The sequence below is a fragment of the Mastigoproctus giganteus genome, chromosome 9, assembly GCF_048544385.1.
Source record: "Mastigoproctus giganteus isolate SK-2022 chromosome 9, ASM4854438v1, whole genome shotgun sequence".
NCBI lineage: Eukaryota > Metazoa > Arthropoda > Arachnida > Uropygi > Thelyphonidae > Mastigoproctus > Mastigoproctus giganteus.
In genome coordinates, this window is record NC_143583.1 from 146288429 (window position 1) to 146856181 (window position 567753).

Sequence of the window (567753 nt, forward strand, 5' to 3'; positions counted from 1 at the left end):
CTTTCAGTAAACTTTAACTAAGCATAAACTGCTCTATGTGAACTAGTAACTAGCTTGATGTTACATCAGAGCAGCTGAGAAATTGGTAGACAGAAAATACTCAATGGTTGAGTACAGCTGAAAAAATGTTGTTGGTTTTTTTTTTTTTTTTATGGCTGCTGTCAAAATCTATGCTATTAGAATTAGTAGTGGCATATGATGCAAGAAAGCAAGCTTATACAGCATCAGCCAAAAATAAAAAAACCAATTCCCATTCACCTCTCCATCCACTCAAATTTTTTCCAGTTCTTCCTTGAATTTATTTAAGCTAACAACATCCACAACAAAAGATGTAAGTTTGTTCCAGCAATCAACCACTCACTGGCTAAAGGCAAATTTCGGCACATCTATTCTGCAACTGTCTTTCCTCAGTTTGAATTTATGTTCCCCTCAAGTGCATAATCTGATCAAGAAGAAGAATCCCATCAGCAATGTGCTTGATCAAACTATTCAAGCCTTAAACACCTCAATCAAATTGCCTTGCAGGTGCCTAGTCTCCAGACGCTGCAATTTGCAGAACGTGGTAAGAGCCAAGTTCTGCAAGGGGCTCTTACCTTTCTTGGTAAGAGCCTCCCTTTGTTCCCCTCACCAATTTAATTGCCCTTCTCTGTACTCATTCCTGCAGCTCTACATCCTTAAAATGAGACCTGTATGCAGTACTCAAGGTGTGTCCTGACCATGGCCTTATACAAAGTGATAATCACCTCCTTATCCTGCTAGCAAAATTCCTGTATATCATTGGCAAGACCCCATGAGCTGCTGTGGCTGCCTGTCTGCACTGCTCTGAAAACATATCTGATGGCTCAATTACCCTCAGGTCTTTTTCATTCTCCACCTCCCTCAGTGTAGTACCACACAGTTGGTATGTTTCTCTTCGGTTACTGCTACCCATATGCAGTACTTTGCATTTGTCAATGTTAAACTTTAGTTGCCATTTCTCAGCCCATCTGCCTAACTTATCTAGATTTAGTTAGAGTAGCATACTGTCTTTACTGTTGTTAACAACCCTGCCAACCTTTGTATCATCTGCAGACTTGGACATTAAGCCTGTTATACCTTTGTCAATATCATTGATTAATATAGAAAACAATGATCCTGACTCTGGGGAAATCCACTAATTACATTAGTCCACAACAAGCAGTGACCATTGATTACCAATCTCTATCTTCTCCTGCTTAACCATTCTTTTATCCATAGCAGCAACTTTCCTTTAATGGCATGCTGCTCCAATTTGTACAGCAGCCTTCTGTGTGAAACAGCATCAAAAGTTTTCCTGAAATCCAAGTATATGATATCAGAATTATTTTTTGCAACCAATTCCTTTGTGACAACATTGTAGTACCCAATCGAACTAGTCAGGCAAGATTTCCCCTTAACAAACCCAACTATAGCTGCAGCCTTGTCTAGATGATCTTGCATTGCTTCTTTAATCAGTGACACCAGTACTTTTCCCCAGAATAGAAGGTTAAACTAACATGTCTGTAATTATTCGTATCACCCTTTAATCTCCCTTGGTGAATTGGGGATACATTTGCACTTCTCCAGTCTGTGGGGACCTCCCCTGAATCCATGGATGCCCTCATAATTATGGCTAATGGTTTGCTTACTTCCTTTGCTGCTTCCCTTAACAGAACTGGAGGCTGCCTCTGTAGCCAGGTGGGCAGGAGTAGCAGTGCGTAGCACACGCTTCTTGATTAGACCCGGGGTTCAAGCCCGTGACCACCAAATACGGAGGATGCAGAAAGGTCAGGGAATGACCGCCACATATCCCCGGAGCAATATGGCCTTAGTTGCTAATGCTCCTTAAAACCAAATAACAGTAACAACCTTAACAGAACTGGATAGATCCCATCCACCCCCCAGGTGCCTTTCTTATGTTTAACTTCAACAATTTCTCCTCCACTTTCATCTCAATTATTACAAAGTTATTTAGCTCCCTATTAGAGTTGGATAAGCTTCGGGCCTCCACTTCTCTACAGAATTCATCATGCGTGAATGTAGATGCAAAATACTCGTGTAGTTTGTCAGCTGCCTGAGCAAGATCATCAACATTCAAACCATTAATATCAAGTATCATTATATGGAGTCTTTAAATTATACAATTTCTGTGTACTTCCCAAGAACTGCATATGGAATCACAAAATTGAACTTTGGTTGTGGAATTAAATCATGTTTTTTTTTTAGTATAAAAAAATCTCTATTTATAGGAAATATTAAAGACAGAAGCTGCACGAACACTCTCTCTCTCTCTCTCTCTCTCTCTCCTCTCTCTCTCTCTCTCTCCTCTCTCTCTCTCTCTCTCTCTCTCTCTCTCTCTTCCCCCCCCCCTGCTCTAAAGTAACATCAAAATGATAACTAGTTCATGCAAATGCTCTGTGACCAACTTATTTAGCTGAAATTAGCAAAAATAGGTTAGTGCTATGTACAAAGTTTACTGAAATAGCAGCAATACTAGAAGAGGGAAACATCACCTTTTTTTTTTTTTTCTTGTGCATTAAAGTATTAAACAGTGAACAGTGAATAGTATCCCAATATATAGATACTCCCTCTTTAAGAGGAATGTACAATTATACATAATAACATGGTGCTTGATTATTGTTACCTCATATACTTCAAGCTACATAACTATTAGGAGCGCTTCCGTAGCCAGGTGGGTAGGAGCAGCAGTGCGTAGCACACGCTTCTTGATTAGACTGGGGTTCGAGTCCGTGATCACCAAATACAGAGGATGCGGAAAGGTCAGGGAATGACCACCGCATATCCCCGGAGCAATATGTCCTTAGTTGCTAATGCTCCTAAAAACCAAATAAACAAACAATAAACAACATAACTATTAGGTTGGAAAAACCTCATACAAATACCTTGTTGTTAGTTCCTTAAGAGAAATTGTTAATTATTATTTTATTTTATTTTTTTTTTAAATCCTCCAATGTGAAAGTATTTTGGCACCTGCATTTTGAAATTATATATTTCTGTATTATTACCAATCATATCCCTCCCCCTTCCCTGTGGATTGCAGAGTATAAACAAAATGGACTACATGTTCACCTGTAACACGAGTTACAGTTACATGAATTCTCTGTGATTCCATATGCAGTTCTTGGGGGAATAAATAGAAATTGTAAAATTTAAAGGTTTCATAAAATTATACTACATGGAGTGCTGTCAAATTTTTATTATAGCCTGTAGGATTTGACAGTATTTTTCACATTAAATAAGCTATTCATAAATTGCAGGACCCAGTTTATATTTTAATTTTATTGTAGACATTTCAAAAATCCATACTAAAATGCATATAAAACCTATATCATTGGTCAGGGAATGGTAGTCACTTCAAAATACATTGCATTGCAAAAAATCTGATATCATAATAACAAGAAGATACTCTATAGATTTTGCATATTGTATTAGATTATATGCTTGCTTCTTTATGAAGACTTCCCTGCTGAATGTTTATGATGCCTATGATTCCATATTATGCATTAGTGTCTTGTCCCATTCATTCACTATCATGCATTTAAATAAAATTAAATATAACATCAACATAATAAAAATGGTAATATTAAAGATAAGCCTGACATCATGGGCTGGTGTTAATTAATCTCACAACTGCATTCATCCATGATTGACTTGAAACTGCTAAGCAAACAAAAAATTAAAGTTGCAGTATCTGTTGGCAGAATGGCTATTTGGCTTTGACAATGAAAGTGCTAGATTTCAGTTCGATTGCCGTTTCTGCTGTCTTCATATAAGTCTTGAGTTCTTCATTATTGAGATTGTTGAGATTTTTCCCCCCACATATCTCTTAGTTTTTGATGTCATTGGGTTGCAACATCCATTTTTCTTTTAATTGCAATTAAACTTGTAAACATTTATGTTTACAAAAAAAAATGTATCTTTGATTGCAGACCGATTCAGATTTTAGTCAGTCTCCAGCACTGAAGAAGTCACTAAGATAAGTCATATTTCTGTCAAAGTGAATTCATGATAGTCAACAATTCCATTGCTCTTCCCTTGGAAATCCTAAATAATTTAACTGTCATAGATGCAGCTGTCTGGATATCCAACTGGTTCACTCTGATTTCTAAAGAAGCAATGTTAAAATATATAATCTCATCACATTCCAGACCCTAGTAGAATCCACACTCAAGTGTTCAGGAAGAAATAAGCAGCACATACATGCTGCAAAAGATGTTCCACCAAAGAGAGCTTCAACAGTTTCTCCCTTTAGCTTTTGAAAACAAAAGCTAAAGGAAATAAAAGAAGCAGTATTGGATCAAGTCATGAATTTTAACATCAGAAGTTTTGTAACAACAATCCGACCAAGGAAAAGAAGAAAAGAAATATCGCAGGTCTGTATGGTTGGGATTGTCCGGTATTCTTGTAGGTAAATGAGGTGGGAGGCAAATTCTTGTAGGTTAAATTGGCTGGGAGATATAGTAATTTGGATGTCAAGTTTTTGGTCAACTGTTGTTTTGATGTTAGTGGATTTTACATTCTGCACAGCTGGTTAAGTGGAATTCTTATTTTAATAAGCGTGCTTTCCAATTTTTTTTTTTTTAGTACTAGTGTTCAGTTAACACAGCTTGGCACATCAAATGCAGCAATCATTAAGGAGCAACTAATATGACATGAAATTTCTGAATGCATTGGCTCCTCAACTCTGCTGTAATTATTTTCCACAATACTGAACTAAAATAGTAAACCTTTATAATTACATCAGCATCCAAGATTATCAATTTCATTTACAAATTTATTGTCAACTTTTATTTGCAATCTAATTCACATAAATTCAGTCAAGTGCAGGAAAGTTCCAGAAGCAAATATGCTCTCAAATTCTATTTTTTTTTTAAATATTTATAAAAGAAAGCATATTTTGAAAAACTTTATTTTAGTTTTTATTCTTAAAGTTTTATTTTTAAAGATTTATTTTAAAACTTAAACATTTGTGTTGTATTGTATGTGCTTATGAATTTGTGGTTTAATTTTAATTTATAAAAAATAAATTAATTAAAATAATCATTAAAAATTATATTATTTCTTCTTGTATTCACTATACTGTCATGATATTGACTACATTAACAGGTGCCCAATTTTATATCATTTATTGCCTTTATTCTAAATATTTTCCATGTTATCATGGAGGACTCTGATTCCAGTTAGTGTAACTTTTAGGGTTACATGTGCCAGCTAGTGGGTTAATCAAAACAAGGTCTTCTCCCAGCTGATTATACTACAAAGTAGCAGTGATTACAAGCTGTGAAAATCTGTTGCCAACTACTTTAGACCTATCCGAGTTGCCTCTCCACTGCTTAAATACCTTAAAATGCTTCCTTTCAAACCTTTTCTACAGGACCCTGCATTACACTATGGCAAACATCTAAAATCGCATTTTTCTGTTCCCCCTCCATAATATACTACAAGAATTCCAAACTAAACTCTTGTATGTTGTATTTGTAGACCTTATGTTGGCCTTCGATTGAATAAAGTGTACCTTTACTTTGATGTTTATAAAAAAAAGTGTAGTTTACTTTTATGTGAATTAAAAAAAAAATAACATCTTCAGATCAGAAACAGTAAATGCTAAATCCTCTTCTTCTTTGCAGTTTTAGGACCACTTTCAAATGAATTCATATCTTTACTTACATATTTTGATGCCCTGTTCTAACAATACAGAGAAGCAAAAAAACTGATCACCTCAACTATCGGAAAAATTTTGTACAGCTCTCTGAATTACCCTAGCCTTCTGAATTCCAAGTATGTGATCTTTGCATCAACAGTTACACTATAGGAGTATTCAAATTCAAATCTCATTCAAAGATTCAATATGAAAGAATTTTTGAGCATCAAAATGGACCTTGTAAATTCTCTAAAATGAGGTAATCGTGAAGTGTATCAAGCCTACTTTGGTACTGTTCTGTATAGTAGAAATTGAGACTATTGCATTATACAGGTCTCTCAAGAAATTGTTATGGTTGAAGGTTTGAATGGTGAAGTGGGGCAACAAAGAATTTTATCTGGCCTACACCATCTTCAAAACTTACTGATGCAAAAACTCACCTGCACACATGCTGTTCACAGAAACCAGATTTCAAAGTCAAAATTTTGTTCTGCTTGACATTATTGCCTTAACATCACATTTTGTAAATTATCAGGTGGAGAATACAACATGAAATCTCAGGAGCAATATTGCTGTATTCTAATCTCAACAGGCCCAGCCTATTCAGTATTGTAAGACAGCACATGGAATACTGTGTCCAATTGCGAGCTTACAAATGCTTTATGCAGTGGGATTATAACCTCCAAAAGATTGATTATGTGGGTGGCTATGCGAGCTTAGTTGGACAGCAAAAGGATGTTGACTGGTTGCAGCATGAGTTCGGACTGCTTTGGAAGAGAGAGAGAGAGAGAGAGAGAGAGAGAGAGAAGAATTAAAGAAGCCAATTCAGAAGAACGGTGCATATGGAGGTATCTATAAAAAAAACATGGAGCAGAAACAGAACATCTGTGAGACAGAGTGGAGACTCTGTCAGAGATGAGTCATTAATTAACCTCACTGCCCTCTTTTGAATGGAATCTAGAAGCTTGAGAGAGGTTTTTGGGTTCAGAGCGGTCAGGTGAGGGATCGATATTCCATGGTAGGGCAGATTTGCGATTTGTACAGATCAACAGCTGTTTGGAAGAAAAGTAATGCCAAGAGCGAAAGAGAAAACCTAGTTTTTTTAGATGCAGAGGGAACAATATTTGTAATGTGCTTATGCCAAGAGAGAGAGAGAGAGAGAGAGAGAGGGAGAGGTTAGAAGTCACTGTAATTCCCAATAGAGCTATATGATCTTGCCTAGAAACCAGAGTGATATCAGAGATAAGCATTGGACCGAGTTTTAGAAGAATTGAAATCAAATAAGTTATCTTTGCTCCACTGCCTGGAGATCAACATTAAAGGAATTGATAGCAGACTTTGAGAAGTTGTTTAGACTAAGGTTTCTCAAACTGGAAGGTGGAATGCAATGTGCTATTGTCAGCAAAACTATGGATAGGATTTTCAATCAATGGAAGAAGGTCATTAATATACAAGAGGAAAAGAGTAGGAAAAAGAACTGAACCTTAGGGAACACCAGCATTAGTAAAAAAGTTAGAAGATGGAGAGCCATCTACCATCACCTACAGTGAGCAGTCAGAGAGGAAACTGGATACCCAATTACAAATAACTGATGGCAAACCATAAGATGAAAACTTATTTAGAAGTCCTTTATGCCAAACACTATCAAAAGCCTTTGAAATGTCAACAGCCAATACTTGAGTTTCACCAAGCTTTTCCATTGACTTTGTCCATAGATGGGTAACATAAGCCAGACTATCACCAGTGGATCGGCACTGATGGAATCCATCCTGGAAATCATTGGTCGGGGAAGGTTTTTAAATAGTTTAAGAGTTGGCAGTTAATTGATTTCTCCCTTACTTTAGAAAGAGTAGAAGTGATTGCAATGGGAGAATAATTTATGGGAAGGATTTTTCAACGTTTTTAGGAACAGGCTGCATATGTGCATGGACCTGATTGAGACCATATGAGAATGGACCTGGTTGAAGTTTATAAGGCTCTGAGTGAGGTTAGCATAATGAATGAAGGCAAAGCTTTCACTGCTCTGAAGAATTCTAGAGCTAGGAGGCCATAAATTTCAAATACAGCTGTAAGTTTAGTTAGGTTGAACAAGTTTTCTGCAGGTAGTTCACTGATACGCATCATTATAAGAATTTTCAGCACCATGAAAAGATTTGCTAGTGATGCTGTTAAATTTTTTTTTTTTTTTTTTTTTTGTGCACATGAATTGCAAGATTTTCAGTGGAGAATAACTGTCTTTGAAATGGTTTTTGCAAATACTGTATTTTAATTCATGTTAATTGATGTATGGGTTATGCACAGGGGTTGTTAACATAATAATTACAGTTATGTATTATATTATATTTTAATGAATCCCAATATATAAAAGGTTTTTAATATGCCATAAATGTACACATTGCAACCTCCATTTGATGAAAACAGACTCCATATCACAAATAGATGGAGTTAAAGGGCAGCAACCAATTGTATATGCAGTTATGCTCAACTGTATATCTTTAATTTGATAAATGTAATCATGTGGTTCTTACCTATCTTAATTACAAATATTGCATTTAGTTTAGTTACAGCAGATTGTAAAATATTATTACGTGTTGAAGTTTTAGTGATTTTAATTATTTTCAAATAATTGATTACTTAACAAAATAAAAATATAATTAAAGCCAGTTTTAACATAACTGATATTATTAAAAAGTAGAGGACTGCCTTGTTCCTTTTTTATTATTATTAACTGGAAGGAGTTAAACCGCATAGAAAAATGCTTTGGTTTTATGTCTCAGCAGAACAAACTCCACCTTTTTAACAACTTGCCCAGGTACTGCACTATTTCAAAATATGGTGTCGGTAAGAAGTTAGTCTCTCATTTGGATACAGATTCTTAACATTTAATTTGAAATTGGTAACTAACAATTAATACAACACACACACTACACTACACTACACTAAGCATTCATAAAATTTAATGCATTGTCATTTCAAGAATTATAATGTAAATTCCCTTCATAGGCCTGAAAGCTCACATTGAACAACTTTTCACTATTTTATCTAGAAATTATCAGTAGAGACCTGCTATCATTTAGTCTTGATGTAGGCTGTTATAGTGTCTCATAATTTAAACAAATGGCTCACTGACTAATAGTTAAACAGTATAGAATAGAATCTTTAATTGTAGCAATGATAGACATACAATTAGTCCCGTCACGGCATGGTGGTGCCAGGGGTTATATATATATACTGCATTGAATGCACACAAAATTCAATTCACCGATGTTTCAAGATTTATAATACAAAAAATGCATAATCAGAACAAACTATTTCAAGAAATTATGAAATAATTAAAACTGTTCAGCCTTTTGATATTAGCAAAAACGTGCAGAATGGACTACTTTTTTTTTTTTTTTTTTCTTGATTAGACCGGGGTTCGAGCCTGTGCCCACCAAATACGGAGGATGTGGAAAGGTCAAGGAATGACCACCGCATATCCCCGGAGCAATATGGCCTTAGTTGCTAATGCTCCTAAAATCCAAATAACAACAACCTGGCCAGCTGAGAGTTGTAATGGACCATTCTTCCTACCATTTTTTTCATCTGTAACAAATGTAAACTCATTACCGTCGAACCTCTAATGCAGAAATGAAGCTAAAGTAACTACAGAAGAGCCTACTTACACTTTTCGCCTGATGACAAGGAGCAAAGTCGTCCTGAAAGATGCAGTTACTTTGCAGGTCGAAATGGTCTCTAATGGTTGGAAGCAATTTGCCTTCCAATATAGCCTGGTATCCATTGGCATTTACGGAACCTTTTATAACTGCAGGTGACCTACTCCATGATATGAAATACACCCCATATCATTTGGCTGGTAGGGAATTTCACTGTGGACACCATAAAGTCTGGATGGTATTCTTCACCACATCTACAGCGAATTGTTTGTCTCCCATCAGAGCCATGCAGGTTGAATTTCTTCTCATCTGAGAAAATAACTGACTTCACTGCTCAGGGGTCCATTTGACATGCTCCTTACACAAAATTAATCGGGCCTTTTTTGTGTGAGGAGGGGCTTCTTCTTAGAACGACAGGCTACAAGTCTATTTTTGAAGAGGCATCTTCTCACTGTTACTGCACTTGCTACCACTCCTGTATGTTTTTCTCATTCTCCTTTCAGCTCAGCTGAAGAAGCTTTATGGTTTTTAAGGCATTAGCGCTTCAAAACACAGTCCTGTTTTGACATAGACTCTTTGCATCCGGTTCCTTTTTTCCTATCAGCAGAACCAGTATTCTTGAGTTTGGAAAGAAATCTATTCACTGTCGACTGATTACAAAATACTATAAGCAATATGACAGGAAGAACATCCTTCCTCACATAAAGCAACAATGGCACTCTTACTACCAATTTTAAACACACACACCAACCGTTTATGACTGGTTGAATAATGAAATAAAATAAAATAAAATAAAATAAAATAAAATGATAGAAAAGACTGTAAAATAATATTTACAAAAAACTTTTAATCATTTACAAAAAGCTAAACTAAACTATAACAAAAGTAAAATAAGTAAATAAGTTAAAATGCATTAAAATATAAATATAAAAGCGATAAAAAAGACGATAAAAAAAAAAAAAAAAAAAAAAACACTAGAGCTTTCAGAGGTGTCTTCCTCCTTCCTCAGTAATAGTGAGACTTAAATGACACATCCTTAAATACCAGGTTCACGGCACACGTGGATGACCAGACGCATACTTAGCATTCCTTTCACTTGAACCGGAAGTGGACTGGACACGTGGAAAATTAAAACGTTTGTCTCTTGTCAAAACCACCGCCTCAAAAAGGGGGTGAAGCCTAATTCCCCTGTCTCTGTTTATACTATTGTTACCAGAGGATCCAATCCACAGACTTTCCAGCCACTTGCGGTCCCAGAATCTGTGCGCCCGGTCAAGGATGACAGCGTTGTCGGGGGAGATCTGGTGTTGTTTTTCCCAATAGTGCTCGGCAATGGCGGATTTATTGAGCTCTGCGGTCCGTATCGCTCGTGAATGTTCTCCCAGATGGTCCTTGAGACGCCGTCCTGTCTCCCCCATGTAACATTCCCCACAATCCGGGCATGTGATCTCATACACGACCCCACTACTAGAATCCCTAGTAATGGGGTCTTTGACCTGTGACACTACTGTGTGCAACCTCCGGCCCGGAAGCTGCACACAGCGTGTCTGAAAGTCGCGAAGCATCCTGGCAATGCGATCTGACAGGCCCGGATAGTAGGGAACATACACTGTGGTAAGCGGTACAGGCGGAACTACCCGATTGGGCTCTTCCTCTCTGTTGTATTCATCAATGACCCTTTGGGGGTAACCGCACCTCATAAGATCCGTCGTGATTTGCCTAATTTCCTTCTCCCCCTCCTCAGGGGTACTGCAATGCGTTCTCACCCTACCCAAAAGTGCTCTGGCCACACTATTCTTATGTTGGACAGTCTGTGCCGTCCTATAATGTGTGTACTGGCCCCTACACATTGGTTTCCTATAAACCTTAGTTCTAAGTCTGGGGCCTTCCCTATATACCATTATGTCCAGAAATGGGAGGGTACCACCTATTTCTACCTCCGAGGTAAATTTTATGAAGGGGGAGAAACCATTGAGAAACGAGACCACATCTTCCTCTCTCCCCTTCCTTACAATAGTAAACGTGTCATCAACATATCGTTTCCACTTACGCATAGGGAACTCCAATCTTGCGAAAACCCTATTCTCAAATTCCTCCATAGCCACATTATAGGACGGCACAGACTGTCCAACATAAGAATAGTGTGGCCAGAGCACTTTTGGGTAGGGTGAGAACGCATTGCAGTACCCCTGAGGAGGGGGAGAAGGAAATTAGGCAAATCACGACGGATCTTATGAGGTGCGGTTACCCCCAGAGGGTCATTGATGAATACAACAGAGAGGAAGAGCCCAATCGGGTAGTACCGCTTACCACAGTGTATGTTCCCTACTATCTGGGCCTGTCAGATCGCATTGCCAGGATGCTTCGCGACTTTCAGACACGCTGTGTGCAGCTTCCGGGCCGGAGGTTGCACACAGTAGTGTCACAGGTCAAAGACCCCATTACTAGGGATTCTAGTAGTGGGGTCGTGTATGAGATCACATGCCCGGATTGTGGGGAATGTTACGTGGGGGAGACAGGACGGCGTCTCAAGGACCGTCTGGGAGAACATTCACGAGCGATACGGACCGCAGAGCTCAATAAATCCGCCATTGCCGAGCACTATTGGGAAAAACAACACCAGATCTCCCCCGACAACGCTGTCATCCTTGACCGGGCGCACAGATTCTGGGACCGCAAGTGGCTGGAAAGTCTGTGGATTGGATCCTCTGGTAACAATAGTATAAACAGAGACAGGGGAGTTAGGCTTCACCCCCTTTTTGAGGCGGTGGTTTTGACAAGAGACAAACGTTTTAATTTTCCACGTGTCCAGTCCACTTCCGGTTCCGGCACAAGTGAAAGGAATGCTAAGTATGCGCCTGGTCATCCACGTGTGCCGTGAACCTGGTATTTAAGGATGTGTCATTTAAGTCTCACTATTACTGAGGAAGGAGGAAGACACCTCCGAAAGCTCTAGTGTTTTTTTTTTTTTTTTTTTTTTTTATCGTCTTTTTTATCGCTTTTATATTTATATTTTAATGCATTTTAACTTATTTACTTATTTTACTTCTGTTATAGTTTAGTTTAGCTTTTTGTAAATGATTAAAAGTTTTTTGTAAATATTATTTTACAGTCTTTTCTATCATTTTATTTTATTTTATTTCATTATTCAACCAGTCATAAACGGTTGGTGTGTGTGTTTAAAATTGGTAGTATGAATAATCCCAACCTCAGAGGCCTTATTGCAGAAATGGCACTCTTTCTTTGTGGCATCAACTGCATGTAACTTGCCATCCTGACACAAGCAAGGAATGACTGCAACTCTTGCACAGAGTATATAGCTGAAAGTAACAGCTGATGCAGTATTACATCATCACCTACACTTGTCAATCTTATCTAATGCAATCTGTAAGAAATATTGCCATATATTTACATTATTAGTACGACAATTACAATTTTAAGGGGTGATGCACTTTCTTTGAACACCATTGTTTATAAATATACAAAGGGTACTAGGAAAGTTTTGCAATATGACGCAACAATGAATCACAGGAAGCTGCTTGTTGCTGCATGTTGAGACATGTTCATACGTGCATAGTAGCCGCCGCGCCAAGTCGATGGGCTCAGTTATTCATTAGTAGTGAGAGTGTAAAGTGCTTGCGATGGCATCGTGGTCACGAAATGAGATAAGGACAGTTTTGCGGTATAATTTTGTGCGTGGTTTAACCATAGACCAGTGCTTAGAAGAAATGACTCTTGCACTAGATGATGATTGTCCACATCGTACAACGATATTCAGGTGGTATAGAGAATTCCAAAGGGGAAATTTCACTCTGGAGGATTCTGAGAGGCCGGGAAGGCCACGAACGTCAGTTACGGAGGAAAATGTTACTGCTGTGAGGAAAATGCTTGACGAAAACAGGCAAGTGACCTACCAACAGAGAGGATACTTTGGGCCTAAATGCACCAGCAATTCATTCGATTCTGCAAGATCATTTGCACGTGAAGAAACTTTGTTCTCTCTGGGTGCCGCATCAACTGACTGAAGAGCAGATGACACGATGTGTGACTTGGTGCCGGGAGATGTTAAAAAAGTTTGATAAGGGACAATCTCGGTATGTGAACAACATCGTGACAGGTGATGAGACTTGGCTGTACTATTACGATCTGCCGACCAAGGCTCAAAACAAAGTTTGGGTCTTTGATGATGACGACACACCCGTAATTGTCAGAAAATCCCGATCTGTAAAGAAGAAAATGATAGCTGTATTTTTCAAATCGAGTGGAATTGTGGAACGTGTCGTTTTGGACACGCAGAAGACAGTCACAGCTAAGTGGTATACTGAACAATGCCTGCCTAAAGTCATTGGATCTATGAAGAACCTGCGGCCAAAGTCAAGAATGGACACCTGGTACCTCCATCACGAAAATGCTCCAGCTCACCGTGCCAAAGCCTGCACCGAATATTTGACCACGACAGGACTGAAACTTCTCGAGCACCCTCCCTACAGTCCAGACCTTGCTCCCTGCGACTTTGCACTGTTCCCGCATGTGAAAATGAAGCCAAAAGGGAGGCGGTTTTCCAGTGATGAGGACTTTCTACGGGCTTGGGACAACGAGTGTGCTTTACTCCCTAGTGAAACTTGGCAGAACTGGTTTAAAGATTGGTTTCGGAGGATGGAGAGGTGTATTGAATGTAGAGGAAATTACTTTGAAAAAATTAAATAAACAAAGCTGTATTGCAAAACTTTCCTAGTACCCTTTGTATATAAATGAATATTAAGTGTAACCCATTGAAGGTAATGTTTAAAAAGTTACATAGGATAAAAAGGTATTCATTTGATGAAATGGTTTCACAAATGAAAGATTAATGTCAGGTATGACAGATGCACCTAAAAGCACAAAGCAGCATTACAGAATGCAAGAGTATATATAAGTTGTATTAATAAAGTATGCATAAATGGATGTGAAAGTTACATAAAGTGCCAGTAACTAGAAGGGTGAGGATAGCTGAAAAATAATTGTAGTAAATATGTGAAACAATGTTAATATCCTAAAAGTTATGATGAATTAAGAAAATGATGGGCTGAATTACTAATCCAGTAGAAGGTGGGAGAATCGTAAAGTAAAATTAATACAGCAAACTACCAATAAACCAAAAATAAAAGTAAAAAGTGGTACAGCTTTTGTGCAAAGTATTGAGTCTGTCTTTTTACATTTCCCAAAGTTGCCAAACATGTAAGGTAAAAGTTCTTAAATGTGAGAATATGCTTCACTAATGAGGGTCCTATCAAGGATATCAGAAAGTGGAACATTTAAGCATGCAGTTTTAGTCCTCTTTAAAAAAATGCATAATCATTTATATTGTTTCATTATGTTAAAACTACCTTGTTTTGAACATTGTATATATAAATTAAGTGTGAAGGAATCGCACAAGAAGTTCAGCAGTTTTAAAGCAATTTTAGTTAACATTTTGATTTATTCTATTTCTTATTAATAAAGAATTAATAAAAAATTTTTAATAGTATATATATATATATATATATTTTTTTTTTTCAGAAAAAGACTTTGGAAGAGCAGAAATTAGATTTTTTAAAATCCCAGTTTCTGAAATCAAAACCTACGAGTTTTTCACATGGAAAACCAACAATACTTCATGCAACAGGTATTCTCACCATGCGGGATGGAAAAATTCATCTGCCTAGTTCTCCAGAATTACGTGAGCTGCTTGGTATAGATGCATCTTCTGTGTTAGGGTAATAATTTATATTTTTCTTTTGTGGATAACTTCTCTCTTTTTTTTTTTATTCTACAAGTACACCGATGAGCCAAAACAGCTCGTACCCGGTGAGGCATGGATGCTACAAATTTCTAAATGTGTCTTGTGGTATCTGGTACCAACACGTAACCAGCAGATCCTTTAACTCCTGTAAGGTCTGTAATTGAGACGCTGCAGATTGGAGTAGCTGTTCCAACGCAAACCACAGATGCTTGATGTGTGGGAAATTTGGAGGCCAGGGCAATACCTGGAAGTCTTCCTCGTGTTCCGCGAACCAGTCTCAAACAATCCAGGTGGTGTGGCATGGCACATTATCCTGCTGAAAGACGGCACCACCAGCGGGGAAGACCATTGCCATGAAAGGGTGTACCTGGTCAGCAATGATGTTTAGGTAGGTGGTAGGCGTCAAAGTTCCAGCACATGGATGACTGGACCCAGGGTATCCCAGCAGAACATCACCCAAAGCATGACACTGCCGCCGGCTTGTATTCATCCCACGGTGCATCCAGGCGCCATCACTTCCCCAGGTAAACGACGCACATGTACCCGGCCATCCACATGGTGCAACAGGAAACATGATTCATTGAACCAGATGATGAATCATGTTTCCAGTCACTTGAGGTCCAGTTTCGATGCTCGCATTCCCATTGTAGACACTGTCGCCAGTGAACCGTGGTTAGCATGGGCACTTGGAGCAGCCTGTGGCTACACAGCCCCATTTTCAGCAGGGTTCTATGTACTGTGTGTTTTCCCTATTACATCATCAATGCGTAAAATGTTACGAAAACAAAAATATCCAATCTTGACTAATTTTATGCTGCTGAACATGAATATCACATTAAATTTTGTTGATTGGCCCTTGTTTTCGAATTACAGTTGGGGTCTCATATCAGCAAGTTACTCTGTTATCAACTACAGCTCGCGGCAAAATGCATGGCAACACTGCAGTTTCAGTACCACCACGCTCATGTGATAAGAGTGGTGGATGATGCAGAGCAAGCTGTTACCTTGTGCTGCATCACATAAGTTGTCGCGCCGACCGGGCTAGCCGAGTGGGTAAAGTACCTGCCCGGTAACCCAAAGGTCGCGGGTTCGATTCCCGCCTCGGGCTTGGATCAAAGTACTGCAAAAACCTTGGGAGGTGCAATATGGCCACAGAAGCCGATGCGCCAATAACTACCAAATCAAAAAAAAAAAAAAAAAAAAAAAAATAAGTTGTCGCCACAAATGAGTCTTCAACTCTGTTGCAGTAATCCTTGAATATGGCTAGGTACTAGGTGATATGTTCTCAGTTAATGGTTCTCTGTGAGATTCCTACTTTTTGTGAAGTATTTGTGTCGTGTAAGATTAATATGCCCCGTAATTGTGTGAATAGTCCAGATGACTTCTGTTGCATTGTGGAGAAGTCACATTAGCTTCAAGAAAGCATCCCTTAACTTGAGCCATAAAAAAGCCTACTTCTTGTACTTTGGGTGCAAAGTAGGTGACCAGGACAAAAACTGGGCTCCACACACATGCTACACTGCCTGTTCATCAAACTCAACATGTGGGTGAATTGAAAGGGACGTTTTATGCCTTTCAGTGCCCATGATACAGAGGGAGCCAACAAATCATGTCACAGACTGTTACTTCTGTATGGTGCCTCCTATTAGAAAAGGGATGACAATGAAGAAAAAGTGGGCAGTGATGTACCTAAATGTACCATCTGCAATTCGTCCCGTACCTCACAGCAAAGTACTACCTATTCCTGAACCACCCGACTGTTTTTCCTCTACACTCTGATGAAGACACTGAACATCAACTTGATATACACGAAGAAGTACAGAACCTGTCTACATCAAGGGATCCACCATTTTGTCCAAACCTTTATCCTTCTGAAGCACATAAGATCACAGAAAGTGAACTTAATGACTCGTCAGGGATCTTGAACTGCTGAAGAATAAGGCAGAGCTTTTGGCTTCAAGGCTACAGCAGTGGAATCTTCTAGGTCATTCTGTGAAAGTGACAACATTTTATTCGAAATAAAGACTATGATAAATTCTATCAAACAGAAGGTGAACTCACTGTTTATAAGGATGTTGATGGTCTAATGGCAGCAATGCACATGAGGCACATTCCCAAAGAATGGCAACTATTTACAGACACTTCTGAGGTTAGCCTTAAGGCTGCATTATTACATAATAGAAATATGCTGCTTTCAATTCTAATAATGCAGCCTTAAGGCTGCATTATTACATAATAGAAATATGCTGCTTTCAATTCTCTTGTGTATGCCATCCACAAATAAGAAATGTGCAAACATGGAGAACATCCTCAGGTGTACACTTTCAGAAGTATGAGTGGCAGGTGTGTGGTAATTTAAAGGTAATCACAATTTTATTAGGACTACAGAAGGGTTACACAAAAGGGCTGCGAGTGGCATAATTGTGCCAAGGATATGCACTACGAGAAGAGGAGTTGGCCTCAACAAAAATTATTAACACCTGGAATGAAAAATGTAGCATTTGAACCTCTGGTAGATCAAATATAGTTTTGCTTCCACCATTCCACATCAAACTGGGTCTCATGAAAAATTTTGTGAAGGCTTTGGAAATAAAAGTTTCTACATTTGCGTACTTGCAAGAGAAATTCCCAAGACTTAGCACAGAGAAGATTAAGGCAGGCATTTTCATTGGTCCACAAATAAGGAAACCTTTCAAAAATGAACATTTTGAATGTGTCTTTAGTGAGAAATCAGCATGGAAAGCCTTTCAAAATATTTTGACTGGTTTTTCTAGAAAATGTTAAAGCCAGCAGCTAGAGGTAGGAGATCTCATTACTTCTTACGAAAAACTGGGATGCAACATGTCACTGAAGATGCATATCTTGCATTCACACCTGGATTTCTTCCCACCAAACTGTGGTGCCATCAGCAATGGAAAAGGATACAAAAATAAATGGAATGCCACCATGTTAGCCAATTATTGTTGGATGGTGAAAGGGAATGCTCCCAAAGTTGAATACAAGTGAAAAGCGAAAAGGTACCGTGTTTGATACAGGTATGTTTGTAGCTATTTTTTTTTTCAAAAGCATGAGCCAATCTGCCATTTTAAGCACTATTTCCATGTTTAGCACTCCAAAATCTATAAAGTAAACTTACTTTCATGCCCATAACAAGATATGACCCAAAATTTGTTGTTGTTATTTCCTTTATGAATTAGAGGAGACATTTGCCTATCTCCAGTCTGAAGGGACCTGTCCTAAATCTAGGAATGCTCTCATAATAATAATAAGTTGACGAATTTCTTCAAATTCATCAAATTTTATTTACTAAACTCCTGACATTAGCTTACTAACAAGTATATGTGCACCTGTCTTTGCTCTTAATAGCCCTAAAAAGAGCTACTAAGAGCAAAAAACAGCCCATATATTTAGTTGTCCTGCAAGAATCCCCAGCAGAATTTGTAATCCACTACACCTTGCTTTACGAGCTGCTTGATTAGAAGCAGCACAAGGATCAATTTCACTCTGCCCCCTTCTGTCAAACTGTTAGTCTGCATATCTCCCCAAGCTAACAGTTTTCTGATCTGCCTAACACTGCCTTGATACCATCAGAACCCTCAATACCACTAAATATTCTTGCACCCTAGTTAACAGGAGACTGTTCTCACACTCTCCTATTAACAAGTACAGACCTGAGTAATTCTAACTCATGAGTACTACAGTCTCTCCTATGTTGAATTAATTGATAAAGCTCTCATGTACTCCCTCCTGTCATATCTGAGCAAAATTCATTCACTTTCAATAAATTTTAAATCATCTTAACTTGTGATTTTTTTTTTCTCAACATTGCCTTATATGAACGCATTTAAAAAGTTTTGTTAAACATATACTCTATATCTAGGTACAAATAGGCATAGTAATAGGAGATAGTCTTAGTAGTTAGTATCTGTACAAAATTTCAGCCATATAACCTTTTCTGTTTCTTTTTGGCAGGTGTGAGTCTGCTGACAATCAAGCCAAAAATGGAAAAATTTGAGCAGCCAGTGTTTGTAAAAGTCCTGCAAAAGAGAATGTAGAATTTCCTGAAATTATTCAACATTTGAACAATGTATGTGGTAAATCTACTCCACCAGTGCATACAATCCACAGATGGTTTATTGAATTTAAGCATGGCCAAGCAAGCATCAAAGATGACCAAGGACTGGGTGACCAGAAACAGCCAGGAATAGATGGCCAATAAAGACATGCCATCCTACGTGAGCATCTAAAAATGACAACGGTGGCCTGCTGGTGGATTCCTAGAATGCTGAGCAAAAAGGCAAGAGTAAACATTGACAGGTCTCTTTTGAAGCATGCCACTCTGAATGAAGAATTTTTTGCCTAAATTGTTACTGCCAATGAATGTTGGGTTCACTACTTTGATCCAGAATCTAAAGTTGCCACCATGCAGAGGAAATACACTGTCACCCATTCCAAAAAAATTCACAGTGCAAGCCTCAGGTGGGAAGACTTTTGATGGTCTTCTGGGATTGTACAGGGAGTACTGCTCATTGATTCCTTAAAAAGGGTAAAACTTTGTGGTGAGGTACTGTGGCTCTATTAACCCAATTACAAGAAAACATCAAGCAGTAGTGATGAGGAATTCTATTGCTGGAGGACAATGTTAATTCACATGTTTTGGCCCCTATCTGACTTGTACTTGTTTGGAAAATTGAAACAGCATTCTTCATAGAATGCTTTTTGTGGACAGCGAATATCGGAAACAGGCAATGACTGAGTGGTTTGACTAGCAAAATACAAACATCTACAAGGTGGGGATTTTCAGATTGAAACATTAATGGGGAAAAATACATAACTGTGGGTGGTGACAACATACAGAAATCTAACATGCCATCCAAATTTTGCGAGTCTGTTAAGGAATCCTCAGATCTTCTTAGTGTTCTTAATATGGAATTGGATTGTTGTAATTGTGTCATCAAAATTTTTGTATTTAAGTTCAAATCAACAAATTCACCCTCTTGCGTAGCACAGAATTTACAGTTACTCTTCTGTTCTCTCTCTCTCTCTCTCTCTCTCTCTCTCTCTCTCTCTCTCTCTCTCTGTGTGTGTGTGTGTAGAAAAGTTCTATTTCAAATCCTGTCAAGATAGGAGGAATTTTTATGTGCACCTTTCATACTATAGCCAACTAAGTTTGTCTCAGTTGAGGGATTGCACAGTTTTTAACTGTAGAAAATCAGCATTTCCTCGTCATTCTGTTCAAGGGTTAGACCTAAATGGATGTCAACTATTGAGACACGTGGCAGAGAAGAAAAGTGCATGGGATGCATATAAATTATTGGGTAATACAGAAGCCTATTTTAGATATAAATTAGTGTGTAATCGAGTCACAAAGGAGGTTGGGCAAGTTATGAGGCGTCTCTAGCAAAGAATGCAAAGAAAAACAGTGAGACTTCTATGCTTATATTAACAATATAAGGAAGGGATTGAAACACATTGGCCACTTGATGTCTATGTGTTAACAGTTGATGACATTTCTCAGGCCTATTCGATTTGACCTTGAGGACAAATTGAATAGGTATTTTGCATCTACATTCACACATGCAGAATTCTTTAAGGAAGGGGTTGCTCGAAGTTTATAAAACTCTAACAAGGAACTAAATGATTGTGATTACTGAAAGGACAGTGGAGGAGAAATTGTTGAAGATAGACATAAAAAGGGCACGGGGGGGGGGGGGAGTTAAATCTATCCAGTCATTAAGGGAGGCAGCAAAGATGGTAAGAAAACCATTAGCCATAATTATGAGAGCATTCTTGGATTCAGGGTAGGTCCCTATGGACTGGATATCTACAAATGTATCCCCAATTTATAAAGGGGGATCCAAAAGCAATATGAGTAATTATATACCTGTTAGCATAATGTCTGTTCCAGGGAAAATAATGGAATCACTGGTTAAAGAAGTAATGCATGCAAAGAATTAATGGACAGGCATGCAATTACTGCAATCACAGCATAGATTTTTTAAAGAGCAATCTTGTCTAACCAATCTGATACATTACTATGATGTAGTTACCAAGGAACTGGTGCAAAAAATAATTTTCATATATACTTAGATTTCAGGATAGCTTTTGATACTGTTGCACATAAAAGACTGATACAAACTGGCGCAATGTGGCATTAAAGGCAAGTTACTGCTATGGATAGTGGGATGATTAAGTGGAAGAAGACAGAGATCAATAGGCACTGCATTTTGTGGACTAATGTTATTAGTGGAGTTCCCTGGAATTTGGTGCTGGGTCCATTGTTGTTTTCAATATTTATCAATGATATTGATGAAGGTGGGCTTAATGTCTAAACTTGCAGATGATACAAAGGTTGGCAGGGTGGTTAACGACAGTCATCACGGTGAGCTACTGCAACAAAATCTAGAAAACTTGGGTTGGTGGGCTGAGAAATGGCGGAGAAATTGAAGTTTAACATTGACAAATGCAAGGTACTGTGTATGGGTAGCAGTTATCCCAGAGTAACATATCAAATGTGGTACTGCACTCAGGGTAATGGTGAATGAAAGACCTGGATATAATTTGGTAGTAGACATGAAATTCTCTGAGCAGTGCAGACATGCTGCCAGGACAGCTCATGGGGTTTTGTGAATGATATAGAGAAACATTGCTAGCAGAAATAAGGTGGTGATTATCCTCTTGTATAAGGCCAAGGTTAAGCCACATATTGAGTACTGTATGCAGGTCTGGAGGCCTCACTGTAAGAAGGATGTAGAACTGCTGGAATGGGTACAGGAAAGGGCAACTAGACTGGTAAAGAGAACAAAAAGGTGTTCTTACCTAGGAAAGGCTTCAGTTCTGCAAATTGCAGCATCTTGAGACTAAGCACCTGTAGGGAGATCTGATTGAGTTGTTTAAAGCCTTGAATGGACTAAATAAGCTGAATGTTAATGGTATTCTACTTGCTGAGACTATACACATGAGGAGGCATAAATTCAAGTTGAGGAAGGATGGTTGCAATATAGATGCGTGAAAGTTTGCCTTCAGCCAGTGGGTAGTTGATTGTTGGAAGAGGCTTCCATCTATTGTTGTGGAAGTGGATATGTTGAATAAATTCAAGGAACAACTAGACAAATTCTTGGAGGATACGGATGTGTGAACTGTATTTTTTTTTTTTTTTTTTTTCTGATGCTATATTAGCTTGCTTTCTTGCATCTTTTGAAGCATTTTTTCTTGCATCATTTGCCATTACTACTACTACATTCAACATAGGCAAACGATCCATAGAATACACACAGTACTGCTGATGAAATACACTGATGCCTGTTAGCCTCTTTTAATTATTTTTTTTTGTGAAAAAGCAAACATTCAACCAATTGATTTTTTCCTACTTGCATTAGATAAACACATCAGGAAAGATGTTTTTCATTTTCTGATGAGTTCTCCCATTTTCTGTTTGTTACATACTTTATAGAAAATTGTTATATATATAAGGGTGGTCGAATTCAGTTGTGGCATCCCTCTATATTGACACTCAGCCATCCTTGTGATGTTTTTTTTTTTTTTTTTTATGTACCCTTCTCTTGCTGCAGGTGTACCTATCCCAGCATTCCTTCCAATTCTCTGGTGCTTCCCATACACCTTTTTTTTTTTTTTTTTTGCGCTTTCCCTAAGTACTGTTTTAAAAGCCTTGCATCACTTCCATAACTTGTTCTGATTTGCTATCATGAGGAAAGCTAGAAATCTCAGTGCAAGGTTACACCTCTATGGAAACTGAGATAGGCAGAAAATTGTTGTTGTGATTCAAAGCTTTCTTATTATGAACTGCAGGATATTCTTTCCAAATGTGTTCCAATAGCTTTTCCCAGAACTTGATATATATCTGTCAATTTTTGAATACTATTTATAAATAATTCATATTATATATTTCATATATATATATATATATATATATATAATTATTACTCCTTAATTTCAGCTATCTTGATTTGATGTCTTTGAGTGACTATGGCCTCGTGCGTGTGCTATCAAGTTAAAAGATTGAAGGTTTGAACCTGTATGTGCCACAAAAAATGCATGGCCACACTGTGGTACTGAAAATTTGATAACTTATCCAAACATCAGAGTCAAAAGAAATCATGGATCCATTTTACTTCTTCTATTGACCAGGCAACCAACTCTAAGCTGGTCTGGGACAAAATCCAGAAAAATGAAGGGGAAATACACACACATCCCCTCATCAGTCCTGGAACATAATGGATACACTATTGCGGATTCAACTGAAATGGCCAGTGCTTTTAGGAAAAACATTTTCTAATCATCTTACTCCCCAAAGGTTCTGGCCTTTATGCAAAACTGAAAAACAGGCCTTTAATTTTACATCAAAGGTATTTACCCATATAATGGGCCATTTACCATTAACAAGTTGTTTTCATCTCATGAATAGGCCATTTACCATTCACAAGATGAAAACAGCTCTAACCCTTATGAATGCAAGTGCTATTGAATTTGCATTCATAAGGGTTGAGAGCTGCAGATGACATCCATTATGGAATGATTTAAAAACCCTTCACCAAAATCCATGGACCACCTGCTCCTTCCTATATTACAACAGAATCTTCCTTGAAGAGCAGTTTCTAGAGACTGGCTTAAGGCAGCTGTTCTTACTTTTTGCTAACCCAGGAAAGAATCCCAAATTTCCAACAAACTACTGTCCTATTTCTCTGACTAGCTGTTTGTGCAAAATATAAATATGGAGAGAATGGTCAATGCTTATCTTATATGGTACTTAAAATCAAATGACATTCTTTCCAGCATTCAGTGCTGCTTCCGACCGAAGGAACAGATCTGCTCTGGACCATATACTTAATTAAATTGGAAACATCTATTCAAGATGCTTTCCTAAAATGAGAGCCCCTGTTGTCCATCTTCTTTGACATGGTAAAAACATATGACACAACTTGGAGATTTGGTATTTTAAAAGATCTTTATAACCTCTGTTTAAGAGGTCACCTTCCCCTTTTTATTAAAAACTTTTTTCTTGTTATTTTTTTCAAGTTCAAGTTCACCCTCTCTTGGCTCTTTTGCCAAGAGGAGGAAGTACCGCAAGGATCTATTTTAAGTGGTATGCTTTTTGCTATTAAATTAAACTCCATTACTGAACAATTTCCTCCAGCCATAAACAGTGCTCTCTGTCTATGACTTTAGCATATTTTTCCAATCATGCAACATTATTGGAAAAAATATGCTTAAAAGAGTTATTGAGAGACAACTGCAACAAGCCATTGATCACATCTGGGCAATGGCCAATAGTTTCAGTTTTTCACTGCAGAAAAACTGTTTTTGTACATTTGTTTCACAAGTGTAGCCTTCACCCTGAACCTGAAATAAGACTTGGACAAAGCACTATTCCAGCAGTACTGCAGACTAAATTCTTGGAACTCGTATTTGACAAAAAGTTGACATTTCTTCAACATATTCATCATCTGTGCACAAAGTGAGAAGGTTGATTATTGCCCGTGCTCTCTATTCTACTTCTTGGAATGCACACACACCCTTTACTCCATCTGTATCATGCACTTGGCAATTAAAATTAGATTATGGCTTTCTGGTATATTCATCTGCCAGAAATAGCATCCTTTGGTGGGTTGACTGTTCACCGTCAGGCTATTCATATTGCTACTAATACATTCAGAACATCTCCTCTCCAAAGACTATATGTGGAAGCAAATGAAATGTCTTTGTTGCTTTGGTAAAAACAGTTGTCTCTACAGTATGCTTATAAGCTGAATTCCCTGTCAAGACCACCACATGTGGACATCCATTTTTGAGCCATGGGAAAATCTCTATAACACTTGTCAGACACTAACCGTCCATTTGGTGTTCATGTCCAAAAGCTACTCACAGAGCTTAACATCATGGTAGACAAGATTGCCTGATTACCAAGGCAGCCCTTCAATACTGGCATGCTCAAGTACCAGCATGTGACTTCGCCTTTAAAAACTGGTCAAACCTAATACTCTTCAGTCGTGTTCAGCAGCACACCAAGGTGAACATTCTGACTTCTTTCCAGTTTACACAGATAGCTCGAAGTTGGAATTGTGTGTGGGATCTGCTGTTGTCTTTTCAGGCAGTACTATACCTGAGCTTGTTCCCTCAAATGCAGCATATATACTATGGAGCTACACATATACTGTGGGTTAGCTTTGGATCACATGTGAACTTGCCAATATCAGTAGTTTATTATATATACCAATTGTTTGAGTTTATGTTGCAGGCTTTATCAGCAATGAGTTATACTACTCATCCAACTTTGTCATGAGAGCAACAGATGATACACTGTCTACGAAGAATTCATTATCTGCTTCTGCTTGATCCCAGCCAAATCAGCAATCCCATGAATAATCTTGATGTGTCAGTCCCCTATATAGACTACAAGCAAATAATCTGTAATAAGATATATTCGTGATGGCGAGATTCATAGCTTAGGCAGGTAGCAAACACACTATCAGATTAAACCTGTGATCGAAACATGGCAGTCTGTTCTGCACAGTAATCATAAAGAGGAAGTTGTTCTTGCTCAGTTCCTCATAGGACCAGTCACCTGACACATGCCTTTCTGCTGAGGACTGATGACCCCCCCCCTATGTGCAAGCAATGTGATACCATTTTATCTGTTAAGCATGTTTTAACTGAATGTATAAATTTTAGAAATACTTGTTTTACCAGTTTTAACCATCTGACTCAACCTTATACACTCGGTTAGATTTATCCAACAATCACCATGTGCAGCAGCTTTTATTTTTTTGCAAACTGTTAATCTGTATACACTTATATAAAACAGACAATTTATTTTTACTTTAATACTGCCTTTTATTTCATCCTATACCTAACTTTTTGACAAGGTAACCTAAATTCTTTTTCTTTTTTAAATTATGACTTTGTCCTAGTGCATTATAATCTCAGCCATTTTTGTACCATTAAAGCCCTAATTTAATGTAATCTTCTGGCACAGCCACCTTGAGAAGAAAAAAATTAAATTTTCCTTTTTTAGTAATATGACATATTTGTTTTATCTTATTTTTAGTATTTAAGTGATGACTAACAAATTAAAGATGTTTATCTTAATTACTTAACAGAAGAATTGTTTCAATTTTTGATAATTCCAATTTGTAAAATAGAAGATGATAGCAAATTATGCTATTTTGTTTGCAGATCACTGACAAAAAAAAAATCAGGAAATGCATGGCTTTCAAGAATGGAATCTCAGTCAACTAATGGTAGGCCTGAAAACAATGATTTTTTAAATGTTCTGTCTAGTTATCCCCTTCAAAATGACAGTGAAGATGAAGTCACTTGTCCTACATCCCCCACATCATTCAGTCCAGAGGATTCTACTAGCCAGGACAATGATGCAAAATGACATGCTAGATCAATAAATATTAATTCTGACTGATAAAATATTTTTATACTATGTATAATATAAAAATTTTCATAATTGTGTGCCATTTTATCCTTTTGTGTTCAATCATGCCATATTTAATAACTGTATCATAAATAGATTTGCATATTTTCATATCCATAATTGTGAATTAACAAGATTTATTATGTAAATTTAGATGCTTCTCATTGAATGCAGTCGGCATGAGTTAATCAGACCAAGTTCCCAAGTGGTATGAATTCTACCTCATTCAAAGCAAGTCGGGAAAAATTGAATAATAAGCGGAATTATTAAATCTGTATGTGGTTTTCATGCTTAATTTAATTGGTCAAATGAACTGTATTAGCAACTTGATGTTAGAAGTATACATATTTTCTGTGCAATCAAAGGTAGTTAGTATTTTCATTCTCTTAAAATAATCTGAGTGATAGACCTGGTACTTCAGAGTGTAATGCAGCGTGTAGTAATGAACACAAACCTATTACTGAAACAACTTTTATAACAGCACCCATTAACCAACAGTAATATTGATATAAAAGTTGCGTAAGTCCTTCAATTGATTATTGCAGGGAGCTAGTTAATAATGCCACTTTTACTCAGTGAGAAAAATATTAATACCCGTCTACCACCTATAATTTTAATATCTGGTTTAACAGCTGTGTCAATTAACTCATGCTGGTTGTATAATTGAATCAAGTTTTGTCTCAAGTTCCTAATTTTTTCATCACATGATGCAAGCATTTTCTTATCATACATGTCTTCCATTCCATGTTGGAGTATTTTTTGATATAGTTATCATAATTGTAGTGCCTTAAACTTGAAAGTTAAATAGAACATTAGTTTATATGTGACAAGTGAATAACACACTCCAGATTATTCTGGAAGAGTTTGTGTACCACTGTGATATTTTTTGTTATCTTTAACATATCAGTTATATTTCACTTCAGTATTCAAGTTTCAATCATTTAAAATCTCGAGTTAGGTTTTTAAATGATCCAGTTAACCTTTAAAATGTGTTCATAGTTTCAATACGAATTGGGGAATTATATGAAATTATAATAAATCAGATGGTATTCAGACTGAACTTGAATTACTCTGCAATACCCAATTTAAAAAAAAAATAAATACTTACTTTAAAGAGTACTTATTGAACCCATCAGTAATCACAACTGTTTGGCAATGATGATTCCACCCCAACCTCCTCTCCATAAAATTTTAAATGCTTAATTGGTAATTTTTTATTGAAATTTTGCTTTGTTCAGTACTAGATTAAACACTAAAAATAAAATATCAGATTCAAAAGCACAATAGTTTAAAATGTCTAAAAAAGAAAAAAGGAAGGGAAACCCAAGTGATTACAGACAATTTTTATACTCCTTCCACCTCTAACCTTTCAAAATTCATTAAGTGACTGCATATTATTTCTCTATATCTTTTCACTAATGCTATAAGTGCTACAGAAATAAAATATTAGCATTGGTTATTGTTTTAAAAATGCGGTAAAACACTGCCACTCACTGGGAAAGAAAGGATAAAAGGCAGGTAGGTTCTTGGCTCATAAGATATGTTTGTATAAAATATATTTTAGTAGTACTGCATTAATATATTTTATACGTATTGACTGGTGAATGATTGTGCCAAGTGTCTACTGAGCAGAAATCAAACTGTTTGATTGTAATGTGTGTGTGTGGTTTTTTTTTTTTTTTTTTTTTTTTTTGGTCACTCAACGGTGGGAAAGTCACACACTGTAGTCCAAATATTGACCAATAGTCCAAGATGATACCCAACATAAAGGAATAAAAGTTAAATGCATAAAAAAAAAAAAAAATCCAAAGACCTTTTCACCACATACATGGGTACTAAGCACGGTTAGATTCACTGAATAATTGAAGGGCTGACCTATGTTGGATGAAGTATGATCAAAAGCCCCAATTGTAATCAAAATAGAAGCCAACAATCAAGAAAATAAGATATAAAAAACAACTGAAATAAGCAAATCAATGAGGAGAAAATTCTGATTGCAAAGTTTACTTAAATTTTCATAACATGCACAGGGATGTTGAAGGATGTTTTGTGTCACCTCACTTCTAACTACTTTATGTGGTCATATATGACTGGTTCATATTATTTTATTTTTTTTTTTTTCAGCAACTTACCCTTAATGCCATACCTCTCCAATTTGTGCAGAAATCTTCCACGTACAACAGTATCAAAAGCTTTAATGAAATCCAAGTATATGATATCAAAATTATTTTTGGCATTCAGTTCCGTTGTGACCACATCATAGTATCCAAACAAATTGGTCAGACAACACCTCCCTTTAACAAACCCATGCTGTGTCTTAACTATTACTGCAGTCTTTTCTAGATGATCCTGCAGTGCTTCTTTAACCAGTGATTCCATTATTTTCCTTGAAACACAAGTTAAACTAACAGGTCTGTTACTTGTGTCACCTTTTGAATTGCTGATACATTTGTACACCTCCAGTCCATGCGGACCTCTCCTGAGTCCAAGGAAGATCTCATAATTATGGCTAAGTGTTTGCTTACTTCCTTTGCTGCCTCCTTTAATATAACTGGATAGATCCTATCCACCCCAGGTGCATTCCTTATGTTTAACTTCAACAATTTCTCCTCCACTTTGCTCTCAGTTATTGCAAAATCACTTAGCTCCCTGTTAGAGTTTGATAAACTTCTGGCACTCCCCTCATTGAATAACTCCATGTGTGAATGTATATGCAAAATACTCATTCAGTTTATTAGCTACCTGAGCATGATCATCAATAGTCAACCCATCTATGTTAAGTGGTCCAATCTGATTCATCCCTTTCCTTCTAGAGTTTACATAAGTAAAGAACTCTTTGCTGTTTTCCTTTGCATCCTTTGCCAAAGATTTCTCGTAATCTGCCTAACCTCATTTGTGACTTGATTACAGAGAAGCTTATATCTGCCATAGGCTTCTCTGTCACCTGATAATTTATATGCATCCCATACATTTTTCTTCTTTGCCACAAGCCTTATTAATTCATCTGACATCCATTTAGGCCTAAACCTTGAACAGTATTTCTTAGTTGGAATGAAAAGCCTAGTAGCCTCCAAAATTAAGTCCCTAAAGGCTTCCCCTTTAGAATTCAATGTTGGTAACATCATAAGTTGATCCCACTGTACAGAATGTAAAAACTGTCTGAGACCTCTGTAGTCACCTTTATGAAAGCAAAAGCCCTTTCCTTTAGCCTTGATGGTAGTTACATCTTTAAGTAATTCCCACATCAGTACATTGTGATCACTGTCACGCAGTGGTTCCTGCAGGAGCAGCAGTGCGTAGCACACGCTTCTTGATTAGACCGGGGTTCGAGCCTGTTACCACCAAATACGGCGGATGCGGAAAGGTCAGGGAATGACCACCGCATATCCCGGAGCAATATGGCAATATGCTCCTAAAAATCAAATAAACAAACATCCAATAAATCCCCAAAAGTCTTGCTAGTGTGCGATTGACCAATCCACAAGTTCCAGTCAATATCTGAAAAGTTAAAATCCCCCATTATAAGACATTCTGATTTACTGGCCCACTCTATTTCTGTGCACAGTTGCTCATTATACTCATCAGATTCATTAGGCCTATAACACACACCTACTCTCATTTTTCCTTTCCCAGTGCTTATTTCACACCAAACAGACTACACTGCATTGTCCACCAACATCAATTGGATGCACTTCCTTATATTTTATGTTTCTTAACTAACAGCATAACCCCTCCTCCCCTATCTATCCATCCTGTACACATTGTACTCCCCAAATTCCAATTCTGCACTGCTTATATCTGTGACACCATGTCTCTGATATCCCAACAATATCTGCTTTTGATGTCTTGACTAGCACTTCAAATCCATCAAATTTATTTACTATACTTCTAGCATTGGTGTACATGGAAGTATGCATCCCAAGCACAGCTCATGTATTTACTTGTTCCATGATGACTCCCAGCAACTTGCTCTCTAGTCTGCTACTCATTACAATAGAAGTAGTGCAAGAATCACTTTCGCCTCTGCCTGCATCTATTGTTAACCTTTTAGTCTGTGTATCCCCCCCCCAAGCTAACAGTTTTCCGACCCACCTAACGCTGCCTCGATAGCATCAGCAAATATTCTTGCATCCTTTCTATTTAAGTTTATCCCATCCCTGTAGAAGTAATCTCTCCTGTTAGCAAGCACAGATTGTGCAAGGCTCTCATCATGTACTCCTTGCTATAAATTTGAAAGTTTCTGGGCAGAATTGCAGACACTTTCAAATTTAACCCTAACTCACGACTTTTTTGCAACACTTACATGTTCTTAAGTAAATCTGCAGATCTCTTACTCTTAAGGTCATTAGTGCTAAGATGTACAACAATATCACTTTTTGGGCCCTTAAAAGATATATGCCCTACGTCATCAACTTTTGCCACTGGCAGACATACCTTGCTCCTGTTCCACCTACCCTTTTTTTGCATAATATATTCCCCATCTCCCTGACAATAAGAGTCACTGACAATAACTAGCTCCTGTGTGACCAGTGCATTCTGTTTTGGAGATTGTTGCTGTGTTGCCTGATGCACATGAGTGAGCTCTGGTGTTGAGTTGGGCAACTGTTGCATTCATATCTGAGATAGTCGTGCATTACTTTTTTAACTAGTGACTCAATTATAGTCCATGGAACAGAAGTTAAGCTTAACAGGTCTGTAATTACAGACCTGACATATCTGAGTGGTCAAGAGCGAGAGTGCAGAGCACACACTTTGAGTGGACTGCGATTCAAGCCTGTGACTGCTAAATACAATTAACGATTATATTCATGATTGTTGTTTGTTTTCTTGTTTATACTCGTCATGCTGCAGTATAAACAAGAATGTCACCTTTTGATTCTTTGTGAATTGGAGATTGACGTCTCCAGTTCACTGGGTCCTCCCCTAAATCCAAGGATGCTCTCATAATTATGGCTAAGGGCTTGCTTACCTTATTTGCTGCCTCCCTTATTATTATATCTGCATGGATCCCAGGCACCTTTTTTTAAACTTCAACAATTTTTCTTCCATTTTCCTCTCAGTTAATGCAAAATCATTTACCTCTCCATTAGATTTTGATAAACTTCTGGCATTCCCCTCACTAAAGATATAATGTGTTATGCAAAATACCTATTCAGTTCGTCAGCAACTTGAGCAGGATCATCAACATCAAGTGGACCAATGTGATTCAACCCTTCCTTCTGTTCTTGATATAAGTCTAGTCTTTGCTGCTCTTCTTTGTCAATGACTTCTCGTAATCTGCCTAATCTCCTTTGTGACGTGATTACAGGCTAGTTTATATTTGCAATAAGCTTCTATATCACCTGATAATTTATATGCAACTTATGCATTTTTATTCTCTGCCAAAAGTCTCATCAGTTCATCTGACACCCATCTAGGTCTAAGCGTGGAATGGTATTTCTTATAGCTGGTATGAAAAAGCCTAGTAGCTTCTATGATCACTTCCCTGAATGCTTCTCATTTGGAATTTGCTGTTGGTAACATCATCAGATGTTCCCTCTCTATAGAATTTAAAAACTGTCTGAGACCACTGTGGCCACACAAAAGCAAAAGTCCTTCCCCTTACCCTTGACAGTACTTTGGTCTTTTTCCTAGAGATTCTTAATGTATGAAGAATGGCTGCTTATAATGAAATAGAGTATTGTCTCCTGTTGTTGCCTTTAAGTATTTTCTAAAATAGCATGTCTCTAAACATGCTACGTTAGAAAATAGTCATCCAAAAAATCTGTGCGTGTGTGACCAATCCACATGTTCCAGTCAATATCTGGAAAGTTAAAATCCCTCATTATAAGACATTCTGATATACTGCCCAATTCTTTCTTGGTATAGTTGCTTGTTATATTCATCACATTTGTTAGGCCTATAATACACTCCTCTCATTTTCATTTTCCCAGTGCTTATGTCACACCAAACTGACTAACGTTGCACTGGCCACCCTGGATTTACTGCCTTAAATTTAATATGCTTCTTAAATATGTGAAACATTTGTTACAGTCATCCAAAGCAAGTGGGGTGGCAGTCTATACAGTAACAATTTTTTTTTATTTGAAAATGTTCTGTATTGCTCTGCTCACACATCCCACAAATATTCTACAAATATCTACAAATATTCTCATAACACTGACTACAGTGAAAATGCAATTCATAACAAATAAAATATCTGGCTTATTCTAAAATAAAACAAAACAATAAGGCACTTTTGCAGCTGTATACTCCTTTATTAACTCATAGTATGAACATAGTTCTTTATAAGAGCACAGATGATGTCAAAATTGGCTAACTTGCTGTCTGTGATATGAAATGAGTGACACAGAATGAGTAATAAATGGCCTCTAGCTGATTTTTTTTTTTTTTTTCTTTTTTGTATGCAATGTATTCATTGCATGCAAAAAAAAGTATGCATTTCATTTTTTTAAAAAATGGGAGCTCAGAAAACTAATCCTGCTTGCCGTTTCTGTTGAAGCAGATTGCCAATCTGTTTCAACAGTGGCAGATTTACGGGTTTTTTTTTTTTTTTTATGTAACATGACGAATAAAAGGTTCGGAACCTATAATAATTTACTAAACACAGAAGATAGAAGATACAGCCAGGCCTCGCATAACGTGAGTTTGATTAACGCATGTTTCAGTTACCACTATTTAAAAAAATTATACCACTTTTCACTTTACGCAATGCAAATTTCCAGTTAACGCGATCTTTTTTTTTTTTTTTATGCAATAGTTGAAAAAGATTTGAATTACGCGTTTAAGCTTATTACTTGTCGGATGGGCAATAAACAAACGTTTGCCTGCTGCCCACCTCGGTGTGTTCCATCAACCATCGGAAGAAGACGTGTTACTTGTTTGTCTCCCCCTAATAAAGTCAATGCAGACTTGCATTTAAAAATACAAATTTTAAATGACCCGGATGAAAATTTTACCACGAAGGAGATAACAGTAAAAGAACTAGATGAAATCTTTCTTATCGCAGGGAACCTCAAACAAAATGTTTGAGGTTCTCTGCGATATTTATTTCACCAGGGCACAGAGAAGATTGTTGTCGGCTATCGGAAATTGATTAATGAAAAGAGAAAGTCAACACTTCCACTGTTCAAATATTTCCGCAACAGTCATATCTTCATTGTATATTTTATGTCAGAGTTTCCCAAACTTTCTCGGTTCACGGTGTGCCCTTAGTGTCTCAGTAATTTTTCATGGTGCACTCAGACTAAAAGAAATACCTAACAGTTCCGTTTAGTAGTTAGGTCCAAACAACTTAATAAGAAATGTTGAAACTATGAACTACCTCAAGCTAGTAGTTCGTGCGGTGTCCGACAGATGTCGAGTATTGCTGTGTTTCCCTCAAATTTAAAATATTCTGCGGAGCACAGTTTGGGAACTGCTGTTTTATGCAATAAATTTAATTCCATAATTATTATCATTACATTTTACATTGTATACAGTTACAAAGTTGTTTAAAAGATATTTTTAAAATTCTTTATAGACTTTCCAGAAGGTCAAGGACCAATTATAATTTTTCCTATTGGTTATTATATTTGATTAACGAATTTCCATTTTACACGATGCACTCGCGGGAAAAATTAATCGCGTTAATAGAGGCCAGCCTGTATTTGTTAATGAGAGACACGAACATTATTTTAATTAGATTGTAGTTTATCTTCAAACTATAAATGAATGCCAGTGTAATTATTGGCAGGAACACTGATGTTTTAATGGTAAATGTGTGGGACATTAATATGCAAACAGATTGGCTTCAGTTTCACAAATCTGTCTTTAAAGTTCATCATTGCCAGTGACAGAAGAAAATTTTTTTCTGTCTTCAGCATGGGTAACAGGAAAACAATAAGTTTTTGCATATTAAACTTCTGCTTTGACAATTTCCTCCTCCCAAAACATGCAATTCCCCTAAAAGCATATTTAAAAATATGTCTCATTTCATCTCTGTTGAATGTGTATCCTTTAACAAACAGCTACTAATGTTTTTGACAACTGACTCCAATTCTAGCATTAACAACAATGTTCTCTCTCTCTCTCTCTCTCTCTCAACAATGACGTTTATAGAACGTTGGTCTGGATTTAAAAGTTTCAAAATTTTCAATCTTTAGGGTAACACAGCCAATTGTGGTGCATCAAGAGATGCAGCAAGCACCTCCATTCCAAAAATATCATGATGCCAAAGACAGGTCAATCACTAAGTGGAATCAAGAATGTACAAAACTAAGGAGAAAAATAAAGCATGGCACCAATTCTGAAAACATCCTACTACCATTAACTTCATAACATATTTCTCCCTAAAACTTTCGTCCAGCCAATGGAGAATATAGACAGTATACACAGAGCAATATGGCCTTAGTTGCTGATGCTCCTAAAAACCAACAAGAATTTCATCCCTCCAAGAAGAATTTCAGCGACACAATCTGGACAAATATCAGAATCAGATTTAAAACGGGGAAGGAACATCCAAACAAAAAAATTGTGTGCATGCCAAACACACAGCAGAAGTTAAGTGAAACGTTTATTATTTCAGTGTTACAGTGTTTTCATATTTTACAAGTTTTTTTTTTTACAGATCTCTCCTTTTGTACTTGGTGGTTGCATTGCATGTACGTGTGTTATATACACCTTACAACACTCGCTATTATTCTTCAGCATGTTGAATTTATAATTCAACATGTCTTCGGCATGTTGAATTATAAATTTTTTTCCATCAATTTTTTATGAAATACAGTAGAGAATGACAAAAGAAATACTTTGTTTTTTAAAATTGGACTGCTAGAAACTGAGATATAGCGATTTAAAACAAATGTAACACACGAGCGAGTTACACCATAGCCATGCTATAGGGGTACTTATTGTGTCGTGAGTCGCTGCTACGTATGGTGCCGCTTGTTGTTTGTTGTTTGTTTGTTTGGTTTTTTAAGGAGCATTAGCAACTAAGGCCATATTGCTCCGGGTCATGCGGTGGTCATTCCCTGACCTTTCCGCATCCTCCGTATTTGGTGGTGACGGGCTCGAACCCCGGTTTAATCAAGAAGCGTGTGCTACGCACTGCTGCTCCTTCCCACCTGGCTACGGAGGCACGTATGGTGCCGCGTCAGTCGTCTCTGGTGTGGAGTGGTACAATGGTGGTGGGGGAACAATGAATCATTTTGTGTTGCATTTTCATGGTGATTTTTGTCACTCCATGGACACAAGTTATTCCCATGTGAAAACTGCCTGGGGCATGACTAAAGTTTCACTTCAACAAACTGTGTAAGGTCATTTTCACATCAAAAAAGCCTCAACATCTCTATCAGTTGACTATACAGTCAACTGGTAAAGTTTTTGTTGAAAATTGAAGCCAGCTGGAATTATGAACATTAAAATCACTGAGGCATTTGGCTGTTAGAAAACTTAGATGGAGAAAATAGTGTCAAAGGAAAAAAAAACAAAGTTCTAAGTGATTTGTAAATTTAGGAGAGCAATAGAGAGAGCAAATGAAGTTGACAGAATGGAGATGTTGTTACCATTTTTCCTCTGTTTCTGGAAAAGAAACATGGCATCAGTTTAGCCCAGTGGTCAGGAGCGAGAGTGCATAGCATGCATTCCTTGAGTGGACCGGGATTAAAGCCCGTGACTACTAAATACGATAAATATTTGTATTGACGATTTATTGTAAACTCTATTGACTTGGTTGTCATGCTGGAGTATAAACAGAATTTTTTTTATTATTATTATAAAATAATAAATTATCTGAGGATGGTTGCCTTTAGCCAGCGGGTGGTTGATTGCTGTAACAAACTTCCATCTGTTGTGAAAGTTGATAGCTTAAATAAATTCAAGGAACTAGCAAACTATTGGAGGGAATGAATAGGTGAATTTGGAGGTGGGGTTTTTTTTTTTTTTTGCTGATGCTGTTATAAGCTTGCTTTCTTCCATCATATGCTAATGCTATTATATGATAGCTGTAATTTTAAAATAATCAAATTCAGTTATTCTGAGTCTTTTGTTTAATTCCATTCAGCACTATAGTGAAGGCCACATTTGTCATACTCTAGTTACATAGCTATCATTCACACCAATGCTGCTATACTGAATATGCTATCATTGATCATTTTGAAAGAGCTCATGCTTCTGCAGTTGTAGGTCACCTTTCCAGAGAGACATTCAAAAATTCAGGGACATGTAATTTCCTGGGACCATTTCAGATATTGGTGGCATCTGGTAACCTTATTTAAAAGAGATTTTGAGCAGTAGGAGATCAAAAGGGAGATTCTAGTTTAAGATAACTTTAATGAGGAATGAGCCAATAAAAACATTTTACATCAGCTTAATACATCACAGGTTCCCAACAAAGCAAAATAAGTCTCTGAAGTAAACCAAAATGCAAATTTTAATGGCATTTGTCCATGTAGTTAAAAATATTTTATTACTGCTAGTACAAATTTTGAAATGTTCTTGAACAATGGGGGCTCAGCAGGTCAAAATGGGGTGGATATCTACCTTGTGCAACCACTGCAATTAAACACAGTTGACCTAACTTTTAACTTTATGCTTATTCACTTTTCTGCTAATTTGCCTTATAGTTTGTGAAAAGTCCAGAATATTAATCTACTTGAATGACTTTTTTTTTGTAATTTCTTAAACACCTCACTGTTTAAAAATATTCATCACAAGAAAGCTGGGGGAAATAATTATACCCATGCTCAGAATAATTTTAAATTTTTTCAAGTTATCCTTATTTTCAAAATATATGTAGAAGTTTTATTGCCAGTAAACAATGAATTTTGTTGTTTTATATAAATTGAATTCAGAATCAAATTTACAAATGTGCTTGAGAGCTAAGTAAATGACTTTTCAGGGAAACATTCCTATCTCAGTTATAGCATTTTTTTGAATAAATGCAAAAATTGATTTCATTTTAAGTTTTTAGTGCAATATTTTAAAGATGTAATACTGTGTAATTTTAGCTAGTCATTATAGAATAAAATTTGCGTTCTGTAATAAATATAACTGAACCTCAATTAATTAAATGTCTTATATTCTGAGAAAAATAAAAGCAGTCTCAACCCACCATAAAGCTCAATAAGAGGTAATCTAGAACAAAAATTATATACCCAAAAAAGTACTGAAATTACTTTGCCAATGACTTTATTTTACCACTGAAATGTCAGTGTAAAGAATTTGTGTAGGGAACTAAAATTTATTATAATGAAATTTCATTACAGTGACATGCAATAAGAAAATGTCAGAATGATACTAAATAATTATGATGAAAGACACATCAAATTTCAATTTATTTTTAATTGAAAAAATTCAAATTTCGAAAATGTATTTTTTGCTAGTTATTTTCAATGAAACAATTTTTTTATTAATTCTGATGGAGAAAAAGAAAACAAACATAAAACCAGTCTGTTTGCTGTTCCATTTTCAAATTTATAAACAAATCAAAAGCATATATTTATTTCATTTCCCAATTAATAAATCATTGTAGCATTGCCAAATGCTAAAGATCAAAAGTGAACCTTTGTATAGTTTAAGAATTTTTACAAATTTTGTAATTTTATTAAAATTTTTGCTCCTGATATGAAAAAATTATTTATTTATTTTTTTTTTTTATTTTTTTTTTTTTTTTCATAGCAGGATGAGTTTTTATGCTAAACTGATTTCGCTACAGTATTTGTTAAATTAAATATTTTTACACAAAATATGTAGTTAACTGTCGGGATGGGAAATTTTGTTTTACTGAATATTTCATTACTCTGACATTTTTTTATACCAGCATTTTACTGTAGTATTATATTAATGATTCTCTTCCATCTCTGTCAAAAAGAATGCAATACGTTTGTCTAATTGCTTTAACATTCTATTTAATGACCAAATATAGCAGTTACTTTTCAGAGATGCATTTTTTCCAAAATGCAGTGTAGTCAATTATGAAATTCGCATCTATGTTACATATTGAAGACTGCCCAGATGAACTCCTTTTGCAAAAATATAGTCAACCTTTTATGAAAATAAGTCTAATTCACTGCAAAAAATGCTGTTGTAAGACTGAAATCTCTTTATTTTAAATAGCTAAAGCAAAATTGTGCTTTGCCACATGTATGTAGCTGTATAAATCTTATAATGAAATGTTTATTTTTATTGTAAAAGATATCCATGCACAAAGTTTGCAAGTTAAGATATGTATAATTTATAACATCACCTGAATGTGCAGATTATCAATAAAACAGATTCTGCTAGTTTATCAAGCCCATTTGATTATTACATTTTGCATTTTCTCTGTACACCTGCTATGAAACAGAAAAGAATTGCCACTCACTCTTTTAAAAGCTTGTACGTTCATTTGTTTTTTGTGTGCAATTTCACTACTGTGGGAAATTGTCCTTACTGCTCTGACCTAGGTTCTAGGTTGAAGTTCTGACCTTTAGCAAACATTCAGTTTTTGCCTTGAGCATATTCCCCAATATATCAGGGAATCTTCATAAACTCTAACCTTAAGACAGCTTAAGATTACCGAAATAGACTTTCCTGCACTAACAAATAATTTTTGATGAAACAATACAAGTCATCCTGATAATGTGTTGTCTAGCCACCCTCTGAATTCTTTCTCGAAAGACTGGAAAATATGCCACGTGGAGTTGGGCTTCTTGACCATAACATCCAATTGTCTCTCAAAGTTAAGCTTCTTGACTACCAGCTTTAAAATCAAGAGATGGAGGTTTCCTGTAGACCAGGATCATTCTTTAAGATGATGTCTAGGAAAGGAATGATCTTGTTTCATTTCATGATAAAACATGCCATGCCGTGTTTCTCAACCACTAAAATACAAAATACCAGCTCCAAAATTTAGCAAGGAAAAAAGAGGATCTGTTTTCATGAACACCTCAACTGCAGAAGCAGAGGATTCTCTGCAGAAAGGTCTATAGAATGAACATCTGATGATTGTATGGTGGTTATGTGTAAAAGCAATGGTGATGGATGCCAATTCAAAAATGAGTTTTGTTTTTTTATGAATCCAGGCTATACAAAACTTCAAATTTTGTGATTCTCTGATTAAGTATGAATCTGCTCATATCTGTAGTCAGCAATCACCACTTATTTTTTTTAAGTAAGATGTGGAACAATATTCTGTCTTAATTCAGACATTGTCCCAATCCTTGCACATTTCCTTCAAATTTTCAGTAACTCTGCTGCTTCCACCATTAGAATTCAAAGAAGTTAAGATATTAAGTCTAGAGCAGCAAAAGATGGCATGGGAAAGTTAGTGATGAAAAGTACTGAAGCCTACAACAGCAAGTTAATCTGTAAGGATATTTAGATAGAAATGCACTTTGAAGTGTATACAACATGGTTTGATTAACGGAAAATTGTGTTTAACTAGTAAGCTATTTTGATACAGTCGTGAGCTGAATATAGAGAACAGTTCCAACCTAGTTTATTTTCAATTTTAGCAAGGCATTTGACCTGATCCCTCATAAACAGTTACTGTACAAACTGGAACATGTCGGAACTATTGGAAAGATTCTAAGATAGATTGAGGATGGCAGAGGGTTGTGATTAATGGATATTCTTCAGGTTAGTGTAAGTGGGGGGATGTCAAAATTTGCAGAGGATATAAAGATTAGAAGTCATTAATGATCAGTGCCAAGCAGTGCTCTTTCAGGATGCCTTGAAAAAGCTTCAAGTGGCAGTTATGGTGCAGCAAAATGCACTTGGGAATAGCAATTCAAATACCTGGTGGGGTTGAATTAAAAACAGTAGAGAAAGAAAAGGATTTGGGAGTTATGATATGAAATTCTCTGAGCAAGGTAAACAGGCAGCCAGGAAAGCCCATGGCAGCCATTGATGATTTATTTATCAAATAGTAGCCTGAAATGATAGGGAGGCCATAATCCCACTGTAAGACCATACTTGGAATAGTGTATCCAAGTATGGAGACTGCATCCAAAAAAAGACATTGAGATTCATGAAGGAATCTCGTGTGGTGAGATCAGCAAGAGGGTGGCCATACAAGGAGACTCCAATTATGTGGGCTAGAGCTTGGCAACAAGGCAACTTGGGGGGGGGGGGTTAATTTTTTTTATGAAAACTCCAAACATGAGAGGTATTAGAACCTATAGTATTTAGTGCCGTGCTTGGGTTGGAGGTTGAGAAGATGAAAGAAAATATTTGTTGACATTAGACTTGAACTTCTGTAGACTGTAATTTTCAAGAAATACGTATGAAGGAAGGTTTTTCCAGAAAACGGCAGTTGAATGAATAAACGAGGAAGGTGAAAAGTTATTTCTGTGAGTTTGAAGTTGGACAGTAAATGAATGTTGGCTGGTGGCGGCATGTGTTCAGACTATTTTGGAAGAGAGAGAGAGCAATTATATAAGCCAATTCAGAAGAACAGTGCCCATGGAAGTAACTGTAGAAAAGGCATGCAGCAGAAACAGTATGTCTATGAGACAGAGAGTGGAGAGACTCTGTTAGAGATGAGTCATTAATTAACCTAACTACCCTCTTCTGAATGGAATCTAGAAGCCTGAGAGAGGATATGGGGGCACTGCTCCAGATGTGGAAATAATATTCCATGGTATCGGATTTGTAATTTGTACAGAATGAACAGCTGTTTGGAAGAAAAGTAACGCCGAGAGCGAAAGAGAAAATTTTGTTTTTTAGATGCAGAGGAAGCAGTATTTGTAATGTGCTTGTGCCAAGAGAGATTCGAAGTCAGGGTAATCCCCAAAAGAGATATATCATTTTGCCTAGAAATCGGAGTATCATCAAAGATAAGCATAGGAACAGAAGAATCCTTTTTGCACGATATAAGACAAGACAGTTTTAGAAGGATTGAAATCGTTAAGGAATTGGCAGCTGATATTCGAGAAGTTGAATCTGATGGAACAGGGCAAGGTTTCTCAAAATGGAAAGTGGAATGCAATGAGCTGTCATCAGCAAAACTATAGATAGGATTTCCAGTCAATGGAAGGTCATTAATATACACGAGGAAAAGAACAACCTTGGGGGACACCAGCATTAGTGGAGAAGTTAGAAGATGGAGAGCCATCTGCTATCGCCCTCAGTGAGCGAAAACTGGATAACCAATTACAAAAAACAGTTGGCAAACCATAAAATGGAAGCTTGTTTAGAAGACCTTTATGCCAAACACAGTCGAAAGCCTTTGAGATATCAAGAGCAACTGCTTTTGTTTCACGTACTTTTCCATTGAATTTGTCCATAAATGGGTAACATAAACCAGATTATCACCAGTGGATCGACATTGATGGAATCCATACTGGCAGTCGTTGATCAGACCGAGGGTTTCTAGGTAGTTTAAGAGTTGGCAGTTAATTGATTTCTCCATTACTTTTAGAAAGAGTAGAAGTAATTGCAATGAGACAATAATTGGATGGGAGGGATTTGTCACCCTTTTTAGGAACTGGCTGGATATGAGTAAATTTCCAAATTGGAAATGGACATGGATGAGATTAGAACTGAGACCACGTATAGTTGTGAAATGAACTAGGAAGTGTTTGAGGTTTATAAAGCTCTGAAAGGGGTTAGTAAAATGAAGGTGAAATTTTCACTGTTATAAATAATTCCAGAACTAGAGCCATAAATTCAAAATTTTAGCCAGCAAGTTGTTGATTACTGGTGCAAGTCACTTCTGCTTGTTAGCTGGATCAACCTACGTCAGGAGGAAAGTGCATAATTTGTATATTTTCTTATCTACTTTTTGCTTTATCTTTGTTTGGTGCAGCAAAAGCCAGTGGCTCTCCTGTACTATAAGGCTAATACCAATACTACACAGATTACGTAATTGTGGCTCTGACTGCAGATTAAATGGTGTTTCAGAAATCTTTTCTCTGAAAACAAAAATCTCTTCTCCTGCTCTCAACATAAATCTGCAATCTTAAATTCAAAGTGCCTCTATATTGCTGAATATCACCTACTAAAAATATTATTTTTTTAGTAGTGATGAGGTTTGTTTTCCTCCAGACTCAGTTGACTTGTTATCTGCTCAGCTTCATATTGAAGATATATACCAAAATTTCAAATTGGGTTTGCCTTTTTGTAGGAAATACACCAATGAGCCAAAACATTATGACCATCGAGTTGGCATGCAAATCGAAGCAGCTGCAGGTAAACTATGGCACGTGCGCAGGTCAGGACACAGTATAAAAAACACCTGATACTGAGCTCCGTTAATCAGTGTTACTCTTGTTCTTCAGATGAGGAAGGCAGCCGACTTAAGTGAGTTTGACAAAGGGCAAATTGTAATGCCCAGACAACTGGGTCAGAGCATATCCAAAACGGCTGGTGGGGTGCTCACAGTCAGCCATGGTTAGTACCTACCGCAAGTGGTCCAATGAGGGAAAACCCACAAACTGCAGGCGAAGTGTTGGACAACCAGGCTCATCGATGCTTGAGGTGAGCGAAGGCTGTCCTGGATGGTACATGGCAACAGAAGGGCGACTGTGGCGCAACTAGCCAGTAATTGGAATGCTGGTGATGGGAGTAATGTGTCATAACACACGGTACATCAAACCCTGCTGAAAATGGGACTGCTCCAAGTGCCCATGCTAACCACAGTTCACTGACAACAGCATTGACAGTGGACCTTGAGTGAGTGAAAGGTCGTCCGATGAATCACATTTTTTGTTGCACATGTGTGTTGTTTACCTGGGGAAGTGATGCACCGTGGGATGAAAACCCTGGGTCCAGTCATCCATGTGCCGGGCACTCTGACATCTACTGCCTACCTAAACATCATTACTGATCAGGTACACCCTTTCATGGCAATGGCCAGGTAAACAACACATGTGTGTTGTTTACCTGGGGAAGTGATGCACCGTGGGATGAAAACCCTGGGTCCAGTCATCCATGTGCCGGGCACTCTGACATCTACTGCCTACCTAATCATTACTGATCAGGTACACCCTTTCATGGCAATGGTCTTCCCCCCCCCCCAGCAGTGCCATCTTTCAGCAGTATAATGCGCCAGGACACACTAGTTAAAGGATCTGCTGGTTACATGTTTGTACCAGATATCACAAGACACATTTAGGAATCTTGTTGGGTACGAGCTGTTTTGGCTGCACGTGAAGGACTAACATCATATTAGGTAGGTATTATGTTTTGGCTCATTGGTGTAGGTTTAGTCTTTGTCTGGACTCAAAAATTAAGTAAAATAAAATCATTGGGCAAATTATATAATTGTGGCTCTGACGGCAGATTAAATGGTGTTTCAGCTTTTGCTAATAAAAGAATGGCCAAGAAGTGACCAGCATCTGATCAGTCATTTGTTGAGTTCAACATATTCACATTCTCATATAGTAATCTACTGCATTTCTGAAAATGACAGTGACCATTATATGAGTTATGATCACTCATTTGCAACATACTGCAAGAGGATCTAGATAATTTGGGCAGATGGGCTAAGAAGTGGCAACTGAAGTTTAACCTTGACAAATGCAAAGTACTGCATATGGGTAGAAGTAACCCCAGAGAAACGTACCAACTGTGTGGTACTACACTTAAGGTGGTTGAAAATGAAAAAGACCTGGGAGTAATTGTGCAGTCAGATATAAAGTTTTCTGAGCAATGGAGACAGGCTGCCAGGGCAGGTCATGGGGTTTTGTCAATGATATATAACAATTTTGCTAGCAGGGAAAAGGAGGTGATTGTCCCTCTGTATAAGGCAATGGTCAGGCCACACCTTGAGTACTGCATACAGGTCTGGAGGCCTCATTTTAGGAAGGATGTAGATTTGCTTGAGCGTGTACAGAGAAGGGCAACGAAGGGATCCTTAACAAGAGAGGGTTAAGTTCTGTAAATTGCAGTGGCTGGAGACTAGGCACCTGCATGGTGATCTGATTGAGGTGTATAAGGCCTTGAATGGGTTGAGCACGCTGAATTCTGATGGGATTCTTCCACTTGTTTAGATTACAAACCTAAGGGGACATAAATTCAAATTAAGAAAAGACAGATGTAGAATAGATGTGCAGAAATTTGCCTTTAGCCAGCGGGTGGTTAATTGCTGGAACAAACTTCCATCTTTTTTTGTGGAAGTTGATAGGTTAAATAAATTTAAGGAGGAACTGGACAGGCATTTGGAGGGAATGGTGTTTTTTTTTTTTTTGGCTGATGCTGCATACGCTCATACACGCTTTCTTGCATCACATGCCACTACTACTATTTGTTGAGTTTGACATATTCACATTCTCATATAGTAATCTACTACATTTCTGAAAATTACAGTACTGTGAATAATTGCTTTAAGCTCTCCAGGTTAAATTTGCCACAAATATAAGTAGGTTCTAACACTGAATTATATGGCCTGGAGCCAGAAAGAGGTGCACAGAAATAACTTAGCATTGCATCAAAATTTAACAAAGTTTTTGTAGTTATTAACAAAATCCGTTTGTTTCAAATATTACATAATGTTGAAATCCATGCCCCACACCCCTCAGCGTGTGAGTTGCTAAGGGGTGTGGTGCATGTGGTAATTAGAGGGTCAGCTAATGGCATCCCAGAGTGCAACTTCAGTCTGAAAGCAACATGTTCTTGAATTTATGTGATTTGTCAATGTCAGTTGCATTCTGAAAAGCTTTTCTGTAGATACTTCCATGTGCACTGTTCTGAATTGGCTTCTGTAATTCCCCTTCTACAGTACTATGAAATAAATCTTGTTAAAAATTATATACTTCTTGTTTGTAAAATACATCACTCACCCTCAATTTGATAAATTGTTTGTCATCTTTGTTTACTGATTGAAAAAAGTGATCTATAAATTTGCTAAACTCACTTAAAAAATATTAAACGAAAAGAGAAACCAATGCTTTCTTATACTTTGAAAAGGTCATTTTCTCCCCTTCAAAGTAATATGCAGATGTTCACATGGCATCTGATAGATATCACAGCTGTTGGCATTTCATTTGTCAGAGATCTGAAGTGACAAAGCACAGCAGCTGTAAGGTGCCAGTGCTGCTCTATATTTTAGCCACTCTCTCAGATACTAAAATGTTTTTATCCCTTAGTTTATTTTTGGGCTTTTTTTTTTTCTTGTTTCAATTGAAAATCAGTCATCTATTTACAAAATACAGAATGAAGTTAAATGTAACAAAAATATTTTTAGCCTTAGAATTTGTGTTAAAATTAAAATTTGAAATGCCACACTTAAATGACTTGACAATGATCTCAATCTTGATATTATCCCAGGATCTTTTCACCCAGGTACAAACTTCTCCTATAGCTGGTTTCTTCACTCTTCCAAATTGTCCCCAGGAGACTCCATCCATTGGTTCCATTCGTCTCTCATGGCAGCTTTGAAGGGTTTGTTAATGCTGACATCAAGTGGTTGGAGCTGGGATGTCAAGCCTCCAGGTATGACCGGCAAGTTTTGTTTTTTGCTCTGCAGCAATCTTTGTATTATTTGTTATGTGTGCCCTGAACTGATCACCAATAGGGCAGGTTTGCGTAAGAGCCCACTTCGTCTCCTGCTCCAAACTTTCTCAAACCAGATCTTCATCCCATCCTGATCCATCCAACCCTTGTCATGAACGTGGGCAGTCACTCCTCGATGAATGTCTTCTTTTGGCATTGTTTTGAATTTGAAAATCAGCATAGGAGGCAGTTTGGTTCTGTCGGTACAACAAGCTATAACAACTGTATAATGGCTCTTTTCATGTCCACTTGTCTTCACAGTTACAGTTTTCACCCCCTTCTTATCAAGTTTTGTTACTTGGGACATCAAATTGAAGGGGGACTTTGTCCATATTTGCAATCTGTCCCAACTCAAGCTGATGTCTTCGGACATTGAATAACAAAACGACGAAATTCAAGGACCTTCTGCTCATAGCTTTCAGGCATCTTTTGGGCAAGTCTAGTGAGTGTATGCATGCTTAGTCCATTTCATTTCATGAACCACCAATTGTGTCCTTTTTCATCAGCAATTCTTCTTGCCTCATGCTGAACCATTTTTGTGGACACAGGAATTCCAATTGCCCTTTGCTCTTCAATCCATATCTTCAATTCCTTTTCTAAATCAGGCCAATTTGCTAACTTGCCTCTCATCTGCCTTCTTCTGCCGTGGCGTTTTCAGTAGGGTTTCTTCTTCCCGTAGCCAGTCTGATTGTTTTCTCAGTTGGAGGAGGACCAAACTTACGTTCAGCAGCACGATTTCCATTCACTTTTGCAAATTGGATCACTTTTAACTTGAATTTAGCACTGTACGAAAATCTTTTCTGAGCCATTTCTGGGAAGAACTTGGCAAAACGTAACCTAATATACCAGTAACAAGTGCGGGATATGCAAGTAAAAAAAAAAAATCTGCAACTACTGTATAAGACGCACCCAGTTTTTAGACCACAAATTTTTCGAAGAAAGGTGCATCTTATGCATGGGGAAATACGGTATGCTAGGCATCGTACCTAATTCATTTAGAATGTGATAGGCCAACACATTCTCCCAAGAACCTCTCCTGCATACAAGTATAATTAACTTTATGGCCACAGCATTCAAAAATAATGGGCAGTTAATTATTCTAGTCATCAAGCAGTTTTTGAGGAGAAGGGAATTTAAAGTGGAACACTGGAATTTTGTTCTTAATTCTGTTTTGTTATATTTAAAAAAAAAAAAATTTCCCAAAGGAGAAACCATAGCTCTCAACAACTCTTACAGATATCTCACAGACACCAGGCAAGAAGTGGGCTGGACTACAAAAAATAGACAGTATCACTTGCCTGGCATCTGTTAAATGTAAAACCAAAAATGTATTTGTTATTTATAGTATATTGAAAATGTAAAATACAGTATAATCATCCAGCACATATTGGTGGGAAAGATCAGATTTTTAATGTACCCTATGTTTGTTTGTTTTTTTTTAATTAAAAAAAGTATATAATTCTACAACCAATACATACACCTGTGAAAAAATTGTAATTGGGTGGTCTTTGAGATTGTGCAGCTTATCTGTTGGAAAAGGTCACTGGCCTCTGTAATAAGCTGCATTATAAATCAAGGTTTGTAATGACTTCTGTCAGCCTACTTTATTCCTTATCAGATAGGAAAGCCTCAAAATAGTGTAATACCTAACTCTTGTAATCAGTTTCTTGTCAAATCACAATACACATTACAGTTTAAAATTTATTGGTCCCCAGCTGGTTTCTATATTGTAAAATATGGATTATTCTTTTGGGTTGCTCTCTCTCTTTCTATATATATATATATATGCATGCATGGTATCTATGATTTAGTCACCTGATTATGAAGCTTAATTAAAATTTTATCTAACAGATTTTGTAAGATGGCTTACTGCATAGCAATGCAAAGAATTTATCACACATACTGTACTTCAGTAAATCTATCACATGGGCACCATTAGTAGCATGGAGAATGTCAAGATGGCAGCCTGTTTAATCCAGTCTTAACTGTGATAATTTTTTTTTTGGCAAACACCTTATCCTTTACATAGACGCATACAAAAATCTATAGGTGTGATATCTATAAACAATGAGGCCATGGAATGGGACCAGCCCAGTCAATCCACATCAGTTAGGAAATTGTGTGCATGTATGCTCCAGTGTGGTGATGCCCACTTGCTAATAGAACGTGTGGTGGTGCAGTATACAATTCAAACAAGAGTTCCAAGAATTTCTGTGAAAGAAAAAAATGGCCCTTTCACCTGGCTGAAGGTCAGTGCACACCACACACGCCATGGGACTGTCATGTTCACAAACTTTGTGAGAATTTTCAGATCCTCACATGTAACAATTGTCTGTTAACTTTACCAGACAGGTGGAATGCTGCTGCTTCACTGAGAAGACTCTCTAGAAAGTAACCATCTTCATCTAAATATGGTTGAGAATGTGAACAGCAAATTCTTCTCGTGGTTTGTCATGTGAGGGTCAATTTCCTGGACAATATGCACTTTGTAAACAATTCAATCTCTTGCAAACTATCCTGCACAATGATACTTGTGGTATCTGCAGGTTGCCTGGTAGGTGTGATTTTGTAGGACTTCAGATAAACCCTTCTTGAATTTACAAAACTGTATCTGCAGATACACTAGCCCTACTTGCTCCTTTCTTGTACAGCAAACTGCCAGTTTTTTTAAACTGTTTCAACCACTGCCTCATTTGATTGTTCTGCAGATGGATCTTTCTGCAATTCCAGAAAAAAAGCATCTCTTTACAGTCACTGAAGGTCTGGTATCCCATAAGTGCAACATGCATACTGCATCACTACTGCCATTTTAATGCTGTTCTGTCACAATGCTTGCTGGGATCATTGCTGCTATCACCTAAGAAAAAAAAAGTTTCTTGATAATTGCAGGAAACCATTTTAAGATACCTATTAACAATGTGGTATCTTAAATCAGAATTAAATATCACCTGAAGATCATGCACAAGAAATTGAATAAATCATATAAATTGTAATATAATTCCTAAGTGTGAATAAATATAGTTAACAAAATGTACAAATTCTTTCCCTTTAAGTGTTGTGGGAAATAAATAAAACATGACCAAGTACACAATGGTTGTTTGTTTATTATCAAGTTTTTAAATATACAGCCTGATTTTCCTAAATTCCTCTTCTCTATATGATCCCAATCTGAAAGAAAAAAAATAAAAAAAAATTACTCATTCCAAATAACTGGTCAACAATTAAAATATTTCACAAATACTGTCATTCTTCCAAAATCATTTTACCATATTTTATTACAGTGAAGTGTTAAATAAAGTGCATCAGCGGTTCCTTAGATTAGTTTACATCAATGAAAACACTCAGGATTAATTTTTCATCACATGCACTTTGTTTCACAGAAATCATTTTCAGATGAGTAACAAAAGAATGTTTATAGCCATATAAAACAATTTCTTAAGAGTTGCGCAAGATCTATATTCATAAAAATATTTTAAACATATACCAGACTACATTCTTAAAAGTACTGCTACTTGAAACAAGTTTTCTCAAAGGAAGAATGACATAAAAGTATAAATACATACAGGAGAATATAATTAATTCTACACTCCAGTCTTGCTATCACTTTTCTCAAGAAGCTTTTAATGTAATAGCTCCTCTATTTCTTTACAACACTATCATTTCAGTATTGACCTTTCCTTTTATCAGCAAATTTTAAGGATAAAAGATAACGAAAATTATCACTCTCATAAGAACAGTTTTACCCAAACATTAGCATCCAACCAGGGGTTTGGGTTCTCTGCCACATAGTCTGAGAGCCCTTTAGCTTTCAATGGATCACCTGAAACAGGAAGCTTTCCACTTTCACAAGGTAAAGTTGTCTTTAAAACATTTTCTTGTGAACCCTTCTGATCCTTTGTAGTGGTCAAAATTTCTCTCCAACAAACCTAGAGCCACAGGTCACTTGATTTTATTGGTTTAAATAATTAATGCATATATTAGATTACAATAAAACATTATTAGTTTGAAGTTCAAGGAACCAAAATACATCCATAAAGCAAGTTTAAAAGATCCTCTTCACTAGAATTTTCACAATTCTCATTACAAAGAATACTTTGGTAGACATTTCAGAATAGATGAGTAATGAATTAGTTCAGTCAATACAAAAAAAATAATGATATCACATCAAAATTCAATTGATTTCTTGCATGTGATAATTGTGCTGTTTCATTTTTTCCATTTCATTACACTATAACTAGTGTAAAACCAAACTACTTTTTTTTAAAAAGAGGCAGAAATCCATGAAAAAAGCTATCCTTTTGAGTAATACAAATTTCATCCATGCTCATTTTTGTGAGTAGTAGTAAACTGGTAAAGATGAACAGTTCATATTAATAAGACAATTTGATTTAGCAACAAAAAAGCAAGTGTGCCTCCGTACCCAGGAGCAGCAGTGCGTAGCACATGCTTCTTGATTAGACCAGGTTCGAGCCCGTGACCACCAAATATGGAGGATGCGGAAAGGTCAGGGATTGACCACACCGCATATCCCCGGAGCAATATGGCCTTAGTTGCTAATGCTCCTAAAAACCAAATAACAACAAAGCAACAATTTGAGTTCCATTTGCATTGTTTCAGGCAACTGTTTTTTTTTTTTTGTATACTGCAACTTACATTTCTGAAGGCAATAAGCCTCATTTTAAGTTCTCCAATCAATTTCTCTGTTGATATCACTTTAAAATTTTTGAGCAGGAGGCTGATCAGTGGATAATCTCCCTCTCTGCTAATATTCAATACACGCATACCATGAACATTTTCTCTAACATCTCAACCTTTCATGTAAGGCCAAGTCCTTGATGTTGCTTTCATGGGTTCACTGCCTGGAATTCTATGTTCTTTCCTGTGTAAATGGCAGCCATAATGCACTGTCTCCACTAACCCCAATTTTGGTGTCTTTAAAATGGAACAAGAACTTAATCATTGTGGAACAAACACCAAGCCCAAAATCCTTCTAGATTTTGATTTTTTTTGCACTCTTTTAGCCATCTTCCCCACACATCTTTATCAAGACTTTCTAGAGCACACATAGAATACTTTTTTGTTAAGCCATATTAATTTACATAATATTTCATTAAGCTACATACTGCATTTACAATAACAATTAATTTTACTGATGCAAGCATTGTTTGGAACAAACACAACTAACCTCTTGAAAAGTATACAACTCAACTGGAGGCCTGGTGCACTGCAGTCACAAGCATACTGGACCAGTATGCTTGTGGGAAAGTGAGACATCTACTGAGTCATAAGGGTAGCAATTAGTTTCATTTCATTGCATATATTCGTATTATATATGGTTATATATATATATATATATATATAAATAACCATATAGTCGTAAGGTTAGCCCATTACATTAGTTTGACTTAAAGATAGTACAAAGCTGAAAATGAAAAATTTATCTCAGCATCAGTACTTACTGTTTTTACAGGGATGGGATATTTAATAGAAAATATGCAAAAATATTTGCTACTGCTATTTAGCAAGTGCTAGATACGTCAAACTTTGGGGGGGGGGGATACCATAAGTAGAAGCAAAACATTTGCATGCAGCTTCTACCGGAATTGTCAGAAGCCTGGAAAGCAAGGTGTAGGGATCCTCATGGGAAATCACTTTGTGATGGTGATGTTGTAAGACAGCTGTTACAGAAGAAATAAGAAAACATCACAAAAGGTTTGACTATGTACAATATTTCTAAATCGTAAATAAATATAATTAACCCAATGTAAGTTTGAATGCTTTATCAAAATCAAATAACAGTTTACCTCTGCACCATGCTACACAAAGAATATCTAAGTCACTATTTATGAAAAAGATTAACCATGAAATTGCTTCAGAAGCTCTTTTCTCAGTTTCATGTATATTTTGCCAAGTTAAAAGATATAAAAGCTTCCACATTTGAATAGATGCTCTATCCTGGAATCTTTTTTTGTTATGTATTGTTTTATATATAGTCAGGTGTAATGGTACAGCTCCCACTGGTTAATCTTTTCAGTAAAAATAAATGGATTTAATTCCACAACCAAGGTAAAATTTTGAAGCTGCAAAGAAACATTTTTGAGGAGTACTCAGGCACTGGGCATCTTTCTACTTACCACTCTCAACTGTTCTGAAATGACATCAACTGATCAACAGCTCACATTATAACAGCAATTCACTCTTAATGAAGTTTATTGAAAGCAATAATGCAAAAGGATTAATGCTAATATGATTCAACCTCTTGCTCAGATTATGCTTAGGGGGCATAAATTCAAATTGAGGAAAGAGTTGCAGAATAGATGTGCAGAAATTTGTCTTTAGCCAGTGAGTGTTTGATTGCTGGAACAAACTTCCATCTGCCATTGTGGAAGTTGATAGCTTAAATAGATTCAAGGAAGAGGAGACAAACTGTTGTAGCAAATGGATAGGTGAAGTGGGAAGGTTTTTTGTTTTTTTTTTTTTTTTTGCTAAAGCTGTATAAGCTTGCTTTCTTGCATCATATGCCACCACTAATGCTAATACACTGTCATTTAGCCAAGTCTCAAGAAGTGAGGTGGGCCAATCAAGGTAACAACAGTGTAGAAAATGAGTGGCTGATTACCCTTTCACTGATAATTACTATGATATCATGGACATTCTTGTACCAATCTCCTGATGTGCAGAGATGCTCTTTTGGCTAGAACCAACAGTTTTTATGCTGAGCACTTCCAGATATCAGGAAATATGTACAAGAACTGCTGTGAGAGCAACACACCAGTGAAAGAGCAATCAGCCACTTGTTTCCCACAATGCTGCTTCAACTGTCAACCTTACTCTACAAGACTTGTGGCTGTGGGGCCATGCCACCTGAAGGATAATGTGTATAGTTGTAACATTCCTGGCCTTAGCAGCCCTGAAGGATAGCACAGCATGCAAGAAATATCTTATGTTACATTCTGCAGATGACTATGCCTTTATTCAGTTTTTCAGGTTCTGCTAGACTACGTGAAGCAAATATCATCACTACTTGGAACATGAGGTAATGTACATTCATTTTATGCTAATAAAGTGGCAACATTTACCATACTGCTGTTAATGGAGTGTTCTGCATTTTCAGTATGCAACTACACACATCACATAACGAATTACTCATCCATGCCAAATTTCTCCTAGTAGCAATTTTTGGAACTAATTGTTTTTTGTCTAATTTTCTTCCACATCCTCTGAATAACACCTACAAAATCTGATAGCACATTTCCTCTGTTAGATTGTGCCCCAGACAACTAGAGTTCTTTAAATATTATCAACTAGCACTAAATTATTGCTTATTTATATACATTTTTGAACCAATTTTGAGAATCTGCTATCAATTCTAAAAAGGCAAGTAAAAAAGAACACAGCATTACAATCTTGATGTTTGCAAAAATAAATTTAATGATCAAAACTGGATGAAGAAAAACTTAAAAGCACTAAAAATATTGGCACTTATCAGAACATTAAATACAAAAAGAAAGAACATAGAACAAGATGTATTAATTTCTAATCTGGTTAGAAATTAATTCTCAAGTGATTACACTTCTTTCCTGCACTCCACAATATGGTTTATGTTTCATTATGTTATACTGAATATACTAGACTATATTATACCCTTAATTAAAAATTCCATATTTCATGTAGTAAAAAAAAAAAGGTCTATTCCTCTTCTCATTTTCAGTGTGCAAAGTAAAAAAGGATTTCTTAAATTATATTATGGGATAAGGTTTCATTTTTTTAATCAAAATGTAATGTTTTTAATGTTTATGGAACAGAATACGGAAGAACAAATTACTTTATAATAAATGAAAAAGAAACAATCAGATGTAATAAAAAATGTACTTATACAAAATACAGGTAATCCTCTTATAACGAGGTTTATAAATTGTGGCTACCCTTGTATGACATGCACGTGGTTTCAATATAACGCAATCTACAAATTGTTGTATCACTTCTTTTCACACACTTTTACCACGCAACTTAAAAATCAAACCATGTTTGTTAAATTTGTGTCTGCTCGTATAACGGGTGTAGTTGCCAGAACCAAATTTATATAAGGGGAAACCAAGTACATACATATTTTTTTGTGTAGTGCCAATTTTTTACCTTATAAAGAGTTAATTGTTGCGCAAGTAGTTATAAATAGTGAATTTATTCGGGGAATACCCCTTGGCAAATAAATTTATTTTTTATAGTAATGGCCACCAAAACTGCTGCAAAAGAAGGTAAAAACCAACATTGAAAAAAAAATTCATTTCTCTCGCAGAAAAAATTAAAATCTTGGATGGGTTGAAAAATGGAGAAAAACAAGGAGTTGTTACAAGGACTTTGAATTTAAATGAATCAACAAGTCGTACAATCAAACAAAATGAGCAGAAAATCAGAGAGTGTTATTGCTGGGTCAACGATAAGTGCAAAGCACGTTGCTTGTGTACGCAATATTTTAATGGAATGGAAAAAAAAAAAAAAAAAGGAGAAATTTCTAATGGTTTGGATTGAAGATTGCACTCACAAGAAAATGCCTTTGAGTGGAAACCTTATTAAACAAAAAGCCCTCAAAATTTATCAATATTTAAAAGAACTTGAACAAGATTTTTCAGAAGAAAGCTCTCAGCATGAATCTTGTGCCAGTAAGGGCTGGTTCGAAAATTTTAAAAAGTGATTTTCTTTGCATAATCTTCAGCTCCAAGGAGAATCAACAGACGTAGATGCTGCCCAAAAATTCCCAGAACTTTTAAAAATCATTGAAGAAGGTGGATATAGTGCAGACCAGGTATTCAATGCAGACGAATTTGTGTTAAACTGGAAAAAAAAAAAAATGCCAAAACACATTTATATATCGAAAAATTAAAAAACAGCTCCTGGATTCAAAGTTTCTACTAAAGACAAAATTACTCTACTGTTTTGTAGTAATGTGTCAGGTGATTACATGACAAAACCAATGTTAATTAACTGATCTTTAAATCCTCGTGCTATGAAAGCGATCGACAAGTCCACCCTCCCTGTTTATTGGAGAGCCAACAAAAAGGCATGGCACCTCCGGCAGGAGCAGCAGTGCATAGCACATGCTTCTTGATTAGACCGGGGTTTGAGCCCATGACCATCAAATACGGAGGATGCGGAAAGGTCAGGGAATGACCACTGCATATCCCCGGAGCAATATGGCCTTAGTTGCTAATGCTCCTAAAAACCAAATAACAATAACAACAACAAAACGGCATGGCTTACAGCTAGCATATTTGAAAATTGGTTTAACTGTTTTGTGCCTGATATAGAAAGATACACAAAGAAAAAGAATATCAACTTTAAAATTTTACTAATTTTAGATAACGCCCCAGGGCACTCAAAAAATGTAACCCTTCCAAATGTTAAAATAATTTATTTCCCGCCTAATACATCACTTATTCAACCTCTTGATCAAGAGAACATTTAAAGCGTATTATATTCGTCAAACATTCGAATTAATTTTGGAAAAAATGGAACCTAATCCAACACATGACACTGCCTCAAGTGTGGAAAGAGTTTTCAATATTTAATTGTGTAAAAATTATTTCTCTCTGTGTAAAGGTGTTAAAACCCTCTACACTGAAAGGTTGCTGGAAAAAAATATGGCTGGGTGTCGTCCTTAATCAAAATTTCCTACCTCCTGTGGATGCTGAACTAAGTTGTATAACAAACCTGGCACACATTTGTGGTGGCAAGGGATTTTCCGATATGGTTGAAAATGAAATTCGTGAATTAATTGATGAAGAAACAGATTTAAATGAGGAGGAATTGGTTCAATTAATAGAAGACGGCAAACCAAATACAAATGGTGAGGAAAGTTCTACTGAAGATTCTAATTGTGCTGAGTCCGTTAAAGAGTTTAGTCTAAAGAAATTAGCAGGATTAAATTTCGCACAAAAGTTAGGAAGTTATTTTACAGATAATGATCCCTCAACAAAGCACTCAGAAAAATTCAAAAGACAATTGGACAGTTGTTTAGCTCCATATTATGAACTTAATAAAAAATTGCAGCATAGTGGTAAGCATGGTCTTATTACCGACTTTTTGATAAGAAAACCAGTTGAAGTACCCAGTGAGAATTATACAAATGATGTCGAAGAGATTTCAAGTGATAACGACATCCGGCCACTCTTAAATAAAGAATATCTACGAAATATTTTTTTCTGAAGACAGTGATGACAATTAAATTATGCATTTCTTTAATTTTGAAATTTATGCATTATGTGCAATGAAATTTATGTACAATTCCTAATTTTTATAATTTTATGCTATGTATTTGTTAAATAGTTAGTTACATGAATTCTTGAATGAATAAAATATGTTTTTATTATTAAAAAAAAACACTGCGGAACATAACCCTACATTTTGTATGAAACCTGAACCTCATATGCGTGATATTTCTGGAACCTAACCTCCACATTATACAAGGGTTACCTGTATTATGCAGTTTAAAAAATAAATTATCCAAATAAAAAATATTTTTTACATCTTACCTTGTTTGCAACATCTAAGGCATCATAATCAGGTGCTAATCTAACGTAGGCCTTTTTCTGCCCATCAGGTCTATAAATAAACATCTTTATTATGGTGTAGAATGCTTATTAAATAAAATAAGAATTAAACTTTAGAAAATCTTGAAGTAAGAGAGAAAAAAATACTACTTAAATCATATCATATGGGGTATGATTTAATATTTAAGAAAATATAATTTAAATAAGTAATTTTTTAATTAAAAAATATTTTAATCAAATTATTTTTAGAATTTATGAGCTTATACTTTAGTTCATCGGATACAAAGGTTAATATACACTGACTTTATCACTGAATTATGACCACCTACTTAATACCATGTTGGGTCACCATTTGCATGGATAAGAAGAGACTTTCATCTAAATTGACTCCAGATGTCTAATGATGTCTGTAGGGATCTGCAGTCATGCTGCCTCAAGGCTTTCCAGTGTCAGAACAGATGATTGTTGCACATCCATAAGCCTCATTTCCTGTTCCAAAACATCCCATAGGTTTTTTTTTTTTGATTTTTTTTTTTTTTGATTTGGTAGTTATTGGCGCATCGGCTTCTGTGGCCATATTGCACCTCCCAAGGTTTTTGCAGTACTTTGATCCAAGCCCGAGGCGGGAATCGAACCCGCGACCTTTGGGTTGCCGGGTAGGTACTTTACCCACTCGGCTAGCCCGGTCGGCCATCCCATAGGTGTCAAATGGGTTAAAGTCAGACGAATTTGGAAGACAATCATCTTCACTGTATTCCTCAAACCACCTGTGCACAGTTCAGGTCCAATGACACAGTGCATTATCGTCTTGGAAGATCCCGTTGCATTTTTTTCTGACCGGAAAAAAATGCAACATGGCAGGGCACACGTGATCTCCTAAGAGCTGCTGGCAAACTTCACCAGTGAAATGTTAAGTACATACACACAGGGTGGGCACTAAGCTGGATGTCGCCTGCCTGCCTGCAAAGGTGAAATGGGCACCCCTGCATTGCAAGGCAGGCAGCAGGTACCCTCAAACATACTAAACTTCATACTAACACTTCGAAACGCCGCCTGCAATGCAGGCCTGCTTCCGCCGGCCCTGCATACACACCAGGGATTCTAGTTCTTTTCATATCCCATATTAAGCAACCACCACAATCACCTGCCTGGATAGCGAACACCATGCATGGCAACATCTGTCAGCACGTTGCACCAAGTATTTGGACTCACCCAACGAGCACACTCGTTTCTAGTCCAACCAGCATGTTGTTGATACAAGAGCATTCACCATCAATGATGATCAGCAGTGAGAAGAGGATGTCTCGTGGGTCGTCTTCCGTGGAATGCATGTCAGAGTATGCGGTGCATTGACGTTTGGAATATTGTCCTTGCATACCCCATATTGCATTGCAATGTCAGCTATAAGTGACCTGTCGTTGAGCCCATACAACACAGTGCATCCTTTACTTACCATAAACATCCACCTTGCGTTTAGCTGCCCAGAGGCAAAAATAGGTACCTGCCCTTGTATTGCACTAATAGCCCAGAGTGTGCAAAAATTAGCTTAAGGAAAGAGAACAGGATTTGACTGAAGAATATAAGGTTGGAGCTCTGGTTATCCAGGAGCACAATTCCTGTCCGATTTAGCTTACACTGCCTTATACTTATTACTCATAATATACATCCAGGGTCGTTACTAGCACGGACAAGAATCGCACTGCTAGATAATCTGAGCTCCAACTTTATATTCTTCAGTCAAATCCTGTTCACTTTCCTTAAAAACTATAATTTTTTCACACTCTCAGCTATTAGTGCAATATGGGCAGGAGTGCCTACAGCTGTCCTAATACCTATTTTTCGCCTCTGGGAAGCTAAATATTAATAGGATTATATACATCTCTGCCATTAGCCTTTCTCTACTCTTAGCAATGGACTCTGTTGTAAATTTAGTTTCTTTGTTCATTTTATTTATTTATTTTAATTTTTTTTTTTTGTTCAATTTCTTTTTAGCTTTAGTTTCATTGGTCATATAATTATTTTCGGATCCTCTGCCGTGTCAACCTTAAATTACATGCTGGCTATCAATATATCCTCCCTTAAAGCTTAAATTATACTCCCCCCATAGTACATTTTGAAGTAATTATATATCGCAATGGCATGTACTTTATATTAGAAACAAAGAACACTATACTGTCAACTTGTCGAGCAATTCTGGTGGTTGACACTTGAAAACGACACCAGAATTGTGTGATATATGACAATATAATTAAGTATATACAGTCGAACTTCCCTATAACGAATTCGATAAATCCAGCGAAAAAATTCGTTAGAGAAATTTCATTATACAGAGTATCTTTTTTATTAGAAATTATCTAATTAGAAAAATGAAAACGAATCTACATTTATTTTTAATGTATTTTATTTCAAAAACATACTTATTTAAATTACGTTTACACAATTTTCGCCGGTAAGTATCACAAATTAAAAAAAAAAAACTAATTTTCGTTTGCACAGTACAATTAAAAATTGTCTGATTCTCAAAGAAAACCTCACATTTGTTCAGAGCATTAAAAACATTATCAGGAATATTTTCACAAAACTGTAGACCCATACGAACCAGCACCTCCTTAGTCAGGTGGGAAGGGGCAGCAGTGCGTAGCACACGCTTCTTGATTAGACCGGGGTTCGAGACAGTCACCACCAAATACGGAGGATGCAGAAAGGTCAGGGAATGACCACCGCATATCCCGCAGCAATATGGCCTTAGTTGCTAATGCTCCTAAAAAAACCAACCCATATGAACCGTTAATCATTTCTTTGCAAGTTGGATTTTCTACAGGTTGTTCTGATGCGTCATCGTTAATTTCTTCTTGATCATGGTCGTGTTTAACACTGTTCAGCAGTATTTCATCTTCATTTGGATGTTCTGCTGTGATCTACATAAACATAACTAGCCAGTGTTATTTCATTTTTGATGTTTCCGGACGATTCTAATAATGTCCAAAAGTTTTTCAGTTGTGAAAGGGGCAGTTCATCTAGTTCATCCAGTCGTTGTTCGACTTCTGTATTCAATGCAAATCCCACTTTCGAAAAACAATTTTGAATAGTGTATTCGGTGACATCGTTTGTCCAAACTTTTGCCAGTTCAGAGATGCAATCTCTAAGGTTAATTGTAACCTCCAAGTTTCTGTTTTCTGATAACGCATTGACAATCTTCATTATTAATCTCTTTCGATAATGAAATTTAAAATTTTTAATAATGCCTTGGTCCATTGGCTGGAGTTTTGACGTTACGTTTGGTGGTAAAAACAACTTCGCACTTTTAAGTTTGGCAGGATGTGCCAGACAGTTGTCAACACGATTTTCCTTTTTTCTTTTGTTATACGCTTGTCTAGTTTTAATATCCATTCTTCAAAAATATCACTTCTCATCCATGCTTTTTTATTAAAAGATGTAGTCAACTTCCAAAGATTTTGTGCCTCTAAAACATCTTGGGTTTTTTGATATTCCAATGACTAAAAGTCTTAATTTTTCACTTCCTGTCATATTTGCTCCAACTAGCAGTGATTCTTTCTTTGCTTTGTTTTCCGCCAAAACATTTATCATCCTTAAAAGCAAGTGTTCTATTCGGTAAACATTTAAAGAATAAACCCATTTCGTCAGCATTAAAAACATCCTTACGCTCATATTCTTCCAAAATCTTCTTTACGGTATTGTTCCTCCAACTGTTGCAATCTTCTTCACTTACATTAACACTTTCTCCACAAATAACCCTTTCCACAATTCTGTGGCACTTCTTAAATTTATCTAGCCACCCAGTGCTCGCATTAAATTCTGTATGTCCAAAGGACTGTGCAAATTTCAGAGCTTGTTGCTTAATTCACGTATCACTTGCACCCATTTTAGAACAGCTTTATCAACATCTTCGTATATACACAACTTAATTCGCTTCTTGTCTGCTTCCTCCTTCAATTGCATTTAAAATTGATTCTCGATTTTTTTAAAATCGTAGAATCAATTAAAACTGCTTGCAGATATGCCATATTTCTCTGCATCATCTTTTTTCTTAAACCCTGGTCAATATCATAACAATCTTTGCTTTATTATCACTTTCTCTTCGACATTGTTTTCACAATTGTAAAAATTACTGGACTGCAGCTCTTGCCAATACATACACCGCAAACTTTTCTGCGCTGGCCATATAGTGAATTGTTAGTACAGGTACCACCTACTCAACGACGTTCGCTTGCCAATTCAACAGTATTACTCCCTTTGAAGAAATATATGACTTTGTGAATTTCTTTTATTCTGCTTTCATTCATATATACACGAAAGAAAATTTATAATTAACGTATGCTGTACGTTACTTTTCAGAAAAAAAAAAAAAAATACAAGAGCATATGTGATTGATGACGAACGAAATAAAAAAAAATAAAAAAAATTGCGAAAACCATCTACTGGGAGTCCAGTTAGACAAGAACGGACATATCATATAATGATTGACATGAAGGTCACGTGGTACAATTGAGGTGAGAAGTGAATGTCACTCAGTAGGCGTTACTAAAAACTGACTATGGTAGCATTCTATGTATTGCCGTCGCAGCATGCTAAAGGTTTACCGCAGTGAATTTCGTTTATCCCTGAGCCAATGTCAATTTACAAATCTACCCTATTTATTGTAAAGTTTACGACCACTTTTAAGAAAACCCATTTGGTTTAATAACTTAACAAAAATGAAACAAAGACCCTCCTACGGGCGTCAATGGCCACAAGTGTTCACTAAAAGGATGATTATTTAATTCCAGATGCTAATGCGCAATTTCGGAACGAAGGCGGCAGTATATTTGAGCAGCTGTTTAGCAGTAAATGCTTGAAAATCTTCAAAAATGCTTTTACTAATTTTTTTTAAAAATTAGTTATAGAGAGACTAACACTTCGTTATATGGGGTTAATTTTATATGTAATTTCGTTTCAAGGTGCAATGTTTCGCGAAACAATCCATAATATAGAGAAATTCATTAATTAGAAGTTCGTAACAGAGAAATTCCACTGTATTTTGTTTAAAATAATATTGACTTATTTTCCTTATATGTATTATTTTTTCCCCATGCTTCTCTCTTTTCTTTCTACTTGCTTCTCTTATCTCCACAACCTTTATTTCTCTTATCTTTACAACTTTGTTTACTTACTTATTACACTACTATGGTCATTAGGTCCATTCTGACTATCAATTGCCTCTGTCCATAAATAATTTCCTTTTTCTTACTCTTTCTTCTAACATATATATATATTTATATATATACAGGGTGTCTCAAAAATATTGGTACAAACGTTTAGAGGAGGTAGATAACATCTAAAGGAATGTGAATCACATAGGAACCCATAACCGGAAACGTCACGGGAAAGTAGTAGCACGGGCACAAGGAAATGACACAAGACAATAATTAGTGGCAAACATTTATTTGACATAATATTAACAATGGAGTACAAGATGGATGCATTTCATGATGTTACAGATGCTCGAAGGTTCCACCATAAGACGCGATTGCATGTGTGACACCGAAGCAGCATGGATTGGTGGACACGGTCGAACGCACCTGCAGTTTCTTTCACAGTAGCAGCAGCGCAGACGAGTCTTGCCACTAGATCCATTTCCGTCTCCACAGGCGATTCATACACGATAGATTTGAGGGCCCCCACAGAAAGAAATCAAGGCTCAATAAATCAGGTGAGCGTGGGGGCCAGGCAACGGGTCCACCACGGCCAATCCATCGACTCCCAAAACGCCTGTTCAAATGGTCACAAACACAACACACCTTCCATAATGGGCAGGTGCCCCGTCATGTTGAAACCAAATGTTGCATCTCACATTTGCTGGAACATCGTCAAGTAACCCTGGTAGAACTTGTTCAAGAAAGATCCAATATTTAGCAGAGTTCATGCGGGATGGTAACAGGTATGGGCCGACTAAGCAGTCACTGACCATACCTGCCCACACATTTATTGCGAAGAGATGTTGTGCCGCATGGGGGTGCACACCGTGTGGCCCCTCTGCTAATCCATACACTAGGTGCATGTCTGCCAGCTCACAGTTCGTATATCGATGCATGCTCTTCGTGCGGCGACTACTGCTTGAATGAGTAAACCAGAAATTTTCCCTCTTGTGAACTGATGAACAGCACCGCGTAGCGACTTACAGTGACGTTTCCGGTTATGGGTTCCTACGCGATTCACAGTACTTTAGATGTTACTTACCTCCCCTAAATGTTTGTACCAATATTTTTGAGACACCCTGTGTGTGTGTGTGTGTGTGTGTGTGTATATAATTAACATATATAGTATAAATTTTACTTATGGATAGAAATCACATAACATCCTTTCCCAATTATCTTAAAACATCTTAATTTATTCTTTTGAGATAGACAGAAAGCATCAATTAATAAAAACCAAAAAGGTTTTAGACTTGTTAAGCTAGGGAAGCTTATGTCAGTAACAATTTGAATATTAGATAGTTTTCTTATTTAAATTTAATACTTAAATTCAAATGAATGGTGTGACTGATTGCACTGAACTGTGTTTACCAAACATGCAGGCTACTCTCACTTACATTGTTCTGTTTTTAATATTGCTTTATTTCAGGTGATATGGTAAGTGAAAGTCAACTGAGTTTCACAAACATGCATTTCATAAATAAAGGAGAAGATCCCTAACATACATCTTGCATACATCTAGCTAAACTTACCAACTTAGAAAAGAGTAGGCTCACAATTGAAGTCTAGACAAAACAAAGCTGTCAAGTGATTTTCAAAATTACACACTATCATGCAGTTTAGTTATCAACAAATTATCTAATCATATCATAGCATGAGTCTGAATGATAGCTAGAGGATAAGGTGAAATTGCCATGATTGCATAAATTTGCAATGGCAATATCAAAGTTCAATGAAGCAGGTTTTTCTCCAATGTAAAGTTCTCAGGACCATGATTTATGAGGTTTTACTATATATGTATGAATAGCTACATACTCTGACCTGATATCAAGTAAACTCATTTGTGAACATGGCAAACAAGCATGAAAATCCATGTATTTCAAAATAAAAAATTAAGTTTAACATATATTTTCAAAACATAAAATTCATTACCTTATCAATGTGTTCACCTTCTGTACATCAATGTTATACAGCTTCTTTACTGCATTTTTGATCTGTGGTTTATTGGCTCTCAGATGTACAATGAAAACAAGCGTATTGTTGTCTTCTATTTTTTTCATAGCAGACTCAGTTGTGAGAGGATGTTTAATAATTGAATACTGGTCTAGCCTATAACAAAAAATTATCTAATATGAAAATTTGCTTTTTCACTGCACAAGTGCAACTGAAAATATATTTTTCAATCAAAATTTGCATATCTCCTTTAATAAACAGGAAAATTTCACAAAAGTCTATTATTCAAGAATTGATCAAATAAGGATTTTTTTTTTTTAAGAATTTAAAAAAGTTTCACTACCATTTTATCATACAGAATCACAGTATGTGCCAATTCTCTGGAATCAGAAAGTCACCTCCTTTCTGGATGCACTTATCAGGAACACTAACACCATCATTACTATCACATAATGCAAACCCACAAACAATTAACAGTGTGCATTTTTAAGTTCTGCTTAAACCACCCAGAAGGAATGGCAGGGTGGTTAATGAGAGTAATAAGGGCATACTACTACTATCACAAGACCTAGAAAAATTAAGCAGGTGGGCTGAGAAGTAACAAATGAAGTTTACCCTGCAGTGTCAGCACTGCAGCTGTGAGGTGTAACTCAACAATAACACACGTACGTTAATTGCTGGCTGACAGCAAAAAATCTGTTATTTTCTGCACCTTCCTAAATATAGACAATTTTTACACGGTATGGTTTGAATTTTTCTTTACCATTTTCCCAGTATTACAGTATGAGTGCAGCCAGGTAGTCTACTACACTAGTTGAATGATCACTGAATTATAACCACCTACCTAATACCGTGATGGGCCACCATTCATTCACATGGTTTGTATGTTTAGTGGTTTTATGGCACATCAGCATTCATTCACATCGATAACAGCCACTATTTACAGAGACGCTGACGCCATTAGATGTCAAAAGACATCTATAAGGATCTGCAGCCATACTGCCTGCAGATCCCTATGGATGTCTTGGCTTTCGATAGTGCCAGAAAAGATGGTTGCATATCCATACACCTCACTTCTTCCAAAGCATCATATAGGTATTCAACTGGATCAAGGTCAGGCAAATCAAGATGGGTGATATCTTCACTGGCTTCCTCAAACCATTTGTGCACAGTGTGAGCTCAATGACACAGCACATGGTCTCCTACAAGCTGCTGACAGACCTCACATGTAAAACATTGTCCATACACACCAGGGGTCCTAGTTCTTGCCAGGAAACGATGCCTCATATTAAGCACCCACCACCACATACCTGGATAGTGGACAACATTTACAATTGGTCTAATCCATCAGCATTGTTGCACCAAGTATTTGGACTCATCCGACCAGCACACTCATTACCAGTCCTCCAGTGTCAACCAACATGTTGATACAACATCATTCACCATCAATGATGATGATCAACAGTGAGAAGAGGCTATCTCTTGGGTCGTCCACCACAGAACGCATATGTCCGAATATGTGGTGCATTGACAGTTGGAATATTGTTTTTGCATACTCCATAATATCTATTCATTTGTCAGCAAACTGAGCAGGGTTATCAACAATTAACCCATTTATGTTCTTGTTTATACTCTGGCACTACCACAAGGTCAGTGGAGTTTACAATAAATCAATCAATACAAATGTTAATCATATTTAGCAACGGCCCACTCAAAGAGCCTGTGCTACTGCACTCTCGCTCCTGATAACTCGGCTATATCAGTGGCCTAGTACAATTAAATCCGTTCCTACTATTAATAAAAATGCATAGAAGTCTGCTGCTATTCTTTGTCAGAGACATCTCATAATCTGCCTTGGCTTGCCTAACTCACCTTGTGACTTGATTACAGACTAATTTATGTCTACCATAGGCTTCTGTATCACCTGATACAGAAGCCTATGGTAGATATAAATTAGTGCATCCCATGCACTTTTCTTCTCTGTCAAGTTTCATCTGACATCCATTCAGGCCTATACCTTGAAGAGTATTTCTTAGTTGATATAAAAAGCCTATTAGCATCTGTGATTACTTCCCTGAATGCTTCCCATTTAGAACTTGCTGTTGGTAACATCATCAGTTGGTCCTAATTCATAGAATTTAAAAAATTTCTGAGATCACTCTAGTCACTCTTACAAAACCAAAAGCCTTTCCCTTTACACATAACAATAGTTATGTTTTTAATAAAATTCCACATTAGTACAGTTAATCACTATCCAGCAGGTATTTTACCTGCAGATTCTTAATGCATGAAGGATCACTGCTGATAACCAGATCAAGAGTACTGCTTCTTGTTGTTGCCTCTCTAACATGCTGCTCTAGAAAATAGTCATCCAGTCTTTTTAGTGTGTGAGTGACCAACTCACAAATTCCAGTCAACGTCTGGATAGTTAAAATCCTCCATTGTAAGACATTCTGATTTAGTGGCTCACTATTTCTCTGTAAAGCTGTTTGGTATACTGATCATGGTAATTAGGCCTATGACACACTCCTACTCACAATTCTGTTTTACTAGTGCTTATATCACACCAAAATGACTTAACATTACACTAGTCACCCACGTCAACTGGATGCACTGCCTTAGATTTAATATGCTTCTTAACTAAGAGCATTAACCCCCCCTTCCTATCATGTCTGTCCTTTCTGTATACATTGTACTCTCCATATTCAAATTCTGCATCCCTTAATATCTGAGTGACACCATGTCTCTGATATCCCAACGGTGTCTGCATTTGAAGTCTTGAACAGTACTTCAAATTCATCAATTTTATTTACTACTCTTGCATGTAGCATTGGTCTACATGCAAGTATATAGGTATCTGTTCTTACTCTTAGTTAACCTAACACAGCCCATGTACATACTTATTCCATGGTAAACACAGTCCGAAATGCCCAACAAATTGCTTTCCAGGTTGCTGCATGTTGGAAAACTGCTAGCTAAACAATAGCCACCTGTGGCTATTGTTTAGCTAGCAGTTTTCCAACCCAGAATAAAATATTTTGGGTTGGAAATGCATACAATATAAAAGCATTAAAAGTACACTACAATAAAACAAAAACACAAATGTACAGAACTCTTTGGCTGCAGACTGTCAACTAAACTAGTATATATGTGACTAGCAATGGTTTATATATGTACAAGCATGATGTATGGCTCAATGTGTATGCAAACAAGTCATGGAAGAGAAGAAAGTAACATTCTAAATATTAAAAGAGAAGAGATGAATGGAGAACAGACAAAATAAGGATCTGGGAAGTGCAGGAAGGGAAAGGGAATAAATAGAGGTGGTGGATGGCACGGGCATCTGCTGACATCATGTAACACCAGAGGTTCAAATGCAAGGTGCATGCATGTACCATGGTCTCTATTAATTGTATCGTTGGTGGCACTAATGTATGCAAATTCCAAAGAGTAGCAGATTTTAAAGTTATACACATCATCTATCATGTGGGCATAACTTATCTAAAGGTTAATGGTAGCTATGCATTACTAGTAACCCATCTGCTAGTGATGCAAAGTTACCTATAAGTTTCCAAACTTGTATGCAGTATTCAACATGTGGTCTAACACACTTTATACAATGGAATAATGTCTTTTTCCTGCTTGTAATGTTCCTGTATACTAGCTAACTTCTGTGTGCTATTCTAGCAATCTGAATGCACTGCTAAGAGTTCATGACACTTTATAATTATCCTTGGGTCTTTTTTCATTATCATCTACCTTGAGTTTGGTGCTATCCAAATACAGTAGAGTAAGACCCCCGTATCCGCGGGGGATACGTTCCAAGACCTACTGTGGCTGGCTGAAACTGCGGATATAAGCAAACACTGCTGACCCCATATATAACGTGATTTTCTTGTACATACATACATATAATAAAGTTTAATTGATAAATTATAATAAAGTTTAATTGATAGTAAGTCATTACCAACATTAAATACGGTGATAATAAAGTACAGCAGACTCTCGATTTATCGGGATTGGATTAACCGGGACACTTCAAGACTACAAATTCAAAAAAAAAAAAAAAAAAAAAAAATCAACCAGAAATCATAAAATTCAAGTAGTAACTTCAATAGGTATAAACAGATATTTTGCAAGTCATAAATAAACGAGAACCGGCGTTATAAACTGTCATTGGGAGATTAGTGTACCTATTATCTTGCAACCCCCACTATCTTTACACCTACAAAAGAAAAGAAAAAAAAAAGGGGAGACCAAATGTTTAGTTTGATTTAGTGCATCACATTGATTGTTGTGTTCCATCGCACTGCAAAAGAACAAATTTTGTTTCATTTATGTCAGGGATAGTGGAATTTTTTTTTTTTTTTTTTTTATAGTAACTATTTTTTTTTTGTTTAGAAATCACAAAAATGATGGACAAACGCAAGAGTTGTGCTTTCAAATTAAACAAAAACTTGAAAGTATTCAAAAAGTTTGAAAATGGTGCATCCGTTAAATCTCTAAAGCACCATTATAATGTTGGTGACCAAACCATACGCAACATCATAAAAAATAAAGGGAAGCACGAGTAGTAAGTGTTAAGTTTTTTTCATTTTTTTCCTGTGGCAAACCGCGGGTAACTAAATCAGCGGATACGATGGGCACAACCGCATATTGTTTATCAATGTTATATATCAAATGTCATTTTTCGGCCCTTAACTTATCTAGATCTTGAAGTGGCAAACCTTTCTAATGTTCTTAATCACTGCACTTTGTATTATTAGCAAACTCAGACATCAAACTTAAAATAATAATTAAAATTGAAACATTATTTCAAAAAAGGGCAGCCATTTATAACCACTCTCTCCAACAGCTTAATTATCTCTATCCATGGCAGTAACGTGTCCCTAATGCCATTGATTTAATTTGTACAAATCATTCATGCAAAACAACATTGAAATGTAAAATTCAATATTATTTTTTGCATCTAGCTCCTGTGAAAACTTCAGTAATAACCAGCTAAGCAGACTGGTCATGCATCATCTCTTCCTTAACAAATCCATGCTGTGATTGACATAGCTTCATTCCACTGAGAGGATTCTGAAACTAACAACTTGTTTAACAATGGATTCCATAATCTTCCGTGGCACAGATCTGAAACTCATGGTTGTAATTACCCACTTTACCAGAGTGGATGAACAATAAAATATTTCAAACAGGTAGCCCATATGCAGCCAAGGTTGATTAACATTATAAGTGTGGCATGCAAATCCTTGAGTTTGATGTTACATCCTTGTATATATTTTATAATACTTGGTTAAAGAATAAAACTGCATTAAATTGACAATATTTCATAAGAAAAAAATAAACAGAATTGCAGAAAAGTTGCATAAGGCACAGCATCTCATGACATGCTTGCACAACTCAGTAGTAGACTGATTAAGTATTATGACCCCCAATGCATCTACACTTATGTATGCTACAGTTATAAAACAGTTATGCCCATCCTCATAAATCAGACTTTGATAGTAAGAGAGGGTTTCTCAACCCAGTCACAAAAATATATGCAAAATTGCAGAGATGTTATCGGAAGTTTATGGGGAGAACCAATTAAAAATAGTGTTTTTAAGTAAGAAGGCTTCCACTAACTCATTAACAAATATCAAGCCAATAAAATTAAATAAATGCTATGCTTTAAACATTTTTGCAATTCTGTGGTATTTCAGATGCTACTTCTTTCATCAACTGTCACATCTGCCTGACCTTTTCTATTGTCAGGAAAATATATTGTACAAAAGTGGAATAGGACCCCAGGGTTCAAAAAAAAAAAAAAAAATCGCTTGTATGTCTTACAGGGGCAAAAATTCACAGAGCAGATATCTTTTATGAGCACAAAAGGTAATATTGTTGTACATGTTGGCAATGTGACATTAAGAATAGATCTGCAATGGCCTGAGGTTAATTCTGATTAACGTCAGGTCATTGCTGGGGAGACCAACACAGACAAAGATATCTTCCAGGATTATCTCATTATTAAAATTACTTAAATTTTTTCCCCCTCTATTTCTAAAAAAGATCCCCTCTTTAAAATTTTTATAATGGTGTAAAGTCTGAAAACAGAAAAGATGGGGGGGAACTGTCATATTTTACTTTAACTAAGGGGGTTTTGTCCTACTTTGCACTTTAATTATGGGGGTTCAAGGGCATGATTGTCCTGGGGAGGTTTTGTCCAGACACAAGAATATATACCAACCCAAGAGAGCCTCATTTGTATTTTATCAGCATGGCCCAACACCTGTAGGTAGAAGGAACTGATTTTGTAGTAATGAGATACACTTGAGCAAAGATGATGCAGGAGATTTTTGCCTATATCATTGAGGATACCTTAACAGTTCAGGGAACTGCCAGTTGGGAGGTGAGGGGTAATGTGGATACAAATTTATCTTATGATATGAGTAAAAGTAATACACTGATCTCAACTGTTATTTTTGCTGTATTGAGGCAAAAGCCTCAACATCTCTACCTGCTGTCATACAACTGAGAGTTAAAATTACTAAGAAAAATTACTTCACTATGAGGAAAGTTATACTGGAAAAAGTACAACATTAAAAGTTCAGTTCTTTTTGCAGATGTCTGTCTGAATGAAGTGTATTCCATTAGTTTGACCATACATTTATAAAAATATAAATGTATAGTCATATATTTATAAAAAAAGTTTGAAATTGGAGGGAAAGATGTATGAAATAACAAAATTTTTAGATGACATACACATGGCAAGATATATCCAGCTGCTTAACAATGCATGTAGTAGTGGCATGTGATGCAAGAAAGCAAATGTATGAGCTTATGCAGCATCAGCCAAAAAAAAAAACACACCATTCCCTCCAAATGCCTGTCCAGTTCCTCCTTAAATTTATTCAACCTATCAACTTCCACAACGACAGATGGAAGTTTGTTCCAGCAATTAACCACCCGCTGGCTAAAGGAAAATTTCCGCACATCTATTCTACATCTGTCTTTTCTTAATTTGAATTCATGCCCCCTTAGATTCGTAATCTGAACAAGTGGAAGGATCCCACCAGAATTCAGCGTGCTCACCCATTATTAAAATGTAGCCTTAGCAGTGCCCCCCCCTCCCTGTATACATACTACTTAAAAATATATTTATATATAATCATGATTACATAAAACAAAAAGTATTCACTCTCTACCTTGGTCTGCGTGGCACACTTTTGCGAGGATATTTTGGTTTCCTTGGCAGTTCAAGAGTATGTGGCCTCCTGAAGCGCACAGTAGTTCTAATCTTCCTTCTTCTAGTGCCATGAGCTCCCTTCAGTATCTTTTTTTTTACAGCTAAAGCTTTAGCCTTTGCTTTTGCCACAGGGGTAGAGTCCTTCTTCCCTTTAAGCACCTTTTCTGGTACCTTGGCAGCAGCCTTGGGTAATGATGGCTTCTTTTCAACTTTCTCCAATGGCTTTGTTTCTAATTTCTCTGCTTTGGCTGCCCCTTTAGCAGCTGAAAGATAAATAAATAAAAATTGCTTATATTTAAATGATCACAAAAGTATTGCATTCTATTTTTGTTTACCCTCCCCATAAATTCCATATTAGGCCAGAAAAATGTATTTGTGAAAGACAAATACATTTTTCTCTTTCACATGTCTGGCAACACAACCAGTAAATACTACAATCCATATCAACATTCAGTTTTCAATTAATCTTCAAAGCATTACAAAAACAAATCCAAAAAAAATATATGTGTAAGGTCACCAACTGGTAGATCGCCAACAATTTTAAGAACTGTGAGTGATTTGGACCAAAAGAATAATTTTGTTTTGCATAAAGTAATTATTTTAATTTTGCACGAATGTTGGTTTTCTTAATTTATCATAGGACATTTAAAAAAGCTATCCTAAGTTATATTAAACACACTTCTTGTTCTATAATAAAAGGAAATAAAAATTTGTCATAATATTTACTTTATAGTTCATTAATTTAACATATTAAATTGTGTTCAATAAATAATTTAATAGTCCCTGGTCACATTCATTAGCTTATTTTTAAATTTAACTAGAGATTTTGTAAGTTACAACTTTCAACCTTGTAATTTTTTTTTTACAGACTTTGTAAGTTACAATTTGTAAGATACAATTTACAAGTTAATATTTATAGAGCTTTTATATAGATGATTTGGTACAAATATCAGATCACTAACTAGTAGTGTAGTGCACAGCTCAAAGGTTCTAATCATGTAGGTTGTCATAGAAATTTATTTCTCGTAAGACTAACTATTTTAAAATTCTATGAGCATAATACATATAATGTAAACTGGATAGTGTAATACATATTATTGCATTTAGGTAACTATTAGTTTAGCACAGTATTCTCAAATTAAATTGAATTTAACAGAAATCATGCCTCAGACAGGTTCTCAAAATAGGAGTGCTGTTGGCTTGGGAAAGAACTGAAGGAGCAGTTCTCCTATGAATCACAGCATTACAAAAATATACTGCTTATGCAATGTTTGTGGATCCATCTAGAATGGGACATAACAAAGCCAAAGGGGATATCTTTGTGTGTGTTCAGTGCAGTGTGAGAATATTAGGCACAAACTAAGCATTCTGATGGGTATTTACAGGAGTCTGAAGAATGGGGTGGATGCTCTTGATGGAATTAAAATGGGGGCCCATAAATGCCCAACTCAATGGTACATCAGGCATTGTGAAAACTCCCTGTAGACAGGTTAGTAATCTATAACTGGATTACTCACTGGTCTACAAGATTTCACAAAATACTGTTGTTTTCTATGTTCATGGGATAGTTGTACAAGAGAGAAAAACATTACACTGGGTAGCAGTGGAAAGGAGGGAGGAATTTTTACCAATATAAAAAATATGTTCCACTGGTTGAAACAAAAAAATTCTTCCACCTTTGTATATAAAGCTTGGGTTGATGAAAATTCTAAAGACGGAAGTAGTTCTATCACCTAAAGGAAGTGTTTCCCAGTTTAACAGATGCAAAACTGAAAAAGAAATTTTCATTTAGCCTCAAATAAAGAAACTCCTCAAAGAAGAAGTATTTGAAACAAAGCTACAGATTACTGAACTAGAAGCTTGGTGATCATTTAAAGCAGTGGTGCACAGATTTTTTGGAAGTAGAAAAAAAGATAATTATGAATCTCTAGTATCAACTTTACTGAATGTTGTTGACAATCATTGACAATTCATTTTCTTCATTTCATCTCAGTGTTTCTCCCCCAAAATTTGGGAGCTGCAAGGGGAACACTTTCAGGACACAAACAACGGAAAAGTGGTACTAAGATCACTGAGATATTGCAACAATATCTCAGTGAGATATTGCAACAGTGGAAGATTATTGCTGGTTTCTTAAAAAGGAAAAGCAAAATGAACTAAAAAAAAAAAAACTCTTAGGTGGCAAACATTTCTAAAGAAGTAGAATATATATGGTATGTTATATGTTTGATGAAAGTATTTTAAAATGAATGACTCATATTTAAGAAGCATGTGTATTATTGTATATTTGAAATCAGTCATTCCTTAAGTTACTAAAATTTCTGTGGAGACATTAAAAGACAATTTTAGTATTTTTTTTGGGGTCAGCAGATCAACTTCCTTCAGAATCTGCTTTTGCTCCAAAGGTATAAAAAAAAAAAAATTGTTGTTGGCCAGTGTAATTTGCATAACTTTTACTTAAATTTATTCAAACTACACACTTCCACAACACTGGATGGAAGTTTGTTCCAACAATCAATTGCCCTCTAGCTGAAAGCAAATTTTTGCACATCTGTCCTACAATTATCCTTTTTTCAATTTAAAAATGTTTCCTTATGTGTGTTGTCTGAGCAAGAGTTAGAATGTCATCCACATTTAATTTTCTCAATCAATTTAAAACCTTAGATCAGAGGTTCCCAAACTTTCTTGGTTCACAGCACCCATAGTGTCCCAGTAATTTTTTTCAGGGCACCCCTAGGCCAAAAGAAATACCTAACACAGTGGTTTGCGACCTTTTAATATATACCTATATAATAATTTTATTCTTTATATAGAGGTACTAAATAAAGATCAATTATAGATCACCACAAAATTAAAAAGATACGGTACAATGGATACCATACACCTTTTTATAATGAAATAAATATACAAATTAAAAAAAATAATAATAATAACTTTAAGTAACTTAAACCCAAATTACACGGCACCCCGGTTGAAAACCACTGCCTTAGACTTCAATCGAATCTCCCTGCAGGTGTCTAGTTTTCAGATGTTACAATTTGCATAAATTAAGTTTTATTTGGTAATGACACCCTTGACTCCACGTAATCTGTTGCTCTTCTCGACACACCAATTGACAGATCCACATCCTTCTTGAAATGTGACTCAAGACCTGCATGCAGTACTCAAGATGAGGCCTAACAATTCCTAATAGGCTATAACAGGACAATGACCTCCTCATCCCTGCTCACAAAATCTCTTAACAGAAGAATCATTCTTTGAACAGACATTCCTTTCATACAGAGTTCTTTTATGTGCTGCTGGCTTTCTAGCTTTTCCTAACCAACCGTACAATTTTGTCAGACATTGCCCCACATTCATGTTGTCTATGGAACTCCATTTTCTTCCATTTCTATTTTTATGTTGTAACAAAATTGAGCCTGCTCGCCTAAACTTATTCACCAAAAGTTACTGTTCACCTGGTTACTGAATCATTATAGAACAGCTTGGAAACATCTGCATACGATTTTCACACTGGGTCCACTAGCTTGGCCTACTCCATATGAATGGAAATAATGCTCTACACTAAAAGCCTTATCTCCAACAGTTAGTACCATCACCAGACAACAACCATCACAGTGTGAAGTAGTTTCCAGTGCTATGGCTCTTAACAATGTTTCTTCTCTATGGCAATTCAGTGTTTCTCAGCTATAACCAAGGTCAGACTAATATAACATGTTCAGTGTCTCAGCACCAACAGCTAACACAGGGTTACTAAACTTTGGTATGCTTTTTTTTTTATTCCGTTCTGTATAAATGTAGGGTCTGATTATGACCAACATAAGTAAGCCAGATTATGTTTCTAAACAAATTCTAATCTAATATAATATAATCTTTTTGTTAATTAAGCCATTTTATTTTTACTAAACCACAAACCAGAAACATGTCCAGAAATAACAGTAAATAGGGCATACTTACATTATACCGGGTATATCAATGTGCCTGACGTCATTCCTGCAAATCTAGGTTTAGTGTATTGTGACACTTATACATAGATTGGGAAAACACTTCTGCAGCAAATCAGTTTGGATTTAATATAATAGCATATGAAGGAAACCATTGTATTACGCTTGATAACGTAAAATTATCAAATAAAAAACCATTGTATTATGCTAGTAAAAGTAAAATTATGAAAATTAAAAAAAATAATAAAATAAGTCTTTACAATCTGATACCTCTTCCAACTAATTGCGAGTAGTAGTGATTGACATACCTAGCCCGCTATCGTTAGTCTTAATCCCCCATTTGCTGCTGTTTTAAACAGCGGCAAATGTAAATAATACATAAAAAAATAAACACCCAAGACTAACAGATCATGCGTAAAACAGTTTTCATAATCTATTGTATACAAAATTATGGATACACTGTTTTTTGCTTGAATCCATTTTGAATTGGTGATTTAAACTAACATAACATTCTTTAAGTAGTTCAAAACGAAAATCTATTAAAAAGAATAATTCAGTGCCAAGAGAGAAAAGTGTGTTTTCTCAATTTATGTATAAGTGACACGATACACTAAACCTAGATTTGCAAGAATGAAGTCCGGCACATTATATACCCCGTATTTACGGCAAGTATGACATAAATATTAATTAAAGATTTAATTACTCTGGGCATATTTTTTTTCCATTTCTTTTTAATTTTTGACAAATGGACAATAAGTCCAAGAAAAAGAGATATTCAACAAAATGAATTTTACAATATAACAACATAAGTTATATCACTGTCTAGGAGAGTTAATAATGTTAAAATTTTGACTAGAATAAAATGAACATTGAAGGCAAATACTTTACCACAAAATTAAAAATAAAAAAGTGTTGTTTAAATAAAAACTTAATCACTATTTACAAAATATGAACATATTTATGAAATGTCAAGTTTCACAGTAAAATAATACGGAGCAAACAGCTGAGATGAGTTTGAGTTTACACAGTTTGTATGACCAGGCTGACAGTAACAAGCAAACTGATGGAAACATTCCTTTAATATTAACAACTCAACAAATTCAGGAGAGAAGCTTGAGGTTCTAAAAGATTTTTGGGAATTATGAATGATTTTTAAAAAAAAAAGTATAGGTATGAAATGATAAATACAAAATAGCTTTATACTTCAAACAATAACTTGTCTTTTAAGAAAGAAGAGGTGAAAAATTCTGAACGAAAGTAGAAGAAATGGAGGCATATTTCTTACTCTTATTACCATAACAGCTTATTATTTACTAGTTCCCTGACTCCCCCCCCCCAGCAGTCCTTGAAATCCCCATAATTTTACTTTCTAGGCTGCTGCTCGTTCCAATAGAAGCAGTGCAAGAATCACTTTCATCCCCAGCTGCAGCTAATGTTAATCTATTAGTCTGTGTATCCCCCCCACCAAGCTAGCAGTTTTCTGACCCACCTAACACTGCCTCGATAGCATCAGCAAATATTCTTACACCCTTTCTATTTAAGTGTATTCTATCCTTGTAGCAGCAGTCTCTCCTTTTAATAAGCACAAACCATGCTGAAAAAAAATTCTACCCCATGCACCTTGCACAATCTCTCCAGGGTGGCTGATTGTTGGAATAAGTGTCACCAACCTTTCCACACATCTATCCTTACTCAACTTAACTTTATGCACTTGTGTAATGTGAGCAAAAAGGATGGCATCAGCATTGGTCTTACCCAATCCATTCAAAATCTTAAACACCTGAATAATATCCCTACAAGTGCCTAGTTCCCAGATGCTTCAATTAGTAGAAACTAAAGCATATCCTCGTTTGTTCCCCTCACCAATCTTGTTGCTCTTCTCTACATCCATTCCAGATAAGTCTCCCCCTAAAATGAGGTCCCAAGATGAATTATTGCCTTATACAATGGGAAAATCACACTCTTAATCCTGCTGGAAGAATTCCTATATATCATGACAAATCCCCCACGAGCTGTCCTAGCATTCCATCTGAACTGCTCCAAGAACTTAGTGTCTAACTGCACGATTACCTCTCCAGGTCTTTTCATTCACCGTTACTCTGAGTGTGGTACAACCCAGTATGTTATTCTGGAACTGCTGCTCCCCCATATGCAGTACTTTGAATTTGTCAATGTCAAACTTCAGTTGCCACTTCTCAGCCCACCAATCTAATTTTTCTAGATATTGTTGTAGTAGCACACTCTGATTACTGTCATTAACCATCCTGCCAACCTTCGTATCATCTGTAAACTTATACATTAAGCCTGATATGCCTTTATCAATAACATTAATAAATACAGAACATTACAATGGGCCCAGCACTGAATCCTCAGGAATGCCACTAATGAATAGTAAAACAACAAGTGTCCACTGATAGATAACCATTGTCTTCTCCTACCCTCCCATCCCTAGCAGTAACCCACACAGCCCCAATTTATATAATAGTCTTTTACATGGAGTGTCTTGCTTATCTGAAATCAAAGTACTACACGTAAAAAAAAAAAAATTTTTTTCCTACTAATTCCTTTGTTACTACGTTATGGTATCCAATTACTTGGTCAAAAATCCATTCTGTGACTGCATTCCTGTCTACATAGTCCTGCATCACATCTTTAACTACTGACTGCATAATTTTCTCTGGAATAGATGTCAAACTAACAGGCCTGTAATTACTCATTTGTGAATGTCACCCTTTGATCCCCTTTGTGAATTGGAGATAGATCTCCAGTATATAGAACCTCCCCTGAATCCCAGGATGCTCTCATAATTATGGCTAAAGATTTGCTTAATTCTTTTGTTGCCCCGCCTTAATTTTTAAATTAAGGGAGACAGCAAATGGTCTGGTAAAGGAAAAACCAAGTTTAAACTAAGCTGGTTAGCTCTTCTGATAATCACTCATGAAATGGATATAGGAAATAGATTTCAGCAAAGCATTTGACATAGTCTGTCTTGAGGGATTACTGTAGAATCACCAACCTTAAGCATCTGATTAATGGTTATTATTCTGACTGGGCTAACATAAGATGACTTGGTCCACTGTTGTTTTTGATTTTCTTAGTTGATATCAACTAAGAAAATCAAAAAAACAAAAAGGGATACAGGGCTTGATATCAAAATTTACACATGATGTCAAGGTCAGTAGAGTAGTTAATGCTCAGGACCAAAGTAGCTTCTTCAGGATGATGTGGGCAGATTTTGGGGATGAAAAGTGGCTGCTCAGATGTTTTAATGCAGCAGAATGCAAATTCTTACACTTGGGTAACAGCAATCCAAAAATAACTTACACATTTGATGAAGAAAGGGATTTGGAAGTTACACTACAGTCAAAGATAAAGTTCTCTGAGCACCATAGACAGGCAAGTCTGTAGTGTCCTATTGATAATTTATTGAACATTTGCTTGTAGAAATAGGGAGGTCATATTCCCACTGTATAAAGCAATTGTAAGACTGCACTTGGAATACCATATTCAACTATGGAGACAACACACCTTAAAAAAAAAGGGGGGGCGGACAACTTACCTGGTCAGATTAGCAAAAAGGGCATCCATGAGGTCTTCAAATATGCAACTATAGAGCTTGAAAAGTACCAAGGAGACGCAATTGAGGTGAAAGTGAAATAAATCAGATCTGATGGCCTTTTAAACAGAATTATATTTGATGGGCCATTTCCAACTGGTGTTAACAGTATGGTAAAATTTTCAGTTATAAATGATTCCAGCCCTAGGGGCCATAAATTCAAATTACAAAAAGGATTCAGATCAGACTGCAAGTTTTTTTTTTTTTTTTTTTAGCCAGTGCATTATTAATTACTGGAATAAGTTTACCTCGATGGGCAGTTAAGCTGAGCCCTTGGGGAAATTCAAAGTTAGATGGATAACCAACATCAGAAGGAAATCAGTCACGTAATTTATTTCATTATCTTTTCTATTCTGTTGGCTGTTACAGCAAAATCCCTAGGCTTCAGTGCCATATGGCTAATACATTAAACGAACCAGTTACAACTGCGCAAAGAACTGACATTTACAAAGAACTGAACTGACTTAGGCCGTTGAAACCCGAGATTATCCAAGTCTCGAAAATTGGTTCAACCGATGCAGTATTAGGACATGGAATCCTGTCAATCTAGTCACTTCAATCTTACAAGGCATGGTGTGGCAAAGCAACGAACTGTTAAACCCAAAATTATTCTACTATTCACAATCTAGCATCTGTGAACAAAATCGCCACAATGGTAACGATTTTGTTCACAGATGTTTCAAAACATACAAAAGAAATCACTCCTACCCCAAGCATACCACGAGGTCACTACACGTTGCACACAAGCGCCATTTTAAGGGGAGACTGAAAAAGTATTTTAAATAAATTTTCAGGTTAGCAATTCATCGAACTGCAAAAGAACATGAATGAAAAATAAATACTGTGAATAAATAATGAGTAACAAGGCACAATTTGATTTTAAATATTTCATTTTACCTGGCCCAGACTTCTTAGACTTTGGAGGCATGACTTCTCCTACAAAGAAAAGATTATTAAAATATTGAACGCCACCTATAATGGAAAATCTTCAACCATTACCATATAAGCCACCTATTATCGAAATTCACACATTACATGAAAAAAAAAATACTGTATGTACTCTACATGAATATATAATTAATCAGAATTTCGTAAAATATATTAGCGATACACAGTGGCAGAAAAAAATAAGCTTAGATAATAGTATTATTATTATTATTATTATTATTATTATAATTAGCCATATGGTGCAAGGAAGCCTGAGGCTTAAAAAAAAAAAAAAAAAAAAAATTCTGAATCATCCCAGAGAAAGGAAGAGAACTAGAAGGGAATCACCAAGAAAGAGAATAATGATGATATCCAGCCCAGGATCCTGGGAGTGCCAGGCCCATAATAATTAATTTTTATAAAAAACAACCAGGTAACGAACTTCCCTAACTAAATTACTTCTTTTTTTCCCTTCTGGTTACAAATACTATATTCATCCCAGGGGTCCACATCTGGTTATTATTATTATTATTATTATTATTATTATTATTATTATTATTATTATTATTATTGCTCTTATATTATTTCTCCGTGATTGGGGTTCCACCTCGTGACGGGTATTGCTACCAAGTACACAGGGTGGTTGTTGTTGTTATGTCCGATGTTACTGTTGGTCGCGGAACTCTCTGACAATCCTACAGGTGTTCAGGATTACGACTTTCTGAAGTTCCTTCTAGGCGTTTCCTGAGAGACCTATTGCTGCTAGTCTGTTATGCACGGTCTTTAGCACCATACCTGTGGTTGACACGATGATCGGGATGGTCGTTACTTGTTGCATATGACACATATCTTTGATCTCCTGTCTTAGGTTCGTGTACTTCCTGATTTTTCCCCCATGGGTTTTCTGCAGGTTGCCAGTGTTGGGAACGACTATGTCAATTAGATAGGCAGCCTTTTCCTTCTTGTCCACAAGGGTTATGTCTGGTCTGTTGTGCGGGATTGTCCAATCCTTTATTATGGCGCGGTCCCAGTACAGCTTGTGGGTTGGGGTCTCTAGTACTGCCTGGGGTTCGTACTTGTAGTACGGTACACTTTCTTCGAGCAACTGGTATTTCCTTGCTAGCTTCTGATGTATTATCCTGGCTACCTGGTCGTGACTATGAGTGCACTCAGTCTGGGTGATCACCTTGCATGCCGCGATGATGTGTTGGATCGTTTCTGAGGCCAGGTGGTACCGTCAACATGTGCCATCGGACTCCGATGACACATGTCGACATGTTGTTGCTATTATTATTATTATTATTATTATTATTATTATTATAACCAGATGTGAGCCCCTGGGATATATATTGTATTTGTAACCAAAAGGGGAAAAAAACAAGAAGTAATTTAGTTAAGGAAGGATGTTACCTGGTTGTTTTCCATAAAAAATAATTACTTTAATTAATAACAACTCTTATTTATATCACATGAAATTATTATTAGTCATATGGTGCAAGAAAGTCTGAGGTTTGTGCTGCCAGCCAAAGAATTTTCTGAGTTACTTTGAGAGAGAGAGAGAGAGAGAGAGAGAGAGAGAGAGAGAGAAGGGAATCACCAAGAAAGAGAAGATTAATAATCTTCTCTTTCTTGGTGATTGTGCCATAATAATAGACAAGACGATTCCACACCGCAGACTAAACATAACTCTCATCGACAGGAAGGAAATTGCTACCTATCTAGTCGACATTGGGGTGCCCCAGAATGAGCCACATACGGTAAAAAGATCAGGAAGTTCTCAGACTTAAAACCGAAACTCAAAGCTACGTGGAGTGTGGAATGAGTAATGCCCATCCCAATTGTCGTGTCACCAACGGCATGGTGCTAAAGAGCTTCCATAAGAACCTAGCAGCAATATATCTCCAAGAGAACACTTGAATGAATCTCCAAAAAGCCGCAATCCTAAACACCTGTAGGCAAGAAAGAGTTCTTGACCAACAGTAATAATCATAATAATAATAGTAACTGGACACAACATAATGAAAATGGAAGAACAATGCCTCACTGCTGCACAAACTGGAGCAGTGAGGCATTGGACGCAAATTGCTGTTATGGATAAAGGGATGGCTGAAAGGGAGATGATTGAGAGTGGTAATCAATGGACACTGATCTTCGTGGACTAATGTTATTAGTGGAGTCCCTCAGGGTTCAGTGTTGGATGCATTGTTGTTTTCCGTATTCATCAATGATATTGATGACGGTATATCAGGCTTAAGGTCCAAGTTTGCAGACGATACGAAGGTCACCAGAGTTGTTAATGACAGTACGCTGCTGCAACAGGATCTAGAAAATTTCAGCAGATGGGCAAAGAGGTGGCAAACGAAGTTTAACTTTGACAAATGTAAAGTACTACGTATGGGAAACAGTAATCCCAGAGTAACGTATAAACTCTGCCGTACCACACTGATATTGGTAGATAATGAAAAGGACCTGGGGATAATTGTGAAGGCAGATATGAAGTTTTCTGAGCAGTGCAGACGGTTTGCAAGAGTAGCCCGTGGTGTCTTGTCAATGATATACAGGACTCTTTCTAGCAGAGACAGGGAGATGATTATCCCGTTATACAACGCAATGGTCAGGCCACACCTTGTTACTGTATACAGGTCTGGAGGCCTCATTTTAGGAAGGATGTAGAGGTGTTTAAACGAGTACAGAGAAGGGCAACGAGATTAGTGAATGGAACAAAGGGGTGCGCTTACGAATAAAGGGTTATGTTTTGCAAATTACAGTGTCTGGAGACAAGGTACTTGCGAGGTGATCAGATTGAGGTGTATAAAACCTTGAATTGTTTGAGCAAGCTCAGTACTGATGGGATTCTTCTTCTTGCTCAGAATAATCGCCTGAGAGGGCATAAATTCAAATTGAGGAAAGACAGTTGTAGGATAGATGTACGGAAATTTTCCTTTAGCCAGCAAGTGGTTGATTGCTGGAACAAACTTCCATCTGTCGTTGTAGTTGATAGCTTAAACAAATTCAAGGTAGAACTAGACAAACATTTGGAGTGGTGTGTGTGTGTGTGTGTGTGTGTGTGTGTGTGTGTGTGTGTGTGTGTGTGTGTGTGTGTGTGTGTGTGTGTGTGTGTGTGTGTGTGTGTGTGTGTGTGTGTTTTGGCTGATGCTATATAAGCTTGCTTTCTTGCATCATATGCCCTTGCTAATGCTGATAATATTAATAATGGCTAGTGACACCCAGGAAGGAAGAAACCAATGGATGAAGTGGAACATCGAAATGAATACGGTCATTATGCGAGAATAGTACTAAGTAAGAAAGCTCGAGACATACGAGGTGTGTCTAAAAGTAATGAAACCAACACTTTAGCCACGCCTCCGACACCAACCGAGATGTACATCCTTACTTGATGTTCAGTGCAAGTTTCAACTAGATAACGTTAACACGTCTGACTTGACAGCGAGTTGTGTAAGTGTGTGTAGTAGTGACGCATTACGAAAATGGAAAAACGAAATCTCGAGCAGCGTTGCGGGATCAAATTTTGGGTCAAACTTAACGAAAACGCAACAGAAACTTAACAAGAATTAAAACAAATTTATGGAGAGCATTCTCTATCAAGGGCACAGGTTTTTGGCTAGCATAAAGCATTTTATGGGGTATAGTTGTGGGGCTCGGTCGCAGACACAACAATCAAACCATTGAACGCAGAGGAACACTGGTTCCTTAAGTGGGCTTCCTGGAAGTGTCATCTCCCACTTCAACTTCACACAACACCGATAGCCAAAGCACTGAATTTAACCAGATTCGCAACTTTAATGAACGAAAGAAGACTAATCATCGCTATCAAAATGATCGCTGGAAGAACCTCAGTGCCCAACATTTGGGACACCGTGTGCTGGAGAATCCCTCAACCAGCCCTCCGCTCCATTCCCAAGCTTCTTGCTCTTCCGTCGAGGTTACATTTTAAAGATCGGTTCCTTCATTATCAGAAGCTCCATCTAGCTCAGTCCTTCGACGCCGACCTGTGCAAAATTGTTGATGACAAAAAGTACAGACGGCGCATCCTGGATCTGCACATGTGTTCCACAACCATCAACTGATGTCAGATCTCTCTGGCTCGGCAAGAATTTCAAGGAAACTTGAATTCAAGAAAACTGTCATATGTTATTTTATTTTATCATTTTAATTTGATGTATTATTGTTATTGTATTTTATTTTAAGTAAATTCAATCTGCTGTATGTTATTTATTTATTCTATTATTTATTTATTACATTTCCGGCGAGATGATATCTCTGCCGCTTGTGCCGTGAATGGTTTGTAAAGGTAGGGTACCTGCATGTACCTAGGAACCTTACAATAAAGATCATATTTATTATTTATTTATTTTTAGATGGGAGTGTGGAACACGAACCTCATTCTGGAAGACCTTGCACTTCAAAATCGGATGAAAATGTGAGTAGAGTGAGGGCTCTCGTGAGGTCTGATCGACGTTTGACAGTCAGAATGATTGGTAGGGAATTGAATTTGAATCACCAAACTGTTTACGATATTTGAACTGAGAAATTGGGCATGCGGAAAATTTGAGCAAAGCTGGTTCCAAAAAACCTCAACAACGAACAAAAAGCAAACCGGAGGAATGTGTGTACCTGGACCTCCTTGAACGCATCGAAAATGACGAAAAATTTTTCAAACATGTCATAACGGTGATGAAGCGTGGATTTTCGAATACGATTCCGAAACCAAACGACAAAGATCGGAGTGGCACACGAGCATCTCACCGCCCCCGAAAAAAGCAAGAATGAGCAAATAGAAAATCAAATCCATGCTAATTTGTTTTTTCAGAAGTCAAGGTGTTCATAAAAAATTTGTGCTTCAAGGACAAACAGTTAATCAACAGTACTATCGTGAGGTCCTTGAACGACTTAAAAAATGGTTAATCATGTCCAGATGGAGATTGCAGGCTCTTGGATGCTGCATCATGATAACGCTCCCTGTCACACTGTCATTTCCGTGACCGAATTTTTGACCAAAAAGGGTATTTCGGTGGTTCTGCAGCCCCCATACTCACTTGATCTGATTCCGTGTGACTTCTTCCTTTTTCCCCAAGCTCAAATTCCACTCAAAGGTCTTCATTTTGGAACGGAGGACATCCAAAAGATCGTGACAGACCAGCTGAAGGCACTTTCATTTGAAAACTTCCAACACTGCTACCGGGAGGAGCAACGTCTCCGGCGGTGTATGGCTTCCCAAGGGAACTATTTTGAAAGAGATAATGTTGACTTGTTGTTCAGTTGTTAATAAAAAAATTTATAGCGCCGGTCTCATTACTTTTCAGACACAGCTCGTATATGACAAGGTACAGGAAAAAAACTACACACCATGTGGTTGGAATGGTCCTGACAGTTGAGGTCACCGAAAATCGAAAAAGCAGATGTAAAAGGGAACTTGGCACAAAGACTTGATAGATCCTGCAACCTTGGAAAAAATTAAGCAAGTTGTGAGCGACCAACTATAAAGAATAATGAATACAGTCACGATACCAGAATTGGAGTAGGAATACCAAGTAATATAACTACAACCCAAAGCTCCCCGAAGCAGAAATAGACGAGATCGCGATATGAATAATACAACAATGAAAGAAAGCCCTAGCAGAATTCGAGGGAAATGAAATCACAAAGTAACGCACTACACCATTTACTATTCCAAAGAAGTAGCCATCAGAAAGAACCGGGGAGAAACAAGAGAGAAATAAAAATCAAAATAGAAATACAGGGTGTCTCAAAAATATTGGTACAAACATTTAGGGGAGGTAGGTAACATCTAAAGGAATGTGAATCGCATAGGAACCCATAACTGGAAACATCACCGTAAGTCGGTATATGGCGCTGTTCATCAGTTTGCGAGAGGGAAAATTTCTGGTTTACTCATTCAAGCAGTAGTCGCCGCACGAAGAGCATGCATCGATATACGAACTGTGAGCTGGCAGACATGCACCTAGTGTATGGATTAGCAGAGGGCAATGGACGAGCCGCGCAACGAATTTATGGAGGACGCTTCCCAGACTGACATGTACCGGACCATCGTTTGTTTGCGCATGTGCATCAAAATTTGTGCGATTATGGGTCATTTAGAGATGACAGGAGTAGTGCGGGCAGACCACGTTCGACGCGAACTCCCGCCATGGAAGAAAGTGTGTTGAATGCCGTCCAGAATAATCCTACTACCAGCAGACGTGCCGTTGCCTCTGCCTTAGGAGTGTCTCGTTGCAGTGTACAGCGTGTCTGGCACGACGATTCCTTACACCTCTTTCATCTCCAAAGGGTTCAGTTACTGCTTTCCCAAGATCATCCTGCACGTGTGGTTTCTCCTAGAAAGTGTTCAAGACTTGAATTTTCCAGCCTATGTATGGATGAGGCTTATTTCACTCGGGAAGACTTACTCAATCAGCACAATGCTTATGTGTGGGCTCACGACAACCCACACGGTGTGCGGCCCCCCATGCGGCGAACATCGCTTCGCAATAAATGTGTGGGCAGGTATGGTCGGTGACTGCTTAGTCGGCCCATACCTGTTACCATCCCGCATGAACTCCGCTAAATATCGGATCTTTCTTGAACAAGTTCTACCAGGGTACTTGATGATGTTCCAGCAAATGTGAGACGCAACATTTGGTTTCAACATGACGGGGTGCCTGCCCATTATGGAAGGTGTGTTCGTGACCATTTGAACAGGTGTTTTGGGCGTCAATGGATTGGCCATGTTGGACCCGTTGCCTGACCCCCCACACTCACCTGATTTATCGAGCCTTGATTTCTTTTTGTGGGGGAGGGGGCTCAAATCTATCGTGTATGAATCGCCTGTGGAGATGGAAATGGATGTCGGGGCGAGACTCGTCTGCGCTGCTGCTACTGTCAAAGAAACTCCAGTGTGTTCGACCGTGTCCGCCAATACATGCGGCGTTGGTGTCACGCATGCGTCGTGTCTCACATATACCCTGAAAGAATGGAGGAAGGACCTTTACACACTCTCTCACTTCATATACTTTTATAACATAAAACTCTGTGCCGCTACCGAGAAGCAAGGGAAATAACTGCTCTGAATCAGTGAAGAGTTCAGCACTGACATCAGGATGAATTTGGCCTAAACAAAGGCAAGACCCATGGATTTCACCAAGGACATCCAATGGGATGAAACCAGATCATGACCGGTGAAGAGACTGAAGCCATGACAGACGGAGAGATAGACAAATTTATGGGGATGATGAAGACAACTTTATGAACACAAGGACATCAAGGCTACCCTGGCTGAGAAATACCAACAAGGACTAAGAAGCTAGCTAAATTGAACAGCAAAAACATGCTGACAGTCATTCAGCTGGTTAACTGGGTTGTGATCTCCACACTTATTTTAATCGACTTTGTAAGGGTACTCTGAAGCCCCAGCAACGTCTTTTCATTTTTAAAAATTTTCTTCTTCCTTGCTTTTACCATCGACTTATGCCAAGGAGAACTAGCATTGAGTTGCTTAACCGCCTTGATTCACAAGTTCGCTCTGCTCTATGCCTCTGGTGGCATCTGCCCCACGATGCTTAGATCTTGTACTTCTATGCTTACGGTCTAGTTGGTGGTTGAGATGTGACTCTTTTCACTTGTCTATTCCGCTAATCGAGAGACTCCGTTTGCTACGACTTCAAAAGACCTCTTCGCATGTAATCAAACTTCTCTCTTACGCCCTGCTATTAAGAGTGAACTAGTCCAAACGACTTCTCTTCTTCAGGGAAATTCTCAATTTATTGCCTCTCTTACACTATTAAAGATTGCTGGTGTAATCTTCTTCTACACCGCTTGACAAATTTAAAGAACACGTAGAAAACGGAGTGTAAATCGTGCAGCTTGCAATGAAGCAGGACAAAATGTGATATGGTAATGTGCCATACAATAACAATGAAATGAGATGAGATGATAAACTTCGGATAATTATAAGGGAGATCGTTTATATGGATTGTATAAAACTTACCAAAAGGGTCTCACTACAGAAGTTGATACAAGATGGTCGATAATATGATCGCCTCCAATGGCTAAGCAAACTTAACAGTGATGAAAAGTGACAGAAGTGTACCATACCGGTGACTATAATATTCTGTGGTAACTTATCCCATTCTTTCACCAGCAAAGACCTTAGCTTACCAAGTGATCGAGGAGTTGGCTGACGGCGTGGAATACGACACCCAAGGAGTCCACATCTTTGCTCGGTTTAAGTCTTGTGATTGTGCTAGCCACGGCAGTCATTGGATATCTTCAGTTTCAAGAGTTTGCGCGGTTGCAGTGTCCTCCACACACAGGGTGGTAAAGGCCCGGGTTCAAATCCGGTCGATGACATGAGGAACTTTCATGTGCTTTTTCTACTCCGTGACTGAGTTAGTCGGCTCAGGCGTAGATAGCAAGGTTATTTCTCCGGAAAGACTGGAGCTTTTCTACAGCAAAGCATGCAAATCGATCAGAGAACATGTGCAATTTCCAGATACAATAAACGGGTAGTTGAAATTAAATTTCCAGGTGGTATTAGTAAAAAAAATTAAAATAGTTTTAATCTTCAGTTTCAAGATGTTCCTCCACCACCTGAGCTCTGTATATTGGCAGTCGTGCATGAAAATAAAATCAAGGCGGCCAACTGCACCCTAAAAAGTCGTACATAGGGTTCTAGGATCTGTTCTCAGTACCTATGGGCTGTTACGGTCCTCCTATCAAAAACATGGAGTTGATCGTTATTGAGCCCCACATGAGAACACTGCCTCCGTGTCTTTCTCTGATGCTGGAGGGACAGTGCCTCATTCCTCTTTGTTTCCACATGAAAGAACGTCTAGAATTTGTTTGTAAGCTAAAACAGGACTGATCAGAGAGCAGAACTATACCCTATTTTTCAGGGCTCCAAATCACATGTTCATGATAGCAGTATCGAAGACCCCAGGTTGGTTGGAGTTAATGTGATAGGAATTACTGGCTTCCTTGCATAAAGTCCACTTAAATTGAGCCTTCTTTACAGACTGGTTGGAAATGTTGTCACCTGTGGCTGCAGAAACCTTGAGAGCAGTTAATGACAGGACATCGTAGGGCTCTCTCTGTAATTACATAATAATAATCATGTATATTACATAATAATAAATCACCCAAGTGGGTAATTTACCCACTTTCTCATCCAATCAATGTTTCCTACTGGGGAATCTGGAGTTGTTTCAACTTCCTTTCTTCCCTGGGCTTTCTGCTACAGATCTCAAGATCACTTATATTCTTGACCTGCAGGGAACATACACCGATGAGCGAAAACATTATGATCAGTGAGTCGTTATGCAAATCGAAGTAACTGCAGGTGAACTATGCCGTGTGCATGGGACACAGTATAAAAAACACCTGATACTGAGCTCTGTTAATCAGTGTTACTCTTGTTCTTCAGATGGGAAAGGCAGCAGACTTAAACGAGTTTGACAAAAGCCAAATTGTAATGGCCAGACTACTGGGTCAGAGCATATCCAAAACGGCACAGCTGGTGGGGTGCTCATGGTCAGCTGTGGTTAGTACCTATCAAAAGTAGTCCATGGAGGAGAAACCCATGAACCACCAGAAAGGTGTCAGACAACCACGGCTCATTGATGCTTGATGTGAGTGAAGGCTCTCCCGGATGGTATGTGGCAACAGAAGGGAAACTGTGGCACAACTAGCCAGTAAATGGAATGCTGGTGATGGGAGTAATGTGTCACACACACAGTACATAAAACCCTGCTGAAAATGGGGATGCGTAGCCACAGGCCACTCCGTGTGCCCATGCTAACCATGGTTTACCGGGGACAGCACTTACAATGGGCATGAGAACATCAAAACTAGACCTTGAGTGATTGGAAGATTGTCTGGTCCTATGAATCACGTTTTCTGTTGACCATATGGACAGCTGTGCATCGTGTGGCAGCGGTGTCATGCTTTGGGTGATGTTCTGCTGGGATACCCTAGGTCCAGTCATCCATGTGCCGGGCACTTGTCTACCACCTACCTAAACATCACTGCTGACCAGGTACACCCTTTCATGGTAACAGTCTTCCCCTCTGGCAGTGCAGTCTTTCAGCAAGATGATGCACCATGCCACACTGCCCAGATTGCTCGAGTCTGGTTCGTGGAAGACTTCCAGGTATTGCCCTGGCCTCCAAATTCCTCAGACATCAATCCCATTGAGCATCTGTGGTTTGTGTTGGAACAGCAACTCCGATCTGCATCTCAACCACGGACCTCACAGGAGTTAAAGGATCTGCTGGTTACGTGTTGGTAGCAGATACCACAAGACATTTAGAAATCTTGTAGCATCCATGCCACGCCGGGTACGAGCTGTTTTGGCTGCACATGGAGGACCAACATCATATTAGGTAGGTGGTCATAATGTTTTGGCTCATCGGTGTATACGTATTGAGGCACACATCAGAAAATTACCTGATTGTGATGTCTTTGCTACGTGCCTTGATTGGTTGTAGTTGGGTCACCATGACCATCATAATTAGCATTAGTAGAGATATATGATGCAAGAAATAAACTTATACAGTGTCAGCAAAAAAAAAAAAAAAACTCACCATTTCACTCATCCATTCACTTGAAATGTTTGTCCAGTTCGTCCTTGGATTTATTTAAACTATAAACTTGCGCGACTGAAGAAAGGCTGTTACAGCAATCACCCACATGCTGGCTAAAAGCTAATTTCTGCACATCTATTCTACAACTACTTTTCCTCAATTTGAATTTATGCACCCCTCAGGTGCATACTCTAAACAAGAGGAAGCATCCCATCAGTATTGAGCTGGCTAGTCTTCAGATGCAGCAATTTGCAGAAATTAAGGTAAGAGCAACCCTTTTCTCCCCTCACCAATCTTGTTGCCTTTCTCTGTACTCATTCCAGCAGCTCTACATCCTAAAATGAGGCCTTCAGACCTGTATGTAGTACTTAAGGTGTGGCCTGACTATTTCCTTATACAAGGAGATAATAACCAACTTAATGCTGCAGAAACAATTCCTGTACATCATGGACAAGACCCCATGACCTGCTCTAGCTGTCTCCTCTGCTCTGCTCAGGAAATTTCATATCTGACTGCACAATTAACCAATAGGTCTTTTTCATTCTACACTACCCTCAGTGTAGTACCACACACTTGGTACATTACTCTGGGGTTACTGCTACCCATATGCAGTACTTTGCATTTGCCAATATTAAACTTCAATTGTCACCTCTTAGCCAATCTGCCCAACTTTTCTAGATCCTGTTGGAGTAGACTATTGTCATTACTGTCATTATCAACCCTGCCAACCATCTGCAAACTTGAACCATAGCTGAGTGGTTTGGAGTGGGAGTGCAGTAGCACATGGTCCTTGAGTACACCGGGGTTCAAGCCCCTGACTGCTAAATACGGTCGATGTGCCAACCAGCACTGGACCAGTGTGGCAGATTATGGTCCAATTCCCTCAACATGAATTGTTGAGGAGGCTTCCATCCTGCAGTGGGTTGATGATGGCTGCAGTTTTACCTTCATCAATATCACTAATAAATAGACACCAACAATTTTCCCAACACTGAACCCAGAGGGACTCCATTATTAACATTAGTCCACGAAGAGCAGAGTCATTCATTAGCACACTCTGTCTTCTCCCACCAACCATATCTTTACCCATATCAGCAACTTATTCTTTATGCCATACTCCACCAAACTGTATAAGTCTTCCATGTGCAACAGCATTAAACGCTTTCTGAAATTGAAATATATATCAAAATTATTTTTTGCATCCATTTTATTTGTGACTGCAGTCTTGTCTAATTTTACCTGCAATGCTTCTTTAACCAGTGACTCCATTTTTCCTGGAACAAAAGTTAAACTGTTAAACTAACAGGTCTGTAATTATCCTTTGTGAATTGGGGATACATTTGCACATCTCCCGTCTGTAGGGACCTTCCCTGATTCCAAGGATCCTCTCATAATTATGGCTAAGGGTTTGCTTACTTCCTTTGCTGCCTCCTTTAATATACCTAGATAGATCCCATCCACCCCAGGTGTCTTTATTGTATTTAGCTTCAACAATGTCTCCTCCAATTTACTCTCAGTTATTACAATATCATTTAACTAACCGTTAAAGACTTTGATAAACTCTGGCCTCTGATTCCCTACAGAATTCCTCATGTGTGAATGTAGATGAAACACACTCATTCATTTTGTCACCTACCTGAGTAGAATGACCAACAGCCAAACCATTAGTATCAAGTGAACCAATGATTCATTCCCTTCCATTTAGAGTGTCCATAAGTAAAAAAGTCTTGGCTGTTTTTCGTTACATCCTTTGCCAAAGATTTTCCCCAAAGATGCCTTCATCTGCCTAACCTCCTTTCTGGCTTGATTACAGACTAGCTTATAACTTCCGTGTTGCTGATAATTTATATGGGTCCCATACATTTTTCTTCTCTGCCACTAGTATCTTTAGTTCATCTGACTTCCATTTTGGCATGAACCTTGAACATCATTGCTTGGTTGGTATGAAAAGTCTAGTAGCTTCCATGATTAATTCCTTGATTTCTTCCCAATTAGAATTTGGTTAGTAACATCATCAGTTGATCTCACTGTGTATAGAATTTAAAAACTATCTGAGACCACTGTAGTCATTTTGTTTACTAAAGCAAAAACCCTTCCCTTTACCCCTGATGGTAGTGACATCTTCAAGTTTGTTTGTTTGTTTATTTGGTTTTTAGGAGCATTAGCAACTAAGGCCATATTGCTCCTGGGATATGCAGTGGTCATTCCCTGACCTTTCCGCATCCTTCGTATTTGGTGGTCACGGGCTCGAACCCCGGTCTAATTAAGAAGCGTGTGCTACGCACTGCTGCTCCTGCTCACCTGGCTACGGAAGCGCCACACATCTTCAAGTAAATCCCAAATCAGTACACTGTGATCACTGCCACCAAGCGGTCCCTTTATCTGCAGATTCTTAATGCAAGAATAATTATTGCTGATAATCAGATCAAGAGTATTACTTCCTTTGGTTGCCCCTCAAACATACTGCTTTAGAAAACAATCATCCAACAAGTCCACAAAAATCTTGCTAGTGAGCAAGTGACCAACCTACAAGTTTTAGTCAATATCTGGGAAGTTGAAATCCCCCATTATAAGACATTCTGATTTACTGGCCCACTAATTCTCTCTATAGTTGTTCATTCTACTCATCAGTCATTAGGCCTATAATAAACTCCTATCCTCTTGTTTGCTTTCCCAGTGCTTATGTCACACCAAAATGACTCAACATTGCACTGTCGAGCAATGTCAACTGGATGCACTACCTTAGATTTTGTGTTTCTTAACTAACAGCATAACCCTCTCCTCCCTTTCAATCCTGTCTACCCTTTCTGTCCCCTCATTGTACTCCCCAAATCCCAATTCTGCATTCCTCATATCTGTGTGACACTGCATCTCTGATATCACAATATCCCCCTTTTATGTCTTGATCAGCATGTCAAATTCATCAAATTTATTTCCTATAGTCATAGCCTCGGTGTACATGCAAGTATACATGCACCTTTCTTACTCTTAGTTTCTCTAGGTGGTAGATGGTTCTCATCAACCGGTGCAATACCACCATTTTGCTTATTGGAAGCTTAACGAGATGAAACCCATGTTTAATTTCTAGAGCAAAGTTTCCGGCACCCCTCCCCCATACTTCTCCTTCAACCCATGCACCGTATTAAGTACTATAGGTTTTGATACCTTTTGCGTTTGGGATTTTCATAAAAAAAAATAAATAACGCAGCTCATGTATTTACTTTTTCCATGATGACTTCTAGAAGTTCTTTAAATCCCCAGCAACTGCTTTCCATGCTGCTGTTCATTCCAATAGAAGCAGTACCAGAATATTTCCCCTCTGCCTGCAGCTACTGTTAATCTATTAATCTGTGTAACCCCCCTCCCCAAGCTAGCAGTTTTCCGACCCAACTAACACTGCCTCAATAGCATCAGCAAATATGCTTGCACCCTTTCTATTTAAGTGTATATCATTCCTGTAGAAGCAGTCTCCCCTGTTACCAAGCTCGGACCACTCTGAGAAAAATTCTTTCCAGGAACTTCTGTAGCTTAAATTTAATTTCATATTGGATAAAGTTTTGTTAAAAGTTTAATTTCTATAATAATATTTTAATTTAAATTCTGTAATATAATAATTTAAATTTTATAATTTTCTTATGTTCACCTAAATAAGTTTTATCCAAATAATGGTTGTTACAAAAATTCACTTTCAATATAAAGTCCAAGGACATTGTGATCCAAAAGGAAATGCCTCCAGGCATTTCCGGTGTGAGTCATGAGTTTGTTACATGTATAGCCTGTTACAGGTATTTAAAGGTCAGTCTAGTAGACACACCATGCTCAACCGATAATTCTTTTCTTTGCACCTGATGTAAGGTGTGTACCAATCTCAAATTAAAACTTGGTGCATTACTGGAAGAATTTGAGTCATGAAGAAACAGGTGCTTGCCCTGTAAACCCTGTAAACTTGTGACCTGCCAAAAGATGCACTTTTGCATCATGTGATTAATTATGAGAGCTTTTTTGCTCTCAGGAGAGATTCTTTTGGAATGGAGAAGTGCCAACATATCACTAATACATAAAGGCAGTTCTAAGAGTATAGTCTGTTCACCTACACCAGTTAGTCAGACTTCAGTGGTAGGGAAAATCTTAGAGAAAATGATTAAGAATGCAATCTAGGGACATTTACAGAGAAATGTCCATTTGAAGGACACACACGTGGTTTTGTGGTGCCTCCGTAGCCAGTTGGGCAGGAGCAGCAGTGCTGTAGCACACGCTTCTTGGTCAGACGGGTTCGAGCCCATGACCACCAAATACGGAGGATACGGAAAGGTCAGGGGAATGATCGCCGCATATCCCTGGAGCAATATGGCCTTAGTTGCTAATGCTCCTAAAAAAAACCAAATAACAAATAACATGGTTTTGTTAAGGACAAATCATGTTTAACTAACCAGTAAGCTATTTTGACAATTACTCATGAGCTAGATGCAAGAAACAATTTCAAGTTTATTTGGATTTTAACAAGGTATTTGACTCAGTCCCTTATGAGAAGTTACTCTATAAGCAGAACATGGATTTACTGGAAAGACTATAAGGTGGATTGTATGGTGGTTTGCAGGCCAGAAGGCAGAGGGTTGAGATTAATGGATATTTTTAAGATTGGTGTAACATCAGAAGTGGGGTACCTCAAGGACTGCTACTTGGACCACTGTTTCTGATTTTCACGAACAGCATTAATGAAGGGATAAAGGGCTTGAGGTCAAAATTTGCAGATGTTATAAAGATTAGAAGAGTCATTAATTATCAGTGTCAAGCAGCTCTCCTTCAAGATGACTCGAGCAGGCTTTAAGAATGTTCAGAAAAGTGGTGGCAACTATGTTTCAATAGCAAAATGCAAGGTCTTACGCTTGGATAATAGACACCCCAAAATAACTTATACAGTAGAATCTCAAAAATCTGATATTCAAAAATCTAGTACTTGAATATTTCTCTGAGTATACCATCCATCCAAGGCAGAGAAGGAGTAAGTTAGCCATGCTTAAAAAAAAAGCATCACGGGTAAACAAATTTATGCATTATGTTCCCTTAATAATTTTCTAACACCAGTTCTTTCTGTTCTACATATTTCTTAGACTGTATGTCATTATTAATGTGCATTTGTAATGTATAAAATCATTCATTTTGCAAAACAATCTAGTTTTCAGTATAGTACTTAAAACAGTATAGTAGTATGTAGTTGTATTGTTTTTAAGACAATTTGATTGTTGAAATCATATCACAATTTAAAAGTCATATTAAAAAATACCAGACAATATCCCCATCCATAACACAGGCAGCATTCGAATCTGAAACCTTTATTCCTTAGGCAAGTATGTTACTCATTGGACAAATCTGCCAGTATGGGTAACATTTTAGCTTAATGATGATGACTACTGTTCTATGGAAATCATAAGAATCAGAGATACTGCTTTATCTAATAAAAATAACAAATTAGCCCTGAATACTTATAACCTTCAAAAAATCGGAATTTTCAATAATCTGGCATGAGCTGAAACCCGGGGATACCACAGTTATCAGGTTCTAGCATTTGGTGGGATCAAATTAAAAACAGTAGAGGAAGAAAATTTGTGATATGGGATATAAAGTTTCCTGGGTAGTGTAAACATGGGTCAGGAAACCCCATGGTGTCCTATCAATAATTTATTGATTGCCAAAAGGGTGACTATACAAAGAAAGGCATTGATTATGTGGGCTACAGAGTTTGGTAACCAAGAATATTATTAGAAGGGACCTGATTGAGGTTTATTAGTGGAGTCCCTCAGGGTTCAGTGCTCTGAGAGGGATTAGTAAAGTGAATGAAGGCAGAATTTTTACTGTTATAAGGAATTTGAAATCTAGACACCAAAAATTCCAATTACTGGGGAAGAGGTTCAACCTAGATTGTAGAAAGGTTTCTTTTAGCCAGCAAGGTGATATTGCTAGAACAGGTTACTTCTGCAGGTAGTTGAGGCTGAGTTTAAAGAAATTCAATGGTCAGCTGGATAGTTGCCTATGTGCAGCACTTCAAGATGACTTAAACAGACTTCAAAGATGGTCAGAAAAAATAGCAGCTATGTTTTAATGCTGCTAAATGCAAGGTCTTACACTTGGGGAATAGCAACCCACAAATAAATTATACACTTGATGGGTTTAAATCAAAAACAGTGGAGGAAAGGGGGAGTTACAATACGGGTAGATAAGAAGTTTTCTGAACAGCGTAAATAAGCAGCCAGGAAAACCCATGGTGCCCTATCGATGATTTATTGAATTTATTGAACATTAACCTGTAGGGTTAGGGATGCCATAATCCCGCTGTACAATGATCTTCTTGAAAAGGCCTAAAGACGGAAAACTTGAATGGTGAGATTGTCAGGACATTCATATGAGGAAAGACTCCAATTATGTGGGTGACAGTGCTTGGCAACCAGGCACTTCAGAGGTGACCTGATTGAGGTTTACAAGGCTCTGAGAGGTATTAGTAAAATGAATGAAGGTGGAATGCTCACTTTTACAAAGAAATATAGTATGCATGGCTAGCACAGTGGTATTGTCACCATCCTCCCCATACCGGGTGGAAAAGGTCCAAGTTTGAATCTTGTCGATGACAGGAGGAACTTTTATGGGCTTTTTTCACTCTGTGGGCTGAGTTAGTCAGCCTCAGGTGTAGACAGCAAGGTTTTTCAATCCAGCAAAACAGGCAAATCGACCAAAGAACACACACGCAATTTATAGATACATTACATAAATGGGTATATGTAAGAAATTACCGGGTGACCCTAATATAATAGTATTTTTTAAATTTTTTATAAAGAATTCCGGAACTAGGGGTTATAAATTCAAATTACAGGGGTTGAGATTTATATTACATTGTAGGAAGTTTTCTTTAAGCCAGCAAGTCATGGATTGCTGGAACAAGTTGCCCTCGCAGGTAGTTGATGCTGACAGTTTGAATAAATTCAAAGGTCAACTGAATACTTACCTGGGTGACAAGGGAAGCATATAATTTGTGTTTTCTTATCTACTTGGTAGTTTTTTTTTCAGCATAAGCCTGTGGCTTCCTTGCACTATATAGCGAATACTATTGAGATGTAAGCAGGTAAGCACATAATTTGTATTTTCTTTTTCATCCAGTGCAACAAAAGCTTGTCGCTTCCTTGCATTATATGGCTACTACTCCTGCTGCTTCCTTGTACTATGTGGCTAATACTGTTCCACACAAAAGACTATTGTACAAATTGGAGCAGTTTGGCATTAGGGGAAGTTACTGCTAAAGGGATGGTTGATTGGCAGAAAACAGAGGGTGATTATAAATGGACAGTGCTCTTCTTGGACTAATGTTATTATTGGAGTTTGTCTGGGTACAGCACTGTTCTTTAACTGTTTACAGTATTTATAAATGATATTGATGCAGGCACATCAAGCTTATTAAATTTGCAGATCATACAACTGAGGTTTAACGTTGGTAAATGCAAGGTACTAAAATATGGGCAGCAGTAATTCCAGAATAACATGCCAATTAGGTGGTACTCAAGGTAGTGGAGAATGAAAGAGACATAAGGGTAATTGCACAGTCTGACAGGAAGCTCTCTGAGCAGTACAGACAGGCTGCCAGAACAGCTCACGTGATTCTGTCAATGATATACAGGAACTTTACTAGCAGGGGTAAAGAGGTGATTATTCCATTGAATAAGGAATAATGCATACATGTCCGGAAGCCTCATTTTAAGAAAGATGTGGGTCATTGTAATGCAGAGAAAAGCAACCAGATTAGCCAAGAGCACAAAGGGATACTCTTACTGCAAAAAACGTTTGGTTCTACTAATTGCAGCACTTGCATGGAGACCTGATTGAAATGCTGAAGCCTTTAAATGGATTGAGTTAACTTAATGATGATGGTATTCTAACTCCTTCCCAGATAAAATATAACACACATACAAAAGAGGACATAAATTCAAATTGAAAAAGAATGGCTACAGGAAAAGAACGGTGTGTGAAATTTTTCTTTAAAGTAGACTGTAATTGATTATTGAAACAAACTACCACTGTTGTGGAAGTGGGTAGTTTGAATAAATTTAAGGAAAAATTAGACATATTATTAGATTTTTTAACTGTTGCTGAATAAGCCAGCTTCTTTGCATCATTTGCCAGTACTACTACTAATAATAATAATTTTGTATTCTGTATTTTATTTATTTTCGCTACCCTGATATTGCTGTTATTTTTAAATAAATTTTATTTTCCAGTGGCCTAGATGTGGGGTGAGCTGAGCATCTATATCATTACCACTTTCTGTGCATATCGTAAACTGAGGTTGCATCCAAGTACTCTTGAGGATGATGCAAGTGCTACCTTGTTCCATACCAGCAACCTTGTATCTTTTCACTGATTTCTTTAATTCCCAATAACAAAAAAACTAATAGTTTCATTAAAGTTTCAAGGCCTCTTTTATGGCATTTGCAAAGATCCTTGTACTGCTGGTCAAACGAATTTCATATTTACTAAACAAATTTCAAACGAATTTCATATTTACTAAACAAATTCCTTCTACCAACTAGGAAAGGCCATACCTTTGCCCACATTTTTTTTATTAATCTGTGCTATAAAAATTTGGATGCAAGTCTGTTATGTGTAAAATGTATAATTTACAGACAGACTTATTAGAGAATTTTTAATTAGCTCATTTTTCAACTCAGTTTTCTTACTTTTTGGTGTCTCTCATCTTGTGCTTCACTGATGAGGTTTGTAGTAGACTTCCAATGGTCAGTTTCCAGCAAGTGCCAAAATATTACTTATTATTAATTCAGTACCTGAATTACTAATAAGAAATATTATACCTAGTACTTCTCTTTTTAAGGTATTATTATTTTATTATTAGCTATATAGTGAAAGGAAGCCTGAGGCTTATGCTGCACCAGCCAAAAAAAATATCTGAATTACCCTGAGGGAGGGAAGGAAGGAAGGAAGGAAGGAAGGAAGGAAGGAGAGAGAGAGAGAGAGAGAGAGAGAGAGAGAGAGAGAGAGAGAGAGAGAGAGAGAGAGAGAGAGAGAGAACAAGAATCAGAAGGAGAAGAGAATCACCAAGAAAGAGAAGAGTGATGATATCCAGCTCAGGAACCTGGGTGTACCAAGCCCATACTCAGCAGATGTGAGCCCCTGAGATGATATTACTTATTAGTCACAAAAGATGAGAACTTGTAGTGGCAGCCTCATAATCTGAGAGCTCAGTACCTTTCAAGTAGCAGATCCTGTAATATAAAAAAATGGACTGTCCTTCTATAGCTAAAATGTAAACTGCATGGATATCCTAAGGTTGGTTGGTTTACCTTTCACCCAAAACAGACTTACATGGATATGGTTTGAAAGTTTTAGGGGCAAACAATTAGCTCAAGTTTTCTCAGAACCTAAATCTGTCATATCTGTCAATGAACTAATGAGACATATCGCAGAGAAGGAAAATGCATGGGATACATATAAATTAACACGTGACACAGAAGCCTATGATAGATATAAGTTGATCTGTAACCAAGTTACAAAGGAGGTTAGGCAAGCGAAGGCAGATTACAAGAAATCTTTGGCAAGGGATGCAAAGAAAAACAGCAAAGAGTTCTTTACTTATGTAAACTCTAGAAGGAAGGGGATGAATCAGATTGGTCCACTTGATATCGATGGTTCAACTGTTGATGATCCTGCTCAGGTAGCTAACAAACTAAATGAATATTTTGCATCGACATTCACACATGAGGAGTTATTCAGCGAGGGGAATGCCAGAGGTGTACTCAACTCTGGCAGTAAACTAGATAATCTTGTAATAACTGAGAGTACAGTGGAGGACAAATTGCTGAAGATAAACAAAAGAAAGACACCGGGTGTGGATGGGATCTATCCAGTTATATTAAAGGAGGCAGCAAAGGAAGTAAGCAAACCCTTAGCCATAATTATGAAAGCTTCCTTGGACTCAGGGGAAGTACCCATAGACTGGAGATGTGCAAATGTGACCCCAATTCACAAAGGAGGATCAGAGGCTGACACAAGTAATTATAGACCTGTGAGTTTAACTTCTGTTCCAGGAAAATTAATGGAGGCACTGGTTAAAGAAGCACTGCAGGATCATCTAGACAAGACTTCAGTTATAGCTCAGACACAGCATGATTTTGTTAAGGGGAAGTCTTGCCTGACCAATTTGATTGGATACTATGATGCAGTCACAAAAGAACTGGATGCAGGGAATAACTTTGATATTATTTACTTGGATCTTAGAAAGACTTTTGATACTGTTGCACATGGAAGACTGCTGCACAAATTGGAGCAGTGTGGCACTGGAGGCAAATTGCTGTTATGGATAAAGGGGTGGTGAGGGGGAGAAGACAGAGAGTGGTAATCAATGGACACTGCTCATCGTGGACTAATGTTATTAGTGGAGTCCCTCAGGGTTCAGTGTTGGGTCCATTATTGTTTTCTGTATTTATAAATAATATTGATGATGGTATATCAAGCTTAATGTCCAAGTTTGCAGACATTACAAAGGTTGGCAGGGTTGTTAAGGACACTACTGACGCTATGCTGCTGCTGCAACAGGATCTGGAAAGGTTGAGCAGATGAGCTGAGAGCTGGCAAATGAAGTTTAACATTGACAAATGTAAAGTACTACATATGGGAAACAGCAACCCAAGAGCAACGTATCAACTCTGTTGTACTACACTGACAGTGGTAGAGAATGAAAAGGACCTGGGGATAATTGTGCAGGCAGATATGAAGTTCTCTGAGCAGTGCAGACGGGCTGCAAGAGTAGCTCATGGTGTCTTATCAATGATATACAGGAATTTTTCTAGCAGTGAATTTTTCTTTTAGTGATAAGGAGGTGATTATTCCCTTGTATAAGGCAATGGTCAGGCCACACCTCGAGTACTGTATACAGGTCTGGAGGCCTCATTTCAAGAAAGATGTAGAACTGCTGGAACGAGTACAGAGGAGGGCAACAAGATTAGTGAATGGAACAAAGGGTTGGTCTTACAAAGAAAGGCTTAAGTTTTGCAAATTACAGTGTCTGGAGACTAGGCACCAGTGAGGTGATCTGATAGAGGTGTATAAAGCCTTGAATGGTTTGAGCATGCTCAATGCTGATGGTATCCTGCCTCTTGCTCAGAATAATCACCTGAGAGGGCATAAATTCAAATTGAGGAAAGACAGATGTAGGATAGATGTGTGGAAATTTGGCCTTTAGCCAACGGGTAGTTGGTTGGTGGAACAGACTTCCATCCCTTGTTGTGGAAGTTGATAGCCTAAATAAATTTAAGGCTCAGCTGGACAGGTATTTCGAACGAACGGAGGGGTGAAGTGGAAGGTTTATTTTTTTGTTGATACTGCTTAAGCTTGCTTTCTTGCATCATATGCCTCCACTAATGCTAATGCTATCTCTCTAAAAAAATGTCTCTATGCTCATTCTCGATCATAGGAACTGAGATAATATTTACTTCTAACTTTTCTTGGCAAAACATACCATCAATGCTGCATCAAAATAATGAGGCTTTCCACTTTGAATCACTTTATGGCTCAACAGCTGCTTTGTACAAATCTGCTCTATCTCCACGAAATACTGTTTTCACATCTGGAGTCATCACCCTAGAACCTCTGTAAACTCCTTATTTCCATTAAAAAAAAAATAAAAAAAAGCAGTCAGGTTAATGTTATTGATCTCTGACTTACAAACTTACTCTCCTCCCTACAGTCTCTCAGTTTCCAGTGCATACTTTTCCTGCAGTTATTTCTATGTTCACTATTCTTCTAAATTAGTGACCATAAATCATACATCTTTCTTCATAAACCACTCTGAATCCAAGAGTCAATTAGCCAACATCCATTTATATTCAACTCCAAACTCACTGAACTAACTTTTCTAATTATTTCTTTTCTATTTATTTATTTTTCTTATGTAGAAAAACTTTCTTTCCAATGTATTTCCTGAAAATTATAATTTTTAGTAATTCAAGTCCAGGAGACAGACAATAGTTCTTAAGTATTTTCTGTCACTCTCTTCTCTATGTTTGCTTCGTGCCACAACATTTTATAAAAATAAAATTAAATAAGAATTCAGTTTACAGTAAGAAACAAAGTAATTTTTATTTTTGGGTCAGGTGATAAGGGTTTATTACAACACTTATCAGAGCAACTATACAACAATATTTTAAATGAACTGTCACCTCAGGAACTGCTTTTATAGATATCACCTTCTTCTATCAAGAGATCATAAATTTTTCTGGTCTTATTAACATCAATCTTCACTAGTGAGCGAGCATTTGCTAACCGTAAACCTTGGAGTTTTTGACACTCATTAATAAGAAGTCTCTTAATGTTAAAGAACATTTCTGGAACTAAACGAAGTACTGAGCACAACTGTTTAGAAGAAAAAAGAAGGAAGGGAAAAAAACATTTAAATACACAGGTATACACAGTAAATCTATTTATTTTTTTATTTATTATTTTGTTAAGAATATGAATGGTGGGTAAACAATGATATTAGTAATTAAATGTACTGTAATTAAATGTAAATGAATTGTTGATATCAGAGAAATCATATCATTCCTAAAATGAATGAAAAATATTCAGTGCAATAAAGAAAAAAAACACAAAACAAAATAATAGGTTGTGCTTTCTTTTTTACGAGCTTACCTTCTGCTATATTAAGGGAAGTTATTTTTAAAAAGGAAAAAAAAAAAAAAACTTTAAAAAGCTTCAGCCATATTCTAAAGCATTTTAATCAAAAGGATTTACACCCATTACATCCACAGTTTATAAAATCAGCAGGGAATGGATAAAACTTTTCACACTATGGTACTAATCTTTTAGGATGGAGTGTTACCATGAATTTGGTTATTTCCATTTCCTCAAGCAGTCATAGGGCATTACAAACAAACAACAATTATTTGTGACAAATGGGCCTGGAGTACTGGGGTCCATAGTTTAACAGATATTTATTTAAAGTATACCCAGTATAAAATAAAATAAAATAAAATAAAATATTTCCAGAAGCTTTCGGAACTCGTGTCCCTTTCTCAACTGACAGAATTTTTGAATACATTACAAGCAAAGTGTGGCACGTTACTCATTCGTCATTGTTGTAGCACGGACGTGTGCTGCCTTGCGCCAGTGATCATCCATCAATAAAACGGTTGTCTCCAGGATTGGATGTATACGCATGCCTTTCTGGCGATTTAATGCCTTAGGGTTGTTCATTATGTTTAGTGACTCTAGCCATAGGCGGTGGCGAAAGTGTCGCGCGTGGTCCACTATCTCAAAGTCGCTCTTGGGGTCAAGATCGTGGTTGGTAGCCCAAAAATGTTCTGCAAGCGCGGACTGGTCAGTTTCGGCAAGCCGGATTGCTCTGTCGTGTTCCGTGAGGCGATCCTGGAGACGTCTCGATGTCTCACCTACGTAGCAACTGTTACAGGCCCTACAGGTGATACGGTACACTACATTGCTGCGTAAGACAGGTGTGACAGGGGTCTTCACACTGGAGACAAGTGAACGTAGGTTCCTACCTGGTAATTGTACACATTTTATGTTGTAACTTCTCAGGATCTTCGAGATACGTCCTGACACTCCTGGATAGTACGGAATGTAGGCGGATGATATGCCGACTTGCTTCGGAGGTCTTGGGTTGGAAGTAAGTTCTTGTGCCTGTAACAAGCATCTGTTTAGTACATGGGATGGATAACCGCATCTGGTTAAGTCCGCCTTCACACGGGAGATCTCGTTACGTCTAATTGTGTCGGTGCTGGAATGGCTCCAGGCCCTGGAGAACAGGGTGCGGGCAGTGCTATTGAGATGGCTTGGAGCGTGGCCGGACCCGTAGTTGGTGAATTGACCGCACCACATGGGTTTGCGGTATACTGAGGTCTCTAGATGTGGGCCTACGCGATGCACTAGCACGTCCAGAAACGGGAGCGAACCGTCCACCTCTGATTCTACGGTAAACTTGATGAAATTGGATAGAGAGTTGAGGTATTCTAGTAGTACCGTTTCAGAACCACGTGGTATTATGGTAAAAATATCGTCGACATATCTACACCACGTTGTAATAGGTGTAGGTGGGTTCTGGTGTATCTGCTTCTCCAGATCTTCCATGGCGATGTTAGCTACTACGGAACTGACAGGGGCACCCATAGCAGTGCCATATACTTGTTTGTAGAGTGAGTCTTCAAAGGTGAAGATGCTGCTAGAGAGGCATAGGTTGAGGGCGGTACAGATGTCATCAGTGGATAGTGACGTCCTGGATTGGAGGCTTAAGTCCCTCTCAAGGAGCCTTCTGGCGCAGTGCACGGCCTGTTGGACGGGAATCGAGGTGAATAAAGAAACCACGTCAAATGATGCCATGACAGAGTTATCAGGGATTGAAATGTCCTTAATGGTGTTAATGAATTCACTGCTGTTTTTAACGGTGTGAGATGTATTACCTATAAGAGGCGAGAGGAGGCTCGCGATGTGTTTGGACAGTTCATACGTTGGGGCACTGCAGCAAGACACTATAGGTCTGAGAGGAATACCCGGTTTATGGATCTTTGGTAATCCGTAGAATTGTGGTAGTTGGCAGCCAGTAGCACGCAGAAGATGGTGAGTCGCGGTCGGGATCTTCTTATCTTTAAGCCATGCGTGGACAAGTTTATTAACATTTGCTTCCAGACGTTTCAAGACTTTAACGGGAGGATCAGGTAGAGGTTCATATACGTTAGGATCGAGTAATAGGGCCAAGGCTTTCTCTCGGTAGGCTGATCGGTCCAGCACAACAGTCCGGCGCCCTTTATCCGCAGGAAGTACAACAATGGAGTTGTCTTTTCTTATAGATGACAGGGCGGCACGTTGGCGGTGGTTGAGGTTTGAGCACGTTTTTCGAGTGTTGCGGAGGACTGCGGCAGTCTTGAATCGGATCTCGTTGGCAGTTTCTTCGGGAAGGTTGGTAATACTGGCTTCTATGCCCATAGCGAGCTGTGTGATGGGAGGTTTCGATGGTATAACGGCGAACTAACTCCTTAAAGACGAACACTCGTTCAGACGACACGACTTCTTTCGTCTTGAATCTAAGTAACAAACAACTGTCCAACGAGCAGCTGAGTGTTTTATCAAACGGTATGAAATTCGCCTTTATACCATCGAAACCTCCCATCACACAGCTCGCTATGGGCATAGAAGCCAGTATTACCAACCTTCCCGAAGAAACTGCCAACGAGATCCGATTCAAGACTGCCGCAGTCCTCCGCAACACTCGAAAAACGTGCTCAAACCTCAACCACCGCCAACGTGCCGCCCTGTCATCTATAAGAAAAGACAACTCCATTGTTGTACTTCCTGCGGATAAAGGGCGCCGGACTGTTGTGCTGGACCGATCAGCCTACCGAGAGAAAGCCTTGGCCCTATTACTCGATCCTAACGTATATGAACCTCTACCTGATCCTCCCGTTAAAGTCTTGAAACGTCTGGAAGCAAATGTTAATAAACTTGTCCACGCATGGCTTAAAGATAAGAAGATCCCGACCGCGACTCACCATCTTCTGCGTGCTACTGGCTGCCAACTACCACAATTCTACGGATTACCAAAGATCCATAAACCGGGTATTCCTCTCAGACCTATAGTGTCTTGCTGCAGTGCCCCAACGTATGAACTGTCCAAACACATCGCGAGCCTCCTCTCGCCTCTTATAGGTAATACATCTCACACCGTTAAAAACAGCAGTGAATTCATTAACACCATTAAGGACATTTCAATCCCTGATAACTCTGTCATGGCATCATTTGACGTGGTTTCTTTATTCACCTCGATTCCCGTCCAACAGGCCGTGCACTGCGCCAGAAGGCTCCTTGAGAGGGACTTAAGCCTCCAATCCAGGACGTCACTATCCACTGATGACATCTGTACCGCCCTCAACCTATGCCTCTCTAGCAGCATCTTCACCTTTGAAGACTCACTCTACAAACAAGTACATGGCACTGCTATGGGTGCCCCTGTCAGTTCCGTAGTAGCTAACATCGCCATGGAAGATCTGGAGAAGCAGATACACCAGAACCCACCTACACCTATTACAACGTGGTGTAGATATGTCGACGATATTTTTACCATAATACCACGTGGTTCTGAAACGGTACTACTAGAATACCTCAACTCTCTATCCAATTTCATCAAGTTTACCGTAGAATCAGAGGTGGACGGTTCGCTCCCGTTTCTGGACGTGCTAGTGCATCGCGTAGGCCCACATCTAGAGACCTCAGTATACCGCAAACCCATGTGGTGCGGTCAATTCACCAACTACGGGTCCGGCCACGCTCCAAGCCATCTCAATAGCACTGCCCGCACCCTGTTCTCCAGGGCCTGGAGCCATTCCAGCACCGACACAATTAGACGTAACGAGATCTCCCGTGTGAAGGCGGACTTAACCAGATGCGGTTATCCATCCCATGTACTAAACAGATGCTTGTTACAGGCACAAGAACTTACTTCCAACCCAAGACCTCCGAAGCAAGTCGGCATATCATCCGCCTACATTCCGTACTATCCAGGAGTGTCAGGACGTATCTCGAAGATCCTGAGAAGTTACAACATAAAATGTGTACAATTACCAGGTAGGAACCTACGTTCACTTGTCTCCAGTGTGAAGACCCCTGTCACACCTGTCTTACGCAGCAATGTAGTGTACCGTATCACCTGTAGGGCCTGTAACAGTTGCTACGTAGGTGAGACATCGAGACGTCTCCAGGATCGCCTCACGGAACACGACAGAGCAATCCGGCTTGCCGAAACTGACCAGTCCGCGCTTGCAGAACATTTTTGGGCTACCAACCACGATCTTGACCCCAAGAGCGACTTTGAGATAGTGGACCACGCGCGACACTTTCGCCACCGCCTATGGCTAGAGTCACTAAACATAATGAACAACCCTAAGGCATTAAATCGCCAGAAAGGCATGCGTATACATCCAATCCTGGAGACAACCGTTTTATTGATGGATGATCACTGGCGCAAGGCAGCACACGTCCGTGCTACAACAATGACGAATGAGTAACGTGCCACACTTTGCTTGTAATGTATTCAAAAATTCTGTCAGTTGAGAAAGGGACACGAGTTCCGAAAGCTTCTGGAAATATTTTATTTTATTTTATTTTATTTTATACTGGGTATACTTTAAATAAATATCTGTTAAACAATTATTTGTGTCATACGGAAATGCTGTTCATCTGGAGCACAAAATCAAGGCAACTTATGGTGATAACACTGCGATCAGAAATCAATACTATACTGCAGGATCAGTGAACATTTTTAGTTAAATGTCCTAAATTAATGAATAGTTTAATTTAAAATGTGGGGTACTGAAATGTGTGGCATGTCCAGAAAATTCTCTTGGAAAGTGAACACAAATTTTCAGATATGCTTCATGTGCACAAGTGTTCTTGAGACATATATAAATGGAAATTTATGACATCATAAATTTTTTGTTTCAGATTTCTAGACAGTTGTTTAATTCTTGGGGTGCATGTGGTTGTTTTCAAAAGGCAATAGAGTCATGCTCATTTTGCTTGTAAGTGATAGTTTCTCATATCTTGCCATGTGCTTCATTTGAGTAGTGTCAAATGTTTATCATTTTTCAAATAGGAAAGAAAAAAAAAAAGGGAACTTACTGGCATATTTAACTGAACGAAGAGTTTAATTAATTAATTAATCACACTTAAACCATATGAAAGTAATATTGCTAAAACTACAGCATATTTAGGTGAAAACTGCTAATTATAAAACAGAAGCTTTCTCCATGAAAAGTGCCCCCAACCCTTCCGGAGGTGGCACAATGCTGCCTATTATGCAAAAAAGTGTAACACAAGCAGCAGCACAGTGCCAACCTTGCAAAAGGCTAAGGGGCAATTCCCATGTTTCTTTCTTTTTTTTTTAATGAAAACCCCAAACACAAATGGTATTAAAACCTATAATATTTAGTACAGTGCATGTGGTGTAGGTTGAGATATGAATTTCTGTAGATTGTAATTTTTGAGAAATACATCCAGAAAAAGTAGAAGGGATAAATGAGGAAGCAAAAAGGTGGTTCTGTGAGTTTGGAGTTGGAAAGTGAATGAATGCTGACTAGTTGCAGTATGCATTGTATGGAACTATCTATAGAAAAGGCATCCATGATACACAGAGTGGAGAGACTTTGTAAGAGATGCTTCATTAATTGAACTGACTCCCTCTTTTGATATGGAATCTGGAAGTTTTGGAGGCATCACCCCTGATGTGGGAACAATAGTCCATGGTTGGATGTATTTATAAAGAGTGAGTTATTGTTTAGAAGAAAAGTAACAGCAAGAGTGAAAGAGAAAACCCAGTTTTTTAGGTACAGAGGAAGCAATTTTTTTGATGTGCTTATGCCAAGAGAGATTAAAAGTTAAAGATCTTGTGTAGAAATCTGAGTATCATTGAAGATAAGCAAAGGAGCAGAGTTTTCTATGAGAAATACGATAGGACTGAATTTTAGAGGGATTACAGTTAACTGTTTCCTTTCATTTACTAATGAATTACCTAAAGATTGGCATTTAATGACTGGGTGGAAGATGTTTGAGAAGTAGAAGGATGTTTCTATAGAATATTTCTCAAATTGGGAAGCAGAATGTAGTGTGCAACCATCAGCAAAACTGTTCCAGTCAGGGATGAAGGAAATTAATATACAACAGGAAAAGAGTGGGAGAAGAACTGAATCTTGGGGAACACCAGTATTAATGGAGAAGTCTGAAGACAAGGAGCCATCTACCATCATGCACTGGGTGGTCAAGAGAGAAAAACTGGATACCCAATTGCAAAAAAACAGTTGTCAATTCATAAAAAAGAAGCCTTTTTAGAAGACCTTTATACTAAACATGATCAAAAGCCTTAGAAATGTCAAGAGTAGCTGCTTGTATTTCACCGAACTTCCATCATATTTGTCCAAAGACAAGTAAAATAAGCCAATATATCAGTGGATGATAATTGGATGAGAGGGATTTGTCACCCTTTTCAGGGATTGGTTGGATATGAACAAATTTTCAAGCAGAAGGAAAAACACCAGTGGAATAAAAAAGTGTACGGAGGAAACAGAACAGGAGCAAGTGAAAAAATGAGATCAATCTTCTCATGGTGAAAGCTGGTATTCCACTGTTTAATTAATTTGGTTGTTCATTATTATTATTATTTTTTTTTTTCCTATTGCATTTAACATTGATTAATGCAAAGTATTGCATATGAGTAGCAGTAAACCCCAGAGTAATAAGAGTAATATACTAACTGTGTAGTATTACACAGTAGTGGAAAATGAAAAAGACCTGGGGGTAATTGTGCATTCAGATATGAAGCTCTCTGAGCAACAGGCTGCCATGACAGCTCATGGGTTTTTGTCAATGATATACAGGAACATTGCTAGCAGGGATAAGGAGGTGATTATCCCATTGTATAAAGCAATGGTCAGACCACATCTTGAGTACTGCTTACAGGTCTGGAGCTCTCATTTTAGGAAGGATGTGGCTCTGCTGAAACAGGTGCAGAGAAGGGAAGAAAAGGGTGCTCTTACCTATAGTTTTGCAAACTGCAGCATCTGAAGACTAGGCATTTATGGGGTGATCTGATTGAGATGTTAAAGGATTTGAATGGATTGAGCAAGATCAATGTTGATGGGATTCTTCCTCTTGCTCAGCCCCCACACAAAGAGAGACATTCAAATTGAGGAAGGACGGTTGCAGAACAGATGTGCAGAAGTTTGCCTTTAGCCAATGGGTGGTTGATTGTTGGAACAAACTTCCATCTCTTGTTGTGGAAGTACAGTTTAAATAAATTCAAGGAACAACCAGACAAACTATTGGAGGGAATGAATAGGTTAAATGGGAGGAGCAGTGATTTTCTTTTAAGCATTATTACTTTCACATGGTTTAAGAGTGATTAATTTAATTAAACTGTTTATTCATTTCTCATTTAAGTATGTTTATTAACATGACTAGATCTCAAATCTGATTGCAAAAATAAATACCAATGAATGTGAGACATTGGGTGCATCAAGGTGATATATACAAGATTTCTATATTGATTCATTTATTGACACTGTTGCCCCCAAGGTAGTGGCATTGTAACATTATTTTTCTACCGAACTGCCACTCTTTATGCAATTGTCCAAATGAGTGCACAGATACTTATGGTGAATAAATCAGAGTAAAGTGACAGTAGAAAGGACATCATTGCCATTGTCATTGGCTATAAATTTCTTTCCAGATGACATCATTTCACATTTGGCCAAATCAGATGGTAGTTCAAGGAGCAAGGTTAGGGCTATGAAGTGGATGCATCAAACCTCTGACCCACACCTCTTCAACCATGGATGGGATTTACATTCTTTTGTTCTACTCATAATATGTTTACTGTATGCAGCAACAAAGTTCATGGTGAATTTGTTGATGTGTGTTGTGCTGACAAAAAACCAGATGCTTCACATACTTCAGTTTGTCACATTTCTATCAGTTACCAAAATTTTTACTGAATACATGTGGAGCACAAACTTGAATACATGTGGAGCACTCTGGACATACTGTTATTTCCCTGTGATATGAGAAAATATTACGATCATACTTTCCAGATGATCGTAATATTTGCTGATGCTAGGAAAATCCTTATCAATATCAATGATACTACTACTGTGACATGTTTACCTTGTACTTCATCTATAAACATGGGTATAGACTAGATCAGGCATCTTTCTCTAGTACTGGGATTTGTCTCGGTGTCCCAAAAGTTTCTTTTTGGGAAGCATAAATGTCATGATTTTCCAAAATTTTTAAAATAATGGTTTACTCCCAGCAATTTTTATCATTTCCATTTGTAGGAATTTATTTTCAGTCTCAAACTAGATCTACCACATATAACTTTATAAAAGGAATTTGCATTTCTATTGCTGAAAAAACTGCTTATGCACGTAAATTCACGGGCTGATTATAAGAAAATAAGAATGACAGCTGTATATATATTTCCTTTCCTTCTATCTATAAGTTATCTTATTGGTGCAGATTTTGAGTGCACTTGATGTGCTTTCAAAATGTACACTCCGTGAACTAAAGGGCAGAATTCCATGTGGAGACAAGATAGACAATCAGCTTTGTATTGTGGGACAATCTATCTTGAAATTTCTATCAATCTTGCTAAAGGATGTGATCTTGTTTTCATTACTAGTTCATCAAACTTTAATTCTGAGAATGTTGTTCTTTAAAAGATGCAATGTATAAGCTAATGATGCATTCAAAAATTTGCTGGTTAAACTAATACCAATTGATTAATCAAGTATAAAACAATTTTAACAGTAATGAAGTCATTTTTTCTTGTAGAAGTAAAACCACTGAAATTTATTACAAAATTTTTTGAATCACCATTAAATGAAGAATACTTCCATGTTATGCACAGTGTGCTTGGCATGTTCAATAAGAAATTACTAAATGTTAGATGTTTCAAAAAACTGCATAATTGAGATCATGAGTTATTTGCATCAGTTGAGCGAAATTATACTACGTGCTGAAGAAAATGTTTCCTTTAAATGCTTACAAGTTTCAAATGATCACAAACTCAGGGTGAAGGTGGGAGATGACGTTCATCAACCGGTGAAATACCACCACTTTGCTTATTGGAGGCTTGAAGTGGTGAAACTCATGTTTAGTCTCTAGAGCAAAGTTTCCGGCATCCCACTCCCCCCATACTTCTCCTTCAACCCATGCACAGTACTAAGTGCTATAGGTTTTGATACCTTTCGTGTTTGGGGTTTTCATTAAAAAAAAAAAAAAAAAAAAAAAAAAGTGACTTGCAAATACTTAGAAAAAGGGCTGAACCCCATTAACAAGTTCAAAAAGTACACCAGTTTAGGAGCAAGTACCAAATATGTGTAAAAATATTACTGATATGGAATTTAAAATTGATAAAACTTATTATTTAGACAGTTTTCTTTGCTTAAAAGTTTCATTTTAGAAGAGCTGAAAGAGAGGAATGACAACAGCTCAAGAGGTCTTGTTATGTTTGGTGGTAATTGTTTTTTTCAATGTTTGCATTTCAAGAGCAGACCTAAAAACTGAAAAATTATCTGGCTTTTTGGACATTCTGGCACTTAATGAAAATGTAACAAATTTTTGGAAATTCATGAATTTCCAAAAATTCATGAATTATGCTTCGATATAATTCATGAATAATTCATACTTCAGCTTTGCCACATTGATAAGTTCTCAAATAAATTGGAGAAAATTCTGCAATCCATTTAAAAGATTTTGTAATTTATAATCTACTATCAATCACATTAAAACTATTTATATTTTCTTGGAAAACTTATTTCCAGGAATACAATTTTAACACACCACATTAATTAAAGTATGTATTTAGAATGCTACCCTATTCTGCCAATATTCATTGGTCACATGGTCAAAACCTATACATAAAAACTATTAATGCCCAATGACAAATAGTTAAATTTATGTAAATTTAACATAGATTTAATGTGTAAAGATTTTTATTGATCAAAATATGATTAGGCAGAAAGAAGTTCAATAAACTATGATTACGTAAAGCCTTATATATGAAGCCTTATATTTGGTCAAAGGGCAACACAAGTAATTATAGACCTGTTAGTTTAACTTCTGTTCCAGGAAAATTAATGGAGGCACTGGTTAAAGAAGCACTGCAGGATCATCTAGACAAGACTTCAGTTATAGCTCGGACACAGCATGGTTTTTTTAAGGGAAAGTCTTGCTGACCAATTTGATTGGATACTATGATGTGGTCACAAAGGAACTGGATGCAGGGAAAAATTTTGATATCATATATTTGGTTTCTAGAAAGGCTTTCGATACTGTTGCACATTGGAGCAGTGTGACATTGGAGGCAAATTGCTGCTATGGATAAAGGGATGGTTGAGTGGGAGAAGACAGAGAATGGTAATCAATGGACACTGCTCATTGTGGACTAATGTTATTAGTGAAGTCCCTCAGGGTTCAGTATTGGGTCCATTGTTGTTTTCTGTATTTATAAATGATATTGATGATGGTATATCAAGCTTAATGTCCAAGTTTGCAATCGATACGAAGGTTGGCAGGGTTGTTAAGGACACTAATGACAACAGGATCTAGAAAGGTTGAGCAGATAGTAGTAGTAGTAGTAGTAGTAGTAGTGGCATGTGATGCAAGAAAGCAAGTGTATGAGCTTATGCAGAATCAGCCAAAAAAAAAAAAAAAAAAAAATCACACCATTCAATCCAAATGCCTGTCCAGTTCCTCCTTAAATTTATTCAACCTATCAACTTCCACAACGACAGATGGAAGTTTGTTCCAGCAATTAACCACCCACTGGCTAAAGGCAAATTTTCGCACATCTATTCTACATCTGTCCTTTCTTAATTTGAATTTATGCCCCCTTATGTTCGTAATCTGAACAAGTGGAAGGATCCCATCAGAATTCAGCGTGCTGAACCCATTCAAGGCCTTGTACACCTCAATCAGATCACCGCGCAGGTGCCTAGTCTCCAGCCACTGCAATTTGCAGAACTTAAGCCTCTCTTGATAAGAGGATTCCTTCATTCCCCTCACCAATCTTGTTGCCCTTCTCTGTACACGCTCAAGTAAATCTACATCCTTCCTAAAATGAGGCCTCCAGACCTGTACGCAGTACTCAAGGCGTGGCCTGACCATTGCCTTATACAGCGGGATAATGACCTCCTTTTCCCTGCTAGCAAAATTCCTATATATCATTGACAAAACCCCATGACCTGCCCTGGCAGCCTGTCTGCATTGCTCAGAAAACTTCATATCTGCCTGCACAATTACCCCCAGGTCCTTTTCATTCTCTACCACTGTCAGTGTAGTACCACAGAGTTGATACGTTGCTCTGGGGTTGCTGTTTCCCATATGTAGTACTTTACATTTGTCAATGTTAAACTTCATTTGCCAGCTCTCAGCCCATCTGCTCAACCTTTCCAGATCCTGTTGCAGCAGCATAGCATCAGTAGTGTCCTTAACTACCCTGCCAACCTTTGTATCGTCTGCAAACTTCGACATTAAGCCTGATATACCTTCATCAATATCATTGATAAATATACAAAACAACAGTGGATCTAACACCGAACGACTAATAACATTAGTCCAAGAAGAGCAGCACCCATTGATTACCACCCGCTGTCTTCTCCCACTTAACCATCCTTTTATCCATTGTAGCAACTTACCCTTAATACCATTCTTCTCCAATTTGTACAATAGTCTTCCATGCACAACAGTGTCAAAAGCTTTCTTGAAATCCAAATATATGATATCAAAATTATTTTTTGCATCTAGTTCCTTTGTAACCACATCATAATATCCTATCAAATTTGTCAGACAAGACTTTCCCTTAACAAACCCATGCTGTGTCTGAATTATTGCTGCAGTCTTATCTAGATGATCCTGCAATGCATCTTTAACCAGTGACTCCATTATTTTACCAGGAACAGAAGTTAAACTAATTAGATGGGCTGAGAGGTGGCAAATGAAGTTTAACATTGACAAATGTAAAGTACTACATATGGGAAGCAGCAACCCCAGAGTGACGTATCAACTCTGTGGTACTACACTGGCAGTGGTAGAGAACGAAAAGGATCTGGAGGTAATTGTGCAGGCAGATCTGAAGTTTTCTGAGCATTGAAGACAGTCTGCAAAAGTAGCTCATGGTGTCTTGTCAATGATATACAGGAATTTTTCTAGCAGGGATAAGGAGGTGATTATCCCCTTATGGCCACACCTTGTGTACTGTTTACAGGTCTGGAGGCCTCATTTTAAGAAGGATGTAGAGCTGTTGGAAGGAGTACAGAGAAGGGCAACAAGATTAGTGAATGGAACAAAGGGTTGCTCTTATGAAGAAAGGCTTAAATTTTGCAACTTACAGTGTCTGGAGACTAGGCACCTGCGAGGTGATCTGATTGAGGTGTATAAAGTCTTGAATGGCTTGAGCATGCTCAATGCTGATGGAATTCTTCCTCTTTCTTGCTCAGAATAATCATTTGAGAGGGCATAAATTCAAATTGAGGAAAGACAGATGTAGGATAGATGTGCGGAAGTTTGCCTTTAGCCAGCGGGTGGTTGGTTGGTTGGTTGGTGGAACAGACTTCCATCCTTTGTTGTGGAAGTTGATTGCCTAAACAAATTTAAGGCTGAGCTGGACAGGCACTTGGAATGAACGGAGGGGTGAAATGGGAGCATGTTTTTTTTTTTTTTGGCTGATGCTGCAAAAGCTTGCTTTCTTGCATCACATGCCTCTACTAATGCTAATGAGGTAAATACAGACTGGTCAGTATGCTTTCAATGGTAGGGAAAATAAAAGATTGCAATACAGGGACATTTAGACAGAAATGTTAATGGAATTCTGAAGATAAATTTAGACAGAAATGTTAATGGAATTCTGAAGGTAAATTTAGAAAGAAATGGTATTTATTAAGAGAAAATCATGTTTAATTAATTCATTAAGTCTTTTGACACAGTTATTCATGAACCGCATGTAAGAAATAATTTCAAAATTGTTTATTTAGATTTTGCAAAGCAAAATCGCAGGCCCTCATGAGAGGTTACTGTATAGCTCGAACATGCTGAAATCATGGATAAAATTCTAAGATGGACTGCAAAGCAGGAGGCAGAGCATTGTGATTAATGGTTATGGTTACTCTTTGGTTTGTTCTAGTGTTAGAAGTAGGGTTCCCCAAAGGATTGGTTCTGGGACCACTGTTTCTGAGTTTTATAGGTGACATTGACAAAAGGAATAGATAGCATGGTGTCAAAATTTGTAGATGATATAAAGATCAGGAGAGTGGTTAGTAATGAGTGCCAAGCATCAGCATTAGCAGAGGCATTTGATGCAAGAAAGCAAGCTTATGCAGCATCAGCCAAAAAAAAAAAAGAAAAAAAAGCCACTTCCACTTCACCCCTCTGTTCGATCGAAATACATGTCCAGCTGATCCTTAAACTTATTTAGGCTATCAACGTCCATGACAAGGGATGGAAGTCTGTTCCACCAACCAACCACCCGCTGGCTAAAGGCAAATTTCCGCACGTCTATCTTACATCTGTCTTTCCTCAATTTGAATTTATGCCCTCTCAGGTGATTATTCTGAGCAAGAGGAAGAATTCCATCAGCACTGAGCATGCTCAAACCATTCAAGGCTTTATACACCTCTATCAGATTACATCGCTGGTGCCTAGTCTCCAGACACTGTAATTTGCAAAACTTAAGCCTTTCTTCGTAAGAGCACCCCGTTGTTCCATTCACTAATCTTGTTGCCCTTCTCTGTACTCGTTCCAGCAGCTCTACATCCTTCTTGAAATGAGGCCTCCAGACCTGTATACAGTACTCAAGGTGTGGCCTGACCATTGCCTTATACAAGGGAATAATCACCTCCTTATCCCTGCTAGAAAAATTTCTATATATCATTGACAATACACCATGAGCTACTCTTGCAGCCCGTCTGCACTGCTCAGAGAACTTCATATCTGCCTGCACAACCACCCCCAGGTCCCTTTCATTCTCTACCACTGTCAGTGTAGTACCACAGATTTGATACGTTGCTCTGGGGTAGCTGTTTCCCATATGTAGTACTTTACATTTATCAATGTTAAACTTCATTTGCCATCTCTCAGCCCATCTGCTCAACCTTTCCAAATCTTGTTGCAGCAGCATAGTTTTAGTAGTGTCCTTGACAACCCTGCCAACCTTCATATCGTCTGCAAACTTGGACATTAAGCTTGGACATATAACATCATCAATATCATTTATAAATACAGAAAACAATAATGGATCCAAGACTGAACCCTGAGGGACTCCACTGATAACATTAGTTCCTGATGAGCAGTGTCCATCGATTACCACTCTCTGTCTTCTCCCACACAACCACCGCTTTATCCATAGCAGCAATTTTCCTCCAATGCTACACTGCTCCAATTTGTGCAGCAGTCTTTCATGTGCAACAGTATCAAAAGCCTTTCTAAGATCCAAGTATATAATATCAAAGTTATTCCCTGCATCCAGTTCTTTTGTGACTGCATTATAGTATCCAATCAAATTGGTCAGGCAAGACTTCCCCTTAACAAAACCATGCTGTGTCCAAGCTATAACTGAAGTCTTGTCTAGATGATCCTGAAGTGCTTCTTTAACCAGTGCCTCCATTAATTTTCCTGGAACAGAAGTTCCAGGAAAATTAACTCACGTCTATAATTACTTGTGGCGGCCTTTGATCCTCCTTTGTGAATTGGGGTCACATTTGCACATCTCCAGTCTGTGGGTACCTCCCCTGAATCCAAGGAAGCTCTCATAATTATGGCTATGGGTGTGCTTACTTCCTTTGCTGCCTCCTTTAATATAATTGGATAGATCCCATCCACACCAGGTGCCTTTCTTGTGTTTATCTTCAACAATTTCTCCTCCACTTTACTCTCAGTTATTACAAGATTATCTGGCTTACTGCCAGAGTTGAATACACCTCTGGCATTCCCCTCGTTGAATAACTCCTCATGTGTGAATGTCGATGCAAAATATTCATTTAGTTTGTTAGCTACCTGAGCAGGATCATCAACAGTTGACCCATCGATATCAAGTGGACCAATCTGATTCATCCCCCTTCCTTCTAGAGTTTACATAAGTAAAGAACTCTTTGCTGTTTTTCTTTGCATCCCTTGCCAAAGATTTCTCGTAATCTGCCTTTGCCCGCCTAATCTCCTTTGTAACTTGGTTACAGATCAACTTGTATCGATCATAGGCTTCTGTGTCACATGTTAATTTATATGTATCCCATGCATTTTTCTTCTCTGCCATATGTCTCATTAGTTCAGCTGACTTCCATTTAGGCCTAAACCTTGAATAATATTTCTTAGTTGGTATGTAAAGCCTAGTAGCTTCCAAGATAAGTTCTTTGAATGCTTCCCATTTTGAATTTGCTGTTGGTAACATCATCAGTTGGTCCCACTGTATAGAATTTAAATACTGTCTCAGTCCATCGTAGTCGCCTTTACGAAAGCAATAACCCTTCCCTTTACCCCTAATGGTAGTTACCTCTTTGAGTAAATCCCACTTCAGCACACTGTGATCACTGCCACCTAGTGGTTCATTTATCTGCAGATTCTTAATGCATGAAGAATCACTACTGATAATCAAATCAAGAGTACTACTCCCTCTAGTTGCCTCCCGAAAATAATCATCCAATAAATCCACAAAAGCCTTGCTAGTGCGTGAGTGACCAGACCCCAAATTCCAGTTAATATCTGGGAAATTAAAATCCCCCATTATAAGACTCTCTGATTTACTGGCCCACTCTATTTCCCTGTACAGTTTCTTATTATACTCATCACAGTCATTAGGCCTATAGCACACTCCTAATCTCAATTTTGATCTCCCAATGCTTATGTCACACCAAACTGACTGCACTGTCCAGCTATGTTGACTGGTTTCACTTCCTTGGATTTTATGTGTTTTTTAACTAATAACATAACCCCTCCTCACTTCCTATCCTGTCTATCCTTTCTGTAGACGTTGTACTCCCCAAATTCCAGTTCTGCATTCCTTATATCTGTGTGACACCACGTCTCTGATATCCCAACAATATCTGCCTTTGATGTTTTGAGCTGTACCTCAAATTCATCAAATTTATTTACTAAACTCCTAGCATTGGTGTACACGAAAGTATACATGCACCTGTTTCTATTCTTAGCTAACCTAACACAACCCATGTGTTTACTTGTACCGCAATGACTCCCAGCAGTCTCTGAAATATCCTGCATCTTGTTTTTCAGGCTTCTGCTCATTCCAATAGAAGCAGTGCAAGAATCTCTTTCACCTCTGCCAGTGGCTACTGTTAATCTATTAGTCTTTGTCTCCCCCCAAGCTAGCAGTTTTCCGACCCACCTAACACTGCCTCGATAGCATCAGCAAATATTCTTGCACCCTTTCTATTTAAGTGTATCCCATCCCTGTAGAAGCAGTCTCTTCTGTTAACAAATACAGTCCAGGCTGAAAAAAATTCTACCCCTTGAGCCTTGCACAATCTTACCAGGGCCGAATTGATCGACAAGGCTCTCATCATATACTCCCTCCTATCGACACTTTCAAATTCGACCCTAATTCACGGCTTTTTTTCAACAGTGACCTGTACTTGTTAAGTAATTCTGCCGGTCTCCTACTCTTGATATCATTAGTGCCAACGTGTACAACTACATCACCTTTTGTGCCCTTAAAAGCAGCAGTCTTGCAGGATAACTTGGCTCCAAAGAATGGTCAGAAAAGTAGCAGTTATCTTTTAATGCAGTAAAATGCAAAGTATTACATTTTGACAACAGCAATCCCAAAATAACTTATGCACCTGGAAGGGTTGAATTAAAAACTGTAGAGGAAGAAAGCAAATTGGGAGTTATGATATGGCTGGACATGAAGTTCTCTTAACAATGTAGACAGGCAGGAAGGAAGGCTCACGGCATGCTATCAATGATTTAAGGAACAACAGCCTATAGAGTTAGGGAGGTCATAATCCCACCAAATCAGGAAACTGTATGGCCAACCTTGGAATACAGTGTCCAAATACAGAGAGTGCACTTATTGAGCTTTTTTAAAGTGTTCAAAGATGGGCAATATAACATTGGTAGAACAAATAAAGGGTATCTATATGAGGAAAAACCTCAAATATGTGGGCTACGTAGCTTGGAAATTAGGCATCTCAGAGGGGACTTGGCTGTAGTAAAAGGCTTTAGGTGGTGGGGTGGTGGACAGGGAGGATGAAATGAATAAAGGCAAAATTTTTTATGTTACAAATGATTCCAGAACTAGAGACCATAAATCCAAATTATAGGGAAAGAGATTTACACTGGATTATAGGAAATTTTCTCAACCGAAATAGTGTAAATTACTGGAACAAATTACATCTGGGGAAGGCAGTAGCTGAGGCCGACAGCTGGGAGAAATTTAAATGTCAGCTGAATAGTTATGTGAGGAGGAAAACATATAGCTTGTTTACTGATATTATTGTTTTCATCAGTGCAGTGAAAGCAGATGGCATTCTTGATCTGCGGCTGATACTAATACTTAGAGAATTTCACACCAGATGAATTAGTTTTGCAAAAAAAAAAAAAAAATAATACAACTTTCAGGATGCCAGATTAATGGGTTTGGTACCTGCATGCATGTTAAAGAAGCCCACATGAAGTAAAACACCATCAAGGTGATCAATGTGCCAAAAAATTGCAAAACCTTTAACAACTTAAAGAATTTATCACACAACCACATTTTAGTAAACCTCCACATGGGCACCTTTGGTAGCATGTAGGATGTCAAGATGGTAGCTGATTTCATCCCAAGTGTTTTGAAACATCTCTTGAGAAATGGAAGTCACTGCCTGTTCAATCTGGTCTTTTAACTCTGTGACATTGTTAATTTTTTTGAATACATCTTGTCCTTTATGTAGCCCATACAAAGAAATCCATAAGTATCCAGGGAAGGAGGAGATCATGGAATGGGACCATACCAACCAATCCATCGGTTAGAAATGTTTTTATTGAGGAAACTGCACACATACAAGCTCCCTTGTGGTGGTGCCACATCATGCTGATAGTACACATGTGGCTGCATATCTTCCAATTGAGGTGCAGCATACAATTCAAACATCTAAGTAATTTGCAGAGTTCACAGTATTTCTGTGGAAGAAAAATGGCCCAATCACCTGGCTGAAGGCCAGTGAGCACCGCATGTTTACCTTGGGACTACCATGCTTATATTCACGAACTGAGTGGGGATTTTCTGATCACCACATGTGACAATTGTGTCTATTAACTTTACCAGGTGGAATGTTACATCACAGAAAAGACATTTTCCAAAAAAGTGCCCATCTTCGTCTAAATGGCTGAGAATGTGAACAGCAAATTCCTCTCATGGTTTGTCATGAGGGTTAATTTCCTGGATGATTTGCACTTTGGAAGCATAAAATTTCAATCCCTTGCAAACCACCCTATGCAATGTTACTTGTGGTATTTGCAGCTGCAGTTTGCCTGGTGGATAGATTTTGTAGGACTTCAGGTAAACACTTCCTGAATTTCCAAAAATTTATCTACAGATACACTAGTCCTATCTGCTCCTTTCTGGTGCAGCAGCACACTGATTGATTGTTCCATAAGTGGATCTTTCTCAAATTCCTGTTGAAAACATCTCTTTACAGTCATTACAGATATGGTATTACAGCCACAACGTGCACAATGCTTTCTCCAGCACTATCGCCATATTAATGCTGTAATGTTTCAATGCTTGCTGGAATCAAGGCTGCTAACTACAAGAGAAAAACTCATCGAGTTGTTTTGATAACTGCAGCAAACCATTTTAAGATAACTGTTACAATAAAATTTTAATCCAACTTCATAATCAGGTGAATAAATTGTTGATATATATGAAATATATTATCTAAGTAATCAAGAAATATACCACTGAAAGAATGGCCTGCCAACAAATCCCACTCCATGTAAAAAAAAAAAAAAAAAAAGCAGAAAATTAGAAAAATGAAGTACTCCACATTCAAATCTGTCTGCCTGTATAAATGTTATTATATTTATGAATGTAATTTGGAGTGTACGACAATCCCATTTTTGCCTACCTAACATATTAGGCAATACAGATGCAATATTATTTCAATATTATTTAAGGAAAACTTGAATGTGACACTAAATGAAATAATTTATATCTGCACTCTCCTTTCTTTAGGGTGTTATTGTTTTGTGTGGGGGGGGAGAGAAAAAGAGAGAGAGCTTCGGTTGTTCTGAATTCTGATCAGTATTCTGCAGTGTGCTTGTATAGTGCTAACCTGGCAGTTCCTGGAAGTTTTGAGTGCTCTGAGTAATTCTGCTATTCCCCAAAATGCCAAAATGTCTTTGACTATGTCATAAGAGATGGATGTTCAGTTTTCAAATATTTTATCCTTTTTAATGCTTTCAAAAGTTGGATACCACTGGTTTCTGTTTTACATGATGCAGTAGCAATGTTTAATAAATAGAAATTACACCCATTTTCTGTGGTAGAAATGTGATGAGGAGCAGCCTGGACTTTCACAGAGCTGACACTGTAGCCTCAAGAAAGAAAAGAACATTGAAGATTGCAAAAGTGCTCACATGTCATAATTTCCAAACATGGAAAAATTACAGTTTCACATATAAGCAAATAATAGCACTATTAAATATGTTCTCTGTAATATTAGCAAACAATAGTAAATATATTCTATGCCACTTTTCCATATCCCTTCTAGATCTGGGTTTGGTTGTAGTCTTTGATCATCTAATGGCATTTATATCCTGAATGTCAACACCATTAGAAAACACCATCAGGAGAATAAGTGGGGATTAACTCCATAAACTCTTTTGAGAGTTAGCAGGATGTGGCCTAGCACTGTTGCACAATAGAACTATCTCCCTTTTTTTCAAAACCAAGGTCTTGTCTCAGAGAACTGGTTATTGCCATTACACACTTTGTTTCCTTTTTTTTGGATAGTATTCAATAAACATAACTTATTACCTGTTATAATTGCAATGAGCAAGGAGGGATCATTAACAAGCTCAATGAGCTCATTGAATACTTCAATTCTGAGTAACTTTTATTGAACAATCAAGCAGTGTGGAATGAATATAACATGGATTTTCCATTTGTCCAAATCATCTGTCAAAATTGCATGAATTGTTTCCTATTAATGTGAAATTGTTCTTCCATTATTCAGAGTCATCTGATGATTACATGAAAAGCTTGTGCAATAAACATGCAAGCTTTTTCAACTTTTCTTGGAGTTTTCAGCATTGTTGAATATCCACAGCACTCATCATCTTTAAGACCCTCATAGCAATCCCAAAACCTTGCAAACTAAACCATTAAAAAAAAATGAGAGAGAGAGAGAGAGAGAGAGAGAGAGAGAGAGAGAGAGAGAGAGAGAGAGCAGCATTACTATACACTTGTTTTGCCAATTTAGAGGTTTAGTCACACTTTTTTCCCAACTTAAAAGAAAATTTAATGTTCATTATTTCTTCCACCATTTAAAGCAATGACAGTACCTTCAACAACACAACAGCTCTAATACAACTGTATGTGAGACTCACTTGTAACAATCAAATGACTACAAAATTATCTGAATATTGCAAGTTGAGGTCAGCTGATAAAGCATGGTGCCTCATTGTCATATGTGCTTTGAATACATTTTTAATGAAATGGAACTTAATTGTTAAATCTTTTATATATGTGTAGAGAAGCTAATGGGAAAACTCTCTACTGTTTCCCCTTGAAAGAAACATAATAAATCAGGCTCAAGGGTATTCAGTTAATCCCATATAGTTGTCAACAATGACAACTGTACAGCATTAATTAAATAAATAAACAAATAAAATATGGGAATCCTTGTTATCAGACAGTTCACATTCAAACAATTCATGTATCTGATACTGCATAATTAATACCATTAGATTCATTTATCAGGCACCAAATCCTATTATCTGATATAAAATACTATGATGGTATTTTGATGGCATTGCATGAGCATATGTTCCAGTTCAAAAAAGAAAAGTAGAAAAAAGAAATATCCATGCACTGTACTGACAATTTCTTCTTTTTTTTATGTTTATTAATGGTTTAAGGTGCAGTATGATTCATATAACAATATACATAAGACTTAATTTTAATATCTAACCAAGGTGAAATAAAGTATCTATAAGGTAATCTTCATTTATAACATTTATTCTTGTAGGAAAATGGTTTCATATTCTGATTTTTAAATGTGGAACATATGTCTGAAAACTAAGGACTATCTGTATATATATTTTTGAGAAACCTTACCTCTTTTTCCTTATCAGAGAGTTTTTCATATCCTGGCAAACCTATAATATCTAAAGGAGGTGCAGCACGACGAACTAAAAGAAAAAATTTACTTTAAAACAAAAATGATATGCAGCATTGATACTCATTCTCACTCTTTCTCTCTGTATGCCATTTCCATGTGTCAATGTGCATATGGACCATTAATCTTCATCTGGCTGCCAAAATTGATTAAAATTAATTACTATATAGTTACAGCCCATATTTATTACAAACTCCATATCAGTTCCTCAATCACATGGATTGGCCTTGATTTACAGATTTACAATGCTTGTTCTTGTGTTGTTATAGTGTTAATTCTTCACAAAATAAATTAGTTATTATTAATATCATAGCATACTGTGTAATCTTAATAGGAACCCTACTTGGATATAATCGCAAATAAAATTGTTCTGTGCCAAAAGTTACTATAATCAGTTAACAAATTTCATCCAAAGAAGGTGCAGCAACGGTAGAGCAAATTCCACTATTAGTGATCTGTGTGTGCGTGCGTGCGTGTGTGTTTTACATGTGCACTCATAACAAGAGTTAGAATTATGCGAATTCTTCACAATTCTTTATGCAGATCTTGAAGAAGTGAACAAAAATGCACACAGGATCATGGATTTTCAATTTTAAACTTTTATTCGATTAGCAAATTTTCTTTATAACTCCCTTCAATTGGTTAAAAATGACATTCACTTGTAGGGTTTGGCAGTCTTTTCAGATTAGACAAGCTATTCAGAAATCACCATGCCCAATTCAGATTTTGAATAATCCATACTAAAATGCCTATAAAATGCTATATCACTGGTCAGGGAACAGGAGTGATTTTGAAATACAGTCAGTCCTCGTATAGCACGATAGTTGTGTTCCTAGAAACCCTCGTGCAATGCAAAATCGTGCAATATAAACAACAGGCCCTATGGGAAAAATAGGGTTAGGTGTCGACTACCCAAGATTGAACACACATTTGTAACCAAATCATTACCAAACACAATAAATAATCGTAATAAAATACATAAGTATTTTATTACGACTATTACGTAATCTGTGTGTGCGTGCATGCGACTATTACATAATAAAATATTGCTAATACTTTTGCTTCTATTGTAAGAAAACTTGTTTTTTGTTTCATTTTCTATCCAAACAGATGACAGCCGTTCCATCTCTTCCAATTCTTTGTGTCTTAATCTAATGGATTTTAATTACACTTTGAGTTGTTCCTGCTATGAAAGTTGTTTTTATTTTCTCTGCATTCTTTGTAATTCTCGGCGTTGTCTCATTTAGGTCTGTAGCACGTGCAATATCACATGGTCTTTCATTTCACTCAAAGCATTTCACAATTTCATATTTTTTCTCTATCGACAGAGGCGGACTGGCCATAAGCCTTACCGGGGAAATCCCGGTGGGCCGCAGGCCGGTGTGATTTTGGCCATAAACCATAGTATGAGGCCACTATAAATTTTCCCGGGTAAGAATTTTCAATCCAGTCCACCTGTTTATCGATATTGCTTTTCTTTTTCTCTCTGAATTTGCAGTGTCTTCACCAGGACGCTTCCTTTTCACATCTTTTAAGTATTTTACTCACTTTTAGGGAATAAAGCACAATTACAAAATGTGGAGGCACGCTTGATACACATAAACAAAGCTGCGCGAGTGTAGCAACTGAATAAACAACACCATAAAGGCAGAGATAGACTATTAACACCTCACATTTTACTAAAGCACATTTCTGGAGGTCACTACCATAAAACAATAAAAACAATTTCTAGTTGCGTTCCTGCTAGTAGAATCTGTTATAAACTGGTATTGAACTGAACCAGTTCAATACCAGTTTATAACTGAACCGTTATAAACTGGTAGCGATCTAATTGCATTTGTGATTATACCGATTTCTGGAATTGTGTTGGTTTTTACGTTATTATGGTGAAATGTGTTTCCTCTTCAGTGATATAAAAAACATAAATACATTTTCAGAATCTTCTCTTCATTCCTATCATGTTGCGTTCGGTTGGGGTGATTCTGCGTTCGACTGCCATTTCTTGTGAACAAAAAGGCGAATCGTGCATAAGCAAATTCGGTTCGTGTTATATAAGATATCGTTCCCCTATTTATAAATTGTGTATGATCGAATTCGTGCAGTGCAAACACGTGTTATATGAGGACTGACTGTACACAGAATTTTGAATAATTCAATATTGAATTGATATGGATATAATTAACCTTTTACAGTAACAGAACTCAAAGAATGAGTCTTCAAAGAATATAAAACTGAAGTTCACACCCATCTCCAATTAGTTGTGGATACGTCTTTAAGTAAGGGCAGAACCAAGTACATATGTACATCAATTCTTTCTGCTTCATAATAGCTTCTGGTTAAGTTCATACACTAAATTTCTAGAATATTGCAAAGCATCTACTGCTTCACCTAATTATTTATCTTCAGTAATACTGAGATGTACTGTAAATGTAACCACAAAAGATTTTAAAATTTAAAATGCACTGCTGAATGATAAAACTTGCATTACTTTAGCATTTATACAGACATACATTTTCATTGGTACTTATGCACCTGTAAGTGAATAATTTGAACTGAAAAAGATTTTTAACCCAGGAGTAGCTGAACTCCTATTTGAACATAAAAAGAACAGAAGGTTCTCCTCTTGTTTTAGATATTCTTTAACATTGGAAGGGCATAATTCATCTTGTTTTAGCTATTCTTCAACCTTGAACATAATTTATATTTTCACTTCTGGTGAAACTATAAATTATGCTGCCCTCCTCACATTGCTGAACAGCTCCACATGAGCTTTAAACCATACCAAATCAGGCAGAAATGGCAGTATGGTTCTTTTGCTACTGCCTATGTCAGAATAATCCTTCTGATTTATTCTACTATGGGAAACAATTTCCAAAAGGAGAATAGATGATTTAATAACTATTTATCTAAAAAACTGTTTATCTAACGACTGTTTATCTTCAACACAACAAGGATTACTGACCTCAATGACAGATGTGAATCATGTCTGATTGAAGAACTACGAGGGTGATTCAATAAAGAATTTCTCTGACCTAGCTGCAGATGTGCCAGCCTGTTGATTCTCGGCATGTATGGTTCTTTTGTCCTTCTCTACATAACCACTGTGCAGATTTACACATTTTTCCCATTGATGGATGAGGCTACGGATACTGTTTTTGTAGAAGTGGTGAGGTTGGTCTTTGAACCATGACTCTGTTGCAGAAATGAGTCTCATCGTCAGGGAAGTGGGTCCCGTGAAGAAATGATTTGAGGGAAGGAAACAAGAAGTCCAATGATGCAAGATCGGGTGAGTAGGCTGGATGGGACAGTATTTCATATCCACAAGTGGCCGCTTGTGTTGTTGCAATTTCAGAAGTGTGAACTGGGGCATTGTCTTGAAGCATTCTCACACCTTTGGACAACATGCCACGCCTACATGTTTTGATTTTCTCCCGTAATTTTGCGAATAAGTTGGCATAACAGGCACCTATAATTGTTCTACCTTTCGGCAGGTAATCAATCATTATTATGCCTTTCTCATCCCAAAACACTGTCAGCAAGACCTTTCCTGCTGATGGTTGGACCCCTTGACTTCTTGGGGAGTGGGGAACCATGATGTCACCATTCCATGGACTGCTTTTTACTTTCAGGGTCGAAATGGCATATCCAACTTTCATCCTGAGTGATTAGATGAGAGAAAAATTCTTCCTCATTTTTTTGGCACAGGGCTAACAACTCGTGATTTCTGTTGTCGATCAGTCTTCTGGAAACCAGTCAATAATCGGGGAATCCATCTTGCACTCAATTTCTGTAAATGGAGTTGGCAATGAAGGACTGTTTAAACAGAGCCCACATTAATCTTCACCTCCTGGGACAATTCACGCACAGATATCCGGTGGTCTTCCATTATTAACGACTCCACTTTTCTGATTGTGCTGTCATCAATGGCTGAATGGGGATGACCTGGAATGGGCTCAGATTCTACCAATGTCCGACCACACCTAAATTGTGTATGCCAGTGCTTCACAATGCCATAGGATGTGATGAAGCCATAGGGCTTCATCCTTATATATAGCAGTCATCTCCTCGTGGATTTCTTCAGGAGATTTCCCCTTCAAGAACAGATACCGGATTACAGCTCTGGCTTCAACTTTGTCCATGATGCTATTTTGTCACACATTTAGCTCTGTAAGAGAAAAACAAATTAAAACACAGGGCTAAAATTTTACACCTTTAGTACAGAGATAGGTATGATGCTACACAAAATATCATGACTCTGCGATATGTGGAAGTAGGTGAGGGCAATTCTTTATTGAACCACCCTCGGTATGTTCGGATTTTCAAATGTTGGTATAACATAAAAGGAACAAACAAAATATTTTAGTCAAGCCAGAAGAGAGGAACATGAACAGACTTCTGCCTTCTGCAAATGTGAGAATAAATATCTAGAGTGCCATCAGCTTACTTAAGCTGCTTAGGACAATTAAAACAATGAAACAGGTTATTCCTCAGCTGATGGGATGCCCGGATAACCAGGACACCCTAATCTTCATGCATGCCAAATAACAAAGCTTCTAGTGTATTATCTATATTTAGGAAAGTACAGAAGGTACATTACAATCATTAACCTTGAACAAGCAATTAACCCACAATTGATATGTAGGGAAGAGACCTGGAAAGGAAGTACAAGAAACATAAAAAAAGGTATACATAACCTTTGTTATATTGAATTAGAAGGTTTTTTTTTTTTTTTTGCCGTATGTGATTGGCTGCTTAATTAAGACAATACTTTATTAGTCTTAAAACACTGTCACAACAGTGCCCTGAGTTTGAAAAATAGTGAATTCGACTTTTTTTTGTATTTAATAAAATGACACTATCAACTTGGGTTAGCTCGTGGATGATGGTGTCATCTCTACTGTGAGCATAAACACAAATCCTGATGGATGAAAGTCAAACAAACACTGAAGGAACAAGTTCATTACTGCTGAGGCAGAAACTGAACCCAGTAACGTGTACATTTTCAAATTATTTCAAAATAACCCTGCAACCCCTTTGATCAATTCACTTATGTTAAAAATCAAAAAGTAGAATTTCCTAACTTTGAACTATCCAGGTACTAAACAAAAATGGTGACTTTCTGAATTCACATTTGAAACCTTGTCATCATGCTGAAGATGAGGTATCTGTATTCATTATCCTCAAAATTCATGTGGGAAAAAAGTGACAAAATTTTACACGTAAATTTGATGCTATTCAAGTAGGTTACTCCTCTTTGAGTCTTATGACAGAATTCTAAATGTGAGTTCAGAAACATTACCATTTTTGACCTCTGACATACAAATTAACTAATAATTTTTTTGCAGAAAAGAGTGTGATCATTAGTTTGATACAGTAAAATAAATTCCAAACTATGTACCAATGGATTGATACTGTCCATCCATTGATTTGATTAATTATGACTACTGACTTCATAAGCTAAATCAGATAAGTAAATGATGCTATATATTTATCTGCTAGTCAATGTAGGAAAAAAAAGTTGCATTGGAAGCACAATCCAAATTATGCTCTTCAAAATTAATAAGGCTTTTTGAAAAACATTATTCAATATGGTACCTTAACATCTATTTGAAATTAAATGGATATTAAGTGGCTTTAAGAAAAAGCAAACAAACTATCAGAAGTAAATTAAAGTCATAGGCATTAATTAGTCATTAATAAAGCACAGAAGTTAATGTGAGATTGATGGAAGAAATGTTTATACAGATTGGTAGAAATTACTAACTAGTCTAAATATGAAATTAAGGATAAGTATACAGAAAAGTTACCTGTGGTTGTAAAGGATGAATCTGAAAAATTCTGGTTTCCATCCCTAAATATACGTGTCCGAAGCCACTGCTGACAGGAAAGTTCATCCTTTAATAGAAATAACATTTCAATAAGCAGATAGTGCTCAATATAAATAATCAAAGCATACAGATGAAAATTTTCATATTATTGTATTGTACATACTGTATCACAGATTGGGTAGAGGATAAAAGGAACAAGTGAAAATGGGGGAGTGGGGTGGGGAAGAAGAAGTGAAAATACAACTCAAAAATATATGACAGAATAAGTAACTTATGCAGAAAAGTAATTATAATCAAGGTAAAAGGAGGGAAAAAAACAGAAAGAAAGAAATTAAAAGCTAGAAAACAGAGCACAACCCATTGACTTGCAGTTTGTGGAATGGCCAATGGTTACAGACCAAACTTAGAAGTAATGCTCTTCAGTCATGAACTCCTGCAGCGAAAAGAAAAAGATACACAAATCACTGACAAGTAATACGTTAACATAATTAACATTTTTTGATTAAATGCACAATTACAAATGATAATAGATCATGACAACATTTACAAATACATACACAACTGAATATGCCTAGAGTGCAAGCCATATTTAAGGAGATCTATGGTTCTTAAAAAGTCTCATTGCAGGTAAACTGAAGCCAACTAACAGACATTTTCTGCCCCCCCCCACACACACGTAATATACAACTGTTAAGAAGCAAAATAAGCAGAAAAAGGAAAATAACAAAAGTTATGTCTAATGCTCCAAAATGCACTCAGCAGCAGTAAAGGAAGCAAAAGGATATAAATAATGTGTGGTTTTTAAAATAGATAAATAGTCTAGGAAAATGGAAATGAAAAGTACACAAGGTGCCTGAACTAAGAGAAGTTTAAGGGATAGTCGAAAATGGAAGTGAAGTAGTGGTAAAACAGATAAAAGAATTTGAAAAACCTAGTACAAAAATGAACTGGGACTGAGGAAGCAAAAAATAATAATAATAAATAACAAATAAATAAATAAATACATAACACTATATTCAGATGTGGGAGGGCAATTTTAGCAAGAGGTTGAATCAGGGGATGGCAAATATGAAAAATCTGAATATAGTAGATGAAAAAATGATACACAGTCAGGAAATTCAACAGGGGACTACTCCTGACCATGTACCAGGCACTGCATTTCAAACTTGTCTATAGTATTAGAAAAAGGGGGGAGCAAATATGCAGCCTTTATCGTAATATTAATAGACTAGGTAGTCCCTATGCAGTGTAAATAAAGTTAATCATGTAAATTAAAATAAATACAAATTTACAAAAATGTAAAGTGAAATATAATACAAATGTGATGTGCGGAAGGGGTGAAAGGTTGTTAAGTTAATGTGGTAGAAAATTGAAATTCAGAGAAATGTCAACGAAAAAGTTTAGACAAGCCAATGGTATAGGGAATGGTAAAATTCTTGGGGAGGGGAGGAAAAAATGATCAAAAGAAGGCAAAAATAGCAATAGAATTGAGGATAGACAAAGCATTCGTATCACCCTCATATTACACTAATAGTTCTACGAATGGGAAAAAATAGCAAAAGATAGTATAAAGATAAAAAGTGTAGAAAATGTCATTAAAAATACTGAACTTACTGGGTGTGTAAGGCCCAACCTTAAAGAATGGGTTCTGGTATACGTAAGCATTAGTAAAAATGGGTGTTAATACCACAGGCTTGTAGAGAGGAATGGAAATCGAAACCAAAACTAAAAGTGGGAGTTACCTGGAGTCATTAAGTCGAGCGGAGGAGAGACGTACATAGCCAGGAAGCAAAAGGGGTAGACAATGAAAAGTCACCAGGTTATATAGTTTTAGAGAAATGTATAGGGATGACCTCTATCATTGAAAAAAAAAAAAAAAAAATGAGCAGGATGGCCTAAAAACATGAAACACCAGACAAAAGGCCATAGATATACCAATATAAGAAGGAATATGTGAGACCGAAAGTAGCACAAGAATAATTCCGAACTATAGGAGATAAATTCTGGGAAAATTTAGATGATCACAATTCCAAACTTCCAAGATGACAAAATGCGGAAGAAAGAGAGAACTCAGTTTTGGCACAACAGAGGTTTGGTGAATCCGTTGAAGAGCATGACAAAAATTCGGCAGGCGAAAAAAACTATAGGTGGAAACAGAATTAAAAACCTTGAAGAAGAAGAATTTTCATATCTATTGATAAAATTTATTCCACCGAATAAAAGGCTTGGTTAAATGAAGCAAGACTACCATACAGATAGTAGATCTGAGACTGTTGTCAGAGAAGCAAAGTGCCAAACCTAGCAGTTGTAATCAGGAAAAAAACACACTTAATAAGTCCAGGAATGAAATGCCAAATGTACAAGATTCCAAAAAGTAGAAAGGACAAATTCAAACGTTTTTCAAACCAAAACATGTGTGAAAAACTTAGAGAGTAAAGCAGCAGTAATCTCATTCTGAGAAAGAACCTTAAACGGAAGTCACGAACAGTGATTACTAAGTAGTGAAAATTCCACCAAATAATATACAACCGTACGATACCTTTAACACGGACAGGTGCCAAGTAAATCGAAATTGAATTTATTTTTAATTGAATTTTCTGACTATGTACCATTTTTTCATCTACTATATTCAGATTTTGCATATTTGCCATACCCTGATTCGATCACTTGCTAAAACTACCCTCCCATATCTGAATATGGTGTTATGTATTTATTTATTTGTTACAGTAATACCCTGACTTACGCGAACTCAGAGTTACGCAGTTCTTGATTTTTTTTTGCTGTGATACGCATTGGACGTGTTTCGCGTGAACGCTACGTGCACAATTACGATTCTACGATCGACGAAAGTTAAGACTGTTTTGTTATACATTTTCTAAACCCTTAAAAAAACTGTCGTTCGAACAAAGTAAATCAGATTCTCCTGCACCTAGTAAGAAAAGGAAAACGATATCTTTGGAATGTAAACTTAACATTATCAAGGATTTTGATAGCAGAATGAAAATTTGTGAATTGGCAGAGAAGTTTGAGCTACCGGAATCCACAGTAAGAACAATCATAAAAGATAAAGAAAGAATTCTCGAAGCGGTGAAAAATACTCAAGCATAATTCGTAAATGTCATGGTATTATTGCTGAGATGGAAACAATACTGAAATTATGGTGTGATAATCAAGTAAAAGTGAAGAATTGTCCAGTCGATCAGAACACTGTGTGCTATCAAGCTAAGATAATTTTTGAGAGGCTGAAAGAAGAAGCTGGGGAGGCGGCAAAGATGAAAACTTTGTAGCTAGTAACGGTTGGTTCAACCGATTTAAAACTCGCTGTAACTGGCACAGTATCGCGGAGAGTGGAGAGGCAGCAAGTTCCGATAAAGAAGCTGCGTCTTCTTTTCCTGAGACACTCAAGGCTATGATAGAAGAAGGTGACTATAGCAGTGAAACTGTATTTAACATGGATGAGACTGGCCTGTTCTGGAAGAAGATGCCTAAAAGAACTTTTATGCGCGTGAATAAAAGAACTTTCCAGGCTTCAAGGTTTCCAAAGACCGATTGACAGTGATGGTTGGCGGGAATGCAGCTGGTGACTGCAAGTTAAAACCTTTCTTAATTTATCGCTCCGAAAACTGAAGAGTTTTAAAAAATATATCTAAAATTAGCTTACCAGTGATTTGGAAGTCAAATCATAAAGCTTGGGTGACAGCTTCCGTTTTTGAGGACTGGTTTGGTCACCACTTCATACCCGAAGTCGAACGTTATTGCAAGTCTAAACAGATTCCATTTAAAGTGATGCTTCTTATTGACAATGCACCCATCACCCTCCTGCCATCCTAATTAATTTCGACCCACGTGTGAAAGTTGTGTTTTTGCCTCCAAACACAACCAGCTTGCTTCAACCGAAGGCTTACTACATGAGGCATTCGTTTGCACATCTGAATGAAGCTATGAGACAAAATAGTGAGATATCTGTTAAAGACTTTTTGGAAACAATTCAATCTTTTAGATGCCATAAGAATCATTGAAGAATCTTGGGATGAAATTCACAAAAAAAACATTGAATGGTGTCTGGAAGAAACTTTGTCCATTTTTTTTCAAAAACGAGACGAAAACAAGGCCAGAAACTGATCATGTCGCTCATGTGATAGCAGTTGTTAATCTTGCCAGGCAATTAGATTTGGAAGTCAATGGTGATGATGTCAACGAGCTGTTGGATTCACATAGTCAGGAGCTGACAATGAATGAGCTCATAGAGATGCATGAGCAAAACATCACTGAAGTATCCGACACTTCAGACCGAGTTCCAGCAGAAATGCACATGACAATTGCAAGCTCGACAGAAGGTCTCAGCTCAATTGAAAAGGGCTTAAAAATTTTAGGAAACAGACTCCAACGAAGAACGCACTATAGCTACAAAGCAAGGAATAAAAAAATTATTAGTTTGCTATGAAGAAATTCTGCATGAAAAAAAGAAGGCGCTGTGTCGTCAGACAAATGTTAGATTTTATGAAGCCATCGACATCGAAATAACTTTTTTATGTAACTCATTTATTTTATTAAATATTTTTCTTCTAAACTAGTGTTTTTGTTAGTCCTTGGTCCCAATTAAACAAAATTTATATGTATTTATATGCAAAGTTGTACCCCGACTTACGCGAATTCGACTTAAGCGATTTTCATCAGACCCACCTATCGCGTAACTTCGGGGTATTACTGTATTTATTATTATTATTTTTTGCTTCCTCAGTCCCAGTTCATTTTTGTACTAGGTTTTTCAAATTCTTTCACCTGTTTAACCACTACTTCACTTCCATTTTCGACCATTCTTTAAACTTCTCTTAGTTCAGGCACCTTGTGTACTTTTCATTTCCATTTTCCCAGACTATTTATCTATTTTACAAACCACACACTTTTTATACTATATTATATTACTTTCTGGCCATCCACTTATATATATATATAAGTAGATGGCCAGAAAGTAAAGACTCAGTTACATAGAGCAACCTTGTACAAACAACAAACAAAAGGGTGTAACTAAACAAGCAGTTTATTATTGTGTTACTCAATACAAGTTAACAATGAGCACACCTATTGAAAATTCCACAAATATGAGATTTGTTCTCTGTCACTGAATATTTAAATGCTAGTAATGTCCAGACTGCTTACAGTCATCAGCAGTTAGAAGAGACTTATGAAGAAAAATGTTACGAATTTCCTGAACATAGCATAGTGGTGGTGTCATGATTTCATGAAGGGAGGAATGATGCCCACAGTGAAAAAAAGGAGTGGAAACCCATCCGTTAGTGATGATGGTCTGAATCAAAGAGCTGATGAAATAAAACAGCATCTTCTGGCACATTTGGCACACAAGTGGTGCGCCAAATGTGTACCAAAATGTTAGCTGGTGTTCACAAAGCAAAATGAGTGGAAAGCAACAGTAATGTTTTTTACTCCAATATTCCCAGAAGGCAATTGTTTGTTTTACAGAATAGTGACTAATGATGAAAAGGGGTTAGCCATCAAACCCAGGGAGAAAATGTGTAAACATATGGGTTCATCCCAAACAAACAATTTTGGAGAGGAATCACTGCTACTGGAAAATGAAATCCTTGGTTGAATTTATGCTATAAGGAACAACTATAAATGCAGAAACATATTGCAAGATTTTAGGAAACTATGAATCATAACAAAAAGCATGGTTAAGAATAAACCATCTCATGGTTTGAGAATAAACCATCATATTGATAATACAAGGCCTTGCTCTGCACCTACACACAAGAACTGTTAATGCAGTATGGCTGGAAAATCTTTGACCACCTGTGACGTAACTCACACTTGGCACCAGTAGCAGGGAGAAAACAATGTATGACTCACGGACACTCACTAGGTCTTCTCCTCCATAGTGTTAATATGGAGTAGAAAGCCAAGTGAGTGATCTTGCGTTGCCTGCAGTTTCTTTCCTACTTTAGTGATTACAACAGGTTTTTTTTTGCAGTTAAAGCAACACATAGCTGGAAAAAAGTTTAACAATTATTAAGTGAAAACTAAAGAAAAATCGGTTAAAAGATTATGCCCTCGGCAAATATGCAAAAAAAATTGTTAAATATGTAAACTAAATAATTATTGAATAAAATTTTGTTTCCCATTATTTGTGTCATTACTTTGTAAGGTTTTCTAGACATGCCTTGCATATTATATAAAAAAATAATTTTTGAAGAAAATAATAATAACATAACAGTTTTAGTGTGAGGAGATGTAACACAAACTGCCTCCACACAGCTAGCTGTTCACAGCTAAATATGCATACCAAGGAGCAAACATCACATATGACCACCATGGGGGTTTTTTGTCCGTTCATTTTAGAAGTAGAATTACACTGATGACATTTTCAGACTAAATCAAGGATAGGGAACAACTTTCCCCATTGATGCAAAAATTTAATTTGAAAATGGCAAAATCTAAACAATAAAACTTAGTGCGATAATACTGCGATCAAATATTTCACCCCAAATATGAGAACAAGGTCCAAACAAATAGCTTAAACCTAAAAATAAGTGATACACCCCAGTGCAGTTTAAATGAAGTACACTTTATATCATCATCCAAATCTGCAACAATCCAGTGGGTGTACAGGTTGCTATGAATCCAAATCAGTCTTTCTGGACTACCAGTCTTCTAGTTGCTATTTTTTTTCCCAAGCTATTTTTCATCTCATTAGATCTTTAGCCCTAGTTAGACAAAAGCCTTCTTTCCTCTTTCCTCAACGTGATGCCACAATTTCAAGATAAAGAGTACAGTCCTTGAACCTTTTTGATTACATCTCATATATTTCATAATTAATTAAATATCTCCCACTCAAACCTCTGTGAAGACCACAAAGATAGGTCATACTGTCAGATTGTTCCTATATATTATAAAAATATCTATTATATAATTTAATTCGTGAGGTATATGATGCCATAGAGCACTTTCTCAAACTGTGGGGTGCAACCATCTTGGGGGGGGGGGGTCACAGCTAGATATGGCTGAATGTGTAATGTATAAAAAAATTATCTTCATTCATAGTAAAAATGAAGATTAAATCTCAGATATGTTATTAACACTCACTAGCCCCTCTCTTATGTTTTGTCTCTATTTTTATCATAATCTTGGTAGTCGTGGTAAAAAAAATCAAAAGTTAATGAAGTTTTATTTGATGTCCATTCATTGGTTAATTATATTTATATTTCTTACTACAGGATTCCAAATTTGATATTTTTTGTTTATTTTCAATAAAATATTAGCTATCAAAGTTATTGAAATATTTAGTTATTGTCCAAGTTTAACCTCAATGTAATCATTAGTTTTATTCATGGAGGAATGAGTGGGGTTTCACAAATTCATTTAGCATTTTACAGGGTCACGATATCACAAAGTTTGAGAACCCTTTCCACAGGGGATGAGTAAAATGAACAAGGGTTATATATTCTTGCCATGGGGAGGGAGGGAATATGAATTAGAAGAGTCAAATCTAAAGTGAAAGGAAGTAACTTGACTTTCTATTCTTTCTTTAGCTAATTTTTTCTATTCCATTACACTAGCCATCCTTGTTAGAATTTGTTAAGCTTGTAAGATATGCTGATTGCACATGACACCTCTACCTTCTGCAGCTTCATACCTCAGTGCTACTGGTGCTACTTTTCTGTTCTCTCTCTCTCTTTTTTTTTTTTCTTTTTTTTCTGTTAAATGTAATCTGTTTTTATCACTTTTATTTTATTTATTTCTCAGTGTTGCAGCTCTCTAATTTTCTTTTGTACAAGCTTTCATTTATTTAGTATTACTGTTAATATAGTCAAATGATGCATGTAAGCTAGTTCTTTTATTGCATCAAAAAGGAAATCTGATGTTAGATGATGTTAAAATATAATAGGAAAAATTAGATAAAGGGATGGCTGAGTGGGAGAAGACAGAATGATGATCAGTGGTCACTTATGACCACTAATCATCATTCTGTGGAGTTCCCCAGGGTTTGGTGTTAGGTCCATTATTGTTTTCTATGTTTATCAATGATACTGATGAAGGCATATCAGGCTTAATGTCCAGGTTAACAGATAATACAAAGGTTTGCATTTGCAGGATGGTTAACGGCAGTAATGACGGTATGCTACTGCAACAAAATCTAGAAAAAATAGGCAGAAGGCTGAGAAGCAGTAATTGAAGTTTAACATTGACACGTGTAAGGGGGCAATAGTATTTGCATGTGGGTAGTAGTAATCCCAAATTAACATACCAACTGTGGGGTACCACACTCAGGGTAATGGAAAATGAAAAAGACCTCCGGGGTAACTGTGTAGTCAGATACGAAGTTCTTTGAGCAGTGCAGACAGACTGGCAGGACAGTTCATGGGGTTTTGTCAATGATATACAGGAAGTTTGCTAGCAGAGATAAGGATTACTCCATTGTATAAAGCAACAGTAAGGCCACATCTTGAGTACTGCATACAGGTCTGCATTTTCAGAAGGATGTAGAACTGCTGGAGTGCCTCCGTAGCCAGGTGGGCGGGAGCAGCAGTGCACAGCACACGCTTCTTGATTAGATCGGGGTTCGAGCCCGTGACCACCGCATATTCCCGGAGCAATATGGCTTTAGTTGCTAATGCTCCTAAAAACCAAACAACAACAACAACAAAAACTGCTGGAACAGGTGCAAAGAAGGGCAATGAGACTGGTGAAGGAAAAAAAGGATGCTCTTACCAAAAAAGGCCTACGTTTTGCAAATTGTAACGTCTGGAGACTAGGTATACTTGTGAGGTGATCTGATTGGGCTGTTTAAGGCTTTGAATGGACTGAGTAAGCTCAGTGCTGATGGCATCCTTCCTTTTGCTCAGACTACACACACACACATGAAGGGGCATATATTCAAATTGAGGAAGGATGGTTGCAACCTAACATTTATTATTGTAAACATTGCAGCAGTCTGAATAAATTCAAGGAAGAACCAGACTAGACAAACTGTTGGAGGGGATGAACAGGTGATTTTTTGCTGATGCTGTATAAGCTTGCTTTCTTGCATCATTTGCCACTAATAATACTAATTGCACAAAATATGCTTATTCATCAGTGCTCCATTAGTTATGGCAAGAGTTTATTTTTGTGCATAATAGGCAAATAAATGAAATTCAAGGTTCTTGAACATTAGCTAGCAACAGCAATAATGTGTAACATGACAGCATAATAACATTAATGAGACAAAACATGAAATACACACTTTCAAGAGTAATTTAAAACTATATACTTGTGTACTACTGTGCTCAATGGGTAAAAAACTAAAATACTGTAAATTTTGTGGGGGAGTACATAGTATTTGAATAAATTTATTATATAAGTTAAATTAATGAGTTACACTGCAATTTGAAAGTTGCAGTGTAACTAATTAAAAACCTAAATGCTCTGGTACTGTAGTTTATTATCTTGGGTCATTTATATAAGGCAAATAACAAACATTTAAAAAACTATGCTATTGTCTTTTTTTATTTTTCAATTAAACAAAAATAAAGTTAAGAGAAATTAACATGTAGTAACAGACATCTTACTTGAAGGTAGAACCAGCCCTATAATGAGAACAAAGCGACTGTTACCTGAAATGGATTCTGAGGTGTATGAGTTGCACTGATGTTAGTATATGTGAAAATTGTGGCATTCGGAGGCAATTCATACAGGCCATTTCTCCTGCAAATATGCAGTTTGGCTTACTCAACTGTGAGCAATTATACTGCTTGCATGAGATAAGAAACAAATGAGCACTGACAATTAGAAGATGAGAACTACAAGATACTTGAGATCCATGTTTTAATTTTAAAACTTATGGTGTAACTGAAACACCTGTACATTACATTATTTACTAATGAAAATTATTCTAGATAATAATTACATAAAGCACATTTTAATGGTTCCAGCTTCGAATTTTTTCCACATAACCAAGTCATCCAAAACTAACTGCATTTTTATAAATATATGTAACTTACTTTTACATGATTTAAGACTTCATCCAGAGCACTTCGCTTATGCTGATGTTCATTTCTTCTTTTCTTTAACCGCATATAAGTATTAATACTATAGTGCTTAGTTAATCCAGCCATACGGCAGTCCCTTAATAGAAGCATTTTGTCATGCAATTCATGCTGATCTAAAAGAAGACATTATATAAATTGTGAGCAGTAACTTTATAATACTATGTAATTCTACCTTAGTTTTAATTCTTAAATGTTATAAGAGTTATTTTCAATTTCTTTTTTTGTAACAGAGATGCACATAAATTACTGTTATCCCTTAAGCACAATTCCCTAAAAATTACCTAGCATATCAGCATGAACACCATTTTGTAACTACTATATGGTGACTTTATATAAGGATGTAATAGTCTACAACCTACTATTTATTTATTATTTATTAATTTTTACAGTTAATTAATCTCTATATACTGCAGTTGTCTGTATGGGCTGTTGAACAGCTGAAAAATAAATGTTTCTGTTTGACCCCTGAAGAAGTTCTTAAAATATGAGTTATGACAGCTATGGGTTTCTCTATAAGGAATATAAATGCCAAAGGCTATATCACTTTCGATTCATCTCTTTGTCAAAGTTGGATACTTGTCATCATCACTCACTGTTACTAGATTTCTGATATACCCTTTCAATGCGTTTGTCATATTGTGTTATGCAGCAGTCAGTGCAATTTATCTTTTCTATCCACAAGTTTGTACATGCTAACCAAACTATTAATAGAAGAATAACTGACTGTTCACTGTAACAGCAACAATTTGAAAACTGGAAATTAGTGGAATAATGAGCACTCAAACCTGCATGGAGTGTAATCTGCCTTTAATTTCTTAAAGAATTACAGATTATTTTCAAGCATTTCATGGTACTTCCTGTACCACTTTTTCAGTGACTGTAAAGACAGCAGAACAGATAAATTATGGTGATCTGATTTACATAAAGATGTTAATTTAATTACACATTTCATATTTGTTAAGGTTTAACCTTGAATTAGTCAACAAATAGCTATTTGCAAATGTAAGATAAAGATAAAATTTTAAGTTTGAAATAATTTTACTTTAGTTAACCTCCTTCCTGGATTTCTCTGTTGTACCAACAGTTATCCTCGACATTTTTTTTTCTTTTATAATTTAATTTGGTTCCTCCACTCTTTTCTGTCCTCCCAGTCTCCATTCTTCAATTTCCTCTTTTCCATAGCCACCCTCACTCCCTCTATCCATGTGCTTCTAGGTCTTCCTCTCCTTTTCATTCTAGGGGGGTGTCCATTCCATTGCTTTTTTAGGTAATCTCTCTTCCCCCATTCTCATAACATGTCCATACCATTCTAATCTTTTTTGTTTTATTTTGTCGATGATGTTTATTTGAGCGTCCATTGCCTTTCTTATGTCTTTGTTCCTAACTCATTCTAGTTTAGATCTTTGGGCTGATTTTCTCCAAAAGTCCATCTCAACAGCTAGCAATTTCTTCCTTTGCCTTTCCATTATAGTCCAAATCTCAGCTTCGTATAGTAAGATGCTCTGAAAAATTGCATTATATAGTAATCATTTGGTTTTTGGGAGAATGTTATTGTTCCATAATATTGGATTCAACATTCCCAAGACTTTTCTTCCCTCATTAATTTTCCATGGCATTCCACAACATCTTTCTTGGGACACTTTTTCTTTTTCATAAGCTTTTTCCAAGTCAATAAACACTAATCCTATATCTTGTCCAGTAGCTTGGCATTTTTCTAGAATATGCTTGACCGTGAATAAATGGTCAATACAGGACTGTCCAGCTGTAAATCCACACTGCTCCTCCAAAATCCTTATTTCTTTCTCCAGTTTACTTTTCAGCATTCCACTAAAAAGCTTTTCAATTGGGTTTAAAACACATATACCTCTGTAGTTTGAGCAATTTCTTCTATCCCTTTTCTTAAACACAGAAGTGATGTATCCCAGTGTCATTTCTGATGGCATTTCTTCTCCTTTATATATTTTGTTAAATAGTCTTGTGAGCAGTCAGATGATTTTTCCTCCTCCGAATTTAAACAGCTCCATTTTCATTCCTCCAGGTCCAGATCAATTATCCACTTCCTCAAAGCTAATCCTTACTACTTCTCCTGTCTAGGAAGTTTTTACATCATTATCTCTAAATTCCTCTCTGTTTTCATTCAGTAGTTCTCCATAATATCTATACTATTCTCAGTAGCATAGCTACCCTTTTGCGGGCCCAGAGGCAAAGAACATGTTCGGACCCCTATTTAATTAATGAAAATTGCAAAAAGAGGAGACAGCCAAAGACGCCGGGGCCCTAAAGGGCCTGGGCCGGGAGGCAATTGCCTTGCCTGCCTACATGGTAGCTACGCCACTGCTATTCTTCTAATTTTATTACAGCCAGATTAGTCTTCTGTTTATGTGATTGTCACAAGCTCTTCAGCACCTTCCATGCTGCAGCAGATCTCTCACATCCTATTTTGCTGTTTACTTCTGTGCAGGTTCTATTCCATGCATCATTTTTTGCTTTGTCAATTTTAGTCCTTACTTCTTTATTTTTCTCATTGTAGATGCTCCTTTATTCATCACTTTTAGAGCTAAGCCATCTGAGGTATGCATTCTTTTTTTTCCTTTATCAATTCTTTTAATTCTGAATTTATCCAGGTATTTGGTGTCTTTTTATCCATTCTGCCCAATACTTCTTCTGCGATCTCCATTACTGTTGTCTTTAAGTGCTGATAATAAATGTCATTTGTATTCTTTCCGCAGCTGTCATCTAATTCATAGTTTATCTTTTTCTGTAGAGATCTGCAATACTCTCCTCCTTTAGGGATTCAACATCAAACCTATTATCAATTTGTTCATTTTTGGATTTGTAATTATTTCTTTCCTTTCCTTTTTGGTAGATCCACAGAAATGCCAATGCGGCCTTGGCCTTCACCAGAAAGTGATCAGACCCGCAGTTTGCTCCTCTTTGGACTCGAACGTCTTTAACCTGGATTGTACTTCACTGCTTAAAAATTATGAAGTCAATCATCAATTTCAATTTCCTTGTATCCATGCATACTTATGTATCTCTCGGTGTTTGAAAAAAAGGATTGCAATTTTCTTCAGTTTGAGCTGTTCACACAATTCATTTAACCTCTCTCCATTGTTGATCTTCACATTTTCTCCAAATCTTCCTATGACTTTACTATCTTTGGCCTGTCCAACTCTTGAGTTCACATCTCCCATCAAAAAGATTTCTCTAGTGCTTAGTATGTCTTCCAGTATTTCTCTTGTTCTTTCCAAAAACTCTTCTTTATACTCTGTAGGGGTGTCATTGGCAGGCTCATAAAATCCAACAATCGTGATTCCTCTTCCAAATATCTTGAATTCCACTGTTATTTATTAAAAAGATGTTTATTAAAAAGATCCAACTTTGTCATAAATTTTCTAATTCTTTTATGTATGAGTATGAAAACTCATGCCTTGACTCTCCTATGTCTATCAACACCACTCCACAGATGGACATACTCTCCGATCGTTTTCTCACCCTTTCCTTTCTTCTTTGTTTCAAACAAAACAATCACATCCATTCCTAATTCATTTGATTCCGATAAAACTTGATCTTGGCTTATATTTAAACCCTGTACATTCCAGCATCCAATATTCAAAATCCATTTTCCTTTTCCAGTTCGTCTCCGAGTTTTCTGTCCAGCTTTTTCTTTGTTAGGTCTTTTAGCATTGCTGAGTTGTCATCATCACTTTAGTTAATAAGATTAATAATCTCTCTATACATTAAAACAGTTTTCCTCCTAGTAACATTTATTCGAGCCAGTGGGAGAAGAGGGTGGGGCAATTATCACTACAAATGTGCAGATAAATAATTACATAGGTCATTTCCTGATTAGATTTCGATCAGTGCATTATAACGTTAGTATATTAATATAATGTTATTATTACACAAATAATAACATTATACGCTACAAAACTATACAAATATTTACAAAACATTAAACTATTGACAATCATACTCTACTATATTGGGATGATGTGTCCCTTCATCAGCTGACATTAATAAACAAAAAACGTTACAATGGAACATCGAATAATGCTGGGCGAGGTAATGTATTAGACAGTGAAGCACGTGCATGAGGTTGGTGAACATTAAATTTTGAACAAAAAATTGACAAATGCAAAGTACTGCATATGGGTAACAATAACCGAAGAGAAATGTACCAACTGTTTGTTTGTTGTTTAGTTTTTAGGAGCATTAGCAACTAAGGCCATATTGCTCCGGGAATATGCGGTGGTCATTCCTGACCGTTCCGCCTCCGTATTTGATGGTGATGGGCTCGAACTCCGGTCTAATCAAGAAGCGTGTGCTATGCACTGCTGCTCCTTCCCACCTGGCTACAAAGGCGCCTGCCTATTCATAACAAAATTCCAACTTCCTGCATTTTAAAACTGATATAGGCTCTAATATTTATGAGGCAGATAATCTGAATGCCATTCTCTTTACTTCTGGTACTGTTGTTTGTATTTGCATCTATAACCTCACTTTTTCACGACACACAAAATTAATAAAGAATAACTTGTAGGACATTGCACAATGAAGAGCACTTCGAATGAAAAATAAATAACATTTTCTCTACAAATGAAATAGAAATTTTTATTCAAGAGTAGTTTGGCATTTGTTACACTTACTATGAAATACTACTCACAGAAAATAAATTAATTCTCAGGAAAGTTGCATGTTCCCAATATTTTTTCAAGAGCAATAATTAGAATTAACTGAAAACATTTGAGAAAAACTGGACACATATACAAAGGCAGAAATGTATCACAAAATAAAAGAAAATACTATTACTATCAAGTAGACAAAACAGATTCCAAACCACAGTTTATACAAAGCACATAATCTTAAATATGACCTTTCTAAATACGAGTCATCTAATGGCAGCTTTATCAGTAAATTCAGTACATTCATATTTGAGAAACACAACACATATGGTAATGCAAAAAACAACAGAAACTTGAGTGAAATCCAAAAGAAAAGCAAACTTCTGTAAACTAGAAGCCACATGATTTCTGGAAATCTTCCAGGAAAACCAGAAGAGCTGGAGGGTGTGAATTAGAAATAACTTTTGTTACAAGTGCTATTCTAATACTTAACTCACACCTCTTCAAACTATACTTCCAAACAATTTATAATTGTGTCCGCATATGAAATAATGCTGCAAGCAACCCTGATTATTTTTCTGATGCATTCAAATCAGAAAAATCAGGAGTACACAGCAGGACAAGGTAATAATGGAATTCCATTACAAGAAATTTCAATAATAGTGTTCTTTTCAGAATAGCATAGAACATTTTGACTGGTAGAGCATATAATGTTCTATAAATTCTGCATATCTTCTGAAATGTCTATGGGTGGTAATACTCACGTATGAAGGAAATCTGAAATACTTCCATCTGCATAGCAAATTGGATCTAACATAAATTCTAAAGGCAGGTAATCTAGGCACTTACTTCTCCATCCCCAAAGTGTACTTGCCAAAGACAGAAGTCATAAAACAACAGCATAGAATGATATAATAATATCTTTTACTATAGTCTGCTTAATACCTTATACTTGATAACTTTTTAAATGCCTAGAAAAAGTTGTCATTTAAAACATGCAGTAATGTGACATGATATATGAAATAACACACACACACACACACACACACACACACACACACACACACACACACACACACACACACACACACACACACACACACACACACACACAGTGCTATTTACACATGGAACTACTGAAATTGACAATTTGCTATTGAAATTTATATCTAATGAAAATATTTAGATGAAAATGTTTTAAGGTATATTACATTGCTACACATTTTATCATTCTAAATCATACTGGAAATAAAGTATAATTTCCCAAAAGAAAGGTATTTAAACCCCTCTGTCTATATTCAAACAATGAATCATTACTCAGAAAGATTTAGGAATTTAATAAATAGAATAAGAAATTATTAATAAGTAACCATCCAAAAAAAAAAAGCTATTTACCAGGACCATTTATTTGCAGTGATTCTTCATGCATTATCAGCAGTGATTCTTCATGCATTAAGAATCTGCAGATAAATGAACCACTAGGTGGCAGTGATCACAGTGTGCTGAAGTGGGATTTACTCAAAGAGGTAACTACCATTAGGGGTAAAGTGAAGGGTTATTGCTTTCACAAAGACGACTATGATGGACTGAGACAGTATTTAAATTCTATACAGTGGGACCAACTGATGATGTTACCAACAGCAAATTCAAAATGGGAAGCATTCAAAGAACTTATCTTGGAAGCTACTAGGCTTTACATACCAACTAAGAAATATTGTTCAAGGCTCAGGCCTAAATGGATGTCAGATGAACTGATAAGGCATATGGCAGAGAAGAAACATGCATGGAATACATACAAATTAACACATGACACAAAAGCCTATGATAGATACAAATTGATCTGTAACCAAGTTACAAAGGAGGTTAGGCAGGCGAAGGCAGATTACGAGAAATCTGTGGCAAGGGATGCAAAGAAAAACAGCAAAGAGTTCTTTACTCATGTAAACTCTAGAAGGAAGGGGATGAATCAGATTGGTCCACTTGATATCGATGGGTCAAGTGTTGATGATCCTGCTCAGGTAGCTAACAAATTAAATGAATATTTTGCATCAACATTCACACATGAGGAGTTATTTAACGAGGGGAAAGCCAGGGGTGTATTCAACTCTAGCAGTAAGCTAGAGAATCTTGTAATAACTAAGAGTAAAGTGGAGGAGAAATTGTTGAAGATAAACACAAGAAAGGCACCCGGGGTGGATGGGATCTATCCAGTTATATTAAAGGAGGCAGCAGAGGAAGTAAGCAAACCAACCCTTAGCCATAATTATGAGAGCTTCCTTGGACTCAGGGGAGGTACCCACAGACTGGAGATGCGCAAATGTGACCCCAATTCACAAAGGAGGATCAAAGGCTGACACAAGTAATTATAGACCTGTGAGTTTAACTTCTGTTCCAGGAAAATTAATGGAGGCACTAGTTAAAGAAGCACTGAAGGATCATTTAGACAAGACTTCAGTTATAGCTCGGACACAGCATGGTTTTGTTAAGGGGAAGTCTTGCCTGACCAATTTGATTGGATACTATGATGCAGTCAAAAAGGAACTGGATGGAGGGAATAACTTTGATATTATATACTTGGATCTTAGAAAGGCTTTTGATACGGTTGCACATGGAAGACTGCTGCACAAATTGGAGCAGTGTGACATTGGAGGCAAATTGCTGCTGTGGATAAAGGGGTGGCTGAGGGGATGAAGACAGAGAGTGGTAATCAATGGACACTGCTCGTCGTGGACTAATGTTATTAGTGGAGTCCCTCAGGGCTCAGTGTTGGGTCCATTATTGTTTTCTGTATTCATAAATAATATTGATGATGGTATCAAGCTTAATGTCGAAGTTTGCAGACGATACAAAGGTAGGCAGAGTTGTCAAGGACACTACTGACACTATGCTGCTGCTGCTGCTGCAACAGGATCTGGAAAGGTTGAGCAGATGGGCTGAGAGGTGGCAAATGAAGTTTAACATTGACAAATGTAAAGTACTACACATGGGAAACAGCAACCCCAGAGCAATGTATCAACTCTGTGGTACTACACTGACAGTGGTAGAGAATGAAAGGGACTTGGGGGTGGTTGTGCAGGCAGATATGAAGTTCTCTGAGCAGTGCAGACGGGCTGCAAGAGTAGCTCATGGAGTATTGTCAATGATATACAGGAATTTTTCAAGCAGGGATAAGGAGGTGATTATTCCATTGTATAAGGCGATGGTCAGGCCACACCTAGAGTACTGTATACAGGTCTGGAGGCCTCATTTCAAGAAGGATGTAGAACTGCTGGAACGAGTACAGAGAAGGGCAACAAGATTAGTGAATGGAACAAAGGGGTGCTCTTACGAAGAAAGGCTTAAGTTTTGCAAATTACAGTGTCTGGAGACTAGGCACCAGCGAGGTGATCTGATAGAGGTGTATAAAGCCTTGAATGGTTTAAGCATGCTCAATGCTGATGGGATTCTTCCTCTAGCTCAGAAAAATCACCTGAGAGGGCATAAATTCAAATTGAGGAAAGACAGATGTAGGATAGATGTGCGGAAATTTGCCTTTAGCCAGCGGGTGGTTGGTTGGTGGAACAGACTTCCATCCCTTGTGGTGGAGGTTGATAGCCTAAATAAGTTTAAGGCTCAGCTGGACAGGTATTTTGAACGAACAGAGGGGTGAAGTGGAAGTGGTTTTTTTTTTTTTTTTTTTTGGCTGATGCTGCATAAGCTTGCTTTCTTGCATCAAATGCCTCTACTAATGCTAATTTGTGGATTTATTAAACTTCCGTAATGAAAAAAAAATCAAATACAGTTGCTAGAAAACATGTAAAGTAATAAACAAGTTAGCAAAATAAAAAATCTACTCATAAATAATTGTCAATTAGTAGGAAAAATAAGATTCAAATAAAGATTACATCTGATATACATACACAGCAAACCTTCCAAAAACAAATCAAAATCTTCAGGGGATACAAGTCGAGCAAACCGCACAATTTTGTCTACGAATGTTCTGCCAAGCTGATAATAAGGATTCCAGCTTTCCAATGCCTGCTGTTGATTAATAAGTCCATATTTTCTAATGATCTGCTTTCTTCTATCCCGCTCTCTAATACGAGACTGGTAGATTCTTACAACCTCAAGTTGAAGTGCTACAATGAAAGATTTTTCAAGATGACTTAGACAATCTATAATGAGTAATGTTCCCACCTCTCTATTTGGGGAGGGGAGATCATAAGAATATTGCTTCTTGGGAATCCATGAGCTACTGTATAAATCAGACTGCAACATCTCTGACAATGCATTTTGGAAATTAGCAGCACTAATATAACCACGATGTATAATGCAAAAAAAAGTTAATCAAAAAGTTGGAGAAAATCAAAAGATTAGTAGATATAAGCAATCATTATGCATGTAACAAAACCATCTGTGACATGCACAAATTTCAGACAATGGTGAATAATCTGATGACCCAGTTACATTGTATACAGATCACCAAACTTACTGCCGCTGAGATTAAAAAAAAAAACTCTTTGGAGTTATACAAAATTCAGATTATATGCTATACCACGATGCATCTGCAAGACCTCAAGGAAAAGAAGCATGTTTTCCACAGCCCTACTGACATTGCATGATGTCTGCCATAACTTTTTTTTGTGCTATTACAGTAATAGAGTTAGTGCTGCTATTTTCCAAGATATTCCATCAGGTTTATCAAACAGCTCATGGACCTTTTTATAATACTTTTAAGTTCTACTGTAATGCAATACTTGGATGTCAAAATAATAACATATTACAATATACTGGGGGGGAAATCTACATAGAATATACAAAACACAAATTGCCAAGTGTAAGAGTATATTGCCTAATTAGGTTGATATCAGTGGGATATCAGCCTAATTAATAATAACCTATAGCTAGGTTATTATTTATATTTCTAAATTAATGCCAGTTGTTTTTAACCTAACAAAAAATAAATATTAACTGTTAGAACTATGTTTTGCTACTACAAAAGCTGTATATTATGCAGTCATGCTTAAAATCAAACTTTGAAATGTATGTATGTATGTGTGTGTGTGTGTGTGTGTGTGTGTGGGAGAGAGAGATCGATCCAATCTTAAACCTAATTTATGGCACCAAATGTGTATTTGGGGGACACATTTTTTGAATTAAAAAGGGTTTTTAATTCAAAAATGTAATATATACAGGGTGTCTCAAAAATATTGGTACAAACGTTTAGGGGAAGTAGGTAACATCTAAAGGAATGTGAATCACATAGGAACCCATAACCGGAAACGTCACGGGGAAAGTAGTAGCAGAGGCACAAGAAGCAGAAATGACTCAAGACAATAATTAGTGGCAAACATTTATTTGACATAATATTAGCAATGGAGTACGAGATGGATGCATTTCATGATGTTACAACAGATGCTCAAAGGTTCCGCCACGAGATGCAATGCATGTGTGACAACGATGCAGCATGGATTGGCGGACACGGTCGAACACACCTGCAGTTTTTTTCACAGTAGCAGCAGCACAGACGAGTCTCACCATGAGATCCATTTCCGTCTGCACAGGCAATTCATACATGATAGATTTGAGGGCCCCCCCACAGAAAGAAATCAAGGCTCGATAAATCAGGTGAGCGTGGGGGCCAGGCAATGGGTCCACCACGGCCAATCCATCGATGCCCAAAATGCCTGTTCAAATGGTCACGAACACACCTTCCATAATGGGCAGGCGCCCTGTCATGTTGAAACCAAATGTTGCGTCTCACATTTGCTGGAACATCGTCAAGTAACCCTGGTAGAACTTGTTCAAGAAAGATCCGATATTTAGCGGAGTTCATGCGGGATGGTAACAGGTATGGGCCACTAAGCAGTCACTGACCATACCTGCCCACACCTTTATTGCAAAACGATGTTCTGCCACATGGGGGGCACACACCGTGTGGGTTGTCGTGAGACCGCACGAGCATTGTGCTGATTGAATAAGCCTCATCCATGACCAAAACATAGGCTGGAAAATTCAAGTCCTGAAGGCTTTCTTGGAGAAACCACTGCGCAAAAGCCACACGTGCAGGATGATCTTGAGGGAGCAGTAACTGAACCCTTTGGAGATGAAAGGAATCATCATGCCAGACACGCTGTACGCTGCAACGAGACACTCCAAAGGCAGAGGCAACAGCACGTGTGCTGGTAGTAGGATTATTCTGGACGGCAATCAATGCACTTTTTTCTATGGTGGGAGTTCGCGTTGAACATGGTCTGCCCGCACTACTCCTGTTACCACTAAATGACCCATAATCGCACAAATTTTGATGCACACATGCAAACAAATGGTGGTCCGGTACATGTCTGTCTGGGAAGCGTTCTCCATAAATTCATTGAGCAGCTCGTCCATTGCCCTCTGCTAATCCATACACTAGGTGCATGTCTGCCAGCTCACAGTTCGTATATCGATGCATGCTCTTCGTGCGGCGACTACTGCTTGAATCAGTAAACCAGAAATTTTCCCTCTCACGAACTGATGAACAGCACCATGTACCGACTTACGGTGACGTTTCCAGTTATGGGTTCCTATGTGATTCACATTCCTTTAGATGTTACCTACCTCCCCTAAACGTTTGTACCAATATTTTTGAGTCACCCTGTATAGTAGGACAACTACCTTTTGCCTGTATGATAGCCTCAACCCTCTTGGGCATACTTTCTACTAATAGTAGATGTCAACATGAATTTGCCTCCATTCCTCCTGTAAAACAGCTGTCAGAGCTGCTTGTCATTGCCTAATCTGGAGTTCATTTCATTCCACAGGTGTTCAATGAGGTTGTGATCCAGACTCTGAGTTGACCAGTTCAAGTTTTTCAATATAAATTCCCACAAACCAGCCCTCACAAACCATGGTCCTCACTCTATAACATGGAGTCCTATATAATACTCCATGTTATGTAGCAAGAGTCCTTGCTATATAACATGCAAACCCCCCCATGCTGATGCTGACAGGGCTTGTTTCAATAGCACTACTACAGTGCAGGTAGTGAATAATTGTCCAGAATATCCAAGCATATTGTAGACTTCACAGTTTCATAATATCATCAAAGGAACAAGTCTGAAGCAACATGGAACAGGCCCTCACCCCCTGCCATAGATAACCAAGCACGCTCCAGTTAATCTCCACACCCAAACATATCCACTGGAATGAAATGCTATATAGCAAGATTTGTTACTCCACAGTTTCTTCTATCACTGTTCTAGAGTCCATGAGTCTATACATGATATCCCAAAAATCATTTTGCATTGGCAACAATACTATCATGAGACATAGATATACAGCTGCCTTACCATAGAAACCTAGGCTATGTAGCTTCCTACAGATGGCTAACATATAGATGGCCATTCCTGTGGCCTCTTGAATCAGCCTGTGATATTTTCTCTAGTTTGCCAAACAAATTTTGTGAATTTTGACAAGAAAAATTAGAATTACGGAACATAATGTTTGTTATCCAGAACCTCAACTATGACCATAAAGTAGTCACAAACTTGGATTTCCAAGTGACTACTTTAATCTTTTCTTCAATTCCTTTTTTTTTTTTTTCACTAAATTCTAAAGTATCAAAAATGCTATTATGTTCCTTAGGACAAAAGATGGTTCTGCTATTCTCTTTCTGTTCCCATTTCACCTTCAGCCCCTCTATATTTCCATTCTACCTGAAGGTAGAATGGAAATATAGAGGGTGTTCTACAATGGAACACCCCCATGGGCATAAAATTACCCATCAAGAAGCTCTCTGTACCATTTTGAATTTTTTTTTTTTTTTTTTTTAAGAAAAGCAACTGCTCACTTTGGGCCAGCTCATCTGCTTATCTGGTTTTTCAAAAAGATGTTTGCTTTGGTTTTTGTGACCAACACAAGGAAATGATCATAATTGTACCCATGGTTTTAATCCATATAATGGGAAGGTTTAAAGGGTCCTACTTCACTCTTAGAATGAATGTCACTTTGAAATTTCAGGTATCCCTTTGATTTTTTTTTTGAAATTTTTATTTAGTTTTATTTTATATTAGGTTTTATTTATTTAAAACATTTCTTCTACTGTGACTTATATGTTTCAAATTAGTCTCTTTCTGATGAGTTAACACACAAATTAATCCTTATGAATTAATATGTGCATATGTTCTATATTGCCCTTACAGTGGAATTCAAAACAGAATCTTTTCTCAGTTAGTTAGCTGATTAGTTTGAGGCCATCCAGACTTATTTTTTGTTTAAGCATCACCTCTGATCATACACCCCTGAATAAAATTAGTATTAATATTAGTAGTGTCAAATCAAACTACCCACCTCACCCATCCATCCTCTACAAGAATTTGTCTAGTTCTGTCTTGATTTTATTCAAATTACCCACTTTCCCAACAACAGATGGAAGTTTATTCTGACAATCAACCTAATTTGAATTCATACCCCCTCATGTGTGTGGTCTCAGTGAGCGAGAGAGAGAATGAGTGTGAGTGAGTGAAAGAATGCTATCAACATTGAGATTATTCAATCCAAAGGCCTTAAATACCTCAATCAGATCTCTTTGCAGGTATCTAGTGTCCAGATGCTGCAATTTGCAGAACTAAAGTCTTTCTTGGTAAGAGCACCCTTTTGTTCCCTTCACAATTTCATTCCCTTCTTTCCCTGCACACATTGCAGCAGAACTACATCCTCCCTAAAATGAGGCCTAACCATGGCTTTGTACAAAGGGACAATCACCTCCTCATCCCTGATAGCAAAGTTCCTGTGTATCATTGACAAAACTCCCATGAGCTCTCCCAGCAGCCTGTTTGCACTGGTCAAAGAACTTCATATCTGACTAAAAAAATATCCACAAGGTCTTTTTCATTTTCTACTACACTTTGTGTGGTGAAAAATGAAACCGTAGTACCACACAGTTTGTATGTTAATCTGGGATTACTGCTACCCATTTGCAGTACCTTGCATTTGTCAATGTTGAACTTCAACTGCCCTTTTCTCAGTCCATTTCTAGATTGTCTACATTCCTAATTTGTCTAGATCTCATTGCAGTAGCTTATCTTGATTACCGTCATTAAACATCCTGCCAACCTTTGTATCATCTGCAAACTTAGACATTAAGCCTGATATACTGTCATTATGATCAATAACAAATACTGAAAACAACAATGGGCCTAGCATTGAACCCCGGGCAACTCCACTAATAACATTAATCCATGAAGAGCCATTGCCATTAATAATAATCACTCTCTTGTCTTTTCTCACTCAACTATCCTTTAATCCTTAACAGTAACTTGTCCTTAATGCCACACTGATCCATAATGGGATCCCTTAATGCCACATTGCCATTAAGGCACCCCATTAAGTCCTGGGGGCCCCCTCCTTATCTGGAACACTGTGCTTCAAGACTGGCTGGGCTGCTCTCACTGAAACTGTAAAATTATTGCTTTTGCTGATGACCTGACTATTGTGATACTGAGCAGTTCTCGTGCAATGTTGGAGGTGAATGCAAACCAGATTTTATCTGATCTTTCCACCTGGTCCTAGGCTAACAAACTTAAAATTAATCCAGTGAAAACAAAAATGATGCTTTTCAAATTAAGGTTGGATCTTGGGCAGCCACCCCAAGTCAGTTTTTGGCAAGCCACTCCTTATAGTCACTCAGGCTAAACTCCTTGGGATCATTATCAACCATAAGCTTTCCTTCTATCCTCATATGAGCACTAAAATCAAAATATTCACAGGGTCAATTATTAGAATTTCCAGGGAGGAATCAGTCTCTCTAGGCAGTCTCACTTTTTCTCTATTATAATACTGTTTTCCTGCCCATTGTCAAATATGTGGCAGGAGCTTGGTTTCACCTAGCCATCAATTCCAAAATGAGGTTAAAGCTGAATTCCATCCAGTCCAGCATGCTCCTCCTCTATTCCCAGAGTCTGTAGAACAGTTTTCACTGCTGCAGTGCAAGTTACTGCATGGTCTCTCCCTTTGGCTATTTGACATCTATAATAGCCTTTGCTTTTAGCACAAAAAACAAATACCCTCAGCATTAGTTGGTATCCAATTAAATTTAAATGATCTTAAAAAAAAAAAAAAAAAGAAAGAAATCCAGATGATTGGGCCAGTCCCAATAAAACGTGTTTTATTGGGACTGGCCCACCTTCCCGTGGTGTGGACAAGTACCCAGAATCATTTTGCCAGGTAACTGATGCTTCTGGGTAGCCAAGTGGCCAGCTTCTCACACAAACTACACATTTCTTTTACAGTGATTCTGTTCTTCACAGAGACACAAGGCAGAATTGAACAGATGTTCCAGGTACTGCCCTTTATACAATACGCCACTACTTCCAGTATATTCAGGGTTCACCCCGTCAGAGAACTTTCTACCTGTACTACACCTGGCTGCCTCCCTGAGGACAGGATGGACAAAGTTATTTTTATTATCTCTTTATTTTTATATTCTATTCGATCCTCCATTGAGTCTACCATAAATGGCATGATTATAAAAAAAAAAAAAAAAAGAGAAAAGAATTTCCTTTCATAATTGTTTTTCGGCCTTAAAATTAATTTTTTAATTTTTATTTGCTATATTCTAAATTTAATTACTATTTACTTGCATAATGTTTATGTCAGAAACAGAGGCCTACATGATGCTGTCTTTTCTTGCAATTTCATTGTTTTTTTTTTTTTTTATCATGTATATACCATATGTTTGCATATGTGCCATGGATTTGGTTTTTCTCATGTATATGTTTGCATATGTGCCATGGATTTGGTTTTTCTTTACCTTTTTTATTTATATATATTCATTATGGCCATAGGATTATGTGCCATGGATTTGGTTTTTCTTTACCTTTTTTATTTATATATATTCATTATGGCCATAGGATCTTTTTGCTTTGTAGTGGCCCTAGTCCACAAAAACTCACTTACACTTCTTTCCTCACAATACATAGTTTATACACATATATTTTTTTTATTTTCCCATAATTTAAGTATGTTGAGTGCAATTTGCAATTAGTTTTGCTGTAGAATTACCATATATGAAAGGATGTGCACCCCACTCACCTTGTACAGTTTTTGTCTGGTTTCAGATTTTTATAGTTATCAATTGAGGTTGAGCTACTCTCTCAAGTCCTTCAGCTATGCCTGTGATACTACACCAGTCATCAAAGCAGTGAAGCACAATACTTTAAGTGTTACTAAGTTTGCCGCACATAAAACATATATTTTGAAATGCCTATATGTGACCTTACTTTTGTTGTGGTAGCTGCTGCTTAACTTTAAAACAGCACTTTCCAGCACTTTTTGATACTGGCACACTATGTATGGCAAAAATAATGGCACCTGACTCAAAATGTTATAATTATTCAACATTGCACTTCTTTTTTGTCCCTTGTCTTTAAGTTGATGGAAATGCAATGGAATGCACAGTGATAATGGTGGGGAGGAAAGGAGTCAGGGTGCCTGACAGCTAGTTTGGCATGGTTATTAAAGATCAATATGGCAGAGAGGCTCAGAATTTATAGTTTCAGACCGAAAACACAGACTGAAGTAAGAGAAAGAAGAAGTGAGTACTAAGTACAAGCTTAACCAAGATACCATCTGAAATTGACCATATCAGTTATTAGCTTTCAAACTGTATTTTAATCGATATATCCAGTAAAAGGATATCAGAGTGAAAACAATGCTAACATGATTACAAAATCTGGCAATACCCATTGGGATACAACATCCACTTTGGAAAGCTCTGCATTAGAAGGATGGTTCTACATTGTGGCTCATTGTGGACATTTTGAACTATAAGAAGATGAATGAAGAAAGGAAATGTATCTGAGAATACCATCCTCTAATGCTCCAGTGCCATACAATAAAGACACTCCAAATTTCTGTGACCATGAGAATTAGATTACTCAGGACTGAGGGAGTTAGAGTTCACAATCCAATGCAGACTCTTGATATTTCATCTAAAAGAATGTAAATTATCAAATTCTAGTTCAGGTATTAATATATTGTATCTGTCTAAGTAGATAATGACTAACCACAATCCTGTAATGATGTTTGTTCAACAGCAGTAAAAGAAGTCACTTGCTTCACAACAGGAATAAATTTTCACTGATTCTCATTACTCAATACAGGAATCATAAGAAGAAAGACTATGAAAGTGCAAGGCATTTTTTGGAAAAGATTAACTTGAAAACTATAAATGGGATGTTTGTAGGGCCTTCAAGGCACCAGAATTCCTTTCAGGTTACAAAGTGGCTACACTAAATAGTATCCTTGCTAGAGATTGCAATACCAGGATCCTGGTCAATTTTTTTCCAGTATTTATCAAAAAGTGCCAGTATTTCAGTATTTATTTAATTTTCAAATTGTTGGTTGCATTGAACTAACTTATCTATACAGACTAGAGCACTGCCACCTACAATCCATTACAAGCACTAAACACATAGTAGCAGTCTTGGTCTGTCAAGTGTGAAAAGTATTTGCATTGTGATTACTTGTGCTATAAGTATATTATTTGTTAATGGGATAATATGTAGCTGTAGTGACAATAAGTAGAAGAAAAAAAAAAGTAAGGCTGAATAAGTAAAGCTATAAGCTGTTTAGATTGTTGTTGTTTTTGGTTTTTAGGAGCAACAGCAACTAAGGCCATATTGCTCCGGGGATATGCGGTGGTCATTCCCTGACCTTTTCGCATCCTCCGTATTTGGTGGTCACGGGCTCGAACCCCAGTCTAATCAAGAAGCGTGCGCTACGCACTGCTGCTCCTGCCCACCTGGCTATGAAGGCGCCTAGTTGTTTAGGTAATTCAGTTTGTATTATCAAGTTACTTGATCAATTTGAGTCATTTATTTTCTAAAATATAATTTTATATTTTTCTCTACCATGTATGGTTTTAAAAAATGATCAGCTAGTGAAATGTAAGAAACGTTCAAAAGACATACATTGTGGAGGCAGATGTATACACGTACTGCATACTCACTTAAAAGCAATACATAACAGATTTAAGAGAAACAAATGTGACATCTACTAATATAGATGACAATGAAAATGAACCAAGTCAATCTAAACAAGCGGAAACCTTGTCAGAAGTATTAGCTCATATGACAGCTTGTGATGGTTTGCCTTTTAATATCTTTTGTACAGCTGTTAATATCAGAAAAGGTTTAATTCCAAGATAATTTAGTGATATTCCCAAATCTGTAAATACTATAAGATATATGGTTCTGAATTACAGTAAAAATATTTTCAATGTTTTAGTTACTGATATATCTAAAATCACAGCTGAAGGAAAAAGGTTCAGCTTGACTTTTGACAAGTGGACTTCTATCAGAATTATATATAAATGTCCATTCCACCAATAGCACCTTTTATATCATTGGATTAGTTTGTGTGAATGGAAGGATACTGGCAGAAAAGTGTATAAAACTTGTTGATAAGAAATTAGAAGACCACAGTCTCTGCATTTCTACAGACATAGTCTGTGTTACAACATTTATCATTTATGACTAAAATTGGAAAGCTCATTGATGCAGAACAGCAGCTTTGCTCTGTGCACAGAATTCATTTGGCTTATGGATGATAATGCCTGTATAAGTCTAAACAAATTAGATAGTATGAATCAGAGCTGTAATACTCAATACGTTCTACGTTGATAATAATATTTGTAAAATAATAAGAGGAGTTTACCTCAATATAGTACGTAGAACACTTCCGTATGATACCCTCCAGAAATTAAAACGGAAAAAACGAAAAAATCTACAACTTACCAGTACATTAGAGTAAAATATAAATAATTAAATAATTAAAAAACCAATTTAACACAATTCAAATCAATTTAAAACAATTAAAAATCAAATTACCGCAATTAAAAGAATCTAAAGAAAATATATAACACTATTTTCCTTCCTGAAGCTGACAACGCTTTTCGACCATATGTCATGATCACAGGAATGAAAATTACCGAATCGGGTTAAACCTGAAACTTAAATAGTGATTATTTGTCTTTGCGCATGCGCATAAAGTTCCATGCATCGGAGATCAAATATGGCCACCTAACATTAACAGAATTCTCGTGTAATTTAATTTCTATGGTTTCTGCAATTAATAATTGCATATAATTACGTTGAACATTAAGTATTTTGGCCTCGTTAAATAAAAAAGTATGTTTTTCGTTAATGGCATGGAAGGCTAATTCTGACGCTACTGAACGAGAAGCATGAACTGAGGCTTCATGTTGATTTACACGAATACTAAAAGAAAATTGCGTCGAACCTTGGTAAGATGAGTCGCAATCACCGCAAGAAATGTTGTATACCAGATCATTAATTTGTGTTGCGAACGCAGAAAGAACCGAGCGACAACAATTGCTCGGTTCAGCAGGTAATACAATTTGGGATTAAGAACTACAATACATTATTTAATAATCTTAAAGACTGTAGACTCGGCGACAATGACAATTTATTCTCACTAGATGTTACCTCGTTATATAAGAATGTATATAACGAGGTAACAAATTCTAAGCATTTGCTATTCATTTTTTAATACGAATGTAAACATTGAATACACATTAGTTATTATTTGGGATATGTTAAATAAAAACTTGACACCGATTAATTATATGAAGCTACCTATTAAGAAAATTTTTCACTTAATTAAATTGTTAGTTGAGGACAACTACATCACCTTTTGAGACAAGGTGTACAAACAAATTTTTGGATTACCAATGGGTTTAAGCCTGAGCGGTTTAATGTCAGAGATCTATCTCTCAACAATTGAGCATATACATTTGACACCTTTTCGACCCCATATCACATACTTATGGGAGGTATTTAGACGATGTTCTAGTTATTACTGATAGTAGTACTATCCAAGACATTTTACATTCGTTTAATAATATTCATTCTAGACTCAAATTTACATTGGAAAGGGAGGATACGGATACAAAGTCATTAAACTTTCTAAATTTCACGCTTACCCGGGACTCGAATAAAATACAATTTAGCATCTATCGAAAACCTACAAACACCGGTATGCTTCTACATTATAATAGCTATCACCCATTCACCTACAAAAGATCGATTATCTTTAATCAATTTCTAAATGCCTATAAATATTTAACGACAGAATCTGCTTTGGACTCAGAAATACAAATATTAACTAGCAGGTTCTTAAACAGTGGTTATTCTATTGCCACAATAAACCGAATTAGGGTACAGGCTAAGGACAGAATACAAAATACTACACCAACCAACAATAGTAATATCAAAAAATATTTTATTTCTGTCCCATATGTTGAACAGTGGCACAAACAACTTAATAGATTCTTTAAAGATACCGAATTTAAAATTGTAGCCAGGCCAATACAGAAGTTACACACTATACTGAACAATCGCTCAGTTCTTTTCACGTTCGCAACACAAATTAATGAACTGGTATACAACATTTCTTGCGGTGATTGCGACTCATCTTACCAAGGTTCGACGTGATTTTCTCTGAATATTCGTGTAAATCAACATGAAGCCTCAGTTCGTGCTTCTCATTCAGCAGCGTCAGAATTAGCCTTTCATGCCATTAACGAAAAACATACTTTTTTATTTAACGAGGCCAACATACTTAATGTTCAACGTAATTATACACAACTATTAATTGCAGAAACCGTAGAAATTAAATTACATGAGAATTCTGTTAATGTTCGGCGGCCACATTTGATCTCTGATGCGTGGACCTTTACGCGCATGTGAGAAGACAAATAATTACTATTTAAGTTTCAGGTTTAACCCGATTTGGTAATTTTCATTAATGTGATCACGACATTTGGTCGAAAAGTGTTGTCAGCTTCAGGAAGGAAAATCGTTTTGAATATTTTCGTTAGATTCTTTTAATTGTGTTAATTTGATTTTTAATTGTTTTAAATTGATTTGAATTGTGTTAAACTGGTTTTTTAATTATTTAATTATTTATATTTTACTCTAATGTACTGGTAAGTTGTAGATTTTTTCGTTTTTTCCGTTTTAATTTCTGGAGGGTATCATACGGAAGTGTTCTACGTACTATATTGAGGTAAACTCCTCTTATTATTTTACAAAGTCTAAACAAAACGATGAAATATTTGATAAATGAATTATCTAATACTCAACATATGTATGATGAAAATAATGATGAAAAATGATAAGGATGACAATGATATTGGCGATATTTTAACCAGACAGATTTTACAGGCATTTCTAATAACTGTACTCACAAGGAACTTTCCCCACTAATTTAAAAAATATGAAAATTAGTTAAAATTTTTAAATGTTTGCCTATTAAAAATTAGAAATATTTACAAATTTACATTACAAAATATTTACAAATTTACATTACAAAATATTTACAAATTTAATTAATAATTAAAGCAGAATTTGGAAAATAAATTGCTTTACTGCTTGATTCAAAAACTCGTTGGAACAGTTTACTTATCATGCCTGAAATATTTTATCAGTTAAGATACTGTGTCCAAAAGGCTCTAATAGACTTTTAAATTCCAGATTAAATTTTTGTGATGATGAATTTAATTTATCATCTGCAACTATCTCTGCTCTTATGCCAATCAAATTAGCCGTGAAAGCACTATGTTGCAAAGATTCAAATCTTTTATCTGCAGATGCAACACTAAAATTTATGAAAACTCTTCACAAACAAAATTCGGAAATAAACAATCAGTTACAAACTGTCTTGAAATTCCATATTTCAAAGAGATGCACGGATCTCTCATAAATTCTTCAGTATTTGCTTGCTGGATCACACGATGAAAGTGAATTAGGATCAACTTTATTTCCACAACTAAATAAAACTACCATCATAAAAATAGTAACTTGTTTAATAAAAAGACTTCATTTTTTCAGTGTAAAAGATTCCAAAGATAGCACTGAAACAGAATCTGTACATTCAGTGCCATCTTCCACATCAAATGATAACAGTAAAGAACAGGAAACAATATTAATGACATGTCATTTCGAGGGCATATCACTGGAGGATGACATGTCCTCGAAAGTCACACTACAACTAGCTATAGAAGAAAGACTTAAAAGTTAAAATTCCTAATGTTAAAATATCGTAATGATTGGAATAGACTATTATAAAAGAGATCACGTTTTTTGAAGACAAAGGTATTATAAGAGGTTTGAATTTAAAACTGGAGTATGACTATTTATTTACAACCACACCTACAAGTGTGAAAGCAGAAATAACGTTTTCAACAGCAAACCAAATAACAAAAATCTGTACAGGTTTGAATGATGAAACCATTGATAGCTTCTGCTTTTCAACAGCATACTTCATCAGAACTGATACCGATGATTGCAATTCTTAAAATTATTGATATTTTTGTTCAGTTTATATTTTTATTTATATTTTCACTGAAAGAAGTTTTGTTTTTTTTAATTAGTTTATTGAATTATTGTTTCCTTAACTTTGTTTATTTTATATCTTATAATAGTATCTCTCTATACATTAAAAAAGTTTTCCTCCTAGTGATATTTATTCGTGCCAATGAGAGAAGAGGGTGAGGCAATTACGTCACTACAAATGCAGTTAATTACTGCCAACTGCCTCCATAATGTTTGCCAACCTCATGCACATGTTTCACTGTGTACGTTACAATGGAACATCAAATATTGTAACGTTGTACAGGTAAATAACTACATAGTGATATTTATTTGACCTTGAGAATACCAAACACTACAAATACACAGGTAAATAATTACATAGGTCATTTCCTGATTAAATATCAATGAGTGCATTTCACAACAGGTGTGTCTTTTACATAGAAAAGATTTGACTTACTCCATATACCTCTACATTTTATGTAGAAAAGCACGCACAGGGGTGGGCAAGCAAAGCGAGTAGGGTGCAAAGTCCCCTAGTAAAATATTAATAAACAATTTCATTAAATATTATTAGTATTTATAGACTCATTTATTAATACATAATGGTATCCTGGTTTTGATAGATCAGAATACTGTAATACTGGTATTTTTGATCCAGTATTTTAATCTCTAATCCTTGCCTCCCCTATTTATCAGACAACAGAGCAAAGCACTGGAATATATCAGAAAATGCAGGTAATAATGCTCTGATACAAATAGACAGTCTTCTTGCTGCTGCTTCAATTTTTTTTTATGTTAATTATCACTATGTAAAAGCTGGCATACAGTTTTATGTTCAACTGCTATTTTTATTTTCAAATAATACATTCACACATACAGTTATAAACAAACCTGCAAAAAAGTTCTGCCTCTTAGGGAATGTTACTATTTCATTTTTAAATCAATTTCACATTAATCCATGCACAACAATAGCAGTTAGTTGAGAGGATATTAAAAAGAAGTATTCCATATTTTTCCATGTTGTAATTTTATATAATTGAGTTCTCAGTAAGTTTTTGGATGGAAATACTGTCAACAAAAAAAAAAAAATAAAAAAAAAAAAAAAATAAAAAAAATTATTATAAAAAAAAAAAAAATTGTGTGTGTGCGTGTGCATGTATTGATTAATTATTAATTACCTTTTCGTAAGTTACCATCTTCATCTGGATCATCATCATCATCATCGAAATCCAAGTGTTTTAAATCTAGTTCAGCAAAGTTATCATACTCAATGTTGAAATCTCCCCTGGCAGGCATATAGCCAGCCATTTCATGATGCAGATAGGAGTCTAAAACAGGTCGAGGAGGATCTTTTGCACCTAAACAAAAAAGTAATGGCAATAATAACGAGAGAGGGAGATTATCTATATCTATATATACATATATAAAATAAAAATATAACTTTCATGGCTAACTTCACTGAATGGCGAAAATCTTAGTAAGTTAAACTCAAACCAAAAAATAATACATAGGTTTCAGTCATTTAATAGTACCTCAATCAATAAACAGAAAATACAATATTATCTATTCTTTTTTTTTTTTTTTTTTTTTTTCTTTTCTGAAAACTTAAGTCCCCATTAAAAACTTTATATCTAAATTATTATCAAAAGTGACATGGTTTGAAAATGGCAGATACAGTCAACCTTGGTTATAGTGTCATTGAAGAGAGACTACTATGATGAGTGACATTATAACTGTTAACCCTAATATTTATATTAAGACCTTAGAGCCCTAATATCTCTATTGATATTTTACATATTTCTATTGAGAAAGTTATACAGGCATACCTCGATTAACGAATAGGATGCGTTCCACGAAATTACTTCGTTAAGCGAAACTTCGTTTTCAGAGGTAAAAATACTATGGCCAGAATAGGGATACGTTCCTACGTAAAGAAAATGAAAAGCTTTTTTTTTTTCGAACAAAGAAAAGTTTTATTAAATAAACAGTCAACTTACATACAAAGTGAAATCACATTTTAAAATATGAGGTTAAAGTTGATTGTTTATGCTTTTTTCCTCTTTCATTTAACAATTGCCTATACGGAGTTATTGCATTTAACACTGATCGCTTAACTATAACACTTCTTCCTAAGTCAGGATCATTTTCACTAAAAAAATTTAAAACGTTTTCAATATCATTTAAGCACCTTTTTAAATCTTTGGTTGTTAACACTTTTTCGGCAGGTACTTCTTTAACTTCGCCTTCACTATCTTTGTCTTCGTTGCTAACAAAGCTTTCTAAATCTTCCACTGAAAAACCATCATCTTCTGCATTCAATAAATTTCTAACATCCTCTTCATCGACATTTTCGAAACCTATTTGATTGAGCCATCTGGATAACTTCATTTCTAATTCTTGGATGTTATTTTCTTCTTCTAGTACAACTTCTGGCCATATTTTGCGCCAAACTCCATTTAAGCATTTCTTAGTGACTTCTTTCCAAGAACTATCAATGCTTTCTATTGCGTTTTTAATGGTGTAGTTTTTCCAAAAAGTTTTAACTGTCATTTCCTCTTTATCCTCTAGTTCAGTTAAATTGCTTAAAGTTCGACGCAGATAATAAGCTTTAAATGATGCTATTACTCCCTGATCCAATGGTTGAATCAGGGAAGTTGTGTTTGCTGGAAGAAACACAACTTTGACAGGAATGCATGTGTCCAACGTGTTAAGATCAGTAGGATGTCCCGGAGCATTGTCTAACAACAAAAGAGCTTTTTCTTCAAATTTGTTTTTTTGACAATACCGTTTTACTCCAGGACAAAAGTGGTTAAAAAACCAATCAGTAAATAACTCCTTGGTAACCCACGCTTTTCTATTTGCTTTCCATATTACAGGTAAATTCATTTTTATGTTACCTTTTAACGCCCTCGGATTTTCTGAATGGTAAACTAATAACAATTTTAATTTATAATCGCCAGAGGCATTTGATCCAAAGAGTAACGTTAAACGGTCTTTGGCTGCTTTGAACCCAGCAGCTGATTTTTCTTCAATAGAAATGAAGCTTTTTGTTGGTAGCCGTTTCCAGAACAAACCGCTTTCGTCAACATTGAACACCAAATTTGGTGGAAAATTTTCACGTTTAATTATTTCCTTTAGTTTTTCTGGAAACTTATTTGCAGCTTCAACATCTGCACTTGCAGCTTCTCCTGTTAATTTTACACTATGAATCCTGGCCCGTTTTTTAAATTTCTCGAACCAACCACGAGAAGCCCCAAAGGTTTCCGTAATTTCTTCAGTTTGTTTAGATTTCAGGTGATTAAACAAAAATGGAATATTTTTTTATGTTAAATGGGGCTTGAAATTGCGGACTTCGTTATATCGAGGCTTCGTTATCAGAGGTAACGTTAACCGAGGTATGCCTGTATTTAATTTTGAAGTTAGTATAATGGTACCACAAGTTTAGACAAATACACCAACCATTTAAATACACTGATTTAATGATAAAATAATACTGGACAGTATACTGAAATGATACAATAAAAACTGTAAAATAATAAATTTACAAAAACTGATTTACTTTACAACAAATAAAATTGAATTGATGAATTTAAAATGCATTAAAAATTATAAATTTAAAAGCGATAAAACACCATTGAAGTTTTCGGGGGCATCCGCCTCCTTTCTCAACAATAATGAAGTTCAAGCGACACGACCTTAAATATCAGGCTCACGGCACACGTGTCTGACCAGGCGCATGTTCAACACTCCTTTACGTGTGCTGGAACCGGAAATGGTCGTTGCCCTGTCTTCCCCACATACCATTCCCCACAATTCGGGCATTTGATCTCATATATGACCCCACTACTTTCAGACATGCTGTGTGCACCTCCCGGGTCAGAGATTGCACACAGTGGTGTCACAGGTCAAAGACCCCATTACTAGGGATTCTAGTAGTGGGATCGTATATGAGATCAAATGCCCGGATTGTGGGGGAGACAGGGCGACGACTTAAGGACCATCTGGGGGAACATATGAGAGCTATACAGACCGCAGAACTCAATAAGTCTGCCATAGCCGAGCACTATTGGGAGAAACAACATCAGGTATCCCCTGAGAATGCTGTCATCCTTGACTGGGCGCATAGATTCTGGGACCGCAAGTGGCTGGAGAGTTTGTGAATTGGATCATCTGGTAACAATAGTATGAATAGAGATAGGGGAAGTTCGGCTCCACCCCCTTTTGGAGGCTGTGATCCTTGCCAGAGACAAACGTTTTAATTAGCCACGCTCCCAGACCATTTCCGGTTCCAGCACACATGAAGAGAGTGTTGAATATGCGCCTGGTCAGGCACGTGTGCCGTGAGACTGATATTTAAGGTTGTGTCGCTTGAACTTCATTATTGTTGAGAAAGGAGGCAGATGCCCCCGAAAGCTTCAATGGTGTTTTATCGCTTTTAAATTGAGATACTCTAGCAATGTTGCTTCAGAGCCACGTGGGATGACGGTGAAGATGTCATTGATGTATCTGCACCAGTTGTAATAGGTACTGGTGGGTTCAGGAATATCTGTTCTTCCATGGCGATGTTGGCCATGACAGAACTAACAGGGGCACCCATGGCAGTGCCATGTAATCCTCAAAGGTACAGATATCGTCTGTGGACAGTGATGTTCTGTTTGGGTCATTCTCTAGGAGCCTCTTGGTGCAGTTTATAGTCTGTTAGACTGGGATCGATGTAAACAGGGACACTATATCAAATGATGCCATAACCTCATTGTCAGTACCTATTATATATAACCCACTTTACCTATTACAACATGGTGCAGATACATCGATGACATCTTCACCGTCATCTCATGTGGGTCTGAAGCAACATTGCTAGAGTATCTCAATTCCTTGTCAGTGTTCTTCCAGTTCACTCTAGAGTTAGAAGTAGATGGATCTCTCCCATTCTTGGATGTCCTAGTAAAATGCGTGGCCCACATTTAGAAATCTCAGTATACCATAAGCCAATGTGGTACGGACAGTTCAACTACAGATCCGGCCATGCCCTTAGCCATCTCAACAGCACTGCCCACACTCTGTTCTCAAGGGCTTGGAGCCACTCTAGCACAGATGAAGCTAGGTGCAACGAGATTTCCAGAGTGAGGGCAGACTTGATCAATTGTGGCTATTCAGCCCACATATTAGACAAGTGCTTATTACAAGCGCAGGAGCTCACAGTCCACCCGAGACTGCCATCAACTCAGGACAATGTGCCTACCGCCTACATTCCCTACTATCCAGGCATGTTGGGCCGGATCTCGAAAATCCTCCAAGAATACCACATAAAATGCATGCAGCCACCTGGTAGAAACTTACGTTCTCTAGTTTCCAATGTAAGGACTCCAGTCACCCCTCTCTTACGCAGTGGTGTAGTATATCGCATAGCCTGCAAAGATTGTGAAAGCTGCTACCTAGGAAAGACCTCGAGACATCTTCAAGTCCGCCTTGCAGAACACGACAGATCGATTTACCTTGCTGAGAGCAACCAATCCGCAATCGCAGAACACTTCTGGTTGACCCACCAATGACCTCAATCCCAAGTATGACTATGAAGTGATTGACCAGTCCCAACACTTTCGCCACCGCCTCTGGTTAGAGTCACTTAATACATTGTGTAATTCGAGAGCCATGAACTGCTGCAAAGACATGAGACTATACCCAATCTTGGAGACAACAGTTTTAAGTCTAGATAAGCACTGGAGGCAAAACTACACACGTCCATGCAGCAACAATGAACACCAGTTTAATGGTTGAATGGCCTACCACGTGTCCTCGCATGCCTCAACTGCACACACACACACAACTCTGTGTCCATTAATATAATTTTTTATCTCTAAAGTTTCCATTCTATTTGTTGATAAAGAGGCGGTTCAGCCTTGAAAGCTCTAAAGTATTTATAATTAAAGTTAGATTTTACTGGATATATACGTTATCATTATTTGCTTTATAAAATTGCTGAATTAATGGTGAATTTATGTGCACTTCAAGAACTTCACTGTACAGAGTGAAGTGAACAACATTCGCACTGCCTCCGGTCACTAGTTGATCAAAATACCTCCTAAAGAATTATATAAGTCTGGTCTGATGGACTTTCTAGAAGCCAAGCTTCAAAAACCATTTTAAAACTATAAAAAAATGTAAGGAATATTGGATCTCATGATGATGTACACATAACCTCAAAAGACTTGACTCATACTGCATTTTAGAAGAGAAGATGGGGTTTTCCAGAGCTTTGCTCTAGAGACCAAACATGAATTTCACCATATAATGAATCAACTACCACTAAGTGCTGAAAATGTTTAAAATGGTGAATCCCTGTTGCTACAGGGATTCACTATTCCTCTGTGTAATATGGATGCCACATCTTGACATGTCATGTCACACTTGAAACAGTCATGCACTATTTCTAATGCTGCACGGAGGTACACCCAAAGTTAAGAGCAGTCCACACTGGGGAGGTTCAAAAAGAGGATGAAGTGGTCACAGAACAGCCAAACTGCAGAAATTCCACATATGACTTAAAATGAGACTTGACTCTCAGTCTCGCTCCATCAACATTTTAGACTTCCAGGTAGCAGTCTGTGACAAGCCACAGGGGCCATGCAATAGTCATCTATAAAAAAAAAAACTGAGGCTTGTCACAGTTATCTTCAAAACTATTGCAGAAAAGAATACTATTTACCATATACAGGTAACCCTCGTATACCACGGTAGTTTGGTTCCTACAAAATCTCGTGTAATGTGAAACCGTGTTATATGGGACTAAGAACCAATACAAAAAGTGGGGTTATGTTCCAAAAGCTAACAAAAATACACCATTTTTTATAACTATTGGAAACTTAATTTTTATACTAGTAATAACTGAACAAACATCTTACCTTACAAACTGTGATACTTATATGTCAGATAATGTACATTCATTTAATTTTCTTCCTTTTCATCACTGCTAAGAAAAATCTCTTCTGCAGCATCCAGATTTTGTGTACCTTCTGCTCTCTTTAAAAGTTACAAACTGCACGTTTCGAAGTCACAACTTTTTATGGTCTCAAACAAGCACAAGTTCAATAGCACAGAACCTAACCCTGACCCAGGGATCTCCCAACAAAATACAGAGGATCCCTACTTTAAAGATATAAAGCACAAATTTAACTTTATTACCTTACCAATTAACAAAGTTAAATGATACATGAAAATCGGAAGAATATTTTTCAGTTAGTAAAATAAAAATAAATTTACGCTTACTTACAAACTTAATTAATATGTATTGTAATATGTCTACTAATTGATATTTCTGTTCACTGAAATATTTTTGGTTGTAAAATTTAAAACAGTAAAAATGATAAGCAATTAATAACAAAGAAGATGGCATGCACAAGTTGCAACAAACGCGATATGCACAGGTGAGATATGAAGTAATGAGTTTCTGAAAATTTATTTATGTTTTTTATATGATTGAATATTTCATGGAAGGGAAACACATTTCACCATAATAATGTGAAAAAAACCCCACAGAATTCCAGCTATCGGTACTATAGCAAATGCAAGAAGATTGGGTTTACTGCCTGATTACACTAACAGAAAAGACCAATAAACTGAAAACTGCAAATTGTTTTATGGTAGTAACCTCCAGAAATGTGCTTTGGAAAAATATCATGAAGGCTATAATGGCTAGCGAGTCAACAGCAGGGATTCACAAAAAGGAATGGAAACGTTGAAAATTACATCTAACATAATAGCAGGGTTTTCCCAGCACAAAAGCTCAAAAATACTGTGTTATGAGAGATTTCCTGCAATTCTCAAACTGTGTTAGAGTGAAAATGTATTATATAAGTACCGTGTTGTGCGAGGATTGCTGCTATTTATCAATCATGTTAGAGCGAAACCGTGGTGTAGAAGCACTGCTTTATATGGGGATTGCCTATACTAATAAACAATACTAAGAAGCAATTGAGGTTATACTCGAAGATGTGAATTTTACTGGAAGAGTCAGGTTTAAGTATTCCAAATCGGATTTTTTTCCTTTAATTCTATAATTATTTTATTTCATTTTATTTTTGTTGTTAAGGTATAATGGGTACTCAAGTAGAATTCCACCGATTCCAAGTATAATCTTAGTTGTTTCATTATTATGATCTATTAGTATGTGGTATAAGAGTGTTCTATGTTACAAAGAACACTAGTCTTGAAGACATAACCACATTCTGTATGTAATTTAAAAAAAAAAAAAACAAAAAAAAAAAACCTTTATAGAATTGGAACACCAGTTACTGTTCAACAATACAGATACGTTTTGCACAAAGGTTTTTTTTCTCTTTTCAGAAATGGAACTAATAATAAATTCAGCTGAAAAAATATTTACACTACAATGATGTTCAAAAAATAAAGTAATAATAACTGAAAATATAATCTGGTGGTAGCCTTGTGATTTATCTTTATAATTAAATGTTAATTTTATTATCTTTTTTGGGAATATAAGCAAAAGATTTCTAAAAGTTAAAATGTTAAAAAGAAGAAACTAAAGATGCTGATAACAACTGAGTCTCATCTACTTGGGAATAACCAAACACATGGGATTTTGATTACTACTTTATTTTACCTCAGTTTCTTACCATTATAATGGGTATCTTTTGATTTAACTCAGACATTATTTACAGGGGCAGATTTATGCAGAGATCCATAAAGCACTATCTGCCTCATACAGGTGCCTTTTTGCAAATCTTACTAAGTGGGCTGCCATCTGTGGACCCTTTCAAGAAGCTCGACATCTTTTCTTAGATGCTGTCTCTGTAATTGGACGCAGTATCCTTGGGGTATCCCAATTCTGATATCAGACAAATCCAAAAAGCAACCATTAATTGCAACCCTCTGCCTCCTGCCCTGCAGCCGTCCTGTAATCCATCTAAGAATTTTCCCTGTGATCACATGTTCCAGCTTATACAGTCCCTCATTTTGCTTTGCTAAAATCTGAATAAACAATGTTGAGATTATTTCCTACATACAGCTCATGAGTAACTATCTAAAAATAACTGATTAGATTAGTTAAACATGATATTCCCTTATCAAAACCATGTTGTGTATACTTCAGTGTTCTGTTTCTATTTAAGTGTCATTGTATTTCATTCTTTATCATTACCCCCATGATTTCTGTAGATATACTCCATGAGATGCTTAAGTCATGACCTTATCTGTTCATTCATCAGCAACGTCATGTAGGTTATCTAAGACTTTTCCAATCCCATCATGAAAGGATCCAATCTAATTTGTTTTCTTCTTTTTTGTATTCTGATATAAGAAAAGCTTATCCTGTTCTTTGCTCTGCAATGATTTCTCCTATTCAGGCTTTACCAATTTAACCTTTCTGTAGTACTGTTTCAACTGAACTTAGAGCTGTTACAGGTCTCAGTTAGGGTTGCCAGATGTACCCCATTTCAGGGTATACCACTTTTTTTTGGAATTATATTTCCAAGATAACCCCTTTTTAAAATTTGAAATGTGGTATCTGAAAAAAAGCGGAAATCATAAAACACCCTGTTTAGATGATTATTTAGGAAGATAGAATTAACTGATGATAAAGTTGTCATTGAAATGCACCTTTAAAGACTCAAAAAAAAACAGCATTCTATCATATTTACAAAGAGGGTTATAGAATATTTATGTTATGCTTACTTTGTAACCTTTTACATTCTACTTGACTTCTTTTTTATGTCATTGTAATGTTTTAAGGCTCAGGAAACAAACTTTTTTTATTTAAAATTCCCAATATCAATATCGATTTGCTGTATGAAGAATATGTTCTGTTGAAATCATTCCATAAAAATATTGAGACAAAAAACCTCAAAAATACCACAGAGATTTGGATAAAATTTTTATATACATACAAAGTACATAATACAGAAAAAATTATTAATTTTGTTTTTGCTTTGCCTCACTCAAATGCAATGAGTGAGCAAGTATTTAGCTTAATGTTTAATGCATGGAAAAGGATAGAAATAAAGTAGACCTAAAGAATGCTGAAGAACTGTTGGTGAAAACCAATCACAATATGTCATGCAAAGAATTTTATGCACATGCACTAAAAAAATGAAAAACTGTTAAAGAAAATTTGCTCAAATGAAAAGTATTGCTAGTTAAAGATTTTCTTTTTGATAAAATAAATCAGGTTTATTGAATATGTATTGTAAACAATTATGTAAAACATTTGATGTTAATATTTATAAAAGTTTCCTTTAGTGTTTATAACTCTTGAAATAAAATTTTCCAAATTAAAGCATAGGCTATAATTTGGTTAATTTTATTAAAATTTGACTAATTTTTCATTCTATGAATTTGTAAAAATCAACAAAATATAGAAATAAAATATTTGTTACTAAAATTGTTCATTTTTTTTTAAAGATATAATGCAAGTACATCAAAATGAGGAATGAATACCCCAAACATAAGCATGAGTACCTCAAGATCAAATTTTTAATCTGGTCACCCTAGTCTCAGTACCTTTCATCATTCTGTAAATTTCTCACACCATTTTTTTTCCTGCTCTATTCATCTAGATAGCTCTGTACTCATCCATCTCAGCATTCTCCTTGTACTAAATTTCCTCAATGGTATATATGTATTCATGGCTTCTGTAACTATTGCTTTAAAGATAGTTCATAACTCTAATGTATTCTCACCTTTGCTTTGCTATTTTCCCAACTGAGGATGGCTCTGTAGTGTCTTTAACTGTCATAGTCCCCTTTCCCAAAGGGTTGCTAAGGGCAGAGGATTAAAACCCAATCCTCTACCCTTAACAACTAAAACTTCTTTCTTCATTTCCAACTTTGACCTGCAAAATCACTTTCTGCTAAATTTTTTCTGTACTGACATCTTCTGGTTCATGGATGAGGGTCAAGTCTAGAACATTCTAGAATACACTGATGCTAATAGAAATAATAATTATTTAGTTTATTTTAAAATTTTGTCCCAATGGGGAAAATTTTTTTAAAATAAACTCCCATTAACTCCAATCAATAAGGGCCAAGTTGAAATTGCCAATAATAACATATTTACACTTGCTCACTCATTCCATCTGCATGTAACAACTCTCATCATAATCTTCTGAACTTCACATTACTCCTACTCCCATTATACTTTTGCATCAAAATATTTCACCCCATACATATATATTGGTATGTAAAAGTTCTGAATCTGGGAAAGTTTTGTCATACTCATATTGCTTTTGATAGAAGAAGCAATTTATAAATCATGAACTTATCATCCTTTAATTTGGTGACACCATGTTTCTGTTAGCTCTATTATGTCAGTGTTAGTTGTCCTAATCAAAGTTCAAATTCATTCATTCATTCATTTTATTAAAAATACACTCCAGACATTACTGTAGATGTGGTTAGAACCAAGTACCTTTGTACAGGTTACTATTCTGACATGCTTCTTGAAGTTATTTAAGCCAACTTCATGTTCATTTGTAGCATTGTATCTTTGGCACACCCTACAATCAATATTAGCTGATGTGGCTAAAAACAAGAACTCCTGAGATGGTGTAAGTGTTACTCTGATCTGTATCACAAGATAAACACATGTCCACATTATCCATTACTCCTAGCTGCAGTTTCTGTGAACTGTTAAGGTCTCCTCTGTAATACTGGCAAAGGTTCATGCACTCCTTTGTTTAAATGTATTCTATCTAAAATCTGACAATTTGTTGGTAATATTAATTGTTGCTCCTGGCAGACACACCATGGTTGTTGTTTACCTATCCTTATTACAAAAAAAATGTTAGTTCCCTTGACAATGGTATCTCCAAATAAAACTAAATCCTCTTGAACCAGAGCAAGATGCACTTGATTATCCTGTCCTGAAACTCCAAATCATGGGTATATCACTTGGCAGGTTGCTAGTCGAAGTAGTATACTATATACAGTAATAATAATAATAGTAACAGTAATAGTAATCGTGGCATGTGGTGCAAGAAAGCAAGCGTATAAGCTTATGTAGCATCAGCCAAAAAAAAAAAAAAATTAATTTCACACAACCATTCCCTCTAAATGTTTGTCCAGTTCCTCCTTAAATTTATTTAACCTATCAACTTCCACGATGACAGATGGAAGTTTGTTCCAGCAATTAACCATCTGATGGCTAAAGGCAAATTTCCGCACATCTCTTCTACAGCTGCCTTTCCTCAATTTGAATTTATGCCCCCTTAGGTTAGTAAACTGAACAAGTGGAAGAATCCAATCAGAATTCAGTGTGCTCAACCCATTCAGGGCCTTATATACCTCAATCAGATCACCTCACAGGTGCCTAGTCTCCAGCCACTGCAATTTGCAGAACGTAAGCCTCTCTTGGTAACAGAAGCCCTTCATTCCCCTCACCAATCTTGTTGCCCTTTTCTGTACACACTCAAGCAAATCTACATCCTTCCTAAAATGAGGCCTCCAGACCTGTACACAGTATTCAAGGGGGTGGCCTGACCATTGCCTTATACAGAGGGACAATCACCTCCTTTTCCCTGCTAGCAAAATTCCTATATATCAATGACAAAACCCCACGACTTGTCCTGGCAGCCTGTCTGCATTGCATTGCATCAACTCCAAGTGCTAGCCGAGTGGGTAAAGTACCTACCCGGCAACCCAAAGGTCGCGGGTTCGATTCCCGCCTCGGGCTTGGATCAAAGTACTGCAAAAACCTTGGGAGGTGCAATATGGCCACAGAAGCCGATGCGCCAACAACTACCAAATCAAAAAAAAAAAAAAAATCAAAAAAAAATAGCCTCACTGGCCCATAGGCTCAAAAGTTTTTTTATTAAATAAACATGTGAAATTTCAACATCATTAATTACATTTTTTTCATCTTCACTCCCATAATTTCTCATTGACACAAAGGGTTTTTCTTCTGTAAATATCGATGCAAAGTAACTGTTGAGTTCATCAGCAACTTCAGCTGGGATATCTAATACTATCCCATGGGTCCAATCTGGTTTGTTCTTCTCTTCTTTGCATTTATATATGTGAAGAATTCCTTATTCCCCCCCCCTTTGCTTTTTTTGACAGCGATTTCTCATCATCTGCCTTTACCAGCCTAACCTCTTCTGTGGCACTATTATGGATCAATTTGTAGCTGTTATAGGCTTCTGTACTTTTTATTGCTCTGTAACTTTTCTATGCTGTCTTTTTCTGCTCAAATAATCTGGCAACTTCATTATTCATCCAACTTGGAACCCTCCTCGTGGAGTATTTTTTAATGGTATATACGCAGGGGTGGAATTTCATGTTTGTAGGCCCTAGGCACTTTTATTTCAAAATGCGCTAAAAAATAGGGACAAATGTTTCTTCTATTTTAACACTTTGACTGCAAATCCCAGTTTCAACTATAATAAATGATAAACTACCTCAATTTATGGAGCGACCATCAACTGTGATTCTTATAGTTTCGAGAACAGTCACTAGATAGTGTATGCATATTGAACTGAAGCTCCTACAGTCGATTGCAAAGAAATATCACGCATAGGAATGGTTTTCAAAAACTGTATTTTTTTTTTTTTTAATTTTTCCCTTCTTTAGTAGGCCCTAGGCACTGTGCCTATGGTGTCTAATGGGAAATCTGGCACTGTATATACACATTCAAGGCTTCTGTGATTAATGTTTTAAAGGTATACCATAGTTAAATTGTATACGCTCTCTATGAGATATCTACCCAGTTAATGGAGGCCATGTAGCACTTTAAGCCATAATTTCCTTTCCTGAATTTATAACCCATTCCTTTGCCTTTAACTACTGCTACCTCTCTCTTCATCATCCACTGCAAAACTGGTGATCACTTCCTACTATTGGTTCCTGTATTGTCAGCATTATTATGTCATCTGGTTCATGGGTGATGAGGAGGTCTAGAGTAATCTTTTCCCTAGCACTTTCCCTGCATGTTGATACAAATAGCAATCATCTAGTTGATTTAAAAATTTTGTCCCCCATGTGGAATTTCCCTCCCATTTGCCCTAATCAATTAGAGGCAAATTAAAATCACCCATAATAAGACATTAACACTTACATGCCCATTCCATTTGCATGTAGAGGCTCTCATCATATTCACAATCACCTGGCCTGTAGATTACTCCTACTCTCATTATACCTTTGCTTCCAACTATCTCACACCAAACAGATCCTATATTAGCATGCAAAACATCTGAATCTGGGAAGGATTTCGTAGTGCTCAGGCTGCTATTGATAAGAAGCATGACCCCACCACCCCTTCTATATTCCCGATCCTTCCTAAATACATTATATATACTATACTGAAACTCGTCATCTCCTACCTCCGGGTGGCACCACGTTTCCGTAAGCCCTATTATGTAAGCGTTACTTGTCCTAACGAGCAGTTCAAATTCACTCATTTTATTGACGACACTTCTGATATTACTGTATAAACAATTAAGACTTAAGTGTTCTTGTATAATTTAACTACCCTGACATACCATTAAAGTTATTTAAGCTCGCTTCCCCGGTATTAGCTGCCTGCTCATTTGAAACGTTTCTGCTTGTAATGTCGAAGTTTGCTGATGATACAAAGGTTAGCAGGGTTGTTAATGACAGTAATGGCAGTGTGCTACTACAACAGGATCTAGAAAAGTTGGGCAGATGGGCTGAGAAGTGGCAACTGAAGTTTAACATTCAAAATGCAAAGTACTGCATATCGGTAGAATTAACCCCAAAAAAATGTACCAACTGTGTAGTACTGCACTTAGGGTGATAGAAAATGCAAAAGACCTGAGAGTAACTATGCAGTCAGATATGAAATTTTCAGAGCAGTGCAGACAGGCTGCCAGAGCAGGTCATGGAGTACTGTTAATGATATATACACAGAAATTTTGCTAGTAGGGAAAAGGAGGTGATTATCCCTTCGACAGGCAACGTCAGGCCACACCTTGAGTACTGTGTACAGGTCTGGAGGACTCATTTTAGGAAGGATGTAGAGTTGCTTGAGTAAGTACAGAGAAGGGCAAGAAGATTGGTGAGGGGAACGAAGGGTCCTCTTACCAAGAAAGGCTTAAATTCTGAAAATTGCAGCATCTAGAGACTAGGCACCTGCAAGGTAATCTGATTGAGGTGTATAAGGCCTTGAATGGGTTGAGCAGGCTCAATTCTGATGGGATTCTTCCTCTTGCTCAGATTACAAACGTGAGGAGGCATAAATTCAAATTGAGGAAAGAACAGTTATAGAATAGAGGTTCAGAAATTTGCCTTTAGCCAGCAGGTAGTTGATTGCTGAAACAAACTTCCATCTGTCATTGTGGAAGTTGATAGCTTAAATAAACTGAAGGAGGAACTGGACAAACGTTAAGAGAGAATGGATGTGTGAAACGTTTTTTTTTTTTTTTTTTATTTGGCTGATGTTACATAGGCTTGGTTTCTTGCATCACATGCCTTCTCTACTACTACTACCAATAATAATAATAATAATACTATCCCATTAGCATATACTACTGTATCAGGGTGAAGTTGTATACTTCAAATAGATTAACTAAATAAATAAAAGATGAAAAAGTTCTAAAAGTAGGGTGGGTTTCCCTACAAATGGTTTAAGAATCAAATACAGCATATTTGCATCAGTAAGCAGTGAACATGTTAAAATATGAATGCATGTGGAAAACTGTTAATGGAGAAACAGTCCAAGTAACAATGAAGAATCAAAATGAATCTTCAAAAAAAAAAAAATTGATATTGTGAAAGAATCTTTGTACACCCTATGAAGCAAATAAAATATTCAAATAGTTAAGCCCATTTGTAGAAATGTAAGGTAACGTAAATGATAAAATTTCAAAAGAGTACATTCAAGCTTATTTCAAAATTAGCTTTTTAGCTAATTTAAAAAACATTTAAAATATATTAAAAAAATGTTAAGTATATACATACATAACAGTTTTGTGTACTTTTTATAGTCTGTCTTTATAGACAAAAATAAATTCTAAATCACATTTTAGAAAATTATTCTCATCCTTAGTTAAAAAAAAAAAAAAAAAAAAAAAAGGAATAATTCAAAAAAATTTTGGCATACTCTCAGCTTTCAATTACAAAGCCATGAGCAAAATAAACTTTTCACAATGCAAGTGGCACTAAATTTCATAAAAATGAACATTCCATTTTATTTAAATGGAATGGGTTATTATTTAGTAGGCTTTCAGCAAAATTCCACACAGCTATTCTGCAATCACCCTTCCTAAATTTGAATTTGTGCCTTCAATGTATGTGGTCTGAGCAAGAGGAAGAATTTCATCAGCACTGAGCTTACTCAATTCAGTCAAAGCCTTAAACACCTCAATCACATCACCTCACAGGTTCGTGCCTAGTCTCCAGATGCTGCAATTTGCAGAACTGAAGCCTTTCTTGGTAAGCGCACATCCCTTTGTTCCCCTCACCAATCCCATTTCCCTTCTCTATACTTATTCCAGTAGCTCCACATCCATCCTAAAATGAGGCCTCCAGACCTGTATATAGTACCCAGGATGTGGGCTGATCATTGCATTATACAATGGGATAATCACCTTCTTATCGCTGCTAGAAAAAACAAGTTTATCATTGACAAAATCCAATGAGCTGTCCTGGCAGCCTGTTTGAAATGCTCAGAGAACTTCATATCTGACTACCCAATTACCCCCATTCTTTTTCATTTTCCACTATCCTGAATGTAGTACCAACAGTTGGTATGTTATTCTGGGGTTATGCTACTTATACGAAGAAATTCACATTTGTCAATGTTAGACTTCATTTGCCATTTCTCGCCCAATCTGCCTAATTTTTCTAGAACCGCTGCAATAGCATACCATCATTACTGCCATTAACAATCCTACCAAACTTTGCATCATCTGCAAATTTGGATATTAAGCCTGATATGCCTTCATCAATATCATTGAAAACATAGAAAACAACAATGGACCCAACATCGAACCCTAGGGAAATCCACTAATAATTAACTTGTGGAGAGCAGTGACCACTGATCATCATTCTGTCTTCTGCCACCATTCAACCATCCCTTTATCCATAGCAGCAACTAGCCCTTAATGCCACATTACTCCAATTTGTACAGCAGTCTTTTATGTGCAAAAGTATCAAAAGTTTTCCTGAAGTCCAAGTATATGATATCAAAATATTTTTTGCATCCAGTTTCATTGTGACACATTGTAATATTCAATCAAATTGGTCAGGCAGGATTTCCCCTTAATAAACCCATGCTGTGTCTGAACTTTAACTGAAGTCTTGTCTACGTGGTCTTGCAATGCTTCTTTAACCAGTGACTCCCTTATTTTCCCCAAAACAGAAGTTAAACTAACAGGTCTGTAATTATTCGTATCACCCTTTGATCCCCTTTTATGAATTGAGGATACATTTGCACATCTCCAGGCTGTGAGGATTTCCCTGAATCCAAGGACGCTCTCATAATTATGGCTTATGGTTTGCTTACTTCCTTCACTGTCTCCTTTAATATAATTGGATAGATCCTATCCACCCCAGCTGCCTTTCTTATGTTTAACTTCAACAAATTCTTTCACTTTCCTCAGTTATACAAAATAATTTAGCTCTGTATTAGAGTATGATAAATATCTGGCATCCACTTTCCTAAAGAATTCCTCATCCATGAATGTAGATGCAAAAATATTCATTCAGTTTGTTAGCAACCTGAGCAGGATCATCAATAGTTGAACCATCGATATTAGGTGGACAATTTAATTACCTTCCTTCTAGTGTTTACACAAGTAAAGAATTCTTTGCTGTTTTTCTTTGCATCTTTTACTAAAGATTTCTCATAATCTGCTTTTGCTTGCCTGACTTTACTTTACTTTGTTTTGAATTGATTATAGACTAGTTATATTTACCACAGGCTTCTGTGTCGCCTGATAATTTATATGCATCCCATGTATTTTTATTCTTTGTCATGAGTCTCATTAGTTTATCCAACTAATGTATAGGCCTAAATAGGCCTTCAAGGTATTTCTTTGTTGATATGAAAAGCCTAGTAGCTTCTATGATTAATTTCTTGAATACTTCCCATTTAGAATTTGCTGATGGTAACATCATCAGTTAGCCCACTGTAGAATTTAAAAACTTCTGGGACAACTGTAGTCAACTTTAAGAAGGCCAAAAACTTTTCTCTTTACCCTTGATGGTAGTTATATCTTTAAATCTCACATCAATACACTGTGATCACTGCCACTTAGTGGTTCTTTTATCTGAAGATTCTTAATGCATGAATAATTACTGCTGATAATGAGATTATTACTCCCTCTTGTTGCCTCTATAACATGCTGCTGTAGAAAACCATCATTGAATATATTCACAAACGTCTTGCTAGTGTGCAAGTGACTACAAGGTCGAGCCAATACCTGGAAAGTTAAAATCCCCTGTTATAAGACATTCTGATTTACAGGCCCACTCTATTTCTCTGTGCAGCTGTTCATTGTACTCATCAGAGTTATTAGACCTCTAATACACTCCTACTCTCAATTTTGCTTTTTCAGTGCTTATGGCACACCAACCTGACTCAACATTGCAGAGGCGACCCATGTCAACTGTGTAGCTATATCTAGGTGTATAATTATATACACCAAGATAGTGATGGTTCCTCTATATTTTTTCTTTAATCAGAAAATGCATATGTAAATATGCCAAGCATTATATACATAACAATTAGCTGATAATAAGTGAATTCTGAAAGGATAACATTCATATATCCAAATATCCTCTGAGATGTATTTTCCTACCAAATTATGAAAAAAATTAAGTGATTTGAATGGGTTTGGGGAGGGAGGAGGAGGGAAAGGAGGAGGAGGAATACTGAAGGAACACCAGTATTCTCTTTATAAATAACAATGTTCATTAGATAAATAGTTCTATTCATTACTTTAGCCATTCTGTTTTCTAGTTAGTAGTGTGTACAGAGAAAGAAAAACAAAAATTTACAAGGTACTTATACATTGACCACTTACTTCGACATACAAGAGGAGTAGCATGAATATCGGTGACAGGCTGTGGCTCAAGCATTACTAAAAAAGGAAATTTCTTTTAATCTTAATATTAACTAAAACATTAACTTGAACAAACCTTAAACAAAGCAAAAAAAGAGTCAAATGGAAATTTATTAATATACACAGGCTGTATGCCCTACTCAGAATATGAATTTGCTATGAGGATGAAATGCATATCATTGTAACTATAATTGTACACTGAGTGATCACTGAATTATGACCATCCCTATGAAAACTGAATGCGATCCGTTGACCACGTGAAGCACGAGAATGCACAGTTAGTCAACCTACGTAGCATAGGTAAGGTGTCAGTGGTTCAGTAGGTAGTAAAATGCTGAGTGTGATGGGTAAAAGGAAGGACTTGATAAAGGACAGATTGTGGGAGCTCAACGAGCTGGTGCCTCGATTTCCCAAATGGCTGAACTGGTGGGGTGTTCGAGAGCCGCCGTTGTTAAAGTGCACTAGGACTGTGTAGCATCAAAATGGTGAAACAACGACCCAATGGCAAAACTGCAAAGGTCAGCAAAAGGTTGATGTTAGAGGTGAGTGCCAGGTCTGACGACTCATACAGGTGAACAGGAGCAACACTGTTGAAGAATTAACTATCCAATACAACATGGGTCAACCCGAAACAATATCTGGCATGACCATGCACCGCACGCTCGCACATATAGGCTATACTAGCAGACAACCCCCTATGGCATACTCTCCTAACTAAAGTTGATCGGCGTAAAAGACTTGCCTGTTGCAAAGAGCATGCAAGTTGGACATTAGAAGACTGGAAGAAGGTGTGTTGGTCGGATGAGTAATGTTATTTATTCCACACTGTGGATGGTCATGTATGGATTTGGCATCGATAACATGAGGCTCTTCATCCATCATGCATGGTATCAAAAGTGCTGGCCAGTGGAGGCAGTTGTATGGTGTGGGGCATGTTTCACTGGCAGGAACTTGGACCCCTGGTGCATGTGGAACAACATATCACTGGTCTCTGCTATCGTCAACTGCTTGCTGACTGTGTACACCCTGCTATTTTACTGAATGCTGATGGTGTCTTCCAAGATGACAATGCGGCGAGCCATCAGGCACTTGATGTGCAGGAATGCTTTGAGGAACACAGTTCTGACTTCCAGCATATCGACTGGCCTCCAAACTCCCCCAATATCAATCACATAGAGAACTTATGGGACACTATGGAAAGGCATATCAGGCTCTGGATACACCAATCACTCCATACTTGCATTGCTGACCACATTACACACAGCTTGGTTGGCCATACCTCCCGAATGCTTCCGACATCTTGTTGAATCAATGCCACGTCGGATAGATGCTGTACTGAGGGCAAAAGGAGGACCTACAAAGTATTAGGTAGGTGGTCATAATTCAGTGATCACTCAGTGTATATCATAATAATTAACACTGCTCTGCATGGCTTTGGATGTTTGTAAACTAACAGTTGTTTTTAACTCAGTTTTTCATGCTGATTTCAGCATAAAAATATGTACTATTTTTTCAGACATTACTTAAGCTGATGTCACAAGTTGTATTATTGAATATATTAAGTTAGGAGTAAATTCTGGGAATCTGTAAACTAAACTGTTATACACATGTTGACAAACATGTGTATATACATCATAACAGAAACAGAGACCCTTGTTTATTGTTGTGGCTCCTACGGCTTTGGCTGCCGACCCTATGAAGAAGTAGTTAAAGCTTTAGGACCCACTACTTTAGGTAACATTGTTATCTTCATTATTATTTCTATTTTGTTTTTTATATTAATCAATTTATGGCCTTCCTTACTGGCCTTCTCAATCCACCTTACTGGCCTTCTCAATTTTTCCATGGTAATCACAATTGACAGGTCAACATCCCTTCCTTATACACTAAATATAAACATTTGTCTATATATATATATATATATATATATATATATATATATATACACAGAGAGAGAGAGAGAATCGGATCTAACAGGCAGAAAATTGAGTAGGGGTGCCAAAAAATAAAATAATTTACTTAAGAGTGCCATTATTAAAAAAAAAGGTCGAAAACCACTGAACTAGTAGAATATATAAAATCTTGATTTCTCGCATCACGTGATAATGAAAAACCACGATTACTACTGGTTGGGTAAGAGAAGGGGGTGCCACTGAAATCTGAAAAGCTGCTTAAGGGTGCCGCAAATATAAAAAGTTGGGAAACACTGAGATAACCTGCTGATTCCATGCCCTCCACTTATATTGGAGAATGTAGCAGCAGGGAGTGCCAAAATGAAGCTTCTGAAGATGAAACCGAAGTCTACACACCTGGAAACACTGAGTCTAGCCCTCAACTGTTTCCACAGCATGAACTCAATGATCTGGTAAGAAATTTAAATTTACCAAATGAATCTGCAGAACTGCTTGCTTCTAGACTTATGTCAAAAAAATCTAACACATGGGATGACTTTCTCATGGCTCAGACACAGAGAACAAGAACTAGTCCACTATTTTTCTGAGGATAATTCTATAGTTTAGTGAAGTACTATAAATGATTTAATAAACTGTTTAGGAATTAGTTAAATTCCTACACAGTGGAGACTTTTTATTGACTCATTAGAGAGGGGTCTCAAAGGGGGTGTTGCTCCACAATGGAAATAAATAGGAGTCAATTCCAGTAGTTCACTCTGTGCATTTGAAAGAAACATATGGAAACTTGACAAAGTTATTAACAAATATTAAGTTTGAAGAACGTGGTTGGTTGGTCTGTGCTGACTTTAAAATGATAGGCATGTTTCTTGGACAGAAATCTGGCTACACAAAAATGCCTTACTTTTCATGTGAATAAAACAGTCAGGCAAGGAGTAAGCAATGGAATGTCAAGGTTTAGCCAAAGGGGGGGCCATTTATTGGCTGGATCAAAGAATATAGTTTATAAACCACAGGTAGACCCCAGAACTGTCCTCCTTTCACCCCTGCACATCAAACTGGGTTTGATTAAAATAGTTTGTGAAAGCTTCACCTCAGGAAGGTCCCTGCTTCAACTACCTTTGTACTAAATTCCAATCAATCACCCAAGAGAAACAAAAACAAAGTTTTTTTGTTGGACTTAAATTCACAAACTGATAAGGGAGCGAAAATTTGAGCAAACTATGAACAAAACAAGAAAAACAAGCATAGATTAGCTTCAGGTCCATTGTTGAGAATTTCTTAGGGAATAACAAGGATTCAGACTACAAGAACATAGTTGAAAATAGTTTGGCAAACTTTAAGAAGCTGGGCTGCAACAAGGGTGTTAAGATACATTTTTTACACTCCCACATAGAGATTTTCACTTATATGAAAATCTCAGTGTAGCACTAACACTCTGTAGATGAAAATCTACAAAGTGTTAGTGCCACATCAAGAGGAGAGAGATTTCACCAGGACATTAAAAACATGGAGATGAAGTACCAGGGGAGGTGGAATATCAACATGACAGCTGACTATTGCTGGTGATGCTGAAGAGGGACTGAGTAGAAGGATCAGCAAGAAAATCAAAGAAACACAAATTTGACCCATCTTAGATCAGTTTTTAAAATGAGAGGTGAGTGTGTTTAGTGGACTTTTTACCACAGTGCCCTTTTTAACAGTATTTTCAACAATGCATTTAAATATAAAAGTTTGGCAAAAAAGCATCTTGTTATAATTTCAGTGCACAAATTCTGCTAAAATGAATAAAAATTTGTGAAAAATCAAATTTTCTTTTGTGATATTTGAAGAAATCTGATGTGATGGAAGTCATTTTTGAAATCAGCAGTGAAAAATGATTCAGAAACACCCTTTTCTAAGAAAATATTAGTGAATTTTTTCAAAATGCAACGTAGTGTAATTATTTTTTTGTCAATATATATATATATATTTTTTTTTTTTTCCAGAAAAATGAAATAAAATGGAACACTCAGAATCAAGACAAATATACGAAAACTTTAATTTTAATTTATTATCTTTTAACTGCCTAGAGAACAAGAAAGGGTGGGGGGGGGGATTGAAACATGGGGTTGCATTGCTTTCCTAAATTTCAGTAATTATATTAACAGACTGGTCCACATTTAAATTTCCAATGCATTCAGTGCACAGTACAGTTTAAAAGCAATATATTTGCAATATTAAAACTTTACTCAAAATATATTTAGCTTAGAAACAACAAATTTGTAAACTATGGTATTTCCGAGTTAATCTTGGAGAAAAAAAGCAACTTTCTTTAAAAAAGGGACAAGCATCAAAAAAATTAAATAACAAAAGCATCTATAGTGTATAATTATAAGGTTAACATATTTAACTGATGTGAATATTTAATTGTGGTACACTATATAATTCCTAAAATTGAATGAATGAGGGAGATGTATTCTTAAGAACTGATAAGAGAGACAAAATCAGTGGGCATAATTTTAAAATCTTAGGGAGTAAAAGAAGACTGGATCTCTCTTAAGGTTTACCTTTGGGTAATATGTTTAAGACTACTAGAACAAATTACCTCCCATAGTAGCTGATATGAAGAGGTTGATAAATGTAAAGACAGAACTGAATAGTCACTCTCTGGTATCATATTGGAAGAGATTGAAAAAGTTTTTTTGGCATATTACAGAAAAAGTCTGCTTCATTGCATCACTTGGCCACTCTAATACTAATAACCCTGAACATGTTTAATTAAACATATATTCAAATGAGATCACAAATAGTTTTCATTAGTAATGAAGAACACCTGACAGCAATTTACATGAATAAAATATTTATAGCTAGTAGAAATGAAATTATAAGGAAGAACAAATCTGAAGCATACGAAGTACATGTAAAAAATTATATATGTGACAATAATAGAAAGTTTTTAGTTATTTGTAATAGTGTCCATATACAATGTACAGATTGACACTTATTTATTTAAAATTTAAAACTTTTGTTTAAGTCAGGAAGGCTGATATTTGCAGACTATATGGTAATAAAATTTACATTTTTAACACAATTTCTTCCTTTTGTGCATATGATTTTTCCTATTTAAGTAAAATGTGAGTTTAAACACTACATTCAGCTTTCTTTCTAGTTTGGTTTTAATTCTTTTTATATAAATAACTGTCAAATAAAATTATGTAATCATATATTTTATGTAAAAAGAATGGGCTAAAATTAGATGAATAATAACATTAGCTGCACAATACAGAAGTAATTTATCATAATAACTCTAAAACATTACACTCACTTGGAAAAGGTGACCTTGGATTGCATACATAATGATTCAAATAATGTATCCTGCACTCTTCTCTACTTTTTGTTTTCATCTGGCTAGAAATATCCACCCTAAATAGATTGTTTTATTAAAAAAAAAGAAAGGCTGTAGCTCATGCAAGGTACCAATATATTTTTACATCCTAATGGCTTTAAAAATATTCAGCCTAATATTATAGGATGATTCAAAAGTGATGCATTCCATAGCATATTTTTATTTCAGTTTTATTTCAGTGATTATCACTTATATAATTATAACAAAAGTTACAAAATGCTGAAAGCGTGCTGTGCCTTCTTGAATGAAAGCACAAACTTATTTTGCCTCCTCAATGATTAATGTTGAGAGAAATGGACCGTAATCTGTCATGCTGGTCCAGGGCAGATTGGCAGATCGACCGTATTCAGCAGTCTGGGGCTTGAACCCCGGTCTACTCAAATAGTGTGTGCTATTGCATTCTTGCTCTTGCCCACTCAGCTAAGGAGGCCCTACTATGTGAATACAAATAAGAAAATTAATAAGACTGGACCTGTGTATAACGTATGTGGGAAAGTCTTAGATAGATCAGTTGAGGTTCCTGATGAATTGAAGATATTTTGCATCAGAAAAAGGGTCCTGGAACAAGATTATAAGTGCCAGACACAGAATTTTTAACTCCTGCAAACGGATAAGTTCTTTGGAAATTTTTACTGTCTTCTTGATTAATTAACATATTAAATTGACGTCCTAATCTTTTCTGTGATACTATTATAGTTGATGAGTAGTTATGACTCACTACTCTTACCGCTATTGTATTGTGTTTTGGCATGAATATCATAGCATGTAACCAGTAGTGCAGAGGAATAGTAGGGTTTTAATTGTGATAAATAAGTAGCTAGAAGGTTCTAATCACTTGTTAGGCATATATCTTTTTGTGTTTAGCTAAATATAACTAATTTAACATTGGGATCATTACACTATAGTGTAACGTATATCTCGAACTTGATAGCATAAGGTATAACATAAAACTTGATAGCGTAAGGTATAACGTAAAACTTGATAGTGTAAGGTATAACGTAAAACTAGATAGCGTAAGGTATAACGTAAAACTAGATAGCATAAGGTATAACGTAAAACTAGATAGCGTAAAGTATAACGTAAAACTAGATAGCATAATACGTATCACTGCATTTAGCAATTTATTAGCTTAGTGTAGCATTGTCAATTAATAAATTCAATTTATTAATCTTATTAATTTTCATTGCTAATCAATTAAATTATATTTAAAAGGAATTCATGCCCCAGACTAGAGCAGCCGAGCAATGGGTACAAAGTAGCAGGAGTGCTGTCGCTTGAGGGAGAACTGAAGGGGGAGGACGATTCTCCAAAGCATCACAGCCTAAAAAATGTGCAACTTGTGAAATGTTTGCAGATCTTTCGGGAACAGGACATGATCTAGCCAAGGAGGATGTCTTTGTGTTTGCTAGGTGCAGAGAGTGTGAAGAAATTAGGCACCAACTCAGCTTTCTGATGGGTGTTTATGAGACTTTGAAGAGTAAGTAGATGCCCTTGAAGGAATTAAAATGGGAGCCAATCACACTCTCAGCTGTCCAACTCAATGCCAGAGCTCACTTTTGTGCATCACGTAACACAGTGACAATCTCCAGACCAGAATGTGCTGTTCCCACAGGAGCTAGTTATTGTCGGTGGCTCTACTGTCAAGGAAATGAGAAATATATTGTGCAAAAAGGATAGGTGGAATAGGACCAGGGTATGTCTGCCAGGAACAAAAGTTGTTGACGTTGCAGATATCTTTTAAGGGCGCAAAAGGTGATATCACTGTACACGGTAACACTAATGACATTAAGAGTAGGAGATCTGTGGACTTACTTAACAAGTACAGATCAACGTTGAAAAAAATTTCCTAGTTAGGCCTAAATTTGAAAGTGTCTACAATTCTGCTCAGGCATGATAGGAGGGAGTATATGATGAGAGCCTTGTCAATCAATTAAGCCATGGATAGAATTGTGCAAGGCACTTGTGGTAAAATTTTTCTCCGCATGATCTGCGCTTATTAACAGGAGAGACTGCTTGTTGTTAGTTATTTTGTTTTTAGGAGCATTAGCAACTAAGGCCATATTGCTCCGAGATATGCGGTGGTCATTCCCTGACCTTTCTGCATCCTCCATATTTGGTGGTGGTGGGCTCAAACCCCGGTCTAATCAAGAAGTGTGTGCTACGCACTGCTGCTCCTTCCCACCTGGCTATGGAGGCACCGGAGAGACTGCTTCTACAAGTATGGGATACATTTAATGAAAAAGGTGCAAGAGTATTATTATTATTAGCTATATAGTGCAAGGAAGCTTGAGGCTTAGGTTGCGTCAGACAAAAAAAATTCCCAAGTTACAGTGAGTGAGAGTGAGAGAGAGAGTCAAAAGTAGAAAGGAATCACCAAGAAAAAGAAGAATGATGATATCCAACTCAGGACCCTGGGTGTGCCAAGCCCATACTCACCAGCTGTGAACCCCTGGGGTTAATTTTTGAATCCCCCTTTGTGAATTGGTGATACATTTGCACACCTCCAGTTAATGGAGACCTTCCCTGAGTCCAAGGAAGCTCTCAAAATTATGGCTAAGGGTCTGCTTACTTCCTTTGCTGCTTCCTTTAATATAACTGGATAGATCCCGTCCACCCCAGATGCCTTTTTTATGTTTAACTTTAACAATTTCTCCTCCACTTTGCTCTCAGTTATTACAAAATCATTTAGCTCCCTGTTAGAGTTTGATAAATTTCTGGCACTCTCCCTCATTGAATAACTCCTCATGTGTGAATGTAGATGCAAAATACTCATTCAGTTTATCAGCTACCTGAGCATGATCCTCAATAGTCAACCCACCTATGTTAAGTGGTCCAATCTGATTCATCCCTTTCCTTCTAGAATTAACATAAGCAAAGAACTGTTTGCTGTTTTTCTTTGCATCCTTTGCCAAAGATTTCTGGTAATTTGCCTTCGCCTTTGAGACTTGATTACAGACTAATTTATATCTGCCATAGGCTTCTGTGTCACCTGATACTTTATATGCATCCCATACATTTTTCTTCTCTGCCACGAGCCTCATTAATTCATCTGACATCCATTTAGGCGTAAACCTTGAACAGTATCTCTTAGCTGGAATGAAAAGCCTAGTAGCCACCAAAATTAAGTCCCTGAAGGCTTCCCATTTAAAATTCAACGTTGGTAACATTATCAGTTGAACCCACTGTACAGAATTTAACAATTGTCTGAGACCTTGACCCTTGTAATCACTTTTACAAAAGCAAAAGCCCTTCCCTTTAGTCTTGATGGTAGTTACATCTTTAAGTAATTCCCACATCTGTTGTTGTTGTTGTTATTTTGGTTTTTAGGAGCATTAGCAACTAAGGCCATATTGCTCCGGGATATGCGGTAGTCATTCCCTGACCTTTCCGCATCCTCCGTATTTGGTGGTGACACGCTCGAACCCCGGTCTAATCAAGAAGCGAATTCCCACACCAGTACATTGTGATCACTGTCACCCAGTGGTTCCTTTATGTGCAAATTCTTAATGCATGAATAATCACTGCTGATAATCAGATCAAGCGTATTACTCCCATTGGTTGCCTCTCGAACACGTTGCTGTAGAAAACAGTCATCCAATAAATCCACAAAAGTCCTGCTAGTGTGAGAGTGATCAACCGACAAGTTCCAGTCAACATCTGGAAAGTAAAAATTAGCATTAACAAAGGCACATGATGCAAGAAAGCAAGTTTATATAGCATCAGTCAAAAAAAACCCTTATTTCACCCATCCACTCGCTCCATGTTTGTCAAGTTCTGCCTTGAATCTATTTAAGCTATCAACTTCTATTGTGGCAGTATTAGGTAGGTCAGAAAACTGCTAGCCTGAAGGATTCACAGACTAATAGATTAACAGTAACCACAGGCAGAGGTGAAAGTGATTTTTGCACTGCTTCTATTGAAATGAACAACATTCTGGAAAGCATGATGCTGGAGATTTCAAGAACTGCTGGGAGTCATCATGGAACAAGTAAATACATGGGCTATATTATGGTAACTAAGAGAAAGAACAGGTGCATGTATACTTGCATGAACAACCAAAGCCAGGAATACAGTAAATAAATTTGATGAATTTGAAGTGCTGGTCAAGACATCAAAGGTGGATATTGTTGGGATATCAGCGATGTGGTGACAGATATAAAGAGGAATGCAAAATTGAATTTGGGGAGTACAATGTGTACTGAAAGGATAGACAGTACAGGAAGGGAGGAGGGATTATACTGTTAGTTAAGAAACATAAAATCTAAGGCAGTGCATCCAGTTGACTTTGGTGGACCATGAGAAGTTGAGTCATTGTGATATAAGCACTGGGAAGGCAAAAAATGAGAATAGGAGTGTGTTATAGGCCTAATGACTCTGAATACAACAAATAACTATGCACAGAAATAGCATGGAGCAGTAAATCAGAACATCTTATAATGGGGGATTTTAGCTTCGAAGATATTGACTGGACTTTGTGGGTTAGTCACTCGTAAACTAGTAAGACTTTTGCGGATTTATTGGATGGTTGTTTTCTACAGCAGCATGTTTGAGAGATAACCAGAGGAAGTAATACTCTTGATCTGATTATCAGCATGGCTTAGCATCAGAATTAAGCATTTGATGCAAGAAAGCAAGCTTATATTAGCATAAGCCAAAAAAGAAAAAAACTTCCCATTTCACCATCTACTCACTCCAAAAGTTTGTCTAGTTCAGTCTTGAATTTATTTAAGCTATCAACTTCCACAACAACAGATGGAAGCTTGTTCCAGCAATTAACCACCTGCTGGCTAAAGGCAAATTTCCGCACATCTTTCTACAACCGTCTTTCCTCAATTTGAATTTATGCCCCCTCAGGTGCAGAATCTGAGCAAGAGGAAGAATCCCATTAGCATTGAACTTGCTCAAACCATTCAAGGCCTTATACACCTGATTCAGATCGCCATGCAGGTGCCTCGTCTCCAAACAAGGCACCTGCAAGATTATTCATGCATTAAGAATCTGCAGATAAAGGAACCACTTGGTAGCAGTCATCACAGTATACTGACGTGGGATTTACTTAAAAATGGGGAAAAGGGAAAGGAGCTATTGGAGTCACCTTTATGAAAGCAAAAGCTTTCATAAAGGTGACTCCAATGGCCTCAGACAGTTTTTAAATTCTATACAGTGGGACCAACTGATGGTGTTAACAACAGCAAATTCTAAATTCTAAATGCATTCAAGGAATTAATAGTGGAAGCTATTAGGCTTTTCATACCAACTAAGAAATACTGTTCAAGGTTTAGGCCTAAATGTATGTCATCATATTATTATTATTATTAGCCATATGGTGCAAGGAAGCCTGAGGCTCATGCTGAACCAGCCAAAAAAAAATTCCCAAGTCACTCTGAGAGAGAAAAAGAAGTAGAAAGGCATCACCAAGAAAGAGAAGAATGATGATATCCAGCTCAGGACCCTGGGTTTGCCAAGCCCATACTCACCAGATGTGAGCCCCCAGGGTGAGATGTATATATATGAACTAATGAGACTTGTTGCAGAGAAGCAAAATGCATGAGATGCATATAAATTATCAGGCGACACAGAAGTCTATGGTAGATACAACTTAGTCTGTAATCAAGTCACAAAGGAAGTTATGCAAGCAAAGGCAGATTATGAGAAATCTTTGACTAAGGTTACTAAGAAAAACAGCAGACTTCTTTACTTATGTAAACTCTAGAAGAAAGCGTATGAATCACATTGGTCCACTTGATATCGATGGTTCAACTGTTGATGATCCTGCTCAGGCAGCTGACAAACTGAATGAGTATTTTGCATTCACATTCACACGTGAAGAATTCTGTAGAGACATAGAGGCCAGAACTTTATCAAACTCTAACAGGGAGCTAAATGATTTTGTAATAACAGAGCAAAGTGAGAAGAAATTGTTGAAGTTCAACATAAGAAAGGTACACCTAGGATAGATGGGATGTATCCAGTTAAATGGAGGCAGTAAGCCCTTAGCCATAATTATGAGAGCATCCTTGGATTCAGATGAGGTGCCCATGGACCGGAGATGTGCAAATATATCTCCAATTCACAAAAGGTGACATGAGTAATTGCAGACCTGTTAGTTTAGCTTCTGTTCTGGTGAAAATAATGGAGTCACCGGTTAAGAAAACCACTGCAATCATCTAGACAAGATTGCAGTTATAGTTCAGACACAGCATGGGTTTATTAAGGGAAAGTTTTGTCTGACCAATTTGACTGTATACTATAATGTGATCACAAAGGACTGGATGCAAAAAATAATTTTGATATATACAGTCAGTTCTGCTATAATGTGGTACATGTGTTCCTAAAAATTTCTGCGTTATGAAATTTCACGTATTAAAAACAACATGGCTTATGTGAAAAATAGGGATGGGGCAGAGCACTCAAAAAAAAAAAAAAAAATGTTCAGTCTGGTAAGTAAAACACTAAAAAAAAAGTTATAAACCGAATAAAATTGCTAATGTTTAAAATTAATTGTTTAAACATCTTAAATTTCTAATAAATGAATAAGTATTACAGTAAATATAACACTTTACCATGTCAAGATATGAAGTTTGATTGATATTTCTGTTCATTGACATTTTCTTTTTTTTTTTTTTTTTGTATTGTAAAATTTAAAACAGTAAAAAAAGATAAGCAATCAATAATGACGAGCACAAATTCCACAAGTGAGACAAGTTTATGAAGCTTAAAAAGTAGAAATGAACAGAAGATTCTGAAAATTTATTTAGGTTTTTATATGATTGAAGATTTCATGGAAGTGGAAACAAATTTCACCATAATAACATAAATACCCACAGAATTCCAGTTATCGGTATTATTGAAAATGCAGTAAAATCGAGTTTACTAAGTTTATAATTAGATTGCACTAACTGAAAAACCCAATAAACTGCGAACTGCAATTTTTTTTTTATTGTTTTATGGTAGTGACCTCCAAAATGTGCTCCTCTGCTCACACTATCACACCTCACAAAATTTCTGTTCGAATAGAAAAATATCAACTCCTGAAAACATGAGTCGGCCTACAATATCACGTGTTATCTTGTGAATACAGCAAATGACAACAGCAAATGTCTCTAGCCAATACAACTACAGTAAATGGGAAATATAGCTCTCACACATTTGACGTTTGACATTTTTTAAGCTTCGTAAACTTGTATGTACTGCTGAGCACCTTGGTACGTTCAGCTGGGTGCCAGGTTTTGCATTCACCTGGTATTCCTTGCAGATGAAATTGCACATGAGCCAATTGTGAAAATCGCATAATACTCGCATTGTTCCCTAATATATCAGTCATGTTGGAGCAAATTTGCATTGCAAAAATGCGCATTATGGCAGAACTGACTATACTTGGATTTCAGGAAAGCAACTGATGTGGTTACACATGGAAGACTGCTGTACAAATTGAAGCAGTCTGGCATTAAAGGCAAGTGCTGCTATGGATAAAGGGATAGTTGAGGGGGAAAAGAAAGTGAGTGGTAATCAATGGAAACCACTCTTTGTGGACTAATGTTATTAATGGAGTTCCCCAGAGTTCAGTGTTGGGCCCACTGTTGTTTTGTATATTTATCAATGATATTGATGAAGGTATATTAGGCTTAATGTCCAAAATTGCAGATGATACAAAGGTTGGTAGGGTTGTTAATGACAATAAGCTACTGCACAGGATCTAGAAAAGTTGGGTAGATGGGGTGAGAGGTGGCAACTGAAGTTTAACATTGACAAATGCAAAGTACTGCATTTATACTGTGGGTAGCAGTAACACCAGAGTAACAACTGTGCTGTACTCACTCAGGTTGAATGAAAAATACCTGGAGGTAATTGTGCAGTCAGATAATGAAGGTTTTTTTGCAGACAGGCTGCCAGAGAATATCATGGGATCTGGACACTGATATACAGAAATTTTGCTAGCAGGGATAAGGAGGTGATTATCCTCTTGTATAAGGCAATGGTCAGGCCACACCTTGAGTACTGTGTACAGATCTGGAATCTGCATCCTTCCTCATTTTAGGAAGGATGCAGAGCTGTTGGAATGAGTACAAAGAAGGGCAACAAGGTTGGTGAGGGGAATAAAGGGTTGCCCTTACTAAACTGCAGCAAATGGAGACCAGGCACCTGCAAGGTGATCTGATTAAGGTGTATAAGGCCTTGAATGTTTGAAAAGGCTCAATGCTCATGGGATTCTTCCTCTTGCTAAGATTACACACCCCAGGGGCATAAATTCAAATTGAGGAAAGATAGTTGAAGAATAGATGTGTGAAAATTTGCCTTTAGCCGGTGGGTGGTTCATTGCTGTAACAAACTTCCATTTGCTGTTGTGAAAGTTGATAGCATAAATAAATTCATGGAAGAACTGGAGATACTTTTGGAGCAAATGGAAGAGTTTTTGTTTTTTGTTTTTTTGGCTGATGTTGTATAAGCTTTCTTTCTTGCATCATATGCTTCTACTGATGCCAATCACTCTTGCACCTATGCTTTAACTCAGCATTTTGATTTTCACGGTAAAGAGTGTAATCCAGTGACGTTAGATAGAAATGGTATTCTGTAGGAGGACACACCACATGGTTTTAAGGGATAATCATTTTTAACTAAACTGGTTAAAATAGTTAATCTGGTTACTATTTTGACACTATTACTTGTGAGTTTTTGGAATAGATATTGCTTGACTCCAAACACTCAAGAAAAAGGCCAAAGATGAGGTGGATTGATGAAATTGTGAAATTTGCAGATATCAGATAATGAAGTGTTTTGAGCAGTGCAGACAGGCTGCCAGAGCATGTTCATGGGATCTGGAAACTGATATCATAATGCCGACTCATGAGCTGTATATAGGGGATAATATCAACATAGTTTATTTGGATTTTAGTAAGATATTTTAGTAAGACTAGGTCACCCACGAGAGGTAGTAGTAGGAATAGTAGTGACATTTGATGCAAAAAAAAAAAAAATTACACCCTTCCCTCCAAATGCCTGTCCAGTTCCTCCTTAAATTTATTTAACTTATCAACTTCCACAATGACAGATGGAAGTTTGTTCCAGCAATTAACCACCCGCTGGCTAAAGACAAATTTCCGCACATCTATTTTGCATCTGTCTTTTCTTAATTTGAATTTATGCCCCCTTAGGTTTGTAATCTGAACAAGTGGAAGGATCCCAACAGAATTCAGCGTGCTCAACCCATTCAAGGCCTTATACACCTCAATCAGATCACCGCACAGGTGCCTAGTCTCCAGCCACTGCAATTTGCAGAACTTAAGCCTCTCTTGGTAAGAGGATCCCTTCACTCCCCCTCACCAATCTTGTTGCCCTTCTCTGCACATGCTCAAGCAAATCTACATCCTTCCTAAAATGAGGCCTCCAGACCTGTACGCAGTACTCAAGGCGTAGCCTGACCATTGCCTTATACAGAGGGACAATCACCTCCTTTCCCTGCTAGCAAAATTCCTATATATCACTGACAAAACCCCATGACCTGCCATGGCAGCCTGTCTGCATTGCTCAGAAAACTTCATATCTGACTGCAGGTCTTTTTCATTTTCTACTGCCTTAACTGTAGTACCACACAGTTGGTACGTTTCTCTGGGATTACTTCTACCCATATGCAGTACAGTCAGTCCTCGTATAGCAAGATAGTTGTGTTCCTATAAACCCTTGTGCAATATAAACAACAGGCCCTATCGTGCCAAGGTGCCGGCCACCCAAGATTGAACACACATTTGTAACCAAAACATTAAAACATTTGTAACCAAACACAATAAATAATCGTAATAAAATACGTAAGCATTTTAATTACTTAAGTATTTTATTACGACTATTACGTAATAAAATATTGCTACTGCTTTTGCTTCTATCGTAAGCAGACTCGTTTTTCGCTTGATTTTCTATGCAAACAGATGACAGCCATTCCATCTCTTCCGATTATTTGTGTCTTAATCTAATGGATTTTTGGATTTTAATTACACTTTGAGTTGTTCCTGCTATGAAAGTTGTTTTTATTTTCTCTGCATTCTTTGTAATTCTCGGCGTTGCCTCATTTAGGTCTGTAGCATGTGCAATATCACATGGTCTTTCATTTCGCTCAAAGCGTTTTACAATTTCATATTTTTTCTCTATCGACAGAGGCGGACAGCCTTAAGCCTTACTGGGGAAACCCCGGTGGGCCGGAGGCCGGTGTGATTTTGGGCATAAATCATAGTATGAGGTTACTACAAATTTTCCCAGGTAAGAATTTTTGACCCAGTCCGCCTCTGTTTATCAATATTGCTTTTCTTTCTCTCCCTGAATCTGTAGTGTCTTCACCAGGACGCTTCCTTTTTACACCTTTTAAGTATTTTACTCATTTTTAGGGATTAAAGCACAATTACAAAACGAGGAGGCACGCTTGATACACATAAACAAAGCTGCGCGTGTAGCAATTGAATAAACAACACCGTAAAGGCAGAGATACACTATTAACACCTCACATTTTACTAAAGCACATTTCTAGAGGTTACTACCATAAAACAATAAAAACAATTTCCAGTTGCGTTTCTGCGAGTGGAATCTGTTATAAATTGGTAGTAAATTCGATCTAATTGCATTTGCGATTATACCGATAGCTGGAATTGTGTTGGTTTTTATGTTGTTATGGTGAAATGTGTTTCCCCTTCACTGATATAAAAAAAAACAAATACACTTTCAGAATGTTCTCTTCATTCCTATTGTGTTGCGTTCAGTTTGGGTGATTCCGCGTTCGACTGCCATTTCTTGTAAACACAAAGGCGAATCGTGCATAAGCGAATTCGGTTCGTGTTATATAAGATATCGTTCCCCTATTTATAAATCGTGTATGATCGAATTCATGTAGTGTAAACACGTGTTATACGAGGACTGACTGTACTTTGCATTTGTCAAGGTTAAACTTCAGTTGCCACTTCTTAGCCCATCTGCCCAAATTTTCTAGATCCTGTTGCAGTAGCACACTGCCATTATTATCATTACCAACCCTGCCAACCTTTGTATCATCTGCAAACTTCAACACTAAGCCTGATATACATTCATCAATATCATTGATAAATATACAAAACAACAGTGGACCCAACACCGAACCCTGTGGGACTCCACTAATAACATTAGTCCACGAAGAGCAGCACCCATTGATTACCACCCTCTATCTTCTCGCACTTAACCATCCTTTTATCCATTGTAGCAACTTACCCTTAATACCATTCTGCTCCAATTTGTACAATAGTCTTCCATGCACAACAGTGTCAAAAGCTTTCCTGAAATCCAAATATATGATATAAAAATTATTTTTTGCATCCAGTTCCTTTGTAACCACATCATAATATCCTATCAAATTTGTCAGACAAGACTTTCCCTTAACAAACCCATGCTGTGTCTGAATTATTGCTTCGGTCTTGTCTAGATGATCCTGCAATGCATCTTTAACCAGCGACTCCATTATTTTACCCGGAACAGAAGTAAAACTAACTGGTCTATAATTACTCGTGTCGCCCTTCGATCCCCTTTGTGAATTGGGGATACATTTGCACATCTCCAGTCCGTGGAGACCTCCCCTGAGTCCAAGGATGCTCTCATAATTATGGCTAAGGGTTTGCTTAGTTGCTTTGCCACCTCCTTTAATATAAGTGGATAGATCCCATCCACCCCAGGTGCCTTTTCTCCTCCACTTTGCTCTCAGTTATTACAAAATCATTAAGCATCCTGCTACAATTTGATAACCTTCTGCCATTTTCAAACCTTAATAACTCCTCAGGTGTGAATGTAGAGGCAAAATACTCGTTCAGTTTGTTTGCTATCTGAGCAGGATCATCAACATTCGAACCATTGATATCAAGTGGACCAATCAGATTCATCCCCTTCCTTTTAAAGTTTATATAAGTAAAGAAATCCTTGCTGTTTTTCTTAGCATCCTTTACCAAAGATTTCTCGTAATCTGCCTTCGCCTGCCTAACCTCCGTTGTAACCTGATTACAGACTAGCTTATATCTGCCATAGGCTTCTGAGTCGCTTGACAATTTATATGCAACCCATTCATTTTTTTTCTCTGTCACGAGTCTCATTAGTTCATTTGATAACCATTTAGGCCTAAACCTTGAACAATATTTCTTAATAGGTATGAAACTTTTAGTAGCTTCTTTTAGTGCTTAGACTACACACAAGAGGGCACAAAAGTGCCTCCGTAGCCAGATGGGCAGGAGCAGCAGTGCGTAGCACACGCTTCTTGATTAGACCGGGGTTCGAGCCCGTGACCACCAAATACGGAGGATGCGGAAAGGTCAGGAAATGACCACCGCATCTTCCCGGAGCAATATGGCCTTAGTTGCTAATGCTCCTAAAAAAAAAAAAAAAAACCAAATAACCAAGGGGGCACAAATGCAAATTGAGAAAGGATGGTTGTAGAATAAATTGAGCAGAAATTTGCCTTTAGCCAACATGTGGTTGATTGCTGGAACACACTTCCATCTGTTGTTGTGGAAGTTGATACTTTAAATAAATTCAAGGAAGAACTAGACAAACTATTGGAGAGAATGAATAGGTGAAATGGAGGTGGTGTTTTTTTTTTTTTCCTGACTCCATATAATCTTGCTTTCTTGCATCATTTGACACTGCTAATGCTAATGCCATATCCATACAACTTTTTGTAATATTTGGCTTATTTTTTCTCCTAGATTTTAATAAAAATTGCAAGACAATAAAGTATTTCGTGGATCATCTGATTGATTAGCAGAAAAAGGCAAGTGTAAAACTAACCTAATATCTATGTGGAAAATTACTGGAGAAAGTAATGCCATAAGCAACTATATGGAATGTGCTAAGGTCACAATACATAAGTTAGTGTGGGGGGGGGGGGGATTTTTGTTATTTTACTTGTCTTTATTATATATATATATATATATATATTTTTTTTTTTTTTTATTTTTTTTTTTTTTATTCAATTCCTTTATTTATATCTTTTCCTACTCCTTCACTTTATAGTCTTATTTAATTAATTCTTCACTAAACTCTACTATGCCCCCCTTTAATCCCTCCCACATAGCACCTGACTTGTTAACTCCCAGAAGATTCAAGGCCCTGGGGAGTTTCTGTAATAATGTATTCCTCTCACAGACTATTGGCTCAGTGTTTAAAAGGACTGACACAACTCATATGAACTATATACAAATTTGTTTATTAACATTATTTACAAATATAGGTAATTGATGGCAGTGATCATAATTCAGTTGATCTATATCAAGCAAATAATTATATAATGTGTGCAATATTGATTAGACTAATTAATAAATCAATCACATCATTTTCTTCATGTCACTTGGATCAATCCTCAGGTCCAGGATTTTGTCTCACTTGTCACCCATCAATATCCAAACCGCTGATTTTTCACAAAGGAGTAACATGAGTACATAATGTATATAAGTATAATTTCTTGTGATTATACATAAACATTCTTCTTAATACCATCTCAATTAACCCCTTTCCAAAATATAGATAATGAGCAACCTCTACACTAATGACAATATATATCTTGTACTTACATACATATATATATATATATATATTCCTACTGTACTGTATTTTATCTTAAGACTTAGGTCAACATTCTATCTCTCTCTTATACTCCTTATCACATATGTATTTTATTTGGATTGCACATTATTCTTCTTCATGTCTCTTGGATAGAAGTTGTTGTTGTTGTTATTTGGTTTTTAGGAGCATTAGCAACTAAAGCCATATTGCTCCGGGGATATGGGGTGGTCAATCCCTGACTTTTCCGCATCCTCCGTATTTGGTGGTCACGGGCTCGAACCCTGGTCTAATCAAGAAGTGTGTGCTACGCACTGCCACTCCTGCCCACGTGGCTACGGAGGCGCCCTTGGATAGAAGTATATCATCGGGTCCAGGATTTTAGTCTCACTAGCCACCAATCAGCATCCAAGCTGTTGATTGCTCACAAAGTAAAATGAGTACAAAAAGTATATATGAATAATTTCTTGTGATTATACAGGGTGTCTCAAAAATATTGGTACAAACGTTTAGGGGAGGTAGATAACATCTAAAGGAATGTGAATCACATAGAAACCCATAACCGGAAACATCACGGGAAAGTAGTAGCAGAGGTACAAGAAGCAGAAATAACACAAGACAGTAATTAGTGGAAAACATTTATTTGACATAATATTAACAATGGAGTACGAGATGGATGCATTTCATGATGTTACAACAGATGTGCAAAGGTTCCACCATGAGACGCGATGCATGTGTGACACCAACGCAGCATGGATTGGCGGACACGGTCGAACACACACCTGGAGTTTCTTTGACAGTAGCAGCAGCGCAGACGAGTCTCGCCACGAGATCCATTTCCGCCTTCACAGGCGATTCATACACGATAGATTTGAGGGCCCCCCCCCACAGAAAGAAATCAAGGCTTGATAAATCAGGTGAGCATGGGGGCCAGGCAACGGGTCCACCACGGCCAATCCATCGACACCCAAAACGCCTGTTCAAATGGTCACGAACACACCTTCCATAATGGGCAGGCGCCCCGTCATGTTGAAACGAAATGTTGCATTTCACATTCGCTGGAACATCATCAAGTAACATCATCAAGTAACCCTGGTAGAACTTGTTCAAGAAAGATCCGATATTTAGCGGAGTTTGTGCGGGATGGTAACAGGTATGGGCCGACTAAGCAGTCACCGACCGTACCTGCCCACACATTTATTGTGAAGTGATGTTGTGCCGCATGGGGGCACACCGTGTGGGCCCTCTGCTAATCCATACACTAGATACATGTCTGCCAGCCCACAGTTCGTATATCGATGATTGCTCTTCATGCGGCGACTACTGCTTAAATGAGTAAACCAGAAATTTTCCCTCTCGCGAAGTGATGAACAACGCCATGTACCAACTTACGGTGATGTTTCCGGTTATGGGTTCCTATGCAATTCACATTCCTTTAGATGTTACCTACCTCCCCTAAACGTTTGTACCAATATTTTTGAGACATCCTGTATATAAACATTCTTCCTAATACCATATTAATTAATCCCTTTCCAAAATATAGGTAATGAGCAACCGCTAACTAAAGACAATATATATCTTGTACATACATTTATATCTCTATTCCTACTGTTCTGTATTTTATCTTTAGATCAACATTCTGTTTCTCTCCTATACTCCTTATTAAATATATATATATATATTTTTTTTAATGGGTCAAACTCTCCCTGGCTATAACTACACGTTCTCTAAGGTCCTTTTTTAATTTGTCTACAGAGGATTTGCGTGTTTTGGCACTTACTTATACTGTCGAGTTGGATCATCCTGCATGGCATTCATCTCTGCACTTGGAGTTTCTGTAGACATTTATATATGGCAATAACCATCTCTCTCTAGAACTCATCGCCTAGTAAGTGGACTGCTGTAATCTCCAATGTGCGCTGCTCACCGATATCTTTATGCAGGGATTTCCAGCTTCCTTACCGCTTCTTTAACAGGTTCACTTCTCAACTTCCCCACTACACATTTTTTTAACTCTTTGGAAACTTATACATTTCTCCCCTTATTTTAGGTTTAGCTCTGCGACGCTTCCCTCTCGGGGACCCTCCTTATGATCTCCACTCCAGAATACTCTCTCAGGAAAACTCACTTTAACTAACTCCTACAAAAATCTCAACCCTGTCTCTCTCTGACTAACTCATTTTCACAAAACCCCGACAAAAATCTCAATTTTGTCTCCCTGACTATTCGGGCTGCTGCTTTCCTCAGGACGTACTCGACAGACGGGCTGCATTCTTAAATCCATCAAGACTTACTTAACTGATTCCTTCATCTTATATATTTTCAGCACTTACTCAACTGCTAGACACACCGGCTTTTAAAATTTATCAAAATTTATTCAACTTACTATTCCATCTTAAACTTGTCAACACTTGCTCAACTGACTGACTTTCTTAAAACATATTTAAACTTTCACGACTGACTGACAGACCGAGCTGTCTTAAACTTTACCGGAATTTTCTCAACTGATTACTCCATCGTAACCATTTCAGCACTTGCTCAACTGACTGACTTTGTCTCTCCTTTCCTTGCCTCGCATCACCTTTTTGTTCTATCCCCCACCCCTTATTTCTGACCAATCATTAGCTATTTCGCCCCTTTCATCTCCTATCTCATTTGCTCATTCCCATCCCATTGTCTTGACCTCCAACTTTGTTGCCTGAACTTCCGGCGTCCAGAATTTTCTCGAACGTTCTAGAAGGATGACCGGAAGTTCCAGAAGTTTCTGGATCTTCTTTGTGACCTCACATGCTCTTAATCGCCCCATGAAATTTTTAAGTGCGTACTCCCATTCTCGAGTTTTCTCCTCTATCGTGTGCTTTCTCTTTCCCCAAATGGGTTTTGTAATGGTCTATTGTTTGATTAAGGGTGGGGTGCTGCCTTCGCTCAGTATACTTTTACTATGAATTTTTCCAGATCGGTGAATCCATTGTTCCGCGAGTTCAAAACCGCTCTCCCCCCTGTTGCTATTTCAATCATCAACTTACTTAAGGATAGTAGGCCAAACAAGGGATATAATTAAAGCTGGGAGTGTCTGAACTACAGTTTTCAAAATCCACTGTTTTCTAAAACCCGGTATATTACTGAAGGCTGACTGTTTAAAATACAAATAATTTTCCAAAATATTAACAAAACCACTATTAATAACAGTTGTAAGGAGAGGTTCTTACATTAGGCAATGTTTTTTTTTTTTTTTTTGTTATTGGCACATCGGCTTCTGTGGCCATAATGTACTTTCCAAGGTTTTTGCATTTTCTACTCTGATCCAAGCCCAAGGCAGGATTCGAATCCACAACCTTTGGATTGCCAGGCAGGCACTTTACCCACCCAGCTAGCCCGTCGGCCAAGTTAGGCAATGTATGCATTGCATTACCTTTCAGGCACAAAAAAACAACTTTAATAAGCAAAGTGCTTAAACCAAGAATTTTTTTTCTGTGTATCTACCATATTGCCCATTTATTCCACCAATTAGCAAACTTCCACAAAAAGTATTCTGTGCTTCAGTGTGATGCATGTAACAAATAAATGAGATTGAAGCCATGACAGAGGGAGTGACATACAATATCTGGGGTTGATGCAAATCCATCAGTTAGAACAAGGACATTGAGGTCCAAATGAATTCTGTGCTTCAGTGTGATGCATGTAACAAATAAATGAGATTGAAGCCATGACAGAGGGAGTGACATACAATACCTGGGGTTGATGCAAATCCATCAGTTAGAACAAGGACATTGAGGTCCAAATGAATGAGAAGCTGGCTCAAATCAAAGCTGAATGGTGGGAACATGGTCACAGCCATAAACACTTATGCAGTCCCAGTATTAATGTACTCCAAGCTAGAGGAGATTATGAGATTGACCAGGATAATGATGACCAAGAGCCACCAACACCACCCAAAGTCAGCCATTGAGAGACTGACTATAACCCATAAAGAAGGAGGGAAGAGATTGACTGACCTCATTGAACAAGAGAAGAAGACAATTAAGAACCTGTGGGATTACTTCCAGAAAACACAGCACCAATTTATCGAGCCATAAGAAAGATAGATAAATGGCACACAATACTCAACCTCAACAAGAATACTACACTTGCACAGACAAAAGAAACAAAGACAGAAACATGGGCAAAGAAGAAGACATTTCGTGGTAGGCACTACAATGATCTCCATCAAGACTAGATAAGATGGCTTCCAACACTTGGCTCATGAAAGGAAAGCTCTTCCCTGCGACCGAAGGATTCACCATCCAAGATCAGATAATCAACACCAGGAACTACAGGAAATACATCATCAAGGATCGCGGAGTAACAGATGACACATGTTGATGCCACCTAGTTGAACAATCCAGCACATCATCACGGGATGCACAGTGATTATCCAAATAGAGTACACTCACAGATATGACCAGGCGGCCATGATGATGATTCATCAGAAGCTAGCACAAAGATACTAGCTGATCGAAGAAAGTTTACCATATTACAAGTACAAGCCTCAGGCCACACTAGAGACCTCTACTCACAGACTATACTGGGACCATGGCATAATAAAGGACAACACAATCCCACATAACAGACTAGACATAATTCTCATTGACAAGAAGGAAATGGCTACCTACCTGATTGATATAGCTGTGCCCAACACCAGCAACCTCCAAAAAGCATGAGAGGAAAAGATCAGGAAGTACTCAGACCAGACAGGAAGTCAAAGATATATGGCATATGAAACAAGTAATGACTGTCCTGATCACAGTGTCAACCACTGGCATGGCACCAAAGAGCCTCCATAAGAAACAAACATCAATAGGCCTCCCAGAGAACACTTACATGGAACCCCAGGAAGCTGTTATCCTGAACACCTATAGGATTTCAGGATTGCAGTTTCTCAACCAATAATAATAGTAACTGGACACTCCATGCACTTGGTACCAGTACCCGTCACAGGGGGGGGAAAAAAACCTCATAAAAGGAGAAAAAGTTTATTATAACAAACCATTACTGATGTAATGTTTTGTTATAATTATAACAAACCATTACTGATGTAATGTTTTGTTATAATAATAACAATAATCATCAATGTCAGGTGTCTATTTGTCTGATTTTAATTAAATTTGGGATGGTGACAAAAAGAGCCAAATATAAAGTTTCATGAAAATTTGTTCACAAGTCCTTTCTTGAAGGCAGACAGAGCAACACAGTGAAGACAATGGGTATTTTATGCATTTGTAAATGTGTCTAAAAAAGACACTCTCACACATCTGTATCCTAACAGTAGGACTATAGATAAATTTGATGAATTCAAGATGCTGACAAAGTCAAAAAAAAAGCAGACATAATAAGAAATATGGAAAGGCAGACATAATGGCAAGAAACATGGTGCCATTCAGATATACTGGATGGATAATTTGAATTACAGTAAATACACCATGTAAAGGAAGAATGGACATAGAGGTTGCCTCTGAATGTAGTTAAAGTAGAACCTAACAAAGTTCATGGCATTTATGAGAACAAGTTCAAAAGTTCAAAAAAGAGAAAAAGTGTTAGGTGTGTGGTTATGATTGTCTGATACCCCAGTAACTTATTTCTTTAAAAGAAAACTGAAATGATAAATAAATATTAAAATTCATTTCCTAGTATATATATTACATTGACAAAAATAACTGAAAACCAGCATGTTTCAAAGAAACTTTTATTGATACGATATTTAATAATGTGTCAGCTCCTTAATTAGCCTTAACTACACACTGTACCCTCTGCAAACAAATTTTTGATAACAGGAAAGGCAGTATTTTGGTTCATTCCTTTCTTCCTTCCTTTAACATAGCAGTCAATTCATCAGTGTTGAATCCAGAGTGGGGAGATATCATAGCATGCCTCATATCCAACTCCCAACAAAGCTAAAAAAAACATCTGATTTCACTCTGAAATCAGTTTTATGCATGTTTTCTTCAATTTTATTTCCTATAATGCTTGATTAAGGCTTCCTTTATGATGCATTTTAATGTCTTATTTCACTTCAGTTGAGTTAATTCATGAGCATGAATTAAGTCAACTGAATTAAAACTAATGAACTACCTGTGAAAGCTAAATTTACATAAATTTTCATCATTTATAGGTTAAAATTACTTTTTATTCTAGTTCTTGAAGTAAAACAAAGATCAAACTTACCAGTTGCCAAACCCACATTCTAAAATACAATTGAGAAGCTTTATTTCTTCTTTAGCTGTCCAATGACTCTCCAGCAGAGGAAAATTATTTTTCTAACAAAAAATATGTATATCATTTTAATTATATATATTACATAATTATATAATGTATATAATTAAAATGAGCTTTATTAGGAATATTGAGTATAACATACATTATCTGAAAGATAAATAATAACAACTAGATATACCCTGCATAACATATGCCAACTTTTTGATTATGGTGTAAATAGCTTAATCTAGATCCTCCAGTCTTCACCATTCTTGTTTAGCAGTGATATAATTCTACAGCAGTCACCTGTGGGATATATGCATATGTCTCTATTTGCAGGTGGGTCCCCATCTTCTCCAACAAATATTGCAGCACGTCCGTTTTGGATGTAGGTGCATTATATTGTCTCTTAACATCTTGTCCAATTGTTGCATTACTTCAGCCATACACCCTTGGTTTGATTGTTTTTCAAGCCATTTTGTTGTTGCTTCAGCAGAATTAAAAATATAAAGTTGTCCACATCCTGGCTTATTTGCCTCGTTTGGATATAGCAGTGAGACCAAGTGGTAAATCTGGCCACATATTCTAAAATAGTATGGACCATTTCCAGATGGTGATTTAATCTCTGTGCCCATTGATGCGAATGCCATTGCTGAGTTGTACTCTTGTATATGTTCTCTGTAGTAAACAGCTCTTGTAATAGAGTAGGTGTCTCAGATGGTGGGTCAAGTGAAACCTTTCCATCATGAAAGCATTTAGTGTATTTATTCGATGTGTTTAACTCATGTCCTTAATATTTTGCATTGCAATACTCACAGTTGTAAGTATTTCCTATGTCATCCTCTTCCACGTTAATTAAAGCTTGTTGATTATTTGCATTTGGTACTTCTATTTGATTACTCCTATGGCATTTTGCCCATCTTCTCATTTCCAATCTTGCTTCTCTTTCTTCAATGTTTTTTGTCCATCTTCATAGTCATAGAGTCTCGTTTTGGTCTCTTAGTCCACACTGTTCAGCCCTCTTAAAACTTTGAACAGTTTATTAAAATTAAAGACAGATAAAATAAACATACATTAATAGCCTTCAGGCATAGGTTGCCTCTCTTCAGTCAGAAAACGTTAGTACAAAAATTAATAAAGAATGCCTGGTATGGTGGTCATGCAAGGTGAACCACGTGAATGGGTGCTGGCAACAATTAGCAGTTGGAAAATTTGGGCAGCATACCTATATATATATATATATATATATATATATATATATATAAGAAGAGTAATAATAAATAAATAAAAAGAGTAATAATAATAAGTATCAGGCCATATTGGGACCACGCCATAAAAAAAGGAGATCTTCATCATCCTGCACAACAGACTAGACAACCTTCCCTGACAAGAAGGCAAAGACTGCCTACCTGACTGATAGAAATACCCAACAGAAGCAACAACACCAGCAACCTCCAGAAAATCTACAAAGAAAAGATCAGGAACTACACAAAACTTACACAGGAATTCAAAGATTTTTTTTTTTTTCTAGTTATTGGCACATCGGCTTCTGTGGCCATAGTGCACCTCCCAAGGTTTTTTTGCAGTACTTTGATCCAAGCCCGAGGCGGGATTCGAACCCGCGACCTTTGGGTTGCCAGGAATTCAAAGAGATGTGATGTACGTAACAAGTAACAACCATTGCAATCACCATGTCAATCACTTGCATGGTGTCAAAGAGCTTACATAAGAACCCAAAAGCAATAAGCCTCCCAAACAACAATTACAAGGAACTACAGAAAGCTGCAATCCTGAATACCTATAGGATAGTCAGAGAATTCCTGGACCGATAATAATAATAATAGCGAGACATAACAACTACCCCATGCACCTGGTACCAGTATCTGTTGCAGAGATGGGGAAAAAAACCATAAGATGAAGAAAAAAATAATAATAATTATTTTTTAATTATTTTAAATGTTTAAACAAAATTAATGTCCTGATTATGAAAATATCAATCTTTTGCTTCTGTCATGTCTACATCAAAATATGTACGCATTTTTTAAATTCCTTGTTTTTATACAATATCAGCATAATGGTTGTAATTATTACACACAATATATGCTACTTAGGCATGTTTCCCACTCAATGATTTCCTTTTATACTCCAGATTGCTTTCTCGTTTAAGGAACCAACAGTAATCTTCCATCATGGCAGAATTCCAGCGACCTTGGTATAGTTTTTCCATTGCAGATGTCCTGGTGGAAGCGCTCTCCTTATTCATCACTGACATCTGCTACGTTTTCAGGAAAGAAATCCATATGGGAATGAAGGAAATGCATTTTCAATGACATTCGGCACCCCAAATTCTTGTATCATTTCAGTAAGTTTGTCACCAGTTGCTTATAGTTCTCTTTCTGAGGAATCCGTGTACACAGCCTTGAAAGATCTTCATGCAGCCAGTTCAACATCATTCAGATTTCTTTGAAATTCTTCATCTTTTAGGAGCTTTCTTATTTAAGAACCTATGATAATTCCTTCCTTCAGCTTTGCATAAGATAAATTTGGAAACATTTTCAGTAAATATGCGAATCCTCTGCTTTCTTTATCCAGCGCCTTAGTGAAATTCTTAATCAGTCCAAGCTTGATATGTAAAGGGGGGAAGAAAAACCTTTTGTGGATCAACCAATGGAACATACTTTATATTGCTTTTGCCGGGAATATATTCATCTCTCTTATCCCAATGTTGCAAGACTATCCCACAAACACAGGAAACAACAGTATTTAGTGAAACCGCCTTGCAACCCAACAAGCAGTCCAATCACTTTGAGATCACCACAAATAATAAACCATAGTCATTGTAACATATAGCAGCAAGAATCTGGAACATACTATCATAAGTTTCTTTCAGGCCAACAGCATGACAAGAGGAATTGATAGTAAAGTATTTCCATTTATGAAGCAATACTGCTTTCAAACTCAGCTTTGACTCATCAATGAACAAACGCCATTCAGAGGTATTGTAATCAATGTTCAGTTTGTGCATAAGACCAATGACGTCTTTGCAGACACATGTTGTTTTCCATTGCAAAATATCTTGAAAACTCTTCACTTTTCTTACAGTATATTGTAACATGAGTACCTTTGGCAAGTAAGCTCCACTGTTGTAGTCTGGATCCGAGTAATTCTCTTTGGGTAAGCCCAAGTCTCTGATCAAGTTGCGTAATTATTCTTGTTCAATGTAGTGTGGGGCCTTTTCTTTTTCTGGCTCGTAGTCCAAATCATGTGCAGTACATGGTTCCACGACATCTGGTAAAACGATTTCTTCTGTACCTTCATCACTACTTCCAATACTCAGAGATTTTGGTGGCACAGGTACTGGCAGTTCTTTACCATGTGGCACCGGCCTAATTGCTGATTGGATATTTGATGCAGTGCTTGCTCTTTTTGGAAATATCTTTTATTTTTGTCATGCAGAAATAGCAGTCATTAATGATTCTTGGGCTCGCACCACACCATAGGGACAGCAAAAGATAATGCTCTCAGCCTGTCATATAACCACAGCCTTAAGTTTGTTGTACAAGTTTTTTTTTGTTTTAGTTAGTTGTTGGCGCATCGGCTTCTGTGGCCATAATGCACCTCCCAAGGTTTTTGCAGTACTCTGATCCAAGCCTGAGGCGGGATTTGAACCCGTGACCCGGTTGCCAGGCAGGCACTTTACCCACCCGGCTAGCCTGGTCGGCTGCACAAGTAATACAACCCAATATGTGGAGTCCAATTTTTTTCTTGGTCACCAATCTTGCAGCTGAAGTACAATGAATATGCAACTATCATGACATTGTATATTTTCTTCCTTTGGGTTTTTGGGGTTAAGTGTCCATAAACATAGCAGAAGTTGTCTGGGTGATTGATGCAAATTCTGTGCTTTGTCTTCTCCATTTTAACAATGCATTAACCTAAAAACAGTAAAAGCAATTGGTAAATTTGAACAGAAGGTGAATTCTTGTAGTGTAGTTTATCATACACTACATATTGAATGGTGTAATAAAATTAATAAAAATACTGACTTGTCTGGAAAAGTACATCAAAATCAAAATATACTATATTGCAAGAACAGTAATGATGTACTTGCTTAACTTTTAGCCAAATAAACAAAACCAACCAAAAGTTAATAAGTTTAAAAATTGTATTTCAAACAGTAATGATATCTTTGTACAGAATCCAGTAATCTATCTATATCTTAAATCTGAGACGTGATAGGAAATTTTTATGATTTATTTTAAATTCTACACATAAAACTTGACCAGAAACAACCACTGATTTGCTGGAGGTAAAAATCATGTCGGGTAACGTAATTTTTTTATAATAATGATCTTTATTATGCATACAAAAATATAAAGCGATCCTCCCTGAAGTGCATTCTAAAGGTGCTGAAGTGCAATTAAAAGGGGTTCAATTAGTCCAGCAGTTATGATGCCGAACTGCCAATATCATTGACACAGGTTCGAATCCCACAACAAAGGGCAAAAAAAAAAAAAAAATTTCATGGGGAGGGGGAATCAGAAAAGTGGCATCATCAGATCTATCTTCCCCAAGTCCAAAGTGATGGCTGAGACAGAGAGTGGTGCCAGGTGTTGCGCTTCCATAACTACCACCCACCACTGGATGCAAAAGCCAAAGCTAAAATAGGTCCATAGCTGGATGAAGATGAGAAGTACACATACTGAACATACTGCAGAGTGTGGCGCAGGATAAAGTCACTCGCCTTCAGGCCTTAGGCAAAGGGGTTGGTTTGAAAGGTCAGAGATCGGAGACAGTCTCCTGCAGACGACAGTTGAGTGAGTAGCACTGTCTCCCATATGGCTACCACAACTGAAGAGCAAGACCACCCAGCCCAACCATCTGAAGCTGCTTCCTGCATAACTGCACTAGTGACCACCCAAGAAGGAAGAAGCCAATGCATGAAGTGGAGCATCGAAATGAATACATTATCATGCAAGCATACTACGAAGTAACAAAGCTAGAGTTGACAATATGCAGGAATTACAAAGTGGCTGGAATGATTTTCAACTCTTCTGGTTACCAAACAGCGAATACCAGACCCAAGACAAATCTGATAGCTCCTGCAATTTTGGAAAAAAATTCAAGCAGGATGTAAGCAACCAACTACAAACAATGATGAATATGGACACAATAGAACCACAGAACTGGAGAAGAAACAGCGAGTTCAAAAACAACTACAACCCAGAACAGTCGAAGTTGTAAACAGACAAGTTCATGATATCCGGAATGGAAGAAAGCGCTTAGTAGAGCCCGTCAACACCAAATACGGAGGATGCGGAAAGGTTAGGAATGACCACCGCATATCCCCTGGAGCAATATGGCCTTAGTTGCTAATGCTTCTAAAAACCAAATAACAACAACAGAATCCTGTGACAAGTCACAGACCACCTCAAGAGGCGAATAATACCAAATTATCTCAACAACAAAGTAACAGTAGAACTTCAGCACATCTATTCTGCAACAATCCCTCAGTTTGAGTTTGTGCATATTCACAAGTGTAGTCTGAGCAAGAGGAAGAATCCCATCAGTATTGAGCTTGCATGATCCAATCAAAGTCACAAGGATGAATAGAGGAGAAACCAGGGAACAACATAACACAAAACGTGAAGACATGGAATGAAAAGACTGCTGTACAAATTGGAGCATTGTGGCATTAAGAACAAGTTTCTGACGTGGATAAAAGGATGGTTGAGAGGGAGAAGACAGAGAGTGGCATTCAGTGGACACCGCTCTTCGTGGACTAACATACTAATGTTGGCAAGACGGTTAATGACAGTATGCTACTGCAGCAAGATCCAGAAAATTTAGGCTGAGAAATATCAACTGAAGTTTAATATTGATAAGTGCAAAGTACTGTATATGGGTAGCAATAATCCCAAAGTAACATACCTCTGTGTGGTTCTACACTCAGGGTAGTGGAAAATGAAAGACCTGGGAGTAATTATGCAGTCAGATATGAAGTTCTCTGAGTAGTGCAAAAATTTATATGATGAATTTCTGTAATGAGTACAGCATTCAGATAGGCTACTTGTAGGGTTTTGTAAATGATGTACAGGAATTTTGCTAGCAGGAACAAGGAGGTAATTATCCGATTGTATAAGGTAATGGTCATGCCACATCTTAAGTACTGTATACAAGTCTAGAGAGATTCTTCCTCTTTCTCAGACTATGCACATAAGAGGGCTTAATTGAAATTGAGGAAATCAGTTGCAGAATAGATGTGTGGAAGCTTTAGTCAGTAGGCGATTGATTGTGGAAACAAACTTCCATTTGTAGAAGTTGAAAGCTTAAACAAATTCAAGGACAAACTATTGGAGGGAATAGATAGATGAAATGTGAGGGGTTTTAATTTTTTTTGGCTGATTCTGTATAAGCTTGCTTTCTTACATCATCTGCCACTGCTAAAATAACAACTTACTGTTATTTTATAAAAATATGTAAAAAAAGAATAAATATGGTTTTCCTTTTAATGTACTTAAGAAACTTCGATTTAAAATTAAATAACAGATTTACTTTTCACTCTCTGTTATAATGCTTGGAACACTGTACTGGAAAAATTAGTTTGAAAATCATCTCATGTGCTACTTCTGCTAAACATTTGCTACTACATGCAAATGGAATTCATACTACAGGAACTCCCCGACTTACGGAAATTCGACTTTATGTAAGTTTTTGCCGGCCGGTGCAAACTTAAAAAAATCATGGAAACGTATTTTGCATCCCATAGGAATAAATGGAGGTATCGTGAAAATATCGTAATGTGAACCCAAAAACACATTGTGTTTTTTTTGTATTTGTTCCAAGTCCTTCGAAGTTGAAAATTTTGCTGTATTACTAAGCTATTTATCTCTCTAAAAGGTCATATTTATAATGGAAAATGGACTACCCTTTCATCGTTATCATATGTTCCCGTTATAAGAATCAATTTTGAATGTTTTTGTGATATTTTTCTAAAGCACGTTTCTGGAGGTGACAACCATAAAACAATAAAAACAATTTGCACTTTCCGGTTTATTGGGCTTTTCTGTTCATGCATCTAATTATAAACGGGTAGTAAAGTCGATCTTATTGCATTTGCGATAATAACAATAACTGGAATTCTGTGGGTTTTTACATTACAGTATTATGGTGAAATGTATTCCCCTTCACTGAAATCTTCAAAACATATAAAATAGAAATTTTCAGAAACTTCTCTTCATTCCTATTTACGTATTGCAATGATAAAGGGAAAGTGACTAATGAAAAGTGCAAGTGGTGGTAGTTTCAGGAAATGAAACAAAATTAATTTAGAAATGAAGATGAAAATGATTAAGAAGTATGAAACAGGACAAAGTTTGTCATCTATTGCAAGGGAATTAGGTCTCGCTGCTTCAACAGTGAATACTATTTTAAAGGACAGTGTACATATAAAGGAACATGTCAAAGGATCAACGCACAAAAGATCAACAGTGTTCAGGTGCTATATCAAAGATGGAACAGCTGTTAATAATATGGATGGAAAATTAGATTCAGAAGCGAGTGGCCCCGAGTCTAAGGACCATGCAAGCAAAAGCAACAAGTATTTACAAAGATATTAGGGATAAGCACAGTGAACCCCAACCCAAGTTCGTGGCAAGCAACAGGTGGTTTAATAGGTTCAAGCATCGCGCTGGTTTCCACAATGTTAAAGTATGCGGTGAAGTTGCCAGTGCCGATTCTGCAGCTGCAGAGAAATTTTGTGATGTGTCGGAAAAAATTATTGATGAAGGTGGCTATTCAATGCAGCAAATTTTTAACACTGATGAGACTGCTCTGTATTGGAAAAAAAATGTTGGATCAAACATGCAAAGAGGAAAATACAATACCAGGTTTCAAGGCGTTAAAAGATAGGGCTAGGCTGTTGCTTGGGGCTAATGTAGTGGGAGATTACAGATTAAAACCACTGCTTATGTATCATTCTGGAAATCCCGTGCATCAATAAAGGACAACAATAAAGCCACCCTACCCGTGCATTTTTGATCAAAACAGAGAGCATGGATAATAATATCTCTCTTTGAGGATTGGTTTAAATGCTGCTTCATTCCCGAGGTTGAAAAATATTGTAAAGACAACAACGTTCCTTTCAAGATTTTAGCTTCTATTAGATAATGCTGCTGGACATCCTATGCATCTAGATGATTTCAATTTGAACATAAGTCATATTTCTACCGGCAAACACGACTTCACTCATCTAACCCATGGATCAGGGTGTTATTTCGAATTTAAAAGCATACTATTTACGCACAACATTTGCTCAGGCATTGTCTGCAGTAGACGGTGAGAAAAATTTTATGTTAAGAGACTTGAACACTGTTGGAAATCTTACAATATTTACCACGTCATCTTAAACATTAAGGCCTGGGCAGAAATTACTAAAAGTTGTCTAAATAGCACATGGAAGAAAATATGCCCACAGCACGTAAAAGACTTCAAAAAAGGTGAATTATATGACTTTGAAAAAGGTGAATTATATGAAGTGGTTACAGATAAGATTGTAAAGGTTGCACAGCTACTTCAGTTGCAGGTTGATGCCAAAGACGTGGAGGAGTTAATAGAAGAAGAGAAGGAATTATCTAATGAAGAACTTGTTGACTTGCAGACAGCAATAGTGAAAGAAGAAAATGCTGACGAAGCTCAAGATGAACCAAATGAGCAGCCGAGATGCTTAATCACCAGAGAGATGGCAATGGTATTTCGTGAAATTGCATTGGCAATGGTGAAGTTTGAGAAGATGAATCCTGACAGTGAATGATTCTTAAAAGTTAACAGAGGAGTGAATGATATGCTTGCTACAAATAAATCTATGATGAAAAGAAAAAAGCCACCGTTCAGTCATCCATTAATATGTTCTTTCGTAAGGTTGAGCAGCTTCTAAACCTCCATAGCCCTCAATCTCTGCACCGGCATACTTATCAGCTGAAGACGGTGATTCTGGCAATGATGCTCGAGAGGTAAAACTAACTGACATTATGCCTGTCTCCTCTCTTTTTTTTGTAATTTTGAAATTTTTTTAAATTGCACACTTTTGTAATTTTTCCTGAGCATAAGATAAAAAACTGAAATAATACAATAATAATTTTATTTACATGTTTGTCGAACATTTGTTTTTTGATTCAATCAATTCAGCTCGCACAGTTGCGAGTGCTGCACAAGCATGGGGAAATTCCCCCACTTATGTAAAATCTGACTTGCGTAGCATTCCGCAGAACACAGCCCTTATGTAAGTCGGGGAGTTCCTGTACATGCAATTCCTGGTTTAGAGCTCTTTCCATCCCATTTATCCATTAAAAACTAAATTTCATTTAATTTTCCAAAATATATCAGTTGATCTGATTAGTTTCTGTAATGAGTACACAGCAACTGAAATAGTAATATTTAAATGGAATGCAGGGAAGTAGTGTTTATGCAATAGCTTTAGCTTGATTAAAGAAATGTTTATTCATCAATAACATTATAAGAAGTGATAAATTCTGGATTTTTGATAAATGACAGAGCTCCTTATGAAAGAAGTGTAATGTAATTATTGTGTGTGTGTGTGTGTGTGTGTGTGTGTGTGTGTGTGTGTGTGTGTGTGTGTGTGTGTGTGTGTGTGTGTGTTCTTTGAAAAACAGAATTACAATGAACGTTATGAATACACTAAATTTGAAAATCACAACAAAATTTACTTACAATTATTTCATAACTATGGCTATTTAAATGAAACTCAAATTCTCGTCCTTTAGCAAAACATGATAAACATAAACAAATTTGGGGATCTTCACATTCATGACATTGGATATATGGTTCTGTCAAAAATACTCCACATGCTGGACATACCAGTTGTTCAGTTACACTTCCCATCCTTTTCTCCCTGAAACAAAAAATATAAGTTAAGTTTGGGATATAATCACTTTTAGAAGTTAGATAACCTACTATTTTAAGCATAATTCTCTTTTCTTTTCTATTTTAATACACAATTTTCACCTGGTATTTTATATACTTTTCTGATTACTAAAGTTGTATGAGGTTTAATTTCTAATTAAATTTCTTTTAACAAAGATAATTATTTCTTAATAAAATTTAACTTAAATAAAAATGTGCTTTTTTTATTATAAAGACACCATCAAAAAATATACAAAATATTAGCATTAGTAGTGGTAAATGATGCAAAAAGCAAACCTATACAGCATCAGCAAAAAAACAGAAAAAAAAGACACCTCCCATTTCACCTATTCATTCCCTACAATAGTTTGGAGGAAATTAATAGATGGTCTAGTTCTTCATTGAATTTATTTAAGCTATTAACTTCTACAAAACAGATGGAAGTTTGTTCCAACAATCAGCCACATGCTGGCTAAAAGCAAACTTCAACACATCTATTCTGGAACAATCCCTCAGTTTGAATTTGTGCACACTCACGTGTGTAGTCAGCAAGAGGAAGAATCCCATCAGCATTGAGCTTGTGTAATCCATTCAAAGCCTTAAACACCTCAATTAGATCCCTTCACAGGTGCCTAGTCTCCACATACTGCAATTAGCAGAACTGAAGCCTTTATCCCTCCCTTACCAAATACTTTAAATTCAAACCTAATTCATGGCTTTTTTTCAACAGTGACCTGTACTTGTTAAGTAATTAATTCCCTGCTAGCAAAATACCTGTATATATTTGACAAAACCCGATGAGCTGTACTGGCAGCCTATCTGCACTACTCAGAGAATTTCATATTTCACTGCACAATAAGTAATTTTATCACATTAAACCATTTTACCTTGACAAGGCATTTGGTGTAATGTGATAATTACACCATTTTACCCTTGTCTGCGGGAAAATTAACCCCAAGTTGGAATTAATTAAATTACATATCACAGACATACCTAGGGAACAGCTAAAGCCCTCCCCCTCCCAAGAATCATTAGCATTAAAGGCACGTGATGCAAGAAAGCAAGCTTATATAGCATCAACCAAAAAAAAAAAAACTTCTAATTTCACCCATCCACTCACTCCAAATGTTTTTTTACTTCTGTCTTGAATCTATTTAAGATATCAACTTCTACGACAGATGGAAGTTTATTTCAGCAATCAACCACACACTGCCAAAGGCAAATTTCAGCACATCTATCCTACGACTATCTTTCCGCAATTTGAATTTATGCCCTCTCAGGCGATTATTCTGAGCAAGAGGAAGAATCCCATCAGCATTGAGCATGCTCAAAACATTCAAGATTTTATACACCTCAATCAGATCACAATGCAGGTGCCTAGTCTCCAGACACTGTAATTTGCAAAACTTAGGCCTTTCTTCATAAGAGCAACCCTTTGTTCCATTCACTAATCTTGTTGCCCTTCTCTGCACTTGCTCCAGTAACTCTACATCCTTCCTAAAATGAGGCCTCCAGACCTGTAAATGGTACTTACCTGTAAATGTGGCTTGACCATTGCCTTATACAAAGGTATAATCACCTCCTTATCCCTGCTAGAAATATTCCTGTATATCATTGACAAGACACCATGAGATACTCTTGCAGATCATCTGCACTGCTCAGAAAACTTCACATCTGCCTGCACAATTACCCCCAGATCCATTTCATTCTCTACCACTGTCAGTGTAATACCACACAGCTGATGTTACTCTGGGGTTACTGCTTCCCATATACAGTACTTTACATTTGTCAATGTCAAACTACAGTTACCACCTCTCCATCCATCTGCTCCACTTTTCTAGATCCTGTTGCAACAGCATACTGTCATTAGTGTCATTAACAACCCTGCCAACCTTTGTATCGTCTGCAAACTTGGACATTAAGCCTGATACCATCATCAATATCATTAATAAATAACACAATGGACTCAACACTGAACCCTGAGGGACTCCACTAATAACATTAGTCAACGAAAGGCAGTGTCCATTGATTACCACTCTCTCTGTCTTCTCCCACTCAACCATCCCTTTATCCACAGCAGCAATTTGCCTCCAAGGCCATTGCTCCAATTTTTGCAGGAGTCTTCCATGTGCAACAGTATCAAAAGCCTTTCTAAGATCCAAATATATGATATCAAAGTTATTCCCTGCATCCAGTTCCTTTGTGATCTCATCATAGCATCCAATCAAATTGGTCAGACAAAGACTTCCCCTTAACAAAACCATACTGTAACTATAACTGAAGCCTTGTTAAGATGATCCTGCCGTGCTTCTTTAATCAGTTGTCTCCATTAATTTCCCTGGAACAGAAGTTAAACTAAACAGGTCTGTAATTGCTTGTGTCGCCCTTTGATCCTCCTTTGGAAATTGGAATCACACTGGCAGATCTCCAGTCCATGGATAAAAAAAAAAAAAAAAGTAAAGTGCAGCCATTATCAACCCACTGCAGGATGGAAGCCTCCTTAACAATTCATGCTGAGGGAAATTGACCATAATCTGCTACGCTGGTCCAGTGCGGGTTGGCAGATCGACCATATTCAGCAGTCAGGGGCTCGAACCCCGGTCTTCTCAAAGAGCGTGTGCTACTGCACTCCCGCTCCTGGCCAGTCGGCTACAGAGGGATACCTCCCAGTAATTCAAGGAAGCTCTCATAATTATGGCTAAGGGTTTGCTTACTTCCTTTAATATAACTGGATAGATCCCATCCACCCCAGGTGCCTTTCTTGTTTATCTTCAACAATTTATCCCTCACTTTCCTCTCAGTTATTACAAAATCATCTAGCTCACTGCCAGAGTTTAATTCAACTCTGGGATTCCTCTCCCTGAATAACTCCTCATGTGTGAATGTAGATGCAAAATATTAATTCAATTTGTTGGCTACCTGAGAAGGATCATCAATAGTCAACCCATCTATGTTAAGTGATCCAATCTGATTCATCCCCTTCCTTCTACAGTTTACATAAGTAAAGAACTCTTTGCTGTTTTTCTTTGCATCCTTTGCCAAAGATTTCTCATAATCTGCCTTTGCCTGCCTAACCTCCTTTGTGACTTGGTTACAGACTAGCTTATAACTATCATATGCTTCTGTGTCACCTGTTAATTTATATGTATCCCATGTATTTTTCTTCTCTGCCACATGTCTAATTAGTTCATCTGACATCCATTTAGGCCTAAATCTTGAACAATTTCATACCAACTAAGAAATATTTTAACAATATTTCTTAGTTGGTATGAAAAGCTTCCAAGATTAATTCTTTGAATGCTTCCCATTTTGAATTTGCTGTTGGTAACATCAATAGTTGGTCTCACCATATAGAATTTAAAAACTGTCTCAGACCTCTACAGTCGCCTTTACAAAAGCAAAAACCCTTCCCTTTACCCCTGATGATAGTTACCTCTTTAAGTAAATCCCACTTCAGCACACTGTGATATCACTGCCACTTAGTGGTTCCTTTATCTGCAGATTCTTAATGCATCAAGCATTAAGAATCTGCACTGATAATCAGATCAAGCGTATTACTCCCTCTAGTTGGCTCCCAAACATGCTGCTGTAGAAAACAATCATTCAATAAATTCACAAAAGACTTGCTAGTGTGTGTGTGACCAATCCACAAATCCCAGTCAATATTTGGGAAATTAAAATCCCGTTATAAGACTCTCTGATTTACTGGCCCACTCTATTTCCCTATACGGTTGTTTATTATACTCTTCAGAGTCATTAGGCTGACAGCACACTCCTACTCTCAATTTTGATTTCCCAGTGCTTATGTCACACCAAACTGACTTGACACTGCACAGTCCAGCCATGTCGACTGGCTGTAATTCCTTCGATTTTGTGTTTTTTATTAACTAATAGCATAACCCCTCCTCCCTTTCTATCCTTCCTGTACACATTATACACCACATATTCCATTTCTGCATTCCTTATATCTGTGTGACACCACATCTCTGATATCCCAACAATATCTGCCTTTGGTGTCTTGACTAACACCTCATATTCATCAAATTTATTTAGCAAACTCCTAGCACTGGTGTACACGCAAGTATACAAGCACCTGTTCCTATTCTTAGCTACCCTAACACAGCCCATGTGTTTACTTGTACCGCAGTGACTCCTAGCAGTCTCTGATATCCCCTGCATCTTGTTTTCCAGGCTGCTGTTGCTCATTCCAATAGAAGCAGTGCAAGAATCACTTTTACCTCTGCCAGCAGCTCCTGTTAACCCCCCCAACTAGCAGTTTTCCGACCTATCTAACATTGCCTCGATAGCATCAGCAAATATTCTTGCACCCTTTTTATTTAAGTGTATCCCATCCCTGTAGAAGCAGTCTCTCCTGTTCACAAGCACAGACCAGGCCGAGAAAAATTCTACCCCTCGAGCCTTGCACAATCTTTCCAGGGCCGAATTGATTGACATGGCTCTCATCATATACTCCCTCCTATCGTGTCTGGAAAGAATTGCAGACACTTTCAAATTCAACCCTAATTCACAGCTTTTTTTCAACAGTGACCTGTACTTGTTAAGTAATTAAGCATTTATATTACTTAATTGAACTGTCACATGTTGAATATTGTAAAATGCTATCAATGTGGAACATATTAGCCCCTACCCAAACAAAATTTCTGGGTGTGACATTATTACATATTATCCAATAAAGACTAAATTTAACGTTCAATAGCCTAAAACCTTGTGTATATATCTCAAGAAAAAAAACAGATTACAGACATATCTTGTTTAGCACCCATAAGAGGGGAAAATAACAGAAAATAAAAATATGTTTAATTTGATGAATGGCCACCCTTAATTTTGTAACAACAGCCCTGATTGAAAAAGCCTTTAAGAATTCCTAAATCTCCAACTCAGGCCACTGATGTTGAATTCAAATAACACACTTATGGTTGAATCAACCATAGATGAATGTACTGTTGTGGGTAAAGCATCTTAACTTTTCCAAAAAATTGGACTCCATATTGTTTGTTCCAAACTGCATTAAAAAGCGTATACAAATAAAACTACCGGCTGAACATTTCCTATTGCCTTACATAACTGTCATGGGCAACTCTTCTTCATCACAGCTGCAAAATCTGATTTCCTCTGACTATGGAGTCAATTTTCTTTTTTCTACTCCTCTAATATAAATCTTCTGCTAAAATTTCCTTTTAGTAGATGAGTAATTTACAAGTAGTCTTGTAGAACTAAAATAATAAACAAGACATATAATAAATAAGAAATAACTAATTTTAAAATAATAAATAAATAATACTAAAATAAGAAATAACAAAAAATAATAAATTTAAAGAATTTTATTAATACTCGGGTGAATCAAAGGAAGCAATTACTGATTCCAAAATTTGCAACTTCACATGGCAACTTTTTTTTTTTATTCGCTTTCCACCTTTGCATCCACAGAGCAGAAAGATACTCTGTGTTAGCATTATTACACTGGGATCACCCCATACCCATATACATGCACAATAGCATATGTAAAGCATATACTGTATACCCAAACAACATATGTCTCGGAAATTGGGAACCTTTCATAGACAAAAAGTTAAAACATTCCAAGATCACATTCCCAAAGAATTTATTCCATAGTATAATTTCTGAAGCACCAAATGAGAAAATCAATTGCGAGCTAACAATTAACCCCAGGGGGCTCACATCTAGTGAGTATGGGCTTGGCAAACCCAGGGTCCTGAGCTGGATATCATCATTCTTCTCTTTCTTGGTGAGACTCCTTTACCCGACACACTCTCTCTCTCATGGTAACTCGGGAATTTTTTTTATTTTTGGCTGGTGCAGCATTAAGTCTCAGGCTTCCTTGCACCATATAATAATAACTATTACTTTGTCAGAGTGAACAGTATCAGTAGAAAGCATCTGATATACAGAAGGATCAAAAATCACGTATCTCTTACTGGGTCAACGACATCTCTGAAAAGTATTTGCTACTAAATTACTGTTTACTCGTTACGATAGCGTACTTTTTTTTTTTTTTTTTTTTTGTACTCGTTGATTATAATTGTGCTGCTAACTACCAGATTTATCATTCACAATCTACAATGGTTAATCGTTTGCAGATATTTTTTGTCACTGGTTTTCGTAAAGACAAATTTTCAGTAACGTAAAGTTTAACCGATTACAGGTTTTGTTACGATGAATAGGCATGCATAGTGGTTCAAGTAGAACGCAGGTTACCTGCTTTCCTCATACCACCACCTTCAAGCAGCTTAAATGAATCGTGTAAGCTATACCACAGAGTAGTAACATATGCTGTACATTCCGTATCGCTCTTAAATACCTAAGGGTGATTTTGTCCAAAAGTGCAGTAATAAAATTAACCGATACTTCAAGTAGCTATCCACAGATCTGTGCGAGCAGTCATATCTACTACTCTGTGGTCACGGTTATCACAAAGGCTATTTACTGGCGGATCGGCGCCCAGAAATTGAATCTCGACCGAAATAATATTAAAAAATACTATACTTTTGTAACAAAAATATTTAATATAAAAATTATTTATTATTACTAATGCCATTGACGCATTGTGCGCCGTCGGAGAGTTAAGCTCTATGCACAATTTGACTTTGTAATCTTTATATAAATAATATCTAGTAAATTAGTTTTATTAATTAATTTTGATTTACTACTATTAATTAATTACTACTATACTTTTGTAATTTGAAATATCAAATTAGCACATAATGTCATTATTAAAAGCATCACTGGGGAATGATTATTTTTGATTTTATCGGCGCGAAAACGACTACGGAATGAGAACATGCTTATACACTGCTTATTGCGATAGCCTGATCTGGTGAGTATGAGCTAGGCACACCCAGGGTATTGAGCTGGGTATAATCATTCTTCTCTTTCTTCGTGATTCCCTTTTAACTCTCTCGGGGTAACTCGGGATTTTTTTTTTTTTTTGGCTGGTGCAGCATAAGCCTCAGGCTTCCTTGCACCACATAGCTAATAATAATAATAAATTCAAAGATGACTATACACCCTACAACAAAGAAGCGGGAGTGCGGGAAGAGCGACAAAACTAACAAGCTACCAAAATGATAAAATTATTATTTTTTTTCAGATCTCATAGAAAAAAAAAAAAAAAAAAAAAAATCATTCAATACTAACAATGTTTAAAAAAAATTTTTCAAAAAAAAATTTGAACATTTGGCGCCAGGAGTTTCTAAAACTTTTCCTGGCAAAACTAGTCCCTATCCCCTTCCCTTTCCTGGCGGGCGAGAAATTCCGCACCATTGCAGTTTTTTATATTTAAAAAAAAAAAAAAAAACACTGGTTATCACCGATAAGTAGAAATAACCGTTTAGTCAATCTCTAATCAAATTCCAAATCATCAGTTACCTGTAATAAAATCACCGTTTCTTCGTTGTAAATACTGTACTGTACTGTACAATGCGTCCAATTTTACGACTTTCCCTGATCCTAATGGTGGATAGCGATTATGTCACGGATAAAATTAACTAATGTATTAACTGATAGCAGAGCCAGAACTAGGGTAGGGCGATAGGGGGGAATCGGCCCCTGGTGCTGCATTTTAAGGGCGCTTTCGACCAGTTGTATTTTAAAATTGCTTCATTTTTGATTTAATTACAGTCGGCACTGTGTTTAACCAACTTATTTATAGCGAATTTTTTTAATTACTTTTGGTAATTACATTTAAAAGTTTCTGTACAATAAAGAAAATTTCCATATAACGAACGAATTACGAGAGACTTCACTTTGTATGCTTTGTTTCCACCTTTGTTTCCAATTCTGGCTCTCCTATCAGTTAATAGTTAAGGGATTACCGTTTGACAATGTAAGTGGAACGTAAAATGTATGCAGCCGCCTATTCCACTTACCGAGCAGTCATGCTAGTCAACTGTTTCCAATAGCCAGTCAAAAGATTAAAGCTATTCCCGACACAGATAATAGCTTCTGGTCAACTTGTCTTCAAATAGTCCTCTGGGGTTGGGAACATTCATATTCATAATAATATAAATAGTATAAATGAAATTTTAAACTGCAAGGAATTATTTACAATAAAACAATGTAGATAAAACACAGGATAATAAAAGCGCTAAAACACCGTAGCTTCAGAGGCATCCGCTCCTTTTTCAACAGTGAGGTTTATCGTACCGCACATCCTTAAATATCAGCAGGCTCATGGTTCTCAGCACGTGGTTCTACAGGAGCATGGGCATCATTCTCCTCATGTGCACTGGAACCGGAAATGGCTCCGGAGTGTGCCAGGCGGAAACGCGCTCATCCCGTCCAAGAACCACCACCACGAAGAGGGGATGAATGCAGATTTCCCTGTCTCTATTAATGGTATTGCTCTCAGAGGAACAAATCCGCAAGTTCTTGAGCCATTTGCGTTCCCAAAATCTATGTCCCGGTCGACGATAAGAGCTGCGTCTGGGGAGATTTGATGGTGCTCCTCCTAAAAATGTTCTGCCAAAGCAGACTTCCCATAATCCGCGGTCTTTAACGCGTTCATATGTTCCCCCAGACGATCTTTGAACCGGCGTTTCGTTCCACCAACATAACATTCCCCAGAATTGGGGAATGTTATGTTGGTGAAACTGCTATGTAGTTTGAACTATATTAGGAGACGCAAAGTTTTGTTTTTGAGAAAAATAAGTGGTAGTGTGACTCCAGCACATTTTTTACTTATTATGAGGGTATTGTCGGCAAAAGCAGCCCGAATTTCAGATATTTAGAGACAAAGGCAAATGGGCAAGTTTAACAGGTTAATGGAGGAGGCCGCGGCCGAAAGTAGTATTAGAAGTGGTAATGTTACTAGTAACTTTATATGCAATTTGAGCAGCAAACAATTAACTAAGGAACAAGAGGGGGGGGGGTGTTAAACTTAGGTACGAAGTTTGGGGTGATCCCTAATAATCTGCCAGTTGCGGGAGTGGCTAGAGCCATCGAAAGAGCTGTGAGTAAATTACCTGTGGTCGTGGCCAATGAAATCCGTGCAAGAACCTCAGCCATTTTGAGTCAGGCTAGGGCAGCTCCCTCCAACCTTAGTATTATTCAGAGGAAAGCGCTTAAGGAGCTTAGACAAGATGGTAGTATTGTGGTCTTGCCCGCAGATACAGGTACGTCTACGGTGATCCTTGAAAGAAGAATATTATAATAAAGCCTTGGAACTTTTGAATGATAGAGCGACATACAGGGTTACTCATAGTAATCCATTGGTGGGTTTGGAACGGCAGGTAAACAAGACTCTACAAGTTTGCTGAAGAATGAAAAGATTTCCAAAGATGTGTATTGGACACTGCATGCAATAGGATGCCAATTACCTAGGTTCTACGGCCTTCCAAAGATTCATAAGACGGGGATTCCGCTTAGGCCGATTGTGTCATTTATAAGCAGTCCTACACATGTTTTGTCCAGGTTCCTAGCCAGACTGATTTCTCCTATTGTTGGACGTTCCGATTTTGCCATCAGGGATAGTGGAGACTTCGTGCGATTCATAAGGGATCAGGCTATAAAAGAGAGCGAGGCCATGGTATCATTCGATATGATATCCTTGTGCATTCCTATTGACCGTAGGGTGCAATGGGTAGTGGGGTGGAGCTATGTCTCTCAAGCACCACAATGGTGTTTCAAAACACAATGTACAACAGGTTCATGGCGCAGCAATGGGTTTTCCTATTAGTGCTATCACCCATAGCAAATTTAGCTATGGAGACCAAAGCTAGGATTTTTGATGGGTTAGTTCTCCCCATGCGCGTATGTAAAAGATTCATTGACGATACGTTTACAAATATTCAGGGGAGGAGAAGGAGGAGGAGAGAGGATGAGGTGCTCAGTTTCCTTAATAGCTTCTCCCGGTTTATTCAGTTTACCTTGGAGGTGGACGTAGAGGGTACCCTCCCTTTCCTTGATGTGTTGGTACATAGGGAAGGTCCTGGGCTGAAAACCAATGTATATAGGAAACCCATGTGTCAGGGCCAATATACACATTACAATATGGCACAAACCAACCATCATAAGAATAGTGTTATTAGGGCATTGTTGGATAGGGCTGGGTCCCATTTCAGCACCCCTGAGGATAGAAACAAAGAAATGAAACGTGTCACAGCGGATCTCGGAAAATGCGGCTACGCCCAGAAGATCATAGATAAATATATCCGAGGAGCGCAGCACGGACGAAGAGAACCGTTTACACCAGTTGCCACCGCATACGTTCCCTACTAACAACCTTTGGCCTAGAAGAGGACCCAACATGCACCTGTGGAGGAATTGAGGACTGGAATCACCTCATGCACGAGTGCCCCCTCTATGATGACCTCCGCTGCCAGCTTATCACAAAGCTGACTTATATACCAAAAGCAAAGAAAACCACTTACTGGATACTAAGGAAGAGTATCAAGCTCTCACCAACTACGCACAGCAGCTTTTCTTGAGGAGAAGACAACTAATTGGAGCAACATGATAACCCTCTACTAAATGAACCCAGGGACCCTGATGGTACTGGAACAAGGCAGCTAAACTTGACCAGCATAACCCTCATTGGTGTGAACTACCATACATTCTCCAAAATGTCACCCACCAAAGATAACTACCAAATAATTACCTTTGAATAGAGACAACCCACAAATTAAGACAATCTAAGAAAGACAAAAGGTTCTTATACTTCTGGACTTGTCTCTCACGGATGTGACCAATAAGATAATCTCCTAGATTGTCTTATTGACAACGCCACCGGCGTGCCATTAGATGTCAACTGCTTCTTTTCTTTGCCAACTAGCATTCCAAACCAGGTATCCTAACTTGGTTCACTTTAATACCCCCTCCCCCAGTAGGGAGAGGGAGGGGACAGGTTTCTGTCTCCTCCCCCTCCCTGCTACCCCCTTTTTTCTCCTGGTGGGGCCAGTCCCCACTGACCTTTCTGGGGTTGCCTTCCCTATCATTTCCATATTTCTATCTGTTCCCCCTTCCTCAGTCTTCACCCCTACTAACTAAATATGCATTTTATTTTATTTTATTTTATTATTGTTATTATTTTTTATTATTATTTTTTTTATTTTTTATTTTTTTTATTTTATTTATTATTTTTTTATTATTATTTTTATTTTTATTTTATTTTATTTTTTATTATTATTATTTTATTTTATTTATTTTTTTATTTATTATTTTATTTTATTTTATTTTATTTATTTTTTTATTTATTATTTTATTTTATTTTATTTTATGTTTAGGCCCTTGCCACTGAAATCTTAGGAAATTAGGTGGCAGGGCTGCCAGAGTAATTACTTCTAATGCGATCCCTCTATGCCTGACCTGCCTCCTCGGGGTTAAGTGTGGGCAACAGGGGGTCCCACTAGGGGCCCAATGGCTAAAAGGTCAGAGGAACAACACAACATGACACTACACAACATAAACATGTACCTTACACTTTTTAAAATCTCTGGCCTTCACAGTGTTCTGTGTTTCCCAAACAGAGTACACAACATGGAGATGGGGGAAACCCCTTGGGCCGTTAGACAATGAACACTTTACACTTTACGCTTTATTCCCTACTATCCGGGCCTAACTGAGCATATAGCTGGGGTATTGCGAGATTGCCAGACACACTGTGTGCAGCTTCCAGGGCAGAAGTTGCACAGAGTTGTGTCACAGGTTAAGGACCCCATACCAAGGGAATTTACAAGTGGGGTCGTGGTTGAGATCAAGTGCCCGGATTGTGGGGAATGTTATGTTGGTGAAACAAAATGTCGGTTAAAAGATCGTCTGGGGGAGCATATGAACATGTTAAACACCGCGGATTATGGGAAGTCTGCTGTGGCAGAACATTTTTGGGAGGAGCACCATCAAATCTCCCCAGATGAGGCTGTTATCGTCGACCGGGCGAATAGATTTTGGGACCACAAATGGCTCGAGAGCTTGCGGATTTGTCTCTCAGACAGTAATCCCATTAATAGAGAAAGGGGAATCCGCATTCATCCCCTCTTCGAGGATATTGCTCTTGGACGGGATGAGCGGTTCTGCCTGGCACGTTCCCGAGCCATTTCCGGTTCCAGTGCACATGAGGAGAATGTTGCCCATGCTCCTGTAGAACCATGTGCTGAGAACCGTGAGCCTGCTGATATTTAAGGATGTGCCGTACGATAAACCTCACTGCGGATGCCTTTGAAAACTACGGTGTTTTAGCGCTTTTTTATGTTTTATCTACATTGTTTTATTGTAAATAATTCTTTGCAGTTTAAAGTTTCATATTTTATTCTACAGACAGTTACCTTTTTATCAGTTTTATCCGGTGGAATTTTATCATTCTATTTATTTCAGTTATCTACATCATTATTTTAATATAACATAACACTATTTATATGTTTAATAACGGTTGGTGTACGATTGTGCAATTATTATGAATATGGTCAACTTGTTTAAAAAAAAATTTCTTAAAAGAAACACAGAATTATCTTTGTACATGATACTTAGGATTCCACAAATTTTTGTGATATTATCTCTGTTATATTTCTTAAATAACAGAGAAACTTCAATTCCAAACTTCTATAAATTAAGGCCGATTTTGGGACGTCACACCTCCAATATCCGTTGATATTTCAACAGATATTTGAAAAATCATGTTTATCAATTCTGCAGGATATAAAATCAGTAACCCTTTTACAACTTCTCTAATTCATTCATGAGTATTGTCTAATAGAATCTTATCTAAATATAGAAATAGCACTATGAATTTTTCTTACACAGACGCACTCTTCTAATTTTACCAATCCACTAGCTTTCACTTCTTCTGAAAGCTCCTAAAAAACCGAGAAAAATTCAATTAAAATGATATACCTTCATTGCATAATTTTAGTTTATATTATAAGGTTAAAAGTATTATATTTCGCAATATTCTGTTTCTATGATTTTATACTAGATATTTAAATTATCTGGTTTTCTAATTTCTTTGTAGTTATATGTACTTTCTTTGTCGTTTATAGAGAATTCAATTCTTTATAGATAGAAACGAATATTTTTTCTTTTTCTTTGATATTTTTGTTTTGTTATATTCATTGTATTATTTCAATTAATTTATTAATAAATATATGCAAATAGTAGACCGTTACAATGGTAATTTTTAAAAATTCATAAAGATTGCAGTGGTGCAGCAAGGGGAGTGCAGAAGGGGGAAATTCCTGCGGGCGCCGAGCTTCAGGAGCGCAAACTGAAAGAATTATCTAATACAATCAAGGGCGCCAGGAAGACATATTGCCCTCGTGCATCGATGACACTAACTACGCTACTGAAAGTTTGACTAACAGCATATAACGGCTACTTGAATATTTATAACACTTTGCCCAAGGCATAAGATTGCCTAGTTCCAGCTCTGACTGATAGCAACAAAAAGCAGTCACGAAGTCTGATAAATAGAAATCATTAAACCCCAGGAGCTCACATCTGGATATCATCATTCTTCTCTTTCTTGGTGATTCCTTTTTATCTCTCTCTCTCTCTCTCTCTCTCTCTCTCTCTCTCTCTCTCTCTCTCTCTCTGTCTCTCTCTCTCTCTCGCACTCAACCTGCTATCCACCATGCTTAACGGCAGCAAGTATGGATATAACCTCAAAGAAGGAAGAAAGAGGATTTCTTTACTTATACAAACTCTAAAACGAAGGGGATGAATCAGATTGGTACACTCGATATCGGTGGTTCGACTGCTGATGATCCTGCTCAGATAGCACATTTGCATCTACATTCACACATGAGGAGTTATTAAGGTTTAAAAATGTCACAAGGTTATCAAATTGTAATGGGGTGCTTAATGACTTTGTAATAACTGCGAACAAAGTGGAGGAATAATTGTTGAAGTTAAACATAAGAAAGGCACCTGGGGTGGATGGGATCTATCCAGTTATATTAAAGGAGGCGGCAAAGCAACTAAGCAAACCCTTAGCCATAATTACAAGAGCATCCTTGGAGAGGTCCCCACGGAATGGAGATGTGCAAATATGTCCCCAATTCCAAAGGGGAATCGAAGGGTGGCACGAGTACTTACAGACCAGTTAGTTTAATTTCTGTTCCGGGTAAAATAATGGAACCACTGGTTAAAGATGCATTGCAGGATCATCTAGATAAGACTGCAGCAATAATTCAGACACAGCATGGGTTTGTTAAGGGAAAGTCTTGTATGTCAAATTTGATTGGTTATTATAATGTGGTTACACAGGAACTGGATGCAAAAAATAATTTTGATATCATATACTTGGATTTCAGGAAAGCTTTTGACACTGTTGCGCATTCAAAACTACTGTACATATTGGAGCCGAATGGTATTACGGGGAAGTTGCTACAATGGATAAAACGGTGGTTGAGTCGGAGAAGACAGGGGGTGGTAATCAATGGGTGCTGCTCTTCGTGGATTAATGTTATTAATGGAGTCCCACAGGACTCAGTGTTGAGTCCAATGTTGTTTTGTATATTTATCAATAATATTGATGAAGGTACATCAGGCTTATTATCGAAGTTTGCAGATGATACAAAGGTTGGCATTGGTTGTTAATGACAGTAATGGCAGTGTGTTACTGTAACAGGATCTAGAAAATTTGGGCAGATGGGCTGCGAAGTGGCAACTGAAGTTTAATTTTGAAAAATGCAAAGTACTGCATATGAGTAGAAGTAACCCCAGAGAAACGTACCAACTGTGTGGTACTACACTTAAGGTGGCAGAAAATGAAAAAGATCTGAGAGTCGTTGTGCAGTCAGATATGAAGTTTTCGGAGCAGCAGACAGGCTGCCAAGGAATTTTGTTTGCAGGGAAAAGGAGGTGATTGTCCCTCTGTATAAGGCAATAGTCAGGCCACTCCTTGAATACTGAATGCTGGTCTGGAGACCTCATTTTAGGAAGGATGTAGATTTGCTTGAGTGTGTACAGGGAAGGGCAACAAGATTGGTGAGGGGAATGAAGGGATCCTTTTACCAGGAGAGGCTTAAGTTCTGCAAATTGCAGCAGCTGGAGACTAGGCACCTGCGAGGTGATCTGATTGAGGTGTATAAGGCCTTGAATGGGTTGAGCACGCTGAATTTTGATGGGGTTCTTCCACTTGTTCAGAGTACGAGCCTAAGGGGGCATAAATTCAAATTAAGGAAACAGTTGTAGAATAGATGTATGGAAATTTGCCTTTAGCCAGCGGGTGATTAATTGCTGGAACAAATTTCCATCTGTCGTTGTGGAAGTTGATAGGTTAAATAGATTTAATGAGGAACTGAACAAATATTTAGAGTGGATTGTTTTGTAATTTTTTTTTCGGTGATGCTGCATAAGCTCATACGTTTGCTATCTTGCATCACATGCCACCACTACTACTACTACCTTGCAGGTGTCTAGTCTCCAGACAATGTAATTTGCAAAACTTAAGCCTTTCTTCGTAAGAGCAACCCTTTGTTCGATTCACTAATCTTGTTGCACCTCTCTATACACGTTCCAGCAGCTCTACTTCCTTCTTAAAATGAGGTCTCGAGACCTGTACACAAGATGTGGCCTGACTTTTGCCCTATACAAGGGGATAATCACCTCCTTATCCCCACTAGAAAAATTCCTGTATATTATTGACAAGACACCAGATCTGTTCCTGCAGACCGTCCGCACTGCTCAGAAAACATATCTGCCTGCATAATTACACCGAGGTCCCTTTTATTCTCCATCACTGTCAGGTAGTACCACACAGTTGATTTGTTACTCTGGAATTACTGCTTCTCATATGCAGTACTTTACATTTGTCAATGTTATTTAGTTTAAATAACATTGACAAATGCTTCCAATTAATGGGGGCACTCTCTTCCCCGAAACTGAAGGATTCATGCTCGCCATCCAAGACCAGGTAATCAACACCAGAAACTATAGATAATACATCCCAAAGAAGCGCGGAATATCATATGACACACGGCGACGATGCCAACTGGCCTCAGAAACGATCCAGCACATCACGAGGGGGGGATGCAAGGTGATCAGCCAGACTATGTACCCTCGTAGACACGACCAGGTAGCCAGGATAATACACCAGAAGCTAACAAGGAAATATCTGTTGACCACAGAAAGTGTACCATACTACAAGAACCAACCGCAGGCAGTGATAGAGACTCCAACCCATAAACTGAACTGGGTCAGCGCCATAATAACGGATAAGTCGATCCCGCATAACAGACCGGACATAACCTTTGTGCACAAGATAGAAAAGAGTACCTACCTGATTAACCCAGCGGTTCCCAACACTAGCAATGTCCTGAAAACCTATTAGTAAAAAAATAGAAAGTACATGAATCTGAGACATGAGATCAAGGAGATGTGGCATTTGGAAGAAGTAACGCCCATCCCGATCATTGTGTCAACCATCGGTATGGTGCCAAAGGCCCTACATAGCAGCAAGAGGTCTCCCAGAGAACCCCCTACAAGGAACTCCCGAAGTCGCAATCCTGAACACCTGTAGGATAGTCAGAGAGTTTCTTGACCAACGGTAACATCAGACATAACAACCACCCTGTGTACTTGGTAGCATTACCTGTCACAGAGTGGAATCACCCAATCTGGAAGAAATAATATAAGAGCAACAACAATAATATTAATAACGCAGCACTATTCGTGATTAAATTTTAGTAGATTTTGTTTTGGTGTGAATTTTATTTATATCAGCGGAATAAATAATTTTATCACGAATAGTATTTGTTAAGTAGTTAACTAACTCGAAATACTAATGGTGTCAATTCACAAATAAGTATATTTCCTTATTTTAATTTGATTATTTATCGTTAAGTCCAACAAGCTTGCAGTTACTTATCTGCCTCGTTACAAGACACGGCCGAAATCCGGGTAAAAAGATCTAACCCCCCGGGTAAGAGGAAAAACATGGACTTGGAAAACTTTCCACCCTGATTAATCTTAGTTGGCCTTCAAAGAAGTATAGCGAAATGGAAATAACGACCTTTCACTTATCAGTTCAAACAGACAGAAAGTAGAGACCAACGAATCAACATTATTCAACTTTTTTTAATATTTCACTCCTTCACTAAGGAGCCACTAAGTGAAATACACTTTACACTGTCCAACTTTTTAAATATTTCACTCCCTCATCAATGGGCCACTAAGTAAAATACAGTCTACACCAATGATTCCCAAAGTGGTCGGTAGCGACCCCCCCAGAGGTATTTGGGCAAGTTTGAGGGGTCTTTAGTTCCTAATAAAGCCATTGGGGGTCGGTAACATTTCTTTAGGGATCTTTAAAGAAACTATTTCCTCACAAATATGATTCTAGAAATGTAGAATTAGTACACGAAACAAGTCGTTAATGAAATAAGTCGGGCAGTCAGCAAAGTGGCTTAGGGTAGAATCACACTAATATCACCTCATGTGAGGTTACATGAAAACAAGTCAAACGTCAAATGTATGGGAGGGAGAGAGCTATATTTCCTGTTTTGTTTATTGGTCGGGGACAAACTGTTGTTGATGGCTATAGTCGCAAGATAACATGTTGGCCTTTGAGGCCAATTCACGTCCTCACGAGAATGTTTATATCAATAAACATTTCAGTCATGAAATATTGATATTATTAAATAAATATTTCATAATTTAAATGTTACATTGCCAAAATATATAAAATGCTAAACATATTTTAAATTTTTACTCGTTCCGTTAAAAAATCCGCTGTCCGCTATTACATATTTTTATCCACCAAACCTGAAGCAATTCCGCTAAAACTAGCGGGAAAACCGCTAAATTGGCAACACTGAGTCTGGATTGCAGGCCGTGAATACGTTCGCCTGAATTGGTTCCTCAGTGTTTGATGCTACTTGTAATTATAGAGTGTCCAGCGGCTTCCAGGGGAAGGGCTAAACAATAATTGATCAGAGAGAGGAGTCCGCGAAGCCGCTATTTCAATCGTTGGTAGTTTCGCTTTATGGTTTTCAGGTGTCTGCGCGGGTGGCACAGTGGTATCGTCACCGTCTTCCCTTCACCTGGTGGGAAAGACCCGGGTTCGTCGATGACGCGAGGAACTTTAATGGGCTTTATTCACTCCGTGGATGAGTTAGTCGGTTTCAGGCATAGACAGCAAGGTTTTTTCCCCAGAAATTGGGATTTTTCGTCCAGTAAAACAGGAAATCTACTCCAGAACACACGCAATTTACAGACACAAATACGGGGTAATGTATTAAATTACGGGTATCTCTAGTATAAATTTTTTTTTATAGTTTTCAGGTTCCCTTTATTTATTTTTTTTTTTTTTTCGCAGCGAGAGTCTACTTGTGGCTAATTCTTCCTTTGTATGTCTCAAATAAGATAACGACTTGGTCGCAGCCTATAAACAATACATTTTATAACCCTTTTATAATATATGTATCTGTACTATATGTAGTTTGTGGTGGGATCATCTGTTGTCAGCAGGGGAGTTCCTAGGAAATGTGAGGCAAGGGTGCAAATGTGATTTGGTGCCCCATTTAAAATTTCTTCATATGTGTGTGTAAGTTTCAGGTTTTTAGGAGCCCCTTGTACATTCCCGCCCGGGTTAGTGCACCCCCTTGTACCCTCAGGACGGCCCACTCCTGGTTGTCAGGTAGGTTACATTGATGAATGCTTACGAAGGACAAAGAAATAATAAAGTTGCATAACACGTATGGAAAACTGAAACAAAGATAAACAAAGAAAATGTGCGGGAACTGAAATGAGAAAAGTTCAACCACTCACAGGGATTTCCAATTTTGTGAACTCACTATTAGTATTTAAATGTTAAATAATATATTCATTTATTTCCTTTTGTTTTTTTTATTAAGTTTTCTCCTATTCTTTTATTATAACATTCATAAAAATACAGATTTGTCTGCACATATGTTGTAAATACTGTATTGTAAATATTAAATATACTACACATATACTACAAGTATCCCCAAATTCTTTCCCCTCCCCTGGTACAAACACTTTGGATTAAACACTGCTTTCATTCCTTTCACTGAGCTTGTTACTATTCTCTTCACCCGCTTCAACGTGCCAATTTTTAATGAAGTAATAAATCCCTTAACAGGGATACCATTATGTGGAAATCGTAAAACAAATTTGTTAATGGAAGACTGTATAATCAGTCTGATTAGCTATTATAAGAGTAATAAAAGAACTGGATTATAGAATTAATTTGATATACTTAGATTTCAATTTGAAGTTTTAATACTAGGTGGGTTGAGTACGCTGAATTCTGATGGGATCCTTCCACTTGTTCAGATTACGAACCTATAGAGCCATAAATTCAAATTAAGAAAGGACAAATGTAGAATAGATGTGCGGAAATTTGCCTTTAGTCAGCGGGTGGTTAATTGCTGGAACAAACTTCCATCTGTCGTTGTGGAAGTTGATAGGTTGAATAAATTTAAGGAGGAACTGGACAGCATTTGGAGGGAATGGTGTGATTTTTTTTTTTTTTTTGACTGATGCTGCATAAGCTCATACACTTGCTTTCTTGCATCACATGCCACTACTACTATTACTACTACTGATCAGCATGAAAAACTGCTATGCGATTTCGAACAGTGTCGCAATAAGGGAAAATTTCTACTGTGGGTAAAGGTATGGTTCTGGAGCAGGAGATGTAGGGTGCTTATTAATGACCGCTCTTAATGGACTGACTTCGGCGCTGGATACAGAAGTATTGTTAATGCAAAACGTATTCTGTATCCAGCGCTGATGCAAAGCGCATGATGGCCTTCAGAATTTCTTTGTCAATTGTTAAAAATTAGTTAAGTTATTTAAAAATGTAAGAATAAAGCCTCTGTTGTTTTCACTTCACAAAGTGAGGGACTGGGTAGTGTAGCCCCCTAACTACTGTCTCTCATCGGGCCTTTGGTTACCTCAGGTTTCAGTGTGCTGGTGGGCGGCTTACGTTTTCGATTTTTATTATCATTATTAATGAAGGTATATCAATTTTAATATCTAATTTTGCAAATGAATACGAAAGTTGGCGCAATGTTCCATTACAATAATCACTGCCAACTACTGCAAGACCTAAAAAAAATTAGGCTGATCTGCTGACAAGTAGCAAAGTAAAAAGAAGTGACAGCGATAAAAGAAATTTAATGCATATGTGTTACCGAGAATAATATGTGTACCCAGAATAGCATACCATTAGGTTGCCAAGCCCGAGGTGGCGGAGAACAAAAAATTTAGGAGTGTTTGTACCGAATATTAGTAAGACTAATACGTGCACGAAACGATTTTGTATACAGTATATTTTTTCCCTCCGAAATCCTTGTGGCGACATCTGTCGGAACGAAAAATCTTCAGTTTGCGGTGCCGTAGTGGTCTTTAAGCATCGCGGACGGCAGTAGAAACATGGGGACAACGAGAGGAGGTACTATCTATTGTATTTTTACAGTTATTCATATTTTAGAAAATTTGAACATCATATACAAATGGCATTATTAATTTTATTCATTAAGTGCAGCTTATAAAATTTACAGCAGTCCAGAAAAGCCCACGTGCAATTTGTCGACATTTGCTTAGAAATCAATCATTTCATAATATATCATTGATAAGTGTGCTTAGACTACATGTCAAACGACGGTGTTTATTGTGATCATTGCATATTTTAAGACTAATAATTATAAATGTGTTGCATCATTAAAGTTAAATTAGTTCTACATTATAATATGCTGGACTAGTAGACTGCAGAATTTGAGTTTTATAGAGAATTCTTACTTTTATTTTCACATGCCCATTTGTTCTACCAGAAATTCATTATGTGTTTGCTCTGTGCTAAATGTCATAGGATAAGATAATGGTCACGAGTGTTATGTATATTGTTATTATTATTATTAGCCATATGGTGCAAGGAAGCCTGAGGCTTATGCTGCACCAGGCAAAAAAAAAAAAAAAATCTGGATTACCCAGAGAAAGAGAAGAATGATGATATCCAGCTCAGGACCCTGGGTGTGCCAAGCCCATACTCACCAGATGTGAGTCCCCGTGGTTAAAACTGAGAGCAAATTTATTTGGCCAGTAAAGTATTCGAAATCTCTTGGTGTTGCCCAATACTACATTATTTTATTATTATTATTTTTTTTTAAAACCATATACAGGTAATGAGTAGCTGAATTTATGTTAAGGGTAACTTGTCGTAATCGTGATGCACACATAGTACTGAAGTTATAGGATGATTTAAGAAAATTAATGCTTAATTATAATAGTGCCCCTCTGTTCATTAAAATAAATCATTAAATATAGTAATCTTTCATTTGGTTTGTAGTATCTGATAGAAACCACTTTTTTTTTTTTTTTTAAATTTGGGAATAAAATCATATATTTCCACATACTTTTCCCACTAATTTTTTTCCAAACTATGATGTAGTATTTTCTGTTTGTATTACAATTTATTGGATTTATGGAAGAAAGGCTAACAGTTTGTTTGTTCTGTCATTTGTGGAATTAGCAGGAGTGTACAAACACTGCTCATCTAGCAACTGTAATCTATCTCCTTGCCTACTTGACAGGATGAATAGGTGGAGGTACAAATTATAGGTAATATGTCTGTACTAGTGGTATGTTATAATTTGATTCTTTGCACCTATCAAGTACATTCTTCTGTAACTTTTCTTTTTTTGGCATGGGTGATCCATATGAAAAGCCAGGAATTATGGGAATATTGAGGTTGTATGATAAAGGTAAGTGATAAATGCATATAACACAAGAAATTTAAAACAACAAAAAGTAGGATAAATTATATTAATTATAATTAAACACCATTTCTGATTCAATAAAAAAGGTAAAAATTATTTTTTTATAATTAAAAACTGGTGTCTAAAAGACACTACTTGAGTCTTCCATTTGGTAGTGTGACTGACAGAGGATAAATGATGATAAAAACTATTGAAGTAACTTTTGACATTCATGCACAACAAATGAGATCAGCTGTATGTACTTTTTTACACTGCTGCTTTATGTGAAGGTTATCACTGCCTGAATTGAAATATTAACAACAGGAACTGTGATATCTTGTCAACAAAAACAAGATTAAATACATATATATTTTTTTGTCAAAAGTTTAATCAGCACATGAAATTGCGGTTGTTTATATACTGGGAAATTTTTTTTTTCTAGGGATTTAACAACCAGAATGCATTGAGCGCAATAAATAAAAAATAAATAAATACTAGGGAGCTTCGTGCCCTGCTTGCTGCACTCACTTCTTTTCATAAAATAAAATACTTACAGAAGCTTTCGACATTGTGCGTGTCTCTTCCGAAGATATGAATACATCTTCGGAAGAGAAGTGGCTTAAGTGCACACATGAGGTTTGTCTAGCATGAACACATTAAAACAGAAGCTTGTTTTACCACAGTAAAACAAGCTTCTGTTACGTATGTTGAACTTAAGCCACTCTTGGTAAGAGGATCCTTTCATTTCCCTCACCAATCTTGTTGCCCTTCTCTGTACATGCTCAAGCAAATCTACATCCTTCCTAAAATGAGGCCTCCAGACTTGTATGCAGTACTCAAGGCATGCCCTCACCATTGCCTTATACAAAGGGATAATCACCTCCTTTTCCCTGCTAGCAAAATTCCTGTAAATCATTGACAAACCTCTGGCAGCCTGTCTGCATTGCTCAGAAAACTTCATATCTGCCTGCACAATTACTCCCAGGTCTTTTTCATTTTCTGCCACCCTAAGTGTGGTAGTACACAGTTGGTATGTTCCTCTGGAGTTACTTCTACCCATACTTTGCATTTGTCAATGTTAAACTTCACTTGCCACTTCTCAGCTCATTTGTCCAAATTTTCTAGATCTTGTTGCAGTAGCACACTGCCATTACTGTCATTAACAACCCTGCCTTAGTTCCTTTGTATCATCTGCAAAACTAAGACTTCGATAAATATACAAAACAACAGTGGGCCCAACACTGAACCCTGTGGAACTCCACTAATAACATTACTCCACAAAGAGCAGCATCCATTGATTACCACCCTCTGTCTTCTCCTATCTCCCACTCAACCGCCCTTTTATCCATTGTCGCAACTTACCCTTAATACCATTCTGCTCCAATTAGTAGAGGAGTCTTCCTTGACTTGGTGCATTATAGCCTTAGATGCTAATGCACCATAAAATCCTAAAACAAACAAACAAACAAAGTAGAGCAGTCTTCCATTCACATCAGTGTCAAAAGTTTACTGAAATCCAAGTATATGATATCAAAATTATTTTTTGCATCCAGTTCCTTTGTAACCACACCATAGTATCTAATCAAATTTGACATACAAGACTTTCCCTTAACAAACCCATGCTGTGTCTGAATTATTGCTGGAGTCTTATCTAGATGATTCTGCAATGCATCATTAACCAGTGACTCCATTATTTTACCCTGAACAGAAGTAAAACTAACTGGTCTGTAATTACTCGTGTCACCCTTCGATCTCCTTTGTGAATTGGGGATACATTTGCACATCTCCAGTCTGTGAGGACTTCCCCTGAGTCCAAGGATGCTCTCCTAATTATGGCTAAGGGTTTGCTTAGTTCCTTTGCTACATCCTTTAATATAACTGGATAGATCTCATCCACCCCAGGTGCCTTTCTTACTGTTTCTAACAATTTCTCCTCCACTTTGCTCTCAGTGTGAATGCAGTTGCAAAATACTCATTCAGTTTGTTTGCTATCTGAGCAGGATCATCAGCAGTTGAAACATCGATATCAAGTGGACTAATCTGATTCATCCCCTTCCTTTTAGAGTTTACACAAGTAAAGAAATCCTTGCTGTTTTTTTTAGCATCCTTTGCCAAAAATTTTTCGTAATCGTCTTTCGCTTGCCTAATCTCTTTTGTGGCTTGATTACAGACTAGCTTATATCTGTCCTTCTGTGTTGCCTGATAATTTATTTGCATTCCATGCATATTTCTTCTCTTCCATGAGTCTCATTAGTTCATTTGACACATTTGTGGAAACATCTCAGTAAGTTAGAATAATACTCTGCATTGATAGTGCTGAGTATTATTCTAACCTACTGAGATGTTGATAGTGGCACCTCATTCCAGGAAATCAATCATGATTAATCATGACTTTCCCAGCTGACTTTTGCACTCAACTTTTTAGGAGTGGGGAGAAGAGGGATTCTTCCACTGTTTTGATCATTCTTTTGTTTCAGAGTCAAAATGGTGTACCCATGTTTTGTTCACAGTGACATATTGCCACCAAAACTTAGCTTTATTAGCTTCAAAATTCTGCACAGTCTTACATTCCAGGATCTGAGTCTGTTGCATGCATATCAAAGCTTGTAGAGCCACAATACAATGTACTATGGCAGATTTGAACTTTTTGGCTGCTGCTGCTTTCCTCTATATGGTTATTTGCATATCATGAGTTACTCACATGCAATTGGTTTTTAGGCTCATTAACATATATGCATAGTGCACCTATTGTCTTCACCATGTCCGTCCATATGTAACAATTTGCTTCCCACTGGATGGATTTTCATAATTTCTTAGCTGGGGCTTTTAAAAAGATTTGTTGAGCCATCTCAAATTTTATTAAAATCAGACCAGTAGAAATCTTACAATTATTATTTCTTTAATTAATTCAACTTCTATTGGATGGATTTTCATTAAATTTTATATTTAGGCTCTTTAGAATGATTTGTTGGGCTTTCCCAAATCTTATTAACATTGGAACAATAGAATTTTCAGCAACTGTTGTTTAATTTTTTTTCATATATATATCACATAGGCTATCCACATATATTATATTATAGATGAAGCACTGGATATTATGTTTGTTGCCATGCACTGGTTGGAAGAATGAATGGGCAATGTAGTGGATGCATAGAATTGAAATTTCTCAGTTTGCACATAAAAGTAAATTTCTTTTTTCTCTTTTTTTAATTATAAATCACAAATTATTACTATTTGCTAATGTGTTGGAAATGTAATGCACTTTGTACATTAATTTTTTTTTTTTAAACCCTAGGCAGGTAACAAGTAGCTGAATACTGCACATTGCCTGTCTGCAGTTGAAAGCAGCTCTAACATGATGATATTTTTAAAAACTACTATAATAATGCTCTTAAATATCTGTTTTAATGCAATGATGACATTCTTAAACATTGCTTAACACAAGAATAACATTCAGGGTGCTATCATTGTGTTAAATGATGGAACAAAAGCAAACATTAAATTTTGTTTAAGCTGGTGAAAAGTTTGATTGAAACCTGCAAATTCTTAAAACCCAAGTGTATGGTAACAATTCAATGCTGTTTTTTTGCTTTCATATTTTTCAAGGTTTTTAAAAATCTTGAAAGAAGGTTTGCAAGGTTTTGGGATGACTGTGAAAATCTGGAAGAGAGTGGCATAATGTTGCAAGGAAGTAAATTTATACAGTATCAGCCATTAAAAAAAAATACCTGCTTCATTTGCCTATACCCTCTAATAATTTGTTCAGTCTTTAAATTTTCATTTATTCAAACTAAATTCCACAACACCAAGTGGAAGTTTATTCCAACATGCAATTACTCTGTGGTTTAGGACAAATTCCTTCACAATCTAACTTGCAACTATTCTTTTCAAATTTAAATATGTCCCCTTGTGTATGTGTGCTGACAGAGTGAGCTTTTATTATTATTGTTATTTTTTTGTTTTTTTAAATTTTATTTTAGTGAAACACTGGAGACTACACTCATGCAACACATGATGCAACGAGATCCTTCATAGAAGAATGTGCTATTCTCACAAATAGCTGTAGTCAGTGACTGCTGACAGGAAATATTTTGTGAAAAGGATAGGTGGAATAGGACCAGGATATGACTGCCAGGGACAAAAGTTGGGGACATTGTAGAGCCTCTAGCACCTTTTAAGGACATAAAAGTTAATGTTGTTGTACCCCCTGATACCAAGGATATTAAAAGTAGAATATCCTGGATTTACTTAACAAGTATAGGACAATGTGGAGAAAAAGTTACTACATAGCAATTCAATTTGAAAGTGTGGCAATTCTGCCCAGACATGAGAGGAAGGAGTATATGGTGAGATGCCTGGGATCAAAGGAAATGATATGGAAAATGCTGCAGCCTGATCAGCACAATCTCACAGCAGTTGCAGCCCACTAGTCCCCTATACAGACTACAGGCAAGTGATAATAAAAGGAATTCACAACCAGTGGTAACAATTATGGCACAGACAGTCCATAAACAAGTTGTATCAAATCAAGTCTGTAATCCAAAGATGGCAGTCTAGTCTGCGCAGGAGTTGTAGATAGGAAGTTGTTCTAGTTTGTCTCCGCATAGTACATAATTGTCTGACGCACTCTTTTCTGCTGAGGACTGATGACCCTCCTATGTGTGAGTACTGTGACACAGTTTTAACTGTTAGACACATTTTAACTGAATGTCCATGTTTTAGACATGAACGATGTATATCTTTTACTGCTTTTAACCATCTCACTGCACCCTATACACTCAGTCAGATACTCTCTGAAAATGACCATGTGTCAGCTATTTTTAACTATTTAAAACTGATAAACTTATTTACATCTTTTTAACTATACTCTTTTGTTAACTTTTTTTTTTTTTTATGAAAACCCCAAACACGAAAGGTATCAAAACCTATAGTACTTAGTACCGTGCATGGGTTGAAGGAGAAATATGGGAGGAGGGGGATGCCGGAAACTTTGCTCTAGAGACTAAACATGGGTTTCACCACTTCAAGCCTCCAATAAGCAAAGTGGTAGTATTTCACCGGTTGACGAAAGTCATCTACCTTATACTTTTATTACATTTTATATATCATTTATACCATGCTGACTGCTCTTATACATATTTTTGTACAAATCTTTTTCTGATATAGTGACCAATATTCCCGGGTAACTAATATTTTAACTTTTGTTTCTGTACTTTTAATATGTCTACTCATTTATTGTGGTTGGTGCATTATAGCCTAGGTTGCTGTTGCAACGGTAAAACCAAACCAAACCAAACCAAATGGTGAGATGCTTATCAGTAAGTTTGGGCTTCCTGGAGAGACTGCAGAATTCATTTTTCTCAGCATGGTGTATGTTTGTTAACTGTAAAAACTGTTTTTACAGAGATGGATACATTTAAATAAAAGGGTGTATTAATACTGCCTCAACAGTATTAGCAAAGAATATTTGCTAATACTGTTGAGGCAGTATTAGAGTGGTCAAAAAACTGCTAGCTTGGGAGGATACATGGAATGATAGATTAATAGCAACCATAGGCAGAAGTTTAAGTGATTCTTGCACTGTTTCTATTGGGACATGCAGCAGCCTGGAAAGGAATTACAAAGCCTGTTGGGGTTCTGCATGGAACAAGGATGGGCTATTTTAGGGTTACTAAGAGTGAAAACATGTGCCTGTATAATGGCATATACACTAATGCTAGGAGTATAGTTAACAAATTTGATGAATTTAAAATACTGCTTATGTCATCAAATGTATAAACTTTCTAGGGATATCAGAAACATAGTGCCAATCAGACATAAGGGGGTGCAGAATTTGAATATAGGGAATACAATGTATACAAAAAGAGTCAGGTCAGGAGGGAGGAGTTATGCTCTTAGTTAAGAAACACAGAATCTAAAGCAGTGTACCCAGTCAATGTAGATGGCCAGTGCAATGTTAAATCAGTTTGGTGTGACACACAAGCACTAAAGTCACTTCATTCAGAGTTTGCATCGAGGATATGTGTGTGCGTGCGAGCATGTGTGGATATGTTTTGTTATATGCATAACAAAAATGAGAGTAGGAGTTTGTTATAGACTAACAAACTCCTACTTACTCCTGCTTTGAATGGATTGAGCAGCTGATGGGTGATTCTTCCTCTTGCTTGGACCATACACAAGGGGTCACAAATTCAAATTAAGGAAGGGCAATTGCAGAATAAATGTGCAGACGTTTGTCTTCAGCCAGTGGGTGGTCAATTGTTGCAACAAACTTCCATTGTTGTTTTGGTAGTTTGAATAAATTCAAGGAAGAAGTAGACAAATTATAGGAGGGGATGGACGGGTGATGTGGGAAGTTTTTTATTGGTTTATGCTTTATAAGCTTGTTTTTTTACTTCTTACATCATTTGTCACTACTAATACTATTACATCAGTGCACTGTGATTACTGCCAACTAGTGATTCTCTTAACTGCTGATTCTTAATGCATGAAGAATCATTGGTGTTAATCAATCAAGAGTATTTATTTCTTTTGTTATCTTTCTAACATGCTGGTATAGAAAACAGCCTTTCAGTAAATCCATAAATATTCTGTTACCATATAAATGATCATCCCACAAGTTCCAGTCAATATTTGCAAAGATAACCCCCCCCCCCCATGATAAAACTTTCTGATTTACATTTGGTTTGTCTCTGTGGTTGTTCATTATATTATCACAATTATTTGCCCTATAACATATGCCTCATTTTTTTTTCTCAGTACTAAGTCATCCCGGACTAACTCAGCATTACAAGCTATGTTAGTTGGGTGTACTGTCTTAGAATCTGTGCTTCTTAACCAATAGCATAATTCATTCCCCCCTCTCCTCATCCTTCAGGGAACATTTATTCATATTTTGCATATGTCAATGTGGCACCTAATTTATGATATCCCTGTGATGTCTGCATTTGATCATCAAATCACATTTGAGTCAGATTCATCAAATTTATATTTTATGCTCCTGTTATTAGTGTACAAACAAGTACCTGTGTGCTTGTTTTTACTCCTAATAATTAACCTTAACACACCCCATATGTTTTCTTGTCCCATGAGGGCCTAAATCAGGCTTTGTAATCTCCTGCACCTTGCTTTCAGGCTGCTACATGTCTAAATAAAGGTACTGCAAGAATAAGTTTTGCCTTTGCTTGCAACTGTCGAAATCCCTCAGACTTTGCAGTTTTCTGACTCCAATAGCATCAGAAAATATTACTTCCCTTCCTTACTTTACTTGTATGCCAAGGTATGTTTGAACTTGAAAGGGATTCAGCTACCCAATTCAGTGCTAGAGCATACACTCTTGCTTCAGACAGCTCCATGTTTATATCTCTTGATAGTGATGACCACTTAAATTTGTGTTCCTTCATCATAAGTTTAAATTTTGATTGCACTATTATGTTAAATTTGAGAATTTTATGCATAAAAAAATTAAATCATATACATGAGCAGGATGTGTGGTGTACAGAATTGCAGTATGCATTTGCCTATGTAACTGGCTCATTATAGCCATAGTTGCTGATGCACCAATAAAATCCAAAACAAACAAGCCCATATAACTTTTAAATTGCTCCTGGAGTTGATGGTATATAACCAGTAATTTTGAGGGAGATGGCAGGCAAAGGCATACTCTAGTTGGACTCGGGGAAGATTCCATTTGGATTGGAGATATGCTAGTATATCAATAATATATAAAGGTGTTAGTAAGAGTGAAGTAGGTAAACTGATCAGTATGACTTTACTAGTTGGAAAAATTGCGGAAGTGATAATTAAGAAATCCAAGGGCATTTAATTAAGATAATTAAGAAATACAGGAGCATATAGATAGAAATGGCATTCTGAAGGAAACAGCACAGTTTTGTAAAGGGATAATCTTAACTTTTGGTTGTTTCTTTGAAAATTATTTCAAAGAAATAATTCTGTTTTTTATTATTTTTATTTGGAACTTTGCAAGGCATTTGATTCCCTCTTTGCACATGAGCCCTCTTGGGTAACACAGTTGGTAGAATTATTGTCCTCCTCCATAGTGGGTAGAAAAGCCCTGAGTTTGAGTCCCGCCAATGATGTGAGGAATTTTTATCGCCATTTTCACAATGTGGCTGAGTTAGTTGGTCTCAGGTGAGGGTAGCATGGTTTTTTGTCCAGGAAACAGAAAATTGACCACAGAACACATACTTCACTTCTATCGTTATGTAAGACTCATGAACTGATAAAGCTAATAATATGGCATTAAAACTACATTTAATTGGTGGTTTTTTTTTTTTTTTTTCATACAAACTGTATGGAAAAAAGAAATAATTGCCAGAGTTCTATTTGTCTGGTCTTAATGAAGTTTGAAATGGCTTAACAAATATTTTTAAAAGGCTAAATATAAATTGTCTGGTTTGCCTAAGGACAGATGGTTGGATGGCCATGGTGAAGGCAGTAGATGCACTAATATATGTATATATATATATATATATATACAGGGTGATTCACTATCAGTGCGACAAACTTGCAAGAGGTGTAGGGGGCACAAAGACGAATCGGAATCACATAGCATTGCAGGGTCCGAAATGCCTTCGTCATGCAGTAGAGGACATTGAACGGGAGGTCGCGTGAACAGTGATCCCACTGGAAGTCAGCATTTGCGAACCAGTTCCCGAGGCAGTAGGATGGACGAGTATTCAAACGTTGAACTGGCCGACATGCACCTCGCGTATGGAGCTGCGGACTGTAACGGGCGCGCTGCTCTGCACTTGTACCAGGAACGTTTCCCGCACAGGCGTGCTCCTCATCACACGATTTTCGCACGTGTGCACAGAAGGTTACGTGAGACTGGTTGTTTCACGAGAGGTACCATGAGTGGAGAGCGAACGACGAGGACGCCAGACAATGAGGAGAATGTCCTATGTCTTGCAGAAGGCAATCCGAGTACGAGTACTCGAGCGATAGGCCAACGATTGGGTATTTCCCAATCCACTGTATGGAGGATACTGTCAACAAACCAAATGAGTTCATACCATCTGCAACGCGCCCAATTATTGGAGCCTGCGGATTATCCACTCCGGAGGACTTTTGCTACTTGGTTTCTTCAACAGAAACGGTTCGCAAATGCTGACTTCCAGCGGGATCACTGTTCACGCGACCTCCCGTTCAATGTCCTCTACCGCATGACGAAGGCATTTTGGACCCTGCAATGCTATGTGATTCCGATTCGTCTTTGTGCTCCCTACACCTCCTGCAAGTTTGTCGCACTGGTAGTGAATCATCCTGTATATATGCAAACTTGCCTTAATAAAGCAAATGTAGAGGTACAAAGTTCAGCACAATATGTTGTACGAGGAGGCAAAAAGAGTAGTCAATTACAAGTATAAATAGACCACATGTGCAAAATGTACAAAGACAGAGAACCATAGATTCCAAGCAGATGTAACCATCCTGCCAAACCACTTCATCTCAGACTATGTATATTCACTGGATCAAAAATAGTGCACCAGTCTTGATACTACCAAATAATGCAACTATTGAATTCAGAAAGAAATATGCAATAAAGATGTATAGGCAGAGACTACCATAAGATAGATCACATAGATATAGAAGAAAGGAATGAGTCAGAAGATTTCATACTTGAAATGTTTGTGGTGGACATACAATGGAAAACCATACTTCCCTGAAAAAAAAAAAGGAAGGCAGAAAACAGATAGGCGAAGGACAACAGGCTGAAATAAAACAGTCCAGTGGTATTGCCAAACCCACTTAATATAAGTTTTCATTGATATTTATAGTTTATATCCCAGTTATTTATGTGGAACAGTATTAAAAGCTTTACTGAACTCTAAATATATAGTGGTGCTAAAAAAAAAAATTGCATTACATCATTTTTTAGGTCGTTTGTCTCCTTATACTGGAAGCTAATCTTTTAGAAATAGTATAGAAGATAGAAATAGAACAAAAATGTATAGGATGAATAAAAATTATTTGGTGATACAGATGCCTCCAGTAGATATAAACTACTGTGCAATTAAATCACAGAGGAGGTAAGATAAGCTAAGGCAGATTTATAATAACATACACGTAAGTTATAATCCAGTTTAAGGCAGATTACATGAAGTTTCTGGCAAAGAATGCAAGGATAAATAGCAAAGACTTCTTTACTTATGCAAAAACTAGAAGAAAGGAAGGAGATGAATCATGTCAGTTCACTTAACTAGAACAACAGTTAACCCACTAGGAATGGGTTAGCTGTTGATGAATCTGCTCAGGTTGCTGAAAAATTTAATAGGTATTTTTCATCTACAGTCACATAAGGAATTTTTTAGGGAAGGGGATGACAGAAGTGTATCAAATTTTAATAGGGTGCTAAATTATTTTGTGGTAACTGAGAAGTAAAATAAAATTAGTATTAATAGTAGCAAATCATGCAAAATTATTGGAACAAATTCCCTTATTATCTGTCCATCATATTCTAATAGTTTGTCTTGTAATCTTCCTTAGCTTGCCTAACTTCCTCCTTGACCCGATTGCAAGACAAACTATTAGAATAAAACCTAGCTTATACAATTACATCCCTGAATGCTTCCCTTTTAGAATTTGATGTTGGTAATTTTATCAGTTGGTCCCACTGCATAGAATTTGAAAACTGTATGCAACCACTGTAGTCCCTTTACAATAACAAAATACCTACCTTTTGCTCTTGGGTGTAGTTACATTTTTAATCTTAAATTATAGGTGAAAAACCTCATACCTTTAAGTAGGACTGTTAATCTCTCAACAGTCCTACTGTTGAGAGATTAACAGTCCTACTTAAAGGTATGATTATAATATGAACTCACCCCCCCGTGTATTGTCATAAATGAATCGTTAAAATAATTAATTAAAATAAGCTTATTTTAATTAAATAATTATTAATTTAAATTATTAATTATCATTAAAATAATTATTAATTAAAATAAGCTTATTTTAATTAATAATTTTTACATGGGGGGTAAGTTCATATTATAATCATTCATGATTGAGTGTTGAAAGATTAACAGTCCTACTTAAAGGTATGAGGTTTTTCACCTATAATTTAAGATTATTGTAATAATAATAGGACTTATTGGGCTTCATAGTCCCTTTTTAATTTGAATTACATTTTTCCTACAATATCCTTTATCTGCAGATTCTTAATGAATGAAGGGTCACTATTGATAATCAGATCAAGAGTATTGCTTTCTCTTGTTGTCTCTCCAACATGTTGGTCTAGGAAACAGTTATTCAATAAATTCACTTATTTCTTGCTGTTGTGTATGTGACCAACCCACAAGTTCCAGTCAGTCTCTGGAAAGTTAAAATCTCCCATTATAAGACATTCTGATTTACTGGCCCGCTATTTGTCTGTACAAAAGCCCTTGTAAAACTAATAAAGAAGCTGAACAAACCACCATCAGATCCAAAAGCTTTTTGATCCATATCCTTCCTTCTCAACTTGGGAAAACTTTTTGAAAGATCGTTAGAAGTCAGAATTACAGACCTCTTCCAAAATCAGAACCTACTCTCATTGCAGCAGTTTGGTTTCATCAAGTGTAAGTCATGTGAGGAGGCTCTTCTTATACTCAGAAATCACATCCAAGACTAAAGCTAAATATGAACTGGCTATTTTTATAGACTTTGAGGGTGCCTTTGACTTCCTCTGGTGGGAAACCGTTCTTGATAGTCTCCGCTGTGCCAACTGCTCATCCCACCTATACCAAGTAGTTTGTGACGACTTCAGACAGAGATATATACAGGTCCTAAAAAAAGAACCACAGTATCACCTGATCCATCTCAAGAGGGTGTCCCCAAGGCTCTATGCTGGGACCCCTCTTCTGGAAAATCGTATTGAACTCCTGGCTGTCCAAAAAACTTGAATATACTTATCCTATAGCATATGAGGATGATTTGGTCCTCGTGTTTCCTGGGAACTTAAGGTCTCATTTGGAAGTATGAGCTTCTTCAGTACTTGGAAATCTTATAGAATGGGCAACAAACAATAAGTTAAAAATATCAACTGCCAAAATGCAAATGATGACCTTTAAGGGACAACTTAATCTACAGCATCCCCCACTCCTGAAAATTTACAGAAAACAAATTCCCTATGTCAGGAATACTAAATACCTGGGCCTGATGTTAGACGACAAGATGAACTTCATGCTCCACATAACCCACCTAACAGAGAAAATTAAAAGTTCACCATGGCCATCATTAGAATTACAAAAACCAACTGGGGACTAGGGCGCAAAACTCTTAGGCTTTACTATAAGGCAGTCTTTATCTCCACAGCAACCTACGCTGCCTCAGTGTGGTACAACAGAACAAAAAAAATACTAAAATTCAGTTTAAACTCCTCTTGCTTCAAAGAATAATGATCCTAACCATGCTTAAATCCTGCAGAACTGTCTCAACCGATGTCCTACAGGCCATCGCAGGCATCATACCTCTAGACCTCCATCCAGCATTCTGTGCTTTTTGCTATTCTATCAAGCATGCCAAGCCCATGACTTTCAGAAGAATAACAATTAACACTCTTGCAGGAATAAAATCTGAGAAGACCTGAATCTGGACAGAATTGACAAAACAATGGCAAACACGCTGGAACATATCAACCAAAGGCAGAATGACTTTCAACTTCATCCCAGAAGTCTCTTTCACTGCATACCAAAGAACCTTCTTCTGGTTCGCTCCGAACATCTACACATCATTTATCCTCACTGGCCATGGATCAATGAACTCAAAACTGTATTAGTTTAGATTAGCTAACACTGATTCCTGCATATGCTAACAAACATAAGATTGGATCCACATCCTGTACCACTGCTTGCTCTACATGGACATTAGAAACATCCTGAACGCACAAATTCTCAGCTTTCCTCCAGGGAACGAGACACTCAGTAGAATCCATCACCAATTTCAAAGCTTTCCAGCAGTTCTCAACAGCTATTTTCTAGAAGAAAGCGACTTTTGGCAAACCAACCAGTCACAAATTCAAATCAAGATGCCTAGAATAACAGAGACCCTTTCTATCACTGTTTACTATGAAGAACCTAAATTATGGAACTTTAAGAAACTTTTGCCTTCAATTCCTAGGGGATCTCATGTCTCTAAAACATGAAGATAGTCACTCTCTTTTCCATCTTCCCACTCCACTTTTAATTTTTTTGAAATTAAGTTAACTACAATATTACTTTTTTATTACTAATTTAAAATTTTTTTTATTGAAGCATATATAATATATATATATATATATTTTTTAAATTTAATTTAATTCTATTATTTATTTATTTAATTTTTTTATTGTTAATTATTTTTAATTTTTAATTTAATTTAATTTATTTTTTAAAAATGTTTTAAATTTATTTTATTTATTTTTCTATTTTATTTTATTATTTTATTTATTTATTTTTATTTGCTGGTACCCTCAGCTTGGGCAGCTGCGGGTACGGGATTTTTCTGGCACCCGCTGGTATAGCACTACCTCCAGTGGGTGAAGGACTTCGCGCTTCCTAGGGCAGAGAAAGATTGCAATGATCAACCTCCATGGGACTAGGGACATACGTAGTTGTGGCCCACCTCCTTGTGGTGTAGATGGGCACCGGGTAGGCTCTCCAGGAGATCCTGGCCTTCCTGGTGGCAAAGTGGCCAGAAACAACTAAACAACATAACAACACACAAACTATACAAACACAACACTACACATTTCTGGCCATTCTACAGTCTTGTATCTTCACAGAGCACAGTGGTGGAGCTGAACTAATGTTCCAGAGCCGCTGTACAGAAGATATTATACATGTACAGCTGCTCATTATACTTATCACAGCCTTTAAGCCTATAACACTCTCCTACTCTCATTTTTGTTTTCCTAGTGCTTATGTTACACCAGACTGACTCCACATTACACTGGTCACCCATGTGAAATGGATGCACAGCCTGATGTGTTTTAATTTTAATTTTATGTGCTTTTTAACTAAGAACATAATCATTCCACCTCTCTTGCCTTGTCTGTACACATTGTACTCCCCATATTTAATTTCTGCATCCAGTGTATTTGAGTGATACCATATCTCCAAATATTCCCACAGTGTCTACGTTTATTTGATGACTTTAGCAGTACATCAAATTTATTTATTTTGCTTCTAATATTGGTGTGCATGTATGCTTGTATGCACACCAATGTTTGGAGCAAATAAATAGTTTTTACTTCTAGTAACCCTGACGCAACCCATGTATTTGCTTGTTCCATGAAGAATCCCCAGCAGGCTTTGAAATCCCCAACATCTTTTTTTTCCAGGCTGCTACATCATAGAAGCAGTGCATTAATCACTTGAACTAATCTAGTAGTTCATGTACCCTGCCCCCTTGATTTAAAAATGCTTTATTCCAGCTAGTAGTTTTCCAAACCACCTTTACGCTGTCTTGATAGCATCAGCAAAATAATCTTGCACCCCGTACTGTTTACGTATACCCCATCCCTGTAAAACACTCTTCTGTTAATAATCATAGACCATTCTGAGGAAAATTATATTCCATGAGCCTTGCACAGTCTCTCCAGGGCTGAATTGATTGATACGGCTTCTGTTATGTACTGTTTTTTTTGCTAAAAACATAGTGATTACTGACTGTAAGGCCTCCTAATTACCTAACAGTGACTTCAGATTAATCTACTTTTGTATTTAATTGAAAGCTGCATTGACTTTTGAAGAGCTGTTCACAGATGAAGAACGTTGTTTTAACTAAGCAACTGTCAGAGAAAAGGGGAGGCAGTAGAAGATCACCAATCTGACATACTATTGAGAGGTGAAGGGTGGAGTCAAACATTTTATGGAGCAGGGTGTCCACCTGATGAAGAAGTAGATATTCTGGAAGGAAGTGCAGAAGCAGAAAGAATCTTGCCTGGGAAGAATCCTGGGCCTGCAGAAGGCCGAGTGGCTGTCAGTTGACCAGTGTCAGCAGAACCCCTGGAGTTCATTCATGGAGCAGCAGTGAATATGTTGGAGCTTTGCAGGAGAAGATGAAGCCACAGTGGATGGACAGGGCAAAGCTAGAGATGGCTCTTGAGTGGCCACATAGTTGAGACTGGTGATATAATTGCAATGGTGCATCCTATGGAGCACAGAATCATTACTGGGGTTGGTATATCCATATGGCTGACAAGTTACTTAATTCCTGCTATGATTGGCAGCCGGGGAAAGCTAGACAACAGAATGAGCTGTGGTCAGACGTGGACCGTTCTGAGGGTGCAAGGGGTGCACTGCAGCTGGGTGGCAACATTCAAGGGGACAATGTCCTGGAAACCTGAAACTTGCATACACATATGAAGAAAATTTTAAAGGGGAGGGTGCCAAATTTAAATTGGCACCCGGGTGGCACATCCCTAGGAACTTTCCTGGTTGTAGTAGTAGTAGTAGTAGTGGCATGTGATGCAAGAAAGCAAATGTATGAGCTTATGCAGCATCAGCCAACAAAAAAAAAAAAAAAAAAAATCACACCATTCTCTCCAAATGCCTGTCCAGTTCCTCCTTAAATTTATTCAACCTCTCAACTTCCACAACGACAGATGGAAGTTTGTTCCAGCAATTAACCACCCGCTGGCTAAAGGCAAATTTCCGCACATCTATTCTACATCTGTCTTTTCTTAATTTGAATTTATGCCCACTTAGGTTCGTAATCTGAACAAGTGGAAGGATCCCATCAGAATTCAGCGTGCTCAACCCATTCAAGGCCTTATATACCTCAATCAGATCACCGCGCAGGTGCCTAGTCTCCAGCCACTGCAATTTGCAGAACTTAAGCCTCTCTTGGTAAGAGGATCCCTTCATTCCCCTCACCAATCTTGTTGCCCTTCTCTGTACACGCTGAAGTAAATCTACATCCTTCCTAAAATGAGGCCTCCAGACCTGTACGCAGTACTCAAGGCGTGGCCTGACCATTGCCTTATACAGAGGGATAATCACCTCCTTTTCCCTGCTAGCAAAATTCCTATATATCATTGACAAAACCCCATGACCTGCCCTAGCAGCCTGTCTGCATTGCTCAGAAAACTTCATATCTGCCTGCACAATTACTCCCAGGTCTTTTCATTTTCTACCACCTTAAGTGTAGTACCACACAGTTGGTACGTTTCTCTGGGGTTACTTCTACCCATATGCAGTACTTTGCATTTGTCAAGGTTAAACTTCATTTGCCACTTCTTAGCCCATGTGCCCAAATTATCTAGATCCTGTTGCAGTAGCACACTGCCATTACTGTCATTAACAACCCTGCCAACCTTTGTATCATCTGCAAACTTTGACATTAAGCCTGATATATCTTCATCAATATCATTGATAAATATACAAAACAACAGTGGACGTAACACCGAACCCTGTGGGACACCACTAATAACATTAGTCCAAGAAGAGCAGCATCCATTGATTACCACCCTCTGTCTTCTCGCACTTAACCATCCTTTTATCCATTGTAGCAACTTACCCTTAATACCATTCTGCTCCAATTTGTACAATAGTCTTCCATGCGCAACAGTGTCAAAAGCTTTCCTGAAATCCAAATATATGATATCAAAATTATTTTTTGCGTCCAGTTCCTTTGTAACCACATCATAATATCCTATCAAATTTGTCAGACAAGACTTTCCCTTAACAAACCCATGCTGTGTCTGAATTATTGCTTCGGTCTTGTCTAGATGATCCTGCAATGCATCTTTAACCAGCGACTCCATTATTTTACCCGGAACAGAAGTTAAACTAACTGGTCTGTAATTACTCGTGTCACCCTTCGATCCCCCTTTGTGAATTGGGGATACATTTGCACATCTCCAGTCCTTGGGAACCTCCCCTCAGTCCGAGGATGCTCTCATAATTATGGCTAAGGGTTTGCTTAGTTGCTTTGCCGCCTCCTTTAATATAACTGGATAGATCCATCCACCCCAGATGCTTTTCTTATGTTTAACTTCAACGATTTCTCCTCCACTTTGCTTTCAGTTATTACAAAATCATTAAGTATACTGCTACAATTTGATAACCTTAATAATTCCTCACGTGTGAATGTAGATGCAAAATACTCGTTCAGTTTGTTTGCTATCTGAGCAGGATCATCAACAGTCGAACCATCAATGTCAAGTGGACCAATCAGATTCATCCCCTTTCTTTTAGAGTTTATATAAGTAAAGAAATCCTTGCTGTTTTTCTTAGCATCTTTTGCCAAGGATTTCTCGTAATCTGCCTTCGCCTGCTGAACCTCCTTTGTCACCTGATTACAGATTAACTTATATCTGCCATAGGCTTCTGAGTCGCTTGATAATTTATATGCATCCTATGCATTTTTCTTCTCTGTTACGAGTCTGATTAGTTCATTTGACAACCATTTAGGCCTAAACCTTGAACAATATTTCTTAATAGGTATGAAACTTTTAGTAGCTTCCACGATTAATTCCTTGAATGCTTCCCACTTAGAATTTACTGTTGGTAACATTGTCAGTTGATCCCACTGTACAGAATTTAAAAACTGTCGGAGACCACTGTACTCGCCTTTATGGAAGCAAAAACCCTTTCCTTTACCCCTGATGGTAATTAAATCTTTAAGTAAATCCCACGTCAGTACACTGTGATCACTGCCACCTAGTGGTTCTTTTATCTGCAAATTCCTAATACATGAATGATCACTGCTGATAACTAGATCAAGAGTATTACTTTCTCTGGTTGCCTCTCGAACATGCTGCTGCTGCAGAAAACAATCATCCAATAAATCCACAAATGTCTGACTAGTGTGTGAGTGCCCAACCCACAAGTTCCAGTCAATATCTGGGAAGTTAAAATCCCCCATTATAAGACATTCCGATTTACTAGCCCACTCTATTTTTCTGTACAATTGTTCATTGTACTCATTCGAGTCATTAGGCCTATAACACACTCCTACTCTTATTTTTGCTTTCGCAGTGCTTATGTCACACCAAACTGACTCAACAGTGCACTGTTCATCTATATCAACTGGATGCACTTCTTTTGATTTTATGTTTTTCTTTATTAACAGCATAACATCTCCTCCCTTCCTATCCTGTCTATCCTTTCTGTACACATTGTACTCCCCAAATTCCAGTTCGGCATTCCAGTAGAAGTCGTTTGTGGCAGTAGATTGGACAGGAGTGCATCACGCGGTTCCAGTCCTCTGGCTCTTCACAGATGCAAAAAGCAGCGTCTACCAGACCAAAAGTCAAATTCCTTTTAAATGATCCATGGCCAGTCAAAAGGAAGAATGTGTAAACATTAAGATAGAACCAGTTGGAACTTCATTTGTTGAGGAAGGTAACATTCAGAATGAACAGTTTTAGTAATTTCACCAGTTGATGAGCTATTCCTTTGTATCTCTCATAGGGAAACCAGTTTGGTCCATGTGCGCGAGCCATCTTATGTTTGATGTTAGTGTTTGAAAGTGTTTTAATGGTGAGTATTTCAACCTTTTTATTCTTCCTAATGGAGCTGAGAGAGGCTGAAGTATAGACATGGAGATCCAGAGGTAGCTGTCCAGTAATAACTTGTAGTGCTTCTTTAACCAGTTACTCCATTAATTTCCCTGGAACATAAATTAAAATAACAGGTCTGTAATACATTGTGTCACCCTTCAGTTCCCCTTTGTGAATTGGGGACACATTTGCACATCTCCAGTCCATGGGTACCTCCACTGAGTCCAAGGAAGTTTTCATAATTATGGCTAAGGGTTTGCTTACTTCCTTTTCTGCATCCTTTAACATAACTGGATAGATCCCATCTACCCTAGGTGCCTTTGTAATGTTCAACTTCAACAATTTCTCCTCTCTTTCTTTGTATCCTTTGCCAAAGATTTCTCATAATCTGCCTTTGCTTGCCTAACTTCCTTTGTGACTCGATTACAGACTAGTTGTATCTACCATAGGCTTCTGTGTCGCCTGATAATTTATATGTATCCCATGCATTTTTATTCTCTGCCACGAGTCTCATTAGTTCATCTGCCATCCATTTAGGCCTAAACTTTGAACAGTATTTCTTAGTTGGGATAAAAATCCTAGTAGCTTCTAAATTCCTTGAATGCTTCCCATTTAGGATTTGCCATTGGTAACATCATAAATTGGTCCCATTGTATAGAATTTAAAAACTGTCTGAGACCACTGTAGTCTCCTTCACGAAAGCAAAAACTCTTCCCTTTAGCTCTGATGGTAGTTACATTTTAACGTAAATCCCACATCAGCACACTGTGACCACTGCCACTTAATGGTTCCTTTATCTGAAGGCACCTCCGTAGCCAGGTGAAAAGGAGCAGCAGTGCATAGTACACGCTTCTTGATTAGACCGGGGTTCGAGCCCGTCACCACCAAATACGGAGGATGCGGAAAGGTCAGGGAATGACCACCACATATCCCGGAGCAATATGGCCTTAGTTGCTAATGCTCCTAAAAATCCAAATAACAATAACAATCCTTTATCTGAAGATTTTTCATGCTTGAAGAATCACTGCTGGTGATCAGATCAAGAGTATTACTCCATCTGGTTGCTTCTTGAACATGCTGCTGCTGCTGCAGAAAACAATCATCCAATAAATCCAAAAAAGTCTTACTAGTTTACGAGTGACCAATCCACAAGGTCCAGTCAATATCTGGGAAGTTAAAATTCCCCATTATAAGACATTTTGATTTACTGGCCCAAGCTATTTCTTTGCAATTGTTCGTCCTATTCATCAGAGTCATTAGGCCTATAACACACTCCTATTCTCATTTTTTGCTTTCCCAGTGCTGATGTCAAACCAAACTGACTCAAGATCTCACTGTCCACCCGAGTCAACTGAATGCACTGCCTTTTTTTTTTTAACGGATAGCATAACCCTTCCTATCCTGTCTATCCTTTCTGTACACATTGTACTCCCCAAATTCCAATTTTGCATTCCTTGTATCTGTCACCACATCTCTGATATCCCAACAATATCTGTCCTTGATGTCTTGACCAGCACTTCAAATACTAGCTTTGGTTGTTCATGCAAGTATACATGCACCTTTCTTACTCTTAGTTACCCTAACACAACCCATGTATTTACTTGTTCCATGATGACTCCCAGCAGTGAAATCTTGAAATCTTCAGCATCTTGCTTTCCAGAGTGCTGCTCATTCCAATAGAAGCAGTGGAAGAATCTATCTGTGAATCCCTCAAGCTAGCAGTTTTCCGACCTACCTAACACTGCCTCGATAGGATCAGCAAATATTCTTGCACTCTTTCCATTTAAGTGTATCCCATCCTTGTAGAAGCAGTCTCTCCTTTTAACAAGCACAGACCATGCCGAGAAAAATTCTACCCCATGAGCTTTGCACAAGTAAGTCTGCAGATCACCTATTTTTAATGTCATTAGTGCCATTGTGTACAGTGATATCATCTTTTTTGCCCTTAAAAGATATCATTTGCTCTACATCATCAACATTTGCCCCTGGTACTCATCACAGTACCGGGGGGGAAAAGTTCATACCCCGGTCCTATTCCACCTATCCTTTTTGCATAATATATTTACTGTCTCCCTGACAATAGAGTCATCGACAATAACTAGCTCCTGTGGGACGAGCACTTCTGCCCTGAAGATTGCCGTTGTGTTGCCTGATGCACAACTGTGACAGGCAGCTGAGAGCCCCATTTTAATTCCTTCGAGAATATCTATCCCTACTCTTGAAACTCTGATAGACACCCATCAGAATGCTGATTTTGTTCCTAATTTCTTGACACTCTCTGCGCCTAGTGCGCACACACACACACACACACACCCTCAGCTAGATTTCTCTGTATATCCCTCTTTTTCAACATTTCCTTAACTCTGAGAGAAATGATGTTTACTTCTTGCTGACAGAATATCCGTTATATATGCAAGGGATTCGTTTCTATTAGAGAATTTGTCATTCCTTTCAACTTTGCTTATGTCAGTTAGACTGACATTACTGTTTGAGAATGCACAAGATAAACTTCACTAAACTCATTCTTCAAAGAAAAGTTTTAAAATCTTGGGACTAAAAGAAAGATTTTAGGGTTGGAAGAATAATTAGAATCCTTTCAATAATTAAACAATTGAAAGGATTCTAATAATAGCTAATAATGAAAGCCTGTTTGTTCTGCTGTGATATGAAAGCTTTTTATGTAAGCTCTCTAAATTTGCAGAATTTAGAGAGGTTACATAAAAAGTTTACCTGCATAATACATTGTACGTGAAATTTTAAAGCAATTTATGTAATAAATTGCTTTAAAATTTCAACATACAATGTAGACAACTGAAATAAATAAATCTTCAAAACAAGAGAATCAGCATCCACATCCCTTACATCTGCTCAGTGCTGTATACAGTTATGCAGAATGTGGGTGGGGCAACCCACTCCTATTAACAGATATCCCAGTAATCTTTGCAAATTGAAAAGTACATTATTTCCATATCTCTGAACCCCTTCAAACATGGTGTTACAATTATCCCCGCCAAATGCAAAACATTTCTTATCCAGGCCACTTTTCAATAATGTTTCCAAAAAATAAAATAGTACCTGTTGTCTCATCTTGCTTGCTATCTAACTCTATTAGCTTAGCCTTTGAGTCACCATTTCACCACTCAAAATAATGGAGAAAATTTTAGACCCATGATTACTGGAATCTATAGAAACTCCAAAAAAAACTCAAAATTCTGCAGACTTAACAGCTTCTTCAACAGAATGGACTGCTAGGAGAGAGTTAACTAAAACTTCAGTCTTTGGTTTTGCAAGGTAAGGTTTTAGCAATTGTAGAATCAGAACATATCAAGTTCAGTATATCTGATGAACAGGACATTGAGTTGTTTGAGTTGTATCTGTGATGTGAAAATATACAATAGGCAAGGATACCTTCAGCAATACAGATACTTACGTCAAGCCTTTTAGTAGCATTTATCAATAAAGTCAGTCATCTTGCTTGAAGATTTCTAACTTCTAATGTTTCTCTGATTTCATGTGGATGTCCAAGTCACCAGAACCTCTACTGGCAACTTGACTGCAAACAGTGCATTCTCCACCTCATCTACTCTGCCCTTTTGAAAACCAGAATGTTTATTCTCTAAATCATCTGTAAACTTGCACTTCCTTTTTTGGCATTATGGGGTTTCTCAAATTTATATAAATTAAAGAATTATTAGGCTGATTACTTCATAAGTTCTATATTTATATATAGAACTGATGTTGATATTTCTATAAGTTCTATTCATTCAAACTGCTGAAAGAAAAAAAGAAATGTAAGATTGTTACTTAAAAACACGTAGAATTGTATTTTCAATTTAGAATAAATTTATTTTATTAGAATGAATTGCAGGTAAACATAAATAATGATGCCGACCGGGCTAGCTGGGTGGGTAAAGTACCTGCCTGGCAACCCAAAAGTCATGGGGTTCGAATCCCGCCTCAGGCTTGGATCAAAGTACTGCAAAAACCTTGGGAGGTGCATTATGGCCACAGATGCCGATGCACCAACAACTACCAAAAAAAAAAAAAAAAAAAATGAAGACAAAATTTATTTTTAATTGTCTACTCACCAAGAAGGTAAAACTACCAGAATTGGAATGAGGAAACCAAACTGCAAAAGCTACAAACAAATTCCAATTGTCTTTGAAATCTCCACGATTTCTGTGTTGTTAACAACTGGAAGTGGAGATTCTTGGTAAATAAAGTATGCACATTACTGCATACTTGATTGGTATACACCTTTCAAATTTTACCAATGTTACGGATCAATAGATTTTAAAATTTTAAGTGCCAAAATTCCGGACATTTTCAAAACTTTAAAAATTCCTCCTGGACTGTCCATGGTATGTAAAAAAAAAAAAAAAAAAAAAAAACGAGGACACTTGGTAGTCTTAAATTAGATCTCCTCACAGGTGCCAATTCCCCAATGCTGCAGCTTGAAGAACTGAAGCTTTTCTTTGCAAGAGTACCTTTGTTACCCTCACTAGTCTTGTTGCCCTTCTCTTAACCCATTCCAACAGATCACCTTCCAAAGATGAGGCTTCCAGACCTGTATGAAGTACTCAAGATGGGGCATAACCATTGCTTTATACATTAGGATAATCACCTTATCCCTGCTGGCAAAATTCCTGTATCATTGACAAAACCCAATGAACTGTCCTGGCAGCCTGTAATGCACTGCTCAGAGAACTTCATATTTGACTGAGTAGTTATCCTCAGGTCATTTTCATTCTCCACTGACCTGAATGTGTTACCATAGAGTTGGTATGTTAATCTGGAATTACTACCATCCATATGAAGTACCTTGCATTTGTCAGTGTTAAACATCAACTGTCACTTCTCAGCACCTCTACCTAATTTGTCTAGATCTTGTTGCAGAAGCATACCTTTATTACTGTGAGTAACCACTCTGCTAACATTTGTATCATCTACAAACTTAGATGCTAAGCCTGATATATCTTCATTAGTATCATTAATAAATATAAGAAATAACAATGGGTCCAGCACTTATCCCTGAGAGATTATATTAATAATAATAGTGCCCATTAATAACCATTCTGTCTTTTCCCACTTAACCATCCTTTTATCCATAGCAGGAAGTTTGTCAATGTCAGATTGCTCCAATTTGTCAAACATTGTGAAAAGGTTTTCTGAAATAACAGTATATAATGTAAAAATAATTTTTTTCCATCCAGTTCCTCTGTTACTGCTTCAGTTTTGGATTGGTCAGACAACATTGTCCCTTAGCAAATCTATGTTGTGACTGCAGTATAACTGAATTCCTGTCTAGATGGTCTTGCATTACTTCTTTAATGAGTAACTCCATTATGTTCCCTGGAAAAGTCAAGCTAACAGGTCTGTAATTAATAATATTTCCCTTTGGTGTCTCTTTATGAATTGGGGATACATTTGCACATCTCCAGTCCATAGGGATGTTTCCTGAATCCAGGGATGTTTTCATAATTATGGCTAAAACTTTTCTTACATCTTTTGCTGCCTCCCTTGGATATCCTAATTGGATAGATCCAGTGGTGAGCTATGAATATTTTAATAATGGGCTCGCAGTTTTTCCGCTTTCTACCAAGTAAATTTGATTGGTCATGGAAGTGACGTCATCAGCGGCTTCCGCTAGAGGCACTTCCCACGCTCGCACTATTAGTAGTGTGATTAGAGTGCGTGATGTATTTTTTGTGACCGGTATGACATCTCGAGTCAGGGGCTGATTTAGGGGATTGGACAGATACGGCTTATTACTCTTTAACCACGCGTATAAGTGAATATGTAAAACGTTCCTAGGTCTATCTAACAAAAAAAAAAAAAAAAAAAAACCCCTTAAAAACCTTGTTTACGATGATAACTGGATACGACAGTGTATGGAGTTCTAACTTTTTAGAATCTTTGAATAGCATGGCATCACAATCATGCTTCCTGAAGTTACTACTGCAGTAAGTATGATTGCAACAATACAAATATTGTCAACAATTTCTTTTTTCGTTACATTTCATTGTTAGGTTCCCCTAACAGCTACATATGTCACTTCAGATACAAGATTGGTACATCAATCAGTGCTATTTTACAGAGCTATTTAGATACGTTGCACTTGCAAGTATACATCTCTTACTTTAGTTATCATAAATCCATTGTATCTTGTCTTCCAGAAATTATGAAAATCTGTGAATGATCAAGAAAATATTTACAATAAAAAAGCTCTTTTATTTCGTAATCATATATACAAATCAAAATACCTAAAAGAAACGCGAAGGATGTTTTTCACAAACCATCTACCGCACGTGCTTGTCACACGCCCAACTTTTTTATTATTTTATTATGCACAACTATGGAAATATAATGGATACATATTTTTCATGATAAAATTTTAATATTGTGAATAAAAAATAACATGAAATATTTCACAAATAACATAAAACCTATCACAAAACATTCCACAATATGAAAATAAATATTACATAAAAAAACTTTCTAGAAAAAGTACACAAAAAATCACAGATTACATGAAAAAAAATTTATTCACAAGATTAATTAATTTAAAAATAATTTAAATAATAAAAATAATTTAAAAGATAAAATTAATTTACAAGAAAAATTTATTCTAAAAATTGCCACGTGCAATTTACTTCTTTATTAAGATTTGTTGTCAATCTTCTTCTGCTTTATTTAATACCTGAGCGATGATTACAGAGGAATGTTTTGACGTAACGATCCGGATCAAATTGAAGCAGTGGTTTTCCATTTAGATGTATGGTCATCATAATCTGCAACGTGTTTAATTTCCAACATTATTCATTCATTCACACGATATTATTCATTACGCTGAAAGCTTGCTCAGCTTCAGCACTGCTAATCACAGTGGTTTCAAAGATATTTCTGGCTTTCTTAATTAATTGAAAAGGGAATTTCAACCAATTTTAAGGATAAATTGTCTTCGACAAAATCTCTAAAATTATTACTTTTTATTTCATATTTTATCAGAAAACTTAAATTTCTTATTCGGTTTTCAACGGCTTGCCACCGAGACGAAAGTTTTTTCGCATTCCATGATTTCCAGTAGCATATGTTTAAAATTTCTTTCAATGGTATCATTATTTTCTTTATTTAATTTAAAATCACCCTGTTGCATTAATAACTTATCCTTTAAGGATAAAACAATGCATTTAATAATCTGTCACGAGGTAATTTTTTTTCTTTCGATTTTGATTCCTTCAAATTCTTTCCACTTCAACATGCTCTCAATTTTAGCTTCATAATTTCCTTCAGAATTTTTCAAATTAGCAATAGTATTCATAGTTTGAATAATTAATTTATATATGTTTACCATTGTGATGCTGCGACTTTGTAAAGCTTCTGAAAAGTAAGGAGCTCCTGCAGGATGTCGATCATTAGTGCTAAATGGTTAAGAAATTCCAAATTTAAAAGTCCATTTAATAATCCTGGATTATTTAACTTCTGATTCAAAATGTTTGCACAAAGCGGGATGATTCCTCCAACCCACAATTGCCGTCCCCAAGCTACAAGCTCATCGTTGCCCAAGCACACAACCGATCTTTATAGTTTCCACATAAAGTGCTTTAGCAATCATCTTTAGCAATAGTTTTTTGGTGATTGGTAATGCAGTTTTTTTTTTTTTTTTTTAAATATTGCCTGTATGCCATTATATTTTTGACCATTTTCTACACAGTGAAAGGCTCGACAAAGTTTCAAAATCTGCCAACATTTCATCTTGGTAAAGTTTACTTAATATCTTAGTTGCCTCAATCTCCCTTCTATGTTGCTACCCTCACTAGTTCTTTGAATACAGTGCAAAATGTCGGAATCACACAGATATTCAGCTACTGTGACCATGTAAACATAGACAGGAGAAATTTACTGAAATGCATGGATCACTCACTTCTCCGAAAAACATACACCCATTTGTCGGAGTAAAGGGGAACCACAACACAGGTTGACCAGAGGCTATAATCCGTGTCGAGAATCTTCTTAATCCTCTGACTGGCTATGGAAAGCATATTGACTAGTGTGACTGCATAGGTTTTACAGACACCACTAACATTGTGGAATGGTAATCCCTTTCACCCTTAATTTGCACTTTCTAATTACCTAAATTGCCTCAAGGCCAGAGGTGAGAACAATGCATACGAAGTTCTCTCTCCTAATCCATCGTTATACGGAAATTTTCTTCGTTCAATGGAAACTATTTTAAATGTAATTACCAAGGGGAATCAAAATATTTGCTATAAAAAAGTTTGTTAAACAGAGGTCTGACTGTAATTAAATCAAAAATGAAGCAATTTTAAAATACATAATTGATCGATTGCGCAATTAAAATGCTGGGAATGGGGCCTTGTTCGCCCCACCGTGCTGTGGATTCTCAATAATTGCATCCAGTATTTCATTTGTAAAATAAATGATCGTCTCAACAATGGGCTCGCAAATTTTCAAAAATAATAACAATGGGCTCTCGCGAGCCCATGCGAGCCCACTATAGCTCACCACTGGATAGATCCCATCCACCCAATGTGCCTTTTTTTACATTTAGCTTCAATTTCTCTTCCACTTCCCTTTCAGTTATTACAAAATCATTTAACTCTCTGTTAGTGTTTGATAAGCTTCTATCCTCATTCTTCCCTAAAGAAATCCTCTTGTGTGAATGTAGATGGAAAATACTCATTCAATTGGTCAGCATCCTGAGCAGGATCATCATCAGTTAGACCATCAACATTAAATGGACTAATGTCATTCAACCCCTTCCTTCTGCTGTTAATATAAGCATAGATGTCTTTGTTGGTTTTCTTTGCATTCTTTGCCATTCTCTTAATCTGCCTGCACTTGCCTAATCTCCTTTGTGATATGGTTACAGACTAGTTTATATCTACCATAGATATCTATGTTGCTTGATATTTTATATGCATCCCAAGCATTTTTCTTTTTTACCATAAGTCTCATCAGTTCATCTGACACCGATTTAGGTTTAAACCCTGAACAGTATCTCTTAGTTGGTATAAAAAGCCTAGCAGTTTCTATGATTGCATCATTTCATGCTTCCCATTTAGAATTTCCAACAACCCACATTTAGAATTTTTACAACTCATTTCCAACAAAAAGATGGCATAAACAACCCACACTGTTAGTGCCACTGTGCAAGTCTTACATAACATATTTCCCAATCATATTGTTTTAAGATTTGGTAGCATTGCATGGCTTCCAAGGTTCATTGACCTCAATGAAAATAACTTTTTCTTCTGGGCTATCTGAAAAAGTTTTTTGTAGTTGTCCTTTGAATATCTCTGAATTAAAAGCAAAAATTCCACAAGTAATCAGACTAACCAATGAAACCTTGTTACTTCATGTCATTGAATATTTTTAGCATGGATCAGGTAGCAATGTAACTAATGGGGAAGCATACTTATCTAACTTAGTTTTTAGGTGCAATAGCATATATGTATAAAGCACCTAGTTTTCACTGTGCCCAGCAACATATAATTATTTGATTCCTAATGGATGGATTTTCATAAAATTTTATATTTGGCTCATTTAAAAAAAATTGACAAGCTATCTCAAAATTTCTGATGGTCCAAATTTCATTAAAATTGGACCATTAAAAATCCAAAAGTATTTCTTTGTTAGTCTGTCTGCCCATACTGTACATGTAATAACTCAACTCCCAGTGGATGGATTTTGTGAAATTTTATATTTGGCTCTCTTAGACAGACAAAATTTCATTAAAATTGGAGCAATACAAATCTGGCAATTATTATTTCCATCCCTCTGCATATAATAACTCAACTCTCAGTGGATGGATTTTCATGATATTTTATATTTTTCTTTTTTAGCACGATTTGTTGAGCCTTCCCAAAACTCACTAAAATCAGTAGAAATCTGGAAATTATTTTTTTCATATACGACACAGACTATCCATATAAGTATATTATGTAGGTAATCCATAAACATTATGTTGGTTGGAGGTATGAATGGATATTATGGTGGATATTCAGAAATGACTGTAATGGTTGGAGGTATGAATGGATATTATGGTGGATATTCAGAAATGACCTGCTCTGTTTTTGCATAATCATTGCCAGCGCTTTTTTTGGGATGGTGCGCAACGGTACGGCATACTGGCACCTTTTGTGACGTGTGACATTTAGAAGCAGTGCACTCCTAAATTTGTAATATTCCGTAAATTTTTTTCACTTGTTTACCTACTATTCAAATAAGCTTAAAATTATTTAACTAAATTTGCATTTTTCACTGTGTTAAGATATTTTCTATATAAAACTGTATAACCATTTTTATAATTCTAAATTACTCAGTCGGACCTCTATTTAACGAAGTCCTTTTATAGCGAATTATTCTGAATTCTCCTTGGAAGTTACATTTAAAATAGTTTCCGTTAAGCGAAGAAAATTTTCATATAGCGAATGGATTAGGAGAGAATTAACTCGGTACACACTGTTCGCATTTCTGGCCTTCAGGCAATTTAGGAAATTAGTGCGCGAATTAAGAGAGCTAAAGGGATTACCATTCTGCAACTTAGTGGTACCTGGTAAAACCTATCTGACCACCTGTCCCACATACGGAGAAGTTGCACTGGTCGGCAGTCAGCAGATCAAGGGGTATTCCCAATGGTCTCTGGTCCACCTTCTACTGCAGTGGTGTCCAAACTTTTCCCGTACAGGCACCATATTAAAAAAAAAATTCAAAGTTAGATTTCTTCAGTGTGTTACATTTTCCCTATCTTGTTGCATGTAAAAGTAAAATTGAAAATATTCGAAACTTTTAAGTATAATACACAATTACATTTACTGAACAAAACATTTAATTAAAAAAAATTTTTGATAATTAACAAAATTTAAAATGCTGTTTTAGTTCACTTTCCGTGCGGGCTGTAGATTGGACACTGCTGTGAATCAACTGTAAGCGCCCCGTTCGAGAATTAGGAGAGCGCAATTTACTTTTACCCTGACAAATAATCATCTGTTGTTTTGCAGAAGTGCATTATCCACATTTTCCTGGAAATTCTCCCTATCTCTGTTTCATGGTCACAGTACCCGAATATCCGAATGACACTGACATTTTGGACAGTTAATACCGATGACGACAGAAGGAAAACGAGGACAGCGATGGTATTAAATCTTCTAAATAAAACTTGTTGGAATTTGGTGAAAATGAAGTTAGAAAATTGTTAATTAGTTTACAGTTAAACAAAAGAGATACAATTCGTGGATTTTGCAAATACCTAATTGAAAAGATGGTTTCGGAAGAATTGAAGCATTTGATGGACACTCTGAGTACGATATCAATTTCATCGAGTGAATGTGAACGAGGATTTCTTTCTTAAAATTGTAAGCCCGCCGCTGACCTGCTTCGATCCAGCAAATTTTGTCAGTTCGTGGCTGCTTCGGAAACGTCATTCAGCAAGAGACACACAAAGAGGAAGAAAAGAAGTTGGCACAGGGTGTCGGATGAGAACTTAATAAAAATTTAGAATATTCTACAAAAACTTTATTATGAAATTATTTTTACTTATGTTATTTATTTTTACTTATTATTTTTAAGGTCCGTAGTCTAACGAAGGATCCTTATAATGTCACTCGGTTGTCCGTCTGTTACAGCATTGTATCTCTGGAACCGCTTAACCTATTGACTTGAAATTTTGCATGGATTTGTACATGATGTGAGCCAACATAACGCCATATTGATCATTGTTGACAAAAATTTGTTTGAGAAATGGGTGGTAAATGTGTTGGGGGGGGGGAATGTTTTCGACAACCTATAGCTTATTATACACCATTGGAAAGAGTTCAACAAGTAGGTTTAAAATATACTCTTAAAATATTTTTAAAATTAAAAATGGCGGTGCCAGACAGGAAAATGTGAGTAATTTTTGTGCCCCCCCCTCTTTTTTCCATCGCTAATGGAGCTAAAAATTTAAAAATCACATTAGCTATGCATTATTCGATGCTTATAGAGGGAAAACTATTCCGATTGAAATCTAGCATTTACTTTTTGTGCTAAAATTGAAAAACCAATTTTTAATTGCACTGCGATAGCGTGCTTCTTTGTACTAAGTAACTCTCCTTTTGGTGACAAAAAGGTTGCTAAATAGTTAGTTAATAATTCTATAAAGGTCATTTATAAATTTTGCAACGAGAAGTGGGGAGGCGCATCTTACATACAGTGTTTAAGATGCGGTGGTGGGGAGGTGCCTGCGTGGTGTCTTGCACGGCCCTCACCTGTCAGTGCTCCCCTCCCCCAAGACTTTAATCGCTTCTCCAGGAAGAAGTCGGAGTCGCTTCTCCCACCCTTATCGTTCACAACAACTGGAAAGACTCAAATAGACAACGGTTTCGTCAGTTCCTCAGTTTTAGGCCAAGCCGGGGTACTAGAAACTTTTTTTCAGTTACCATAAAGCTCTATTTGAGATACTACACTAACGACCATTCGTGACTATGGACCCTTCATCCTGAGTGCCTGGCACTCAGTAGTTGACCAATTTATTTGCTTATTTTACTCACATTTTATTATCTTTTTATATACTTGAATAATAAATTTATGCTTAATAAACTGTGTTAATATACTAAATTTGTTGTTCTTATTCCAAAAACATTACTACTAAAGTAACAATATCAAGAAAAAAAAATTTTTAGAGTACTTTTCATATCCTTTTAATTTTCAATTTTTCCTGATAGCAAAGAATGAGTACGGCACCTATTTTTTTTACAAAAAAAAAAAGCACCGATCATTGCTATAATAATCATGACTATTATGAATGATAATTAATAATAGTCATGCCTATTGTTAATTATCGTTAATAATAGTTTAATGATAATTATTAATCATTAAAAATTATCATTAAATAGGCATGTTAGAAAATAGTAACGTGTTATTACTATTTGCTAACATGCCTTAAGTGCAACACACTGTGTACGTTAACTAACTTGTTAAGAACTAAAATTTGCATTATTTATACTGTTAAAGTTTTTTTACAAAATTAATTTTTTATAAATCATACTTCAAAATAAAAACTATTAGTTTATAGTGCCACACCATGTATTTCAGCTATTGAGTACCTATTTCCTTAAAACACAGTGGTAAAATATGTACAATGTATAAACATCTAAATTAAGTTTTATTTGCTAGACTTTCTTATTATATTAATGAGCTGAGTAGGAACTGTAGCGATTAAAATCATTACAAATTAGATTTTGATTCTTGATAATTTTTAATTATAAAGACTGACTAGTGTGTCTTTAAAATGTGTTCAAGAACTAATGAGAAATTCTGTAATTGGTTTTGGTGAACAGGTAAAGTTATTTTATTTTTAAAAATTGTTCTATATGTGTATATATAAACACAATTCATTATTTTAATCAAATTATGTTTAACTTGTTTAATTCTGTATGTATCATTGGATATTTATGAATAAAAATTAATGTTCATATTAATTTATTATATATTTATTTATTTTCAGTCTTGACACCTGAAGTCTTGCAGAAATTTCGAGAAGCTTTTGAGTCTGATCCCAAAAATCTTTTGGCTTTGAATGTTTGCACTAAACAGGATCCTCTTGAGATATGTCTCAGTCGAAAAACACTGGAAAAGTCTAATCATGTTTTTACACACAAGGTATCTATTTATTGAATGATGTTCTTCTTTTCAGTCATTAATTTTGTTTTTACGTGTGGCTTATTTAATAACCTTATTGGTCCACTAGATGTGACCGGTTTAACTCTTGATGATCTTGTGCAGGTTGCTGAAAAACTGAACAGATACAATAGACTCTTGATTTTCCGGGATAGTAAAAAAAAAAATCCCGGATAATTCATTTCCCGGTTAACTCAAAAATACAGAAGTCCCCGACACATGTAAGAGATACGTTCCAGGACTTCTTACGTAAGTTGAATTTTACGTAAGTTGGGAATGACTAATAACATATTGCTACTATATTATTATTGACAAATCTGAATTCAACGTGGTACTTGTTAATGTGTGACCATTTTCATACATCCTTATTTTCTAATCCAAATTGATCGCTTTCCTTTTCTTGGTAGATTTACTAGTACCGCTGTCACTTATTCTCTTAGTTGGCACCATGGTAACAGTCAAATTTTGAAAAGAACTTCATAGGGTTAAAGTGAAAACTCATTATCACCCCACGTGAGTTCACATTTTACTAAAGCACATTTCTGGAGGTCACTACCATAAAAACAATTTGCACTTTCCAATTTATTGGGCTTTTCTGTTAGCGCAATCCGTTATAAATGGGTTGTAAACTGATCTTATTGCATTTGCGATAATACCAATAACTGGAATTCTGTGGGTTTTTACGTTATTATGGTGAAATGTGTTCCCCTTCACTGAAATCTTCAAAAACATAAATAAATTTTAAGAATCCTCTCTTTTTCCTTGTTATTCCATATCTCACTTGTGCAATTTGTGTGTGCTGCAGTCATCGTTATTGATTGCTTATTATTATCTTTTTTTGTTTGTTTTAAATTTTACAATCCCTAAAAAAAAAAAAAAAAAAAATAGAGTGAAAAAAAATTTACCTAAGTCCGAAGTGGCATAAGTCAGGGACTTACTGTATCAAAAAATGTTCAGTAACATATGTAAAAAATATGGCGATAGATAAAAAACGAAAAAGCTTGCCGAGCACTACTCCATGTCCGATATGATGCTTCCCTTTATTTTTTTTTTTATATTGTTCATTTTAAATCTAATAGCTTCCCTTTATTTTTTACGATGTTGCGTATGGTTTGGTCACCAACATTATAATGGTTCATTAAAGATTTAACTGATGCACCATTTTCAAACTTTTGAATAATTTCAAGTTTTTGTTTAACTGAAAGTGCAACTCTTTTGCTTTCACCCATCATTTTCTCGATTTCTAAACAAAAAAATGTATATACTATAAAAAAAATTCCGACATCCCTGACATGAATAATGAAACAAAATTTGGCTTTTTGCAGTGCAACGAACACAACAATTGACGCGATGCACTAAAACAAACTAAACATTCATTCCCTTTTTTTTTTTGAGTGGCAGGCTTCACGCCTGCGGGGGTTGCAAGATAATAGGTACACTAATCTCCCACTGACAACTTATAATGCCACTTCTTGTCGCTTATTTACGACTTGAAAAACATCTGCTTATACCTATTCTAGTTATTACTTGAATTTTATGATTTCTGGTTTTTTTTTTTTTTTTTTTTAAATTTGGAGTCTTGAACTGTCCCAGTTAATCGCTTCCTGGTTAAACCGATCTCAGTAAATCGAGAGTCTGCTGTAGTTTGTGTCTAAATTCACACATGATGAACTTTTTAGGGATTGAGGTGCCAGAAGTGTATCAAATTATAACAGAAAGCCAAATAATATTGTGTTAACTGAGACTGAAGTGGAAGAGAAATTGTTGAAGCTAAATAGGCACTCTTGAAGTAAAAATGCAGCAGTTGGTTGGGATCTATCTATTTATGTTAAGGGAGTCAGCAAAAGAGGTAAGTGATCCATTAGCCATAATTATGAGGGCATCCCTTAATTCAGGGGAGATCCCTATGGACTGAAGATTTCTGAATATATATTTCCCCAATTCACAAAGAGAGACCAAAGGGTGCCTTGAGTAATTATAAACCTCTTAGTTTGACTTCTGTTCCAGGGAAAATAATGGGATCACTAGTTAAAGAAGTAATGCACAAAACCATCTAGAAGAAAGTCAGTTATTCTGCAGTCACAGTATGGATTTGTTAAGGGGGCGATTGTCTGACCAGTCTTGTATGTATTACAATCATCATTTGTATTTAGCAGTCTAATACTATGATGCACTAAGAAAGGAACTGGATGCAAAAAAGAATTTTACATCATAGGCTTTGATTTGAGAAAAAGTTTTACAATGTTTGACATAAAAGGCTGCTGGACAAATTGGAGCAGTGTGGCATTAAGGACAAGTTTCTTCTATGGATAAAGGGATGGTTGAGTGGGAGAAGCAGAGTGGTTATCAGTGGACATTACTCTCCTAGACTGTTATCTGTGCTTGGCTCATTGTTGTTTTGTGTATTTATTATTGATATTGACGGAGGCATATCAGGCTTAATGTATAAGTTTGCAGATGATATGAAAGTTGGAAGGGTAGTTATTGACAGTAATCAGTGTATGCTACTCCAACAAGAAAAATTAGGCAGTGGCAGTTGAAGTTTAACATTAAAAAATGCAAGGTACTGCATATGGGTAGCTGTAATCCCAGAATGTGGTACCACAATCAGGTAGTAGAGAATGAAAAGACTTGGGGATAATTGTGCAGTCAGAGATGAAATTCTCTGAGCATTGCAAATGGGCTGTTAGGTATTTTGTCAATGATATACAGGAATTTTTTTTTGAGCAGGGAATAAGGAGGTGATTATCCTGTTGTATAAGGCAATGGTTAGGTCAACTCTTGAGTACTGCATATATTATTATTAGCCATATGGTGCAAGGAAGCCTGAGGCTTATGCTGCACCAGCCAAAAAAAAAAAAATTCTGAATTACCCTGTGGGAGGGGGGGGGAGGGAGGGGGGGGGGGAGAGAGAGAGAGAGAGAGAGAGAGAGAGAGAGAGAGAGAGAGAGAGAGAGAGAGAGAGAGAGAGAGAGAGAGAAAAAAGAAGTAGAAGGGAATCGCCAAAAAAGAGAAGAATGATGATATCCAGCTCAGGACCCTGAGTGTGCCAAGCCCATACCCACCAGATGTGAGCCCCTGGGGATAAATATGTCTGAAAGCATCATTTGCAGAAGGATGTGGATGCAGAGAAGAGCAACGAGATTAGGAAGATATCGATGGTATTTTACCCAGAAGTTCTGCAGTGTCTGAAGAATAGGCAATTGTGAGGAGATCTGATTGAGGCATTTAAGGCTTTGAATGGATTGAGTAAGCTGATGACATTCTTCTTCTTGCTTAGGCTACACATATGAGGGGACAAATTCAAATTGAGGAAGGATGATTGTAGGACAGATGTGTGGAAATTTACCTTCATTCAGCAGGTTTATTGTTTTTTGGAACAAAATTGCATTTTGTATTGTAGAAGTAGTAATTTGAATAAATTGAAGGAAGAATGAGATAAACTGTTATATGGGATGGGCAGGTGATATGGGGTTTTTTTTTTTTTTTTTGGCTGATGCTGTATAAGCTTGCTTTATTGCATCATTTTACACTACTAATACTAATAATTTTCTTGTATTCTGTAAAGCCAAAGTATGTGTGTGCCATTATGCCCAAACGTAAAGCTTATTGTGTATTCTTTTTAAAAATTTTCTTATGTGTGCCTAGAAAATTAAAAAAAATACTAAAGAAGTTTACCTTTTTTTTTCCAGTAGAAGTATTGTTTTAAATCACCAGTGGTAAATTATAGCAGTAAATTATCAGTTTAAATTTCCAATAGTAGTATTGTTTTATTATACATTTCCTGTTATTGATCATATACGATTATGTATACACCATTTATGTATACGATTATGTAAACACCATTTATGTATACGGTACCTTTCTGATTTTAGAACACCATGAATTTCTGAAAAATAGTTATAAATTGGAAGCGATTTTCCCATTGGTATAATGAGAGAATGGATTACAAAAAATAAAATATGCACTCCAAAAATTCAGTTCTGTGCCCTTTGCTTTACTTATTTATTAATGATATTGATGAAGGCTTATTGTCTATCAAGCCAGTTGTTTACAGATGATATAAAGATTGGTATAGTGGTTAATGAGAGGAATCAAGGAGTGCTACTGCAGAAATACATAGATAAATTAGATGTGCTGAGAAGAGACAATTGAAGTTTAACATTGGTAAATGCAAGGTATTTTATATGGGCGGCAACCTGGACTAAAATACCAATTAGGTGGTACCACACTTAAGGTGGCATAAAACAAAAGGGTAATTATGAAGTCTGACATGAAGTTCTCTGTTCTCTGAGCTGTGCAGACAGGTTACTCTATTCCCCTCCAGATGTAGCTGTTTGTAATTAGTGTTCCACTGATACACTCTTTAATTGCATCTCTAGCTGAGGGGAGAAAATGGGTGTCCAAGAACAGCTTTTGGGGTTCTGTCAGTGATATGCAGGCTTTGCCAGTAGGACAAAGAGGTGATTATTCCATTGTATAAGACAATGGTTAGACTACGTCATGTATATTATGTAAAAGTCTGGAAGCAAAGCTTCATTTTAAGAAAGTTATGGATCTGTTGGAATGGATGCAGAGAAGTGCAACTAGTTTAGTCAAGAACACAGAAGGGTACTCTTACCACAGAAAACTTCAGTTCTACAAATTGCAGTTCTTGGAAACTGGATACTTCCAGAAAGACATGACTGAAGTCTGAAGTGTGTAAGGCTTTAAATGGATTGAGTAAACTTGAGGATGATATTCTAAATCTTTCTCAGACAGCATGCACAAGGGGGGGAGGACATAAATTCAGATTTTAAAAGGTGGTTGCAGGATAGATGTGTGCCAATTTGCTTTCACCAGTGAGTAATTGATTGTTAGAATAAAACAGCATCTGAGTTGTGGAATTGAGTAGTTTGAATAAATTTAAGGAAGAATTAAGTCAAAGTTTAAGGCTATGAAAAAGATTACTGATGTACAAGTTAGTGTTATGCATCATTTCTGTATGTAGTAAAAATAACCAAAGTTATTTACAAGGCACTGCTTCAATATATTAGGTATTCAGTTGCAGAGTAATTTTTGTAACAACAGAACTTCTCAGAGACAAATCACCGTAGACACCCATTTTCTCCCCTCAGCTAGAGATGCAATTAAAGAGTGTATCAGTGGAACACTAATTACAAACAGCTACTTCTGAAGGATAGCTGCTGTTCATCAAGTGCATTATATTTGTTACAAAGTAAATTTTTGTAAACAGCAGCACATGACGTCCTTTCTTCAACTAGAAGTTCAACAATCGCATTATTTCGAAAAATGGTGATGTGAGATGGCCACCATGCTCACTGGATTTGACCACCCCAGACTTTTTTCTTTGGGGGCTATCTCAAGGATAAAGTGTATGCCAATAACCCTCAAACCATAGAGGCCCTAAAAGAGAACATCTGGCATGAGATAGCCGAAATATCTCCTGAAACTCTGAGAAATGCCATGGAAAATGCAGTGAGAAGAGCACATGTTTGCAAGCAAGAAGGGATGGTTATTTGGCTGATATTATTTTTCACATATGATGTAAAAAATTTCCAAGAATAAAGCTTTCATTCACCGTTTAGATAGTTCATTTATTGCATTTCTTTCTAAAGTTACAGAGAAAACAAACTGTTCAGCTTATTTTGCGCTACCCTGCACCAATCTCCAACCAACGAGTCACCGGGATTAAATATTTTCCCACAGGAACTAAGGTAATGCGATACTGCCAACTGGGCTAAATATTTTTATGGTGCGTAAGGTAGAAGTTCTTAATATGTTTCACTTGTGATATACCCATGATAGTGAATGGATTTGAATGTAGCATCATGGGTATGTCTACATTTTTGTTCCATCTTTTATTATTTAGTTTACCTTCCTGTACTCTTGTTAACCCCTTTCAAATATATTTTAATGATTTAGTGGCTAATGTGTTTCAGCAAGGAGATTATTTGAATATTAGATAGTAGAAACCTGTCTCCCGGTGATAGGGATGGTAACCAGGTTCACTGGAATGGATGGATTATGATCCAATATCTGATCTCATTTAGCCTGGGCTAAGTCGTTGCTCTCCAGTTTTAATCATGCACATTATTATTTTATTTTTATTTTATTATTTTAATGTTAATGTTTTAAACAACAGCTTTGGATTGCCAGATGTCAAGAATAAGCCACGTATGGACTTCTACCCAGGTATTGGTTGATTTTCAAATGCTTTCAAATGCTTTTTTAGCAAATCATGGTTGAGAGCCTCTTCATTTCCTTTACATCACTTAAATTTTTGAAATATAAGTCTAGGTTAAAAATGTTTTTAGTATGTGTTATATCATTATGGTGTGAGGCAGAAGTTCTTAATGTGTTCCTACTTTTAATACCCTTGGCAATGAATGGCTTTGAATGTAGAATCATGGGCATGTCTCTTTATGTTCCCCTCTTTTATTATTTGGTTTTTGGTTTCCTTACAATACTCATGTTATACCCTTTCAAATGCTTTTTTAGCAAATCATGTAACCCCTTGGAAGGTTGTTAATTTCTTTTAAATCGCTTACATTTTTAAAATATAAATCTTGGTTAAAATGTTTTTCATTATATCATTTGTCATGTTAATGTCTTTTAAATTTATTATATTTAGTTTTCTTATTAATTTCTTTACTTTCAGATAGACACAGAAGGAAAACCAGTTACCAACCAGAAGAATTCTGGACGTTGTTGGATATTTGCTTGCTTGAATGTCATACGTGTTTCTTTCATGAAACAATACCAATTAGAAGATTTTGAGTTTAGTCAAGCTTACCTGTTCTTTTGGGACAAAGTAAGTCACACTGTATGAGATTATACCATTGAGGTTGATCAAATGATTAAAAGACTTTGATAGAATTACTTGTAATGCAGATTCTTTGAAGATTTATATTCCAAAAAGTTGCAAATCTGAAGTGAAATTGCTTGATACATGTTACAAAATCAGAGTACTTGATAAAAATCAAAGTTTGATGATTCTGTTTTGAAAATCAATTTAAAAAACAAATTTTAACAAATAACATGCATTGGAAATGTCATTCAAATTCTTAGCTTTTATCATAATCCCATGGTTTTATCAGTGTGCATTAAGAAATATGTGTAAGGTAACAAATTTACCAACATTTTACAAATACGTTACTTCCAGAAGTCCAAAATTTGGTTATAGTACAGTTTCTCCTTTTGTAATATTTTTGTAATATTTTTAGGGATATCTTAGGGTTTACAGTTCACTGGTTCTAGATTGCATTCATGGAGCATAATCATTTATATTATTGAGCAACAGTTAAAAATTTCAGTAAAAATGTGATGAACTTGTATTTTTTAATGCTGATTTTGAATGTCCAGTCTCTTGTTCCTATCAGTATACACAAGTTATGTCATATTTTAGTTTTTATGGACCAAAATCTGTCTACAGATATTGGTTGGACTGCTGATTGAGAAGTTCTGAAGTCAGAAGTTTTCCAGATTTTGCTCTACAACGATTAGCAGACCTTTTAGTTCACAATCTGGCTATACAAAATATTATTGCCTTTTTTGTGCAAAGGAGACATTTGACCAAAACCATTCATTACAAAACTGATTTGCTCTCCCTCATGTGAATCTTGTTGCTCTCCTGATTTGCTCTCCCTCATGTGAATCATGGAAAGATGAACATAATGAATATTTTCATGAAGTGAATATTTCATGAATATTTTCATATTACCCCTAGAGAAATGTTATCAAGGAAAGTGGAAGTCCTAGTATGCTGGCAGGCCATTGCTGGATTTTGATCAGAGAGGCTCCTAATTATTACAAAAGTAAAAGCAAATGAAAAAAAAATAAATATATTTTCACATCATTTATTATTGTAATACTTATTAAAATTTCATTAAGTTTTTCAGTGAGCACAATCTGCATTCCTCTATAAGAATGCAAGTACTAGGCAACATCCAACTTAAAATTTGGATTCAGCTCATCAAATCCATGAGATGCATCATATTTCAGGAAATAAAAAAATCAAAACTTAAAATTTATTGCCTAATATATTCAGCTCAAAAAATAGAAAAATCAAGGAAAAATTTGTATTTTCAGTGATTTTATATGCCATCCAAGAGCTCTCAAGATACTGCTAATATAATCAAAGATTTTTATGGATATTAAAGATTGTTTGCCATAACATTAAAAATAGTATGCCATAACACAGTGATCTTTTACACAAAGTTTGTGTGAAAGGTCACTGTGTTATGGCATACTATTAATGTTAAATAGTTAATGTTAATAGTATAAAATAGATTACCCTGTGTAATCTATTTTTCTTTTTTATTTTATTTCTTTTTATAGTATAAAAAGAAAAAGGCAATTTAATCATGACTTTTGAAAATAATTACATATTTCTTTTTTCTCAGTGACTTGGAGATATCCAGTTACTCTGAGGATGAGTGTGCAGTTCCTAAAGCCATTAGTGATAATTAAATTTTGCTTAAATTAAGTAAATATTTAAATAAAATAAATATTTCTTTTTTAACAACATAGAGCAATTTGTATTCCTTACACAACTGCCAACTTTCTAGTTAGATTCCATCTTTTTTATTCAGTTTTACCTGTCTCCATCTCACCATCATAATATAGTTGGTTACAAAGTTAAAGACAGAGTTTGCAAAAAACAAAGGTTTTTTTTAAAGTATTTCCTCCATCTTTTTCTTTTCTTAAATAAAAAATGTAAAATTACATTATAATTGTAGTTTTTTTAAATTTCTTCAGAGTTCTCTTGTTTTTGTTAATGAATCAGCTGTCAGGTGTGCTAGTATACATACAACAAGCATGGGATAATAGGCTTGTCTGTAATGGGCAATTCATTACATAGTACTTGTGTGGTGTGAAGCTAATTAATAATGTCTATTAGTAAGATGTCAAAGAAGTATGATGTAAGAAGACATCCAGACATTCGCAAACAAATACTTGTAAGGACAGCATGCAGATGTAAAAATTGATTTTGTATTTTGTGGTGACACTATCCTATGCAGCAGATGTGATGTTTATTTGCATATTTTGTCATAGAACATAATCTTCCTCTGAATTGTGTTGATTATACAACAGTGTCATTCAGAAATATGTTTGCTAAAGTGAAATGCCAATAAAAAAAAAGTATGGTTATGGAAACACAAAAACAACAGACAGTGAAATTTCATGGATAGGAAGAGATGTCTAGATGGAATTTTATAATGATGCCTAATGTACAAACTTTGGTTTGTTTTAAAAATTCAACTGTTCAGTAATGATGCAAATAGTGTAAATTTTTCATAGTTTGAGATTTTCTCTGCTAAAATTTTATTAGTCTAACAAGTACACCTTTTGGCAAATCTTTATGTCGTCATCATCAGGAATTTTCCATTGCGCAATGGGTTTTCCTTGACCTAAAAAAACTTCTATTGTTCTAGTCTTTTTTGCCAGTTCTCTGTTTTCTGTATCTTCCTCTCTCAGTCCTCATCTTTCCATGCCTTTTCGGAATCCATCCATCCACACTTCCCTTGGTCTTCCTTCTCTTCCTGGTTCCACCCAATTCATAATAACTTTTGGAAGTCTGTCCTCCATTCTGCTGGTATGTCCATACCACCTCAGCTTTTTGTTTCAATTACCTGGATTATATCAGTTTTCTCTTCCATCACTCGTTGAATCTCTTAATTTCTTATTTTATCCAGTCTCAATTTTCTTGCTGATCTTTTGTAGTAGTCCATTTCTCTTACAAGCAATTTCCCCTATTGTCTTTTATTCACCGTCCATGTTTCTGCCCCATAGAGCATTATGCTCTATACTGTGATTTGGTAGATAAGTCTTTTTGTTTTACTGAGTATATTCCTACTCCAAAGGATTGCATTCAGCATACCTATCACTTTTCTTCCATTGCTAATTCTCTTCTCAACCTCCAGTTTGGATGATCCATCAGCTTATATTATCTATCCCAAGTATTTAAAGTTATGCACTGTTTTAAGTTTATATTCTTCTATCTCCAGAACTTCTTATGTTTTCATATTCTGTCTTATCATAATTTATCTTTAATCCCCATCCTCTATATGTCTCCACCAATTTCCTGCACATATACTCTGCATCATCTATGTCTTGTGCAATCACCTGATCATCAGCAAACAGTAAGTTGTTAGCAAGTCTTTTATTGTGTAAATAGGTCACAGCTGAGCTGTTAGCTCTTATACCTCTGGGTACCCTCCCTCCAGTGAGGGGCTAAATAGCTTTTAAATGGTGCCATCTGGATGCTGGTGTTAGTCAACTGAAAATAAGTAACAGCAGGAAAACTTCTGTGATGGGGAAGTGTTACTTATTTGAACTCGTGGAAGGTTTCACAATATGAGATTTCATAATAAGGATGCCTAACATACAAACTTTGGTTTGTTTTAAACTTCAACTATGTAATAATGATTCATTTGCACTAATAATGTCATAATTAATTATGTGACAAGTTTCAGAAAGGTTCTGTTCTAGATTTCTTGGCGTTTCTTTATGAATTTGTGTATGCTGGTTCTGAATATGATTTGTTTTTTGCATAGTCAGTAGTTTGCTTAGAAATAAATGAAAAGTAAATATGCAATAATACTATATCAGATTTGCTGACTGTTTATCTACACAAAGCGAAATGTCAAAAAAATAGAATATTACTCTTTGTTATTAGTAAACAGCAAACTAAAAATATATTGTGAAAACCCTGCTTGGGTTAATGGAAAATATTTTCCTTGAAAATATACATTTGAATGTCTTTATCTTTTGTGGTCATTGTGATCATCCTGAACCAAGAACCAGATATAGCCACCTATCATAGCTTAATCCTACCCTTCTTGGTACCTCTTTGTTGTTGACTGTATATTCTGATGGACTCTCTGTCTCCCCTCCCTCTTCCTTTTTATGCTCTTCACTAACAGTCATCTCAATTTGGTGCGAAAAAATGCAAGTAATGAGAGTGATTGAATTCCTCATCCCATTTTTCTGTAATTTTCGATTAACTTATCAATTAGTGCATTGTAATTTTCATTCTCAATGTCAACCAAGAAAGCCATTCACTATAAGGCAAAAAAACTGCCAGGCATTTTGCTTGAAGTTCATGAAGCTAACATCTGTTTTACTTTTATACTAATAAAAGTGCCACCTTCACTTTCATCAAAAAATTTTGGAAATAGATTGTATGTGATTGAAAATGTCACATTGAGGATCCAATGCTTTAACAGACCAGCCCCTGTTTGATATAGGAAACAAGACTTTAATGGAACCAAGGGACTATTTACTACATTATATGTACTAAGCTGCAACTGAATTCTGGCAAATCTTTCTCTTCATGTCAATCTAGTACCCTGCTGTCCCAGAGGAAGCAGGGGGGGATACTTGTGAAACTACCCTGTAAGCACTAGAAGAAACCCCAGCATCTTAAACTTACTGAAGATATCCCTTTATGCTGGTCATACTTTATCTTCTCTAACACACGTTTCACATTTTCATAGTCTTTAATTTGAACAGAGTGCACAACAGGAATTGATGGGGGCATATTCCCAGTGTGTGAAGCAATACCGCATTTCAAACTATTACATGAAATGCATATGAAAAATGCCATTGATTGTGACCGATAGCAATTTCTTTAGAATTCAGACCAATCAAATCAAAATACAGGGATTCTACAACATGTAATGTAAAAGTGACATGTCTTTTTTTTAAATGCAGAAGCCTTGTAGCTGGAATCCAGTATATTCCTCATCCTTTAAAATGGATGTCAAAAGCTCTGAATTGGATTGCATTACACCCAGTTCCTTCACTAAGTCCCTCAGTTCTTGATGATTAATGAAATGTAGCTCTACTTGAACAGGCTTCTGAAGTATTATTCCAATTATCCTGTTCATTAGATTTGTCATCCAGTTCTGAAGAGTCTTCTTGGAAAGTGGATTGAGAGTTGGCAGGTCTACATTGCATGTAACTGGGGTGCCTCTGTAGCCAGGTGGGCAGGAGCAGCAGTGCATAGCACACGCTCCTTGATTAGACCGGGGTTCGAGCCCATGCCCACCAAATACGGAGGATGCAGAAAGGTCAGGGAATGACCACTGCATATCCCCCTGGAGCAATATGGCCTTAGCTGCTAATGCTCCTAAAAACCAAATAACAAACAAACAAACAGCATGTAACTGGAGCAACAGAGGATGGTATTTGGGATACAGTACAAAGTTTGATTCATAGACTTTTTAAACTTTGGTATATCTGCCATACAAAACTAGTAGTCATCATGTTGGTTTGAGGGCTCTCTCCTTATTCTAGGTATAGCAAAAGGCATGCATTTATGACCACCACGAAACCAACCATATAATATTAACCTGCAACTCTGTATAATATTAACCTGTATCTACCACAGCAGAAATGAGGTGCCCGCAACTTGTCATGGTCACTCTTAGGCATTCAAAAATATGCTTCATATGTACTGAAAAACTTGATGCCACCAATGATAATGTGCACCTGCTTCAGATCTATATAATATCCAAAAATATACTACAGGCTCTTGCATATCACAGTATTGGTACACACTTATGTAATAATTATAAATGGCGTAAAAACATGAATTCAAGTGCTGTCAAAATATTGACACTATAAAAAAGCCAGTGACACCTGGATTCAGTGTACAAAGTATAAAATAAGAAAAAACAAACAAACACAAAATAAGAAACAATTAAATATGAACAAAAATGTTTGTTACATAGTGTAATAATAATTTTTCTTAGCAAATTATTTACCATTAGTGTAACACAATAGTAGTAAAGTATTATAATTAAAGGATAATAAGCAAAATTAATAATAATTAAAAAAAATTTTCTATTTATACTCTGGTTGGCTGAGGCCAGGAGAATTTACAACTTCACTGTAACTGTTTTTATTGCAGTTGACGTAACAGCACAGCATCTAATAATAGGCTGTGCACTTTTTGTAGCAATAAGGGCTTGATCTTGCAATATGCAAATATGTTACCCAAGGACCACAACCAGCCAAAAAAAAAAAAAAAAAATTCTGTTTATACTCTGGGGCAACTGCATAAGGGCAGAGAGGAGCTCACAAGATAGAGAGAATACAAGAATTATACCATATTCACGTGCACTTTTGTACCCTCCCACTTGACCACTTGGATATGGAGGCTTAAATAAATATCTGTTTATATGCTGGATGGCCGAAGCTAGAAGAATTTACAACTTCATTGTAAATTTTATGCAGCTGAAATAACAGTGCAGCAGCTATCAACGAGCTGTGCACTTCTTCTGGCATCATACGGGCTCAATCTTGAAATGTGCAAAATTGTGTCCACACGTTATCCCAGGACTGTAGCCTGTAGAGAGTAGTGCACTAAAGTACAATAAGTAAAGGTCAAAAAATTAGAAATGGATATAACTATGGCAATATAGGCAGCTCTAAGACATAATAGGCAGTAGTTGTGACCTACTGCACATACAAGTCACCCCGATAAAACACTATTGAATCTGATGGAAATTATTAATAAAGCTAACTCCAGTACTTAACATATCTTTCTCATGTGTCATGAAATAACCCATATCTGTTTGATAACCCAGTTGAGTAGATAGCTATCAGCCATAGGATCATGTACAACATTCTGTTTATAATCAGTTTTATAAATCTTACTGGTGCACTAAGGTATTTTAACCTATACCTCGATTCACCTCACTCCTAAAAAGTATCACGTATATATTTGGTTTGGGTGAGAGAACACTCGTAAATCAGATTATAAACAATTTGATTTGTAAACATAATTCATTATAGTATGCTTAAAATCAAACAATGACCATCTTGTCTCAAAATGAAAGATAAAATTACCCTTCTCCCATTGCAGAACATCAATGTTATTAGGGCAGTGGGAGAAGGGTAATTTTATCTTTCATTTTTGTAACCTACTTTGTAGGTTACAAAATGTGATTTTCAGGATATTTTCTTAAAAAATAAATACTTTTCGTTAAGCAAGCACTTTTTTTATAAGCAAATTTCATTCAAAAAATTTTTTTTTAACCTTTATGGGCTGTGTAAAATTAATTAAAGCACAAAGAACACAATTACTACTTACTAATTACACTAATACTTATAAATTTGGTAAGTTTGAAGCATTATCATGAAATGCTGACATATGGGTTTAAGAAAAACATTTTGATATTGGGGATGCAGAATTTGAATGTAATTATAACCTGTACAAAAAAGGAAAAACACGAATGGGGAGCGATGATGCTTTTAGTGAAGAAGAACATAGATTCTAAAATATAACTGGTAGACACAGGTTTCCAGTGTAATATTATGTCATTCTGGTATGACATAAATGTTGAGAAAACAGAAGTGAAAATTGAAGTGTGTTATAAGCCAAAATGACTGTGATGGGTGTAATGATCAACTATATAGACAAATAGAATGGGGGATTTTAACTTTCCAGATGTCAATTAGAGCTTGCGGGTTAACAGCACACTTAGTAGTAAGACATTTTTCAGTTTGCTGATGACTGCTTTTTGAACCTATATGTTAGAGAGGCAACAAGAGGCATCAATGTCCTTGATGTCCTGGTTATTGACAGTGAATTATCATGCATTAATAACCTAAAAGTAAAAGAATGTTTAGGTAGCAGGGATCATAATATATGGGTGTGGGATTTATTTAAAGAAATAAATACTGTCAAGGGTAAAGGAAAGGGTTTTATTATAAAAAGACTATAATGGGCTCGGACATTTTTTAAACTTTTTTCAGTGGGAACACCTGATTTTGATTTTAAAAAAAATGCAAATGCCAAATGGGAAAGTGTTCAGAGAAGTAATAATAGGGGCTACTAAGTATTTTATACCAACTGTTCAAGATTTAGACCAAAACGAATGTTACATGAACTGATAAACTTAGTGGCAGAGAAAAAGTGGCTATCCGATTGCAAGGGCATACAAAATCCTAATTACAATAATTAGGACTTTGTATGCCACTTTTGAGAATGGAGGAGGGATAAATGAAGATATGAATTTTTTTTTTGCAAATACAGAAAAAGTCTTAATTCCTTGCATCATTTAGCTTTTATAATACTAAATACTAGTAAGCACAAATAGTGTGTAATCAAGTTATTCAGTGGGTTAGACAGGTTAAGGCAGATGATGAGATGTCTGGCTAAGAATGCAAAGAAAAGCAGCACAGAATTCTTTCTATATGCCTAGACCAGAAGGAAATAGATGATTCACATGATCCTATATAGATTGCTGAAAACCTGAATAAATATTCTGCATCTACATTCACACATGAAGAAACTTTTAGAGGTGGGGGTTAGCAGAAGTATTTCTAATGCAGATTAGGAGTTAAATGATTTTATAACAACAGAAAGGAAGGTGGAAGAGAAAATGCTGCAGCTGAAAGTGAATAGAGCACCTGGGGCTGATGGAAGCTGTCCATTTATATTAAAAGAAGCTGCAGAAGTGGTAGTTAAGCCTTTAGACATGGTGAGAGTGTTCCTAGATTTAGGTGATGTGCCTGCAGAGGAGATGTGCAAGTGCATCTCCTATTCACAAGGATTCTTCAAGACCCTTTGGGCAGATGGCACCTAGAATAAGTGGCCTCTGCTGTATCTCTCTACTACCAAAAACCCTCACATATAAAAAAAAAAAATTCCACTCAAAGTGTAAGTAGATAATACTGAAGGTACTTAAAAAGTACTTTTTATAATAATTTTGATCTGTACAAAAACAAATAAATGTATACAAAACTGTACATTTAACCTCTGAATAATATTACTTCTTACATTTATAATTTCCTCCCCAACCTCAATTGTGATTCATTATTCTGTTATCTAGTTCTTTGTAGAAAGAAAAAACACTCGTAGTATGATTTTTAGAATTATGTTGTCAATACAAGTACAGTCAGTCCTCGTATAGCACGATAGTTGTGTTCCTAGAAACCCTAGTGCAATGCAAAATTGTGCAATATAAACAGGCCCTATGGGAAAAATAGGGTTAGGTGCCGACCACCCAAGATTGAACACACATTTGTAACCAAAACATTACCAAAAACAATAAATTATTGTAATAAAATATTGCTAATGCTTTTGCTTCTATCGTAAGAAAAATTTGATTTTTGTTTGATTTTCTATCCAAACAGATGACAGCCGTTCCATCTCTTCCAATTCTTTGTGTCTTAATCTAATGGATTTTAATTACACTTTGAGTTGTTCCTGCTATGAAAGTTGTTTTTATTTTTTCTGCATTCTTTGTAATTCTCGGCGTTGCCTCATTTAGGCCTGTAGCATGTGCAATATCACATGGTCTTTCATTTCGCTCAAAGCATTTCACAATTTCATATTTTATCTTTATCGACAGAGGCAGACTGGCCATAAGCCTTACCAGGGAAACCCCAATGGGCTGGAGGCCAGTGTGATTTTGGCTATAAACGCTAGTATGAGGCCACCACAAATTTTCTCAGGTAAGAAGTTTTGACCCAGTCCCCCTGTTTATCGATATTACTTTTCTCTTTCTCTCTGAATCTGTAGTGTCTTCACCAGGATGCTTCCTTTTCACACCTTTTAAGTATTTTACTCATTTTTAGGGAATAAAGCCCAATTACAAAATGAGGAGGCACACTTGATACACATAAACAAAAGATGCATGCGTGTAGCAACTGAATAAACAACATCGTAAAGGCAGAGACACACTATGAACACCTCACTGGCTCACATTTTACTAAAGCACATTTCTAGGGGTTACTACCATAAAACAATTTCCAGTTGCGCTCCTGCTAGTGGAATCTGTTATAAACTGGTAGTAAACTCAATCTAATTGCATTTGCGATAATACCGATAGCTGGGTTTTTACGTATTATGGTGAAATGTGTTTCCCCTTCACTGATATAAAAAACATAAATACAATTTCAGAATCTTCTCTTCACCTATCGTGTTGCATTCAGTTGGGGTGATTCTGCGTTCAACTGCCATTTCTTGTAAACACAAAAGCAAACCGTGCATAAACGAATTCGGTTCGTGTTATATACAATATCGTTCCTCTATTTATAAATCGTGTATGATCGAATTCGTGTAGTGTAAATATGTGTTATACGAGGACTGACTGTATTGGTATTGAAAATATAATGCAAGAAAACAAAGTTAGTACAGCACCAGCAAAAAACTTTTTTTATTGCTTCCATAATTTGTCCAAACGCATTAAAGCTATTCAAACTATCACCTCCAGGACATTGGGTGGAAGTTTATTCCAACAGTTGGTTACTCTTTGATCCTTGTGGCTGCCATAGACCTTTTCTTAGCTATATCAAGCTGGGCTTGCTACTTGGGAATCTGAAATGCTGATGGAACTGATATTCAGATGACACACAAGTCAAGTGGATCTAACTTCAGCAAAGTCCGGTCAGTCTGACACAGCCAAATCCTCTGCTTGCACCTTCACGATGGTGGGACTGTTATAACCCTGGGTATAACCCCCCCCCATGTGCAAGTCCTGAAATACAGCAACTAGTATACTGGAGGTGACCACCCAGGTGTGAACTAACAAGCAAGGGTTGAGATGTGTCGTTCACACCACACAGAGGAATGCTGCCCCTCTGTGTTACCTGGTAATACTAGGTGGTAGATGATTCTCATCAACCAGTGCAATACCACCACTTTGCTTATTGGTGACTTGAAATGGTAGAACCCATGTTTAGTCTCCAGAGAAAAGCTTTGGCAACCCTTCCCCCCCCCTCTCTTCCATCATGCAGTATGATTGATGATTTTTGAGGTTATGATAGATATCCTGGTGAGATCTAATCTTCCTTACATTTTGGGGGTACAGCTCTAAAACGGTGTTGCAGGCTGGCCACCAGATAGCCCACTGGACTCAACCCTCCAGTCCTATTAGTAACTCTAGAAGGCTTCCGGTTCAGCTAGTGTATAACCTTGCTGGTCTCAGTTCCAATCTCAGCGAAGTCCATTTCCATTTACAGTCTTCAAACCCATGTACTCTTTCTGACAGAATTCCAATTATCAGTTGATTCAACCACTGCCCTCAGTTGTCCAGATTATTTGCTGTATGATTCCTTTCACTTCAAAGGTGGTACTTGTGCACATATCCACTGTGATATTCCTTGTCAGAGACTTATTAATTTGGAATCTCCCCTTTACAATCTTCTTTGGCTTAAAATCTGTCTACCACATTTTGTCAGATTCATTTGTTGTCCCTATCATTCTCCCAACTCCACTAATCACTTGGAACTGTTTGACTTCCTCTCTTTGAAACTTGACTTTCTCCAGTCCAACTTTCCTAACAGTGTGGTAATTTTCCTTGGTGATGTTAATGTTCACAACTCCATCTGGCTCATGTTTCTAGTCACATGAACCCAGCTGGTCAAGATGCTGAGACTTTTGCTGTTATTAATAACCTCACACAGATTGTTCATTTACTTACTAGAATACCAGACTATCCTAACCAGACAGCCAATACTCTTGATCTTTTTCTCACAAACAACCCTTCTAAGTATATGGTTGAGGTGATTGTCCACTAGGTATCACAACTTGGCGATGGTCTCTTCTTCAATGGAGCCTTTCTGTCCTAGTCATTCCCAACTTTGTGTTGTTTGGCATCTTGAAAATGGGATGATCTGCAAGATCTCTTTTCTTCTTTTCATTGGTCAGATTACTGTTTCAAAACTTATGCCAACATTTGCTCAGATTGTGTCAGTGAAATTATTCTTGTAGGGATGAAATCCTTATTCCACACCACCTTAAAATCTTGTCCTTTATCAAACCTTGGTTTTCCAATAAATGTGCTAAGGCTCTTCAAGAGAAGAATGTTGCATATTGTAATTGGCTTGTTTCCAAATCTCCAGTTTCATTTTCTGTCAATACCAAAACTCACAACAATTCTAAAGCAGTTATTAATCAGTCCAAACTATATTTCGAACAGGCTAAGAGTAGAAAACTTGCTTCTTGTCCAAATGGTAGTTGAGCAGTCTGGTCTCTTGCTAAAACTATTTTGATTGCAACTTTTGCACATCTCTATTCCGACCTCTGTCAAACCGGATGGTTCTATTGCCACTTCAGGTCCTGGGCGCATTATAGCCTTAGTTGCTGATGCGCCAATAAAACCCTATCAACCAACCAACCAACCAACCAACTAACTTCAGGTCCTGATGATATTTCTCAATTTGTTCTCAAAACCTGTGCTCCTGAGCTTACTCCTGTTCTGTGTCACCTGTTTTTTACTTTCTTATTCCAAAGGAGTTTTCCCTTCTGCTTGAAAATTTGCTCATATCCAGCGAGTTCCTAAAAAAGGGGTGACAAATCTTTCTCATCCAGTTATTGTCCCATTGCACTTCTACTCTTTCTAAAGTAATGGAGAAATCAATTATCTAGAAACCTTCCCTCTGATCAACGATCGCCAGTATGGATTCCATCAGTGTTGATCCACTGGTTATTCTGGCTTATGTTACCCTCTATGGACAAATTCAATGGAAAAGTTTGGTGAAACTCAAGCAGTTGCTCTTGATATTTCAAAGGCTTTTGATCATGTTTAGCATAAAGGTCTTCTAATTAATCTTCCGTCTTATGGCTTGCCAACTGTTTTTTGTAATTGGGTATCCAGTTTTTCTCTGACTGCTGATGGTAGATGGTTCTCTGTCTTCTAACTTATCCATTAATGCTTGACCAGAAATCCTATCCATTGTTTTGCTGATGATAGCACATTGCATTCCACCTTCCAGTTTCAGAAACCTTACCCTGCACAAATAGCTTCAACTTCTCGAATATCCACTACCAATTCCTTAAATGCTGATCTCCAGTGGGGCAGAGATAACTTAGATGATTTTAATCCTTTTGAAACTCAGTCTTGTCTTATATATTGCAAAAAGAATTCTTCTGCTCCAATGCTTATCTTTGATGTCACTCTGATTTCTAGGCATATCTCTATTGGGGATTACCCTGACTTCTAATGTCTCTTGGCACATTACAGATATTGCTTCCTCTCCATCTAAAAAACTGGGTTTTCTCTTTCACTCTCAGCCTTACTTTTCTTCCAAACACCTGTTCACTCTGTACAGTTTGCAATTTCACCCTACTATTGTTCCCATATTTGGGAACAATATTCCATGGTAGGGTAACACCGAAAGCTCCCAGGCTTCTAGATTCCATTCAAAAGAGGTCAGTCAGGTTAATTGACTGATCTTTTATAGATGATCTGTTTCTGCTGCATGACTTTTCTATAGATACTTCCATTGGCACTGTTCTTTTGTATTGTTTTTTATAATTCCTACTCTCTCTCTCTCTCTCTCTCTCTCTCTCTCTCTCTCTCTCTCTCTCTCTCTCCCTCCCCCCCCCCTAACCAGTCAATGTCACATGCTGCAACCAGTTAATGTCCTTTTAATATCGAAATTCAAAGTCACAGAACTAACTTTTTTTCTCCTCATTTATTCAGTCAACTTATATTTTCTGGAACAATTCATGCAGGTACTAAGTACTATAGGTTCTAATACGTCTCGTGCTTGGGGTTCTCATATAAAAAAAAAAAAAAAACAAAAAAGCTCACTCCTGCATTGCCTGTCTATGACCTCCAACAGTTTATCTAGTTTTATCTTGAATTTATTGACTACTTGACACTAACATTTTCTGAAATCTAAGTATATGATAACAAAAATAATTTTGATGCTACTACTTGGATTTCAGAAAAGCTTTTGATGCTGTTGAACATAAAAGATAGCTGTACAAATTGGAGCAGATTGGCATTATTATATTTTAATTATAATAATATATGCTATAAAAACAGTAAGAAGGTCTAAAAACAGTAAGAAGCCCAACAGTGCAATACCTGTTGGCCCCCACTCATCACATTAGTTGATGAATAGCAGGGGCCATTTATAACTACTCTGTCTTGTACCTTCTATCTATCTAGTAGCTCTTGAATGCCATATTGCTCCAGTTTATACATTTATATTATATCACACGATTTTTTGTTATTTGGTTTTTAGGAGCATTAGCAACTAAGGCCATATTGCTCCGGGGATATGCAGTGGTCATTCCCTGACCTTCCCGCATCCTCCATATTTGGTGGACACGGGCTCGAACCCCGGTCTAATCAAGAAGTGTGTGCTACGCACTGCTGCTCCTGCCCACCTGGCTACGGAGGTGCCTAATATCACATGAAAAATATATGAAAAGCTTTACTGAAATCATAAGTATATGATGTCAAAATTATTCTTTGCATTAAGTTTGTTTGTAACAATCTCAGTGTTCTCCACAAGATCTATCAAATGGGCGTACAGCCCTGTGACTTTAACTGACCGCTCGGCTAAAATTTAAGCGATTCTCGTGGTACCGTATGGTACTGCTCACTGATCTCGAACGTACTATGTGATTGAGATAAATGCGACAGCAGCGTATAATGTTAAATTAGACTCCAAAGATATCTGTCATTAATTGGTACTCCCATTCCATAACAGCTTCTTTTCCATTCTTGTAAAGCACATTCCAAGAAAACATTAAACAATAAAGGTGATAGGCTACATCCTTGTCTCAGACCCTTTTTTGGATAGATTGGGTTAGATAAAGTATTCCAAACTTTAATATATGCCACATTGTTATTGCACAATTCCCTAATCAGTTCCACAAGCTCTGGATTAAGTGACATAATTTGAAGGGCTTTCCATAATTCCTTTCTTGGAACGGAGTCATAAACCTTTTCTAAATCGATGAAGGCAAAAAAGGTATCTTTATTCTTTACTTTTCTTTTCTCCACCATTGTAGAACAAACAGATTGCCCACACAAGAATGACCTGACCTAAATACACTTTGTTCTTCACTTACCTTATCCTTTACCTCCTCTCATAATTTTAACTGAAGCACTTTAGAGCATAGTCTGGACATAGTGCAATTAAAACTTAAGCCTCTATAGTTCCCCGGATCCAGCTTATTTCCTTTTTTTATATATGGATGAAATATAACTTACTTTCCATTCATTTGGAGTTTTCCTTAGCTGTATGCATCTGTTAATCAGCTGTGTTATCAGATCGAAAAGACTTGGTGGTCCATATTTAATTAGTTCCATCGCTATGTTCCCAGAGCCTGGAGATTTTTTATTCTTCATTAATTTTGCACAGTCCAGGACTTGATGTTTTGTAATTTCTATCTCCCTATTATCTACTGACGGAGGGGTAATTATGCTCTGATACTGTGATCGTCTTTCGTTTATTATTATACTGGTTTTTATAATGTTATTATAATGATTTTCCTATGTTGGCATATCTATAAAGTTCTTATTCGATCGAGATTCATTTGTTTTCAGTGCTCTCGAGCTTTGCCAGACTTCAGATGACTGTGTTCCTCCTAATGACCTGTCAATTCCTTTATCTTTTCTCCCATGCTGTATTCTTGGATTCAGTAATTTTCCTTTTAACTGCTCTATTGCACCTTTTGTATTCTTCTCTATTTTCCTGATTTTTATTCATTAACCATTTGTCATAGGCTCTTTTCTTTCACCAAACTCACTACCTCCTCATTCCACCAATACTTGTTGCTTATATTTGTGATCAATTAAGCCTAGTGCTTCGTTAGCAGCCTTGTGTATGGTGGTTTTAATGCCGTTATATAAGATATTCACCTCTTCTATTTCTCCAATGTGAGATAATTGTGATCTCCAATGTGTGATCTTTAATACTGTCCTGAGATAGTAGTTCCAGTTTATAAGCAATATTTTCTTGTACTATCCTATTGTCTTTACTGACCGTTAGGTCTCACTTGCCCTTATTCTGGTATTTGAAAAATATATCTGCAATCAGCAGGTAATGATCTGACCCGCAGTTGGCACCTCTCATTACCCTGCAGTCTTTTGTTGTCCATACCGACTTCTGGCGAGTAATTATAAAGTCTAATTGATTTCTGCTGGAGTGATGGTCGCTCCCATGTATATCTGTGGATGTTTTTGTGTTGAAAAAAGGTGTTAAGAATTTATATTATTAATTCTCTGAACATTTCCTATTTGGCATTTGCATTTTTTAGCAAAATCAGTTGGTCCCACTAAAAAGAATTTAAAAAATGTCTGAGCCCATTATAATCACCTTTATGAAACAAAGCCCCTTTCTTTACCCTTGACTGTAATTTTTTATTTGAGTAAATCCCACATCAATATACTATGAACTCTGCTGATAATCAGATCAAAAATATTGCTTTCCCTAGTTGCCTATCTAATATGTAAAAAGCAGTTGCCCAACAAGTCAAATTTTTTCCTACTAAGTGAGCTGCCAACCTATGAATTCAAATAGACATTTGGAAAGTTAAAATCCTCCCCCCCCCTCCCATGATCAGATATTCTAAACTGGCAACCTGTCTACAAGTTGTACTGTTTTAGAATCTGTTTTTTTTTTTTTATTGAAAGCATCACAAAAACATCACATCTGCCCTTTCTGTACATGTTATAATCATGTTTTAGTTCTACTTTTCTAATATCAGAGTGACACTGTCATAATGTCAGCATTTGATGACAACTAGAACTTCAAAATCATCAAATTTATATATTACACTCTTAGCTTTAGTGTATAAGCAAGTATTTGTGTGCTTGTGTATGCTTTTAATTACTCCTATGTGGTCATTTTGACAGCGGTGCTATCAAAATTATAATGCTTAAAAAAACAAACAATCATTATTTGAATGAAATTTTCATTATACTAAAAATGCTTGTTTAACCACCTAAGTCTGGTTTAGTCTGGTTTACCTTTTCTAGTTTACTTTATAGACGTCGGTCTTATGAGATTGTCACATGTGTCTTCATCTTAATAATGCTTTTGTTTACAATTCATTTAAAACCAAATTGTCACATATGTGCTCCCCCCCCTCCAATGATCAAGTACTCTGAAGGGGGGAAGGTAATTTATTCACCATTTTGAAACAAGTTGGATACTGTTTGATTTAAGCATCACCATAATGAACTATGATGTTGAAAAGTTGTTTATAGTCAAATCCAAACCAAATGTCTGATACTTGTTTCAGTGTGGGGGGGGGGATTAGCATGTACCTTAATTTGGGTAATTCTGTTTTAATATGCCATCTTAAAAAAGATGGCCACCACTTGAAATATAGGTCAAATCATTTGAAATGCTTCTGTTTACAGCCTGATTGAAAATTTATAATACTTGGTTTACAATGCAAAGTTGTCTAGTTGTCTTACTAAAATAATCTTCGTTATGATCTGTTGACCCTAGAATCTGATTAACTAAAAGAAATTTTAGTTTCTGAATTGCTATTATTTGCCAGTTTTCATTATGATAATATGTAACTACGATACCTACTCTCAGAAGAAAAGCTAATTTTATTTTTATTTTTTGTTATGTTGGCAATAATAAAGTGATAAAAGCAAATATCCTTGCTTAATAGCGAAAAAAGATAATGTCCTAGTCAAAGAAATATTTCATGTTTATATTTACAAAAAGTTACGTGCTTGTTGATATAAAAACTTGTAAAACAAATATTGTCTGTAATGCAAGTTTGTTTTACAAGCAAATTGCATAATGCCATGAATAGTTTACCAGTTATTTCTGTTAATAATTATCAGGTTAAAAACCTGATAATTTGCATGGGATGCAAATTATCAGGTGATACAGAAACCTATGGTAGATATAAATTAGTCTGTAATAAAGAGGCGCCTCTGTAGCCAGGTGGGAAGGAGCAGCAGTGCGTAACACACGCTTCTTGATTAGACCGGGGTTCGAGCCCGTCACCACCAAATATGGAGGATGTGGAAAGGTCAGGGAATGACCACCGCATATCCTGGAGCAATATGGCCTTAGTTGCTAATGCTCCTAAAAACCAAATAACAAACAACAACTGTAATCAAGTCACAAAGGAGGTTGGGCAAGCTAAGGCAGATTATAAGAAGTCTCTGGCAAAGAATGCAAATAAAAACATCAGACTTCTATGCTTATATTAACAGTAGAAGGAAGGGGTTTGAATCACATTGGGCCATTTGATGTTTGTGGGTTAACTGTTGATGGCCCTGCTCAGGTTGCAGACAAATTGAATAGGTATTTGCATCTACATTCACACATGAGGAATTCTTTAGGGATGGGGATGCCAGAAGTTTACAAACTCTAATGAGGAGCTAAATGAAAGGAAAGTGGAGGAGAAATTGTTGAGGATGGACATAAAAAAAAAAAAAGGCACATGGGATGCATGGAATCTATCCAGTTATATTAATGGAGGCAGCAAAGGAGGTAAGCAAACCCTTAGCCATAATTATGAGAACATCCTTTGATTCAGGGGAGGTCCTTATGGACTGGACATGTGTGAATATATCCCCAATTCATAAAGGGGGGTCAAAAAGGTGACATGAGTAATTACAGACAGCTTAACACAGGGAAAATAATGGAATCACTAGTTAAAGAAGTAATGCAGGACCATTTGGACAGGCATGCAATTATACTGCAAACAGCAGGGATTTGTCAAGGAGCAGTCTTGTCTAACCAATTTGATATGTTACAGTGATGAATAACCAAGGAACTTGATGCAGAAAATAATTTTGACATCATATACTTGGATTTTAGGAAGGCTTTGACACTGTTGCACATAAAAGAGTGATGTGACATTAAGGACAAGTTACTGCTATGGATAAAGGAACGGTTAAGTGGAAGAAGACAGAGTAGTTATCAGTGGTCACTGCTCTTCATGGACTAATGTTATTTGTGGGGTTCCCCAGGGTTCAATGCTGGGTCCATTTTTATTTTCAATATTTATTAATAATATTGATGAAGGTATGTCGTCTTAATGGCTAAGTTACAGATGATAACAAAGATTGGCAGGTGATTAACAACAGGCATCAGGGTGATATACTGCAACAAGATCTAGGAAAATTGGGTCGATGGTAGTGGTGAGCTGTGAATATTTTAACAATGGGCTCGCAGTTTTTCCAACTTTCTACCGAGTAAATTTGATCTGTCACGGAAGTGATGTCATCTGCTGTTTTCACCAGAGATGTTTCCCACGCTCGCACTACTAGTAGTGAGATTAGAGCCTGTGATGCATTTTTCGTGACTGAATGGCTAAGGAGCGGATTCAGGGGGGGGGATGGATGGGGCTTATTACGCCCTTAACCATGCATATAAACTTATGTGTATAATATTCCTAGGTCTATCTTTAAAAAAAAAAAAAAAAAAATGTAAAAACCTGGCCGTCATGCCTCCCCTTACGATGATACCTGGATACAATAGTGTCTGGAGTTCTAACTTTTTAGAATTTTTGAATAGTATGATGTCACAATCATACTTCCTGAAGCTACTACTGCAGTAAGTATGATTGCAACAAATCAAGTATTATTATTAGCTATATGGTGCAAGGAAGTCTGAGGTTTATGCTGCACCAGCCAAAAAAAAAAAAAAATTCCCGAGTTACTCTGAGAGAGAGAGAGAGAGAGAGAGAGAGTCAAAAGTAGAATGGAATCACCAAGAAAGAGAAGAATGATGATATCCAGCTCAGGACTACTAGTAGTGAGATTAGAGCCTGTGATGCATTTTTCGTGACTGAATGGTATGATATTTCGAGGCAGGAGCGGATTCAGGGGGGGGGATGGATGGGGCTTATTACGCCCTTAACCATGCATATAAACTTATGTGTATAATATTCCTAGGTCTATCTTTAAAAAAAAAAATGTAAAAACCTGGTCGTCATGCCTCCCCTTACGATGATACCTGGATACAATAGTGTCTGGAGTTCTAACTTTTTAGAATTTTTGAATAGTATGATGTCACAATGATACTTCCTGAAGCTACTACTGCAGTAAGTATGATTGCAACAAATCAAGTATTATTATTAGCTATATGGTGCAAGGAAGTCTGAGGTTTATGCTGCACCAGCCAAAAAAAAAAAAAAATTCCCGAGTTACTCTGAGAGAGAGAGAGAGAGAGAGAGAGAGAGAGAGAGAGAGAGAGAGAGAGAGAGAGAGAGAGTGTCAAAAGTAGAATGGAATCACCAAGAAAGAGAAGAATGATGATATCCAGCTCAGGACCCTGGGTGTGCCAAGCCCATACTCACTAGATGTGAGCCTCTGGGATGAGTATTTGTCATATGACAGCGACAATACATGTGTTTATCATATGACTGAACAATACAAGTATTTGTCTATATGACTGTAACAATACAAATATTTGTCAACAATTTTTTTTTTGCCTCGCATTTTCATTATATTTCATTGTTAGATGCCCCTAACAGCTGCATATGTTGCTTCAACTACAAGATAGATACTTCAGTCGATGCTGTTTTCCAGAGACATTTAGATACGTTGCAATTGCAAGTATACATCTCTTACTTTAGTTATCATAAATCCATTGTATCTTGTCTTTCAGAAATTATGAAAATTCTGAATGATCAATAAAATATTTACATTAAAAAAGCTCTTTTATTTCTTAATCAATATACAGTTGTGTCCCTGTATTCGCTGATTCAGTTACCCATGGTTAACCACAGAAAAAAAACTTAACACATACTACTCGCGTGTCTTATTATACGATGCTTCCCTTTATTTTTTACAATGTCAATTTTAAATCTAATAGCTTCCCTTTGTTATGTATAGTTTGGTCACCAACATTATAATGGTTCTTTAGAGATTTAACGGATGCACCGTTTTCAAACTTTTGAATAATTTCAAGTTTTTGTTTAATTTGAAAGCACAACTCTTGCGTTTGCCCATCATTTTTGCGATTTCTAAACAAAAAAAAAAATAGTTACTATAAAAAAAAAAATTCTAGTATCCTTGACATAAATAACGAAACAAAATTTGTCCTTTTGCGGTGACGGAACACAACAATCGACGCGATGCAATAAAACAAACTAAACATTTGTTTAGTTTGTTTTAGTCTCTTTTTTTTGTTTTGAGCAGTAGGTGTGAAGACAGCAGGGGTTGCAAGATAATAGGTACACTAATCTCCACCCATGACCACCAAATACGGAGGATGCAGAAAGGTCAGGGAATGACCACTGCATATCCTCAGAGCAATATGGCCTTAGTTGCTAATGCTCCTAAAAACCAAATAACAAACAAATAAACACTAATCTCCCAATGACGACTTATAACGCCGGTTCTTGTTGCTTAATTACAACTTGAAAAATATCTGTTTATACCTATTCTAGTTATTACTTGAATTTTATAACTTCTGGTTGATTTGTTTTTTTTTTTTTTTTTTAATTTGGAGTCTTGAAGTGTCCCGGTAAATCGAGAGTCTGCTGTACTTGATTATTACCGTCTAAGGCTGCCGTAGCCTAGTGGTCAGGCACGCGGGTGCACAAGTACACGTGCCTTGAGTGACCGGGATTCAAGCCCTTGACTGCTGAATACGGTGCTGTTTCTTGTATTCTGTCTATCTTGTGAACTCCTCTGACCGTTTGGTTGTCCCGGAGTATAAACAGAAAATTTATTTATTTATTTAATGTTGGTATTGTCTTACTGTGTGTTTAATTTATCAATTAAACTTTATTATACATATGGATGTACAAGAAAATCATGTTATATATGGGGTCAGCAGGTGTTTGCTTATATCTGCAGTTTCAGCCATCCATGGTAGGTCTTGGAACGTATCCCCTGCGGATACGGGGGGGTCTTACTGTATACAAATCAAATACCTAAAAGAAACGCGAAGGATGTTTCGCATAAACCAGCTACCACGCGTGCTTGGCACACATGCAACTTTTTTATTCATTTTTTTTTTTAACAACTAGGAAAATATAACGGTTACATTTTTTTCATGATAAAATTTTAATATTGCAAATAAAAAATAACATTAAATATTTCCCATATCACAAATAACATAAAAACTATCACAAAACATTCCACGATATAAAAACAAATACAGCTAGGTTGCGATTAATGCAAGTTCGAATAATGCGATATTCGATTTAGTGCCGAATTGTATAACGATACCAGGTCGCGTTTAATGCGAACCAAAATTCAGCTAGCCTCGTATTAGACGATTAGTCTCACATTAGATGCTGCTACACTTGTTTATCTTCACGTGTGCATGTGCTACTGCCTGTCATAATATACGTTAGTTTTCGTGATTTGTTTTAATCGTTTTAAGAAGTGCCCATGACAAAAGGAAGATTCCTTCAGATAAAAACACTACGAGCGCAAAAAAGAAGAGGCTCGTTATTAGATTAGAGCAAAAAATTGATGTGATTGAACAACATGAACGCGGTCATAGCAACTCTAAAATAGGACGAGATGTTGGAATGCCTGAATCTACAGTATGGAATATTATAAAACAACCAGGGGAAATAAAAGAAAAATGTAAAGTTGCATCAGCATTTTGTGGTTTGCAAATATCTACAAGGAATAGAAGTATTACTATGATAAAAATGGAGCATCTTTTAACTGTATGGATTGTGGATTGCAATCAAAAACGCATTCCCGTTAGCAGAGCAGCCATTCAGACAAAAGCTTTAAATTTGTTTAAGAGAGTGAAAGAAAAAAATAATGAAGTAGAAGAAACGTTTTGCAAGTGCAGGTTGGATTGATCAATTAAAAATACAGTTTAGCTGCATAATGTTAAAATTACCGATGAGGTGGCCAGTGCAGTTGAGAATGCAGCATCTAAATATCCTGATGTTTTAAAAAAAAATAATTGAAGATGGTGGATACACTGATCAACAAATATTTAACATGGATGAAACCGGTTTATTCTGGAAAAGGATGTCTTCCAGAACTTACATTTCTAAGAAAGAAAAAACTCAACCTGGATTTAAAGTGTCTAAAGATTGCCTAACACTTTTATTGGGAGGCAATGCTCAAGTCAATTTTAAATTGAAACCGATGCTTGTTTATCGGTCTCCAAATCCTTGCACTCTAAAAGGCTACAACTATAGATCACTTCCAGTTATTTGGCAATCAAATAAGAAAGCATGGGTGGTTTTCAAGCTATTTTTGCCCAGCTGTTGAAAAATATTGCAAGGAAAGCAACATCGCATTTAAAGTTCTACTAATTTTGGATAATGCCCCAGGTCATCCAACTACACTTGGTTCATTATGTGAAAATATAAAAATCATTTTTTTGCCACCAAACACGTCTTTGTTTCAGCCCATGGATCAAGGGACCATCACAACATTTAAGGCCTACTACATAAGAAAAACATTTGAACAGGCGATTTCTAAAACTACAGGAGATGATTCAATTTCCTTAACAGAATTCTGGAAAAATTATAACATCGGACATGCAATAGAAAATATTCAGCATGCTTGGCAACAAATAACTGCAAACAATGTGTGGAAGCGCATTTTGCCTCATTGCAAATAGCAGTGGTTTTGAAGAAACTGTTATAGAAGAAATAACAAATATTGGAAGAGAACTTGGATTTGATGAACTAGAAAATGACAGTGTTTGGGAACTGCTCAGTTCACACTCGGAAGAATTGACTGATGATGATCTCCTACTTTCAGATCAACAAAGAGCATTGGAAGAAGCTGACAATGACGCTGAAGAACAAGATAATGTGAAAGTGAAGGAGTTCACTCTCAAGGAATTCGATGATATCTTTCGAGCTGTGAAAGTCGTGAAGCAAAAAATTATGGATGCTGACCCTAACCTTGATCATAGCATGCAAATTTGCCGAGATGTGGATAAAGCACTCTGCATCCACCAGCATATATATGAAGATTTAAAGAAGGAGAAAACAGTTCAGTCTACGCTGCTAAAATATTTTGAAAGACAGTAAAGATGTTTTTGTCAGTGTAAGCTTACCTTTAGGAATGATATTTAGAATTTTTTTGTTTTTATTTTGCTTTCTATAATTACAGTACTATATGACTTTGTTAATAAATTTAAATTATAAGTATATTCTTTTTATCTTTTACTGTAATATTTTGTTAATAAACATATAAAAACGTATGTTTAAAATTTTTCATTACCTATTTCCATCGAGCTGGAACCAATTACCATATTTTACACATAATTATAACTTTGAATAGTGCGAATTTGAATAATGCGACTACTTCATGGGATTCATTAGTCGCACTAATCGCGACCTAGCTGTATTACATAAAAAACAAACTATTCTAGAAAAGGTACACAAAAAATTACAGATTACACGAAAAAAAATTATTGCACAAATATTCAAGAAAAATTTATTCAAAAAATTGCCATATACAATTTACTTCTTTATTAATATTTGTTGTCAATCTTCTGCTTTGAGTGATGATTACAGATGAATGATTTGATGTAACGAACCGGATCAAATTGAAGCAATGGTTTTCCATTTAGATGTATGGTCATCATAATCTGCAACATGTTTAATTGTCAACATTATAAATTCATTCATTCACTCAGTACTATTCATTACACTGATAGCTTGCTCAGCTTCAGCATTGCTAATCACAATGGTTTCAAAGATATTTTCAGGCTTTCTTAATTGAAAATGGAATTGCACTCGATTTTAAAGATAAACTGTCTTTGACAAAATCTCTAAAATCATTAATTTTTATTTCATATTTTATTAGAAAACTTAATTCATTATTTGGTTTTCACTGTCTTGCCATTGAGATGAAGGTTCTTTCATATTCCACGATTTCGGGTAACATGTTTAAAATTTCTTTCAATTCCTCATCGTCAATGGTATCATTATTTAATTTAAAATCACTCTGTTGTGTTAATAACTTATTCTTTAAGGATAAAACAATGCATTTAATAATTTGTCACGAGGTAATCACTGTCTTGCCATTGAGATGAAGGTTCTTTCATATTCCACGATTTCGGGTAACATATGTTTAAAATTTCTTTCAATTCCTCATCGTCAATGGTATCATTATTTAATTTAAAATCACTCTGTTGTGTTAATAACTTATTCTTTAAGGATAAAACAATGCATTTAATAATTTGTCACGAGGTAATTTTTTAAATGTGTTCTTTTGAATTTGATTCCTTCAAATTCTTCCTACTTGAACATGCTCTCAATTTTACTTCATAATTTCCTTCAGAATTTTTCAAATTAGCAATAGCATTGATAGTTCAAATAATTAATTTATCTGCTTTTACCATAGTGATTCTGTAAATCACTGTGTAAAGCTTCTGAATGGTAAGAGAGCTCCTGCAGGATGTCAGTCATTAGTGCTAAATGGTTAAGAAATTTCAGATTTAAAAGTTGATTTAATAATCCAGAAAATTTAACTTCTGATTCAAAATGTTTGCACAAAGCAGGATAATTCCTCCAACCCTCAATTGCCATCCTCCAGCTACAAACTGCTCATCATGGCCCCAACGCACGATCAATATTTATAGTTTTCACATCAAGTTCTTTAGCAATCATCCTTAATTCGCACTGGTTTTTTGGAGATTGGATAATGCATACAGTTTTTTAAAAATTATTGCCTGTATGCCATTATATTTTAGAACATTTTCTACCGAATGAAAGGCTTGACAAAGTTTCAAAATCTGTCAACATTTCATCTCCGTAAAGTTCATATAATATCTTAGTTGCCTCATTCCCCCCCCCCCCCCCCCCCATGTTGCTATTGTCGCTAGTTCTTTGACTATTATGCAAAATGTCAGAATCACACGTATCTACTGTAACCATGTAAACATAGACAGGAGAAATTTACTGGAAGGTGTGGATCACTCACTTCTCCGAAAAACAGGCATGTTTTTCGGAGTAAAGGGGAACTACAACACAGGTTGACCAGAGCTATTATCCGTGTCGGGAATCTTCTTAATCCTCTGACTGGATATGGAAAGCATATTGACTAGCATGACTTCTCAGTATGTGACTACATAGGTTTTACGGACATCACTAACATTGTGGAACAGTAATCCCTTTCACCCTTAATTTGCACTTTCTAATTACCTAAAGACAAGAGGTGAGAACAATGCATACAAAGTTGTCTCATAATCTGTAATTATATGGAAATTTTCTTCATTCAACAGAAACTATTTTAAATGTAATTACCAAGGGGAGTTCAAAAAAATTCGCTATAAAAAAGTTGGTTAAACACATGTCCGACTGAAATTAAATAAAAAATGAAGCAATTTTAAAATACATAACTGATCGAATGCTGGGGATGGTGCCCCGCTCGTCCCACCATAGTTTCAGTTCTGGATACTTAATAATTGCATTCAGGATTTCATTTGTAAAATACATGATCATCTCAACAGTGGGATCGCAGATTTTCAAAAAAAATCACAATGGACTCTTGTGAGCCCACTATAGCTCACGGGCTGAGAAATATCAGTTGAAGTTTAACATTGAAAAATGCAAGGAACTGCACATGGGTAGCAGTAACCCCAGAGTAACTTATCAACTGTGGGGTACTACACTCAGAGTAGTGGGGAATGAATAAGACTTAGGGTAATTGTGCAGTCAGAACTGAAATTCTCTGAGCAGTGCAGACATGCTGCCAGGACAGCTCATGGGGCTTTGTCTGTGTTATACAGAAAATTTGCTAGCAATGATAAGGAGGTGATTATCCCTTTCTATTAGGCTCCATATTGGATACAGTATACTGGTCTGGAGCCCTCATTTTAGGAAAGATGTAGAACTGCTGGAATGGGTGCAGAGAAGGGCAACCAGATTGGTGAAGGAACAAAAGGATGCTCTTACGTAGAAAGGCTTGAGTTCTGCAAATTGCAGTGTTTCGAGACTAGGCACCTATGGGGAGAGGGGAGAGTTGATTGAGTAAACTGTTAATGGGATTCTTTCACTTGCTGAGATTATATACATGAGGGGTATTCAAAGGATGATTGCAAGATGTGTGGAAGTTTATCTTCAGCCAGCAGGTGGTTGATTGCTGGAACAGGCTTCCATCAGTTGTTGTGGAAGTGGATGGGTTGAATAAATTCAAAGGAGAACTAGACAAATTCTTGGCGGGTACAGATGGGTGAACTTTTTTTTTTTTTTTTTGGCTGATGCTATATAAGCTTGCTTTCTTGCATCATTTGCCATTAGTCCTACTACTATTATTGAACTGGTGAAATTAGAGTTGCCTATTGTTTAGTATTGTATGAACCTAATTCAGATTATGTTCATACAAAAACAACATTGTTTTACAAGCAAATTGCATAATGCAACAAATACCAGTTATTTCTGTTCAAAACAAAAACGATACTTCAAAACATGGTGTATGTTATTATCTACAGGCAAATCAGTCTTTAGTTTGCTGTTCATACCATATAGCAGGTCAGGTAGGTGATTAATAGTTTGTCTTTCAGTTGTACCCTTATATAAAAAAATTAGATAAATTTTATTTTATCTAATTTAAATTCAAAAAATTTTGTTATACAACATTTCTTAAATCCAATTTTAGATTATGTTAATGCTTGAGATATTTAGATCATTTAATCAATTTAGATTTTAATCATTAATCATTAATAGATTTAATCATTATTTTAGATTGAAAGATGTAATTACTTTTTGCACAATGTGATTGAAACTGCTCAAAGAGGAGAACCAGTAGATGGTCGACTGGTCGCTTTCCTTCTTCATGATCCAGTATGTGATGGTGGTCAGTGGGACATGCTAGTAAATCTGATTACTAGGCATGGATTAATGCCAAAAAAGTGTTTTCCTGAATCATACAGCTGTGAAGTGTCTAGCCGAATGAATGCGATCTTAAAGAGCAAGGTGAGGAAACTAAAAACAAAACTGTACTACATTTATTCTGTGTACTTAACAGTGAATGTTCATCTTTATATATAATGTTTTTGGTGATTAAAATAGTTAATGCGAATTGTTTTATATTAGTTTCATGAATCCAGATTTTTGATCCATTTATACACCTGGAAGTATGGTGTCCATATGTATAAATGCTATGTTGGTTTGAATGTTTTGAAAAAAGTTTTGAAATCTTATGACTGTGGCTATGAACCCATGTCTACTGTGGACATTCTCTAATTTAGAGTTGATCTGTTGGGCTAGTCTATAGTCCTTAAATATGGAAAATATCTGTAACTGTATACCGTCATCTAATAATAATGCCTCATTTTTTGAATGGGAAAGAAGTCTGGATAACTGCATGCTCTAGTAGCCAAATACTGTACTAAGCCAAAACTATTTAGCTTAGTACAGCATTTGTGCTGTTGAGGGTAACTAAAGGTAACTAAGGTAACTTATATTCAGAGTAATTAAAGGTAAGAACTGGTTCAAGTATACTTACACTAATGCCAGAGCAAACAAATAAATTTGATGAATTTGAAATACTGATTAAGTCATTGTGGGGAGAGACTTGAAACAGAACTTATATAAAGAAACTTGAAGATAATACTTGACACTTAAAAATATATATATAGATATGTAGTGTTACAACTGCGTTGGGATACAAGTTTAGGGTTATAATTTTGTACTGAAACTGAATCGGAATCATGACTCAGACCAGAGCAGCAAAGCAAAAGGCTCAAGCTAAATCGAGTGCTGTGGCTTAGGGGGAGAACTGAGGGGGGGGGCAGTTGCCCTCTGAATCATAGCCTTTTAAAATGCACTGCTTGCTTGATGTTTGTGGAGTAATCAGGTACGGGACATGATATTGCCAAGGGGGGGATGTCTTTGTGTGCGCGCACGATGTAAGGAGTGTGAGGAAATAAGGTGACACTCAGCGTTGTTATGGGCATATATGAGAACTTGAAGGACAGGGTGGATGCCCCTTGAAGGATCTAAATTGCGGGGCCCATCAAGCTCTCAGCTGCCCACATCAGCGTCAGAGCTTGCACTTGATCATCACATGACACAGCGGCAACCCCCAAGGCAGAATCCACTGGTCACAAGAACTAGTAGTTGTTGGTGACTCTATTGTCAGGGAAACGGGGACATGCTATGTAAAAAGGATAGGTGGAACAGGACCAGGGTATGTCTGCAGGGGCAAAGGGTGATGACGTTGTAGAGCAGATATCATCTTTTAAGGGCACAAAGGGTAATATTCTTGTACACGTTGGCACTAATGACATTAAAAGTAGGAGACTGGCAGAATTACTTAATAAGTACAGGTCACTGTTGAAAAAAAGTCGTGAATTAGCGTTGAATTTGAAAGTGTCTGCAATCCTGCTCAGACACGATAGGAGGGAGTATATGATGAGAGCCTTGCTGATCAATTCGGCCCTGGAAAGATTGTGCAAGACTCAAGAGGCAGAATTTTTTTCAGCCTGGTCTGTACTCGTTAACAGGAGAGACTGCTTCTACATGGATGGGATACACTTAAATAGAAAGGGTGCAAGAATATTTGCTGATGCTATCGAGACAGTGTTAGGTGGGTCAGAAAACTGCTAGATTGGTGGGATACAAGGACTAATAGATTAACAGTAGCCACTGCCAGTGGCTACTGTTAATGAAATAAAATGAAATAAATGAAATGTTAATGAAATAAAGGTGAAAGTGATTCTTGCACTGCTTCTATTGGAATGAGCAGCAGCCTGGAAAACAAGATGCAGGATATTTCAGAGACTGCTTGGCGTCATTGCGGTACAAGTAAACACATGGGTTCTATTAGGGTAGCTAAGAATAGGAACAGGTGCATGTATACTTGCGTGTACATCAATGCTAGGAGTTTGGTAAACAAATTTGATGAATTTGAGGTATTGCTCAAACCATCAAAGGCGGATATTGTTGGGATATCAGAGACGTGGTGTCACACAGATATAAGGAATGCAGAACTGGAATTTGGGGAGTACAATGTGTACAGAAAGGATAGACAGGATAGGAAGGGAGGAGGGGTTATGCTGTTAGTTAAGAAACACATAAAATCGAAGGAAGTGAACCAGTCGACATCGCTGGACAGTGCAGTGTCGAGTCAGTTTGGTGTGACATAAGCATTGGGAGATCAAAATTGAGAGTAGGAGTGTGCTATAGGCCTAATGACTCTGATGAGTATAATAAGAAACTGTACAGGGAAATAGAGTGGGCCAGTAAATCAGAGAGTCTTATAATGGGGATTTTAATTTCTCAGATATTGACTGGAATTTGTGGGTTGGTCACTCACACACTAGCAACGCTTTTGGGGATTTATTGGATGATTGTTTTCTACATCAGCATATTCGGGAGGCAACTAGAGGGAGTAATACTCTTGATTTGATTATCAGCAGTGATTCTTCATGCATTAAGAATCTACAGATAAAGGAACCACTAGGTGGCAGTGATCACAGTGTGCTGAAGTGGAATTTACTCAAAGAGGTAACTACCATCAGTGGTAAAGGGAAGGGTTATTGCTTTCGTAAAGGTGACTACAATGGTCTGACAAACACCAGCCAAGGAATAAAAAAAATTTTTACTATAAAAATAATGTGATTCACTATCGGAAATATTACAATAAATTACGATAAAACGTTAAAAATATAGTTAAAAATATACCGAAGCAACTGTTGAAGAACTGCTGACTCCTTCTTCAACCGAACTGTTGAAGAAGGAGACAGCAACCTCCGAAAGCTTCAGGTTTTATCGCTTTTAATCCAGTTTATTTTAGATAATTTTATTGCTTCGGTATATTTTATAACTATATTTTTAACGTTTTATCGTAATTTATTTTAATATTTCCGATATTGTATCACATTATTTTTATAGTAAAAAAAATTTTTTTTTATTCCTTGGCTGGTGTTTGTCTTTAATTATTGCAGTATGGAATTTTCCAGCCCCATAGGCCTGTTTGAAGATACAATGGTCTGAGACAGTATTTAAATTCTATACAGTGGGACCAACTGATGATATTACCAACAGCAATTTCAAAATGGGAAGCATTAAAAGAACTTATCTTGGAAGCTACTAGTCTTTACATACAGACTAAGAAATATTGTTCAAAGTTTAGGCCTAAATGGATGTCAGATGAACTAATGAGACATATGGCAGAGAAGAAAAATACATGCGATACATAAAAATTAACATGTGACACAGAAGCCTATGATAGATATAAGTTGATCTGTAACCAAGTTACAAAGGAGGTTAGGCAGGCGAAGGCAGATTACGAGAAATCTTTGGCAAAGGATGCAAAGAAAAACAGCAAAGAGTTCTTTACTTATGTAAACTCTAGAAGGAGGGGGATGAATCAGATTGGTCCACTTGATATCGATGGTTCAACTGTTGATGATCCTGCTCAGGTAGCTAACAAACTAAATGAATATTTTGCATCGACATTCACACATGAGGAGTTATTTAGCGAGGGGGAATGCCAGAGGTGTATTCGACTCTGGCAATAAGCTAGATAATCTTGTAATAACTGAGAGGAAAGTGGAGGAGAAATTGTTGAAGATAAACACAAGAAATGCACCTGGGGTGGATGGGATCTATCCAGTTATATTAAAGGAGGCAGCAAAGGAAGTAAGCAAACTCTTAGCCATAATTATGAGAGCTTCATTGGACTCAGGGGACTGAGTCCAAGGATGTCCCCATCTCCAGTGTATGGGGACATCCCCATAGACTGGAGATGTGCAAATGTGACCCTAATTCACAAAGGGGGATCAAAGGCTGACACAAGTAATTATAGACCTGTGAGTTTAACTTCTGTTCCAGGAAAATTAATGGAGGCACTGGTTAAAGAAGCACTGCAGGATCATCTAGATAAGACTTCAGTTATAGCTCGTACAAAGCATGGTTTTGTTAAGGGAAAGTCTTGCCTGACCAATTTGATTGGATACTATGATGCAGTCACAAAAGAACTGGATGCAGGGAATAAAATCATCATTCTTCTCTTTCTTGGTGATTTCCTTCTATTTCTGACCCCCCCTTCTCTCTCTCTCTAAGGGGTAACTCAGAATTTTTTTTTTTTTTTTGGCTGGTGCAGCAAAAGCCTCAGGCTTCCTTGCACCATATGGCTAATTATAATAATAATAATAATAATAATAACTTTGATATTATATACTTGGATCTTAGAAAGACTTTTGATACTGTTGCACATGGAAGACTGCTGCACAAATTGGAGCAGTGTGGCATTGGAGGCAAATTGCTGCTATGGATAAAGGGATGGTTGAGTGGGAGAAGACAGATAGTGGTAATCAATGGACACTGCTCATCATGGACTAATTTTATTAGTGGAGTCCCTCAGTGTTCAGTGTTGAGTCCATTATTGTTTTCTGTATTTATAAATAATATTGATGATGGTATATCAAGCTTAATGTCCAAGTTTGCAGACGATACAAAGGTTGGCAGGGTTGTTAAGGACACTACTGACACTATGCTGCTGCAACAGGATCTGGAAAGGTTGAGCAGATGGGCTGAGAGCTGGCAAATGAAGTTTAACATTGACAAATGTAAAGTACTACATATGGGAAACAGCAACCCCAGAGCAACGTATCAACTCTGTGGTACTACACTGACAGTGGTAGAGAATGAAAAGGACCTGGGGGTAATTGTGCAGGCAGATATGAAGTTCTTGGAGCAGTGCAGATGGGCTGCAAGAGTAGCTCATGGTGTCTTGTCAATGATATACAGGAATTTTTCTAGCAGGGATAAGGAGGTGATTATTCCCTTGTATAAGGCAATGGTCAGGCCACACCTTGAGTATTGTATACAGGTCTGGAGGCATCATTTCAAGAAGGATGTAGAGCTGCTGGAACGAGTACAGAGAAGGGCAACAAGATTAGTGAATGGAACAAAGGGTTGCTCTTACGAAGAAAGGCTTAAGTTTTGCAAATTACAGTGTCTGGAGACTAGGCACTGGCAAGGTGATCTGATAGAGGTGTATAAAGCCTTGAATGGTTTGAGCATGCCGATGGGATTCTTGCTCAGAATAATCACCTGAGAGAGCATAAATTCAAATTGAGGAAAGACAGATGTAGGATAGATGTGCGGAAATTTGCCTTTAGCCAGCGGGTAGTTGGTTGGTGGAACAGACTTCCATCCCTTGTTGTGGAAGTCGATAGCCTAAATAAATTTAAGGCTCAGCTGGACAGGTATTTCGAACGAACGGAGGGGGGGAAGTGGAAGTTTTTTTTTTTTTTTTTTTTTTTGGCTGATGCTGCATAAGCTTGCTTTCTTGCATCATATGCCTCTACTAATGCTAATGCTAGATGATTCTGCAATGCTTTTGATCCTCCTTTGTGGATTGGGGTCACATCTCTAGTCCATGGGTACCTCCCCTGAATCCAGGGAAGCTCTCATAATTATGGCTAAGGGTTTGCTTACTTCCTTTGCTGCTTCCTTTAATATAATTGGATAGATTCTATCCACCCCAGGTGCTTTTCTTATGTTTATCTTCAACAATTTCTCCTCCACTTTACTCTCAGTTATTACAAGATTATCTAGCTTACTGCCAGAGTTGAATACACCTCTGGCATTCCCCTCGCTGAATAACTCCTCATGTGTGAATGTCAATGCAAAATATTCATTTAGTTTGTTAGCTACCTGAGCAGGATCATCAACAGTTGAACCATCAATATCAAGAGGACCAATCTGATTCATCCCTTCCTTCTAGAATTTACCTTGCACATACACATTCTTCCAGTCATACACACATAAGACACGTATATTCACATGTATGATAGGGGCAAGCTCTTACTCTTACACACACACGCACGCATGCACTCCACAGGGCCCCAGAAAGGATCAGCTTGGTTAGGTTATGTTGTTCAACTTTACTGCCGGTTTTATACTATTTCAGTGGTGCATGGGGGGGGGGAGGATTGGTACAACATTCTTAGGTTTTGTCTGTATGTTTGGAATATAGTTTGAACATAATTGGTAAGGGCTACATAGTAGTAATGCTCTGTAATAAAGAAATGTTCATCTTTTATTGGTAACGGACTGATTTTTGATATTAGTGAGGGGTTGTCATAGATTGAGCACTCATATAGTAGGTGCTGCCAATCTTTAAAAGCACAGTGCAGTGTGGATCATCAGTTAGGCTATGCTGGTGGAGCTTGGCCTTAAAAGACCCATGTCTTGTCATAATGAAGGTCATTAACCTCCAACAGGTCTGGGAATTTTGCTAATTTTGGTACTATCTAAAGCTGCCTTTAGCTCATTCTGGGAAAAGGGAGGGTTTATTTCTGCAGTGTGGTAACTGATTATTGTTACAGATTTCTTGTTGTTTAGTGGTGAGAGTAAGATCTTCTACAGGGAATAATTCATTAAGAATATTATGCATGGTGTCCTCTCAGGTATGGGGGTAGGTACCATTCATGGCAGTGGTGGTGTTGACCACTTCAGCTGGTGGGAGCTGACAAGTGACAAGCTCCCGCCAGCTGAAGTGGTCAACACCACCATTGACGTGTGTTTGAATACATTAAGCCTGAAATATCAATGCATTTCACTTTATTTCAAACATTTACCTATCTGATACAGTAAATCCTAGTATTCAACAGTCTAGTTTACGCTGATCAGAACATTTTCGGAAGTCTTCTTTCATATTAGTAAAAGCTTGCTTGATAATCATATTTGTGAATTCTCTTCCTTTATGACTGAAGTATATTAGGTGCTCCAAATATAATGAATATTTTATCTAGATGATTGCGGGAATAGGAGATATATCCCCCTGTGCCCTTTATAAAAAATTCAAAAAGTAAATGAAGCAGAAAATTATAATTGCTTGCTTTTATTCACTATCTGATTATCACTTTTTCAGTTTTTAAACAAGGGCATAGGGAGGATATATTCCCTGTCCCCAGAAGGTTGTTGGTAACAATGCAAAAGGGAAGCAATAATAATTTCCTGGTTTATTCAATTTTTCTGATTTTTAAATAAGGTCATAAGAGGGGTATATATCTGCTATCCTGCAAGGACAGTTGCAGGGATAGCAGATATATCTCCTGAGATAGAATATGTTACCCAGGAAAACTCTCAGGAATAGCAGATATTTACATTGCTAATATTCTTCAATATAATCTCCTTTTGCAACCACACACTTGTTTCTTCATGCCTGCCACTGATCAAAACAGTTTTGGAAGTCTTCCTTTTGAATGTTTTAAGTAGTTTATTGTGTTTGATTGGATTTCTTGAATTGGCTTGCATTATTTTGGATAAATGAAATGTCACATGGTGCCAGATTGGGTGAATAAAGGGTGTGGCACAGAGGGAGTGTGTTGTTTAGTGAAAAATTGTTGGACAGTGAGTGAAGTGACATGCATGTTGCCATGAAAGCCAATATTTTTTTCATTTTTCAGATCATTTATGGCAGATTTCATATCTCAGCTGTTTTGAAACTTTGTGGTAGTAGGCTGCATCAACAGTGATGCCTCAGTATGAATTCTGATAACACCATCCCTTTGTCAAAAAACACAAACAGAATGACCTTATATGCGATGTTGATTGCTGTGCCTTTTTTGGCTTTAGTGACAATGTTACTTTCTGTTGGGAGCACCCAAGATTTATCACTTTTATTATTATTATTTTTTTTTTTTGTTAAAATGTATATTTATATATATTTATTTATTAAAAAATATAACAGGTGATGAAATGAGGACTTTGACTTTGAGTGAGAATACATGGAACAAACTTGGCATCTACTTGCCCCATGCCAAAATCCTCATTCAAAGTGACCTGAACTGAACTAAATGAAAGAGATGTATCCTCAGCAATTTCTTGAATGGTTGATCATCAATGTGATTGAGTGATGCAGTTGCCCTCATTGATGTTTTAATCATTTTGGAATGTTGACCTGCTTTTTTTTTTTTTTTTGCTTTCAAACAAAAAATTTCTCTCATGAAAGCTTTGAGCCATTTAAACTTTTTTTTTCTATTGGCATCATCTCTAAATTAGATGCCCTGCTATATTTATTATTCTTATTTATTTGGTGCTTATAGTGGAGAAATCAACTGAGAGGTGCTGATTTGCATAACTATTGAAATACTATAATTCTGGTATTTGCTCTTGCTGATTTTGTGGCCTTCTAGGAATGGAATCAAGTGGCAGTCTTCAATTTTATTTTGTTATTTTATTCATTTTCTTTTTATCTTTTTTTGGTCAGTGTTATAGTGGCATGTTTTTTGATGTGGTGTTTCAGATGTTTTGAGCATAGAAGTTACTACTATTACTAGTCACTTTGATCAGCCATGCATTGAATAAAATGGATAGTTGCCTTTCTAAAATTAAGTTTATTTCTTTAATTTGGCTTACCTAATGCCATTGATCCCTTTTTTTGACCCACATATAATACTCTTATTATTTTCCCCCTTATCCTTTGTTTGTTTATTTAACTTTAATATCCTTTTGACTGTCATTATACTTGCTTTTTTAGTTATATTATACAGCACAAATTATGTACATTGAGTATTATGGTAAAGTGTGAAAGAAGATGCACTAATAATACTAGTGGCTCCAGTTTTGCTACTTTTTACTTGTTTGATTCTTGTCGACCACTAGAAGAATTTCTAAAGTGCCCTCTTCAGTCAGGCTGTTAGCTGATCTCAGGCAGAGGGAGTAACATTTTGTCCCATGAGTTATTCTAGGTTTTTCAGTCCATACAACATGCAAACTGGCTGACAAACACAGAGCAATACAGACAATACACAATGGCAGAATATGTTCTAAGTTGCTGATGAGTCTAAACCCCCAATAACAATTCTATTGATGGCATAGTGCAAGGTGAAGAGATTATGAAATCATATTGAGTGTTTCACTGCATAGCAGATCATCTTTATACAGTTGTGTTCCTCTGACACTTAGAATCCTTGAGGTTCTTTAATAATCTTGGTACAGGTCAAAAAATAACAAGTCTTAAAAGTTTAAAAAGATAACTGAAACTCATATTTTTGAATAGTTTTTAATTAAATTTTCTCAGTCCTCCTGATGTACTCTGAGTATTCTTAATTGATCTTTTTATGATGATAATATTATCATTTGAAACTTTTTTAAAGATTCTTTTAAAATAACCTTTTGTAGCTTTATAAAGCAGGTAGGGCTAAATGTTGGGGAAAAAAATGTTCAAAATTAAAAAGTTAATTTTTGCATGAAATTAAAACATTTTTAAGTTATAAATATTTTTTTTTTTATCTGACAATCAAGATCTTATTTGTAGGTTTTTCTGAAAATAAGATCTTGATTGTCACATAATAAAAATTATTTATAACATAAAGTTAATTTTTAGAAAAAAAAAATCAACTTTGGTAATGTAACAACTAATGTTATTGAAAATGAAGATGCACTACTGGTGATTAATTTCTAGAATGTACTTGCCTGTGCACATAAGTGCATGTTATGAATTTGTTTTCACTTATTTTAGCTACGGGAGTATACAAGAGATTTAAGATCTGCATTTGACAAAGGCACTTCTGGAGAGGATATCGAAAAGAAGATAACTTTGATGATGGAACAGGTATTTTTTATTTTTTTTTTTTTGACTTCATTGATATTTATTTTTTGTACTTTGTAAAATGTGTTCTGAGTCTTTTGAAAAGGATGCAGCCATTATCACAGAATTTATTTTCTCAAGTTATACATCTGTAGTACATTATATTAAAGATAGACAAGAACCTTAAATATTTAAACCAACTAATTACATTTCATCAAAAAAAGGGAAAAAAAGGAACAAGGTTGGAAATCTAAACTGTAGCCCAGTTTAGATTTCCATCACAAGCATTTTGAGAGCAGGTAATATTGAATTACTACCCTTATCACTTCAGCTATAAGATGATCTTGGTTTCTTTGTTGCCTCATCTTAGCCTTATGATTTGCTATATGCTTATTATTTATGAAGGATTGTATTTACTGCAATGATCAGTATATCGTTAAAAGGGTTGAGAAGAGAAATCCTATCTTTGTGTGGAGAGCATTGATGAACAGACATTAGTGCTGCAGTTGTGGAATGCTTCACTGCTTTTTTAAGGAAGTCATTAGATACAAAACTGAAAATGTTTTCAGTATACTAGTGTTAATTAGAACCTCCAATTTTGCTTTTTTTTTTTTTGGTAGCATGCATTACCTACTTTTTGCTGTAGAAAAAAACAAAACATGTAAATACTTTCTCTGTTTGCTCAAGACTGTACTATACAGCTATATAAATATGTTCATTGCATAGGTTGATGTCTAAGCAGGCCGGCTGACTTTTTGAAAGTATTAGTATTGTTTGTCTACCTCTACTAGATAAGGTCTAGTAGAAAAATTGGCTTTCAGGTAGGATGTAGTTGTGATTGTACCATCCAATTGTAATGTAGTAAACATCATGCTTAACTTTTTTTGCAATAAAACCTGTAAAATTTTGGCTTTGTCATTAAATTCAAAATTTTAAAAACATTCTCCAAATCTATATATTATATTTCATTGTTCATCTTTGGTTAATGATGAATTTGCTGTCAGATGTGCTGGGCAGTGCAGAAATATATGAAACAATTTAAACAATGTTATAATGGTAAACTGTATTTTTTTTTTTTTTTTTTTTGTAACTGTGGTGCAAAGCTAAATTTGATTATCAAATGTAGCAGAAAACGGAATTTTGTATGTGGCCATGACATGGCGAGAAAATAGTGGGGTATTACTAAAAATTGTGCAAAGAAGGCTGAAACCAACTTAATATCCAGCTGGAAAAATTTCTGGAAGTAGTATTGCTGCAAGCAACATGTGATATGTGTTACAGAGCAAACAGAAAAAGCTAGGCTGTCATTTGTTTTCACACTAATTAGTTAATGAATTCTGTGAGGCACTGGTCAAATGCAAACATCATAAGAATATCTGGAATAAGGTAAATACACGTACAGGCAGTATAGACTTAATAGAAGGGGCAAGGTGTTGTAATTTTAATTGCTGAGCTTATAGATTCATGGTAAGCCTGTTCAGTAGATACTAGTGCCTTTTTTATGTTTATCGTGCTCCAACACATCCCATATTGTTTACAGTATAATACAACACTTCTTCCAGGAATTTTTTAGCTGGATAGTAGATAGTTTCAGGGAGGACATTGTGCACTACTGAGTGGGAGCCATTTTTGAAAGCTGGTAGGTGACTTTTTTTATTATGTTAAAAATTATTAGCTTTTATTATCTTTTTGTTTCAGATTTGTATTGCAGTTATTTGTGTTTATCTTTAAAGTAGGAGAAATTGCTTCTTATTTAGCCATGGAAATTGGTCAAAAACAGGAATTGAAGTAGGAAGTAGTTCTACTGTTGTTCATTGTATTGATATAAGAATAATATAAATGCGATTTAATATTCTTTTATGTAATTCCATAGGAGTTTAATTAATATTAATAGTAATAGTGTTTTTATTAATACAAAATGTTTTTAAATTTATAACAATATCATATTGTTGTAATGTAACTGTCTAATATAATACATAATATAATTTTTATAGAGTAGAATGCATTACTTTTGAATAATTGGGAATAGTGTAAATGAAATGCTTCTTTGTAACATAAATCAATGCAAAGAAGTAGCAACAAAGTAGTGGGAATGCTTGAAGTTCTCATGAATCAGGATTTAATATTGTGTTCTACTTAGAGGTAAGTTACTGCTATTAATAAAGGCATGATTGAGTGTTCGAAGGTGGTTTTTAATGGACTAATGTCATTAGTGAAATCTTTCTTGTGTTCACTGCCCTTACTGTTTTCATGACTTATTAATAATATTGATGAAGGCATATCAAGTTTAATGTCTAAGGTTTGCAGATGATACAAAGATTTGGCAGGGGTTAATAGCAGGAATCAAGGCATATTGCTGCAACAAGACCAAGAAAAATTAGGCAGATGGGCTGAGAAGCAGCTGAGGTTTAACATTGATAAATTCATGATACTGCATATGGGTAGCAATGATAACAGGATAATATGCCAATTTGGTATTATCACACTCAAATTGGTGGAGAATGAAAAAGGCCTAGGGGTAATTGTACATTCCAGCATGAAATTCTTCAGTAGCCCATAGGTTTTTTGTCAATGATATACAGGAATTTTTCCACTAGGGATAAAGTCATTATCTCAGTGTTTAAGACAGTAGTTAGTTTTCATTTTGAATACTGCATACAGGTCTCTGGAAGCCTCATTTTAGGAAAGATGTGGATCTGTTGGAATGGGTATAGAGAAAAGCAACAGAGTACTCAAAAAAAGACTGCAGCTCTTCAAATTTCAGCATCTGGAAATTAGGCACCTGCCAGAAGGACCTGACTTGTAGTGTTTATCGAGGGCTATGGCTGGTGCAAATGAAGAATTTTAAGCTTTTGTAAACAGATTTTTTGGAAATTTCTGCATTTGATAATTAACATGTTAAATTGTGTTGAAAAAAACAGTTTAACAGTCCTCGTCACATATCATTAGCTTATTTTTAAATTTAACTAGAGATTTTTGTAAGTTATGACTTATATTCATAGAGCTTTTGTATCAGTATCAGATTTGGCACGAATATTGTATCATGTAACTAGTAGTGTAGTGAATAGTAGTGGAATAATAGGGTGTTAATTGTGGTAAATAAGTAGCTAAAAAGTTCTAATCACATTGGTTGGTGAAATTTTTTTTAGTTAAGAAATTTTATTTCTAGGCTATAACTAATTTAAAACTCCATGAATGTAGTAGTATAGCATAATATAGCTGCTTATAATATAAATTTGATAGTGTAATATGTATTATTGCAAGAATGCTCTTGAAATACGTATGGATTGGAGCAGACTGTATAAATTAGATCTCCTCACAGAAAATGGTGACTATGTTGCTTAACGGACATTTAAGCATGAATAGACATCCAGTTGTGAGAGCGCAGCCCTTAGTTATGTTAAAACACAGATATTTGGGATTGTACTTAGAGGAGTGGCTTTTCTCTACAGAGAATCTGAAATTTCTAAAGAGTAGGCTTCGCTTATTGTATACCAAGCTTAGAAGAGTGATTAGAGTCGATTGTGGGATTAATATAGACAAATTCAGCTGGCCAGAAAATCAGAATGCCTTAATGGAAAAACTTAATTTTCCAGAGGTTGATTGGAATCTGTGGGTTGGTTGCCACATATCGAAGAAGTAGGCTTATGAAGAAAGCAGTCATCAATACCTCAAGAGAAAGAAATATTCTCAGATTCGTAAGATATAAAGGATCCATGAGACAATGAATTTTCAAATAAAGAAACCACTGGTACCTGTTTCAAGAAATAACTGCTCTCAGAGAAACGGAATGTCTAACAGCACTGTAATTCTCCCCGTGAAAACAGGGATAATTTTAATGGATGATCTTAGACACCTTTTAAGTGATTTTCAGTAATAATTTTAACGATACAAATCTTGAATGTTTGGGGAGGTTATTCTGGAAGCTCTTAATTTTTTTTTAATCAACAAAAAGGTACTGTTTGAAGTATAGACCAAATTGGATGACAAAAGAACTCTTGATTTTAATGGCAGAGAAGAAAGACGCATGGAATAATTAAATTGAAATAAAAACCTGTAAACTTTTTCTAGAAATTAAAAAGAAAGTTTAGCCCTGTAAAGTGTGGTGCCACCATTTTAGCATTAGCATTAGTAGAGGCATATGAAGCAAGAAAGCAAGCTTATTCAGCATCAGCCAAAAAAAAAAAAAAAAACAACCACTGCTCCCATTTCACCCCTCCGTTCGTTTGAAATACCTGTCCAGTTGAGCCTTAAATTTGTTTAGGCTATCAACTTCAACAACAAGCGATGGGAGTCTATTCCACAAACCAACTGCCCGCTGGCTAAAGGCAAATTTCCGCACATCTATCCGACATCCGTCCTTCCTCAATTTGAATTTATGCCCTCTCAGGTGATTATTCTGAGCAAGAGGAAGAATCCCATCGGCATTGAGCATGCTCAAGCCATTCAAAGCCTTATACACCTCTATCAGATCACCTCGCCGATGCCTAGTCTCCAGGCTCTGTAATTTGCAAAACTTAAGCCTTTCTTCGTAAGAGCAACCCTTTGTTCCATTCACTAATCTTGTTGCCCTTCTCTGTACTCGTTCCAGCAGCTCTACATCCTTCTTGAAATGAGGCCTCCAGACCTGTATACAGTACTCAAGGTGTGGCCTGACCAATGCCTTATACAAGGGAATAATCACATCCCTGTCCCTGCTAGAAAAATTCCTGTATATCATTGACAAGATACCATGAGCTACTCTTGCAGCTCGTCTGCACTGCTCAGAGAACTTCATATCTGCCTGCACAATTACCCCCAGGTCCTTTTCATTCTCTACCACTGTCAGCGTAGTACCACAGAGTTGATACGTTGATCTGGGGTTACTGTTTCCCATATGTAGTACTTTACATTTGTCAATGTTAAACTTCATTTGCCACCTCTCAGCCCATCTGCTCAACCTTTCCAGATCCTTTTGCAGCAGCATAGTTTCAGTAGTGTCCTTAACAACCCTGCCAACCTTGGTATCGTCTGCAAACTTGGACATTAAGCCTGATACACCATCATCAGTATCATTTATAAATACAGAAAACAACAATGGACCCAACACTGAACCCTGAGGAACTCCACTAATAACATTAGTCCACGTTGAGCTGTGTCCATTGATTACCACTCTCTGTCTTCTGCCACTCAACCATCCCTTTATCCATAGCAGCAATTTGCCTCCAATGCCACACTTCTCCTATTTGTGCAGCAGTCTTCCATGTGCAACAGTATCAAAAGCCTTTCTAAGATCCAAATATATAATATCAAAGTTATTCCCTGCATCCAGTTCTTTTGTGACTACATCATAGTATCCAATCAAATTGGTCAGACAAGACCTGCCCTTAACAAAACCATGCTGTGTCTGAGCTATAACTGAATTCTTGTCCAGATGATCCTGCAGTGCTTCTTTAACCAGTGCCTCCATTAATTTTCCTGGAACCGAAGTTAAACTAACAGGTCTATAATTACTTGTGTCAGCCTTTGATCCTCCTTTGTGAATTGGGGTTACATTTGCACATCTCCAGTCCATGGGTACCTCCCCTGAGTCCAAAGAAGCTCTCATAATTATGGCTAGGGGTTTGCTTACTTCCTTTGCTGCCTCCTTTAATATAACTGGATAGATCCCATCCACCCCGGGTGCCTTTTTTATGTTTATCCTCAACAATTTCTCCTCCACTTTCCTCTCAGTTATTAGAAAATAATCTAGCTCACTGCCAATGTTTACTTCACCTACGACATTCCCCTTCCTGAATAACTCCTCATGTGTGAATGTAGATGCAAAATACTCGTTTAGATTGTTAGCCACCTGAGCTGGATCCTCAACTGTTGAACCGTCAACATCCAGTGGACCAATCTGATTCATCCCTTTCCTTCTTGAGTTTAAATAGGTTAAGAACTCTTTTCTGTTTTTCTTTGCATCCTTTGCCAAGGATTTTTCGTAGTCTGCCTTTGCCTGCCTAATCTCCTTTGTGACGTGGTTACAGACCAACTTATATCTATCATAGGCTTCCATGTCACCCATTAATTTGTATGTATCCCATGCATTTTTCTTCTCTGCCATATGTCTCATTAGTTCATCTGACAACCATTTAGGCCTGAACCTTGAACAATATTTCTTGGTTGGTATGTAAAGCCTGGTAGCTTCCAAGATTAGTTCCTTGAATGCTTCCCATTTTGAATTTGCTGTTGGTAACATCATCAGTTGGTCCCACTGTATAGAATTTAAATACTGTCTCAGACCATCATAGTCACCTTTACGAAAGCAAAAACCCTTCCCTTTACCTCTGATGGTAGTTACCTCCTTGAGTAAATCCCACTTCAGCACACTGTGATCACTGCCACCCAGTGGTTCCTTTATCTGCAGATTCCTAATGCATGAAGAATCACTACTGATAATCAGATCAAGAGTATTACTCCCTCTAGTTGCCTCCCAAACATGCTGGTGTAGAAAACAATCATCCAATAAATCCACAAAAGCCTTGCTACTGTGTGAGTGACCAGCCCCCAAATTCCAGTCAATATCTGGGAAATTAAAATCCCCCATTATAAGACTCTCTGATTTACTGGCCCATTCTATTTTCCTGTACAGTATCTTATTATACTCATCAGAGTCATTAGGCCTATAGCACACTCCTACTCCCAATTTTGATTTACCTATGCTTATGTCACACCAAACTGACTCGACACTGCCCTGTCCATCAATGTCGACTGGCTTCACTTCCTTGGATTTTATGTGTTTTTTAACTAATAGCATAACCCCTCCTCCCCTCCTGTCCTGTCTATCCTTTCTATACACATTGTACTCCCCAAATTCCAGTTCTGCATTCCTTATATCTGTGTGACACCACGTCTCTGATATCCCAACAATATCTGCCTTTGATGTTTTGAGCAATACCTCAAATTCATCAAATTTATTTCCCAAACTCCTAGCATTGGTGTACACGCAAGTATACATGCACCTGTTTCTATTCTTAGCTACCCTAACACAACCCATGTGTTTACTTGTACCGCAATGACTTCCAGCAGTCTCTGAAATATCCTGCATCTTGTTTTTCAGGCTTCTGCTCATTCCAATAGAAGCAGTGCAAGAATCTCTTTCACCTCTGCCAGTGGCTACTGTTAATCCATTAGTCTTTGTCTCCCCCCAAGCTAGCAGTTTTCCGACCCACCTAACACTGCCTCGATAGCATCAGCAAATATTCTTGCACCCTTTCTATTTAAGTGTATCCCATCCCTGTAGAAGCAATCTCTCCTGTTAACAAGTACATTCCAGGCTGAAAGAAATTCTACCCCTTGAGCCTTGCACAATCGTTCCAGTGCCGAATTGATCGACAAGGCTCTCATCATATACTCCCTCCTATCGTGTCTGGGCAGAATTGCAGACACTTTCAAATTCAACCCTACATCACGGCTTTTTTTTCAACAGTGACCTGTACTTGCTAAGTAATTCCGCTGGTCTCCTACTCTTAATATCATTAGTGCCAACGTGTACAACTATATCACCTTTTGTGCCCTTAAAAGATGATATCTGCTCTACAACGTCATCAACCTTTGCCCCTGGCAGACATACCCTGGTCCTGTTCCACCTATCCTTTTTACAAAGCATGTTCCCCGTTTCCCTGACAATAGAGTCACCAACAACTACTAGTTCCTGTGGGACCAGCGCATTCTGCCTTGGGGGCTGCCTCTGTGTTGCAAGATGACCAAGTGCAAGCTCTGGCGTTGATGTGGGCAGCTGAGAGCTTGATGGGCCCCTCAATTTATTTCCTTCGAGGGCATCCACCCTGTCCTTCAAGGTCTCATATAGGCCCATAACAACGCCGAGTTGTCGCCTAATTTCCTTGCACTCCTTGCATCGTGCACACACAAAGACATCCCCTATGGCAGTATCATGTCCCGTACCCGATTGATCCGCAAACATCAAGCAAACAGTGCATCTTAAAAGGCTGTGATTCAGAGGGCAACTACCCCCCCTCAGTTCTCCCCTGAGTCACAGCACTCCCATTAGCTTGAGCCTTTTGCTTTGCTGCTCTGGTCAGAGTCATGATTTCGATTTAAATGTCAATAAAATTACAATTTCAGAACAAAATTAAAACCTTAAACTTGTATCTTAACACAGTTATAATGCTATATTTATTTTTCAGTATCGAGTGTTATCTACTAGTTCCCTTTATATAACTTCCGTATCAAGTATGTATTAATTATTTGTTACGTTTGTACTCTCAGTCGTTATATATATATAGTTAAAAGTACAATTTAATTGACAATGAAGTTTAACAAGATTAATAGATCTACTGATTAATTGACAATATTATATTATGCACTATACTGTACAAAGCTAATGCTATCGAATTCCGGATATGCTGTATCGCATTTCAGTAACGAGTGTTATCTACGAAATCCCTTTATATAACTTCCGTATCAAGTTATGTATTAATTATTTATTTTTACTAATTATTTATGTTCCGTAACCTAAGTGGTTATATGTATAGTTAAAAGTACAATTTAATTGCCAATGAAGTTCGACAAGATTAATAGATTTTACTGATTAATTTTCACGTAACAATGGCGGCTGTTTATGAACGGTAAACACGTGGATTTGATACCCTTTCCGATACTAAGTAATACCTACAAATCTCTATCTAAGTTACTTTAACTTTAAGTACCGTAAATAGGAATATAAAGCTACTCTAGAAATAAGTTAATATGTCAATTTAAACTAATAAAGCAGAAAATAAATCAGAAAAAACTTCTCTGTTCCAAGAGCGGCAGAAAGGCACGTCCGCACAGGAAACTCTCGTCCTCAAACTCCAATTTTTGTTACAATTAAGGTAAATATAAATTAGTGTGCATTGAATTTTTCCAGGATTGTCGGCATGTTAAGGCAGATAGGCATGCAAAAAGTACTGTGGTAGCAATATTTTCTTTTGCACTGAAGAGATTGCTGTAAGCTGAATAAATATTTTGCATATGTGAGGAATATTTTTAAAGTTGTGGATACCAGTGGTCCATATATTGATTAGGAGTTGAATGGTTTTATGATATGAGAAAGGACTAAAAGCATAATTATTACAATTAATCCTGCAGTAGTGTCACCCCCTAATTGTAACAAACATGGTGGCACTACACTTTACAGAGGTAGACTTTCCTTTTTAATTTCTAGAAAATATTTATAGATTTTTTCAATTCTGCTTGGCACATAGCAATATTTCATATTTTCTTAATAGACTGATTGTATGCATTTTGAAGCTATTAGCCTCTTACATTTTCCAGTTTAAAAAATGGTTAAATGCCTGAATTTTAAAACAGAAATACCTGTACATGAAATTTAAAACATGCACATGTACTTCTGCTTATTATATATATAATAAGCAGAATATATATAATAAATTTAAAAAAAAAAATTAAACAAAAATGCATATATTATATGTGTATTCACTTCCATTTCCAGAATTTTTCAAAATTTATTTCAAATATCATGTACTGTGAAGTGTTCAGAAACTAGAATTCTTGGTATTTGTGATTTATTTCTCAAAATGTTGCACTGTTTCATATTTTTTGACAGAACTCATGAAAGGTATGAAATGTGGTAGAATTAAGAAATCTGAATATAATGTTGATGTGGTTTTTTAGTAATGTGACATTGCTATCTATACAGTCATTTCCCCTACTATGGTAGACTTTTAGAATAGTGGCACCTTTGGGGATTCAAGATGCCATTATTTTGATTTTTCCATTATCTAGAAAATTTTATTTTTAATATATTTAATGCAGAAATAATGAGACTAAATAAGAAATAGAGAGATTAAGAATGCAATTTTATTAACTGCATATAAAAAACATAAACATGTTGACGATCCAATGTTATATTCTGCCATTAATAGACTCCTACTTATGCCTGTTCTATTTTCTATTATTATATCAAGTGTGTCACTAAGCTTTACAGTGTGTAACACACGCTTCTTGATCAGACCGGGGTTCGAGCCCGTCACCACCAAATATGGAGGATGCGGAAAGGTCAGGGAATGACCACCGCATATCCCGGAGCAATATGGCCTTAGTTGCTAATGCTCCTAAAAATCAAATAACAAACAAACAAACAAACAACAAACTAAGCTTTAATGTCTTAATTATTCTTCTTTTCTTCTCTGTATGAGGTTTATTAACTTTAGGAGCCATAGTGAGAGGTTTATAATTTAAAATAAATGTAAAATAGCAGTATAATCAGTGATATCAGTACAAATTCACTTTCAAAACGAATTTAAACAAAAAAAAAGTAATCATGTGACTTGCTGTTTTCTTTTTTTTTGGCACTGCAAGACACGTGCACTGTATGTAACCATCTGATCTCAATGCGCTGTTATCTCAACTGTGCTGTTATTTGGGGTGCCATTATTTTGAAAGTCTACTGTATTGCATTGTCATTGGTAGATGGTCAAATACTTTATCAGTTCAGCAGCAGTTGTCAAGGTATACATTTTGGCAACTCAATGGCAGTTTAACTTGTAATATAAAAGTTTTAAAAATATGTTTAGTTAATACTCAAATAATTTACATCCTTATTAGCTTCAAGCTTGCCTGAGTTTTAACTAAACTAAATCTTAAAAATAAAAAACTATAGGAAACAAAAGGTTGTAATAAGTATTTTCTTAAAATGGTATCTCTGATTACATTATAACTTCAGAACTATATCTTTTTCTATAGTGTTATGGTAGAAATAAACAAAACTAATAATTAGAAAACAAATAAATATTGTATATTTGTTTTTAAAATGCTGTTTAATTTTAGGAGAGTTTTGATTGATAATCTCACAGTATGAGAGATCCATGTCATTTAAATAAACAGTCTTTTCTAATGTAGATTTCTGTTTGCCATAATTGTTTTTAAAAGTGTATATATAAGTGATGTTTAGTTCAGTTTACAGCTAACATTCTTTAAAATGTTTAAGTTTGATTAAAATACTTTTAAACCAAAAACTGGTTTAAAAGTATTTTAATAATACATAATTTTCTTGGTAATTAGTAAGAGTGCTTAGTTTTTTATTATTATTTTTTTTTAGGATTTAGTTTATTTTTTTAATTGTGTAGTTCAGATGTACATGATTAGTGATGTTAATGCTCTTCAGAATATTTCCATTTTGGAAATATTCTGAAATATATTCTTTTAATAGATTATTTATAGTGGAAAATATCTGACACATGAATTTGTCAAATATTTTTTATTGTTACATTGTTCACCTAATAATTGTTAAAATTGCAAGAAAATACATAACTTTTATTAAAACATCATTAATGTATTTTTTAAAACTTTTTTTTTTATTTGAAAAAAAAAATCTTTCCTTTTTTTTTTTGTGTTTTAAGTCTGGACTTTATCATATTTGGGCTTGCTGTAGTTCTTTTTCTAGAGAAAGCACAAATTCAGCAGTGACCATTTCTGTTTATGTATACTTCTTATATCAACAGTTACTTGAATTTATATGACACATTGGTACTTTAAAAATACTTTTTTACTTTAGAAATTAAATTTTTTGTTCTGGTGTCTATTTACATGTTTTTGCTGACTGCCAGAACTGATTTGTCACTTTTTTTTTTTATAAATCCAGATATATAGAATAGTTGGAATCTGTCTTGGCATACCTCCTGAAACATTTTTATGGGAATATTACAATAAAAATAAAAGCTACAATTCTGTAGGCCCTATCACTCCATTGCAGTTTTATGAAGAATATGTGAAACCTTATTTTAATGTGGAAGATAAGGTAAGATTTAATGCAATGTTATTGTTTGGAATTAATAATTTCTTTGTGACTGATGTGATGCCCAAGGTGGATTTCAGTCTGTAATCGCTTACAGTTAGAATAAATTCAGTTTTCTGTTATTTAGATTTACATTTACATTATTTACATTTATTTACATTTTTTTTACATTTTTACATTATTTTACATTTATTTTACATTTTACATTTATTTTACATTTTACATTTATTTACATTATTTACATTATTTACATTTACATTAAAAGCCGTGAATTAGGGTTGAAATTGAAAGTGTCTGCAATTCTGCCCAGACACGATAGGAGGGAGTATATGATGAGAGCCCTGTCAATCAATTCGGCCCTGGAAAGATTGTGCAGGGCTCAAGGGGTAGAATTTTTTTCAGCCTGGTCTGTACTTGTTAACAGGAGAGACTGCTTCTACAGGGATGGGATACACTTAAATAGAAAGGGTGCAAGAATGTTTGCTGATGCTATCGAGGCAATGTTAGGTGGGTCGGAAAACTGCTAGATTGGGGGGATACAAGGACTAATAGATTAACAGTAGCCACTGGCAGAGGTGAAAGTGATTCTTGCACTGCTTCTATTGGAATGAGCCGCAGCCTGGAAAATAAGATGCAGGATATTTCAGAGACTGCTGGGAATCATTGGGGTACAAGTAAACACATGGGTCGTGTTAGGGTAGCTAAGAAAAAGAACAGGTGCATGTATACTTGTGTGTACACCAATGCTAGGAGTTTAGTAAATAAATTTGATGAATTTGAGGTATTGCTCAAAACATCAAAGGCAGATATTGTGGGGATTTCAGAGACGTGGTGTCACACAGATATAAGAAATGCAGAACTGGAATTTGGGGAGTACAATGTGTACAGAAAGGATAGACAGGATAGGAAGGGAGGAGGGGTTATGCTATTAATTAAGAAACACATAAAATCCAAGGAAGTGAAGCCAGTCGACATCGCTGGACAGTGCAGTGTCGAGTCAGTTTGGTGTGATATAAGCATTGGGAGATCAAAATTGAGAGTAGGAGTGTGCTATAGGCCTAATGACTCTGATGAGTATAATAAGAAACTGTTCGGAGAAATAGAGTGGGCCAGTAAATCAGAGAGTCTTATAATGGGGGATTTTAATTTCCCAGATATTGACTGGAATTTGGGGGCTGGTCACTCACACAGTAGCAAGGCTTTTGTGGATTTATTGGATGATTGTTTTCTACATCAGCATGTTCGGGAGGCAACTAGAGGGAGTAATACTCTTGATTTGATTATCAGTAGTGATTCTTCATGCATTAAGAATCTGCAGATAAATGAACCACTTGGTGGCAGTGATCACAGTGTGCTGAAGTGGGAGTTACTCAAAGAGGTAACTACCATTAGGGGTAAAGGGAAGGGGTATTGCTTTCGTAAAGGCGACTACAATGGACTGAGACAGTATTTAAATTCTATACAGTGGGATCAACTGATGATATTGCCAACAGCAAATTCAAAATGGGAAGCATTCAAAGAACTTATCGTGGAAGCTACTAGGCTTTACATACCAACTAAGAAATATTGTTCAAGGTTTAGGCCTAAATGGTTGTCAGATGAACTAATGAGGCATATGGCAGAGAAGAAAAATGCATGGGATACATACAAATTAACACGTGACACGGATGCCTATGATAGATACAAGTTGATCTGTAACCAAGTTACAAAGGAGGTTAGGCAGGCGAAGGCAGATTACGAGAGATCCTTGGCAAGGGATGCGAAGAAAAACAGCAAAGAGTTCTTTACTTATGTAAACTCTAGAAGGAAGGGGATGAATCAGATTGGTCCACTTGAGATCGATGGGTCAACTGTTGATGACCCTGCTCGGGTAGCTAACAAACTAAATGAATATTTTGCATCGACATTCACACATGAGGAGTTATTCAGCGAGGGGAATGCCAGAGGTGTATTCAACTCTAGCAGTAAGCTAGAGAATCTTGTAATAACTGAGAGCAAAGTGGAGGAGAAATTGTTGAAGATAAACACAAGAAAGGCACCTGGGGTGGATGGGATCTATTCAGTTATATTAAAGGAGGCAGCAAAGGAGGTAAGCAAACCCTTAGCCATAATTATGAGAGCTTCCTTGGACTCAGGGGAGGTACCCATTGACTGGAGATGTGCAAATGTGACCCCAATTCACAAAGGGGGATCAAAGGCTGACACAAGTAATTATAGACCTGTGAGTTTAACTTCTGTTCCCGGAAAATTAATGGAGGCACTGGTGAAAGAAGCACTGCAGGATCATCTAGACAAGACTTCAGTTATAGCTAGGACACAGCATGGTTTTGTTAAGGGGAAGTCTTGCCTGACCAATTTGATTGGATACTATGATGCAGTCACAAAAGAACTGGATGCAGGGAATAACTTTGATATTATATACTTGGATCTTAGAAAGGCTTTTGATACTGTTGCACATGGAAGACTGCTGCACAAATTGGAGCAGTGTGGCATTGGAGGCAAGTTGCTGCTATGGATAAAGGGGTGGTTGAGGGGGAGAAGACAGAGAGTGGTAATCAATGGACACTGCTCATCGTGGACTAATGTTATTAGTGGAGTCCCTCAGGGTTCAGTATTGGGGCCTTTATTGTTTTCTGTATTTATAAATGATATTGATGATGGTATATCAGGCTTAATGTCCAAGTTTGCAGACGATACGAAGGTTGGCAGGGTTGTCAAGGACACTACTGACACTATGCTGCTGCAACAGGATTTGGAAAGGTTGAGCAGATGGGCTTCGAGGTGGCAAATGAAGTTTAACATTGACAAATGTAAAGTACTACATATGGGAAACAGCAACCCCAGAGCAACGTATCAACTCTGTGGTACTACACTGACAGTGGTAGAGAATGAAAGGGACCTGGGGGTGGTGGTGCAGGCAGATATGAAGTTCTCTGAGCAGTGCAGACGAGCTGCAAGAGTAGCTCATGGTGTATTGTCAATGATATATAGGAATTTTTCTAGCAGGGATAAGGAGGTGATTATTCCCTTGTATAAGGCAATGGTCAGGCCACACTTAGAGTACTGTATACAGGCCTGGAGGCCTCATTTCAGGAAGGATGTAGAGCTGCTGGAACGAGTACAGAGAAGGGCAACTAGATTGGTGAATGGGACAAAGGGGTTCTCTTACGAAGAAAGGCTTAAGTTTTGCAAATTACAGTGTCTGGAAACTAGGCACCAGCGGGGTGATCTGATAGAGGTGTACAAAGCCTTGAATGGTTTGAGCATGCTCAATGCTGATGGGATTCTTCCTCTAGCTCAGAAAAATCACCTGAGAGGGCATAAATTCAAATTGAGGAAAGACAGATGTAGGATAGATGTGCGGAAATTTGCCTTTAGCCAGCGGGTGGTTGGTGGGTGGAACAGACTTCCATCCCTTGTCGTGGAAGTTGATAGCCTAAATAAGTTTAAGGCTCAGCTGGACAGGTATTTCGAACGAACAGAGGGGTGAAGTGGAAGTGGTTATTTTTATTTATTTATGTTACTTTTTTTTTTTTTTTTTTTTTTTTTGGCTGATGCTGCATAAGCTTGCTTTCTTGCATCAAATGCCTCTACTAATGCTAATGCTAATGCTAATGCTAAAGACAGAGAGTGGTTATCACTATGCACTGATTTTCGCGGACTAATGTTATTAGTGGTGTCCCCCAGGAGTCCTTGTTGGGCTCATTGTTGTTTTCTGTATTTATCAATTATATGGTAAGAGAACTAGCCTATCCTGGATCTCTTACCAGGAGAGGCTTTAATTCTGTCAATTGCAGCATCTGGAGACTAGGCACCTGCGAGGTGATCTGATTGAGGTGTACAAGGCCTTGAATGGTTTGAGCTGATGGAATACTTTCACTTGCTGAGATTAAGAACCTGAGGGAGGATAAATTGAAATTGAGGAAAGACAGTTGTAGAATAGATGTCCAGAAGTTTGCGTTTAGCCAGCAGGCAGTTGATTGCTGGAACAGACTTCCATCTTTTGTTGTGGAAGTTGATAGCTTAAATAAATTTAAGCCTGAAGTAGACAAACATTTGGAATGACTGGATGGGTGAAATGGGAAGGTGTTTTTTTTTTTGGCTGATGCTCTATAAGCTTGCTTTCTTGCATCGTATGCCTCAGCTAATGCTAATGCTAATGCTAATATTATAATAACTGCAGTTTCAGACAGTAACTCAGTCTCACAACAGCATATGAATAAAAAATAGTAATCTATGATTGTTATCCAAATCAGCAAAATCTAATTAGAGGTCAGGGCACATTTTTCAAAGATTACAGAGTTTATTGTGAACTTTGTAAAAATATTAAGAAATACTTCGAGATAGTTATATTAACATAAGTAAAGTGTGGAACTACAAAGATTCATTGCTTCACTGTACAGGAATGCCATCCCTCTGTCTGTCAGCAGGCAATACTAGGTGGTAGATGACTTAACAACCAGTGCAATACCATCACTTTCATTATTGGAAATTCAAAGCAGTGAAACCCAGAACAAAGGTTCTGGGTTTCACTGCTCTCTTCCATCATCTCTTCCTTCATGCAGTATAATTGATATCTTTTGAGGTTATGATGAGCATTATGGTTGAGAGCTAGTCTTTCTTACATTTTGAAGGTACAGATCTAAAATGGCATTTGCAGGCTAGTCATTAAATAGTCTACTGGACCGAACCTATTAGTAGCTCTCTAGGAGGAATCCAGATCAGTTAATGTATAATCTTGTTCCCTCTACTTTGCCAGATAGTTACTGGAGGGGGGGGTGAGTAGTTTGTATGTGGAGGGGGTAGAGGGCATTGTTGAGGCTATGTTATGCCAAGGAGCTGGGTATGTTCTCTCTGTGTCATATCCAAAAATGTCATTATTGTAATATGCTTTGCCTACTCAGCAGCCAACAGACATGTTTTACCAGATAATTTCTGGAACACAAAAAGGACTCTGAATTGGAAACAAAATGATTTTGGTCATGTGTTTGTATAAACTTTTTTTCATTGTTTTCAGGTCTCAAATTGATCATGAGAGTGCAGCTCATATTTTGAAACACCCTGTGTACGCATGTTTTAACCAAACTAAAGAAGGTTGATTTTTTTTTTTTTTTTTTCTTTTTTTTAAAGGTAATTCCAAACTGAAATCTTCCTCAAAGTTTGAATATTTTTTTTTGGCAGCAACAGAGAAGAGAACTATAAAATCTTGATTGAGAATTTATTACAAACCTGCCAAAATCTCCATTCTCAGGGTGTCTCTATAGCCATGTGGGCAGGAGCAGCAGTGTATAGCACACGCTTCTTGATTTGACTGGGGTTCAGGCCCGTGACCACCAAATACGGAGGATGTGGAAAGGTCAGGGAATGATCACCGCATATGCTCGGAGCAATTTGGCCTTAGTTGCTAATGCTCCTAAAAAAAAAAAAAAAAAACCAAACCTCCATTCTCATTTAGACTTTTCCAGTTAACCTTGAATATGTTAGCGATGAATCTGGTGAATATTTTCATCAAGATATTGCTACCATGGAGAAATGTTACCAAGAAAGGTGGAAGCCCAGTATGCTGGCACACTTTCTGAACATTGATTTGAGATGCTCTTGATCATTAAAAAATAAAAAGCTTATTAAAAAAAAAATCACTATGTTTTTATGCTGTTTATTGTAATACTTGTTAAAATTTCATTAAATATAATCAGATTCATCTCTAAATCTGTGGATGTTAGTTAAGCAATATCAAAATTCAAATTTGGATTCAACTCATCAAAATCCATGAGATATGCCACATCTTGGGAGGGATAATATTAAAAAAAAAAAAAGCTTAAAATTTTTTGTTCAGTGTAATTATTTAATCAATTTCCTTTTACTTTCATATCATGAAAGAAATTTAACTTACTTGTTTTGTGGGAATTGGCTGATGTATTTTCCTCTGTATAAAATTGTTTTTATTAGCAGTATATATAGTCAAAGTCAGAATAGAAAAAATAAATATATCACAAGATCACTATAAGTTTAAAACTGACATGAGCTAATTGGTGAAATTAATTCACTGTATACAGATTATTACAAGAAAATATTGTATCAAATTATTTCAGTTGAAACTGATTTGAAATTAAGTCTTAATTTCATATAACATCATTTTTAATGTAGGTTTGTCTTGTGCATGATCCAAGGCCTGACAATGAGTATGGGAAAGCCTACACTGTGGATTGCTTAGGTAATGTAGTAGGAGGTCGTAAAACTGTTTACAATAACCAAAAAATTGAGTTGCTGCTTCAGTTAGCTGCTGATTCTATAAAGAAAAATGAAGTAAGATTTTGTTTATTTTTGTCTTTAATGAATTTCATTCATTTTTTTTTTTAAATTTTGTATAAAATTATGGTTATTTTTTATTATAATAAAGGAAGAGTAAGTGTAAATTCTTTATTTCTTTCTTTATTAAAAGTAAACAACAGATCTCTGTGACAGGCTTGTTAAAGGATGTAGTGCCAATGCAGATAAGTGCAAGTTGAATAGAAAATACTTCACTGCTTTCTCAAGCTAAGAAAAAAATCATTACAGGATAATTTAGATGAAATTTAAATTAAATGAATCCAAATGTTCTAGACGTCTAGCCCTTCCTCAGTGGGGCTAATGAAACTAAGCTAGATTAAAAATATATACTAAATGAAAAACTTGCATAGCACAAATGCAAAACTACCTGCTACTGCAGCCTGGTATTTAAGCTTGTGGAATATTAAACCTCTGTCCTATATTTTGTGGCCTTGGAGCTTCTTTTGATTGGCTGCATTTTTTTCCCCCAGATAAAATGGAGGTGCTGTTGTGGGTCCTTGTTTGGTGGCAATGCGTAGTCTGCTACTGAGTCGACATCGTGGCAATTTGGTAAAGGGAATGTCATCCATTGTAAGAGATTTACCTGGTCTTGAAGGAGAGTTGAGGTATCCTGTTACTGGCTGGAAATTACCTGCTGCAGGGAGAAGTGGAAGATAGATTTGCAAAGAGTAATAGTCTATCTGACCTGACTTGGCAGTGATCATTATAGACCTAAATCTGATTGGAGTCCTGGCTCCTGGGAAGGAGGAGGTGGATGTTTTTTTTCAAAATAATTGCTTGAGTAGGGTGATCTGGAGATGGGGAACCCAGTGTTCTGAGAACCACAACTACAGTTTCTGGTGTAACTACTCTTTGTAGCATTTGCCACACTGGCATTCAATGGGTATACTGTCTCAGACTTCATGTGGAGGATGGGGAGAAGAGCTCTTAGGATTTGCTCAAGCTTTTATTACCCTTGTAAAACACTTTTATATTGTTTTTCTTTATTATTACACTTTATCTCCTGTTCTATCCTGGGGTTGGTTGACAGGCAAAGATGGTATTGGGGTAATTTATTGGCTCCTCAAAGTGAAATATGCATTTGGTGTTTTTAGGCTTTCTGTAAACAGTTTGCAGGTTAATAAATTGATAGTTTAATTTGGGGAATGGACTTACCTTAATTGTAATCTTTCTTGCTGAGATCTACTGGTCTCTCACATTTTTGAAATAATTTTCAAAGTGTCTACACTTGCAGTATCAAAGAACCTGCTTGTAGAAGCCATTTCTCAATAAGTCTTTCAGAACGGTCATTGTGGCCACAGATTCTCGACTTTAATGCACCTCTGCCACTTTCTTCAAATACTTGTCTCTGTAAATTTCTGATGTTTCTATTGCATTCTCTGTAGCACTCTTACCATTCCCCCCCCCTTTTCTCCTCTCTCTCCTCTGGAGTGGCCCCCCAGAGGAATCTGGCCCATCTTTTTCCGACATCAGGTGGGTCAGAGTCTCGAATTGAGACAGTGCGAGCTCCATTGAGACTGGCCCACCTTCACGTGGTGTGGACGAGTACCCAGAATCATCTGTCCAGGTAACTGATGATTCTGGGTAGCCAAACGGTCAAGACACAACAACAGAACACACACATAATACACACAAACATACACTACTTATTTCTGGCCCTTCTACAGTGGTACTGTAGAAGGGCCAGATGATTGTTTTCTGCAGCAGCATGTTCGAGAGGCAACCAGAGAAAGTAATACTCTTGATCTGGTTATCAGCAGTGATCATTCGTGTATTAAGAATTTGCAGATAAAGGAACCACTAGGTGGCAGTGATCACAGTGTGCTGAAGTGGGATTTACTCAAAGAGGTACTACCGTCAGGGGTAAAGGAAAGGGTTTTTGCTTCCGTAAAGGGGAGTACAGTGGTCTCAGACAGTTTTTAAATTCTGTACAGTGGATCGACTGACGATGTTACAAACAGTAAATTCTAAGTGGGAAGCATTCAAGGAATTAATCGTGGAAGCTACTAGACTTTTCATACCGATGAAGAAATATTGTTCAAGGTTTAGGCCTAAATGGTTATCAAATGAACTAATGAGACTCGTGACAGAGAAGAAAAATGCATGGGATGCATATAAATTATCAGGCGACGCAGAAGCCTGTAGCAGATATAAGCTAGTCTGTAATCAGGTCACAAAGGAGGTTCGGCAGGCAAAGGCGGATTACGAGAAATCTTTGGCAAAAGATGCTAAGAAAAACAGCAAGGATTTCTTTACTTATATAAACTCTAAAAGGAAGGGGCTGAATATGATTGGTCCACTTGACATCGATGGTTCTGCTCAGATAGCAAACAAACTGAATGAGTATTTTGCATCTACATTCACACGTGAGGAATCATTACAATTTGAAAATGGAAGAAGGTTATCAAATTGTAGCAGTGTGCTTAATGATTTTGTAATAACTGAGAGCAAAGTGGAGGAGAAATTGTTGAAGTTAAACATAAGAAAGGCACCTGGGGCGGATGGGATCTATCCAGTTATATTAAAGGAGGCGGCAAAGCAACTAAGCAAACCCTTAGCCATAATTATGAGAGCATCCTTGGACACAGTGGGAGGTCCCCACGGACTGGAGATGTGCAAATGTATCCCCAATTCACAAAGGAGGTTCGAAGGGTGACACGAATAATTACAGACCAGTTAGTTTAACTTCTGTTCCGGGTAAAATAATGGAGTCACTGGTTAAAGATGAATTGCAGGATCATCTAGACAAGACTGCAGCAATAATTCAGACACAGCATGGGTTTGTTAAGGGAAAGTCTTGTCTGACAAATTTGATTGGTTATTATGATGTGGTCAGAAAGGAACTGGATGCAAAAATAATTTTGATATCATATACTTGGATTTCAGGAAAGCTTTTGACACTGTTGCGCATGGAAGACTACTGTACAAATTGGAGCAGAATGGTATTAAGGGTAAGTTGCTACAATGGATAAAAGGATGGTTAAGTGGGAGAAGACAGAGGGTGGTAATCAATGGGTGCTGCTCTTCGTGGACTAATGTTATTAGTGGAGTCCCACAGGGTTCGGTGTTGGGTCCACTGTTGTTTTGTATATTTATCAATGATATCGATGAAGGTATATCAGGCTTAATGTCGAAGTTTGCAGATGACACGAAGGTTGGCAGGGTTGTTAATGACAGTAATGGCAGTGTGCTACTGCAAACAGGATCTAGATAATTTGGGCAGATGGGCTAAGAAGTGGCAACTGAAGTTTAACCTTGACAAATGCAAAGTACTGCATATGGGTAGAAGTAACCCCAGAGAAACGTACCAACTGTGTGGTACTACACTTAAGGTGGTAGAAATGAAAAAGACCTGGGAGTAATTGTGCAGTCAGATATGAAGTTTTCTGAGCAATGTAGACAGGCTGCTAGGGCAGGTCATGGGGTTTTGTCAATGATATATAGGAATTTTGCTAGCAGGGAAAAGGAGGTGATTGTCCCTCTGTATTAAGGCAATGGTCAGGCCACGCCTTGAGTACTGCGTACAGGTCTGGAGGCCTCATTTTAGGAAGGATGTAGATTTGCTTGAGCGTGTACAGAGAAGAGCAACACGATTGGTGAGGGGAATGAAGGGATCCTCTTACCAAGAGAGGCTTAAGTTCTGCAAATTGCAGTGGCTGGAGACTAGGCACCTGCGCGATGATCTGATTGAGGTCTATAAGGCCTTGAATGGGTTGAGCACGCTGAATTCTGATGGGATCCTCCACTTGTTCAGAATACGAACCTACGGGGACATAAGTTCAAATTAAGAAAGGATAGATGTAGAATAGATGTGCGGAAATTTGCCTTTAGCCAGCGGGTGGTTAATTGCTGGAACAAACTTCCATCTGTCGTTGTGGAAGTTGATAGGTTAAATAAATTTAAGGAGGAACTGGACAGGCAATTGGAGGGTATGGTGTGATTTTTTTTTTTTTTTTTTTTTTTTGGCTGATGCTGCATAAGCTCCTACACTTGCTTTCTTGCATCAAGTGCCACTTACTACTACTACTACTACTACTGTTCTTCACAGAGATACGAGGGGGAGATGAACTGATGTTCCAGGTGTCGCCCATTACAAAAACACATGTCCACATGTAGCACTCTTACCAGGTTGAACAGAATATCAAATAACAAAATGTTGTTCAGTCTTCACATTCGGTCTTCAAAAAGTTATTCAGTCTTCTTCCATTATGTAGCTCACAAAATTTTATTACCCCAATTAGGGCCACTTTGCAACTATCAGACAATGTGTCAAAACTTGCAGCTGCATCATCACCATATTGTTGGATATACATCTCTCTCTCTCTCTCTCTCTCTCTCTCTCTCTCTCTCCTAGGCAGTTCGCTGAAACTTGAATGATGGTACAGTACCAATGCCATTTTACATATTAAATTATGTAATTACAGTTGTCTGAGATATCACATTCCACTGCAAATACCACCATCCAAAGAGTGTCAAAGACTGATTAACAGATGGGTATCAAATGGCTGAAAACCTAGGGAACTCCAGGTTTTCAGCTTCCAGCTACTAGCTGAAAAAATACCTTGCTATCTTGTAATCACTCCCCCCCCCAACTATGAAGAGAAGAGGTGTGACAAAACACTCCCACCATTAGCTTTTCCTGTCTCTTCACGATAGGAGGAGATATTAAAGTATTTTATGTGGGGAATAGGAAGCTAAAAAAAAAAAAAAAAAAAAAAAAATCTATCCTAACAGCTTTCTGCTCCTACACACACGAAAAACACAGTCTGGAAAAATTTCATAATGCAGTCATACCAGAAACTGAAGTCTAGACTTAAGGAACATTCTTGGAACACCACGTTAAGAAATGTGTTTCTGGCTAGAAACACTATAGTTTATTCATAATATCACAGATAAACCACAATATTATGATGCAAGGTGAATAAAATTCACCTTGCATCACCAAGAATGTCAGTCCTTAATCTTAGAAAATCTGCAAATATTTCAGATCTGAAAACAGCCAAGCCTTCCACACAGCAATCCATTCCAGCTATTCACAGCAGGGATAGACAGCTTTTGTATGAGATTATATCTTCAGCTTTTTCTTATAGCAGATGACCTCCCCCATTCAATAACAGGCTATCTTGGTTCTCTATTAAGAGGTAAATGCCCAGCTAATTTGAGGCTGTCCGCCTGCCACAATGCTAACATCGACGGCAGAAAATGCACTAGCATTACTGAAATGCTGAAGACCCTGGCTGCCCTTCATTTCTTGGAAAAAAGGCTATCAATCAGAAGAGGCCTCAAACCACAAATTTAAGAAGACTTCAGGTTTAACATCTAATTTTTTGTTTATACTTCTCAAGTTTGTACACTAGACCATAGTAGCAGGCAGGCAGCTAGCATATAAGTTTTTCATTTGTAATGTATTTTTTAATCTAGTTATTCGTTAGTGCTGTTGAGGAAGGGCTGAAAGTATAATATGGAACATTTGACTTTATTTAATATGTTGGCATCTAAATTATCCTCTAATAAATTTCTTCTTAGTCAAAGGCAGTGAAATGTTTTCTATTATATGTCAGTAAGAAGAGTCCTCAGTAGAGTTGCTGCAATTACTTTTAAATTGCAGTTTTTGAAATTGCAGTTTTTGAAATTGCTTTTTTGACCATTATTTTGCACTATTTTCTCTTGATAAGCAATAGAATTATATGCTGTCTATTTAATAAGATTCTGACATTGACTTGCAGCAGACAATTGGCGCATTATGACCCGCGTAGTCCATGCGCCATTAAACCTCAGTACAAACAAACAGCAGCAGACAATATGCTTATGCATCATATCATTAGTTATGTTGCTTATGAAGATATTTCTTGGGTTTTATCAGTATATATAGACTGAAGCAAAATATTTATTTTTATTTTTTATGAAATTAAAATATTAAGTGTTATAAATAAATATAAAAGTTGGGAATTCCAAAATTTACTTGCAGAGTGGTCCCCATTGTCACTATGGCTGATAATTATCACTGCAAAGGTGCTGCTCATTATAATAAGGGGAACCTCTCCAATTTCCCTGAATTTTCCTGCTCTCAACCTGAGCAAAGTGTGTATTTTGAAGGACTGAAGGTACTTCCTGAGAAAGTTTTATTGGCACTGAGATAATAAGTTTATGTCCCTCATCCATTTTACTCATCCCCTTTAGGATTTTATGCACTTTGGTCATCCCCCCCCTCCCAGATGGATGAACTGACTGACCATAAGGGAACCGTACCCTTAACTCCTTACCAGTCTGGTCCCTTTCTTTGGACCTTTTCAAGAAGTGTTATAGATATAAACTACAGATCTCAACACAGTACTCTGAATGGTCTTACCATTAACTTTTATAATGAAATTATTACTTCCTTCTCTCTGCAAAGATTTGTAACCCTTTACAAGAGTGAAGTGCTTTCCTGGTTACCTGTATAATTCATGGAGGTAATGTCTGCTTATATGAACATATCTGTAAGTCATATCTTTTAGTGCCGACCGGGCTAGTCTGGTGGGTTAAAGTGCCTGTCTGGCAACCCAAAGGTCGCGGGTTCAGATCAAAGTACTGCAAAAACCTTGGGAGGTGCATTATGGCCACAGAAGCCTATGCGCCAACAACTACCAAAAAAAAAAATATATATATCTTTTAGTTCAGAGTATTCTAACTCACTATCTGTAACATCCCCCCCCAGCTGAATGTGCTTGTACATGTAAAGATTAATATGAAGAATTTGTTCATCAGCCACTTAAAATGGGTTATCAGCAATTCTACCACTTGGATTTTGTAGGGAGGGAGGAAGACCTAAGATTTATTTTTTCTTCTTAGTAGACACCTAGATATAGTTGAATTCCTCTCCATTTTTGGCCATCTTGCTCCTTCTTTTTATTACAGATCAGTGTTAACATGTCATGTAATTCTGCATGTTCAGACATTTTATAACTGCTCTATGCTTCCTTCTTTACCCTTTCAAAATAGTTAGTACCATGTCATTTGTTTTGCCATCTTTTTGTGCATCATTTCCCAATGCAGTATGAATGCATTGAGAACTGTCTAATTTCTCTAAAAATATTCTAGAAAATTGCATTTTCACATATCTATTACCTCGATGGACAGAGCTCAAAAATACATGAAACCCTAACCTTCCCCTTAATTACTGAGATCTTTACACTGCCCTTTTCAGGACACCGTGGTTCTTTCCTTATTTATGATTGACCATTTATGATAGTGTCAGGGTCTTTGGTGAGAAGGTCAAAAATGTTCACAGTCCTTGTATTTTCTTTGACATGTTGAAACACGTTACATTTGTCCACTTAATTCAGAAATCTTTTTCAGCTTGGTGAATGGTCAGTCCCACAAATTGCTTATAAAGACCCTTCTTATACTCTTCCTGCAGATATGCACATTGGATTGAATACACTGCACAAAAAATATATGCCTATTAACTCTTAGGATGGTATATTGACTAAAAAAAAAAAAAAAAAAATTCATTGAAGTTGTAAATGTCACTGGCCATGTTATCTAGTAAAAATATAAACAAAAAATTTATTTTCATTTTGGATTCCTTTATCTTAAAATGCCAAAAATCTGAAAATAGTCAAGTTAATAGCAGTATCTAAATGAAACATAAATTTGAATATATTTGAAATTCTCCAGAACTAGATACCATGGAGATGGTACATAATTGTGTGATTAGTTTGGTATAGAAATTGCAACTGTGTGTGATATAAAGAAGCAGCAATGAAAGTTGCTGAAGTTTTATTCAGACTGTGATCCAAGTATGAAATTTTGTTTATGAGAAGAGATTTCCAAACTTATTGTGTGATCATGATATTAAAGAACACCAATTCCTGAAGTGGTTGAAATAAGAGATGTTATGTTCTTCTTCCATCCAAAGCATTTTAGCAGAAGGGTTGCATTAGATTTCAGTAACAAATTGTGTATTGTATCCCTAATCAGGTAACTGATATAACTTGAATTAGTTTTCTGTATTATTCATCTTAAATTAATTTTTATTAATTCTTAAACAAATTCAAGTTTATTTTCTTGAATTCTTAAACTAATTCAAGAAAATAGACTATAGTAGTTTTCATCTTTCTATTTTATCATTGTGGAAAAACTTTTTCAGGTTCTAGATTGGGGATACTCAACTGTATATATATTAATAAACTTAAGAAATAAGTATGTATAGCTTAGCTTAATTTTCAGCACTCACCTCATTAAGCTAATTAAGCTAAGCTATATTTAGCTAAGTTAATTAAGCTAAGCTATATATACGATCTAGTTATTACATTACAGCACATAAGGACTCCTTAAAAAATCAAGAGAAATAAGTATGTATATAAAATATAAAGTAGATTTAGTAAAAAACCCATTTGAGGGTATTTGCCCATGATCTAGTAGGCAAATTCAAACAGTATCATCCTTAGCTTTAAGGCATGCATCCCATCACAACCAATAGTAGGTAAGTACAGTCTACACTTGTACTTGCAAGATATAAGTGTATATTGTTTCTTCCTTAAATTATATAGTTTAATCTTTATTAGTGATTTAATTGGCTGTCTTCTGAAGAAGACAGTGGAGGCTGCCATACCATAAGACATGTAAATATCTCACTATAAAATTAATAAATTTGGCTAATAATCTTTAATGTAGAGTTGTTTTTTTGTATTCTACTCAAATAAGTACAGTTTAATTCAATATTGGAGTATTTGAAATGCACCACGTATGTCAATAGTGACATCTGAATTGGGTCCTGCTATTTATGAATAGCTTGTCTAACTTGAAAATGTTGAAGAAAATGATGATGAAACGAAATGTTGATGAAAATGTTGTCAGATGAACTAATGAGATTTGTGGCAGAGAAGAAAAATGCATGGGATGTATATAAACTATCAGGTGACATAGAAGTCTATGGTAGATGTAAGCTAGTCTGTAATCAAGTCACAAAGGATTTTAGGCAAGCAAACGTAAATTATGAAAAATCCTTGGCAAAGGATGTAAAGAAAAACAGCAAAGACTTCTTTACTTATATAAGCTCTAGAAGGAAAGGGATGAATCAGACTGGTTCACTTGATATCGATGGTTCAACTGTTGATAATCCTGCTCAGGTAGCTGACAAACTGAATGAGTATTTTGCATCTACATTCACACATGAGGAATTTTGTAGGGAAGTGGAAGACAGCTTATTAAATTCTAACAGGAGCTAAATGATTTTGTAATAACCGAGAGCAAAGTGGAGGAGGAATTGTTGAGGTTAAACATATGAAAGGTACCTGGGGTGGATGGGATCTATCCAGTTATATTAAAGGAGGTGGCAAAGGAAGTAAGCAGACCCTTAGCTATAATGATGAGAGCATCCTTGGACACAGTGGGAGGTCCCCATGGACTGCAGATGTGCAAATGTATCCCCAATTCACAAAGTGGGATCAAAAGGTGAGTAATTACAGACCTGTTAGTTTAACTCTTGTTCCGGGGAAAATAATAGAGTCACTGATTAACGAAGTATTGCAGGATCATCTAGACAAGACTACAGTAATAATTCAGACACAGCATGGGTTTGTTAAGGGGAAGTCTTGTCTGACCAATTTGATTGGATATTATGATGTGATCACAAAGGAATTGGATGCGAAAAATAATTTTGATAATCTATACTTGGACTTCAGGAAAGCTTTTGATACTGTTGCACATGGAAGACTACTCTACAAATTGGAGCAGTATGACATTAAGGGCAAGTTGCAACAATGGATAAAGGGATGGCTGAGTGGTGACCAGTACTGCTCTTTCTGGACTAATGTTATTAGTGGAGTCCCCCGGGGTTTAGTGTTGGGGCTATTGTTGTTTTTGTATATTTATTAATGCTATTCATCAAGGTATATCAGGCTTAATGTCCAGTTATCAGGCTTAATGTCTTAATGTTTACAGATGATACAAAGATTGGCAGGGTTGTTAATAAGAGTAATGACAGCATGCTACTGCAACAGGATCTAGAAAAGTTGGACAGACGGGCCAAGAAATGGTAAAATTGTCAAGTTTAACATTGACAAATGCAAAGTGTTATACACTGGTGTTCAAAGAAAGTGCATCACCTAGGAATTTCACATTTCTAACCCTTTTTTGCAATGATATGTTACATTAACGACTAGCATCACAAATAGAAATATAAACAAAAGATATTTATTAATAGTTAAGGCAAAGGTAAGTAATATTTGAGATGTGCTCTCGAAATATTCCAAAATGAGCATTTGCAACCTTTATACAACAGTTTATACAACAGTTATACAACAGGTAAACGTGACAATTATGGCTGAAATGTTATCAGAAGCTCTCAATTTGCTTCAGTTTATCATTTTAAATGGAAAACAAAATGGAAAGTTCACCAGGTGCAAACTAATATTTAGTTGAACCACCTCTGGCCCTGATGACACCAGCACACCATCTAGGCATTGACAAGATCAATTTCTGATAATCAACTTATAATACGTGGTTCCAAACACGAATTATGGCTTCCTGAAGTTCATGAAGGGTCTTTGGCTTCTTTCTGGCAACTGCAGATGCCACACAATGCCAACAGTTCTCTATAGGATTCAGGTCCGAGCTGTTTCCTGGCCAGCTAAGAGTTGTAAAGGACCATTCTTCCAACCATTTTTTCACCCGTAACAAATGTAAACACATTACTATTGAACTTCTAATTGCAGAAATGAAGCTAAAGTAACTACAGAAGTACTTACTTGCACTTTTCGTCCAATGACAAGGAGCTGAGTCATCCTGAAAGATGCAACTACTTGGCAGGTTGAAATGGTCTCTAATGGTTGGCAGCAATTTGCCTTCTAATATAGCCAGGTATCCATTGGCATTTACGGAACCTTTTATAAACTGCAGGTGACCTACTCCACGATACAAAATGCACCCCCATATCATTTGGCTGGTAGGGAATTTCACTGTAGACACCATACAGTGTGTATGGTATTCTTCACCATGTCTATGGTGAATTATTTGTCTCCTATCAGAGCCATGCAGGTTGAATTTGTTCTCATCTGAGAAAATAACTGACTTCCACTGCTCGGGGGTCCATTTGACATGCTCCTTACACCAAATTTTTCGGGCCTTTTCATTTTTTGTGTGAGGAGGAGGAGCTTCTTAGGATAACGGGCTACAAATCTATTTTTGAAGAGGCATCTTCTGACTGTTACTGCACTTGCTACCACTCTTGTATGTTCTTCCCATTCTCTTTTCAGCTCAGACGAAGAAGCAGCTTTATGGTTTTTAAGGCATAAGCGTTTCAAAACATGGTCCTATTTTGGCATAGAGACTCGTTTGTGTCTAATTCCTTTTTTCTTATTAGCAGAACCAGTATTTTTGAGTTTGGAAAGAAATCTACTCATTGTCGACTGATTACAAGACTCTCTATAAGCAATATGATGGGAAGAAGATCCTTCCTCACGTAAAGCAACAATAGCACTCTTTCTTCGTGGCATCAACTGCATGTAATTCTCCATCCTGACACAAGCAAGGAATGACTGCAACTCTTGCAGAGTGTGCTTATATAGCTGAAAGTAACAGCTGATGCAATATTACGGCATCACATACGCTGTCAATCTTATCTGATGCAATCTGTAAGAAATATTCTCATATACTTACATTATACAGATGACAATTACAATTTTAAGAGGTGATGCACTTTCTTTGAACACCAGTGTATATGGCTAGCAGTAACCCCAGAGAAATGTACCAACTGTGTGGTACTACACTCAGAGTAGTGGAGAATGAAAAAGACCTGGAGGTAATTGTGCAGTTAGATATGAAGTTTTCTGAGCAGTGCAAGCAGATTGCATGAGTAGCTCATGGTGTCTTGTCAATAATATACAGGAATTTTGCTAGCAGGGATAAGGAGGTGATTGCCCCCTTGTGTAAGGCAATGGTCAGGCCATACCTTGAATACTGTGTACAGGTCTGGAGGCCTCATTTCAAGAAGGATGTAGAGCTGCTGGAACGAGTACAGAGAAGGGCAACAAGATTAGTGAATGGAACAAAGGGGTGCTCTTACGAAGAAAGGCTTAAGTTTTGCAAATTACAGTGTCTGGAGACTAGGCACCAGCGAGGTGATCTGATAGAGGTGTATAAAACATTGAATGGTTTGAGCATGCTCAATGCTGGTGGGATTCTTCCTCTTGCTTAGATTACAAACCTGAGGGGCATAAATTCAAATTGAGGAAAGACAGTTGTAGAATAGATGTACGGAAATTTGCCTTTAGCCAGTGGATAGTTGATTGCTGGAACAAACTTCCATCTGTCGTTGTGGAAGTTGATAGCTTAAATAAATTCAAGAAAGGACAGGGCAAAACTTTTTTTTTTTTTTTTTTGTTTTTTGGACTGATGCTGTATAAGTTTGCTTTTGTGCAGTATATAGCATCATTATACAGCATATGTCACTCTTCAATTTTATTTCTACTTACTTCCTTCTGAACTGTATGCAGAATCATGGAGAATTTATGTACTTCTAACTTTTTTTTATTATTATTATTACTAGCCAAATAGTGCAAAGAAGCCTGAGAGAGAGTCAGAAGTAGAAGGGAATAGTAGTAGTGGCATGTGATGCAAGAAAGCAAGTGTTATGAGCTTATGCAGCATCAGCCAAAAAAAAAAAAAAAACCATTCCCTCCAAATGCCTGTCCAGTTCCTCCTTAAATTTATTCAACCTATCAACTTCCACAACGACAGATGGAAGTTTGTTCCAACAATTAACCACCTGCTGGCTAAAGGTAAATTTCTGCACATCTCTTCTACATCTGTCCTTTCTTAATTTGAATTTATGCCCCCTTAGGTTCGTAATCTGAATCACCAAGAAAGAGAAGAATGATGATATCCAGCTCAGGACCCTGTGTGTGCCAAGCTCACACTCACCAGATGTGAGCTCATGGGGGCATTGCACTACAATTGCATGAGTAATCCATTTTGTTTACACTACTATGCCAAAATACACTGTGATTGCTAATCATTCAAAATGCATAATTTTTCAACATAGGTGCATTGAGAAATTATGCATATTTTTGAAGAAAGATGTATTATAATATAAATATATTATATATATTTCTGAAGAAAGATATACATGCTCAATATGAGAGAGAATGGCAATAAATATGTTTCAGAGGAAACAAAATTACTTTTGCATTGGAGGATAAAAAGAAAAATAACTATTCTTCTTAAAGAATTAACAAGGTATGTGCATGTAATAACAAAAATCAGTTTCCTTTTTGTCAACATAATAGTCATTCAGCACATTATATTTTTTTATGTGTTAATACAAGAAACATTATTTATGTTTCTTGTCTTTTTATGTTGTGAATTCCGCTGATTGTGTAGTCATCCCAGAGTGTAAGCAGAAAATTTATTTATATATGAGCTGTACATTAAAAAGTCACTATATTGTTTATCATATAAAATTGTACATACCTGATAAGAGAAGGTTTACATAGTTTGGGATATTTGCTGTTTGTTATTTTAATTCATTTAAAAGTGCAAGAAGTTGATTGGATTTCTTCACAGTACAGTTGTCTTTATCATATTGACTAAATTAATATGTTAATCACCTATTCACAAATGTCTGCCAAATGAAATTGAAAGATAATTAACATTTAGAGGACTGATAAAATATTGAATAGTATCAATAACAGTATCTGTCTAAAAATGTTGATTAATTTATACTGACCTTAGTTTTCAAAATACTTTGAATCTGTTTACATTTTAACATATTTTTGGCCCTTGAACTTTAAACTAACCAGATTTAACTGTATCTACATTCTTGTAAAAATGCCCTTCGCTCTGCATATTAGATATAATTCTTGACCTGCTCTCAAAAATCTCACAAGACTGACAGTGGGGTCTCTCCTGCTGACTAGACATAGTGCAGAGTGATGCAGTAGTGAATAGTGTTTCATATAGGTTTCTTCAAACCTTCTTTATATTTAATATGCTATTAATATTAAATGTTATACTGAAAAATTATTCAAATAATACTTTACATGTGATAAAAATTTGTTCTGAAATATTTAATTTTAGCCAGTGTGGTTTGGATGTGAAGTTGCAAAGAGGTTTGCTGGCAAACCAGGCCTGGAAGATCTGAATGCGTAAGTCACATTTACTTTGTAGAAATAAATGTTTCAAACTGTTTCTGTTTCCTGAATATTGTTAAAAGAATCAGCTGTATTTTTACTACTTAATTATAATAAAAGCTAATATTCTTTTAGTAATTATTACCCCTGCACACATGCTGGGATAAAAATTTAATTGAATTCCTTACACAAGTAAGCAATCCATCTAAACTTTATTACATTTAACAAATTATCCAAGATGGTTTTGTCGAGATATGTCATGCAGATAAAGCAGTTAGCACTGCTGGGTGACAATGTTGCCAAATGTCAGGAACAAACACAGCTGTTTTTTTTGTTGGGGTTCAAGCTGCACAAGCCACAAAAATGCAGTAATGAAGAATGGTTTTAATGGAGCAGACTTGTAGTTGCAAAGTTGTGTTTGTAAAAGCAGTGCACAAAATTAAGGTTGATTCACAGTATAGTAAAATATGGGGCATTACTATACTACCAAGTAAATACTAATTTTACTGCTAGCTTCCCACTAGCACCAGGCAAGTGCTTGGTAAGGGAGTCTAATAGCAATCATCTATTTTAAGACTTTCCTGTGCACTAGATGAAGCTTTTTAACCATGTCTGTACATATAATGTTGAGACAGAACTCCTCATGACCGTTGTTTATCCACTCAAACTGACCGCCACTGACACAGTATTCTCTTCAAGAATAACATGCTGCATACGTTAGTCATTGCCACTGACTTGTTATTCACTAACTGTGTGAAAAAATGGTAAAAATAGCCACAATACACTGTTATCTAGTCTGTCAAAGTACATTGCTTGTTTTTAGTGTAAGTCAAACTTTAAACAATTAATCACAGACATGAGTACCATATTGTAACCAATTCAATTTTATTATATATTTTTACAAAAAAAACCCATTCCCATGGTGGGCTCCACATTCTGGAAACCATTGGTGTAAGATTTCTCATTTTATAATCACCTTGTCTTGTAACATAATTCTTATTTGTTCCTTACTGTGGACCTTGTGAAATTTTGTAATATATATATCAGGGGTGGCCAACGAGTCGATCACGGATTTAATTTTGGTCGAGCATGACGAATTTTAAATATACAGTCATCCCTCGATTTGTGCACCTTGTGCAATGTAATTTTTGAGATGGTAGATCGTGGCACATTTTGAAGGAAAAAAGTAGATCACATCACAAATTAAGTAGGCCACTCCTGATATATATAAATCATTTATTGCCTACACGTATGACAATGCATACATGCTCAGCTTACTAGTACTGGGGCTTTGAGGGTTTTTTTTATTTATTATTATTATCATGTTATTCCTCCCTGATGGGGGTTTCCACCCTGTTATGGAAACCCCCATCACAGGGTGGATGGATACTGGTGCCAACCACAGAGTGGTTGTTATGTCCGACTATTACTGTTGGTTGAGGAACTCTCTGACTATTCCTACAGGCATTCAGGATTGCGACTTTTTGGAGTTCCTTGTAGGTGTTGTCTGGGAGGTCCATTGCTGCTAGGCTCTTGTGTAGAGTATTTGGCACCATGCAGGTGGTCAACATGGTAATCAGGATAGTCATTACTTGTTCCTTATGCCACATCTCTTTGGCCTCCGGCCCCGGGTGCCAAGCGTTCCGTGACCAAGTGATTTTTGTGCGTTCCAAAAAGCGTTATATCCAAAGAGCCTTTGAACAAATTATATTTCGTTCCAACTACCGTTTTCTTTATTTATAAATTACTGAGCACTTTCGCACTACAAGAAGTAGGCAAAGGCCCAGAAAGGGAAGCCACCTTTCTGTTTCTATTTCTAACAGTACTAACCAAATAACTCAGCCGCTTGGTCACCTAGTGGCACTGCTCCTGCCTCCCCGTGGCGGGGCCGGAAACCTGGGAGGTAAAGCAAACCCCCAGGGCCAAAAGGAGCAAAACATGGAATATGACAACTTCCCCCCGATTAAGACTGCAAATCTGAATAATACGGATTTGCATCAACCTGATATCGACTCTACCAATCCAAAGAGACTGAAAACGGATACTCATCGAATTGAACATCCGAGTTTTCTGATTCTCCATTCACTGACAAACCAGCCCTTGGGCAATCTGTCGCCATTTCTAATTCAAAAATGTCTTGAGAATGTTGCTGGTTCCCCGAAAATGGTAAGGCGACTAAAATCTGGCGACTTGCTTGTAGAGACCACAAGCTCTAAACACTCTGAGTCTCTACTTAGACTCAATTCATTTTTCGGAATTCAAGTCAAGGTGTCCCCACATGCCACACTAAATACATCCAAAGGCGTAATTTCAGAATGGGACCTAATGAATGTTTCAGAGGAGGAAATTGTTCAGGAACTGCAGGAACAGAAAGTCATACAGGCCAAAAGGATCATGATGAAAAAAGATGGCGAGCTAACTCCAACTCGGAGTATCATACTAACATTCAGCTCACCAAACCTACCTTCGTCAGTGAAAGCAGGGTATTTGCATTGTCGCATACGGCCATACATTCCAAACCCGATAAGATGTTATAAGTGCCAGAAATTTGGACACTCACAAACAGTCTGTCGAGGTGACCCAGTATGCCCAAACTGTGGATCGAAAGAGCATACCCAAACTGATTGTACTGCCCAGTCTTCTCTTTGTCCCAACTGTAAAGGCAACCATCCAGCCTTCTCCAAAAATTGTGAACAGTGGAAATACGAGAAAAAAATCCAGAAATATAAAATAGAAAACAAAGTCTCGTTCCCAGAAGCACGAAAGCAACTGCAAATACAGATGCCTAGACGTACATATGCCGAAGCCTCTAAAAAATCTCATTCAGTATCCATCCAAACTGACACATCAATTCCACCAAACATCTCTATTGCTGAATGGGCTCGATCCTTGCTCTCTTCTGCACCACAATCATCAAAGCAACATATATCAAGCAGGGCTAACAACACGCCAATCAGCATACCACCTGCTGTCCATGCAGCCCCTGTAATATCCGTTCAAACAGAGAAACCAGATCCCGTTAGCAAACAGCCAGTTGACTCCGTCCTTATGGATACCAATGAGATCCCCAGTCAGGAAGAAACAGAAACCATTCTGGAGATCCATCCGGAAGATGAAATAGACAAGAGACCAGTTTTCTCAAAAAGAGATAAAATTAAAATTGACCGCGGTAAACAGACTTTTAAAAAACAGACAGACTCAGCTCCCTCATCTAAATCTAAACAATGAATAATATAGTCCAGTGGAATTGCAGAGGCTTGCGTAGCAATATTGATGACATCCAGGAAATAATTAAACGTCATAATCCAGTTGGCATCTGTTTACAGGAGACATACTTAACTCCTAAATTATCTTTCTCGATCAAAAATTATTCTCTTTTCAGAGAAGATAGACTAATTACAAATAAAGCTCACGGTGGGGTTGCTATTCTCATAGATTCACGAGTCCCTTGCAGACGTATTCCTTTGCAAACCTCTATTGAAGCGGTTGCTGCGCGAATAGCAATTGGAGTCACTATAACACTTGTTTCTATCTATCTACCGCCCACTCAGCCTTGCACTATTCATGAACTTGAAGATCTAATACTGCAGTTGCCAACCCCTTTCTGTTTATTGGGCGACTTCAATGGACACCATCCATTGTGGGGCTCTCCCAATGCAGATGGGCGGGGACAACTTATTGAAATGCTCATTGACAGGCAGAATTTATCCATCCTAAATACTGGTTCACCAACTTACATCCATCTCCAAACAGGAACTGTGTCCTCAATAGATCTATCTATATGCTCTCCAATCCTTTTTCCTTGTATTGAGTGGACAGCTTTGGATGATCCACTGAACAGTGATCACTATCCACTAATCTGTAAAATTCAAACTTCACACTCTGTGACTTCAGAAAACTGCATGAAATGGAAATTTTCCAAGGCTGATTGGGCAAAATATACTCATCATGTATCCTTTGATAATCAGATAATTGAATCTTGTCCAATTGACATAGTCACCAGCCATATCACTAAACAAATCCTAGCAGCTGCGTCTATTGCCATTCCACAGTCACAGTCAAGCTCCCGTAGATCCATAAATTATTGGTGGAATGAAGACTGTAGGAGTGCCAAAAAAGAAAAAAACCGAGCCTGGAATATATTCCGCAAACATCCTACTACCAATAATCTTATAAATTATAAAAAACTCAGAGCCAAGGCTCGCCATATCAGGAAAAAAGCAAAAAGAGACTCCTGGATTCGATTTGCAAATTCAATTAATAAAAATACAGATTCTAGAATAATATGGAGGAAAATAAAACAATTAAATGGCAAATTTCCTCCTCCATCCTCCCCAATTTTCAACTGGAATGGACAGGAGCTGTGTACTCCTGCAGAAATTGCAAATGCTTTAGGCTCTGTATTCTCACAGCTGTCTGCATCGACCGCATACGACCAGTCATTTCAGAAGATTAAAGCTTCAGCTGAAAAATATCGATTGAACTTCAAAACCAAATCGTGTCTATCATATAATCGGCCCCTCACTATGATTGAACTTCAAGAAGCTATACATACCTCAAAGAACAGTGCTCCTGGTCCAGATGGAGTGTATTATACAATGCTTAAACACTTAGATAACAAAGCATTATCCTTGCTGTTAACTTTCTACAATCGTATTTTCACTGAACATTCATTCCCCACATGCTGGCATCACTCCTATGTACTGGCAATTCCCAAACCAGGGAAAGATCACTCTGTCCCTCACCACTATAGACCTATTTCTCTTACCAGCTGCTTGGGCAAAACCCTGGAAAAAATGATACACCGCCGACTGACCTGGTATCTTGACTCCAAACATTTAATATCTGATAGCCAATTTGGCTTCAGGAAAAATAGATCATCCCTGGATCTCATGGTCAAAGCTGAAACAAACATCAGGAATGCGTTTATCCGAAAGGAGCATCTCGTTATGGTATGCCTTGACATAGAGAAGGCCTTTGACACCACTTGGCGTTTCGGCATCTTGAAAGATCTACATTCCCTTGACCTCAGAGGCCACTTACCATATTTCATAAAACTTCCTTCAAAATAGAACTTTTCAAGTCCGCTATCGGCAAGTCCTCTCGCAAATCTATATACAACAGGAAGGAGTCCCACAAGGCTCAGTTCTGAGTTCTACCTTATTTGCAATAAGAATAAATAATATAACCAAATGCATACCCGTCCCTGTAAACACATATCTCTATGCCGATGACCTGACTGTTTCCTGCAGTTCACAGAATATGAACTTCATCGAAAGACAACTACAAATCTCTCTTAACAATATTGAATTATGGATGACGCAGAATGGATACCGACTATCACATCAGAAATCCAGTGTCATTCATTTTTGTAACCAACGAAAGATGCATCCTGAACCAGAGCTTCACTTAACGAATCATCCTATATTAGTCATGAAAAGTATTTGTCTCCTGGGCCTCATTTTTGATAGTAAGCTTAATTTTTTAGAACATATCAAATATCTGCGGACTACTTGCCAGAAAAAAATGAATATACTCAGAGTTCTTTCTTCGACAACATGGGGTGCAGATCGCTATACCCTGCTTCAATTGTATAGAACTCTAATTAGGTCTCGTCTTGATTATGGTGCCCCAGTTTATGACTCTGCCCGGGAAAGCGTACTTACACGCCTCGCACCTATTCAACATTCTGCCCTCAGGATTGCTACAGGAGCTTTTAGGACATCGCCAGTACAAAGCCTTTATATTGAAGCAAATGAAGTTCCACTCTGTCTCAGAAGAAAGGTGCTACTTCTGAATTATGCAGCTAAAATTCGAAGCATGCCTACCCATCCAATTTGGCCTATACTTAGTGACCCACAGTTTAAAATTTTTTATAGAAATAAACCCAGTGCTGTTCAGCCTACTGGTATCAGATTACAAGCACTATCAGAAACTTGGAATGTCCATCTCGAAAAAGTCCTCCAAGATCCAACCTGTTCAGTCGCCCCATGGGCCTATACTATACCATGCTGCGACAGTTACTTCCTAAACTGGGGGAAACATTCCCTGGCAAATATCAATATACAACAACTCCATACTGCTCACACAGAGAATTATCCTCTTTTTACAAAAATATATACCGATGGATCAAAGTCTGATAGCGCAGTAGGTGCTGCAGCAGTTTTCCCTTTTAACACCATCTCTCTATCACTCCCCACAGAATGCAGCAGTTATACAGCTGAGTTATTTGCCATCAAGCTTGCCCTACAAAATATTCTCCATCTGTCCATCAAAAAGAGTATAATATATACGGATTCGCAGAGTGCACTTATAACCCTACAAAACACCTCCTCACCAAAGAATCCTTTAATAAAAACTATAAGAGATATGTTGATACACACTCAGGAACGCCAGCTTGTAGTTATCTTTTGCTGGATCCCAGGCCACACTGGGATACCTGGAAATGAATGTGCAGATTATGCAGCCAAACATCCTTCTAATTCAGAGTCATCATGTGCTCTCGTTCCATATGCTGACTACAAATCTAATATACAAAGCATATGTAAGGAACAATGGACACTTATATGGCAAAATAAACCAGATAATAAGCTCTTTCAAATAAAACCAGATCCACAATTATGGGCCTCTAGCTTCCGGGAAAAGAGAAAGGAAGAAATAATCCTAGCCAGAGCAAGAATTGGTCACAGTCACATTACCCACCTATTCCTCCTCACAGGCAATGATCCTCCTCAGTGTACACACTGTAATTCTCAACTCACAATGAAGCACATTCTTGTTGAATGCACTTTATACTCGAATGCCCGGCAACTCTCATTCAGTTTTCTTCCTAATCTTAAAGAATCTTTGAACCTTTGTCATATCATAGGTAATAATGCCAATCTAACAGAATTTTTCTCATTTATCAAACGGATAAACTTATATGATCAGTTCTGACTGTTTGCAAAACAGTCATCATGAGTATCGTCCACATCGCTGATCGGCGCAATATGGCCTGAGCAGCCTTTGCGCCAAAAATAACAATAACAACAACAACAACATCTTTGGCCTCCTGTCTTAGGTCCATATACTTCCCAATCTTTACCTCATGGGTTTTCTGGAGGTTGTCAATGTTGGGCACCACTTTGTCAGTCACTTAGGTAGCCTTTACCTTCTTGTCAGTGAGGGTTATGTCCAGTCTGTTGTGCAGGATTTGTTCATTATTATGGCATGATACCACTGCAGCTTATGGGTTGGGGTTCATACTTGTAATACAGTACACTTTATTTTATCAGCTGGTGTTTCCTTGCTTCTGATGTATTATCCTGGTGACCTGGTTGAGTCTGTGAGTGTACTCTGTCTGGGTGATCACCCTGCATCCTGTGGTGATGTGTTGGATCATTTCTGAGACCAGGTGGCATCATGAACATGTGTCTTCTGTGACTCAGAGTTCCTTGGCAATGTTGTAATTTCTGTAGTTCCTAGTGTTGATTATCTGGTCTTGAATGGCAAGCACGAATCCTTCAGTCTCAGGGAAGAGCATCCCACTCGTGAGCCTTCTTTTTCTCTTCGTTTCTTCCATTGGGTTGGGAGGAATCTCATTTAGGTTGAGTGTGGTACTGTGTGTCTGTCTTCCTTATGGCCTAGTCGAATGGTGCTGTGTTCTTCTGGAGGTAATCCTTCAGGCTCTCAATCACTTCCTTCTGTTGCATGATGAGGTCTGTCAAGTCCCTTTATTCTTTTCAGGCTATGATCAGTCTCTCCGTGGACAACTTCAGGTGGTGTTGGCAGCTCTTGGTCATCATTATCCTTGTCTTTCTCATGTTCTCCTCCTGCTCAGTTGTAGACCATTCTGTGATCCCAAAAAAGTATGTTAATACTGGGACTGCTTAGGCATTTATTGCTTTAATTGTATATCCCTTCATTCCACTTTACTTTGAGCAGGCTTCTGAGTCTCTGATGGTATTTTTCAGTTAGGCAGGCCTTGATCTCCATGTGCTCTAACTGCTGAGCATGCATCATCCTCAAGTATTTGTAGGTCTCTCCCCTTGTCATGGGGGATCATTTTACCAGTCTGCAGCTGGTAGTTTTGGCCAACTAAGCAGTGCAAGACAGCCCAAACTCCATGCTGAGAGAACTTCATGGCTGACTGCACAATTACATCCCATCTTTTGTTCTCTACTACCTTGAGTTGGCATGTTATTCTGGGATTACTGCTGCCTATATGCAGTACTTTGCATTTATCAGTGTTCAATTTTTCAGGCCCTCTACCTAATTTTTCTAGGGCTTGTTGCAATAGCATACATACCCTGATTACTATCATTAAGCACCATGCTGACATTATATTAGTATCATCTGTAAACTTAGACCTTAAGCCTGATATATGCCTTCATCAGTACAGTCATGCCTCATATAACACGTGTTTACATTACGCGAATTCGATCATACACGATTTATAAATAGGGGAACGATGTCGTATGTAACATAAACCGAATTCGCTTATGCACGATTCGCCTGTGTTTACAAGAAATGGCAGTCGAACGTGGAATCACCCCAACTGAACGCAACACGATAGAAATGAAAAGAAGATTCTGAAAATGCATGTATGTTTTTTATATCAGTGAAGAGGAAACACATTTCACCATAATAACGTAAAAACCCACACAATTCCGGCTATCGGTATTATCGCAAATGCAATTAGATCGAGTTTATTACCATTTATAGCAGATTCCACCAGCAAGAACGCAACTGGAAATTGTTTTTATTGTTTTATGGTAGTAACCCTCAGAAATGTGCTTTAGTAAAATGTGAGCTAGTGAGGTGTTAAGTGTCTCTGCCTTTAGAGTGTTGTTTATTCAGTTGCTACATGCGTGCAGCTTTGTTTATGTGTATCAAGCGTGCCTCCTCATTTTGTAATTGTGCTTTATTCCCTAAAAATGAGTAAAATACTTAAAAGATGTGAAAAGGAAGCGTCCTGGTGAAGACACTACAGATTCAGAGAGAAAAAGAAAAGCAATATGGATAGACAGAGGCGGACTGGGTCAAAAATTCTTACCCGGGAAAATTTGTAGTGGCCTCATACTAGTGTTTATGGCCAAAATCACACCCGCCTTCCATAGTCTTCTGGCCTCCGGCCCACCAGGATTTCTCCGGTAAAAAAGGCTTATGGCCAGTCTGCCTCTGTCGATAGAGAAAAAATAGGAAATTGTGAAACACTTTGAGTGAAATGAAGACCATGTGATATTGCACGTGCTACAGGCCTAAATGAGGCAACGCCGAGAATTAGAAAGAATGCAGAGAAAATAAAAACTTTCATAGCAGGAACAACTCAAAGTGTAACAAAATCCATTAGATCAAGACAAAGAATTGGAAGAGATGGAACGTCTGTTTGGATAGAAGATCAAACAAAGAACAAGTTTGCTTACAATAGAAGCAAAAGCATTAGCAATATTTTATTATGTAATAATAGTAATAAAATACATAAGTATTTTATTACTATTATTTTTTCCCATAGGGCCTGTTATTTATATTGCATGAGGGTTTCTAGGAACACAACTATCGTGCTATACGAGGACTGGCTATATCATTAATAGATATTGAAAACAACAATGGGCCCAGCACTGAACTCTTGAGAACTTCATTAATAACTTTAGTCTTAGAAAAGCCATGCCCATTGAAATTTTTTTTTTTTTTTTTAAAGCTTGTGTTATGCCTCTCTATATTTTCTCCTACTCAACCATCATAGTAGCTTGCTCTTAATGGCATACAGCAACAATTTTTACAGCAGTCTTTCATGTGGAACACTAAGCATATGATGTCAAAATTATTTTTTTTGCATCATTTACTGTAGCATAGTATTTTAAATAACCTTCAGTTTGTCACACTCAAGGGAATTTAAAAGACAACCACTGTAGTTGCCTTTACGAAAGCAAATTCTGTTCCCTTTACCCTTGACAGTAGTTATATCCTTAAGTAGATTCTACATCAATAAATTATGATCACTGCCACCTAAGTAGCCTTTTTTCTGGCATTCTTAATGCATAAGGAGTCACTACTGATAATCAGATCATGAGCATTGCTTTCACTTGTTGCCTGTATAACATGATGGTGTAGAAAAGTCTTGCTAGTGTGTGTGACCAATCCACAAGTTCCACTAAATATCTGGAAAGCTAAAATACCCCATTTTAAGACATTCTATACAGTTGTTTTTTACACTCATTGGTTGTTTAGCCTGTAATACCCATACTCTCATTTTTGTTTTCTCACTACTTATGCCGCACCAAACTGACTCAACAAATTACTGGTCCCTCATCATCTGGGTGCACTGCCTTAAATTTTGTGCTTCTTAACAAAGAGCATTGCCTCCCCCCCCTTTTCCTATCCTTCCTGTACAAATTGTACTTGCCATATTCAAATTTCATAACACTTATGTCTGAGTAGCACCATGTCTCTGATTACCCTACAATGTCCGGATTACCATATTCCTAGTATTAGTGTGTACACAAGTTTACGTGCGGCCGTTCTTGCTCTTAGTAACCTTAACACAGCCCATGCAAGCATGTATTTGCTTGTCCTATGATCCCCCAGCAGGCCTTGTAACCCCCTCCCCCCAACATCTTGTTTTCCAGGCTGCTGTATGTCCCAATAGAAGCAGTGCAAGAATCACTTTCATCTGTGCCTATGGCTGCTTTTAATCTGTTTATCTGTGTATCCTTAGCATGTATGACTTTTTATTTTTTTAAAGAAAAAAGCTTTACTATTTTGACAGCAGTGGACTGAATAGATTAACATTTTGGCTGCAGATTAAATGTTACCATATAATGCTGTATTTTTATATAAAAATATTTAATAGAAATACTGCATAATAAAATAAAAATGGAAATTGCCAGTTTCTTTTAGCAATCCCATGCTTCCAAATATGGCTTGTTTGCGGGGAAACCAATTTGGTGGTCTTTTTTGCTTAAGTTGATTCCTTCTTCGTCTCACTGTAGAAATATAATTCGTGACAGAGTTCCCCTGTATTTTTTCACAAAAACTCCGATTTCTGTCTTTTTTTTTTTTAACCTTGTGAATTTCTGTATTTTTTAAAATGAATCAGATAGTAGTAGTGGCATGTGATGCAAGAAAGCAAGTGTATGAGCTTATGCAGCATCAGCCAAAAAAAAAAAAAAAATCACACCATTCTCTCCAAATGCCTGTCCAGTTCCTCCTTAAATTTATTCAACCTATCAACTTCCACAACGACAGATGGAAGTTTGTTCCAGCAATTAACCACCCGCTGGCTAAAGGCAAATTTCCGCACATCTATTCTATTCTACATCTGTCTTTTCTTAATTTGAATTTATGCCCCCTTAGGTTCGTAATCTGAACAAGTGGAAGGATCCCATCAGAATTCAGCGTGCTCAACCCATTCAAGGCCTTATACACCTCAATCAGATCACTGCACAGGTGCCTAATCTCCAGCCACTGTAATTTGCAGAACTTAAGCCTCTCTTGGTAAGAGGATCCCTTCATTCCCCTCACCAATCTTGTTGCCCTTCTCTGTACACGCTCAAGTAAATTTACATCCTTCCTAAAATGAGGCCTCCAGACCTGTACGCAGTACTCAAGGCATGGCCTGACCATTGCCTTATACAGAGGGACAATCACCTCCTTTTCCCTGCTAGTCTTTGAAATCTCCTGCACCTTGTTTTCCAGGCTGCTGCTCATTCCAGTAAAAGCAGTGTAAGAATCACTTTCACCTCTGCCAGCAGCTACTGTTAATCTATTAGGCCGTGTATTTCCTCCATGCTAGCAGTTTTCCGACCCACCTAACACTGCTTCGATAGCATCAGCAAATATTCTTGCACCCTTTCTATTTAAGTGTATCCCATCCCTGTAGAAGCAGTCTCTCCTGTTAATAAGCACAGACAACGCTGAGAAAAATTTTACCCCTTGAGCCTTGCACAATCTCTCCAGGGCCAAATTGATCAACAAAGCTCTCATCATATACTCCCTCCAATCTTGTCTGGGCAGAATTGCAGACACTTTCAAATTCACCCCTAACTCATGGCTTTTTTTCAACATTGACCTGTACTTGTTAAATAATTCCAGCCAGTCTCCTACTCTTAATATTATTAGTGCCAACATGTACAACATTATCACTTTTTTTTTTTTGTGCCCTTCAAAGATGACATCTGCTCTATATGTCATTTGTAAATAAATCAGCATTATATTTGCACAGCATGCAGCACATTTAAAGAAATGCAAAAATATGTGTATCATTTTATAGTGATGATGATGTTATGCATTCTTAATGTATATTTGCATTTTTTTTGCCATAGAATGTAATATTTTTCTGAGATGTGCTGATCATGTAGGCATGTTTTTCAGATATCTGTTTCACGATAGTAAAATATCAAAAAAAAAAAAAAAAAAATGAAATTTCATGGAAAGGAAAAGAGGTAATGATGACTTAGAAAAATGGACCATTTTCAGTTGTTATAGACTACTAATATAGCTATATTACTAATCAAAGTTATTCAAAGCTGTATCCCACTGGTGACTTTTCATAATAAAAAAAAATTATCAAATTGAAAGCAGCTTGCTCTCAATACCAGTATTGGAAAGTGACCCAACAAGTTGGGCATCTTCTGAACACCCTAAAAGCACATGGGATTCCTACAAAAACTGTCTGGCACTTAGTGTTGCTAATGCACCTGTAGTGGTAGTGGCAAATTATGCAAGAAAGCAAGCTTATAAAGCTTGCTGATGGGAGGAAGGCAAACTTCCACCCATCTATTCTGCAACCATCCTTCCTCAACTTGAATTTATGCTCCCTTGTGTGTAGTCTCAGCAAGTGGAAGAATGTCATTAACATTTAGCTGACTGAATCTATTCAAGGCTTTGAACACCTCAATCAGATCTCCCCATAGGTGCCTAGTTTCGAGATGCTCAATTTGCAGAACTGAAGTCTTTCTAGGTAAGAGCACCGTTTTGTTCCCTTCAACAGTCTCATTTCCCTTCTCTGCACCTGCTCCATAAGATCTACATCCTTCCTAAAGTGAGGCCTTAGACCTGTGTACAATACTCAAGATGCAGCCTAACCATGGCCTTATACAAAGGGATACTCACCTCCTTATATCCCTGCTAGCAAATTTCTGTATATCATTAACAGAACCCCCTTAAGCTGCCCTGGCAGCATGTCTGCATTGTTCAGAGAATTTCATGTCTGACTGAACAATTACCCTCAGGTCTTTTTCATTCTCCACTATTCTGATTGTAGTACCACATAGACGATAAGTTACTCTGGGGCTACTGCTACCCATATGCAGTACCTTGAGTTTGTAAATGTTTTTTTTTTTTTTTTTGTAAAAAAAAAACTTCAACTACCTCAGCCTATCAACTCAATTTTCCTAGGGCTTGTTGCAGTAGCTCACCCTGATGAGTGTTGTTAACCACTCTGCCAACTGTGTATCATCTGAAACTTTAGATATTAAGCCTGATATACCTTCATCATTATCATTGATAAATATAGAAAACAACGAGCCTAGCACTGAAACCTGGGAAACTTAATAAATAAATAATATCAGTGCACAAAGAGCAGTGACTGCTGATGATTACTCTTTGTCTTTTTCCAGTTAACCATCACTTTATCCGTTACCACCGAATACGGAAAGGTCAGGGAATGACCACCGCATATCCCCAGAGCAGTATGGTCTTAGTTACTAATGCTCCTAAAAACCAAATAACATAACATAATATCCCTTTATCCATGGCAGTAAATTGCTCTTAATGCCACATTACTCCAGTTTGTACAGCAGTCTTTTGATGTCAAAATATTTTTTGCATCCAGATCCTTGGTCGCTGCATCATAGTAACTTATTAGATTGATTAGACAAGACTGTCCCTTAACAAATCCATGCTGTGATTGCAGTATAATTGCATGCCTGTCCAGGTGGTCCTGCATTACTTTAATGGGTGATTCCATTATTTTCCATGCAACAGATGTTATAATAGGTCTGTAATTACTCAGGTTGCCTTTTGATTCTCCTTAATGGATTGGTGATACGTTTGCACATGTCCAGTCCATAGGGACCTCTCCTGAATTCAAGGATGCTCTCATAATTATGGCTAAGGATTTGCTTACCTCCTTTGCTGCCTCCCTTAATATAACTGGATAGATTCCATTCACCCCAGGTGCCTTTTTTATGTCCATCTTCAACAATTTCTCCTTGACTTTCAATTATCACAAAATCATTTAGCCCCTCATTAGAGTTTGATAAACTTGTGGCATCCCCTTCCCTAAAGGATTCCTCAAGTGTGATTGAAGATCAAAATACCTATTCAGTTGCCGACCGGGCTAGCCGTGTGGGTAAAGTACCTGCCCGGCAACCCAAAGGTCGCGGGTTCGATTCCCGCCTCGGGCTTGGATCAAAGTACTGCAAAAAAAACCTTGGGAGGTGCAATATGGCCACAGAAGCCGATGCGCCAACAACTACCAAATCAAATCAAAAAAACCTATTCAGTTTGTCTGCAACCTGAGCAGGGTCATCAACAGTTAACCAAAGGGGTTGAACCCAATGTGGTTCAACCCCTTTCTTTTACTGTCAATATAATCACAAAGTCTTTGCTGTAGTAGTAGTAGCGGCATGTGATGTAAGAAAGCAAGTGTATGAGCTTATGCAGCATCAGCCAAAAAAAAAATCACACCATTCCCTCCAAATGCCTGTCCAGTTCCTCCTTTAATTTATTTAACCTATCAACTTCCACAACGACAGATGGAAGTTTGTTCCAGCAGTTAACCACCCGCTGGCTAAAAGCAAATTTCCGCACATCTATTCTACATCTGTCTTTTCTTAATTTTAATTTATGCTCCCTTAGGTTCGTAATCTGAACAAGTGGAAGGATCCCATCAGAATTCAGCGTGCTCAACCCATTCAAGGCCATCAGATCACCGTGCAGGTGCCTAGTCTCCAGGCGGGAAGAAGCAGCAGTGCGTAACGCATGCTTCTTGATTAGACCGGGGTTCGATCCCGTCACCACCAAATACGGGGATGCGGAAAGATCAGGGAATGATCACCGCATATTCCCGGAGCAATATGGCCTTAGTTGCTAATGCTCCTAAAAAAAAAAAACCAAATAACAAAAAACCTAGTCTCCAGCCACTGCAATTTGCAGAACTTTATCCTCTCTTGGTAAGAGATCCCTTCATTTCCCTCACCAATCTTGTTGCCCTTCTCTGTACATGCTCAAACAAATCTACATCCTTCCTAAAATGAGGCCTCCAGACTGTATGCAGTACTCAAGGTGTGGCCTGACCATTGCCTTATACAGAGGGACAATCACCTCCTTTTCCCTGCTAGTAAAATTCCTATACATATATCATTGACAAAACCCCATGACTGCCCTGGCAGCCTGTCTGCATCGCTCAGAAAACTTCATATCTGACTGCACGATTACTCCCAGGTCTTTTTCATTTTCTACCACCTTAAGTGTAGTACCACACAGTTGGTATGTTTCTCTGGGGTTACTTCTACCCATATGTAGTACTTTGCATTTGTCAAGGTTAAACTTCAGTTGCCACCACTTCTTAGCCCATCTGCCCAAATTATCTGTTTTCTTTGCATTCTTTGCAAGAGACATCTAATCTGCCTTAGCTTGCCTAACCTCCTTTGTGACTTGATTACAGACTAATTTATATCTACCATATGCTTCTATATCATCTGATAATTTATATGCATTCCATGCATTTTTCTTCTCTGCCATGTGTCTCAATAGTTCATCTGCTATCCATTTAGGTCTAAGCCTTAAGCAGTATTTCATTGTTTTTATGAAAAGATTAGTAGCTTTGATTACTTCCCTGAATACTTCTCATTTAGAATTTTTTATTGGTAACATCATCAGTTGGTCCCACTGCACAGTATTTAAAAACTGTCTGAGACCCCTGTGGTCACCCTTACAAAAGGAAGCCTTTTCCTTTAACATTGATAGTAGTTATGTGTTTAAATAAATTCCACATTAGTACACTGTGATTGCTGTCGGCAGATTTAAATCTGCCGACAGCAATCCAGTGCAATGTCAATACCGGCATCAGTATTGATGTTGCACTGTTATGACAGATTTAAATTCAGCGTACCACAACACACACTGCTCTTTCTGTTGCATGGTGGCCATCTTATTGACACTTAGGAGTCATTCTGTTCACACTCACGGCGCAGCCAAGGTCATTGTTGAGGTGTCAAATAAAACTTAGTGAGTCACACGGATTGGTGCTACAATTACAGCAATCGATTAAATATTTCTGAAGATAATAAATAAAAGGGAAATCACTGACACCTTTTTCGATGACCCTGTATAATGAGTCTGCCTTATTCTGGATTATTTTTTTAAGGATGTTCCGAGTATACAATATACTCAGCTATTAACTTAACCTTTTCCATGGTACATGTACAAGATCTACATTTTTAATGTAGTTTGGGAGGGGATACAATATGTAGCTATATTTTGCAGGCTGATATATTTCTTTAATATACAAATTGTCTTAAATTTTCTACTTCTAGAACATGCTGCAATCTCCTACTATGTGTCTAATTAATTGTAGATAGCTTATAATAGCAGTATGAAAATAGCTTTGCAAATTGGATTCACACCTTGGTTGTCCAATTTAATTACAAAAGCTGAAATTGAAGTCTTTACTATCTTGGTAATCCAGATTCAAACTTTGATAAAACAAAGTTAAATAATACATAAATAGTTGTAGAGGATAATGTTGCATCAAAAAAGTAATGAGGGTTTTTATTTATAAATTTTTTTGCAATTTTTAAAAAATTCTAATTTGATTTTTGATAATTTTCCTCTGGTGTTGGGCATTAAAGTCAAAAATAAGAATGTATTAATATTTTAGAGCATTTATGTACAAAGTTTTCATTTTTATAAAATTTCAAATTTTCATGAAAAATCTCACTCCAAACAACTTCGCTTGTTGCTATTAGGAATCACTGCAAGGAACCTACCCACATACAACAAACTCATTACTGAAAAGGTGAAAATTAAGTTCTTTTATCTGCTTGACTAATTCCTTAAATTTACTAAAGATTTCCACCTCCACAAAAATAAGTGGAATTTTATACTTTCTTTTGTATAGAGAATAATTGTAGCCAATAACATGCATGCCGTGTGTGAGTATGAGAGAGCTTTATGCTGTTTTAAATGTGATTTTGTATATATAGAAAAGGATGCCAAGTGCTGTTTTTCATTTCTTCTATAACTAAATATACCCTAATTGACATACACAGTAGCTAGTCTCCTCTCACAAGTAGATGTTTTTTTTTTATTGCATCCCTAATCAAGGTGAGTGAGGGAATTTTTGAATCTACAGTAATTTGTTTGTTATAAATGTTTGTTAAAAATTTACACTATAACTGAACATACCGAGCTAGAGAATACAGTAATGCTACTAAGTTAAGGATGCATTTTCATTAGCATAGCATTTTTCGCTAGCATTTTCATTCACTTTAAACATAATTTAATTTATAAACACAAACATTCATTTGTGCCCCTTATACCCTGAGGGATGTGCCCCACACCTTGGAACCACTGTAGTAGCTGATTAATATCTGGAGGTACTGTACAGAGATTTATTTTTGCCAGCGTCAGTTGTGAAATTAATGCTTTACCATAAACTATAATTTTTATATCAGTCTTGCAGGACATGATCATGCCCATGTGGGCAGCAAAACTGTTATAACCAATGTCCTTATCAATGACAAAGAATTTTTATAGGCCTTTTATTCAACATGGCTGAGGTAGTCAGTCTCAGATGAGGGCTGCATATCCACACATGTGTGATCATGTACCTTAAGATGGATCTGAAACCACAGTATTGAGGTTGCATTGCATATTAAAATGAGATCAGTTTTATATTATGATTTTCTGCTCAATTTTATGTATTGCAGATATCACTTTAAATGTATTCTTCACACATTTATACTAGTCTGTTTTGGTTGATTTAATTTTTAAAAGCAGATTATTTAAGTTAAATCAAAGATCTTGTTAAACAAATCGCATAATGATTTAACTTTCCTTTTAGACATGATTTCAAGCTAGTCTTTGGGGTTGATGTTAATGTCGGTCTGAATAAAGCTGAACGATTATTATATGGAGAGTCTTTGATGACTCATGCAATGGTTTTTACTGCTGTTTCTCTTGAGGTAAGCTGTTTTGTTCTGTACCTTGGCAAAATTATTTCATTTATAAAAAAGAGAGCATGCCTTTCTGTTTTGTATACAAATGTTGATTTATTTTGATTTTGTTTTCAAATTGATCATAGCTGGTATGCCACCATGTCTCAAGTATTCTGTAATTTTTCTTTAATGGTGGTGGTGAGTGATGCTCTACTTACACCATTCTGGGGTGTTCCATCTGAAAGATGATTTCTATTAAATGTTTCTAGGTTCCAGTTTCTAATAAAAGTTGGTAAGTATGTGCTTAATGTGCAGATTATAGTCTCATGTTCAGGTCTTCAGACTACGGGTTCAAGAAGTCTTGGCTGTTTTTTTACCTTATAGTTTATAAACAGAAAACATAATTAAGTATGGTTATTCAGAATTGCATATCAATGTGAATTCTTGACAAGAGGAATTAAAAATGTCCTAGTTTTTCTAAATAATTAAGAAAAATGCTGTTAAAACATTTGTGATGTTATAGTGTCAGAGAAAAGGATGGAAAGCATACATGGCACAATCAATGTAAATTCAGAAATAAAATTTATTCATAAAACATGAAATGCCTGTTGCTTCCCACATTTAGCAGGCAGGAACATGATGCAGGTCTTAGGGGAAGCTCAGTGTGCATGATAATGCAATTGTTATTCACAATAAATGTTCAATATGACTGCTGTTTACAACACATGCATTTACATGATATATATAAGCAAGGCTCATACACATTCCAAAATATGTAAAATATTTCAAACAGCAGTGATGTACACCATGCCTTTAATATGACTGGAAAGTAACCTGATCCATCCATCATCTTGAGTATTGTTCTCAATAAGCGTTCTTCCAATCATATGAAGTACATCACAAGGATCAGCAAAATACATCTAAACTAGTGGAAACCAAAGAAAATGTTAGCATTAAAATATTGAATACAATTTTTAAATAATGAAATAAACCAACATGTCTGTGTAATAATATTGCTGTATTTTTATAGGGGGAACTGAATATTGGTACTTCAGAAAGACAAAGATTCGTGAATCACATGACTAGTAAACCATTAAAAAAAACCTCATGGTCCAAATTGTATTCTTGTCTTGTTGTTATCTCATCAGTTTATAATTTCCAACTGAACTAATAGAAACTATATAAAAGAAACTATATTCTTTAGCAGTGGAAATATGGGATACAGTGTTAAAATAATGAAGCATAACACACTACCTATATTTTTGCAGGATGAATATTGGCACTTCGGGCACAGCTCTGTGGTTCACGTGACTAGTATACACTGATCTATCAAAATTCATGAATAGTGAGTCGGTCCTCACTATTCACTGAGGATTGTGGTGATGTTGGCCCGTTACTACAGAAGTATGCTGATCTGCAGCTGCTCTCATTCTCTGATGTGGTTTTTCAATTGATTCCACTGGTCCTTCAGTGAATTCATATCTGAAGATGCATATATTCAGTGTCCTCCATGTCCTATGCACAGTGATTTTGTTGTCCTTCCATTACTGAGTATAACGTTCATAATGTAGGAAGAATCTGGTTCATAATTTCCCATACTAGAATAGTATAACCTGTTTGCATCCTTCAGATAATATGAAGTGGGATTTCTCAGACCACTTGACATTTCCACTGCTACTAGTGACCAGTACAAACAGATTTTTGTTCTGTTCCATTTGGACTTCAGAGGCCTACAGTGTAGCACATCTGCATAGACCCATTGCTCATTTTTATCCATTGTTTTCTTTCAGTTTTTAGTGAACACAGAAAAAGAAGTTATTCTTGATCATTAAGTGCCTTCTTATAGCCTATGTGATTCTTTGCAAGTTTTTCACTGAGTAACTACTAATTATAGACTTATGCATCTCTACCATTGCTATAGAGATACTCCTCTCACTGCATAGGCAACTGACATGCTTTTTGTGAACTTGCAGATGATGACTGCATGATGCAAAACTACATGGTCTCAGTGGGACCATTGGTCCCATAATCTCACTTCTATACATTACTTAGTGACAGGCTTCATTTAGATTTTACAGGAGGTGCTTGCATTTTTGAGATATCTAATTCAGTAATATTTTGGTAGACAGCGTATAGTGTTCAGGAAAGCTTTTGACACTGTTGCGCATGGAAGACTATTGTACAAATTGGAGCAGAATGGTATTAAGGGTAAGTTGCTACAATGGATAAAAGGATGGTTGAGTGGGAGAAGACAGGGTGGTAATTAATGGGTGCTGCTCTTCGTGGACTAATGCTATTAGTGGAGTCCCACAGGGTTCGGTGTTGGGTCCTCTGTTGTTTTGTATATTTATCAATGATATTGATGAAGGTATATCAGCCCTAGTGTCGAAGTTTGCAGATGATACAAAGGTTGGCAGGGTTGTTAATGACAGTAATGGCAGTGTGCTACTGCAACAGGATCTAGATAATTTGGGCAGATGGGCTAAGAAGTGACAACTAAAGTTTAACCTTGACAAATGCAAAGTACTGCATATGGGTAGAAGTAACCCCAGAGAAACATACCAACTGTGTGGTACTACACTTAAGGTGGTAGAAATTGAAAAAGATCTGGGAGTAATTGTGCAGTCAGTATGAAGTTTTCTGAGCAATGCAGACAGGCTGCCAGGGCAGGTTATGGGGTTTTGTCAATGATATATAGGAATTTTGCTAGCAGGGAGGAGGTGATTGTCCCTCTGTATAAGGCAATGGTCAGGCCACCCCTTGAGTACTGCATACAGGTCTGGAGGCCTCATTTTAGGAAGGATGTAGATTTGCTTGAGCGTGTACAGAGAAGGGCAACAAGATTGGTGAGGGAAATTAAGGGATCCTCTTACCAAGAGAGGCTTAAGTTCTGCAAATTGCAGTGGCTGGAGACTAGGCACCTGCGTGGTGATCTGATTGAGGTGTATAAGGCCTTGAATGGGTTGAGCACGCTGAATTCTGATGGGATCCTTTCACTTGTTCAGATTACGTACCTAAGGGGGCATAAATTCAAATTAAGAAAAGACAGATGTAGAATAGATATGTGGAAATTTGCCTTTAGCCAGCGGGTGGTTAATTGCTAAAACAAACTTCCATCTGTCCTTGTGGAAGTTGATAGGTTAAATAAATTTAAGGAGGAACTGGACAGGCATTTGGAGGGAATGGTGTTTTCTTTGTTTTTTTTTTTTGGCTGATGCATAAGCTCATACACTTGCTTTCTTGCATCACATGCCACTATACTAGAGTATGATTTTTATGTTGATAAAAGTTTGACTAGAGAAAAATCTTTTGCTCAATTTCCAAGCTAAAAAGTTCCATTTCTCATCAGACCTCAACTTAGTTATACACTGCCTGCCTATTTCATCAGGACTGCGATTTTAGCCAGTAGCACACTGGACCCCTGTTGATTCAAATCAGCAGTGGTCCAATGCACTGCTTCAACATGATGTGCCATGGGGGTCAATAAGATGTTGAAAAATTACTCAAGTAATATTGGACCATTTGTGTAAACTGTCCTCAATTCCTAGAGTGATGTGGTCAGAGAATTGTACTGATGAAATGCCTTTCCAGTTTATCCTACAAATGTCCAAATGGGATCAGAGGATTTGGCTGGCCAGGGCAGATACTTGAAATCATTTTCATGTTTCCTCTAGCCATTCTTTCATACATTTTGCACAAATATTGCATTGTCTGCCTGAAAATAAGATGGTTAATGTCTTGTGTCATTAAGGGTGGGGAGGCATCCCTAGTCAATATGACTTGCTTCCAATTCTCCTTTGCCTGCACCAATACAGCCATATTTTCTGGCTGGTGCTTGAAATTAGCATTAGCATTAGTTTGAAGCATATGATGCAAGAAAGCAAACTTATACAGCATCAGCAAAAAAAAAAAAAAAAAACCCTTCCCATTTCAACCATCTGGTCACTCCAAATGTTTATCTAGTTCAGAATTAAATTTATTTAAGCTATCAACTTCCATAACAACAGATGGAAGTCTGTCAACTACCCGTTTGCTAAAGGCAAATTTCCGCACATCTATTCTACAACTGTCTTTCCTCAATTTGAGTCTATGCCCCCTCAGGTTCTTAATCTGAGCAAGTGGAAGTATCCCATCAACATTGAGCCTGCCCAAACCATTCAAGGCCTTAATACACCTCAATCAGATCACCTCACAGGTATACCTAGTCTCCAGATGCTGCAATTTGCAGAAATTAAGCATTTCTTGGTAAAAGCACCCGCTTTGTTCCCCCCTCACCAATCTTGTTGCCCTTCTCTGTACTCATTCTAGCAACTCTACAACATTCCTAAAATCAGGCCTCCAGACCTGTACACAGTACTCAAGGCATGGCCTGACCATTGCCTTATACAAGGGAACAATCACCTCCTTATCCCTGCTAGCAAAATTCCTGTATATCATTGACAAGACACCATGAGCTATTCTGGCAGCCCGTCTGCGCTGCTCAGAGAACTTCATATCTGACTGCACAATTACCCCAGGTCTTTTTCATTCTCTGACTCCCTGAGTGTAGTACCACACAGTTGGTACGTTTCTCTTGGGTTACTGCTATCCATATGTAGTACTTTGCATTTGTCAATGTTAAACTTCAGTTGCCACTTCTCAGCCCATCTGCTTAACTTTTCTAGATCCTGTTGCAATAGCATACTGTCGATAGCAACCCTGCCAACCTTTGTATCATCTGCAAACTTAGTAGCTTCTGTGAAGGTCTCCTACTCCTGTAGTTCATGCTTTGTAGGTAAGAGCACCCCTTTGTTTCCCACAAGTATCAGTAACCATGCAATATTGCATGGTTACTGATACTTGTGATGTTCCCACATTAAATGCAGAGGCTAATTATTCCATTGTTTGGTGATTATTACACTTGATAATCTGCTGCAGACATAGAGCACCTTGTTCATTTTTGGCTACAGCTGCATCTGTGTATGGCACTGACATTTTCCATTCTTTTAAAGACTCTGATGACACTAGTGTTTGAACACTTGAAAGTGCAGCTGTACTCTAAGCAATTACTAAATGAGCACTGGCAATCATACCTCCAGGAAAGTTCGAACATTGCTACCTAGAAGAAGGCACTTGATTCTTAAATGACATATGACCTAGCATACTCTTTCTTCCTTCACTATGAAATTTTTTGGGGGATGGCTTCTTCCAGAAAAACTATTTCATTGATATTGAAGATTTATTTAGCACTGTTTCTAAGCTCCTCAATAATTTTTGTGCGAAAAAACTGTAGCAGAACTTATTCTGTCTCACATTTGTTATTCAGAGTATTTCTCTGTGAACAACATTAACAGTAAAAGCATTCTGCTGAATATAGCAACCATTTGTCCATCAATTTTCACCATTATTATCTGGAAAACAAGTGACAGCCCAAAGAACTTTGCCACAGAAAAATCCAGTCAAAGCATCAACTGAAAAAGTGATGCTGCCTGTTTTTTTTTGACTCTATGGATGCTATCCACACTGAATTTTTTAAAAAATGGATTGCAGTCAATTCAGTTCAGTATATTCAAATCTTGCACGAGCTTAAGAAAAGAATCAAGAAGCAAGGCCTGACAATACAGCAAAACTTCTTCAACACACAAACCCACTGCAACAATAAAACATTGAGAAAAATTTTGTTGCTGAGATTCGAACTTGTTCAGTGTTCTCACATTTTCAACAAATAATTAATATGTATATAAATATCATCTCCTCAAGCTAAGAAATCTAATACTAGGCTTTTAACTTCCCCTGAGTGAATAACCCATTATATATGTCACACTATAACCATAGCTGATGATGATGATGCACTAAAAACATTCTCAGATAAAACAAGTGACCTCCTTACTAATTTTGCCCCAAGAAGTGACTTTTTTTTTTTTTTTTTTTTTTATTCTCAAAGTTTAAAGAACATCTTCAAAGCAACAGATGTTTCTGAAGAGATATTAGTCTCTCAGCTAAAAGAATTTTAATGGCATACAAAATCTGGTATAATGTCTAAAATGTATAGAGTTAGGTGAGCATGTGTAGAAAAATGTGTTAAATTAAAGAATTTTTTTTTTAATCTACTTGTATGTACACTTCTTTTATGCTTTTTTGATTTATCTCTGTTCCCTCAAAAGTTATGCAATAAGAGGTATTTCTTTTCAAACTACCCTCAGAGTTTTATTAAAAAAATAATGATAGTCATTGTACATGTCAGACATAGCTACTTTCTATGAGTAGCTCTTAACAAACTGGGTTTGCTAGTGCATTGATCTCATATTGTGGAGGTATTTTGCCATGAGTTGTCTTGGTATTGCCTACTCTAAATAAAAAAGAATTGCTTCAATGGAGAAGTATAATGTTGTTTATTTAAAGTGTATTCTACTGCCCAAACATGGGCTTAAATTCTCATCATTGGCAGGTAGGTATTGTGAAGGTGAGAATAACTTAATTATGCCTGCTTCAATAATGGTATTGTTAAATTCTTAGATTTATTTGAGTTACTTACATTAATATTATAAATGTAATTTATGTTCGATAAAATGATTGAACCTCCAGAATTTTCCTACAAACTCCTAAAAGTTCATTTTTTTTTGCTTTTTGGTAAATACTTTTCTAAGCTCTTTCATAGATTTATATATACTGATGTAGTATAAATTAACTTACTATATATGTGATTGCATAACTCATATTCAGTATTAATTATATAAGGGACATTCAAATGAAACAGTTCAGAGACACCTGATTAAAATTATACACCTATACCATTGACATATTGGTCTCATTGTGTTGTCAGCTGAGACACTCCCTGCTTGGCATGATCACCTCCATCTCAGCATCCAAGTGAAAGCCAAGACCTCTGAGCACTTTCTTTTGGAAGGCAAGAGGAGGTCAGTGCTATAAGCTGGTGTTGCAGTACTTCTCACCTGAACATTTGCAGCAAAGGCTGTATGAGGATTTGCATTAAGCTATTTAGCTGCTTTGCCTTTATGGTCCCCATCACTGGTCCATTGTTTTACTATAGTGATGACAATAGTGAAATTATAGTATCCTTATAATACCGTGATAATTCTGACTAAAAAAATAAATAGCAAATGCTTAGAAAAGCGGTACTCACCTTGTATAAATCTGCAATAAAATTTTTGGTAGATGGTGGTTTGATTTAGGTGGAAAGAGGCATTAAATAGAACTAAGGCGGGGAATGGAGTGAAAATATTTTAAACAGATTTTAAAATGAGCGCAAGGAAGTAGAAATGCAGATCTCCAATCCTTGGTTGTCACAAAGAGGTTAAAAGACGTAAATGAAAAAAAGAGAGAAGACAGGTGGTGCCAATAGTTGTTACGATGGACTTTCGTGGGTGAACCGTCATCAGTTGGCAAATGGAATAGAAGTGAACGCGTGTTGTATTTAAGGTTATCTAAACTCCCATGATGCTCTTTTTGACACGTGGGAACTTCAGCCGCGAGAGGTTCCAAGCCGGTGAAAGGTTGAAGGGAAGTTTAGCGTTAATAATGTTGAGATCAGAATGGTGTCGGTACCATTCGATGGTGAGGGCTTCATATTGAAGAATTCTGTAGCTCGATCTAAGTTTAATAAAAGCCGTCTTACACAACCAAATCTACAACACTATCAAATTCACCTCTTCACAAAACGATCTACAGAATGAACTTCAATACCTCACTGATAAATTCATAGCCAGGAGCTATCCCCCTCAACTCATCCAACACACAATATCCACCGTTAAAAACAGTATTAATAACCCAACCAGACACAGTCACAAGACAAATACTCGCATAGTTCTCCCTTACCATAGTGAACTCGCAGCACAATTCCGACGTACATTCAAAGATACCGACATCTCCCTCACCTTCTCCACTTACAATAAACTAAGTTCCCTATTTAATTCTTACAAAGATACACACAAATATCCCATCAATGATCTCAATAACTTAATATATCTCATAAAATGCCAACCGAACTGCGACACCTGTTACATCGGCAGCACAACCACCAAATTCGGTTCCTCCACGACTTCCAATACCCGCGCATACTACCACTTCAACAGTTTCAAGACAAGTCAATCCTGCACTGAGTTAACAACCCATGCTCAAACCCATAACCACACCCCCCTTGTTGACTCTGCCATCACTATTATTAAACTTAGATCGAGCTACAGAATTCTTCAATATGAAGCCCTCACCATCGAATGGTACCGACACCATTCTGATCTCAACATTATTAACGCTAAACTTCCCTTCAACCTTTCACCGGCTTGGAACCTCTCGCGGCTGAAGTTCCCACGTGTCAAAAAGAGCATCATGGGAGTTTAGATAACCTTAAATACAACACGCGTTCACTTCTATTCCATTTGCCAACTGATGACGGTTCACCCACGAAAGTCCATCGTAACGACTATTGGCACCACCTGTCTTCTCTCTTTTTTTCATTTACGTCTTTTAACCTCTTTGTGACAACCAAGGATTGGAGATCTGCATTTCTACTTCCTTGCGCTCATTTTAAAATCTGTTTAAAATATTTTCACTCCATTCCCCGCCTTAGTTCTATTTAATGCCTCTTTCCACCTAAATCAAACCACCATCTACCAAAAATTTTATTGCAGATTTATACAAGGTGAGTACCGCTTTTCTAAGCATTTGCTATTTATTTTTCTATAGTGATGAGCATTGACTATGGCACCACAAAGTAACCAATTATTTTGTGGTGCCATATACTGTGGTAGTCTATTGATAAAAAACAATATGTTAAGACCACTATATACTTGTTACATTTTTATGTCTCTATGTTTTTCAGAATTCAAACTAGTCACTATTCCTGTTTCGCATTGGGTATTTTCAACAAGAGTTCTGGAGTGCATCATTATCTGGGAATGTCTTTTTGTTTCAAAATACATATTTCTTCTATTTATCCCAGCATCTCTTCATTTGAATAACCCTTATATTTTGATGAAATGATATGGAATTTTTTGGAGTATATTAGTTTTTTTTTTTTTTTTAATTTTCAGGATGATGGCAAGACTACAAAATGGAGAGTTGAAAATTCGTGGGGTGAAGACAGAGGAGAGAAAGGCAAGTCAAAAATTAAAATACTGAAAGTGTTAAAGTATTATTATATTCTTTTGAAATAAAAGTGCAAATATATGGATTGCCCTGAGATATCATATAAGGATAAAAGGCAAAGGCAGGCTATTGGTGTTTTCCTGAATTCTGTGATGGGCACATTAATTACTATTGGGGGAGGGAAAGGGTGAGGAAAAGGGAGGGAAAGGTCCATAATTATATAGTCCATAAGATACATTGCAGGATCATCTAGACAAGACTGCAGCAATAATTCAGACTCAGCATGGGTTTGTTAAGGGAAAGTCTTGTCTGACAAATTTGATAGGATATTATGATGTGGCTACAAAGGAACTGGATGCAAAAAATAATTTTGATATCATATATTTGGATTTCAGGAAAGCTTTTGACACTGTTGCGCATGGTATTGTACAAATTGTACTTGACTATTGTACAAATTGGAGCAGAATGGTATTAAGGGCAAGTTGCTACAATGGATAAAAGGATGGTTAAGTGGGAGAAGACAGAGGGTGGTAATCAGTGGGTGCTGCTCTTCGTGGACTAATGTTATTAGTGGAGTCCCACAGTGTTCGGTGTTGGGTCCACTGTTGTTTTGTATATTTATCAATGATATCGATGAAGGTATATCAAGCTTAATGTCGAAGTTCGCAGATGATACAAAGGTTGGCAGGGTTGTTAATGGCAGTGTGGCAGTGTGCTACTGCAACAGGATCTAGATAATTTGGGCAAATGGGCTAAGAAGTGGCAACTAAAGTTTAACCTTGACAAATGCAAAGTACTGCATATGGGTAGAAGTAACCCCAGAGAAACATACCAACTGTGTGGTACTACACTTAAGGTGGTAGAAATTGAAAAAGATCTGGGAGTAATTGTGCAGTCAGATATGAAGTTTTCTGAGCAATGCAGACAGGCTGCCAGGGCAGCTCATGGGGTTTCGTCAATGATATATAGGAATTTTGCTAGCAGGGAAAAGGAGGTGATTGTCCCTCTGTATAAGGCAATGGTCAGGCCATGCCTTGAGTACTGCGTACAGGTCTGGAGGCCTCATTTTAGGAAGGATGTAGATTTACTTGAGCGTGTACAGAGAAGGGCAACAAGATTGGTGAGGGGAATGAAGGGATCCTCTTACCAAGAGAGGCTTAAGTTCTGCAAATTGCAGTGGCTGGAGACTAGGCACCTGCGTGGTGATCTGATTGAGGTGTATAAGGCCTTGAATGGGTTGAGCACGCTGAATTCTGATGGGATCCTTCCACTTGTTCAGATTACGAACCTAAGGGAGCATAAATTCAAATTAAGAAAGGACAGATGTAGAATAGATGTGTGGAAATTTGCCTTTAGCCAGCGGGTGGTTAATTGCTGGAACAAACTTCCATCTGTCATGGAAGTTGATAGGTTGAATAAATTTGAGGAACTGGACAGGCATTTGGAGGGAATGGTGTGATTTTTTTTTTTTTTTTTTTTTGGCTGATGCTTCATAAAGCTCATACACTTGCTTTTTTGCATCACATGCCACTATTACTATTACTAGTCTTTGAACTGGTCCTCTACAGTATAGTGGTTTCTCCTTTTCCCTCAGTCATTACTTTGAAAGATCTGGGTTCAAATTCTCTGATACTGGAAGAATTCTTAATGTCCTCTTTAGTTAGAGTATGGTTTCTCATGTGTTTTGAGTTTTTCTGTGTGCATGATATGCAAATCAGTCTCTGTGCATGTCATGTGAACACTTTACAGACATAATGGACACAGCACAAACAAAATATATAATAACCATTTAAATGAATGCATTACATGATATAATATTGGCTAGTAGTGGGTGTTTGTTTTGTCATTGCTGATATTATTAATATCAGAATAGTCTGGCTGTTAACAAAGAAATTGGTATCACTATACTCCATTTTTCAGAGCCTCCTTGAAAGGAAGGTTCTCTCATCAGATTAAGTTAGAGAAAATGGTTATTCAACTAATCATTCCGTGCTAACCTCCCTTCCCACTACAGAGAAATGCCAAAACTTGTCTATTATGAAATAAAGTAAATTAATAACCAATACTGTAGCATTATTTTAATATAAAAACAATTATGTAATATGTACACCGAGTGGACAGAAATCATGTGATACCTACCTAGTAAAGGGGGCAGTCACATAGTGAAGCACTTAGTCCACGAAAGCATTCCATAGGTATTTCGATCCATGCTTCCTGCACAGCTGCCCATAATCCCATCACAGTCCTGGATGGAGGATCCAAAGTTTGAATGGACCTTTCCACAGCATCCCAAAGATGCTCCACAGGGTTTGTGAACGGGGAGGCCATTCCATGGTGATAAAATCTGCGGAATGCTCTTCAAACCATGTTCTAGTCACCACAGCTCTGTGGGGAGGCACATTGTCCTGCTGGAAGAGCCTATTGCCCTGTGGGTGCACTATGACCATGAAGGGATGCAGATAGTCTGCAAGGATGGACACGTAAACTGGACCATTGAGAGATGTGTCTAGACATACCAGAGGTCCCAACATGTGCCAGTTGAACACACACCCCAGACCATTACTGACAGTCCACCTGCCCAAACAGTTCATTGTTGACATGATGGGTGCATAGCTTCATGCAGTTTCCACCAGATACGTATCCTCCTATCCACTTGAAATAACTGGAAATGGGACTCATCGGACCAGGAGAGCCGTCTCCAATCATCCAAGGTCCAGTGCCGAGGTCTTTTGCCCAGTTGAGGTATAGAGTCCTGTGTTGTAGTGTTAGCAGTGGGACTCTGGTGGGTCAGTGCTCCCATAACATATTGCAGCTAATGACCGCCTGATGGTCTTGGTGAAGGTGTTTCTGGCACCTCCTTCGTCGAAGTCGACTGTGATTTGTGCCACTGTTACTCTGGTTGGCTGAAACAATGCAGATAGACGTTGACAGCCACATCTATCCACCCACAGTGCTGTCCACAATATGCTATTCTGGAAATGGCATATTCCCGATACACTCGATATTGTCGAAAGGGGATAGCACATTTTCTGTACTACCTCCGCAATAGTGACCCATGTGTGGGGCACCCACTATCATCCCTCTTTCAAAGTTGGTTAACTCACAACATTTATCCATACTGACATCAAATTACTGTCTAAGTGAATGCAGTGTATCTGTATACCTGCGAAGCCGTGGGTTCATCCACTAGTGAGAGGGGTGACAGTGTCGCATTGCCCAGGAACCAGGTATCACATGAATTCTGTCCTTTCAGTATTATATCTGAAGTTTTAATATTTTATTTCATCAGTCTGAGAATGCAGACTGATGAAATAAAATATTAAATTAAAATATTATATATATATGCAAAACTACAGTATCTGTAGGTTTGCATATATATATAACTTCTTTTGATAAAGGTTTTCAACATTAAGTCAATTTTACAAAAATGATTACTGAGGTTTTGAAATGAAAATTGTACAATCCTGTAGATGTTGTATTATATCCACAACAAAACTTTGGTTTGAAAAGGATTAAATCATTAATTTATACAGTTTTCAAATTAAATATGGTGTGCTTCCTATAGCAGATGTTTTGTTCAAGTGAGTGTCAAAGTAAAATGCCTAACAAAAGGAATATGCAGTCCTGATTTGTTATAAAAGATAAAGCTTCATGGACAGCTTTATGTTACTTATACAGGAAATTATCTGTTCATCATTTAAAATGTTTCAAAAATTTTGATGACACCTGCATAGAAATTTTTCAAACATTCAGTAACTTCTGAATCCAGCTACCAGTGGTATGGTGTTGTTTTTACATAAATTATCAAAAGAAAAAGGATTTGGGAAAATCTACCATTACTTCCTCAAGTGAAGGATACTTATTTTTATTCTGCAATAGAGATTTTACGATTATTAAAATGAAACTCAATCATGCTGATAGAGTTCACACTCCTGGACTGTATAATAATTTTATTGCTCAGGGAAATAGACATCTATGGTGCATTCCTCTAATTTCAGCATCAATGAGAATTGAATCACATGAGTAAAAAAGGGGTACCAGAGGACCAAAAGGTTTCCTTTTGAAATACTGCATGTTTGAATTTTTGTCAAAATGAGAGACTTCATTGATGGAATGGTCACAAAAACTTTTCGATTACACCATTACTTGAAAGACTCCCAATCTTATTTTGTCACTGTAGGCTGAAAATGCCTACAGTGACAAACAAATCAGTATCCATTAATGTTACAAAGACTGAAGATATTAAAAAGCTACTACATTATGTTCCTGAAGAGCACTCACAAGATGATTAAAAGAATGACGATGATCCTAATTTTCTTGAAGTGTGTTGGTGCTTAAATTACATTTAATGCATTTAAATTTGACATTCTTTCCCATTAATTTTTTATTTATAATAATACAAGTTTAGGAATTTTTAAACTTCTTTATTTTGAAAACAGTACATAAAATCATACATTTTTAAAACATTATCATAAAAATCAAATTGTAATAAAATATTCTTCACTAAATAATAAATAGACAGAGGAGTCCTTTTTAAAAAAACAGGAAAGTCTTAAGCTCACTAAGCAAGAATAAATTTTTTTCTTCAGTTCCTGAAATAATTCATATATCAATTTCAAGATTAGCAAAAGTTCTGATGTTTCTCTGTAGTGTAGGTGCACAGATTAACATGGAATTGCTAGTTGAATCACCATTCTTTCTTTAAGCATATGCAAATATATCCAATGTTAATTGTAATTGGATATCCTTAAGAGGGCTCAATAAATCCACTTGCCACGGAAGAGTAATGTTTGATTGGCTTGCTTGATCCTTACACCATTCTAATGCTCTGAGAACAACACATATAATTTTTTTGAATGTGGGTGAGATGATCTGAAGTTTAAGGTAGTGCCAGTATCTGTAGGTTTCCAATATATGCTGGTAATGATATTGAAATCTCTTAACTGTTCATCAGTATGTCCAGAAATGATAGTTTTTGATCTGTTTGTTTCCATTTTGAACTTGATACAGGGTGGTGATTCCATACTATAAAGGCATCATCAACATATTTACACCAGAATTTGGTAGGTGCATTGGTTATTTCAAAGATCTCAGTTTCAAATCTTTCCATGAGAGTTTCCCATACTGAGTTTAGATTTTTGATTGAAGGAAAAATAAGATTCTCCTGTGGTAGGGTCTAGACGATTTAAAATGCTGTTGATGAAGACAGGCCTGGTATATCTTAAGTTGATTAGACCGGGGTTCGAGCCTGTTACCGCAAAATACGGAGGATGCGGCAGGGTCAGGCAATGACCACCGCATATCCCGGAGCAATATGGCCTTAGTTGCTAATGCTCCTAAAAACCAAATAACAAACATATCTTGTCTTGGTCAGTTATTTCCTGGAAGTAAGTTAAGTTTTTGCTTCTGAATAAAGGTACAGAGGGGAACGTGAACTTGATATCGAAGGATATTAATATACTGAATTGTATATTTATATTTATGTCCCCCCCCCCCAAAGGAATATGAATTTCACAATAATACAATAGAATCAAACTCCAACGTACCTCATGGAGTGGAACCAGTTATTGCAGTGCTTTCCAAAGTGTGGACCACTAAGCTATTTTCTCTTCTGCATTAATATTAGTAGTGGCAAATGATGCAAGCTTATAGAGCATCAATAATAAAAAAAAAATTGCACGTGTACACTGTATGCACAAAAGACGTTTTATGTGTAAACAATCCTTGATGACACCTACTAAATTTTAAATGGCTAGAACCGAAATCACGAACAATGTAATTTATGCTCACGCCCACTATTTACTCTACCGAATCAGTGTTAGTGATAAATAGGATACACATGCCCACTGCTTACTCTACCGAATCAACGTTTGGAAGAGGTTAGGCCAATAGCCTAATTACCCATTTGATTATAGCCATTTTTTTAATAGTAGGATTGCAGCAATGTTACTATCATGTTGCTTTGTCGCAAATTACACATGCAGCACTAATGAGATCTGCAAGAAACAGTATCCATGCTTAATACACTATCGAAACTGACTTGGCTCAGGATCTCCGAGTACAAGTGCAAGATGGTAATGCTGCACATTCCATTTTGCAGCAAGGAAACAGATATACTGTCAAGAGATGAAATACGTCAAGATCTACAACGACAATGAAGAGCTCATACTAGATCATAAATTGTATGAATTGGACTTGGACATTCACAAAACGACTGAAATATGCAAGACAATGTGTCAAGACGACGACGGTGACCCCCAACAAAGCACAAGCTGTAATGACCTGCATAGCTTGTAACATGACTGCGAGAAGAAGACCCCTTTTGAAACTTTTACAATCATTTAAACAGTGAGACGAATAAACTCGCCATGCTCAGTGCAATTGCAAAGAAATGCGAAAACTTGATGACCAACAAGGCTGCAACTTAATGAGCCAATGACAAGCAAAAGATTCTACTCATACATGTAATTTGGAGTCTTATCTCCCAATTGCGAACCGATTCAAATATACTTGACCAGCCTAGCTGGTTGTGGAAAAACGTTTCATTCTTTTCTTGATGGAAATATACAACCGTTTCAGTAATACAGACGGGTACTGTAATGCCTATATTACACGACACGTGCTTCAACTGGTGAGGCTGAATCACATGTAACGTTGGATGTGCTCAGAGCAGGCATAAACCAGCTCTGAGCACATCCAAGATCACTACCCTCAAGATATCCATTTCTCTGGTTACCAAACGATTTCTGCCACAGGTGGCAGTGGTAACCAAAGACACCTAAGTGGTATGCCCTGAATCATAAACGTTTTTCCGCAACCAGCTGGTTTATGCCAGCTCTGAGCACATCCAAGATCACCTCCCATGATCCTTTGCGCATGAATCATAAATGGAAAACCATTTATGATTCACCTCTTGATGGAAATATACAACCACTTCAGTAATACAGATGGGTCTTGTAATGCCTACATTACATGCACTTCAACTGGTAGGTTGCCATTGCGATAGATGGAACTACTGTGCAGTGCCCTCAAGATATCCATTTCTCTGGTTACCAAAAGGTTTCTGCCATGGGTGGCAGTGGTTAGCCCAAAGCCATCTAAACTATATGCCCTGAATCTGCAACCGGCTGGTTTTTGCCAGCTCTGAGCACATGCATGATCTCCTTTCCTGACTCCGCTTTTCTTTGTTGTGAAACAGAGTCATTTCCGCGTTGCAAAATCGTGACAAATTTATTTTCTACTGTCCAAAATTTAGGTGTTACCAAAGATGTTTACACATCAAAAACTACCCACCTCATCCATACACTCCAAGAATGCTAATTCTTCCTTGAATTTATTCAAAACGTTTCCACACGTTGTAATAAGCAACCCTTCCACACGTTGTTGTAATAAGCAACCACTCACTGACCAAAGGCAAACTTCTGCACATCTATTCTTCCTCATTTGAATTTATGCCCCTTGTTTGTAGTCTTAGCAAGAGGAAGAATACCATCAATATTGAGCTTATTCAAGGCCTTAAACACCTCAATCAGATCTTACAGGTGCCTAGGCCCTCGCTGCTGCAATTTGCATAACTGAAGCTCTTCTTGGTAAGAGTACCTTATTGTTCCCTTCACCAGTGTTTTTGCCTTTCTTTGCACCTATTCCAGCAGATTCTTCCTAAAATGAGGCCTCCAAACCTGTATGCGGTACTCAAGATGTAGCCTAACCATTGCCTTGTTACAAAGGGATAATCACCTTCTTATTCCTGCTAGCAAAGTTTCTGTATATCACTAACAAAACCCCACGAGCTAACACTCTGCTGAGTGTAGTATCACACAATTGGTTTGTTAATCTGGGATTACTGCTACCTTGCATTTGTCAATGTCAATCTATATTGTATTGTATTCCATAAATACCCCATGGGATTTAAAATATAATAGGATATAATTTTTTCTGCCCAGCTGCATCTTTATATCACATTTCTCTACCCTCACACATTGTTGGTCTAGTTTGCACACAAGGATTAATAACCCTGCAAGAGACAGAAGATACCTTTTTTATAGTTAGGTTAAATTTTCATTTCTTATAATTTTAGAATAACTATTTTGAAAAGGCATTCCATTGTTTAATGCAATTATAAGAGTAAAAACCTAGTAACTACACTGAAATATCTTCTTACCATCAAAGCCAGTATCTGTAGGATTTGGACATCTCTTGTATGCTTCATTTCCATAATCTGTATAGATGAAAGTATTCTTATAATGCAACATGCACATTAATGATTTTTGTGTTAGATTCTGTAGAAGTAGAGCATCCTCAACATTGAATGCAGTGCTTTTCAATCTTTAAACTCTACTGAGTACAAGTATACAATTTTTTAGAATAATAAACTCCATAGCCTAGTTCATTAAGCTTTGGTTACTTTGTTATTCTGATTTAGTGATCTAGAATACATGTTTAAATTTTAGCCATAAATGTGTGAATCCAGAAAACCACCTGAGAATTTAGAAATTCATTTCATGGACTGGTCATTTGCCTAAACAGTGCAATGTAGCTGTTTGTGTAAGGTGAAGATTTCACTGCACCCGTGACAAGGAAATCTGTTATGTCATGGAACCTAACAAACTTCCTCACGAAGCTTGGGATTGTCTTGCTGTTTCTGAACATGAATGAAACTCACTGATAATTAGCAATGTATTATAGTGATCAAAAGTTTGCCAGGCCTCAGTGTTCCCTCCAGGACCTATTGAATGGGTGCACTGCCCGGCCTGGCTAAAATTTTAAGTGATTCTCTATCAATATTAATTCAAACACTGAGGACAGGAGTGGGTGCCAATCCAGCCTGGAATTGTGATTGGACGCCGAAAGATCAGTAGAACTCAGCTTTCCAGTATGTAATATACCTAAGCAGTTTAAGAACTCCCACTATGCAGCCATCGTATAGTTTGACACGAATCCAGATTACCAAGAATATTGTCATGTGCTTTATGTTGAGCTATCAGATGCCAGTCAATTGACGGCTTTGATATGTTGGTTGAATTCTGCGATTCACTGAGTCAACTCACTCACTCTGCAGCCATCTTTACGACAAGCTGAGTATAATTCTGCAAGTTTGTACACCACATTAAATTCTGTGAACTGTTAGGGGTGTTGTTTGTCTTGGTCTCCGTACAGGAGTACAAATATAATAATATATATTAAAACAAAATAAGAACCCATAATTGAGTAAGAAGTTAAATCAGAAAACATTTAAATCTCTCATTATTATTTTTTTAAATTGAATTCTAATAAAATTGTTTTTTAAATTTGTTATTAAAACAATTCTACTTTTTAAATAAAAAGTACCTTATTTGTTAACTTTAGGGTGTTTGTGTGGAATTTTTATTTTTCAGTAAAAAAATATAACTAGCCAATATTAAATTTTTTTCATTGTTTGTTGCACAAATTATCATTAAATCAAGCAATTAATTTTTGCTCTGGATCACTTAAGTCGTATTTATAAATAACAGAAAATTTTATAATATTGTGAACACTTCCCCACCCGGCTGGCTGGCAAAATATTTTGGGGAGAACACCGAGGTCTTATGATTCATACACGAAAGATCAGGCTGATGCAACACCTATTAAACAAATTTTGGAATGTTGTGTTTGTAAATGACATTGTCCAAAACTTTCATTCACTGTACAATATTTTCCCCATGTACTATATGGGATGCACTTATCATCATCAGCCATTTTAAATCCACTTCAGGATGAAGGCCTCTTCAGCAACTTCCCAGTTTCTTCTGTTTTGTGCAATGGCCACCCATTTTACTACCCACAAACTTATGAATTTCATCTATCCATCTCTGCCGTTGTCTTCCAGGTTTTCTTCTAGCTCCTCTTGGGTACCATTCTGTTATTTTCTTAGTCCATTTGTCATCATGTCTTTGAGCTATGTGTCCTGCCCAAGACCATTTTAGTTCTTTATTTTGATAAGAATGTCCTTTACTTGAGTTTGCTGCCTAATTCATGTGTTTCTCTTCTTATCTAACAGTCTGATTCCCAATATAATTCATTCCATTCTTTGTTGTGTAATTCTCAGCTTCTTTTCCATTCTTTTGGTGAGTGCCCAAGTTTCACTTCCATAAGTCATGGTGGGGAGTATACATTGGTTCATTTTTTTACGTTTCAGACAAACTGGGATATTGCTCTTCAGTATGTGACAATATTTCCTGAATGCCATCCATCCAAAATTTATTGTTCTCTTGACTTCCAGCCATTTATCAGTGTCAGTGTTTATTACAGCTAATTGTCCCAGATAAGTATATCCCTTTCTGTGGCATACTTGTTCATCATTACTTTTGTTTTAGCCATATTCATCTTTAGTCCAAAATCCTTACTAACTGTGCATAACTGATTAAGATTTTCCTCTAATTCTTTGGGATTGTGGCTTATGACCACAATGTCATCTGCAAATCTTAAATGGTTTAGGTACTCTCCATTCGCATTGACTCCTTTCTGCGACCAGTCTAATCTTCTGAAAGCTTCCTCAAGGGCAGCAGTAAACAGCTTCGGAGATATTGTCTCCTTGTCGAACTCCTTTCTTGATTTTAAATTTCTTACTGTCGTTGTCTAGTCTAATAAAGGAACTAGCATTCTCATATAGTTTCTTCAAAATCATAATATATGGGGTATCTATCTATGCCTTGTCTTTCCAATGCCTGAAACATTGCCTTATGCTGTATGGAGTCAAATGCCTTTTCATAATCCACAAATGCCAGGCATAATAGTGTTTTATATTCATTTTCTTTCTCCATTAGCTGTGATATTATGTGAAGGTGATCCATAGTTGAGAATCCTGTCCTAAAGCCAGCTTGCTCTTTCAGTTGATTCTCATCAAGTATTCCTTCTAATCTGTTAGTAATGAACCTTATGAACAACTTGTAGATGTAGGATAACAAGCTAATTGGTCTATAATTTCCAATTTATCTCCTTATGCAGCAAAACTATAATTGCATTATTCCACTGCTTAGGCGTCACACCTTTTCTAATGCACTTTGTGAAGAGCCTTGCCAGTTCTTGTGTTATGTCTCTTCCTCCCAATTTTAACAACTCTACAGTAACTTCATCTTCCCCCGGGGCTTTCTGATTCTTCATTTTCTTCAATGCATGTTCTGCCTCATCAGGAAGAATATCGGGTATGTCGTAAGTGTTGCTAGTTTGCGATCCATCTTCCCCACTGCTGGCATCATTCCCTCGCTCCTTGTATAATTTTCTATAGTAGTTTTCTGCTATTTAAATTATGCCTTCTCTGCTATTTATAAGTACACCATCACTATTCTTCAGTTTCATTTGTCTTTCTGTATTACTGCTCATAGCTGCTGATTTAAGTCCTTTGTTTTCCCTTAATGCTTGTTCTACTTTTCTTGTGTTAGCTTCATGTTGAGTCTCTTTCTAATGGCTTTGCATAACTCAGTATACTCAATTTTCTCCTTGTCAGTGTTTATCACCCTCGGTTCATCATAACAAGTGTTTCTTGACTAATTTTTTCTTCTTTGGATTTCTTTTCCCTATAGGTTTCTTGGGCTTTATCACTTTCAGAAAGTTGTAATATTTCTCGTCAATACCTTGGTCCTGAGCAGTCTGCAGAAGCTCAAACTTGTTCTTATATAACATGCCAAACTGAAATCTGGAAAATTCCAAGGATCAGCGAGGATACCAGATTACCAGATTCAACTGTACAAGCTTCTCTCATTTTTCTTAATTTACAGTTATCTTTTGCAGTGTAGCAACATGCAAGAGAATTATCTTAGTGAAGATCACAGTAATTTAATGTGTGGAACTACTTTGATTGCTCACTTCTTGTCAAATGTATATCATGTGAATCACATGATTGAAGAGGAAGTACACAGCTTAACCTGTTTGTTTCACAAAGCTGAATGAGGTACTTTAATCAGCAATTACCAGATAGTCAGAGTTCTCCATACCCAGGGGGTTGCTTTGTTTCTTGCATTATGATTAACACTAGAGACTCATGGTATATTACAATTTGTCATTTTAACAAACCTCTCTTACATTATTGTATTGAAATAACGAACAGATAAGAAGTTTATTAATATAAATGAATACAAATAAAAATATGCAATCAAGGCGATGTGCCTCTTTGTCAACTTTATGATCACAGCAGCAGTTCAAAATATAATGCAAAAGTGTAGCCTTGCATATGCGCTATGACTAGTTGCTAACTAATTTCAGGCATGGTCTGTGCAATATTGGATGTGGTAAGTCCACGCAGGTAGTATAGTGGTTATAATCAACATCCTTCCCACACGAGGTGAGAAAGGCTTTTTTTCACTCCATGGATGAGTTATTTTCAGTTTCAGGCATGGATAGCAAGGATTTTTCCATTGAAACTTGGGTTTTTCATCTAGAAAACTGACCAGAGATCACACACACAATTTATGGGCATAATACTTGTGGGTAGATGAATATGTTTTCGGGTGGACGTAATATGACACTTAACTTGACTGACCTGAAAGTGCATGGCATTCCTTTAGAATGCTGCCTGGCACTTAATGTTGTTAATATTCCTGTTATGATGGAAGACCTATAAATTGCCGTACTACAGGTATATATATATATATATATATATAAAAAAAGATGAGCACTTAGTGGTAACAGACTATCCTTGTCATCTGATTAATTTGTGCACTGAAAAGGAGGCTGCATGTCTTCCTTTGAAAGTGTATTCCTTTCAAAAAGGAGAGTGACCGAAACAATTTCAGTTAATGAATGTGCAGTGGAATGTGTGAAACAAAATGTTAGATATGCTCAATAAACATTGCCAGTTTCAAATCTTTCCATGAAAATTTCTGCCAGTATCTGGATCTGGGATAAGGAGTTTCCCATAATGTATCAAGATTTTTGAATGTGAAAGAAATATAAGATTCACCTGTGGTAGGGTCTAGAAGGTTTAAAATATTGTTGATGAGGAGAGGCCTGAAACTAAGTGGATGTCTTGATCAGTTATTTCCTGGAAGTAAGTTTTTGCTTCTGAAAAAGGTACAGAGGTGAACTTGCTATCTAGAGATATTAACTTACTGCCCAACTTTATATTTATTGTACTTATTTTCTTAATTATTTCAATTAAAGTACAGTGTAGATTTTATTGAAGAAGATAAGACTTTCCATGCATCATAAAATTTGTAAAAAAGTAATGTTTGCTTTGTGTACCATCTTGTTTACATGATTTTTTTCAGTTTCATATAATGGAAAATGTGGTAGAAAGAGATGATGATAGTATCATGTTTTGTGAATAAGCATTCATTGAACATGTGCTTCAAACCTTTTTCACCAAAGTAGAAAATGTTTTGAAGCACATACATACTCAGACTATCTTTGGGTGCTTCTTAGAGGTTGCCACTATTCTGCCAGTCTATTTAAAGAAGTGGTTAAAAGTTCCAGTTTAGTTCGTAATCCAAAACAGCCAGCACATTGATAACTCTAGGCAGGCTATCTTCAGTTCTGGCATCTATAAATAAATGCATATAATTATCGTGCAGAAAAGGACATGATAAAGACAAAAGGTGCTCTGCTAGGAAAGGCTTCAGTTCTATAAATTGCAATGTCTGGAGACTAAGCACTTGTGAGGTGACCTGTTTGAAGTGTTTACAGCTTTGAAGAATACCATCAATGATGATGGCATTCTTCCTCTTGCTCAGACTACACACGAGGGGACATGAATTCAAACTGAGGAAGGATGTTTGCAAGATAGATATATTGAAGTGTGCCTTCAGCCAGCAGGTAATTGGAATAAATTCATAGAAGAGATGGACAGGTGACGTGAATTTTTTTTTGCTGGTGCTGTATAGGCTTGCTTTCTTGCATCATTTGCCACTGCTGATTTCCAACATTTTTTTAAATGTTGGAACCCATTCTGCATTCATTTATTGACATTGTTACTCATTCATATGTTGAAAAGTGATTTGTAATTTGTTTGATCAATATTTAAATCTTCTACTTCCCTTTTGGAAGGTGATTAACATAGTGGCTAAATCAGAATCCTTGATTTAATAAGTATCACAGGGAGCTTTACTGTCAGGGTCATGAAAATTAGAACAGGAGAGTCTGGATTTTCCTTCCTCCTCCCCAAAATAAAAATAAGGAAACTTTCTGCATACTGAAAGTCAGAGTCATTATCAGTTACATCCAAAAGGAAAACTGAATTAATAATAAAATGAATCAAGCAGACACCTGAGGTTTTGAAAAGAAATGAAAATAAGTTTTGGTTATTTATAAAGAAGATATCAATGAAAATCAAAAGCTAATGAGATCAACTTTGAATCTTCTGAGTGCAAACACAGGAAAGCTAAAGAATCTGTATTGAAAGAACTGTCATCACTAAAAGAGGGATTTGTTAGTTCAGTGGGGACAGAAAAATATTTCATTAGTTTTGCTTCCTATTAGTTGATTATACCAGTCAGACGAATATCCAAAGTATGACAAACACAGGCATATTAGATTAGATTGCATTACAGTAGAATTTTGTAAAGTGGTTAGAAACCAGATAGGTTAAATAAATTTAAAGGAGGATTGGAAAAATTGCACTGCATAACAAATTTTAAGTCAGGTATGGGCAAACCCAGAAAAGAATTAGGTTGTGCTTAATGAAATTTTAATAAGTGTTACAATAAATAGCATAACAACATTAGTCAATTTTTCTTTTGAATGAACAGGAGCTTCTCTGACCAGTGTCTAGCAATAATAATCTGCCAGCATTCTGGGAGGAAGTGTATTTTCAGACATGTTTGCTCTGCTCTTGCCCAGAAAATTTTCACAAACTTTCTTAGGATATTCATCTTTCAGTATCTCTTGATTTTGGCACATTAACACGTGAAAACTTTAGTTTTAATTACTGAGAGTCATCTCCATTCCTATCCATAACTGAAAAATTCTTCATTAGACCTAACATTATATGAAGCAGTGATAAAAATGAACCCTATAAATAATATTTTTCTTTCCAGCTACAAGATTTATGCAGGGGAGTGAAATCTTAGTTTTGTAATTAACTTTACCACTCACACAAAAAGCAACATTTGTATAGCATTCATCATCATCAGCCATTTTCAATCCACTGCAGGATGAAGCCTCTCCAGTATAGCATTAGCAGAGGCATACTATGCGAGCTTATGCAGTATCAGCCAAAAAAAAAAGCCTCCCATTTCATACCTCCATTCATTCTAAATGCCTGTCCAGCTCAGCCTTAAATTTATTTAGGCTATCAACTTCCACAACAAAAGATGGAAGTCTTTTCCACCAATCAACCACCTTCTTGGCTAAAGGCAAATTTCTGCACATCTATTCTACAACTGTCTTTCCTCAATTTGAATCTATGCCCCCTCAGGTTCTTAATCTGAGCAAGAGGAAGAATCCCATCAGCATTCGGCTTGCTCAACCCATTCAAGGCCTTATACACCTCAATCAGATCACCTCACAGGGGGCCTACTTTCCAGGCACTGCAATTTGCAGGACTTAAGCCTTTCTTGGTAAGAGCAGCCCTTCTTTGTATTCTTTCTAGCAACTCTACATCCTTCCTAAAATGAGACCACACAGTACTCTAGGTGTGGCCTGACCATTGCCTTGTACAATGGGATATCACCTCCCTGTCCTATATATCATTGACAAGACACCATGAGCTATTCTGGCAGCTTGTCTGCACTACTCAGCAAACTTCATATTTGACTGCACAGTTACCCCCAGGTCTTTTTCACTTTCCACTTCCTTGAGTGTAATTAGTATGTTTCTCTTGCATTATTGCTACCCATATGCAGTACTTTGCATTTGTCATTGTTGCCAGATTGTAGACCTAAAAAGGATTCCAACAATTGTATTTATCATTTATCATACTCTACTTTTTTTTTTAACAGCAGGTCCATGTTTTCATAGGATTCTTTCATGTGGCCAGCATGACCGATAGGTATAAATGGATATGTTGCCATTGTGAAGTAACACAACTTTTAAGAATTAATTTTGAAAGGTCAATGAAATTTTGAAAGGTCAATTTACTAGGTGGTAGATGACTCTCATCAACCAGTGAAATATCACCACTTTGCTTATTGGAGGCTTGAAGTGATGGAACCCATGTTTAGTCTCTAGAGCTAAGTTCCAGTCAACCCTTCCCTATCTCTTCCATCATGCAGTATGATTGATGACTTTTGAGGTTATGATGAATGTCGTGGCGAGATCCAATATTCCTTACATTTCGAGGGTACAGCTCTAAAACGGTGTTCGCAGGCCGGCCGCTAGTTAGTACACCGGACCGAACCTATTGGTAACTCTCTAGGAGGCTTCCGGATCAGCTATTGTATAATCTTGCTACCTCTACTCTGCCAGATAATGACTGGAGGGAGTCCGAGTAGTGTGTATGCTGGGAGCATTGTCAAGGCCACGTTATGTCAAGGATCTGGGTATATTCTTACCACGGATACGCCCTATCCAAAAATTTCATTACTTCATACAGCATGTCCCACCCACTTTTTTCTTACTATTGAATACACCATGAATTGTCAAAATAATAGAGCAAGCTTATCTGCGAAACGATCTAAACCCAAGCACTTCCTAATTCATTTCACAAATATACGTGGTCTCAATTCTAATCTCACCGATGTCCATTTCCACTTGCAGTGTGCCAAACCCCATGTACTTTTTCTGACAGAATCTCAGTTATCCGTTGATTCAACTACTGCTCATCTCAGATGCCCAAATTATTCGCTGTATGATTCCTTTCGCCTCAAAGGTGGTACTTGTGCATATGTCCGTTCTGATATTCCCTGTCAGAGACTTGGAAATTTGGAATCTCCTCTCTTTGATCTTCTCTGGCTTAAAATCACTCTACCTCATTGTGTCAAATTCATCTGTTGTCTCTACCATTCTCCCAACTCCACTAATCACTTGGAGCTCTTTGACCTCCTCTCTTTGCAACTCGACTTTCTCCAGTCCAACTTTCCTAACAGTGAGGTAATTTTCCTTGGTGATTTTAATGTTCACAACTCCAGCTGGCTTCCGTTTTCTAGTCACACCGACCCAGCAGGTCAAGATGCTGAGGCTTTTGCAATTACTAATGACCCAGCACAGACTGTTCATTTACCTACAAGAATTCTGGACAATCCTAATCATACAGCCAATACGCTTGATCTTTTTCTCACAAACAATCCTAAGTACACGGTTGAAGTGAGAGGTCCTTTAGGCACTTCAGATCACAACTTGGTTATTGTCTCTTCTCCAATGGAACCTTTATCTCATGGCTATTCCCAACCTCGTATTGTTTGGCATTACAAGAATGCAAAATGGGATGACCTGCGAGACTTCTTTTCTTCTTTTCCTTGGTCGGATTACTGTTTCAAAACATCTGATGTCAACGTTTGTTCAGATCGTGTCAGTGAAATTATTCTTGCAGGAATGGAATCCTTTATCCCACACTCCACTTTAAAATCTCGTCCTTTATCTAAACCTTGGTTTTCCAATAAATGTGCTAAGGCTGTTCAAGAGAAGAATGTTGCATATCGTAATTGGCTTGTTTCTAATTCTTCAGTGTCATTTTCTGCCTACACCAAAGCTCGCAACAATTGTAAAGCAGTTATTAATCAGCCCAAACTAGAGTTTGAACAGGCTAAGAGTAGAAAACTTGCTTCTTGCCCTAATGGTAGCCGAGCATTCTGGTCTCTTGCCAAAGCTATTGGCTGCAACTTTTGCCCATCTCTGCTCCCACCTCTGTCCAAACCAGATGGTTCTGTTGTCATTTCAGCCAAGGATAAAGCTGACCTGCTAGCATCCCATTTTTCTTCCAGCTCATGTATTAATGATCTTGGTAAAACACCTCTCACCATTCCCAACACGCTCCATTCAATGCCTCCTGTGGTCTTCCATCAAAAGGATATCAGAAGGATTTTGATGAATCTTGATGCTAAGAAAGCTCCAGGTCCTGATTGTATTTCTCCACTTGTTCTCAAAACCTGTGCTCCTGAACTTACTCCTATTCTTTGCTGCCTTTTTTCACTTTCTTATTCCAAAGGTGTTTTTCCTTCTGCTTGGAAATTTGCTCATATCCAGCCAGTTCCTAAAAAGGGTGGCAAATCCCTCCCCTCCAATTATCGTCCCATTGCAATTACTTCAACTCTTTCTAAAGTAATGGAGAAATCAATTAATCGCCAACTCTTAAACTACCTAGAAACTTTCCGTCTGATCAACGATCGCCAGTATGGATTCCGTCAGTGTCGATCCACTGGTGATATTCTGACTTATGCTACCCATTTATGGACTAATTCAATGGAAAGGTTCGGTGAAACACAGGTAGTTGCTCTTGACATCTCAAAGGCTTTTGATCGTGTTTGGCATAAAGGTCTTCTAAACAAGCTTCCATCTTATGGTCTGCCAACTGTTTTTAGTAATTGGTTATCCAGTTTTCTCTCTGATCGCTCACTGAGGGTGATGGTAGATGGCTCTCTGTCTTCTAACTTCTCCACTAATGCTGGTGTCCCCCAAGGTTCAGTTCTTTCCCCCACTCTTTTCCTCTTGTATATTAATGACCTTCTTCCATTGACTGGAAATCCTATCCATAGTTTTGCCGATGATAGCACATTACATTCCACTTTCCATTTTGAGAAACCTTGTCCTGCTCAATCAGCTTCAACTTCTCGAAAATCTGCTACCAATTCCTTAAATGGGGTTCTTCAGGTAATTCTCCAGTGGGGCAAAGACAACTTAGTTGATTTCAACCCTTCTAAAACTCAGTCTTGTCTTATATCTCGCAAAAAGGATTCTTCTGCTCCTATGCTTATCTTTAGTGACACTGATTTCTAGGCAAAATGATATATCTCTTTTGGGGATTACCCTGACTTCTAATCTCTCTTGGCACAAGCACATTACAAACATTGCTTCCTCTGCATCTAAAAAACTTGGTTTTCTCTTTTGCTCTCGGTGTTACTTTTGTTCCAAACAGCTGCTCACTCTGTATAAATCACAAATCCGCCCTGCCATGGAATATTGTTCCCACATCTGGGGGTGGTGACCCCAAAACCTCTCTCAAGCTTCTTGATTCCATTCAGAAGAGGGCAGTTAGGTTAATTAATGATTCATCTCTAAGAGAGTCTCTCCACTCGTTTTCTCATAGACGTACTGTTTCTGCTGCATGCCTCTTCTACAGATACTTCCATGGGCACTGTTCTTCTGAATTGGTTTCTATAATTCCTGCTCTCTCTCTCTTTCAAAACAGTCCGAAAACGTGCCGCCACCAGCCAACATCCATTTACTGTCCAACTTCAAACACACAGAACCAACTTTTCATCTTCCTCATTTATTCATTCAACTGCCGTTTTCTGGAACAACCTTCCTTCATATGTATTTCCTGAAAATTACAATCTACAGAAGTTCAAGTCCAATGTCAACAAATATCTTCTTTCATCTTCTCAACCTCCAACCCAAGCACGATACTAAGTACTATAGGTTCTAATACCTCTCGTGTTTGGGGTTTACATGACTCTTCCATGGTAAGTATAAAGAATAAATTAACAGCAATAAAACAACACACCATGCTAGCAACTCTTGGCACAACATGCCTCTTTATCAACCATTAAAGGATGGTATGCCAAACAATTATGTAACAGGGAAATACATTGAAGATCTTCAAAAAAGAAAGGGCTGCCAATGTGCAGGATAACTATTGAAATGGGAACCTGTATATATGTAGACCCACCACGAGCAAAGGTAATAGCTATATATAAGAATGTGGATTAAGATGCTATCCAGGAGTGCTCCACAGCAGCAACACATTCAAAATTGGCTTGTGGATAGTCCCTTACAATTTGGGAAAGTAATCCAATAAATGAATACACCTTGCTGTAATGGGAGAACAATTGATTTTAATCTTCTGCTTTGAGCTGGATACAGCCAATATGATAGCATCACATGACCCTAGTAATGTGAGCAGAAACACCAAGATCTTGGAAAATGTATATGGAAATGAAAACTAAAATAATAGTAATTTCATTACTATTATTTTAGTTTTCATTTCCTGACTGGGAGGATAACTCATTCTATTTCAAATCTGTTTAGAACATGGAAAACATATCTGCATTTTAACAAATCTGTCCTAATCATGGCTATTTCATTATTCCTGTTCATCACAGAACTGAAGTGGGACTATGCTGTATTAACAATTTACAATTCATAAGTTACACCCTGTACACATGCGCTCTCTACAAACTGATGTTAGAAAATGGGCACCCTCCTGCCAAATCAAATCAGGACCGAGCCCTTTTCCAACTCTGTAGTAACAGTGAATTAAGATATTGGGAAGCATCCCTGGATTGACAAAGAATTACTGCAAACATTACCTATATATCTCCTCCAGAGCCTCACTGGTACTGACAGATTCAGAAATATTATCTTCCTGTAACACCTCTATGGGGATGCTAACCAGGCAACCATAGCCATAACATGAAACTCACTGAAAATAATGTATAACCAGTCAGACAAACATTCAAAGCCTTACAAATATCTATTGAGTGAGGTCCTGTTCCCCAATGCCTTGGTCAACAGGACCTCACATATGGAAAACTGTTCAACATACACGGTGCCTCCATAGCCAGGTGGGCAGCAGTGCATAGCACACGCTTCTTGATTAGACCGAGGTTCGAGCTGCGACCACCAAATACGGAGGATGCGGAAAGGTCAGGGAATGACCACCACATATCCCCAGAGTAATATGGCCTTAGTTGCTAATGCTCCTAAAAAAAAAACCAAATAACAAAATCAACATACATGTGGCAAAAACATTTCTAGTTTTATCAGTATAAAAATAGTGACCTTGCTCTCAAGAATAGTAAAATCCTTACTATATAATTTTTTCTACCAATGAGTGGTGACAATTTCCAGCAATATGTTTAGAAATTTCACGTCAGTGTCACAGCAAGCCAGTTCCTCCAATATCTTAATTCACATATATACATTTTACCATGGCATCAGAAGTGGATCATGCACTCCTTTACAGGGAAGATGACTGTATGTTAACATCAGTTTGTAGAGGCAAGTTCACAAAGTAAGCTTATACAGCATCAACCAAAAAAAAAAAAAAAACCTTCCCATTTCATCTATTTATTCACTCCAAAAGTTTGTCCAGTTCTTCCTTGAATCTGTTTAAGATATCAACTTCCATAATGACAGATGGAAGTTTGTTCCAGCAATCAACCACTTGCTGGCTAAAGGCAAATTTTTGCCTTTAGCCAGCACTGTCTTTCCTCAGTTTGAATTTATGCCCCCTCAAGTGCATAATCTGAGCAAGAGGAAGAATCCCATCAGCACTGAGCTCGCTCAAACCATTCAAAGCCTTATACACCTCACAGGTGCCTAGTCTCCAAATGCCGCAATTTGCAAAACTTAAGCCTTTCTTGGTAAGAGCAGCTCTTTGGTTCCCCTCACCACTCTTGTTGCCATTCTCTGTACTTATTTCAGCAGCCTCCTTACAGTGAAGCCTCCAAACCTGTAAAGTACTTAAGGTGTGGCCTGACCATTGTCTTATACAAGGGGATAATCACCCCTTTATCCTTGCTAGCAAAGTTCATGTATATCTTTGACAAGACCCAGTGAGCTGGTTTAGCAGCCTGTCAACTTCATATCTGACTGCACAATTAACCCCTGGTCTTTTTCATTCTCCACAACTCTGAGTGCAGTACTGCACCGTTAGTACTGTTACTCTGGGGTTACTGCTACCCATATGTAGTACTTTACACATGTCAATGTTAAACTTCAGTTGCCATGTCTAAGCCAACATGCCGAACTTTTCTAGATCTGGTTGCAGCAGTGTACCGTTATTACTGGCATTAACAACCCTGCCAGTCTTTGTATCATCTGCAAACTTGAACATTAAGCCAAATATAGAAAACAACAATGGTCCCAACACCGAATCTTGGGAGATGATTACCACTGTCTTCTCCCATTCAACCATCCATTTATCCATAGCAGCAACTTGCTCTTAATACCACACTGTTCTAATTTGTACAACAGTATCAAAAGCTTTCCTGTAATCATAGTATGAAATATCAAAATTATTTTTTGCATCTAGTTCCTTTGTGACCACATCATAGTACTGAAATAATTGTCAGAAATAATTTCCCCCAAACAAATCCATGCTGTGTCTAGATGATGCTGCATCGCTTCCCTGGAACACAAGTTAAATTAACAGGTCTATAATTACTTGTGTCACCCTTTTACCCCCCCCCCCTTGTGAATTGGGGATACATTTGCAAATCTCCAGTCTGTGGGGACCTCCCTTGAATCTAAGGGTTTCTTGACCCCATTAATATAACTGGATAGATCCCTAGCTGCCTTTATGTTTAACTTCAACAATTTATCCTCCACTTTCCTCTCAGTTATTACAACATCATTAAGCTGCCTGTTAAGAGTTTAATAAACTTCTGGTGTCCACTCTCCTACAGCATTTCTCATGTGTAGATGCAGAATACTCATTCAGTTTGTCAGCTACCTGAACAGGATCATCAGCAGGACAGTCTTATTCACCCCCTCCCTTCCTTCTACAGTTTACATAAGTAAAGCAGTCTGCTATTTCTCTTAATCTGTCTTTGCTTGCCTAACCTCCCTTGTGATTTGATTACAGACTAGCTTATATCTTGTATAAGATATAAGCTAGTCTGTAATAGTCTGCTTTTATATCTGTCTTAGGCATTTGTGTTGCCTGATATTCTTAGCAGGTGTAAAGTGTTTTCGGGTCAAATGGCACTAGGGGTTTCCCCCATCTACGTGTGATACAGTACACCATAAAGGCCACAGATTTAAAAGTGTATGGATATTGTGATTTGTAATTTTTTGTACCATTATTCATCTGGCCTTTTAACTGTTGGGCCCCTAATGAGGCCCAGCAGCTTCCAACATTAATTCCCATTTAGAATTTGCTGTTGGTAACATCATCAGTTGGTCCCGCTGTATAGAAATAAAACCGTCTTGAAACCACCCTAGTCACCTTTACAGAAGCAAAACCCTTCTCTTTACCCCTGATAATAGTTACATCTTTAAGTAAATCCCACGTCAGTACACTGTGATCACTGCCACTTAATGGTTCCTCTACCTGCTGATTCTTAATGCACGAACAGTTACTGCTGATAATCAGATCACGAGTATTACTCCCTCTGGTTGCCTGTTGAAAACAGTCATCCAATAAATCCACATAAGTCCTGCTAGTTTGCAAGTAACCAACCGTAGAGTATCTTAGACCAAGGTATATGCCTAGGGCCTGTAAATGGCAATGGACACAGCCACAATCTGTGTTATTCAGTAGTGTAATGACGAGCCCAAGTGCTCATATTCCTTATAAAATTTTAGCTTCTAGTCAAAATGCACATGTCGCCAATGTGTTCAATTTTGTATATATTTCCTTAGAACAGCGTTTCCCAAACTTTTTATTCACGGAACACTTACGAAATGCAAGTTTAGCAGAGCTCAAGAAATATTTTATTACATATGGTGCGCTGTTGCATCTTTATTTCCAACACATGTAAAGCCGAAATTCAAATAACTCTCATACTTTCGTTGATTTCGGATTTTTGGGGAACAAAAGGTTGCGATTGTTCATCCTCACTTTGAAGTGTGACAATAACCCTGGGGGCTCACATCTGGTTAGTATGGGCTTGGCACACCCAGGGTCCTGACTTGAGTATCATCATCATTCTCTTTCTTGGTGATTCTCTCTCTCTCTCTCTCTCTCTCTCAGGGTAACTAGGGAATTTTTTTTTTGGCTGTTGCAGCATAAGTCTCAGGCTTCCTTGCATCATATAGCTAATAATAATGTGTTCGTTTTAAAGATCCTTTTTTCAACCACAAATTCATGGACACATTTTAATGATAATATTTTGAAATACTGTTAATTATCAAAAAAGTGAGTTTAATTATGATATTGGTTCGCTTCCTTCAACCCGTGTACTCCAGGCTAAATTGCATACGAATGGCATACTAGATCACCACATTCCTACTTTTTCGTAGATGTCATTACCTCTATGCAACACCTGCCAAAATAAAGTGTTCGGCAGTCTGTCTGATTATAATTTATGCTAGTATATTAATAACAAAAAAAAACACACCGTTAAAATTATGATAGAAAAGTTGTGTATGCTACAAATTTGCAAAATTTAGTTATTTTATTTTTTACACAGTTTCGGAAATGCTGCCTTAGAAATATATGCAGATTTAGTGCTTTACATTTTTATATTGATTGCGTAATCCTAATTTTCTGAGGGCCCTTATGCCCTATTTTTTTTACTATTAAAGTAGGACATTTCATAATGAACATTTTTACAAGGCCCCCAAAAAACTTTTGCCTAGGGCCACATATTCTCAAGTTAGGCCCCAACCAAGACACAAGTTCCAGTCAATATCTCAATGATCAAGTTTCTAGAGGAAAAGAAAATTTGTTACATCTTGTGAGCTGCACTTTTGAAATCAGTATTTTAAAAGTGCAGTTGTTGTTGTCGTCATTTGGTTTTTAGGAGCATTAGCAACTAAGGCCATATTGCTCCCGGGATAGGAAGTGGTCATTCCCTGACCTCTCTGCATCCTTCCATATTTGGTGGATCATAGGCTCGAACCCCGGTCTAATCAAGAAACGTGTGCTGCTACGGAGGTGCCAGTACTGACTAAAAGTGCAGCTCACAAGATGTGACAAATTTTCTTTTCCTCCAGAAACTTGATCCTTAAGATAGACTGGAACTTGTGGCTTGGTTATTTGCCAACTAGCAGGACTTTTGTGGATTTATTGGATGACTGTTTAGCAGCATGTTCGAGAGACAACCAGAGGGAGTAATACTCTTGGTCTGATTATCACCAGTAACTATTCATGAATTAAGAATTTGCAGATAAAGGAACCACTAGGTGGCAGTTTTTTTTTGCTAATGCTGTATAAACTCACCACTACTGAATCGTGAGGTATAAATTTCCGTAGTTGTTTTAAAATTTAAAGAGTGCAAACATATATTCAGAATTCTATTCTTACGTATAGATTTTAGCAGTTTAATATATTGTAAAGCATAATATTAAATTACACTGAATTTATTCCTTCTTAGGATACTTGGTCATGACAACAGAGTGGTTTAAGGAGTTTGTATTTGAAGTTGTAGTAGACAAACAACACATCCCTCCTGACGTAATGGAAGTCTTCAAACAAGAGCCAGTAGTTTTACCAGCATGGGATCCTATGGGTGCTTTAGCATCTTGACTTTTTAGAAATATTTAGCATTGTCTTTAATACAGGTGTACAATGTGGGTGGTGGATTAAGACTTTAGTTTGACAATATCAATAGACTGCTTTTATATTTTGTTTTTATTGTACATGCTCTTTGCATTGTGTGCAAAGTTATTTTTTACATAAATTTTATTCCTGTTTGTAGTTATAAATCTTGAAATTGTACAGAAAAAAACTTGTTCAATGTGCAAATAATTGTTTCCTAAGTAATTAGATAATAGCTGATAACATTTTTACAATTTTTTTTATGAAAATATTTAATGTACTTGAAAGGCTTATCAGGAGAAAATCGTTTTTTTTTTTTATGTATGTACTGAAGACAATGCTAGGAGAGTAAGTGTACATGATTTCAAGATTATATGTTTCCAGTGTGGCAATTGTGATTAATTCTCTAATAAAGCCCTTTAGAAAATGTGTTGCAATTACTAAATTCATTTTCTAATTCGGTTTGGTTTATACATAAACCTTCGCACAAATGCAATTTCAATATTTCACACTTGTCTTCTCACTTCTCTAGTACAACAGAAATGAAGTTATGGAACTAAATGTAGGGAATGTGATGATTCTCTGAAACAAGATTGCATCTCCGAGAATGGGGGATCCAATTGTAAGGGTGAAAACTAGAAATGTATTCTCGAATAAAGACAGATGGAACAGAACCAGAGTCTGTTTTTTTTCTGCACACACAAACATTTCTGGAAATCATCATCTGTAAGCCTTTTTAACACTTTTGGTTGTTTTTTGTCCAGAAATTGGTGAACAGAGTACATTGTGTGAAAAATCCATCATTGTCTCGATGGAGCATCCTTTCACAATTCAAGTCTCTTCCTTTGATTGACAGGCTGATTTGGTGAGACATATTCAGCCATAATAATTCCTTTAATATCAAAGAAAACAAGGAGTATGGTTGGTTTTCATTTTTGATTGTCTTTTAGTTTCTGGATCATACTGGAATGAGCACCCAGGAAGTGTGAATTACCATCAATGTTTTTTCAAGATGTCTTCACAAACTGGGTGTCTTCTCATTCAAAATTTTTGGCACCATCTTAGCACACACTTTTCTCATGCCTAAATGTTCAGTTAAAATTTGTCTGTTTCTTTGTCCATAATGAGTTCTGATGCACTATACTAATGCCTAACTGATGAGCACTTATAATCAATGTCCTTGCCTGGTCATTCATTGTCTTTCACATTCTCTCTTCCTTCTAACAATATTTATTCCATTCAAAAGCATGACCGTTTATGGGGAAGGTGACATAGTATCTTCCCCATAAACTTGATGTAACAACTCATATCTTTCAGTTGGGGTTTAGTTAAAAATCTGAGGCTGATTGTTTGTTCCATTCTTTTGTCTGTCATTTTTCTGTCACTGAGCATGTTGGAGCATGATTTGGACAACTAGGGAAAAGGGTCAAGGTCAACTGTGCAGTGCCTTTGTTTCACAGGTGGCACTTTGGTGTGTAGTGGCTGCATGTAGTCTCATTATTTAATAGCCACACCTTATGATCAAAGCCTTGTGGATTAGCTCTAGATTTGAGGAACTGTGGCTTAGGACTTGGCTTGTGAGGATTTTTCAGCATGCCTGCCCTAAATTTGTTTTGTAAAGATGGAAATTACTTTAAAATGGTACAAGAGTTTTTGCTAACATCATTGAGGAAACCTTAAGGGTTCAAGGAAACTGCTAATTCAGGGAGCCACTGAAATGACATAGGCTAGTATGTAAACCAAAATCACACTTGAACCCTCCCTGTATGCAACCTGTCCACAGAAAGAAACACTGAAGTAACTGTGAAGATAATTATGAAATGGCAATTATTTTTAGCATTTGAACTATCTGATAGTTCCTGTTCATCAGTGACATTTAGATATGACTCATTTAAGGTTGAGGGGGGGCACTTCTTTGGGCTCCTCCAAATGTTGATCGTTTCAACTAGTAGTTTAGAGCACCTGATTTAAGTTGGTGGGCCAGCATTTTTAGCTTGTCTGGATTAGAATGGGGAAAGCTGCTAACAGCATTTCAATCACTGAATGTAGGATGAGAAAGTGTCAGTTAGTTTGATGTCCTTTTTTTTTTGCCATTTTCCAATAGATGGGCTCTGATTATCCCAGTGTACAGTCAAGTGAGAGAGATCCATAGAACCCCCCCCCCCCCCAAAAAGATGAAATTTGTATAATCTATTTGCTCCTTTTGGCCTTGGTGAGAGGACTTTTCTTGTCAAAGTTCTGGCCCCACCAAATGGAGGTAGGGGGGAAGTGCTAGATGACCAAGTACCTATTAGATTATATATAGTGAGGTTAGTAGAGTATTATAGTTAGAGAATTATAAAGAATAGATTTCCTTCCTATGCCTTCACTTACTACTTACTACCTACAAACACTTGTAGGTAGTTGTCAAGAAAGGTAAAAACAGGTAAAAGTCAGACTGAAGATGTCTGTATATATTCAGTGAAAATCCCTATAAACTGCTGCAACTTGCTTGGCTTGTGGGGGTCAGATTCCCCTTTAGCTGTATGTGGCCAGTTGTGCCAGTCAGCCATACCATCGTTATTTGTTTGGTCATTTTATATGTTTTGTGTATAGAGGATGGGCAACTTGAATAGCTGCAGTAAATCAAAAAAAAAAGTTAATATAAAATTTTGCAAAATTCTAATGGTATCTCGGAAACAACACTGTAATGTCCAAAACTCTCCAATATAAGACAGAGTTCACCTGTGAAATTTGCCAAAAGAGTTCTGAAGCATTCTAATTAAACAGGTAGTCAGTAAATTCTTAACCATAAGCTCCATATGATCTTCCAAATAACTTATCAGACCTATGGGTAAATCTACACTACTCTCTTTCTGGACCATTATCATTTATTTCAAAACAGTCATCTGACCCACTGTTACTATTTCTTCTTGGTTCAAAATGTCCCAAGGTGCCAAGCATTAGTGATCAGGCGATACTAAAGCAAAATAAATCTTGCAACAAAGAGACAGTTTTTTGAGTTAGTGTTTTCTAAGTCAGATCTTTTATTATAAAGTTCCTCGAAGTAAAGGCACCTTTCTTTTTTCATGTTAACTCTACTAACCTTACACAGCTGCTTGCCACTAGGTGGCAGTACTCCTGTCTTCATGTGGTAGGGCTGGAAACCTATCAGGAAAAGCAGCTGCTTCAAGTGAGAGCAAACAGGGAGCAACAATGACCAATGCAGACCCATAGATAGAGCATTAGCTTGACAAAGTAAGTCGAAGAAACAAACATCAACTTACTTAATGCACAAACAGTTTTGAGAACTTCATTGAACCACTCAAAAATGTCAAATGCTTTAGATCAGGAGAACTCTTAATACACACTGCAAGTTCACGACACTTGAACAACTTCAAATGACAACTTTTGGAGGTATCTCTGTAATAGTATCCCCACAAATACTCTACATACATCAAGGGGTGTTATAAGATCAGTGGGACTTCCTCTGTCACTGAGAAAGGGGTTACAAATGAGCTGCGAAGTCAAGGTTTTGATGTGAAGAGAATCGTCATCGGACGAGATGGGATACATGCCTCACTTTTAAATTTTAAACACCTAACCACCTTGGTGAAAGCTGGTAAAAAATTGGACCGTACATTCCAAATCCTCTTTGCTGTTTCAAACGGCAGAAATATGGTCATTGGCAAACGGCATGCTATGTTATAGCAAGACATGCAAACTGTGGGCCTCACGACCATACCAATCAAATTTCACAGCTCAGAATCCAAAGTGCCCAAACTACAATGTGAATCACCCTGCCTATTCAGTGAAATGTGAACATGGGGAAAAACAGATACAGAAATACAAATCAGAACATGCTGTCACCTACCAAGAAGCAAAAAGGACAATAAACAACAAATCTGAGTTGACCTTGACATGCACAAACTACAAAAACAAGCCACTCAGTTGAGACACAAACAGAAGCAACAATTCCACCAAATGAGTTCACAACCACTGAGCTGGAGAGTTACTCATGGTGTCCCAACCAAAACAACTAGAATAGATGGTTGACACACTAGTCTGTGTTCCACTGAATGCTAAGAACTCACAAAAAAAGTGTAGAACAAAAAGCAAACCAAATGGAAATAGACAATAATGAATCTATACTCAATATTTACCAAAGAAGAGAGATACAGGAAAATCATATTTTCCAAGGAAGGAAAAATCCAAACCAGAAAGGCCAAAATACACCAAAAAGTTCCACTAAAACCAAATAATGGATAGTTTAATTCAGTGGAATTGCAGAGGCTCCTGCTCCAATATAGAACTATCTAAAACCTTCTGATTCTCCTTTAGTAAATAAATATGATCTTTATTGTAAGGTTCATAGATACACACAGGTACCCGAACTACACCTTATATCAGAAAGACTGAATAGCAGACACCGTGACCTGAAGTAGATTTTCAGTACTAGTCAGCTCATACATACCTTCACAACCAGTCATAGTAACGAGTGTAGCTATATACTTACTGCCAAACCAAGAAATAACCTAAAACGATTTGAATTACTTACTTAGCCAACTATCTGCCCTATTATTCACACCAGGAGATTTAAAATGGAAACTGCATCTCACGGGGAAATAAGATATTAATCAAAGAGGTCATCCGTTGAACAGAACAACCTCGCTCCACTAAACATACGAATAAATACATGCACTTGTCATCACAAACGACTTTGACATTTGATCTATCCCTTTGCTAACTTACTTTATATCCAATGCTCAGTACATAGCAATCCTTTGAATAGTGACCATTATCCAGTAGCTATTAAAATGATGAAAAAAAAGGAAGATGCCAACCCTTGAGCAATCGTAGATGGGTTACTCAGAATAGCAAGCAAGACTTGATGTTCACATTATTCAGCAACAAACATTAGATATGGAAAATGCATGTCACATATATGATAATTCATTCTACAGAACAGTCAAATACAAATGGCATTCCTCCACTCATTCCAAATTTTGGCGGAATAAATTTGTTCTGAAGCGAACAAGATAGAAACAAAGCCTGGAATGTTTTTTGTAAACATTCTACCACAGAAACTCTCTTGCCTTTTTTACAAAGGCAAGAACAGAGGCAGTCAGAAGAGCTAGTCAAATTTATATCAGAAAAGCCAGTCTGATTTCCTCAACTTGGAAGAAATTGGCATCAACCATAAACAGAAATACTCCTGTTTATGGTCCAACACAACCTGTCTGGAACAAAATAAGAAAGATACCAAACCTTTGCCTTTTATAAATTGAAAAAGATGTATTAGGTGAAGTGTCAGCAGTTACTTCCTATAACCTGCCTTCCAAACACAAACCAAACTGAAAAATCTTGCTTAAAACTTATTACTAAAAATGAACAATATAATCTATCTAAATAATAAAATTTTCTTAGAAAGTCGCTTTGCAGACAGATGACACCAAGTAATAGTCTTAGCCGTCCCAAAACTGTCCCATTGCATTAAACAGCTCCCTTGGAGAAAGTAATTTACACATGACTCATGGTATTCAGAACAAAACAATATCCACTGTCCATAATAAAGTGGCTTCCACACTTATGTACTCAAATTTACCAGAAAGGAATAGCAAGTCTTTTTTTAATATTGAATAAGCTTATGATACTGCATGGAATTCTCCAAGATTTACATAAATATGGACTACGGGGACACTTCCCTCTTCAAACTTTCTGTATTACAAGACTTTTCAGGTGAATATTAATACCACCCTCTCAGAAGTTTTTCTCTGGTAAGAAGAGGGTCCCACAAGGGTTAGTACTGAGTACATATTTGCCATTTAAAATAAACAATATAACCAAACAACATGAACACAGTCATGTATGTAGATATTTCACTATCTCCTACCAATCTCAAAATATAAGAACGCTGAATGACAGCTACAAGCAACAATACACAAAGTCAGTTAAGTGGGCAAAGGGGTGCCTCCGTAGCCAGGAGCAGCAGTGCGTAGCACATGCTTCTTGATTAGTCCGGGGGTTCGAGCCAGTGACCACCAAATACGGAGGATGCAGAAAGGTCAGGGAATGACTGTCGCATATCCCCGGAGCAATATGGCCTTAGTTGCTAATGCTCTTAAAAACAAACAAACAAACAACAACAAGTGGGCAAATGCATGCACTTTAGCAGTAAATGAAACCTTCACCCTGATCCCGAACTTAAATTGGAAGGCCAGGTATAATTCTGGTTGTACAAAGTATTAAATTCTAAGAAAGGAGTTTGTGTGTTCTAGAAAAGAAACTAACCTTTCTAGACCACAGTAGCTCCACATACATGCCTAAAGGCATTAAACATCCCAAAAGTCCTAGCAGCAACAAATTGGGAAGCAGATAGACATGCACAAAGCTACAAAACAATACAGAGCACTAATAAGATTTTTACTTACGTACCGTAATCAAGTAAAGATATTACTCGTGCTCTGTATTGTTTTGTAACAGGTTTATTCCATACTCCAACTAGCTTTAGGAGCATTCTGCATGTCTCCTATAGAAAGTCTCATTTGAAGTGCATGAAATCACTGTGGCTATGGAGAAAAGACCTTTTAACATGCTATGATACCAAAATAAAGTCTATTTCTGGTCACCCAGCATTTGAGCCATTGTTTTTAGCAAGATATAAAAACATTTGTCAAGTGCACTAAAGGCTAATCAGGCTCAGGAATATGTTTGAAAGGACTACTACTAAACAGACACCTCTATCTAAACACTGCAAACTCAACCTTACAAATGACTCCACCACAAGAAATAGTTCAATCCTTATGTGATTTATCCTTCGAATGCTGAGAAAAACAACATTATCCAAAGTAAACCTCCAGCAGTTGCATTCAATACCCCAAGATTTATAGTGAGTGTACCCTTAATCCACCTAGATTTATACTGACAGCTCAAAAACAGAACCAAAGTTGGGGTAGTGGTCCCATACCCAAAAAAAACCACCCTTATCAGCAGTTCCCAAATGAATACATTATCGCATTACAAGATAGCTTTAAAACATACCTTCTAAACCATAACTCAACTTTAAACCGTACCTCACGATGTATAAATTTTGCCAGCTCACTCAGTTCTCTTAAAGTCATAAGGAATACAAACATCACTACACACCCAGTTCAGAAGATCCAGAACCAGCTGGCTAAACTTTAATATCAGATTTTGTTGGATCCCAGGACACAGAAATAACTGATTATAAGCAAACAGCAAAAGAAGCAACAAATAATGCATCCTGCAGAATACTCCACATTGGCATGAAATGACAGCAAGACAAATTCAATGATAAACTATGGCAACTGGGAAAAAAAAACTTCAAGAATGGACCTCAAGCACTTGAGACCAAGCAGACAAGAGGTCATTCTTGCTGGATTATGGATTGGACATATCTTTATTTTCCATTTGCATTTAGATCTGAAGATCCTCCTCAATGCCACATCTATCATACCACAGAAACTGTTCAGCATCTGATGATCAGTTGCCTCCAGTTTGACAAAAAAATGGTATACAGCTTTCAGAATGCTTTAAATAGACACGGAATTCTCACGCTCCAAAAAAGGCCACTCCTTCCTTGCAGAACTACTTGCTGTCTAAAAGAAAACTTCCTGCAATCCAGTCCAAACTCCTGCCCTTGTAATTTGAATTTATGGAATCATTTATGACTGAAAATTCAATCATATTCAATTTACTTTCTCCTCTCAGAGCATTCCAAGTGTGGTCTTACAACTCCTAACTCTACAAGCAAATACACAGTAAATCATTGATAGGATATACACTACTCAGAGAATTTCATGTCCAACTATATCAACTCCAAAATCCCTTTCTTCCTCTAGTTTTTAATTCAATCCCACCCAGTGTAAGACCTTGCATTTTGCTGCATTAGCTGCACTTTTCTGTCCAACCCTGGAATCTTAGTCTTCCTGAAGAAGAACTGATTAAACATGATTTTCCCTTTACAAAACCATGCTGTTTTTTCTTCAGAATTCCATTTCTATCCAAACGATCATGTACTACACACTCTTCATCAATTTTCCCTGCCACTGAAGTATTAGTAATGGCCGCATGGTGCAAGAAAGCCTATGGCTTATGGTGCACCAGCCAAAAAAAAAAAAAAAAAAAATACATAAAATAAAATAAATAAATAATAAAAGAAAAGGAAATTAAACCTATCACATCCTATGTGCTTCCCTCACCCGAAGGTACAATCCAGATGACCTTTGAATTTCCCCAAACTGTCAGCCTCTACCACCAATGTAGGCAACCTATTCCAGTAATTTACAACTCGCTGGCTAAAATAAAACTTCCTGCAGTCCAATCTAAAATCTAAACATTTCCCCCAGTAACTTGAATTTACGTCCCCTAGTTCTAGCATCATCTATAATCTTGAAAATTTCGTCCTTATTCATTTTACTGATGCCTCTCAGAGCCTTAAACACCTCAATCAAATCCCCTCTAAGGTGTCTAATTTCCAAACTCTGCAACCCACATATTCGAAGTCTTTCTTCATAAGGACACCCTTTTGCCGATCTCACCAGGTGAGTTACCCATCTTTGCACCCTTTCAAGAAGCTCTATGTCTTTCTTTAGGTGCGGTCTCCATACTTGAACACAGTATTCCAAGTGTGGTCTAACAAAAGCCTTATATAATGGGATTATCACGTCCCTATCTCTACTTGCAAAAGTTCGATAGATCATCAATAGGACACCATGGGCCTTCCTTGCAACCTGTTTACAATGCTCAGAGAATTTCATGTCTGACTGTATCATAACACCCAAGTCCCTTTCCTCCAGTACTGGGTTTAGTTGAACTCCACCGAGTGAATAAGTTTTTTTGGGATTACTGTTTCCCAGGTGTAATACCTCACACTTTGTTGGATTAAAGCACAGCTGCCATTTTTCTGACCATTCCTGAAGTCTATCTAGGTCTCTCTGAAGAAGCTCAGCTTGACAGTGCTCATTAACTACTCTACCAATTTTAACATCTGCAAATTTAGACATCACGCCCTCTGTCCCTTCATTGATGTTGTTTATGAAAATTAAAAACAACAGTGGTCCTAATACTGATCCTTGGGGAACCCCCACTTCTTACATCAACCCAATCTGAGGAATAGCCATTTATCACAACCCTCTGCTAAGTTAGACTAACTGGCCAGTGGTTATTCACTTCACTCCTAGAACTGCCTTTATATATTCATGATACATTGATATTCACAAGGGAATTCCTCCTGACAAGTCAATTTTAAAAATTTTGTTCCCCAAGTTCAAACATGACCTCATAATTAACCTTAATGTTTTAATGCCTCTCTTTCCTCCTCCTCTCTCTCTCTCTCTCAACATAACTGGGTACATGCCTAAAAGGCTCCAAGAGCCTTTTAGGTTCCAGTGTTTCTAATAAATTATCCTCTAATCACAAATTTCATGTTTTCTTCTAGCTGTTCACTGGCAAAGTTTTCCCTCATTATGAAGGGCCTTTTCTTCTGGAATATTGATGCAAAGTGTCTGTTCAATTTGTCAACAATATGAGCCATGTTAGTTAAGACTTTCCTGCATTTTCTCTTTCAGGCAATAATCTGTTATTTATCAAATCCACGGGGTAGTCCTTCTACTGTAATGAGTTGCCAAAGATCAATTAAAATTATAAAAATCAATCCTGTGTGTTCTGGTTATAAGTATTTTCCGAATTGCATCTTATGTGAAAGTTGCCTTGTTGTTTTATCAGAAATTTTATCCAGTGAGAATACTGTAGAAGAGCATGACCACAATTTCAAATATAGTACTGACAGAATTTTACTGGAAAGAGATAAAAATATTTTATTAGCACAAGCTACCTCAAACAGATTACCAGAAAACCAAAGTTTTGAATCTTTTACTGCATACAAAGGCCAGACAAGTTTAGTACTCAGTCCTCAAGATATTCAAGAAATCATAATGAATTCTGTGAAGTTAAAACAGGCATCAATTAAAATGGATGCCTGGTTATTTTCTTGTGTTTTTGTTGAATTGCAACAATCTCAGACATTTAGAAGGTGCATTCTTCAACGTTTCTCCAGAACTTTTAGAAGGCCAAAATTAAAAAATATAGGCTCTCATGAGCAAGATGAAAATATAGAAGCATTTCAGTTAAACATTCATATTTCTTGGCCTGATTATTGGAAGGTTAACATGTCTTGGTAAGTATATGAAATATATTTATTTATCAATATTATAAAGTTCAGCAGAAAGTCCTATATTTTTATCGTAATTATTTAATACTAATACTTTATTCATTATAATGACAACTTACCTCCTGTTTCCCAAAATATGAGGGCTGTCCAAAGTCATTGTTGCCACTTGTCAGTTCCTGACAAGTGGCAACAATGTTCAGCAAGTTGATAAATTTCAAACTTTGTCTTTGTGTTCACACACACACCTGGATGTATAGGCATATACATTTATACAGGGTGTCTCAAAAATGTTGGTGCAGGCGGTTGGGGGAGGTGGGTGGCATCTAGAGGAATGTGAATCGCATAGGAACCCATAACTGGAAACGTCACTCTAAGTTGGTACACGGTGCTGTTCATCAGTTCGCGAGAGGGAAAATTTCTGGTTTACTCATTCAAGCAGCAGTCGCCGCACAAAGAGCATGCATTGATATACAAACTGTGAGCTGGCAGACATGCACCTAGTGTATGGATTAGCAGAGGGCAATGGAATTGCCACTCAACGAATTTATGGAGAATGCTTCCCAGACAGACATGTACCGTACCACCGTTTGTTTGCACGGGTGCATCAAAATTTGTGTGATTATGGGTCATTTAGAGGTAACAGGAGTGGTGCGGGCAGACAACGTTCGACGTGAACTCCCGCCACGGTAGAAAGTGTGTTGAATGCCATCCAGAATAATCCTACTACCAGCACATGTGCCGTTGCCTCTGCCTTAGGAGTGTCTCGTTGCAGTGTACAGAGTATCTGGCATGACGATTCCTTACACCCCTTTCATCTCCAAAGGGTTCAGTTACTGCTCCCCCAAGATCATCCTGCATGTGTAGCTTTTGCGCAGTGGTTTCTCCAAGAAAGTGTTCAAGACTTGAATTTTTCCCTGTTTTGTTCACGGATGAGGGTTATTTCACTCGGGAAGGCTTATTCAATCAGCACAATGCTCATGTGTGGTCTCACGACAACCCACATGGTGTGCGCCTCCATGCAGCACAACATCGCTTTACAAGAAATGTGTGGGCAGGTATGGTTGGTGACTGCTTAGTTGGCCCATACCTGTTACCATCCCGCTTGAACTCCACTAAATATCGGATCTTTCTTGACCAAGTTCTACCAGGGTTACTTGACCCACCACACATGGGTCCCATCTGATTCATTATTCTCTTCTTAGTATTTACATATGAAAAACTCCTCATTCTTGGTTCTCTTAGCCAGCTATTTCTCATCATCTGCCAACTTAATCCTCTCTGTGGTACTATTACAGAACTTATAGCTGGTATAGACTTCAATACTTTTTGTCACTCTATAACTGTCTCATGGCATTTTTTTTTTTTTTTTTGTTCTATTAGATTGGCTGCTTCACTATTCATCTCTCTTTGCATCCTCCTTGCAGTATATTTTTTAATGGTATGCTTTCAAGGCACCACCTTTGTTCAAGACTATATTGTCTCTACAAAATAAATGCCTCCCACCTACAAGTGTAGGCCATGTGGATAAAAATGTACATACATTTATATCATTGTCTTTGAATAGTCTCTGTCCATGCTTTTTTCTTTCACAGTAATTCTGCACTGGAACAAATGTCTTGGTTTCCAGGATAAATCCCTTAAACATTTTTCAAAATACATTTATTTCCACCAACATGCAGTTGTTACCCCCCCCCCACCAATAGAGCCCAGGAAATATTACATCCAAACACTTGAAATTAAAACACTCACCTTTTCACCAACATTTATTTGGATGATGCTATCAGCTTGTCCTGTCATATTTGATATGATGGGATCCCTAGTGAGGATACAACAATGAAATGTGTCCCTTATACTTTCCCTGTCATGATGGAATAAATCACTTATCCAGCTGGCTAAAAATCTGATGCCGCTTGTAGATTTGGGCCAAAGTAAGATCAAAAATCTGATCATACTTGATCAGATTTTTGAACCAGCTTATACCTGATATACAAAGTGTAGCAATAAGATTCCTAAACTGGTGCAATAAAAAGAACATAAAGGAGCTCAAAAATGGTTTTATTTTTATTCAGAGTAATTACCACCTGATTGAATACACTTGTTCTAAAAGTTTCTGAAGAGTCAGCAAAGAATTCCAAACAGATGATATTCAGTTCAGTGGTTTGAGAAGGAGGAAGAAGTCTGCTGGTGCTAGATTAGGAGAGTAGGGTGAATGGTTGATCTGTACAATGCTGTTTTGTCAGAAATGTCTTCACAACAAGTCCAGAATGGGCAGGGACATTGCTGTGCCACTAGATGCCTTTCCCTCAAAATTGCAGCCTCACTCAGGAAATGTGCTTCAATAGCCTCTGACCACCTGTACCAAGACTGACGAATTGACTCCCCTCCCAGGTACAAATTCCTTGTGAATCGCACTGTTTGCCAAAAAACATGATCTGTATCATCTTGATCCTGTACTTCTGTAAGTGAAACTTTTTGGGCCTTGGTGATGATTTTTAAATCCACTGCATGCCCTGATACTTCAATCTCTGGGTTGTATTGAAACACCTAATACTCAATCCAGTGGCCATACAGTCAAGAAAATTAGGATTATCTTGACAAGCCTGGATGAAGTTTTCACATGATGATACTCTTCATTGCTCCTGCTCATCTGTGAGGCTTTGCAGCACAAATTTTGTACAGGCCTTCCTTTTCCCTAAATCTTTATGCAGAATTTGATGAATCATCTTATTCGTATCCAACTCAACAGCCATCATTCTAATAGTTAAATGACAATCTCTTGCCACAATTCCTAAACTTTTGCAACTCTATCCTCATTTCAAGAGTTTAACAGATGCCTACTTCTTGGGTCATCATGAACATCTTCATGTCCGTCTTTGAAATGTTTATACTATTCAAACACACTAGTACGACTTAACATTTCATTACCATAAATAGTTTTTAACATTTTATGTTTCTGTTGTAGATGTTCCCAATTTAAAGCAAAATTTGATATTCGTTCATTGATCCATTGCAAAATTGTTTCACAGAATGTTAATGCTAATAACGAAACTGGTTATTATTTGCAACCTGTCAGCCTACTGGACAATCTCACAGGTCATTCCATTTTGCATTCTTGTAATGCCAAACAACACGAGGTTGGGAATAGCCATGAGATAAAGGCTCCATTGGAGAAGAGACAATCACCAAGTTGTGATTTGAAGTGCCTAAAGGACCTCTTCACTTTGACCGTGTACTTAGAAGAGTTGTTTGTGAGAAAAATATCAAGCATCTGTACCCATCTGTTGGAGGAAGTTTAAACTACAACATACCACTTCAGTTTATTTTCACTCATCAAACATGACCACAATGGCACCAGTACCTCATATAATGAAGCATTTGCAGTTGTTTGGCCTATAACATATAGCCACTATCATGATATGCCATTCAACTTGGTTTGATCACTCTCGAAATTAAGTTTGTTCCAGCAATCAATTACCTGCTGGCTAAAGGCACATTTCTGTACAGTAATACCCCGACTTACGCTACCCCGAGTTAAGTGGTTCTTGATTTTTTTGTTTGGTGTATATCTAAAATTAGCTTATCAGTGATTTGGAAGTCAAATCATAAAGCTTGGGTGACAGCTTCCGTTTTTGAAGACTGGTTTGGTCACCACTTCATACCCGAAGTCGAACGTTATTGCAAGTCTAAACAGATTCCATTTAAAGTGATGCTTCTTATTGACAATGCACCCGGTCACCCTCCTGCCACCCTAATTAATTTCTACCCACGTGTGAAAGTTGTGTTTTTGCTCCAAACACAACCAGCTTGCTTCAACCGATGGACCAGGGAGTCATCAAAACATTCAAGGCTTACTACACGAGGTGTTCGTTTGCACGTTTGAATGAAGCTATGAGACAAAATAGTGAGATATCTGTTAAAGACTTTTGGAAATAATTCAATGTTTTAGATGCCGTAAGGATCATTGAAGAATCTTGGGATGAAATTCACAAAAAAACATTGAATGATGTCTGGAAGTAACTTTGTCCATTTTTTTTTCAAAACCGAGGTGAAAACAACGCCAGAAACTGATCATGGCGCTCATGTGATAGAAGAATTTGTTAATCTTGCCAGGCAATTAGATTTGGAAGTCAATGGTGATGATGTCAACGAGCTGGTGGATTCACATAGTCAGAAGCTGACAATGAATGAGCTCATAGAGATGCGTGAGCAAAACGTCACTGAACTATCCGACACTTCAGACCCAGTTCCACCAGAAAAACACATGACAATTGCAAGCTTGACAGAAGGTCTCAAGCCCAATTGAAAAGGGCTTAAAAATTTTAGAAAACATAAAAGACTTATGTTTTCTAAAAGAACGCGTTATATCTACAAAGCAAGGAATAACAAAAATTATTAGCTTGCTATGAAGAAATTCTGCGTGAAAAAAAAAGGTGCTGTGTCGTCAGACCAATTTGTTAGATTTTATGAAGCCATCGGACATCGAAATAACTTTTTTACGTAACCCATTTATTTTTTTAATACATATTTTGTATTAAAATGTACAAATAACTGCAATTTTATTAAATATTTTTCTTCTAAACTAGTATTTTTGTTAGTCCTTATTTTAATACATATTAAAATTTATATGTATTTATATGCAAAGCTGTACCCCGACTTATGCGAATTCGACTTAAGCGATTTTTGTCGGACCCACCTATCGCGTAACTTCGGGGTATTACTGTACATCTATTCTATAACTGTCTTTACTCAATTTGAATTTATATCCCCTCAGGTTTGTAATCCGAGCAAGAGGAAGGATCCCATCAGAATTGAGCCTGTTCATCCCATTCAAGACCACCTTGTGCACCTCAATAAGATCACCTCACAGGTGCCTAGTTTCCAGATGCTACAATTTGCAAAACTTAATTCTTTCTTCACAAGACCACCCTTTCGTTCCCCTGTAGGTGACTACAGTGGTCTCAGACAGTTTTTAAATTCTATAAAGTGGGACCAACTGATGATGTTACCAACATCAAATTCTAAATGGGAACCATTCAAGGAAGTAATCGGAAAGCTACTATGCTTTTCATACCGATTAAGAAATACTGTTCAAGATTTAGGCCTAAATGGATGTCAGATGTCTAATGAGACTCGTGGCAGAGAAGAAATATGCATGGGATGCATATAAATTATCACACGACACAAAATACTATGGTAGATATAAGCTAGTCTGTAATCAAGTCACAAAGGAGGTTAGGCAAGCAAAGGCACAATCTTTGGCAAAGGATGCTAAGAAAAACAAGAACTTTAGTTATATAAACTCTAGAAGGAAGGGGGATGAATTAGTTTGATCCACTTGATATCGATGGTTCGACTGTTGATGATCCTGTCAGATAGCTGACAATCTGAATAAGTATTTTGCATCTACGTTCACACGAGGAGTTATTAAGGGAGGAGAATTCCAGAAGTTTATCAAACTGTAACAGGGTGCTTAATGATTTTGTAATAACTGAGAGCAAAGTGGAGGAGAAATTGTTGAAGTTAAACATAAGCACCTGGAGTGGATGGGATCTATCCAGTTATATTAGAGGAGGTGGCAAAGGAAATAAGCAAACCATTAGCCATATTATGAGAGCATCCTTGCACCCAGGGGAAGACCCCACAGACTGGAGATGTGCAAATATATCCCCAATTCACAAAGGGGATCTAAGGGCGACATGAGTAATTACAGACCAGTTAATTTAACTTTTGTTCAGGGGAAAATAATGGATTCACTCGTTAAAGATGCATTGCAAGATCGTCATCTAGACAAGGCTGCAGTAATAATTCAGACACAGCATGGGTTTGTTAAGGGAAAGTCTTGTCTGACAATTTGATTGGATACTATAATGTGGTTACAAATGAACTAGATACAAAAAATAATTTTGATATCATATACTTGGATTTCAGAAAAGCTTTTGACACTTGCACATGAAAGACTACTGTACAAATTGTAACAGTATGGTGTTAAGGGCAAGTTGCTACAATGGATAAAAGGGTGGTTGAGTGGGAGTTTGTTATTTGGTTTTTAGGAGCATTAGCAACTAAGGCCATATTGCTCCAGGGATATGCGGTGGTCATTGCGTGACCTTTCCGCATCCTCCGTATTTGGTGGTCATGGGCTCGAACCCCGGTATAATCAAGAAGCGTGTACTACACTGCTACTCCTGCCCACCTGGCTACGGAGGCGCCTTGAGTGGGAGAAAGCAGAGATTGGTAATTAATGGACACTGCTCTTCGTGGGCTAATGTGATTAGTGGAGTCCCCCAGGGTTCGGTGTTGGGTCCACTGTTGTTGTATATTTATCAGTGATATTGATGAAGGTATATCAAGCTTAATGTCAGAGTTTGCAGATGATATAAAAGTTGGCAGTGTGCTACTGCAACAGGATCTAGACAAGTTGGGCAGATGGGCTGAGAAGTGGCAATTGAAGTTTAACATTGTCAAATACAAAGTATTGCATATGGGTAGAAGTAACCTCAGAGAAATGTATCAACTGTGTTATATTACCCTTAGGGTGGTAGAAAATGAAAAAGACATGGGAGTAATAATGCAGTCAGATATGAAATTTTCAGACAGTGCAGACAGGCTCATGGAAGCAAGTCATGGGGTATTGTCAATGATATACAGAAATTTTGCTAGTTGGGAAAAGAATGTGATTATCCCTTTGTATAAGGCAATGGTCAGGCCATGCCTTGAGTACTGCATACAGGTTCGAGGCCTCATTTTTAGGAAGGATGTAGAATTTGCATCCTTCCTAAAAATGAGCAAGTACAGAAAAGTGCAACAAGATTGGTGAGGGGAACGAAGGGGTGGTCTTACCAAGAAAAGCTCAAGTTCTGCAAATTGCAGCATCTGGAAACTGGTCACCTGTGAGGTGATCTGATTGAGGTGTATAAGGCCTTGAATGGGTTGAGCAGGCTGAATTCTGATGGGATTCTTCCTCTTGCTCAGATTATGAACCCGAGGGGACATAAATTCAAATTGAGCAAAGACAGTTATAGATGTGCAGAAATTTGCTTTTAGCCAGCGCGTAGTTGACTGCTGAAACAAACTTCCATCTGTTGTTGTGGAAGTTGATAGCTTAAATAAATTCAAGGAGGAACTGGACAAACATTTAGAGGGAATGGATGTGTGAAATGTTTTGTTTTTATTGGCTGATGCTACATAAGCTTGCTTTCTTGCATCACATGCCTCCACTACTACAATGTCAGAGCCCAGAGCCTATCCTAATAATCATTTCACAGACCAGTGGATGTTGCCAATACTAATTATTCAAATAGCTGGTGCTGTTTATAGATTCTGCACTGAATCCTATCAAGCACCTAAGTGCTGAGATATTAGGCTAAATTTCAGAGTTAGTATGGTATAGAGTAGTGCATATTTCGGTATACTATTTGGCATGAACATTAGGAAAGGAACTGAAATACTAGTCGAAGAGAGGAACTTAGTATAAATCAATCTTCTCCTCCCCACAAAGGTTGGCTCCCTTTTTTACAGTAAAAGTATATAAATAATGAAGTAAACACAAAACAATAATAATTTAATTTAATAAATTTTATACACCCATATGTAAATACATGTGCATTTGTCTACACACACACACACACACACACACACACACACACACACACACACACACACACACACACACACACACACACACACACACACACACACACACACACACACACCGGCAACCCAAAGGTCGCGGGTTCGATTCCCGCCTCGGGCTTGGATCAAAGTACTGCAAAAACCTTGGGAGGTGCAATTCCTTCCTCCCTCCCTCCTGACAAAGCAGGAGGGAGGGAGGAAGTAATATTATCGAGACTAAGAAAGCTGGAGGGCCACAGCTTTGGATCTGGTTTTATCTGGTAAATTTTTTTCCCTGGGTGACCTTTCCAGATCAGTAACCAGCTATCATAAAATGCTCTATTGATATATAATCAATATATGGCACTTGAAAGGTTTGTGAAGTTGAAGTACACAATTCTTTGGCTGCAAGGTCTGCTCTTTCATATCCTGCTATGCCAAAATGTTCTGGGATCCAACAGAATTTATAGTCTGGTTGGATTCACCACAGGCAATTTAACTTAAGAGTGCAGTTCTTTTTATCCAATGATGAGATGAGGCAGTATTGCTTTTTATAGCAGAGACAGAATTAGGAGAATCAGTGTATATTCCAAAGTATCAGTTTTCAATCCATCAGTATAGATTTCAGAGGGCCATCAGTTTGAAAGGGAATGGGCTGCATATAACTGCTTAATATTGGGGGGGAGTATTCTTTCCCCACTGTTGAAAGTAATCATCACAGACTGCAGTAATATTGATATAAGGTGGGTTTGGTGGAGTTATACCCTGAAATATATTGCTTATTTTTATATTCCAAGCTGGAGTCAGCTCCTCAGATCTGTGGAGCAGACTGGTCTCATTTGCTATTATAAATTGGGTCACATTCATTGTTATACATGCATTTCCAATTGGGATGAGCAGAAGACTGTGGATTCAGGCAGTATTGCTTTTTATAGCAGAGACAGAATTAGGAGAATCAGTGTATATTCCAAAGTATCAGTTTTCAATCCATCAGTATAGATTTCAGAGGGCCATCAGTTTGAAAGGGAATGGGCTGCATATAACTGCTTAATATTGGGGGGGAGTATTCTTTCCCCACTGTTGAAAGTAATCATCACAGACTGCAGTAATATTGATATAAGGTGGGTTTGGTGGAGTTATACCCTGAAATATATTGCTTATTTTTATATTCCAAGCTGGAGTCAGCTCCTCAGATCTGTGGAGCAGACTGGTCTCATTTGCTATTATAAATTGGGTCACATTCATTGTTATACATGCATTTCCAATTGGGATGAGCAGAAGACTGTGGATTCTCAGCGCACTATGTTGAATGGTGTTTAATCACTTTGCAGAGTCATATACTGGAGATCCATAGTCTAAGTGTGACCTAATCAGTCTCTAGCTTCAAACCATCTGCTTAAAGCAGATGGTTCAAGGATAATTTGCACAAGATTGAAAGTTTGATATATAGGCACCTAGAAACTTAATAGTGTATACAAAAGGAACTGGTACATTACTGATTTGTGGATGAGGTGAGTGTAATTTGTGGAAATGAGTGATGGTAGATTTCTCTTCAGCTAAGCAGTAGCCATTGTGTAAGGTCCCAGATTCTATTTTGTCTATAGCAATTTGGAGCTGTCTTTTGATAGTACTCGTGCTCTGCGATTGACAGTAGATGGTTAGGTCATCTGCATATTTGTAAACTTCAATGGTTTTTAGAAGATCTTGTGTAGTGCTATTCACCCAGATTGCAAACAAGGCAGTACCCAATATAGTATAATGCAGCAGGACACGCCTTCTTGAATCAGATGCTGACAGCATGTTTTGGTGTCAGACCTGAGAGGTGCATAGTTTTAAGAAGTTCTGTATTATTTGGGAAAGGTGACCCCTCAGTCCTAATCAATACCATGATACCACATGGTGTTAAATGCAAATCAGAAGGTGGATTCTATTTTGAGAAATAGATCTAGGGTAGACCTTTACTGATGATCAGATAGATTTTGCCCAAACAGCTTATCAGAGGTACTGGTCTATAGTACTGAACCAGAGAAGGATCCTTGCCTGGTTTTGGTATGACACAAATGTAAGAATGGATAATTGTAAAAGTAATAAAATTGACAGTCAGCTTCACACAAATTCCTAAGCATAATGTAGTAAATGCCATCTAGTTGTACTGCACTATTTAAAGATTTTATCAATGATTCTTTGAGTCTGATAGAGTAAAGGGCTGGTTGTATAGAAGTGAGAGATTTGTTGAAAAGTGAACTTTACAAACGTGCCTCATAGGAGGAGACAGAGATATTATAGAAGGATTCTGCTAAAGCATTTGCAATTTCAGTAAGAGAGGACAGGTCATGCCAATTCCATCATATTATTGGAGATTGCAGTGGTAGAAATTTCCTCTTCAGACTTTGCATTTTTTTCTTCAGACTTTGCATAACCCTTGACGTACAAGTCAAGGGTTAGTATATCTGTTGACAGTTGATGCAAAGGCAATCCAAGAGTCGTGTTTTGCTTTTTTTCTAACTGGCCTAACTTTGGCTTTTTGACTTGTCTTGCAGACAAATAGAAGAATGTGCACATGGGTCTCTGCAGTGTGTTATGCATTATTAGAGTTTTTTTAAAAAAAACAATTAGGTTGGCTGTAGTTGGGAATTTATGAAAGTGATTTTAAGCATGATTTTTTTGCTAGTTTGACTTTGGAGCAATCTGCACTGTGCCACTGATTTTGGAGTACATGCTTACACAGGTGAGATTTTGGTATAAAAATTTCTGCTGAGCAAATATATATGGCTAGTTAAATGGTGAGTTATGTCTTTAAGGGGTGTGATTGCTGTACATATTGGTTGTGAAGTAGGTTGAAAGCAGAATAGTTATTCCAGTCTGCTTTGTCAGTCCTGCAGGATGTGTGGCAACCTGTGTTTAAATTGAAAATATTGGGAAATGGTCACTGTAAAATAGGTCATTCAGTACTGACCATCCATGCTAGGAGAAAGAGATGCTAAACAGATGGATATGTCTATGACTGCAGTAGTACCCACTGGCAGTTGAACATGAGTTAGAGAGCCAGAATTTAAGAACTGGCCTCTCATATCCATGGTGGAAGATTCCTATAATGGTAGGTGACCAGTGAAATCACCAATTAACAGACAGGAGATGGGCACTGTGTGATAAGAGTGTCAAGTTCAGTCTGACGGTATAGATAAGATAGCGAAATACAAATGGATCCAAGGATTATCATCAATCCTTATTGCAACCTCAAGTGCCACAACCTCTAAGAAGGTTTGTATCTGAATATGTCTGTTGAATACCTCTGCAAGCAGGAGTCACACAACTCTTATCTCACCTATACATAGTATGATTTGGGAATTTGAGAAAAACTTGTGGCAATAAATAGGTTTCCCGTAAGCAAACGTTTGTTGGATTAATTTGCATGAACACTGAGCATACACCGAAGTTGTCAAAATTATTCCAAAGGTCTCCTGCAGTTCCATCGTATAATTTTATTCATTATGAGAAAGGTTGGGCATCCTATTTACACAACATTTGAATATAATTCTAGCACTATCTCCATCGTTTGTGTGAGTGTAGACTTCCATACTGCCAGTGTGCAATTGCACTTTCTTTCAACCTTCAACAATTTCAGGTTTTGTTATTTCATGCACAGTTGAGATAGCATCAGCTGGTGTACTGATTGGAGCATTACTAATTTCTTTTATCATTTGTTTCTTTTTAGAAGTAGTTATCACAGTTTTGGCCCAGTTAGCAAGAAGAATGTTTGGTTCGCCACTGAGCAACAGTTTTAAGCAGCTAATGCATAAAATTTGTTAGGCATGTTTAATGGAACTTGTTTTTGTGCCTCAGTATATGTGAATTTAAGCTAAACTTTCTAATTTTGTATCCCCCCCTTGTTTTCCAAAAAGCCGGAAGTCTTCCTTTGCAGTTTGGGCAAATGGAAGTGGAAACTGTGCAGTCTGCTTGAGAACACATCTCTTCAACATGTCATCTGAGGATGACCATACTTCTGGCACTTGAACAGTGTGTGATTCTGGTTACAAGGTCGAATCTTGCAGTTCAAGTAACCAGCTTTAACTATGGATTGGAGAATCAGACTACTAAAAATAAGAATGATGGACCTAGCTAGGAGGATGTTTCCATCATTTTTGGTTATAATATTCTTGCATGAACCACCTGCTGGTCATTACAGTACTTGGTTATTTGTTCTTCAGTGAGCAGATTCCACTCAGAAATAACACCTTTGTAGGTGTTTAGGGTATTATGGAGAGTGATATATTCTGTTAAAAGTCATCAACTTTAATAGCTGTTCAGACTGTTTTGACTTTTAAAGTTTCAATTAGAAGACCCCCCAGACTGACAGCAGGGATCTAGCGACAGATTCTAGACATTTCTGAGTTAAGAATGTGATAGTGTGCCTATGGTCTATATGGACAGAGGCAATTACCACAAAAGTTGGTATATCATAATTTTGTATTTCTGTCTGCTCTCTTTAGATGACTATGGCCATGTTCCATGACAGTCTTAAAACCCAAGCTTGAAGGCTCTAATAATGGAAATATGCCTGTACTCCTAGTGGCTTGATCCAGTGGAATTCCTTTTGGTCCCAAGTAATATCTTTTCATCCAGATAACAGGGAGGCAGGAGTAGTGCTGGTGTTAGTAACTAAACTAGGAAAAAAATAAAGAAAGGTAGCTTTCTTTCCCTGCTCTCTTCAAAAACATTTTGAAAGATGACCTATCAAATAAGGAAACATAGTAAGCACTAGAACTCAAAAGAAAAACTATTTAGTCACTCTAAGGAATCAGTTTACACACAGATGTTGCTTAGTCACACAAAACACTTGGCACAAGGGGTAGGGGGCTAGCAGTATAGTTGGTATAGTTGGCTTGCCACCTGTCATGCATTGGGAGAGGCCTGGATTCAACTCTGGTTGGACCCTGCAGGAATTTTTAAAGGTCTCTCAAATCACAGCTGTAGCTGGTTGATATAAGGTACAGGCAGTAGGGTTTTTTAACCTACACAACCTGTAAACCATCTCGTGAACATACACGTGTACAGACTTTATACAATGATAAAAATATGTAGTGTACAATGACCAGAGGTGATGTACAGAAAATCCCAAAAACATGAATCCATTATGATGTACTTAAAATTCTCTCATCAATCCTGTAAGCAATAGACAAAATCAGATTTATCTGCACTTTTTTCATTGAATCTGCATAAAAGAGACCTCAGTATCTGCTGCATGTCTTTTCTACAGAAATTTCCTTGATATTATTTACTCTGATCTGGCATCCATAATTCCTCCATTTTTAAGCCTCTTGGAATATGCACAGTGACCAACTAACAACAATTCAACTTCAGAGCATCCAAGTTAACTTTTCTTTCTTTTCAATATCTCCTACTTTGATTCTTTTCAACAGCCTTCCTTCATATGGATTCCTATAAACTAAAACACAACTAATCAAGTTCAATGTTGAAGTTCTAGCTTTCCAACGTCCAGTTTCATATATAATACTGAAAAGTATGAGAAATTCAACTCTTTCATGTTTGGTTAAAAAAAAAAAAAAAAAGGTGATATAAATAATGTTTATAGAAAAAGTTTGATTTATTTAAGAATAATTGTCCAGCTTGACACTGTACTAAAACTGAAAAATACAGATAAATACTTTATAAAATATATCGACAAAAATAATATACAAATAATTTATTAACAATTGGGTGCACTGCTGGTAAGTTTTAACACTCAATACTCAACAAAACTATTTGAGATTATTTTGAACTTTTGTTGAGATCGCAGGTATCTATATTTATTCCAAACAGCTTTACACATATTTGCTAGTCGTAAGTCTTTCTTGCCTTCAGCAGACAATGCAAAATTATACTGTTCCCTGTAAAATACATCAATAAATCCTTAAAATATTACTGGTTAAATATTTATTCTATTGAACTATTACAAGGTACGAGGCCCTATCAAAATGTTCTGAGACCAAAGTATTTCTAAAAGCACTAAAAAACTGCAAGTTACAACAATGCCATATATCAGTAACCTCAGACATAACCACAATGCAACCACTATTGCATGTATTAGACAACTGCATTCAGTTGTCTGTTATATGCATTACTACATGAGCATGTAGATGTACTTAAAAATGGCTTTTTTTAAAGAACACTATGCATGTGTCACGTTGTGGAAAAACAGTTTTGGAAACCTACAGAATGCTGCAATGAAACACTATGCAGACTTCCATAGTTTTCAAAGTTTAAAAATGAAAACGCACAGTAGTTCTGATAGCATGTTAGGATCATTTTGGCAGTTTTAAATCAAGGTTTTTGGTTTGGTTTGGTGCATCAGCAACTAAGTGTATAATGCACCAAAACCAGGTCATGTAAAATATTACAATTAAGAATTCAGTGACCTAATGAATTAGGTCACTATATACAAATGTAAAACAATAAACGTATGTAAAAAGGTATAAAAGGGTAAATTTTAAATATGACTAAACAGATTTAAAGATTTTAAATAACTAAAACTGCTGATGCATGGTCATTGTGTCAGATAAAATCTGAGTGTATAAGACTCAGTCAGTTGGCTAAAAGCACTAAAATATTAAAAAAAATGTGTCTATAACGCGCACACGCAGATAAAATACAGGTCTGGAGGAAGGATTGAACAAGTACAGAAAAGGGCAATGAGATTGGTGAGGGGAACAAAGTGTTGCTCTTACCAAAAAAAGGCTTAAGTTCTGCAAAAATGTAGCATCTGGAGACTAGGCACCTCCGAGGTGATCTGATTGAGTTGTACAAGGCCTGAATGGCTCAGTGCTGATAGAATTTTTCCTCTTTCTCAGATTACACACCTGAGGGGGCATAAATTCAAATTAAGGAAAGATGGTTGTAGAATAGATGTGTGGAAATTTGCTTTTAGCAAGCAGTTGATTGCTGGAATAAACTTCCATCTGTTGTTGTGGAAGTTGATAGCTTAAATAAATTCAAGGAAAAACTGGACAAACTTTTGGAGCAAAAATGGATGGGTGAAATGGGATAGTTTTTTTTTTTTTTTTTTTGGTTGACGCTGTATATAAGCTTGCTTTCTTGCATCACATGTCTCTACTAATGCTAACCTAAATAAATGAAAATATGATGTATAGTTAAAAATATGTCGTAGTGCTCGCACATAGGGGGAGTCATCTACCCTCAACAAGTGTAAATGTATAAGATTACTGTGTCCTGTGCAGAAGCCAGCAAGAACAACTTCCTCACTGCAGTTCACACACAGACCAGACTGCCTGTATTTAAATACAAGCTTTATCTGATACAGCTTGTTCGTGACCTCCCCACGACTGTTGTCACTGGGAGAGTAATCTATTAGTTGCATTATTTGCCTGTAGGCTGTATAGAGGATTAACAGGTTACAGCTGTTCTGGGGTTGTGGTGATCTGGCTGCAACATTGGTCAGTTTGTTACCTCAATCCCATTGTTGCTTGAGATCCAGCAGAATCTTATGTTGTATGAACATTCAGAAAGGGTAAATGTAACATCTGCTGGATGCAGGTTAGTTATATCAAATTTTATCTCACTCCTGATAAAGTCTGAGTATACTTAATGCATCTGTACACACCATACACCTTTGGCAATTGTGGATTTTAATTTGGCCTAAATAAAGCTACCAAATATATGCTGCATTTGTCAAAGGAATCTTCTCAGACCTGACCAATAACTCTGATCTCAAACCACCAGTGAAGACAGGTAGGAAGGAAGTCAGAGTATTCAGCTAGATGGACAGCATAAGATAGTAGACAGAATTTGGAGCAGTGGTCTTTTCCCCCGCATGATGGTATACTGTGATGTTCAATTCTCTTACTATATATCATGGATATGAATGCCACAGGGATGGTTGGTAGCCTTTCAGCTGTTATAAAAGTTTTCCCTCCCAATGTGGCAGAAAAGCGGATGCCCATATGGGTTGTTTGGCAGGGATTTTAGTTTAAAGGTGTACTGTAATGACAACTATTTTTGTTGAAGAAACAAGTACGGTTTGGTTGTTTCAACATATAGACTCTGGGCAGGAGATGTTCAGAATACTCCAGTAGAAATGTGAATGGCCTAAGTGACTAACAAAGAGCCATAGCCGTACACTGTTTCTGGGTAATGCATATACCTGGGACCCATAAACTAAATTTAGAATGAATGAATGCATGATAAAGTTGAAGTAATGTGCAACGATCTGCACCCCACTTGTTGGAGAATATAGCTCAAGACAGCCCTCTTGACCATATAAACTCCTGGGAAATGGCAAATGGGTTCAGATTTTCACCCCAAGAGACCATTTGCATCCACTTTTGTAGGAAGTGCAACCTTCACCCTGAAATGGAATTAAAGCTGGACAAAATGCAATCCCAATTTTGTTTCGGGTGCTACTGGGATTGCATTTTGTCCAGCTTTAGTTCCATTTTAGGGTGAAGGTTGCACTTCCTACAAAAGTGGATGCAAATGGTCTCCTGGGATGAAAACCTGAACCCATTTGCCATTGCCCAGGAGTTTATATGGTCAATAGCAAGACTGAAAAGGTGCTGGTCATCAACAGAGGGCACTGTTTTGAGCTATATCCTCCAACAAGTGGGGTGCAGATGGTTGCACATTACTTCAACTTTATCATGCATGCATTCATTCATTCATTCTATATTTAGTTTATGGGTCCCGGGTATATATGCATTGCCCGAAACAAAATTCCTGTGCTACTGGAATTGCATTTTGTCCAGTTTTAGTTTCATTTCAGGGTGAAGTTGCACTTCCTACAAAAGCGGATGCAAATGGTCTCCTAGGATGAAAACCTGAACCCATTTGCCATTGCCCAGGAGTTTATATGGTCAATAGCATACTGCAAGACTGAAAAGGTGCTGGTCATCAACAAAGAGGGTAATGTTTAAAGTTGGAGGAAGGGGTTCAGAAACAGAATTAACTTTGATAGCAAAAAACATTACACTTAGAACTGATCCTTGAGGAACTCCCTTCCTCTTGGCAAAATGGCTGAGGAAGAGTCAATCCTACACGAACTTGAATGATCAGTTTAAGAGAGGAATTTTTTTTTATATAAAACTGGCAATATATCACCTACGACCAAAGTCTTAAATATCTTTTAAAATTCAAAATCTCCAAGCTATGTCATATGCTTGTTCCATATCAAAGAAAACTGACACCTGGTGCTTGCATTTCAGGAAAGCATCACAGATAGATGTTTCCAGACGAATTAAATGGTCAAGTGTTGATATGTTTCTTTGGCAGCTACAATGTGTTCTGGAAAGGGGTCTAGCATTGACCATTATTTCCAGGATCTTGCAATAGCTGGTCAGAGCTATAGAACAATAATTAATTGGTATTTTTAGATCTTTTCCTAGTTTAGGAAAGACAAGTATGATTGCCTTATGCCAAGAGTCCAGAAACTGCTCTTCAAGATAAATTCTGTTGTAGAGACAGAGCAGACAGTCCATAGATTCTGATGAAAGATGTTTAATCACCTCAAAATGGAGATGTCCTGATGGCACTTGCCCAGGATTGAGAGAGTGCTTTCAGTTCCCATTTACACAACAGACAGGTTCAGCTTCAACTGCAGTTTTGTTTTTCAGATTTTTGTTTGAGGGTTAGAAATTCTGTGGTGTAAGATGTTTCAGCAGACACTTTAGTGAATGTCGCCTCAAGAGTGTTTGCAATCGCAGTTGGATCTGCAACTGCACATTCATTATGCTCTAATGATTGTTAAAGGGTGTGATGTGTATTTTCCCTCCATTTTCCCTTTGTCCCAGATGAATTTTAGTGTCGCTGCCCAACTGATGGAAGATGTGAAGCAGATCCAAGGTTCCTTCCGACTCTGATGTCTAATGTAATGTGCATGTTTGAAGGCCGTTAGATTTTTCTATGGTAGGATATTGAGGAAATATTTCCCATGCATTGTTTTGGGCCTCCTTGCTACTCTGCATTCTACCATGGTTTTAGAAATGGTGGAAACAGAGTTAATTACAGAAAGTATTGTTCACTGCATGAACAATACTTTCTGTAATATACTAAACTTGCTCAATAATTTGGCTCCTTGTTGACTGTGGTTGTATAAAATGTTGCCAGATAAAATGTTTAAAGGCATTCCCAGTCAGCATGATCAATCTTCCACTGTGATATCCTGGATGGGTGACACTGCCTCCCATTGCAAAGGGTGGATATCACGGGAAGGCACTCACAACCGTAAAGGTTTTCTTCAACCTCTGTGCAGGGAGGATAAAGGAAGGATGGAGCAGATGGAAAGATCAATGGCAATAAACATATGGGTAGGCATATATGGAAGAAGGTATTAAAGCTCACATTTAGAAGGGGAAGGTTGTTATGTTCAAGCATAGGCTCTATAATCTAACCCTTCCATTGATATTAGTGCTATTCCACTAAAATGCCCTAGTAGTAGAAAAAGGGGTTGCAATTACTTAATGAGATCATCAAGGTCCGCATGGAGGAAATCATTCCATGTGGCAAATAGATGGTGTAAAGAGTTAAGAGGAACCCCACTGTTAGGCAAATCTCCACGACCCGTTGTAGTTGTCAGTGGTGTAGTTGAAAGGGGTTATGGTTACACACAAGGATGACAACTCCTCCATGGGCAAAGCCATCCCTATATCTGTCCTTCTGAATTATAGTACAGCTATACATGTAAGGGTTCTCATTTGCCTTTAAAGTCTCATGTAAGAAGCTCATACTTATGCAGGAGGGTCTTAATGTCATCACTATTTCAATGGAAACCATGGGTTCCACTGTAGAAATCTGAATGTGGATATTACTTAGATTTGCTGGGTTCATCAGTGGGCTTCTCAAGGGGCTGAGGGCTTTGCTTTCTTAGTCTTGGATTTATCCTTTTTGGGGAAGTATGGCCATTGTCCCATGTCCATACCTTCATTTGCAAGAAGTTCCAATGCAGAGTTCCTTCGCCTCTATCTCCATTTTTTCATTTGTTGCAGGAAAGTGAGTCAGGTTCCCTGTATTATTTGATTTAGTTAGAGGTAGAGCAGTAAGATATAGGAAGTGGCAGCTAATTGGCTTTTGAGTGTTCAGTAAGTGGTGTGCAATGGGAGCAAAAGATTATTTTTGTGGGATTGTCATATCTGTTTGAGTTCCAACAGATTGCTTCTCTGCAACTTTCTAGGCATATGTGGGCTTATTGCTACTTATTGGAATTACCAGTTTACTCACCTCCTGATGTGGAATATTCAGCTCTGCTTTGTGTTGCTGTATTTGCTATTCTTGTTTCCACCACTGGCATGCACTTGAATATGAAGGTGCTCACCTTCACAGTTAACACAAGTGGGTTTAGGCTGTACATGCTTTCGTGGTTTTTTGCACCACACCAAGCACAAGGAGGCACTCCATGGCAGGGCCATCTGCAAATGCCCATATTTCTAGCATTTAAAACATCACAGTGGGTTTGGGATGTATAACCTTACACTCAATTTATGTACCTGGCTTTTATCAAGTTAGGAGATGTTCGAGAATTAAACAAAAGGATGAGGTTTCTAGTTGGTACTAAACCTTCCCATCCTTAAGCATGGAAATTCTTATAAGCTATCACTCCCTGTGGCTTTAGTTTGGAGCAGATTTTCTCCTCAGTAACCTCAAGGAGGTCTCACTCTGAGATGACACCTCTTGATGAATTTAGTGTTGTGTGGTGTAATGGTAATCAGTACTCCTCTGACTGATGTTACTCAGAGTAGCTACTATGAGTGCCTATAGTTTTTGGTTTCAATTAAGAGGTCCCCAGAACAAAGCCTCTTAAATGATTTCAGAAACCTGCTAACCCTTATGTATGAAAAAGGGTGATATTTTCTCAATAGACTCTCAGTTTGTGAATGTATAATCAAGAATCTTGGAGTGAGACCTGACAGTACTTCAGGTCTCTCTTTTTATCAATACAGCAAAGAGACCTCAAAAAGGTCTCTTTGCTGTATTGGCATTGCCTGTTTCTTTGGTTTGTTTTCAGATAGAAACAAGGTGAAGCCCCAGAAGAAATAACTTTATCAGGATTCGTAGCATTTTTAGTTGTGGTTCAATGCACAGGCTCCCCGCCCACCATGGAGCCCAAATGGGACTCCCACTACCAGCAAGCAAAAAATGTGCTTGGGAGTGGGACGTCACGGCTCCAGACACCATACCTGCACTGCCACCAGCCCAAGTCCTGTCCCCTGCACCAATGAGGGTAGGGACATGGCATTGACATGATTGACCCTTGTAGAAAAACCCACTAGCCAACAGATCCTGGCCAAGCCATCCAGGACAAATCCATCTTGTTGAAGCAGGAGCCAAGGTGGTCTGTTGAAGCTGGGCTCACAACCATCAGGATCCCTGTGGTGTTAGTGTGGAACCTAGACTGCAGGCATTGCATACCAGTGATGCTAATCTGGAGGACCAACAGCATCACTGGGTTGTTATTGTTGTTGTTATTATTATTTAGGAGCATTAGCAACTAAGGCCATATTGCTCTGGGGATATGTCGTGGTCACTCCCTGACCTTTCCGCATCCTCCGTATTTGGTGGCTCACGGGCTCGAACCCCAGTATAATCAAGAAGCATGTGTTACGCACTGCTTCTCTTGCCCACCTGGCTACGGAGGCACCAGCATCACTGGGAGGACCTCTCACCACATAAGAGGTGCCCACATCAAGGGGTTTAAATCAAGGGATAGTTCACCATGAATCTATGAATCTGACATTCTACTGAGCAGTTCCAGCATGTATAGAAAATTTGGTGAGAAGGAAATTTTACCAGCAATGGGAAAATGGCATATGGCTCCTTTAGAATAATAATGTATGTCTCTACACTTTTCTGTCTGGTGGAATAATATTCTTATGGTACACAACCTTTCTGACTTCCCCAATTTCCTCGTCCCCCCCCCAAACTCAGCTTATTACTTTGAAAAGACATACATATACAGTGGACACTGCTTATTGTGATCACTCTGGGACTGAGCTGAAGTGATAAATAATCAACAAAGCAATGCAGCTGTTCAGCATTGTTTATTGATGCCTTATGGAAATATTTACATAAAATAGTGGAAGTGGACAAAAAGAAAAACATGAAAATCAAGCAATGTCAAATACTTTACTTTGTCCATATTTCTTCGAGAAAGTCATTAATTAAAATGAAACTCACAACATTTCCGTAAATCCATACAAACCATTAAAAACAAATTTAAAAAAATATATTACAATCAAGAAAAGGGTTAATGCTCTACTGTATTGTAATAAATTATAATAAATGACATTTTTTCTGTGTTTGTCTGAAACCTTTGATTAAGTGCTGCCATCACTTACCCGTGTTTCCAAGTAATTTTAGACAGTTTATAATAGATAACAACACCAAAATAGATTTGAAAATCATAGGAGGTGAGAGAGATTGCACCTGTCAGCACATTGTCCGAGTTGTGCTTACAAATTCTCTGGAATCCAGATACAGAAAATGAATGAAGAGGCACATGAATAGATGTAAAGAATACTACTGCATAAAAAAAAAAATATATATATATATATATATATATATATATATATATATATATATATATATATATATATATATATATAGATATATTTTATTCTGATATGCTTTTCACTCTACAGAGCTTGCCACTATCAAAGAATTAAAGGAAGAAGAATTGACGATAGGGAGGGAATTATGGAAAATGCACCGAGTACTGAAAGCAATTCTACGAGTTCCAGGCATGTTTCAATAAGTGGCAGTATTGCTGGAATAATCCTATTCAGAATACAAAAACACAATGAAAAAGATAGTCAATAGCATAAAGTAATCCTATTTGTGGTATTGAACCAGAACTTTTTGATAGGCCCTCGCATGATAAAATTAAAGAGTAAGTTCACTAATTTGTGAGGGAGGGGGGAAAACATAAAATAAAATTCTGCCAAAGTCCTTTAAATAAACCTAGTTGCTATTAAAAGATATTATGTCTAAAATACAACAAAATCATATCACTTTGATAAACATATAGAACACATAGCAAGTACAACTTGGAGACAATCTCCCCCCCCCCCAACAAAAAAATAAAAAAAGGTACAAAAAAAAAAAAAAAGCAATTCTTTATCACACAGAAAATTTCTACAAAATAACAGATGTAAAAGAGGTCATATGCAGTTAAATTGATTTATTTTTTTGTAGTTATCTAAAGCTCCTAGAAGAATTTTGAATTTGTTTAGTTGTATGTTGAAATTTTTAGGAATATAATGGAAAGTTGATCCAAAGGATGGATGAAGGAAGATGAAAACTTATTTTAGCTCACAAAAACTAAGTAATAGCATTAAGTAGAAATGCTAACTATGGCAACACCTATGGAATTTAGTAGTCAGGACAGTGGGGCTCATTATATGTGAAACTTTGTATACCTATCAGGTTCATATACAGTGTGTTTCTGTTAAAAGAACCAAAGGTTTATCTTCTTATTTTTAGATTTAGGTCATTTGACATCATTTTTGTCATATTTGGGCTGAAAATTTTGAATTTAACGCTAGTATTAGTAGCGGTAAATTATACAATTAAGCAAACTTATATATCATTAAAAAAAAAAAAAAAACCTTCCTACATCATCTGTCCATCCCTTCTAACAACTTACCTAGTTCCTCCTTAAAATTTATTCACACTACCTGCTTCTGCAACACTGGATGGAAGTTTGTTCCAACAGTCCAACCTGCTGGCTAAAGGCAAATTTCTGCTCACCTATCCTGCAATCATCCTTCAATTTAAATTTATGTTCACTCATGTGTGTTGTCTGAGAAAATAGGATGTCATGGTATTCAGCTTATTCAAACAATTCAAAGCCTAAACAACTCAATTAGATCTCCCTGCAAGTGCCTATTTTCCAGATTCTGCAAATTGCAGTACTGAGACCTTTCTTGCTAAGAATACTGTTTTGTTCCTGCTCACTAATCTCATTGCCCTTTTCTGTACCTATTCCAACAGATCAGCATCTGTTCTAAAATGAGGCTTCCAGATCTGTATACAGTACTCAAGATGTGGCTTAACCATTGCCTTACACATTAGTACAATCACCTCCTTATCCCTGTTGGCAAATATTCAACTTGACTAAGTACTACCATTTAGAGTTTATAATTTCTAAATGGAACTTTTTTCCAATCAGCTGATTTTTTTCTTTCTGGTAAAGTTGTTCCCCATGTGCATCTGTGTGTGCGTGTGTGTGTGGTGTGTGTGTGTGTGAGAGAGAGAGAGAGAGAGAGAGAGAGAGAGAGAGAATGTTTACTCTTCAGTAATTCGAGAGGCAACCAGAGAGGGTAATACTCTTGATCTGGTTATCAGCAGTGATCATTCGTGTATTAAGAATTTGCAGATAAAGGAACCACTAGGTGGCAGTGATCACAGTGTACTGATGTGGGATTTATTTTAAAGATATAATTACCATCAGGAGTAAAGGAAAGGGTTTTTGCTTCCGTAAAGGTGAGCACAGTGGTCTCAGACAGTTTTTAAATTCCATACAGTGGGATCAACTGACGATGTTACCAACAGTAAATTCTAAGTGGGAAGCAGTCAAGGAATTAATCGTGGAAGCTACTAAAAGTTTCATACCTATTAAGAAATACTGCTCAAGGTTTAGGCCTAAACGGTTATCAAATGAACTAATGAGACTCGTGACAGAGAAGAAAAATGCATGGGATGCATATAAATTATCACGCAACTCAGAAGCCTATGGCAGATATAAGCTAGTCTGTAATCAGGTCACAAAGGAGGTTACGAAGGCAGATTACGAGAAATCTTTACAAAGGATGCTAAGAAAAACAGCAAGGATTTCTTTACCTAATAAACTCTAAAATTCAATTTAAATTTATGTTCACTCATGTGTTTTCTGAGAAAATGGAAGGACGTCATGGTTTTCAGCTTATTCAAACAATTCAAAGCCTAAACAACTCAATTAGATCTCCCTGCAGGTGCCTATTTTCCAGATTCTGCAAATTGGTACTGAGACCTTTCTTGCTAAGAATACTGTTTTGTTCCTGCTCAGATAGCGAACAAACTGAATGAGTATTTTGCATCTACATTCACACACAAGGAGTTATTAAGGTTTGAAAATGGGAGAAGGTTATCAAATTGTAGCAGGGTACTTAATGATTTTGTAATAACTGAGAGCAAAGTGGAGGAGAAATTGTTGAAGTTAAACATAAGAAAGGCCCCAGGGGTGGATGGGATCTATCCAGTTATATTAAAGGAGGCGGCAAAGCAACTAAGCAAACCCTTAGCCATAACTATGAGAGCATTATGGGGAGGTCCCACGGACTGGAGATGTGCAAATGTATCCCCAATTCACAAAGGGGGATTGAAGGGTGACACGAGTAATTACAGACCAGTTAGTTTAACTTCTGTTCCGGGTAAAATAATGGAGTCACTGGTTAAAGATGCATTGCAGGATAATCTAGACAAGACTGCAGCAATAATTCAGACACAGCATGGGTTTGTTAAGGGAAAGTCTTGTCTGACAAATCTGATAGGATATTATGATGTGGTTACAAAGGAACTGGATGCAAAAAATAATTTTGATATCATATATTTGGATTTCAGGAAAGCTTTTGAGACTGTTGCGCATAGAAGACTATTGTACAAATTGGAGCAGAATGGTATTAAGGGCAGGTTGCTACAATGGATAAAAGGATGGTTGAGTGGGAGAAGATAGAGTGGTAATCAATGGGTGCCGCTCTTCGTGGACTAATGTTATTAGTGGAGTCCCACAGGGTTCGGTGTTGGGTCCACTGTTGTTTTTGTATATTTATCAATGATATTGATAAAGGTATATCAGGCTTAATGTCGAAGTTTGCAGATGATACAAAGGTTGTCAGGGTTGTTAATGACAATAATGGCAGTGTGCTACTGCAACAGGATCTAGAAAATTTGGGTAAATGGGCTAAGAAGTGGCAACTGAAATTTAACCTTGACAAATGCAAAGTACTGCATATGGGTTGAAGTAACCCCAGAGAAACGTACCAAGTGTGTGGTACTACACTTAAGGTGATAGAAAATGAAAAAAACCTGGGAGTAAACGTGCAGTCAGATATGAAGTTTTCTGAGCAATGCAGACAGGCTGCCAGGGCATGTCATGGAGGTTTTGTCAATGATATACAGGTTGATTCACTACCAGTGGGACAAACTTGCAGGAGGTGTAGGAGGCACAAAGGCGAATCGGAATCACATAGCATTGCAGGGTCCGAAATGCCTTCGTCATGCGGTAGAGGACGTTGAACGGGAGGTCGAATGAACAGCGATCCCGCTGGAAGTCAGCATTTGCGAACCGTTTCTGTTTAAGAAACCAAGTAGCAAAAATCCTCCGGAGTGGATAATCCGCAGGCTCCAATGGTTGGACGCGTTGCAGATGGTAAGAACTCATTTGGTTTGTTGACAGTATCCTCCATACAATGGATCGGGAAATACCCAATCGTTGGCCTATCGCTCGAGTACTCTTACTCGGATTGCCTTCTGCAAGACGTAGGACATTCTCCTCATTGTTTGGCGTCCTCGTCGTTCGCTCTCGATGATGGTACCTCTCGTGAAACAACCAGTCTCACGTAATCCTCTGTGCACGTGGGAAAATCGTATGATGAGGAGTACGCCTGTGCAGGAAACGTTCCTGGTACAAGCGCAGAGCGGCGTGCCCATTACAGTCCGCAGCTCCATATGCGAGGTGCATATCGGCCAGTTCAACGTTTGAATACTCGTCCATCCTACTGCCTTGGGAACCGGTTCGCAAATGCTGACTTCCAGTGGGATCGCTGTTCACGCGACCTCCCGTTCAACATCCTCTACCGCATGACGAAGGCATTTCGGACCCTGCAATGCTATGTGATTCCGTTTCTTCTTTGTGCCCCCTACACCTCCTGCAAGTTTATCGCACTGGTAGTGCACCCTGTATAGGAATTTTGCTAGCAGAGAAAAGGAAGTGATTGTCCCTCTGTATAAGGCAATGGTCAGGCCACACCTTGAGTACTGCGTACAGGTCTGGAGGCCTCATTTTAGGAAGGATGTAGATTTTCTTGAGCGTGTACAGAGAAGGGCAACAAGATTGGTGAGGGGAATGAAGAGAGGCTTAAGTTCTGAAAATTGCAGTGGCTAGCGACTAGGCACCTGCACGGTGATCTGATTGAGGTGTATAAGGCCTTGAATGGGTTGAGCATGCTGAATTCTGAATCCTTCCACTTGTTCAGATTACGAACCTATGGGGGCATAAATTCAAATTAAAAACAAGACAGATGTAGAATAGATGTGCGGAAATTTGCCTTTAGCTTGTTTGTTATTTGGTTTTTAGGAGCATTAGCAACTAAGGCCATATTGCTCCGGGAATATGCGGTGGTCATTCCCTGACCTTTCCGCATCCTCCGTATTGGGTGGTGACGGGCTCGAACCCCCGTCTAATCAAGAAGCATGTGCTATGCACTGCTGCTCCTTCCCACCTGGCTACAGAGGCGCCTGCCTTTAGCCAATGGGTGGTTAATTGCTGGAACAAACTTCCATCTGTCGTTGTGGAAGTTGATAGGTTAAATAAATTAAAGGAGGAACTGGACAGGCATTTGGAGGGAATGGCGTGATTTTTTTTTTTTTTTGGCCGATGCTGCATAAGCTCATACACTTGCTTTCTTGCATCACATGCCACTACTACTACTACCTCTTCAGCTAGTCATAGAGGGCAATTTTTCTTATGTATACTCAGGCTACAAATGCTGTGTTTTTAATTCATTTCGATTCAAATAAAATCAGTTTATATTTGTTTCAGAAATTCATTACGTTTTTAGACTAAACCAAGGATGGGTAACAATTTTCTGAGGTAAAAACAGTCAGACAAAATTTAAATTTAGAAATCACAAAATCTAAATGCTTAGCGCAATTTTAACATCAAATTCAAAATTTTTAGCCCAAATATGGCAAAAACGGTTCAGCCAAAAAAATATCAAAATACGCAAGATAGACCCCCCTGTGCCTTTTAATTGAAACATCTTGTATATAAGGTAGAATACACACTCTGTACACTGAAACTGCAGCACCCTGAAGGAATAGGAAAACAGAGACGATACTTAAGGTAATGATAGCCAAGGAGTTAAGAAACACATGATAAAAGTTGCAGATGCTAGTGTGTGTGTGTGTGGACACATTTAAATGCCACAAATGATGCTTATAATGGACATATCGATATGACGTAAATCCACCATAGTTGGAGATACGTTTAGCTAGACATCTTGGCACAGAGTCATACAGTTGTCAAATAGACTCCTGCAGTATTTCCCCAAGCCTCTTGCACAGATGTTCTGTAGTTCCTCCCACAGAACATCTGTGGTCTGTGCTGGCTGCAGGTGGCTCTGTAGATGGCATCTGATCATGGCCCACAAGTTCTTGATGGGGAGAAATCCAGGGAATGGCTGGCCAAGACAGTACATCCACCATGAAGACACTCAGAGAAAACCCTCTGCATTGTGTTTTGGTGTCGTCCTGTAGAAAATGGCATCGGGCACACGCCCTAGTAATAGAACACACCTTTAGTTCCTGAACTTCACATGGCAAGGGTGGTACATAAACACGATCCTTTATGTAGACCCACAAGAAAAATCACATGGAGTTAAGTCCGATAACCTCGGGGCCATTTCAAGAAACATTCATCCCTTTCTTCAGCACGTCCAATCCAGCGCTTGTGTAGCTCGGTGTTAAGGTAGGCTTGTTTGTTTGTTTTTTTGGTTTTTAGGAGCATTAGCAACTAAGGCCATATTGCTCCGGGGATATGCGGTGGTCATTCTCTGACCTTTCCGCATCCTCTGTATTCGGTGGTCATGGGCTTGAACCCCGGTCTAATCAAGAAGCGTGTGCTACGCACTGCTGCTCCTGCCCACGGAGGCGGTTAAGGTAGGCCCGAACATCATTATGGAAGTGGGGAGGGCCCCCGTCTTGCTAGTAAATAAAGTCATCACTATCTTCCTGAACTTCAGGCATTAACCACTGCTGCAATATATCGAGGTAGGATTGCCCAGTTACAGTGCCATTGGCAAAGAAGAAAGGTCCGTACAGTTTTTGGCATGACAAGGCGCAGAAAACATTCACCTTCGGCAAATCATGCTCATATTCAATTATCTCTTCAGGTTTCTGGGTGTTCCAGATTCGACAATTGTGTTAGTTGACCTTCCCATTGGTGTGATATGTGGCCTCATTGCTAAACACTACGCAATTAAAGAAGTCGTGTTCTTCTGCCAGTCCTTGCAGTTCACAACAAAATTGGAACCGCTTCTCTTTGTTGTCTCCCTGTAACATATGCACCAACTGCAATTTATATGGCTTCACAGAAAGTTTTTTACGAAGAACATTCCATACTGTCGGGGCTGGCATTTGCAGCTCACGTGGTGATCTCCACTCTGATTTATTGGGGCTCCTTGTGAATGTCTCTCTCTCTCACTCATTCCACATTATCAACAGTAACACTAGGCCAGCCACTACTCATTCCTGAACACAAGCAACCTGTGTTTATAAATTGTTTATGCCACTTGTAAATAGCCTTCCTGGTTGGTGGCTCTTTACTATATGCACTTCAAAATTTCCTTTGAACATCTGTTGCACACTTGTTCTTATCAAACAGTAGCACACAAAATGCCTTCTCGGGACTGGAAGCCACCATCTTTCAACAAGGCTATGCGTGTGGTAGAGGTACGACAGATAATGCCAACTGGCGGCGAATGATGGAACTACACGCCTCGGCAGTAACAACCGGGAAACTTTCATGTTTTCTCTTTTGCGTGGTATAAATAAGTAACTGGTATCTCTTAATCCATGTGCAATAAATTATTGAAAGTGTTCCCACCATTTATAGACACCCTGTATATAAAGGGTGTCCACAAACCTTCTTTACAAAACTAAAACATTAGGGTACATGATACAAACATGAAACATTTCCAGGTGACATAGGATATCTTCCAAGTTTTTATTCACCAACCAGAAAATGCGTGTGCTGCAATAGATAATAGAATAATTGCAAAACTGTAATCATGGCTAAATTTACTAACACCGAGAAGACTTAGTATGTACTTTGGCTCACAAACTTCAGTCTGCTATTGCTGTTATACTTAAATTTTGAACATGTTTAAAAGGAAGCCACCAAAAAGCTTGAGTTCTGTTTGGGTACAGAAAACTCATAAAGGACACCTGTTTGTGTAGTCATCATGGCCAAGTGGTGGTGGCTGAACAAAAGTCTGCAAGGGTGTAGTGTAGTTAGTTCAAGAAAGTGATGCTCGGAGAAATCTATATGATGTGCCAGTTGTGAGCTTAACTTGTCAAGGTCAACAGCATGTTGGAATGAACGAACCGGTGTGAATGTCTTATTGTGGGGGATTCAATCGGAGCAAGTGGGAAGGAAACACCACGGGGAGCAAAATTTTTAAATCAGCTAAATGATTTCTATTTGTATCAGCATGTTGGGAGAAGTACTAAGGACAAGAATATTCTGATTATCACCCATGAACCAGATGACATTATAGAGCTGATGGTAAAGGAATCATTAACAGAGAGTGATCATGGAGTTCTAATTTGGATGATGACATGAGAGGTAGCAACTGTTAAAAGGCAAAGGAATGGGTTTTAATTTCAGGAAAGGAGATTATGATGGCTTAAAGTGTTATGTGGCCTCTATCAACTGGGGCGTGAATAAATTGGAATTATTAGAAATACTTTAGTATTTCTAATAATTCACATACATTCTAATAATACTTCAGTGATAAATTACAGAAGTCTTGAACGTGCATCACACCATGAAGAAAATACAGCACGAGGATTCTGAGATAGATGAATAATGGGCTAGCCAGTTTAATAGGGGGGGGGGGAAATAGCATGGAAAAGTTTGAATGGTAAAAAGTACTGAACCATAATAGCTACAAACTGATCTGTAACAATGCCACAGAACAGGTTAGGCTGTCAAAGGCAGATTATGAGAAATCACTGGCTAAGAGAGCAAAGAATGAAAACAAGGAGATTTTTACATAGATGAAATCACGTAATACAGGTAATACGTAGGTGAAATCATGAAGTATGAATCAGATTCTTCAATTCAATTCATCTGCAACATCAGTTAACATTTCAGATGAATTGAACAGGTACTTTGCATTGATATTCACAGACAAAAGGCCCTTCTTGGTGAGGAGAAACTGAGCAAGTGAAACTGGAAAGCATAAAATTAATAATATTGAAAGTGTAGATCATTTATTAGAAAAACCTTTTCTCTAAAGGCAAATAAGATGTTGATAGCATATACTTAGTAATTTTGAGGGCGGTGGTCTTGAACCATTAAGGTTAATTATGAGGACATTACTAGACTTGGGAGAGTTCCTTTAGGATCATTTACAGAGAAATGGAATTCGGAAGGAAACATAGCATAATTTTGTAAAGAGAAAATTAACCAACCTGGTCAGCCATTTTGACAGAATTACTCACAAGATGGATGTAAGGGATAATTTCAACATTGCTTACTTGAATTTTAGCAGATAATTTTAATTAATCACATATGAGAAGTTGCCCTATAAACTTGACATTTTAGAATCACAAGACAGCTGCAGGGCAGGAGGCAATGGGTTGTGACTAATGGTTACTCTTCAGATTGACTAATGCAGGAATTCGAAACTCCAAGGAGAAGTACCTGGACCACTGATGTTTCTGATTTTTGTAAATGGCATCAAAAAAGGGACAGAGGGTATATATCAAAATTTTCAGATAATGTCAAGATTGGTAGAGCAGTTTAATGTTTGGTACCAAGCAGAGCTTCTTCAGGACAACTTAAATTAGTTTTTAGGTATGGCCAGAAAAGTGGCAACTATATATTAATGCAGCAAAATGTAAGGTTTTACATCTGAGGAATAGCAATCCCAAAATAACTAATATACTTGGTGGGGCTGAACTAAGAACATTAAAGAAAGTGATTTGGAAGTTATGATATAGTCAGACATGAAGTTCTCCTGGCAGGAGAGATATGCAAAGCAACAAAGGCTCACAGTGTCCCACTGATGATGTTTTGAACATCTGTTTGTTTGTTTTGATTTTTATTGGCGCATAAGCTACTAAGGCTATAATGCGCCAAGACCATGTCATTTATAAAAAAAAATTTAAACTTTCAGTGACCTAATTAGTTAGGTCACTATGTCAAGAGGTATAACAAATATATAAAAGAAAAATGTAAATTTTATAAATGAGCAAAATTATTTATTGATTTTAAAAATCTAAAAATAGCAGACACATTGTCATTGTCGGATAAAATCTGACTGAGTGTATACAGCTCAGTCAGATGATTAAAAGCGGTAAAACGGATATTACTAAAATCTGGACAATCAATTAAAATGTGTCTGATAGTTAAAATTGTGCCACAGGACACACACATAGGAGGGTCATCAGCCCTCAGCAGAAACGAATGAGTTAAATGACTGTGTCCTAAGGGGGCCGGGCAAGAACAACTTCCTCCTTACAATTCCTGCGCAGACTAGACTGCCACGGTTCAATTACAGGCTTTATACAATATAGTTTATTCCCAGTCTGTCTATTCCACGAGTCCTGCCATTGGGAGTGTATGTTTTGGTGTATTATTTGCCTGTAGTCTATATAGGGGACTAACAGGCAGTGGTTATTATTGGGAATTGCTGATTTGGCTGCGGCGTCAGCCAAATCATTTCCCCTAATCCCAATGTAGCTGGGAATCCAGCAGAAGCGGATATCATATTCACGTCCACGGAGGAAGTGAATCTTCTGCTGAATACTAGACAGAACTGGATGAGGATTATATCTCACAGATATTAAAGCCTGTAACATGCTTAGAGAGTCTGAATATAAAATGAACCGTTTGTATTGGCATTCACTAATGTGATCCAAAGCTAAGTCTATAGCGTGCAGCTCTGCAGTAAATATGCTGCATTCAGAGGGAATCTGCTCCGATGTACAGCTGTCTGTAAAGACAGCAGCAGCAGATCCCACATATGATTCCGACTTCGAACCGTCTGTGTAGACTGGCGCGAAGTCGGAATATTCAGTTCGGTGTGCTAAATGAAGCCGCAGGTAGACAGATGATGGAGTGTCTGACTTTCCCCAATTTCTAAGAGACAAGTCACATGCCGGGACATGAGCATGCCAGGGTGGAAATGGTTGCTTTGGTGTTTGGGCAACCTTGTCTACCTTGATATTAAGTTCTTTGAGTAGCTCTTGGAAACGAATACCAAAAGGACGATTGGCAGTCTTACAGGTATTATATAAATTTTCCCATCGTGGCTCAAAAACGAAGGGCCACGTAGGATGGTCTGGAAGGGATTTCAGTTTTAAAGCGTACTTTAAAGACAACTGCTTACGTCGAAGCGATAACGGTGGTTCGTTTGCTTCGATGTATAAGCTCTGGACAGGAGATGTGCGATATGCTCCAGTAGCAATGATGGTGGCATCATTGCCAGTAGCATCCGGCCTGATGATGGACGGGGTCCAGCCATCGAAGGACACTGTCTCTGGCTGAGGAATATACCTCGGACCCATAATCTAGTTTGGATTGCACAAGTGCACGGTAAAGCCGAAGAAGGGTGCATCGGTCTGCTCCCCAAGATGCAGAGGAGAGCGAGCGGAGAATATTAAGCCCACGTGTGCACTTTGTGCGGAGTTGACGAATATGATCCAAAAAGGTCAGTTTTTTATCGAATATGAGTCCCAAGAATTTTGTGTTCGCTGCTACTGGAATAGCATTTTGTCCGAGCCTTAATTCAGGTTCAGGATGAAGATTACACTTGCGACAAAAGTGTACGCAAACGGTCTTCTCCGGTGAGAACCTGAAGCCATTAGCAAGTGCCCAGGAATTCAGACTATCAATGGCTTTCTGCAGTTGTCTTTCAATAACCCTCATGTTGCACGACTGACAAAAAATGCTAAAGTCATCAACACAGAGGGCACTGTTTACAGTTGGAGGAAGTTTTTCTGTGATGGAATTTATTTTGATGGCAAAAAGCGTGACACTTAATACTGATCCTTGTGGTACTCCCTCCTCTTGGCTAAAGGAACGAGAGAGTGAGGATCCCACACGAACTTGGAAAGATCGATTGGCTAAAAAGTTTTTAATAAAAATGGGGAGTTGCCCCCTAAGACCAAAACTATGCAGATCTTTTAAGATGCCAAATTTCCAAGTTGTGTCATATGCTTTCTCCATGTCAAAGAACACCGACACCAAGTGTTCGCGTTTTAGGAAAGCATCTCGGATGGATGTTTCCAGTCTAATAAGGTGGTCCAAAGTTGACCGGTTCCTTCGGAAGCCGCACTGGATGTTGGAGAGAAGGTCATTTGATTCTAAAAACCATATTAAACGAGAATTAACCATTCTCTCCAGGATTTTGCACAAACAACTAGTCAGAGCAATAGGACGATAGTTTCTGGTGACTTTTGGATCCTTTCCTGGTTTAGCAAAGGCAAGAAGGGTTGACTTGCGCCAGGAATCCGGAAACTGCCCTTCTATAAAGATTCTGTTATATAGAAGGAGCAGATAATCCATAGATTTTGTTGAAAGATGCTTAACCATTTCAAAATGGATGCCATCTGGTCCAACAGCACTTGCTTTGGAAAGAGTGAGGGCTCTTTTCAGTTCCTGTATAGTAAATGCCTCATTGTAGGGATAGAGGCCCTTGGACTTAAAATTAAATGCCTGTTTTTCCAGTTTATGTTTCAGGACCAGGAACTCTGGGGAATACGAGGATGTTGCGGAGATGTTAGAGAAAGTTTCCCCAAGAGAATTGGCTATTGCAGTTGGGTCTGCAATAGTGCATCCATTATAATCTAGGATTGAAGAAGGGTGGGATGTATATTTTCCCTTCACTTTCCGGATTTTATCCCAGACTACCTTAGAGTTGGTAGATTGGTTAACAGATGATGTAAAACGGATCCACGATTCCTTTTGACTCTGACGACGGATGTAGCGTGCTTTGGCTCGTGCACGTTTGAAGTCTATAAGGTTGTTCGTGGTAGGATATCGGCGAAATATCCCCACGCTTTGTTTTGAGCCTTTTTTGCTGTTGTGCATTGTGAATTCCACCAAGGTTTGGGAAATGGTGGAAACCGGGCAGATGTTTTTGGGACAGCATTTGCAGCTGCTTGGACAATGATTTCTGTGATGTACTTTACTGCGTCATTGATAGGCTCCCGACTGACTGTACTGAGGTCAAAATTTGCCTGATGTTGGAAGGCATTCCAGTCACCCTGATCAAACTTCCACCGTGGTAACCTAAAAGGAAGACATGGTCTCCCACTGTGTAACAAGGTTATCACATGGAAGTGATCACTGCCATATGGATTCTCCTCCACTTCCCAAGTGAGTGAAGGGAGTAGAGAAGGGGAGCAGATAGAGAGATCAATTGCAGAAAAAGTACGGGTAGGCATGTGGAAGAAGGTGTTTGTTCCAGTATTTAGAAGGGAAAGGTCATTGTCATTGAGCATACACTCTATGACTCATCTCCTTCCGTTGATGTTAGCACTACCCCACAGGGTGTTATGTCCATTCATATCCCCGAGAAGTAAGTAAGGGGGAGGCAACTGCGTTACAAGATCATCAAGGTCTTCCTGGGGGATGTCAGTCCCAGGTGGCAAATAAAGAGAGCAGACTGTTAATATAAATCCCACCGTAAGGCGAATTGCAACAGCTTCCATGCTAGTTGTAATTAGCAAGGGCTGGACTGGGGTCTGGTTGCCGACGAGGATAGCCACTCCTCCATGAGCAGAGCCATTCGCAATTCTATCCTTTCGAAAAATTGTGATGTTGTGCATGGTGGGATCATCATTTGCCTTTAGATGTCTCCTGCAAGAAAAAGCACACTGGCTCGTGCTTTTGCAGGAGGGCCTTGATGTCATCAATATTTCGCCGGAATCCACGACAATTCCATTGTAGGAATTTAGCCATTATTTTGGCTTGGTGGGTCCATCAGGCGGCTTCCGAGGTGCTGAGGGCTTACTTTTATCAGTCTTGGGTTTATCTTTTTTGGGAAAGAATGGACACTGTCCCATGTCCATTTCTTCCTCCGCAAAGAGTTCCAAGAATGAATCTTCGGGTACCTCCTTCTGCTCGACATCCATGTTTTCTTGGGTACTGGGGGGGGGGGGACTTTTCCTTTCTTATTCTTTTCTTTCATAATTACCTTTGTTACTTGTGGAGCATTAGGAGGTACTGATATAGGAGTGGCAGCTGATTGGTTTTTCTATGCAGGTTTTTGAGAACTTAAGAGATAACGCGCGATGGGAGTAAAAGACTCCTTTGGAGGAATGGTCATGTCCGTCTGAGTTCCGATGGAACATCTCCCTGCTACCTTCTGGGCGTAGGTAGGTTTGTTGAAATTCAGGGGTTTCACCGATTTCCTTGCCTCCTGGTATGATATATTTAGCTCTGCCTTCAGCCGTTGAATTTCTTTTTCTTCTTTCCACCTCTGGCATGCTCGTGAGTAGGCCGGGTGTTCGCCTTCACAGTTAAATACAGGTGGGTTTTGCGGCTGAACATGCTGTTGTTTCGTGGTCCTTTGCACCGCATCGAGCACATGCAAGGACTCCACGGCAGGCCATTTGAGAATGTCCATACTTCTGGCATTTAAAACACCGTAAAGGGTTCGGAACGTATGGATGCACTGAACGATTGATGTATCCAGCTTTAATCCCATCAGGAGGTTTAGGAGAGTTAAAAGTCAGGATAAAGCTCCTGGTTTTAACAATTTTTCCATCCCTTCGTGCAGTAATTCTCTTGATGGCAACAACTCCTTGTGGTTTTAATTCGGAGCAGATTTCCTCCTTGGTTACGTCGAGAAGGTCCCACTCCGAAATGACACCTCTCAATGAATTGAGTGTTCTGTGTGGTGTCACTGTTATGGGTACTCCTCCGATTGATGTTACTCGGAGTAGATGTTCAGACTGCCTGTCATTTTTTGTTTCAATCAAGAGGTCCCCAGAACGGAGCCTCTTAACTGACTTGGGTGAACCTGCTAACCCATCCAACCCTTTTTGTATAAAAAAGGGTAACATTTTACCAATCGGTGTTTCATTCGTGGAATGCATAATTAAGAACCTTGGGACAGGCCCTGATGGTAGTTCGGTTTGCTGCCTCTTTGTAGCAATAATGCTATCTGTCTCTCCGTCTCTGTTTTCAGATAGGGACCGGGTTGGGCCCCTGAAGAAATATATTTATCAGGATTCATGAAGTTTTGAAGTGGTTCAGTGTCCGGGCTCCCCACCCACCACGGAGCCCAAAGGGACGCCCACTACCCGGCAGCAATAAATGCGCTCGGGAGTGGGACGCTAGGGCTACCCAGACACCATACCCGCACCGCCGCCGGCCTGAATCCTGTCCCTCAGACCATGAGGGTAGGGGCATGGCATTGACACGGTTGACCCTCGCAGGCGAGCCTACTAGCCGATTGATCCTAGCCGGGCCTTCCAGGCCCTCCCGTCTTGTCGAAGCAGGGGCCAAAGTGGTGTATTGAAGCTGGGCCCCTCAACCACCAGGATCCCCCCCTTTCCGAATTTCCACGGGTCGCAGCGCACGGCAAACACGCCCGATTCCATTGATGTAAGCCTGGAACCTGGGCTGTGGGCGTTGGATCCCAGTGATGCTAGTCTGGAAGTCCAGCAGCTTCACTGGGAGGTCCCCTCACCACGTACAGATGCCCACGTCGAGGGGTTTGAACATCTGCTCATAGAGATAGTAAAATTATAACCCATTAAATTGTAAGACCACACTTGGAAGAAAAAAAAAAAAAAGTTGAGCTTCTTGAAAGAATCCAAAGTTGGGTGGAGAGACTGGCAATATGTGGACTATAGAGCTTGGCAAGTAGGCACCTTAGAGGAGAAAGCAAAATGAATGTGGGTGAAATTTTCACTGTTATAAGTGATTACAGAACTAGGGGTCATTAATTCAAATTACAGGAGAAGAGGTTTAGACTGTGAGAAGTTTCCTCCATGGTGGTTGGGGCTGACAGCTTTGGGAAATTCAAAGGTCAGCTGGATAGAAACCTACATGAGAAGGGAATCAAATAGATATTTTATTTTATTATTATTTTTAATTAATTAATTTTTGCTGATGTAGCAAAAGCCATAGGTTTTTTCCCACTATACAACTAATGCTAATATGTCGTTGCCACCTATATAATATAATATAATATAATATATGTTGCCACCTGAGGATGAAATCGTACAGGTTACTGCTCATACAGGAGAAGTAGATTGATGACAAAACCAAGGGGGATGGAATTTTGTTGTTAAATTCCACCATGATTACAGTTATGCAATTATTCTGCCATATATACAGCATGCACACTTTCTGGTTGGTGAATAAAAACTTGAAGATATTTTCTCTCACCTGGACATGGTTTTAGGTTTCTACCATGTACCTTATCAACCTTTGAGGCGAAATGAATCATACAGCGAATAATTTGGGCAACTGAGATGAGCAGTAGTTGAATCAACCGATAACTGAGATTCTGTCAGAAAAAGTACATGGGGTTTGGTAGACTGCAAGTGGAAATGGGCATTGCTGAGATTAGAATTGAGACCATGTATATTTGTGAAATGAACTAGGAAGTGGTTACAAAAAATAATTCTGATATCATATACTTGGATTTAAGGAAAGCTTTTGACACTGTTGTGCATGGAAGACTACTTAAAATAATTAAATGCACATGGCATAATACTTTAAGAGTTTAGTATCTATGTAATATCGGTGTTTAGATACACCATAGACACTCTTAAAAAAACTACAAAGTAGTTGTTGTGGGCATCATTTGCTCTTTCTCATATTGTGCTCTGCCTTCACGACGAGTTGCCATGATGCTGCACTACCTCAAATAAGTAAGGCTTCACTAATAGAGAAGACTACTGTTACTTATTCTCAGTGAGTACCACCACCCAGTTGTGAAGTTAATCGCACATATTGCGCGATTAACTTCACAACTGGGTCGTCATGTCTGCAATACTAGGGTACCTGCCCACCCACTGATGATAGGCCAATAGCCTTGAAACATGTCTGGGTGGTGGTACTCACTGAGAATAAGTAACAATAGTCTTCTCTATTAGTGAAGCGTTACTTATTTGAGGTAGTGCAGCATCATGGCAACTCGTCGTGAAGGCAGAGCACAATATGAGAAAGAGCAAATGATGCCCACAACAACTACTTTGTAGTTTTTTTAAGAGTGTCTATGGTGTATCTAAACACCGATATTATATGGAAGACTACTGTACAAATTGGAGCAGAGCAGAATGGTATTAAGGAGAAGTTGCTACAATGGATAAAAGGGTGTTTGAGTGGGAGAAGACAATCAATGGTGGTAATCAAAGGATGCTGCTCTTCGTGGACTAATGTTATTAGTGGAGTCACACAGAGTTCGATGTTGGGCCCACTGTTGTTTTGTACATTTACAATGATATTGATGAAGGTATATCAGGCTTAGTGTCGAAGTTTGCAGATTACACAAAGGTTGGCAGGGTTGTTAATGACAGTAATGGCAGTGTGCTACTGCAACAAAATGCTAGAAAATTTGCACAGATGGGCTGAGAAGTGGTAACTGAAGTTTAACATTGACAAATGCAAAGCACTGTATATGTGTAGAAGTAACCCCAGAAGAACGTACCAACTGTGTGGTACTACACTTAGGGTGGTAAAAAATGAAAAAGGCTTTGGAGTAATTATGCAGTCAGATATGAAGTGTTCTGAGCAATGCAGACAGGCTGCAAGAGCAGGTCATGGGGTTTTGTCAACAATATATAGGAATTTTGCTAGCAGGGAAAAGGAGGCGATTATCTCTTTGTATAAGGCAATGGTCAGGCCATGCTTTGAGTACTGCATACAGGTCTGAAGGCCTCATTTTAGGAAGGATGTAGATTTGCTTGGTTGTGTACAGAGAAGGGCAACAAGATTGGTGAGGGGAATGAAGGGATCCTCTTACCAAGAGAGGCTTGAGTTCTGCAAATTGCAGCAGCTGGAGACTAGGCACCTGCAAGGTGATGTGATTGAGGTGTATAAGGCCTTGAATGGGTTGAGCACACTGAATTCTGATGGGATTCTTCCACTTGCTCAGATTACAAGCCTAAGGGGGCATAAATTCAAATTGAGGAAACAGTTGTAGCATTAGCATTAGTAGAGGCATTTGATGCAAGAAAGCAAGCTTATGCAGCATCAGCCAAAAAAAAAAAAAAAAAAAAAAAACCCACTTCCACTTCACCCCTCTGTTCGTTCAAAATACCTGTCCAGCTGAGCCTTAAACTTATTTAGGCTATCAACCTCCACTACAAGGGATGGAAGTCTGTTCCACCAACCAACCACCCGCTGGCTAAAGGCAAATTTCCACACGTCTATCCTACATCTGTCTTTCCTCAATTTGAATTTATGCCCTCTCAGGTGATTCTTCTGAGCTAGAGGAAGAATCCCATCAGCATTGAGCATGCTCAAACCATTCAAGGCTTTATACACCTCTATCAGATCACCTCACTGGTGCCTAGTCTCCAGACACTGTAATTTGCAAAACTTAAGCCTTTTTTCGTAAGAGCACCCTTTGTTCCATTCACTAATCTTGTTGCCCTTCTCTGTACTCGTTCCAGCAGCTCTACATCCTTCTTGAAATGAGGCCTCCAGACCTGTATACAGTACTCTAGGTGTGGCCTGACCATTGCCTTATACAAGGGAATAATCACTTCCTTATTCCTGCTGGAAAAATTCCTGTATATCATTGACAATACTCCATGAGCTACTCTTGCAGCCCGTCTGCACTACTCAGAGAACTTCATATCTGCCTGCACAACCACCCCCAAGTCCCTTTCATTCTCTACCACTGTCAGTGTAGTACCACAGAATTGATACGTTGCTCTGGGGGTTGCTGTTTCCCATGTGTAGCACTTTACATTTGTCAATGTTAAACTTCATTTGCCACCTCTCAGCCCATCTGCTCAACCTTTCCAGATCCTGTTGCAGTAGCATAGTGTCAGTAGTGTCCTTGACAACCCTGCCAACCTTTGTATTGTCTGCAAACTTGGACATTAAGCTTGATATACCATCATCAATATCATTTATAAATACAGAAAACAATAATGGACCCAACACTGAGCCCTGAGGGACTCCACTAATAACATTAGTCCACGATGAGCAGTGTCCATTGATTACCACTCTCTGTCTTCTCCCACTCAACCACCCCTTTATCCATAGCAGCAATTTACCTCCAATGTCACACTGCCCCAATTTGTGTAGCAGTCTTCCATGTGCAACAGTATCAAAAGCCTTTCTAAGGTCCAAGTATATAATATCAAAGCTATTCCCTGCATCCAGTTCTTTTGTGACTGCATCATAGTATCCAATCAAATTGGTCAGGCAAGACTTCCTCTTAACAAAACCATGCTGTGTCCGAGCTATAACTGAAGTCTTGTCTAAATGATCCTGCAGTGCTTCTTTAACCAGTGCCTCCATTAATTTTCCTGGAACAGAAGTTAAGCTCACGGGTCTATAATTACTTGTGTCAGCCTTTGATCCTCCTTTGTGAATTGGGGTCACATTTGCACATTTCCAGTCTATGGGTACCTCCCCTGAGTCCAAGCAAGCTCTCATAATTATGGCTAAGGGTTTGCTTACTTCCTTTGCTGCCTCCTTTAATATAACTGGATAGATCCCATCCACCCCGGGTGCCTTTCTTGTGTTTATCTTCAACAGTTTCTCCTCCACTTTACTCCCAGTTATTTCAAGATTCTGTAGCTTACTGCTAGAGTTGAATACACCTCTGGCATTCCCCTTGCTGAATAACTCCTCATGTGTGAATGTCGATGCAAAATATTCATTTAGTTTGTTAGCTACCTGAGCAAGATCATCAACACTTGACCCATCAATATCAAGTGGACCAATCTGATTCATCCCCTTCCTTCTAGAGTTTACATAAGTAAAGAACTCTTTGATGTTTTTCTTTGCATCCCTTGCCAAGGATTTCTCGTAATCTGCCTTCGCCTGCCTAACCTCCTTTGTAACTTGGTTGCATATCAACTTGTATCTATCATAGGCTTCTGTGTCGTGTTAATTTGTAAGTATCCCATGCATTTTTTTTCTCTGCCATATGCCTCATTAGTTCATCTGACATCCATTTTGGCCTAAACCTTGAACATATTTCTTAGTTGGTATGTAAAGCCTAGTAGCTTCCAAGATAAGTTCTTTGAATGCTTCCCATTTTGAATTTGCTGTTGGTAACATCATCAGTTGGTCTCACTGTATAGAATTTAAATACTGTCTCAGTCCATCGTAGTCGCCTTTACGGAAGCAATAACCCTTCCCTTTACCCCTAATGGTAGTTACCTCTTTGAGTAAATCCCACTTCAGCACACTGTGATCACTGCCACCTAGTGGTTCATTTATCTGCAGATTCTTAATGCATGAAGAATCACTGCTGATAATCAAATCCAGAGTATTACTCCCTCTAGTTGCCTCCCGAACATGCTGATGTAGAAAACAATCATCCAATAAATCCACAAAAGCCTTGCTAGTGTGTGAGTGACCAACCCACAAATTCCAGTCAATATCTGGGAAATTAAAATCCCCCATTATAAGACTCTCTGATTTACTGGCCCACTCTATTTCCCTGTACAGTTTCTTATTATACTCATCAGAGTCATTAGGCCTATAGCACACTCCTACTCTCAATTTTGATCTCCCAATGCTTATGTCACACCAAACTGACTCAACACTGCACTGTCCAGCGATGTCGACTGGCTTCACTTCCTTGGTTTTTATGTGTTTCTTAACTAATAGCATAACTCCAATAGCATAATAGTAGAATAGATGGAAATTTGCCTTTAGCGAGCGGGTGGTTAATTGCTGGAAAAAACTTCCATCTGTCATTGTGGAATTCGATAGCTTAAATAAATTCAAGGAGGAACTGGACAAATTTTTTAGAGAGAATGATTGTGTGAATTTTTTATTTATTTATTAATTTTTTTTGGCTGATGCTACATAAGCTGCTTCCTTGCATCACATGCCTCTATTACTATTAAAGTTGAAATATTTCGAATAGCTTTCCACACTGATTTCTCACCATCAGTAAGGATACATTCAAACTGTTGTCTTTGAAACGTTACCTTATTTGTGGACCATTGAAAATGCCTGCCTTAATCTTCTCTGTACTAAGTCTTGGGAATTTCTCTTGCAAGTATGTGAATGCAGGACCATTCACTTCCAAAGCCTTCACGAAATTGCTCACGAGCTCCAGTTTGATGTGCAGTGATGGAAGGAAATCTTTATTTGGATCTACCATAGGTTCAAATGCTACATTCTTCATTCCAGGTGTTAATGATTTTTGTTGAGGCCAACTCCTCTTCTCGTAGTGTATATCCTCAGCACGACTATCCCACTCACAGAGAAAGCAACAATAGCATTAGCATTAGTAGAGGCTTTTGCAGTTCTAATAAAGTGGCGATTACCTTTAAATCTTCACATATCTGCCACTCATATTTCCGATAGTGTATGCCTAAGAGGATGTTCTCCATGTTTGCATATATTTCCTTTTCATGGACAATTTACACAAGAGGTATTGAAAGCAGCATATTTCCATAGTGTAATAACAGTCTTAAGGCTAATCTTAGAAGCATCTATAAATAGTCACCATTCTTCAGGAACATGCATCATGTTCATTGCTGTCATAAGACCAGGCCTGGCCAATCCATGGCACACCACATTATTTTTATGTCACTGACTACATCAGCAAGAAATCATTCACTAGCTGCACTAGGCACGATAAATGAGAAATATAATACTAGACCAGTTGTACTTCCCCGAATCCCCACCATTCCTTCCCTTCTTCAAACCGGAAACTCTGTAGATGGAAGTAATTGATTTACAGTGCAACAATGAATTAAAAGACATTCACACCATGACATCAAATCAACTTTTACAACACATATGCCGACCGGGCTAGCCGGGTGGGTAAAGTACCTGCCCGGCAACCCAAAGGTCGCGGGTTCGATTCCCGCCTCGGGCTTGGATCAAAGTACTGCAAAAACCTTGGGAGGTGCAATATGGCCACAGAAGCCACTGCGCCAACAACTACCAAATCAAAAAAAAAAAAAAAAAAAAAAAAACAACACATATGTGACAGTGGAAAAGTATTCCAAATTCAGATTTTTTGCACAAAAAATTGTGAGCATCTTCAGATTCACATACATTTGTTAAACTTTCTTTTCAAAAATAAAATTTATCAAAAGTAAATCTTGAGCTTCAATAACAGATGAAAAATCAATTCATCTGTTATTGACCAATATTGAAATAGATTTTAAAAAATTGAGTAATTGCAAAGAAAAGCAAATATCTCATTGATGTAGATATATAATGAAAATGAATGAATAAAATAAATTTTTATGGCATTTGATTTTTTATTTTTAAAAGATTGTTTTATTTCAAGTGTGGCCTGATGAACTAGAAAAAATTGTAGTTCATCAAGGTGGGCTGCAGAATGATTTCGGTTGGCTAGGCCTGCATTAGATCATCAACATCCTTAAAAACAGTGAGTTCACCTTTTGTTTGATAGAATTTATCATAATCTTTATTTCGAGTATGAAATGTTGTCACTTTCACAGGATGATGTAGAAGATTCCACTGTTGTAGCCTCAAGGCCAAAAGCCCTACCTTATTCTTTGGCAGTTTGAGATCCCTGACAAGGTCATTAAGCTCACTTTTTTGTGATCTTATGTGGTTCGGAAGGATAAAGGTTTGGACAAAATGGTGCATCCCTCAACGTAGACAGCTGCTGTAATTCTTCGTGTATATCAAGTTGATGTTCATCAGTGTCTTCATCAGAGTGTACAGAAAAAGTCAGGTGTTCAGGAATAGGTAGCACTTCACTGTGAGGCACAGGACGAATTGCAGATGGTACATTTGAATACGTCATTGTCCACTTTTTCTTCACTGTCATCCCTTTTCTAAAGGAGGCACCATACAGAAGTAACAGTCTGTGACGTGATTTGTATCATGGGCACTGCGAAAGGCATAAAACATCCCTTTCGATTCACCCATGCATTGAGTTTTGATGAACAGGTAGTGCAGCACCTGTGTGGAGCCCAGTTCTTGACCTGGTCGCCTACTTTACACCCAAGGTACAAGTAGTCCTTTTTTATGGCTCGAATTAAGGAACACTTTCTTGAAGCTAACGTGACTTCTCCACATACGTAACAGAAGTCATCCGGACTATTCACACAATTACGGGGCATATTAATCTTACACAACGTAAATACCGCACAAAAAGTAGGAATCTCACAGAGAACTGTTAACTCGAGAAAACCCGAGAACAAATCACCCAGTAGCTAGCCGTATGCGAGGATTACTGCAACAGAGTTGAAGACTCATTTGAGGTGACAACTTATCACATGATGCAAAGTGAGAGGACAGTTGCCGACCATGTGATAAGAGATGTGTGGTACTGAAACTGCGGCGTTGAGAGTTCTGCTGAGAGCTTTTTTTTCTCTCCCCCCCCCCCTTTGGTAGTTATTGGCGCATCGGCTTCTGTGGCCATAATGCACCTCCCAAGGTTTTTGCAGTACTTTGATCCAAGCCCGAGGCAGGATTCGAACCCGCGACCTTTGGGTTGCCAGGAAGGCGCTTTACCCACCCAGCTAGCCCGGTCGGCCTGCTGAGAGCTGCAATTGATAATATAGAGTAACTCACTAATATTAGACCCCAGCTGTAATTCGAAAACAAGAGCCAATAAAAGTGATTTTTGTGTTCAGCAGCATAAAATTAGTCAAGACTGGGTGTTTTTGTAACATTTTACGTGTTGACCAGTGTTATTGCATAACCGAATTAAAGAAGTCTGTTCTTTATCTAGTGAGATCTCATAAGTGCCAGAATGACTTGACAAGGCCATCTTCATTAGGAAGGTTGAGGACTATGGATCAAAATGATTAGCATTAGTAGAGGCATATGATGCAAGAAAGCAAGCTTATTCAGCATCAGCCAAAAAAAAAAAAAAAAAAAAAAAAAAAACACCACTCCCATTTCACCCCTCCGTTCGCTCGAAATACCTGTCCAGTTGAGCCTTAAATTTGTTTAGGCTATCAACTTCAACAACAAGTGTTGGAAGTCGGTTCCACCAACCAACCACCCGCTGGCCAAAGGCAAATTTCCGCACATCTATCCGACATCCGTCCTTCCTCAATTTGAATTTATGCCCTCTGAGCTGATTATTCTGAGCAAGAATTTTGGTTGGAGCCATTTTGATCAAATTTCAATCCCCCCCCATATGGCAGGGGAAGGTAATGTTTTGATCTCCTCTTCCACAAACTACTTGAAACCCCATAGTACTAGGAAGTAATTTCCATCAATTTTTTAGATCAACTAGGATACCCCCTTGCCTCTCCTCCAGGTCAGCAGCATAAGAATCTTGAACTTTTTTTTCATCAAAAATGTTTCAAAATGTTAAAACACATTTTAATAAGGAGTTGAACTCTAAAATAAAATTATTCAAAAGAAATATGCCACTGAGCTACCTTGATAATACTGAATTTTTTTGCGTGATGCCAGATACTTTAATTAATGTAACTAATCAATTTTTAGAATTTTAGAGGGCCAACAACGTTAAGTTTTTCTGTTTATACTCCAGGAAAACCAAAAGATCAGAGGAGTTTACAAGATAGAGAAAATACAACATTTCAAGAAATCATCATATTTAGTATTCACATGAGCTTGAAGTCACTTAAAGTGTGCATTTCTGTATCCTTGTGCTTAATCACTCAGCTACAGTGGCTGTTCTAAACATATAAGAGGTTTTCTACTTCTGTTTTGATGATTTTATTCTTGTCATTTATCAGGGATTTTTGGCTTTATTTGATCAAAATATATACTTCTGACCAATGATATACAGAAAAAAATCCTACAGAAAAAACTGTTTCAGCTGAATTCTGATGGGATTCTTCTGCTTGCTCAGATTACGAAACTGAGGGGGCATAAATTCAAATTGAGAAAAGACAGTTGTAGAATAGATGTACGGAAATTCGCCTTTAGTCAGCGGGTGGTTAATTGCTGGAACAAACTTCCATCTGTTGTGGAAGCTGATAGCTTAAATAAATTCAAGGAGGAACTGGACAAACTTTTAGTGGGAATGGTTGTGTGAAATTGTTTTTTTTTCCGCTGATGCTACATAAGTTCATATGCTTGCTTTCTTGCATCACATGCCTTTATTACTACATCATTTTGATGAATACGTTTTACAGGATGCTTCTTCAATTTATGAGACCTCCGTAGCCAACGGCCAGGAGCACACGCTCTTTGAGTAGACCATGATTCAAGCCCTTGACCACTAAATACGATCAATCTGCCAATTTGCACTGGACCAGCTTGGCAAATTATGGTCCATTTCCCTCAACATTAATTGTTGAGGAGGCTTACATTCTGCAGTGGATTGATAGTGGCTGCTGCTTTTTCTAATTGAGGCTTACCTGTGTATTTCTATAATTTTAAATTTTATTCTGTGACAAGCAATGACCCCCATAAGCTATAATTTGAGAACTTTTCTATAAAAGTTTTATAGTTTCATTTTTCTGCTCTTATTACATGGCTTTTGACATTAACAAGATATCTTAGTGACTTTGTGTGCTTCTTTAATGCTGCACTGATCCCTAGAATGAGGCAACTCATAACCCTTAAAAGATAATTAAATATGAATTTTCCTTAATTTGGACAAAAGGGATTTTTTTTTCCTTTTTTATAATCACTAATTAAATGAATTTTTGATTTCCAAACATTTAATAATGACATCTTACTTGATCATTCTCTTGGTTTCACTGAGAAATCCCCTCTGCAAGAAACTCATCGCTATATAAATTTTACATCTGGCAACCGTACACGGCTCTCCCATTTTTAGGGCAATTCTCATTTGATGAAGGGATATTGCTCCAGCCTGCTCTGCCTAGTTTGAGACCAATTTTACATATAATTATGATTTAGCTATGTGGAATTCACTAAAAATAATTACAAAATATTAAAACAACAGTTCTATTTGTATAGCTCGATTTAGTACTTTCTATACAGGGTAATTCTTAATTATATACAATCCTTTAATGACAGACAAATTTAAGTCTACGTCTGCTCAGGGCAAGGTAACAGATCATGTATGGATCCTTGGGCGTATTGGTTTTTTGTTATTTTATTCTAAGAATGTGGCCCATGTAGTTTAAATAAATGTGGTGCAATGCATAAAACATGATACAGGTTGTCTACCATAAATGTTTTATTCAATTTTCAAAGTTGTTATAATAAATACTCAAAATAACTACTATCACTATGCACACGTACATTTGCAAGTCACAAAAAAAGAGAGACACTTTTACCAACACCAATTCACACACTCTTTCTCAGTGTCCACAGTGCCCAATGCAGTGTACTGCGTGTAGATAGTGGTCTACGAAATTCAACTTTGTGGACCACTATCCAATATGTATACCTCCGTCACAACTGCTCACATGAATAATATGTGAATACATATAGAATTAATGGGTTACTTTCAAGAGGATGGTTGTTTAAAATAAAGATATACCCAGGAGACCAACTTGTACCTCATATGGCTATTCTCTTCTGAAAATTAAAATTCTTAAATTCAGGAACCATATCCATTATGAAGTTCAGTATGTCTATAGACAGAATGTCCTATTAGAAATTTGAGACTATAGGAACAGTAACAAAGAGAATTTCTTTTGACTGCATATTCTTCTCATAAAAGAATAAACAGGTTTCTTAAGGAACATATACCACATCATGCATGCAATTCATTCTTTTACTGTCTTCTGCATTTGCTGTATACGGTGATGACTAAAATGATAAAAAGAAGTGTGTATGTGTGTGTACTGTGGCACTGCCTTTTTTAAACTTTTATTATGCAGTGGAGTTTTGCTGATACCTGAATTAAACTAGTTTAGAAACGTGAAATATAATATATACATAGCTGCCTATTGACTTTTAAAAAGCTGGTGATCCAATAATTGAACTTTTCGGAAAAACCAGAAAACATCGCACTGCACTAGAAATTAAATTTCACAGCAACATACACATTTCATATTAAAATACAGCCAGGTCAGTTTACCAGTATGGCATGTTTTCAAATATTTGCTTACCTATAATTTTTCCATCTGTGGGTTTTTGTTTGGATTGTCTGTTAGATATCGACTGATTATGACTGCTTCAAGAAAGATACTATTGAGATACTACTGAAGAACTTTATACATTTTTTGAAAATTGTTGTGTATTGCAGACTTTGCATGTCTTCAGTAATGGTGAGTCAAAGTTTTGTTCATAACAATGGCACTACTGTTCAGCACTACTGTTTCAAAACTTTGCCAGAAGGAGAAGATATGAACTCTTATTTTGTTTTTCTCACCTGGCTGAATATCCTCTCAAAGTCAGCATCACTGCCACAAGGAATTATTAAAATAGCAAGGCATGCTTGCCATTTTAATATACTTTATTATATTTTAAGATACTTAGGATACTTTATTATATTTGAAGCTTCCTTGTGCTCTCCAACCATGAACCATTGTACTTCTTTCATAATTTCTGGTAAGTTCTCGCACTGAAATTGACAAAATCAATTAATTTCAATTTGGTTAAAAAATTTGTCCCCAATAGCACTACTGGACGATGAATTGGTTCTCTAAATAAGGTTACGTTTAAGTTAAAGTTAAATAGTATTTAACTTGATGCCTCCAAAAATTCTGTTAGGCAACTTACTATCTATGAATTCTGTGATGCTAGCAGATTTTCACAAGTGTCATAAGGAAGCTCTCTTTGGTCTTAGGAATTCATGACAGAAAATCAGCTGGCTGCCAAACTAAGTCTGTAATTTATTAAATTTATTCATAAATAAAGCTTCTACTACTAGTGTATTAAATATTTGAAATTGTAACACTTTACTGGATTGTATAAGCACACAAACCACTTGAATAGTACACATACCCTTGTATAAGGCAATGGCCAGGCCACACCTTAAGTACTGCATACAGGTCTGGAGCCCTCATTTTAGTAAGGATGCAGAGTTGCTAGAATGAGTACAGAGAAGGGCAACCAGATTGGTGAGAGGAACAAAGGGGTTCCCTTACCAGGAGAGGCTTAAATTCTGCAAGTTGCAGAATCTGGAGACTAGGCATCTGCGAGGTGATCTGATTGAGGTGTACAAGGTCTTGAATGGTTTGAGCAGGCTCAATGCAGATGGGATTCTTCCGCTTGCTCAGATTAAGAACCTGAGGAGGCATAGATTCAAATTGAGGAAAGACAGTTGTACAATAGATGTGCGGAAGTTTGCCTTTAGCCAGCGGGTGATTGATGGAACAGACTTCCATCTGTTGTTGTGGAAGTTGATAGCTTAAATAAATTCAAGAAAGGACTGGGCAAACTTTTGGAGTGAATGGATGGGTGAAATGGGAAGTGTTTGGTTTTTTTTTGGCTGATGCTGTATAAGCTTGCTTTCTTGCATCATATGCCTCAACTAATGCTAATGCTAACATTTGTGGAAGTGCACAACTTTTTTTATTATTATTTATTTATTTTTTTTATTGTATGTACAAAATGGCTTACAGTAAAGTATTTGCATCAACCTATTTTGAAGTTCTTCATGTATTGTTTCTGTACTTCTCTCTTTGGTCTTTTGTAATTGATAAGGAAGGCAGTCTTTAATAATTTATTGATGGGAGGGCAGTGTTTCAGTTAGTATTCAAGACTATCAGAATTGCAAGCAAGTTAGAGAAGCTGAAAACTGGCAATTTATTTTCTTTTAAAATAAATCTTTAATGATACTAGTTTTTAATAAACTTTTAAGTTATTAATCTTAATTGCTTTCTAAATTGAGAGCAGATATTATCCCTGGGTCAAAAAGTATGTGTTTCATTGGAAATGAAAAGCCTGCAGATTAAAGTTTGCTTTTTTAATTGCATTTAAACATATTTTTATTACTTTTTTTTTTGTGAAAGAAAAAGATAAAGAACTTCTATGGCACCAACCACAAGAACTCCCCGACTTACGTAAGGGTTGCGTAATTTCCCCCATGCTTGTGCAGCACTCTCAACTGTGTTTGCTGAATTGATTGAATCAAAAAAGAAATGTTCAACAAACATGTAAATAGAATTATTTATTTCATTTATTCAATTTTTTATCTCATGTGCAGGAAAAATTACAAAAGTGTGCAATTTAAAAAAATTTCAAATTATAAAATTACAAAAAAAGAGAGGAGACAGGGATAACATTGGTAAGTTTAACCTCTCGAGCATCATTGCAAGAATCAACATCTTCAGCTGATAAGTACGCCACTGCAGAGGTCGAGGGCGAAAGAACATATTAATGGATGACTGGACGGTGGCTTTTTTCTTTTCATCGTAGTCTTTGTAGCAAGCAAGCATATCATTCACCCATCTGTTAACTTTTAAGAATTGTTTGCTGTCAGGATCCATCTTCTCAAATCTCACCACTGCCGATGCAATTTCATTTTTGGTTCATCTTGAGCTTTGTCAGCATTTTCTTCTTTCACTATCAGTGCCTGCAAGTCAATAAGTTCTTTGTTAGATAATTTCTTCTCTTCTTCTTCCTCTATTAACTCCTCCACGCCTTTGGCATCAACCTCCACCTGAAGTAGCTCTGCAACCTTTACAATCTTATCTGCAACCACTTCATATGATTCGTCTTTGTGCCGTGGGCATATTTTCTTCCATGCACCATTTAAACAACTTTTAGTAATTTCCGCCCAGGCCTTATTAAGACTAATAATAATGTTTAAGATGGTGTGGTAAATATTGCAAGATTGCCAAAAGTCTAATAACGTAAAATTTTTCTCTCATCGTCTACTGCAGACAATACCTGAGCAAATGTGCATAAATAGTATGCTTTTAAATTTGAATTAACATCTTGATCCATAAAGTTGATTGAGTGAAGTCGTGTTTGGTGGCAGAAATATGACTCTCACGTTCAAATTGAAATCATCTAGATGAGTAGGATGTCCAGGAGCAGCATTATCTAATAGAAGCAAATTGAAACGGACACCATTGTCTTTACAATATTTTTCAACCTCGGGAAAGAAGCAGCATGCTCTCTGGTTTGATCGGAAATGCATGGGTAGGTTGGCTTTATTGATGCCCTTAAATGCACAAGGATTTCCAGAATGGTACACAATGTTGTTGTTATTTAGTTTTTAGGAGCATTAGCAACTAAGGCCATATTGCTCCGGGGATATGCGGTGGTCATTCCCTGACTGACCTTTCTGCATCCTCCATATTTGGTGGGTCACGGGCTCGAATCCCAGAAACAAAAGCATGGCCTCTTTTGAAGCCTTGAAACCTGGCATTGTATTTTCCTCTTTGGCAATGTATGTTCAATCCGGCATTTTTTTCCAATACAGAGCAGGCTCGTCAATGTTAAAAATTTGCTGTGTTGAATAGCTGCCTTCATCAATAATTTTTTCCAACACATCACAAAATTTCTCTGCAGCTGCAGAATCAGCACTGGCGACTTCAGTTGTTTTAAACTTCAGCGCAATGCTTGAACCTATTAAACCACCCGTTGCTTGCCACGAACTTGAGTTGGGGTTCGCCGTAACTTATCTTTAATATCTTTATAAATACTTGTTGCTTTTGCTTGAATGGTCATTAGACTCAGGAGCACTCGCTTCTGAATCTGATTTTCCATCCGTATTATTAACAGCTGTTCCATCTTCTATATAGCACCTGAATGCTGTTTTGTGATCATTGTTGATCTTAAGTGTGTTGATCCTTTGACATGTTCTTTTATACGCACACTGTCCTTTAAAATAGTATTCACTGTTGAAGCAGCGAGACCTAATTCCCTTGCAATAGATGACAAACTTTGTCCTGCTTCATACTTAATCATTTTCATCTTCATTTCTAAATCAATTTTGTTTTGTTTCCTTGCACTACCACCACTTGCACTTTTTGTTGGTCGCTTTCCCTTCATCATTGTAATATGTAAATAGGAGGAATGAAGAGAAGTTTCTGAAAATTTGTTTTTTATATGATTGAAGATTTCAGTGAAGGGGAACACATTTCACCATAATACCATAATGTAGAAACCCACACAATTGCAGTTATCGGTATAATAGCAAATGTGATAAAATCGAGTTTACTACCCATTTATAATTAGATGCCCTAACAGAAAAGCCCAATAAACCAGAGAGTGCAAATTGTTTTTATTGTTTTTTGGTCATGACGTCCAGAAATGTGTTTTAGAAAAATATCACAAAGGCATTCAAAATCAATTCTTATAATGGGAACATATGATAACGATGAAAGGGTAGTGCAATTTCCATTATAAATATGACCTTTTAGAGAGATAAACAGCTTAGTAATGTAACAAAATTTTCAACTTCGAAGGACTTGGAACGAATTACAAAAAGAAACAAAAAAAAAAAAAACCTGTGTTAATTGGGTTCACATTACGATATTTTCATGATACCTCCATTTATTCATACGGGATGCAAAATAAGTTTCCACGATTTTTTTAAATTTGCATCAGCCTGCAAAAACTTACATAAAGTCAAATTTCCATAAGTTGAGGAGTTCCCGTATATTATGATAAGACAGAGGAGGGGGTAAGACTGAACAAAAAAGATGAATTATCCTGTAAACCCCAAGAGTTGGCAGCTATGTATACAGCAGATAGCTAAATAGATAGATTTTTCTAAATGAAGAGTATGTTAAGTCTCTTGTTTATGAATGATTGATTAAGCATGAAATTTTTCATTAATGTTTTCTATTTCATAAAACAATGACAGTTTCCATAGCAGATTATGCCTCTATACCAACACATCGCCTGAACTATACACCTGTCATCTGCATTGTTTTGTAACGGTTTTCTGGTTGTTTCAGAATAGCAAGAATAGAAAACTAAAAACCTTTCTCCTTAAGCTTGATGGTAGTTATATCTTTAAGTAAATCCCACATCAGTACACCGTGATCACTGCTGATAATGAGATCAAGGGTACTGCTCTCTCTTGTTGCCTCTCTAACATGCTGCTCTAGAAAACAGTCGTCCAATAAATTCACAAGTCTTGGTAGCATGTGAGTGACCAATCCACAAGTTCCAGTCAATATATGGAAAGTTAAAATCTCCCATTATAAGACATTGTGATTTATCTGCCATCTATTTCTCTGTACAGTTGTTTGCTGTACTCATCACAGCCATTCAGCCTATATACACTCCTATTCACATTTTTGTTTTCCCAGTGCTTATGCCACACCAAACTGAATGAACATTGCACTGGCCACCCATATCAAGTGGATGCAGTGCCTTAGATTTTACCTGATTCCTAACTAAGAGCATAACCCCCCCACCCCTGTACTGTCCTGTCTGTCTTTTCTGTGTGGATAGGTGGCATAGTGATGGTTGTGTTAAATGCTTATGGAATTGTGCTCTTTTTTTTTTTTTTTTTTAATGTATAAGCATGGTTTAAAGAGTAGTTATGTTTATAAAATATATGACATGGATAGAGATAACTTCAGTGAGTCATAGGATAAAATTTTATTGCAGGTATTGAAGAGACACACAAGATATTGGTGTTTGGAAATTGTCTTCAAACTTTAAGAGCGACATATATAGACCATAGCCTCATAGGCTTACCATAGACTCAGAGGATTTTCCCTTGTGAAAATTCCCATAGACTTTACATTGTCCCATTGAAATAACATTACGCAAAATGGAGCCTTATCTTATTGCCTTGGAAATTTACTAGCTGTGGGGTAGCCCCCTTTAGGGAGAAGCCATTACATATTTATATGTCACTATATATTGGGAATATATCAGTCTTTATTAGTTAGATTTCACATTTACATTTCGGAAAAGTCCCATACGTTAACCTGGAGCTAGTTTTGGGCTACTTTTAAAGAAACTTAAAGTGGGTAAAACTCTCTTAATTTTGGAGTTGAGCATCTTACTTTGGAGGAAAAGAATCTACTTGAAATTACTCATTTTGTAAATAATTTTGTGGCACCCCCTGTCCGTTAGGGGCTGAGACCTGTAAACCAACCTTGATGAATTCTTCAACTCTTATGCAGATTTCATCCCGGGTGGGGTAAAGTGTCTATATCAACATATATTGTTAAACTGTTGAAATTAATTGGTTGTTGTCTTCTGAATTACTTGTTTAATAAACATAATGTCAGAAGAAGACCGAGATATTACTTGGTCCCCAGGAATTTGAAGCATTTTCATCTTCTGTTGATTTTGCAACAAAACAGGTATCTCCTTTACTGGTTTTCAGACACCAGTAAAGCGTAAAGGTAAAAGGAAATCAAAGACCTCTAAAACTGTTACAAAAGGGGAAAAAGACAAAAATAAACTTAAAACAAAATTGGATAAAAATAAGACTTTGAATGATGAAGAAGATAAGAACAGCTAGTCTCTCGTTAAAGAAGTTCGAGCTAGTACAGCCAAGAACAGTGAGGGCTATGCAGTTCTTGTCTCCCCAAGTGGTACAGGGGATAAAATAGTTAATGTTTGTAGTAGGGAGGACCAAGAGATTTCTTTTATAGATGGTTTGAACCTCGGAGGATCATTCCATGCCACGGAGGTGTATGTGACATTGGCTAAGATAAGAAGGGCTTTAGGAGAAAAAATGTCTAAAGATTCAAGTAAAATAACAAAACCAGAGTCTAATAGAATTTATGGTCTCTGGGCTGACGCGGAGGCGGTGACCACAGCTTTGGTTGTGAACAATGAGTGCCTTAAGGTACGCACTTGGGATCTGGGGGAAGAGTGCTTCTCAGATAAAAGAAATGTTAGATTGCCAGATTGAACTTCATAAGAAGTCTTATGCAGAGGTAGTGTGGCAGGATCTCAAGTTGGTTGATCCTGTTGTCAACCAGAATAAACCAAGATCCAAACAGAGGACTGACAGTGCAAGTCGGGATAGATCCTTATCAGTTCCTAGAGGTGTGCCTGATCCTCAGAATCTGATTATTTTTAGACCTACTGACTCTTCCTTGAGCTCAAGTCAGGATATAAAGCAGAAGGTGACAAGTCATTAAGCGTGATCACAAGGAGATGATAGTAAAAGGTATCCGTCTCCTTAGGAATAGGGGGATCCTTGTGGAGACCACAAATTCGGTGGATGCTAATAGGATCTCTTCTGGCACAGCGGTTTTACCTACCCTAGAGGATTAGCTCTCGAGAATTTAATTTCATCCTACAACTTAAGTGTGCAAAACTTGCCTGACAAGCCGTTCACATTCTCTACTGTGAATGGCAAATCAAACATCTATGTCACTTACCACGGTTAAAATAGATGAACTTCTAACTGACTGGGATGTTATTCCAAACCTTGTGAATAGCGACCACTGCACTATTGTATTTGGCTTGAAGCCTCCACAGCGATATAATGATTCATAGCCACACGATCTTAGACATTTCTCAATGAATACCATTAAATGGAACAAATTCAGAGATTACCTTCTCATTATTTTCTCTGCAGATGTTGTAGATAGTTTGAATGCTATGACGGCAATGGAATTTAAAAATTTCGTCCAGATCCAGCTGTATTTGGCAATGGAGTACTCAGCCAAAAGAAAGCAGACAAGAAGAACTTCTGTTCCTTGGTGGACTTAAATAACCTGTGAAAGCAAGTTCAACAGGCTAGAAAAGAATTCCAGTGACATAGGCATCTTTCTGCCGAGGATGTTCGGACCTTCAGGGAAGCTTACAGTACTCTAAGGAAAAACTATCAAAAGGCAATTTCCAACTCAAAAGAAAGCTGTTGGAAAAATTTTGTAACGGATATAGAAAATAAAGAACCACGGGGCTTTCTCTACCGGATATCAAGGAACAAAATGGCTTGCGGAGATGTTTATAACACAGTTAAAGTAGATGGTCAAGAGGCCTCCGTAGCCGAGTGGGCAGGAGCGGGAGTGCAGTAGCACACGCTCTTTGTGTAGACCGGGGTTCAAGCCCCTGACTGCTGAATACGGTCGATCTGCCAACCCGCACTGGACCAGCGTGGCAGATTATGGTCCATTTCCCTCAGCATGAATTGTTGAGGAGGCTTCCACCCTGCAGTGGGTTGATAATGGCTGCACTTTACTTTTTTTTTAGACTCAAGACTGGATGTTACGGAAGGATGATATGGAAGTTATATAAACGGAACTCGTAGATAATATTCGATACTGAAAAATATATATAGCATTATAACTGTGTTGGGATACAAGTTTAGGGTTATAATTTTGTACTGAAATTGAAATTTTATTGAAATTAAATTGAAATCATGACTCAGACCAGAGCAGCAAAGCAAAAGGCTCAAGCTAATGGGAGTGCTGTGGCCCAGGGGAAAACTGAGGGGAAAGGGGCAGTTGCCCTCTGAATCATCACAGCCTTTTAAAATGCACTGCTTGCTTGATGTTTGTGGAGCAATCGGGTATGGGACATGATATTGCGGGAGATGTCTTTGTGTGCGCGATGTAAGGAGTGTAAGGAAATCAGGCGACAACTCAGCATTGTTATAGGCCTATATGAGAGCTTGAAGGACCTAAATTGAGGAGCCCATCAAGCTCTCAGCTGCCCACATCAACACCAGAGCTTGCACTTGGTCATCAGGCAACACAGTGGCAACCCCCAAGGCAGAATGCACTGGTCCCACAGGAACTAGTAGTTGTTGGTGACTCTATTGTCAGGGAAACGGGGAACATGGTATGTCTGCCATGGACAAAGGTTGATGACCTTGTCGAGCGGATATCATCTTTTAAGGGCACAAAAGGTCATATAGTTGTCCATGTTGGCACTAATGATATTAAGAGTAGGAGACCATCAGAATTACTTAACAAGTACAGGTCACTGTTGAAAAAAAAAAAAAAGCCATGAATTAGGGTTGAATTTGAAAGTGTCTGCAATTCTGCCCAGACACGATATAAGGAAGTATATGATGAGAGCCTTGTCGATCAATTCGGCCCTGGAAAGATTGTGCAAGGCTCAAGGGGTAGAATTTTTTTCAGCCTGGTCTGTACTTGTTAACAGGAGAGACTGCTTCTACAGGGATGGGATACACTTAAATAGAAAGAGTGCAAGAATATTTGCTAATGCTATCGAGGAAGTGTTAGGTGGGGTGGAAAACTGCTAGATTGGGGGATACAAGGACTAATAGATTAACAGTAGCCACTGGCAGAGGTGAAAGTGATTCTTGCACTGCTTCTACAGCAGGCCCCCGTTATAACGCGGTTCGCTTTACGCTGATTCGCTATAACGCTGTTCTTATAGTATAACCCATATTTGACTATAACGCTGTCACAGATCACTATAACGCTCTTTTACAGATTGCATTTTTGCCATATTTAATGAAATCGTTTCATTTGATGGAGCCAATAGCTTGAAAATGAATATAAAAATACGGTTAAAACGTTTCCCACGAATTGAGAAATATTCCCACGCTCAGTGCAATTCTCTCAAGCGCTAATTTAATTGCAGTACAGTGACTTGTTACGTAGTTCCGAGATCAACAGTTTAAAAAATGATCAAGTATATTGCTTGTAATATTTACATTATATGCATTTATATGAAGTCTAGTCATCACTCAGTACAGTATTAGACTTCGTGCGCAACGGACAGTTTACTTGAACATTGTATCATAATTAATGCAACCAATGCAGTTACATTTTCGAATAGTTAATAATGGCCAATAAGAATGAAAAAGCAACGTCTGGGCGCAGTAAGAAGACTATAAATGTAAGAAAAAGACTGAATTTTAAAATTAAATTAGACGTTTTGACACGAATCAATCCAGTCAAAGACAAGTGGATGTGTGCCATAATTTAGGAGCCGACCGGGCTAGCCGAGTGGGTAAAGTACCTGCCCGGCAACCCAAAGGTCGCAGGTTCGATTCCCGCCTCGGGCTTGGATCAAAGTACTGCAAAAAAACCTTGGGAGGTGCAATATGGCCACAGAAGCCGATGCGCCAACAACTACCAAATCAAAAAAAATAATAATAATAATTTAGGACTTGCAAGTTTAACTGTAAGAACAATTATGAAAAAATAAAGAATTAATTTTAGCGGGAAAGATAGCTGTTCCACTGCAAGCAAGTAGGACTAGGCTGGCTATTAGGATTGAAACGGAAAGACTAACTAATTTTATTGAAGATAATATCCAATGCAGAATTCAGTTAAGTTAAATATTATAAATAATAAAGAGAGAGAGAGAGATTAGCCTATATGATGATCAGAAGAAAACTCACCTAAAAAAAAAAATTGGAACCATTTAAAACTAGTAAGCTATTGGAACCATTTAAGTACTAGTAAAGCTCAACCCAAAATCGACACATTTTTCATAATGAAATTCATGATTTTAATTGGAATTTTAAGTTTAATTTGATACGCAAGTAGTTACCACATAATTATATACATATGTAATGCAGAATATTTTATACATACAAATATTTGAATATTAAATATTTTGACCGACATTTATGCATCTTTTCATTGCCGTTTATTATTGATTAGGAAATATCCTATGGCACCGACCGCAACTCACAAATACATATGTTATCTTATGGGAATTCAGCGCTCGCTTAGCGCGGATTCACTTAGCGCTCTGTTTTTCCGGAATGCATTATCAGCGTTAAGCGGGGGTCACCTGTATTGGAATGAGTAGCAGTCTGGAAAACAAAATACAGGGTATTTCAGAGACTGCTGGAAGTCAATGCGGTACAAGTAAACACATGAGTTGTGTTAGGGTAGCTAAGAATAGGTACAGATGCATGTATACTTGCATGTACACCAATGCTAGAAGTTTGGTAAATAAATTTGATGAATTTGAGGTATTGCTCAGAACATCAAAGGCAGATATTGTTGGGATATCAGAGATGTGGTGTCACACAGGTATAAGGAATGCAGAACTGGAATTTGGGGAGTACAATGTGTACAGGAAGGATAGACAAGATAGGAAGGAAGGAAGGAGGGGTTATACTATTAGTTAAGAAACACAAAATCCAAGGAAGTGAAGCCAGTCGACATCACTGGACAGCGCAGTTTCGAGTCAGTTTAGTGTGACATAAGAATTGGGAGTAGGAGTGAAGAAAGGCTTAAATTTTGCAAATTACAGTGTCTGGAGACTAGGCACCTGTGAGGTGATCTGATTGAATGGTTTGAGCATGCTCAATGGTGATGGAATTCTTCCTCCTGCTCAGAATAATCATTTGAGAGGGCACAAATTCAAATTGTGGAAAGACAGATGTGCGGAAGTTTGCCTTTAGCCTGTCCAGGTGACTGATGCTTCTGGGTAGCCAAGAAGCCAGAACAGAACAACAGAACACACACATAATACACACATCTGGCCCGTTTGTAGTGATACTGTTCTTCACAGAGATACGAGGTGGGGATGAACTCACGTTCTAGGAGCCGCCCTTTACAAAAACACATGTCCACACACACACATTTAGCCAGAGGTTGATTGGTTGGTGGAACAGACTTCCATCCTTTGTTGTGGAAGTTGATAGCCTAAATAAATTTAAGGCTGAGCTGGACAGGTACTTGGAACGAATGGAGGGGTGAAACGGGAGCGTATTTTTTTTTTTTTTTTTGGCTGATGCTGCATAAGTTTGCTTTCTTGCATCATATGCCTCTACTAATGCTAAAAAAAAAGAATCGAAGTTTCATTCACTGAAACTTCTTGTTCTACCACAGTAGGTTCCTCATCTTCATAAGATTCCATTACACTGCAATTATGCTTAAGTTTTTTTGAAAATTTAGGTAATGATGCACACGTTCAAATATTTCTTCCCTATTATCGGACTGTTTTTCGCAATTAATAGAGGAAGGGGCAGGCAAAACTTCACACATGGCATAATTCATGGTGGTAAATCTAGCATGTTTGAAGCAGTTGGCGATCACTTTTTCATCAACTTCATCCCACACAGAGTCTCTGATACATTCTTTATAGATCTGTGATGTCATCCATGCCTTTTGGTTTGGTCGATACATAGTCAGTAATGTCTTCAAACCTTTAAAGCGTCAAAACTTCTGGACTTTCCCAGTGATTAAAAGAGGAAGCTTCTCTGTGCCAGACATGTTTGCTGCTATGAGAACGGTAATCCTTTGTTTGGTCTTTTTTCCACCACTACATTCCTTGCCTTTAAATGCAAGTATTTTGTCCGGTAGCAAATTAAAAAACAAAGAGCCCAGTTTCATCACCATTGAAGGTGTCATTGTGGTCATAACCTGAAGAACATTTTTTAAACGATTTTCCTTGAAGGCCTATGAGCATATTCACAGTTGCATCTGACAAGTGGTACCTGGTTACAATGTGACCAACTATCAGATGTGTGCAAAGCAGTGTATTTATAGATAAGTACTATTATTCACTTCCATTTTATGTTTTTTTTCCCCAAATTTATTGCACTGTTAAGTACACAAAATTTAACTGCAAATTTGCATATAATTTTGCTTTATATTATGTACATAAATATAAAAAAATATACACATCCACACTAGGTATATCAGTCACTTCTGTTTTCATGTTTATTTTTAATTTCCACCAGTATTAATCATGCAAAATTTCAAAATTACACGTTAGAATATATTTCTGCTTATTTATTCTGTATATAAATATTTAAAAAAACAAAACTTATATTATTAGTCACTTACATTTAAATTTATTTCAATCCAATAGTGTGAAACACACAAAACTTCAAAATTCTATATTCAAACATATTTCTGCTTATACATATATTGTATCGAAATAACAAAAAAAAAAAAAAAAAAACACACACGCATGCATATATATAGATATGGCATATGTATATATAGATATTTTTTTTTTTTTTTTGTTTTGGAAGTGCATGTGAGGTACCATGTGACTACTAAACAAAAATAATTACAAGAATGTGCACACAACACCTGACCAGATAATTTGACACATTTACTCTGTGAAAGCCATAAAATTTCACTTCAAAAACTATTTCAGTTAAACTGTCTCTCCTTTATAGTTAGAAAGGAAAGTTAGTCATTTACCTTGAATCAACAATTTTTAAATCATAAGTGGTTATTATGTAAATATTTGCATACTTTTTTTTATATTTGAGAGAGAGAGAGAGAAAATTAAATCAACACTATTATAAACTTGTTAATGTTTAGTAATGGGTATTTGTAAAAGACTAAAAATATTTTCGTTTAAAAGAAATGTTCAATGAATTATTATATAACAAAGTGAGACTGAACACACGCACTGGAAAAAAATGAATGCAAAGCATCATATAGCAGCAGAAGATAGAGAATATTACTGATTTCAGGACTGTTGTGGATTGTGTTAATGACAAAAACTTTCATAAAAGGATTATGTGCATGACAGTGCAAGAGAATATAGAAGAAAACTAGGTAGGCCTGTCACTTTATATAACTACTTACAAAATATATATCACAATCTCCTAGTGAGGAATAAGCTCCACCTAAAGTTGACAACCAAGCCATTGCATTTTCCAATTCCAGCCTTTCCAAAACTAATGTTTGTATTTTGCTGTTCCTATATAGGACAATAACATATTTCAACGATATTACAAAATTCACAGACTGAATTATTCAAATTAATATTACATTGATATAGAAAGTTCATGCAAAGTGAAAAAAGTTATCTGCTAATAATTTATAGTTTTGGTTTTTTTTTTTTTTTTTTTTTAAGAAAAGTTCACTATGCAATGCTTTGGATAAACCTGAAATCTGACTCTTCTCCTTGTTCAATATTTTCCCCTCATAAAAACTATCCCACTCACAACCTCAAAAGCTGCATCTAATGGGCTATTGCCTTTTATTGCTACAGCTCTGCTTCTATAAGTCATCCTAAATTTAATTATTTTAATGTGTAGTGACACACACACACACAGTAATATTTAAATTTATAAATGTTTTTCACTAGAATAAGAGAATGGCATATAAACTGCCATCCACTACACTTAAGTCCAAGTCTTTAGAATGAGTTAAATACATACTGATTTGCCCTGATTACTAAGACTCTCTTACAGAGTAACCATATATTTAAGGATATAATCAATTTCTATTATTCTTATTAATAATAAAATAAGATGTGTTCTGAAAAGTCATACCTATACCAAAAAGAAATGAATCATTATATGAAATAAAACTTGTAAGCTTTATTGTTTGATTTTGCAATCAAGGGAAACATTCTGCTTACACTGAAGACCGAGGATGGGTGCTTGGCACTAAGGCTAAAGCTTACGAGACAAAAAAAAAAAAAAAAAAAGACCTTAGAGACAAATATCATTATCCATGGTTCGACCTAAGTTGCCAATATCCTTTTAAATTGTACGGCATATCTAAAGAGGTGAATCTTCTGTACAATTAAAAGTCAGACACTACCACCAAGAAGCTGTTTCAAAGCTGCTTTCCTCTCATTAGCAAGTGGGCAACCTCTAACAGCAAACCTACGACAAGCTGTGAATATGTTTTATCTAAATGAATAACTAAACATTGTATGAAAATTAAAACTTCCAATTAAACACATTTTGTCAAAAATTTATTCCAAATTTAGGCATCACTTGCAAACTTTGGTGCCTCGATCAAAGTAAAAAAAACTGCTGCCATGCTTTACAAAATTAACAATAAATAAAAAAATAAAAAAAAAGTGTCATATGTACAAAAAAATTATATTGTTATATTCCTTGACCAGATACAATCGTAACCTATGTAAAGCCAGTGGAAACATTCTGGGTCAAACAGCCAACAACAAAGAGACAATAAAATTTGCAATGAGGGTTTCAGAAAAAGGAACACACACACTGCTGTTTATACTCCCACTTATAGAATTATCCTGCTTTTAGCCCTCCTCTAAGTCCCATGATCCTTAAAGTGGGGGAGAGTCCCAGTTATAAGTTATAATGCTTTCCTGCTTATAGTGCTCATTGAAGCTGATCCCTTTTGAAAATACTATAATGGGAGTTTATATACAAGGTGTGGCAATAGAGTTCCCAGACTGGTGCAATAAAAAGAACAAAGTGAAGGAGTTCAAAAATGGTTTGATTCAAAGTAATCACCATCACATCTGACTGAACACATTTATTACACCATCTCAAAGGTCCTCAACATCTTGTTCCTTTGAGGGCAGTTTTCACCTTGGGAAAGAGGAAGAAGTCCACTGGTGCTAGATCAAGAGAATAGGATGGATGGATGGTTGATCTGTACCATGCCATGTTTCATAAGAAATGTCTCCACAACAAGTCCAGAATACGTAAGGGCATTGTCGTGCAACAAGAACCAGCTGCCTTTCTCTTAAAATTGTGGTCTCACCTGGGAAATGCATTTTAATAGTATCTGTACATAGAATGCAGCATTGACTCGCTCCCCTTCAGGCACAAATTCCTTGTGAATCACACTATTTGTTGAAAAACATGATCAGTATTGTCTTGATCCTGGACTTCTGTAAATGAAACGTTTTGGGCCTTGATGATGATTTTGAAGTCCACTGCATGCTCCGATGCTTAGCTTCTGGATTGTATTGAAACACCCAACACTCCTCTCCAGCGATAATACAGTCTTAACAAGTCTTCACACAATGAAACTTTTCTGCTCATCCAGGACACTGTGCTGCACAGACCTTTCACTTTCCTAAATCTTCATGCAGGATTTGACAAATTGTCCCTTATTCATATTAAACTCGATCAGCCATCATTCTGAGGATCAAATGATGATCTCCTGCCACAATTTTCGAAACTTTTGCAACTCTGTCCACATTTCGAGCAATTGACGGATGCCCACTTTGTGGGTTATCACGAACATCCACACGTCCACATCTGAACTGCTTATACCATTCAAGACACTGGTAAAACTTTGTCATAAACAAATTTTAAAATTTCACGTTTCTGCTGCAGATTTTCCTAGTTTCAAGCAAATTTCATATTCATTCGTTACTCCATTGCAGAACTGTAACATGGAAAGTTAACACTACTAACAAAACTGGTTGTTAGTTGCAACCTGTTCTGAAACCAAGAAAGGCCATTTTTGTATACTTCAGAACAACTTATGAGGTATGATTAAAAAAGTTCAGAAACTGAATTTGTATCTTGAAATTGTTGTGTTATAGGAAGTTGTGACTTGTTGAAACATGTTTGAGGGCCTATACAGACATAGCAATACATGACTCATCCATTTTTCTGCAGTCAGTATAAATTTTTAAAGTGAATTCTGAAGCATTTTGAAATGGGTGATTTTACTGAGTAGCAAATTTACATCAAATTTTGCTTCAAATTAAGGCAAAGTGGGAAAAAACCTGAAAAATTTAAAAACAGCTTTCAGAGAGGATGGCATGCATCAATTAAAGAGTATGCAAAGAATGAGTATAAGAGTATGCTATAGGCCAAATGACTGTGGTGGGTATAATAAGCTATAGAGACAAATAAATCAGGCCAGTAATTCAGAATGATTTATAATGGGAGATTAATTTTAGAGATATTGACAGCACTTGCAGTTTGGTCATTAATGCAGTATAAGAACATTTCTGGATTGGTTAGATGACTTTTCTACATCAACACATTTGACAGGTTGTTGTTATTTGGTTTTTAGGAGCATTAGCAACTAAGGCCATATTGCTCATGGGATATGCGGTGGTCATTCCCTGACCTTTCCACATCCTCCGTATTTGGTGGTCACAGGCTTGAACCCTGGTCTAATCAAGAAGCGTGTGCTACGTACTGCTGCTCCTGCCCACCTGGCTATGGAGGCGCCTTTTCTGTTAGTGCAATCTATCATAAACGGATAGTAAAGTCGATCTTATTGAATTTGTGATAATACTGACAGCTGGAATTCTCTGGGTTATTATGGTGAAATGTGTTCACACTTCCATGGAATCTTCAATCATATAAAAAAATTAATTTTCAGAATCTTCTCTTCACTCCTATTTTTAAAGCTTCGTAACTAGTTACTCCGTTCTCGCTTGCGCGTATCATGTTACTTGCAATTTGTGTGTGCTGTGTTCTTTGTTATTGATTGCTTATCTTTTTACTGTTTTAAATTTTAATCCCCACCCACAAATGTCAGTGAACAGAAATGTCAACTAGTTCGTATGCACATATTACAGTACACATTAATTATTCCGATTATCACGTATCATTAATTTTTTAATTGGTAAGGTAATAAAAGGTAAATTTGTGCTTAATATATCTTTACTTTTATAGCCTGTGGATAAATTTCCTCCTATTTTTGCTAATTAGAATCGCCATTTAAGAGAATTAAAATTCAATTCACAAATGTGATCACAATGACGGCACTTACTACACATCATATAGTGAACGGTACTTTACTATGGTGAGTCCGTTGTAGTGTGATTTGATTGTACAGTGAATCAAATGTAAAGCAGAGATCCATTGTATTTTTAACTATTTACGTGAAACTTCAGATAATTGGGGCAGCCGCTTAATCAGGCCAAAATGCACTAGTCCCGATGTGTCCCAAATAACTAGAATCGACTGTATATATTTAATATATACAATATTTTAGTATCGCAGTAAAAAGAATTAATTTTAAAATTATATAAAGGGAGACATATAAACCATTTAACTTTTTAATAAATTAATCTAATTTAAAGAAAGAATTTAATGTTGTTTGCATGGTTTTTGTCCTATATGCATTTTTAACTAAAGCACAGACATTATAAAATGCAATAGTTGTTTCTTTATCAGCATTACTGCAAGCCAACACATTCTCTATTATGCTGAATGGATTCTGGATATCTTTTTTAGATGGTGGTGCATGTGCTTCACTTTAGCTCGCTAGTAAAAAAACATCATTGTTTTGCTTGGTACTCAGCATCTCTTCTGGTATTGGCATTTCTGTGGTAATAGCTTCATCATCCACTTTCACAAACTCTTCAAATTCGCTAACAAAATCCATATGTTCCTTCAAATTCCTCCATGTTGCCATCACTTTCATGTCTGCAGGACCATGTTTTTTGGTAATATTCTCTCCAAAGTAACTCTTTTCTGAAGCAGCTGATTATTACACTTGATGCAATACTATCTCAAGCAATAACAAGATTATGGATAGCATCCAAGACATTCCAATTTGGCTGCAAATTGTTCCCTCCTTCTATGTTGCAGATCAAGTACCTTATCAGACAGGCTCTATATGCTCTCTTGAGATTATAAATAATGCTGTGATCCACTGGCTGCATAAAACTGGTGGTATTGAGAGGTAAAAACAACAGCTGTATATGTGTCAACTTAAGTGTCTCAGCACTCAATGCCGAGAGAATGTGTTTACGGAAGTTTTCACCGTGTTCTTTGTTTACGGAAGTTTTCACCATGATAAGACTCTCCTTGAACAGCAAATTATAAAATAAACCTATCTCATCGAGATTAAAAATATCCTTTGCCTCATATTCTTCAAGAATGAACCGTACAGAGCACAGTCAGCCTGTAGCCTTTTCTCTGTCGACTATCCAGACTCTCTGCAAATATTTTGAGAAACCAAGTTTTTCCTGTTTTTAAATCTTTGGAGCCAGCCACTGCTGCATTTGAAGTTGCTAATTCCACATTGCTGAGCTAGATAATTTGCCTCTTCTTGCAAAATCAGACCTGATATTGGCAAATTAGATTCACACATTTGTGGTATCACTCGAAACGTTTTGTTTCAAGCTCATGTTTTGCACCACAAATTTCCTTGTTTTTATCACTACTCAAGTGTCACACACTTCAAGTTTTTTCAGTTTTTCAGTATTGTAGATAAAGTAGGTAAAGAGATGTTGTATTCCTTTGCAATGTCAGTTTTACTTCAATCCATCCTATCAGCCTCTTGTATAATTAAGTTTAATTTCCAGGCTTAATTCCACCCGTTTTGTTGCCATAAAAATGCCAAATGAGATTTAATATAAACAAACTTTAAATTAATTTAAAGGCACAAGTTCCAAAAAAGACACCAGCTCAGATAAAATGGCTTCAATCCTGTGGAGAGCGAGGAAGTGTATGTAAACAACTTAGAAAAACTATTCTTTAGTTTTTATTCTTTTATTAATATAACAGCTCATCCTTCACAAAGATGTTTTTCAGAGTGCACTTACATTATAGCCACTGTAAACTGGTTTGTTTACACAAAAGTAATTTCTTTGTAAAAGAATAAGAGAAGTTTACCTCAATATGATACGTTGAACTCATTTGTATGATACTCTCCAGAAATTAAAAAGAATATAACATTACAGTAAAAAAATCAATTGAAAACAATTAAAAAATCAATTGAATGCAATTAAAAATTAAGTAAAAAAATTAACTAAAAGAATTTAATGTAAATTTTGCAAAACGATTTTCCTTCCTTTCAATTTAGTATTAGGCATACGATGCAAGAAAGCAAGCTTATAGAGCATCAGTCAAAAAAAAAAAAAACATTCCCATTTCATCCATCTGGTCACTCCAAATGTTTGTCTAGTTTAGCCTTAAATTTATTTAAGCAATCGACTTGATGAAAGTCTGTTCCAGCAATCAACTACCCACTGGCTAAAGATTTTTGGGGAAGGAAAACCATTTTGCAAAATTTATATTAAATTCTTTTAGTAAATTTTTTACTTAATTTTAATTGCATTCAATCGTTTTTTTTTTTTTTAATTGTATTCAATTGATTTTTTTAAAATTGTTTTCAATATATTTTTTTCTGTAATGTAATATTTTACTGTAATGTTATGTTTTGTTTGTTTGTTGTTTGGGGTTTAATGGTGCACGAGTAGCCCCGGCTATATTGCGCCTACTGTAATGTTATATTCCTAATGTAATGTTATATTAACAGGAGAGATTGCTTCTACAGGGATGGGATACACTTAAATAGAAAGGGTGCAAGAATATTTGCTGATGCTATCGAGGCAGTGTTAGGTGGGTCGGAAAACTGCTAGCTTGGGGGGAGACAAAGACCAATAGATTGACAGTAGCCACTGGCAGAGGTGAAAGAGATTCTTGCACTGCTTCTATTAGAATGAGCAGAAGCCTGAAAAACAAGATACATGGTATTTCAGAGACTGCTGGGAGCCATTGTGGTACAAGTAAACACATGGGTTGTGTTAGGGTAGCTAAGAATAGAAACAGGTGCAGGTATACTTGCGTGTACACCAATGCTAGGAGTTTAGTAAATAAATTTGATGAATTTGAGGTATTGCTCAAAACATCAAAGGCAGATATTGTTGGGATATCAGAGACGTGGTGTCACACAGATATAACAGATGCAGAACTGCAATTTGGGGAGTACAAGGTCTACAGAAAGGATAGACAGGATAGGAAGGGGGGAGGGGTTATGCTATTAGTTAAGAAACACATAAAAACCAAGGAAGTGAAGCCAGTCGACATCGCTGGACAGTGCAGTGTTGAGTCAGTTTGGTGTGACATAAGCATTGGGAGATCAAAATTGAGAGTAGGAGTGTGCTATAGGCCTAATGACTCTGATGAGTATAATAAGGAACTGTACAGGGAAATAGAGTGGGCCAGTAAATCAGAGAGTCTTATAATGGGAGATTTTAATTTCCTAGATATTGACTGGAATTTGGGGGCTGGCGTAAAGGCGACTACGATGGATTGAGACAGTATTTAAATTCTATACAGTGGGACCAACTGATGATGTTACCAACAGCAAATTCAAAATGGGAAGCATTCAAAGAACTTATCTTGGAAGCTACTAGGCTTTACATACCAACTAAGAAATATTGTTCAAGGTTTAGGCCAAAATGGATGTCAGATGAACTAATGAGGCATATGGCAGAGAAGAAAAATGCATGGGATACTTACAAATGAACACTTGACACAGAAGCCTATGATAGATACAAGTTGATATGCAACCAAGTTACAAAGGAGGTTAGGCAGGCGAAGGCAGATTACGAGAAATCCTTGGCAAGGGATGCAAAGAAAAACAGCAAAGAGTTCTTTACTTATGTAAACTCTAGAAGGAAGGGGATGAATCAGATTGGTCCACTTGATATTGATGGGTCAACTGTTGATGATCCTGCTCAGGTAGCTAACAAACTAAATGAATATTTTGCATCGACATTCACACATGAGGAGTTATTCAGCAAGGGGAATGCCAGAGGTGTATTCAACTCTAGCAGTAAGCTACAGAATCTTGAAATAACTGGGAGTAAAGTGGAGGAGAAACTGTTGAAGATAAACACAAGAAAGGCACCTGGGGTGGATGGGATCTATCCAGTTATATTAAAGGAGGCAGCAAAGGAAGTAAGCAAACCCTTAGCCATAATTATGAGAGCTTCCTTGGACTCAGGGGAGGTACCCACCTCCTTATCCCTGCTGGAAATTTTTCCAGCAGGAATAAGGGGGCGATTATTCCATTGTATAAGGCAATGGTCAGGCCACACCTAGAGTACTGTATACAGGTCTGGAGGCCTCCTTTCAAGAAGGATGTAGAGCTGCTGGAACGAGTACTGAGAAGAGCAACAAGATTAGTGAATGGAACAAAGGGGTGCTCTTACGAAGAAAGGCTTAAGTTTTGCAAATTACAGTGTCTGGAGACTAGGCACCAGCGAGGTGATCTGATAGAGGTGTATAAAGCCTTGAATGGTTTAAGCATGCTCAATGCTGATGGGATTCTTCCTCTAGCTCAGAAAAATCACCTGAGAGGGCATAAATTCAAATTGAGGAAAGACAGATGTAGGATAGACGTGCGGAAATTTGCCTTCAGCGGGTGGTTGGTTGGTGGAACAGACTTCCATCCCTTGTGGTGGAGGTTGATAGCCTAAATAAGTTTAAGGCTCAGCTGGACAGGTATTTTGAACGAACAGAGGGGTGAAGTGGAAGTGGGGTTTTTTTTTTTTTTTTTTTTGGCTGATGCTGCATAAGCTTGCTTTCTTGCATCAAATGCCTCTACTAACGCTAATGCTAAATGCTAATTCATTTTAATTTCTGGAGGGTATCATATGGAAGTGTTCTACGTATCATATTGAAGTAAACTTCTCTTATTCATTCTTTTACAAATATTGAGATCAATGTAGAATGTATTGAGCATCACAGCTCTGGTTTATATTAACAAAAGTAATTTCTAACAAGTCAGTGCCATCTTTCGGGAACCTAATGTTCCTAAAAACCAAATAACAAATCCTTCGGGAAGCAGGAAACCAGAGGCAATAATAGGGGCAATAATTGGACAGCTGTGCCAAGATTTGTATTAAACATACAAAATAACAATATATATTTCTCATAGGGTGAAAATGAACTCTGTAATACATATTAACCGAATTTTGAATAAATGAATATATTTACATAGAAAAGCCTAGGGAATAGTGTATGCTTCACATAAATGAGTATTTGGTATAAACCGAGTTTGTATTAATGAGATTTTATTGTATAAAAGAGAATATTTAGGTAGTAGGGCAGTGTTACCAGGTTCCACTGACTGATCAATCAGTGGTCAATCACTGTTTGACATCATTTCCTTTCCTTTTTCATCCATGGACATTCTAATCACTCTAATAATTGCTATGAAAGACAAACAACTTCAGTTAACTCTCATAAAGTTATCCACTACATCAGCAAAAGCTGGAAAGCTGAAAAGTATCCACTACATCAGCAAAAGCTGAAAGCAATGAGCAGAGTAGCTGCAAATTGTTTCAGGAATGCTGGATTTAAACATTTTGTTTCAAACAGGATAATGAAACAAGTCTGAACAAATATTTCATAGAGATTGACAAAGGATATAAAATATTTAGTGCTCTATTTGAAATGTTGCCTCATTTGAAAAAGGATTATAAATGAATAAACAATGATTCCATAGTTTCATCTCCCATAACAAATGACAACATAAGTGAATATATCAATTTGTAAAACACTTTGTTAAAAGAGAACAAAGACAAAAACAAAAATGAAACATATCTATACTATCACTGATGAAGTGGATGTGAAATATATCCAAAAACATTTGATAATGGTAAACTGAATTTGTTTTATTCTACTGATAGATAAGGCACCTCCATACCAGGTAGGCAGGAGCAGCAGCAGTGCGTAACACACACTTGTTGATTAGACTGGGGTTCGAGCCCGTGACCACCAAATACAGAGGATGCAGAAAGGTCAGGGAATGACCACCGCATATCCCTGGAGCAATATGGCCTTAGTTGCTAATGCTCCTAAAAACCAAATAACAACAACAACTGATAGATATAGTAGATATCCATAATGAATTTTGGTATGCAGATTGAATGCTTACTTTGAAGTCATAACTTACTTGGGCAATAATGTCTTTTAAATGATATATAATAATGACCCTTTTGCAAATAAACTTTTATAGAATTATACATTCTCTTTGAAGATATACAGGGTGTCTCAAAAATATTGGTACAAACGTTTAGGGGAGGTAGGTAACATCTAAAGGAATGTGAATCGCATAGGAACACATAACTGGAAACGTCATGGGAATGTAGTAGCAGAGGCACAAGAAGCAGAAATGACCCAAGACAGTAATTAGTGGCAAACATTTATTTGACATAATATTAACAATGGAGTACGAGATAGATGCTTTTCATGACATTACAACAGATGCTCGAAGGTTCCACCATGAGACGCGATGCATGCGTGACACCGACACAGCATGGATGCGGCACGAACACACCTGGAATTTCTTTGACAGTAGCAGCAGCGCAGACGATTCTCGCCACGAGATCCATTTCCGTCTCCACAGGCGATTCATACACGATAGATTTGAGGGCCCCCCCCCCACAGAAAGAAATCAAGGCTTGATAAATCAGGTGAGCATGGGGGCCAGGCAATGGGTCCACCACAGCCAATCCATCGACGCCCAAAACGCCTGTTCAAATGGTCATGAACACACCTTCCATAATGGGCAGGCACCCCGTCATGTTGAAATCAAATGTTTCGTCTCACATTTTTTTTTTTTTTTTTTTTTTTTGAGAACCCCAAACACGAAAGGTATCAAAACCTATAGTACTTAGTACCGTGCATGGGTTGAAGGAGAAGTATAGGGAGAGGGGAATGCCAGAAACTTTGCTCTAGAGACTAAACATGGGTTTCACCGGTTGATGAAAGTCATCTACCACCTTTTTGCTGGAACATCGTCAACTAACCCTGGTAGAACTTGGTCAAGAAAGATCCGATATTTAGTGGAGTTCAAGCGGGATGGTAACAGGTATGGGCCAACTAAGCAGTCACCAACCATACCTGCCCACACATTTCTTGTAAAGCGATGTTGTGCTGCATGGAGGCGCACACCATGTGGGTTGTCGTGAGACCACACATGAGCATTGTGCTGATTGAATAAGCCTTCCCGAGTGAAATAACTCTCATCCGTGAACAAAACACAGGCTGGAAAAATTCAAGTCTTGAACACTTTCTTTGAGAAACCACTGCGCCAAAGCTACACATGCAGGATGATCTTGGGGGAGCAGTAACTGAACCCTTTGGAGATGAAAGGGGTGTAAGGAATCGTCATGCCAGACACTCTGTACACTGCAAAAAGACACTCCTAAGGCAGAGGCAACGGCACATGTGCTGGTAGTAGGATTATTCTGGATGGCATTCAACACACTTTCTACCGTGGCGGGAGTTCACGTCGAACGTTGTCTGCCCGCACCACTCCTGTTACCTCTAAATGACCCATAATCGCACAAATTTTGATGCACCCGTGCAAACAAACGGTGGTACGGTACATGTCTGTCTGGGAAGCATTCTCCATAAATTCGTTGAGTGGCAATTCCATTGCCCTCTGCTAATCCATACACTAGGTGCATGTCTGCCAGCTCACAGTTTGTATATCAATGCATGCTCTTCGTGCGGCGACTGCTGCTTGAATGAGTAAACCAGAAATTTTCCCTCTCGCGAACTGATGAACAGCACCGTGTACCAACTTAGAGTGACGTTTCCAGTTATGGGTTCCTATGCGATTCACATTCCTCTAGATGCCACCCACCTCCCCCAACCGCCTGCACCAACATTTTTGAGACACCCTGTATAAATGTATATGCCTATACATCCAGGTGTGTGTGTGAACACAAAGACAAAGTTTGAAATTTATCAACTTGCTGAACATTGTTGCCACTTGTCAGGAACTGACAAGTGGCAACAATGACTTTGGACAGCCCTCATATTTTGGGAAACAGGAGGTAAGTTGTCGTTATAATGAATAAAGTATTAGTATTAAATAATTACGATAAAAATATAGGACTTTCTGCTGAACTTTATAATATTGATAAATAAATATATTTCATATACTTACCAAGACATGTTAACCTTCCAATAATCAGGCCAAGAAATATGAATGTTTAACTGAAATGCTTCTATATTTTCACCTTGCTCATGAGAGCCTATATTTTTTAATTTTGGCCTTCTAAAAGTTCTGGAGAAACGTTGAAGAATGCACCTTCTAAATGTCTGAGATTGTTGCAATTCAACAAAAACACAAGAAAATAACCAGGCATCCATTTTAATTGATGCCTGTTTTAACTTCACAGAATTCATTATGATTTCTTGAATATCTTGAGGACTGAGTACTAAACTTGTCTGGCCTTTGTATGCAGTAAAAGATTCAAAACTTTGGTTTTCTGGTAATCTGTTTGAGGTAGCTTGTGCTAATAAAATATTTTTATCTCTTTCCAGTAAAATTCTGTCAGTACTATATTTGAAATTGTGGTCATGCTCTTCTACAGTATTCTCACTGGATAAAATTTCTGATAAAACAACAAGGCAACTTTCACATAAGATGCAATTCGGAAAATACTTATAACCAGAACACACAGGATTGATTTTTATAATTTTAATTGATCTTTGGCAACTCATTACAGTAGAAGGACTACCCCGTGGATTTGATAAATAACAGATTATTGCCTGAAAGAGAAAATAAAACAATACTTATTTTACAGAAATACACTATCAAAACTACCAAAAATATTTAGACACAACAACTTTGGTAAAACATAAGTCTTAATGAACACAATAAACATGTAAATAATACCTTTAGCATCCAATGACAACATCAATCCACCAGAACACTTTTGACCAGTAGCTGGCAGCCAGGAACATGCATCCATTCCAATTCATCTGTAGAAGAAGGGTATACCTGGCTGGACCTTGATCTGCAATTCCATTTCATCCTGAAATGGAACGAGGGCCCCTTTCTACAGAACCCACTATGTGGGCACTGCAGAACTGACTGACAGATCTACTATAACATAAAGGGCAATGCTACACAAGCATGTAAAACACCATGTGTAACATGCATATTCCATATGAACATTGTGTGAAACTAGATGGGCATGTCAGAAATGTAATGTGGGGCACAACATAGTAAATGAACATTTTTGCCAGTCTAAAATGAATTTCATTTCAATCTGTTGTATATCAGCACTGTCTGTTTAAAAACAAAATCACAAAAGAGAAACTGCCATTGGTAGGTCCACCCAATGCTTAGGAACCTTTCAAGTACTGCCCCCCCCATATAAATTTCAATAAACAGTAAGTATACAAAAAAATATTTTAATATTACTGTATGTTGTATGTCAATATACAGGCATTTCTGACTAAGAAAATTGCAAAACAGATAAATCACTTTCTCTTCAAGCATAATTCATTTTCATTGTGCTAGCAAGATTTAAACTATTGCCTAGTTAATAAATTTTTCTCAGCAGAAGAAACTTTGCCTTTTCAATGAGTTGCTCTAGGCAACTCATTACAGAATTATTTTTGTTTATAGAAACATCTGCAACTTACTATAGTACTATATTGCACCACTGTGTGTGTGTGTGTGTGTGTGTGTGTGCGTTTAAGCATTTGTATGGGTTAAGAAACCCAAAACAACAGAAAACCCTACCTCTGGCTGAAACTGGCTACTCATAGCCTCAATTGACGAGGCCTTTAGAACCCCCCCCCCCAGTCTATGATGTGATTTAAACCCAAACCTCTTGAAATGAGTGGCAAGTGGCAAAACCATTATAGTATACCATCATCTAGGACATATTAAGGCAGTGATTTTATACTAATTATCTACTGCAAATTCAGCAAATACGTATTACTGCTTTGTGGGCATTACAAAAGCAGTTTGTTGGTTCTGAACTGTGTAATGTGTTCAAGGAGGGTCAGTTCATGATCAAGTATTAGACCAAAAAAAAAAAAAAGAATGCCTTGCTGTTGCCCACAAAGTAGAAAAAAAAAAAGACAAGTCCTCTCAACTTTATTCACATAGTTAGCTTTCAGTAAAGCTTTTGAACTGTTCCACAAGGAAGACTGCTGTACAAACTGGAGCAGTGCGGCACTGGAGACAAATTACTCTCATGGATAAAAGGATGGTTGAGTGGCAGAAGACAGAAGGTGGTTATAACTGGGTACTGCCCTTCTCTGACTAATGTTACTAGTGGGGTCCCTCGGGGTTCGGTGCTGGGGCCCCCTTACTGTTTTCAATAATTATTAGCATTGAAAAAGGTATATCAAGCTTATTGTCTAAGTTTGCAGGTACAAAGGTTGGCAGGGAAGTTAATGACATGAATCAAAGCATACTACTGCAATAAGACCTAGAAAAATTGGACAGATAGCTGAGAAATGGCAACTAAGGTTTATCATTAATAAATGCAAGGTAATGCATATGGATAGCAGTAATCCCAGAATAACATACCAGTTGGGTGGTACTACACTCAACATAGTGGAGAATAAAAGAGAAAAATGCGGACAGGCTGCTAGGGCAGGTCATGGAGCTCTGTCAGTGATATGCAGAGCCCCATAAACAGGGAATGGAAGGGAAGGGAGAGGGTGATTATCCCATTGTATAAGGCAATGGTTAGGCCACATTGTGAGTACTGCACAGGCCTGGAAGCTTTGTTCCAACAGATCCACATGCTTCATTTTAAGAAGTATATAGATCTGTTGGAACAAGTACAGAGAAGAGCAACAAGACTAGTGTCAAGGATACAAGGATGCTTTTATTATAAAAGACTTCAGTTCTGAAAATTGAAGCACCTGGGAACTAGATACCAAGGAGACCTGATTGAAGTGTTTATAACTTTAAATGGATATTTTGAATAAATTGAGTACACTAATTGCTAATGGTATCCTTAATAACACATATAGTGGGCATAATTTAAGTTGAAGAAGGATGTTTGCAGGACAGATGTGCAAAAATTTGCTTTCAACCAGAATGATTAGAACAAACGTTCATCCTGTGCTGTGAAAGTGAGTAGTTTGAATAAGTTTAAGGAAGAAGTAAATTATTAGAAGGGGTGGAAAGACAAGGTGGTATAGGCTTTTTTTTTTTTTTTTGCTGATGATGTATAAGCTTGCTTTCTTGCATCATTTGCTACTACTAATATTAATACACTGCAGTTGATGTTCTAGCATTCTGCCCACTGGCTGATCTCAATACCGTGTATTTTGCTCTATAAGATGTTACCACTGTTCCATGGCTCAAGAACGATGAGTTAGGAATAGTTTCAAGTGTTCATTGATATACTGTTCATGAACAGTAGCTCTATCACGAAAACTCATGCTGTGGATATACAGATACAGACTTATAGAGGTTAGCAATCATGCAAGCAGAGCTATGCCCTTTGAAAGACAAGGGTACTACCTTGCATGGATCTGCTTGCTTTCATCACTTCCACATAAACCCAAATCAGCTGCTGATTGGAATGAAAGAGGAGCCACAATCCACAGCTCATTGACTGTGGCTCTCTCTCTTTCACCACAACCCACACTTTCTTTAGGGATGAGCAATTACTACATAAATATCTATACATATTCCTGCATTGCTCTTGTTCTTCAATCTTTTCACTAGATGAACTTACAGCAACTACAATGACCAAAAGCATGGCTGTTGTAAATAATGACAAACTGCTGATATAGTATTTGATGGTTTAGCTTCTTTGAATTGCCAAAAATCCTTGCCTCAACTCATTCTGCTTGTTTGGGATACCTCTGCTATTGCCTATGCACTTGTAAACTTGTTTTTTTCTGCTTTTCAAAACATCTCATCAACACTATTCACATCTGGATGGGTATCCTAATACATGTATATATAATTATACATATTAGGATACCCATGCAAATGTAGTGAATAATTTAGTATGTAGACCAATGGTTTTCAACCAGGGTGCCACAACAACATTCCTGGGGTGCCATGTAATTTGGGTTTAAGTTACTTAAACTTATTATTTTTTAAAAATTTATATATTTATTTCATTATAAAAAGGTGTACAGTATCTTTTTTAATTTTGTGGTGATCTATAATTGATGTTTATTTAGTACCTCTATATAAAGAATAAAAGTATTATATATATAATTTGTATTATGAATTGTAATTTTGTTTATAGTTATATTATTGTAATAACTATCATATAACATTTTTTTTTAATGTTATATATATATAAATGAATATTAACTTTCACATCCATTAATGAATATAATAGATGTGAAATTAACTTTCACATCCATTTATGCATACTTTATTCAACACACACACACTGAGAGAGAGAGAGAGAGAGAGAGAGAGAGAGAGAGAGAGAGAGAGAGAGAGAGAAAATCGGATCTAACAGGCAGAAAATTGAGTAAGAGTGCCACAAAATCAAATAAATTACTTAGCATCCAATGCCGTTATTATTAAAAAAGGTCGAAAACCACTGAGGTAGACTGCAAGAGGAAAAATATTATCAATATAATTACATTCATTTGGACTTTAGCCAATGGTCATTGCTCCTGGCACAATTAACACCATGTGGTTTACTAACTGGAATGATCCAAAATTGTGGTCAAGAACTGTTTGGGATTGAGTCAATATAAAGTAAATCAGATATTAGAATGAAAAAAACTTTTAATATTTTTAAAGTAATTGGCTTAAACAACCATGCACTATGAGATCATTCATACAATTACTGGAAAAAATCTTTTACCTGCATTTATATTGAATTCCACAAGATCCATTGTCAAATTTAGTATTAGTAGTAATAGTGGCAAATGATGCAAAAATAAAGTTTATACAACATCAGCAAAATTCCTGTATATCAGTGGCAAAGCCAGGGTAGATCACCAGGTACATTGTACCCCCTTGAAAATGAAATCTGGTACTACGGCACTTTTTTTTTTTTTTAGCATTAGTAGAGGCATATGATGCAAAAAAGGAGGCTTATGCAGCATCAGCCAAACAAAAAAAAAAAAAAAACACACTCTCACATTTCACCTCTCTGTTCATTCCAAGTACATGTCCAGCTCAGCCTTAAATTTATTTAGGCTATCAACTTCCACAACAAAGGATGGAAGTCTGTTCCACCAACCAATCACTCGCTGGCTAAAGGCAAACTTCTGCACATCTATCCTACATCTGTCTTTCCTCAATTGGAATTTATGCCCTCTCAAATGATTATTCTGAGCAAGAGGAAGAATTCCATCACCATTGAGCATGCTCAAACCATTCAAGACTTTATACACCTCAATCAGATCACCTTGCAGGTGCCTAGTCTCCAGACACTGTAATTTGCAAAAATTTAAGCCTTTCTTCATAAGAGCAACCCTTTGTTCATTCACTAATCTTATTGCCCTTCTCTGTACTCGTTCCAATAGCTCTACATCCTTCTTAAAATGGGGCTTCCAGACCTGTATACAGTACTAAAGGTGTGGCCTGACCATTGCCTTATATAAGGGTATAATTACCTCCTTATCCCTGCTAGAAAAATTCCTGTATATCATTGACAAGACACTATCAGCTACTCTTGCAGACCGTCTGCACTGCTCAGAAAACTTCATATCTGCCTGCACAATTATCCCCAGGTCCTTTTCATTCTCTACCACTGTCAGTGTAGTACCACAGAGTTGATAAGTCACTCTGGGGTTGCTGCTTCCCATATGTAGAACTTTACATTTGTCAACGTTAAACTTCATTTGCCACCTCTCAGCCCATCTGCTCAACTTTTCTAGATCCTGTTGCAACAGCATACTGTCATTAGTGCCCTTAACAACCCTGCCAACCTTCGTATCATCTGCAAACTTGGACATTAAGCTTGATATACCATCATCAATATCATTTATAAATACAGAAAACAACAATGGACCCAACTGAACCCTGAGGGACTCCACTAATAACATTAGTCCATGATGAGCAGTGTCCACTGATTACCACTTTCTGTCTTCTCCCATTCAACCATCCCTTTATCCATAACAGCAATTTGCCACCAATGCCACACTGCTCCAATTTGTGAAGCAGTCTTAGCATTAGCATTAGTAGAGGCATTTGATGCAAGAAAGCAAGCTTATGCAGCATCAGCCAAAAAAAAAAAAAAAAAAAAAAAAAACCACTTCCACTTCACCCATCTGTTCGTTCGAAATACCTGTCCAGCTGAGCCTTAAACTTATTTAGGTATCAACTTCCACGATAAGGGATGGAAGTCTGTTCCACCAACCAAAAGACAAATTGGCTAAAAGACAAATTTCAGCATGTCTTTCCTACATCTGTCTTTCCTCAATTTGAATTTATGCCCTCTCAGGTGATTATTCTGAGCAAGAGGAAGAATCTCATCAGCATTGAGCATGCTCACACCATTCAAGGCTTTATACACCTCAATCAGATCACTTCGCTGGTGCCTAGTCTCCAGACACTGTAATTTGCAAAACGTAAGCTTTTCTTCGTAAGGGCATCCCTTTGTTCCATTCACTAATCTTGTTGCCCTTCTCTGTACTCTTTCCAACAGCTCAACATCTTTCTTGAAATGAGGCCTCTAGACCTGTATACACATAGAGTACTGTATACACACATTGCCTTATACAAGAGAATAATCACCTCCTTGTCCCCGCTAGAAAAATTCCTATATATCATTGATAAGACACCATGAGCTACTCTTGTAGCCCGTCTGCACTGCTCAGAGAACTTCATATCTGCCTGCACAACCGCCCCCAGGTCCCTTTCATTCTCTAACACTGTCAGTGTAGTACCACAGAGTTGATACGTTGCTCTGGGGTTGCTGTTTCCCATATGTAGTACTTTACATTTGTCAATGTTAAACTTTATTTGCCACCTCCCAGCCTATCTGCTCAACCTTTCCAGATCCTGCTGCAGCAGCATAGTGTCAGTAGTGTCCTTGACAACCCTGCCAACCTTCATATCGTCTGCAAACTTGGACATTAAGCTTGATATACCATCATCAATATCATTTATAAATACAGAAAACAATAATGGACTCAACACTGAACCCTGAGGGACTCCACTAATAAACATTAGTCCACGATGAGCAGTGTGCACTGATTAGCACTCTCTGTCTTCTGCCACTCAACCATCCCTTTATCCATAGCAGCAATTTGCCTACAATGCCACACTGCTCCAATTTGTGCAGCAGTCTTCCATGTACAACAGTATCAAAAGCCTTTCTAAGATCCAAGTATATAATATCAAAGTTATTCCCTGCATCCAGTTCTTTTGTGACTGCATCATAGTATCCAATCAAATTGGTCAGGCAAGACTTCCCCTTAACAAAACCATGCTGTGTCCGAGCTATAACTGAAGTCTTGTCTAGATGATCCTGCAGTGCTTCTTTAACCAGTGCCTCCATTAATTTTCCTGGAACAGAAGTTAAATTCACAGGTCTATAATTACTTGTGTCAGCCTTTGATCCTCCTTTGTGAATTGGGGTCACATTTGCACATCTCCAGTCTGTGGGTACCTCCCCTGAGTCCAAGGAAGCTCTCATAATTATGGCTAAGGGTTTGCTTACTTCCTTTGCTGCCTCCTTTAATATAACTGGATAGATCCCCTCCACCCTAGGTGCCTTTCTTGTGTTTATCTTCAACAATTTCTCATCCACATTCCTCTCAATTATTACAAAATCATCCAGCTCACTTCCAGAGTTTAACTCACCTCTGGCTTTCCCCTCCTTGAATAACTCCTCATGGGTGAATGTAGATGCAAAATACTCATTTAGTTTGTTAGCCACCTGATCAGGATCATCAACTGTTGAACCATCAATATCCAGCGAACCTATCTGATTCATCCCTTTCCTTCTAGAGTTTACATAGGTAAAGAACTCCTTGTTGTTTTTCTTTGCATCCTTTGCCAAGGATTTCTCATAATCTACCTTTGCCTGACTAATCTCCTTTGTGACTTGGTTACAGACCAGCTTATATCTATCATAGCCTTCCATGCCACTCATTAATTTATATGTATCCCATGCATTTTTCTTCTCTGCCACATGTCTCATTAATTCATCTGACATCCATTTAGGCCTAAACTTTGAACAATATTTCTTAGTTGGTATGTAAAGCCTAGTAGCTTCCAAGATAAATTCTTTGAATGCTTACCATTTTGAATTTGCTGTTGGTAACATCATTAGTTAGTCCCACCGTATAGAATTTAAATACTGTCTCAGACCACCGTAGTCACCTTTACGAAAGCAAAAACCCTTTCCTTTACCCCTGATGGTAGTTACCTCTTTGAGTAAATCCCACTTCAGCACACTATGATCACTGCCACCTACTGGTTCCTTTATCTGCAGATTCTTAATGCATAAAGAATCACTACTCATAATCAGATCAAGAGTATTACTCCCTCTAGTCGCCTCCCGAACATGCTGATGTAGAAAACAATCATCTAATAAATCCACAAAAGCCTTTCTAGTGTATGAGTGACCAACCCACAAATTCCAGTCAATATCTGGAAAATTAAAATCCCCCATTATAAGACTCTGATTTACTGGCCCACTATTTCCCTGTACAGTTCCTTATTATACTCATCAGAGTCATTAGGCCTATAACACTCCTACTCCCAATTTTGATCTCCCAATGCTTATGTCACACCAAACTGACTCAACACTGCACTGTCCAGCGATGTCAACTGGCTTCACTTCCTTGGATTTTATGTGTTTCTTAACTAATAGTATAACCTCTCCTCCCTTCCTATCTTGTCTATCCTTCCTGTACACATTTTACTCCCCAAATTCCAGTTCTGCATTCCTTATATCTGTGTGACACCATGTCTCTGATATCCCAACAACAATATCTGCCTTTGATGTTCTGAGCAATACCTCAAATTCATCAAATTTATTTACCAAACTCCTAGCATTGGTGTACATGCAAGTATACATGCACCTGTTCCTAGCTACCCTAACACAACTCATGTGTTTACTTGTACCGCAATGACTCCCAGCAGTCTCTAAAATATCCTGCATCTTGTTTTCCAGGCTTCTGCTCATCCCAATAGAAGCAGCACAAGAATCACTTTCACCTGTGCTGGTGGCTACTGTTAATCTATTAGTCCTTGTATTCCTCCAAGCTAGCAGTTTTCTGACCCACCTAACACTGCCTCGATAGCATCCGCAAATATTCTTGCACCCTTTCTATTTAAGTGTATCCCATCCCTGTAGAAGCAGTCTCTCGTGTTAACAAGTACAGACCAGGCTGAAAAAAATTCTACCCCTTGAGCCTTGCACAATCTTACCAGGGCCGAATTGATCGACAAGGCTCTCATCATATACTCCCTCCTATTGTGTCTGGGCAGAATTGCAGACACGATAGGAGGGCAGAATTGCAGACAGGAGGGAGGATTGTTAAGTAATTCTGACAGTCTACTCTTAATATCATTGGTGCCAACGTGTACAACAATATCACCCTTTGTGCCCTTAAAAGATGATATCTGCTCTACAACGTCATCAACCTTTGCTCCTGGCAGACATACCCTGGTCCTGTTCCATCTATCCTTTTTACATAGTATGTAAAAAGGATAGGTGGAACATTTTTTGAAGGCAAATGGCACCTTTTTTTTGTGAATGTACCTGCTGACAAAAAATCCTGGCTACGCCACTGCTGTATATCATTGACAAAACCCCACAAGCTATCCTGGCAGCCTGTCCACACTGCTCAGAGAACTTCATATTATATTGCATAATTACCCCCAGATCCTTTTCAATTTATTTACCCCCAGATCCTTTTTAATTTTTTTATAATTACCCCCAACTCTTTTTCATTTTTCAACTATGTGGTACACCCTGAGTGTACGACATAGTTGATACGTTACTCTGGGATTACCGCTACCCATATGCAGTATCTTATAGGTAGAGTTATGGGTAGTTTCATGTTTTGTTTCTGTATCATATTTAAATATTCTTTTAATATCCTCTACATTACCAACTCATCATCCTTTCATATAGATTTTATTTTGGGAAACAAGTCTAGTAATCAGGAAGGGGGTTAAATCAGAGGAGTAAGGAAATAGTTTAGCTCCACAATCCTGCACTTTGCTAAAAACAACCTAATAATCAGTGTCATGCAATAGGAACTAGTTCCCTTCTTTTGCTGTTAATTCTTTTAACCAAAAAATCCAAACTTGTGCATAGCACTCCTTATCACTGTCTTAGGTAGTGGAATAAATTCCTTGTGAATGGTTCCTTTCCTCTCAAAGGAAATGATCAGCATCACTTGGTTTTGATTTTTGAAAATCAAAAATTTTTTTTATATCTCAAAACATGTTGATCATTATTCCATGTTTTGTCACTGTATCATATTTAAAATACAACAACTTTTCACCTGTTATTGAATCAAGCAAACAGGTTTCGTCAGTAGCTTGAATGAGCTCTTCCAATCTTAGCAACTTTTGCTCATCAATCAAACAGTTTGGAATGAACTAATGCAGATCTTGTGGCCCAAATCTTTTGTTAGAATTGGATAAATTGTTTCTCTCTTACTGTGTTCTTCCATTATTTGAAGATTCATTCAACAATTGGACAAAAATCATTGTGCAAACTATTTTTGGGGTTTAAAGTATTGTCAGATGACCACAGCACTTATCAGCTTTCAGATCCTTATGGTTCTGAAAGCTGATAGTTTCAAAAAGTGAAAACACACAAATTCTATTCCACTACTTAACAAAATGAAAATGATCTATTTACAATTAGAAGTCAGCTATCACATTGTGTTGGAGAGGTTATGGTTCCAATTCCTTAGCTACTTCCCCCCTCAAAAGAAAATAAATTGTGAACAGCAGCTCTAATCCTTTACAGAATTTCAGGACTTATTTATGGACTGTTATGAAAAATTTCTTGTCAATAGGTTAACCAACATCCCCACCCCCCTGAACCCCCCCCAAAAAAAGAACTATCACACAATTCCAACCCATTACATAAGTTTTTATCACGTGAAGTACATTATGTAATAATTTACATCTGCTCAAATTTAATTACAATAAAACAACTGAAATATAATGTGATACATATTTTAATTAATGAATAGAAAGAATGCAATATATGAAATACTAACTTGTTTAATTTAACAAGTGATACTAACTAAAAAAACACTCCCTCAAATTAAGGAAAGACCGTTGTAGATCAGGAATATGAAAATTTTCTCATCTTGTAAAACCAGATAGCCTGTTTAAATTTAAAGTGTGATTGGAAAGATGCCTGAATGAAACAAGTTTTTTTTTTTTGAGTGTGGATTCCTTCCATTGTTTTGCCATATATTTCTGAATGGTATAAGCATATGCCTGTATAATTAGCACTGTAAAAGAAGTTCATAAAAAATAGCATTATTCTAACTGCAGCTGCAATAACATATTATGGAATTGATACGACTTGTTTAAATACTTGCACTATTAAAAACTGTTTATTCTTAGTTACCCTAACTATGATAGGGAAACAATTTTTAAGGGTTCTTACTCTTGGTTACCCTAACTATTAGGATAACTAAGAGTAAGAACAGATGCATGTACAATTGAATATACACTAATTCTAGGAGCACAGCAAATAAATTTAATGAATTTGAAGTAGTGATTAAGTTATCAAATTAGCATTAGCATTAGTAGAGGCATTTGATGCAAGAAAGCAAGCTTATGCAGCATCAGCCAAAAAATAAAAAAAAAAAAAAAAAAAACCACTTCACCCCTCTTGTTCGTTCAAAATACCTGTCCAGCTGAGCCTTAAACTTATTTAGGCTATCAACTACCACAACAAAGGATGGAAGTCTGTTCCACCAACCAACCACTCGCTGGCTAAAGGCAAATTTCCGCACGTCTATCCTACATCTGTCTTTCCTCAATTTGAATTTATGCCCTCTCAGGTGATTATTCTGAGTGAGAGGAAGAATCCCATAATCACATTGAAAAAAATTAAAGAAAATGCAACTCAATTGCTGATGTTGAGTAGTTTGAAATCAGTGAGAAAGTCTCAAAGAATGCTCAACTCAAACATTCATTCTTCTAAAAATTAAATTGTTAAAAACTTGTGCCAGATGAAGATGAGTGAAAATTTTTGTGATGAGATAATCTCCATACATTAATTGCATGGAGTATTTGAATAAGTTGATTAAACCTGTAGAAGAATTTATTTTTCACATGGATGAACCTAAATGAAAAGCCAACATGAAGAATATGGAAAACATTGTCCAGAATTTGATTGCTAAAGAGACTATAGATGATGTTAAATGTTTCAATCAATTAATATGCTTGAAATATTTTGTACAAATTGAAAGCAAAAATGAACAATTCAATCAATTGCTAGCACATGAAAAATGGACCAAATTACTGAGAACATTTAAAACTTGAAGTTTTTTTTTCTTTTTTGCAATAACTCCTCACAATACAAATATAGAAATGGTCTTTTCATTAATAAATAGTCAGTGGACAAAAGACAGAAAAATTATGTATTGTTACTATACAAAACATTATTTTTACAATATAACCTCAAAGAAATGTCTTGCTCCAATTTCTATCACAGTTAAAACAAATTATGTTAGTGGGAAACTATAAATGGTCACAGAAATAGTGGAAGTTTCAATAATAAAAAGGTGTGTTACTTTTAGTGATTATTAATATATTTTTTCACCTTACACTGTCAAATACGATATGTTACATTTTTATAAAAGTGTTGAATATTAGTGTTAAAACTTGGTTTATTAGTGTGTCATTTTTTCTGTCCTCATTCTCTATTGATATATCCTTTTTTTTTTAACCTGATCCTTGGAAATGTCCTCTTTTATGGCATCTCTGCTATATAATTATAGACTACAACTGGGCAAAGTACACAGGAGGATTTTATTTCCTTCATAAATTGAAAAAGGAATAACAGAGAAATTTTAAGAAATGGCTTCTGTGATGCCATGTTGTCAGTGGCAGATTAGTTGAGCTTTCACATTCCCTATTTTAGTGAAATGCACAAAATTATGTACAATGAAAGGACAGAATTCATGGGATACCTGATTCTGGGGCAACGCAACAGTTTTTTATTTTTTTTTTTTTTTGTAGTTGTTGGCGCATAGGCTTCTATGGCCATAATGCACCTCCCAAGGTTTTTGCAGTACTCTGATCCAAGCCCGAGGCGGGAATCGAACCCGCGACCTTTGGGTTGCCAGAACGCAATACTGTCACCCCCCTCACTAGTGAACGAACCCACCGCTTGGCAGGTATATAGATACACCGCATTACTGCATTCACATAAATGGTAATTTGATGTCAGTATGGATATATGTCGTGAATTAACTGACTTGGAAAAAGGGGTGATAGTGGGTGCCCAAAGCTTGGGTCACTCTATCATGCGGGTAGTACAGAAAATGCACTATCCCCGTTTGACAGCATCAAGATTGTATCGGGAATATGCCATTTCTGGAATAATATCTCATCGTGGACAGCAGTATGGGCGCAGAAAGGTGGTGGATGAATGTGGCCGTTAACATCTGTCTCGCATATGTGCGAGACAGATGACAGTGACACAAATCATCACCGACTTCAACGAGGGATGTGCCAGAAACGTCTCCACCAAGACCATCAGATGATCATTAGCCGCAATAAGTTATGGGTGCCGCCGACCCACCAGAGTCCTATTGCTAACATCACGACACAGGACTCTAAGCCTCAACTGGATGAAAGAACATCTGCACTGGACCTTGGATGATTGGGGAGACGGTTCTCTGGTCTGATGAGTCCTCTTTACAGTTATTTTGAGAGGGTGCATATCTGGCGGAAACCGCATGAAGCTATACACCCGTCATGTCAACAAGGAACTGTTCAAAGAGGTGGACAGTAATGGTCTGGGGCATGTTCAACTGACACATGTTGGGACCTCTGGTACGTCTAGATGCATCTCTGAACGGTCCAGGTTACATGTCCATCCTTGCAGACCATCTGCATCTCTTCATGGTTGTTGTGCACCCACAGGGCAATGGACTCTTCCATCCCATTGGTGACTAGAGCATGGTTTGAAGAGCATTCCACAGATTTTACCAGCATGGAATGGTCTCCCCGCTCACGAATCCTGTGAAGCATCATTAGGATGCTATGGAAAGGTCCATTCAAGCTTTGGATCCACCACCCAGGAATGCGACAGAATTATGGACAGCAGCATAGCAAGCATGGATGGAAATACCTGTGGAATGCTTTCATGAACTAGTGAACTCAATGCCTTGCTGTGTGACTGTCCTTATCAGGGTAAAGGGTGGGCCTACCCATTACTAGGTAGGTATCCCATGATTTCTGTCCATTCAGTGTACTTAACACTGCATTTGGCAATGTGGCTATATAACACTATAACTGAAATGTTAAAAAGGCCTTTTCTATACGAAGGAGGTTGCCCCTGCCTAGTGGTAATAGAACTGGTTCCATATAATATCAGCCTCTACAGCTAATATTAAATGGATAAACCCAGCTACGACGTGAAAAAAAGGCCTATAAAATTTCCTGGCCTCTTCCATCCAGTTTAAGGAAGGATGGGTTGTATCCACTGTTACTCACAAATGTGTGTCGGAGCTGAACAGTCGGCGTATTTACAATTACTTAAATTCAACATATAATTAAAAATCTGTTTACTATTTAGCCATTAAACGATGCCGTCCCTTGACGACCGATCCAAAATAGCTCGCCAGCCAACTAAAGGGGTTGGTAGGTAGGCAAAGTGTAACATCAACACCTTGCTTGCTTGCTTTCCTGCCTGCCTACCTACCTACCTACAAACGCCTGATTAATCGACACGAAATTACGTTGAGATGGCAATTACTAACAATTTGTGGAAATAGCCATTTATAAATTATACACTGTCGTTGAATTTAAGTACTGTCACTGGTATACTTACTAGAAGTTTCTGCTAACAGAGCAAAATGAAAACAGAGGCAAAAAAAAAAAAAAAAAAACTGAAGATTAAGAAAAAAATGCTGCAACAAACATATTTTCCAATTAATTATTACTTAGAAACAAATATTTCCATCAGTAAACATAACAATCAAACCTACCACGAGGAGCATTACTATAAAAATAGGTAGCGCTAAACAAACAGTGGCTGATAGTACTGCGATTCGAAATCACTCATCTTGTATTATTGCACATAAATGAATTAATTTATTCTGATCAGCGAAACATTCAGACAGAAAACATTAAATATACATATATATATATATATCTTTATATTTCAAAGTAGAAATAACAAGTAAAAACATGTCCCATTATTTCAAAAAATCTGGTACTTGGTATTAATATTAGTAGCCTCAAAAGATGCAAGACAAGCTCACACGAAAAAAAATATATATACTCTTTATACAAAGGGTACTAGGAAAGTTTTACAATACAGCTTTGTTTATTTAATTTTTTCAAAGTAATTTCCTCTACATTCAATACACCTCTCCATCCTCCGAAACCAATCTTTAAACCAGTTCTGCCAAGTTTCACTAGGGAGTAAAGCACACTCGTTGTCCCAAGCCCGTAGAAGGTCCTCATCACTGGAAAACCGCCTCTCTTTTAGCTTCATTTTCACATGCGCGAACAGTGCAAAGTCGCAGGGAGCAAGGTCTGGACTGTAGGGAGGGTGCTCGAGAAGTTTCAGTCCTGTCGTGGTCAAATATTCGGTGCAGGCTTTGGCGCGGTGAGCTGAAGCTGTTTGTTTGTTGTTTGTTTGTTATTTGGTTTTTAGGAGCATTAGCAACTAAGGCCATATTGCTCCGGGATATGCAGTGGTCATTCCTTGACCTTTCCGCATCCTCCGTATTTGGTGGTGACGGGCTCGAACCCCGGTCTAATCAAGAAGCGTGTGCTACGCACTGCTGCTCCTTCCCACCTGGCTACGGAGGCGCCTGTGAGCTGAAGCATTATCGTGATGGAGGTACCAGGTGTCCATTCTTGACTTTGGCCGCAGGTTCTTCATAGATCCAATGACTTTAGGCAGGCATTGTTCAGTATACCACTTAGCTGTGACTGCCTTCTGCGTGTCCAAAACGACACGTTCCACAATTCCACTCGATTTGAAAAATACAGCTATCATTTTCTTCTTTACAGATCGGGATTTTCTGACAATTACGGGTGTGTCGTCATCATCAAAGACGCAAACTTTGTTTTGAGCCTTGGTCGGCAGATCGTAATAGTACAGCCAAGTCTCGTCACCTGTCACGATGTTGTTCACATACCGAGATTGTCCCTTATCAAACTTTTTTAACATCTCCCGGCACCAAGTCACACGTCGTGTCATCTGCTCTTCAGTCAGTTGATGCGGCACTCAGAGAGAACAAAGTTTCTTCACGTGCAAATGATCTTGCAGAATCGAACGAATTGCTTGTGCATTTAGGCCCAAAGTATCCTCTATCTGTTGGTAGGTCACTCGCCTGTTTTCGTCAAGCATTTTCCTCACAGCAGTAACGTTTTCCTCCGTAACTGACGTTCGTGGCCTTCCCGGCCTCTCAGAATCCTCCAGAGTGAAATTTCCCCTTTGGAATTCTCTATACCACCTGAATATCGTTGTACGATGTGGACAATCATCATCTAGTGCAAGAGTCATTTCTTCTAAGCACTGGTCTATGGTTAAACCACGCACGAAATTATACCGCAAAACTGTCCTTATCTCATTTCGTGACCACGATGCCATCGCAAGCACTTTACACTCTCACTACTAATGAATAACTGAGCCCATCGACTTGGCGCGGCGGCTACTATGCACGTATGAACATGTCTCAACATGCAGCAACAAGCAGCTTCCTGTGATTCATTGTTGCGTCATATTGCAAAACCTTCCTAGTACCCTTTGTGTGTATGTATATATATATATATATATATACACGGTATATCATTTCCTACATCACCTGTTGTCCAACTCCTCTAATAATTTTCATATTTCTTCTTTAAATTTGTCTAAACTGTCCACCTTTACAACATAAGATGGAAGGAAATCCAGGGGACCACATCTGGTGAGTATGGGCTTAGCACACCCAGGGTCCTGAGCTGGTTATCATTATTATTATTGTTGTTGCTCTTATATTATTTCTCCCTGATTGGAGGATTCAACTCCGTGACGGGTACTGCTACCAAGTACACAGGGTGGTTGTAATGTCTGGTGTTACTGTTGGTCGAGGAAATCCCTGACTATCCTACAGGTGTTAAGGATTGCGACTTTCTGGAGTTCCTTATACGTGTTCACTGGGAGACCTATTGCTGCTAGGCTGTTATGTAGGGAATTTGGCACCATACCGGTGGTCGACACGATGATCGGGACGGTCGATACTTCTTGCAAAGCCACATCTCCTTGACTTCATGTCTCAGGTACGTGTACTTCCTAATTTTTTCCTCATGGGCTTTCTGGACATTTCTAGTGTTGGGCACTGCTATGTCAATCAGGTAGGTAGCCTTTTCCATCTTGTCCACAAGGGTTATGTCCAGTCTGTTGTGCGGGATGGTCTTATCCTTTATTATGCCGCGGTCCCAGTACAGCTTGTGGGTTCGGGTCTCTAGTACTGCCTGGAGTTCGTACTTGTAGTATGGTACACTTTCTTTAGTCAACTAGTATTTCCTCGATAGTTTCTGATGTATTATCCTGGCTACCTGGTTGTGTCTATGAGTGTACTCAGTCTTGTGATCACCTTGCAACCCGCAGTGATGTGTTGGATCCTTTTTGAGGCCAAGTGGCATCGTCGACATGTGTCATCTGACATTCTGATGTATTTTCTATAGTTTCTGGTGTTGGTTACCTGGTCTTGGATGGCCAGCATGAATCCTTCAGTCTCGAGGAAGAGCGTCCCGCTTGTGAGCCATGCATTGGAAGCAATGTTATCGATATGATTTTGATGGAGGTCATTGTAGTGTCTGCCATGGAGTGTCTTCTTTGCCCATCTTTCTAACTTCGTTTCTTGTGCCGTCTGGGTGGGGTTCCTCGCTTAGGTTGAGTGGGGAATACCACATCTATCTTCTTTATGGCCTGGTGTAGTGGTGCTGTGTTGTTCTCCAAGTAATTCTTCAGGTTAACTATCGCTGTTTTCTGTTGCTCTATCAAGTCTATCAGGCCCCCTTCCTCCCTCTTTCCGAGCTATTGTTAGTCTCTCTCTCCACTGCTGTCTTCGGGTGGTGTTGGCGGCTCTTGGTCATCATTGTCTTTCGCATGATATCTTCTAGTTCGGTGTTAGTCCAATCTATGACCCCGAAGGTGTATTTTTAGCACTGGAGCTGCATAGGTGTTTATGGCTTTAACTGTGTTCCCTCCATTCAATTTTGCTTTCAGAAGGCTTCTGAGTCTCTGATGATATTTTTCAGTCAGACACGTTGATTTCCTTGTGCTCTAACTGCTGAGCCTGCATCATCCCTAGGTATTTGTAGGTCTCTCCTTCTGTCATAGCTTCAATCTCTTTACTAGCAAGCAGCTGGTAGTTTGGGCCAACTAATTTTCCCTGGTGCAGTGTGTGGGTCTTGTATTTGTGTAGACCAAATTCCATCCTGATGTCCTTGCTGAATTCTTCGGTGATCCGGAATAGTTGCTGGCGTTGCTTCTCGGTTGCCGAATAGAGCTTGATGTCATCCATCTACATCAGGTGGGTGAGGGTGTACAGGTTCTTTCTTCCTTCTTTGAGATTATATCCATACTTGCTGCCATTAAGCATGGTGGATAGCGGGTTAAGTGCTAGACAGAACCACAGTGGGCTCAGGGCATCTCCCTGAAAGATTCCTCTTCTAATGGGGATTGGCCTGGTTGTGATGTTCTCAACCTTAATGGTGGTCCATTTCGCCATTGTTGCGCCTGAAGATCTACAAGGTCAATCACTATCGGATTGACCTTGTAGATCTTCAGGGGCTCTATTAGCCAGCTATGAGGTACGGAGTCGAAGGCCTTGCGGTAATCGATGTAGGCCGTGTATAGGTTGCAATGCTTCTTCTAGGCTTGTTCCATAACTGTGGCATCTAGGGTTAATTGCTCCTTGCATCCTTTCTGCTCTTCGGCCATTATGTTCTGACTCTCTAAGTGGTCATATAACTTCTTGGTTATGCAGCTGGTCAGGACCTTGTACATCGTTGGGAGGCAGGTGATTGGCCTGTATTTCGCCGAGTTCCTTGTATCTTCGTCTTTAGGCTTCAGATATGCGACTCCTTCGGTGAGAAACTTCGGGATTGTCTCTGGGTGCCTCATAATTCGAGTGACCTGTGCTGCTAGGTGCTTGTGTGCAGGGGAGCTTCTTGTACCAGTAGTTGTGGATGTTATCAATTCCTGGGATTCGCCAGTTGTGGGTGTTCCTGATAGACTGTTTTACTTCTTCTCGAATCTCCCACTCTCTCATCTTTTGTATGTCTTTGGTTTTCTTCCCGTTCTACTTCTATCCAGGGTGCTCTGCTGTTATGTCTTAGTTCACTGCTCCAGTGAAGTAAGACATAACAGCAGAGCTATTATGTCTCCAGAACTCCTCGATCGTCTTCTTCTCGGGCGGTCCGTTTCCTGCTTTCTCATCTTCACCAAGTTTCCTGTAGAAGGCTCTTTAGTCCTCATCGAAGATTCGGTTGTTTATTTTCCTCTGGGAGCTCTCTTTGTATCTGCATAGTCTCTTCCTGAGTGCGACGAGGTTCTGCTTCAGTGTGTTCAGTGTATTCTCCTATTCTCTTATTTCTGGACTCATGTTTGCTGTGGACGCTGTCGCTCTTGAGGATGCTCTTCACCTTTCCAATCAATTTCTTACTTCTATTACCCTGTTGGTACTGGGTCAATTGGCCTATCTTGACTTTTTTAAATTCTTCTATCTTCTGCTGAAGTCTTCTTTCCTAAGCTAGCAGTTCCCTCTGCTGCTGGTCTTGCGTTTATTTTCCATTAATCCTAGTAACTACTATGGCAGCACAGTATATACGGCTGTGTGGATAGCCTCCAGCGTTGCACCATTGTTGTCAAGGTAATGTGGCATTATTTGCCAATTGAGGTGGTCTGTTACTCTCCAAAGGATTTTATTTGGCCTCTGCTTAGGTATCATGTGGGGTCCATTCCTTCGAATTCTGTTAGGGCCTTCTTTTACTCGTCTTCTATTCTGGATATCCTGACTTCGTCTCTTTCCACTACAGCTACTCTGGGTTGTATTTCTTCTTGCTGTTCCTCCTCTTGTTCCATATTGACCATATTCTTTGTGCTTTGTAGTTGATCACTAACATCCTGCTTGATTTTTCCAAGATGGCAGGAGCTATTAGGTTCTTCTTGACGATGGTACTTCTTTGGTCTGCTAATCGCTGTTCGGTTATCTGAATATCCGGATATCGTTCCAACCACTTGGTATGTAATCGCGACCTGTATATTGTCATATCGGTCTGAAGCCTGGTTATTCGGTCTATAGCCTGGTTATTTCATAGTATGCTCGCATGATGTACATATTCATTTTAATGCTCCACTTCATGCGTTGGCCTTTTCTTTTTTTCCCGAGTGGTCACTAGTGCAGGAAGCACTTCCAGTTGGTGGGGCAGGATGGACTTGCCCTTCTCTTGTGGTATCCTTATGGGGGACAGCGCCACATGCTCCACTGTCTTGCTCGGCGGGAGACAGTCTCCAACTTTTAGAACCGACCCCTCTGCCTAAGGCCTCAAACGCGAGTGACTTTATCCTGAGCCACATTCGATGCAGTATGAATAATATTTCTCTGCGACATGATCCATCTATGGAGGTGGACTAGTTTAGATTTGGCTTATGTCCAGTGGTTTATTTTATTTATTTATTTAGTTCTCGCGAGTGACACCAGATGACGCCACTATCTGCTCAGCCGTCACTAACTTTTGCGGTGTCTTTTTTTATCATTTTAATATTATTATATCGGTCTCCCAGCGTAATAGAGCTAACAGCGTAATAATAATAATAATAGTGGTTATTATTATGCCATATGGTTCAAGAAAGCCTGAGGCTTATGCCGCACCATCCAAAAAAAAAAATTTCTGAACTACCCCGAGAGAGAGAGAGAGAGAGAGAGAGAGAGAGAAATATAAGGGGATCACCAAAGAAGAGAAGAATGATGATACCCAGCTGAGGACCCTGAGTGTGCCAATCCCATATTCACCAGATGTGAGCCCCTGGAGTTCTTCTCTTTCTTGGTAATCTCCTCTACTTCTGACTCTCTCTCTCTCTCTCTCTGTAATTCAGAATTTTTTTTTTTCGACTGGTGCAGCATGTCTCAGACTTCCTTGCACCATATGGCTAATAATAATAATAATCAACTACCCGCCAGCATGAGAGAAATTACCGCACCTCTGTTCTGTAACTATCCTTCCTCGATTTAAATTTATGTCACCTTCAGAAGTGGTGTCTGAGCAAGAGGAAGGATACCATCAGAATTTAACTTACTCAACCCTTCAAAGCCTTACACAGCTCAATCAGAACTCCGTAGCTTCCAGAGGCAACAATTTGGAAAACTCAAGCCTTTCTCCTTAAGAGGACCCTGTTTATTTTTTCGCTAATCTCGTTGCATTTTTTTGCACCCCTTCAAACACATCTACTTCCTTCCTAAAAAGATGCTTCCAGACCTGTTTGCAGTACTCCTTTTTTTTTTTTTTTTTGGTAGTTGTTGGCACATCGGCTTCTGTGGCCATAATGCACCTCCCAAGGTTTTTGCAGTACTTTGATCCAATCCTGAGGCGGGATTCGAGCCCGCGACCTTTGGGTTGTTAGGCAGGCACTTTACCCACCTGGCTAGCCCGGTCGGCTTGCAGTACTCAAGATGTGGCCTGAAAAATATGGCTTTATATAACTGGATAAGATAATCAACTCCTTATTCCCGAGCTGTCCTAGCGCTGTAGAGAATTTCATGTCTGATCTCATTATTACCTTAGGTCTTTTTCGTTCTTCACTACTCTCAGTATGGAACACCACATACTTGATTAATGTTATTCTAGTATTACTGCTACCTATATGCAGTATACCTTGCATTTGCCAACGTTAAATTTCAACTTCCACTTCTCTGCTCATCTGCCTAATTTTTCTAGATCTTATTGTTGTATCATACACTGATTACTGTCACTAACCACTCTGGCAACCTCTGTATCATCTGCACACTTAGACATTATGTGTCACATGCCTTCATCAATATTGAAAACAATATTAGGCTCAGCATTAAACCCCGAAGGGCTCCATTAATATCATTAATTTAAAACAAAGGTGTCATTTGATAATTACTGTCTTCTTCCACTCAATCATTCCTTTCCCATTATCCACGGCCGAAAATTTTGACCTTATACCACACTATTCCAATTTGTACAGCAGCCGTTTATGCTGAAAAGGCTTTCTGAAATCTAAATATACACTGGGGTTCAAAGAAAATGCATCACCCCCTTAAAATTGTAATTGTAGTCAGAATAACTAAGTAGAAAAATGTGGCAATATTTCTTACAGATTGCATCGGATAAGATTGACACGAGTAGGTGGTGACGTAATATTGCATCAGCTGTAACTTTCAGCTATATAAGCACGCACTGCAAGAGTTGCAGTCATTCCTTGCTTGTGTCAGGATGGCGAGTTACGTGCAATTGACACCACGAAGAAAGGGTGCTATTGTTGCTTTATGCGAGGAAGGATGTTCTTTCCGTCATATCGCTTATAGAGTGTTTTGTAATCAGTCGATAGTGAGCAGATTTCTTTCCAAACTCAAGAAAACTGGTTCTGCTGATAGGAAAAAATGAACCGGACAAACGAGTCTCTATGCCAAAACAGGACCGCGTATGCCTTAAAAACCGTAAAGCCTCTTCGTCTGAGCTGAAAAGAGAATGGGAAGAACATGCAAGAGTGGTAGTAAGTGCAGTAAGAGTCAGAAGACGCCTCTTCAAAAATGGACTTTTAGCCCATCGTCCTAAGAAGAAGCCCCTCCTCACACAAAAAAAATAAGGCCCGATTAATTTGGTGTAAGGAGCATGTAAAAAAAAACAAATTATAATAATATTACTGTTCCCCCGTAAATGATTACATCTACCCGTATATTTAGTTAGTCTGTAAATTGCGTGTGTTCTCTGATCGAGTTGCCTGTTTGCTGGACGAAAAAACCCCAGTTTCTGGGGGGGTAGTAAAAACTCGTTATCTACGCCTGAGACCGACTAACTCAGCCCCAGAGTGAAAAAAGCCCACTAAAAGGAGCATGTCAAAGGGACTCCAGAGCAGTGGAAGTCAGTTATTTTCTCGGATGAGAAGAAATTCAACCTGCATGGCTCTGATGGGAGACAAGCGATTCGCCGTAGACGTGGTGAAGAATACCATCCAGACTGTATGGTGTCTACAGTGAAATTCCCTACCAGCCAAATGATATGGGGGTGCATTTCGTATCGCGGAGTAGGTCACCTGCAGTTTATAAAAGGTTCCGTAAATTCCAATGGATACCAGGCTATATTGGAAAGCAAATTGCTGCCAACCATTAAAGACCATTTCAACCTGCCAAGTAGCTGCAACTTTCAGGACGACTCTGCTCCTTGTCATCGGGCGAAAAGTGTAAGTAGGCATTTCTGAAGTTACTTTAGCTTCATTTCTGAATTAGAGGTTCGACAGTAATGTGTTTACATTTGTTACAGGTGAAAAAATGGTTGGAAGAACGGTCCAATACAACTGTTAGCTGGCCAGGAAATAGCCCAGACCTGAATCTAAAAAGATGCTTCCAGACCTAAAAAGATGCCCAGACCTGTTTGCAGTACTCAAGATGTGGCCTGAAAAATATGGCTTTATACAACTGGATAATCAACTCCTTATTCCCGAGCTATCCTAGCAGCATGTATACGGTGTAAAGAGAATTTCGTGTCTGACCACACGATGCCAATAGAGAACTATTGGCATTGGAAGCCATATAGTGTGGAATCTGCAGTTGCCAGAAAAAAACAAAACACTCTTCGTAAACTTCAGGAAGCCATAATTCCTGTTTGGAACCACGAACTATCAGTTGATTATCTTCAGAAAATGATCGTATCAATGCCTCGACGATGTGCTGCTGTCATCAGGGCCAGGGGCAGTTCAACTAAATATTAGTTTGTACCTGGTGAACTTCTCATTTTGTTTTCCATTTAAAATGATAAACTAAAGCAAATTGAGGGCTTTTGATAATATTTCCGCCATAATTATCGTGTTTACAACAAGTGTAAACTGTTGCACTTTATACAACAGTTTACCAAAACTGTCGTATAAAGGTTGCAAATGCTCATTTTGGAATATTTTGAGAGCACTTGTCAAATATTACTTAGCATTGCCTTAACTATACTGGTGTGCCAAACTTAAGGACGAACACTATTTCTAAAGGTTAGAACCACAAAATCTTTACTTAAGGTACTCTTTACTGATGGGAGTAGATTCAGTCTCACCAGCAATTCTGGACGTCAGCTAATCTGGCAAGAGGTTGGCATATGGTATCACCCCGCAAACATCACTGAAAGGGATCGATATGGAGGTCGAGGTGTTCTCGTCTGGGGAGGCGTTATATTGGATGGATGTACACAACTGCAGATACTGGAAGCCGGTACTGTCACCGGTGCACGCTACTGTACACGAGGTAACCCTTCCCCATGTGCGTCTGTTCTGAGGTGCCATTGGCCCCAAGTTCGTGTTTATCGATGATAACGCCACACCCCATCCCACTGCAGCTCTTGATATGCTTTTGTCAAACGAGGACATTGTTCGTATGGATTGACCTGCCCGTTCCACCGATCTAAATCCCATCGAACACATATGGGACGCTTTGGGGAGACGCCTAGTGGCACGTCCACACCCACCAGAAAATGTTCACCAGCCAAAGATGGAACTGACTGAGGAACAGACGACGTTACTGCAAGAACTTATCAACATCATTTTTCTAAGTATGGACAGGCGGTGTAAAACTTGTATCGACATTAGGGGGTGGCCATATCTCCTACTGAGGACGACCTCTTCCCTTTGTTCTACCTTTGGCAGTGATGCATCTGTATCATGGCAGTCAGTGCTATGTTGCCATTTTTGAATAAAATCCCTCTGTACCGTGTTGTTTCCCTTATCATTTCTGTACTTCACGAGGTTCCTTTCCCCATATCCAGGCCACTCCTATGAGAAGCTTCAGGTGAAAACCTGACTAGTCCTTAAATTTTGCATACCAGTGTATTAATAAATATCTCTTGTTTATATTTCTATTTGTGATGCTAGTCATTAATGTAACAACCATCGCGACACCAGTGTATATCAAAATTATTTTTTGTTTCCCATTTCCTTTTTTATCGCATCATAGCATCCAGTCATTAGTCAGACAAGATTGAAATCCATGCTGTGACTGCAGTACAACTGCATTCCTATTTTGGTGGTCATTCATTATTTCTTGAACTAGTAACTCCATTACATTTTCACTAGAACAGAAGTTAGGCGTACAGTAATTAGTCACTTCACCCTTTAGTTGCCATTTGTGAAATGCAGAATACATTCCCATATCTCCAGAGACCATTTTAAACTTAGGGATGTTCTTCTCATAATGTTTAAAAGTTTTCTGATCTGTTTTGCTGTCTCTTTTAATATAATTGGATAGATCCCATTTGCCTAAGTACTTTATTCACGTTTAGCTTCGACAATTTATCCTACACTTTCCTCTCAGAGATCACAAAATAATTTATTCCTCTCTAATTTGATATAATTCTAACATTCTTATCCCTAAAAATTCCTCTTGTGGGACAACAGATGCACAACATCGATTCATTTTGTCTACCTTTTCAGGTGCATCAGCAGTTTAGGCCATATTGTGTTGTATAATATATCTTGGGGGTGTTCTGTAGTCGGTTTACTGATTGCTGGACGAAAAATCTTACCTTCCGGTAGGAAAAAAGCCATGCTACCTTTTGCTAAGCCCGACAAACTCAACTATGTTATGAAATTGGCCCATAAAAATTCCTTGCATCATTGATGGAACTCTAACTCAGGTCGTTTCCAACATGTGTAGGGAGGACGCTGATTATACCAAATGTGCTGTCCACGTGGGCTTCACGTTGCCAGCAAGCTAGGTAGGAGTATCAAAGTTATACCATATTTCACAGATAATCTAGCTCTATATGATAGTAATGAGGGTAAGCTACTGCAATAAAATCTATAGAAATTAGGCAGATGGGCTAAGAAACGGCAGTTGAAGTTTAAGATCGACAAATTCAAGGCATTGCATACGGTTAGCAGTAATTACAGATTAACCAACTAATCGTGTGATACCAGACTGAGAGTAGTGGAAAATGAAGAAAGTGCTGGAGTGATTGTGCAGCCACATACGAAGTTCTCTGATCAGTGCAGACAGGTTACCAGGACAGATGGTCCTGCTCTGTTAATGATATACAGGAATTTTCCTAGCAGTAATACGAGGTGAGGATCCCATCATACAAGACAATGGTCAACAAAGATGTAGATCTCTGCAACTAGTGCAGAGAAGGGAATAAAAGGGTAATCTTACGGCTTGAGTTCTGCAATTTGCAGAACTGAAGCCGTAGGACCACCCTGCAGGCACTGCGAGGTGATCCGATTGAGGTGTTTAAGACTTTGAATGGATTGAGCAAGCTCAATGCTGATAGCATTTTTCCTCTTACTCAGACCACACACATGGGTGGCATAAATTGAAATCGAAGAAGGATGGTTGCCGGAAGTTTGTCTTAGCCAGCAGGTTCTTGTTAGTATGGTTTTAAGGTTTTTTTCCGCCGATCCTTTATGAGCTTACTCTCTTGCATCATATCTCACTACTAATAATAATCTTGCAAACTATATACCTTCTCACCATTTACGGGCTCAGAAAACTGTCTTGAAGAAAAACAGTACCAGAATCACCTCATGCACGAATATTACCTATAACTGGACTGAAGAACCCAACTGATGATCACATTCAATCTGTCTTCCCTATGATGATCTGAATGTCCTTATCCAGAACTAAAATGCCTTTCTAGAGTTTTTCCATTTGTTAACTAGTGTGTTTAAAGCAGTTGCTGAGGAGACCACTGATGCCTTTCAGGCGGTTTATATCAGAGAAATTTGGGCTCCAGTGGAGGGCTAGACCACCACGACGAGTCTGCTGAATTGCGTTTTGGTTGCATCCTCGATGGATGACCTGTGCTTCTGTGGTGCTATTGTGGTTCCAGGGACTGTATGAGGTATCACTGTTTACTGTTAATTTCTGCACTCTTGGGATTGTTTAGGTCTCAGAACAAAGTTGAATTCTTTCTTTCTTTCTTGTGACCACAATTCCTGGCTAAGACTTCTCCCTGGATTAGACTTGTACTAATTTTGAGTCTTCGTGGTGAACCAAGAAGTGTCGATTGGATCCTTAGGGATCATCACAACCTTACGTCGGGACTTTATAGGGCCAGATATGTTCATGATATTGCATTGTGATATGGGCATTACATTCAAAACGAATTGACCCTCTATCAGGGAATCTAAGCTACACCAGCATTGTTCAGTGGTACAGCATGGTAAATATGTGGCAGGATTGCCAGAAAGGTTTGCTGGAATCGCATAGTACAATAAATAATAATAATTAAAAAACCGTGTATTCAAAAAGAATGCTTCACTAACGGTCTCTGACTGACTCAGCACCACCTTCTGCAATGACCACCGAGATGGCTCAGACTTCTATTTCTCTCCCTCTCCAGGACGCTGTTGTGGAAGTGGGTAGTTTGAATAAATTCAAGGAAAGGCTATAAAAATTATTTCAGTGGATGGACAAGTGATGTGGGAATATATACATTATGCTGCCACTTTATTATGAACACCTTGTAGCGTGTTGAGCCTCTTTTAGCCTTCAAATCAGCCTGAATTCGTCTAGGCATGGATTGAACAAGATGCTGAAAACGTTGTGCAGGAATGGAGTACCATGCAGACATGGGTGTGTACGCAGTTCCTTGAGATTCGACGGAGGTGTAGGCCTGCAGCGAACAGCCCTTTCCAGCTCATCCCAAAGCTGTTCAATAGGATTGAGATCTGCGGACTCAGCGGGCCACTGCAGCAAAGAAAAGTCATTGTCATGTTCTTTGAACCATTCCATAGTGATTCGGGCTTTGTGCACCGGCGCATTATCATGCTGGAAATAACCATCTGACTGAGGATAAACTGTCAACATGAACTGATGCACTTGGTCAGCAACGATGTTTAGGTGCGATGTGGCATTCAGACGTGAATTTATGGGTATCAATGGACTCAACGTGTGCCAAGAAAACATCCCCCACACCATAACACTTCCCCTACCACCTTGCACAGTAGTCGTCAGACATGACGGGTCCATGGATTAATGTTGTTTTCACCAAATTCTGAGCCTTCCATCAATGATGTACTAGGAACTTCGACTCGTCAGACCAAGCAACTGTTTTCCAATCTTCGATAGTCCAGTGCTGGTATTGCTGTGCCCAAAGGAGGCGTGCTCTCTTGTTCTTCATTGATAACAAAGGTACGCGATGTGGCCGTCGGCCCATTCGCGACTAAGTGCGACTAGTGGTCCGTTGCGATATTTTGTTCTGTACACCAAGGTTGTATTCTGACGTAATATGCGACATTGTGGCCGGTCTCTTTGCTTTCACAATTCTAGCCACCTCCTCTGACCTCTCTCATCGACAAGCGATTTTCTTCCACAGGAGAGCCGTTGAGAGGATGTTTTCTGTTCGTTGCACCATTCTCGATACACCCTTGAAACGCGTGAAAAGTTCAGGAGAACTGCCGTTTCAGAGATGCTTTGTCGAGCACCTATTACCATGCCACGTTCGAACTCCGTTAGAACACTCCTTTTCCCCATTCTTGTGGAAAGGAATATCAGTTAAGTTTCTAGTATCAGTTAAGCGTACGGTTTGTACGCTTAACTGATACTAGAAAGGTTGTTCTGCTGCATTTGTATATATATTTGCTGAATGCTTTATAAGCTTGCTTTTTTGCGTCTTATGCCAATACTGCTAATAATAATAGCTCCAGCTCAATGTGGCCCTTCTCTTTCGACAGCTAGGGCGTGGGTGGGATCCTAACTCCAGGTACTTCTCCCACTTTCTCCTGGAGTCTACTCAAATTATATGTCTTCCTAGATGCCACACCAAGATCATATGAAGCCTCTGCCCTGCTGATCTTGAACTCTTTCCAAAGCAGGATTCTTGCTCTGCGATGTAATGCTGACACAGCTCACTGTTGGGTCTTGGTGGGATATTTACGCCAATACCTAACTTTCTGCTTACTGGAACTCTACGCCAGGCTACTTGACCTCAGTGTGAAATTTTCAGATTTTTCGGTTGCCTATCCTACTGCTGATCGTTAGCCCTTCCAGGGGATTCGGTGCAAAAACCAAATTATTATATTATGGTCACCCGTAATTGATTACATATACCCATATATGTATTTTGTCTGTAAATTGCGTGTGTTTTCTGGTAGCTTTGCAGGACGAAAAAACCCCACTTTCTGCAGGGAAAGACCATACTATCTATTGCAGACTGACTAAACTCAGCCACGGAGTGAAAAAACCCATTAAAATTCCTCGCGTCATAGATGGGATTCGAACCTGGGCCTTTTCCACCGGGTGAAAGGAGGAAGGTAACAATGCTACTGTGCTACCGCGCAGATTGGGGATTCGGTGCATGTGTGTGTACCTTGTTGGGGTGGCCCCTAGGCATATGCCCATCTCCACCTAGAACTCCTGTATTTAACAGTAATACTGTTAAATGGGCCTGACGTAAAAGAGGTGAAGAATGAAGATCGAAAAAAAAAAAAATATATATATATATATATATATATATCAGTTTAGAAAAGGACAGTAAATAAAAGTCAGTATTTAGAGAATTATTTGCATGTGTTGGGTGTGTCATGCTACTTAGCCACCAGGGAGCAGCCAACACCTGGTCAGCTGCTACCTAGTGCCCATCCCTGGCATGAGGAGCCGGGCTTGGGTCTTCTATTAAACTGTCGTACAAGCAGCACAAATCCCACACCCACCAGAAATAGTGCAATACCGGTGGGTGGGGGATTCGGTACAGACAACAGTAGCTACTGTCTACTCCATTGTGGGCTTTAACTTCTGCTTGTCAGGAGACCTTTGCTGACTCCAGGGACCACTCCCGCCATAATAGGATGGCATCATCTGTTTTCTCTAGGTGAATTACAACTCCTGTTGCTAACTCCCAGGACCTCCTATAAATGGGAGACATGATTTTTATACCAAGGTCTTCCTTGGCGAGGGATTTAACTCTACAGTTTCCTTAACTATAAACTTACATTCCTTCTCTATATATCACCCTTGCTCACTTTTGGCCATTCTGCTCTCCAACGGCCCCCCCCCCCTTCTTTAGGTTTCTTTGTTCAGTTTAGTCCCTCGTTGTTTTAGGAGCAACAACAACTGAGGCCATATTGTTTTGTGTATATTTTCTGCAAATTGCGTGTGCTCTGTGGAAGATTTTATGTTTGCTGGATGAAAACCCCGAGTTTCCAGAAAAAAATCATGCTACCCTCGCCTGAGACCGCCTAACTGAACCACGTTTTGAAAAAAAGGCCCATAAAAATTCCTCCCGTCATCAACGGTACTCAAACTCAGGCCTTTTTCCACCTGGTGTAGAGGATGGCGATCCTACCAACTGTGCTACCCACAAGGGTGGGAAAAGGTGGAAAAGGCCCAAGTTAGAATCCAGTCAATGACTCAAGGAATTTTTATGGGTCTCTTTCATAATGTGGCTGATTAGTCGGTGCCACGCATTGGTAGCATGGTTCTCTCTCCCCGCAAACCGACTACCGAAGGCACGCTTGTACAGATATTATATCCAGTGCAATACAGCTAAGTTTTTGATGTGCCTAACACGCTATAATATGATACCATAAGCTCCGTTTTTCCTGGGGAATGTTGTCTCTAATATCTTCTTCTTTGCTTTCTCCAGTTATTCTGCACTCAAACTATACCCAAATTCCTTTTCCCCATCACCTTCATTCTCGTCCTGGCCATAAGAGTCCTATAAATCGGAGGTTCTATGTTCCATGACTGGTCCAGCTCACCTCACCGTGGATGAATGGGAGGTCCCTTCCTGATTACCATGCCTTCCGGTATCTTAGCGACCAGACGAATTAAACAAAATAACCATTACTCCTATAATGCACAACTAGCTGTTTTTGCAAAGTTGTGAAGCGTCACAGAATACAAAATGGGGATTTCTAGGAGTCCACAGGAGCTGTCTAACAAACACTATGTTCACTATGTGTAATTTCTCAATTAAATGTGATATGTATAACCCTCTTTTAGCATGAAGCACTTCTTGAATTCTCGTTGCCAGGGATTCCACCTGGACCCCTTTAATAGGTTATACTGAGTGCATCACAGCATGTGGTATGATATACTGTTTCAGGATAGTTTAAGATCTAAAATCAATTTTAAAAAAGTCCATGTAAACATAAGTCTGATTTCGCCTTGTTTCCAAGTTGCAGCCATATTTCTGTTCCAGTAATTCTGTCCGCAAACCGAGTTAGCATAGCTGGTGCTATTCAACTGTTTACAAATAATGCTCGATATCTCAAAGTGGGGCCTTGTTGTAGTTATGTAAGCAGGATCCCTTAGTGTTCTTTTAGTGATTTCAGTTAGTTCGCCATGACAAGGGCACTACATTTGGAGCGTGTTATTAACATTTTGATACTGTGCATTTGTAGTAATAGTAGAGGCTTATTCACAAAATGCAATTTGATATGAATTTATGAAGATATGAATTTCATGTATGGAACTTTCCAGCCAAGGTAGGAAATGTATACAGAAAACTTCCCTAATCGTCATGTGCTAAATTAGAAGACCTTTCAGAAAACACCTTGGGGAAACTGGTTCATTTAGAAAACGAGTTTCAGATGGTGGAAAACCCATCAGCACCAAAACAGGAAATCTGTCAGACACCTGGAACTTTTGAGCGAGTGTGGTGATTTATAATAAAGCGTTCGCAGGCTTTTATTCAGGCGCACGGTGGTCATTTTGACCATTTCTTTAAACGTAAGCAGATAATTTCTGGAACACAAAATGGTTTTAACTGAGAAACAGGGGAAAATCAGACCGTGTTTACCCGAACGTTTGTTTTTTAGGTTCTAAATCCATTTATGAAGTGGATGATGGATCCCACACGTTATTGATACAATCTGTATATCAATTTATGCCATTTTGAAAGCAACCGAGCCCATAATTCATTCAGGTTTTGCGAATGGTGTTATTTTGGTTTCATTTTCCATTCACCGTTACGTTCTCTTTAGTTGTGGTGAAACAGCTGGACGATTTAGACGCCGTACCATTTTATTTTACACATGCCATTTTAAAACAGTAGAGGTCATGTCAACTGGTAAGTTGCACACTACATACAAATGGCCGGTTTTGGCGTAAGCTTCAACACAAGAAGTACAATAGCGGCTTATGGAGTTCGCCACAACAACACATGAAATCCCCCGGGTAAGTTGCATCCTAGATGGTCCATGGAACACAAGAATATTGAAATCATGAGTGTCCATTCAAATGTTAAGCAAAAAGGAACAACCAGGTGATTCAGAATATTTGTGTAGCCAACCAGGTTCATCTTGGTTGATATTTAAAATAGGAAACCACTTTATAAAAGTTAAAATATCCACAGAAAACCATTGACCTATTACCAGCTCATATAATATTTTGCACACATTCTGGATGAAATACCTCATTGCTTCTCCTGTGATCACGGTGCCTGGCATCATTACAGTACTGATAAAATTTGAATTTTCACCACATCAGACTTTTCCAATCATCAAATCATAGTAAGATTAGTAAGGTAATATCCTTTAGTTCCACTCAGTGTACAATTGATACAGCAGAAATGAGGGGCCCAGGACGTATCTTGATCATCGACTTTACATCCGAAAAAAAGTTCATAAGCTTTTTGAACTAGAGGAGTGAAATTTTGTCTCTGTAATTTAAAAGTTAGCTCATCTCATATATAGCAAAATTATTAGTATGCTTGATACATTTGCGAGGCATCTTAGGTTGTCAATGCCAAGAAAAATTTAAAAAGTATACACAGTACTTAAAGAAAAGAATCACAAACAATGATCTTAACCGGCACACAACTGAGAAAAAGGTCTATTCTGGGAAAGTAAGCAGTATTACATCAGGTCTGAACTTGTTTGAACAGCCGTCTGCTACAGACAGCAAGTTTCACGGAAAGTTTCTGTCAGACAACAGGGAACAACCGTTTCCACACACGCATTCATCCCTTTTTGAATTTCATTACTACAGCTATTTCATTACTGTATTATTTACATAAAAATTTTAGCTTCACATAAAAATTGCTCGCGTAAGAGAAATGCTGTTTGCGTTTTCGAATTCAGCAACAAAAATACATAAGAATTAGTAAGAAATGTTCTCACTAATGTAACAAAATGTGCTTGGCCAGTGTAATAGAAGCAGTTAAGTGAAATATGTTTTCCTGTGGGAACGTTATGGTAGTGAGTACACTATGAGGGCCATCGCTTCGAGAAAGTAAAGGTGAGTTATATAAGAGTGTCCAATGAGTGCTCATGCAAGGACCATGTTCTTGTTTTACTTTCCTGGACAGAAGCATGACTGGTCTTAATTTCCAACGTTTATTGTTGCCATATATTTAACTATTGTTAGTAATAGGTTTTTTGTGTAATGGGTTTGGGGTCTTGAATAGGGATCTTCCTATCGATCACATTTTACTTTATTGGTTGTTTTGCTGCCAGATCTGGGTTTTCATTTCCAAGTATTCCAGAATGTCATGGGATCTAGTGGAATACCACTGTATGTCGTTTGTCTTGCAGCTGGATCAGTTTGGATCTGATTTGTTTCAGGCTGGGGTGGTAATCCTGTGTTTTATTTTGCATTGAGTTGCTAGAGCTTAAAAGAATCTGCATAAACGAAATGATGTGTGTTGGTTTGAGAATCTAAGTGCTTAAGAGCTAGCTAGGTAGATGGCAAAAAGGTCTACAGAGAAATTGCTGAATTCTGCTGGTAGAGAAGCAGAAACTGTAAAAGTAGACAAGACTGTCGCAGCACCTACTGTTTTGACCTGTTTTGACTGTTTTTGTCTGATTTCGAACCATCTGCATGACTTAGCATAACTTTCGGTGTGGATAGCATGAAGTTGTCTTGTATTTAAGCTTGGGAGAATGCTTACTACACTGACTGAAACAACTATCACATTTAACCATAATTGTAACGCACGGTTAGGGAAGAGCACATCTTGATAGATTTTTTTTTTTTTTTTTTTCATTCTGTAGATTCCAATCTGAAGTGATCTCATGGAGTATAATGTCTGCAGGTTTATTGAAATTCAGCTGACGCCTCTCTCACATCTCTTTTGCAGATAAAAATCTTCCGTGCTTGTAGCTTTAACTGTCAATCTAATCGCATTTGCTGGCATTGCAATGTTTTGCATACAACTTTGAATTGCACAAGAATCATACCAGATTACTAAAATTTCCAAAAATTAATAGCTGTTTAGTTCTTCCACTAAAGAATTATTAACTTTTGAAATATCAAAACACTTTGCATATTATTGGACATCGGTGAGCTAGAGGAGGGATTTTTACATACTAAGGTGGAAAATAAGAATATGCGACCTAGGTTACATGGAGCAGCATGTATGACCTGTAAAGTATTTACCTGGTTTTATATTTACATAGTTCCATATTTACAGAGGTTAGCAAAATCAAAAACGCAGTTTCATATCTCATGTACAATGGTATACTTTGTTTTAATTACAATTATTTCTTTAAACTAGATTATTTATAAATACAACTATTTATTTAACAAATGTTTTACGATTGCATGTTATTGATTTAACTCCTGGACACGATTGTTTAGGCTGTGATGAGTAATACTGCTATGCTCACTACTGCACAGTCATTATGCATAGATGGAAGCATGCAATAAATGATTTGTTTGGTTTTCATCATGCTAGTATTCTTGAATTCATAAGGATAAGTTTGTATATGTTTCCATTGGCTTCCGATTTCTGTATGCTTCATGTTGACAGAATTAGGCTATCTAATATCAAATTGCTTTAATCCCTCTTAAAGGATTCCGTTGTACTTGGCGAAAACTTGCTTTATAGTGATATCAGTGTATGTCTTCGTCTAACTGTTACTGCAGCATACCGTTGTACTACATTTGTTTATTATTATTAGCCACATGGTGCAAGGAAGCCTGAGGCTTTTGCTGCACTAGCCAAAAAATTCTGAGGTACCCTGAGAGAGAGAGAGAGAGAGAGAGAGAGAGAGAGGGGGGGGGAAATCACCAAGGAAGAGAAGAATGATGATATCCAGCTCAGGACCCTGGGTGTGCCAAGCCCATACTTACCGGATGTGAGCCCCTGGGGTTATATATTGGTATTATGAATTAGTTTGGACATACAGTATAACTACGTTAGACACGGTCAGTTTTCGTAGTAACAGCGTCAAAAACCAATCTAGTTTTTGCAATACTTTAACTAGGTCATAAAATTAGCTGGGGTAAAACTGGTATCTCTCATGGAGGGCACTGTGAACAGAAGAGCATATCTGAACATCATTGTGGATACATCGGGCAAAATTGTATGCTTAACCCCTATGTACTGTGGTATTTACCAGATGTTAGGAATGAAAAAACTTCAGGAATCTACTCTGGCTAGCTGAATCCTAATGACTATCCATAAGATGAATTGGACCTGAATTGCTCCTAATATAGCGGTCAAGCAGTATATAAGGATTTAATGACCACTTTATTCGCTTCTTTCAATATAACGACTGTGAATTTCTCGGGGCCACTTGTATTTGATAATGTCTCGTCCAAAATTTTTTTAATCCCAATTCCCTTGAAAGTTGAATACTTATTAGCTGAACCAAATTATTGCCATGAAAAGGTGAATTCTTCCGCTAACGTAGATGGAAAGAACTTGTTCAGCTCATCAGCTATCCAATTGGGATCATCTATACTGATCCTCCCCTGCCTCGCTGTAGTGGGCTAATTATAGTTCTTTCCTTTCCTTTTAGTTTTTACGTATACCAAGAAATTTACCATCTTTCTTGATTCTATTTGCTAAATCCTCTTCATAATCTGCCGTAACCTGTCCCCCTCTCTCTCTCTCTCTCTCTCTCTATTCTGGAGTAACCCGATTACAAACTATACATTCCGTATTGAACACAGTCACTTGCCCCTGTTCAATTTGTATATATACACAGAGCCAGACTAAGGTATTTCCGCGCCCGAGCAGAAAGATTTTTCGGTGCCCTCTTACTAAGGATACATATATTTTCTGCCTCATTGTTCTTCTGTTTTTAGCGTCCATTAAAGAATGGCTCTCCGGGGAAGGGCCCTACTAGCCCGTGCCTTAATCCGGCACTGTATATACAGCATCTCAAGCAGCCTTCTTTTCTGATATTAATTTCATAAATTCTTAAGTCAATCTTTCGGTTTCTCCCAAGCTATACTTTTTGTCGAAAGTATAAAATGGTGTATAGCCTCTAGAATTATTTCAAAAATGTTTTACAATTAGCATAATTATCCCTTCAATGATTTCAAATTCCCACCGAATTAAACTCAATGTCTAAGGCCAGTATAAGAAACCTTTACTTTAATAACTACGGAATGGTTTTTAATTATTCTTATTCTGAAGAAAAAAATCGTCCAGAAACAGAAAAAAATTAATACTTTAACTACACTGGTGTGCAAAACTTAAGGACCAGTCAGATTTTCACCTGTAGCTTCTCATAGGAGTGACCTGTATATGGGAAAAGCATACCAAAGGAATCTCGTGAGGTAGAGAAATGAAGGGAACAACACCGACACAACAGCGGAAATAAAACGGTACAGAGGGACTTTATTCAAAAATGGCAACATAGCACTGGCTGCCATGATACAGGTGCATCACTGCTAAAGATGGAACAAAGGGAAGAGGTGGTCCTCAGTAGGCGATATGACCACCTCTAATGTCGATGCAGGCCTGTCCATACTTAGAACAATGTTGTTGATAAATTCTTGCGGTAACATTGTCCATTCTTCTGTCAGTGCTATCTTCAGCTGGTGAAGATTTTCTGGTGGGTGTGGACGTGCCGCTAGGCGTCTCCCCACAGCGTTCCATATGTGTTCGATGGGATTTAGATCGCGGAACGGGCAGGCCAACCCATACGAACAATGCTCTCACTTTCCAAAAGCATATCAACAGCTGCAGTGCGATGGGGTGTGGCGTTATCATCCATAAACACGAACTCGGGGCCAATGGCACCTCAGAACAGACGCACATTGGGATTACCTCCTGTACAGCAGCGTGCACCGGTTACAGTACCTCCTTCCAGTATCTGGAATTGTGTACGTCCATCCAAGCTAATGCCTCCCCAGACAAGAACACCTCGACCGCCATGTCGATCCCTTTCAGTGATGTTTGTGGGGTTTTACCGTGTGCAATCTCTCGCCAGATTAGCTAATGTCCAGAATCGCTGCTGAGACTGAATCTACTCTCATCAGTAAAGAGCACTTTAAGTAAAGATTTTATGGTTCTAACCTTTATAAATAGTGTTGGTCTTTAAGTTTTGCACACCAGTGTACAACCTGTACATCAGAACAGCACCGTATTTCCGATATCCCTAATTACTTTGGCTTTCGCAGAGTGTAACCTGTATTTCTTTATTGTTGTGATTATGAGCGATGGTATTTCCCTGAGTGAATTCATTTTAAATAAATTTAAAGAGAACTATTTAATGTTAATAAATAATGCCAAACCATATATTCCGGTTTCCTCTTAAAACGCATAACGTTAACAGCAAAGACAATCTTAGTCCTCAATGCGAGAAGATCTGATTTGAAGAGAAATGTGTTTCTACTGCAATGATCAGATCTTAACACCGTTCTTAAACCCATTAAAGATCTGAGGAAAATCAGAGAGGCATGTGTGTGCAAAATTGACCACTCAGGCTTACCTTACTTCAGAAGACATATTAAAGGATTTCCTGCCCGAGTAAGACAAAATGTTTCTATCTAAAAATTGTTGAGAAGTTTTCCAAGTGAGCTATTTGCTGCGCTGAAAACTAAGGATTGGCGTATGCCATTTTAAAATTGTGGTATTTTTTCATTGACCGTATCTCGGTGTCCCAGTAAGTTTAACAACATAATGCGTGTGTCCCATATTCTCTTCTTATCATTGATGAGAAAAAGATAGAAGACAGAATATCATCAGAAACTGTTAGAGACCTATTTTTATTATTATTATTTTTTATTGCGATCTAGTTTTTCATATATCCAATCTTTTCAGTAACAGTGTGCTCGAGTGTTGTTCTCTTTCTTCTCGGTTTCATTCCTTCTTTGTGTTGATATAAACAGCAGCAGTACTGCACTGCCACTTGGTGGCTGTTCTGGAACTTGCTGATTCCAATTCCAGTAACTTTGGACAAGGAATTCTCTCTTAAATACAGCTTCTTTGCCATACTTATTTTCTTACGTATCGACGTCACCTCCTCTTTGTATAGAGTCTCCTGAGCGGTATGTTGCTGTCATTTCTTAAAGGACGTCATCTCCAGCTGTTACGTGATCAATAAACCAGTGTTACTTACAGTCAAATGACAACTCTCCTTTCTATTCTGCTTTTCTTCATCAAATATCCATTTATCTACTCTTCTATCGTTATATTTTTTTAGTAGATTCTTTTCTTTTTATGCTGCTCCTTTTAAAAGGCATTGCTTTTATTGTATATTGCCATTTTCTTTTTTTATCCATTTACTCCGTATGAATTGGCGTGGAGAGCCCAATATTTCAAAGAGGGTAATTCAAAGTGTATGGACTAGAACATGTATATCTTTTGCCTGAAAGTTGTTTCCTATTTTGAAAAACAAAACTATTTGTCTTAATAGTGGTGCACAAATATAAGAACTCAAAATCTCACACAATATAGAGGATGTAGGCGATCTCATTGCATTCCACTGAGGGAGATTATCGTGAAACGGTGTTCATATTGTTGTAGCTCTTTAGAATAAGGTGACATCTTTCAAACAAAGATCCTTTTAATGATAATAACAGATTTATTTTCATCCGCAAACTGCTGAACTGCTAGAAAGAAGAGAATATTACAACTACACTTTCCCATTGCTAAGTGAAACAGAGCACACCGAGTTCGATGTTGAAATAGGACGAATTACCTTAATGGAAGAAGAGAACATTCGATGCGTAGGTGCAGATGAATGTGTGATATCGCGTCCTTTTTCACATGATAGTACGTGACCAGCATGATAAAAGGACTCAATATGACTTTCAAATAAGGTCGAATGAGTGATTCAAGGTTGTGTGTGTGGGTGGGGGGGGAGAGGGGGTCCATCTCTGAGTTAGCGCGTCTAGTAGACTGTTCCCGATCAACTGCTATGTGGGAGTGTGCCAAGAGCGGCTCACTCACACAATATGAACAAGATCTGGTGCTACTGAAACAACACGTGCGAAACAACAAGACAGGCCTGGCGTAGCCGAGTGGTCAAGAGCGTGAGTGCAGTAGCACGCGCTCTTTGAGTGGACCGGGCTTCAAGCCCATGACTGCTAAATGCGATTAACATTTGTATCGATGGTTTATTGTAAACTCCACTGACCTGGTGGTCGTGCCGGAGTATAAACAAGAACATTCCAGGATGGCCAAGTAGCCGCAAATCTTATTCAAAGTCGCGTTATCTGAGTAAGCAGTTCATACACTTTTGGTATGTTTGCCTGATTTCTGGAAGTAAAAAAACTGGAATTTAGAGAAAAAAAAAATTGTTACTGTTCTTGCCCATGCAAGTTCTTCGTGTCATGGACGGAATTTTCATCCGCAAACTTTTACAGAGTTCTGTACGCTACCCCCAACTTCGCGTTTGTTTCTCTGTGAAGCCTACAGAACTCTGTAAAAAGGTCAGAATGTGTCTAAATGGGTGTTGGGAGGGCAGTGATTATAACCACTGGGCTAGCTGAGTAAGCTACAACTGACCATAATTATTTTGCCGATACAAAACGAGTTCGCTTCCTTGCATATTTTGGCTGTGGCCTCGAATTATCATAGTGTCGCATTAGAGATAAACAGATCACCACTCCTTAGAGAAATCTAATACTGTTGTTCTTCTATAATTATATTAAGTAATACGTTGCCTTTTCTTTGGGAAGCTCTGAACACTTTATATACTTTATGAAGAGTTCCAATATAGACAAAAGGTAGTGGATATAATTACCACTCTCCCACAGAGTGTGGAAAAAGGCTTAAGTTTGACGGCCGAATTAGTCACTCTGGAGCGAGGAGAGCAGATTTCTTTTTTCCCAGCTTCCAGTTCTCAGTCTTGTTTCCCAGAAATTCCTGTTCTGACAAGAAGGCAAACCGACCAAAGAACACATGCAACTTACAGACACTATACAGCGGGTATATGAGCTACTTGCTCGTGTAACTCGGGAAAAAAAAAAAAAAAAAAAAAATTCCTATCCAGAGCTAGCAGAATTAACATGAAGGGGATATCGCTTTACTTTAATTTTGTCAATTCGAACATCGTGCTTCAGAGCTTGGCATTCTGGGCTACAATTCATAAATTAAAAAATATCAACTTAGAAGAGCGCCACAATGATGCTTAAGGGAAACCACAACTGGAATAGGCTGCCAACTGCAAAATTCAACGAACATTCACTCTACTATGTTACCTCCTTCAGATACTGTGCAGAGGGACATTTTTAATGACTGGCTTTCTTTCCTCCAGCATGAAAAACACGCCAAGAAAAAAAAAAAAAAAAAATGGCAAAACATACCCGTGCTCTCGTACATCACAAAATGAGACTGTGTTCTGACAGACAGGACGCTAAACATCCTATACAAGCCAGTCTTTATCCAGATTCCTTAATCTGATTTCACTGAGCCCAAAATTTATCTTCAAACAGGTAAAAAAAACATAGCACTTTATGCTATTATAAATCTCCCGAGTATTTAGAATGGCCTTTATTACTGCTTTCCAAGTCATAAGTGGTAAAGCCCCAATGGACCTGTAAATCATATTCTGTGAGATCCAATATCATCACCGCCTGTAGCAGCATTTGCACTGCTAACGGAAACAATTTAGTTAATGTATGCTGAGAGTTAGCAAACAGTAGATATCAATTATTTATTTAAAAAAACAGAGCAAAAAGACAACGACTTTATGCATGAACCAAAGGCATATCGTTTCTGCTCATCACCATATTATCCATTCATTCCTCCAATCAGCGCACGTCAACAAACAATATCCATTGCTTCGACTACAATATACGGTATACGAGTGGCCTACATGATGTGTATGAAAAAATAAATAATTTCGATTTATATTGGTCAGATTTTATGGAAATTTGGGAACGTTTGATAAATCTCTTACGAGAGATGGATTTTCATGGACAAAGAAGTAATAATTGCCAGACGTCTTTGTCCAATTTTAATGAAATATGTGATTGACAAATCTTTCTTAAAGGGCAAATATAAAAGTTTATGAAAATCCATCCAATAGGGGTTCAGTTATTACATGAGAACGTAAGAAGAGATAGGCACTTTACGCATATATATTCTAACGCGCCTAATAAAATATATATTCTAACGCGCCTAATAAAATATATATTCTAACGCGCCTTTCTGTAGCAGAGATAAGCAGCTCTGCCAAAGGAAGAATCACAAAGCGTATATCTCAAAAACGTCCACAGGAAAGGAGTAATAGTACCCTAAGCAACTCTAAAGATTGCAGGATTAAAGGAAATTGCTCCTTTAACGAAGCCTGAGAACACATGCTACATATCTGTAATAATTACCAGGACTTCTTCATTAACAAAAAAAAAAAAAAAGAATCGCCCAAGACTTTCTCCATTTTCCTGGAATTGGCATTGGAAAGAAGAAACCGATCTGCAGTGAGCTTTCTCCTCCAAAAATTCCTCCTGCAGTGAGCTTCTCTCCAACCACCCATTTATTTCTTCAATGAAAAATTTCGAGTGTAATTCCTAGCGTCACCAGTGAATTTGCTAAGGCTTAATTGTGGTGTCGCAGTGTGGATTCTTTTTTTGTTTATTTCGGCGTGATTGTGAGTGAAAATGGTAGTTATTTGTGGGGTGGGCGAACAACTTCTCGTCTTTTTATTTTTTTAAAGGGGAAGAACTGTTCTCCTTCTTTCCTTCCTTCCTGCTATTGGCATTTGTCTCCGTCCCCGACTCGGATTATTCCTCCTTCTATTCTTCTCATCTCATTACTATCTAAATGGTGTCACTTGTGTTGAATATGTTCTTTCAAGAACAGCGTTGAAGATGATCGCCGGGTCACAAGGTGGCCGCAGGTAAAGTGAAGTCAAAGGATGGCGAAATTATGATATTGCACATTGCAGCACTGCTACCATAATTCGGCATGGTTGGACAAATTTCCCGCAAGCGAAGAAAACTTATCTATCTCCGAAGGCAGTTGACTACGAATAAACTGCAATGGGCTTCAAAACAAACGCTGACATTTGTTTTTTCCGAAAACATGTTCTTGTTAAACTTATGTGCGTATCGAATCCAAATAGACGAAGCGTTATACTTCTTAGTCGAACGCGGTGTTTACAAATACCGAGCAGCTAGAAGCCTCCACGTTTTGCCATGGTAAGAATGAATAAAATTGTTTTTACGTTCTTCGTGTCAGGAGTTGCCAGGAAGACGAGAAAAAGTTAATGAAATCGTAAGAGCTACCATCAGTTCTGTTACAGTTTTATTGGAAAGTTGGTCAGAGTACCTCCGATAACAGTGGCAGCAGGAAGGAAGGAGGTAAATACAATATTTATTGGATTCATAAAACCATGGGAACGTGTCGTTTAAGGTGACATCTGTTTATCTTTATCAGACCAAGCAAATCTTCACATTTAGGATAATTTGGATTTCCAACAATTTTCAGAATTGTACTGAACGTCGGGACCATTCAACCAAAGAAATGATTACTCTGATAATATTGTAGTATGAATATTATACTTTTTACCGAAACTTTTCTGCTAAGTTAGTATTTGTACTAAAACTTTTCAAAGCCTTAAATACCTCAATCGTCACTATGGATATCTGGTTTCGACTTTCAGCTACAAAATTCAAGTTCTCTCTCTCTCTCTCTCTCTGCACATTTTCCACTTTTTCCTAGTTGAGGCAGAAGTATTCATGCACAGGCACGCATGAATCGATATGCATTAGCAACCTGTAATTTTCAAAGGGCAAGAAGAGGTTACAAATGCCAATTATTCTTAATTTCTTTTAGGTCTTATGTGCGTTTCCAGTAAGAAAAAGCACATTCAATAAAATGCTCTCTCTCTCTCAATTCTATTGAGTCCGACTATTTTATATTAACATTAAGTAGCATTTTGAATAATTGCTTCCTTCCCTTCCATGCGATGAAATTAGCCACAGAGAAAAAAAAATTAGCGCGTTGAAAATCACTTCTGACAAGCCCATCAAGTAAAGAATATTAAAAACGTAGTTGAGATTATATATATATGCTAATAAGAAGATGGATGTGCTTTGCCTTCAACACAGCGCTAAAGCAGCTACAGGATGATTCAAAATTAAACGAAAGAGCTAGTGCGAATAAATAAATACTCCTAGGTGGTCTTTTAGTGTAAAGTTACAAAAGTACACGCATGTACCATGACTTTACAAATTCCTTCTTGGCAATCATCCAGTGGCTTACAAGCGACAAAGTTGCTACCTTTATCGTTTAACTGTGAACAGGGGGTTTATACTTATTAAAAAATATTTTATACGTACTGTTATCATTAAATAATAATTATAAGAACTACAGAAAAATTAAATATGGGAAAAATAACAAAATATAGCGTATTAAATTAGCTTAAAAATTGCAAAAAAAAAATGTACAAAAGTCTAAACAAGTCGGAACTTTGAACTGAGTTTCTCTGAAAATTTGTTACGGTTAAGTTAGGTTTGGTGCTTAACAAACACAATCTGTTTGTTAAGCTCAAAGCAACCAAGGCTATGAGGCGTAGTATATTATCTGTAATTGCGAGTATTCTTTGGTGGTGAGCTGAACGAAAATTCTGAGTTTCAGGGATAAAAAAAAATGCAGACTTCGTCTGAGACCGACTAACTCAGCGAGTCACGTCGAAAAAAAAAAAAAAATTCCTCACATCATTGACACGATTTGGGAACGGTAATTATAACCACTGTGCTAAAATCCCCCTAGGGAAACGAGCCGATACGATCTCAAATCAGTTGATGGTTGTGGGAATGTGTAGATAGAGGACGCGATTGCTTCCGATCGTCTTTATCATTGACGAATTTACGATCAACTACGAGAGCAGCATCCAAGGATTGAGCCAGTTGGAGCTTTTCATAAGGGAGGAAGCGATCGATGTAACTTACAAGGTGGAGCAACTAGCTTGGAATTAGAGGGGAAAGTTGATTGGAGATCTCCAGCAAACGGAGTCCCAGATGTTGGCTGCTGATATTCTCTCGAAGATCATTTTGATAGTGAAAATCAGTCTTCTTTCACGCATTAAGGTTGAAAATCTAGTTAAATTTTGCTTTGGCCGTGGTGTTGAATGCAGCTGGGGTGGAGGCAACACTTCCGTGTAGCTCACTTTAGAATTCAGTATTCCACAGCGTGCATATGCTATTCTCTCCTGGAGCCTTGCCCTAATTTAACCTCTGTAGTTTTTCTAACAAACGCTTCTTTGAAATCAATATATCACTTATTTCAAAGCAATCTGACTCCTTAATATCCCCGAAAGGATTTAGCCTGCTCCTCCGCCTCCGAAAGGTTTTTAAGCTGGCTTTCGACTGTAAATATCGTTGAGAAGTATCTATTCAGTTCATCTGCCATTTCTGCTGGGCTTTCTCTCGTCCATCCATTTCAACCAATCGAAAAACCTATTTGATTTACCCTCTTCTTTTTTTGGATTCTTATAACGTTTGTAGTTCCCTTTGCTAGTGCTGCTTGTGATTAGTTTCGCCTATTTTACAACATCAGTGATTTTGTTACTTATTCTTTTATAATGCTCATACAACTCGAAATCACGTGATTTTACTGTCACATGCTGGTTTCTTTTTGGCATCTTACGTTTACGGTTTATTCATTTATAAGATCATTGCGAAAATAAAGAAAAAAAAATTTCATGCACATAACTAACACAAGGAATTTCTTCATAAAGTGTGGGAACTGGAAGAAGGTAACATTCACTTCCACAACGATTCGGACCACATCTCTAAAAATTCTAGATCAGAAAGAAGTAAATCCTGATAAAACATTTTTTTTATGATAGGGAATATCACTTTAAACAATACTAGTAGTTGAAGTAGTAATTCCTTTACTTGGAGGAGTATACGCGGTTTGATAAGATGGTTTATATGGGTTTTCAATTATTTCATCTACTTAGCAACGGTGTTGAATGGATCTATCGGAACGTACAATGTGTTCGGATTCTCTCATATATATGGGAGGGGTTAGCAACAGATGACTTCATAGGGTTCCACTTTTGTTAGATAAAAACACGCAGCTGCGGATACAGTGAGCACGGAACGCCGACGCTGGGCATTTAAGGAGTGGAAAAAGTTTACTGGCTTTACGAATCTAGTTCCAGCTGTTCCGCGCTGATGGCAGAAGCACAGATCAATGGATCCATCACGCCAAATATCAATATTACAGGCTGCTGGTGTGATGTTGTAGGGAGTGTTTATGTGGCATACCTTATATCTCCTAATAAAATGATTGTTTGCACTATGGTACGATCACAGATCAGTGGAGTTTCTGAATTATTATTTTTTACGTACATATACGCATGACGTAGCCGAATGAGCAGGAGTGGGAGTGCGGTAGCACAAGCACTTTGAGTGGACCGTGGTTTAAGCCCGTGATTGCTAAATATTATTAACGAACTGTATTTATGATTTATTGTAAACTCCTTTTGACCTGGTGGTCGTGCCGGAGTATAAACAAGAACAACTTTAACCGTATAAATACGGCTAAAGACGTGTATTTGAAGGACGAACCATGGTTAACTCGAATGCGTGTACTACTGAGTGGTCAATGCCTAAGTACCTAGGTATTAATCAGTAGTACACGCCTGCGAGTTGACTGTGGTTCTTCAAATACACCACCAGGTGTGTTCCTTCATGCTCACAGCTTATTCACCTAGTAACGCTTGTTCCAGCAGGATAATACGCCATAGCACAAAGGTGAGGGCCATGCGGGAATGGTTCCAGGACTACGAACCCATTGAGCATGTGTGGGATTAGATGAATCGAGCTGTCAGCGAAAGGAATCCATCGGCTTCCAATCTGAGGAAATTGCGGGAAGCATCGAGATTTCTTTCCTTTGGGAATCGATATTCCAACAACTTGAAATTATTCTGGGCGCTAAAAGAAGTGCTATTTGCTATTAGGTTGGTGATCTAATGAGCTGGCAACTCTGTGTACACACATTTTTATAAAGGAGAACAACTCTTCTGAGCCCCTGAAAAAATAAATAAAATGAATAAACTCACTAAAAGATATGAAACAACGAAGGCAATAACCATCAACGATGTCACACCTTGCAGATTAAAATTTCCGCGTGCACAAGTCGCTTCTCTATTTTCCGCTCATGACCACAGTTTGTATTCGGCGAGATTAACGATTCGTTGGTTTCTGTGACGAAGAAAGGAAGGTGTAATCCTCGCATATTTGAATCGCCCTCGTTATTTTTTCCTCTGGTCGCGAAATATAAGGGTTCAATTATTTGGCATTGCGAATCACTATCAGAACACCGGTTCGTAGAAGTAATCACGGCTGGAACGGGTTGGAGGTCAGGACTAATGTTAAGCTCACCGGAAGAAGATAATCAGCACACAACGCGATGGGTACGAAGCGTGACTTCACAGACTCGCATATTACCACCCACAGCTGTCTGTTGCTCCGCTTGCCGTACTGGATCGTTGGACTGAAAGAAACTTCTCCATTCTTCCGAAAGACTGCTGTTGCCTTTGTGCGCGATTATGGAGCTACTTTCTTACGGTGATGCTCGAATCAAAATGATTGTATTTCGTGAGGACGTTTCTTTTTATCAATATTTTTAACGCATTGCAATAGAAGCCATAGTAAGTGATGGCCACCGACGCCTTTAAACGATAATTTCGAATCGTATGTTGTCACGACCTCGGAAAATGAAAAACTACTTTCGCCACACCAATTCTCGAACATTCATGAGTAGCTCAATTAATCTGAGCACTCACTGCCCTCCTGTTTTCCTCATATTCACATAATTGACGCTTATGTATTTGAGCTTAAATCATGCTCAATACAATATTTATGTACTTTATAATTCTTATGCTTTTATTTCTTTTCATAATCTAATTCATTTTTTTACTATTTATACACTATTTAATATAATTTATACGTTCACCTCCTCTCCACCTGACATAGGGCTCCCTGCGGAGCATGGGAATGCCTTAATTTATGTCATGGTAACCACTGGTCCTGTGATCGTGAAGGTCCATATTGCAGTGTGCCTGTTGCTGCTGCAACATTTCCTAATAATACTGTATTATGTCAAACTATACAGACTGTCTCAAAAATGCACGGCATAACTTCAGGAATGAGTTCCTCATATGTAGACAATGAAAATATTTTATATCAACATAGTTCCGGAAATGCTTGGTTTCCGAGTTTTGAAGGTCTGTCTATGACACATCACCTTATAGTAATTTCAAAATGTCCACCTTCTGCCTGAATACAAGCCTCACATCGATGTCTCGTGGACTCGCGAAGACGATGCCAAATTCCTGGCATGTTTCGTATTGTCTCACAACCTGCCTGCCACAATTCGATTGCGGAAAGTTTCCACATCAGCTACCGGATTCGAATACACCAATGACTTTAAATGGCCCCACAAGAAGAAATCTAGTGGGTTTAAATCAGTGAGCGTGGAGGCTAGGCAGTTGGTCCACCGACCAGGAAACCTTCGGGTAATTCAGGTAATTGCGGGCTAGGTGGCTGAAATGTGCAGGAGCGCCATTGTGCATGAAGTTTGCTTGTTGACGAATGATCAGTGGCGTGTCGTCCAAGAAATCAGATATGTTGTTTTCCAGAAAGTTTCTGTACGCCTGTACTGTGAGTTTGTTTGGAAGTACATGGGGGGGGGGCCCAAATAACTTATCACCAAAAACACCCACCCAGATGTTGAGGCTGAACCACTGTTGGTGATGTGATGGAAGAATTGCATGTGGGGGTTTTCCTCAGCCCGTACGTGCTGATTGTGAAAGTTTTGGATTCCGTCTGGTGTGAACTGTACTTCATCTGTGAATATCACTAAAGCAGGGTGTTGTACCACACTGCTTCAAGAACCACTGGCAAAACATTACTCACGCAGGGTAGTCTGCTGATGACAAGGTCTGTAGATGGTAAAGATACAGTTGGTGTTCTCGCAAAACACTCTCCAAATAGTCGAACGTTGAACAGCCAGTTGCATTGCTATTCTGCGCGTGCTGATTCCAGGAGTGGCATGCACAACATCCAAAATCTCCTCCTCTACTTCAGGAGTCGTAGATCTTGGTCGTCCTCTGTTGGCAGCACGAGGTCTAAAGGGCCCATGCACGGCATAACTCATTCCTGAAGTTATGCCGTGTATTTTTGAGACACCCTGTATTACTATAATTTTACGTAAGTGATACGCGTGTTCTTTTTTTTTTTTTTTTTTTTTTTGTTAATTCACTGGATAGTCTCCACCGATAATATTCAATTCTTTTTCTCTCTTGCTTGCGTGTGAATGTTGCTGTTAATAATGTTTGTTGAAGATGGTTCCTCTTTCACTGTTTAAGTTGAGAATACTTTTTCGTATTTTTCTCTCCTCACACAGGCAGTATCATGTTCGGTATTTTTGCTTTTTTTTTTCTCCAACTCCCATCGAAAAACGCTTCTACGAGTTTATATTGAAATGCCTTTTGGTAATTCTTTCATTTTGTCCGTCCCTCACCCAGGGTAGGATTTACACATAAGATAAACAAGTTAGAGCTTAGAGCCTCATATTACAAGGGGCTCGAGCTTAAAAATTCTTTTTTAATATTGTCACAGCGAACCGGTGAAGGGCCTCATACATTTTATAGTTTAGGGTCACAACAATTTTAAATCCAGCTCTGCCCTCATCGCCTTTTTAAACATACATAACTGCAATTTTAAAAGTGGTACTACTTATTCTATTTATATCGTCGAGATGCCATAGCAATGCTCATAGTCTTAGCAAATGACTCTTGTTCACCTTTTGCAAATTGAAGTGACGTTCTTGATACCAAAAAAATTTAATATTAATTTTTTTTTGTTTATTTTTAGATATAATATGTTCATGTTCCCCCTCCCCCTGGCAAGATGTGATTGAAGAACAGTCACCGATATGGCACTACTGATCATTCTGATCCCGAGATACACTGTACGTTGAGTTATATCTTTATGGACCTGTAATGTCTCATTGTATTGGAAACGAACCCAACGATTTTTGATCTTAAAATACAGTGATGCTCAAAAAAAATTGCATCACTTCATTTTTTAGTCCTTATACTGGCAGTTAATCTTTTAGAAATAGCCAAAAGAACATAAGTAATAACGATATACATATTAAACTATCAATTGCAGAAAAATTACTTTTATGCTTCATGGGTCAACGTACAATGAAATAAGTACTTTTCTCCAAAATAACAGCGTGATCCTTATGGTTCTTATAATAACAAAAATTCTACGAAAGCAGTGATTTTTTTTTTCCATTACTTTGCTCATACTAGAATGACAGGCAGTCATATAACCAAAAAAAAAAAACACATCAAAATGAACTAATATTTCGTAGGCCCACCCTTTGCTTTGATGATCGTGGCATTGATTGGATAAGGTTCTGGATGTATTCCTGGGAAATCTCATGCTACCAAACACGGATTGATGCATCCTGCATCTTTCTGAATGTTTTTGGTTTCTCTGAAACGCCCATTTTGTTCAAACAATTGATCTGGACTGTTCCCAGGATATGCTATCGTGCGAATTTATTTATTCTTCAACCATTTTTGCACCTGTGGATGGACAGTAAAGACAGGGAAATAAATTACATTTATTTAAGCAAGAGCGCGACGTTTTATAAATTTCAAACTTTTGCTAATTTTAATTACGGTTTTGGCTCTATGGCACGGAGGAGAGTTATCTTGAAAAATGCAATTAGCAACATCACCAAGGGGATTTTTCAATTGTGAGAAGTAATTTTGTCTTAAGAATGTCCGTCCTTGTACGTCACAAATTCAAGACGACCAACTCCTCTATGTGAAATATAACTCCACATCATTTGAGATGCAGAATTTCTCCACATCGTTTCCCTGTGGAGACGATGCAGTCAGAAATTCTTCTACTACTCCTCTTCGTCTAACAGTCTGCTGCCCATCTGAACCATGCAAATTAAATTTTGATTCATTCATTGGAGAAAATAATACATTTCCACCGATCATCAGACCAAATTTGGCCCACTGTAGACGCTGGGCTCTCATTTTTTTGCGTAAAAAAATGGCGTTTTTTCTTGGGCGACGTGCTACTAATCCCAATGAGAAAAGGAGTTTACGTACTGTAGTACTTGCTTTTACTCCTGTATCCTTCTCGTCCCATGCTATTTTGAGATCTGTCGAGGAGGATCTTCTGTTTTGGACACGCAGACGGACCAGAAATCTGTCCTGCACTGCAGATGATATTCGTAGAGGTATCTACTTCCTTTCTTTGTGTTTAGATTGCCAGTTTCTGTTAATTTTCGTAATATACGTGTCACTGTTGACTGATTACAGTGAATCCTTTTAGCTATTTCATGAGTAGAAGGTCCCTCTGCCTTCAATGCAGCAGCAACACTTTTCCTATGTGGGTTAAATTCGAAAACTTAGCCATTGCAATAGCACAGAATACTAGGCTCGTGGCTTACACACAGTATTTATATCGCCGTTAGAGTGATGCAATAATGGCACGTGACATCATCTAAGACCCCGACCACCATAGTGGAATATAGGTAGGTAGAAACTACCTTGTAATAGGTTCTGATTTTCCTTCAGCGGCATATCAAAGAGCTTGGGCACTGGTGCAGTTGCACAGTCGAATAATACGTCATTGTCCCCCCCCCCTCCAATTCTGTCGAAATATTACTATTATGCGCAGATTTTGTCAAAACATTACTATTATGTATTATAATTAATCACCCAAACTTCAGAAAATCCTTTCTACTCTTCTTGTCACCATCATATTTCCCAACCTCTGGGAAGGATTATTATTTATTATTATGTCAAAACATCTAACAATGAAATATAATGGAAGTTTAGCAATGACGTCACCACGCGACTGGTGAGAAATACTGAAATTAAAGCGATAGCATACGGGGCCACGGCATTCCAGCACTACCCTTATGGGGATTTTCCCAGGGGCATTCAGCATTGAGTTAGCAAACGTTAATAATTCACGATTTACAGCAAAAAAGCACTATTTATGCCTACGTGATATATATATTCCAAAAAAAAAAAATAAAATAAATAAATAAAAAAAAATAATAATTATTGGTGTGATTTTAATGAAACATAAGAAGGGTCGACTAAATCTTTCTCACAGAGGAAATATAAAGTTTCCTTAAAATCCATCCACTGGGAAGCGTTATTACTTGCAGATGGATGGACAAAAAAGTCATAATTGTAGCATTTCTATTAGTCCAATATTAATGATATTTGCAATGCTCAGCAAATCTTTCTAAAAGGTCCAAATATATTTTTCATGAAAATCCGTCCATCCGTCTTGTATGCTAGCGGGGGGAGGGGGGAGGCAGGCATGGTGAAGTCAATAGTAGGTGCATTATGGACATATGCTAACGATCTTAAAAACGGGGACATATTTCACAAATCGGGCGGTTAATTGCATGGTTAAGGTACGTATGCTTACTTTTATTTATTTTTGATATGAAAACATCTATAGCGGCACGGGACAATATCATGTAACGGAAATATTGTGGTCAAATATTTGTATTGTTGCAATCGTACTAAGGAAGTATGATTGCAACAATCCTTAAAAGAAAACTAAGGAAGTATGATTGTGATGTCACAATCATGCTTCTTTATGATTGTATCGATGTCAGAGTCATACTTCCTGCAGTAGTAACTGCAGGAAGTATCGAGACTAAAAGGTAAACTGCAGCCATTATCAATCCACTACAGGATGGAAGTCTCATCAACGATTCATGTTGAGGGAAATGGACCATAATCTGCACACGCTGGTCCAGCGCGTATTGACAGATCAATCGAATTTAGCAGTCAGGGGCTTGAACCTCTTTGAGTAGCGTGTGTTACTGCACTCTGGCTCCTGATCACTGGGCTACGAACATGGCACAATCATAAGGAAGTATGATTGCAACAATACAAATATTTGACTACATTTGCATTTCCGTTACATTTCGTTGTTAGGCTGCTATAGATGTTTTCACATCAAAAATAAATAAAAGTAAGAATATGTACATTAACAATGCAATTAACTGCTCTACTTTTAAAATATGGGCCTACTTTTTAAGAACGTTAGCATACATGCATCATGCGCCTATTTCCTTCACCACGCTTGTCTGCCATCCCCTCCTCGCTAGCATATAACAACTCAAATCTCAGAACGGATTTTCATTAGAAATATGTTTGGATCTTTTAGAAAGATTTGTTGAGCATTCTAAATATCATATAAATCGGACTAATAAAAATGCTACAATTATGACTTTTTTGTCCATTCATCTGCATGTAGCAACTCTTCACAGTGGATGGATTTTAAGGAAATTTTATATTTCGCTCTGTAAGAAAGATTTGTTGACCCTTCCTATGATTCATTTAAATCACACCAATACAGGGTATCCAAAAAGCCTGGAACCAATGGGATTTACACTACATATGCTTACTCTCATTTACGACATGTGTTCAACGTGTCCACCCTGACTCTCCTCGCATTTTCTCAGCCGGGTGTACCATGTTTGTTTGGATTCTTCTCAGCATATTGGGATCGACAGCAGCACAAGCCTTGGCAATTCTCTCCCTAAGATGAAATTTTTTCACTAGTTTCCCAACTGCGCTGTGCGTTATTGAATTCCTTTCAGGATGTCTAGCATTAAATTCGTCCGCCACTTCCCTCTGGGTCCATCCCTGACGACCACTAAGGAGGACTATCTCTACCCTTTCATCCAGTGTTAATGTCATTTTTCACCTCTAAAGAAAAACATATTTTTACCATTGGTTCCAGACATTTCGGATACCCTGTAGAATTCCAGAAATTATCATTTATTTTTTCTTTTTTTTGGAATATATATCACATGAGCTATCCATATACCGCAGCTGAAGCACTGGTTATTATGCTTGCTGACATGAGCAGAAACGAAATTTTCTCTGTTCGTGCATAAATAGTGCTTTTTGCTGGCAGTAAATCGTGAATTATTAAATGTTTGCTAACGCGCTTGAAATTCTCCACACACATTACCTTTTTTAAAATTTATTATTATTATTATTTTTTTTTTGTAATTAATACGGAAGCAGTTTTCTCGAGGCGTCACTGTGAACGATAGGCCTCGATCGGGCTGAAAGTGGTCTCAAATTGAAGATTTCTTCCTAGGTGTGCAGAAAGATGGTAAAATTTAAAAATTCCGATAGTTTTATTTTACGAAACTGGCCCGTTTTATACTACAAACGAGAATTGTTCAACATTCACTTCATAGATGGAGCCACAGGAAGATGTTAACTGTTAAACAAACAGTTGTCTAAGTTGATAAGGTGTTTTTTTTCTTCTGATTAACAATTTGCACAATTGTGTCCTTTGTTCCGAAAAATAAAGGGACAGCTAGTGATTGGGGACTGTAAGAACATTTTTTTTTATATTAATAGAAATTTACAGAACAAATTTAGTTTGTCCATAAGTAATCTAATTTAATATTTGGCCTAACCGATAGTTTACTCAGATACAAGAAATGATTTGACGCGTATTGGCTTACCTTCTCACAACAAAACACGAACTATAACAGCTAAAGAAAAACTCTGCTACCACTTGCGAAATTTTTCAAATGAGTGCTGCTAGTGAACTCATATTTTGCAGCAAACCCCAGCAGTTGATTTTTGCTGAAAAGCATTTTTCGCATTTTAATCAATGAATTTTAGCTGCAGCTGAAATCCACTGCCTTTGTGCATGCAATGCATTTTTTTAAGGAGCACAACCTGTCTGTTAAATAGACTGCCCATAACCCACCACAGGTGGTGGTGTGGCATGGCTGTCCCACTAACCCCTTTCCCTCAAGAGTAAAGTCTGCAGCGAAAACGCTGCAGAGTTTAGTCTACTCGCGTCTCTAGCCCTATCAAATTTTCGTGTACCCCTCGTCGCGAAGGGCAGTTTGTCTGTTGTGAGGGGAAAACCGGAGTCAATCCCGGTGAAAAACCTCACGACCACGGTTTGAGACCGCCAAACTCAATGCTGAATGCCCCTGGGAAAATTCCCATAAGGTAGTGCTGGAATCGAACCTCGACCAGCTATTCAGTAAGCCGGCAACGTTGCCTCAGGGCTACCGTGGCCCCGTATGCTATCGCTTTAATTTCAGTATTTCAAGTCACATTTCTCACCAGTCACGTGGGTAGTATGGTCATTACTGAACTTCCGTTAATTTCATTGTTAGATGCCCCTATAGATTTATTGTTCTCACAATAAAAAGGTAGAGGAAAGTGATAGCAGGAGGGAAAGAAGAAGAAATGTCACAGGAAGAGGAAAGGGAAAAAGGGCAGCTTCAAGCTCTCCCGGCACTGTTTCGAGGCTTATTGCTCACTCTTTGGTGGGTGGGTGGGCAAGTACCCTGGTGTTGCAATCGTAACACTCAGTTATGAAGTATGACTCTACAATATGAGAGATGCCTGATGGTGTGCAATAATTTAGACTAAGAACATTGTAGGGCAAAGGTCTCAAGCTACGTGGGAGTTTACTGACGTAGAGATGAACGCGTCGCATCATTTTTATATGTAGCAAATTACTCAAATTAGGTAAATGGCATTTAATTATATCTAACCCGTATGTCAATAAACTCCCATATAGCTTGAGGCCTTTGCCCTATAATGCTCTTAGTCTAAAATTTAAATGGTTAATTATAAAGTTTACATAAAGCACAATTCGCAGTTTTACACGATCACATTTTTTCTTAAATGAATCTGTACAATTTTTGCCTGGTGACCACTGTCTTAGACTGAACTCAAAATTATTCATTAGCCATATTGCACAGTTTGGTCAGTAGAGATCAAATTTCACCAGTTTATGCAGATTTGGATTTATCTTAAGGGACGCCCAGTCACGGGCTGGTGGAATTCTAATACCAACGAAATCTAAGGTATTAACGCGGGCTAATTCTTCCGTTAGTGGTTTTACCCTAAAGTTAATTTTATTCTCTGAGAAACTGTGTACAAGAGTTAGGAAGAGATTAAATTATTCAAGAAGTAATGAACTTTAAGCAGGAGGCCATGCATCCGTTGGCAAGTGTAGGCTTCTGCTGAAATTTTTTAATTTATATTCTTACTTGGCAGTTTTATTTTTAATTTATTTCACTCGCACGCACACTACTTCAGCATTACTGAAACTATTTCTTTAAACGTACCGTAATAGAGGTTAAATTTTATAAATCATTTGATTACGCCGCGATATATGAAACAAATTTCAGTCCATGGTGCCTAATTAATTACAAACAGGATATTGATTGATATACTGGAACTTCTAAGAGGAACCAAATTGTGCTTTTTCTCTTTTTTCGATGTTTCTATGGCAACTCAGTAAATCAGTCTTAGATGTTTAATTAATACCATTTTCTTTCCAAGATTTATTCGAAGACTCTTCAGAATAACAACTTATTTCGATGTGCAGAGACTTGTGTACCATTAACATAACAACCAGAAGAAGCTTCTTCGCAGTAAATACTCTTAAAGTACCGATAGGCAAGTGATTGATCTTCCTGAAGTTTTACTTTCGCAAACAGCCCAATGACTCAAACCCCCTCTGTTATATCGTATTTCACGTGTTGCACTCACCTGTATTGAGCTGAAAATGGGTAGCAATTTTCTGGTTTTCTAAACAATCTACATAAAACAGGGAAGGACAAAGAAATTGTTTCACTCACGGAACTAAAACTAAGTTCAGACTTCAGCGTGTATGTTTAAATGATGGTCGCCAACTTCTAAGTCCGCTAGGTCGTTTAAAGTCCCAAAACACTTCTCTCAAGATAGAGACACATGATTTATATTTGGCCACAGTAAATCCTCTGCCACTTCTAGATGTCCCCAACGGGAAAGAAAACATGGTTGACTCTCAAATAAAAATTTACAGTTTGATACGTTTCACTCGGCCAGGTAACTTCGCAGAGAGTGACTATCTATGCCTTGAGAGTATTAAGTAATTCAGAAAGATCATGTGGCACTCTCCAAAATAGGATGACTTGCAAACTGCGGACAGCTGATGAAAACAGCTGCTTCCCGCTGCTTGTAAGATTTCTAAAGGATAAAAGTAGAAATTTGAAAGTACAGGATGTTTATGAATCCCTTTTCAATAAACCGTTTTTAATACGATCTCTAACTCGAAAACTATAGGCTGTTACAGATCGTATTAAAAAAAACAGTTTATTGCCTTGTAACACGAATGAAGAAGTTTTTAAACAATAAAAATACTTCGAAATTTGACCTGGTGCTAAACGATTATTTTATTCACTTCGATAAACAAATTAGCTTTTGCTTTCGTTTTAAAAAGAAAGGATTCTGAGATCGCAGAATTCCAGTGTTTGCTCATTTTAGTCTTATCTTTCGTCAACAAAATAAAAAGCTTGGCGATGTAGACCTAATTTAAGTATTCCAGTGAACACTTTTCGTCTAAACCTTATGCGTTATTGCAGAAATCAGAGCACATCGAAGACTGAAAAATGGCTCAAGGCCTCCTTGTTCGAGATGAACTGTATTTAAATATTGTAAGGCGTTTCGAAGAAGGCTACCTTACTCTTAAGTCTACAAATGGTCGTCCGTCAGTATCACACAATAAGTTATTTAAAGAATTGATGAGGTGCAACAATAACATGATCCATCATATTCATTGAGATTGTCTGGTATTCCCCTGAGCACCTGTTCCCCTATAAAATCAAAGATCCGCATCGATTGGAACCACAAGGCTCTCAAAGCCGTCGTGAAACGATGATGATTGACAAAGTTGCGCAGAAATCAAAATGGTTGTTTATAATATATATATCAGAATGGCATCCTGTGCACACCTGAAGCGTACGTTCACCCTAACGGATCTGTGATAGGCACACATTGATGAATTTAGGCTAGAGATAATCCTCAATGTTGTTCATAAGTCGCTCCACCCATTAAACGTACAGTATGGTTGGATTTACACCATACGCTAATATTGGCACCTTTTTCTTTGAAACCCGTTAATAATAGAGATTAATGAATGTGGTTTATATAATTTTTATGCAGGAAAGTGGTACTCCCTATATTAACAATAATGGTACTGTAGTATAGGCGGAGATAACAGAATTTGGCAGGGAAAGTTTGGTAAAACAAATTTAAAAAAATAATGTCACACAGCTCCTGGAAGAAACTTTCATGGTAGAGCAAATTATCACTCTCCATTTTCTACATCTGTGGCCTTCAAGATTGGAGCATATCCGCCTTATTTCGTGGTGAAATAAAATTAAAAATATCGAGTCGCTTTTTACAAAAATATTGTATGAAAATGCGAAATGTTGCTAATATTAATTTAAAACTTTTCATTATTGCGTACTGGTACCGTCAAATTGCAAGTACACTGGGATGCATTGCACTTATACATGACTTCTGCTGAATGAAAATTATGAGCACAATTTCTACTAATGGTTTTAACAAAAAGCACTATCGTTTTTTTTTTTTCATACAAGTTATTGTTTTCAAAAAAATGACGCTACAACATAGTGTACACGCAATCTAGTACACATTATCAAATCTGTTCTCGCGTATGTCTTTTCGAGCTGCTTTGTATATCTGTTTGTTATAGTAATGATGCCATATTGCAAAATTCGTTTTTCTCTCTCTTTATAAATTCACTGCGTATTGAAATGATTGCCGATACGTATGCCACTGCCCAATTATTAATGCTTTGCATCCATAAAAATACATTAACAAGTTGCCAAAGAGGACTATCACGCCTTGAAATTAAAAATGCCATCATTAAGCCACTTGTCTGTCTCTCTCTCTCTCTCTCTCTCTCTCTTTTTCTCTGCAAAATGTTCTGTCACCGCTGCATATAAAACTGGGACTAATGCAACAGGTTGCTTAAGACCATAAATAAAGAAAGATGAAAGCTGTTTTCGCTAAATACAGTAGTTTAAAAATTTCCTCAGATAAGTGATGCTAGATTGCACGTGATGTTTTCGTCGTACCACAGACCAGACAGCTGTTGAAAAATGGAGATTTCCCAACTTCTATGTCTCGGAAACGAGTGGAGGACTGGCTAGTATTTAAGAGTTTGCGAAAAACTTTTAAAGCATTTCTAAATCAGATGACTAAGAGAAGACTGTCAACAACATGCTTACTAGTTTCAAAAACTAGGTTGTAACGCGAATGTAGAGGTTCATTTTCTATGCATTCATCTACTTTTCACAGAACCATGGTGCAGTGAGCGAACAGCAAGGCGAAAATATTATAATACAAAATGTTAATATCCACTTTGAGAAAAGTAGATATTAACATTTTGGATTAAAAGTTAACATTTTGATAAAAAGACTTCATAAAAATCAAAGAAAAGACGGTAAATGGTATTCATTTTACCAGAGGCAATGATGGCAGAGTACCGTTTGCAAATAGATTATCTAATGAGAATAAAATGTTTAAGCAAAAACGCAAATTGATCCATGTGCAAAAAAACACTAAAGTACTGATTTGGTGAGAAGATTGCGAGTCTGTGTCCATCCCCACTTGTTCTGAATACTCATTACTGAAAACCATCTGTTCAATGTTCAAATATATTTTGCTATATACTACATTTATTGTTTTTAATTGGGAAAAAAAGTTGGCATGATCGAGAAAAATCAATTAAGATTTGGACTCTTCACCTAAAAGTGGTCCAGGTTCACCTAAGTGCATTAACAAAGCACAAAATATTTTTTAATAAATGACGTGTTCCTGCATTATGTTTAAATATTTTATTTTTATACCCCACTACCCCATATTAAGTCATTTCCTCAGTTCGTTATAAAAAGAGAGAGAGCTGGTCCCAAAATGCGCGCCTTTTGCTGATCTATGCCATAAAACAATTTGCATCGTATGCTGTGTCCATTGAGCGAGAACACGAATTAGATTCTGGCAAATTTTGTCTCATTTCTCATCTTACACAATCAGCAGTCAGTAACGTAATAATAATCGATGTCGGTAAGCTCGGTCGTCAATAAATAACTTACCGAAGGTTTACAAGAATTCTTCAGGTAAACTACTGTTGTCGGAGGATGCTCTACAGAAGAAGTAGTTCAAGGACTGAAAAAGTTCGTTAATTCCAGAGAATATCGCCATGGGCGGCCATAGACTTATCAACTTACTCTGGACTGCTGACATGGCAATTTATAGTACGCTATAAATTTCAATAAGCAGATGAATCAACACTTAACTTTTGGGAAATCCGTTATGTAATCCCAGTAAAGCATCGACACGTTATTTATCTCCACACATATTGACAGAATTTGATTTATTTTGATTTTCTTTCACATCTTTTGCACGTGCATCGCGAGAGAGATAGATCTCGAGAGATTGCCAATGATGATAATATAGGAGCTGCGTTATAAATAATCCATTTATACCACCGACTATTGGACGTCTTTTATGGAGAGTGAACATCTTTTCTTCGCGGTTATCTCATTCTGTTCGACATCAGGCGCCTCCCCGGAACAACAAAAAGAATAAAGGCGCTTTAGTGGAAAAATTCCTGATGGTTATTTAAATATAATAAAAACTTTTCCCCCAAAAGAAACTTGTTACAAAGTTTCAGTTGACGTCAGTAATCATTCTGCTGTTTTCTATAATTAGTTGCTAAGGGGGTTTGTAGCTTGACGCAATTTTTTTGCAACTTTTCAGAATATAAATAATTACATTGGACTCGTTCCAGTGTCGGAGCCTCCAGCTACAATAATATTACTCGCATTTTTCTAATAACACGGTAAGCTGCAGATAAAATTCCCTTTACTCTCAGGGATTCAGTGATCTTGTAATGCAAGTATTTTAAACTTTGGAATAACAGAGTGGGGAACGGTAGGGTGAAGAGACAGTTCTTAGTGAAAAGTGGGCAGAGGAAATTAATTGCGTAGTACATCAAGTGGAAAGTTTAACCAACAATCTGCCAAATGTAATCGTAGAAACAGGTCCCTCTCTTGTAAGATATTTATTCCTTTTGGGACTAGCTTGTTTGTCCTGTCACCAGCATTGTTTCTTTTGCAATGACTTCCTTGGTCTTTAAATCTAGGCGGTGTGGAGCCACGTCATAAAACCTATATTCTTTCTATAAATAAATCACGCTTAACAGAAGTACGTTTGCGGATATTGGACCATCATGTTGATTGTAATTTATCGTTGTTGTTCTTCGAGTTAAATTGTCTCCACGTTCCTCCTTTCATCTCTTGTACCGAGATTGAAATTTTATTTATTTATTTACGACATTAGACCAGCTTTAATGATCATAAATCAAAGATATAGTTTGATATCCCTACCAAGCATGTGGAGTATAACGGTGCGTGCTAGTAATAACGAAAGCACAATACACCATCTAGAGGCAATTATATTTAATGTCCAAGTTTTTTTTTTTTTTTTCTTTCTTAGAAATTTGTCATAATTCGTGGAGTCTGATAACTTCTTATTACTTTAATCAATAAACTAAACATTTATCTCTGCCTAATAAAAAGTAAGTGACTTATTGAAAGCAGGTTTATGTTCGGATGAATGGGGCATTGGTCTTGCTTTTTCAAGTCATCTATCGGCATCCATTTACGTAGAATTGCAAGGGCAGCCTTTTCCTCTCCAAATCCTCAATTTCAGTTTTAAGGCATTTTTGTCTTACAACTCCCCACATGTTCTTGATTTTTAAGTCCTCTAACTCCATTTCAAACTTTGTTTCATGTGAGCTAAAAGTTAAAGATTTTTTTTGTAATGAACTTATAATTTTCAGCAAGTGCAAACCCCAGCAATTGATTTTTTGGTGAACAGCATCATTATTCGCATTTTAATCGATGGATTTTAGCAGCAGCTGAAATTAGTGCACGAAGGCATTCTTTTAAGGAGCAAAACATGTCTGTTAATATAGACTGCCTTCAACCCACCTTATGATGGTGGCGCGGCTGCCCCACTAACCCCCTTCTCTCAAGAGTAAAGTCCGCAGCGAAAACGCTGCGGAGTTCAGTCTACTCGCGTCCCTAGCCTTATCAAATTTTCGTGTACTCCTCGTCGCGAAGGACGGTTTGTCTGTTGTGAGGGGAAAACCTCAATGCTGAATGCCCCTGAGAAAATTCCATTAAGGTAGTGCTGGAATCGAACCTCGATCAGCTATCAGCAAACCGGAAACGTTGCCACAAGGCTACCGTGGTCGCGTATGCTATCGCTTTAATTTCAGTATTTCGCATCGCATTTCTCAACAGTCGCGTGGGTAGTGTGACGTCATTGCTGAACACTCCCGTTGCATTCCATTGTTTGGTTCCGCTATAAACGTTTCGGACATCAGAAAGTCCAAAAACTTGTCTTCTCGGCCCAGAGTGCACACCCTAATCCTATGAACACCTTTCAGTTGAACGGCACGCCGAATCAGAGCGCGGCCGATACGCATTTCTTCAACTAAATTGGCGAGTACTCTGAAGAAGGGATGGACACAAATTTTTGTCCTTTCTCCCTTTACTTCAAGGAACAGGTGGAAAAAGTATTCCGCAACTGATGAATCCCGTCATTGAGGCCAAAAGGTGGGTCAACATCTTATTAGTTCGTTCAATGAAAGCTGTTTTTTTTCAAAAGTGACGGTGGCCGGATATCTTTGGTAGAATAGTGCTGGTTAGTTGTAGTAGGCTTTCAGGCGCAGCAGCAATTTAGGCCATATTGCAACGTAGGTAATATGTCTGTAAATTGAGTGTTTTCTGTGGTTCATTTGCTGTTTACTGGACGAAAAACCAGAGTTTCGGGAGAAAACCACACTACCCTCACCTGAGACTGCCTCACTTAGCCACATTATGAAAAAGATCCATAAAAATTCACAGAATTCGAACACAGGTCTTTTCACCCGGTGTGGGGAAGAACGGCGATTCTATCAGCTGTTACCCACGAGGGCGGTAGCATAGTGCATTTTCCTAATAATTTCTGCAATAAAGATAAACGCGCTCGCTCTCTCTTTTTTTTTTCTTTTTGTTCTCCGTCAGGAAGCTCACGGAGAGCAGGCAGAGTACTGTGGAAGTCTGGCTCACCTCCCAGTGGTGATGGCGGGCAACATGGAGTCCCACTAGTGGCCCTGCTGCTGAGAAGCCAGAACAAACAACAGAACCCAACACAAAACTCTTCACATACAACACATTACACTTTTTCTGGCTTTTACAGAGTTCTGTATACATCACAAGAGTACTGATGGCGCAGACGTGGGAAACCACAGGTGGTGCCTTACCCAAACATTATGCCTCTCTGATTAAGCGTGTTTATGTTAAGCGCCAAAGAAACAAAAGTAATGGGAAATAATATTTTTTTTTTTGAGCAGTTCACCTGTTTGTTAGACTGAAAAACATCGCATGAGATCGACTAGTTCAGCCACGTTGCAAAAAAGACTTATAAAAATTCCTCGTGTCATAGATGGGATTCGAACTCAGGCCTTTTCATCCGGTGTAGAAGTGTTATTATCACCATTGTACTAACTGTGAAGGCCCGCTTTTATCTTGTAGTTGCTATTGGGTTTTGCGACACATCAGTATCTATTAAGCCAGTGTATTATGCGTATACGAGTGCGCGTGTATATGCATCTACTCATGTAGGGTGTGCATGGTGAAGAGAGTAGAGTCCCCTGGGGGAACCGTACTTTTCCCATCTGAAATCGGTTAACTGATCCAAATTGATGACTCCTTTATGAGCAGGGCTCCCACTCACAAATTTAAAAAAAAAAAAAAAAAAAAAAAAAAAAAACTTAGATTGCAACTTAAATAAACCCAAAAAAAACCTAGTTTTCATCATATAGTATAGCAACACAAATAACATAAAACTCACCAGGCATAAATATCTTTTATTTAATTGTAATCAGAATTTTCATCCCATTCAGTTCCCTCCACATTTACTTTTTGAAGTCCTTTCATTTTTTTCAAACGTTCTTCGTATCTTTTATGACAAGTTCCTTGTATGACTTCTTTTACCAATTCTGATTTAGGTTTCCATGTATAGCAATTTTGATTAGATCTATTTATCGCCTGTTTTACCATTAGTCGATCTTTCACAGTTTCTGGTTTAAGGGTGTTTGTGGCTTTTGTTTTTATATGGTTTACTTGGGAGAAGATTCTTTCTACGCTTGCCGAAGAGTGAGGTAAAATAGTTAGACTGGTCATAAAGTTAGATAAAATCTCATATTTAGAATTATTAAAGCCATCTTTTACATTACGTAACAGATACCAAAACTCAGGGATGGTTTTTGTAAGAGAGATCTCAATCTTGATTTAAACGAAATGATCTCCATTCATCATCTAGAAGATCTATTTTGTCTTCAGAAACAATGTGAGGGAATTGCATTGCTAAATGGAAAATTGAGGATGGCGATTTGGCACGAATATGTATCACTGCTGGGTATGGAAATCTTTTTCTGATTTCCATACAAAGTTCAACAAGAAATTTTAACCAATTGTTTTTAAACTTGCTTTCACTGTCACCAAGTGGTGTTGAATTTAATAAGGCCATACAACGGCCTCCCAAATGTATTTTATTCAGAGGCTTATGATTTATTGCATTGCTTGGATCAATTTCAACCAGCTTGCACGAAGTAATGACTCTTCTTTTATGAAAAAACAGAATATTTTTATACTCAATTGAAACCATTGAACGAAGTAAGTGCAATCTGAAATGCTCAGATTGAAATACAGTATTCAGGCAGTTTATTTTCTCCAGTACATATCCTAAAAACAACAACATATGCTTAGTTCCTTTGGTGATCATAGTATTGTAAATATTCCCTCCACCATCGACTTTGTCAATTTTTGATTGAGACTGAAAATAAAGAACTAACGCATCCCACTGCTCAATAATCATTTTTATTACATTGCCACGGGATAACCAACGTGTTTGTGCTAATTTATGGATTTTATGCTTAGCAGTATCTACAACATCTTGAATCATTTTGAACTCGTTTAAATCTTTTATACTACGGGAAAAATAATGAGAGATATCTTTTATAAGTATTTCTAGATATGATGGTAGTACCTTGACTGAATGACTAGCACATAATGCAAAACCCATCCATTATAAATACTGATGGTACATCCTTTTTTAGCAATGACTGGAACCCACTCTTAGTATCCGTCATAGTGGCACAATTATCACTTCCAAAGCCAACGAGATTACTTATTTGAATGTTTTTTTCTATGAAAAGATCTTTAACAGCTTGATAAACCCTTCTGAAGTACCATTTTCGACACAAACAGTGTCAAGTAACACATCTACAAAGTTTTGAATATCAAAATATCTAACAACAACAGCTAGAACTTGCGATAAAGATAAATCTGTACTTTCATCTATTATCATTGAAAACTTGTTGTTTCTGCATATGTTAGAAATGTATATTTTTTCATGATAGACTATGCCATCTTGTATAAGATAAGAGACTTTAGTCGCCTTCATCTGAACTTGTTTTGCAATATTGCTATCATGAAATGCCTTCTTACATGCTTCTATAAGGTGATCACATTGCGCAAATGGAATATTATGCTCAGAAATGAGTGCAGCAATTCGTAGGTTTACTTTTTGTGAAGAATGTGTCTAACGTTGAACTTGTCTTAGCAATATTTGCACTTTTTTTTTTTATGTTTAACTGTATTTTTATGCGCTAGTAACATCGATCTATTGGCATTCTTTAATTTAATTTCACAACAAATACAATAAGACGCACCTTTTTCATTACTGTCTTCTTTCACGTACACACTCCTTAAAAGCCAAAGATAGTGTGGTGTTGAATATGTGGAAATGTGTTGTGTCTGGCGGCCCCTAAACGCTAGTTTATCTCCGACATGGTTCTCTGTGATGATATACAAGACTCTACAATGGCCAGAAATGAGCGTAGTGTTCTGTTTGCGTTGTGTGTGAGTGTTGTTGTGCCAACGAAACACAAGTAATGGGAAATTATATTTGTTTTAGAGCAGCTTGCCCGTTTGTTAGACTAAAAAACATCGCATGTGTTGACTATTCTAACGACAGCAAGGCCCGGATTCTGTTGTTTCTCCGACATTTTACAGCGGGGCCCCTAGTGGGACCCACATTGTCTATCCACCGCCACGAGGAGGCAGCCGGGTATGGCAAAGAGTAGATATAGATTCTGTCGGGGGCAAACCCTGGTCTGCGCACGAGCTTGCCAGGGATGGCCCCTACCTCAAAGAAACCGGACATCTCCAAACAAACCGAAAGTCGTGAAACCGCTGTACTATCGCGAAAGAGTGATCAGTCTATTTAGCGGGACTAAGCGGTCCTCTTGGACAAGAAATTCGACAAAAAGAATTTAAGTTAAAAATAAAATAATTAAGATAAACAGAAATAAATGACAATGCCATTATTTCGGTTCCTGAGCGTGTAAGAAGGAAATGTCAATTATAATGAATTTCTATATATTTATTACGATTAACGTGTGAAATATTTTATTCGGTGCAAAAGTAAATAATACTTTAGCGCAATTTTTTTTAAATTTACGACTTGGAATCAAGATTACCCACTCCTCAATTTCGATAATTCAGCCTCATTCACTAAGCAAAATGTTTCTCAGTTCATCAAAGACATCGCCCTTCTAATTATACGGCTCGCCTAAGACGCCAGTTGCTTGTAAGTAGTCTCTAGGGTCACCTCTGCACAGTAGCATACTAAGGCAGGTAGGTAAAACAACTGGCGGCTCAAGGTCACACTTGGCTTTCCACTTCTTATAAACGCTATAAAACAAAAGGTTATAAACCTTGACCAGCTATTTTCTCTTTCCCTCTGCTATAGTAATGTCCTCGCGGGTGGTTTAATCACAGTTCCCCCACAACAGATGGAGAAGGCCCGAATTCGAACCCAGTCAATGACGCGAGTAACTTTGAAACGAGAAACTTTGTTATCCGCACCTGAATTAGGTCTGGAAAGTCGGGTGTTTCATCCAGCAAACCAAGCAGAGAACACATGCAAATTTATGGACATAATACTCGCGCATAGATGAGGTTATTCTCGGATAGCTCTAATATGATACTTTTTTTGTCCCCCCCCTCTGGATCGTAATGTACACAGTGACGACACATTTTCGAAATATGTAATCAAAATGTCCTCAAACCTCCGAAATACTTAGTACGAAATGTATTAATTATCCCCTTTTATAATATCTGCATTTGTTATCGGCCTGTAGTAATGATTACTATTATTTTGTATTAGTGATTAACAGGCCGACAGTACTGTTGCTCGAAACCAACACACTTCCTTGCAATCGGTGGCAGATGAATGCGACTGCCAGAACTCAGCTTCAAAGCATTGAATTAATTTTATTTTCATTTCTTTCCCTTTCCAAAAAATTATCCTTTGGAAATTGGAGAGGTTGAGAGAAATATTTTGAGAGGATAAGTCTACGTAAGGCATTACGTGTAATGAACTGCTTTTAAGTGACGACAGCCCAGAACGTATTTGTCTCCGAAAGTTCAAAATTTAGATTAATCATTTAACAGAGGAAACTGAGACCACATTTTGACACAAACGTGGGCGTCTCATCTCCGAATGTATACGGCTCCAACACTATAACAGTCATCCGAAAAACTACTTCTAAGTATACTGGAGACGGAGGCAAAGTCCTTCTGAATGGTTGACTAACGTATTGCATTTAAGTTACCAAATTTCTTACGGATTGTCCAAAAATCTGTTGAGAAAAGTGGCAAGGAGGCCTATTATTGGCACAATCAGCCACCTTCTACTTTTCTGAATCAGTGGCATGCCTTGGAGACCGCATTGCGTGATATTTGCATGCGGTGGTGCCTGGTGTGAATCCATAAGTCCCTACAACTAGGAATGAACCACTGTTTTCTTTTGCGCCAAAGCAACTAAGGCTATGAGCTACTAACTAGAACACCTCGTGAAAAAGCATATAAAATTTCCTCGTATCATGATCAAATTCGTACCCAAGACTTTTCATGCGGAGTGAAAGGACAATCATCGTAACCATTGTGCTTTGAGGGATTAAAATCAGAATAGCAGTCCAGAGACTGTTGTACGACTGTTACTCAAACTCTTCGATTACCTTATAGAGCGCTCCGTGGCAGCCAGTTGGCACAATACCTCTTCGTCTGCCATCTCTTTCGAGAGGTCTCAGTTCAATTCTCATCGACGACTGGAGAAATTTCTAAAGTAATTTTCATTAGAGCTTATGGTTAGGCGATTTTGGGATGTGGCTGTAGGGGTTTTCAGCCGCACAAATATACACTTATGGTTATGAACGCACACTTGGGATACGTTAATACCAATATATATTACCCTTGTGCGCATCTTGACTAGTGCAGATAAATACGGTATCTTCCCAGCATGCGTTGGGACTTCTCACTTCTTAAAAGCAATATTTAATTCCAGATATAAGAGTCATTAACACGTAGATGAAACAGAATGGGACTAGAAAAGGACCTAAATCCCTTCTTTCACAAGAAGTGTAGCAGCAGCTTCTCTTCCTCAGCAGCTTGGTCCAGTTGCCAGAAAGAGTGGGACAGCCAAAATCGAATATTGACATGGTATGGAGACACTTCCTCAGGGCGTGTCGACATGAAACGAATAGTGAGAGGAAATCTCTAAAACACCTAAAGGTAGACACGAAAGATAGTTGACAAAAACTGGAATAGGAATTAGACCAAGTGATGGCTGCATCGGGAAAAAGCGCCTGCAGAATGGGTTACCATGGTTGCTCAGCTGTTCTCGAACTGGAGCTGTCTTCCAGAAATGTCATCACCATTCCTCGTGCGGATAACAGAAGTATTGGACATTACAGCAGCTGCAGAAAGTGAAGTGGTCAATACAACAGTTGTCTGAGGAGAATAATGTGCCATTTCCAGCCTACATCCGAATACTACTTCGAGCAGCGTTCTGGGCGAAGTGAATTAAGATTCTGGTCTCCACATACCAAACCCTTGTAGAAAGTGGGTTTTATCAATTTTGATATCAATAAAGTCCCCGGCAGTCATATTCGACATTACAATAATTCTGTGTGTAAGTAGCCGATTTTTTAATTTACTGTCCCAAACATATTGGATAATAAGTGGGATAGCTTGCGTTACTCTGTAGACATCATTTGAGAAGGATTTCTAAGCAACTTGAAGATTTATTTTTCACAGCCAGTTCTGCGATCAAACACCAAGCCATAGGAGTGTACCAAACATTAACTGAAGAACAAAATCAGCGTGGAGGTCATTTGTAATAAAAAAAAAAAAATTTGCATACGAAAGTATTAATTTCACTGCCCGTGTCGCCCGTTTTCTTTCGTTGATGGAACAAATCGACGGGGCGTGAAAACAAACGGAAAATCATCAGTGTGGTATTAGATGGTGCGAGGAAGTGAAGACAGGTGTTTTCTTAGCAAACACCGAAGTAGCGTGTTGATACGCGCGTGAAGGGCTTTATAATTTGGTTTACGTCTTACGCAGTTGTTTTCGATAATGGCTTCTTTCAGTTTGGTGAAGAGAACGAGAAAGTCATTAACTGCAGAAGAGTGGCTAAGGGGGGTCCGTTTGCTCTACCACAGTGAAGGCAAACATCATTGCGCAGTTTCGGAAATTTGCATTAATGCAGTTGTACAAATTTCTTTTCAAGAATATCAACGTACTGGCTGAATCGCTTTACTTGTTTACTCCTTACTTTCAAACCGTGCTAGGTAAATAGGTACCTTTTTAAGATAAGTTTTTCCATCTAACAAAACAAAAACCGAACAGAGAATATGCACCCAATTCAGTGACAACATACACTGACGCCTCGTAGCCTTAGTGGCTTCGGCGCAAATTTTTCTGCAAAACAACTATGGGTGTCATTTAGATTTTCGTGTGTTTACTTCAAATGCAGGATGAACTATATGTCACCCCGTCAGATTACCCAATAACAGAAGAAATGGATCTGGCAATAAACAAAATTAGGGAAGGGCAAACTTTTTTTGACCACATCTGACCTCCTCGAGGTCGATGTGGTCAAAAAAAGTTTGCGGATAATTACCCAGTTACCCTTTTTAAGTCTTTAAATCGGTGCTTGGTGTAAGGTATCTTCTCAAGATCTTCGAGAACAGCAACTCTAAAACTGAGCTTAAAAAATCCGGAGAAGCCACCAAAAAACCCACATCGTATCGACCAATAGCTCTTCTGTCCGTGTTGGCTAAGCTTCAGGAACGTCTTCTCCTATTCCGATTCTCTAACTGCTACGAAGAACACCAACTCTCGTCGGCAAAGCAAAATAGCTTAAAATCAGGCTGCTGCACGAAAGATGCTATCGATAACCTAACCACCGAAGGGACGCACTCCCCTTTCAAGTACTCCCTTGAAATTATGGTGGACTTTGCAGGGGCTTTTGATCGCCTATGATGGCCTAGTGTTCAACGGAGGCTCAGCCAGGCCAAAGTTTCTACAAACATTTACAATAGTCTGAAAACCTACTTAAATAACAGAAAGGTCCAGGTTATCAACAAGTTCCAGACAGTATCGAGGTACATCTCGCGGGGCTGCCCGCAGGATCTGTCCTTCTGATACCGGCGCCTTGACACTCTTTCCAGGTGCTAAGGGCGCCAGTATCAGAAGGGCGCCACTGACAGGCACATCAGTTTCGTGTCCAGCTATTTCGACACCCGAAGCTAGCTGACAAGATGACTTCCTGTGAATGTGTGCACTGCTTTGGGATGTCTTTAGTCTCCGGATCATACTGATATACCCAGCATCCGTCATTTGTCGTCAGCCGATCAAAAAGTTCTCATCATCAGCATTACACAAATCCAACAGTTAGAGAGAACAATGTGTTCGACATTACTTCTGCAAAGGCGTCAACAATCTTGGAACCCATAACTAATTCCCACTGCATTTGCGATGAAATGAATTGTCACACGTCTGTCACTCAGCATCAGCTGCTCAACCTTTGCAACCGTCTCACTGTCTGTGAGTGGCCTTCATTCTCTTGGCTCGTCAAAGACACTTGTACGACTGCACTGGAACTCCCGTTTCCACTTTTTTACACTGCCTTAGATGGACAATTCTTCCCATAACAGCTTTCATTTTTTCGTCAATTTCCTGAGCTTTCTTGTCCTGCAAATGCAACAACTTGATTAATACGTCATACTCCACTTTGTCAACCATAGCGCCCTTCCTCAGATTCCGGGCTCGACCTCTGGTTTACGACACCTATGGGAATGAAACTCCACATGATAGTTATTGAATATGTAGACAACTTAAAAACAGTATCTTTCTACTGATGTTTTATCTAGGTCAGGGTACGAACTTTTCGATACCACCTCGTATCACTGCAAAAAAAGTAAGATATTTATCGATCATCTATATTAATTAAAGGTCTTGTAGATTATTTTAAAGATCTAAGAAATAACGAAATTTATAATTCTTTTACTGAAATTGAGGAAACTTGAAAAAAAAAAAAAAAAGAAGAAAATAGTACCAGTTGAAAAGAGGAAGGCGAAACGAAAAAAAAAAAAATGACAGGTGTGCATGGTGAAGATGAATCGTCGAACTTCGATGGAATAAAAATTTTTCGTTTTTCAATAATTGATTCTGTTATAATGCAGTTAAATGAATGATGTGGATCTCTAAAAAAGATAGCAGAAGACTCATTTTTGACTGGCGAAGCGTTCCATTCCTTGACAAGTGAAGATTTAGAAACTAAAGTTATTTTATTGTCAAAAAAATACAATGAAATTAATCAAGACCAATTTAAAATTGAAATCAAATGCTTTAAAACACCAAATAATGAAATATTATAAAACAAAAATCCCCATACAATATATCACTTAGATATAATTTTTAATTTGAAAAACTGTCCAAAATGTCAGAATCACTCGGATATTCAACTACTGTGACCACGTAATTCATTATATGGAAACTTTTCTTCGTTCTAACAGAGCATTAGTCAAACTCCAAAACGGCAGCCATGCACAACCTGAGGATTTCAGGAGTAAAAACCAAAATCAATCCTCCTCAAGGGCAGACTGCAAATACGAAGCACCAACAATTAAACTAAATCGTCAATATACAGAAGTAAAGTACCTAGGCATCCATATTGACTCGGGACTCACATTTCACTATTATCTCAAGTATTTATCAACAAAGATACAGAAGTATGTTGCCATGATAAGACGGGTTAGCAGGGCGGATTGGGGGCTAAAGCACAAAGCCTTGGCACTTGACTATAAAGCCATCCACATCAATAATCAGTTATGGAGCATCTATCTGGTGTAAACAAGCAACACTGGAGAGAAACAAGCGAAAGCTAAACTCAATACAAATGTTTATGCTGTTATCAATCTACAGAGCGTGCCACACTGTCAGCACCCCTTTAATCCCTTCTACTATACCCCATTCTTCATGTTCTCATATATTATTATTATTTTTTTTTAAACTTAGTCTCCGTCAAGAAGCTCAGGCGACCCTGGCGGATGCCAGCCAGTGTATGATGGGCAGCCTGGCTCACCTCTCAGTGGTGGTGGCGGGCAACGCGGGTCCCTGTGGGCAAAAAGCCACAACAACAAAACATAACACTACTCTGACAGAAACCAGACATTACACCTTTTCTGGCTTTTACAGAGATGCTGTACTTCTTCAAAGTACTATGGCGCCGATGTGGGTAATCACCGATGGCGCCTTCCACAAAACACTGACAGATTCCCTAAGCCGCGAGGGTAGCTCAGTGGTTATAAATCACAGTCCTCCCTACACTGGATGGAAAGGGCACGGGTTCGGATCCCATCAATGACGAGTAACTTTTATTGGCTTTTTTCACTGCCTGGCTGAGTTAGTTGGTCTCAGGCGTGGACAGGCAGGTTCACCTTTCCCGGAAATTCGGGTTTTCCGTACAGGCAAACCGACCAGAGAAATTCATGCAATTTATGGACATCTCGGGTAGCTCTAATGCGACAGTTATTGGTGCTATGTAAATATGTATATGTTAGCACGACCTACCAAAGTAAGTGCTGAGATGTACATAATCACACACTTTGCTGACCTGAATTAGTCTCATTTACATCACTTGATGTAAATGAAACTAATTGTAATTTTACTTTATAATTTAAAAAAATGTTTAACTATTTTAATTATTCATCACATTCTTTAATGCGACAACAACTTAAATTTTGATGCAAGTCGTACGTTGCTAAAGCTCAAAATTCTTCACTTGTATGTAAAACTCCAAACTGTGGAAGAGTATTTTGTAATTACTTCAATTAAGATTAAATTTTTATACTAGAAATTTAGGCTTTCATCCCCTAAATATGCAAAACCGACCACAGAATTTTAGTGGCACAATACACTAACACTTCATTTTATAGTGCTTATTCTGACACAACCTCACTTACTGTGTATGCTGTGCCAATTGATATTTAAAGGTTAGACATCGAAGTTAGCTAAACGAATTTATCAATAAGCATGATCAGATATCTGGGCCGAATTAAAGTTATTTTTGCAACCTTGCTACTGCTGTCGGGAACAGCGCAGGCCGTGATCGAACAACACGTTTTGTTAAGCACTTCGTGGCGTGTTATCACACTCCTTTCAAAAATAGGATCCAACCCCAGCCGTATCTACTGGACAGATCTAACTGCGTTCCCTTTGAGACGTCTGCTGTCACGAACCTCAGCACTCATTACTGCTATCACTGTTCCACGCCAGTCACTCTCTCTCACACACACACACCGAGTCATTTCCAGCCGACTTCGTAACGTTGCAACCTCCATGTATAGATGTACACTTATGTCGAGGTGGGGGAGAGAAGGAGTCCTGTTCTTTTGGAGAAGCATCTTTCCTTCTAATTTTCTAATTGGTAACACTGCGTTGATGGTTTGTTCATTTTTCCTTGCATTTACAAGGAACCAACAGAACATTTAGCATCTCGAAGATGCTTTTATCTTTTATGAGTGTAAAAGTTCAGTTCTGGACTTTATGGCAAGAGCAATCTAGAAAACGAATAATAAAAATTTGATGCACAGGTTATAACGAATGAACTGGCTCATGACAGGAATTTATTGTGTTGTCAATGCGTTGTAATAACACCATATTACAAACTGTAATGTTACTACGTTGTTTCTCAACTGTTGACTATCGGGTGGCCAAAAAAAAAAAAGTTGGTGCGGTTTTTCCAAGGTTAATTTAGGAAAAAACTATGGAAGCTATTGTAGATGGCGATTATCCCTCGATGCACTTCAAAAGCATAAGTGACACTCAGTCAGTCAATGATGCCTAACATGCGCGAAGTGCGGTTTGGAAAAACGGTGAAAAGTGACAAAAATATGGCTGCTCCAATTCCGGTTATTCAAGAGTGACCGGAATTTATTTGAGTGAGCTATCAAGTCGCCACCCGGGCTTTCGCCCATATGCCACTTATTCTCATCTGTCCGTTGTAACAGAAACTCAATTCATTTAGTTGGTCGTTAAGAAAACAAACAGCAACCCCACTCAGATTAACTCAAACAAAATAAAATAAGAGATTGACATTTGACCATTTAGCCTTGTGGTGGCGACGTCCCATCACACCCTCACCACGAGTTATCGTCCTCACCATGGTCTCTACTGTACTATCATAGTTTAGATCTCCTCCAGAAAACGTCTTGAACAAATTACAAAACACAGAGAATGACTATCTTCTTGTAAATAACTGATATAGGGTGTCTTCATTCAGAGGAAGCGTCAGTCCCTCCAGACTGGTCTGCATGATGTGCAGACCAGTCTTCGACTCTGTACAAGAGCACAGATCTGAGCTGACAAGGCCCAGCTGAAACGGTCTGGACCTAAAGCCCTGTCCAGTCAGGACGACAACCCAAACTGTAATCATCGCCGACGCCTCTAGTCAGCAACATGAACAGAGGGTAAGAAAGTATATAAATGCCTTATTTTCTCAGAATTCGTTTTGGATTGGCCTTGCCAAATGTTGTCCAATTCATCATGGATACGCCTCCATTCAGATGACAAAATTATCAATCAGCCACCCACCCAACTGGACACTCAAAATTTCTGTGGAAACCCTTTCTTCAAGGCATACTGTAAGCAAGACCTTCTCACCAGCAATTCTAGAGGGATTTTCCCTCAAAACACACACAAAGCATGAGTTATTACTGTTCGAAAAGTACTGGTGATGCCTAGAAGAGCGAATCTTTGTGCAGAGAAGGGACTTACGGACTGCAATGTTAGTGGCTCTCCCTCCCCATGCTCCGGCCACGTATGTCACGATTGGACTATAGATGCTATCGTAGAGAAAGTAGAGGGCCCTCTTCTTTATATCTCAATCGACGCGGGCAACTGGGAGCTTAGCGTACAGCATTTTCACCTTCTCCTTTAAATAATTTGCATAGGTCAGGAAGCTCATCCCCTCTTTGAGGCAAACACCCAGGTACATAAGTCTGCCTGGCTACCCTGAGTGAGGGACAACCAGAACGACAAACGGTGGTCACGTCCAGCTAAGCCCACCTCACAGCAACAGATGTATAGACTTCTGTGTAGAGAGATCTACACAGAGCTCTCTACAAAGAAGTCTATAGATCTGTTGCTGTGAGGTGGGCTTAGCTGGATGCGACCACCTCACAGCAACAGATCTACAGACTTCTTTGTAGAGAGCTCTACATAGAGAGCTCTAACTTATGTAGACTGAACCAAGATGAACGGTCCAAGTAGGCTGCCAACTTTACTACCAGTACCCTGTGGAGTTGTCTCCCGCCACAAGGAACTCAGTCATCCGCATAAGCAATGTCAACCTCACAAATGACATCCCCACTATCACCATTACACAACTATAAAATCAAAAGTTGAAGAAATCACCATAAAACTGATTACAGGCTACATCAGCTCTCCTGATTTCTGGGACATTTGCAATTGGAGGATTCCACATCAAAAACCCTCGGAGCTTTTTCCCTCTCTCTCTCTCCTCCCGCAGAAACTGTAATAGACTCTACCTAGCTGACCACTTCATTACCACCAGCATGCCACAGAACCTGGATGCAGATCTCCAACAATTCATAGGTAACATAAAGAAAATAACATTGTAGGATAGAAAATTTACTCGCCATGTTCACAATGACTGCTCGATCCTACACCAACCGTTATAAAATTTTATTGAATAAAATAAATTAGAGTTGTTAAGATGACAATAATAGTAAAATGAATAGTACAATTACACCGGATAAAACAAGATACCTGTCTGTACAAAAAAAATACATAAAAAACACCAGATAAAAGCAAAAAAACACCGAAGCTTTCAGAGGCGTCCGCCTCCTTTTTCAACAGTGAAGCTTAACGTATAGTACATCCTTAAATATCAGCAGGCTCACAGCACGTGTTTCTACAGGAGCATGAGCAGTATTCTCCATATGCACACTCGAACTGGAAATGGCTCGGGAGCCATTTCCGGTTCGAGTGAACGGTTCCGCCATTGCCAGGCGGAACCGTTCATCCCGTCCAAGAACCATAGCTTCGAAGAGGGGATGAATGCGGACTCCCCTGTCTCTATTAATAGTGTTTTTCTTTCTCTCTCTCAGAGGAGCAAATTCGCAAACACTCGAGCCACTTGCGGTCCCAAAATTTGTGTGACCGGTCAACGATAATAGATTCCTCAGGAGAGATTTGATGGTTCTCCTCCCAAAATGCTCCGCCGCAGCAGACCTCCCATAATCCATGGTCTTGATCGGCTGATATGCTCCCCCATACGATCTTTAAACCGACGCTTTGTTTCACCAACATAACATTCCCTGCAATCTCGTAATTTGAGCAACAAGCAGTTAACACACATGTATATACATGTTCTATCAGAAAGTTGTTCTACCATGTGTATATATATACCTATATTTTTCAGCTCATATTCAGCATACAATTCGAGTATATCTAGGTAATTTGTGGAGTACAGTGGTTTTCTTCCAGGGAAACAATTATTCCTGGAAGAAGGACCTGGTACTATCGCGATCGTGTTCACGAACTGAGTGGGGATTTTCAGATCCCCATACGCTTCAATTATGTCTGTTAACTGTACCAGACAGGTGGAATGTCGCTTCATCACTGAAAACTCATCTTCGAATGTGAAGAGCGAATTCCTGTCGTTGTGACTTGTAAGGCTTAATTTCTGGACGATTTAAAACTTTGTACGCATAAAAGTGCAATCTCTTTCGAACTACCGTGTGCAATGTTTCTCGTGGTATTTGCAGCTGCAAGTTTTTCCAGCGGATGGATTTTGTAGGACTTCGGGTAAACACGTCCTGAATTTCGAAAACTTTATCTGCAGATACACTAGGCCTACCTGCTCCTTTCTAGTGAAGCACACTGCCAGTTTCTTAAAATTGGTTCAATTATCGCCTCATTGATTATTCTCTAGGTGGATCTTTCTGGAATTCTCGTTGAAAATGTCTCTTTACAGTCGCTGGAGATTTGGTATCCCACAGCCACAACACGCACATTGCTTTCCACTGCACTTTCGCCATTTTAATGTTGTATTGCCGCAATGCTTGCTGGGATCAAGGTTGCCTGCTGCATGAGGGAAAAAAAAAAAACTCATTGAGTTGCTTTGATAACTGCAGCAAACCACTTTAAGATACCCATTACAATTGAAATTTTAATCGAGCTTCATAATCAGGATAACCTGAATAATTTAGAGAAACCCTTTATTGTCTGTCAATGTTTGCAAAAATGCTGTTCACTCGGTAAGAAATGTCTCGCGTATTCTCCTTCATGCATGCTTCACACCGAGATCGCTTATGTAGAAAAATGCGCAAAAACTAAGTGTCTTTTAAGAAGAATTTTTAAAAATGAAAGAAATTATTAATACATTATGTCGCTGACACCCTTGAGGGAAAATCTTACAAAACTTTTACGATATCCCGTTTCGAGGTATTCAAATGAATATTTTGTGTCCTAACGATAGAATGATTACATTCATGAAAAATAGAATTGTGAGAAAGAAATAAAGCCAGGAAATAAGTTTCAAATATAAAAAGTTTTATTCAAAACCATGTGGCTATACAAAAAAAAAAATTCCTCGCTAACTTAATGGGCAAGAGTTTTTGAGCTTTATTTTATTTTATTTTTTTTCAGGACTGTTTGACTAGATGTGTGTTAAGCGTCAAAGCAACTAAGTATTTTTGTGTGTATAATTTCGGGGTTGATTTACTGGCCTAAAAACCCTCGTTTCCGGGAAGTAGAATACATGGACTCTTTCCTGAGACCAACTAACCAGCAGAAGGTGGCTGATGAATTGAATAGGTACTTGGCAACGATCCTTACGGTTAAAAGCTCGATTGAACCATACGCGAAGAGTGACAAGGAATCAGTCTGCTGCAAATTAAATGATGTCATCTCGGAGAAGAGTGTGTGGAAGAAAGAGTAGATGAAACTGAAAGAAGGCTCCAGTTGGGGATGGGATATATTCCATGTTAATGGGATCATCGTAGACTGCGGGACGATTTCCCTGGAATGAAGGAGAGCTGACGTCTCCACAACTCACAAAGAAGGTTCAAAAGACGTGATGAGTAACTACAAAACAGTGGTGGGAAAGATAATAGAGTCTGTGGTTAAGGATGCAATCCCGGATCATATCGATAGGAATGATATCCTTAATGGATCACAGCAAGCGGAGATCTCGCCTGAAAAATTTAGTTAATTATTATAACGAAGTTATAAAGCAAGAAACAACTTGGATGCAAAAAACATCTTTGACATTAACCTTGACTTCAGCAAAGCTTTTGATATGGTTTCTCATAAAAGACTCATATAAGCTGGAGCAAGTTAGGATTACCGGTAACATTCGTCATTGGGTCAAGGGTTGGCTAGAAGATGGGCGGAGTGGTGGAGAGAGAGAGAGAGTGTGTGTCAAACATGGGCATTCCTCAGGGTAAACCGGTGTATTATGTGGAGTCACTCGGGGATCAGTATTGAAGTTACTTCTTTCTGATCTTCGTTATTGATTTTAATGAGGGGGGATTCAAGCTATGAATTGTCAAGGTGTGCTGATGATTTCAAGGTAGGAAGGATAGTTAACGATGAACCAAAGGAAGCTTATAAAGCATCAGTCGAGAAAAAAAAAACCCTTCCCATATCGCTTGTCCATCCCCTCCAATAATTTGTCTAGTTCTTCCTTGAATTTATTCAAACTAACCACCTGAACAACAAAAGATGGAAATCGGTTCAATATTCAACCATCGCTGTATGAAGTCAAACCTTTGCACTAGAGGTTTGATTTCATCCAGCAATCATTAGTTTTAGCAAGAGGAAGAATGCCATCTTCTTCCTCTTAGCAAGAGGAAGAATGCCATCAGCACTGCGCTTGCTCAATGCATTCAAAGGCCAGAAACTCTTCAATCAAATCATTTCACAGGTGCCTAGTCTCCAGACGCTAAACTAAAGTCTTTCTTGGTAAGACCACCCTTTTATTCCCTTCACATGTGTTTCACATTCTCCACTAATTTCAGTGGTGCAACCCAATTGGTGCATTTGGGATTACATCCTAAACACTTTGCATTTATCAATGTTAGACCACAATTATCGCTTTTGAACCCATATGCCTAATTTCTCTATGTCTTGTAGTAGCATACCCTAGTTCCTATCACTTTCTTACAAGACGACTGTGAAAACGCATTTAGAAGATGTGTTCTGGTCTGGAGACCACACTTGAAGAAAGGCGAACTTCTAGAAAGGGTACAACGGACAACCAGATTACTGACTGACGTACATAAGGCCTGAAGGGAATCATTAGAATGAACGAGAAAAGTATAAAATAGTAGAAGAGGGAGAGGAACCAAGGAAAACAAATACAAAATTTTGTAGAATAGCAGTCTGAATCTGATGAAGTTTATTTTCGACCAGTACATTATAGATCACTAGAATAAATTGCTTTCCACAGTGGTTGAGGTTAATAGTTTGGTAGAGTTCAAAGCGGAATTGGACAGCCATTTTCTGGTGATGGGCCAGATATGAGTGATAGAGAAAGAATTTTTCTTTTTTGGTAGATGAAAAAAAATCTGTTTATTTACATCATTTAGCAATTATACAAGTAATATCAATAATAATTCAGCAACATTGTAAAAAAAAGCCCATAATTCATCGCAGCATTGATGGAACTCGAACTGGTACCTTTTCCAATCGGTGTGGGATCACGGCGATTGCAACCATTGCGTGCGCTTCCTGCAAGGACACAATTAGTAAGTTAATAAGTAGAAATTGCGAAATCATGTACAATGGCCATTTTAGCAGCTCACTTGTTTTTATGAGCGAATGGGAACGGATCATTCGAGAGATTAAAGATGAAATTAGAGGAATGGCAACTATTCTGTATGAAAATATCAGAAACCATTCCTATAAGACATTCTTTTTAAGGAACCCTTCTTCACAATAGGCAATACACAACTTTATGACCCTATGAAGGCTGGTCAAGTCAGTTACTTGACCCTTAATCGGTGACCACAAAATGCATACAAACAGCACAAAAAGAAATCGAATCTGAAGCAGCGACTTTTTTTTTTAGCACTAAGTTTCTCAACGTTACAATAACACGTGATATTTAATAGATATCACCTACCTTGGCACCATCACATCCTGCATTAAGGGAAAGTATCATTTCGCGCACATTTAAATCAGTCCAATGCCTGTTTCTTAGTAGCATGCCATTCATGTGACAGCCCCTAATTATTCTGCTCATTCATTACTATTCGACGTACTTGAACAATCATCCGGCGAGAATGCAAACCTGATCTCACACGTAATTAAATAGCTGCTGGGAAATGCCTCCACGATAATCGGAAAATATTCGTTGTCAATCCTATTAACGTTTTAGAAATACGAGTAACAGTTAATACGCGCTTGTTTAGTCTTCGATGACACGATAGCTTGTGAATGACCATTACTCCTATAGAAATTCTCTCTACTATAGTATCAGAGCGTTTAGGGAACCTAGAAATTTACCGGATTTTAATTAAATAGAAATAAACCGTTCGTGTTAGTTACAATGTTCCGAGTCCGTTTAAAAATAATTGAGGAAGTTGTCTCGTGGATACAAGACACCCTTCTTATGACAATTAGTTCTTTTGTGGTTTGGAGCTGAAGAGCTTCAAGATGGGATAAATCCCTCCCGTGTTGTTCAATCTCGCATCACTGTTGTCGATGAACAAAACTAATGGTGCCTCGAAACTTTAAAACGAAATTTCTCCCTTAATTTAATCGCTGCTCATTCTGTTGGATTGGGTCCTGGCAACAGAATTGTGCCAGGACCCAATCCAATCTTTCATCATTTTCAACCATTTGGAGAGATCTGGGTTCGAGTTCCATCACAGAACGGACAAAAGTGACAAAACCGCAATTCGCTTAAGCAGGATTCTGTCAGAGTGCAAAACCCGGAATAATTTTATTCGGGGGAAGGGAGGGAGGGAATGGGGTTTCAACTCCTGTATTATTCTTGGTTTTTCTACTCTCAAATAGGCCCTGAACACTCTTGTACAGACGTAATGCCCATTGCAACATGACCTAAGCTGCTGTTGCGCCTAAAAACGAACAGCTGGGGTTGGAAAATGTTCAGCTTCGATAGATTGTTTCGATATGACGAGATATAGGAAGAGTTGTCGTAGATTTATTTCTGTTTAATTGCGTAAAAAATCGAGGACCTTTGCATAAACGTGTTTTTATCGATTCGAAAAAGGTGTTCTCACTTGTTTCTTGGGGTTAACTAGCTCGGATTGTTTATTTAGCATTATCTGAGAAAACTTAATACTTGTTTTCGGAAAGTGTTACTAGTAAACAATGAGTGTAAGAAGAATGCTTATTTCGATTCATCGAAAGAAAGAACGCGTTGCGCAATCACTTTAAACGAAAGGAACGTATTCATCGAGGTATTCGACAACGAGGCTCGCTCAAGAAGACACTTTTGTGTTCCCGCTTTTGTTATCGTCCGCTACCCTTCGTATTTGAAACGCGGCAAACGATACAAATGCCAACAGGGCGGCGAATGATGCGCTCCGAGTGTAGGTTCAGTCGCAACACGTGCGGAGGCGCAATTACTTGTGTGTGTTGACAGCTTTCGGTCGTGTTAGACGCGCGCGTAAATAGAGGTCTAGTTTGGTGCGAGACCGCAGTTTGTTACTATGGCAACAAGCAATTTTAAAGCGAGAAGAGAATTTGCGTTGAAAATCCTCGTAAAGTTTTGCATTTCGTCGACGTCATAGTAATGCCAACTGGAACAACTTCAAACGAACTTTAATTTTGAAGATTATGAAACTTCTGGTCGAGGCGTTTTGCCAGACATCATTTACCACCTTAGCTGATATTTAGTTCGACTTCGGCTGCTTTTGAACTCTCCACTCATACTTTTCAGAGTAGAGAATACCAAAATTCGGTATTAAAAAACCTTAAGTGGTCATTTCTCCACTTAAAAGAAAAAACATGCCAAAATGGACCTCAAAGAGTAAATCCTCGATTTTACGGTAGGGGGAAGGCGTGCCCGTTATTGGTGAATGACCGTTAGAACGTCGAAAGTTCTCATTTTTTTTTCTGAGGCCATTTGTACCCCACAATTGAAATTTTAAACACTTACTTCGTTTATGTATTAGAAACATTAAAATAAACAATAAGAAAAGCATCGCTGATATACAGTTGGTAAAATATAATATACTGTGACTGTTAATTGTAAAACTTCACTCGGAGCTAAGAAGCCGAAGGAAATCCTTAATCTTAGAACTCCTTAACCTCGCTTTCTACAATATCGACAAGTTTCTTTTTTACGAGACATATTCCTCACAGACGTGGGATGCAGACATATCAGAATCTAACTTCTACAGTAGCTTTAATGTGTGCGCAAAACTTGGATGCACGTGCTTTCTCTTTTCGCAGGTTTTTATTAGGGGGCACGATGAGACGTTGTAAGCGAGGTTATAACAAAGAAACGGGACAAGCACTTATACATAAACTTGGACGCTTGCTGTTAGCTCCCATGACTTCCCTCCAGGATTATACACTCTGGTTTAAGTTAAAAATTTCTCGTCTGTTAAATCCGAAGTCCGTTAAATCGAGGGGATTACTGTAATTATTCATTTTGAACGTAAATGCAAGGAAGTCGATTTTCTAAACAAGAATCAAATTTATAAAATAATTAATTATAATGTTATAGATTAAATTGTTTATTTTTATATACCAACTTTTAAGTTTTTTTATAGTTTATATTTCCTGAATATTAATCAAAATGTACATAAGAAAATTTTTACGAGCCTTAAGGGCTTTATTTAATGGGTACCAGGCAAGGGTAGCTTGTTTCTTTTTTTCATTCTGGAAACTCTGGTTTTTCGTCCGGCAAACTGACCACAAAACACACGCAATTAACGGACATATTATAAAAAAGTGCAATATGTTTATGGTCTAAGTGTTGCTGTGCGCCTAAAACCTTCAATAAATATTTTATTTATGAAAACTTCAAGCACGAGAGCAGGCCTATTAGTTACTTATTAGAATTGCATTGATTTCAGTCCGAATGAATTGGTCACTTCAGAATCTTACTGGAGGATGGATTTTTCCGCACGCACCGGGCCACTAGTGTGGGAACTCAAGTATCCCCTCCCGGGGTAGAATTTACCCCAGGAAGGGATCACTTTATCTTTGGCTGAAGTGGCAATCTATGTTATTAGTTTAATCTATGTTAGCCTCAATCTGTTTACCTTAGGGTGGGCCAGGTGATTCAGACACCTTCAGGTGTAAACATCATATGCATCTGTACACTGTAGAGTAGGTCAGGCGCTGCTGGCTGACACCTTTGGCTGAGAGATGCCCGGTACTTGCATGCCATGTGGTGGATCAGGCCAAATGGCGCCTCTTTGCAGTGCACTCTAACCCTGCAGGCTTTTTTCTCTTTCCCTGGCTCTGAGGGTGGCTGCCCAGATCAGGGGCACCCAATCTTTCGCTCTCTCCCCACCTACCTCATCTGGAGGACGCCTTCTTTCCTGTCTTCCCTTCTTCCTGTACCCTTTTAACCCCCGCCCTTCAGCTATCTCCCTCAATCATCCTTTTTGTGTGTTCTCCGTCAGGAAGCTCAAGCAACTCCCACGGAGAGCAGCCAGAGCGGTGTGGACAGCCTTGGTCACCTCCCAACGGTGGTGGCGGGCAAAGTAGATTCCCAGTAAGGGTCCTGCTGCCAAGTAGCCAGAACACAACACAAAACTGTAATGAATACAGAAACTCTGTAAAAGCCAGAAAAGTGTTGTGCAGAGGTTCTGTATTCATCACTAGAGTACTGATGGCGTAGGAGTGGGGAAACCACAGGTGGTGTCTTACCTTAACATTATGTCACTACATATCTGCTTTATTTCAAAAAACCAGATCCTCTCCTATCTATCATAATAAATAGAAAATTTCAAGTGTCCTTAATACTATGGGGATACGATTTGGTAGAGAATTTTATCCCTTTTCTATAAGCAAGGGACACACACACACACACACACACACACACACACACACACACACACACACACACACACAGTAACATTGAATGTTTCAGCACCCTGAAGAAACAGGAACAGAGGGAGGATACTTAGAGTAATGATAGCCCAGGAGTTAAGGAACACATGGGCGCTTCCGTAGCCAGGTGGGAAGGAGCAGCAGTGCATAGCACACGCTTTTGATTAGACCGGGGTTCGAGCCCGTGACCACCAAATGCGGAAAGGTCAGGGAATGACCACCGCATATCCCCGGAGCAATATGGCCTTAGTTGCTAATACTCCTGAAAACCAAATAATAACAAGGAACACATGATAAAAGTTGCAACCGCTAACGTGTGCTAATACATTTAAGGACATAAAATAATACTTACAATGGATAGAGGAAAATGATGTAAGTCCATTGGTTGCGAATGCATTGAGCTAAGCGTCTCGGCATTGAGTCGTACAAGTGTCGAATAGCCTTCTGTGGTAATTCCCACCAAGCGCTTGCACCTAGTCCCACAGAACATCCGTGTTCTTTGCCGGCTGCGGGTGGTCCTGTACATGGCGTCCAGTTATGGCCCACACGTACTCGATGGGGAAGAAATTTGGAGAGTTGGATGATGCAGCTTCGTGGTGTGGACGTACTGTCCTGGCAAGACAAGACAGTACCGGAGTTTCTCGGGGGAAACTCCGGTGATATTTATTCGGGCGTTATCCTGCTGAAAAAGGGCATCGGATATCCTTGTACGAAAGGGAAGAGGGCCAGGTTTGAAATTTTCGGCAACATAGTAGCAAACAGTCAGATTGCCGTTGAAGAAAGCCAACGACGATCGACTATCAAACTGATCGCTCCCCACACCATACACCAACACGGTGCAGTATGGCGTTCAACAATGGTTCTAGGATCATTGCGTTTACTACTTGACACCATTCTGTACCCCAGTGACTCGGGGGTCACTGGGATACAGAATGGCGTCAAGTAGTAAACGTCAAGTAGTAGTACACCATTCCTGCTAAGAGGAGATGTCTTAGAAACTACTGTCAAACCACATGGAACCCCAACCCTGTGTTGGGCGGATTCTGTAAATAACATCCTAGGCAGTATTATTCAGACCGAAACTGGGAATCATTCCCCCACTCAGTTGGACATTATAAAAGAAAACACTGAATATGACAATGCCAATATTGAACCTCTATTTACTATATAAGACTTAGAAATAGCACCATCTAAAACCAAAAACAATAAATGCCCAGGTTTTGATCTCTTAGAGGTTGAGATTATCAAAAATTAGTGGAAATAGCATCAGACAAATTAATAGCACTATATAATAACTGTATGACAGAAGGTATATTCCCAAAAATATGGAAAAAAGCAGTATTAAGATTAATTCTCAAAAACCCTGAGAAACCCCCTACTGATCTCAAATCATATCGATCAATAGCCCTACTTCCTGTACTAGGGAAAATATACGAAAGACTAATATATAGTAGAGAACAGCTCAATACTACACAGAAGCAGGTTTACATTCCAACAATCAGTGTGGTTTTAAGCAGGGCAACTCTATGGAGGATGCCATGCACCACTTACTGACAACAGTTAAAAACTCAGAGGAGAAATATATGCTGGCAATCTTTATTGTCTTTTCCGGGGCTTTTGACTCACTCTGGTGGCCTTAGGAGACTCCACCAGGCAAATGCCCCACAAAACCTATATAAGGTAATAAACAGCTACCTTACAGACAGAAGTGTCTCAGTACGCACAAGGTTCCAGGAATTGACACGCCCTGTGAATAAAGGGTGCCCACAGGGTTCAATCCTTGGCCCTTTCTTCTGGAATATTGTTCTGGACAAATTTATGGCCTTGGATCTGGGCCCCGTGGAAAACCTGGTCTTTGTAGATGACATGATTTTCCTTGTAAAAAAGGTAACACGCGAGTGGTTGCAGAGCAAAAATCAAATGCCGCCCTCTTGCATCTGCAGGAGTGGGCACAAATGCACGTGCTCAAAATATCGACGGAAAAAACCAAACAAATACTTCTAAAAGGCAATTTGGACATAAGATGTCCACAAATCAAAATTAACACAACCGCTATAAAAATCTTGGAGTGATCTTTCATTCAAAATTAACTTTTTATCCCCATTTGATCTACTTAGCGAAGAAAGTGAGAAATTATGCAGGTATGATTGCCAGGATCAGTCGAACAGACTGGGGGCTCAAAAGAAAGACCCTGACAATCATATACCGTGCAATGTCCTACCTGTTATCACCTATGGAGCCGGCGTGTGGTTCATCCGCTCGGCCATAGTAAGAAATAGGAATAAATTAGAATCGATAAAAAGACAGTACTTCTCACTATTACCAAAGCATGTCACACAGTAAGCACACCTGCACTACAGTTGCTGGCCGGAGCTCTCCCACTTTACCTGGAGGTAGCCAAAAGAGGCTTGTATTATAAACTTAAAAAGGGCATACCCACAGAATTTCTGGAGATAGCCCC

At 37.5% G+C, this 567753-nt stretch overlaps 4 protein-coding genes across 8 annotated transcripts; 1 reads left to right on the forward strand and 3 right to left on the reverse strand.

The window, feature by feature from the left end:
- Positions 1-49058: 49058 nt before the first annotated feature.
- On the reverse strand, positions 49059-79471 carry RpL23A (ribosomal protein L23A). Its single transcript, XM_090381866.1, has 5 exons — positions 79358-79471; positions 70860-71163; positions 63646-63822; positions 56504-56573; positions 49059-49142 (listed from the first exon to the last, which is right to left on the reverse strand). Exons 1-5 carry the CDS (start codon positions 79386-79388, stop codon positions 49128-49130), a joined length of 597 nt encoding a protein of 198 aa, XP_090237992.1. The 5' UTR covers positions 79389-79471; the 3' UTR covers positions 49059-49127.
- A 22670-nt stretch (positions 79472-102141) lies between these two features.
- Positions 102142-223255, reverse strand: Ada2a (Transcriptional adapter 2A). Of its 5 annotated transcripts, XM_090382112.1 has the most exons (12): positions 222060-222264; positions 220904-221056; positions 215631-215811; positions 205872-205963; positions 186036-186133; positions 180780-180836; positions 162964-163143; positions 148328-148546; positions 139756-139916; positions 129737-129824; positions 123869-123942; positions 102142-102393 (listed from the first exon to the last, which is right to left on the reverse strand). In XM_090382112.1, the coding sequence occupies exons 2-12, from the start codon at positions 220912-220914 to the stop codon at positions 102202-102204; spliced, it is 1353 nt and encodes a 450-aa protein (XP_090238238.1). In that variant the 5' UTR covers positions 220915-221056; positions 222060-222264; the 3' UTR covers positions 102142-102201. The 5 variants fall into 5 exon arrangements, with proteins under 5 accessions (XP_090238238.1, XP_090238242.1, XP_090238241.1 ...); XM_090382116.1 differs by lacking the exons at positions 220904-221056; positions 222060-222264 and adding an exon at positions 223230-223255; XM_090382115.1 differs by lacking the exons at positions 220904-221056; positions 222060-222264 and adding an exon at positions 222534-222633.
- Positions 223256-236155: 12900 nt separating this feature from the next.
- Positions 236156-399243, forward strand: LOC150080805 (bleomycin hydrolase). Its single transcript, XM_090381004.1, has 11 exons — positions 236156-236214; positions 269512-269666; positions 276346-276498; positions 304060-304290; positions 313799-313891; positions 325494-325649; positions 331794-331952; positions 346038-346105; positions 364140-364260; positions 373263-373326; positions 398406-399243. The coding sequence occupies exons 1-11, from the start codon at positions 236196-236198 to the stop codon at positions 398555-398557; spliced, it is 1371 nt and encodes a 456-aa protein (XP_090237130.1). The 5' UTR covers positions 236156-236195; the 3' UTR covers positions 398558-399243.
- Positions 399244-422094: 22851 nt separating this feature from the next.
- LOC150080806 (uncharacterized) lies at positions 422095-498426 on the reverse strand. Its single transcript, XM_090380825.1, has 5 exons — positions 498356-498426; positions 481572-482179; positions 469767-469881; positions 455160-455305; positions 422095-422239 (listed from the first exon to the last, which is right to left on the reverse strand). Exons 1-5 carry the CDS (start codon positions 498383-498385, stop codon positions 422095-422097), a joined length of 1044 nt encoding a protein of 347 aa, XP_090236951.1. The 5' UTR covers positions 498386-498426.
- Positions 498427-567753: the final 69327 nt, after the last annotated feature.

What these genes read in the sequence shown, in the direction of transcription:
- LOC150080805 (XM_090381004.1), top strand. An exon ending in ATGCGATCTTAAAGAGCAAG is followed by an intron (nt 304,291 to 313,798) that starts GTGAGGAAACTA and finishes CACTTATTTTAG; the next exon opens with CTACGGGAGTATACAAGAGA. An exon ending in TTACTGCTGTTTCTCTTGAG is followed by an intron (nt 364,261 to 373,262) that starts GTAAGCTGTTTT and finishes TTTAATTTTCAG; the next exon opens with GATGATGGCAAGACTACAAA.
- LOC150080806 (XM_090380825.1), bottom strand. Translation starts at nt 498,385, where the DNA reads ATGAAAATTATTAGAGGAGTTGGACAACAG. An exon ending in TTAGAGGAGTTGGACAACAG is followed by an intron (nt 482,180 to 498,355) that starts GTGATGTAGGAA and finishes TTTCTCTTTCAG; the next exon opens with GCAATAATCTGTTATTTATC. An exon ending in GAAACCAAGAGAATGATCAA is followed by an intron (nt 422,240 to 455,159) that starts GTAAGATGTCAT and finishes TGTATTTTACAG; the next exon opens with GGAACAGTATAATTTTGCAT.
- Ada2a (XM_090382112.1), bottom strand. An exon ending in GTTTTTGGAAGGTTTGCTGT is followed by an intron (nt 139,917 to 148,327) that starts GTATGTATATCA and finishes GTCTTCTTTTAG; the next exon opens with ATCAGCATGAATTGCATGAC. An exon ending in AAGTCTTAAATCATGTAAAA is followed by an intron (nt 129,825 to 139,755) that starts GTAAGTTACATA and finishes TTTCTATTAAAG; the next exon opens with GATGAACTTTCCTGTCAGCA.
- RpL23A (XM_090381866.1), bottom strand. Translation starts at nt 79,388, where the DNA reads ATGCCTCCAAAGTCTAAGAAGTCTGGGCCAG. An exon ending in AGTGTGCCACGCAGACCAAG is followed by an intron (nt 63,823 to 70,859) that starts GTAGAGAGTGAA and finishes TTTTTGTTATAG; the next exon opens with GCTAGACCAGTATTCAATTA. An exon ending in AAGGTGAACACATTGATAAG is followed by an intron (nt 56,574 to 63,645) that starts GTAATGAATTTT and finishes GTTTATTTATAG; the next exon opens with ACCTGATGGGCAGAAAAAGG.